Source organism: Meles meles, chromosome 2 (genome assembly GCF_922984935.1).
Source record: "Meles meles chromosome 2, mMelMel3.1 paternal haplotype, whole genome shotgun sequence".
Classification (NCBI taxonomy): Eukaryota; Metazoa; Chordata; class Mammalia; order Carnivora; family Mustelidae; genus Meles; species Meles meles.
Genome location: NC_060067.1, coordinates 131,466,506 through 132,043,221, shown reverse-complemented (window position 1 = coordinate 132,043,221; position 576,716 = coordinate 131,466,506). Strand labels below are relative to the sequence as shown.

The 576,716-nt window shown below is 36.0% G+C and overlaps 1 non-coding gene across 1 annotated transcript; it reads left to right on the top strand.

Annotated features, from left to right (window-relative positions):
• Positions 1 to 221,954: 221,954 nt before the first annotated feature.
• On the top strand, positions 221,955 to 222,027 carry TRNAK-UUU. Its single transcript has one exon. It is a non-coding gene; the product is annotated as a tRNA-Lys (tRNA).
• Positions 222,028 to 576,716: the final 354,689 nt, after the last annotated feature.

Here is a 576,716-nt window from a genome sequence, read left to right as displayed (position 1 = left end):
AAAAGAAAAAAAAATAAATGTATGAACCTGGTTCTATAAAGCAGGAGTATATAGAAGATCTAGATGGCCCTGTAACTATTGATTTTTATTGTCTTTTTTGTAAACTTGCTTGGATACCTGCTTTACAAAGATCGTGTGTTATATTTTTATATTGCATTAGCAAGTATTGAAATACAACACTACCCCTATTACATTCCATGAAGAAATAAAAGTTTCAGAGCTATTTCCAAAAGTGACTTCCAGATTTGAAAATGAATGCTGAAAATTAAGCCAATGAAGAGTAATGATCACAGAGAAAAGGCAAAAGCAGAGTTTCTCTGGGCTCCTCGGCAAGCAACTAGTCAAATTTTGGCTCCGATTTTGGCATCAGAGTTGAAAATCTAAGAGCAAAAGTCCAGTCCAGCTGGCCATTTTAAGGGTCTGTAGGGATCTTTTATTATTAATGTTTGGAAAAATATATGAAGTGAAACACTGTCCTTCCTGGAGATAGTCTGAATCTCTCATATGTATCTGCTGTATCCATGACTTCCTTTGCTAGAATGCCCAAGTGTTTGTAAAGGACAAATACTTGGGGAACATTAAGTACCAGGCAATTTTTGAGACTGCTTACATGAACATCTGTACATTTATTTATCTGCTTTAACTAAGAGGGATTTTCCAGATGAGAAGTTAGAGAGGCTAGCACTAGGTTACCTCTGCCTACTAATAGACCTGATGACCAAGTGTTCATATTCTTTTTTTGGACATATATAAGCACTAAATTATGACATTTTTTTTTGTTCTCTCACCATCTATGTAGTAACAGATGTTCACTCCAAAATTACAGCCTTTATTTTCTCCATTGAAACCACCTGCAAATCTTTTAGTACTGCCCTATTGTGTCAGTGAACTCTTTTTTTAAATTTAATTTTATTTATATTTTATTTCAGTGTTCCAAAACTCATTGTTTATGCACCATGCCCAGTGCTCCATGCAATACATGCCCTCCATAATACCCACCACCAGGCTCACCTCACCCCCCAAAAACCCTCACTTTGTTTCTGAGTCCACAGTCTCTCATGGTTTGTCTCTCCTTCCGAGAGGAGACGTGAGCTGGGGGAAATCAGAAAGGGAGACAAAGCATGTAAGACTGTGAACTCTTTTATATACATGAGCTATCCCAATCACCAGACTTCCAAATATGATTATTAGTTTATATTCTGTTTTTAGAAAAGACCTCTTGTAGCATTACGTTTTTATCTATCTAATCATGATTTATGGCATTTTCTGTCATGATTTAACAGATTTTCAATCTATAGATATGAAGAATTTTTTTTTTAGATTTTATTTATTTGACAAAGAGAGAGATCACAAGTAGGAAGAGAGGCAGTCGGCAGGGGGGGGGGAAGCAGGCCCCCCGCTGAGCAGAGAGCCCAATGCCAGGCTCCATCCCAGACCCTGAGATCATGACCTGAGCCAAAGGCAGAGGCTTAACCCACTGAGCCACCCAGTCACCCCAATATGAAGAATATTTTAATAAAGATCCAGAAGTATTTCTTTAGCAACCATCCATATTGGAATTATAGTTCCCACTTTTTTTTCAGTACCTATTATTACAACTGTTATACCAGCAGCCAGATAAAATTTGGAGACCCATGGCTCCACAAGTGGTTTTCCAGAATATTCTGTGCATAGCAGTGGATTCCTATTGATTGCAGGCCCATTTCATCAGGTCACAGGAGAGGAAAGCTGTCTTTTTTTCTTTTCTCTTTTTTTAGATTTTATTTATTTATTTGACAGACAGAGATCACAGGTAGACAGAGAGGCAGGCAGAGAGAAAGGAAGGGAAGCAGGCTCCCCATTGAGCAGAGAGCCCGAGGTGGGGTTTGATCCCAGGACCCTGGGATCATGACCCAAGCCAAAGGCAGAGGCTTTAACCCACTGAGCCACCCAGGCGCCCCGAAGAAAGCTGTCTTACTAATAAGCCCATCCATATCAAGGAAACCCAAAAGTTCATGAAACTGGATTATCCTAAGACAAAAGGCAAGTCATTATGGGTGTCAGAGGAATAACAGATACATATGTGATCTTTGATGTGTCTATGTGCTTAATTATATGTCATCACTCCACAACACACATTCGCTGCCAACAAAGCTTAAGCCAAAAGTCTGTATCCAGAGTTTATTAAAATTATTAGTTTAGGTACCTCTTAAGTGGTATCTTTTTCTGTTTAATAAATGGTGCTAGGAAAACTGGATATCCACATGCCAAAGAATAAAATTGGACACTTATTTTACACTATAAACAAAATCCACTCAAACTGGATTCAACACTTAAATATAGTACCTGAAACTGTAAAACTCCTGGGGGGGGGAGGGGCGGACGGACACAGAAAAAGCTTCTTGACATAGGCCTTGGCAATGATTTCTTAGATATGACACAAAAAATACAGGTGATAAAAACAACGGCAAAGGCAAGGGAAGCAAGGGCAAAAATGAACTATTGGGATTTCATCAAGATCAAAAGCTTTTGCACAGCAAAGGAAACAGTTAACAAAACCAAAAGACAGCTGACAGAATGGGAGAAGATATTTGCAAACGACATATCAGATAAAGGGCTAGTATCCAAAATCTATAAGGAACTTAGCAAACTCAACACCCAAAGAACAAACAATCCAATCAAGAAATGGGCAGAGGACATGAACAGACATTTCTGCAAAGAAGACATCCAGATGGCCAACAGACACATGAAAAAGTGCTCCACGTCACTCGGCATCAGGGAAATACAAATCAAAACCACAATGAGATATCACCTCACACCAGTCAGAATGGCTAAAATTAACAAGTCAGGAAATGACAGATGCTGGAGAGGATGTGGAGAAAGGGGAACCCTCCTCCACTGTTGGTGGGAATGCAAGCTGGTCCAACCACTCTGGAAAACAGCATGGAGGTTCCTCAAAATGTTGAAAATAGAACTACCCTCTGACCCAGCAATTGCACTACTGGGTATTTACCCTAAAGATACAAACATAGTGATCCGAAGGGGCACGTGTACCCGAATGTTTATAGCAGCAATGTCTACAATAGCCAGACTATGGAAAGAACCTAGATGTCCATCAACAGATGAATGGATCAAGAAGAGGTGGTATATATACACAATGGAATACTATGCAGCCATCAAAAGAAATGAAATCTTGCCATTTGCGACGACGTGGATGGAACTAGAGCGTATCATGCTTAGTGAAATAAGTCAATCGGAGAAAGACAACTATCATATGATCTCCCTGATATGAGGACATGGAGAAGCAACATGGGGGGGTAGGGGGATAGGAGAAGAATAAATGAAACAAGATGGGATTGGGAGGGAGACAAACCATAAATGACTCTTAATCTCACAAAACAAACTGGGGGTTGCTGGGGGGAGGTGGGATTGGGAGAGGGGGAGCGGGCTATGGACATTGGGGAGGGGAGGCGAACCATAAGAGACTATGGACTCTGAAAAACAACCTGAGGGTTTTGAAGGGTCAGGGGTGGGAGGTTGGGGGAACAGGTGGTGGGTAATGGGGAGGGCACGTTTTGCATGGAGCACTGGGTGTTGTGCAAAAAGAATGAATACTGTTACGCTGAAAAAATAAATAAAATGGAAAAAAAAATGCAAAAAAAAAAAAAATAAAAAAAAAATAAAAACAAAATTAGACAAATAGGATTATATCAAATAAAGAACAATAACAACAACATGAAAGTGAAAAGGCAATCTACTGAGAGAATATATTTGTTAACCATATATCTGTGAAAGGGTTAATATTATTTATCACACTATTTCATATATATATATCTCATACAACTCAATAGTAAAAAATATAAATCACCTAATTGATAAAAACGGGTAAAGGACCTGAATAGACATTTCTCTAAAGAATACATAGAAATAACCAACAGGTCTATGAAAAGGTGCTCAATGTCGTTAATTATCAGGGAAATGCAAATCAAATCTACTGTGTTATATCACTTGAAACCTATTAGAATGGTTATTATAAAAAAAAAATATAATAAGTATTGCCAAGCATGTGGAGAAAAGGAAGCCCTTGTATCCTGCTGGTTGAAATGTATATTAGTGCAGCTGTTATGAGTTTCTTCAGTTGAGAAGAAAACCACGCTCTAGTTACCAATGCCAAAGGAACGCTCCAAATACATGAAGGATAGCAAAGATCACCACTACACTGACTACTAGGAATAGAAGTCCAAATGTTTCTGCCCACTGCATTTTGATATTAGAGTCACCAACAAAAACAAAGCATAGTCAAGTAGTAGATGGAAAAACACTTTTACTCACACTAAGAGGAGACAGAACAATTTCAGCTTTAATAGTATCTTTTGGCCCCCCATGGCTATCAGGTCCTGTGGTATACAACATGGGACAATTGGCCTACATGTTGCTATAGTAGGACCGCTCCTCCCTGACACTTCCCCAGAAAGTCTGAAATACTGATAGCTCACAGTTTGCCTGAGCCTGAATAGGAAAAGATATTCCCATATAAAGTGATAAGTCTGGTAAAGTCTATGTGGGCTCTATACTTCTTGCTTAGGGAATGTTCCAAGGTCAAGTCTTACTCTTAAGCAGTCAGGCTGGGGCAGAAAGACTGCACGAATGAAACTGTCTTTCCCAACATGCAAAAAATTAAGAATAGAACTACCATATGACCAGCAATCGCACGCACTACTAAAGATATATTTTTAAAAATTGAAATCAGGATCTCAAATAGATATCTGTACTCCCTTGTTTATTGCTGCATTATTCACAGTAGCCAAGATATGGAAGCAACCTAAGAGTCCTTTAATGAATGAATGGATAAAGAAAATATGGTATTTACATGTAATTGGCTATTATTCAACCTTGAAAATAAAGGAAGTCCTGCCATTTGTGATGATGTGGATAAAACCAGAGGACATTATTCTAAATGAAATAAACCAGAAGAAAAAAAAAATACTATATGATCCCACTTATATGAGGTATATAAAACAGTAAAATTCCCAGAAGTGGAGAGTAGAATGTGGCTACTCCCCATCGTGGGTGGGGAAAAAGGAAAACAGGAGGACAAAATTATAGTTTTATACAAGATGAATAAGTTCCAGAGATCTACTGTACAGCATGGTGTTTAGGTTAACAATACTATACTGTACACTTAAATTTTTGCTAAAAAAAATTTGCTATGGGAGTAGATCTTATGTTAAATTACACAAAAACAAATTAAAAAATGGTTTCACAGACTTTTGTATGACAATCATACCTCAATTAAGTTTTTTTTAGGAAAACAAACAAAATGATTCTGGCCTGTACATAGAGGTAATTGAATAAAAACTGAATAGACAAAAACCAAGCCACCAGAGACTAAGGTCATTAATCCAAAAAAAAAAAAAAAAAAAACAGTATCCAAAAAATGTGCAAAGCAAGAAATATTACCTTAAATATTACCTAAAGAATTAAATTTCCATGTAGAAAAAAACAGGAAGTAGAAAGTTCGGTGGTCAAATAGTAAGTAAATAACAGGCAAATCCTTTGAGATTGGTACCTCTTTTTTTTCTTAGACTTCTTTATTTTTAACATAAACTCAATTTATTTATTTTTTCCATTTTTTAAATTTAAATTCGAATAATTAACATGTAATGAATTACTGGTTTTAGAGGTAGAAGTCAGTGATTCATCAGTCAAATAATACTCAGTGTCATTTTATCATGTGCCTTCCTTAATGTCCATTCCCCAGTTACCCCATCCCCCCTACTTCTAGCTAATTAATTTTAGAAAGAGAGAGAGCAAGTAAGGGGAAGGACAGAGGGTAAGAGAGACTCCTCAAACAGATCCTCCACTGAGCATGGAGACATACAAGGGGCTCAGTCCTAGGCTCCTAAGATCCCGATCTGAGCCTAAATTAATAGTTGGATGCTCAACCTACCGAACCACTCAGGCACACCCACTGATAGGTTTAAAGATCAAACAAACAAGCAAAACAGCTTTTTTGCAATATGATGACATTGGTCCAGGTTTAATTAAATAATGGTGGAATAAAAGTAATGGGGACATTTGTATTCTTGAAATGCAACATAAAGAGTACACTTTGAATTTACAGTCCTGCCATTAATTTCCTCTTCGATTAAGAGAAAGTCCACCAATCTTTCTGCACCTCATGTTCCATATTCATGGATTGAGAGAGTTACACTATATGGCCATTAAAGTATCCTTTGAGACAAAAAGTCTACATTGTGGGATGTGAATAAACTCTAATTGGCTTTTCACTTGTATCACTGGAAAAGCTGGAGCAAACAACTAGGATCATGCATAAAAATATTCCAACAGCAACAAACCTATCAAGGGAATAACATCACTGTCCTTATTGGGCATTCTACTGGCAAGGCAATACATAGTGTATTGAGCGACACTGAGAAGAGATCTGAGTGTTCAACTTATATAACGGATAAAAGGACAATTACTTAAATCTTGTAAAATGTAATTTATGATTCTTGGAGATTGGGAGCATTTTTATCATATGAAAGTTCTAGTATTTGGCAATTGATAAGTGATTTCTACCATCCTCAATGGAACATTTAAAAATCACAGAAAAGACATTTGGCTATTATTTGGCATTTCTTCACTTGCTGGGTAAAATTGAATGGTCTATTTTATCTTTGTCTCTAATTTCCTTTTATAAAAAAATTAAAAACCTTTTGAAACTACCTAATAAAAGTTGTCATATATACGCAGAGCTATATTAGCTGTATAAAAATATTGTTACAGATTACTGAATCCCACCAAGTTACATGTTTTTCAATTTCTTCTTACCCCCACACACATATTGTCATGAAGAAAAATACACCAAATTAAAATTCAGGACATTTGAAGAACTATTCAGAACTTTGCAAAACTGTCATCATTTAAGAAGTTTAGAGAAAACTGCTTTACCCCCCAAAAAAAAAAAAAATCAGCCAACACACATAAAAAAGAATTAGGTTGGTGCAGAGCACCTCATCTAAATTCAGAGAGAGGGAGGACACTAAACAAGTCAGATTAATATAGAGAAATGGGTTGTTTTCCCAGAATCATTCTGTAATCAGGTAATGTATCACATTATCCAATCATCTCTGACAGGAAGGTTGCTTTATCCTACCTTGACTAAGAAGAGCAGTGTAAACTGCATCTCTTCAAATTATAGCTTTTCAAATTGAATTATATTATTTTAGATCAGCTATGTCAGGGCTTCTGCAAATTGTTAATCTCCTGGTAAACATTCTCACATCTAAAACACAAGTATTATTTACAAGCAAAGTGAATGTGTTAGGGAAATATAACAGATAGTTATTATGCATAAATTGCCTGCTGTCCCTTGGGACTAGAAAATGAGACACTGCGTCTCTTAGGGGCATTCTAAAAGGAATAGTGATAAGTAAACAGAATCACTGAACATTTGGTAAATTGCCATTTCAATGAATCATGTCCCTTCTAGATTCAGGAGGTAGCACCTTTCAGAAAAGTAGGGAAATTGAGAAATGGATATGAAAGCATACTACAAAAAGAATTAAGGAAACTTGGACCTTGAATACTGAGAGTACATATTTAGAAATGAAAAAGGAATTTTTTATTCATATATAGTAAACTATCATTATTATTTAAGCGTGAATATCTCAAAACGCACCATTAACTAAGCCTTCTTCTTGATCAAATGTGGACACAAAAAACATAATAGTTCTTCTAAGCAGGTATAAGAACCTAGAAAGGCAACCAGGAGACTACTCAGTTGTGGTTCTTCAGTGAACATTTATACTAATATACATAAATAGCAAAATACCCCATATGCCAGAAAGTGAATAGAATATATTCATATTATCTTCAATCACAATTTAAATGGTTTTCAGGTACTGAAATTGTTTTATTTTTCTTATTTTCAGTTATATTTCTGGCATTTAGTAGTTGTACACTCTTTTTTTTTTTTCAGCGTAACAGTATTCATTCTTTTTGCACAACACCCAGTGCTCCATGCAAAACGTGCCCTCCCCATCACCCACCACCTGTTCCCCCAACCTCCCACCCCTGACCCTTCAAAACCCTCAGGTTGTTTTTCAGAGTCCATAGTCTCTTATGGTTCGCCTCCCCTCCCCAATGTCCATAGCCCGCTCCCCCTCTCCCAATCCCACCTCCCCCCAGCAACCCCCAGTTTGTTTTGTGAGATTAAGAGTCATTTATGGTTTGTCTCCCTCCCAATCCCATCTTGTTTCATTTATTCTTCTCCTATCCCCCTACCCCCCCATGTTGCTTCTCCATGTCCTCATATCAGGGAGATCATATGATAGTTGTCTTTCTCCGATTGACTTATTTCACTAAGCATGATACGCTCTAGTTCCATCCACGTCGTCACAAATGGCAAGATTTCATTTCTTTTGATGGCTGCATAGTATTCCATTGTGTATATATACCACATCTTCTTGATCCATTCATCTGTTGATGGACATCTAGGTTCTTTCCATAGTCTGGCTATTGTAGACATTGCTGCTACAAACAATCCAATCAAGAAATGGGCAGAGGACATGAACAGACATTTCTGCATAGTAGTTGTACACTCTTAAAGGCAATTATTTTAAGTGTTTATGAATTTTCATGGGTACATAAGCTCCTTTTTATGACCCCTGTAACTGTCCCTCAAAACAATGTACTGCTTAATATATAACCCATGAGAAATTATACTAGTTAGCAAGCATCCTTAGATGTAGCCTTAAGAAAAACATGTACTGGCAATAGACCTCTGGAGGAAAGTATGATACACATCCTTAAAGCCAAGAAGCAGGGGATGCCCGGTTCACTCAGGGTGCAATACCGCATGCTTCATTTTTCCCTTAACTCCCCTTCACTGGAGCCCATCAGCAGTTAGTCAGACAATCCTTCAGTTTGAACTTGCTCACTATAGGCCATGTATTATGTGACCAGACATATTTTGCCTTTCTTCTTATGTATCTACAAGACTCGTGGTCAATGTGTAATCTACTCTGGCTTCTTTGTTGGCTGTTACTCACTTTCTAATAAATGTGAGACTAAGGAGATGTTCGGGGGGACAGTCTTTTGCACTATCACCCCCTGCTCCCATTCTCTTGCAGCTGACTTGTTTGTGCCTCATTCCTCTCCCATGCACCGTCAGGAGGTGGCAACCCCACTTTTTCATGAACTTTAATAAAAAACTAATAAATGTTCTTGAAAAAATTTTTAAGAATTCTATATTTAACCTTAGGAAATGCATCCCCTAACTTTTCTAAGGAAAAACCTTGATATCTTCCCTTCATTTTTGTAGAAATTTCATAGAGAGAACTGTGATTTACTTGATTTTTGATACAGAATAGGACCCTAAAGCACACATCTGGCAAAATCTATCTGAATGTTTAGATAAAGCCATGTCAGGCATGTGTTACTCTTTACTTTGTGTCTTCATTTCCATGTTATGTATTATAGCTTTTCAATTAGAATACAATAATCTTAAACAATTCTTTCAGGCATTTTATTGGTCTAAGTTACCTATAAAGAGTAATAAAGTATTCTAAGTACAAAGATTCCTCAATAAATATGTTGAAATGAACTGTATTGTAATGGAAAAGTGTCACCCTCTAGATTCTAGGTTATATTCATTTTTATTCACCAATGAATTCACTTGGTTAACAAAAATTTTAGTGCGTTTCATCTGTCAAGGGCTGAACTGGGCACTGTCATTGCAGACCTGAGGATTGTCCATTTGCTTTGAAAGAATTCACAAGAATAGTTTGTCTGTAATCATTTCAAACTATACCAAAGCATGAAGTGTGGGACTGGTTAATTATAATGATCTTCTTTTCTTATTCCATCACTCTTTATCATCCAACCAACTCACAGTCTACCTTTTTTGTAAGTGGCAGATCAGCTAGCAAGCCTATTCTTTAGATCCCTGCTTTTTCACTTCCTCATTTTTTTTTTACTTGCTTGCTTCCTTGCAGCGTCACTGAGTCCTCTGAAATTCAGTATGTTAAACAGATATTCAGTTAATGAGAGCTTGTTATAATAAAGCAGTTACAGGACACCAAGCTGCAGCAAATGGAACGAACCAGTTTGTGGCAAGTAAAGTATTATCTTCTGTATGTAAAGCTTAAGGAATTATTCTGGGGCTTTAGGGAAAGTGACAAGTACCTTCTTGGTTGCAGAAGAGTTAGGCTTATCTGAGTATGAATAAATGAATGAACGGGATATGTGCTATTTATCTTTCACTACCCAGAACATGTTATTAGGCCTGGCAGATAGTTGGTGCTTTCCTATTTTCTTACTTTGAAGGCCATTTGAAAATTAAAACATTCAACTCCTATGAAATATCACTGCAGTATAATAAAATACCTATCTTTGACACCAAAATGCTTATTCTCATATTTCTTTTTCTTGAAGTTTTGCAATTTGACAGGACTCATGCTTTATCCTTTTTTGCAATTGCCTCTAATATTTTTTTCAATATTTTTTCATAAAATAGAGCAAGGCTTCAAATAATATTCCATTTCTGGTTATAAAATCTAAAGAATACAAAAAAACAGAATCCAATTTGAAAAGTCTTCAAGATAAACATCTTTTTGTAAACAGAGCCATTCCTTCAGGGATAGTTCTATAACCAGGAGTGCATGAAACCCTGGGGATAATGAAATGATTTCATTTTCCATTTGTTTAGGAAAGGCCAGAAGGCTATTTAGTACTAATAGGTTTATTAATAAAACTGAAAAAGCAATAACCTCACCTGTATAGTGATCAGTGAAGCCAGAGATAATGGAAAACTGACTTTATATAAAAGGAAATTTTATGGCTTTCATGACTACCTTTGATTTTTTTTTTTTAATAATGAGTGTTTGATGAGCCTCTCTTTTTTTTTTCTGTTTACATATGTCTCCCTACATTTCGTTTTAAACTAAATGAAGAAAATATTAAAGTAAAACATTTTTTTCTTTGACTTTTATCAAACACAACAAAGCCTCTTGTAAATTAATAAAACTTCTGCACATTAATACTGCTCACGATAATCATCTTGTAAAGCTATTAATTTGGTGACTTTGCGAAGTTACATCCTCATCAGCATATGTCCTTAGCCAAGTTTGCAATGACCATTATAATCAATCCTTTCAAAGTAGTTATGCATTTTACTAGGAGGTCTACAAGAAAAATGAACTGGCTATTTCCAGCTCTTGTAATTCTGTGATTGGGCTATAAAAGGAAAAAAAAATGGAGGAAGGAATTTTGAAAATCAATTATTCTGTGTGTACAAAATGAAATATAGATTCATCAGTTATGTTTGTATGCATGAAACTGACCACTACACAATTTTTGTTTGTTTAAACAAGCTGTTAATAATATTTAATTTACCTTCAGGGGAAATGCTATTATATATTAGAAACATCATTTTTCAAGATGCTTATTCTGTTTGATAGGAAATATATAGTTCATTGTTTGCCTTTAAAATTAAATATAGATTATTAGCATCAAGTCTAGATATCTGACTCTATCCACTTTTAGGCTGAACATGTTCAAATAAGGGTCCACCTACATTGTCTGATAACTTAATTTGATTATGTTTAACCAGTAAATATAATCAACCTGATAAAATATGCCACAAATGCCTTTCAACAATCAGGTCATTGTTAATTTGATGATTCCACGTACAAATGGTCCAAAACAATACGATAGCTAAAAACTGTTAGAACACTGAATGTTTAGATTTTTTAAAATGATTCAAAAATAATTTTTTGAGAATTTAATTTTGATAAAATTTAGACATGTTACAATTAGCAAAAGAAGTACCTTAGAGATACAGTGAATTCAAGAGAGAGAGAAGACTAAGTTGAGTTAAATGTATGTATACAAAAGAGGCAAACTATCATAATTGGTTAAGCAAAGGAATGTGTAAAGCATCGGACAAAATGGGTTCTGTCAGATAAAAGGTAGAAATGAGACCAGTTAAGATAGAAATAACATGAGATACTTATGAATCATTTTAGTGTTAGACTATGGGACATGATTATATCAAATGATATAAAATTTGCACAACTACTCAAAGAAATATTTTAAATAAATGTTTATAAATTTATTACTTAAAATTATTAAAGTAAAACAATAAGGCACAAATTTGATTCTTTTTAAAGTCACATGGAATGCATAGAATATATTTTTCTATATATGAATCTAATAGTAGAGTATCTCCCACTTCAAAAAGCACCAAAGGGAAACAATGTGGACAATTAAAGATAAGACAAAACTGTTGTGAAGAATAGTGACATACATGAATTTACTATAGAAAAGAAATGTTTGGGAGTAGATTAAATGATTCTTTATCACAAGCAATGTGAAGCAAAATGTTGTCAAAGGGAATAAAGAATTCCATATGCTAGTCACTAGAAAAGACATTCTGAGACCACAAGGAATTCTGGATAATTCTATCAAGAAAGACGCTAAATTTAATTTCCAACTCTTGAAGGAAACATTATTGTTCACTTTTGAGATTGAGTGCAGTTTTTTCTTAATATCTTTTTCAGATCCATGATTCCATGATTTTATGAGCAAAGAAAGCCGAAAAAGTGTAAGCATGTAAATACAAGGTGTTTTGATTCTTGAAGCATAAGTGTTCTTTTCCCTTTAAAGAAAATGGTTTATTTTTACTCCCCACTGTTCTTCAACACTTTTTGGAGCATCTTGGCTGCCATTTATGAATCTGATAAAAGTATCCATCTTTCCCCCCAGATAATCCTAATTTCCTAGAATATTTTGCAAATAAATTGGGAAATTTTCACAAATCCTGTGCAGTGAGGTTAATAACCACTGATGTGAATTGTATATTCCTAGGAAGAGGATTATGAACAAATACTATACTGGTTTTACAGAACCATCAATATCTCCACACCAATCTTCCCTACTACCACGATGACACCCAAGGAGGTGGATCGTGACTAGGTCTACACAGGGAAGACAGGAAGACTTGAAAATTGACCAGTGATTTAGAGTTGTTTTCAAACTACCATTCTTTCTATATAATCCACTTCAAAATATCTATTAGCCCTCTCCCAATCTTTCAATTTATTTTCTCAAATTGGTCTAAGTTTTTAAGACAAAAAATAACCACAAATGTGTTTTTCAGATTCTTAAGCATATTTATTAGTAATCTAAAAACTGCATCTAGGATACTTTTCAAAGCCTATATTTTGGAGAAGAAATTAAAATGGATTTTGCCCAGCAGTATATCAAAAGCTGAAAATTGGATATTTGCCAAATGTATAATCCTCTGTTATAAAAATGAAGAGAATATCCGAGTATCTTTCTGAATGAGGCTTTGCTTGAATAATCTAGATTTTTTGTCGGCATAATCATATGCCCCTCAGGTAATACGACTATATTACATACAAAATAGCTATAATGCTGTTCAATTCAAAATAACTAGTAAAGACCATTTTAAAGCTGGTAAATCTTAAATCTTTCTAGTACCATAATCATTACTTTATTTTTAAAACTTTGTATTTTATGTTTTTAGTAGTGCAGTACAAAACATAAACAACTTCACTTGAAGCTATAATAAAGTGATGACCCTATTATGATTTCAAGTGTATTCCATATGATTTTAGGTATTACAATGTAACACTTCACTTTCCTAGGATTCAAGTAGTTAAACACAGTTAACAAAGTAATACCTAGTAAAAATTTGAAGATTCTGTAAAACTTCTCAACTCAAGGTTGATAAGTTTTATTTTTTTAAGTTTTTATACTGACTTTTTTTCTAAATCTAAAAACACAAATTCAACTAAATACTTTCAAATAAACTCTTTCAAATAATTAAAAGATGCTTGGATAAATTACAATTGTGTTAAGAAGCTTCAGAATCAGGTAAGGGCACAATAAAACTATTTACCTTAGCATGCTTTCTCATTTGCAATTTCTGTAGCACTATTATTAATACTACACAAAAGAATGCTGGCAAATGGTTTGGATACTCTGGCATTTTAGAACAGTAGATGCAATTAAGCTTGAATAAATAGATCACTTTTCAAACACTTGTCAACCTTTTTAAAGAAATGCAGAAGTAGAGAAAAGTACTTAGGGAAGTTTTCTCAACAACTTTGTGGAAAGACTGGAGAAGAAACACTTGACCAAATAATAGAGGAGTCCTCACATGCTAATCACTGCATTTATTATTTTCCCTTACTGAAAATATTCTATTAAAAAAGTACATTTTAGAGGACAATAAACTTAATTGTTTGTGACAAAGTCATGATAAAACATCATATTTCCTAAAAAAAATAAGTAAATAAATAGCTTCTCCATAAAACCTAAGCATGTAAAATGTTTTATTTGTGTATAAAAGATCATAAGGATAACTGCCATTAGTAAAATCTACTTTCCATAGATAAACTGACAGTAGAATGGAGAGTTTTTGTTTTTATTTTTGTTTTTAATTAAAGTTACTTAACTTTAGTTTTATACTAAGCTAACACTAGTTATGGAGCATTTCAGCCAGGTGGAATTTCTTGTCCTCTATGAATTTCCCTGAGAATCTTAATACAGTCTTGAAACTATCATCTTGAACATTAATTTTAAATATGTTCATTTAGAGACTGTTAATATCATGGAAACATAAGTGAGCTCATTAATAAAATAAATCAACTTTTATTGAGAAACTGAATCAAAAATCCAGTGGTGAGCTATGCTTACATGATTCACTGTTTTGGTGAGCATGAAATACACACACACACACACACACACACACACACGGAGAGAGAGAGAGATTTTATTTATTTATTTGAGAGAGAAAGAGCACAAGCAGGTAGAGGGCAGAGGAAGAAAGAGAAGCAGACTCCCCACTGAGCACAGAGCCGGAAGTTGGACTGGATCCCAGGACTCTGAGATCATGACCTGAGCTCAAGGCAGATGTTTAACTGACTAAGTCACCCAGGTACCCCAAGTATGAAGCATATATTAACATCTTTTAAACAATCCAGGAATGTCAGGTTTATATCAGAATAACAACAGAAAATGTCCTTTTAAAAAATGTGGCATTTTTCAGGTGATTTGTTTCTTCTCATTCATGAGACTGTAAGGCTCTGAGGACATGTGTAGCCTACATCTAGTGTAAGTACATAATTACCCAATAGCACTTATTTAGCAAATATGTATTACAAACCTGCTATATGGCAATGATTTAATTTAGATTTTAGTGAAAGAGACATACCATAAATAAATGAATAAAAAAGTTAATAAGTGAAAATTTAGAAAGTGCTAGGTGGCCAATATATTATTATTTCAGAGAATAACAGGAACATACTTAACTAAATATTTTATTTAAGAGAAAGGCTTACATAAAAAAGTAATTTTTAGGCTTATTCCCGATTCTAAGTGAGAAAGTCCTAAGCATACACCAAGTTGGGGAAAACAATTTCTATACAAAAGCAATCATCCAGAAGAGCATATAGTACTGACTACATATTGCTGTGCTAGACACTATACAAGGTCAATGCAGAATTGTTTTTCATTATACTCTACTCATTTTTTTTATTACCTTACATAGCAAGTCAAAAATGGAACATTGGATTTAAATGATTCTGTCTTTGCAGCTTTGTAGAGAATATTTTCTCCAATCCAGGCCACAAATCCTTTCTTCTTAGCATCTTAGACTATCAATTAAAACTAGGTCAGCAACTTTAGAGGTTTAAAAAAGCCACATTAATATCTCTGACATTTCTGCTGATGTTAGTTGTACTTTTTACTCTGGTGCAGTGGTGAATGCATTCTGGAGTCTCAAATCATTAATGACTCTGTTCTGAAATTAATAAACCAGGTAAATGACATTACATATTGGAATCTAGATTGTATGCTCTGCAAAAGACTGTACTTCATACCAATATATATTTTGTTGTGTTTACATTGAAGTTGCTTTCTATGTAAAAATATTCTTTGTTTTAATAAATGGAAATACGATTCAGGATTAGAAAGTCTATGCTCTCTTCTACCTTTTAATTAAAGTTATTAATTCTTGGATTATATGGTTACGTGAGAAGAGTAAGGTTTAATTATTAAATAATCAGCCAAAATAAGATCTGATACCAGTTTCTCTATGGAGTTATCTGACCATACACACAATGTTTCAAAACTCAAACTTTTTTTAAAGTTTTTATTTCCATTCCACCTAGTCAGCATACTGTGTAGTCTCAGGTAAACAATATAGTGATTCAAGAATTCTATACATTACTCAGTGCTCATCACAATAAGTCTACTCCTAATCCCCCAAACCTATTTTACCCATCCCCCACTCACCTACCTTCTGGTCCCCTCGGTTTGTTCTCCATAGGAAAGAATCTGTTTTTGATTTGCCTCTCTTTCTTTCTTTTTTTTTTTCTCTTGCTTATTTGTTTTGTTTCTTGAAATGAAATCATAGGACATTTGTCTTTCTCTGACTGACTTATTTCACTTAGCATTATACTCTCTAGATCCATCCATGTCATTATATATGGCAAGATTTCATTCTTTTTTATGGCTAAGTAATATTCCATTACACACACAAACACTCACCCATACATACCACCTCTTCTTTATCTTTTTATCAGTCCATGGACACCTGGATTGTTTCCATAATTTGGCTATCTAGAAAATGCTGCTATAAATTTTAAGGTACATGTAACCCTTTGTATTAACATTTTTGTAATCCTTGGGTAAATAGTACAATTGCTAGATTGTAGGAGAGTTCTATGTTTAACTTTTTGAGGAAACTCCATACTGTTTTTGAAGGTAGCTGCAATAGTTTGTATTCCTGTGAACAAAGAGGGCCCCCCTTCTTCACATTCTTGTTAAAACCTGTTGTTTCTTTTGTTGCTGATTTTAGCCATTTCAATAGGTGTGAGGTGGTATCTCATTGTAATTTTCATTTGTATTTCCCTGATGATCACTGATGTTGAGCATCTTTTCATGTGTCTGTGTTTTTGAGCAAGAAATTTTGTGCTCCCATAGGTAACAAGTACTCAACATTTGGTCATGAGCACCTGATTCAGGTCATGGTTCTTTTTATGTCATACTCGCATAAAGGAGATGAAAAATAACACGAAGACCATGAGATCTGCTGTCAAAGAGATAGAATTTTGAAACCTGGCTTTATCACTTACTTCTGTGATCTCGGATGAGCTAGTTAACATCCCTAAATCTATTTGCAAATTTGTGAAATGGTGGTATCTAGTTTATAAGATTGTTTTCAGGATTTAGTTGCATAACATATTTGAAGTACTTAGTACAACGTTGGCACATGGTAAATACTAAAAATTGAGAATTATTATTAATTACCCTTAAAATAGTAAGGTTTTCTTGTACTTTCCAGCACTTTTCTACATATTGTAATTAGCCAAATCTTATCAATCATTTAGAATCCCTAAAACTGTGGGGCATCTGGGTGGCTCAGTTGGCTAAATGACTGCATTTGGCTCAGGTCACGATCCTGGAGTCCCAGGATTGAATCCTGGATCAGGTTCTCAATTCAGCAGGGAGTCTGCTTCTCCCTCTGACCCTCTCCTCTCTCATACTCACTCTCTCTCTCTCCCCCTCAAATAAGTAAATAAAATCTTAAAAAAAAAAAAAGAATTCCTTAAATTATAATCTCGAGAAGACATCTTCCTTTGTTTTAACTCAGAGGTGGGAATTAATGACTAAAAAAGGATTAGTTAAATGCTCCATACCAACCTGAGAATACTTTAAAAATAAAACGAGTAGGATGCTTTGACAGTTTTTCAAAAAAAATTTTAAAAGAAAAAATTCTCAAAAGTTTTAAGTTGTTCCTTTTAATGAGTTTTCAAATGTTGAGGAGACATTCTCTTTTCAAGAATATTCTAATGTAACAAATCATAGATTTTAGTCAAGAAAACAAATGGGGGAAGAAGCATAGGAAATACTTCTGGAAGAAGTTCAACTCTTTACTATTGTCAAAGTTGTTCAATTTGTCATTTCAAATGGCATTAAATAATTTTAAAACATGCAATCTATTGCTAGACAGAAGTGCAAAATTTTATTTATTCTTGTCTAATTGAAGTTTATTTTCACCACAGTGCCCTCCTTTCTGCCATTCCACTTAGGACTCTTTCCCATTCCTCTAGTCCAATTATGGCTGTCATCAGGTCCATCTCACCCTCAAGAGCCTGGCTTTAATATTGTCTCTTAGAAAAAGTCTTTGCAGCCCACCCATCACAAGTACCGAAACCAAGAGATCTGCTTATCCCAGCAACTTTTTCCTTTACTTCATCTCCTTATAATAAGTAATAAGATAGAAATATTAAATTTATTTTAATTTACAATTTAACAATCTAGTGTTCTACATGCAGAGACCACAATTATTTCTTCCACTGATATGTTCTTAGTGCCTGGAAGAGTGCTAAGCTTATAGAAAATACTTGAAAATTTTTCAAATTAATGAATGAAGAAAAAGAAAGTAGTTTTTGTTTAGTTTCATTCTGTTGATGAAGGATTCAGGGAAGAAAATGCAAGTTAAATGTAAAGGAAGAAGTTTGAGATACTAATACAACATTCAAGGAGAGACTACCAAAAAGCAAGCTGTCTGTGTAGGACTACCCTAACAAAAGATGGGGAGTTTGGATACACATGTTTGGGAATCACTATTTGAAAGATAGACAACATGTGGGGATGGTATACTCATGTTTCAAGAATGTAGAATGATAATAGTATAGCAAAATATTACAAGGGACACCAATCCACAGGGTGGGTAGAGAAGAATCTTGTTTAGGAGACTGGAAAGGATCCCCAGTAATAGGAAGACAAAGAAGAAGAATATTTCAGGAAACAAGATGATGAACTGAGTCAAGTAGTACTCATAGATCAAGGGGGAAAAGAAATAGAATACATCACTTGGAATTTGCCAACTTGGAAATTACCAGTTACCTTAGCAGGCATAGTTTCAATAGAAAAGGCTGGAGTTAAGCTGTGTGGTGAATTGGAGAAGATAAAGTGAAAATAGCATGTGAGGGCAACTATCTTGAAAAGTTTAACCAAGCAGGAAAGGACAGATCCACAGTCCCCAATGTGGAAATTTGGGGGTCAGGTGTGTTTTGGAATTCTTAATATTTCAATTTATTCAAGGTAAAGAAACACCAATTGTATGTAACTGACACACAATAACTTCTTAACAGTATCCCCAAGTTAAATATTTTGTTAAAAATTCCATTAATTTTGCTTGAGTAAAATACATGGTCATGGTAAGTTAAGTAAAACTATAAAAAGACTTGTCAATTAAAGTCAGATAAGGTTTTCACCAGCTAAATTAATTTTTTTTAATTGGTTTTTTAACCTATACACATATATGGATTGTAGTAGAAAAATTATGTAGAAAAAAGAGGGTGCTAGCTGGACAGAGATTTGTCTATAGAAAATTTGTTTTCTCTTGTTTTGATTTGGTTTTCTACTAAAGCTGCTAAAACATATCTAAAAAATGATTCTGGGGACCCTAATAAAGAAGCAGCTAAAGATTGAGGAGAGATAGGAGATTTCTAATAGAATTCAGGTCCCTGAGAAGTCAATTTGTAAGAAAATCCAGAGGACACAGAGAGGGGCTAGCACTTCACAGAGAGATGTTGTGCCTTTAAATTAAACCCAAAGAAAAAGAAAGAAAGGGTATAGATTCAAAGAATTTATTCATTTGGTAGGAGAAGATAACAGGATTCATTTTTAATAATTTTTATTTTCTCTGTGAAATGTGATAAAAAGATATTGCTGGAGAGTTTAGAAAGCAAAAGGAGAGTCCACTGTTTGTGAAATAATTGTATGAAATAGTCTTTAAGGAATACAAAAGAGCAATAATTACTTGCAAAAAATGTTATAAGATGAATTCTTTGCATCAATATAGTTAAACTGAATAAATTAAGATTAATCCAATTATTTTCTATTTGTAGGAGTCTGGTCCTATAGAATTGCTCTAGGCAAGAAGAGGAGCTAAGACAAAGTCACCTATCTTCCTGTAAATTAAATCCCAGTAGGAGAGAAGTTTCAGTCTATAGTAAACACATTCAGAAATTAAAACTCTCAATGATAAACTGGGAATATTTCTCAGTATATTTAAGCTTGTTGTTCAGAAGTGTATGAGAACAGACTCTAGGGTCAGAATTTTTCAAAATTGGTGCTGAAATATAAAATTATTATAGTCAAATTAGAAAAATCATAGCAAATTAGAAAAATGTTTCATATAAAATCAATTTTTTTAAGAAAAATGTTTCATATAAAATCAATTTTTTGACCTCACATAATCATGTACTGATTCCTGCAGAACTATGTGTATTATTTAATTTAAGATAAAAAATGAAAATATCAATATAATGAATGGTTTATTTTTCATAAAAGAGTCATGATCTTTTAAAAGTTACCATAACCTTCCATTACTATGTGCTGATCTAATAAAGTGTTTGAATCATGTGTTATAGAAAACTGATTTTATTTCACAAATTCTTCCAGGGCAGGCACCTGAATCATATTAGCAATTACAAATCATGTAAAACACATTTCCTTCACTAGCCATGGCATTTTCTCTGTGAGAAACATCTTTCATCTCCTCCAGAGGGAACTATATAATATAAAAGAATCTCACTGAAAATGTGTATCAAGAATTGTTTCTTGATTACAGTGTCATGCATCGTGGTGCTATGGTTTAAAGTCCTTGTGCTTCCCTTCAAAACACTGGCTTTTGAGCACTTCTATATCAGCAACTCAAAATGTAATGTCCTGAAACCTGGCACTCGAATTGCAAACTGAGATGAATACTTTTTTTATAGAATTAGTGTAAGTTGGTCAAGCCATTTCATTTTTTTTTAATGGTGTTTCTAGGACTTTTCTAGTCATCCACAAATAAAACATGTTCTCAGTACTTTTAAAGATTAATAGTTCAGCAATATATTGTGCAACAGCAAGATAAAAATTAAATAAAGGCTGATGCCAGGAAAACTTACTTTTTTATTCTGGTATATAAAGAACAGAAAAGACCAAATATTGGTCTCAAGCGCTTTTCAAATAGCAATGGGATAGCAGCTATTCTCAACATACTAAATACAAACCAAATTTATAATCTCTATCTCAGGTCTTCAAGTTATTTAGCTTTTATTACAGTGAATGCATTAAGGCCCATATACACACATATTGCAAAAGCAGATCTGACTCAAAGATTCAGGTAATCTGTGGTAGAGTGAGCAACCCCTATGTGAGGACAGTGCTTTAGGTTCTCCAGTGTTTTCGCAGCGATTAATACAGAAAAAAATAGATATATGGAAATTTTTGGACTGTAATCATATGCTCACAAACCCTAATTTTTTGACTTTAAATAAAGATAAAGAAATCTCAAGTATCTCCACTTCTAGGAGTACCATTCTTCTGGATGTGACATGTTTAAAACCAAAAGTGGCTCCACTGGTTCTACTCCCTGTGTTATTTCCTAATGGAGGAATAGGACTACATTAGACAGCACTTTTTAAACTTATCATATGAACCCAGGCAGTGTGGCTTTAAAGTATATGTTCTTAAACAATAAGTTCTATCACAAATACTTTTTAAGATTTTCATTAAAACTTCCCGAAATTTAACCTTCCCAAAAATGTTATCAAGCAATGGCTATAAAGCCCTGAACTAGATGCTTTAAAGTCTTCAATATGAAATGGACTCCAGAATCTCATGGTCCAGTGCAAAGAAAAACTATAATGAAATACAGTACAGCTCATAAGTAGTAGAAATTAAGGTATTATTTCTGATTATTTTAAATAACTCTACCTGGGAATATCCAGAAAGAGTTCCCCAGTTCAACTACCCTGATTTTTCTAGACACTGTTTAGCTTTAGTGCCAAAAGACCCATGTCTTGGGAAACTCCACAGTCCCAGGCAAACAAGGATGATTAGTCTAGCAAAAGTAGCACTCAACCCAAAAGAACTGAAAACAGGTCTTCAAACAATTGTACACCGATGATCACAACAATAGTACTCACAATGGCCAGAAGTCAAACAAGCTAAATGTCTGCTAACAAATGAATGGGTCAAGTAAACAAAATATATACATAAAATGGATTATTCGCCCATAAAAAGTAATTAAATTCCAATGTATACTACAACATGGATTAACCTCAAAAACGAACTAAATGAATGAAGTCAGACACAAAAAGTCACATGTTGTATGATTTTATTTATATGAAATATCCAGAATAGGTAGAATCATAGAGACAGAAAAAACAATGGTGGTTTCCAGGAGCTGGGGCTAGGGCTGGAAAACAATTACGTAATGGGTATAGAGTCTTACATCTTTTAGAATAATGTAAAAATTCTGAAACTAGACAGAAATGGTGGTTGCACAACATTGAGAACGGACTAAATGCAACTGAATTTTTTACTTTAAAATGGTTAATTTTATGTTGTATTTATTTATTCTCAAAAAAATATATAGCACTCAAAATTCTAGATACCAGATGGAATCTACACACCCACTAATGCATAGTACTCTACACAAAATTAAAGAACTAGTTTTACAAAGCACATAATTATCATTAACTAGAAGAATCAGAGTTAAATGATCAAAATTATCAATTCTTTACTGTGAAATAAGCTAACAATGTGCTTTTAATTTTGATATATGTTTCTATGAAAAAGAAAAAAAACACTTTAGGTCAATTTTGGTACTAGATTCTTAAGATATTTATGAATAGAGCTCAATTAAAATAACTGGTCTTAATTTTTGCCTATTTTATAACTCACCTATAGTCTACAGTGTTATGAGAAAACATAAGGAATTAATAGTCACACTTAAAAACATCGCCAAACAAAAATATAAGAATAGGCTTTGACCAACTGACTGACTTGCTAAAGCCATATAGTATTTTAGCAAATTCCCTTTAGGAAAATAATTTCACTCTTTTATTTTTAGGGTTTAGTAAGAAAAAAGAATGTGCAGCTACTATAATTTGCATCAACTGAAGCATTAAATTGCATGATTTACTTGTTCATGGAAGCATAAGAAATCAGATATAATATTCCTACCAAGAAACAATATTCTTACTTACCACTTAAAGATTCTTATTCACTAAGCCAATGGAAAAACTGAAAATTAACCTTAGTGCTTAATCTTTGTTACTATAAATCTTGCCTTCCAGGTTATGACCTTCTTTTTTTCAGTTGAAATGCAGTTTCCAAATGCACCGTTGATTTTTCTTACAGCATATCAACTCATCTGTACATGAACTAATAGGCAAGTGAAATTTTAGCTCTAAAATTAGATATGGTGCTCTCACTTTAGATCCTAGTGTTCCACAACCATCCCTCTGCTGCCAAAACACATTACTTCAAAACTGGAGCACATAATGATTAGAAATCATTATACCAAAATACACTTGTCTTTTTTTGAGGATGCTTTTTTTTTTTTTATTATTGTTAAATATTCATCTTTGGACAGAACATCTGATTGCTCTTCTGGCAATGTTTCCTATGAGTCTTCAGTTTATACTATTCCATCACAGCACCTGAATTAAATATAATTATCAGAGCACTCACAATACTAAAGAGCATTTTATTACGTACAACTCTGATTGACATCCTTGTATTTGCATCCTGTATAGTTCTGATATTCTTCTTATTCAGAAGTAAGTAATCAATAGACTTCAGTGTAAAATCATTTTTCCAAAATATTCATTTCATGTCCTTCTATTTAATTCAACAAGTGTTCTTTTTTTTTTGTCACTATTTACTTTTTCTTTCACTCTTTCCTTTTTTTTTTTTTTTTTTTTTGAGAAAGGCAGACTGCCACATGTAACACCTCATTTGGATGTGTCTGGATTTTTGGAAGCTTGACTACCCTACCTTCTCCTACAAATGGACCTGAGAGCTTGTTTAGAGGTTCTAACAGGGGAGCGCAGCTACTCCTATACCCTTGACCAAAGAATGGTTATCTCCTCTACCTGGGAAGGTCATCCTCTTTGACCAAGTGCGCAGTTTTGGGAGGGACACACATGGAGCTGTGAGAGAGGAAAGGGACACCGCCTAGTCAGCCATATCAGCCGAATCAACCCTAGTGATCAATGGGGTGACAGATGTCACAGCCAGATTTCCCTCACATCCTCTTTTTTTATAACTTTGTTATCTGCATAATCATTCAATGATTGTGAGATAAAAGTATAAGCAGATGCATTAGAAAATGTTACTGAATGGACATTGGGGAGGGGAGGCGAACCATAAGAGACTATGGACTCTGAAAAACAACCTGAGGGTTTTGAAGGGTCAGGGGTGGGAGGTTGGGGCAACCTGAGGGTTTTGAAGGGTCAGGGGTGGGAGGTTGGGGGAACAGGTGGTGGGTAATGGGGAGGGCACGTTTTGCATGGAGCACTGGGTGTTGTGCAAAAAGAATGAATACTGTTACACTGAAAAAATAAATAAAATGAAAAAAAAAAAAAAAGAAAATGTTACTGATCCCAGATGCTTCATGGTAAGAAATTAACAAAATTAGAATGAATAATTTATGACATGATGTGTTATGTACAATATACACTGCTGAAATTTTAGGAAAGGGAGAGGTGACTTATTAAAGATGACAGGAAATCTTTGATGAGGAATTTGAGATACTGTATACAAAGTTATGGACTTCTGAGCCCTCAAGCTGTGTTTGCATGACAACAATAGGACCAGAGACTTATATTAGAGGAAAAAATAATAAAAATAAATGCAACCAAAACATGTTTTGGCGTATTGCCAATTTTTTTTTAAGATTTTATTTATTCAAGGCAGAGAAGGGGTTGAGGAAGAGGGAGAGAGAAAACCCAAATAGATTCTGCCCTGAGTGTGGAGTCTGACATGAGGCTGATCCCAGTACCCTGAGATCATGACCTAAGAGAAAATTAAGAGCCAGACACTCAACCAACTGAGCCACTCAGTTGCCCTTGCCAAATATTTTTAAGTGACAAAACTGAGATTTGAAATTTAATCTGTAAGCTATAATTAATTTTTGAAAAATTTTCAGCTTCCCTCAAAATAAGTCTGATGAATATAGTTAATATGAGAGTTTAAAAATGATCCATTGCAAGTAGGAAGAGACTAGAGGCTGCAAAGCCAGTGAGGAGGCCATTTTCATATTCCATACTCCAGGTAACATGGCCCTAATGAAGTAGAAGCAATGCATCTGGGAAAATAAAAAGTTATTGGCCTTGAAAAAGATCAATAATTGTGCCCAGTAAATTAAATGCCATGGTTATAGAAGTATTATGTTACATTAAGAGAAGTGTACAACCCAGAGACAGGTTTGTTGGTAGGGACGATAAATTTTAGGTAGAAATGATGTAGAAAATGCTGGAGTTCAGACCTGATGGCCAAGAAAGAATTCTTGAGATGTCTTCAGTGCAGAAAGGTGGTTTTATTAAAGCACAGGCCCCAGGGGAATGGTTTATTATATACTTCTGAGTTGGGAAGGGGTTTGGGACAGCATAAGTCTCTAGGCATTTTGGAAACAAGGTTTCCAAGACCTTGAGGGCACTAGGTATTGTTAGACAAATGTCATTTATTACTGTCTAGTAAAACTGTAGTCATGAGACCCTTCAGATGTATATTGATGGGTCATATGGTTGGGGGATGATTGCCAACATATATTCTGGGGCTCAGAGAGGAAGGAAGTTCCCAGAAGAATTTTTATATGTTAGAGTAGATTTATAGGATCCTGGGAAGTTGGGAAAATGTTAAGCTAAGAATGCCTTTTTTTTTTTTTTTCCCTTTTTATTTATTTTTTTTTCAGCGTAACAGTATTCATTCTTTTTGCACAACACCCAGTGCTCCATGCAAAACGTGCCCTCCCCATCACCCACCACCTGTTCCCCCAACCTCCCACCCCTGACCCTTCAAAACCCTCAGGTTGTTTTTCAGAGTCCATAGTCTCTTATGGTTCGCCTCCCCTCCCCAATGTCCATAGCCCGCTCCCCCTCTCCCAATCCCACCTCCCCCCAGCAACCCCCAGTTTGTTTTGTGAGATTAAGAGTCATTTATGCCTTTTGCCCTTAGAATAGTATTAGCATCGAGACAACTAAGCTCCCAGAGACGGTCACTCTCTGTTTCAAGGACTTGTCAATGAGATATAGGCAGTAAGGAAATTTAATTTTTTTCTTTAGCCTTTTTTTCCTACATCAGAATGACCATATGTCCAGTTTTTCTGAATCAGTCAGGTTTATATCTGCTGTACAAATATAATTATTAATAAGGATTATTGAAAATAATTTCTTAAATATGTCATAGTTTAAATGATAAATTATGTGAGAACTCTGATTACCCTTAATAGAGTCACCAGAATAAACTGTAGAGTATGCAATAAGAAGTGTGAGAAATTAGATTACAACTTAAGTTTAGAAAGAAGTATTTGAAATTCAGTTATACAGAGAGGGGCTTTATTTATGGGAATACACTAATTTACTGAATGAAGATATAAAAAGTAAAGGTTGAAAATTGGTTTTGTAGCATGAAAACAGAACAAAATAAAAAAATGAAAGACAAAAACAAAAACATTTAAGGATTAGAGGAGTTATTGGTCATAAGAGGCGAACCAGAATGGTGCAGTCTTGTGGAAACCAAAGACAAATATTTGAAATGACAGATAGACCCTTGTCAAATAATGCAGATTAAAGACCTAGATAATTTCATTGATTTTATGACATAAAAATGTATAAGAGTAAGTCTCTGGAATCTGAAGATTATGATATATATGGCATTATGTCCAACCTAGTGTCTACCACCATGCTTGATAAAAAAGAGCTGAAAAGCTCACTTATTTGTCACTATAGAATAGGTATTTCCTTTCCCCATCCCTTCCAAATGGTGCATTATTATCTGCAACTGGCAAATGGCAGCAATCTACACACCATTGCCAAATGTTTTCAATTTTAAAGGTAGTTTTGTGGAATGCAGTTTGTCTTTTATACAGCCAATATGATGATATTTGTTTAAAGAAGAGTAATTTTTGCTGAATAATCTAGAGTTTATCAGCAAAGGGTTAGCACAATGGGGCGCCTGGGTGGCTCAATGGGTTAAAGCAAAGCGTTAGCACTAAGGAAAGGGTTAGCACTAAGTTGGAAACATTTTATGCTTGAAATTCACAGTTTGAATGTATCAAGATTAAAAAGGCTTATAGCTGCTTAAAGGAAACATATATAGAACAAAATAAGTCAATAACAAAGAGAGACAAACCAGCACTGCTGAATGCCTGAGGTAGAGTGGTCTCAGAGGAGGCACGAGAAGATGGATTCAAAGGCTGAGATGGAGAGGGCCTGGAGGACAGAAATGTGCAAACCCTTTTCTAAAACAAGGGAAAAGTGACAATTCCTAAAGATATAAGAGGAAATTTTGAGTTTGGGATGAAAAAACTCATGTTTAATGAGGTTATGATTTGTTCAATAAAATTGAACAGATCTTTTGAGAACAATAAGCTGTATGTTTTTTAAAACAAAAAAGGGCACCTGGTTGGCTCAGGGGGTTAAACGTAAGCTTTTGGCTCAGGTCCCGCTACTGGAGACCTGGAATCAAGCCTGCTTTTCCCTCGCCCTCTGCCTTCTGCTCCCCCTTCTTCTGCTTACTTTCTGTCAGTCAAATAAATAAATGAATAAATTTTTTTTAAAAAGCACTATGAGCAACTTATGCTTGGTGATAACAACTTTATATATCCCCAAACACACCAAATATGTTGTATATGTGAAACTGTTGAACAGGTTTACCTGGCATACTCTCTCCATATCTCTCCCTCTGTTCATGTGTTGATTATTATTTAAGCTTCTTCTCAAGTCTTATGTCCTTCTCCAAATCTGTCTTGACTCCTCTGGAACACAGTGATGTCTCACTCCTCTGAATATTCACAGCATTTGCTGCATTCCTCACACATTTGATACTTCATCACCTGCAGCTCTGTATTGCTCTTTCCAATTATAAGTATGTCTTTCTTATATTTCCAGAATGAATGCAATCTCATATGGTTTAAAGACCACATAATTTTTTGTTTTATGTCATGGTGAGTCCCCTAATTCTTCTTGGGTGAACTAAATAAAAATACAGTATTCACATACACGCATCTGAATGACTGGGAAACTATGTGAAAATGAAGGTTTTTTTCTAACTGTAAATATTGTTAACTGACTTGAAGTAAAACAGAAAATGTGTTTGTATTATTTCAATGGCAGTAATAAATAATTACAAAGACATCCATAAAAATTACCACTGTTTTGTTCAAACCCTGAGAATTCTTCAAGTACTTGATCATGTTATAGCATTTTATGCAAGTATTAAATAATCTTTTACAAAAGAACATTTTATCACATGAGATAACATTTGAGACACTGCTTTTAAAAATAAGTTATAATACATTTTATTTCTAGATCGTCTTTGTTGAAAAATAAAAGTATGCCTACATATGAGACTGGAAAAAATACAGTACAGGTTCTGTATTTGATATCTCAGGATGGTAGAATTACAGTTGTCTTTGGGATTTTGTACCTACATTCAATGTTTTCTAAAAGTAAATATGTTACTTAAAATTAATGCATATATATTTTAAATCATTTGCTCTTCATCTTATAAGGTAGTTGTAAAATTAATCAAATAAATGAAATATATAAATTTATCACCACAAAATTGTGTTAAGCAGAAAGTATACCATAGGGAAGCCTGGGTGGCTCAGTCAGTTAAATATCTTCCTTTGGGTCAGGTCATGATCCCAGGGTCCGGTGATAGAGTTCCGTGTCAGGCCCCTTGCTCAGTGGGGAGCCTTCTTCCCCTTCTGCTTGCTTCTTACCCTGCTTGTGCACTCTCTCTTTCTGACAAATAAATAAATCTTTAAAAAAAAAGTATAGTGTAATTGTAGGAAAAACTATAGTGTACCACAACATATAACAAGTCCATATTTTTACAATGTAATTAATCAATAGCTCATGAATTTCATTATCTCCAACTACATCAAAGTAGAATTTGGTATGACTGATTTTTTACATAGCACTTAATCATTCATAGAGTTGCTTTTATATGCAAGGTACTGTGTTAAGTACTGAAATATATCACAAAAAATGGTTTCTTGAGTAGAATTTACCCATAGTATGAAATGATAATACACATACACCTAAACACAACACACACACAATTAGCTCTTCAATATATTGTGATAAATAACAAGACCACAAAATATAAGATACTCGTGCACAACATTTTCAGAAAGATTTAAAAGTCTTGATATTCTTTACTAAATTATAAAGATTTTTTTCACAAAAATATCCAGTTTGTTACAGTCAAAAGCATTTACTTTTAATACCATAAATTCTATACAGGTACCAATGCCAGTTACATCAAAATATGACTTTGGAATTTCATGTTTATACATTTTACAATTAATTAACTGGGGGAGTTACGTGAGTTTGGAAAAATTCAAATAATCCAAATTTAGGGTGGTATATGGGAGAATAGTTGTTTATATTATGTCATATAGGGAGTAAGAATCAATGACAGTTATTTAAGTAGAGTAATCTGAAAATATCACTGTTTCAGAAAGAGCATTGTGTCTCTAGTGTGGAAGATGGAATGTAGGGTCCTGAAGCTTAAGTAACATAAAACAGTTAAGACCCACTTCATCTGGGAATAGATGAAATTAACAAATGAGAATGAATGAAGTGAGAAAGAAAGGCCAAGTTTTGGAATCCTGAGAAAAGACTGGAAAAATCAGACTAGCATAAGGACTCCCTGGTAGGACAGGATGGTGATGATGCTGAGAAGGAAAAATTAAAAAATAAAATAAATAAAAAGTTTTGCATTCATTCATTTAAACTATTTATTGGGCACCTATTATGGGCAGGACAGGTCCTTTCCTCAGCTCTAGGGATATTAAATGTAATAGGATTTATATCCTCACAAAATTCATTAAGCTTATATCATATATCAAGTTTATAATTTAAATAAAACAAACAAAATATCAAAAAACAATTAGGGATCCAGACATACATACATACATACATACATGCATAGAGAACTGGAAACATGGGATTGGGAAGACATATTTAAAATAGAGCACTAAGCAGAAGCCCAATAAAGATGAAGGAGCAAGCCAAATGGACACAACAGGATTCGTGTACAGGCAAATGGAACAACAGTAATCAGGCACTGAGATAGGAACATAATTAGGGTATTTAAAAAACAAAATCAATGGGGTGCCTGGGTGCCTCAGTGGGTTAAGCCTCTGCCTTCGGCTCAGGTCATGATCTTAGAGTCCTGGGATCGAGCCCCACATTGGGCTCTCTGCTCAGCAGGGAGTCTGCTTCCCCCTCTCTCTCTGCCTCTCTGTCTACTTGTGGTCTCTGTCTGTCAAAAAAATAAATCAGATCTTTAAAAAATAATAAAAAATAAAAATAAAACAAAATCAAAACAAAACAAAATAAACAATCAAAAAGAAAAAGAAAAAAACAGTTAAGAAGCCACAGTTTTGGGTTAGAGTATATGAAGGGGAGAATCAGAGCAGCTGAATTTAGACATTGAGAATGTCCTGTAGATCACATAAGTCTGTTATCATTGTAAGGATTGTGGTATTTTCTCTGAGTGAGTTAGAAAGTTTTGGAAAATTTAAGCATGAGTAATTGACTATAATCTGGTTTTGACTTAAAAAGCAACTCTCTGACCTCCTGAGGTAAATGTGTAGACTAGAAACCATGGAAGCAAGGCATGGAGTAGAGACACCAGTCAGAAAGTATAGTAAACCCAAGGGAAAGACAATGGTATGGGTGGGTGTGGCAGTGAGGCTGGTGAGAAAGTGTTAGATTATGAAAATATTTTTGAGAAGAAAATTGAGAGATGATGGCATATCAGAAAGAGAGGGAGATAATTTTTAAAGTAATAAAGTAGAACACTTAAATTCATTGTTTTATGTGGTGTTTCAGAGGTCAGTGTTTTCAGATGAGTATAGTAACAATAGCTATACGTGTAGAAATTGAGAACAAATATGAATTTGTACTACATGACTTGTACATTCTTTATCTAGCTCTATAAAACCATATCTATCTCCTATTCTAGAGTCATATATCTCAGTTACAATACAGTTTAAGATAAATATTTTGCTTATTTTATCTGAGACCAATTAGCTTTGCATCATTTTAAATTTAACTTAATTTACACTTTAAAGATTTATTTATTTGTTTATTTATTTATTTATTTATTTTAGAAAGAGAGAGCATAACAGGGAGGGGCAAAGGGAAAGGGGGAGATAGTCTCAAGCTGACTCACGCTGAGCTCCAGCCCAATACTAGGCTCTATCTCATGACCCTGAGATCATGACCAAAGCCAAAACCAAGAGTTGGGCACTTAACCAGCTGTTCTACCAGGTTCCCTTCATCTTTTTATTAAAAAAAAAATGAAGGAAGAAATAAAGAAAAAGAGATGGTGTGTAAGGAAATTGTCATAGAGAAGAGAAGACATAGAATGGATGAAAGTTGATGAAAATCTTAGTCTGTCAGCATTCTCTTACAAGTCTGAGAGACCAGGTGCTGGCTGACAGATCTCAGGATGATTGCCTGAATTTGTGTTGGGGAGGCATAGTATGAGGAGACTATATCTGGGGAGCAAGCAATCTAAGGATATGGCACCTAAGTCAGGCACAATGTGGTTACTTGAAATGGAAGAATATAGAATGAGTGGGGAGAACCACAGTGTAAAACAATCAGAGGTAGAAGAAACAAAGTGGTGAGATAGGCTACAGGCTTAGTAGGAATCCCCCAACATATCCTTGACAGTAATAGGAGAGAATGTTTTAGGGTTTAGGTGTAGTTTCATTTCCTCTCCCCCAGTTCTGTCTTTGGAATCTCTGATAAGCAGATTCGTGGTTCCCAATAATGCTCACACTCTGATTATGTACATGGCAAAAGTTGAAGAAAATCAAAGAGTTATATCCCATCCCATATAAGGTACATGAGAACATTGTAATTGGTATTTCTACAAGTATTCTCCCGGCACATGGATTTCATACTGCTCTCATTTGTAGGGTATTCTTGAAATAAATTGCTAGATTATTCCTCTGAGGATAAATATCTTTCAATGTATCTTTTTTTCTCTTACAAAAGCACCTACCTAGCACATAACTCTGATCTTGTGTTATAGGTACATGCAGGGGATTTTGAATAACTCACTACAGCTGGGGGTAGGATGAGGAAAAGTGGTATAGATGATAAACAATAAAGCTAAAGACATGTGGAAAGGCCACACCATGCATGACCAAGTATAACAAGCCAATGAGTTTGTAGGTGATGCTCACACAATGTGTATCCAGGAGAGGATTGTAAGCCAGGAATAAGTGTGGTCAGTAATATAGGAGGATAAACACAGTAGGGGGGAAAATTCAGCTTTGTACACGTTCAAAACATGTACATGTTCGATTTAGGACATGTACCTGAAGCTATTCATAAAGCAATTGAACGGCTTTGGAGCTCAGGGAAGTGTTGTAGGTTAGCGAGAGACATGGGAGTGGCAAAGTTCACACATGGAAAGAGCACACAGTGAGACTAGAAAGGCCTGACAAAATCCTGAGGCACACACACATTTAAGGAATGTAGAGGAGTAGGAATTCATATACACAGTCACAAATGAGCAATCTGAGTGGGAAAAATCACAGCCAGGAGGAAAGTCTTTCACAGAAGTCAGAGTTTAAAGAAGAAATCATGATCCATAGCAACACATAACCAGTGATGTCCTCACAAATGTTGAACAACTCACGAGGGAGTGGGAGGAGAGCTATGATTTGTAACATTTGCTGATTTTTGTGTTATAAATATTCCAAATACAGTGGATTTTCAAACTATCAACATGATGTCAAGTGGCTCTCAAAATTCCTAAAATTGTAAAAATCAGCCCTTTTGAGTGGGTAAAAGCTGCCTCCTTCATGCCACTGAATCAAGTTTAACTAAAATGGGCTTGAAAATTCATTAGATATCAAACTTGGGTCATTGAGTCCCTTTTCTTTCTTTTTTCTTTTTTTCTTCTCTTTTTTTTTTCTTCCTTTTTTTTTTTTTTTTTTTAAGACCCTTTTCCATGTGTACAGGGTACAGAGGGGAAAGACAGAAAGACAAGTGGTTCCTGAGATCCCTGAGTACAGTTCCTTTTGTATCACACAAAAGTCTTTTCCCCTACATTTTCCATCATTGTGAATATAATTGACACTGATGGAAGCTATATCGATGATTATCACACTAAACAAATCTCCCTTAATCTTTCAAATACTTGTGGTTGCATACATTTCTTTCCTGTTAGCTGACTTATAGATGGGCAAATCTTTTAACTCCATAGATGTATGAAAATACAAATAATGACAGTTGTGTTAGAAATAAGAATACAAAAAAAAATTATCTCATTTTGAAGTTTAGTACTAGTACACCATAATACTAATACCATTAGTATTTAAAAGCATAAAATAAACACCTGATGTCTGGGTAGTTCTTTGTAAGTCTTTTTCACAATCTGGATGAAGGTGTTCACATATTGGAAAAAAATAGAATTAAAAAGTATATATACTTGGACCACACCCAATCTATAAAAGTTTTTTAAGACAGAAACCACATTCTCCTCGTCAGAATGAAACAATAAAACAATATGTACTATGGAGATTTTCACATATCAATTAAATACTCATCCTCCCATTTAATTCTATATAATATCTAACAAAAAATTTTACAGTGCTTTCTACACATTCAATAAAATTGCTAAGTGACAGATTAGAGGAAGAGAAAAGAAACTACCATATAGTCTACCAATCTCACTACTAGGAATTTACTCAAAGAATATAAAACTATTGCTTCAAAGGGACACAGTCACCTCCATATTTATGGCAGCATTACCTACAATAGCCAAGTTATAGAAGCAGTCCAAGTGTTCATTAGCCAAAGAATAGATAAAGAAGAGATGGTATATATAAACAATGGAATATTACTCAGCCATAAAAAGAATGAAATCTGGCCATTTGCAATGACATGGATGGAGTTAGAGTATTATGCTAAGCCAAATAAGTCAGTTAGAGAAATAAATATACAATATGATTTCACTCATATGTGGAATTTAAGAAACAAAACAAATTATCAGGGCAAAAAAAGAGAGATACAAACCAAGAAACAGACTTTAAACTATAGAGAACACACTGAAGGTTACCAGAATAAAGGTGTGTGTGTCAGGGTGTGGAGTTGGGGCATGGATGAAGTAGGTGACAGGGATTAAGGAGGGCCCTTGTAGTGATGAGCACCGGGTATTGTATGTAAATGTTGAATCACTAAATCCTACACCTGAAACTAATATTATACTGTACATTAACCAACTAGAAATTAAAGAAAAACTTTTAAAAAGGAAGTAAAGAATTAAAGGGATGAACTACTTGTCCAGGAAAACATATAAGTTTGCATATTCTTTAAAAATACCTCATGTACATAAGACCATATTCTTTTACATCTAAATGATTCCTTGTGTTCAGATATTTTCATTCCATTGATTGAACACATTTAAACAAAACCAAACATTTAAGTTTCTGTTGCAGTCAGTCAGCCCCATATTATGGGAAGAATTTATCATTTGGAAGAATGAGTGGATTGACACTGGGACTTAATATATACATCACCTCCTGGCGAATTTACCTGACTCTAGCTCATAAGGCCTCCTGTCACCCAGCTCATCTTCACATACTTCATCTTTTACCAGAGTACACTTTTTTTTTTCCTTTCTGGAAAGAGAAACAAAATACATTTCACATAAGCTAGAGTTTTGTATATGTTGTTTTTCTTTTCTCAAAGCACTAACATCATTTTCTGGGTGCTGTACTGCACATGAGTTTGACTAGAGCTTTCATCTTGAGCAGAGGAATTTCAGTTATATCTCTCCAGATATCATAGCCCATTCTGAAGCCACTATAGAGAAATATCCGTTCTGTTATTACTGGCATTGTCCCCTGGCTGTTTTATTATATCATATTATCACAACAGGAAGGATGAAGACAGTACAATTAAAATATTTTGAGAGACAGATGACATTCATGTAACTTTTATTATAGTATATTGTTCCAATTGTTCTATTTTATTACTAGTTATTATTACAAATCTCTTAATTGTCTAATTTATTTTTTAAAGATTTTATTTATTTGAGAGAAGAATCAGACAGAGAAGCAGGCAGAGGGATAAGGAGAAACAGGATCCCCACTGAGTAGACAGTCCGATGAGGGACTCAATCCCAGGACTCTGGGATCATGACCTGAGCCAAAAGCAGAGCTTAACCAACCAAGTCACCCAGGGGCCCCTTACGGTGCCTAATTTATAAATTAAACTTTAAAGACTTATTTTGGGTAGCAAAAATCATTTTCATGGGCCTAATTCAAAAGAACTTTCAAATATCAAATTAGGGGTGCCTGGGTGGCTCAGTGGGTTAAAGCCTCTGCCTTCAGCTCAGGTCATGATCCCAGGATCCTGGGATCGAGCCCCGCATTGGGCTCTCTGCTTAGGGGGAGCCTGCTTCCTCCTCTCTCTCTCTCTCTGCCTGCCTCTCTGCCTACTTGTAATCTCTATCTGTCAAATAAATAAATCTTTTAAAAAAATCAAATTAATTTCTTGCCACAATTATTTTCTGTCACATTAATGGTGAGCTCATTTTTGTGTGATTTTTCTCTATAAATAATTTGTACACTCAGTAAACTCTGACACTGTCCATAATAATATTTTCATTTTGATGGCAAGTGAATTTACAAGATATTTTTATTTGGTCTCCCAATGATAAACCTATCACTAAATCAACCTTTCCTATGTTCTGTACAATTGTAAAACATATATACAGTGATAACCAAAATATTCACTCTGACAGGTAAACAGCTTTTGAAAGCTAAAGTGCTAGAGTCAATGAGAAAATGATCTATTAAAAAAGTATCTCCTAAGCAGACAGATGATATTCTAACTTGAAGCACTTTCCTAAAAATTTCATCACGTGCAGGTAGAAAATGATTTTCTAATATCAATTATTATATCCTTATTCTAGATTAGAATATTCATCTATATAAGGAGCATTATCCTTTGAATATTAGTTTATTGACATTGATAAATTTTTTTAGTGTCTCATGTTCTTTGATGTTGTTATTTAAAAAAAATCACTTTTATCTACTGAAATATTCCTAAAATAGAATATTTGTACCACACTGACAGGTAGACAATATCAAGGGAGTTATTCACACATTAGCTATCAGGTGCTTTGGGAAAAAAAAACACAGTTTTCATTGTCAATGTCAATTATTTATTATTTTGTTGCCACAGCCATCATGTACCACAGCTGTGGGATTTCTTTTATGGAATATGGTCTGTTTCTTGATTTAATGTCAAAGCAAACTTCATAGTAGAATAACACACCTGAGTAAATGTAACTCTCAGTAAGAGGTTTAGTGCTTTGAACATGTTACCTTCCTGGTTTTCCCCCGTCTTTCTAAATATCAATAAAATAGCTAATTGACTTTGTTTCTAGAACTTATTGTAGTGTTTTGAGGTGGTTAATTTCTTCCATCTGCTAAGAGACTGTTTTTATATGTGCTTTAAATATGTTTACTTTCTGAGGCATTCTTCTTTATATATGTTAGAATAGTAACTTTATGTCTAGAAAGCCTCAGAACAGAAGTCAGACCAGGCACCATAAACTGTGGTTGTTAATTGTCCCAGTGTCCATTTTTTCTCCCATATGCTTATAACCACAGGAGTCAATATGTTCGGGGCGCCTGGGTGGCTCAGTGAGTTAAAGCCTCTGCCTTCGGCTCAGGTCATGATCTCAAGGTCCTGGGATCCAGCCCCGCATCGGGCTCTCTGCTCCGCGGGGAGCCTGCTTCCTGCTCTCTCTCTGCCTGCCTCTCTGAATACTTGTGATCTCTGTCTGTCCAATAAATAAAATCTTTAAAAACAAAAAAAAAGAGTCAATATGTTCAATGTAACAATGTTTGAAATTCCATCACTAGAAACCTTTTTATCAAGTGTAACTTCTTTCAATAACAGAACATTTATATTTTTCAACAGGATTTAACATAACAAAAAGATCTATATATAAATGTTGCAGGATTTTTAATTCATTAATGGGTCAATAATTAGTATACTAGTAATGGAACGGATTCAAATACAAACCAAATATGCAAAGTATCCATACTTGTGTTTATTTTGTTAAATTTTTTGCATTAGCAATGTAAAATAAATAGTGATTCAGGCAGTTAACCCCTCTTGTTCAACTCTCTGATAAACAGTGCAACATATTAAGTGATAATTGTTTTATAAAAAAAAATGTATTAGCATTTCAGAGCTTTGTATTAGGAAGGCCAATGTGGACAACAGGTCTCGTATTAGAATTGCAGATGTAGTACTTGTCTTAGAAATTGAATCTTACTATGTAATATAACACAGGTTTCAGGAGTGCATATAGAATCTCAAACAATAGCCGAAAGGCTTCCTGAAGGAAATAAGTGGACATTAAAGCAAATATGACATTGGATTCCTATGAAAAAATTATCAGTTTAAGAAAACTGGACAGCTATATGTAGAAGAATGAAACTTGACCATTCTCTTACACCGTACACAAAGATAAACTTGAAATGGATAAAAGACCTCAACGTGAGACAGGAATCCATCAGAATCCTAGAGGAGAACGTAGGCAGTAACCTCTTTGATATCAGCCACAGCAACTTCTTTCAAGATATGTCTCCAAAGGCAAAGGAAACAAAAGCGAAAATGAACTTTTGGGACTTCATCAAGATCAAAAGCTTCTGCACAGCAAAGGAAACAGTCAACAAAACAAAAAGGCAACCCACGGAATGGAAGAAGACATTTGCAAATGACAGTACAGACAAAAGGTTGATATCCAGGATCTATAAAGAACTCCTCAAACTCAACACACACAAAACAGATAATCATATCAAAAAATGGGCAGAAGAAAAAAAAATAGGCAGAAGATATGAACAGACACTTCTCCACTGAAGACATATAAATGGCTATCAGACACATGAAAAAATGTTCATCATCACTAGCCATCAGGGAGATTCAAATTAAAACAACATTGAGATACCACCTAACACCAGTTAGAATGGCCAAAATTAGCAAGACAGGAAACAACGTGTGTTGGAGAGGATGTGGAGAAAGGGGAACCCTCTTACACTGTTGGTGGGAATGCAAGTTGGTGCAGCCACTTTGGAGAACAGTGTGGATATTCCTCAAGAAATTAAAAATAGAGCTTCCTTATGACCCTGCAATTGCACTGCTGGGTATTTACCCCAAAGATACAGATGTAGTGAAAAGAAGAGCCATCTGTACCCCAATGTTTATAGCAGCAATGGCTACGGTCGCCAAACTGTGGAAAGAACCAAGATGCCCTTCAACGGATGAATGGATAAGGAAGATGTGGTACATATACACGATGGAGTATAATGCCTCCATCAGAAATGATGAATACCCAACTTTTGTAGCAACATGGATGGGACTGGAAGAGATTATGCTGAGTGAAATAAGTCAAGCAGAGAGAGTCAAGTATCATATGGTCTCACTTATTTCTGCAGCGTAACAAAGAACATGGAGGACATGGGGAGATGGAGAGGAGAAGGGAGTTGAGGGAAACTGGAAGGGGAGATGAACCATGAGAGACTATGGACTCTGAAAAACAACCAGAGGGTTTTGAAGGGGCGGGGGGGGTGGGAGGTTGAGGAACCAGGTGGTGGATAATAGGGAGGGCACGTACTGCATGGAGCACTGGGTGTGGTGCAAAAACAATGAATACTGTTATGCTGAAAATAAATTAAAAAAAAAAGTTCAAAATAAGTCAATTGGAGAAAGACAACTATCATATGATCTCCCTGATATGAGGACATGGAGAAGCAACATAGGGGAGTAGGGGGATAGGAGAAGAGTAAATGAAACAAGATGGGATTGGGAGGGAGACAAACCATAAATGACTCTTAATCTCACAAAACAAACTGGGGGTTGCTGGGGGGAGGTGGGATTGGGAGAGGGGGAGCGGGCTATGGACATTGGGGAGGGGAGGCGAACCATAAGAGACTATGTACTCTGAAAAACAACCTGAGGGTTTTGAAGGGTCAGGGGTGGGAGGTTGGGGCAACCTGAGGGTTTTGAAGGGTCAGGGGTGGGAGGTTGGGGGAACAGGTGGTGGGTAATGGGGAGGGCACGTTTTGCATGGAGCACTGGGTGTTGTGCAAAAAGAATGAATACTGTTACACTGAAAAAATAAATAAAATGAAAAAAAAAAAAAAAAAGAAAAGAAACCTAGAAATGAGGTTTGTAAACAAGAATATGGTAAGGATTGAGATGGGATCTTTGTAAGAACAATGAAAAGGGAATTACTAATAACACAGAAATAATGGAAAAAGTATTCACAAAATAGAAACAAGAAAGAGAAAGCAGTCAAAAATTAATCCAAAAATTTCTCTCTGATGGGAATATACAGGATGTGAAAAACTTTTATATCTGCTAAAACAAAATATTACCAGATAAACCAAATTATCAAACTATCTTAACATTGTGGAAAAAATTCCAAAGGGATACGACTGCATGAAATTTTCTTTCCTGAAAGAACACGCAATAGAGAAAGCTTCCATACCTATGGAATATTATACAATTTGAGCATAGGACAGGCAGAAGAGTGTAAATGATTCAGACATGGAAAAACTAGACAATCTTCTAATGAAGCTATGGGCTGGCATGTCAGATTTAAATCTGAAGGTGCTCCAGAACAAAGAGAGTTTTGCTGAGTAAGCAAAGGTTAGAAATTGGACCGCAAAATCTCATTATTTTACAATTATTTACCTCTAAGCATTTCATGGTTTGATGATTTGTGTTTTCAAATTGCTGTGCTCCTAAGTGGCCCTGGTCCTGGAATTTCAGTGTCAGAATCTTGAAATCTCATGGTTCATGGCTTCATGTTCACTACTCTCCCAATTCCCATCTTGAAAAAAATAATAATAATAAGTTTTGAATTTTCAAGCTTTCAAAGTACTGCAGCTGCACGTTTGTTTATTTATTTATTTATTTATTTATGGCTTTCTTTGAATTTATTGACATTAAATTCTAGAAAATATTAGAACATCAGAGGATATACCAAAAGTACAACACACAATTCAGAATTATTTTCAACTTTACCTAGAACTAGTACTATAGCAAGTATTAGTATAAAATATTTTTTTGTAATTTTATTTTTTTCAGTGTTCCAAGATTCATTATTTATGTACCACACTCAGTGCTCCATGCAACTTGTGCCCTTCTTAGTACCCACCACCAGGCTTACTCAACCCCCTATCCCTCACCCTTCCAAAACTCTCAATTTGTTTCTCAGAGTCCACATTCTCTCATGGTGCTCTCCCCCTGTGGTTTCCCCCAACTCACTTCTCCTTTCCAAATCCCAGTATTCTCCGTGTTATTCTTTATGTTCCACAAGTAAGTGAAACCATGTGATAATTGACTTTCTCTGCTTGACTTATTTCACTCAGCATAATCTCCTCCAGCCCCATCCATGTTGATACAAAAGTTGGGTATTCATCCTTTCTGATGGAGGCATTATACTCCATCGTGTATATGTACCACATCTTCCTTATCCATTCATCTGTTGAAGGGCATCTTGGTTCTTTCCACAGTTTGGCGACCGTAGCCATTGCTGCTATAAACATTGGGGTACAGATGGCTCTTCTTTTCACTACATCTGTATCTTTAGGGTAAATACCCAGCAGTGCAATTGCAGGGTCATAAGGAAGCTCTATTTTTAACTTCTTGAAGAATCTCCACACTGTTCTCCAAAGTGGCTGCACCAACTTGCATTCCCACCAACAGTGTAAGAGGGTTCCCCTTTCTCCACATCCTCTCCAACACTTTTTTCCTGTCCTGTTAATTTTGGCCACTCTAACTGGTGCAAGGTGGTATCTCAATATGATTTTGATTAGAATCTCCTCATGGCTAATGATGATGAACATTTTTTCATGTGTCTGTTAGCCACTTGTATGTCTTCTTTGGAGAACTGTCTGTTCATGTCTTCTACCCATTTTTTGACATGATTATCTGTTTTGTGTGTGTTCAGTTTGAGGTGTTCTGTATAGACCCTGGATATCAACCCTCTGGCTGTAGTGTCATTTGGGAATATCTTCTCCCATTCTCTGGGTTGTCTCTTTATTTGGTTGACTGTTTCCCTTGCTGTGCAGAAGCTTTTCATCTTGATGAAGTCCCAAAAGTTCATTTTAACTTTTGTTTACTTTGCCTTTGGAGAAATGTCTTGAAAGAATTTGCTGCGACAGATGTTGAAGAAGTTACTGCTTATGTTCTCCTCTAGGTGATAGATTATTGCCTCATGTTGAGGTCTTTTATCCATTTTAAGTTTATTTTTGTGTATGGTTTAAGAGAATTGCCATAGATGACTTTAGAGTTGTGGGTCCATGTCTGGGCTCTCTACTCTATTCCACTGGTCTATGTGCCTATTTTTATGCCAGTACCATACTGTCTTGGCGATCACAGCTTTGTAGTAAATTTTGAAATCAGGCAATGTGATGCCCCAGCTTTGCTTTTCTCTTTTTAAACATTTCCTTAGCAATTTGGGGTCTCTTCTGGTTCCATACAAAATCAAATCACATTGATTGATTTGTGAATGTAGAACCACCCTCACATCCCATGGATAAATCCCACTTGGTCATGGTGGATAATCTTTTTAATGTACTGTTGGAAAATATTAGTTAGGATCTTGCTGAGAATCTTGGCTTCTGTATTCATCAGGGATATTGGTACAAAATTCTCCTTTTTGAAGAGGTCTTTGCCTGGAGTGGGGATCAAGGTAATGCTGGCTTCATAGAAAGGGTCTGGAAGTTTTCCTCCTGTTTCTATTTTTTGAAATGACTTCAGGAGAATAGATATTATTTCTTCCTTGAATGTTTGGTAGAATTCTCCAGGGAACACATCAGGTCCTGGGTCCTTGTTTTTTGGGAGGTTTTTGATCACCGCTTCAATCTTGTTACTAGATATTGGTCTATTCAGGTTGTCAATTTCTTCCTGATTCAGTTTTGGAAGTATATAGGTTTCCAGGAATGAATCAGTTTCTTCTAGGTTGCTTAACTTATTGGCATATAACCATTGATAATAATTTCTGATGATTCTTTCTATTTCCTTGGTATTAGTCATGATCTCTCTCCTTTCATTCATAATTTTATTAGTTTGGGTCATCTCTCTTTTCTTTTGGATTAGTTTTGCCAGTGGCTTATTGATCTTATTGATTCTTTCAAAAAACCAGCTTCTAGTTTCATTGATGTGTTCTACTGTATCTCATGTTTCTATCTCATTGATCTCTGCTTTAATTTTGATTATTTCCCTTCTTGTTTGTGGGGTTGGCTTAATTTAACCCTAAACCCAGCAGGAGAAGAGAAATCATAAAGATCAGAGCAGAAATCAATGAAATAGAAACCAAAAAAACAATAGAAAAAATCAATGAAACTAGGAGCTGGTTCTTTGAAAGAATCAATAAGATTGATAAACCCCTGGCCAGACTCATCAAAAAGAAAAGAGAAAGGACCCAAATCAATAAAATCATGAATGAAAGAGGAGAGATCACAACTAACACCAAAGAAATACAGACAATTATAAGAACATACTACGAGCAACTCTACGCCAACAAATTGGACAATCTGGAAGAAATGGATGCATTCCTAGAGACATATAAACTACCACAACTGAACCAGGAAGAAATAGAAAACCTGAACAGGCCCATAACCAGTAAGGAGATTGAAACAGTCATCAAAAATCTCCAAACAAACAAAAGCCCAGGGCCAGACGGCTTCCCAGGGGAATTCTACCAAACATTTAAAGAAGAACTTATTCCTATTCTCTTGAAACTGTTCCAAAAAATATTGTTGATATTACAGTTCTTTAATGTGTAAAGAGAGCTGATATATTCTGGATTTTTCAATTTTTTGGAGGGAGGCGTGGATGACTATGTATTTCCCCCTTAGGACTGCCTTTGCTGTATCCTGTAGGTTTTGGACAAATGTGTCTTCATTATCATTGGTTTCCATGAATTGTTTAACTTTTTCTTTGATTTCCTGGTTGATCCAAACATTCTTAATCAGGGTGGTCTTTAACTTCCAAGTGTTTAATTCCTTCCAAACTTTTTGTTGTGGTTGAGTCCCAGTCTCAAAGCATTGTAGTCTGAGAATATGCAGGGAATAATCTTAATCTTTTGGTATTGTTTGAGCCCTGATTTGTGACTCAGTATGTGGTCTATTCTGGAGAAAATCCCATGGGCACTCAAGAAGAATTATTCTATTTTTTTTAGGGTGGAATGTTCTGTATATATCTTCGAGATCCATCTGGTCCAATGTGCCATTCAAAGCTTTTGTTTCTTTATTGATTTTCTGTTTGGATTCTGTCTGTTACCAAGAGTGGCATATTAAGATCTCCTACCATTAATGTATTCATATCAATATAATTCTTTATTTTGACTAACAGCTGGCTAATGTAGTTGGCTGCTCCAAAGATTGTTAGATTTTCTTGGTGGATAGATGCTTTAAGAATAATGTACTGTCCTTCTTTATCTCTGACTACAGTCTTTAGTTTAAAATCCAATTTATCTGATGTAAGAATCACTACCCCAGCTTCCTTTTGAGGCCTGTTGGCATGAAAGATGCTTCTCCATCCCTTTACTTTCAGTCCGGATGTATCTTTAGGTTCCAATGGGTCTCGTGTAGTCAGCATATAGATAGGTCCTGTTGTTTTATCCAATCTGCAGCCCTGTGCTATTTTATGGGAGCATTTAGGTCATTCACATTGAGAGTGATTATCTATGTGCCAGCCCTTTCCGGCTTGCCAGGTTTCTGTGGACAGATCTGATGTTATTCTGTTGAACCTTCCTCTATACCTAAGAAATCTCTTCCCCCTAGCTGCCCTCAGAAGCTCTTGTCTAAAATTATGATTTGTCAGTTTCTCAATCATGTCCCTTTCTAGATTCTCTGATCTTGGGGGGTATTATTTCTGCCTCTAGGACACGAACGCTTGTTCCATTCCCCAGACTGGGAAAATTTTCATGGAGAATTTGTTCAATTATATCTTCTAGTCTTCTCTCGTTCTCCACCTCATCAGGGATCCCAATAATTCTGATGTTGGAATGTTTCATTGTGTCATTTATTTTCCAAATTCTGTTTTCATGGCTTCTAAGCTATTTCTTCCATGCCTCTTCCTGATCCTTTTTCTTTATCAGTCTGTCCTCTAGAGCACTAATTCTGTCTTCTACCTCTGTTACCCTAGCTGTCAGAGTATTTAGATTAGACTGGATCTCATTGATAGCATCTTTTTAAGATTTTATTTATTTATTTTACAGACAGAGAGCACAAGCAGGCAGAGAGGCAGGAGGAATCAGCCTCCCTGCTGAGCAGAGAGTCTGATGTGGGGCTCTATCCCAGGACCCTGGGATCATGACCTGAGCCAAAGGCAGAGACTTTAATCCACTGATCCACCCAGGCGCCCCATTGATAGCATTTTTAACTTCTGCCCAGGTGGCTCTCAATTCTGCCCTTAGAAATTCTATGTTGTAATGGTTTTCTCCAACCTAGACATTGCCTGGATAATGTTACCATGAATTCACTTTCCAAAATATTGTTTATGTCCCTATCCAATAGTTCTGATGGAGAGGGCACAGTCTCTGAATGTTTCCTCTGTGGGGTGTTTCTCCTCCTAGTAATTTTTGGGAGAGGTGGTTGAGGGGATGTATAGCTGAATATATCAACCACAATCCAGGCAAGGTGCACCCTGGAACACTTTGGTTCAACTGGAAGTCACCACCAAAAAGAAAGAAAAAAAAAAAGACAAGAAAAGAAAAAAAGAGTGATTGAGAGAGAGAAAAGAAAAGAGAGAGAGAGAGAGAAACCAGCCAGAATGAGCCCCAAAAGTAAGATTTATAAGAAGAATGGACAAAAAGACTTGACAAAAGTAAATGACCAGAAAAAGAAAAGAACCCAGCCAGAATGAACCCAAAGAATAAGATTTATGTAATACCAGAACAAAAAAAAAACAAAAAACAAAAAACACAGAAACACTGACAGAAGAAAAAGATGGGAAGGTGGTTATAAATCTTCCATATGGGCAAGGAAGGTTATTTTGAATCTTCCTGGGTATATTTTGATATCTTTGTTAAAGGACTCAACTTTCCAGAGACAAAGGGAAATTAAAACTGGTTTATACATAAGGGTAGTATTGAATAGGGAAAAAGGATTACCTTGAAGCTTATATCTATATGTATATTTTTTAAAAAAGAGGAAAAAAATCAAAGAAAAATAAAACACAGGTATATGTATGCAAAAAGTTTGTTAAAAGGTTATTATGGAATATGTTGTATTAAACCTCTGGTTGTAATGGTAAGTAGTTAAGGAAATTAAAAGAACAATAGTCGTGGAGAAGGAATAAAAAGATAAGTTGTATCTGTGAAATATATGGTTTTAGGGTAATACCAGGAGCTTAATATATTGTTTTCCCCTGATGTTGGGGTTTTACAGTTTTATGGGGACCCTGTGGTGTTTGTCCTCTCGTTCTTTTGGCTTGCCTTCTCAGGGAGGAGCCTACCAAGTTGTTTTCAGTCAGTCTTGCTTGGACTGAGTCATCCTACCCCCATCAAAGGGCTGGGCTCTGTGGAAACTACTTTTTCAGGCTTTTGTTATCTGGAGGGTTTTGTTCTTTGGCAGCTTTTTATGTAAAACAAACTGCACCCAGACCTCCATCTCAGAGAGAAGCCTCAGTCTGTTCCCCTTTGGGTGATGCATAACACACAGATTCCCTCTCTGCAAAGTCCAGTGAACATCACAACCTTCCACAGGGCATGAACACCCCCAGCCACTGTCTCCAGGGTCGCCCAAATCACCCGCTTGTCTCTGGAACCCCATGCTACTAAAACTGCAAGCAATATTGGTCCAGGAAGCCTGCTTCTGGTGGTTGTCTTTGCTGGGCCTGTTGTCTGGGCCCACGCTGCCAGAGCGCTCAGTTGTGCAGGGTCACAAAAAGCTGCCTCTGCTGAAGGATCTCAACCCCAGATAGCACTGAGTTCCTACAGGCCCCAGCCGGAAGTGTCCAGACCCTTGGCTGGTCCTAGAGATCACCACTGGCTAGTACTCACACCAAGCTCTCTTCTCAGGCATAGGCCTGAGACCTTCATCATGCAGTGTGTGCAGAGCTCAAAAGGCTGTGTTTCTTGAGAGTGCTGGCTTGCACCCACACCAGACTGGGTGGGAGTGCACCTAGCCAAGCAGTGGTGTAAGAAGTGCACAGCCAGGGGCTCCAGGACGAGGAACTGGAGGCTCCACCACACTCCCTCTGGCATGGCTGGTCACCGGCAGTGGCCATTCTGGGTCCGTGGGTTTAGGCCCATGCCCATGACTGCCTGATTCCAACAGTTGCCCCTTAAGATATTTTGTTCTTTTTGAGTGCTGTCCCCAACCACAGAGCACTTTCATCTTGGGGTACTACTTTCCATGGGTTGCTTCGAGTGGCTCCCTTCCCCTTCTGTTTATCCTTCAATATCAGTCCAAGCATTCCCACTCTGCTTTACCTCTCCATTAGTGTCTTCTGCCCCCATAGAGATCCAGAGTGTATAATTCTACTCTCAGTCTGATTTCATGGGTGTTCAGAGTGATCTGGTAGAGATTAAGCTCACTTTAGGGGGCAGTTGAAACAAGGTCTCCTACTTCTCCACCATCTTTTTTTTTTTTTTTAAGATTTTTTTATTTATTTATTTGACAGAGAGAGACCACAAGTAGACAGAGAGGCAGGCAGAGAGAGAGAGAGGGAAGCAGGCTCCCTGCCGAGCAGAGAGCCTGATGTGGGACTCGATCCCTGGACCCTGAGATCATGACCTGAGCCAAAGGCAGCGGCCTAACCCACTGAGCCACCCAGGCGCCCACTTCTCCACCATCTTGCCTCTCTTCATCACACCTGCAAATTCCAAGAGTGTATAAGGTATTCTTTCCTTGAGAAAGAAACCTAAACTCAGAGTTAACATATTTTAAAACAGAGGTGAGCTGGGTCTAACCAAAGGTGCAATTACTACTAAATTACATTTCCATTGTTAATGAGATTATAACTCTTTTGGCAGTACAGAAAGTTGAAAATTGGTTAGAAGCAGAGATCATCTTAGACTCCTTATGCCTAACCCATAGCAGAACTAAAACCATAAGTTCATTACAAAACTGCTCAAATTTAATTATCTAGCTGAATCAAACCAATTACTCTCTTATCCTAGCTCTTAAATTGTCTAACAAGAGAAAGAAAATCAGAAGGTAATCCCTGGATAAAAGCAAACTGAGACAATATAAGCAGATATGGTATAATCATCAATAAAGAATTTTAAAATATTTATGACAAAGATCTTAAAATTACCATCAAATGGACACATTAAGAGATGAATTTCAGAAGAGATTTGGAAACTGTAAAAAGAGAACCAAATTGAAAATCTGAGATAAAAAAAATCATAAGGGTCACCTGGGTGACTCAGTCATTAAGTGCCTGCCTTCTGCTCATGTCATGATCCCAGGGTTCTGGGATCAAGCCCCGCATCAGGCTACCTGCTTGGCAGAAAGCTTTCTTCTCCATCTCCCACTCCCCCTGCTTGTGTTCCCTTTCTCACTGTTTCCTTCTCTGTCAAATAAATTTTTTAAAAATCTTTTAAAAAATCATAGGAAGGAATAAAGAGAAGACACAAAAAATAAGACCAATCAATAGAAATGTTTAAACTTAAGAACAGAGGAAAAAAAGGTTGAAATATAATGAATAGATTCTCTATGACTTGTGAAAAAATCTGATTGTCAAACATATACCTGGAGTAGTAGATTGATATGAGATGATGTATGAAAAACATTTGATAAAATATTAAATGATTTTTTCAAATTTCACTAAAAATTACAACCCACTAATGTAAGAATCTTAGCAAACTACTAGCAGAATAAGTATAAGGAATATCATTTGTAGAAAATTATAGTCAAATTGCTTAAACCAAAGGTAATAAAAATATTAAATACAGAAAGAAAATCTGAGTACCTTACACAAAGTGAAAAAATAATAACCAAGACAGTGTATTTCAAGTCAGAAACAACAGATACAGAAAAAATGGAACATCTTGGTAATGTACTCAATGGAAAAATACAATAAAATAAGTACCTGTCAACCTTGAATTATATATCTTGCAAACATATCTTTCAAGAAGAAGAAGGAAGTCTTCATCTCTTACCAAGATGAAGTATAAGGAATTAAATTTCTCTTTGTCCCTGAGCCATCTAAAACACTGGATAAAATATGATTCATAAATGAAATATCTGACATAATGACTATCAAGCCATTATATATCAGAAAGGGAAGAGCCATAGTCCCGAAGAGATGGGAAACAATTAAATGAGCTTATTATTGCCTCAGTTTAATGACTTCAGACAGTTTACAGGACATGGCTAGGGAAACAAATCCTAGGCACAGTCTTCCATTACCCTTGGTTGAAAAGAAAGCAAATTTTTCTGTTTGAAGGAAAAATAATAAGAATATATCAGGTATTTTAACAACTGTGGAAGGAAAATACATGACAATTGTAGTATAAAATGTAGAAGGGATATAAATGAAATTGTACTATTACATAGAAAAAATTGAAATTAAATTTAAGCCCAACCACATTAACCATTACTTTAAATGTAAGTAGTTAAAACATTCCATTAAAATGAAAAAAAATCAGCAGATTTTATATAAAGTGAGACTAAACTATATGATGTTTACAAGACATATGTGTTAAATATATACCACACAGATTTAAAGAAGTTGTAAAATGAAAAAGCTGAACATAAGAATGATAGGGTAGCAATATTGACATGTTAGAAAATAGACTTCAAGATAAGCAGTCCTGTGTGAAAAAATGGTGAGGATTATTTTTTTTAATAATAATAATAGTTAATTGCTCTTCCCTAAAGAAATAACCAAAACTGGTGAAAATTACTTTTAAAACAATCAATTTACATCTCTAAAATTGTTCCAAGGTCATATAGACAACGAAGAGATATTGACTCATGAAAATCTATCACCAACAAGAGCTACAAAAGTTCCTGGCACTTGAGCCAAATCTGTTCCACCTCTCTCACTCAGTTTAGTGATAGAAACTCCACTCTGGGAGTGTATGGCGGAGAAAAAAGACTCCCTCCTCCTCCCAACCCCTAATCAGGGAATATGATATCTCAATGGAAGGATAGACATTTCTTATCTTCTCTAGTTTTAAGTTGCAGAAGCAAATTTCATGATAAGAGTGATTTAGAGGTTGAGTGCCCCAACTCTCAACCCAGTACCCACTCAAATTTGGAGGCATAAATCCTCATTTATTAGACTGTGAATACTGTAATTTCAATAATTTTTCCTTAGTTCACTTCTAGAGCAAAGGTTACCTAGGAATAGAAGCCAGATTAAAAGACCAAACCCTACAGTCACCGTGCTTGTAAAGCAAGGATATTATACCCGCCCTTAGCTCCAGAATAGTTATTCAGAGATTTTTTGCCTAGGGTGAGAGGAAATCCATAAGAACAAATAATTCTGTATTCTCCACAAATAAAATGAATTTACTTAAAAATGTGTGTGGAGAACTGCATGCCTTAGGATGCTCTTAAGAATAACAGAACACTTTAAAAAAAAGGGGGGGGGGAACTTTGGTAGTAAACAATTATAGAAAAGCTAGTGTCTATATGAAACTAACAAAACCATAAGTCAGCTAGTTTACCAAAGAGAAACAGATAAAGAGACAGCTAAAAAGAATCCTTCTGGGATTGAAACAAATCTCAGAGATCTTCAAAAAGGTACCTGCTACCATCAGTGTTACCCTAGCATAACTGCATGCATGTATAATTCTGTACTTTTAAAGGAGAGATATCAAAAGCTTTTTATGATGATATTGTGTGTGTGTGTGTGTGTGTGTGTGTGTGATCGATTTAACCAAAACAGTCCAGACAAGGTAGCAATCAGATAAACAAGCAGACAAGGTGTGGAGGAGGAGTTAATATACAGGGTTATTACTATAATATATGGCACAAAATGTCCAGTTTCAACACAAAATTATAAAATGTATAAAAAAAAAAGCATGGCACATACACAGGAAGAAAAGAAAGCAGATAATAGAAACTGCCCATGATAGTGCCCAGATGATGGGTTTAATGGACTGAGACTACAAAGCAACCATTATGAGTTAGTTCAAGGAATTAAAGAAAATCTACATAAAAGAATGAAGGACAGTATGATAATGTTTCATCAAATAGAGAATATCAATAAAAAGATAGAAATTATTTTAAAAAGAACCATATGCAAATTCTGAAATTGTAAAGTACAATAACTGTTATAAAAATTTACTAGAGTTTCACAATATTAAATGTGAATTAGTGGAAGAATCAGTAAAATTTTAGAAAAAATAATTTAAAAATATGCAATTCAAAGAAGAGAGAAAAATATTGAAAAAAATAAAATATAAAGTAAAATAAAATCTTCAGAAAGATGTTACACACCTTTAAGAACACTAATGTATACATAACAGGAACCCCAGATGTGAACAAAAGAACAAAAAAAAGAAAAAAAATTCAAAGAAATAATGATGGAAAACTTTTCAAATTTGATGAAAAACATTAATCTACATATCCAAGAGGCCCAATAAACTGAGTAGGATCAAAATAAAATGGTGCACATCTGGACACATTATGGTAAAAACAGTGAAAAATAAAGACAAAGAAAAAAATTTGGAAAGCACATGAGAAACAGTTTTAATGTATAAGTAAAATATAATGAGAATAACAGCTTACTTATCACCAGAGAACATGAACAGGTGACAGGGTATGACATACTTAAAATGCATAAACAAAAATTTCAGTCAACCAAGAATTTGCACAGCAAAAATATTATTCATAAACGGAAATAAATTATTTTTGTAATAAGAGAACAACAATAACACAGAGAGAATTTGTTGCTGTTAAACCTGCCTTACAAGAAATACTGAAGTTCTTAGAGCTAAAAGCAAATGATCCCTCGGGATGCCTGGGTGGCTCAGTGGGTTAAGCCTCTACCTGCACCTCAGGACATGATCCCAGTATTCTGGGATCGAGCCCCACATTGGGCTCTCCACCCAAGAGGGAGCCTGCTTCCACCTCTCTCTCTGCCTGCCTCTCTGCCTACTTGTGATCTCTGTCTGTCAAATAAATAAATAAAATCTTAAAAAAAAAAAAAAAAAGCAAATGATCCCAGACAGTAATTTCAATATACAGGATAAAACAAAAAGCTCCAGAAAAGCAATTACATAATTATAAAAGAGACTATAAATACATATTTCTTCTTCATTTTTCTCTTAAGTGATATAAAAAGCAATTTCATAAACAGTAAGTATATAATTGGATTGTTAGGACTATAGGATATAGAAATGTAATGTATTTGACAATCACAGCACAGAGACAGGTGGAAAGAATGATGTATTGGAGTAGGAAAATGACACCAAATGTTAACCTGAATCCACAAGAACAAAAATGGTAAAGCAGTTTAATATAATATACTCTATAAATATGTTTATATTTATTTTCTTTGGTTTTTCTTCATCTGTTTCTTTGTTGACATGTTATATAAAGTAATAGTTATAATAACATATTGTTCATTTTATAACTTAAAATGTAATATGTATAAAAATAGCATCACATAGAAGGAAAGATAAGTAGAGCTATAAAGAGTAATGCTTCTACATATAACTGAATTTCAGGTAGTATAAATCTGAAATAGATTCTAGTAACATGCATATTTAGCCTAGAGCAGGCAATAAGAAAATAATTTTAAATGTAGAGAAAAATTATTTAAAAAAAATAAATAAGACATAGAAAATAGTGCAAAAGAAAATGCTAAAGCTCTGGAAGAGGAATAGTAAAAATAGGAAAAAAACACAAGACATTTAGAAGTGTAAAATGAGAGATTTAAATCCAACTATGTTGAAATAACAGTAAATGTGAATGAGTTAAATAATGCAAACAAAAGTGTGGGTAAAAATGACAGAAAACAATCCAACAATGTATCATCAACAACTAGCATACTTTAGATTAACAAGTATGAGTAGGTTGAAAGTGAAAAGATAGAAAAAGATATGTTGGGGGAAAAGAAACCATAAAAACTTTGGTGTGGCCATAAAAATATCAGATAAAGTAGATTTTAAGACATGATTGTTACTAGACAACAAAGGAGACATTTTATAATGATAAAAAGGATCATCCACACAAACACACAGACACATACACACATAAAACACAGCAATTATTCACATATATGCACATAACAACAAAAGCCTAAATATACATGAAGCAAAAACTGGCAAAATTGAACGGAGACATAAATAACTCAAACATAATACTTGGAGACAATACCCAGATTTCAATAATGGATAAGGCAACTAAAAAGAAGATCAACAAGAATATAGACAATTTGAGCTATACTATAAACCAAATAGAACTCTAGACCTCTAAAAACCAATTAGACATCTATACTAACAACAGCAGGATACACACTCTTCTTAAGGGTCAAAGGATCATTCTCCAGGATTGACCATATGTTAGGCCATAAAGTAAGTCTCAGTAAATGTAAATAAATTGTAACATAAATTAACACACTTTTAAATTCCCAGTGGATCAAATAAGAAATCACAAGGGAAGTTTGAAGGTACTTTCAAATGAATGAAAATAAAAAGCATACCAAAATTTAAGGAATGTATCTAAAGCAATGTCCAGACACACACACACACACACACACACACACACACACAAACACACACACACATATATATGTATGTAAATAAGTATATCAGAAAAGAAGAGACAACTGGATATCCACATTCAAAGAGTGAATTTGAACATCTGCCTCATAGTGCATAAAAAAATTAAAACAAAAAGGATTAAAGACTGAAATGTAAGAGCCAAATCTATAGAAATGTGAAAGGAAAACATGAATTTTTTTAACAAGATGTAGAATTTCATTATTGAGGTTTGGCAAAAACTTCTTAGATATGATTCCAAAAGTAAAAGCAATCAAAGAAATAATAAATTGGACTTTATCAATAGCAAAAAGCTTCTGTGTTTCAAGAGAAAAGATGACTTATAAAATGGTAGGAAATATTTGCAAATGCTAAATCTGAAATTTGACTGTAGAATAAATACAGAATATATACAACTCAAAAATAAAAACACAACCAATTTAAAATGTGCAATGTGTCTGAATTGACATTTGTTTAAAGAAGACATATAACTAGCCAATACACACGTAAAAAATGCTCAAAATTATTAGTCATCAGAGAATTAGAAATCAAAACTACAATAAAATACCACTTTACACCTAGTAAGGTGGTATAATAATAATAAAAATAAAGCAATTGTTGGTGAATCTGAGGAGTGATTTGAATCTTCATTCATTGTTGGTGTTAATGCTGTATTACTCATGCTGTTTATTTTCTACATCTTGATGTTTCAATATCTTGGGTTTTACTGACCCTGGAGGAACTGCTCCTTCCAGAGTTAACTAATTTCTAGAGATAGCAAATAATTTCTACAGGAGTCTGTCTTTCATAAGTAAGTCAATAAATTCAGAGCCCATATTCCCAAATACCTGCTTCTCCTGAATGTTAAACTATTTGGTGACCCTCTGTTCCCCTGACCTAACTACCTGAGTACACATACCTGGAAATGAAGGATGCCCCTCTGCATCAGAGTCCACTGAAATTCTTCAAATTACCCAATCCTAAACCTGCTTACCCTGCCTTACTTGTTCTTTCTCATGGAAACTACAAAAAGTCTCTTGTATACATGTTCTCCTCCCTACTCTCTGGCTTCTGTCCAATTCTGGTGCTTCCCCATGTGGTCCCATGACATGGCATGCCCTGCCTCTTGGGATACGTGAATATAACAAACTATCTTTTCAATGGCAATCATCTCCTGATCTGTTGGCCTTGCCATACCTAAATAATAATAAAACCTATATTTAAAAAGCAGCTGCTTTGGAAAATAGTCTGGCATTTCCTCCAACAGTTAAACATAGACTTATTATATGGTAACAATTCTATTCCTAAATATACACCCAAAAGAAAAGGAAACACAAACATCTGTAAGAAAATGCTCATGGCAGCATTGCAGGTACCCTTCACTTTCCAAAAGCTTATATCGCACCACATCACCTGTTTTTACTAACCAAAAGAGATCCAAAGGGGAATTTTGTTCTACAAAAAACACTGTTACCATACTGATGAAGGTCCTTCATAAAAGTGACATTGTGTAACACAGACTTTTGGAAAGCAGGATTACTCTTCACTTCACACCATTTTGGCTTACAATAGTTTTTCTAGGAAGGCTTTACTTTCAGAGAGAGTGGGGACATCTGTGCTCAAAATAGGCAATACAAGGTACTCAAATGTCTATCAACTGATGAATGAATAAACGTGGTATATGCATACAACTGAATAGTATTTGTCGGTAAAAAGAAATGGGAGTCCACATATATTCTGCAACTCGGATGAACTTGAACACATGTTAAGGGGAAGAAGCTAATCATAAAAGACTGTGCATTGTGTGATTCTGTTCAAATGAAATATCTGTAAAAGGCAAATATACTGAGACTGAATGTAGATTGGGGGGAAATAGAGTTGAGTGTTAATGGGTATGAGATTCCATTTTGGCATTCTAAAATTGATTTTAGTAATGATGCATATACTAAAACTATTCAATTGTTTAAATGAGTGAATTATATGCTATATGAACTACATCATATGTCTGTCATAAAAATAAATGTATTAATATAGTTTACCACATTAAAATAAAGGAAAAATAGAATAATCTTAATAGAACAGAAAGAGTATTAGACAAAATTCAGCACATTTATGATTAAGAAAATAGAGAACATGGAGCAAACTAGAAAAAAAATAAATAACAGTTTCTCAATATTTTTAAAACATTTTATTTATTTATTTGACAGAGAGAGATCACAAGTAGATAGAGAGGCAGGCAGAGAGAGAGAGGGAAGCAGGCTCCCTGCTGAGCAGAGAGCCCGATGCGGGACTCGATCCCAGGACCCTGAGATCATGACCTGAGCCAAAGGCAGCGGCTTAACCCACTGAGCCACCCAGGCGCCCACAGTTTCTCAATTTTAAGAAGTATCTATAAATAACTACAATCACATCATACCTAACAGAGAAAGGAAAAAAATAGACCTGTCTATAAGATAATTCACCACAGATCGATTCATAAAAGGCAATAACTGCATAGAACAAATGTTCAATAAGGGAAAAATTAATGAATTCCATGTGGTCTCTTCAAATAATGGAACACTGCACAGGGTTACAGGTGTCAAATATTTATATATGCAAAATCATGTTTAACGAAAGAAGTTAGAAACAAAATGAGTGCACGCCTATAAGATTCCATATGCATTCTGAAACAGGGAAAACCAAAGTATAGTGATAGAAATTAAGTTAGTAGTTCCCTGTTGTGGCAACTAGGATTAAGGTGGAAATTTGAAGAGTGCCAAAGTATATAATATTTTGTTTTCAGTGGTTTTTATATTGTGATATACATTAGACAAAACTCATTGAACCATACATCAAAATGTGTGCATCTTCTCATATATAAACATACATAGGTAAGATTGCAAAGAAAATTGCTTGATAATATCAGGACTGAAGGGCAACAAGAATGGCAGAAATTATGAAAATAGGACATTTACAAATAAAATTAACTTTGGAGAGATTCCTTGTAACTTCATGATCCAAGAACAATTGCTGAAAATATGGTCAAGTGAAATACACAGTTTCAATCTTTTCCCTCAAAATTCAGTGTATAACTCAGTGTCATTTATATTGCTATTACTTACACAAACGCCAGCTTTCATTTAGTTATAGAAAATGTTTTTTTTTCCCCCAGAAAATAAATGTGTATGTTTTGTGGTCACCTTTCAAATAAATAAAAAATATTTTTTACCTTAGTTTCTAAAAGCTAGTACAAATATATGAACCACATACTTTAAAACACATTACTTGAGTGCTTCAAATATTTTCCATTTCAGTTTCTCTCAACTGAATTCCCCATTTTAATATAAAATGTGCCCTGATTACTTTTAGAAAAAGCAAATACACATCTTAATACTAGTAACGATATCAAAACAATCCTTATCTCAACACATTGTTCAACTTCCGTGAAAAAGAATATACTTAAATAATATATAATAAAATGCTTAAGCAGTGTTCCTCTGGTGTTTTGAAGTGCTAAGAATGTGCATAAGGAGTCAGAAGCATCCTCAGAAGAGGTTTACACTTAAGCTTAGTTATAGTTTTCTGGTGATTAATTATGGTGGCCACACTAGCAGGCTTGGGAGAAGAATTGGGGACGTTTTTAGAACTCAGGAAAGATAAAGATGATTTTTTTTTTCTTTTCCACTCTCATTTTAGACAGAACACAAGCACAGCCACATCAGAAGACACTCCCGGTGCTGCTCCTAGCAGCTGTTGTGACAAGTCAGAGGCCAGTAATTCTATGTAGGAAAAGATGCAAAAGAGCTACTGGTGATCAATTAGAATCCTCAATACACACTTTGCAGACAGCTAACGGGCACATTGAGTAGCATCAGCTTTAGGGAAAAAGTACAAGGGATTGGGAGGGAGACAAACCATAAATGACTCTTAATCTCACAAAACAAACTGGGGGTTGCTGGGGGGAGGTGGGATTGGGAGAGGGGGAGCGGGCTATGGACATTGGGGAGGGGAGGCGAACCATAAGAGACTATGGACTCTGAAAAACAACCTGAGGATTTTGAAGGGTCAGGGGTGGGAGGTTGGGGGAACAAGTGGTGGGTGATGGGGAGGGCACGTTTTGCATGGAGCACTGGGTGTTGTGCAAAAAGAATGAATACTGTTACGCTGAAAAAAAAAATAAATAAAAAGGGAAAAAAAAAAATTAAAAAAAAAAAAAAGTACAAGGTATACAAAACATAGCATTGGGAAATCTTTTTTATCCACTTTATTCAGACACCCAGATTAAAGACACTTTGAAAGACAAAATTGCAGTTGGTGACTAGGATATCTTTCTTGGATTTTGAGTTAATGTGAAGTGTATGAAAAAGCTATATGCTTATTTACATATATATAATATATTAAAATAACATTCAAATATATTATTGGTTTTATTACTTGCTTGTAAGTACAGACAAGGGAATAAAAGGCTTCCATTCTCCTTAATCAGTTAGTATTTTATTTTGCATGAAGAAATATATGAGGGTCTATAACTACAACTGGGCTGGGTTATTTGTAAAGTGGCTTTATAACTCTGAAAGGAAGACTTACCATTCTACAATAGCTTTCATATTCCTTCTGACTCCTAATTATTTTGAATAATTCACTAATATGCCATCATTTTTGTTGGCCATATACTAGAAATCCTTACTTCCTCTTTCCACAAAGTATATATTCCATATTATTTTTATCTTGTGAACACCCTCTATAACCTAAGGACAGTGAGTCACTAAAATGGTTGCCTACTCTGAGAAGCAGGTTGATCAACACATGTCACGTATTGTTAAGTCTTCTACTGGTCTGAAACTTGAAACAAGTCTCACATCTTACTGATGAGTGATCTTCATCAAATTGTGAATTTTTCCTATCATATTCTATGTGAAACAAGTGCAAAAAGAAAACATTTTCCTTAAAATTACTCTGCAAACCTAGTATGAAGTACATACTAATCTTCATTATGTGGCAGAAGTTATTTAAGCTACTTAGCTCTTAGGATAACAATGATTTGAATTTGACTTTAATGTAGAAAACAACTACAGTACATTTTCCATTTAGAATGAATGCAGTTTAAATGAGGTTTAATTTTAGAACATAGTTGCAAGGCACCTTCTGTTTAGAAATCCTGCTGTTTGGATGTGATTTTATTTCAGAAAATCTGCAGTTACAAATTCCATTTTCTTCAGAATGCTGCCATGTGAATGAGGCTTTTGAGCAGAACACTTGCTGTTACCAGCTACCTTCCACTCAAGGACTGCCTTCCGAATGTGCTTTCAATTAGGAAATCTCAATAAGTACATTTTAAAATCCAAAACCCCAATTCAACTCTGCTGCTTTGAATTATTGGGCCATTTTGAAACCCAGTCCCTACGGTTCTTGATGTCAGGAGTCACCCAAATAAGAAAAAAATAAAACAAAAATCACATGCAAGGAATTTTTAAATTATCCTTTAAAAAAAAAATACTTGTGCCAGAAAGACAAATTGTATAACCAATGTACACAGGATCAGGCATCTTTGGAAATCTAATCACAATATCCACCTATCATAAATAATTTTGTCTGTAAGCACTTGTAACAATATTGTAAGAAATGAAGCAAGTGAGTATAAATCTGTGTTTTTATCATTCAGATTTCAGAGAAGGTAGCCTGAAAAGTTAGCAAATAAAAGAAAGAATAAAGGGCAATAAAAAAGTGTCACAAGAATATCATCCTTGCTTTCAAGCAATTGAAAAGCACAAGGATTTACAACATAAAAATCTATGCCACTTTCAATTTGTTGTAATTTCTTCTTCATCTAGTTCAAATAAGCCCTGTTTCAGAAAAATCTCCAGTAATCATCATATTGACACTTCATCTAGACTGAGTGCTAATGAGCCAAGATTCTTCTGCCATAATTTTTACCCAAGAGTTCACATTGTCACAGCCTATCAAGGAAATGGTGCCAGGTACACTTTCCATCTAAAAATGCCTTTTTCTTTCAGAAGATTTTGTTTTCAAGTGTAGGGGGTTATTTGTTCCTGAATATCTTTTCCCTACTCTATTTCAATTGTCTACATGACTTGTAATGAAATGAAGCAAGAATAAAACTGTTCCCTTCACTGTCAATTTGTGTCTTTCTTTATTCTTTCCTAAATCTGATGATTTTCACTTAGACCAAGCCCTTTAGAAAGAATTCTTTAAAGGCAGCCTAGTATATTCCTGATTTCAAAATAAATTACAAGAACTGTCTTGGGAAGAGAAAAGCAAAATATTATGATGAAAGGGAGACAAAGAAATTTACATTAAAAAAAGCTTCAAATGTCTAGAAAATACTGAACAAATCTATTTCATATTACTAGTACTTTTAGTTATATTTTCCTGTTGTCTTTCTTTCTTTTCTCTACTTTATGAGAATTATCACTGCCATATAATTTTTCTTTCTTTATTTCTTCTAGTCTCTTCAGAGCTCTGAAGATGACTTAGAATCCTAATGGAGATAGTAAGCCTTACTTTTAAGGCAAAGAATCCTAATGGAGATAGTAAGTCTTACTTTTAAGGCAAAGACTCCTGCTACTCTCTATTAATGTCTTTTGACTTCTTACATGGTAAAAATATCAATAAAACATTTATGTTGTGCTATTGCTAGTTCTTGCCCTTCTAAGAAACAACAAACATAGTCATCTAACTGATAAACAAAAATATAATTTATAAATATACATAATCATGTAAACATGACTGATATATATGTATATCTTGAGAGGAGAGGGGAGACTATTGTTTTTTGTTTTTTGTTTTTTGTTTCCCTAAGTTCACACCACATGGAATTGAGAAGAGAAAAAAGAATAGCGTTTTCTCTACCAAGCTCTGTGCCAGCCAGGTCAGAATTGGACTACATTCAGCTAAGGAACTGAACTGTGGAAATAGAGTTGTTTTTATATATTTTTTGTATTTTTCTGTTGTTTTTCTCTTACTATACTAGTAAAAATTCCTGTAAAAATATTTCAGTGTTGAATTATGTAGAAATAGTCCCTCATTTTCCAAGTCTGGATAATTTGCAGTGGAAAGAAATCAGAACAGTAGAGTATTCAAAAACTTGTTCAAGGGGCTTCTGGGTGGCTCTGTTGGTTAAGAATCTGCCTTTGGCTCAAGTCATCATCCTGGAGTCCCTGGATCTAGCCCTGCATGGGGGTTCTTGCTCAGTAGGGAGTCTCCTTCTGCCTTCCCTCCCTACCCCCTGCTGCCATTACTCTCTCTCTCAAATAAATAAATATTTTTTAAAGATTTTTATTTATTTAATTGACAGAGAGAGACACAGTGAGAGAGGGAACACAAGCAGGGGGAATGGGAGAGGGAAGAAGCAGGCTTCCCACTGAGTGGGGAGCCTGATGCCTGCCTCGATCCCAGAACCCTGGGATCATGACCTGAGCCAAAGTCGCTTAATGACTGAGCCACCCAGGTGCCCCAATAAATAAAAGATTAAAAAAAAAAAAACTTGTTCAAACACACATACACAACAAATCCCCAAAATCCAAAGGATGATGCTAGAACAGGTTGAAATAGGAGGTGGGTTGTAAAAATAAAGTTAATAATAAATAATAAAATAATAATAAAATGAAATAATAAAATAATAAAGATAATAATGTCTTTATTTTTTTTCTTTTAAGGTCCAGTGTAGTGGTGTTGCTAAAGTAATGTATCACCCATATGTTTAGTTACCCCACTGAAGTAATGTCAAGCATTTCAATATGTATTTTTTTCTAAATATTTTAGACATTGACTCATAGGAGGACCATTGTGCCCTTATATTGTAGTCCCCCTTATCTGTAGGGCATATGTTCCAAGACCCCCAGGGGATGCCTGAAATCATGGATATTATCAGACCCTATATATACTAGGCACTTCCTATTTTCCTATACCTATGATAATGTTTAATTTATAAATTAACACAGTAAGAGATTAACTAGTAATAAAATAAATCATAACAATATACCGTAATAAAAGTTATATGAATGTGACCTCTCCATCTCTTAAAATAAATTATTGTACTGTCCAATCTTCTTTTTCTTGTGATGATGCGAGATGATAAAATACCTATGTAATGAGATGAAGTAAGGTGAGTGACATAGTCATTGTGACATAATATAGGCTACTGTTGAATTACTGATGGTATGTCAGGAGGAGGATCATCTGCTTCCAAGCCGTGGTTGACCATGGGTAACTACAGGGTGGGAAGCAGAGCATCAGAGAAAGGGGGACTACTGTATACAGCTTCTAAAAACACTTGCTGTATTTGCTGCTTCCATTTCATATCTGTCTGTTCTCTCTTAAACTTACTCTAAACAGGTATCTGATGCATTGCTCCACAAAACTATCCTTATTAAGGTCACATAGTAGATTTAATGATCAAGTCTCTGAATCCACCTTACTCCACTTAACATTTGATACAGATGATTATTTTGGGATCCTCCTCATTAACATCCCCTTTCAGTCTTTGCTATTTGTCTTCATCCATTCAACCTGTAAACACTGAAATAACTCAGAATTCAGGACTTGAATGTTTCCTCTTTCTACCCTACACCCAACTCTTTGGAAACTTCATGCCATTTCACAGCTTTAAATGCCATATGGACAACTCCTCAATTTATTTCTTCATTCCAGACATCTCTCCTGAATTACAGACCTATAGATAGTCACTTGGATTTTTGTGTCTCCACCTGGATGTGTAGGAATCTCAGACTTTACATGGATGCAGCAGAAATGACTTGGTGATTGTCAAAGATTAGTGCTTTTACTTACAGTACAGAACTGATGAGAAAGCCACTCAGGGACTGCATTTCCTGTATCCCTCTCCTCACCTCATTTCTAATTGCACTGCTGTCACTATGTCTAGGTGTTTCAATCTAGATGCATGCACTATGGTCAGGCCTTAAAGAAAAATTGTCCAGATTGTCCAATCTGAACACTGATGTCAGATTATATGTAAGTGAGAAAGAAATATTTCTTATATTAAGTCATGAGATTGTTAAGAAATGGGTTACAGCATTTACAATAACACCCTGATCATTAGGGTCTAATACATATAAAAAAGCAAATTCCTGATTCACTTCCTCATCTAGCATACCCCACACAAAAATTCTTATTATCTGCCAGTTGGTTGGGTTAAAAATCTTGTGATCATCCTGGACTTCCCTTTATCTCCCACGCCTCACCTCTAATTTACATCCAAGTCCTATTGGAACAACCAATAAAATAAGACACTAAGCCTCTTGCCACATCTTTTGATCTAAATATAATTTTATCTTGTATCGACTACTGTGACATTTTTCTATTCATTCTTGTTGCTTCCACAATTACCTACCTATGATAAACTTTGCATCCAGTGATGTTTGTCATAAGCAAGTCAGATAATGCTGGTCAGGTTCCCAGAGAAGCAGACTCTACTACAGAGATAAGGGAGATTTATTAGAAAGTACCCTAGGCATCACAAACTGTGCAGAAGGAAGAAGGATTGGGCAGAGAGAAAAGGTGAGCTACAGTGCAGTGTCAGTGAAGCCCTCAGCTAATCCTGCAGGAACTCTAAAATTGCTGTGACCTTCCATAGTTGTCTAAAGCTTGAGCAGAAAGAATGAGCCTTTATATTCTCACACCAATCACTCATTATTGCAGCCTGCCTCAAAAGTGAAGCATGCCTTGGCAAGGGCAACTCTCTTCCTTAAGGTAATTCTAGAAGAGGACTGATGGCTGAGTGTTGTCTGCTGGCCACGTTTTATCCCCTAAGGGAGTAAAATCTTCATTCTCAGAGGGAGACCTGGGAAGCATGTCACAGTGCCCACTACATCAAATCATGCCACTTCTCTACTGAAAATCTTTCAGTGGCTTGCCCACTGAACAGAATCATTCAAAGTCCTTTTCAGAACTAAGACCCATCAGTAATCTTGCAACTGACTACTTTTATATCATCTCTCAAAAACATCCACCTCATTTGTTTGGCTTCAGCCCCACCAGCTATTGTTGTCCCTTGGATATGCCAATCATAGTCCCACTTCAGGTCCTTTCCACTGGCTCAACCCTCTGCCTGGAAAGATTTTTATCAATAAATCACATGACTTGGTCCTTTACATTGAGTTCAAGGATTGACAATCATTTTTCCCTAAAAGGTTTGATAATAAATATGTGTCATATGTTCTTTGTCACAACTACTCAATCTGTTACTAAAACCCAGAAGCAGAAATAAACAATAAGTGAATGAGTGGGTGTGGCTATGTTCCTATAAAACTTTATTTATTAGAACAGTTGGCAATATTTGGACTATGGGCAACAGTCTGTTGACCTCAACATTATCAAATCTTGGCTCAAATCTGGTCTCCTCTGAAAGCAGTAGAGCAAGTTGATTAAGAAGTTTGGTTTAGAATCTACTTGTTGAGCGTCTCTTCTGGCTCTGACAATTATTATTAATGGTATAATCTTTGTTTTATCTACACCTCAATTTCCAAAGTGGGGACTATAATAATTCCTTCTTCATAAGGTTATGTTGATGTTCAAATGAGATGGAACACATGAAACAAATATAATAGTGCACAACACAAAACAAGTGCTCAATATAGAGCACTTGCCCATCACTCTGTTTCTTTACATTGCTTAGCACTTCTTATCTAATGCATATTTGGTTCCTGAGTTTATTATTCAGATAGTTCCTTTTCACCTTCCCGAACTAGAAAAAACATCTCTGATCGCAGGGATTACCCTCTTCATTCACTGCTGAATTGTCTGATCCTCCCAAAGTACCTCAATAAAATTTTTTAGTAAATAAAGGAATTAAGAGAATTCTGTACTTTGACGACTCTGAAAGTGACATGAGTTCTCATTCCAAATACATTAGTAGTTTTGCTTCTGGCCAAGTCATTTATCTGAGCCATACTATCTTTATTTTACATTTCAGAAAACCAAATGCTGAACAACTTAAAGGAAACATCAGTCCTAAGCCTCTCTTTCTTTCATGTTAAGCTTACACTTAAACTCATATGTATGTATGTAACAATGGAATTCATATTGTCATATATGTCACAATTCACCTCTGGGTCCTGTTTATGCAGCATCAACATTCCTGAACTAACATAATCGTGATGCTTTCCTAGAGATATAGGAGGATGCCAGATGCGCCCAGGATCAGACTGATCTGGGCGTAACCTAAGAAACATGTTAAAGTTAACCTAGTCCTACTTTACTATATTTGTACTTAGTGAACCCTATTACAAGAAACTAAACTTTAAAACCCTTATTTGATAACATTTTATTAAATATTGTTATATGTTTATTACAGATTCTTTATTATTTTTATTATAGATTCGAGGGAAAAATTAGAATGACTCTGATTTACAATATTCGCTATTGCTCATATTCTATACAGCGCTCTCTTCTACTTGCATATCAAAACCCTACACAGTTTCCATTCTACCTCTTTTCCTGCATTTACTGCAGAAGCACATACCAAAGCATCCTCTACAAGTAACTCATTCTAGGGTGCCTGGTGGCTCAGTCAGTTGAACATCCAACTCTTTGATTTTCAGCTCAGGTCATGACTTCAGGGTGATGAGATGGAGCCCCGCATTGGGCTCTATGCTGCATGCTTAGGATCCTGTCTTTCTTTCTCCTTCTGCACCCCTTCCCCACCCCCACTCACTCTCTCTCTCTTTTTCGCTCATAAATAAAAACAAAGTAAAAAACTTTAAAGAAAACTGGTTCTACTCTGTCCATTGTATTTAAAACGCAATCCTTCTCCCAGCACTCCCAATACTTTCCTTTGCTCTACTTCTTTATATTTCCTTCATAAAGGGTGCATCGCCTTTTAACATGCTATACTGACATACTTCTTTCATATCTTTTATATATCTATGGTTTATTGTCTGCCTCTCTAGAATACAAGTTCCATAGGGCAGGGATTTGTCTATTTGAGTAACTCATATGTCTTGAGAACCTACAACAGTGTCTGTCACATAGGAGACTTAAAATAATATTTGTTATATATATATTGCTATTAACACATTGCCATTACATTCATTGTTCATTTCATTCTTTTTTTTGTTGTTGTACTAATGAAATGTATGTGTGCTCATTTGCTTTCAAAATTAGAACAAAAAATTGAGGAATACTGAGTCTCTTCTCAACATACCTTTCCCCCTACCAAATGCCAAGAACAATGTAACACAAATATTAGAAACTCAATAAACATTTTTAGAATGGTTGTTTAAATAAATGCATTAATGAATGGTGGCTTAGGGCTTTTGTAATCTTTCACAGAAGTCATGGAGCTAAATCCATTGGTTTCTGTTGTTATTTTTTTTAATTTAATTTAATTTTTTTCATTGTTCCAAGATTCATTGTTTATGCACCACATTCAGTGCTCTATGCAATACGTGCTCTCCTTAATACCCACCATAAAGATCACCTAACCCCCCCGTCTCCCCTCCAAAACCCTCAGTTTTCTTCTCATTGTTCACAGTCTTTCATGGTTTGTCTCCCCCTCCAATATCCCCCAACACACGTCTCCTTTCCTTCTCCCAATGTCCTCCGTGTTATTCCTTATGCTCCACAAGTAAGTGAAACTATATGATAATTGACTCTCTCTGCCTGATTTATTTCACTCAACATAATCTCCTCCAGTCCCGTCCATCTTGATACAAAAGTTGGGTATTCACCCTTTTTCATGGAGGCATAATACTCCATTGTATATATGGACAATATCTTCTTTATCCTTCATCTGTTGAAGGGCATCTTGTCTCTTTCCACAGTTTGGCAAATGTGGCCATGCTACTATGAACACTGGGCTACAGGTGACCCTTCTTTTCGCTACATCTATCTATGAAAAACTCACGGTGAATATCATTCTCAATGGGGAAAAGCTGACAGCCTTCCCTTTGAGATCAGGAACACGACAAGGATGCCCACTCTCACCACTTTTGTTTAACATAGTACTAGAAGTCCTAGCAACAGCAATCAGAAAATGAAAATAAATAAAATGTATTCAAATTGGCAATGAAGAAGCCAAACTCTCTCTCTTCACAGATGACATGATACTTTATATGAAAAACCCAAAATACTCCACCCCCAAACTACTACTCATACAGCAATTCAGTAATGTGGCAGCATACAAAATCAATGCACAGAAATCAGTTGCTTTCTTATACACTAACAGTGAAAATATAGAAAGGGAAATGAGAGAATTGATTCCATTTACCATAGCACCAAGAACCATAAGATACCTGGGAATAAACCTAACCAAAGAGGTAAAGAATCTATACATGAGGAACTATAGAACACTCATGAGAGAAATTGAAGAAGACACAAAAAGATGGAAGAGCATTCTATGCTCATGGATCAGAAGAATAAACACTGTTAAAATGTCTATACTGCCTAGAGCAATCTATACTTTCCATGCCATCCCGATAAAAATTCCACTGGTATTCTTCAAAGAGCTAGAACAAACAATCCTAAAATTTGTATGGAACCAGAAGAGACCCCAAATTACTAAGGAAATGTTGAAAAGAAGAACAAAACTGGGGGCATCCCGTTGCCTGATTTCAAGATTTACTACAAAGCTGTGATCACCAAGATAGCATGGTACTGGCACAAAAACAGACAGACCAGTGGAACAGAACGCAGAGCCCAGATATGGACCCTTAACTCTAAGGTCAACTAATCTTTGACAAAGCAAGAAAAAATATGAAGTGGAAAAAAGACAGTCTCTTCAATAAATGGTGCTGGGAAAATTAGACAGCTATGTGCAGAAGAGTGAAACTCGACCATTCTCTTACACCATACACAAAGATAAATTCAAAGTGGATAAAAGATCTCAATATGAGGCAGGAATCTATCAGAATCCTAGAGGAGAACATAGGCAGTAACCTCTTAGACATCAACCACAGAAAGTTCTTTCAAGACATGTCTCCAAAGGCAAAGAAAACAAAAGTGAAAATGAACTTTTGGTGCTTCATCAAGATCAAAAGCTTCTGTTGTTATTTGTTTTTGTACTTAATGTGGGATAGATGTAAGGTTTTGTTAATGTTACTATTGTGTTATTTCTTCTTTAAAGAAATAAGAAGATATACACAGGAACAATTATTTAACTCCAATGACACTAAGTAAATTATTACCACAAGTGGTTGTTTTCAGCTCTGAGACATCACCACTGCTGGCCAAAACTAAAGGCTTTATGGAAAGAAATTATTACCCCAGAACACTAGTTTTCCAACCATTTCTGGAAATCATTAACATAGATGTATACTTATTGTATCAACTTTCTAAGAGTTTGACTTTTATTTTCCTTCTTATTCTCTTTAGGAGGAAAAAAAAGGTAAATTTTACCATTGTTATTGTGAAACTGAAGAAAGAAAATTTGAATAACATGTATAAATACAATAATCAAGGGATTGTTCAGGGAAACATTTTAATGTAAAAAAAAAAACCCTAATACCACCTTTTCTTAATTTTTTTTAAGTTATTTGGAAGAGAGAGTGAAAGAGCACACATGAGCAGGGGTGATGGGCAGAGGGACAAGCAGACTCACTACTGAGCGGGGAGCCTGATGCAGGGTTAGATCCCAGGGCCCTGGGATCATGACCTGAGCTGAAGGCAGAGGTTTAAATCACTGAGCCACCCAGGCACCCTAATAAAAAAATAATTTTTTAAATATAAAATATGTCCTTATTATAATATTTTTAAAATTCCAAAGTGATCGATCAAGTGATAAAAAATTTATACATATATATGGATTTTTAAGCTAGTACTGTGAGCTTATAAAAATGTTGGGAATATCACATGATTGCAAAGCTATAATCAAAAAGTATATTTTGTAAACAGGAAGAAAAAAATGTGCACATTCATTTTTAGTGACTTCAGTGTATTCAAAGATGCTGGGCTTTTGAACTATTCATTCTAGTTCTAAAGAATTTTTTCAGGATAGTTTTTTTTTCTTTCTTTTTTTAATTGAAATACTACTGACATATAACATTAAATGAGTTTCAAGTGTAAAACATAGTGATCCGGTATTTCATTACACACTCCTTCCTAAAGCCAGTGGGTGTGCAGTCCACACAGGGCACACCACTTGAGCACTTGGCTATGGAGACCAGGAGGTCTTACAATTCTGAGCCCCATGGATCTGAAACATTCAGAGACAGTTCTTGTCAGGCTACCACTTCCAAGTCATTACACAGATACCAGAATAAAGCACCCCCAGGCTTGCCATGAAAAGGCCTACTTACTTGTCTAGGAACTTCAACCTGAGGGGGAGACTTCAGGTTTTCCATACATCTATAGGCTGTAGACATACTCTCAGAGAACCAAATCCAGGTCGGAGATGCCATTTTTGCACACTCCTTTGGCCTTGTTATGGCTCACTAGTATCTTCCAGCAAGTAGTGCATATACTTATCTGCATCTGGTACTGTTTAAATAATAAAAATGATAAAATTCCAGGGTTTCTGAATTCAGCTTCCTATATTGATTTGAAATCATATCTAAAGGGGAAAAAGTAGATAGTTGTTTATCCCATTCATACTGATTTATAAGATAATTATTTTCATTTTTTATCTTTAAATCGTTAAGGATCTGTAACAACCCTTCTATGTTCACATAAATTCTCTTCCTCCATTAATTTATTATTGAACTCTGAGGAAGAGAGAGAGATCAGCAGTCCAAAGATAAAACTGTGGTATAACCTCGGTCTTATTATAGTTTCAAAATAATGGTTAACTGTGTCTAAAAGTAGCAACAAATTGCAAATATATTAAGTTTGAAATGGCAGAGTAATTCTAATAATTCTATTGAGTTAACAAATAGATACAAATCTATTTACAGAATGTTAAAATTTTCCCCATACAACTACTGAGAGTGGATTGGATCATCTACTTTTAAATAAACTTTAAAATAAGTTCAAAAATAGAGTCTATATTTTTAAACTATTAATACTACATTTCTAAATTGGGAAATATTATTTTCCTTAAAAAAACAAATTTTTAGAAGTGTAATGAAATGAATTCAAAAGCACAAATATATTCTAAAGGTTTTAAGTAAAAATCTAAAATTCAACACCTAAACCTGCCACTTCAAACATTATATCCTGTGATTCTACCTACTCAGAGTTTAAACCTGAGCTGTTTCTCCATGGCTCCCTAGTCCCTGAAAAGTCCCTTACTAGTATCTTCCTATCTTCACTTTTAACTCAGGCTTAATATGACATTCCAGACAATATTAATTATGGAAATTTTATAATAGTGTCTAGTATTCCATGTAAATATACTTAAACTATGCACAGGCATACCTCATTTTGTTATGCTTCACTTTATTGCACTTCACAGATACTGCCTTTTTTTTTTAACAAATTGATAATTGTGGCAACCTTTTAGCAAGCAAGTCAAAAAAGTACCATTTTTCCAAATCATCTTTGTTCACTTCATGTCTCTGACACATTTTAGTAATTCTCACAATATTTAAAATTTTTTTGTTATTATATTTGTTATGGTGATCTGTGATCAGTGATTATGACTCATCAAAAGGTCAGCTCATAGCTAGCATTTTTTAATGATGAAGTATTTTTTATTTTTATATATTTTTTAGATTTTATTTGAAAATGTCTTATCAAATAAGGGGCTAGAATCCAAAATCTATGAAGAACTTATCAAACTCAACACTCAAAAAACAAATAACGGAAGAAAATAGATTATAATCAATCATTTGTCTCCATGGCACAGTCTACAGGCTGACTATTCTTAAAGAGAATAAAAAGATATTGTTATGACATAGCCAAAAGTCTAACTACATACACAGAGAAACGTGAAAAGGGAATCATGCAGATAATATATGATGAATATACTTACAGGAAAGCCATGTGTGTAGTCTATGCTTGGCTAAAATGAAAGCTTCAGTAGTGGGGTCTCAGGATGGAAGGCATAAGTAGTTTAATTTTTGGCTTTAACATTCTTTAAAAGACTTTATTTATTTATTTACTTATTTGAGAGAGAGAGAGAGAGAGAGAGAGAGAGAGAGAAAGACCATGAGTGGTTAGGGGAAAAGGGAGTGGGAGAAGCAGACTCCCTTCTGAGCAGAGAGTCCCATGTGGGGCTCAATCCCAGGACCCCAAGATCATGTCCTGAGCCAAAGGCAAATACTTAACCAACAGAACTACCCAGGCACCTCTGGCTTTAACAATTTTTTTAAAGTAACTTAAAATTGGGGCACCTGGGTGGCTCAGTGGGTTAAAGCCTCTGCCTTCGGCTCAGGTCATGATCCCAGGGTCCTGAGATCCAGCCCCACATGGGGCTTTCTGCTCCGCGGGGAGCCTGCTTCCTCCTCTCTCTCTGCCTGCCTCTCTGCCTAGTTGTGATTTCTCTCTGTCAAATAAATAAAATATTAAAAAAAAATAATCCAGTAAAGAAGTGTGGAGAAGACATGAACAGACATTTCTCCAATACACACATGAAAGAATGCTCAACACTACTTGGCACCAGAGAAATACAAATCAAAACCACAATGAAATACCACCTCACACCAGTCAGAATAGCGAAAATGAACAAGTCAGGAAACAACAAATTTTTGCAAGAATGTGAAGAAAGGGGACCCTCTTACACTGTTGGTAGGAATGCAAGCGGGAGCAGCCACTCTGGAAAACAGTATGGAGATTTCCCCAAAAAGTTAAAAATAGAGCTACCCTACAACCCAGCAATTGCACTATTAGGTATTTATCCAAATGATATAAGCATTATGAATCGAAGAGGCACATGTACCCCAGTGTTTACAGCAGTATGTCCATAATAGCCAAACTATGGAAAGAGCCCAGGTATCCATTGACAGATGAGTAAAGAAGATAAACACAATGTATATAAATACAATGGAATGGTACTCAGTTATCAAAAATAATGGGATCTTGTTATTTGTAGTGACTTGGATGGAAATAAAGGGTATTATGGAAGCACAATAAGTCAAAGAAAGACAAATATGATTTCACTCATAAGTGTAATTTAATTCCATCCACGTCGTCGCAAATGGCAAGATTTCATTTCTTTTGATGGCTGCATAGTATTCCATTGTGTATATATACCACATCTTCTTGATCCATTCATCTGTTGATGGACATCTAGGTTCTTTCCATAGTGGATGGAACTAGAGCATATCATGCTTAGTGAAATAAGTCAATCGGAGAAAGACAACTATCATATGATCTCCCTGATATGAGGACATGGAGAAGCAACATGGGGGGGGTAGGGGGATAGGAGAAGAATAAATGAAACAAGATGGGATTGGGAGGGAGACAAACCATAAATGACTCTTAATCTCACAAAACAAACTGGGGGTTGCTGGGGGGAGGTGGGATTGGGAGAGGGGGAGTGGGCTATGGACATTGGGGAGGGGAGGCGAACCATAAGAGACTATGGACTCTGAAAAACAACCTGAGGGTTTTGAAGGGTCAGGGGTGGGAGGTTGGGGGAACAGGTGGTGGGTGATGGGGAGGGCACGTTTTGCATGGAGCACTGGGTGTTGTGCAAAAAGAATGAATACTGTTACGCTGAAAAAATTAATAAAAAGGGAAAAAAAAATAATAAGTGTAATTTAAGAAACAAAGAGATGAACATAGGGGAAGGGATGGAAAATAGAATAAGATGAAATCAGAGGAAGACAAACCGCAAGAGACTCTTAACTACAGGTAACAAACTGAGAGCTCCTGGAGGAGAGGTTGGTAGGGAATGGGGTAACTGAGTCTCAGGCATTAAGGAGGGGATGTGGTGTAATGAGCACTGGATGTTACCTGCAACTGATGAATCACTAAACAGTACTTCTGAAACTAATAATATACTATGTGTTAATTAACTGACTTTAAATTTTAAATAAATAAATAAATAAATACAATGATGTATTTTTTTTTCCATTTTATTTATTTTTTCAGCATAACAGTATTCATTCTTTTTTTTTTTTAAGATTTTATTTATTTTTTTTTTATTTTTTTTTTCCCTTTTTATTTATTTATTTTTTTTTCAGCGTAACAGTATTCATTCTTTTTGCACAACACCCAGTGCTCCATGCAAAACGTGCCCTCCCCATCACCCACCACCTGTTCCCCCAACCTCCCACCCCTGACCCTTCAAAACCCTCAGGTTGTTTTTCAGAGTCCATAGTCTCTTATGGTTCGCCTCCCCTCCCCAATGTCCATAGCCCGCACCCCCTCAATGAAACAAGATGGGATTGGGAGGGAGACAAACCATAAATGACTCTTAATCTCACAAAACAAAGAGGGGGTGCGGGCAATGATGTATTTTTAATTAAAGTATGTAAATTGTTTTTCTAGACATTATTGCACTCTTGACAGACTACAGTATAATATAAACATGACTTTTACATGCACTGGGAAACAACAACAACAACAAAATTCATTGTGATATTCACTTTATTCCATTGTCTAGAATGGAACCTGAAACCTTTCTGAGGTATGTTTATATTTCTCATACAGAATCTAAGCAGATCTTAAATGTTATAAAATATATTAACTCTTCCTCCTTTCTGCTTCCTTCTCCCTTCTCTTCATCACTTGACCCTTCTATCCCATTCTCCCTCCCTTTCTGTCTTCCTTCTTTTTTTTTCTGTTTTGATTTATCAGTTTTATTGTAAGTGCACTTGACTACCTTAGTCTTTTCAGATGGAAGATTTAATAAGTTCAAAGTTTAAACTCTGGAAGGAGCATTTGTTTTTTGTTATTCATGATAGGTTTCACATTCTATAAGTAAATTCTAAGTCTGTCACTGTGATAGATTTGGAAACAAATGCAATTTTTACCACATTTTTTCCTGTATAAAATTTGAAACAAATAAAATAAATAATATACTTAAAGAGTACATACACTGTAGAAAAACTAGGATAACTTTCTTATAAATACAGCAAATAACTATTAAACATGCACACAATTCTTACATAAAGACTTTACCTCTCTGTCACATATCAATGTTAATATTTGTGACTTAACAGACTCATGCATTAATTAATGCATTGAATACCAAATGAAAATTTGTCCCCTGCAGAAACTTGGGAAAACATATATAAGCTTTCAGTAAGGGTAGATAATATAGAAAATGACAAACTGACATCTAGAAGGCATCACAGGCCAAGGTCCTTCCCCTGCAACACACACACATACACACACACAGTCTCATCCCAAATTCCATGGCTATGCTCCAGTAGCTCTGTTCTGTTTGTATATGAACTCTCTCCTGTATATCCCCAACACTCAAGAGTTAACCTACAATTATGGAGCATGAATGGTCATGGGGAAGAATCCACCATAAGCAGTATGACGCTTCTTTGTCTATTTCATAACTGCCTTTATATTCTTACTTCACAGATTGCTACTCACAAAGCAGTCCTAATACCCCTTCTCATCTTCTCACTTTTGCCTATAAGTTAGGTATGAGGTCCTTTACCCAGCAGCTTAAAAACAACCTGGATTCCAGAGTCAGGTATCTAGGGTGTGACACCTTTGTTTACTTCTTAACTAGTAAGTGAGTCACTTCAACTCTCTGTCTTAATTTTCCCACCTTTACAATAGGGATGATAACACTAATCTCAAGGTTTATTATGAATTATATGAACTCTGACCAGTAAATCTCTTAGCACAGAGCCTGAAATAGGCAAAGCACATAATAAAAGGTGGCTGGGGTCATTTTTAATATGATAAATTTATATTATGGTTATTAAATGCTTAAATATTAATGAGCTGGATTGATCAGGTACAAACCAAGCCTAGCAGAAATTTTTTTTAAAAAATCAGTGAAAATAAGGTGTAGCTTACTTTATGGGCATGATGTAAAAATATACCCTGTATAACCTCAAAGAACTACATTTAAGCATTTTACAGGTGAACTGGTGAGAGTCAGCTTCCATGAGCCACTCTTTTATTTCAAGTTTATTCTGTCTACTGCAACAACGTAAAAATAAACTATCTTGAGATTTTCACGCAGGTAGTGGTATGATTTCCCTAAATACTCCTCCCTTGGTCACCAGGCTTTGTCATGTTCTTGGGCCCTCAGGCTCTTTCTTTTATCACACCATCTAGGTCCCAATATTAGCCCGTCCATAAATCCTCCTCAAATTCACATGAGCAGATATGCAATTCATCTTTTTTCATAGGTATAATCCATAGTACATTTGTGGAAAAGAATATTTTTCTTCACATCATCTTACCCTTTCATCCTCTATTCTAAAATAAAAATTAGAGGAAAGAATAAATACATTGGGAATTTTGTAAACCACAAGTAAAATAACCAAACAATATTTAGACTCATATGATTAGGTTTTAAAAACTTGTGTTACATAATCCTAGCTTAATCAAGGACACTTTAAATGAGGATGTGATTTATAAAGCTTTGGAAAACCAACCACAATAAATAGTTTGATATTAGTTTGAATATTACAATTGATTTGAATAGCATTCAAGAATTTATCTGACGATAAGAAATGTATGAAACACTTTGGAAAACTTTTATTTCTCACTGTTTTGCACAGAATAATGGTTAGCTTCAATATAAGTTATTATGAATTATAACTCACAGAAATTAAAATGTGTAATGCTTAATATCTTATACTATTATGTAAAAATTGTAGTCATGACATTTACTAAATTGAAAATCTAATAGTGTTTGTATTTTTAATTGAATTTACTGGATTACTATTTAGATTTTATTTTAAATATCTGATAAACATTTATAAGTCAAAAATGTGTTCGTTTCATTCTATAATTTAATTTTTAGTAAACGGTGTTTATTTTGTGTAAAATTTAAGTAAATTTAGTATTTAGTAACAGTACAATTGTTCATGTTTTTACAACCATCAGTGAAAAAATTGACCCAAATTATGTGTGCTATACATGAATGAAAGCAAATGACAGTTTAACAAATACGTTAAAACAAACTCAAAATGTGTCTTTCCACATTTTGATTTAGCTAATTAGAAATACTGTGTATCAGAAGAATTATTCAGCAATTAAGGAAAAGCTTAGTTTTAGGAGCCAAAGTATCTTGATATTTAGAAAAGCAGCAGAGCAGTAATTTCACTGCTGTCTTTATGAATGTCTTGCTTAAATTGGGTATTGATGGCTTTGGTTCCCATTGCTAAATGAAAAAAGAAATCTTTGCTCAGAGCAATTAAAAGGACTGAAGGGATGATAAATAATGAGGTGTCTATGAAAAAGGAAAGTGGTGTCTAACAGGCCTGCCAACTAACTCTGCTCCACAACAGCAGCCCTAGCTAGAAGATTTGATTACCTTGTTATGCAACAATGCTAGTCCCTGAGGACTGAGTTGCATACCTGCTTTGCATTACTTCTTAGGTATTTAATCACTGTTAATGTTTTGTGCTACAACATTCTCTGGAAACCTGAGTACATCACCACAGGAGTGCAACACATTCCTAAACCATTTGTTTTTATGTTATTATCCTTTTATAACTTCTGTTTACATTTGAACTGGTGAAATAAGTTTAATGGTATTTAGACAATTCTAGTTTTATGTAGTGTTTCTAGTTTTCCTGTCAATGCAATAATACATCTACTTACCAATTTTAGAAAATAGATGTAATCTGGTTTCCCTATAGGGATACAAGCATGAATAATGTGATGATCAGGAGCAAGAGCTGCTTCTACCCAAAGATTATGCCCTTGATACCACAATCCACCTAGCAAAGCAATCCACGATACACATCCCTCTCCACAATGTTTATCCATGAGGATTGACTTTATATCACTCTTCTATATCTCCTCTAGAAGAACATTATACTGCTACCCAATCTGTCTTTTCAACTCCCTGAGAACAAATTACAGACCTGCAAATTGAGTCAACCCATATACAGTAGTAGCTCAATTCCAAGCTCTGTTAGCCACAGAAAACTATTTCCCAGTTTTGCTGTTATTGGCATGGTTTTCCTAAAGCACAACAGGGGTATACACTTTTTGTATGCCCTTGAAAATCTTCATCTAGGTGCCCTGCCCGAGGGTATCTCTCTTATGTTCACCTAAAATAGTTTGGTTATATGGTCATTATCCGTTCTCTTGACAACTGTAGTATATAGCAAAGTTGAGTTTTTTTGTTTTTTGGTTTTTTTTCCATTTTATTTATTTTTTCAGCGTAACAGTATTCATTCTTTTTGCACAACACCCAGTGCTCCATGCAAAACGTGCCCTCCCCATTACCCACCACCTGTTCCCCCAACCTCCCACCCCTGACCCTTCAAAACCCTCAGGTTGTTTTTCAGAGTCCATAGTCTCTTATGGTTCGCCTTCCCTCCCCAATGTCCATAGCCTGCTCCCCCTCTCCCAATCCCACCTCCCCCCAGCAACCCCCAGTTTGTTTTGTGAGATTAAGAGTCATTTATGGTTTGTCTCCCTCCCAATCCCATCTTGTTTCATTTATTCTTCTCCTATCCCCCTACCCCCCCATGTTGCTTCTCCATGTCCTCATATCAGGGAGATCATATGATAGTTGTCTTTCTCCGATTGACTTATTTCACTAAGCATGATACGCTCTAGTTCCATCCACGTCGTCGCAAATGGCAAGATTTCATTTCTTTTGATGGCTGCATAGTATTCCATTGTGTATATATACCACCTCTTCTTTATCCATTCATCTGTTGATGGACATCTAGGTTCTTTCCATAGTCTGGCTATTGTAGACATTGCTGCTATAAACATTCAGGTACACGTGCCCCTTCGGATCACTATGTTTGTATCTTTAGGGTAAATACCCAGTAGTGCAATTGCTGGGTCAGAGGGTAGTTCTATTTTCAACATTTTGAGGAACCTCCATGCTGTTTTCCAGAGTGGTTGGACCAGCTTGCATTCCCACCAACAGTGGAGGAGGGTTCCCCTTTCTCCACATCCTCTCCAGCATCTGTCATTTCCTGACTTGTTAATTTTAGCCATTCTGACTGGTGTGAGGTGATATCTCATTGTGGTTTTGATTTGTATTTCCCTGATGCCGAGTGACGTGGAGCACTTTTTCATGTGTCTGTTGGCCATCTGGATGTCTTCTTTGCAGAAATGTCTGTTCATGTCCTCTGCCCATTTCTTGATTGGATTGTTTGTTCTTTGGGTGTTGAGTTTGCTAAGTTCCTTATAGATTTTGGATACTAGCCCTTTATCTGATATGTCGTTTGCAAATATCTTCTCCCATTCTGTCAGCTGTCTTTTGGTTTTGTTAACTGTTTCCTTTGCTGTGCAAAAGCTTTTGATCTTGATGAAATCCCAATAGTTCATTTTTGCCCTTGCTTCCCTTGCCTTTGCCGTTGTTCCTAGGAAGATGTTGCTGCGGCTGAGGTCGAAGAGGTTGCTGCCTGCATTCTCCTCAAGGATTTTGATGGATTCCTTTCTCACATTGAGGTCCTTCATCCATTTGGAGTCTATTTTCGTGTGTGGTGTAAGGAAGTAGTCCAAAACCAGACAAGGATCCCACCAAAAAAGAGAACTACAGACCAATATCCTTGATGAACACAGACGCAAAAATTCTCGCCAAAATACTAGCCAATAGGATTCAACAGTACATTAAAAGGATTATTCACCACGATCAAGTGGGATTTATTCCAGGGCTGCAGGGTTGGTTCAACATCCACAAATCAATCAATGTGATAGAACACATTAATAAAAGAAAGAACAAGAACCATATGATACTCTCAATAGATGCTGAAAAAGCATTTGACAAAGTACAGCATCCCTTCCTGATCAAAACTCTTCAAAGTGTAGGGATAGAGGGCACATACCTCAATATTATCAAAGCCATCTTTGAAAAACCCACCGCAAATATCATTCTCAATGGAGAAAAACTGAAAGCTTTTCTGCTAAGGTCAGGAACACGGCAGGGATGTCCATTATCACCACTGCTATTCAACATAGTATTAGAAGTCCTAGCCTCAGCAATCAGACAACAAAAAGAAATTAAAGGCATCCAAATTGGTAAAGAAGAAGTCAAACTATCACTCTTCGCAGATGATATGATACTATATGTGGAAAACCCAAAAGACTCCACTCCAAAACTGCTAGAACTTGTACAGGAATTCAGTAAAGTGTCAGGATATAAAATCAATGCACAGAAATCAGTTGCATTTCTGTACACCAACAACAAGACTGAAGAAAGAGAAATTAAGGAGTCAATCCCATTCACAATTGTACCCAAAACTATAAGATACCTAGGAATAAACCTAACCAAAGAGACTAAGAATCTATACACAGAAAATTATAAAGTACTCATGAAAGAAATTGAGGAAGACACAAAAAAATGGAAAAATGTTCCATGCTCCTGGATTGGAAGAATAAATATTGTGAAAATGTCTATGCTACCTAAAGCAATCTACACATTTAATGCAATCCCTATCAAAATACCATCCATTTTTTTCAAAGAAATGGAACAAATAATCCTAAAATTTATATGGAACCAAAAAAGACCTCGAATAGCCAAAGGAATATTGAAAAACAAAGCCAAAGTTGGTGGCATCACAATTCCGGACTTCAAGCTCTATTACAAAGCTGTCATCATCAAGACAGCATGGTACTGGCACAAAAACAGACACATAGATCAGTGGAACAGAATAGAGAGCCCAGAAATCGACCCTCAACTCTATGGCCAACTCATCTTCGACAAAGCAGGAAAGAATGTCCAATGGAAAAAAGACAGCCTCTTCAATAAATGGTGCTGGGAAAATTGGACAGCCACATGCAGAAAAATGAAATTGGACCACTTCCTTACACCACACACAAAGTTGAGTTTTTAAGACCAAACCTTTCTTTGGAAAGAACTGAGTATATTTCAGTTTGTTTGTTTGTTTGTTTGAAGACTTTGCCCTATAACTCTTTCAGTATTAAATATGATGTGTAAGTGGCTTGGCTGGCACTTGTTGTGTAAATAAACATAAGAGCAGTCTTGTAATGTAAACTACTTTATTTATAAACCTATTGGAGGTATGAACACTGCTAACATAACCTGATTCTAACTCAGCATCATACCTGGTATGGAAGGGAGAATAGCATTCCCTCCAAGAAAATTGATTGGTCCAGACAAATGCCAATCCAGGAAAAACTGGGCAAACTCAGAAAAAGTTGAAGTATCTTAGGGTATAAAAAGTAGCTGAGGAGGTTGGCTGCAGGAATCATTACAAAGCATATTAGGATTTCTGAGGAAGTCACTATAAAGGCCAGTTATTGGAGACAACTCCTGTCCTGTTAGTACCATGACTAACAGGTTACATTAGTGCTTCTCAGGTTAGTAAATCTTAGAATATTCTCTTAGATAAATTTGTATTCCTGATTATTAATAAATGCTTAGAATAGAGTCAGAAATATAAGGTGACTAATAAATATTTGTGTTAATCCTTCCTAAGGAATATACCAGAGAACAAATACCAGATAAGCAATATGATTAGAGAAAAAGACCAGTATAATGACTTGAAAGCAATAAATAAACACATACTTATAAAATTAAGTGTAGTTTGGGGGAACCTGGGTGGCTCAGTGGGTTTAAGCCTCTGTCTTCAGCTCAGGACATGATCTCAGGGTCCTGGGATCGAGCCCCACATCGGACTCTCTGCTCAGAGAGCCTGCTCCCTCCTCTCTCTCTGCCTGCCTCTCTGCCTACCTGTGATCTCTGTCAAATAAATAAAATCTTAAAAAAAAATTAACTGTAGTTTGGAAGAGACATGCTCTGACATATGCGCTGACATAGAGATAGAATACAACTGGAAAATGATAAGCAAAAATGTGTTTTAGATTTTTGGATAATCATATTAATGATGGTAGTATTTGTCTTGTAAACTGAGATTATCATGGATGTAAATTGGCACAGAGCAAATGAGTAATTACATCATATTCTAATTGCATCATCCTCTGTGTGCTTGAGAAGAAAGATTCTGTGTGTGGAAAAAAGGACATATAGATGTCAAATGAGTTTAAATAAAAAACTGGTATCCTTGAATTTGAATTGCAAATATCGGTATGAACTCATAAACTACTTTACCTTAAAAAAAAGTTCATCCATCAGCCATCTATCAACCTACCATCTATCCATGCATGTATACAATTTTCTTGCTCCATTCACTGGAAAGCTAGAAATAATAAATATAAATATCCTTAATGTATTCCCAGATTGTGATTTTGAAATACCATTTTCCTCTAATAGAAACCAGGAATTCTGATTTCTATTAGAAATGGCAAATTCCAGGTCTGGGAAAAAAATATTCAGTATGAACCTAGAACATCTTGTCATAACAGATAACAAAAAAAATATCAAAAGCAAGGATGTGTCATAAGGATTCGAAAGCTAATCTGAAGAGCAGCCGACTGCCCCAAAATGAAACAACTTGATCATCAATAAAGATAATAATTGCAATTCATTGAAATATCAAACTGCTTAAATCCATGGGTTAGTAATGATTTAAAAAAAAAACACTAGGGCGCCTGGGTGGCTCAGTGGGTTAAGCCGCTGCCTTCAGCTCAGGTCATGATCTCAGGATCCTGGGATCGAGTCCCACATCGGGCTCTCTGCTCAGCGGAGAGCCTGCTTCCCTTCCTCTCTCTCTGCCTGCCTCTCTTGTGATTTCTCTCTGTCAAATAAATAAGTAAAAAGAAAAAAAAAAACACACTAAATGATCACTTCAGAGGAAAATAAGAAGCCAATTCAATATTTTGAAAACTCGTAAATACAGGGGAAAAAGAAGCAGTTATCCTGCATTTTATATATAAAATGTACCTTTGTATAACCAAATAATAGATGATGAAAGTTTCTAATTATAGAATTAGTCTAGCTAATGAACAAGGAATGATAGAATCAGAATGCCATTAGGTACTAATGATTGCCAAGATTTAAAAAAAATGAGAATTAAGAACAATTTTCCCTTGATATAACTAATGATAAAGTGGTCTTGTTCAGAAAAAAAAAAAAATCAAACTCAAATTTGACCAATTCATCACAGCAACTATCCATTTATACGAAATCTTAAAGACAGAACATCACTAGAATGCAATCAACAAAATACAGACATAGAAAACTCTTCAAAATAAATTGACCCAGTTACATCAATAAGCAAGCTATCCTGGAAAAATAAATAAAAATACCTTTCTCCATACACAGACTACTTGATAGCTCTTGCAGGTGTAATTATAACTAAAGAACCTTATCTATGGGTTCTTATAGTCATCTATGAGTCTATAAGCTGTTTATAAACTAGCATATTATAGACTCATAGAAGACAATCAAGGGGTAACACACACAATCAAGGGGTAACACACACAAGTCCAATAACACATCAAAACTACTATTAATTTTAAAAGCTGTTAAAATAACATTTATCAAGAGATTGTTGTATGCCAGATATAGTTCTAAATGTTCAACCAGGGGATGAGGTGGAGGGGAAAAGAATCTGAAGCAGACTCTGCACGAGGCACAGACCCCTACCTGGTGCTTGATCTCACAACCCTGAGATCATGACCTGAGCCCAAACCAAGGGTCCAATGTTCAACCAACTGAGCTACCCAGGTACTCCAAAATGCTGAATTTTAAAAACTCTATCATCAGGATATAAAATCAATGCACAGAAATCAGTTGCATTTCTGTACACCAACAATAAGACAGAAGAAATAGAAATTAAGGAGTCAATCCCATTTACAATTACACCAAAAACTATAAGATACCTAGGAATAAACCTAACCAAAGAGGCTAAGAATCTATACACAGAAAATTATAAAGTACTCATGAAAGAAATTGAGGAAGACACAAAGAAATGGAAAAATGTTCCATGCTCCTGGATTGGAAGAATAGATATTGTGAAAATGTCTATGCTACCTAAAGCAATCTACACATTTAATGCAATCGCTATCAAAATACCATCCATTTTTTTCAAGGAAATGGAACAAATAATCCTAAAATTTATATGGAACCAGAAAAGACCTCAAATAGCCAAAGGAATATTGAAAAAGAAAGTCAAAGTGGGTGGCATCACAATTCCAGACTTCAAGCTCTATTACAAAGCTGTCATCATCAACACAGCATGGTACTGGCACAAAAACAGACACATAGATCAATGGAACAGAATAGAGAGCCCAGAAATCGACCCTCAACTCTATGGTCAACTAATCTTCGATAAAGCAGGAAAGAATGTCCAATGGAAAAAAGACAGCCTCTTCAATAAATGGTGCTGGGAAAATTGGATGGCCACATGCAGAAAAATGAAATTGGACCATTTCCTTACACCACACACGAAAATAGACTCAAAATGGATGAAGGACTCAATGTGAGAAAGGAATCCATCAAAATCCTTGAGGAGAACGCAGGCAGCAACCTCTTCGACCTCAGCCGCAGCAACATCTTCCTAGGAACATCGCCAAAGGCAAGGGAAGCAAAGGCAAAAATGAACAATTGGGATTTCATCAAGATCAAAAGCTTTTGCACAGCAAAGGAAACAGTTAACAAAACCAAAAGACAACTGACAGAATGGGAGAAGATATTTACAAACAACATATCAGATAAAGGGCTAGTGTCCAAAATCTATAAGGAACTTAGCAAACCTTAGCAAACTCAACACCCAAAAAACAAACAATCCAATCGAGAAATGGGCAGAAGACATGAACAGACATTTCTGCAAAGAAGACATCCAGATGGCCAACAGACACATGAAAAAGTGCTCCACATCACTCAGCATCAGGGAAATACAATCAAAACCACAATAAGATATCACCTCACACCAGTCAGAATGGCTAAAATTAACAAGTCAGGAAATGACAGATGCTGGCAAGGATGCGGAGAAAAGGGAACCCTCCTACACTGTTGGTGGGAATGCAAGCTGGTGCAACCACTCTGGAAAACAGCATGGAGGTTCCTCAAAATGTTGAAAATAGAACTACCCTACGACCCAGCAATTGCACTACTGGGTATTTACCCTAAAGATACAAATGTAGTGATCCAAAGGGGCACATGCACCCGAATGTTTATAGCAGCAATGTCTACAATAGCCAAACTATGGAAAGAACCTAGATGTCCATCAACAGATGAATGGATAAAGAAGAGGTGGTATATATACACAATGGAATACTATGCAGCCATCAAAAGAAATGAAATCTTGCCATTTGCGACAACGTGGATGGAACTAGAGGGTATCATGCTTAGTGAAATAAGTCAATCGGAGAAAGACAACTATCATATGATCTCCCTGATATGAGGACATGGAGATGCAACCTGGGGGGTTGGGGGGTAGGAGAAGAATAAATGAAACAAGATGGGATTGGGAGGGAGACAAACCATAAGTGACTCTTAATCTCACAAAACAAACTGAGGGTTGCTGGGGGGAGGGGGGGTTTGGGAGAGGAGCAGGGGAGTAATGGACATTGGGGCGGGTATGTGCTATGGTGAGTGCTGTGAAGTGTGTAAACCTGGTGATTCACAGACCTGTACCCGTGGGGATAAAAATACATTATATGTTTATAAAAAAATAAGAAATAAATAAAAATTTAAAAAAAAAACTCTATCAGTCTCCAGCAATATTCCAAGCTTTCTTTCCATACAAAATTTTTTTGAGTGTTCAAAGCATTGCTTCTGTTAGACTTTTTTTTTTCCCTTTTTATTTTTTTTTTCAGCGTAACAGTATTCATTCTTTTTGCACAACACCCAGTGCTCCATGCAAAACGTGCCCTCCCCATCACCCACCACCTGTTCCCCCAACCTCCCACCCCTGACCCTTCAAAACCCTCAGGTTGTTTTTCAGAGTCCATAGTCTCTTATGGTTCGCCTCCCCTCCCCAATGTCCATAGCCCGCTCCCCCTCTCCCAATCCCACCTCCCCCCAGCAACCCCCAGTTTGTTTTGTGAGATTAAGAGTCATTTATGGTTTGTCTCCCTCCCAATCCCATCTTGTTTCATTTATTCTTCTCCTATCCCCCTACCCCCCCATGTTGCTTCTCCATGTCCTCATATGGGGTGTCAGAGTGTCGGAGAGCTCGCAGGCTTCTGTTAGACTTTTAAAAAGTATTTTGCACAGTATAACCCCATCCATATTCTAAAATACAGCTATAGAATTGAAAATACAGAGCAGAAATAATAGTTTTTTATCCATTAAATAACTATAATTCAGGCAGTAATAGCAATGCCTGAATTTTCTTATATGTAAAATGGTGGCACTTTCATTTATGCCAGTTGTTATTCAGGTGGAAAAAAGTACCAAAAAATTAGAGATTGCAGAATAGTAATAGAAAACTGATTTTAAAAATCTTATTAGGGTGCTTAAGAGGTCAAAATGATTTTGATCTTCCTTATCCATAAAAGAAGAATAAAAATAAATATTTCCTTCGTATCATTAAATAGTTATAGATATATTTATGCAGTGCTATATACAAAGACTAATTTTCCAAATAACAAAAGAATATACATTTAAATAAAATAATTAATTGAATTTTAGTCACATTTCTGTTGTTTTTTTTATTTATTTATTTTTTTCAGCGTAACAGTATTCATTGTTTTTGCACAACACCCAGTGCTCCATGCAAAACGTGCCCTCCCTATTACCCACCACCTGTTCCCCCAACCTCCCACCCCTGACCCTTCTGGGGGTTGCTGGGGAAAGGTGGGGTTGGGAGAGGGGGAGGGGGTTATGGACATTGGGGAGGGTATGTGCTATGGTGAGTGCTGTGAAGTGTGTAAACCTGGTGATTCACAGACCTGTACCCCTGGGGATAAAAATACATTATATGTCTGTTGAGTTTTTAGAATATATTTCCTAAGAAGATTATCTTCTCAAACTAACATAACAAATCAATCACTGTACTATTCCACAGCACCAGGATGAATGTCCCCCACACTCAAAATTGAGTTCCTATATTGGGGCGCCTGGGTGGATCAGTGGGTTAAAGCCTCTGCTCAGGTCATGATCTCAGGGTCCTGGGATCAAGACCCACATTGGGCTCTCTGCTCAGCGGGGAGCCTGCTTCCCTCTCTCTCTCTGCCTACCTCTCTGCCTACTTGTGATCTCTCTCTTTGTCAAATAAATAAATAAAATCTTTAAAGTTTTTTTTTTAGTTCCTATGTTGAAAGTGATAATATCACATACTTATCAAGAGTGCATGAAAACGGTTATTACATTCTCACACAATGAGGCTTTCTGGATAGAGTTCAAGTGGGTGGGAAGAAAGCAGGTCCAAAAATATAAAGGAGAAAAAATGAAAATGAGATAAGCTTGGGTTTTTATGGCAGTTAGGGGTGGGAAGGGGTGAGAATTTCCACATCTAAACAGTGGTTTGAATCTGTCACTGGAGTTCAAGAGAAGTTTACCCTGATATTATAATCATCTTAGATATGGGGCCAAAAGGGAAGAGGAAGCAGTAAGTTTTAAGAACTACCAACATTCAGACATCAAAAACAATAAAAAATGGAGTCACACTTCTTTATTACACAATTATTTATTACTCTTGAAGTGGGACAGGAGGAGCTGTAGTACATGGTATCAGTAGAGGCAAGTTCATGGAGGACCTTGGAGGCCACGGCAAGGAGTTTTGAATTATCCATAACTGGAATAAAGATATAAAAGAGTTTAAGCAGAGAAATGGCATAATGTAATTTACATTTTAAAAAGATATCTTTTGGCTGCTTGGTATAACATAGGCTCTACAGAGGCCTTGGTAAAATCAGTGAGACTGGTTAGGACTGTAGCAGTGCAGGTAAGAGGAGATAGTAGCTAGAACCTAATTGGTGACACCAGAGATAGGAAGGAAGCTAGCAATTATCATTGTAGTTAGAACCTGAAGGACTTGTGGGAGGATAAAGATAGGAGGTAAGGGGAAGTATGGGACAAGAAAGACCTTCATTTTTCTTTTCTTTATTTTTTTAAAGATTTTGTTTTATTTATTTGACAGAGAAGGAACACAAGTAGATAGGCAGGCAGAGAGAGAGAGAGAGAGAGGGAAGCAGGCTCCCTGCTGAGCAGAGAGCCCAACGCGGGACTCGATCCCAGGACCCCGAGATCATGATCTGAGCCAAAGGCAGTGGCTTAACCCACTGAGCCACACAGGCGCCCCAAGACCTTCATTTTGACTACAGCAACCGGATTTATGGTTTTACAATTTATAGAGATACAGGTTTCAGAGGAGAAAATGTTCTGGGGAAAAAAAAAGAAAATCTAGGAGTTTGTTAAAACAAATACTTGGCTGAAATGAAAAGGAAAATTCGATGTTTGTAAAGAGAGAGATTCTTTAAATATCACTACTGATATTTATGCATATATTAAGGAACTAAATTTGTAAATTTGTAAATTATTTAAGGGAGTTTTTAGTATATTGAACTGTTGATTTCTTTGAAAGCACAATGCAATTCATTGTTTCATGGAGGTACACCATATACTCATCTTCAAAAATGAAAGAATTGGATTGTTTCTAAAGTCACTTTCTACTCGAATTGTATGTCACTTTGAGTCTACTGTGTGAAAAAATTTGCTTAGGTATGATATAAAAGAGCACATGTGTTGCAAAGTTAGAAGGGGAGGTTGTGTTTAAGAATGATGAATAAGTCCAAAATTCCTTCCTGAGTCTTGATTATTTCAGTGTTTGATGTTTCTGCACGGTCAGCTAAGAAGAAAATTCTGGATTTTACAAACAGTTCTCTAATGATAACAAATGGTCAAATTCAACTTGGCAAAATCCCTTTTTTCAGAGTATTCTTTCTGGAGATTGATGACAAAATAGCTTCCATGTGCCTGCCCATTCTACAAAAGATGTAGTAGCATGTAAAGCAATGAGTTAAAATGACAGGAATGTCAAACCTTCAACAAATTTCTTTTCATTTAGGTCACTCACTTTCCAAAGGTCACAATGACTTATATTACATTTTAGCTGATTGGACTGCCTCTGTTTATAAGGAAATCAGAAAGAATATTTTCAAAGTGTCTTTGGAGGCCAAACAGCGTGATCTTAAATCATGGTGATGACCTCTGAACCATTTGTCTCCTATTTGTCCCTGAAGGTTGCATGAATAATAAATAAAACTACATCATCAGAGGTCTACCCAGGAGCTGTGTAAGCCAAAGAATATAACAACACAGCAAAGCTTGAATCTGAAAGCTAATAAATCAAGAACTAGTCTATGAAGTAAAACTGCAGCAGTAGCATGGCTGGTTGATAGCTATGACAGCCACATTGAATTAAATGAGAAAAAAATTGCTCCATTGTTTTATTTCTTCTAAATCTAATAGAAGCAGTAATATAAGTGTTTACCATTCTTTTAGCAAAACAGACTTTTCAAAAGATGAATGTATCTACCTGTGTTATACATAAAACATACATCATGTCAGCAAGCTTTAGATTTCTCTCATGGTTAGAAGTTAATGTGATTTAAAACTTATTCCCTAAATTCAGCAGTTAAGGTTGGTGAATCATTTCTCTGCCAAAACATAAAGAAATAAAAGTTGTTTTATTGATGCATTCATTTAGTAAGTCCATGATACCTCATTAACTAAAAGAGCCATATAAACCTGCAACAATTTGCAAACTATTATGTCAGACTCATTAGGAATTAAGTAAAAGTATTGCAAACCAATTCATGAGGATTGCTAGCAGGTAATCACGGAAGGACCTGTGGTATATTGCTAAAAATGCATTAATGTATAATTGATATTATACTCCTATACTCCTATACTTCCTATAGGAAGGTACTCCTTCCTATAACATCGTTGAAAATCGGAAAACTGTAAATTTTGAAAATTTGAAAGCTGCAATTAATCTATATTTTGAACTAAGAGTGGAAATTTTTGTAATGAGTTAAAGAATGTGAATCAAAATATATAGCCATGCACATATAAATAAATAAAATGTTATTTTAACATTTTGTATTTAAAGAAATATTAAAACAAAAATAACATTGATATGTATAACAAATATTCTTACATCTTTTAACACCCATTATAATTTTTTATTGTATTTTAAAGCTGCTATTGTTGTCTAAGGAGAGCAAAGCACTAAGATATAATCTCAGTAGCTATAATTCCAGTTATGGTGGTGTGACTTCTAGCAACTGACTAAGTCTCCCTGTGACCCAGTTACTTCATCTATAAAATGCAGTCTAATAACTATACCCACCTCCTGGGAAGGTTGCAAGAATTTCATAAGTGAATACAAGGAAAATCCTTATAACAGTAGATGGAACATTGTAAACAATGAAAAATTTAGCTATGTCATTATATTCAGTCAGGGGTTTTCAACTTTTGCATGCCATGGACTCCTTTGAAAGACCAGTGAAATGTTTCTCATACTTAGTTTTTAAAAATGCTTCAAATAAAATATATATGATTAAAAGGAAGGCAGTTATATTGAAATATACTTCTATCCACATGCTCACAGGGATCCCTGAACATAGAGTAAGACCCCTGAGGTTTATGATGTCAAGTGGATACTTTTTACTCATCCTTTCAGTTGACTGAAGTTACTCTTATAATATACTCTATTTGTGTAGTATCTTAGTGTGTAATTTTATTGTTTTCTTAGGACATATGAGGAATTTTTAATCTTTTATACTAATTGTCTTATGAAAACATAGGTTTTGTCAATTATTTATGTATGGATATTTCTAAAAATTTTCCAAATTCACTGTGTATGTAAGATAAACTCACATTACATTAGCTTGTCCCAAACAGACCATTTCTAAATCAAATATAGAGCCTTTGAAAGATTTACATTTCATCAATACATTAAAATAATCAAATAAGGTGTTGAGTGATAATGTATAAAACCTCCAGAATAAAAAATGTAAATAAATAGTAACATTAGATATATACTAAAAAGAAATCTTTTTCAAATATATCAAACAAATGGGAGGAGAGCTGTTTATACAAGTACTATGTGAATTTCTATAACTTGATATAGCGAAGGATGCTTAGAAAGAAGCCATTAATAGGTCAGAAACAGAGTGGAAGGAAATACAATATGTGAAAACATTAGGTCTATGAAATTTTAAAAAGAAAACGATATAAATCTTACTGACATTGTACCGATAACTATCGAAAAATCCCAGTAAATAATATTTTCTGTATATTCCACTATAAAACAGGTGCAAGTTTATTCAGTGCATGCAGTTGACCCTTGTGTTTATTTCTATTGAAAAGGTTCTAACAGTGGAATTGCTTTATCCTTATCAATTATAAAACCTACAAAATAATGTAGTACATTTTTTGTTTTATAAATAAATGGATTAAGAAAAAAGTGAGAAATATGATAAGAACTAAAACTTTGAGATCTTGAATACCTCAGTCAACATGCTTTTATAATGAGTTGCCAAATGATTATAGACAGAGATTAACAAGTCTAAAAAGAGCAGTTTAGTAGTTTTTTACACTATTTCCTTAGTGCCCCCAAAGTGATGAAATTATATTCAAAACAATGAAAAACCTCTGATGATAGCATTTAATCAATATTGAATACATTGTCAAAAGGAAACCTTGAGCAAAAAGATGAAAAAAAAAATCATTAGTGTACCAAATAGGTGTGTAGTTGACACTAATGTTTCCCTAAGGGAATTCAAAAGTTAGACAAACATTTCATTCATTTGTCTCTTGTATTTTTCTTTAAAACCAAGTCAATCATTATCAAAAGTACACAAAATATAAACCTTTTCTTCAGAAGATTTTTCCAACAAAATGTGGGAAAAAGTTGGCTTCTTCGGATCACTCTGAGTTTCAGCAGCTCTTCTCCGTATTACATTTAATTACCAATAAAAGAGAAAGTTAACACTCAAGATCCAAATACGAAGGTGAGTGAATAGATTCCAGCTGTAACCAGTTCTTCTAATTCTACTTGGACCAGTTTAACAAAAATGCCAAAGCCTGTAATTTTTCATAGCCTAGTAAATTTCAGACTCTCTCAAATTACACAATCTGTGAGAAACTGGAGACAGCAGAATGTGTCAGAAGACAAGTGTGCACTCAGTCTTGGCTTTTATCCCTAGTGCTGTATATCAAAATCGTAAGTGGGCATGATGTGCCAAAGCTACATATTGCGCACGCACACAAACATACACATAGACAAACACACACACACACACACACACACACACACACACACCTTCCTCTCATGCCCTCAATCATATGTCTAACTCAGTCATTACAAATGACTATACCTTACACAATTTCAATTTCAAGCACTTCACTCTGCAACCACTACCTCTTCTCTCTCAAACTCATGCTGTCTGGTAGTTTACAATACAATGCTTCAATTACACCAAAATATCTTTCACTGCACTTCAAGTAATCTTCATGTCTTCAATCACCACTTTACCCAGTATATGTTACATGACTTATCACTAAAAGCACTCCCTGAATAGATCGTCAGTTAGCCTGACTTCTGTGTTATACCCAATTATTCCATTCATAGAACAAAATTCTAATGCTGGTGAAATCCAACACAATTCATATTTTGTACCTTATTCACTTGGAGGAATATGGATGGAGAAAGTCATATAACAATGCAAAAAAAAATCTCGATTTAAAATCAAAGCTAATAACCTCAGATGATTCCTAATTACTGCCGTGTAATTGTACTTACTACCAAAGTCCATCACCCTCCTATTTTTTTGGAGTATTTCACACCTTCCATGTCTTCTAGTTTCTAACGTCTCTATCTTCTTTCTTAACTTCTAACAAATGCCTCCTTTTTCCTATTTCACTGAGAAGAATAGTAGTAAGTTTAAAGACAATTTTCACAGGCTCCCACCCACATCCATTTCACACTAGCCCACCCACATCCATACCCATGGATCAAAGATCTTTGCTCAAAGGCAAGGTAACCCTCCACTAATACATTGAATTTCAAAGTTTCTGGTGTATAATTTCTACCTCTGTTCTACAGCGTATCCTCAAACCAGTAGCAAGGATATGACATTCTCTAATGCTCTCCTGTTCATATAGAGTAAAATCTAATACCCTTTTAATGTCCATAAACACCTAGTGATAAGGTCTCTCTTTACTTCATATTTCTCTCCCCCTTACTCCAGTTTGGTGACTGTCCTTGACCACAATACCTCAGGGTCTTTGCTCGTGCCTTCTCTCTACTTAAAACGCTTTCTGCAATTATGCACATGGATTTTTCACTCATTTCCTCAGTCCTCTCTTTAATGTCACCTTATTAGTAAGTCTTTTCTGATTATTCTACTAGAAATACCATAGAGCTTGTTCAGGGAATTCTTATGCTCTTGCTTTCTGTGTGTGTGTTTGTTGTTTTTTTTTTTTTTCCTTCATAACACCGTTACAGTCTGATATGTGTGTTTGGTTGATATTTGTTGAGTTATTCCTATATATTTTAAAAATACATTTTTAGTGATATATTAAGGCTCTCTGAAGTGCTGCTCAACATCTAAGACTCAAAATATAAGTATAACTGCTAGAATAGGCAGGCACATATATGGAAATAATAATCCAAAAACAAGTATACCACTCATTACTCTCACCACTGCATCCCATATTCTCTCACATGGTGATTCTTTGCTCCAATGCTAATCCCATCTCAAATGGTTCTCTCCAGCCCCATATTTCACTTCTTCATATGTAACTTTAACAACTTAAATGTGAGGCATAACTGTTTCCTCTTGTTCTAGTGTGCCTTCATAAATGTCTATACCCACTTTTGTATTATTAGATTATTATCCCAAGCATTAAGAATGATAGCACAGTGGAACTTACACAGAATAGCTGCACTTCAGACACTTCAGTTTTTCGAAAAACCTGCGATGAAGATGGATGCAGTAATATAAAAATGTTTTACACAAGTGTTTTAAGGATATTCCAAATTCCCTTTTAAACCAAGCATTTAATGTAGAAAATTAGAGGTAAGCCATAGTCACTAAATTCTATAGATGCTTAAAAATAAATCAGATGTTGTCATTCCAAGGTTCAGTCTCTTGTCAACTGAGAATCAAAAAAGGGAGGTGACTCAAACTCCAAGTCTGCTAGTACAACTGCTTTCATGATTCAGAGAACACATATAAATCAACAGTGTGGCAGAAATTTCCACTCACACATTCATCATGTGACTTCCATTCTGACACATCAGACATAAGTCAATCAAATGCCAAAGACAACCATCCCCTAAACCATGCCACTAGAGGATTCATGATGACATTGCAGATAATGAAAAAAAATTTAGAAATCCTACATGAACAATCATTCATTAATGTAATATATGTATCAATAATAGCCACTAATTATGGAGTGTCTACTGTCTTAGGTTACAATCTGTTTGTGCATGAATCTAAGGATGCAACTTAATCTCTTATTTTCCTTATTTGTGATACAGAAACAATAAGAGAACCTCTACTATTGGGTCTGATGAGAATTAAGTGAAAAAATGAAAACAACTTTCTAGAACCATGAAAACATTTAATAAATGTTACTTATTATTGTTTTTGTCATGAGTAGCTAATTATTTCAGTAATAGAAGTAGGTAAGATTGGTAAAACAAAATGAGACAAGGAAAACAGAACAAGGCAGAAATGGAAACAATTGAGATTATCCAACCTAAAATGTTTCCAGAGAAACGTTTACAAAATAGCCTAGAAAGTGATTTGGTCAAACCCAGAGGTCAAAGAGTACTTAAGAATACAGGATTGTACTGTTTAAACTTGTCAATACTGCAGAGAAGTGAAGTATGCACTGCAGAGAACTGAAAAGCAAGTATTGGAATTGGCAACTAGGGATTTTATGTGGGATGTTAAAACAGTGTTAAATCTACATCTAGCTTTATAAGGTTTATAATCTGTTCAGAAGCCTGTACATTCTGAAATAGTTTAATTAATTCAATGATTATCTATTGAAAGCCCTACACATGCTATATGAAATAAAAAATAAAAAGTGTAAAAATATAAAGCCAAAATTAATAATACAGATTTATTTTTTGTTAATTTGAGGGGGGGCAAAGATGGCAGAGGAGTAAGGGACGCTATTTCAACCAGTTCCCTGAATTGAGGTGGATATCTACCAGACCACTCCAAACACCTATGAAATCAGTTTGAGATGTAAGAAGGTATATCCAGACCTATACAAATGGAATATCTCTGGCAGTTGGTTTTGAGGCATGGAGAGGGGAGCTGTGATTCTGTGGGCAGATATTAGAAGATAAATGGAGTGGGAAGGGAGCCTCCAGCATTGTGCACCACCAGAGTGCAAAAGCCTTCTGGGCTGGGACCAGGCACAGACTCGCAGACAGGTAGCAATGGGGAAAGGACTTTAGGACAGACTCCCAGGCTGAAACCTTGAGTTGTAGGGGCACATGCACAAACTGGGGGCAGCTGGCAGTTTTAGAAGCACAAGTCTGAACCTGGCAGTGAGGACTGGGAGTGCTGCTGTGGGGCGCACAACCCCAGACCCTGCAGTTTGAGCAGCACAGACAGAAATGGAGAGAGTATGTCCTGGAGCGTTCATTGGAGAACAGATTGCAATATTTCTGTTCTGAGACAGAAGTTTGGATATGGTTGCCTCTGCTCTGACTCTTGGAAGAGATGTAGAAAGCTGCCAGGGAAAGCCCCCAGAGAACAAAAACCCCAAAAAGCTGGTTTTCACTGAGCCCATTCCCCTCAACAGGGGGCAGGACAATTCTGCCCAAACAGGGTTGCCTGAGTAACAGCCCAGCAGGCCCCTCCCCCAGAAGACAAGCCAAAAGAATAAGAGGCCAACAACCATAAGGTCCCTATAAAACAGATGCAACTTGCTTCAGTTGTGGTCAATAATCTGGACTCTGTACATTCCCTCAACCGCTCCTCAACAGAATGATTAAGAGGAGGAACCATCAACACATGAAAAATTCAGACTGTAACACAGAACTAGTGGATATGGATATAAGCAAGATGTCAGAAATAGACTTGAGGATGACAGGCAGACAGTTGTTAAGACAGAGAAAAACCATTTGTAGCAACATAGATTCTCTAAGGACATAAGCAAGAGCTTATTTGGTAGAATTTAAAAATGCTGTCAATGAGATCAAATCTAATCTAGGTACTCTAACAGCTAGGGTAAATGAGGCAGAAGAAAGAATTTGTAATCTAGAAGACAAACTGATATAAAATAAGGAACAGGAGGAGGCCTGAAACAAACAGCTTAAGATCCATGAAAACAGAATTAGAGAAATAAATGGCTCCATGAAACACTCCAATATCAGAATTATTGTGATCCCTGAGGGGGTTGAGAGAGAGAGAAACCTAGAATATATATTTGAACAAACAATAGCCAAGAACTTCCTTAATCTGGGGAATGAAACAAGCATTCATATCCTAGAGGCAGAGAGAGGTCTATTCAAGAGGAATAGACCAATGCCCAAGCATGTAATAGTGAAACTTGCAAATCTTAAAACCAAGGAAACCTTAAGGTTAGTTAGGGGGAAGAAATTCCTTATGTACAGAGGGAGAAACATGAGAATGATATCAGACCTATCCACAGAGACCTGGCAAGCCACAAAGGGCTGGCAAGACATATTCAGGGTACAAAATGAGAAGAACATACAGCCAAGAATACTTTATCCAGCAAGGTTGACATTCAAAATGGATAGAGAGATAAAGAGTTTCCAAGACTGGCAAAAACTGAAAGAATATGTGACCACTAAGCTGGCCCTGCAAGAAATATTAAGGGGGGGGGGGGGTCCCTATAAAAGAAGCCCCCAAGAGTGATATGGAACAGAAATTTACAGAGACAATCTATAGAAACAAGGACTTCACAGACAACATGATGACAATAAAATTATATTTTTCAATAATCACTCTTGTGAACTGCCGAAATGCTCCCATAAAAACAACACAGAATTGCAGATTGGATAAAAAGACAAGACCCATCCATATGCTGTCTACAAGTGACTCATTTTGAACCTAAAGATACGTCCAGACTGAAACTAAAGGGATGGAGAACCATCTTTCATGCCAACAGACCTCAAAAGAAAGCTGAGGTAGCAATTCTCATACCAGACTAATTAGATTATAAGCTAAAGACTGTAGTTAAAGATACAGAAGGACAGTACATCATTCTGAAATGGTCTATCCAACAAGAAGATCTAACAATTGTAAATATCTATTGCCCCAACATGGGAGCAGCCAACTACATAAGCCCACTGTTAATCAAAACATATTGGTAATAATATGTTAATTATAGAGAATCTTAACACTCCACTCTCAGCAACAGACAGATCGTCTAAGAAAAAAATCAGCAATGAAACAAGAGCTTTGAATGATACACTGGACCTCATAGATATATACAGAACATTATACCCTAAAACAACAGAATACTCATTCTTCTTGAGCACGCATGGAGCTTTCTCCAGAATAGACCACATACTGGGTCACAAATCAGGTCTCAACCTACACCAAAAGATTGAGATTATTTCCTGTATATTTTGAGACCACTGTGCTTTGAAATTGGAACTCAAATACAAGAAAATTTTGGAAGAAATTCAAACACTTGGAAGCTAAAAGCCATCCTGCTCAAGAATTTTGGGTCAACCAGGAAATCAAAGAGGCAGTTAAACAACTCATGGAAACCAATGAGAACAAAAACACTTTGTTCCAACACGTATGGGATACAGAGAAGGCAGTCCTAACTGGGAAATACATAACCATCCAAGTCTCAGTCCAAAAATATAGAAAAATACTGAATACACAAACTAACTTTACATCTTAAAGAACTGGAGAATTAACAACAAATTAAGCCTAACCCATACATGAAGAGGGAAATGATTAAGATTAGAGCAGAGATCAATAAATCAGAAACCAGAAATACAGTATAACACATCAGTGAAACTAGAAGTTGGTTCTTTGAAAGAATATGATTGATAAAGCTCTGGCCAGACTTGTCCAAAAGAAAAGAGAAAGGACCCAAATTAATAAAATTATGACTAAAAGGGAAGAAATTATGACTTACACCAAAGAAATAGAAACAATCATCAGAAATTATTCTCAACAGATATATTCTAATAAGTTAAGCAACCTAAAAGAAATGGATGCATTCCTGGAAACCTATAAACTAACAAGAGAAACAAACAAACAAACAAACAAACAAAAATAGATGATTTGATAAGACTAATAACCAGTAACAAGATTGAAGCAGGAATTAAAAAATTCCCTAAAACAAGAGTCCAGAACCTGATGGAGAATCCTGGGGAATATCCTGGGGAATTCTAGCAAACATTCAAAGTAGAAATATACCTATTCTCCTGAAGCTATTTCAAAAAATAGAAACAGAAGGAAAACTTCTAGACTCTTTCTATGAGGTCAGCATTACCATGTTCCCAAAACAAGATAAGATCCCATCAAAAAGAATTTCAGATCAATATCCCTGAAGAATATGGATGCCAAAATTCTCAACAAGATCCTAGCTAGTAGGATCCAACAGTACATTCAAAGGTTTATACACCACCACCAGGTGGGATTTATCCCTGGGATGCAAGGGGTTCAACACTTGCAAATCAATCAATGTGATAGAACACATTAATAAGAGGAAAGAGAAGAAATACATGGTCCTCTCAATTGATTCAGAAAATCATTTGACAAAATACAGCATCCTTTCTTGATTAAAACTCTTCAGAGTATAGGGATAGAGGGAATATTTCTCAATTTCATTAAATCCATCTATGAAAAACTCACAGCAAGTATCATTCTCAATGGGGAAAGCTGAGAGCCTTTTCATTAAGATCAGGAACACAACAAGGATGCCCACTCTTGTCACTATTTTTCAACACAGTACTCTATGTCCTATGAACACCAATCAGACAGCAAAAAGAAATAAAACGTATTCAAATTGACAAAGAAGAAGTCAAACTCTCTCTCTTCACAGATCACATGATACTTTATGTGAAAAACCAAAAAGACTCCACCCCCAAACTGCTAGAACCCATACAGCAATTCAGTAATGTGGCAGGATACAAAATCAATGTACAGAAATCAGTTGCTTTCTTATACACCAACAATGAAAATATAGAAAGAGAAATAAGAGAATCAATTCCATTTACTATAGCACCAAGAACCATAAGATACCTGGAAATAAACCTAACCAAAGAGGTAAAGGATCTGTACTTGAGGAATGACAGAACACTCATGAAAGAAACTGAAGACACAAAAAGATGGAAGAGCATTCCATGTTCATGGATCAGAAGAATAAACATTGTTAAAATGTCTACTACCCAGAGCAATCTGTACTTTCAATGCCATCCTGAGAAAAATACCAATGGCATTTTTCAAAGTGCTGGAACAATCTTAAAATTTGTATGGAACCAGAAAAGATCCCGTATTACTAAGGAAATGTTGAAAAAGAAAAACAAAATTGGGGGCATCATGTAACCTGATTTCAAGCTATATTACAAAGCTGTGATCACCGAGACAGCATGGTGCTGGCACAAAAACAGACACAAAGATCAATGGAACAGAATAGAGAACCCAGATAGTGACCCTCACTTCTGTGGACAAATACTCTTCGACAAAGCAGGAAAAATATCCAATCGAAAAAAGACAGTGTCTTTAATAAATAGCGCTGGGAAAGTTAGATAGCTATATACAGAAGAATGAAACTCAACCATTGTTTTACACCACACACAAAGATAAACTCAAATTAGATGAAAGACCTCAATGTGAGACAACAATCCATCAGAATTGTAAAGGAGATCATAGGCAGTAACCTATTTGACATGGGCCACAGCAGCTTCTTTCAAGACATGTCTCCAAAGGAAAGGGAAACAAAAGTGAAAATGAACTTTCTGGACTTCATTAAGGTAAAAAGCTTCTGCATAGCAAATGAAACAGTCAACAAAGAGGCCACTCACAAATGGGATAAGATATTTGCAAATGACACTACCAGCAAAGGGCTGATATCTAAGGTCTATAAAGAACTTTTCAAACTCAACACCCAAAAAACAAATAATCAAGTCAAAAAATGGGCAGAAGACATAAACAGAAACTTCTCCAAAGAAGACACACAAATGGCTAACAGACGCACGAAAAAATGTTCATCATCATTAGTCAACAGGGAAATTCAAATCAAAACCACATTGAAATACTACCTTACACAAGTTAGAATGGCCAAAATTAAGAGGACAGGAAACAACAAGTGTTGGAGAGCCTGTGGAGAAAGGGGAACCCTCTTACACTGTTGGTGGAAATGCAAGTTGGAACAGCCACTTTGGAATACAGGGTGGAGTTTCCTCAAAAAATTAAAATAGAACTACCCTATGACCCAGCAATTTCATTACTAGGTATTTACCCCAAAGACACAGATGTAGTGAAAAGAAGGGTCATATGCACTCCAGTGTTCATAACAGCAATGTCCACAATTGCCAAACTGTGGAAAGTGCCAAGATGCCCGTCAATAGATGAATGGATAAATAAGATGTGGTCAGCCATCAGAAAAGATGAATACCCAACTTTTGTATCAACATAGATGGGACTGGAGGAGATCATGCAAAGTAAAATAAGTCAAGCAGAGAAAGTCAATTATCATATGGTTTCACTTATTTATGGAACATAAAGTATAGCATGGAGGACATTAGGAGAAGGAAGGGAAAATTGAAGGGGGGATCAGAGTGGGGGATAAACCATGACAGACTATGGACTCTGAGAAACAAACTGAGTGTTTTAGAGTGGAGGGGGATGGGGGAATGGGTTAGCCCAGTCATGGGTATTAAGTAGGGCACATATTGCATGGAGCATTGGGTATTATACACAAATAATAAATCACATAACACAACATCAAAAACTAATGATGGGGGCACCTGGGTGACTCAGTTGGTTAGCCTCTGCCTTTGGTTCAGGTCCTGATCTCAGGGTCCTGGGATTGAGTCCTGCATCAGGTTCTCTGCTTGGCAGGAAGCCTGCTTCTCCCTCTCTCTGTCTGCCACTCCCCCTCCTCATGTTCTCTCTCTCTCATTGCCAAACAAATAAATAAAATCTAAAAAAAAACAAACAAACAAAAGCCGCGTAGTGATGTACCCTATGGTGACTAGCATAACAACAACAAAAAAAAATAATAATGCAAACAAAAACTATGCTAGCCTTGCAGAGCCATTCTCATGCACAATGGATAGCCAACAAGAACAGAACATGAATGAAATGCAAACTAGAATCATGAAGAAAGGAGTGGAAAGGACATTCCATAAAGGAGGAGTATCAGGAACAAATGCATAATATAAGACAATAATTGAGATTTCTCCTGGATTTTCATGAAACAGTTTCACTGAATTTCTTCCTTTTGATACAAATATGTAGAAAACAAAAAGTGGGAAAAGCAGTCATCTATAGAAGTGGAATTGAGATATATTTAGTCCAATGTTCAGAAAGAATCTTTTTAGCTTATCCAATGGAATATGAAGGAATTGTTCAAAGGACAATACAGACAGTTATGTGGTGGGAATAGAGTACAGCCTACTTTTAAGATGCCAATATTTTAAAAAAATATATTTTAGCATTTTACAAAATTATCAAATTTACTCTACAAACGTAAGTGATCCTCTTTGTGCAAATAAGGTACACAAAGCACTCATTTTCCAAAAACAACTTGTTCAGCAGTACTGTGGATGTGAAGGTCACCTTAGTGGCGAATTGTGTGATCGTATTGCCTTGTTAAATGTAATCTGTACAATCATATTATAAATCATAGTAAATATACCCTATAAATAACACAGATAATCCTCAAAACTATAAAATAAAAATGCCCTGTAATTACATGATTCATTTTTCCATATTATCACTGGAGCCATACAATACTTATCTTTGGATACTAAATTCTAAGTAAAAAGTTTTCATCTAAATGTTCAATTAATTTTTAAATAGTTGGCTGTCAATTTCTATATTTTATCTTTCTCATACAAGACTTGCAATATATATAACCAGCAAAATACCTGGTGCAAGGTATTCATGTGTCATTTATCCCCTAATGACATCATGTTGACAGGCTATCTCACAAATATTCATAATAATTAATATTAAAAGTATACAATTAGAAGTTAATAAGATTTAGTGTTGTTTAAAATAGATCAGAGACTAAGTAGCAAATTTAATGTGATTTCTATGACCGATGTTTAATGTCTAGACAATTTATATTTAATGGCACTTCATTGGAATTAAAACTTTAGAAAGTCTACACTGATTAGGAATTTTAATTCATCATTGTATTACCTAAAACTGAAATAATTAATTGTGATAAGTAGAACAATTCTCTTAGTATTAAGCAGAATTTCTTACATACTTAGAAAAGATATTTTTCTAGCTAAATATTTAATGAATGTTTTACAGATAATAAAGATGACTATATGGGAAATACTTCTAAGAGACTGATACTAAGTATCTTCTAAGTATCTACTAAGTATCTTCTAAGTATACTAAGATACTAAGTATCTTCTAAGTATCTACTAAGATACTAAGTATCTTCTAAGATACTTCTAAGAGACTGAAAAGACAAGCCACACCCTGGGAGAAAATAATTAGCAAAAGGCATCTCTGATAAAGAATTGTTATCCAACATGTACAAGGCCTGTTAAAAGTCAACAAAAATATTAAAAAATGTAATTTTAAAAATGGGCCAAACCCTGAACAGAACCTTATCAAAGAATACACAAAGAATATACAGAAACTGCAAATAGTAATATGGAAAAATAAAATGTTTTGTATTGTAAGTCATTGGGGAATGCAAATTAAAATAATAAAATATGGCATTACAACTACTAGAATGGCCAGTATCCAGTATGCTGGCAAGGATGTGGAGCAGTAGGAACTCCTTCATTGTTCCTGAGGATGTCAAATGGTATAGTCACTTTGGAAGACTGGCCATTTCTTTCAGAACTAAACACACTTTTATCATATGATCCAACAGTCTCACTCTTTGGTGTTCACCTAAAAGAGCTGAAAACATTGGGCTACAGATGGCCTTTTTTTCACTACATCTGTATCTTTGGGGTAAATACCCAGTAGTGAAATTGCAGGATCATAGGGTAGCTCTATTTTTAATTTCTTAAGGAATCTCCACATGGAGCACTGGGTGTGGTGCATAAACAATGAATCTTTGGAACACTGAAAAAAATTAAATTTAAATTAATAAATAAATAAGAAATTTAATAAATAAATAAGAAAAGAACGGAAAAAAGAGCTGAAAACATAATTAGCCAAAAACTTGAACAAGGATACTTAGAGTCAAGCAGTCAAGATGTCTTTCAGTAGGTGGACAAATAAATAAACTGTGTATCTAGAAAACGGAATATTACTTTGTAATAAAAAGAACTATGTGATCAAGTCATGAAAAAGACATAGAAGGAACTTAAGCACATACTGCTAACTAAACTGAAAAGACTACCTACTACATGATTCCAACTAGATAACATTTCAGAAAAGGCAAAACTATGGAGACATTAAAAATATCAGTGGTTGGGGGTGCCTGGGTGGCTCAGTCAGTTAAGCATCAGACTCTTGGTTTTGGATCAGGTCATGACCTCAGGGTTGTGGGGTTGAGCTGGAGTCAGGCTCCACACTCAGCGGGAAGTCTGCTTCTCTCTGTCTCCCTCTCCCTTTGGCCCCACCTTCCCACTCTCCCTCTCATTGTGTAAAATTAATAAATCTTAAAAAAAATAAATCAGTGGTTTCCAGTGGTTGGGGGATGGAGGGATGAAAAGGAGAAGCACTGTAGTGCTAGAAACTACTCTATGACACTCTAACGGTAGATATACATTGTGATAAATTTGTTCAAACCAGAATGTACAACGTAAAGTGAACACTAATGTAAACCAGGTCAATAGTTAAATGGTTAATAGTTAAATAGTTAAATGATGTTAAAGCAGGTCAATAGTCTTTTTTTTTTTTAGATTTTATTTATTTATTTGACAGAAAGAGAGATCACAAGTAGTCAGAGAGGCAGGCGGGGGGTGGGAGGGAAGCAGTCTCCCCACCAAGCAGAGAGCCCAATGCAGGGCTCGATTCCAGGACCCTGAGATCATGACCCGATTTGAAGGTAGAGGCTTAACTCACTGAGCCACCCAAGTGCCCCCAATAGTCTTAAAGATTATAAATTTAATGCTAAAATATTTGCATTTTAATTTGATTCAGAAAGTTATAAACATTTTAGTTGTACTTATGAACAGAATTTTATCTATTGGTAAAAAACAAGAGAAAACATTTCTAAAAATGTGAATTTTTGAAAGCAATCATTTCATCAAGTGAGTTAATAAAAAGTTGGCACAAAGATACGCATATTTGACACTCTCCATACATAGGTTTGAAGGAGAAAAATGATAAAATCTACACTAAATCAAGCTTAATATATGTAATGTGAAATTAATTCACAACTTACATTAAAATATTTGAATAGAGAACCTGTCATTACTTTTTATACTCTAAATTTTAGCAAATAATTTTATAAATTTCACAAAATTCAGTGACAGAGTATGTAATGTTATCCAAAGTCTGGCTTTATTTATCAGTAATCTCCTTCTCTTCCTCACCCAAATTACATTTCTGAACAATACTCTTTTTTATTTAATTTTATAATTTCAGTGTTCCAAGATTCATCATTTATGCACCACACCCAGTGCTCCATGCAATATGTGCCATACTTAATACCCACCAGCAGCCTCACTAATCCCCCCATTTCCCCCTCTTCTAAAACCCTTGCTTTTTTCTCAGAGTCTGCAGTCTCTGATGGTTCATCTCTCCACCATTTTCCCCTAATTCATTTTTCCTTTCCTTCTCCTAATGTCCTCCATGTTATTCCTTATGCTCCACAAGTGAGTGGAAATCATATAATTGACTTTCTCTGCTTGACTTATTTCACTCAGCATTATCTCTTCCAGTCCCATCCATGTTGATACAAAAGTTGGGTATTCATCCTTTCTGATGGAGGCATAATATTCCATTGTATATATTGGACCATATCTTCTTTATCCATTTGTCTGTTGAAGGGCATCTTGGCTCTTTCCACAGTTTGGTGGTTGTGGACATTGCTCCTATGAACTTTGGGGTAGAGATGGCCCTTCTTTTCACTACATCTGTATCTTTGGGGTAAATGCTCATTAGTGCAATTGTAGGGTCACAGGGTAACTTTATTTTTAATTTCTTAAGGAATCCCCACACTGTTTCCAAAGTGGCTGCACCAACTTTCATTCCCACCAACAGTGTAAGAGGGTTTTGCTTTCTCCACATCCTCTCCAACACATGTTGTTTCTTGTATTGTTAATTTTGGCCATTCTAACTGGTGTAGGGTGGTATCTCAATATGGTTTTGATTTGAATCTCCCTGATGGCTAGTGATGATGAACATTTTTTCATATGTCTGTTAGCCATTTGTGTGTCTTCTTTGGAGAAGTGTCTGTTCATGTCTTCTGCCCATTTTTTTACATGATTATGTTTTGTGTGTGTTGAGTTTGAGGAGTTCTTTATAGATCTTAGATATCAGCCCTTAGTCTCTAGTGTCATTTGCGAATATCTTCTCCCATTCTGTGGGTTGCCTCTTTGTTTTCTTGACTGTTTCCTTTGCTGTGCACAAACTTTTTTTTTTCCATTTTATTTATTTTTTCAGCGTAACAGTATTCATTCTTTTTGCACAACACCCAGTGCTCCATGCAAAACGTGCCCTCCCCATTACCCACCACCTGTTCCCCCAACCTCCCACCCCTGACCCTTCAAAACCCTCAGGTTGTTTTTCAGAGTCCATAGTCTCTTATGGTTCGCCTCCCCTCCCCAATGTCCATAGCCCGCTCCCCCTCTCCCAATCCCACCTCCCCCCAGCAACCCCCAGTTTGTTTTGTGAGATTAAGAGTCATTTATGGTTTGTCTCCCTCCCAATCCCATCTTGTTTCATTTATTCAAAATGTTGAAAATAGAACTACCCTATGACCCAGCAATTGCACTACTGGGTATTTACCCTAAAGATACAAACATAGTGATCCGAAGGGGCACGTGTACCCGAATGTTTATAGCAGCAATGTCTACAATAGCCAGACTATGGAAAGAACCTAGATGTCCATCAACAGATGAATGGATCAAGAAGATGTGGTATATATACACAATGGAATACTATGCAGCCATCAAAAGAAATGAAATCTTGCCATTTGCGACGACGTGGATGGAGCTAGAGCGTATCATGCTTAGTGAAATAAGTCAATCGGAGAAAGACAACTATCATATGATCTCCCTGATATGAGGACATGGAGAAGCAACATGGGGGGGTAGGGGGATAGGAGAACAAACTTTTGATCTTGATGAAGTCCCTAAAGTTGATTTTTGCTTTTGTTTCCTTTAACTTTGGAGATATGTCTTGAAAGAAGTCACTGTGGCTAATGTCGAAGAGGTTACTGCCTATGTTATCCTCTAAGGATTTTGATAGACTCCTGCCTCACATTGAGGTCTCTTATCCATTTCGAGTTTGTCTTTGTGTATGGTGTAAGAGAATGGTCAAGTTCCATTCTTCTATATTTAGCTCTCTGAAGAATTTTCTTAACAATTACCTACTATCATTTTGATCTCTCTCTGGAGCTGAAGGGCAATATATAGCCTATAGCTTGTTTTTGTAAATAGTATTTTGTTGGAACACATCATACTCAATTTTCTTATGTATTGTCTATGTCTGCTTTCCTGGTATAACTGCAGAGTTAGTAGTTATAAGACAGACTGCATGCCCCAAAAGGCAGAAATTATTTAGCTGGTTCTTTGAAGAAAATGTTTGTCAATTTCTGTTCATAAAATTTAAAAATTTTAACCAACAATGAAGATTATGAAAGGATATCATTAAGAGGTAAGTAGCCTTTTATCTTAAAATAGTAAAATTAATTTTTAACAAATCAAGACATTATACAAAAAAGAATGGGATGTAATTACTATTTTACATATATACATTAGTATTTATATTTATAATATATACATTGCAATTAATATTATATATATATTTTTTTAATTTTAGGGGGTCAAATTAATTGAGACTCATAAAAAGGTAAAACTCAGCCTGACTTCATCACCAAATAGCAGAGCCTGCTATTTGGTGATGAAGTAAAGCCTACCAACATCAAGTGCCTACTCCTTTACAGTCATTAGCTGAAACAGAGATCATGTGGAATACAAAAAGGCAATTTCTAAGACCCATAACAATTAAAATGTGTAATACAGTTACATGCACTTTAAACGTTTGTAAAACATTATAAAATGCTTCTTATTATTAATATATTAATAAGTATCTTGGGCTTTTTGTTGCCATCAATTATTATCCAGTAGTTTTGCTTAAAAACTCAATGGGTAGCCACTCATTGGACAAATTTGTTGAAGAAATGTAATCTGACTTTGTTTTTCTCTCTCTCTCTGGTGCTGCACTATCTTTACAAGTTAACAATAGTGGATGTTATTTATTTATTTATATATGTATATATAAATATATATACATATATAAATATATGTATATATCTCAAAAGTGTTTGGCACAAAACTTATTTTTAAAGTTATTTAAAAACTTATTTTTAAAGTTTTATTAAGTATACAGCATGCATGTAGTTTTTTTTCACATTTCTAAAACATGCACAATATTAACTTAGACAAAATAAATTAACTGCATGCTCTCAACATATCAATATTTAAAATTAATTTTTGTGTGTAGAAATTATTTCCTATAACTTAAAGTTGAAAAAAGATGAACTGATAACAGAGAGTGAATGAAATTATCTTTGTTAAAATCAGGTATACTTTTACCTATGTGTTGTATTTCTATTTAGATCAAGTAATTAAAGCTATTGAATTAGATTTCATTATATGTTGTTGAAGGTTTCACTCAGCTTTTAAGTTTTATGGTTATATTAGTAGAAATTAAAAGTTCCACTAATCTTTTTTTTTTAATTTAGATTCAATTAACCAACATATTGTACATCATTATTTTCAGAGGTAGAGTTGTAATTCATTAGTTGCATATAACACCCAGTGCTCATCACATCCTGTGCCCTCCTTAATGCCCATCACCCAGTTTTCCCATCCCCCCCACTCACCACCCTTCCAGCAACCTTCAGTTTGTTTTTTGTTTTTTTTTTTTAAAGATTTTTTTTTTTTATTATTTATTTGACAGATAGAGATCACAAGTAGGGAGAGAGACAGGCATAGAGAGAGAGAGAGAAGGAAGCAGGCTCCCTGCCAAGCAGAGAGCCCAACGCGGGGCACAATCCCAGGACCCTAGGATCATGACCTGAGTGAAAGGCAGAGGCTTCAACCCACTGAGCCACCCAGGCGCCCCTTCAGTTTGTTTCTTATAGAAGAATCTCTCATGGTTTGTCTCCCTCTCTGATTTTTTCCTTTCCAGTTTTCCATCCCTTCCCCTATGAAATCTTACCATTTATTTTGACATGGATGGACCTGGAGGGTATTATGTTGAGCAAAATAAGTCAATCAGAGAAAGACAATTATCATACGGTTCCACCATATGTGGAATATAAGAAACCGCACAGAAATTCTAGTAATCCAGTCTACGGCCATACCACCCTGAACGGTCCCGATCTCGTCTGATCTCGGAAGCTAAGCAGGGTCGGGCCTGGTTAGTACTTGGATGGAAGAAATTCTAGTAATCCTTAAGGGAAAACTTACAATTTTTCATTGTTGAGTATGATGTTACATAGCTTTTATTGTGTTAAGAGACTTTCCTCTTATTGCTAGTTTGTTTAGACTGTTTACTATGAAAATGTGTGCATTTTTTTCAAATATTTCTGCATCTATCAAGATAATCATGTGGTTTTTATCCTCCATTTCATTAATGTGGTGTTTCACATTAATTGATTTTCATGTGTTGAACCATCCTTGTATCCCATAGATAAATCCTTCTTGGTCATACTGTATGATTATTTTAATGTGCTGTTGATCTCAGTTTACTTACGTTGAGGATTTTTCTTCTATGTTTATCAGAGACATTGGCCTATAGTTTTCCTTTCTCATAGTGTCTTTGTCCAGCTTTGGTACCAGGATAATGGTGGCCTCATAAAATAAGTTTGCAAATGTTTCCTCCTCTTCAATTTTTAGAAGACATTGAGAAGGATTTTAGAAGAGATTGTTAATCTTCTTTAATTACTTGGTAGAATTTACTAGTGAAGGCATCTGATCCTAACTTTTCAGGATGCCCACCCTCACCACTTCCATTCAAAATGATACTGGAACTCCTAGGAGAGCAACTAGACAACAAAAAGAAAATGCATTTGAATCATAAGAAGAAAAAATAAAATTATCTGTGCTTACAGACGACTTGATCTTACATATAGGCAAAATCTAAAGACTCCACAAAAAAAAAAAAACTGTTAGAAAAAATAAATATATTCAGTAAAGTTACAGAATACAAAATCAAAATACAGAAACTAGTTGCATTTATATACACTAACAACAGACTATATAAAAGGGACATTTTTTAGAGATTTATTTATTTGTTTGAAAGAGAGGTGCAAGGGACAGAAGGAGAGGAAGAGAAGCAGACTCCCTGCTTATCATGGTGCCTAACATGGGGCTCAATACCAGGATTCCAAATCATGAGCTGAACCAAGATCAAGAGAGTGACACTTAACTGACTGAGCCACCCAAGCACTCCATGAAAAGGAAGTTTAATAGTAATCCAGTTGAAATATCATTTAAAAAATTAAATGCTTAGAAATATACTTATTTAAGGAGATAAAATTTTATATAGTAAAAACTACAAAACATTGATAAAAGAAATTAAAGAAGATACAAATGGAAAGAAATCTCATGTTCATGAGTTGAAAAACTTAATGTTCAAATGTCAATATCACTCAGAGCAATCTAGTGGCATTTCTTTACAGAAATTAGAAAAAAAAAACACTAAAATTCACTTGCAATCACAAAGAACTTTGGATAGCCAAAACAATCTTGAGAAAGAAGAATAAAGCAGGAGGCATCACACTACTTAATTCAAAATATATTATAAAGAAACAGGGATTAAAACAGTATGGCATAAAACCCAACATATAGATCATTGTAACACAGAGATCTCCAAAATAAACCCACACAAACATAGGCAACTAACCTTCAGCAAGTTTACTAAAAAAAACGGAATGAGGAAAGAATACTTCCTGCAATAAGTGGTACTGGGAAAACTGAATATCCACTTGGAAAAAAAAAAAAAAAGAAAGAAAGAAAGAAAAGAAAAAGAAAAAAGAAATTAGACCCTTATCATACACCTGCACAAAAATTATACCAAAATATATTAAACATTTAAATGTTAAGATGTGAAACCATAGGAGGGGAGACAAGATGGTGGGGAAGTAGGAGAAGGTGCCATTTCAACCTGTACCCTAAAGTGAGCTGATTACCTACCAAAAAACTCCGATCACCCATGAAATCAGCCTGAGAGCAGAATTACACACATCTGGATCTGCAGAAGACGCCAGTGGGCAGGTAAAGTGGAGTGGGAACGTCGGACTGATATCAGAAGATAAACAAAATGGGGAGGGAGTCACCAGAGGTGACCTATTGGAAAGTAATACCCCAATACGAGAGTGCCCTATGACGGGGGACCAGCATTAACTTGGAGTCTGGTTGAAAGCACAAAAAGAACAAAGAATCACGGGGGGGAAATTGCGGGAATCGGGGCAGTTAGGGACAGGGCTCAAGTCCCCGGGCCCAGGACAGCCTCCCTGGTGCTGGGCCAGAGAGAGTGTGGCGGAGAAACCAGGTCTTGATCCCTGAGCCGCCAGCGTGCCCGAGAACATGTGGGGTCCAGCTCTTCTGAGGGGCTGGCAGCCTCGCCAGACAGCAAAACACCAGACCCTGCCATCAGAGCCTGAGACGCACGTGCCGCACAACCTCCCTTGAGAGAGTTGCAGGCTCCCGCACTCGCTCTTAGACCTGCGCTGTGCCATCAGAGCCTGAGTAGCGCGCCCCACACCCTCCCCTGGGAGAGTTCACACAAACAACAGCCTGGAGCTCTCAGACCCTGAAAGACCAGAAACTCCCAGCCTGGGCCAGTGGGAAAATCTCAATGTGCGATCACTGCTTGGAACCTCTCTGGCAGTCTGGAGCTCCCCAGACAGCTGCTGCTGCCTTGGTTTTGGATACAAGCAGAAGATCCTGCATCCCCAGGGACCGCGACTCAGAACCCACTCTGCCAGTGGCCAAGGGAGAATTAATGCACTCTCCAACACCCACAGGGGAGCAGGCTGAGGCTTCTCTCTGAGAGGGAGGTCGGGGTGCAGTTTGATTTCCTCTAAACCTCCAAAACCATCAAAACCTGTCAAGGCAAAAGAAAACAGATTAACAAACATAAAAACCTCCAGAGAACAAAAGCATGAAAAAAACAGTTTCCTCAGAGGCCACCCCCTTGAGGGGGGCAGGAGGACTTAACTCAGAGGACATCATTGACTGAAAACCCACGTGGCAGGCCCCTCTCCCAGAAAACCAACCAGGAAAGGAAAAAAAAAAAAAAAAAAAAAAAAAGATGACAAGAGAACAACCACCACTGCTTCATAAATACAACTTTTATTTTTAACTCATTCCCACTATTCTGGTTCATTTTTTTTATATAGATAATTTTTTAACCTATTTACCATCAAAGTGAGATGTCCAGTACATCAAATTCCATAATAACATTCTAACCTGAACTTTTTGATACATGCACCCGTGTTTTTCTGTTTCTTTTCTATTTTTTTATTTTTTTAAAAATTTTAGTTTAGTTTAGTCTAGTTTATTCTTTTTTATTTTTATTTTCTAATATTCATATAGAGTTAAACGTCAAGGAAATCCCCTTTCCCCACCCAATGCTAACCCTATAGGTAAACCTATTTTTAATCCCACTTTATCTTAGGAAAGTTGAGTCCTTTAACAAAGATATCAAGATACACCCAGGAAGAATCAAAATAACCTTCCTCACCCACACTGAGAATTTATAACCACTCTCCCATCTTTTTAATCTGCCAGTATTTCTGTGTATTTGTGTTTGTTCTGATAGTATATAAATCTTATACTTGGGGTTCTTTTTGACAAGGTTCTTCCTTTTTTTTTGCTTTTATATATATACATATTTTTTTTTTCTCTTGTCATATACTTTTATCAGTCTTTTTGTTTGTATACTTCATAAATCTTACCTTGGGGCCCATTTGGACTGAGGCTTTTCTTTTATCTTCCCTTTTTTTCCTGTCTCTCTCTCTCTTTCTTTCTCTCTCTCTCTTTTTCTTTTTTCTTTTTTTTTTCTTTCGTTTGGGTGGGGAATCCTGATTGCTCAGAAGCGTTCCAGGGTGCACCTTGACTGCACCACGGTTGATACATCCAGCTACATCTGATCAGTTGTCTCTCACCAAAATGACTAGGAGGAGAAATGCCTAACAGAAGAAAAATACAAAGGATGGGCCTTCTACAACAGAAATAATGGCTATCAACATAGACAATATGTCAGAAAAGGAATTCTGGCTAACAATTATCCAGGCAATAGCTAGGTTGGAGAAAGCCATGAATGACCAAACAGAATTGATTAGGGCAGAACTGAAAGCCACCAGGGATGATGTTCACAATGTTAGGGCAGAACTCAAAGCCACCAGGGATGATGTTCAAAATGCTCTCAATGAGTTCCAATCTAATCTAAATTCTCTAAAAGCTAGGGTAACTGAGACAGAAGATAGAATTAGTGATCTGAAGACAAACAGAGAGAAAGGATCAGGAGGAAGCCTGGAACAAACAGCTCAGAAGCCACGAAAACAGAATCAGGGAAATATAGGATGCCATGAAACATTCCAATGTCAGAATTATTGGAATCCCTGAAGGGGAGAAAAAAGAAAGAAGTCTAGAAGATATAGTGGAACAAGTTGTTTATGAAAATTTTCAAATTTCTCACGAATGGAACCAGCGTTCATTAACTAGAGGCAGAACGGTTCCCCCCAAGACAATAGATTCTTGAAAGTCCTCGAGACATCTGAGAGTAAGAATGAAGAGTTATAACTGTAGGCAGACCCACTTGAAAGCAGTTAGGAAAAAGAAGCTCCTTACATACAGAGGAAAGTCCATTAGAATAACATCAGAACTGTCCACAGAGACCTGGCAAGCCAGAAAGGGCTGGCAAAATATATTCAGGGCACTAAATGAAAAGAACATGCAGACAAGAATACTTTATCCAGCAAGACTGACATTCAAAATGGATGAAGAGATAAAGAGTTTCCAAGACCGGCAAGGCTTAAAAGACTATGCAGCCACCAAGCCGACACTGCAGGAAATATTAAGGGGGGTCCTATAAAAGAGAAAAAATCCTAAGAATATCATTCAACAGAAATATAGAGACAATCTACAGACAGAAAGACTTCAAAGGTAACACGATGTCAATAAAAATGTACCTATCAATAATCACTCTCAATGTGAATGGCCTAAATATGCCCATAAAACAATACAGGGTTGCAGATTGGATAAAACGACAGGACCCATCCATATGTTGTCTACAAGAGACCCATTTTGAACCTAAAGATGCACCCAGACTGAAAGTGAAGGGATGGAAAAGCATCTTTCATGCTAATGGGCCTCAAAAGAAGATAATGATTCTCATATCAGATAAATTAGATTTATCTGATTCTCATATCAGATGTGATTCTCGTATCATATAATGATATGGGGTAATGATTCTCATATCAGATAAATTAGATTTTAAACTAAAGACTGTAGTCAGAGATACAGAAGGACACTACACCATTCTTAAAGGGACTATCCACCAAGATGATCTAACAATTATAAATATCTATGCCCCCAATATGGAAGCAGCCAATAACATAAGAAAACTATTAATAAAGATAAAGAGTCATATTGATATGAATACATTAATAGTAGGAGATCTCAACGTGCCTCTTTCAGTAATAGACAGATCATCAAAGCAGAAAATCAATAAAGAAACAAGAGCATTGATTGAAACATTGGACCAGATGGACCTCATAGATATATACAGAACATTCCACCCTAAAACAAAAGAATACTCATTCTTCTGAAGTGCACATGGAACCTTCTCCAGAATAGACCACATACTGGGTCACAAATCAGGATTCAACTGATATCAAAAGACTGATATCTTTCCCTGCATATTCTCAGATCACAATGCTTTGAAACTGGAACTCAATCACAAGGAAAAGTTTGGAAGGAACTCAAACACCTGGAAGCTAAAGACCACCTTGCTTAAGAATGCTTGGATCAACCAGGAGATCAAAGAAGAACTTAAACAATTCATGGAAACCAATGAGAATGAAGACACCTCGGTCCAAAACCTATGGGATATGACAAAGGCTGTTCTAAAAGGAAATACATAGTTATCCAAGCTTCCCTCAAAATTTTTTTTTTCAAAAAAATTGAAAAATCCAGAATACACCTGCTGTCTCTACACCTTAAAGAACTGGAGAATCAACAACAAATCAAACCAACTCTACACACAAGAAGGGAAATAATCAAGATTAGAGCAGAGATCAATGAGGTAGAAACCAGAGATACGGTAGAACGTATCAATGAAACTAGAAGCTGGTTTTTTGAAAGAATCAATAAGATAGATAAACCATTGGCCACACTAATCCAAAAGAAAAGAGAGAAAGCCCAAATTAATAAAATTATGAATGAAAAGGGAGAGATCACAACTAACACCAAGGAAATAGAAACAATCAACAGAAATTATTACCTACAGTTATATGCCAATAAGCTAAGCAACCTAGATGAAATGGATGCATTCCTGGAAAACTATAAACTCCCAAAATTGAACCAGGAAGAAATTGACAACCTGAACAGAGAGATATCTAGTAACGAGATTGAAGCAGTGATCAAAAACCTCCCAAAAAACAAGAGCCCAGGACCTGATGGGTTTCCTGGGGAATTCTACCAAACTTTCAAAGAAGAAATAACACCAATTCTCCTGCAGCTGTTTCAAAAAATTGAAGCAGAAGGAAAAGTCCCAGACTCTTTTTATGAAGCCAGCATTACCCTGATCCCCAAACCAGGCAAAGACCCTACCAAAAAGGAGAATTTCAGACCAATATCACTGATGAATATGGAAGCTAAGATTCTCAACAAGATCCTAGTAAACAGGATCCAACAGCACATGAAAAAGATTATCCACCATGACCAGGTGGGATTTATCCTTGGGTTACAAGGATGGTTCAACATTTGCAAATCAATCAATGTGATAGAACAAATCAATAAGAGAAGAGAGAAGAACCACATGGTCCTCTCAATTGATGCAGAAAAAGCATTTGACAAAATCTAGCATCCGTTCCTGATAAAAACGCTTCAAAGTATAGGGATAGAAGGAGCATTCCTGAACTCCATAAAATCTATCTATGAAAGACCCACAGCAAATATCATCCTCAATGGGAAAAAGCTTGCAGCCTTCCTGTTGAGATCAGGAACACGACAAGGATGCCCACTCTCACCACTCTTGTTCAACATAGTGTTAGAAGTCCTAGCAACAGCAATCAGACAACAAAGAGAAACAAAAGGTATCCAAATTGGCAATAAAGAAGTCAAATTCTCTCTCTTTACAGAAAACGTGATATTTATATGGAGAACCAAAAGACGCCACCCCCAAAGTACTAGAACTCATACAGCAATTCAGTAATGTGGCATATACAAAGTCAATGTACAGAAATCAGGGGCTTTCTTATACACTAACAATGAAAATACAGAAAGGGAAATTAGAGAATCAATTCCATTTACTATAGCACCAAGAACCATAAGATACCTGGGAATAAACCTAACCAAAGATGTAAAGGATCTGTACCTGAGAAACTACAGAACACTCATGAAAGAAATTGAAGAAGACACAAAAAGACGGAAGAGCATTCCATGCTCTTGGATCGGAAGAATAAACATTGTTAAAATGTCTTTACTGCCTAGAGCAATCTACTTTTAATGCCATTCTGATCAAAATTCCATGGCTATTTTTCAAAGAGCTGGAACAAACAATCCTAAAATTTGTATGGAATCAGAAGAGACCCCGAATTACTAAGGAAATGTTGAAAAACAAAAACAAAACTGGCGGCATCACATTACCTGATTTCAAGCTTTACTACAAAGCTGTGATCACCAAGATAGTGTGGTACTGGCCTAAAAACAGACACATAGACCAGTGGAACAGAGTAGAGAGCCCAGATATGGACCCTCAACTCTATGGTCAAATAATCTTTGACAAAGCAGGAAAAAATATACAGTGGAAAAAAGACAGTCTCTTCAATAAATGGTGCTGGGAAAACTGGACAGCTGTATGTAGAAGAATGAAACTCGACCATTCTCTTACACCGTACACAAAGATAAATTCAAAATGGAAAAAAGACCTCAACGTGAGACAGGAATCCATCAGAATCCTAGAGGAGAACATATCAGCCACAGCAACTTCTTTCAAGATATGTTTCCAAAGGCCAAGGAAATAAAAGCGAAAATGAACTTTTGGGACTTCTTCAAGATCAAAAGCTTCTGCACAGCAAAGGAAACAGTAAAAAAAAACAAAAAGGCAAACCATGGAATATATTTGCAAATGACAGTACAGACAAAAGGTTGATATCCAGGATCTATAAAGAACTCCTCAAACTCAACACACACAGAATGGATAATCATATCAAAAAATGGGCAGAAGATATGAACAGACACTTCTCCAATGAGGACATACAAATGGCTATCAGACACATGAAAAAAATGCTCATCATCACTAGCCATCAGGGAGATTCAAATTAAAACCACATTGAGATACCACCTCACACCAGTTAGAATGGCCAAAATTAGCAAGAAAGGAAAAAACATGTGTTGGAGAGGATGTGGAGAAGGGGAACCCTCTTAGACTGTTGGTGGGAATGCAAGCTGGTGCAACTGCTTTGGAGAACAGTGTGGAGATTCCTCAAGAAATTAAAAATAGAGCTTCCCTATGACCCTGCAATTGCACTGCTGGGTCTTTACCCCAAAGATACAGATGTAGTGAAAAGAAGGGCCATCTGTACCCCAATGTTCATAGCAGCAATGGCCATGGTTGCCAAACGGTGGAAAGAACCAAGATGCCCTTCAAGGGACGAATGGATAAGGAAGATGTGATCCATATACACTATGGAGTATTATGCCTCTATCAGAAAAGATGAATACCCAACTTTTGTAGCAATATGGACGGACTGGAAGAGATTATGCTGAGTGAAATAAGTCAAGCAGAGAGAGTCAAGTATCATATGGTTTCACTTATTTCTGCAGCATAACAAAGAACATGGAGGACATGGGGAGATGGAGAGGAGAAGGGAGTTGAGGGAAATTGGAAGGTGAGGTGAACCATGAGAGACTATGGACTCTGAAAAACAACTTGAGGGTCTAGAAGGGGCAGGGGGTGAAAGGTTGGGGGAACCAGGTGGTGGGTATTAAGGAGGGCACGTATTGCATGGAGCACTAGGTGTGGTGCAAAAACAATGAATACTGTTATGCTGAAAAGAAATAAAAAAATAAAAATAAATAAAAATAAATGATGTGAAACCATCAAAATTCTAGAAGAAAACCTAAGGGTAGTATCTCATGACATTGTTCTTGGCACTGAATGCTTGTGTACAACACCAAAAGCACAGGCAACAAGCATAAAAATAGACAAGTGATAGTATAGTAACCTAAAAGGCCTCCACACAGCAATGGAAACAACAGAATGAAAAAGCAACTACAGAATAGGAAAAGTATTTAAAACCATATATCTGACAAGGAGTTAATATCTAAAATATGTAAATAACACATTTAACTCCATAGTAAAAAAAACAAATAAACTGATTAAGAAATGGCAAAGGAACAGAATAGACACTTCTCCAAAGAAGACATACAAATGGCTGATAATGATATATGATAAGATACTCAACAGAACTAACCTCCAGAGAAATGTAAATCAAAAGTACAATGATATAACACTGCATACCTTTTAGGATGACTATGATCAAGAAAACAAAAGATAAGTGTTAGTGTAGAAAAATTAGAACATTTGTTTACTGTTGATGGGAATGTAAAATAATCTATAGAAAACAGTTGAGTGATCCCTTAAGAAAATTAAAAATAGAAATATAATATTATACAGCAATACTACTTCCAGATTTATCTAAAAAATATGAAATCAGGATCCTGAAGAGATATCTGCATTCCTGTGTTCACTGCAGCATTATTTACAATAGCCAAGATATAGAAATAATCTAAATGTCCCTCAGTAGATGAATGGATACAGGTGCTGGATGTCTCAGTCACTTAAGCATCTGATTCTTAATTTTGACTCTGGTCATGATCTCAGTGTCATGGAATCAAGCCTCACATAGGGCTCATGTTCAATGGAGAGTCTACTTGAGATTCCCTCCCTCTCACTCTCCCTCTGCCCTCCCCTGCTCTCTCTCTCTGCCCTCTCTCTCTCAAATAAATAATCTTTAAAAAAATAGATGAGTTGATAAAGAAAATTTTGGGGAAACCTGGTTGTGGCTCAGTGGGTTAAGCCTTTGCCTTCAGCTCAGGTCATGGTCTCAGGGTCCTGGTATCAAGACCCGCATCAGGCTCTCTGCTCAGCAGGGAGCCTGCTTCCCTCTCTCTCTCTGCCTGCTTGTGATCTCTCTCTCTGTCAAATAAATTTTAAAAATCTTAAAAAAAGAGAAAAGAAAATTTGGTATATTCATGCAGTGAATAAATGAATGAATTTTATTCATTCTTAAAAAAGAAGAAATCTGTTGTATGTGACATGACATTGGATCCAATGTGCATCAGGCTCATTGCTCAGCAGGGAACCTGCTTCTCCCTTTTCCTGCCATTCCTCCTTCGTGTGCCCTCTCTCTCTTACAAATAAATAAATAATATCTTTAATTTAAAATATTAGTTAAACACATAGAAGCAGCGAGTAAAATAATGGTCTCCAAGGGTTGGGAGAAAAGAGAAAATAGAGATTTGTTATTCACAATGAGTATGTTTTAGTTATGCAAAATGATTAAGTTCTAGAGATCTGATATCCAATATTGTGCCCATAACTAACAACTGTATTATAAACATAAAATCATTTATGTAAAGAGTAGATCTCATATTAAGTGTTCTTACCACAAAAACCAAAAATTTAATAATAAAAATTTAAAATTTGCTAATGTGACATAAGTAAAGACATGTAAGAAAAAAGAAAAAATAAATACAGATCACAATTATGTTTGCTGCATGCCTAGATGGTTCAGTCAGATAAGTGTTTGCCTTTGGCTCAGATCATGATCCCAGCGTCCTGAGTTCAAGCCCCTGGCTGGGCTCCCTGTTCACTGGAGAATATGCTCCTCTCTCTAACCCCTGCTCATGCTCGCTCTCTGTCACTATCTCTCTCTCAAATAAATAAATCAAGTCTTAAAAATTAATTAAATTTTAAAAATAAAATTGCATTTACTATGATTTAAAATTAAAATTTGTTCCCAAAGCCAAATTACTAGAACATGGCCAATGTTATTTGATTGATACAACCTTTTTCATCACATATATACAATTTATATTAATATTTTCTATTGCATTTTTCAAAGTACAGAGAGGCTTTGTGCTCAGCAAAGTGCAAATAAATAAAATGGTATCTGAAACACAATAGAGCTGAATTAATGTTTTGAAACTGTTGAAATGTATTGGCTAATCAATGCCAAGCAAACATTACTAACACTGAATTCTGATGTTTAAGTCTCAAAATTGAATATTCTGTAAACCGTAAAGACATTCAAATTAATAAAAGTCGACTAGAACAGAGAAAAGGATGAAGGAGATGAAGGAAATTGTCTTGACCATCATCTCATCACTTCTTTCATAAGAAATCTTACCAAGTCAATGTTCTTGTCCCCAAGCACTGAGAGTGATTCAAGTATCTTTACTTCCTTTCTTTTAAGATATGCCACTCAAGACAAACTATTAGGTTCATCCCTCTGGCAATGTGAGTTAGAGATTAAGAGGAAGATATTGAACCACTTTTTTCAGAGAATGATAAAGTAGCTTGGAAGTTGCTCCTTGTTTTCTAGTGTTAGTGTTTTATCACAGTATGTAGGAGACATTTTATCAGTGTTAATTCTTCTTTGGAAACTATTTTTTTTTAAGATTTTATTTATTTATTTGACAGACAGAGATCACAAGTAGGCAGAGCAGCAGCCAGAGAGAGAGGAGGGGAAGCAGGCTCCCTGCTGAGCAGAGAGCCTGATGCGGGGCTCGATCCCAGGACCCTGGGACCATGACCTGGGCCGAAGGCAGAGGCTTTAACCCACTGAGCCACCCAGGTGCCCCTGGAAACTATTTTTTATATACATTGATGATATAAAATAAGTCTATCTTCAAAAGTCACAGTATATTCTCATGAAGTAGGTCATTAACTTAATGTTTAGTTAGGTTAGCTGAAAATGTATAACCTGGTTTTTTCTTTGTTTAATGGCTTTTTCACAGACATTTGTATAGTTAAATTTCAGATTATTACTGATCTATGCTAAAAATTATTCTCTGTTCTTGGACTTTATCACCTATTATCAACTTAACTAATACCCACTTTAGAAGTCTTTCACTTCCTTTTCATATTATATTGTCTAATCTGTCCTAATGAGGAAGGTACGCCTATGTCTTGACTCATTAATTCTGCATAAAATAGAATCTTTAGAAGTAACATTAAGTAATTCTGTTCACTAGCAAACCAATATGGCTTTGCACTGTAGCATAAGATATATGAAGTGATTAATTAGAAAAAAAAGTTTCTGTAACTTTTGAAATTCAGATTGGGATAATATCCTGCATGTTGCACATGATAATGGTTAATATATCCAATGTTAAGTAGGGTGATAGTGGCCCAGCAAATTTATTCTATGGTTATCCTGTGTTCAAGTTATTCCAACTAGACTTTCAGTGATCTCATTAAAATGGTGCCGAGAAGATGGTAGACAATTTAAAATTGAACTCATTACCTAATAAATAAAATATAGTTTTTAAGTAATAGCATTTTTAAAATTCTTGTATATTTAAGTTCAGCTGTTCTCAAATATAAATATGCATTATAACCTACAGAACATGGAAGACAATGTATGAGGCCGGCCACCCAAGAATCATCTAGAGTGGAGATTTTAAAAAGTATGCTCTAAAAGTCTAACAGGTGGTTCTGATGGGCAATTAAAACTGAAACGTACTGCCTTTCATTCAAGAAGTGTTGATAGAAATTTTTGTTTTAAAATTGAAAAATCTTTTATGTATGTTTTACTTATGTTCTTGTGATGATGGGAAAAGAAAGAATTATCCTTATTATCAATTGGGGATCTTAAATGCAAAGAAAGATAGAAAATTTGAAATGTAATTCCAGAGATTGTTAAATGTGTAACTTAAAATACTGTACTAAATACCCAGAATTTCCCACCATAAAATATTTTAAAAATATATTGGGATATAAAAATTCAGGAGCAAAATTCTCAAATTTTCACCTACACTATAAAATTTGATCTTGATCTTGAATATCAAAAAGAATATATTATCTGAGATCTATCTTTCTGGAAACAATCTAGAATAATATTAGTACACTTAAAATGTCTTATTTAAAAAGCTATTCATTAAAGTATTTTTATAATAAAAGACTAGCAATTATCTGTATTTCTTCAATAAGCAATTAGATACATAAATTAAATTACAGTACATGCATGCAATAAAATATTATGGTAACTAAGAGAAAATGAGGGAGCTTTGTCTTATGGAAATATCCCAAAATATATTTAAGTTAAAAAAAAGGAAATACCATGTGATTGTACTCATATGTGGAATTTAAAAGGCAAAATAAATGAACAAAGAAGAAAAAGAGAGAGAGAGAGAGAGAGAGAGAGAGAGAGACAAACCAAAAAACAGACTCTTAACCATAGAGAACAAACTGATGGTTACCAGAGGAAAGGTGGGGCTGGGGGATGGGTGAAATAGGCTATGGGGATTAAAGAGTACACTTAACATGATGAGTACTAAGTAGAACACTGTATGTTAACTATACTGTAATTTTAAAAAATACTTAAGAAATCACAAATGATAAATAATATAATAATATATAATATAATATAATATAAATAATATGCATAATACAGCTTTTTTTGTCTTAGGAAGAGAAAAAATATATATAATACAATTACATACAATATGAAATATTAGTATCTAATATAAGTAATAGTGTACCTGGCCTTCATGGTCAGGAAGGCAAGCCCCTGACTTGATTTATTAATTCTGTATAAAATATAATCTTAGGAATCTGTATTAATTATTTCTGGTCACTTCTTCTGACATATTAGTTTTTGTTTGCATTATATGAAAAACTATAGATCGATGCATAGAATAATTAATAAAATTAGTTATGTATATTATATAATCAAGAATGCATTATAATTAGTGAAGTAACTAATTATATATGTTACTGTATATATAATAAAACTATAATTTTGGTGATGTATACATAAGTAATTATATATATTAATTCCATTCAAAAAACTACCTTAGTAGCCAGTGTTATATCAAATAGAAGACAAGTACCTTAAGAGAAGTCTCCCTCATGATGTAGGCAAAAATGGGCTGCATTTTCTATAGAAAATTGTAAACAACAGTAAAACTGACTAAAAATCACCCTGCCTATTATTATCATCATGCATAGGAATTTTTAAAATGTCAGTGATAAAATGTTTTCCGTCTAGAATGAACTTCTATTATCTTCCCATTCTTCATGTGTCACTGACACCAACAAACTAAATTACATCTCAATTAGAATTTGGGTTCAGTTAGTTTCAATAATTATTTCAAATAATGAATAAATATAAATGAATAAACCTGGTAAACAGAGTATCTTCACAATTATCCACTTAGTTCCAATGTCTCTCTTCCAAAACAACTATTCTGGTTTTGTTTGAACTCCTCTTAACAGAAATTGGCAGTTTCATTGGCTTTTTAGGAAACTCTAGGGAATGTGGTAGTAAGACATCATCAGTACAGAAAAGACACTTGTCTTTCTGTTTGCAAGGACATGAGATCTTTTATGTCATTCTTCTAAAATCTGTTTGGAAATAAACTGCAAAAAGGAGAAATAGAGTTTCATTAAATTACAGAAGCAGTGATGAGAATTAAAACACATCTATCAGAAGTCTATTTCTACCAATTTGTTTCTTGAGATTGCATGACTAATGTATCTAAAGGAGCTTCAAAATCTTTGGACTTATACCTTAAACTATACATTGATTTATTTTTAGGTTTTAAAAGTACAAACACCCTAAAGAAAAGCTGATGAGCCTTGGAACTAGAAGGCTCCATGGTCCATTCATTCATCTAAACATTTGTTTATTCAGTGAATATTTATTAAGTTCCACTAATTGCAAGGAAACATGCTGCACATTGAGCAATCAGCAATGAGCATAATGGATGAGCTCTCTCCCCTCAAAAGTATAAATTGTAGTGATGACAAGAGAAAATAAACAAGTAAATCAAGTGATACAGGAGATAATTACAAACTGTACAAAATACAAAGATAATTACAAACTGTACAAAATACAAAGATAATTACAAACTTGTACAAAAGTACAAGAAATAAAATAAACAACACGGGATGAAATCAGGGAGTTATTCTCTAGGTAAGATGTTGAAAGAAGACCTCATTAAAAAGTAATAATTTGAGCTGTGCCAAAACCCAACAGAAAAACTTCCACACAGAATGAAGAAGAAAGATAAAGTTTCTAAAGTAAGAAAAGCTGTGCATATTCAAAAACAGAAGAAAAAAAAAAGTCGTGCTTTTTGTTAGAAGGGTGGTGTTAGAAGGGGTCGCATGGTTACTCAAGTCTGATCAAAAAGCTCCTGCAGATCATTGTAAGGGGTTTGATTTATCTTAAGTGCAATAGGGAGACATAGAATGTTTTTTAATCAGGGAAGGAATGTGATAATGATTTTTCCTTTTGAAATACAGTCTTTCTGGTTGTGAAAAATGGCTTGAAAAAAGACAAATAGAAATTAGGAGTCTTTTGGAAAAATCCAAATGAAAAAAGATGATAGTAGCTTAACTAAAATGGCAGAACATGGAGAAAAGTGAACAAATCTGAAATATTTTAGAGCTAAAATCAATACATCTTCCTGATTGTGTGTGTGATGGTGGAGGGGGGAATAAATGAAAGAAAAAATCAAATGAGTCTCATAGTGCTTTATAAGGGAAGACAGAAGATAGGTTTTTTTTGTTGTCTTTTTTTGTTGTTGTTTGTTTCGTTTTGGCTCATAGCAACTGGTTCTAGCACTTAATGACATGTAGAAAACTAAGAAAAAAACAAATCTGAAGAGACATGAAAGTAAGAGTTATACATAGGGATGCCTGGGTGGCTCAGTCTGTTAAGCATCTGCCTTTGGCTCTGGCCATGATCCCTGGATCCTGAGACAGAGCCCAAATCAGGCTCCCTGCTTAGTGGGAAGTCTGCCCCTCCCCCATTTCTGTTCCCTCTCTCTCTTTCTGCCCCTCGCTCTGCTTATGTTCCCTCTCTCTCTGCGTCAAATAAATAAACAAAATCTTTTTTAAAAAAGAGGTGTATATTTATTAAGTTGAGATGCTTCAGTGATATGCAAATGAAGATATAAAACAGAGTTGGCTATAAAGACCTGGAATTAAAGAAATCAGATATTCAAATATAATTTGATTAGAAACCAGCAAGTAGTCACATTTTTTTGGTCATTGAACCCAGTTAGATCACCCTGAGAGAGAAGAGATAATCAAGAGAAAGGTCCCAGCTCTGAGGCTTTAGATGTCACATAGATGAAGAAGAGACAGAGAAGGACACTGAGATTGTGGGTCAGAATAGTTGAAGGAAAACAAGAAGAGAGGGTTGTCATGAAAGCCAAGAGAAGAGAATATTTATAAAGGAAGAAATGAGCATCTGGATTAGTTGTTACTGAGAGAGAAAATTAGAATCTAGAAGTATCCTTTAGATATGGCAATTTGGAAGTTTGTTTCTTGACTGGGAGCCAAAGACCCATTAGAATGTGATGCAGAATGAATAAGAGGTGAGAAAGTAAAATAACAATACTAAAAAAGTTTGGTTTCAAAAAGGATGAATCAAAGGGGGTGAGTGATAGCTGAAAGGTTGTAGAATGTAGGTAGTTTCTTTGTTTTTATTTTCAGGTAAGTAATGCATATTCCAAGCCTCCCCACCTCCAAGTTAGGAATAAGCCAACAGCAAAGGAAGTGTTTCTAGTGTAGTAGAAAAAGAATACAGAAGTAAAATACTTGAGAAAAAATGAGAGCAGAAGCTGTACTGAGAACATGTTTATATTGCCTGTCCAATATTTGTAACATCAATTATAGGTTATAATAATATATTTCACATATTATAGGGTGTTGCCTTGAAGAGGATTGACCAATAATTTATGTGACTTGGCAAAAAGTTTTATATTTACATTGTATAAGGGAAAGACTACTATAACTTACAAACTGTTTGTAATTTTGCCTACTTAAGGAAGAGGAAGAATTTAATGTTTGTTGAGGCTCAGCTATCTAATTACTGCTGGTTTCCTGGATGCCCCAGTTTTTTAGTAATTCCCCATGACAGAACAGCTCTAAGAAAGAGCAAGGATTCCAGCTCAGCAACAAAACTGACAATGATCCAGATCAAGCCTGTGGTCAGATAGAGTTACAAAGGAGTGATTTTTTTTTTTTTTATCCTTAGCCTCAAAATTTCCTGGAAACTTATAAAATCAAAGTTGCTTGCCCTAATCCAGAACCATAGACTCCAGAATGATGGAGAGACTATCACCTCAAGTATATGTATGATGTTCTCTTGGCCCTGGTCTACCAATCAGTGCAAATAGTGTTGAAAGAGTCTTACTGTCTTAGTCCATTTGAGATGCTATAACAAAATACCATGAACCCAGTGGCTTAATAACAACAATTATTTTTCACATTTGCAAAGGCTAGGAAGGCCAAGATTTTAAAATGCTAGATTTAATAGCTCTGGATTGGGGTCAGCAATTTTGTTTTTTGTTTTGTTTTTTTTTTTAATTTTTATTTCTTTGACAGAGAGAAATCACAACTAGGCAGAGAGGCAGGCAGAGAGAGAGGAGGAAGCAGGCTCCCCGCCAAGCAGAGAGCCCCATGTGGGGCTCGATCCCAGGACCCTGGGACCATGACCTGAGCTGAAGGCAGAGGCTTCAACCCACTGAGCCACCCAGGCGCCCCAGCAATTTTGTTTTTATAAACTCTTAGGAACTCCACAGTCAATCATGAGAGCAAAGCCCTCAGGAATGGGTTAGTGTCCTCATAAAAGAGGTGCTAGAGAGATGCTTTACACTTTCTGCTAAGTGAAGTTAAACCTAGAAGGCCCTGTTTATGAAATGGAAAGTAGGCTCTCTGCATACATTGAATCCTCATGGCCTTATCACCTCCCAAAAGTCTGACCTTTTAATACTATTGCCTTGGGAGTTAGGATTTCAATATATGAATTCTGGGGGAAGACAAAATTGCAGTCCTCAGCATTTAGGTAAATATAATGGGTGGAGGATCATCTAGATCAACACATTTCAGCAATAAACAATCATGTGGAAAACATGTTGGAAAATACTGAACACACAAAGCAGGCACACAATGAAATCCATCTATATCCAGTCCATAAGCAGCCTAGCTCTCCATGGAGCTTATCATTCTGCCCAAAGAAAACTCACTCCATCAGGCATAAATGAGAAATAGAAGTCTTACTGAAGGTTACAGAGGAGAAATGAATGTGACTGAATTTACCACGAAATACATATGTTAAATCAGTATATAATTCTTAATTTCTCTTCTCAATTATTATCTGGGTTGCTTCATTCTGACATATGGCCTCTAAACTCCCAGACTTCTGTCTAAATCTTCCTGAATAGCTCATCTTGGCCTTTATTTGTAACTCTTGTATGCAGAGAAATTTACTCCATCTGAGTTACACAACAGTTGCATTCTTATAGGTATCCTTTATTACTGTCTTTGTTTTTGAACTTTGTTTTTGTCTTTGTTTTGAAGGCTCAGCAAAATGGAGTTTATGAACATTCTCTGTACATTCACGGAGAGTGGCAGAGAATTACAAACACTTTCCTGTCATATTTTCCATACAAGGTAGGGTATAATCATGGAAATCTTAAATACACTATGTAATAGGAAAAGTTGGCTACAGTTTGGAAAATGAGAAATTTAGCCAAGAATAAGACAAAGGGCCAGTTGACTTCAAAGATGTTGGTGCAAAGTCAGAGCAACTTAGTTGGTATTTGTACCCTGCCAGCAGCCTTTTAACTTCAAGTCCAATTTCCAGGACAAACCCTTTTTGTTCTTATATAATAGACAACTGCTGGGGCAATTCTTTTTTTTTTTTTTTTTTTTTAATTTATTTGACAGACAGGGATCACAAGCAGGCAGAGAGGTAGGCAGAGAGAGAGAGAGAAGAGGAAGCAGGCTCCCCACTGAGCAGAGAGCCTGATGCAGGGCTCGATCCCAAGACCCTGAGACCATGACCTGAGCCGAAGGCATAGGCTTTAACCCACTGAGCCACCCAGGCACCTGCTGGGGCAATTCTTTAGTGAGTACCTGAAATCTTGGTAATTGGACCCCAAGGTCATATAGAGAAAAAATGAATAATAGTGCTTTCTAGAACAGGATTACCAATTAAGGAGCAAAAGCCAGAATTTTGGTGAGCCCAAAGTGAAACTCGGGAGTTGATGAGATGAAAATTTCTCTAGAAATTGATTTTAAAGTACATTTATCAATTTAAATTAGGAGTTGTTCTCTGAGAAGACCACCACTGGCATTTTGACTAATTGATGGTAGATGCTCAATTAGAAAAAGATGGAGCAATTTTAGAGCTAATTTTTGAAATAGGAAGAAATTAAATCTTTCTCTATACACCAAGTGAGATTGTTAGCCCATGCTTACTTCTGGCAATATTTCCACAAAATTTATAATAATAAAAACAAGTATTATTTTTTTAAACCAACCATAAACTTGAGCATATGGTACTAATTTTAAACATTTTTCTAAGTTAATATCCCTCAAACCCTTATCTTTAAATGCAAGATAGTTCCTAAAGCTGGCATATAGGCTCTTCATAGAATTTCTGGAGATCTTTGGATAAACAAAACAAATTAAAAACAAACAAAAACCTTTTGTAGTTTTTTTAGCTTTGAGTTCAAGAAAGTATTTGACCAAGCTGTCTTACCCTGGAAACATGGGAAAGAGAAATGAAGACTGTGTCTATTATAATTTACTGTACTCTTTTCTAGGATTCCATGATATTTTATAAAGCCCTGAGATTACTGATGAAGTAAACTGATTCACATAAGAATGTCACTAACATCCAAACAAGTCTGTATATACAGGATTACTCCAGTCCAGAAGTTTGGAGGGAAAAGTTTATATTCCAAAAGGTCTAATAAAAAATCTCATCAGGAAAAAAAAAATCTCATCAGGGCTATTGACTATAATCACAGATTAATAATGATTCTTTTAGCAAGAGTACCCAAAACATTCAACAGTGTTTTACCAAGTTTTCTGCTCTCTAATAAAAATAATAAAAAGAAAAACAATAAAGTGATCATCAAAGAGAATGATAAAAAGAATAATAATACAAAAGTTATCCCAGTGAATAATTTTTAAAAACCACATTGTTAAATCTTGAAATTTTGGTTAAATAATAGAGGAAATATATTCCATTATAATTGGCTTGTGGACTATCCAAACATTAGAAAAGCAAAAACATAATTTAAAATATTTTCTAAATCTTAATAAAAAATTCCAGAAATGAACACATACATGTATGGCCAATTCGTTTACAAAAAGGGCAAAAATAACACAATGGGAAAAGGAGAGTTTCTTCAGCAAATGGTGCTGGGAAATTCAACAGCTAAATGTGAAAGAATGAAATTGGATCATTATCTTACATTATACATAAAAACCATTTTAAAACAGATTAAAGACTTGAATATAAGACCTGAAACCATAAAACTCCTTGAAGAAAACACAGGAGGTAATCTCCTTGACTTCACTCTTACAGACTTTTTTTTGTTTTGTTTTTAATCTGACCCCAAAGGCAAGGGAAACAAAAGCAAAATAAACAAAGGGGACTACATCAAACTAAAAAAGCTTCTGCACAGTGAAGGAAACCATCACCAAAATTAAAAGGAAACTTACTGAATAGGAGAAAATATTGGCAATCATACTCATACAAAATCAATAGCAACACACACACACACACACACACACACACACACTCAAAATCAGATCTAAAAATGGGCAGAGAATAAGAATAGACATTTTTCCATTGAGGACACACAGATGGCCAACAGGCACATGAAAGGATGCTGAACATCACTAATCATCAGGGAACTGCAAATCAAAACTACAATGAGATGTCACCTCACACCTGTTAGGATGATGATATCAAACAACCTCAAAGATAACAAATACTGGCAACGATGTGGAAAAACAGAAATTTATTAGATATGGTTGGTGGGAATACAAATTTGTACAGCCATCATGGAAAATAGTATGAAGATTTTTTTAAAAAAATTAAGATAGAATTGTCCTAAGATCCAGCAATTCTACTTTGGGGTGTATACTCAAAATAATTGGAAACAGGATACCAAAGAGATATTGCAGACCCATGTTCATGGTAGCTTTAATCACAGTAGTTAAAACCTAGAAATAACCCAATGTCCATCAATGAATGAATAAGCAAGCAAAATATGGTATATATGTACAACAATATATTACTCAGCCTTAGAAAGGAAGAAAATTTTCAACCATGCTACAATGTGGATGAACTTGGAAGACATTGTGCAGTGAAATAAGCCAGTTGCAAAAATATAAGTACTGCATGATTTCACTTATATAAAGTACTTAGAATAGTCAAGTTCATAGAAACACACAGCAGAATGGTGGTTGCCAGGAGCGAGACAGAGAGGGGATAGGAAGTTATTGTTTAATGAATACATTAATAAGAGTTTCAGTTTTACAAAATGAAAAGATATATACAGATGGGCTCATTTGTGCTCATATGGTTAAGATCTGACTCTTGATTTCAGCTCCAGTCAGAACCTCAAAGTTGAGAGATCAAGCCCCACATGAGGCTTAATCCATGCTGGGCATAAAACCTGCTTATTATTCTCTCTACTCTTCCTCTGCCCCTACCCCTCTCACCAAAATAAATAAATAAATATAAATAAAAATAAAAAAAGATTATGATAGTAAATTTTATATTATGTGTATTTTACCATTAAAAAAAGGAAAGAAAAAAGGTAAATTTCTTTGTCAGCACTGCTTATGTTAGAAGTGGATACATTTTTGTCATTTGGATTTGGAGTGGAGTAAAATAGATCTTAATTTGAGAGGTAGTAGAAATTTCATCATCAACCAGTCTTCAAATGGTGCCATCAATGTTCAGAATACCTCATTAGAAATAAAGAATATTATTGGAGGTGAAACAATGTTAATAGATACTTCTTAATGTATATTTTCAAATAACTGGTTCCACTAGAGTTAAGAATATGTAATATACACGTTATGATATTTGTTGGAACGGTATTGCTTTCCCTATGTTTTCTCATTCTCTTCAAAACCACTGTTTTCATTTTCTTTCTTTTGATATTTTTAAAACGCCTCAGTTTCAGTACAGTCCCAAATTCAGTATCACAATGAGAGCATATAGGGGAGAAAATAATGTGTTATTTTCTCATTCAATCTTTGTGCTAGAAAAGTCAAATCATTATTTTTCCAAAATTGTAGAGGGAAGGAGTTAAATCTGACTGGTATGTAGGGGTGCCTGGGTGGCTCAGTGGTTAACGCCTCTGCCTCTGGCTCAGGTCTTGATCCTAGGGTCCTGGGATCCAGCCCCGCATGGGGCTCTCTGCTCAGCAGGGTCCCTGCCTCCTCCTCTCTCTCTCTCTCTCTCTGCCTGCCTCTCCACCTGCTTGAGATCTGTCTGTCAAATAAACAAAAATCTAAAAAAAAAAAAAATCTGACTGGTGTGAGCAAGGATGTTTTATTTGCCTTCAAATATTTCTCCTACTCTTGCTGCATTTGAAGATAAAATTTAAGTTACAGGTATGATCTGAACATCTTAAAAATTATAGAGGGTAGGAATAGGTGATATTAGTTTATAATTACAAGAATACTCGGGGAGCCTGGGTGGCTGTCCATTAGCGTCTGCCTTCAGCTCAGGTCAAAGGATCCAGTCCCACATCAGACTCCCTGCTCAGTGGGAGTCTCTTCTCCCTCTACCCCCATGCTCAGTTCATGCTCGCTCTCTCTCTCTCTCTTTTACTCTCTCAAATAAATAAATAAAATATTTTTTTAAAAAGAATACTTAAGAGTATTTCAGGAAATGGTCCACTTGAATATTTCTGTTTGTCTCTGCTCTATCACAGTCTTTTTTTTTTTTTAAGTTTTATTTAGATTCCAGTTAGTTAACATATAGTGTAATTTTCATTTCGGGTGTTTCTTCACACTCAGTGCTCATCACAAGTGCCCTCCTTAATACCCATTAGCCATTTAACCCATCTGCCTACACAACTCCCCTCCAGCAATCCCTGGTTTGTACTCCATAGTCAAGAGTCCTGTCCCCCACCTATGTTCATCTGTTTTCTTTCTTAAATTCCACATATGAAAGAAATCATGGTATTTATCTTTCTTTGACTAACTTATTTCGCTTAATAGTATTCTGGTCCTCTGAATCAAAGACAAACACCCCTTGAAAAATATAGTATCTGGGGCGCCTGGGTGGCTCAGTAGGTTAAGCTTCTGCCTTTGGCTCAGGTCAAGATCTCAGGGTCCTGGGATCAAGCCCCGCATCAGGCTCTCTGTTCAGCAGAGAGCCTGCTTCCCCCTCTCTTTCTCTCCCTGCCTCTCTACCTACTTGTGATCTCTCTCTCTCTCTCTGTCAAATAAATAAATAAATAAAACTCTTTTAAAAAATAGTATCTGCTCCTATCCTCCTAAACCCCCATGTTGCATCTCCACGTCCTCATATGAGGGAGATCATATGATAGTTGTCTTTCTCCAATGGGATTGGGAGGGAGACAAACCATAAGTGACTCTTAATCTCACAAAACAAACTGGGGGTTGCTGGGGGGAGGGGGGTTGGGAGAGGGGGAGGGGGGTTATGGACATTGGGGAGGGTATGTGCTATGGAGAGTACTGTGAAGTGTGTAAACCTGGTGATTCACAGACCTGTACACCTAGGGATAAAAATACATTATATGTTTATAAAAATATAAGAAATAAATAAAAAATTTTAAAAAAATAGTATCTGGAGCCCCACATTGGCTCAGTCAGTTAAGTGGCCAATTCTTGATTTTAGCTCAGGTCATGATCTCAGGGTGCTGGAGATGAGCCCCACATCAGGCTACACACTCAGCAGGGAATGTGCTTGAGGACTCTCTCTCCCTGTTCCTGTTCCCCTCTCTGACTCATGCTTGCTCTCTCTCTCTTTCTCAAATAAATAAGTAAATCTCTTAAAAAAGAGAAAAAATATAGTATCTTTCTAGTTCAAAATTTATCACATTTCTATCAAGATGGAGTAAGAGGGATCTTCCAATGTAAATCCATTTAAAAACCTGAACAGAATGTATAAAACCATGCTTTTGTGATAGTAACAAGCATAAATCAATCAATTTATGACAAATCATAAAGTGATGTCAGAAAGACAGGAAATTAAGATATCCTAAGATTTCCCCAGCTTGCTATCTGGAGACATTTTCTAGAAAATGACACTGAAATGAAAACTCAGTTGAAGCCCAGTCTTCTTCCTGAGTTGATGAGTTAAATCTGACAAAATGTATGTAAACCTCTATTTAGCAATCTACAAAACCCTGCTAACAGAAATATATTTAAAGACATACCTTTGTTATAAGTGATAAAACAGAATATCAATAACAATTTCCCCCAATTGATCTATAGATTCAATGCAACTGCAATAAAATTCAAGCATTTTTTTTTCCTAAATGCATGCTGATTCAACATGGAAAGGACTTATAATAATAAAAATAAGCAAAAAAAATTTAAATAGGAAAAATAAGGAATTATACTGCTTGATGCTCAAATTTATTATTAAGCCACAATAATCAAGACAATGTGGTGTTGGCATAAAATGTTAGAAATATATATATATATATATAGAGAGAGAGAGAGAGAGAGAGAAAATAACATATCCAGAAACAAGCATATATGTTCAATTAATTTCCGAAAAAGATACAGATAATTCAGTGGGGAAAAATATTTTCAACAAATAATGCTGGAAAAATGGATATTTATATACAAAATAAATTTCAGTGCATGCTTTACAGCATTAAGGAGGACACATATTGCATGGAGCACTGGGTGTGGTGCATAAACAATGAATTTCGGAACACTGAAAAAAACGAAAAATTAAATTAAATTACATTAAATTAAATCATATTAAATAAAAAAATGTGTTCTATAGAGTGAAAAATGTGTTCTGTAGAGTGAATATATCCTTAGAAGAAAAATAATAAACTCTTTTTTTTTAAGATTTTATTTATTATTTGACAGAGAGAATGAGAGCCCAAGCTGGGAGACAGAGGAAAGGGGAGAAGCAGGCTCCCCACCGAGCAGGGCGCCCAATGAGGGGCTCAATTCTGGGATCATGACTTGAGCTAAAGGCAGCTGCCCAACTAACTGAGCCACTCAGGCGCCCAGTTAATGTTGGGTTTATAAAATGCTTATCATTCAAATTTGTAAAATAACAAAAGCTGTTTTTTTTAAAGATACTACCACAAATAATAATAATGCTAAAAAGCAAAAGAAAATGTGTAGTGTATTCTAGACCAAAGTATAAAAGCTAAATCTAAAGAATATCTAGGAAGGCAAAGAGAGAAAATCTTTGTTATCTTGAATTGGACAAATGTTTATTAAATACTACTACTTACTTAAATACTTAATGTTACTTAAATAGTTAAGTGTTTCTTTTTTTTTTTTGAGCTTCAATATCATATTTATTTTTTTTTATAAACATATAATGTATTTTTATCCCCAGGGGTACAGGTCTGTGAATCGCCAGGTTTACACACTTCAAAGCACTCACCATGGCACACACCCTCCCCAATGTCCATAACCCCCTTCCCCTCTCCCAACCCCACCTCCCACCAGCAACCCCCAGTTTGCTTTGTGAGATTAAGAGTCACTTATGGTCCGTCGCCCTCCCAATCCCATCTTGTTTCATTTATTCTTCCCCTACCCCCCCAACCCCCCATGTTGCATCTCCACGTCCTCATATCAGGGAGATCATATGATAGTTGTCTTTTTCCGATTGACTTATTTCACTAAGAATGATACCCTCTAGTTCCATCCACGTTGTCGCAAATGGCAAGATTTCATTTCTTTTGATGGCTGCATAGTATTCCATTGTGTATAGTTAAGTGTTTCTTAAATACTAAAGCATAATCCATTAAAAATTGGTAAGTTGGTAAGTTGGAAAATTGATATGTTTTTATGCAAGTTGAAATCTTTAGGCTTTGAAAGAATGACAAGACAAAAATAACAAAGTGGGGAAAAATAAATGACTTGTCCTTAGAATATATAATGGCTCAAAACTTTGTCATTGAAAAAACAGATAACCCACTTCAGAAACAGGAAAACGATTTAAAAGTACACTTCATTAAATAATAGATATGGATGGCAAATAGGTATATTGAAAGATGCTCAACATCATTTAGTCTTTAAGGAAATGTAAAAACAAAAAAAAAAACAAAAAATGGATCCACAATGGATTACCTTGTATGTCAATATGAATATCTAAAATTTACAATATTGAGTGTAACAAATGTTACATTCTACTGTGATTCTCACACACTGCTGTTAGGAATGTGTAATGGAACAATCACTTTGAAAACAAAAACAAAAAACTAGCAGTTGCTTACTGAATGACAAGCCATTTCATTTAGGTTTTTCCTTGAACATGAATTATACATTGCATATAATGACATCTATATAAATGTTCACATAAAAGTTCTATATGCAATAACCCAAAACTCTAAACTATCCAATGTTTACTAACTGGTGAATGGGTAAACCAATTGCAGTATAGCCACAGATAAGAATAATAATATTCATCAAAAACAAGGAATGAATTAACAATACATGTAACAACATGGATGAAATAATAAAAAATTATGATAAATAATTAATAATTAAACTCAGTGAAAGAAGATAGAAAGAAAGAGTACATAGTATAGGATATTATTTTCATTAAGTTCTATAAAATGCAAACAAATATATAGTGACAAAAAGCAGATCAAGAAGTCACGATAAGGGAACAGGGAAGGTCAGGAGAGAAGTAATATAAATGGGCAGGATGAAAGTTTTGTGGATAATGAATATGTTTATTTTCTTGATTGATGTGATGATGGTTTCATAGCTTATATGCATATGTCAAAACTTACAAAACTGTACATTAGAAATATGTTCTATGTATTGTATAAAATTTATATCTCAAGAATTTTTTGGTTTTAGAGCACTTTCTCAAGACACACTCTTGAGAATAATAACAGAAAATGTTGGCAACTTCCCAGCTAGTGTGGCTTCTAGAAACCTGTGGAAAGTAATGGACAATGCTGAAAAAAATTAGAATTCCTGGCTCCCCTTAAAAGTAGACTAAGAAATAAAGAGGCTGAAGGAATGAACATGGAAGTATATAAATTATGTGAGGTCCGAGGTTTATAAGACTATAGTCCATAGCAGAGGGGGGCAGAATCATCATTCACTAAGATCATCAGAAATGCACTGATGAAAGGAGCACTAAAAAGTTGCTTGATAACTCTTCTCTGAAAACCAGGACTGATGGTAAGTTAGGCAGTCATAGAGCCAAGTTTGTTCATGACCATGAGGATAATAATACCTGAAAGCAACAGAGGCCAAATGGGGACACAAACTTCAGAAGCAAAAATGCCACAATTATTTTAATGGCCAATGAGTTCAAATGGTCAATCGAAAGGGCTTTTTCCACAGGAGGTAATAAAAATGGTTGATAAGGCAACATCCTTATAGGTACATAGATGGGCAGCCAACAAAATCTATTTAACTTCTACAACACAAATAGGTAAGAATGCAGAAGCAGGAGACTGAGGATGGTCTTTCCGGATCATAATCCTTCACCAGTTTCCAGACCTAAGCCTGTTTCATATCTGAAACCCATTGGCTAAAAAAACTAGTTGGAAAGTAAGTACATATTGTGATGAGCCCATTAACCCTTCTCTGAGCAGACATATGGCCATTTACTTGGAAATTTCACAGTGCTGAAATTTTAATACTCAGATATATCATGAAGGACAGGTTACCTGGTCAGAATAAGCACTATCCCAGTCCCCATGCCACTCTCCACAATTTCACCAGAACCCCCATCTTTTTTGGGGATTCCCTAACATCCCCAAACAAAAGTTGATTACTTTTTTACTTGTATACACTAAGGTTCACCATACAATTTAGTTCCATGAATCTGAAATTTTCCATATATTTCTTCTCAACAAATTATTTTTCCTTCCCAATCTCCGGCAATGAGTGACCTGTTTTCTACATTTTCCAAAATGTCTTATTGATGGAATCATAAAATATGTAGCATTTCAGTCTCGCTACTTTCACTTAACAAAATGCATTCAAGATTTACCATGTTGAATATTATAGCTCATTCTTCCTTCTTGCCAGATAATATTTAATTGTATGGATATGTAATTGTATGGATATGTCACACTTTGTTTATTCATTCATATATTAAAGGACATGGACATTAGTATTTAAAGCAGTTGAGTAATTAGTAGATCATACGTTAAGTCTATACTCAACTCTAAAAAATTGCCAGACTAATTTCTACTCTCTCATTTGCTTTCATCACTTATTAATAAGAATTCTTACTCCTCCACATCCTTACTAGCATTTGGTATTTCCAGGTTCTTCTAGATGTTATCCATTTTAATAATATGTATTGGCACATTATTGTTGTTTTGACTTACATTTATCCAGTGACAAAGGATGTTGAGCATTTTTTCTTACAGTTCATTATTTTTGAGTTTTAAGAATTCTTTATACATCCTACAGACATATCTTTTATCAGATATGTGATTTACAAATATTTTCTCCAGTCTATGGAATGTAATTTTACTTTCTTAAAGTCTTTCACATGGCCTTTTAAAAAACGTTTATAAAATCAATGTATCTTTTTTAAGCATATTTAGCTTTTTGTTCCATAAATATGTAAATATTTGCTGAGAAACCCAAGATCATGTTGATTATCTCCTATGTTTGCTTCTAGAAATTCTATACTTTTATGTTTTACCTTTAGATCTATGACACATTTTAAGCTAATTTTTGTGGAAGATGTAAGGTGTCTTAGTCCATTTGGGCTTCTATAACAAAATAACATAGACCCGGTGACTTATAAACAGAAACATATCTTTCCCACGGTTCTGGGAGGCTGTAAAGACCAAGATCAAGGCACCAGCATGGACACTTTCTGATGAGGGCCTGCTTCCTTATTCATAGATAGCACCTTCACTCTATGACCTCACATGATAGAAGGGGTCAAGGGATTACCCAGGGCCTCTTTCGTAAGGAAAAGGTCTCTGCTCTCATGACCTAATTGCCTCTCAAGACTCCATCTCCTAATACAATTACATTGGGTATTAGAATTTCAATGTGTGAATTTTGGAGGACTACCAATATTCAACCTAAAGTATAAGGTCTGTATCTAGATTCACTTTTTTTGCTCATGGATGTCCAGTTGTCCTGCATCATTTCTTGAAAAGATTAGTATTTCTCAATTGTTTTGCCTTTGTATTTTTGTCAAAGATTACTTGATTATATTTGCTTGAGTCTATTGTATTCTTTTTAAAGAGCTATATCTATTCTTTTATCAATACTGTCTTGATTGTGTATGTCTGTGTTAAGAACATTTAGCATGTGATCTATTCTCTTAAATTTTTAAGTGTACAATGCCATATTTTTAACTTAGGGATGATTTTTATTGATTATTATAGCTTTATTGTAAATATTGAAATCAGGTAGTATCCATACTCTGATTTTAATATTTTTTCTTCAGTCTTGTGTTTATTATTATGGGTTTTTGCTTTCCACATAAAATTTTAGATAAGTTTATTTATATCTAAAAAATCATTTGCTGTGATTTTGATTTGGATTATGTTAAATCTAAAGATTAAATTGGGAATAATTGACATCTTAACAATATTGAGTTTTCTAATTCCATAAACATAAAAAATCTCTCCATTTATTTAGATCTTCTTTGATTTTTTTCCTCAGTGTCTCATGAATTTCCATATATAGATCCTGCACATACTTAGTTTGGTGCTGTTATAAGTATTATCGTCTTAATGTCAAATGCTATTTTTTCATTGCTGGTAAATAGGCAAACAATTTACTTTTGCCAATTTCTTCACATGAGATTTGCTCAAGAGTGTACATTAGCAGATTTTCAAAATAATAGCTCCAAATTTGAAGCAGCCATGTGGCCATGAACAAAAGAAAGAGAAAAAATATTATCACTCAGTAATAAAAAGAAACAAACATGGGTCAATTATTGAAACTATTACTCTGAAAGAAATCTTACACAACAAAGTTTATACTGTATTTCTGTGTTTATGGAAAGTCTACAAATGCAAATTAATCATTTTTAAGGAAGTAATCAAAATGAGATTATATAGGTGAAGCCCTTATAACTGGAATAACAGGTACAAGTGATGCCCACAGACAGAGAAAGGACCATATGAAGACACAGTGAGAAGGTAGCCATCTGTAAGCCAAGGAGAGAGGATTTAGAAGAAAGCAAACCCTCTAACACTTTGATCTTGGATTTCCAGCCTCCATAACTAAGAGAAATAAATTTGTTTTTTGAAGCCACTCAGTCTCTGGTATTTTATTATGACAGTAACAGAAAACTAAAGCTTATGTAATTCTTTCAGCTTTTCTATATGCTTGAAATTTTTCATAATATAAGGTTGGGAAAAAATAATGAAGAGTGATCCAAAGGGGCACGTGTACCTGAATGTTTATAGCAGCAATGTCTACAATAGCCAAACTATGGAAAGAACTTAGATGTCCATCAACAGATGAATGGATCAAGAAGAGGTGGTATATATACACAATGGAATACTATGAGCCATCAAAAGAAATGAAATCTTGCCATTTGCGACAACGTGGATGGAACTAGAGGGTATCATGCTTAGTGAAATAAGTCAATCGGAAAAAGACAACTATCATATGATCTCCCTGATATGAGGACGTGGAGATGCAACATGGGGGGTTGGGGGGGTAGGGGAAGAATAAATGAAACAAGATGGGATTGGGAGGGCGACGGACCATAAGTGACTCTTAATCTCACAAAGCAAACTGGGGGTTGCTGGTGGGAGGTGGGGTTGGGAGAGGGGAAGGGGGTTATGGACATTGGGGAGGGTGTGTGCTATGGTGAGTGCTTTGAAGTGTGTAAACCTGGCGATTCACAGACCTGAACTCCTGGGGATAAAAACACATTATATGTTTATAGAAAAAAAAAAGAAAAAGAAAGGATGAATACCCAACTTTTGTAGCAACATGGACGGGACTGGAAGTGATTATGCTGAGTGAAGTGAGTCAGGTAGAGGGAGTCAAGTATCATATGGTTTCACTTATTTGTGGAGCATAACAAATGACTTGGAGGACATTGGGAGATGGAGAGGAGAAGGAAGTTGAGAGAAATTGGAAGGGGAGGTGAACCATAAGAGACTATGGACTCTGAAAAACAACCTGAGGGTTTTGAAGGGGCGGGGAGTGGGAGATTGGGGGAGCGAGGTTGTGGGTAATGGGGAGGGCACGTATTGCATGGAGCACTGGATGTTGTGCAAAAACAATGAATACTGTTACACTGAATAAATAAATAAATAAATAAATAAATAAATAAATAAAAATTAAAGTAGATGCTCAATAGTGCCCATAAGGCAGAGGAATGCTGGAAGGAGAAAGGTGAAGAAACAGACAAATAATAATAATAATAATAATAATAATGAAGAGTTCTAGGAAAAGGCATGTTTTTTCCATATCACTATTAACAGATTTGGGTGAAGTTCTCCACTGCACCCAATTTTATAACAGAATTTTTCTATTTGTACTTTCACCCATAGAGTAAGAAACAGAAACATGATCTCAGTCTGTATTTTTTTTTGAAGAAGAAGACAATTAGAGGGTTCAAATGTTTATGATTTTTCAATATTGTACATAGTCGTATTGGCAAGATAAAAATCTTGGCCTATGGATGGGTAATTGGCTTGTTTCCATGTTCTCCAAGGCAGATTGGTTAAAGAAGCAGACTTATCAATGCAACATGAATGATTCCAGTTATCTTTCTATATGTCTATATATATATATGCCTATATATATATGTATATATATATAGACATATATCTTTCTATATGTTTATATGTAGACATATAGATCCATGTATAAAAATGCATAGAGAGCGATCTAGTACTACACTGTGTAATAAAAATATAATGAGTTGGGGCGCCTGGGTGGCTCAGTGGGTTAAAGCCTCTGCCTTCGGCTCAGGTCATGATCTCAGCGTCCTGGGATCGAGCCCTGCATCGGGCTCTCCACTCAGTGGGGAGCCTGCTTCCCTTCCTCTTTCTCTCTGCCTGCCTCTCCGCCTGCTTGTGATCTCTGTCAAATAAATAAAGTCTTTAAAAATATATATATATATATATATATAAAAAAAAAAAAAATCTTGGCCTAGGTGATATTTAAATCAATACACCTTTATCTTTATAACAGTCAATTACCTTGATACAAAGACTCAAAACAGATGGATATCTAGGAATGCATCCAAAAACAAACACGGAATTATTTCCGTGTATGATATAGTAAAATCCAGGAGAGATCAGCAATGGTATCTGTTATCTTTGCAAATAAGACTTCCAGCTGGGTATTTGTATCACATTTTTTAATTAATAGACTTTTAAAAGCAGTTTTAGGTTTAAAAAAAGAACAATACAAAATATTTATATATCCCTCTCCCACATATCACTCATCTTTCCCCTATTAACATCTTGTATTAGTATAGTACATTTGTTATACTAGATGAAATAATATTGATAAATTATTGTGAACAAAAATCTGAAGTCCATATTTTATGTTAAAGCCCACTCTTTGTGCTGTGTTGTTTATAGCTTTTGACAAGTGATGACATGTATTCACCATTACGGTATCATACAGAATAGTTTCATACTATTCTGTCCCTTATATTCCACATATTCATCTCTCTTCCCTACTCTTAAAACCTTGGCAATCACTGATCTTTTCTACTTTCTCAATAGTTGCGTCTTTTTTAGGATGTCATATAGTTAGAATCCAACAGTATGTAGTTTTGTCAAATTGGCTTCATTCATTTAGAAATTTGCATTTAGATTTTTCTGTCTTTTGGGGACTTGATACCTCATTTCCTTTTTATCACCAAAGAATATTTAACTGTATAGATGTAACACAGATTGTTCATCCATTACCTATTGAAAGAAACCTCCAATGTTTCCAAATTTTAACAATTATGAATAAAGCTGCTATAAACATATATTTACAAGTTTTGTGCAGACATAAGTTTTTAGCCTCTACGGGTGGATACCAAGAAGTATGATTTCTGGATCATATGGCAAGAGTATTTTGTATGAAAGACCAAACTGTGTGACAAAGTGACTATATCATTTTGCATTCCTATCAGCAATTGATGAGTTCCTGTTGCTCTACATCTTCACCTGAATTTGATCAATGTTTTGGATTTCAGGCATTCTATTAGATGTGTACGGGTATCTAATTGTTGATTTAATTTGCAAATCCCTTATGATATATGATGTTAAGCATTTATTATACATTTACTTAGCATCCAAAGGTCTTCCTTGTTGATATATATGCTTATATATTTTTGCTATTTTAATTAAACTATTTTTTATTGTTGAGTTTTAAGAATTATTTGTATATTTTAGGTATCAATTCTTTATCAGATATGTGTTGTGTAAAGATTCTCTCCTAATCCCTAGTTTGTCTTTTCATTCTAACGGTGTCCTTCACAAAACATAATTTTTAAAAAAATTTTAAGAGCTCCAACTTATCAATTATTTCCTTTATGAATTGTGCTCTTGGTTTTGTATCTAAAACTCATTGCCAAAGTCAATGCCACCTATATTTTTTGTATTATATTCAAGAAGCTTTATAGTTTTCCATTTTACATTTAGGTCTGTGATAGATTTTGAGTTAACTTTTATAAAATATTTAAGACCTCTATCTATGTGTAAGATCTGTGTCCAGATTATTTGGGGCTTTTGTTCTTCTGTTTTGAATAGGAATGTCCACTTCTTCCAGCATCATTTTTTGAAAAGACTATTGTTTCTACATCAAATTGCCTCTGCTCCTTTGTCAAAATTAGTTTATTATAATTATGTGGGTCTATATCTGGACTTTCTATTGTTTTCCATTAATCTGTTTGTCTATTCTTATGTAAATATCATGCTATCTTAATTACAATAGCTTTACACTAAGAATGACATGAAGTAGCATCAGTTCTCCATTTTTGTTCTTCTCCTTCAATAGTGTGATGGCTATTTTGCCTATTTTGGTTTTTCATACAAGTTTGAGAATCCATTTGTTGATATTCACAAAACAACTTGCCAAGATTTTGTCTGGGATTGTATTGAACATAGATCTAATTGGTGAGAACTCATTTTAACAATAATGAATACTTTTAGCCATGAATAGTAAAAGCATTATCAATTTGTTAGATTTAATTTGACTTCTTTCATCAGAGTTTTGTATACAGATCATATAGATATTTTGTTAGATTTATTCCAAAGATTTTTAGTTTTTTAGTTGCTAATGTAAATTATATTTTCTTAAATATTTTTTTAAACTTCATTTGTTCTCTGTTGGTATATAAGAAAGCAATAACTGATTTTTATGTTAATCTGCCACTTTGCTATAATTTCTTATTAGTTGTAAGAGGTTTTTCTTTTATTATTTTGGATTGGGATTTTCTATATAGACAAGTATGTCATCTGTGAACAAAGACAGTTTTGTTCTTTGCTTCCTAAAATAGCTTTTATTTCATTTTCTTGTCTTAATACATTAGCTAGAATTTCCAGCACAACAGTGAATAGGAGTGGTGAGAGAAGACATCCCTGACATGCCAATTTAGTGTGAATCATCTAGTTTCTCACTGCTAAGTATCATGGTAACTACAGGTATTTTGTAGATGTTCTTAATCCAAGTGGGAATGCTTTCCTCTGTTTCTAGTTTGTTGAGAGTTTTTATAATAAATGGATGCTGGATTTTATCAAACTTTTTTCTGCAGCTATTGCCATGATCAAATAATTTTTCCCTTTTTCCATTTTACCCAACTGATGTGATGTGATATTATTTGATTTTTGAATATTGAACAATGTTTATGTGACCAGCATAAATCCCACTTTCTTATATTTGTATACACTGTTGGACTTAATTTACTAATATTTTGTAGATTTTTTTCATTATGTTCATGAGATACCACTCTAAAGAAAAGAGTGAGTTTTCTCTACCATGGAAGAGATTAAATCTTTAAAGCAACCCTAAAAATAAGAATTAAAAACCTCCCAGCCAACAAACATTATTTAATGCATCTCTTTCTCTCCAGAAGACATTCAAATAGTAAAGGGAATAAATTAGTATTTCCCACTTGCCTGGTACAAATACTAACATTCCAGATAGAGAGAATGGTTGTAAAACCACTACTATATTTTGCTTCCACATGATGGTGGTATGTTTCTTTCCTAATAGAAAATGTGTGAGAATACTACTAAATAATGAAAAGGAAGAACACATACATACTACACATGGATAAGCCTCAAAAACATTATTCTCAGTAAAAGAAACTGTATCATTCAATTATATAAAATGTCCATAAAAGATAAATGTATAAACAGGAAGCAAACCAGTATCACCCTAAGGGTGGGAAAGGGTGTCTGTCAAAGATGACAAGGGATCCTCTTGGGAGTAATGGAAATGTTCTAAAACTGGATTGTGGAGATGGTTGCACAACTCTGTAAATTCACTAAAATTCATGCATTTTACACTTAAAACAGGTGGATTTTATGGCATATAAAGTATTGGTTATTCCCAAATAAAATGCTATTCTTTAAATTAAATGAAACTACTTTAAAAAAAAGAGTGTGTTTTATCTTTACCCTATTGCAATAAATAAGGAAAAGTTAAAATATTTATGTCTTCAAGTAATCATTAAAACTACAAAAATGTGAGGGCACCTGGGTGGCTCAGTTGGTTAAGCATCCGCCTTCAGCTCAGGTCATGATGCCAGGGTTTTTGGATCAAGTCCTGCATGGAGCCCTACATCAAGCCCTGCATTGAACCCCACATATATGAGTGGGTGAGAGGTCCTTACTTAGTACAGAGTCTACTTCTCCCTCCCTTTCCCTTCCCCTCTCCCTGTGTTTATGCTCTCTCTCTCTCTTTTTTTTTTTTAAAGATTTTATTTATTTATTTGACAGACAGAGATCACAAGTAGGCAGAGAAGCAGGCAGAGAGAGAGAAGGAGAAGCAGGCTCCCTGCTGAGCAGAGAGCCCAATGCAGGTTTGATCCCAGGACCCTGAGATCATGACCTGAGCTGAAGGTAGAGGCTTAACCCACTGAGCCACCTGGGTGCCCCTGCTGTGGTGATTCTTAAATGTATGTCACCATTTTGGACTTCCTCAAATAATGGACATGAAACGAATGCCAAATATATTAAAACAGTATCACCCAGTTAACTCAAGTTGTCTAGAGTTCAAATCATTCCCCAAAACTTTTTTATGCCAGGGATTCTCAATATCAATTTATGAGACCATTATTTTTCTAGTCAGTCAAATAAAAAACTAAGAAAACTTGACTTCTCCCACCTTCCCTTTCCCACCTGTCTCTCTCTCTCTCTCTCTTTTTGAGAGAGATTCATATAAGAGCATCTGATTTAAACACATATAAGTATATATCCATCAACAGATTGTCAATTATTTTGAGACATTCTTCTTTATTGATGCACATTTGACACATAATATTACACAAATGTTACACATTTGACACATGACACATGACACATATTGTACATAATGTACAATAGAGTGATTCCACAAGTCTATAACTTATGCTGTACTCATCACAAGTGTAGCTACCATCTGTCATACAACACTATGACAATACCATTGACATATTCCCTATACTAGGAATCTCTGTGACTTACTCTTTCCATAAAGGGAAGCCTATTCTTCCCACACCTTTCACCTTTTTCCCATTCCCCCACTGCCCTCCCCTCTGGCAAACATCAGTTTGTTCTCTGTATTTTCTGTTCTGTTTCTTTATTTTGTTTTTCAGATTTCACATATAAGTGAAATAATATGGGATTTGTCTTTCTTTGTCTGACATATTTCACCTAGCATACTACCTTCTAGATCCATCCATGTTGTCACAGACGGCAAGGTCTCATTCTTTTATTATAGCTGAATAATATCCCACCACATGTGTATACCACATCTTCTTTATCCGTTTATGTATCACTGGACACTTGGGTTATACTATTTATTGGCTATTGTAAATAATCCAATCCAATAAACATAGGAGTGCTTATATTTTTTTCAAATTAGTGTTTTTGTTTCCCTTGTGTACATACACGTTAGTGGAATTACTACATGGTATGATGTTTTTATTTGAATTTTTGGAGGAATCTCCATACTAGTTTCCACTAAGCTACACCAATTTACATTCCCACCAAGAGTGCACAAGAGTCCCCTTTTCTCCACATTCTCACCAACACTTGTTAGTTCTTACATTTTTTATTTAAGATTTGATTTATTTATTTGACACACAGAGAGAGATCACAAGTAGGCAGAGAGGCAGGCAGAGAGAGAGGGGGAAGCGGCTCCTTGCTAAGCAGAAAGCCCAACTCAGGGCTTGATCCCAGGACACTGAGATCATGACCTGAGCTGAAGGCAGAGGCTTAACCCACTGAGCCACCCAGGTACCCCCTTACTTTTTTGATACTAGCCTCTCTGAAAGGTGTAAGGTGATATCTCATTTTGGTTTTGATCTGCACTTTCCTAATGATGAGTGACATTGAACATCTTTTCAAATGCCCATTGGCCATTTGTATGTCTTGTTTGAAGAAATGCCTATTCATGTCTTCTGTCCATTTTTTAATCAGATTATTTGTTTTCTTTTGATGTTGGGTTGTATAAGTTATTTATATATGTTGGATATTAACTCATTAAATATATCATTTGCTAATATCTTTTTCCATTCAGCATGTTACATTTTCATTCTGCCAATGGTTTCCTTTGCTAAGCAAAAGAACTTTATTTTGGTGTAGACCCAATACTTTATTTTTGGTTTTGTTTCCGTTGCCTGAGCTATTCTTAATACCCACTATTAAGACTAATTTGAAGAGCAAACACCTTCAAACAGCTGAAATAGACTGTTTCTTTTTAAATTGGAGCTAAGTCTTTTAAATATAACTGGAATATATTACTGGAAAATAAAAAATATATATAATGAAATAAATAAACCCCAAGGATAAAATTTTCTTCACATTTTTTTCACATGAAATGTCATTCAAGAATATAGCTATTATTTATTTAATCAAATAATATCAAGAAGTACTTATTCTGAGTCACTCCTAATCTTATTTTATCCTTTAAAAATTGTAATTTTCTATACTTTCTATCAACAAAAAGTCAAAATAATAGTCTAACCCATGATCTAATTGGCTTTTATGGATTTGTAATTTTCCTTTCACTAAATATATGAGGAATGTTGATCAGGATTCTTCTCATTAAGAGGTTTAACGTCAATACAGTTTACATTTTATCTTTAATAATTATTTATAAAAGTTTTTAATCCTTTAAACTTTTAAAGCATTTAGTTTGTTTACTTATTATAATTGTAGTGTTATCTAAATCTTGAAAAGAAATGTAATGCTTTAGGGGTATCTGGGTGGCTCAGTGGGTTAAGCCTCTGCCTTCAGCTCAGGTCATGATCCCAGGGTCCTGGGATCGAGCCCCGCATCGGGCTCTCTGCTCAGCAGGGAGTCTGCTTCCCCCTCTCTCTCTGCCTGCCTCTCTGCCTACTTGTGATCTCTCTCTCTGTGTCAAATAAATAAATAAAATCTTTAAAAAAAAAAGAAATGTAATGCTTTATACCTTACTGTCAAAGAAAACAAAATTTACTTTAAAATTGCAACATATATACATTTAAATAAGTGCATAATTTAATTTAATTTAAAAAGTACATAAATTTATACACGTGTAAATCCTATAAAAGAACAATAGGATGATCAATTAAAGACTTTTAATGGCACAAAAATATTAAGTTGTGTGTTTAGTATTATATATATATGTTTAGAATATCTATACTAATATTTTAAACTCATTTTTATTATATGAAAATATTCCATGCAGATAAATTGATTTGAACTTATTTGAAATAATAGAATATAAGTCTATAGAGGGAAATGTATGAAAATAAAATTATGAGGAGAAAGAAAAATGTAAATTCTGAATGTTAATAATGATCATCATGTTTTGTTTTGCTTTGTTTTTAAATCTGAGTGTTGGTAAATATAAATTCATCCTGGTATTTAGATTCCATTGGTTATTTTAAAAAAGGGGTGCAACAGTTTTATTTCTAAATGTCAACAATTATACCCCAAAACTACATCCCTGGGAACTATTTAAACTTGTAATGAAAAAATTAAATGAAAACCTAAAAATATGTAAGGAGCATAGATTTCAAAATTATTTCAAGTGGATTATGAGCAAAAGTTATTTTAATCTTTGAGTGATCTCTGAGCATATGAATTCTTTTCATTCAGCATTTATCTATAATCTGCAGAAAATGCTAACTTCCAGGGACAGCTGTTTCACAACTTTCATGAGGAACTTATTTCCAATGTATTAAATGCTTGTCAGCAAATTATCTCCTGTATCTAATGATTCATGTTAGAATTTAAATCAAATTCTTCTATCTCTAATAAGGCTATCTAACTACTATCATTTTTTCTATTAAATAACCCAACATACACATACAAAATGTATTCCTTGAACTTACTTTTTCAACCCTTTAATTCATTTATCTAGTTAAATCAAACTCTTCAAGCATCACTAAGAAATCTATGTAGCAAAATTGAAATTCCATTACTTTCTACTTGAAAGCAGTGTATAGGACTGTGAGCTTTTGTAATGCCAGATAAAGCTTAAATGAGGTTTTAAAAACTGATTACTTTTTGTAGGTGAAATCCTGAGCATCTTTGAAATGGAGCTTACTATCCTCTCTACCCACATGAAAGTGTATTTAATTCACAAAGGAAAAGAGTGGATTTATTAATTAAAATGGTTTATAAACTCCCTGTTAACAGTCAATTTACAGAAGAAAGGAAGCATTTTCAGGGAATACAGATGGGCTATTTGGACACGAAGCAGTGAGGACCTTCTAACACACTGGCAAAGTGCAGTTAGGTATCTTAACTGGTAGAGATCAAACAGTAACTGAAAAACCAAAGAACAGATATATCAGAAACATGGACAAGTTAAACAACTTCTGAAAATAATTTCTTAGTGAACCTAAGGGTTAAAACGATGACACTGAGAAACATGTTTAAACTAAGTATATTTTAGCATATAAAGAGATTCAAAGATTCTGGAATAGTTTATCCTGGCAGCATAACAGCACCTCAAATAAACCCCTGCCCCTTAGTATAAAACTTTATCCTCCAAAGCACTTGCTTAGGAAGGAAGAAGTATTCAATACAAGAACTGATTTTTTCAGCATGTGATGATAATTTCCACCTGACCTGGTTTCCCAAATATGATCAACAAGCATGCCAAAACCATTTTTATTAACTTCTGTAATTACCTGGTATTCTATCATCAAAGGTTCCAGGAAACAAGGCAGAATAATACACTCTTAGAAAATAAAATGTTGAAAATAGAACTACCCTATGACCCAGCAATTGCACTACTGGGTATTTACCCTAAAGATACAAACATAGTGATCCGAAGGGGCACGTGTACCCGAATGTTTATAGCAGCAATGTCTACAATAGCCAGACTATGGAAAGAACCTAGATGTCCATCAACAGATGAATGGATAAAGAAGATGTGGTATATATACACAATGGAATACTATGCAGCCATCAAAAGAAATGAAATCTTGCCATTTGCGACGACGTGGATGGAACTAGAGCGTATCATGCTTAGTGAAATAAGTCAATCGGAGAAAGACAACTATCATATGCTCTCCCTGATATGAGGACATGGAGAAGCAACATGGTGGGGTAGGGGGATAGGAGAAGAATAAATGAAACAAGATGGGATTGGGAGGGAGACAAACCATAAATGACTCTTAATCTCACAAAACAAACTGGGGGTTGCTGGGGGGAGGTGGGATTGGGAGAGGGGGAGCGGGCTATGGACATTGGGGAGGCGAGGCGAACCATAAGAGACTATGGACTCTGAAAAACAACCTGAGGGTTTTGAAGGGTCAGGGGTGGGAGGTTGGGGCAACCTGAGGGTTTTGAAGGGTCAGGGGTGGGAGGTTGGGGGAACAGGTGGTGGGTAATGGGGAGGGCACGTTTTGCATGGAGCACTGGGTGTTGTGCAAAAAGAATGAATACTGTTACGCTGAAAAAATAAATAAAATGAAAAAAAAATAAAATGCATTTTCAGTAAAACTGAACTCTTGGTAAAGAACAAATAGCCTGTTTTGCCTTTAAAACATATTGGAGAAGAATAAATGAAACAAGATGGGATTGGGAGGGAGACAAACCATAAATGACTCTTAATCTCACAAAACAAACTGGGGGTTGCTGGGAGGAGGTGGGATTGGGAGAGGGGGAGGGGGCTATGGACATTGGGGAGGGTATGTGCTATCGTGAGTGCTGTGAAGTGTGTAAACCTGGCAATCCACAGACCTGTACCCCTGGGGATAAAAATACATTATATGTTTATTAAAAAAAAAAAATTGGAAGGGGAGGGGAACCATAAGAGACTATGGACTCTGAAAAACAACCTGAGGGTTTTGAAGGGTCAGGGGTGGGAGGTTGGGGGAACAGGTGGTGGGTAATAGGGAGGGCACGTTTTGCATGGAGCACTGGGTGTTTGCAAAAACAATGAATACTGTTACGCTGAAAAAATAAATAAAATGGAAAAAAAATCTAAAAAAAAACATATTTACATTGAGCTCTAGTCTTACATATTACGTAGTGTTCTAGTTACTATTACAGAGTAACAACTCAAAAACTGAATGGCTTAAAACAATAATTATGTCATTATTATTTCTCATGGTTCTAATGGCTAACGGGGTTCAGCTAGTTGATTCCTGACTCAGAGTCTCAGCTGCAATAAGTGGTGATGCTGGTGTCTACAGAGGCTTCCTCCTTCATGTCTGGTGGCTGATACTCATTGTCAGTAGGAACCTTTTCTGTGGTCATCAGCTAGAACACCTACATGCAACCATTTCATAGATGCTTGACTTCCTTATATCAAGGACGATGTGTATGGGCCAAGAGATCCAGACAGAAACTGTATAATGTTCTCTCTGCCACAGTTACAAATCCACCCAGATTCAAGCAGAAAGAGAAAGATCTTTATCTCTTTCTGGGAAGAGTGTCAAAGAATTCAGAGGCTGTTATAAATGAGTAATGGTTTACACACTGGCAATAAATTATTCACATTCCTCCCACATTAAAAAAAAAACATAGATGTTGTAAAACTTAATTGTAATATTATATAATGTAAAATCGATACATATATTTCAGAATCCTTCCTTCCAAATCAAGTATTTTGGCCTTCTCTCGTAAGGGGAGACTTTTAGTCAATTAAATTCTTATAATGCTGCCAGACTGAACTATCCCATAAAACTCAAAGTACATTTCAGTTTTGAACATTTTTCTAAGACCTATCAAAAACCTAATCAGACACAACTCAATGTCTAAAATTTTGGCATCTAAGTCAAATCCAAGTTAAGATGAAGCTTTTAGGTGGGGTTTGTTGGAAACAGCCCTTTTATAATATTTCTTTGAGTTTGAAGACCTATGAACTGAAAAATGACAACTTAGCTACCTAGGGGAACCCAACACGCAAGTGTAAAGGCATTATAGCAGTAAACACTGCTGTTCACAAAGAAGGGGCTGAAATGCAGGTAGAGTCATTGGTGTTCAGCAATTCTGAAACCTAGCTGAGCACATGTTGGCAGGTCTAGGACTACTCCTTGGAAATGGTTCTCCATGGATATTGGCTCCATTCTCTGAGCTTTTGATTCAACTTTCTGAGTCATGCATCCTTTCTCAATAGGAAAATAAAGATTATAACTGAGTATTCTCAGCCTATTCCCTGTCCAAAAGACTTTGGGGAACCAAAAACTTATTTTAAACATGTATTCTCTATTTCCCTTCTGCTTGAGTTGCCAGTGCTTCCAAAACAATATCCTATCAACTTTGTGAGTATTCGCTCCTTTAGATAAAATGCACAGCTGTGAACACTGCCAGGTAGGCCCATCTTTACCTTGGTTTCCTAGTGAAAATCTTATGGAACAACACTTGAGACTGGTAATACTCAAAAGTAGAAGAGTAGAAGCCCTGTTGGTACTAAACAAGATTGGGAAGACATGCCCTTAAGATCCTTAGAGGTTTATCTTTTTAAAAGTTCTGGTGAGGCACAAGTTTGTATTTCTTTGATGTCTTCAACAAAGAATAATACAATTTTATCTTGGATGTGATCTTAGCAAGGAAGGCTTTCTTCCCCCCCCCACTCCCCCACCCTAGGTGAAATTTTGACATCTGGGAAAGAATGAAAAATAATTTTATTTTTAATTTACAGGATTTTATCTTTTACAGATTTTTTTTTCAATTTCACTTTAGAGTTATTTTTTTTCTTCCCTCTCGTTTCTCCCATTTGAGTACAGTTGACTAGGAAAATCTATGTGGTATGTTAATACTCTGCCTGGTAATCAACTTAGTTTAGGCTCTCAAATTCCTTAGGTACATTTCCTATTTCCACATTATCCTACATGAGAGTGTCAGCAAACTTTCTGTCAAATGAGGTCTCCTTTCTTCTAGATTCACAAAACATATAATTACTTTCCTTTAAGCACCCCACCCCCATGTGCTCCTGATGACATTTAGATATATCTTAGCCTCTCATGGCCCTTTAAGCTTTCACTAAAACACTGCTGAACATCATTTCCACTGTTAACTTGTTCTAAATCCAATGAAACATGTTATAAATTTTTGTTATGGCACTTTCAAGTACAAAGATTAGTTCAACTACTGTTGTTGTATAACAAATTACTTCCAAAAAGTAGTGACATAAAAGATAGTAACCAATTTATTATAAAATGTTATGTTTTTAAGTATTGACTGGTTTCAACCAGTTGACTATCACACAAATTTTCACATGCTTTTATAGTAAAATGGAGGTTGGGGCTGGCATCACCACAAAGGTTTCTTCCTTCACTTATCTTGCAGTAGATTCTGGCTGTCATCTGGAAACTCATCTGGTGATTTGGGCTGAATATTTCCATGTAGTTCCATCATATTGCAGCTTCGCTTTTCCAGAGGTTTTGTTTTAGTGTAAATCTCCTAAGATAATTGAATAGAAAATGCCACATGTCCAGCTTCAGAAGGTATTTAGCTTATCATCCTCCATAGTCAAAAGTCATTCAAATTCAAGGAAACAGAACATGAATTTCACCTTCTGATGATGGAAGGAGTGTCAAATTTGGGGGCATTTGTTTATTTGTTTAAAGATTTTATTTATTTGCGAGCAAGAGAGAATGAGAGAGAGAGAGCCCTGGTAGGGGTGAGGGAGAAGCAGACTTCAGAAATTTTGAGTTTTTAAATGTATTTTGTTATTTATAGTTATTCTTATTGGAAAGGAACATGAGAGGAGTTTCTTGAATGTTAGAAAAAAATTTTGTTTCTTTATCTGGATTCTGGTTAAACAGGTGCACTCACTTCATGAAAATGCATCAAGCTTTACCTTTCATCTGTCCTATGAACCAGCAATTGCACTACTGACTATTTAACCCAAAGATACAGATGGACCATAAACACCCCAAAGTTCATAGGAGCAATTTCCACAATAACCAAACTGTGGAAAGAGCTGAGATGCCCTTCAACAGATGAATGGATAAAGATGGATTGGGAGGGAGACAAACCATAAAGGACTCTTAATCTCACAAAACAAACTGGGGGTTGCTGGGGGGAGGTGGGATTGGGAGAGGGGGAGGGGGCTATGGACATTGGGGAGGGTAAGTGCTATCGTGAGTGCTGTGAAGTGTGTAAACCTGGCGATCCACAGACCTGTACCCCTGGGGATAAAAATACATTATATGTTTATTAAAAAAAAAATTTGGAAGGGGAGGCGAACCATAAGAGACTATGGACTCTGAAAAACAACCTGAGGGTTTTGAAGGGTCAGGGGTGGGAGGTTGGGGGAACAGGTGGTGGGTAATGGGGAGGGCACGTTTTGCATGGAGCACTGGGTGTTGTGCAAAAAGAATGAATACTGTTACGCTGAAAAAATAAAATGGGAAAAAAAAAAAGATGTGGTCCATATATACAATGGAATATTACTTAGCCATCAGAAAGGATGAATACCCAACTTTTGCATCAACTTGGATGGGACTGGAGGAGATTATGCTGAGTGAAATAAGTCAGGCAGAGAAAGTCAATTACCACATGGTTTCACTTGCTTGTGGAACACAAGGAATAACATGGAGGACATTAGGAGAAGAAAATAAAATGTGAAAGAGGAGAAATCAGAGGGAGAGATGAACCATGATAGACTATGGACTCCAAGAAATAAACTGAGGGTTTAAGAAGGAAGGGGGATGGGGGCTTAGCCTGGTGAGGAGTATTAAGGAAGGCATGTATTGCATGGAGGGTTAGGTTTTGTACACAATGAATCATGAAACACTACATAAAAATCTAATGATGTACTGTAAGGTGACTAACATAATAATAAAAGTTTGAAAAAGAAGCTGTAGCTTTCAGATTTGTACATCTTTAATGTATATGCTATTCCAATAAAATATTACATTCAATGATTATGTAAATAATGTTCTATATGTAAAGAAACTAGAAGACACCGCTATATCTTAATAACAAGTTAAAAAATAAAACTAAATGGACTGAAAAAATCAACAACTCTTTTTGGATCTATTAGAGAGGGGAGGATGCAAAAGAAATGGCTGCCTTCAGGGTGCCTGGGTGGATCGGTGGGCTAAAGCCTCTGCCTTCAGCTCAGGTCATGATCCCAGGGTCCTGGGATAGAGCCCCACATCGGGTTCTTCACTCAGCAGGGACCCTGCTTCCCTTCCTCTCTCTCTGCCTGCCTCTCTGACTACTCGTGATCTCTGTCTGTCAAATAAATAAATAAAATCTTAAAAAAAAAAGAAAGAAATGGCTGCCTTCAAGAATGGACAGACAGATAGGACAAGACAGGGAATCATAGCTTCCCACAGAGTCACAAGCAGAAACTCTAATGATTAAAAATGTACAAATAAACAAATTTATATACTGAAGTTATTCACCAAGTATATTTTTATTTTATTGAAATAATTTAAAGCTATTTAAATAAAATTATAATAAAATAAAATAAAATTATAAAATAAAGCCATATTGTTATATATCGTGTTTTGTTAAAAAAATTTATAAAGCAAAATGCCAATCAGAGAAAGACAATTATCAGATGGTTTCACTCATAGGTGGAATATAAGAAACAACACAGAGGATCATAGGGGAGGGAGGGAAAAATAATGGGAAGTTACAGAGAGGGAGACAAGCCATATGAGACTCTTAACTATAGAAAACAAACTGAGGATTGCTAGAGGGGAAGTGGTTAGGGGAATGGCATAATCAGATGATGGGCTTTAAGGAGGGCATGTGATGTGATGAGCACTGGGTGTTATATGCAACTGATGAATTACTGAATTCTACATCTGAAACTAATCATCTACTATAGGTTGGCTAATTGAATTTAAATTTAGAAAACTTTTAAATAATCCAGTTTTCACTAAAGGACTATAGCTCCAATGTGTTCGGATAGCCTCCTGCTTTTCCATTTGCTCATATTATTTATCTTATAGAGATTCTCACAATAGCATCCCCCATAAACCCACAAGTTAGTCATAAGGTATGTGTATATAGTAAATCTGTAAAGCAGATGGCAAGCATTGCTCTTCTGACTTTGATTATTTAGTTACCCCCTTTTTTTCTTTCCCCTTCTTGAAGATGTTTTATCTATACTTCTTCTAATGTTAAAATTATTAGATTTTTAGTGCTTCTTTTTATTTTCCGAATTCCACCCTTAGAACTTATAAATACTTTACCCATATAATATCTTAGGTTGTAGAATAAGATTTGAACCATAAATGTCTTATAAGTAACAAGTTATGTGTTACAGTACATAATGAGATCTGGATAAAATAGAGACAAATGTAGATCTTTAAAACCTAGCAGGTAATATTGGCTGGCATCTACAGGCTAATTTAAGTCATTTAAATTTCAAAGAAAGTAAAAAATTATAATGTTACATATAGTACTGAGATTTATCTGGTGACCTTATGTCATAACAGGGCAATATGTAGTTCCAGTCTAGCTAAGATCCGCATATAAGACTAAAAGAATCAGTAAAGATATGTTAGTTCACAGGACACATAATGATATTCAGATATTTCAAAAGTATCTAGAAATTTTTGAGATATTTGGGTATCTCAGTTGGTTAAGTATCTGCCTTCAGCTCAGATCATGATCCTGGAGTCCCGGCATCGAGTCCCACATCAGGCTCCTGGCTCAGTGGAAAGCCTAGTTTTCCTCTATCTGTTGTTCCCCCTGCTTATGCTTTCACTCCCTCTCTCACTTCCTGACAAATAAATACATAAAATTTTTTTAAAATATCAAGTTTCTTTTTTATTGTGTTAGTCACCATGCAGTACATCATTAGTTTTTGATGTAGTGTTTTATGTTTCATCATTTGTGTATAACACCCAGTGCTCTATGTGATCCATGCCCTCCTTAATACCCATCACCGGGCTCACCCATCCCCTCATGCCTCTCCGTTTGTTTCCCAAAGTCCATAGTCTCTCATGGTTCATCTCCTACTCTGATTTCTCCCTCTTCCTTTTTCCCTCTCCTGATGTCCTTCATGCTATTCCTTCTGTTCCACAAATAAGTGAAACCATATGATAAATGACTTTCTCTGTTTGACTTATTTCACTTTGGATAACCTCCTCTCATCCCATCCAAGCTGATGCAAAAGTTGGGTAATATCCCATTGTGTATATGGACCCCATCTTCTTTATCCATTCATCTGTTGAAGGGCATCTTGGTTCTTTCCACATTTTGACTATTGTGGACATTGCTGCTATGAACAAGATCTATAAAGAACTTCTGAAACTCAACACCCAAAAAAAATCAAGTCTAAAAAAAGGTATTTAGGAATTTTTTTTAATCCTACCAGTCACTTTAAAAAGCTGGAGAGAATTTGCAAGTTTCAAGTATCAAGGTAGAGTAAAATCCATACCTTAATACAACAACAAATAGGAAGTAGATAGTAGATACTGGCCACCATGGGCAAAAATAGTAAAATGAACATGGCCTTTTAAAATATTTCCCTTTGATTTCATACACGGAGATAGAAAACCAGGATTTAATACTAAATTCTGTGATATATTAGGAATTTCCAACTTATTCTAGGTAGATGGTCCAGCTCTAGTTTGTTTTTGTTTGTTTGTTTGGTTTAACTGTGGCATTCAATGATGGTTTAAAACAATGCAACACTTAGTGTTATGAGTATACAAGAATGGCTCTGTGCCAACTTGTCATGGCTATACACTGAACATCGCTGATTTGAGCGTTTGCATCTGTTCTACATGTCTTTCTCCTTGGGAAAGACATTTTGCTCCAACAGATTGCTGAAGCACAAAAAAACAAACAAACAAACAAAAAAATCATGATGACACTTTTAAGTCCCTACTCATGTCCCATCATCCACTAACTTGCCATTGCAAGTTACATGGGCAGAATTCTAATTCAAAGTACAGAGAAATATAACCTACCATTTGTGGGTAAGATTGCAAATTTTCATAGCAAAGAAAATGGATACAGAGAAGAGTTTAAAAAAAAAATGAAGCCCATCTAAAATAATGGTTCCACCTAAGAAGTAAGCTCTTTCTTAGTGGAGAGTGCTGTATGGCTAGTTTAAAATCTTTGGATTCCAACAACCCTAGATGGTTCCAAGATTAAGACGTAATCTCTAGGAAACAATTAAAAGCAGAAGATTAACGCCACATGAGGTCAAATCATGTTTTGTGTCCAGATACTGTTTTGTGAAGAAAGGTGTTCAGAGATTTGCAAAATACTATCTTTTGGGTCCATTCAGATTGCTATAATAAAATACCATGGACTGGATAGTTTATAAACAATAACATTTCTTTCTTACAGGTCTGGTGGTTGAAAGATCAATGTGCCTGCAAAGTCGCATTCTGGTGAAAATCCTACTGCTGGTTCATAAACTGGTGACTTCTTTCTGTGTTCTTACATGATGAAAGGGACTGGGGTGCTAGTTGTGTGGGTTTTCTTTTATAATCTAATCCCATCCATTAAGGTTCCACCCTCATGAGCACCTCCAAAAGGCTCCACCTCCTAATACCATTACCTTTGAGATTTAGAATTTCAACATATGAATTGGGTGGGGGAGACACAAATATTCAGAATATGACAATTATTTTGACAAATGTACCTTAATTTAGAGAATAAATATCAAACACTCAAAGTGTTCCAGATGTCCATTCATCTATCTATTCATAACACACATGTATAGTAATACTGTAGAAATATGCAAAAATATATTCACTAATTAAAATACAGATAAAGGGTATTAAGGGGGACAAACTTTCAGTTATGAAATAAGTAAGTCATGGAGATGAAAAGTACAGCATAGTGAATCTAGTTAATAATACTGTAATAATGTTGCCTGGTGACAGATGGTGACTGCACTTATCATGGTGAGCACTGAGTAATGTGTAGGATTGTAAAATCAATATGTTGTGTACCTGAAACTAAATAACATTAACACTAAAATGTCAGTTATATTTCAGTAATAAAATACAGAACAAATTGCATATTCCCAAGTTACCCTCTTCATCTTTTCAACTACATTTTGTTAATTATAGTATTTCCCTAGTGAAAAATAGTTAAAAATAAAGCTCCTTAAGATGCTGGACATGAAAAGGACTCCAAACCATACAAGAGACATGCATGCTTAATAAATATACCTAAAATAGGAATCCAGTGATATTGAGCTAAAAATCTTACAGAAGTCTTAAATAATTTTTTAAATGCAAATCTGTTTAGTTTTTCTAACTATAGTAAACAGTGTCTTTCTGCCAGAGCCCTCATATGAAGGAAACCAGTTCCTTAATAATCTGGATTCCCACTGCCAAATCAAATTAAAACCACTATTTTTTGACCAAGAACACATCAATTATTTTCTGTGTCATCAAACTATTTCTTAATTATTAACTCATTTTTTTAAAAAAAATATTCACTCTGTTATATATGTAAGAGTTTTCAAAATAAGAATCTACACCTCAGACATTGGGAGATGGAAAGGAGAAGGAAGTTGAGGGAAATTGGAAGGGGAGGCGAACCATAAGAGACTATGGACTCTGAAAAACAACCTGAGGGTTTTAAAGGGGCGGGGGTGGGAGGTTGGGGGAACCAGGTGGTGGGTAATAAGGAGGGCACGTATTGCATGGAGCACTGGGTGTTGTGCAAAAACAATGAATACTGTTACGCTGAAAAAAATAAATAAATAAATAAATAATCAAGTTAAAGAATCTATACCTCAGTACACTTAAATTATTTTTAAGAGACTGATAAAATTCTCCAAGAGCCAATGATTGATTCTTTAATCACTCTGCTAGTCCACAGGCATCATTTGATTATACTGCAATACCTTGTTATAATGTTGCTGAACTGTGACTATCATTACTAATAGCATTTCCCCAGAAAAAAGCAGATCCACTTCTCTCATTGACAGCATTCCACAGATAGAAAAATCTTGTCAAATGCACTTTGCTAAAATTAAAAAGAGAATGAAAGACTGTGCACAGAACAGGTGGTGTCTACTCAAGGAGAGAATTCTATTTTTATGCCTCTAATATGCATTCCTCCTTTCCTAAATATGACATTGGAGTTGCAGTAGAAGATAAAGTAAATCCTTAAAGAGAATAAAAAATATTTCATGTCAAATCAGAGTTTCCAGCCTCACATAGCATGCCTTCAATTTATAATAACTGTTCCTAGTTTGCAAGGTCATCTATTTGCATCCTGCTTTCAGTCAGTGCTTTGATCATTTATATATGTTTGGTTTTGATTCTAGTGTTCACAAAGATTTGGTCCTTCCTTAACATCTTTAAGTATTTGAATTAGTCGGCATAGAAGACGTTTTTGCTTAGATAACAACAACCCCAAATCTTAGTGGCTTAATACAACCAAAGTTTTTTTCTCACTCACTGAAATCCAAAACAAGTTGCCTCAAGGAGCAGGAATGCAGAATACTTCAATCTTAAGGACCTGCCAGCTCAACAGGAGAACTGCGGCAAAGGAAGAGAAAGATTGACTAATTGCACAGGGAGCTTCCATTGCTTCAGGCCACGAGTGACAAATGTGCTTTATCCTCACAACTCATTCATCAGAAGTAGTCATATGATATGCTTAACAAGGGTGACATGCTTAACACAAAGGTGTGTGGTTTTCCATGGGCCCAAGGGTGATACGCTTAACACAAGGGTGTGTGGTTTTCCATGGGCCCAAGCAGAAGCACTAGGAAACAGGGTCAGATGAACGTACTTAATTTTCTGCCACACTACTTAGAACACTTCTCTTGACAGAAACTCCACTATAGTGTAGTAAAAACAAGAGTCAAAATGTCTGGGTTTAGTGCATAGCTTGTCTCTGTTTCAATTTCCTTATATGCTAAGTTAAGGTATCGGATTAAATGATCTTTGGCTTTTCTACAATTAAACCTTCACAATTCCTTACTCTCAGGAAAGACGTTCTTTCATTTTGTCTTATATCATTATTGTTAGCCTTTAGAGATTGACTATTGCTATATATATATTTTTTTTTAAAGATTTTATTTATTCATTTGACAGAGAGAGAGATCACAAGTAGGCAGAGAGGCAGGCAGAGAGAGAGGAGGAAGCAGTCTCCCCGCAGAGCAGAGAGCCCGATGCAGGGCTCGATCCCAGGACCCTGAGATCATGACCTGAGCCGAAGGCAGCGGCTTAATCCACTGAGCCACCCAGGCGCCCCGACTATTGCTATATATTATAAGAGCCGTATCAGCAGTATTTGAGGAATGATTACACCACCTCAAGTTGGTAATACAATGGCAATGGTAAGACAGTAGTTCAGTTGAATATCTTCCCATATGAATTGCATAAGAAATGGAGCATATACTCATAATCATAGGATTAGAGAAGAATCTTTTAACACATGTTTTTAAAAGAGTGTAAGCTGATGAATTTGGACTGAAATCTCCACCACTTGAGTATTTTTAGGGCATTTTCTGTTCTCTCTTCTAACTCTCTTCCAGTCTGTGTGGAAGCTGCCTGGTAGATGCAACTACAGATATTCTGAAGTAGGAGAAAGAATATGGAGTTTGATACAAGGCAAACTTCTGTTTGAATTACAGTGTTCCATTTACCAATTTCATAATCTTATGTTTTCAATGTAATATTGAGATTGATGTGTTTAAGAACTATAAATTCACTGAATTTATAAACAATAACTTTAACATTAAACATAAGAAATATATCAGCAAGTTTCTGTTCAATGAAATAAATCATAACCTAGCTCACACTCCACTCAAGACTTTTTTTTTTTTTTTTTAGCTCAAAGAAGGTTAAAATTCCATCTTTTGGCACTGACCAGCAATACGTACAAAGAGATTAAAAAAATAAAAGGTTATATAACAGTGTTACAATAGTAAGAAAGCAAGATATTACTGGTTGAAATACAAATCCAGCAGCTAGTGCCTGGTAGAGCAAATTGGAGGTAGCAAAATTTCTAAAATCAATTAATAGAGATAACTTAAAGAATCTGCAACTTAATGCATGTAAGTAAGAGAAAGAGGTCTTTAAGGGGTTAAAAGAAACTCAACCTTATCACAGAAAATGTAAAATAGTTTTCATTACTTACTAATAAAACTGAAATAGATATTGATGTCAAGTCCCATTGCATTGTTTGCTCAGGTAAGAATTACTGAGGACAACTAAGTATAATGCATACCTCAAATAGAGTATAGATTCAGTCTCTCACGCCTGTCTGTCCCTATTCATATTCATCAGATCCAAATTTGAAGATCTTGGGCAGGGATTGTTATGAACAGATGCCTCACCTTAAGACTGAATAAATATTCTTAGCCGTTAAAAGTAGGAAAATGAGATGCACAGCAATCTTTACAGAATACCATTTTAGCAAGGTTATTTTCTCATAGGTTTAGTATATGTTGCTTTCTTCTGGGTTTTCTATAAATTTGCACATGATCTCCCCTTTCACATCTCCTTTTGATTTTTCCTATGACTTAAGTCAAAACATTTTGGTGATCCATAGTTCTTGAATCTTTCCTTCTCCCACCCGCCCCCCGCCATTTGCTCATTTCCAAACTATAATCTCCCCTGTTTCATGGTTTTAAGAGCAACCTATATGCTAACTCTCAAGTTTATATCTCTTTCCTATACTTCTCTTAATTCTGGACTCAAATATCTAATGGCTTATCAAATAACTACTTCAATTACTGAAAGTATTTTAAATTTACTGTGTTTAAAATTGCAATTCTGATTTCCACTCTATCACGAAATTGTTCTTTCCTCTGTCTTCTACTCTTTAGAAAATGGTAACCCAAATCTTCTAGTTTAAAATGCTTCTTCTCTTTTTCTGACAATCTTTATCCATCCAACTTCAACCTTCAAAATAGATTCACAATCTGACTCTTCTCATAATCACCCTTGCTATTGCAATCTAAGCCATCCATATTCTTATTCAAATCTAAATTACTTCAATTTTCCCTTAACATGCCACCCAACATCATGTCTGAGTAGGTTCACTTTTTCCCACCTATTACTGTAGCTTCCTTTTTTTTTCCTCCATTGATTTTATCTTTGGGCCCTTAGTTCTTTGGACTCTCTCACATTAATATTCATAGACCCCTGATCCTTTTAATGAGAACCAAGGTAGTATGGTAGTTTTAAACATCACTGATTTCAAAACAGCACTTCAATACTAAAAGACGTGTGTTCATAATGGTAAAATTATGTCTTGGGCATCTCCCTCATCAGAAAATATATCCTATTTATCTTCTGACAAAAGATGTTAGAAAACACCCAACTGTGTTTTCTTATTGATCATAAATAAACCTGTTGCAAAATCATTGACAAGTAAATTGTTCTCTTCATGGATTAACAGTATCATCTGTAAAATGAATGAAAAATCTGAAAATTATTGAAAAATTATTGAAAAATCAATAAAAGTAACAATAAAAATTGTCATTTGTCACTTCAAGTACCTTGAAAACGTGGCAAATTGACATTTCTGCTGTGTCCCCAAATAAATTATTCATCTTCTACTCTCAGAAAAAAAAAATTCCCTTTCCTCCAAATTATCAAGAATTTCAAAGTTTACTAAAAGGGAAATTATTTGAAGTCAATAGGTTTTATCTTAAATATGAAAATGAGCATTTCAGATTATTTAACATAAACCTTTTATAACTCAACAGTGTTAATTTTGGAGTTAAAAAGAAAATCCTCAATTAGTCTAAGTGGGTGAATGATCTTTTAAAGGCAGAGATGAGGCAGCTAGATTTTCATTTGTAAAGGGAACATAGGAAAGAACAATACATGAAAATGGAGAACCCAGTGCACCTGACAAATGATATAATAATGATAATTCACCATTCATTGAACAACTCTGATCCAGGCCTTAATGCTAGACAAGCTATTACCATGATGTCATCCAATTCCTAAAACAAAATTTGAACACACATCTATTTAGTTCTATAACCAATATTCTTACCAACTCTACTATATTTACTCTAAAAATAATGGTAAAATTTGATTTATGAACAGCTATTTTAAGAATAACTTTACTCACTTATTATTTTATTTAACCCTCCTGATAACTTTGCAAGGTATTTAACCATGTTGAACATAAAGATACTAAGACCTACAAGGAGTAATGAATATTCTAATTTCACAATGTAAATGAAAGAGCTCTCTAACTTCAAAGACCATGCTTGGGCTCCATTTTACCAAAATTCCAAAGTGAGGATGTGTCTGAGAAAAAGAGACATCAGTAAGATGATGATGTAGGTATTTTCTACCATCTTCCCCACAAAGAACAGCAATTTTGACAATCATCTAGGGATAAAAGTCCCTTGTGGAAGTCCAGGAGTCTATGGAAAAGTTCTAGCACACAGCTGGAACAAAAAAAATCTGAAATTGTATGCACTTAAGAGGGTAAGAGGAATAGTTTCACTTTCTCTGCATCACCTTTCCTCTACCCTAGTGTTTCATCTCTGCCACTAGAAGGTCATCTACCACTTAGATAAATTATTTCCTTCTTAACCCTAATAGTTACACTGCTGAATTCTAAAGACTCATATTAAACAATATGAAATGCAAACTTTTATATGAAAAATAAGCCTATTGATTTAAAATAACTCATGCCAAGAAAAAATCTCTCAGCCCTCGCTTTTCCCCACATGGTAAAGTGAGAATGTGAGAGTCCCTGGTTTTCCTGGCTATGCACAATGCTGCCAAAGAGGCCCACTTCTTTCTTGCCCCATCCAGAATACTGAGGTGAGCTGCATGGCTGGGGGTGGCACAGGGCTAGAATAATAACAGCCAGGGCTCTCAGAGGGCATCACAGGGAGTACAATCACTTCAGAGTCCATCAGGAAGCCCACCCATTGGCTGCTGGGGATGCTTCATCTGTGGATCCTTCAGAACTAGCTCATGGGCACACCAAACATGTTACATGACTAACCCACATACCTCTTACCTTGTGGTCATCTCCCTCACTCAGGGGAGTTATGAGTATGACGTTTGCAAACAGCTAGTGCGCATGCAACATAAAGTCAGCTCCACTACGCAGGACTGGGAGAGAACATACAAAATTGGTTAATCAGTATCACCCTAGAGAAAGCAAATAGGAAGCTGTTGGCATCTGGTCTAGCATTGCAAAATCTAAGAAAGGCATATAAACTTGAGAATGGATACTTGAGAGGAACAAAAAGAAATCATCAGTATACCCATAGAAAAGATCTGAGAAAGCTCAGAAGTGACAGGTTTTTCTCTCTCAAAGCCAGTCAGTAAAGATTGGAGGAGGTGAGAGCTTCTTCAAATACAAAGACAGCAACACAAGTCTTCCAAAAATATGATAAACCAAGGAAACAGGAGACCATCAAAGAAACACAATAATTTTCCAATAACCAACTCAAAGAAATGGAGATCTGTGATTTGCCCAATGTAGTTTTAAGGAAGGGCAATGAGCTCTGAGAAAACATAGAAACACAAGTTAACAAATAAGAAGAAAAAAATACCTGAACAAAAAGAGAATTTAACAGAGAGATAAAGGTCATTAAAAAAATAAACAAATAGAAATCCTGGAGCTGAAAAATACAATGAGTATGATGAAAAATGCACTAAAGGGCATCAAAATTGGACCTGATTAAGCAGAAGAAGTAATCTATGAACTCAAAGAAAAGTAGTTTGAAATTATCCAGTCAGAGGAGAAGAACAGCAAATAGAATGAAAAACTGCATAGAAACCCTACATGAAATATAGAATACCATCAAGTAAAACAAGTCACATATAATTGGAATTCCAAAAGGAGAAGGGAGGTAGAAAGAGGGAGAAATCTTATTTAAAGGAATAATGGCTAAGAATTTCCAAATCTGGAGAGAGACTAGAACATCTAATCATAAAACTTATAGATTCCCAAAGAGATTCAGCCCACAGAGATCTTCTCCATGATAAAATATAACAATACTCTAAAATCAAAAACAGGAAAAGAATTGTTAAAGCACACAGAGAAAAAAAAAATGCCTCAAATAGATGAGAATCCTCACAAGGCTCTCAGTGGATTTCTCAGCAGAAAAATTCCAGGCTAAGAGAGAATGAAATGATATATTCAAAATGCTAAAGAAAAACAAAATGCCAAAAAAGAATAACGTAACCTGGCAAAACCATACTTGAGAAATTTAAAAGAGATAAAGACTTTCCCAGACAAACAAAAACTGGGGGGTTCATCACCTCTAGACCTAACTTACAAGAAATATTGAAAGAAGCATGCAGTGACTGACCTCAGCTACTCAGACTCCAGCACCCCAGAGCAAAATAGGCATTCACTACAATTCATACTGTTAGCACAAACTATCTAATCAAACTGGTACCTCAAGTCTCATACCTCAGACATACGGAAAAAAGTGTTAACTATTTGTCACATTGTTAACATAAACCATCTGCTCAAACAGGTGCATCATGACCCAAGTCCCCAGAATACAAAATATTTTTTCAGGTAGAATATTCCAGGGTTCATAACTCTTCTCCCAGGGAGTGACCAAGGGCCAATCCTAAAGAAAGGCTTTTCTTGTAAATGTGCAGGATTTGAGCAGTTGAGCCCTGCTGAGTTGCTCTTCCGCACATGAGGTAACCCAGATCTATTAGTTATAAGAGGTAAAAATTCCTACCCATGGTGCTGGTAAGAGAAAGCGTAAGAGCTTGGAGACTCATTCTTTAGATAGTGGGTGCTTAGAGAGCTTAGTGGTGGTAGATGGTGGGGGGAAATGTGAAGCTGGAGTTTGGAATCACTGAAGGAGATTGAGTTTCCTGGTCTTGGTCTCTGAAGAGGAAAGCTGGTGCTGGAAGGGCCCAAAGAAAGCAGATGAGAGTATGAAGCTGCAACTGTCTCCTCTTGCAGGGACAATACTATTAAACACTGAAAATAAGAAGTCCCTTCTCTCTTCTTTCCAATTTCTCATTTTCCTCTAATGCCTCCCTATGGCTTTTCTTTCTAATACCCTCCTGCCAAAAGAGTCTGTGAAATTTAGTATGGAGACTTATGCTCCAGCACAGAATCGATAGATAAAGATCCATCACACTGACCTACAAAAAACTACTGGTTAACAGCAGAATCCTGACAACATAAAATTGTTCTTACCTCCAGACCAATGGTCTATCATATCCTGACAACAAAGTTGGTGAGAAAAGTGACTAGGCAGACAGTGCTATTTGGATCACCAAAAGAAGATAACCTTCAGATTTTATAGGAAAGGACCATTGAAATTAGAATTGCTTAACAAAATTAAAGGTAAGATAAAATATTAGAAATCTTGAATTCTTATCAACTTTCTCCAATTTAAGTTAACACTGGTTTTAGTATCCTTGTCTGTAAAATAAATGAAAAGACTCTGAGCTTATTTTCAGGTTAAGCTTCAAAATAACCCCATTAAGCCTAGGAAACAAGATAGTTTAACCAAACCCAATTTGCTAAATTGGCAATGCATTGAATTTACATTGTTTTTAGCTGTTTGGTTTTGCTTGACCAGTTTTCATTTTGCCTTCATAAGAACATTGTAAGGAAAATTCAATTAGTCTTTGCTCTGTGGGTAGAGGCTGGGGGCAGAGAGATCAGAAAGCACCACCTGCTCAGTCTAACTGATGGATGATTTCTTTTCCTTAAGATTAATGTCTTTAGGTGAAAAGACCATCTGCTGTCATAACATGCCCACGATCTGTCTTTGAAGGCAATATAGAACTGCTAGCGCCACATGTTAAACACACATATGTTTCCAAATCTCTTGCTGTAAAATATATTCACACCATATTTACCTCATGTCAGTCCTTTGCTTTGTGGAGAAGTAACTTCAATTCTTGAGTATAGGTGAGATATAACAACACCCAGAGAGAAATAAGACTTGGTAAGATTCAATTCTTTTCACTTATTTTTTCACAATATGGAGTCAAAATTTCTGAGTACAAGCCTGAAATATACAGGTTTGATAAACCCTCTTGGTTGTCCTTATTCACCGCTAAATTGAAGTATAACCGGTCAAGGGGTCTAGCTCCTGATTTGCTCATTTAGGGGTGTATTTATCTGATTTTATCCTATTTATCCAATGACATGTTATAATTACCTAGGTAAGTTACACCCATGTTTCATTACATAAGGTCTATATGTAATGAAAGAGTTCTAAACTAAAACTTCAAAAAATAGTTTGCTAAATGATTGAACTCATGTCTTGTCAAAAGAACTTCATAAAGGTTGCCACTAAAGGTTATACAGTAACATCTAATACAGACCCTCTGTTTCTTCTCATGAAGCAACAAATGATAGCTCTTTACCCACGTGGTTAAGAGAAAGTTCTCTCTTTCCTTTCTAGATTCTCTTTCTAGGACCTCAACTTTGTGTGTCCAATTTGGAAGTTGGAGTTTTGGGTTACATTAAAATATTCCTTGAAAAATATTACTACATGATTGAAAGTAAATATATTACACTTTGCACAGGAATTTAATGATTGTGCAGTATGAAATGTTCAACCCCTTCCTTCCTACTTTAGGAGTAACTTTGAGCCTCCTTGTTTAAAAATAACCTCATATTGAACAATTGATGTCTGAATCACTGATGGCAAAGGGAATAAAATTGAAAACCGTTGTTTATGTCTTCAAAGGAATTTCAATCAACCATATGTTTTATTTTTTAAGTGGTGTAAAGTACAATTTTTCCAAAGGGCAGGTTTAAAATCTTGTTAAATTCTTTAAAATGATTTACATAAAAAATAAATAAAATAAAATGATTTACATAAATTATTTTGAGGCAAATTTATGAATTATCTTCTTTTAAACTTAAGGGATCATTTATAGGACACTTTAGTATATCACAACCTTAGGACAGAATCTGACTCCTCTCTCTTGAACTGTAGTGTGGAAACTTCCTTGGTGGAATGGAATACAGTTGACCCTTGAACAACACAGGTTTGAACTGTGTGGGTCCACTTATATATGGATTTTTTCATTAGATAAAGTACAGCGCTATAAATATATTTTCTCCTCCTTATGACTTTTTAAATAGCATATTCTTTTCTCTAGTTTACTTTATTGTAATAATACAATGTATAATACAGATAACATACAAAATATGTGTTAACCAACTGTTTGTGTTAATGTAAGGCTCCTCATCAAGAGCAGGCTATTAGTAGTTAAGTTTTGTGGGACTCAAAAGTTAAACATGGATTTTTGACTGTGCAAAAGTCAAAAAGTTTAGGGAGTTGGTATCCTAAACCCTGCACTGTTCAAGGGTCCAATCACTTTAGAAGAGATTTTGTATATTTCTCAGAGAAGAGTTATTGGCTTGTAATTTTGAAGCTAGTTTAATTTTTCATTCTCCATTACAAATATCTTGAAGGCCCTTTTCTTCTGTAAAGATGCATCATTTTACCATGTCAATGAACCTCTATGTAAGTTCTCAAAAGAGTCATTCTTATATCCCTAACCTGGCTAGATTGTCTCTTATTCATCCAGGCCTTTGTTGTTTGCTATGAGAAACACTGTGACTTTGAATTCTTTCTAAAAGAACTTTTTTTTTTTCTAAAGATATCACCTTTTTTTGTTAATGTTTTCCTTATTTATTTAACTGAGGGAAAAGAGAAAAAGGGCACAAGTAGGGGCAGCAGCAGGCAGAGGAGAGGGAGAAGCAGGCTCTCTCCTGAGCAAGGAGCCCAATGCAGGGCTCAATCCCAGAGTCCCAGGGATTCCACTCATGACCTGAGTGGAAGGCAGACACTTAACTGACTGAGCCACTCAGAAACCCCATCTAAACAACATTTGAAGTGATATTTTAATTTTCTGTTGGATAAATATGACTTTGATATGAATAAAATATAATATTTAATTATGTTCTTTTTACCTTTTAACTATTTGACAACTTTATCCATTTATTTATCCTATTTTCTTCTGCTTATTTAATTGATCTTTTGGATAATTTCCCTCTTCCCAATATGTATACCTAATTCTTTCAAACTCTTTGTGCCTTAAAACATCCAAAGTCAATTTTGCACCCAAAACAAAATATATTTTATGAAAAACATAACAAATTTCATCTTCTATAAGTTTTTCACCTTGTTTTGTTTAACTACTTTTTTTTTTAAAGATTTTATTTATTTACCTGACAGACAGAGATCACAAGTAGGCAGAGAGGCAGGCAGAGAGAGAGGAGGAAACAGGCTCCCCGCAGAGCAGAGAGCCCGATGCAGGGCTCGATCCCAGGACCCTGGGATCATGACCTGAGCCAAAGGCAGAGGCTTTAACCCACTGAGCCACCCAGGCGCCCCTTAACTACTTTTTTTAATTGAGCTCAGAACATCTTATCTTTATTTTACTAATTGATTAAAGATTCTTGATTATTGACTTTTTCCTTACTATCATCAAGGTAAATTTTATATGGAAAAAAAAAAAAACCTTTAAAAACATATCTTTCCTTTCTTTTTTTCTTTCTGTCCTTTTGCTACATTCAGGGTTTGAGGTTTACCATTGATTTTTAAATTCTGCTTTGATAAAATGATAAGAGTGGCAAAGAGATAGAGAGATTCCTCAGCATATCAAATTTTGTAGTTTGGGTAAAGAATTCACCTTGTTTATCAAAATTCAATTATATAATTGAAAGGACACAATTATTTTGTTTATGTCCTTCAAAGAAAATAACCGCTAAATACAGTACTTTATATATAAATTTAAATGATGCCATCTGTGCTTCTTTCTCTTACTGGATTAATAACATTTTATACAGAGTATTTCCAACAGTTTTACAAAGGTGAACAGGTATAATTCTCATTGACTGAGACCTTCTTAATTACTTAGAAATTTCTTCCTATTTTATTCTGTGCTAAAACTATATTAAAGCCCTCTTCCTCTATTATTTGCAAGCTTTTTCAAAGTGTGAATCTTTACCCTACATTTTGTCATTTAAATATAAATTCTTTGTTCATGATGTATGAGCTTTTTATAGAGATCCTTCGGCTCTATTTCTGATAGAACTCACCACCCAATTTAATACCTCTTAAGATCAATATTGACTTATATAGGGGCGCCTGGGTGGCTCAGTGGGTTAAAGCCTCTGCCTTCGGCTCTGGTCATGATCCCAGGGTCCTGGGATCGAGCCCCACATTGGGCTCTCTGCTCCGCGGGGAGCCTGCTTCCTCCTCTCTCTCTGCCTGCCTCTCTACCTAGTTGGGATTTCTCTCTGTCAAATAAATAAAATATTAAAAAAAAAAAAAGAATATTGACTTATATAAACCAGTTCTTACTTGACAGATGGAAAAAAATCTAATAATAATAAACTTAAGAATGATTCTGTCCTAAATATAAACTATAAGACATTAACATCAAAGAATAATATAAAATCAAAGTTTTTGAAGTAACTTCAAAAGCTGTGTAATTTAATCTGACTTCTCTGAAGCCTTAATGTCCATCACCACATGCGCATAAAGGGTTAGATAAGATCCCAGCTTGAAGACATCTAGAGAAGGAAAACATCTGGGGAAGGAAACGTGTTGTTCGCCTTCATGGTGATTCAAGTGTTTGCTACACTACAACTTCTGCTTACTAGTGCTGTTTCTAGCTCTTTGAGCCTAAAAGAACAATGCTAAACCCTTCCTTCATATGATGGACATCCTTACAAATATTTTTATATACAAACCTTTTTGAATTTGAGCAGTCATACATCTTGTTTTAAGTTTGCTTATCATTCTAGTCCAGGTCTTCTCTAACGTAAAGTGTAACCAGCAATGCTGAACTGGACTATTTCCTCCATTAGCAACTGCTGTATTTCTATCCCTGAATATTAATGTCATATTAACTTTACTCAGTCTCAGTTACATGGCTGTTTTGTATGGCACTTATTCCACCTAAAACACCTGTGGTAGACAGAATAATATCCTTTCTCTAAAGATATTACACCCTAATCCCCAGAACCTGTGAATTTGTTAATTTGCATGGTAAAGAGACTGCAGTGTGATTAAAATAAGGAATTTGAGATGAGGAGAGTACCCCATATGATCTAGGTGGACTCAATATAATTACAGTGTCCTTACTAGAAGAAGCCATAGGAACAGAGTCAGAGAAGAAGATGTGACAATAGAGGTAAAAGTCAGGGTGATAGTGTTGCTGGAAGAGAGCCAACAGCCATGAAATGTAGACAGCTCACAGGAGCTACAAAAGGAAGGATGGGATTCCCCATCACCACCTTCCCCCAGAGTAACCAGAAGGAATATAGCCAGGCTGGTACCTTGATTTTATCCTTGGTAAGATAAATTTTTAGACTAATCTCTAGAACTGTAAAAATAACAATCTGTGTTGTTTTAAAATACTAAGTTTATGGTAGTTTGTTAGAACATGATTGGAAACTAACATATTTCCTAAATCGTCATCATCCATATTGCTTCTGAGTCATGTGGTACTTGTTTAATTTATTTTTAAGAACTTCAGGAAGCAAATTATATTCAGTCTTTTAAAATTTTAGATCACTGGATTCATCTTATATCTCCATTCTTTTAATACATTCCAAAGGCTTATTTTGACTTTAATTACAAGCCTATCACTTTTGTTCTTCCTGAAAATTGGTAAGCATATCCTATGCGGTGTAAGCATATTCTACAAGAGCAGAATGAAGATTTATTTTACAAAATCTACTATCTTCATCAGTTGGTCACTGCCTTTGAGGAAAGATATAGTTGTTAATGATTACTATATTCTGCCTCTCACTGTAGCACAGAACATTTGATTTTCAGCTCCTCTCATTCTGACAATATTGGAAAAAATAAAAAGAAAGAAACGTTGACTATTTTCCCTTAACAATCTAAGAATCCAGAATCATATCACAAATACCAGATCACCACCTAATCTGCCAAAATTCCAACTGCAAAATATGATGGCCATTGGGGAAATGTTCTGTACTTTAAAGAATTAGCATATCTAAAATGAAATGTAAGGATTGATGTACAACATGAATTAGTCATATGACGTAACTCCGGTACTGTAACAAGTTCATTCATTATCATGTTTAACCCCCACAACCTTCATTCTACTTAGTAGGTGTTATCTTCATATATGAAATTGCTAATTTCATTTATGAAATTCACAACAATTTGCCTAACAATCACATGGCTATCTGTAAATGTTGGAGGTAAGAATCAAATCCCCTTGATGTTTTATCTTTCACTATTACTGCTATTATTATTATTATTATTATTATTATTACCACATAATTCTGTGAACAAAAATACTTGAATTATATTTATATTCAGATTTTTCTATAAGAAAATTGATGTATTTATTTTAAATAAATTCCAGAATTTTTAATTTGGTATATGTAATAAAATGGAAAATGTTCCTCAAAACATTAAAACACCAGAAAGGAAAATAGAGAACTCAACTATTGCCTAAATTTTATTCTTTTTATTTTTTTATTGTGCAATATTTGTCACCATATAGTACTTCATTAGTTTTGATGTAGTGTTCCATGATTCATTGTTTACATATAACACCCAATGCTCCATGTAATCCATGCCCTCCTTAATACCCATCACCAGGCTCACCCAACCCCCTAACCCCCTCCCCTCTAAAACCCTCAGTTTGTTTCTCAGAGTCCACAGTCTCTCATGGTTCATCTCCCCCTCCAATTCCCCCCCTTCATTTTTCCTTTCCTTTTCCTAATGTCCTCCATGTTATTCCTTATGTTCCAAAAGTAAGTTAAACCATATGATAAATGACTTTCTCTGCTTGACTTATTTCACTCAGCATAATCTCCTCCAGTTCCACCCCTGTTAATGCAAAAGTTGGGTATTCATCCTTTCTGATGGCTGAGTAATATTCCATTGTATATATGAACCATATCTTCTTTATCCATTCATCTGTTGAGGGGCATCTCAGCTCTTTCCACAGTTTGGCTATTGTGGACATTGATGCTATGAACACTGGGGTACAGATGGCCCTTCTTTTCACCACGTCAGTATCTTCTGGGTAAATACCCAGTAGTGCAATTGCTGGGTCATAGAGTAGCTCTATTTTTAATTTTTTGAGGAATCTCCACACTGTTTTCCAAAGTGACTGCACCAACTTTCATTCACACCAACAGTATAAGAGGGTTCCCCTCTCTCCACATCCTAAATTTTATAAGGTTGATTTCATTAACAAATTGCTGGTCAGTTGGTAATATATCAATCAATTCTTTGTTCCTTAGGTTGACCTAAATACCTTAGCTAAAAGATATATTTGTTTTAGTCCCATTCTAGATTAAAACACTTTAAAACTGACATGCACATCTAAACCTATTTTTTAAGATTTTATTTATTATTTGTCAGAGAGAGAGAGAGAATGCGAGAGAGCAAGCACAGGCAGACAGATGGCAGGCAGAGGCAGAGGGAGAAGCAGGGTCCCTGCCAAGCAAGGAGCCCGATGTGGGACTTGATCCCAGGATGCTGGGATCATGACCTGAACCGAAGGCAGCTGCCCAACCAACTGAGCCACCCAGGCATCCCCGGTTTTCTGAATAGAAATTTCATCATATCAGTTTAAAAGGATGAAACTTTATCTTTAAAATGTTCAGGTCACTGTAATTATCTACCTTGATTTTTTTGGAAGATAGATAGCATTGAAGTTTTAAAAAATAGATGCAATGTCAAATGGGTCAGGTATTATTGGGTAGTGCTCTGTGAGCAATTAGTTGCTATGCAACAACCTTTCAAACAGGAACTGAAAATTATTTCCTAAAAAATAATATTCTTTTATATTCTAGCTGGACTCAAGCTATGTATACTTAAATGAGAAGTATTAACTCTTGTTCAAATTCCGATCTTATCTGTTTTATAGGGGCTAAAGGCAGGCTGCCCCCAAATGTGCCACATTGGCATATTGACTATTTTAAATAAAAGTTACTTAAAAAACAGGCTAGTGCAAAGACATTCAGATTCCCCTCTGTCTTCCTGAAAGCAGAAAACAAATCTTGATATGAAAATTATCCTTCCTGTATTAAGAAATAAAAAGACATCTTTATCACCAGTTAGGGGCTTTGAAACTGAGAAAGCTATGGAAAGAAACTTTGTTACTTTTTTTTTTCTAATCTACTACCTCAGTCCAAATTTTGTGTAGATTTCCTTGCTAATTAAAGCTTCCAAACATCTATGTTCTTTATCTTGTCAGTTCCTCACAAATTTATCTTCTTTATGTAAGATGCATGAAAACCTCCTGCCTTGGTCATTTCTTTAGGTCTCAATTTCATTATAGGGCTCCCATGTGCACGTAATAAAATTTTGGTTCTTTCTCCTGTTACTTAGTCTGTATCATGTAACTTTAATTCTTAGTCCCTCTGGAAGACCCTGATCATAGAGGAAGAATTTTTTCTTTCCCTTCGGGTTATACCTTGGTCATGTAAAGGGTGATCTGACTGTAAGTCATATATCATTATAAGCTTTAAATGTGTGTTTGCCTACACAAAGATATAAGACGACAATGGGAATAGTGGTCTGTGATGTTTGTTTATCATCCTTCTAGGAGAAACTCAATACACTACACCATTATCTTTTCTATAAAGTAAAACACCTTTATTTTAACATAGTATAAACCAAATAAAAGGGCAAATATAATCACCACTCAAAATATAAATTTGGTAATGAAGGGAGTACAGATATAATGTTCAACATTGTTAATAAAAGCAACAATTTACTTCAGAATAATGAGCAAATCCACTTAAGGGTCAAGATTTAGTGAAAAATGAGGTATTGATTTTCAGTAAGAGGATATCCATAAGATAGCTCAGCTTCTGCTCTGAAATCAGATACCTTTTTATTATCATCTGAAGGCATGTTCTAGACATACCTGCATAACAATAGTGATCAGTTTCACATCTAACTATTAGATCAGCAGAACAGTAACTTCAGGAATGGTAACAAAGTTACCTTTGTCTCTCTTTCTCTTATGCAGAGTGCTTTTTACTTCTGGGGAAAAAAAATAAACGCATTTAACATTATGTGATTTGATTTCTTCTAAAAAAATCCATATATTTTTGAAATATATAAGAATTGCCCTATTTGCTCCACTGTCCTTCTATATTTTTTGCATGAATAAGTGGATGAAATCAAAATACACAATTATTTATAATTGTGTATTTTATATATACTTGTGTATTTTATGTATATATTGTATATATATATAATTAAAGATGTCTTTCCCCTAAGGTTTTTATGATTTATTGGTTTGTGATATTATAATATGAAATTTATAACACATATAAAATGCAACTGAATAGTTTAAAACATTTTGCTTGAAGTCAGGAAACCTGGTTGGTGTTTTAACTCTCTCCCTACAAGCTTTGTGATCTCAGGCAAAATATTTCTCCTCTGTAAGCTTATTTGATCATCTACAGAGTGAGTATGTCAATATCTGTCATGTTTGATTTTTACAGTGATTAGTTTGAAACAGATAAGGTGATAAAAATTGTTTTGTTTATAAATCGCATTTGTTTAATCAAATAATAATGCAAGTTATATTAAGTTGGAATTTTAGGGTATATAATCATTGAAGTTCAGTAAGATCAGAGAAGTCTTTTTTGTTTGTCAAGATGACCTCAGAGGATTACTAAAATTGGAGAGCTTCTAAAAGATTCAAATGGAGAGGACATTTCTATTATGGGGAACTACACAGAAAAAAATATAGGATCAGAAAAGAAAAAACTATGCTTAGAAGCAATGATAAGTTATTCTTTCTGAAATGAAATGTTCAAATTGAGTAACAGAGGATGATATAGTTGGAAAGACTGGAAAAAGATTGAACTTTGTAGGACTTTTATTGTAAAGTATGGGTTTCATGATTATTCAGAAGGAAAAGAAAGAAAAAGAAGAAGGGGAAAAGGAAGGAAGGGAGGGTGAGGGGCAGGAACAAAAGAAGGAGACAACAGAAAGAAGAAAGAATGAGGGAGAAAACATAAAAAAAAGGGAATGGCATGCATTAAAGTCTGGCTATGTATCAAACACTATGACAGATAATTTTATATAGTTAATAAAATGTACATGATCACCATAGATACTTTCATCCATATAACAAATTGTAAAAATTTAGAGAAATAACTTAGCATGCCTAGGCTGCACTAAGAATAAAATAATCAGGTTTGAGTTAAGTCCCAGCTATATATCCCAACTATATATTCTGTGCCAGTGTGCTACCCTTCATTGTAAAGTGCAGGTAAGGAAGGGTTTTTGCAAATACAGAGACTGGAAATATCCTGTAATGGTACTAATGATGGCTTATTCAACTGTACTGTCATATCAGCATATGACATATTTCATTTTCCTAAACTCCTAACAGATATAAGAAAAAATGTATTGAATCAAAAAATAAAATGTTACAACTCAACATATCTGATAGTGGCTTTAGAAAATCTTAACTCTAAAAGGGTATTTAGCATAAGGTCCAGCATCTTCAGGGATTTCACAGGATTGATTAAAAATGACATCTTTTCTTACTTGAACCATCTGCTCAGATAAATGGAAAGAATAATATCCTGAACTCTATTCATATACCTTCGTTATATATCCATTTTATCAGTTCAAGACCTTTGGGATTTTCTCAAGGGTTTCTTCTAAATTAGGAGAACAGACAACTCTCCTTTGATTTTACTATCCTAATGTCACCCTTGCTTAAAAATTGCATTCAGAAATGGAGACCAGAAGCAAGAAATATAATATAGAAGATAAAGAGATGTATTCTTAAACGGGAATGATTTTCCATAATTTATATTAAGAAAGGAGGCAAAGTTCTTCTTATATAACTCTGTCAAAGCCAGCAGAGATGGTGACACTCTAAGGGTTACTTCTCACCTGAGAGTTTGGGATCACATGCAGCCAAGACTCTGAAATGAGACCAGAGCCTGGTACACAAAATCACATTGCCACGCCTCTTTTCCATTTTCTATTACCAACAATTCATATCTGAGGTGACTAGAACTATCCCTATGCTCTTCTTATCCAAATAGATTTAGTTAAAAGAATTATTTATTTTCAAAGGAGTTACCAATTAAAATTCAACTCTCTATTATTTCTATTTGCAATGAATTGCCTTAGTTTTTTGTTTGTTTTTGTTTTTGTTTTTTCCTTCTATAAGTACCTTTACTTCACTATAGGTCAATACTGGTTTCAGAATATAAATGAGTACTCCACAGAGAATCATAACAAAGTTGAAGGAGACATTTTTACTTTCCTACTGCATAAAGGGGAACATTTTTATGACACTAATATCCTATTGCTTTTTAAATACTATATCTTCCTTTCTAAAGGCAAATAATCGTGTCAATTAAGCAGAACTTCTTTGATTTTGTAACTTGACCTTTATAAAATATTTAATATCATTGACCAGTAGCTTTCTGAAACCTCCTTTTGACTTTTAAGGCATCACTTGTCTCTCTTCCTATCTGTTTGTTCTTTCTCAGGTGAATTTTTAGATTTTCTCTATACATATTCCCTTAAATTTCTTTTTGTTCCTCCATGGTCTGTCTTAGACTGTATCTCTTCTTTCTAACTAGACATTCCTTGAATAGCAAACCAGCCTCATATCTTCACCTATAGCCAATATACTACTGAATTCAAATCTACTTCTCTATTTTAAATCTATCTCCTGAACTGCCCTTATATGTTCCACTCACCATGTCCCACTCAAAGATGTTTCAATAGCTTGTGTGAAGAAGTCAAGTTTATCACTTGACATAATAGCTGTCTGCTCATCTTTTCTCCTGTCCGTTAAGATATCAGCTCTCAAGGAAGAATGGTATTATTGTCAACTGATATTTATATCAGAAGTAATTTTGATATCACAGTGAGAAAGACAATAAGAATCAAGTGGTACCCAACTGCATTTAGAAATATTGGGTTATGTGACAATTCACAAGTTTATCCCCAGTACCAAGTGACACTTAATGATTTATTCCACTGTCACTTGTAACTGCCAAAAATAAAAAGGCTATTTATTACCAAGAAGATGAGGAAGAAAATAATCTCTTGATTTCCATTTCAATCCACAACGTAATTAAATATGAGAGATAGAAAGAAGGAAAATAATTAAGAATGTAGAGGAAGATAGAGGAAAATGCATTAAGAAATAAAGGAAAAGTCTGTGAGAAGATTCATGTTTATTCAGCATCGTATAATGACTGGCAGATTTTCTTACTTATAGCCTTGTATCTAGAGGCCTTGGTCTAGCACTTAAAAAAGAGAGAAAATAATTGTATTTTATAAAGCTAAATGTTTAAGTAGAGAACTAGAAACTTCATGTTATCTCTGAATAACAGGGAAGCATTAAAGGAGTAATAATAAAACAACAGGCCTAGTGTGTTACAGGTTAATGAATTGCTGGTCTAGATAGTCAATCAAAGTAGGCCAATATTGATGTGCCTTTAGAAAGACGGATGGGATATTGCATGTGCCATTCACTATAATGAATTGTCAGGGAGAAAAAAATCTCCAGTATGTGTATAATCATTTATGAGCAGTGGAGGAGGAAACTAAATTATAAGAAGATGTATTTCAATTCAGCTGAGAAAGAAGCAAAGACATTTTTGAGGGTACAAAAAAAGTTTCTTTCTTTCTTAAGTACTCAGTTACTTTACAGAAATTGGTTATTTTCTAAAGTGACTTATGTGTTAAATCTGAATATATAATTACTTTATGATTATCAATTGCAACATGCCACCTTCCAAAAAAGATTTTAGATTCACTAATAAAAAAATCCAGGAGTGTTAGGGAGAGGGCATTTCAGACATGTATAGAATGAAAAAATAAATCTGAAATATACACAGTAAAACAGATATCCAGGGCTATGTCTAAGTCATCTTTGCATCTTGAATGCCTGAATGAAAACAACAGACATAGTTAATACTCAGTATGTGCTTGAAAAATGAATGAGGACATATCAGAATTCTAAAACGTTTAAGACATTTTAAGCAAAGCAGTATGCCAAGGATTTCACATTTACACTTACATTTATATTTCTCATTTACATTTACCCTTGCCAGGCCTGCAAGGTAGTATTATTATGTCCATCTTCAAGAAGATGATAGTAGTTTCCCATAGTCATCATTGTTTGTAGGTGGCAGAACTGCATAGGAGCATATCCTCTATTATCTAAATGGTTTCAGATTAGTATTTGTTGGGTCGGCGGCTCCGGGAATGCAGGAGGAATGATAAAAATGGCTGCCAGGCAGTCATCTTCCAGGCCACCCTCTTCCTTAACCCACGACTCTCCCGCCAGAAGGACACATGCTGAGGACAAGTCACCATAAGTAACCTGATACCTATGCAGGAAACAGGAACATCAGGACTCTCCGTACCTTCCAATCACCAAATACCTTACCATATATAGTTGTGAACCCATGCCCCGAATACCTTACCTTATATGGCTGTGAACCTATGCCCTGTCTTAACCCAGATAAAAGACCCACTTGACCCCTCCTACGTGCGACTTCCCCAACTCCCCTCTCCTGGGTGGCTGAACCTCGTCTGAGAGCACCTTTAATAAATCTTGCCTTGCGCCTAACTCACCTGGTGTCATGTTTATTTCGCCTGTAAAACCTTACAGTATTATTCTCTCTCTCTCTCTCTCTCTCTCTCATTAAGTTAGTATAAAGCGCATTGCAAACTGACAAGAGATGTAAGGAAATGTTTCAGAGCAGCCATCCCCCAGCTCTCCAAGTAAGTCACTTTACTTGATGACATCAGATCAAATGAAAAGGGAAATGAGTAGTAAATATATAACCAGAAGTGCAATGCTTTTCTTTAGTTGGAGGTCAAGGTAAAATTTAGAAAGAAATTTTTTGACATTTTCATAGCAAATATTTCTTTGCACCTCCTCTATCCACCCTCTGTGGAAATTGTATATTAACTTGATTTCAACATTTAGTTTTCCATTTTACAGTAGGATAATAAAGACACACGTCCACTGTGGGGAAAAAAAATATTTGAAGTAACAAAGGACAACATCTACAACATCTAGTACTGATGAAAAAGTGACTAGAGAATGGACCTAAGAGTTGATACCAGCAATAGAACTGTATACCCTTTGATACTTATTCTTACTTTCCCCCAAATGTCAACACAGAGTTTATGGCCTCAAACTCACAAACTCCAACATGTGGATACTATCCTCTTGGGAGGGCTCTTAGGAGACTTGACTACGCATCCTTTGCCCCCCAGATGGTAGAGTTAGGATTAGTCTCTGTGATGTACAGATTTCCCATTTAGTCATGCCATTTCATTAATTTGAAAGACTTTATTAAGTATCATTTGCAGAACAATTTTTTTTGATTATGGAATAATATAGAGTACAGAAAATAGACAAAAGCTCTGACTTCAGGGAGCTTACACTCTAATTGAGGAGACAGAAAATAAACCAAATAAATGGGATAGGAAAGGATAAAGTGGAGCCACAAATGGGTACAACTTAGAATAGGTTCACCAGAGAAGGTATTAGTGATAAGCTGACCTTCGAATAATGACTTACTAGAAGGGAGGAATTGAGCTCTGTGGCTAACTTATGGAAAAGCATTTCAACCAGAAGAAACAGAAACTGCAAATCTTGAAATGAAATTCCATTGACTATATTTGAAGAGTGTATGTGGATAGAATGGTTAAGGATGTAATACGACAAGATCAGCTCAGAAATGTATGACAAGTGTTATGGTCTGAATGTTTATGTCACTCAATTTAACTGTTGAAAATCTAATACCCAAGTGACAGTGTCAGTAGGAAGCATTTGGGAAGGGATTAGGTTGTGAAGGTGGAGCCCTCATGAATGAGATTGGTGTTCTTATATAAGAAACCCCAGAGACCTTCACCCCTTCCGTCATGTGAGGTTTCAGTGAGAAGTCAGCAGAGTGCAATCTGGAAAATCCCTCGTCCAGCCATAATAGCACTGTGGACTCATATTTCTAGTCTCCAGAACTGAGAGAAATAAATTTTGGTTGTTTATAAGTCACCCTGTCTGTGTTATGTGGTTACGGTAGCCCAAACAGACTAAAATGAACAGTTGAGACTATGTATGAACTTGTTGGTCCTCATATAGATATTGACTTTTACTGTGAATGAAATGAGAAGTTAGTAGCTTGCTCTGAGGAAAAAAGTGATATGATCCAACTTCTGTTTTGAAGGAACATCTGACAGACGTACAGAAATTAGTCTTCTCACAGGAAAGGAAAGAGTCAGATGGAGGATCTTAGTGACTATTCAAGATAGTAGTGAGAGTAGTGGGAGGTATGAGAAATGGTAAGGTGCCAAATATTTTTTGAAAAGACAAAGGAATTGCTAAAAAAAAAAATGAAGAGTCAATATTGACATTGAATTTTGTGTCTCTCTGGTACTGATGAGCATTTAATTGAAACTGGAAATTGATCTTTATTTTTGCTGCAAATCCAGAGATTCCAGAATTTATGCATGAATATGTCATACTTTGGTGGTATCCCAGAGTGTGGTGATATGGTGTTCATTTTTTTTAAATAAATAGATAAATAAATGCAAAATAAAAATCTACTTTTAAGAAATCAGTTTTAAAACAAGCAAACAAAAGGCAACAGAGCTAGCAATTAGTTTAAGCAAACAATAAGGGGAAAACGTTTACTTGGGATTGCAAGTATTTGGGAGGGAAACCAAGCAAGAAGAAGCGACCAGGTGAGTGAGGCAGAAGATGAAATTGATGCTTCTGTCCTAGCAGTAGGCGGTTACTCTGTTAATGAACCACACATTGTAACAACAGAAAGAAAAGCCACAAAAGGATGAGAATTTATTAAAGCTTTTTTTAACATGGAGACCAAGAGTGACCATCCACAGGCTTATTGTGCCTTCACTCGTGCTCCTCATTTCCCTCTTGTCATCAACACAGGACAACTCAGATGGGAGCACTGACTTTGGAAAGGAATTATGTGTCAGGGATAGATACCTCTGGTTTATCTTCCTGCATACAAGGATTATTAAATGACTTGCTGCTATGGTAACAAGATATAAAGCAAATAAAAATAACTAACAAGCCTATTGTAACTTTCAGTTTTTAGAAAAGTGTTCCAGACTTTAAAGATTCACAGCCTCTGTGTGTTATTTTCTCATACTATTCTTAACTGTTTTTAAATTCTTCCAGGAATGCAACCAAAAGATACAGTTAAAGAATGAGAAGTTAAAGAATTAAATGGGAAAAAAAATCTGTTTGTTCCTTTCTGAAGGGAGGGGGAAAAAATCACACATTAACCTGTGATGAATAAAGTTCCCATTGTAGCAATCCCCTTTGTATAAGGAATGGCAGGGTGCTCCACTGACTTAGCTAAAAGCCAGTTGTAACCAAGAAACTTGTCATAAAGTAACACAGCACCTGAGAGAAATCAATGTAGGAGTGTTCATTAAACTAAGACAAGAAGTATTGATCTGCAGGAGGGGAGAAGAGCCGCAGGGGACTTTTCAATGGTGTGGAGGCAGAGGAAAGAAACAGAGATGAGTGAAACAAACTGTTTCTATTCTACTTCCTTTATCCAAAGTGGAGTTTGCTGTGTAACTACTAGAATACATTAAAAAAAAAAAAGGAAATGGAATATCAGAAAAACAGCAGGATTCAAGCAGTCCATAAAGAAGAGAAAGACGGAAGAAACACCCTCTAGCACACCCATACAGCTGAAGAGGATGGGTTTCTAAGGGTTTAATCTAAAATTCGAGCATATTTCCATCAGTGTTTTAAAATGTTTCATCTAGACAATATTAATGCTTTAAGTATATTCTTCATTGTACAGCTAAGATACTTAAAACTAGATCAATACCACCACCACTGAAATTGTGTGACATGGGGGTACAGAGGGTGGGAGAAGGATTCAGTATACCCAGTAAACAACAACTGTGTTTTTTAAAAAATGAGAATAGTCCATGGACTGGGAACTCACTCCTAACAACATTCGTGTGTATTTACCTAATAACAAAAAGGTTGATTTATTACTCACTGTGCAGTCTTTACCATTTAGTAATACCAATTATTAACATTACTAAATTCTACTACCTAAGAGAAAACTGAAATAATATATTAATTGATACAGAAAGGATATAATGCCCAGCACAGTATCCTGAGATATATCTATTCATTCATTCACTCACTCTATAAATACATATTGACTACTTTATGCTAAGCACTCTGCTAAGTTGTTTTTTTTTTATGTATTTATTTAAGATAAAGAGTGAGCACAAGCAGGAGGAACAGCAGGCAGAGGAAGAGAGAGAAGCAGGCTACCTGCTGAGCAGAGAATCCCATGTGGGGCCATCTTCCTAGGATCCTGGGATCATGACCTGAACCAAAAGCAGACACTTAACAGACTGAGCCACCCAGGTGCCCCCAAAGTTTGTTTTGAACTCAAATGCAAACCTTCAAACAAATATAGGTCCAGTGTGCATGGAATTCATGCTTAAGTATAGAAAAAAAATTAATCAATTAATCACACAAATAATTATAGTATGTTTATAAAATAAAAAAACAAGATACTATTAAATTCTATAACAAGTGAGTGGCACCTATTCTGATATTTTTTTCCTGAATGTATGACTATTGAATTAATATTTGAAACCACTATTTTGTGTTAACCAGATGGGGTGGGGGGAGGGACAAGAAAAGGGGAGGGGAGACTGTTGCACACTTTAGCAAGCAGCACATATAACGTCCCTGGTGGCAAAGGAGCATGATGCTTTAATCAACTAAAACAAGGGCTCTGTGGCTGAAGCACGCAACAGTGGTGCCAAGCAAGACTGGGGCAGTATGTAAGAGTCAGGTTAAATAGTACTGTGAACACTATGTTAATATGTTAACCTCATTGTAAGAGGGAGACGATGAAAGATTTTAAGGAATGGAAAGTATCACAGTCCTATATACATATATATGTGTGTGTATACACAGACACACATATATGGTTTTTTAATTTTTTAATTTTTTTTTAAGTATGCTCCATGCCCAGTTCAGAGGCTAGCGTGGTGCTCAAACTCAAGACTGTGAAAACAAGACCTGAGCTGAGATCGAGATTCAAACATTCAACTGACGGAGCCACCCAGGCTCCGCAGCCCCATTTGTGTTTTTAAAGGATGCTACAATCTGTGGAAAAGACTGAAGAGAGGGCAAGAATGTTTGTAAAGAGGTCAGTTTGAAGGCTATTTTTCAGTAAATCCAGTGTGAGATGATGGTGACTTGAATAAGCAGAGTGACTGAGGAATTACTGAGAAGTAGCTGGAGTCGAAGGTCAGAACTGAGAGGTCTTAGGGATCATTACTGTCTTAGTCAGTTTGGGCTGCAATTGCAGAATACCACAGATGATTATTCTGAGACAAAATTCCTGTGCAGCTATGAACCTGCAAAACCAAACAAGTTACTAAATACAATGATCAGGCATAGGGCAGATATTTCTATCCCAGAAGGGATAAATAGAAAAGAATAAAGGGGTAATGGGACCCAAGTATATCCAAAATCTAACAGGGCCAACAACATTAACCTTAGGATTCAAGAATAATCTTTTTTGGCTAAATGCGCTGCCTCTGGGCTCACTGGGGTTGGCCTTAACTCCAGGGGTCTCCCAGTCTAGAATTGACAGCCAAGGCTCTCTCAAGCTAAGGTGATCCACCTGCAGCTCCCCTGGGCACAACCCACACCACAGCTCTCTGCAGAACCTCAGCCCCAAGCACTAGGCAGGCGCATCCTGGTGTGCCTAAACCAGAGTGGCAGCTCCACCCTTGGAAACCACTCTGCACTTAATGATTGCACTCCAGGCCTGTGGAGGGAGTAGCAGCCTGATGATGGCTGACTCACCTTTGGGAGTCATTTTTTCCCTTATCCTGAAGGATAATGCCTGACTTATGGCTGATTAAGTCCTTGGTTCATGTCCACACTAATATCCTTGTCAAATGGTCCCTGGGCCATACCTTGATCACATTCTTATTTCTTACAAATGGCTAGGCTGAGAGTTTTCCAAATCCTTAACTTCTGTTTCCTTTTTGCTTAATAACTCCATCTCAAAGACATTGTTCTCATATCTTGTTGTAAGCAGTCAGGAGGAAGTATGCTACTCCTACAGCACTCTCTTAGAAATCTCCTCAGCTAACTATCCACTTTCATGACTTGCAAGTTCTATTTTCCACTTAACCCATGAACATGGTTCACCCAAGCTCTTTGCCACTTTATAACAAGGATGGCCTTTCTTCAAGTGTCCATAACATGCTCTTCATTTCCATCTGAGACCTCATCAGAATGGACTTTATTGCCTATATTTCTATCAATAAAGAGAATACCTAGGTATTCTCTAAGAATAGGAAAGTTTTCTCTATAGCTCTCCTCTTTTCTTTTTGAACCATCATCCAGAATCACCTTTAAAAATCCACAGCCCAATCCCTAGCCCAATCTAGGTTTTTTCTAGCATTCACCTCAAAACTCTTCCAGCCTCTACTCATTACTCAGTCTCAAAGCCTCCTTCACATTTTTAGAAATTTGTTGTAATAGCACCTCACTTCTTAGTGTCCATTTCTGTCTTAGTCCCTTCAAGCTGATATAAGAAAAACACAATAAATTGGGTGTCTTAAATAATACACATTCATTTCTCACAGTTCTGGAGGTTGGGAAATCCAAGATGGAGGCACTGCTAGCTTTGGTGTCTGATGAATGTTCACTTCCTGGTTCATAGACTGCTGTTTTCTCATATCTTCACATGGTATGTAGACCTGATAGGGTTCTCTGGTGTCTCTTTATAAGGATGCTAATCCCCATTCATGAAGGCTCTACTCTTATGAACTAATCCCTTCCCAAAGGCCCCACCTCCTAAATACCATCATATTAGGGATTAGGATTTTAATTTATGGATGGGAGTGATACAAACAGTCCATAATCACCATACTCATATAACTTATTTGGCTGTAGTAGATGTAAATAAATATGAGTTAAAACAATAGCAAATAGGAAAGGAAGAAGGTAGGGAGAGAAATTAACACATGGATTTTTTTTTTTTTTTTTTCTGAGAGAGAGCACAAGTGGGTGGGGGACAGAGGGAGGAGAGAAAGAACCCTCCAGAAGACTCCACACTGAGCTCAGTGCCTTGACTAGGGGCCCAGTCTCATAACCTTGAGATTATGAGCTGAGCTAAAATCAAGAGTCATTTAACTGACTGAGCCACCAGGGCACCCTGACATAGAAATTTTTTGATAACTATTTGGATACTCGGTGACTTCTCGTGCTTATATGAATATTCTAATCAAAAATGAAACAAGATGGGATTGGGAGGGAGACAAACCATAAATGACTCTTAATCTCACAAAACAAACTGGGGGTTGCTGGGGGGAGGTGGGATTGGGAGAGGGGGAGCGGGCTATGGACATTGGGGAGGGGAGGCGAACCATAAGAGACTATGGACTCTGAAAAACAACCTGAGGGTTTTGAAGGGTCAGGGGTGGGAGGTTGGGGGAACAGGTGGTGGGTGATGGGGAGGGCACGTTTTGCATGGAGCACTGGGTGTTGTGCAAAAACAATGAATACTGTTACGCTGAAAAAATTAATAAAAGGGGGAAAAAATGGATCATTTGAACAATTGATTTTGAATATGCATATTTTAACTTTTATAAAAACAACACTTGCAATCAACCTAAGAATGATCTTGGTCCGGGGGTGCCTGGGTGGCTCAGTGGGTTAAGCCTCTGCCTTCAGCTCAGGTCATGATCTCAGGGTCCTGGGATAGAGTCCCACATCAGGCTCTCTGCTCAGCAGGGAGCCTGCTTCCCCCTCTCTGTCTGCCTGCCTCTCTGTCTACTTGTGATCGATCTCTCTCTCTCTGTCAAATAAATAAATAAAATCTTTTAAAAAAAAGAATAACTATGACAGGCTAACTATACGGACATCTTGCACAGATTTAAAGATGTGGTAATCTATTTATAGACCTACAAAAATTCGATCTTGACAAATGGTTGATCTCAAAATTTTGAGGTTCACGCAGTAAAATATTTCTAGAAATATTTTTTTCTGACCCCTCTCATTGTAAGAACAATACTTTATTATTGGGTATTTTTTTTTTTGCTTCCAAATTAAAATAAATCATTAGAAGAGAGTTGAACTTAGCTAAGCCAAAACACCTTATTCAATAACATTTTGTTCAGGCATCAATGGGTATTTAACTTTTAACCACATGTGTTGCTCTCTATGAGCATTCTGAGAGAGAAAAACTGGTGCTTACAAGATGGTCATGCTCTAGAATCTTAGGTACAGGACTATAGAGATGAGGAGTTAATGTCCATTACTTCTTTGTGTATGCCATCCAAAAAATTAGATAATCAAATTTTTACTTTTTGTTTTTACAGATTTGATGCAGCACATTCCCAAAGAAATGCAGGTGGAAGAGAAAGGATAGGGTAGGAGATTTTAAATTATTCTAGTCTATTTTGGCCATCTGTAACTCACCTACTTTTTTATAAATTGTGGTTTCTTTTATAAACTGTAGCTATTTTATTTACAGGTAAATTTTAATTTATATATGTCAAAAAATTAAGTGAAGATCTATTAAACAGGAACATATAAGGATGGCCAACTCTGCATTAGGTTATGAGATAAAAAATTATTGGATATCCATGAGCAAGATTTTGCTGTCCTCAAGGCTATATGAGTCATCGTGCCACAACTAAAGTCTTTGTGGAGAATCCATATGAGAAATTATAATAAGGCATCTAAAATTAGCAAAACAGTTAGAAGTACATAAGTGAAAAAAAAAAAAAAAAAAGAAGTACATAAGTGAGAAGCATTCAATAGTCACTATTAAGTATTTGCTGTGTTCCAGATTCTATGTGTTAAGGCATTGTGTATCTGCATTAAGCCAAGAATACTTCTACACATGAGAGATATAGCAGTAAACCAAATTCCTGCCTTCATAAGATTTAATGTTCTAGGGAGGAGAGGAAAGCAAATGAGGGAACTGGTTAACTGCATAGAAAAATATTAAGTGAGAGTTCATTCTGTAAGAGATACTCAAGTTAGCTCTTTGGATTATTCTCTAAGGCAAAAGGGCCCACGGATTCATACATGCATGGATAGAAGGCTAAACGAGCATTTGGAAAACAACAGATGGTTTCTGATAAGTATGATATGCAGGAAGGAAGTATGTAAAAAGAGACCAGGAAGGTTAGCTAAGATTATGAAATTTAAAATTGATCCTGATATTAATACAGTCCATTGCATTTATTTAAGGTAGAAGAAAGCATGATCAGTTCTGTTTTAAAAATAACATGTGAAAAAAAATAAATAAAGTGGCATGTGGATTGAATTTCAAAATGTGAAAATAAGAAGCAGTGAGAATTGTCAGAAGGAAATGATAATAGTCCACGTGACACCTAATGAGGGTATGAAGTAAGGTCCCTGTGATGAGCATATAGAGAGAAGAATTAGCCAATTTCTTCTTCTCTTTCTTCCCTTTATCCCCCTCTCATCTTTCCTTCATTTCTTCCTTCTTTCTATCCTTTCCTCTCTCTTCCTTTTTTCCTTTTAGCAGTTTCTCTGGTGAATGAATATGTAGATGTAAATTCACACTTCAATTCGGATGCTTTAAAGCAGCTGTCTAGTTAGTCAAAATCATGTTGCAGATTTCTATTTTACAATAAATAAAAATACAAATCAAATTCTACTAGGGACTATATTTTTGATGCCATAAAAGTAGATAACACTGTAGATAATTTGATTATTTGTATTTATCTGTTCTTTGAATCTAGAATCCAGTCTATGCCAGAATCCCCAGTGTGCCATTATAAATCTTGTATTGTTAAATCTCTTTGTATCATCTTCCAAACATGCTAATGTGCTTTCCATGTTAAACAAAATAAACACTTTTTTGGTACCATATCCTATCAGTTGGTTATCTTATCTCTCCCGCATTTATAGTCAGTTTGAAAGTGTTCTTAAAACTGCTGTGTCAATTTCCCACCCCAATTCATTCCTCTATCTTTATCTCAGCTCCTAAGAGAAAGACTAAAATTAAGAGTAGTTATTCACCCTTAACCACCTGATGTCTCCTATCCCCATAGTCCATATGTACCTATTTGAGTATACAGGCATTTCAGGGGTATGAGAGTACTCAAAAGTTTATTACTCTGTTATTCAGCACATTAATAATAAGGCACCATCCTATTCAATTCAGTGACAGGGAGGAGTCCCTAGATTCAACTGGTGGGATTTGGGCAAGAAGTAGGGAAAGAAGGTAACGTGAACTTGTAAAAACAGTTCTTTGGGCTGATTCAATGTACTGTTGTTGTTTCTACATCTGGATGTAAAGTAGGAAATAAAGTGTTATATATTTTACTGCCCTGTCCCATAAATGCCAAACTGGATTCTCCCAACTGAGAAGAAATAGATAGAGACAAGTGCTAGGACCCTTGGGGCCCTCTAACTCTAACGATGCTTTTAAACTACAAGATTGATGGTCTTCCTAGTTAGAGCCTATTGCAAAGGAAAGCAACTTTCTCCTGTAGATGCCACTTCGAGTTTCGGATCTGTTGTCTCCCTGACAATGCTCAGCTATAACCTTGCTTCTAGGGTCTTGTTAAAACTGAATGCCTGACCTGTGAAGACCTTATAACTCTTTGGTCTGATAATACATTTTTAGGTTGTCAGTTCAATGACTAATAAGGTAAGAAGAGTTTTGCTTGTCAAATGTATGTTCCAGAATGCTGTAGTCTGGCCCCAGTCATATATCAAGTTTACATGAAAAGGTAGCAGGTATCCCTGTACTGGAAAATTTGTACCCCACTTTCATGTATGAAACAAAGTTGTTGTCTCAGATTCACAGTGGTTCCCCTAAATGTCTGATACTGTCTCACTGTTGGTTTAAGCTGGAAGCTGACGGTGTCTTCTGGGTTTGGCTGCTATTCAGCAATAGTGCTGATTCTGTAGAAACAAAAATGGTCATGGGCAGTACTGAAAGTCATTATCATGGTTCCAATTAATTCTCCCCTTAATAAACCTCATTATGCTTTTACTGGTCCTAGCTGTTTTGGTCTGCCACTTAGAAAAATACAGACCAGTAGAATAAAGGTACCTGTTTGGGGGCTATGAAATGAGGAAACAAGTAATAATTGCTGATAAGCTAGATTATTTGTGTAAATGCCCATGGTAAGGGCCCATTTTCTGATGAAACTTTCTGGAATCAATATGTTGACTGAGCCTGCATCACTCAGATTGCCATGGTTGCTATCTACATCCATCATCATACTGGACATGGCAAAATATCTGCAACCATAATAGAATAGGCACATAAAAACCTCCATACCTCTGATGCAGAGGCTGCTACTTAATGTGTACTTGAGACTCATGCCAAAATTTGATCTGTCTGTTTCTCATTGAGGGAAGTCAAATGGCACAGGACATTGTCCCCATCCACTCCTGACAATTCAACTACATGCATCTTTGATATCCCCAAGCCATTTGTTATCATTGGTTCCTAACCTATGTTTTAACTTTTTTTAGCTTATAGTATTGCCCTTCTGGTCTGATCCAGCTAACTATTGTGGCCCTTAAAACCAGTCTGTGTCATATGTTCAGTTTTCTGAACCATTTGCAATTTGGCAATTGATAACCAAAGTATTTGGTGGACTTTCCATACTCCCTTTCATCTGATACTATTAATTATTGGAATGGCCTCCTTAAAAATTGACTCAAAAAAGATATCCTTCTCTACTGTCTTCTTAATAAGGCAGTTTGATCACTCAGTATAACTAACCTCAAAATGGAATTACCTCCTTTTAGCCACTTCTAGACAACAGTTAGGGTATGAAAGTTTTTATCTTTTTCCTAACAGCAACTCTAGGCTAGCCTGCATGATACACTACCTAGGTGGAAGACTTGCCACCCTTGATACTGATTTGGCCACCACGATTCTCTTGTTAGATGTGCATGGTTATAGATCTTTTGGGTAGAGATCATTTGGTCGGATACTTTGTTTCTTTATTCCTTCTCTAGTGTAAACTCTGGGTCATAATGAGGGACATAAATGGTTTCTGTCTTTTTTCCAAACAAAACCACCTTTCTTGAGCCTGAAATCTAACAAAGCGTTCGGTTTGAGCAAGAGATGATTGGGAAAATGTTGAATTTATAGCTAACAGAAGAGGACACCTGAATGTTGTCACAGTGGTGAGGTAACAACAGTGTTGGTGCCTGAGGAGGGAGTATCTTAGAACTTTGAAAGTGAGGAAAGGTCTTTAGTGAGGAAAGGACTTTAATCCTCTTGGTTTTCAGAAACACCTCTGCCTATAGTCTTCCTCATGAAGGAAAATACATTGGTATACTTCTCTTCAACTGTTATAAACCCATATTTTTTCTAAATATTTATAGTTAGATATATATATTTATATTTCAAGTAACTTCAAATAGGAAAGCGAAGGGGGAGCCTCAGGCTGGGACAAATAATGGTTACCTCCTCCTTGGCAGAACAGGGAGAGAAGGTGGCCCTTATACCCTGGATGTTAATAAAAGGAATAAAAAGAATGCATGAGTTGGGAAAAGGAAGAATAAGATTAATAAATAAAACAAACAAAAGGAAGAATAAAATTAACAAATAAAAACAAAGATTAAGATTAATAAATAAAAATAAAGACTAAAAATATGTCCTGACCAGAGGCAGAGTTTGTTGGTTATTTGATAAGGGGCTGACATTTTGATTATGGAATGGTTTGGACTCTCCCATAATTTGGGAGATTGGAAGATTGGAGATTGGATAAAGATTGGAAGATAACATGTGCTGCTTTTATTTTATTTATTTTTTTTTTTTTGGATAGGGCATTGTTTCTTCTACTTTGTAGTGTGACACAAAAGGGCTCTACATGCTAGGGGAAACTTTTGCAATATTGTAATTATCTGGACATAAATAAAAAGAGACTGGCAAAGGATATTCATCTAAGGAAACATGTGTTTTGAATGACCTTAGAAATACTTCTGTCTTTGATTTGTGTAACTTATTAGTTAGGTGACTAGGTATCTTCTTGGATAGAATTAATTTGATCTGTGTCTGCCCTCTGCCCTCCCAAAATAAGAATAGAACCCATAATTAAGAATTATTAAGAAATTATAAGAAAAGTATTGATACAAAAGGATTGTGGTAAGTAAAATTAACATCTCTCAAAGTTAGACTAAATAGAATGCTAACTGCTGACGTTTTCAATTAGTGTATATTGTAGATTGCATAATGCTATTTCAGGCATGGACTATAAAAAATTAGTGAGCTGAAAATAATGAAAGATAATCTGAATTATGGTAACACCACTATTTCCCATCTAATATTTATACCTTATTTGCAATTTTATAGTCATCCTCATTACTGTCAAACAGCAGCAGCAAAAACAGAAACTACTTCACTGTTTTCCTGTAATATATCTTCCCTGCCAGTTGGAATAAGAAAGTTCTATTTCAGTAATGAAATTAGAACTCCAGTCCCTTACTGGAGAGAAAAATGCTCATGTTATAAGTTAATAGTTTTGTGACTCTCAAAAGGATAGCAGTTGAATTTCACTCTATTTTTCATCTGAAATTTTCTTATAAGCACAAGGTGGTTAAGGATGATATTCCTAAATAGAAAGAAGAGAAAGCATGTCATAAAGAATCTATTAACATTGCATTTCCTTTTGTTAATGGATATGGCCAAAAGATAATATTTATTTGTGTGTATATTACTGACTAAAATTTGAAGCTAAAGAAAAATGTTTTGGTTATTTGTATATTTTACATTATTAACTTGGTAATAGCCATAAAAGAGTAGCATCTTATTGAAAATATACACTTATAAAGCTACTGAATATTGATGGAATGTATATGCTCTTTTCAATAATTCTAGTTGTTGTTCTCTTGCTTTTGCAAATAATTTTCCCTGACAGCTTTTTAAATTTTGTCATTATTCTATGTATGTCTTTTTATTATCTTCAGAAAGTTTTTTTCTTTTTACTGCTATAAACATTAGAGTCTAGCACAAATATATAATAATACATGGGAAACACTTGGAAGTAGATTCCTCAGGTTGTAAAAAAGGTAAAGATTATAAGAGGGGCAAAGCTGGAAGGATGCTTATGAAAGGAGGAATTGCAGTTTTGGTGAAAGGTGATGAGGCCCTGAGTAGAGAAAGATTTGAGAAATATTCAGAAAAATATAAGCAAAACTTGTTGACTAATTATGAGAAGAATGAGGGAGAAGTATAGGATGGCTCAGTGTCTCCCAGTTGGGTGACAGGGTGCTAATAAGTGATAACAGTAATGCAAGTGGAGAATTCTATTCCAGAGGACCACTCTTTTAGGTAGCCAGTAATGTATCTCCCTTAACAAATGAGACCAGGAAACTTCCTTGTTCAAGGCCAGGCAGCCAGTACATGGTGTAATCTCAATAAATGGAGATCACTGTTTTTTTTTTTTTGGTTTTGTTTTGTTTTTTGTTTTTTTTTATTATTATTACTTTGTCAAGTCCTGGGAGAGAAGGAGTGTCACATGAAAAGCCTATGAAGACCTTCTGATGAGGCTGTCACATCAGGGAACTTGGGAACTCCCGGGAGACTCCTTTGGAGGGGGGTGGGGGTCCTTGGCTTATAGAGACCTTACTGTGTGAACAATGCTGGCCCGCCAAAGTTAAAATGTCAGAATGACTGGCCACAAATCACTCAGACATTCAGAAAGCTCTAACACAACCTCTGCTGTGAGGTTAAATCTCCAGCTCTGAAGCAATGGAGTTATAATTCAGAGACCTAGAAGAAGCCTGGGAGAGGGTCCACAAAGAAGCGTGAAGAGACCCCCGCCTCTAGAGGTAGTCCCTCCCCGCAGAGCACATTAGGCGGGGGCTGTCTTTCCCATGAGCCTCTATTGCTCTTCCTTGCACCAAAGGTTTATTGATCACTAGATGCTAAGTCGAGAAACTGGGGATAAAGCAATCTGTGGGATAGGCATGAACACTTTTCCCAAGGCAAATGATTACACCAAAAGTTAAAACAAATCGTGAAAAGTTCTGTGATGGAGAATGTAAGGACAACTATCCCCTTATGGCAAGGTTATTATGGAATTAAAAGAGAGGAGGAATGACTTCTAGTTCCCTTTTGGAGTGGTGATGTAGCTCCCAAAATGGTGAGTGCAGAAGTTTGAGAAAAGTGAAGTTCTGAAACAATTTTGAGAATGGGAAAGACAGTTTACCAGGAAAATAACATAAGCTACAGAGACAGGGAGCTTTGTCAGTTTTTTTCACTGATGTGACCTAAATTGTAAGAGTAATGTATGTGTGTGTGTGTGTATGATGAATTGATTACCTTTCCAGCAGTATTAGAACTATTCCTTCTTGACCAAGAGTATATAGTCTCAATTATGTACTTTGTATCTGTGTTTGTGATTTTTATCCAATAAGTATTAGCTACTTACTATACGATAAGTTTAAAAAGGCAGAGAATTGGTATTCTTCCATATAGAAATGATAAAAAAAATGGCTGTGGGGGTGGATGGCAGTGGACTATGGCTTATACTGTGTACCATGATGAATTAAACAGAATAGGTTACTGATGATTGGGGAGTATATGGAAGGATCAGTGGAATGGTGGCATGTTGAGGACAGAAGTTAGAAGGACTGGGAAGTTAGAGGGTAGGATATAAGAATATATTATTTCAGAAGGTAGAACTATCCCTGGTAATAAGCTCCAGGTTTTGGCCATAGTCCTATTGGAACTGAGATAAATGGCTCTGAGATGAGAAGGTCTACCATAGTGCTCTCCAACAGAAATATAGAGAAACAAAACATAAGCCACATAATTGAGCCACATGTGTGATTTTTTGACTTTCAAGTAGCCACACTTAAGTCAGGAAAAAACAGGTGAAATTATTTTACTAATGTATTTAATTTAATTTAATTTAATATGTTAAAATCTTTCAAAAAGTAATCAATATAAAATATCAATGAGATATTTTATATTATTTATTTCATGATACATTTTTTAAATTGGTGTGTACTTTACATTTATAATAGAACTCAATCAGAGTAGCTGCAAATCAAGTGCACAGTAGCCATGGCCCCAATGGAAACACTTGGGATGGGACTATGAGACCTTAGAAGCCAGGCCAAACAAGGCAATTGAGCCTTTCAAACAAGGGGACAGTCTGGATCCCTACTTCAAACTTGAGTTTTAATTTCCTATCAAATTGTTCTCTAGGGTATGGTTGAACTAAATTTTGGGCCACCAATACTTTTAGTTGTGAGAGGTACTCCTTGGTCACTGGAGTTTCTAGAATACCCAGATACCCCATTAGCTTTGTGAGTTTCTCACCATAATGACTCTCATAAATTCTCCCAATTGTGATCCTTTGGTATTAACCATCCTCCTAGAATCTCTGGTCTTTGAGAGAATGTCTGAGTTCATCTCCAGAAAGATACCACCATTTCTTTGTTGAGCTCTTCTTAGGGACATCTCCCCACTCTGTTCTGTGGTTCTGAGCATTACTAGTTTATGGCTAGAACATCTTGGGGGCACTTCTGCTCTTTTCTCTCTGTCACTAAGAATAAAGTGTTAAAAATCTCCAACTATAATTATAGATTTCATATTTCTCCTTTTTAATCATTCTTGCTTCATGTATTTTGAATCCTTGTTAGAAGCATAAACATTTAGGATGCTTGTAATCTTGTTGGTAAATGACCCCTTCATATAATATAAATGTCCCTCTTTCAGGTAATTTTCTTTTTCTGAAGTCTATTTTGTTTGATATTTTCTTAATTATCAGGATTCTCTTGATTAGTGTTAGTATGGTTGTTCTATTTTCATTCTTTTACTTTTATTGTCTTTATATTTAAAATAATTTGTAATGGATACTGTATGATCCAAAATTTGGTCCAATGCTATAATCACCATCTTCTAATTGGATGATACATTTAATAGAGTTATTGATAAGCTAGGGTTAAATTTACCTTCTTGCTAGTTGTTTTTTGTATTTGCCCCATGTACACAATGTAATATGAGCCTTAATCACCTCTACAATTACTATGAAGTAATGGTAAATAATGAGGGTGAGAACTGAATTTTACAAGGGCTGTTTACAATGTTGTTTGCCCACCATTAATTTTAGACCTTCCCTATGCAGCTGCATTCTGAGAGGGTCTATCTCTATACTCTTGCCCCTCTGCCACTGATGGACTCCCATTGCTTTTCAGTACTGCTAGCCAGGTGATAGTTGGGGTTTTCTGTTGTCCCTGTCTAGCCTCGGACCTACACAGGCCCTCTGTGCCTATGGCTTGAAGGTAGTGCTATTTCAGAGATCTTTCCTCTCCTCCAGCTTTAGAGTACATGTAGGTGATTGGGACCAGGATAGATTCTTGTCCCTCTGCTAGGAGTAGAATGTTTTTCCCTTCTCTAGCCACAATACGTATTCATCTGTGCTGTGGGGAGTGATGGGTTTTAGTATCATTCTTCCAGTGATTTAATACTTTAATTCATTAGGAGAGACAGGTCCAAGGAATCTGTAGGTTTCTTGAAGGAACTACTAATACCTGAACTGCATCTAGAAAAAGAGGTAGAAATATCAAGAGAAAGAAGAGCGGAAAGGACATTTCACACAGAGAAAACACAATGAGCAAAGACATGGAAGCACTGACCAGCATGGGGGTTTTAGGAGCAACACCAAGCTTTTCTCTACTTTGGAGCAAAAAATACACAGAAGAGAGAAATTCTAGAAGAAAGCTGACAAAAGAGAGAAAGGAAGAGAGAGAAGGAGAGACCAAGAGGAAGGGAGGGAGATATGACTTAATGGAAGTTCTGTGTATTATGTTAGTAAATATACACTTTATTTAGTTTACAATAGAGAGACACTGAGGTTTGAAAGTGAATGAATATCATGGTCACTTTTGTTTCAGCAATATTGCTCTGGTATTGGTAAAGAGAAAGATTTAAGAGATAGAAAACTGGAGTAAGAGATCAGTTAGGAGGCTACTGCACAGTTTTAGTGAGAGACAATAAAGCTCTGAACTACCACGGTAGTAGACCAAATTGAAATAAAAATGCACGTTTGAGAATATTTAGGAGGTAAAATAAATTAATCTTGGTGATTGACTAGTTTGGGAAAGGATAAAGAGGAAAGAAAAAAAGATGGCTTTTATGTTTCTTACTTGACTCAGTGCTACAAATAGATATTGCAAATATAAGAGCAAAAGCAAGTTGGCAGCAGAGGGGTGTATTTTGAAGCTGTTAAGTATGGAATCCCATGGTAAACGAGGTGGAGAATGTTTTAAAGCATTTGGATTGAGGAGTATGAAGCTTAATCGAAAAGTAAACATTGAAATAGCTAATCTGAGTGTATAACTCACTTAAGTCACTTAAGAAGACTGCAGAAGAGTGCTGACTAAAGGGGGGAATCCTGCTCAACCGGGGTGGGTGGGGTTTGGAGGGCTCCTACCCAGCCCAGAACCTGGTACAGTAGGTTTTCAATAAATCATGAATGCATCAATACCTGAGTTTGTGAGGTCAGGTATCTCAGATTCTGTACCCTACTAGCAAAGCCTGCAGCCCAATTCCTGGGGAACTTGGCCTCTCAAAGGTCACAGGACAAAGACACTCAACAAGTCCATGTGGCAATTGCAGCAAGGCCCCAAGACTGGCTGAGGATCTACCCTCAGAGACCCTGTAGGCAAAAGCCTTGTACAACTGACAGAAAAGGCGGGGCCTTTGGCAGGACGGTTGTCCAGAATTTCCTGAAGGCACCCAAAAAGTGCCACCAAAACTTCCGAGGATGAATCAAGAGTTTTTGTTTCATAGAAGCAATGAGATTACATTCATCAGCCTGAGGGGAGGCTGCACAACTTCCTGCAGGAAGCTGGAGGAGGGCACTGCTCAGCCCTGCCCCTGACATGGTCCTGCCTGCATGGAGCGGTGGATGGGGTCCTCCAGCCCTGGTCTTCCACCCTTGGTTCCTTCAGTTCCCCAAGGGCATGGAAGCCCATTGGGTGCTAAGCCAAAGACACTGGAAATAGAGCAATAGAAAGATGGACATAACCTACGTTCTAGAGGAAGATGAATAATTACAGCAAGATTTACAACACAGTATGAAAACTAATTGGAAGATTAAAGGAACATTTCCCAGTTTGGGAGGATCAAAGATGAGTGAGAGGAGAAGGGAGAAGGTGGGAGGGGAAAGAGAGGAGAGATTGTTTCCCATCTGAGGCTTTAGATATCGTGGGAGCTCAATTCCTTGTTTGGTGGTATATACAGTGTGACAAAACACCTAGGAAAAGGGTCTTTGGTGTTCATTTCTTTATGCTTACTTTTAGGGCATCTAGTACATCTGCTGAATTGGTGTGAGGACAGAAGTTTAAGGAAAGTAGAAAAGATCTGAAATAGTTTTAGAGAGGATGTGAATGTTAGCATTGACTAAGGAAAGGATGTAAGCTTCACAGTGACAAGTGCTTAGTAGGTATTCAAAAGTATACATAAAAATAAATAACTATACCTAGAATTAATAAACAAGTGAATACATTTCAAACTATTGTAGTTGTTTATTAGTTGTAGAGTCATTTGTCTGATTTTATCCACTAGGGCTGAGTCATTTAAGCAGAGGGCAGATCTGGAAAAGACAGGGAGTTGAGATTTTGCTAGACAGGCATGATGAAAGAAAAATTAATGGGAGTATTTATGATGTTACTTAAGTGATGGGTCATGAAGTCTAATGTGGAGGAGGAAATGACAGCAAAAAATTTGCTGATGAAGAATCAGAGCACTGAAGGCCCTGACAAGGTTGAAGAATTGGCATATGAAGACATAAACCAGAAGGGCTGGAGACTGAGGTCAGAGGGTGGGATATGGCACTGTATTATTCAGAAGGCATAGTTGTGCCTTGTGGTAAGATCTAGGTTTTGGTCATAGCCATACTGGGATGGAGGTAATCTAAAATGGAAAGAAGTAGGAATTGAAAAGTCAACTTATTGGATAGTTCATCAGTAGGAATTCAGAAATCTTCCAGGTATTTCCCCCCTCTAAGATCCTGGTCCTTGTCTCTATCCCATTACTCATGCCACCTCTCAGGGTCTCTACTCAGGCCCCTTGCAGGGCCCTAAGTCAGGAGTTATGTTAGAGGATTATAGAGGACATCTGTTTTGTTTTTGTTTTATTTTGTCACCTTTCATTCATTCATTTTCTATAAACTGTCTTCTCCCACATCTCTATTCAGAGTTGACCAAAATTGGAATTTCACGAGTTGACCACAATGACTATTTTAGGGACAGACACATGATCCAATTGTAAGAAAACACTACACTTGAATATGTCAGGATGTAGCTTTCAATTTGTTAGCAGCTATCCAGCCATCACCTGAAGCCTGAGAATGGATCCAGTACAGAAGAGAGAGAGCCCAACTATGCAAACAAAACTTATTCCTAATCATATCCATTGAGCTTTTGCATCAACATTGCTGCCTGAAGCTAATTCTGCTCCCAGGGTTTTCAGTTATATAAGTCAATACTTTCGTTTATGATTATTCACATACCAGAATGCTCTCTATCATTAGCTTCATTGTGGCAATCTACCAAGCATATATTAACTTTGCTGTACCTCAGTATGTAGGAACAATGCCTTTTTTGAAGATTGTTAAAGATTAAATGGGATAGTAAAAATAAAATCATAAATTTGTTCCTTATCACTGAGGAGCAGAAAAAGTATATTACATTTTCCACTTAAAGTAAATCTGGCTCCCAGCCACCATTTCACATGGTGAGAAGAATTTAGATATCATTGGAGTTAACTTCCCTATTTAGCAAGATGTACACTGTTAATAAATACTTAGGAAAGAGGTTTTACTGTTTAGTCCCTTATGGCTGCCTTCAGGATGCTCATTGTCCAAGCCTAGATGGTCCATTCCAAAGCAAATGACTCCACAGCTTCTAAGAAATATATATGCAATGACATTATTTTGCTGAAGACATCAAGACCTTGATATTTGATTTAGTTTTTTTCAGCAAACATGTTTGTCAAATCAAAGATCTCACTGCCTCTACACAGTTGAGTGTCACTATGAAACCCATTACAACATCCTATTTTTCAAGTCCCTGACAACATTACCACACTTGGTCAAGTACTTTCTTTTAACCTATGTCCTCCTTCTACAACTCTGTCTTTTATCCCTCAGCTCCTTTTCTACCATTGTTTAACTTATAGTTAGGTGAGGACTGCCACCACTGGTAGAGTCCCATTCTGCCAGGTTTTGTCCATGATGCTGACAAGGCTGTGTAACTGGTACCTAGCAAGATAAATTTAGACAAGAAAAACAAAATCTATTGATAATCCCTCAGATGAGATTTCCAGAACTTTCTAGAGGGGAGAGGAAGGCAGAATTATTCTTTCATTTTTCTGAGAGTAGACTCTAGCAAATGTAGAAGAATATAATGAATAACTCAATTAATCATCCTTCTACAAATATAGATTATGTGGCACAGAGTAAATAAGTAGAGCAGGAATACCTTATCCAGTTAGAGTCTAGTTATACTCTCTCCCAAATGGAAGTATTGCCATGCCCCCCGATATTGCATGAATGTCAGCTCCTTCCCCAAGTTTCAGAATAGAAGAAAAAACAGACCCTGAGTTCAGAGTAAGGAATGTACGTCTACATGAAGATCACAAAACAACCTGTCAAAACGATTAGCAGATTATACACTGAAGACAAGGTCTTGTGCATTGTCATCAAGCATGGTTGGAAGGAAGGTATTACAATTACCTTTGCCAAAGATGGTTTTTCAATGCCTGATAACATTTCTGCACACAATTTTTTCATCCTTAAGGGTGAGTTCTGTGAACACTTCTGTCAGTAGAATATTCTATACTACCCTGCAGAGCCTCAAGAAAGTGGGGTCTAGTTCAAATGTGGGGTTGGGAGTTGGTGATTCATGATTCAGGTATTGAAATGTGATCTTTATTGTTTTTTCTTCTTATAGTAAGTCCTCAGCAGTTTTTATAGCTCTCTTGGCTGGTCTTCCCTCTTCTCACCTCCCCTGCCCTTGCCTTCCCTTCCTTTTCTTTTCTTTCTTTCTTTCTTTCTTTTTTTTTTTTTTTCTTGGTAATGACAATATTTTAAAAATCAGAAGGAAGTTAAAAGTGTGGTATTAACTTTCTTCCATGATCCTTGCTCACTTGTTAGAAGCCAAAACTGGCACTCAGGAGGAGTTGAAGCCTACTCCCTTCCTTCCTATCTATTCCTGGGATATTACAAATTTATACCCCATACACAGTAATGATAAAAGATATGGCACTCCTATTGGTAGACACCAAAATATTTGAAAGGAGTAAATATCTTTGCTAATGGGATAGAAAGACAATATAGTTCAGAGGATGTGTTAGTATCTCTAACTAGACTGGTCATTTTGAGAGATAGAGTTTCCTCTTAGAACAGAATGGAAAAACATTTTCTGACTAATTAGAAGAGACCCATACCCACCAACAGACTCTAGGAAGAGGCTGGCCTGGGTTACCTGATATGTTGGCCCTGCTGTTAGTCTTGGCTGGGAACACAGGCTCCCTGGGGATGGTAGAAGTTGGATGTCTCAGACACAATTGCTGGTTCAGGAGTCTTAACTGTTTTCCAGTGATTTTTATCTTAATCTCAATCTACCTCATCTGATTGTACAGCTCTAGCCCTCACAGCCAGTTTGATAGTTACAGAATTGGTCATTTCGCTTTGCTCAAGATAGGAGGGAGCTCTGTAGTCCAGAAATACCTATCTATGTACTCTTTTTGGTCCAGAATGTCTTGTGTTGGTTTTCCTTCTATGGAGGATACCTACCCCAAAGCCCCAAGTTTTTTGTTTCTCATTATTATGTGTTGTTGTTGCTTATTTATGTAATGACCAAGGTAAAACTATCAGTATGTCTGTTGTCCATGTAGTCATCTCCGGTTTCAGTTAAGCCTGGTCTATTCTCTTGTTTATGTATTCTTCTCTGGACAGAATGACAAGATGGAAAAAGTCACCTCCGAAAAGAGAACAAGAGGCAGTACTGACTACTAGGGACCTAATCAGTATGGACATAAGAAAGATGTCAGAAATAGAGTTCAAAATAATGATTATAAAGATACTAGCTGGGCTTGAATAAAACCACAAAAGACACTAGATAATCCCTTTCTGGAGAAATAAAAGTACTAAAATCTAACCAAGTTGAAATAAAAAATTATATTAATGAGGTGTAATAAAAAATTGAGGCTCTTACTGCAAGGATAAATGAGACAGGAGAAAGAATTAGTAATATAGAAGACCAAATGTTGGAGAATAAAGAAGGTGAGACAAAGAGAGATAAACAACTACTGGATCATGATAAGAATTTGAGAGATAAGTGATACCATAAAGCAAAACAATATTAAAATAATTGGGATCCCAGAAGAAGAAGAGGAGGCAGAGGTATATTGGAGAAGATTATAGTGGAGAACTTCCCTAATTTGGGGAAGGAAACTGACATCAAAATCCAGGAGACACAAAGAACCCCTCAAAATCAATAAAAATGAGTCAATACCCCAGCATATAATAATGAAACTTACAAATCTCAGAGACAAAGAGAAAAATCCTTAAAGAAGCTCTGGACAAGAAGTCAGTAACCTACAAGGGTGGAAACATAAAAGACTTATTTTAGACTCAAAGATGACCCCAGATTTAAAGTAAGGGGGTAGAAAACCAGTTATCATGCTAACAGAAATCAAAAGAAAGCTGGGTGGCAATCCTTATATCAGATAAATTAGATTTTAAACCAAAGACTGTATAAGAGAAGAGGAAGGGCATGATATCATAAGTAAAACATCTATCCAACACGAAGATCTAAAAATTATAAATATTTATGACCCTTATATAAGCCAATCGAAAGCAAAACCAAATAAACACATCAATAATAACACAATAATAATAGGGTACTTTAACATCCCCCTCATTGCAATGGACAGATCATCTAATCAAAATATCAACAAGGACGGGGCATCTGGGTGGCTCAGTGGGTTAAAGCCTGTGCCTTCGGCTCAGGTCATGATCTCAGGGTCCTGGGATCGAGCCCCACATCAGGCTCTCTGCTCAGTGGGGAGCCTGCTTCCTCCTCCCTTCTCTCTCTCTCTATTTCTGCCTACTTGTGATCTGTCTGTCAAATAAATAAATAAAATCTTTAAAAAAAAAAAAGAAGATCAACAAGGAAATGTGGTTTTGAATGACACACTGGACCAGAGGGACTTCACGGATATATTCAGAGCATTCCATAACTCCATAAAACGACAGAATACATAGTCTCCTCTAGTGCACATGGAACATCCTCTGGAATAGATCACATTCTGGGTCACCAATCAGGTCTCCACAGATACCAAAAGATTGGGATCATTCCCTGCATATTTTCAGACCATGATGCTTTGAAACTGAAACTCAATCACAAGAGGAAAGTTGAAAAATACTCAAATACATGGAAGCTAAAGAGCATCCTACTAAAGAATGAATGGGTCAACCAAGAAATTAAAGAAGAATTTTAAAAAATGCATAGAAACAAATGAAAATGAAAACACAACCGTTCAAAATCTTTGGGATGCAGCAAAGGTGGTCCTAAGAGGGAAGTATATAGCACAAGCCTTTAAGAAACAGGAAAGGTCTCAATACACAACCTAGCCCTACCCTAAAGGAGCTGGAGAAAAAACAGCAAAGAAAGCCTAAACCCAGTAGGAGAAGAGAAATCATAAATATCAGGGCAAAAATCAATGAAATCAAAACCAAAAGAATGAACAGACCAATGAAACTGGAGTTGGTTCTTTGAAAGAATTAGTAAGGTTGATAAAACCTTGGCCAGACTTATCAGAAAGAAAACAGAAAGGACCAAAATAAATAAAATCATGAATGAAAGAAAAGCAATCACAACCAACACTGAAGAAATACAAATAATGATAAGAACATACAATGAGCAACTATATGCCAAAAAATTAGGCATTTGGAAGAAATAGATGCATTCCTAGAGACATATAAACTACCAAAACTGAACCAGGAAAAATGGAAAACCTGAACAGGCTCAAGGAACTTGAAGCAATAATCAAATGATCCTAACAAACAAGAGCCAGGGCTGGATGACTTCCCACAGAAATTCTACCAAACATATAAAGAAAAAATAATTCCTCTTCTTCTGAAGCTGTTTCAAAAAATTGAGATGAAAGGAAAACTTCCAAACTCTTTCTATGAGGCCAGCATTACCTTGATCCCCAAACCAGACAAAGACCCCACCAAAAAGGAATTACAGAGCAATATCCCTGATGAACATGGATGCAAAAATTCTCAACAAAATATTATCCAGTAGGATCCAACAGTACGTTAAAAGGATTATTCGCCATGACCAAGTGGGATTTATTCCTTGGCTGCAAGGTTGGTTCAACATCAGCAAATCAATCTATATGATACATTACATAAATAAAAGAAAAGACAAGAACCATATGATCCTCTCAATAGATGCAGAAAAAGCATTTGACAAAGTATAGCATCACTTCTTGATGGAAACTCTTCACAGTGTAGGGATGGAGGGAACATACCTCAATATCATACAAGCTATCTATGAAGAGCTTAGAGAATACCATTCTCAATGGGCAAAAACTGAGAGCTTTTCCCCTAAGGTCAGGAACATGGCAGGAATGTCCACTATCACCACTGCTGCTCAACATAGTACTAGAAGTCTTAGCCTCAGCAATCAGACAACAGAAAGAAATAAAGGCATCCAAATCATCAAAGAAGTCAAACTCTCACTTTTCGCAAATGACATGATACTCTATGTGGAAAACCCAAAAGATTCTATCATAAAATTGCTACAGCTCTTACAGAGTTCAGCAAAGTGGCAGGTTATAAAATCAATGCACAGAAATCAGTTGTCTTCCTATATGCTAACAATGAAACAGAAGAAAGAGAAATTAGAGTTGATGCCAATTACAATTGTACCCAAAACCATTAGACATCTAAGAATAAACCTAACCAAAAAGGTAGAGGATCTGTACTCAGCAAAATTATGAAAGAATTGAGGAATACACAAAGGAATGGAAAAAACATTTCATGTTCATGGACTGGAAGAACAAATATTGTTAAAATATCTATGCTACCTTTGTCACTCTACACATTTAATGCAATCCCTATCAAAATACCATCAATTTTTTTTTTTACAGAGTTGGAACAAATAATCCTAAAATTTGTATGGAACCAGAAAACACCCTGAAGAGTTAAAGGAACGTTGAAAAAGAAAACCAAAACTAGTGCCATCACAATGCTTAACTTCAAGTTGTATTACAAAGCCATAATTATCAAGACAGTATGATACTGACACAAAAACAAACACATAGATCAATGGAACAGAATAGAGAACCCATAAATGGATCCTCAACTCTATGGTCAACTAATCTTTGACAACACAGGAAAGAACCTCCAATGGGGGGAAAAAAAAGTTCTCTTCAACAAATGGTGTTGGGAAAATTGGACAATCACATGCAGAAGAATGAAACTGGACTATTTCTTTACACAATACACAAAAATAGACTCAAAATAGTTGAAAGACCTAAATGTGAGATAGGAAATCATCAAAATCCTAGAGGAAAACATAAGCAACAACCCCTTTGACCTTGGCTGCAGCAACATCTTGTTAGACTTACCACCAAAGGCAAGGAACACAATGGCAAAATGAACTTTTGGGACCTTGTCAAGATAAAAATCAAGAAATGGGCAGGATTCATGAATAGACATTGCTCTAAAGACATACAAATGGCCAAGAGACACTTGAAAAAATGTTCAACATCATTCAGCATCAGAGAAATACAAATCAAAACCACAATGAAATACCACCTCACACCAGTCAGAATGGCTAAAATTAACAAGTTAGGAAAAATACAGATGTTGAGGATGCAGAGAAATGGGCACACTTTTACACTGTTTGCGGAAATTCAGGTGGTGCAGTAACTCTGGAAAACAGTGTGGCCATTCTTCAAAAAGTTGAAAACAGACCTACCCTATGGCCCAACAATTGCATTACTAGGTATTTACCCCAAAGATACAAATGCAGTGATCTGCATCACAATATTTATAGCAGCAATGTCCACAATAGCCAAACTGTGGAAAGAACTCAGATGTCCATCGCCAGATGAATGGGCAAAGAAAATGTGATCAATCGAGATATATATATATATATATATAGATATAGATATATCGATATATCTATATTAATATATATATAATCACATAATCAAATATATGTATATGTAGGTATATATATATATATATATACACATATATGTATATATATATGAATATTATGCAGCCATCAAAAATTGAAATCTTACCATTGGCCATGATGTAGTTTAAACTGGTGGGTATTATGCTAATCAAAATAAGTCAATCAGAGAAAAACAATTATCATATGGTCTTACTGATGTGTGAAATTTAAGAAACAAAATAGAGGATCATAGGGGAAGAGAGGAAAAAATGAAACAAAACAAAACCATAGAGGGAGATAAACTGTAAAAGACTCTTAATCATAGGTAACAAACTGAGGGGTGCTGGAGGGTGGGGATGGGGTAACTAGGTAGTGGACATTAAGGAGGGCATGTGATGTAATGAGTACTGGGTATTATATATGACTTATGAGTCACAGACCTGTACATGATGAATCACAGACTTGTAATAATACATTATATGTTAATTAATTGAATTTAAATTTAAAAAAAAAACTTAGGAGTATTTTAATTTATTGAAGACCTTGGACAACTAAGATACCCACTGAGCTTTTGGGAGTCTCCCAGTGCACTGGTTTCTGAGGATTTCTCCCACCTGATTGTTTAGAACATAGACATTTCTCAGCCATTAACTACCAAGTCTTCAGTCTTTCAAGGAAATTCTAATATCATCACCAAATTCTATTACTGAAGTGGAAAATTAGCATAGATAACACATTCTCTCCTTCTTTGGCAAGGTCTCCCTAAGGACTTTCTTGCCATTCTGTTCTTTGCCTCTGCAGTACTATTCTCTCTTGTGGCATACAAATCTTATTCTCATCCCTTAGCTTCTTTTTCTACCATTGCTTGACTTGGAGTTAGAGGAGGATTGCCACCGCTGATAGAGTCCCGTTCTGCCAGTTCTTGTTCACCATTTTTTTTAATATTGATTTTTTAAATTTCTTTTCAGCATAACAGAATTCATTGTTTATGCACCACACCCAGTGCTCCATGCAATACGTGCCCTCCATAATACCCACCACCTGGCTCCCCCGACCTCTCACCCCCTTCCCCTTCAAAACCCTCTGGTTGTTTTTCAGAGTCCATAGTCTCTCATGGTTCATTTCCCCTTCCAATTTCCCTCAACTCCCTTCTCCTCTCCATCTCCCCATGTCCTCCATGTTCTTTGTTATGCTGCACAAATAAGTGAAATCATATGATACTTGACTCTCTCTGCTTGACTTATTTCACTCAGCATAATCTCTTCCAGTCCTGTCCATGTTGATACAAAAGTTGGGTATTCATCCTTTCTGATAGAGGCATAATACTCCATCGTGTATATGGACCACATCTTCCTTATCCATTCGTCCGTTGTAGGGCATCTTGGTTCTTTCCACAGTTTGGCGTCTGTGGCCATTGCTGCTATAAACATTGGGGTACAGATGGCCCTTCTTTTCACTGCATCTGTATCTTTGGGGTAAATACCCAGCAGTGCAATTGCAGCATCATAGGGAAGCTCAATTTTTAATTTATTAAGGAATCTCCACATTGTTCTCCAAAGTGGCTGCACCAACTTGCATTCCCACCAACAGTGTAAGAGGGTTCCCCTTTCTCCACATCCTCTCCAACACACGTTGTTTCCTGTCTTGCTAATTTGGGCCATTCTAACTGGTGTCAGGTGGTATCTCAATGTGGTTTTAATTTGAATCTCCCTGATCACTAGTGATGATGAACATTTTTTCATGTGTCTGATAGCCATTTGTATGTCTTCATTGGAGAAGTGTCTGTTCATGTCTTCTCTCATTTTGTGACATGATTAACTGTTTTGTGTGTGTTGAGTTTGAGAAGTTCTTTATAGATCCTGGATATCAACCTTTTGTCTGTACTGTCATTTGCAAATATCTTCTCCCATTCCGTGGGTTGCCTCTTTGTTTTGTTGACTGTTTCCTTTGCTGTGCAGAAGCTTTTGATCTTGATGAAGTCCCAAAAGTTCATTTTTGCTTTTGTTTCCTTGGCCTTTGGAGACATATCTTGAAAGAAGTTGCTGTGCCTGATATCGAAGAATTGCAGAATTTCTCAACCTCAGCACTATTGACATTTTGGTCTGAATAATGCTTTACTGAGTATGTGGGGGTGCGGTGGGGGCACTGTCTTGAGCTTTATAAGATATTTGATAATATCCCTGACTTCTACCCACTAGATACTAGTAGCATCCACCCCAGTTGTGATAATAAAAAATGTCCTTACATGTTGTTTAGTATCCCCAGAGGGGAATTGCCCTCAGTTGGAACAATGCTCTATTATTTCATGAAATCTGGTGTTGCTTAGGAGAGACCTGACACCAAGCTGCTTTCTTATTTTTCCCCATTGACTGTGATGTGCATCCTTTTAATCTGTCTGGTAAAGTCTTTATTTATTCTGAAATTTTAGTAAGTTTTGATAGTTTATGTCTCAGAGTTGGTGAAGTTTTCCTAATTTTTCCTCACAGCAATGTGTCTTTTTAACTGATTTGTATCTTCTTTCATTTAAGTTTTTTCTTCTATTAAACCTTTAGGTGTGGTCCCCCCCCCCCCCATATTTGTTTGTGCTCCTTTCTTCGTAACAGCAGTCATGTTTACGTTGGACTTTCATTGTCTGAATCCCATGTCTATATTTTCACCTGCATTCAAATTCTTCTGTTGGTCTTCTTTTTGGTGTGTATTTCTGTGAATTTCAAAGCATATTCCTTGCTGAAATCTGAAGTTAGTTTTAACTCTTGGCATATTCTTAGACATCCTAAATATATAACTTAATAGGTATTGGTTTAGTTAATTTAGTATTTCACTGATAGTTTTTCTTAACACTGAAAAGTTGGTTCTGGATTGTTTTTTATATTTTTTAATATGCCATATGTTCCTTCTAGGCTATTTTTGAAAGTTAAGATAATGGAAAGGAGAAAAAAAATGAATATCTGTCTAATATTCTTTCAACCTACCTCACTTCTGTGGCATACAGCAATTCCTCTAGGTTTTAAAAGATTATTGAAAACTGGTGAATTGATATTAGAGAAATACTGGAAAATTTTGATTACTATTGTAATAGATTATTAAACATATTTCAATTTTTATAATTATAGAAATAGTATTCCCAAAAATAGCTAGAGGATTCCCTTCTTATTTTTCCATGACAACTTAATGAGGTATTAATTTTTTTCTTGCTATATACAGAAGAAAATGATGGACAGTGTTTGCAAAACTACTGAGCAGAGAGCTTCATCTTTCTGAATCTGATGAGTATGCTTTTTGACATGCCATTTCTCTTTTTTTAATTAATTAAATTAATGTATCTATTAGTAATCACAAATTTAAATCAACAATGCTTTCATCTGTAACCATATGTGAATTTTGGTTAATCCAGAAAATAGACAGAATGTATACATTGGGAAAAAAGAAAGCCCCTTGTGCTTAATGAATTAATTCAATAAACAAGTATTATTCAGGTGTTATATAAAATGGAATGAGTATTAGAATGTATCTATGTCTTGTATCTGTTTATTTATGTATATCTATCTCTGTCATTGGCTTAATCTCAAATTTCTATGTTCTTGTTGAAATGTACATCTTTTCTTTGTTCTTTGTGTATATGTTTCCTTTGGTAATTCTACTGGTGATTACAGTCTTACCTAGTGTCCCACACCTTTCATCCAGATAATCATGAATTCTCTGAACAACAAAAATGCAAGATATTAAGAAAAGTGAGTTTAATTCTGCTATAATTTATCTAAAAAGACAGTCCTCAATAGGGTTCAAAGAAAAAGTCCTGGGAAGCTTTCATATTACTTCCCTACTGTCCAAGACACTGAAAATTACTTAGTAGAATAACGTTTATAATTTTAATACAAATAATATTATTTTTTAGTTTATTCATTTTATAGTCATTAATTAGCTTTATGATTTATAAATTAAATAGTGGCCTGTTCTTGAAAGATAGTTAAGATATGAAATGAAAGTTGTCTTGGTTTTAGCATAGCTGTCCTTGAATATGTTTTGAGGTTTCAGAAGTATTCAGTTATTACACCATAATCCTGTGTATTTTATTTCATTACTTATTATTTAGATTTTGTAGTTTGAAGTTTTTATTTGAATTCTAGTTAGTTAACATATAATGTAATATTAGTTTCAGGAGTAGAATTCAGTGATTCATCACTTACATATAAAACCCAGTGCTCTTCACAAGAAGTACCTTCCTTAATCCCCCTCACCCACTTAACTCATATCCCCGTCCACCTTCCCTAAAGAAACCCTCAGTACATTCTTCACAGTTAAGAGTCTGTTTCATGGTTTGCTTCTCTTTTTTTTTCTCTATATTCATCTGTTTTGTTTCTTAAACTACACATATGAGTGAAATTGATGAAGTTTTAGAATATAAGTGAGGTTTGGTGGGGTGAGATCTGGAGCCATTGACCAAGAAAGAATTCTTGAGACATCTTTGGTGCAAAATGGTGGTTTATTAAAGCATGGAGACAGGACCCACGGGCAGAAAGAGTTGTTGCCCAGGTTGGGAGGGGTGGCAGAGTATGCACCATGTGGTTAAGGGAGATAAGGAAAAGGGAGGTTTCAATAGAACTTCCATATGCTAAAGAGGACATACAAGGTACTGGAAGGCCTTGAGGCCTTGCCATTGTCAAGGTCATTTTTCCCTCTAGCAATGTTTTAACATTAAGATAGGTGGGAGATTCCTAAAGAATGCCACAATATGTCCCACCCAGGAGTGGGGTTGGGGGAATGTAGTAGGGTGTCAGCTTTTGCTTTGTCCTCAGCCAGCCCTCTGTTCCCTCATCAAAATTATATTATATTTGTCTTTCTCTGGCTGATATTTCACTTAGCATAATAAACTCTAGCTTCATCCATGCTGTTGCAAATGGCAAGATTTCATTCTTTTTATGGCTAATATTCCATCTCCATATATATTCACCTCTTCCTTATCCATTCATCAGTCAATGGACATCTGGACCATTTCCATATTTTGACTATTGTTGATAATGCTGCTATAAACATCAGAGTGTACATGCCTTTTGAATCAGTATTTTTGTATCTTTTGGGTAAAACATAGTAGTGCAATTGCTGGATCATAAGGTAGTTCTATTTTTAACTTTTTGAGGACACTCCATACTGTTTTCCAGAGTGGCCACACCAGTTTGCATTCCTTCTGAGAGAATACGATGTTCCTTTTCCTCTACATTCTCACCAACATCTGTTGTTTCCTGTGTTGTTAATTTTAGCCATTCTGACAGGTGTGAGGTGATATCTGATAGTAGTTTTGCCTTGTATTTCCTTGATGATAAATGATGTTGACCATCTTTTCATGTCTCTGTTAGTTATTTGTATGTCTTCTTTGGAAAAAAATGTCTACTCATATCTTAACTAAACTTCTTAACTGGATTATTTGTTTTTAGGGTGTTGAGTTTGATAAGTTCTTTATAAATTTTGGATACTAACTCTTTATTAGATGTGTCATTTACAAATGTTTTCTCCCGTTCTGAAAGTTGCCTCAACATTACTTAAAATCCTACATATTTTAAAAGTCTATGTTTGTTTTGGAAATTCATTACCTATATTTTAGTGTAGGACTACTTTTCTGTCTATGGCGAATGGTAATGATCTTAGCAGCTTTTGTCTTTTTTTAATTTCTTTTCCTTTATTCATTACAATGACATTGTCATTGCTATAAAATTTATACAATAAATATAAAATAAATAGCAAAGAGTAATTACAAAATATCATGGATATACATAATATCCATTTTTAAAATTACAAGTGGTAGATGTATAAATCTGGACAATTAAACTCTTAAAAAAATCTGTAGTTATCTCCCTTCCAATTTAGACAGAGAGCAACCAAGAGAACAAAGAATAATTTTACATAAAAATTAATGAGACACAAATAATCTATCTCTTTGTTGCAGGGACAAAATTTGCCATGGGATATTGAACAGAACAGCTTGTAGGGAAATGTGGAGCCAATATTTTCTCTTTAGTGTAGAATATTTTTAGTTTAAAACTAGATTTTTATCCATAGTTCTCATTATATAGAACTGAAGGTTGAAGTCAAACAGTATAATTTGTGACACTTTGACTACTTTCAATAGAAATATTTGCATGTTTGGAAGTAATTAAATGAAAATTACTCAGAAATATTCCAATTAGCTCAGGTTTTAAATTACTTAGAAAGTAAGAAATAATTACTTGACAAGGAGCAGTCTTATCAGTCTTAGTTTATAGATTATAAATGAAACAAAATAAAGGCTAAAAAACCATAATCATAGTAGAGATTCAATAGCAAAGTTATTTTATGTTTTATATATTTAAGCAGATGAAGGTGACTACAAGTTTAAAAATACATGTGTGTATATATACATACATATGCATATATATATGTATATACATATATATACACATATACACACTCTGACATAAAGACTATCTTTTGTTATTTATTGTATTCATTTTAGATCAATGACAACTTCAAGAAATTTTAAAAAAGACAAAGGTCAAGAGATCATTATCATTCACTTTAGACTCAAAATTAGTCTTACACTAAAATATATGCAAAAAATTTCCAAAATAAACATAGGCTTAAAATGTAAAAGAATATGCTATAAAAACTAAATACTTGTGAAGCTGCTAAACATATTCAAGGACAAATAGTGCTAAAACCAGGACAAGTTTTATTTCATACCTTACTATAGTTTTCAAAAAAGGTTAGAATTTAATTTACAAATCATAAAGCTTATTCATGCTTGAAAAATGAAAATATAAAAAAAGAAAATATATATGTATTTTTACTGCTGAATTGTTTTACCAAATTTTAAATTATATTTAAATAATTATTGTGACTTTAATGAATCACATGTAGTCCATATAGCCATTGCTCTCAACTAATTTGAATGAAAAAAATTAGTGTTGAGCAGAATAATGAATGGAACTTTACATTTAACTAATTTTTCCTTAAACTTTATTTTTTATTTGACTCTCAAACTTCTTTATAGGAAACTCTTAAGTGCATTTTTTTATTATTTTTGCAGAATATTGCCTCTTTCTGACAAGTATGGCAGAAGGGGAGATATATATGAGGTCATAGTTGTGGAAAGACTGGGTATCTTTTTTTTTTAATATTTTATTTATTTGAGAGAGAGAGACAGTGAGAGGGAGCATGAGCGAGGAGAAGGTCAGAGGGAAAAGCAGACTCCCAGTGAGCTGGGAGCCTGATGTGGGACTCCATCCTGGGACTCCAGGATCATGACCTGAGATGAAGGCTGTCGTTCAACCAACTGAGCCACCCAGGCTCCCCTGACTGGGTATCTTTACTCAAATAAGCCACCACAGATACTTTGACTTGTTTTGATGGTATTTCCTCTCATATGAGATTATGAACACTTCAAGGACATAGTTTGAGTAATACATCCATATTGGATGTGAATACTTAAATGTGTGCTAGAGAGCTGTTAAAATGATTATAGTAGCCTGTTAACATATAAAGAAACAGAATATAAAATGGGTGAAGGGGGCCAAAGGTGAAAGAAAAAGAGAGAATTGGGATAGGACTCCTGCCATTTGCTTTACTGCATTTCAATTGAGCATCTCCTGTGGACAAGCACTGCCCTAGGCACTTGACACCATTTCACCATATGAGCTATTTGGCAAATGATTGGAGGTTCTGACTCTATGAAGCATGGGGGTTCTTGCTGTGCTTTACACACAAAATGAAGACAACGGTAAGAATTGAGAGGTAAGCAAAGATAGGAGAGTCCCATGAATGATGCATACAAAACCCTTTATCTGGAATGTTTCTCCTCATCTTGAGCCTTCAGTCCATTTTGCCTTGGTGTTCCTCTATACTCTACTTTACCAAGGACTACAGCCACCAGGAGAAATAGAAGAAGGAAGAAGAGGAAGATACTTCAGTGAGAATTTAGAACTGTTAAGAGAAAATAATTTTTTCCTTCCCCTGTATCCTCATCTTAATTGAATTATCTAAATCTGCAAAGAACCTATTTGCAAATAAAGACATATTCAGAGGTCCGGATGGACAAAAATTTTGGAGAACACTATTCAAACCCCTACAGTGACTGAATACAGTGACCTCAGCCTCAGTTCCTTCATCTGTACCTCAAAGATTTCCTGTGAAGATGAAGTAAAAAGACTCATGAAAAGGGCTTAACATGGACTTTGACAGCTAACAAATGTTAGTTACCACTGTTGCTAATATGTCCTCCACCACATCATCAGCATTATCATCTCCATCTTCATTGTTCTCTGGGGTTATAGGAGCTATGATAGACAGAAAGGCCAGTGCATTGTTTTTGCTCTAAAGGAGTCTACAGTTTAGCCATAGATACTACAATAATATGCTTTAAATCCTAAGGTGCCAAGCTCTATGACATCAGCTAGGACTGTGGAGGAAGAGGGGGCCATGTAGGAGTAGTCTGAGTAGTCAGTAGAGAAGGTGCTCATGTGAAGAAGTTTTACAATATGGTCAGGGGCCACATGGGCCCCCACAGGGCTGTGATCCACTGCCTCAAAGACAGCAGTCTCTTCATTTCCACACTATGAAACCTGGTCAAGGACACACAGTTACAACAAAAGTGACACCCATATGACTTTTATTGATTGAGTCTAAACTCCTGATTCTGAGAGGCTTGCACTTCTCTCTTGGAAAAGCACATCTCCAACCAAAATAACATTACCTGTAATTTGGGTGAAAAGAGAGATTTAGAGATTGTGGGAGCTCTCAGCAGAGGAAGAATCATCTGACCACTTTTACTTGTCTTAATGGTTTAGGCAAAGAATATCTATCACACAGTGGGGATGGGGCTCATCCCTTCTAAATTGGCAACACCTGTGAAATACTAGCTATGATGTGAAAACTGTAAAGCATGTTATTAGAATGCTTCTATTACTACTGGAAAACCTGACATGTTGTTGAGGATCTTAGAAATGCAAAAGACTGAGAGTTATGAATGTGTATTACTAAAACTACACTTTGGAGTGGCGCTTCATGCTTCTCTGAATTCACAGTGCAATTGGCACTTGCACTGTTCTAATCCTTACATCTGGAGAGACATTGGAAAGCCAGTCACATTTTCAACTCATGCTCATACACTTCTGAATTGTTCTGCTGAGACCACTGGCTTTCTTTCATCTACAGAGAGACTTGCCTTTTATGTTAGTATTATAAATAAGATAAATCCTATTCATCAATGAGTAGGGGCTGAAAGACAAAATTGTTCCTCTAATAATAGATTCTCTGGGCAAAATAATATGATTGACTTTCTTTGATATGAAATGAAAGATACATTTATTTATGTAAATGTGTTTTCCTTTGAAGAATACTCCAATGCACTGAATTGAGGCAAAACACAATATAGTCAATGATTGTTGAGAAGTGGATTATATCTTAAACTTGAAATGTGAGTTGGCTGTTTGGGACTGCACAACACAAAAGGACTCTAAGTTCATACACCAGGACCCCAAAACAAAACAAGAAAAAAAAAGGAAAAAGGAAGAGGATTTTCTTGATAAAGAACATTTATGACTCAACTATATTGAACTGTTTTTGAATATTTAACCCTTTTTAGGACAACTAAGAAACATAATTTTAAAGTCTTTGTCCCTAGATACTAACAAACATCTCCTGCTATCTGTCAGTTGCAGGGTTATCAAACAACCACACTCTACTTTACGACAGTTTGGCTTTTCAGATATATAATGTATTCTGATTGTTTGGAGCAGAGTGAGTTATGTTATTGTTTAACTTGAAAAATCACCAATGAAATCATATATTATATGCACAGAGAACAAAGTCAAGTAAATTTATAGCTAGATATAAAGACAGAATAGACATAGATGATAGGTAGATAGATGATAGATAGATGATAAGTGATAGCTAGCTAGCTAGCTAAATAGTTATATTAGTAAATGCTTAAGACCATCATAACATAGAAAAGTACTGCCTAAATTTAGTAATTTGAATTAAGTAATTAAGAAAGTATTTCACATTCTGTAGCATATGCTGATTTAGCAAATTAAATGGTCACCATATTTTGTTGTTACTTACACCATCACCTGATATTTAGGTACCAATTTCTGCATCAGTCAGGATAGACAAGGATATTAGTTTGCTAGGGCCGCCATAACAAAATACCACAGATTTTGTGACTAAACAACAAAAATTTATTTTTTCATAGTTTGAGTGACTAGAAGTCAAAATTCAAGATGTCAATAGGTTTGGTTTCCTCTGAGATCTGTCTCCTTGGGTTGCAGAGGGCTGCCTTCCTGCTGTGTCCTTAAAAGGTAATTTCTTTGTGCACATACATACCTGGTATCTCTTTGTCCCATTTTCTCTCCTTCCAAGGACATCAGTCAGATTGAATTAGGGCCCACCCTAAAAGCCTCATTTTACTTTAGTCACCTCTTTGAAAGCTTTATATCAAAATACAGTCGCATTCTAAGGTTCTGGGGGTTAGAGTTTTAACATTTGAACTGGGGGTAGGAGATGCAATTCAGCCCATAAAATCTAGATTATGTACAGGTAATAGATAATACCTAAAGCTTAGTGACTTAAAATATGGTCAGCAAATTTTTACTATAAAGGGTCAGATGGTAAATACTTTAAGCTTTGTGGACCACAGTAGTTACCCTTAGTAGTTGTTCTGAATATTTGCTCTGCTACAACTATTCAAATGAGCCACTGTCACATAAATGCAGCCATAGGCAGTATGTTATCTAACAGGCATGATCTTATTTACAAAAACAGGTTGTGAACTGGTTTTGACCCATGGGCTATAGTTGCTCACCTTGACTAAGAACACCAAAGGTTTATTTTTCACTCACAATACAGTTAGATCACAGTTCAGCTTAGAGATCTAGATTTATGTCATCTTCACTGAGATTCAGAATGAGGTCCTTCCACTTAACTATTCAACCAAAGATATTGACAGGGCCAAGCAAACATCAGGAGGGAAAGGAAGAACAATCCTTTCATGTGCATGGAATGGGTGGAAAACAGATATGTTTAGTAAACAATACTAATGATCCTACAATTACTATATGGTAAAAAATTTTGGTGTTTCCTTAATAGATTATTACTAGATATTTATAGAAATATTAAAATCTCCTCTTCCTGGAAAAAATGTAAGTTCCATGGAAGTAGGGGCCATGCTTTGTTCATTGCTATATACTAGGCATCTCAGAAAGTGTGTGGCACATAGTTGATGCTCAGTAAATATTTGTTAAAAGGGTAAATAAATGAATATTTCAATGGAGTGAAAAAAATCTTACTCCATTGAAAACTCACTGCATTTAATTCACTGCTTAAGAAATTAGGTGAGGAACTGGTTTCTGAATGTTGAAGAATTGATTTTAATGTTTTATTCACCAGTAGAGAAGATTATAAATATCTTGGCCAAAGAATTTCAAGTTTTCTGTTTTACCTTTGTAGATATGCATTTTCTTATTTTTGGAGTTTTTTTCCCCCTATATATTTTAAAAGGAATTTAGTTAGAGATTTTTTGGTTACTTTTGAAGTCTACTCTTATTTTTTTTTAATTAACATATAATGAATTATTTGCCCCAAGGGTACAGGTCTGTGAATTGTCAGACTTACAAACTTCACAGCACTCACTGTAGCACATACCCTCCCCAATGTCCGTAACCCAACCACCCTCTCCATATCCCCACCCTCTGGCAACCCTCAGTTTGTTTTGTGAGATTAAGAGTCTCTTATGGTTTCTCTCCCTCCCTATCCCATCTTGTTTAATTTTTTCCTTCCCTACTCCCCCAAACCCCCCATTTTGCCTCTCAAATTCCTCATATCAGAGAGATCATATGATAATTGTCTTTCCCTGATTAACTTATTTCGCTCAGCATAATACCCTCTAGTTTCATACACATTATTGAAAATGGCAAGATTTCATTTCTTTTGAAGGCTGCATAGTATTCCATTATATACATATATCATGTCTTCTTTATCCATTAATCTGTTGATGGACATCTAGGTTCTTTCCATTGTGGAAATTTCTGCTAGAAATTCTATTGTGGACATTGCTGCTATAAACATTCATGTGTGTGTGCCCCTTTGGAACACTACATTTGTATCTTTAGGGTAAATACCTAATATTGTGAATACTGGGCGAAAGGGTAGCTCTATTTTCAACTTTTTGATGAACCTCCGTGGTTGCACCAGCTTGCATTCCCAACGACAGTGTAGGAGGGTTCCCCTTTCTCCACAACCTCACCAGCATCTGTCATTTCCTGACAGCCATTCTGACAGAATTTTAGCCATTCTGACTGGTGTGAGGTGATATCTCATTGTGGTTTTGATTTGCATTTCCCTGATGCCGAGTGATGTGGAGCACTTTTTCATGTGTCTGTTGGCCATCTGGATGTCTTCTTTGCATAAATGTCTGCTTATGAACTCTGCCCATTTCTTGATTGGATTATTCATTCTTTGGGTGTTGAGTTTGCTAAGTTCCTTATAGATTTTGGACACTAGCCCTTTATCTGATATGTCTTCTCCCATTCTGTCAGTTGTCTTTTGGTTTTGTTGACTGTTTCCTTTGCTGTGTAAAAGCTTCTGATCTTGACAAAGTCTCAATAGTTCATTTTTGCCCTTGCTTCCCTTCCCTTTCTTATTTCTTGAGAAAAACTTGTATCACTATATACTTTCCCCTCAGGACTGCCTTTGCTGTGTCCCACAGATTTTGAACAGTTGTGTTTTCATTTTATTTCCATAAATATTTTTAACTTCCTGGTTGACCCATTCATTCCTTAGTAGGATTCTCTTTAGCCTCCATATATTTGAGTTCCTTCCAACTTTCCTCCCATGACTGAGTTCTAGCTTCAGAGCACTGTGGTCTGAAAATACTCAGGGAATGATCCCAATCTTTTGGTATTAGTTGAGACCTGATTTATGACCCAGGATGTGATCTATTCTGGAGAATGTTCCATATGCACTAGAGAAGAATGTGTATTCTGTTGCTTTGGGATGGAACGTTCTGAATATATCTGTGATGTCCATCTGGTCCAGTGTATCATTTAAGGCCTTTATTTCCTTGTTGATCATTTTCTTGGATAATCTGTCCATTTCAGTGAGAGGAATGTTAAAGTCCCCTACTATAATTGTATTATTGTCAATGTGTTTCTTTGATTTTGTTATTAATTGGTTTATATAGTTGGCTGTTCCCATGTTAGGGGCATAGATATTTAGAATTGTTAGATCTTTTTGTTGGACAGACCCTTTGAGTATGATATAGTGTCTTTCTTCATCTCTTATTATGGTCTTTGGCTTAAAAATCTAATTTATCTCTTATAAGCATTGCCACCCAGCTTTCTTTTGATGTCCATTAGCATCATAAATTGTTTTCCACCCCTTCACTTTAAATCTGGAGATGTCTTTGGGTCTTAAACAAGTTTCTTGTAGACAACATATTAATGGGTTTTATTTTTTGTCTTGTTTTGTTTTTTATCCATTCTGAATCCACGTTTCCTTTGATTGGGGCATTTAGTTCATTTACATTCAGGGTAACTATTGAAAGATATTAATTTAGTGCCATTGTATTGTAAAGTGACTGTTACTGTATATTGTCTCTGTTCCTTTCTGATCTACTACTTTTAGGCTCTCTTTGCTTAGAGGACCCCTTTCAATATTTCCTGTAGTGCTGCTTTGGTGTTTACAAATTCTTTCAGATTCTTTTTGTCCTGGAAGCTTTTTATCTCTCCTTCTATTTTCAATGATAGCCTAGCTGGATATAGTATTCTTGGTTCCATGTTTTTCTCATTTAGTGCTCTGAATATATCATGCCAGTTTTTTCTGGCCTGCCAGGTCTCTGTGGATAAATCTGCTGTCAATCTAATATTTTTACCATTGTATGTTACAGACTTCTTGTCCTAAACTGCTTTCAAGATTTTCTCTTTGTCACTAAGACTTATAAGTTTTACTATTAGATGATGGGGTGTGGACCTATTTTTATTGATTTTGAGGGGGATTGTCTGTGCCTCCTGGATTTTTATGCTTGTTCCCTTTGCCATATTAGGGAAATTATCTTCTATAATTTATTCCAATATACCTCTGCCCCTCTCTCTTTCTTCTTCTTCTGGATTCCCAGTTAATCTAATATTGTTTCATCTTATGGTATCACTTATCTCTCGAATTCTCCACTCATGGTCCAGTATTTGTCTCTCTTTTACTCAGCTTCCTTATTCTCCATCATTTTGTCTTCTATATCACTAATTCTATCTTCTGCTTCATTTAGCCTGCAGTAAGAGCCTCCTTTTTTTTACTGCACCTCATTAATAGTTTTTTTTTTATTTCAACTTGTTAGATTTTAGTTCTTTTATTTCTCCAGAAAGGGCTTTTATTTCTCCAGACAGGGTTTTTCTAATATCTTCCATTTCTTTTTTAAGCCCTGCTAGCACCTTGAAAATCATCATTCTGAACTCTTGATCTGACATATTACCAATGTCCAAATTGATTAGATCCCTAGCCTTCAGTACTGACTCTTGTTTTGTTTTGTTTTGTTTTTATGGTGAATTTTTCTGCCTTGTCATTTTGTATAGATAAGAAAATATGAACAAGGGAATAAAATACTAAAAAGGTGGCAAAGATCCCAGAAAAATGTATGCTAACCAAATCTAAAGAGTCCCCAAATTGGGGGAGGAGAAAGGGGGTAAAAAGGATATTTTAAAAATTAAAAAATTTATATATAAGTGTATATTTTATATATTATTTATTATTATGATATATATTATAATAATATAATATATTATATAATATATTATATATTATGTTATAATTATATACATATAATTATATATATAATTATAACATAATATATAATATATTATATAATATATTATTATAATTCCTTATTATATATGTATATATATACATATAATTATATATATAATTATAACATAATATATAATATATTATATTATTATAATTATATATATAATTATAACATAATATATAATATATTATATTATTATAACATATATTATATAAGTATATAATATATATATTAGACTTTTGTATAGAACAGAGCCACCCACTTGATTTTGGGTGTATTTTGGTCTCTTAGAAGAAACTACCTCTCAAAAATGTAAAGAAAGAGAAACTTATATACACACAAAATAAGGGTAAACATGATGAAGGAATGGAATATGACTGTAAAGATGAAAATTTTTTTAAAATCTAGAAAGGAATTGATAAGATAAGGTAGTTGGAAATAGAAAGAAATAGAAAGAAATAGAAATAGAAAGAAAAAAAAAGTGGAGAGAATTTGCTCAGGCTGGAGAGTAGAAAAAAGCCCTGTGCTAGATTTAGGGTATACTTTGATCAATTAGAAGAAATTGTATCCAATAATTTTTAGTAAAAGAAACTCTGTATGTATACAAAAAATAAAGTTAGCTACAATGAAGGATAAAATATGACTATAATAATGAAGGTTTAAGAAGATTTTTTTAGAAAGCTATTGTTAAGATAAACTAGTTAAAAATGTTGAAAGAAGAAAAGTTAGGAAAATCAGAATAAGGAAAAATAAAATTTAAAAAATTTAATTAATTTTGCAAGACTAAAGAATCATGGGGGAGAAGCCATTAATTCCGTGCTCTGCTTTCCCCTCCTCTGGAATTCTCGATCAGTGAGCTTGGTCTTGGCTGGATATTCTTGCTGATCTTCTGGGGGAGGGGCCTGTTGTAGTGATTCTCAAATGTCTTTGTCTGAGGCGGAATTGTGTTGCCCTTGCCAGGGACCAGGTTAAGTAATCTGCTCACGTTCGTTCTCAGGAGCTGTTGTTCCCTGAATGCACTCCATAGAGCTCTGGAGGATGGGAATGATAATGATGGCCTCCCAATCTCTGGCCCAGAGGAGCCAAGAGCTCAGGGCCCCACTCCTCAGTGCACCTTCAAAGAAAAGCTGTCAATCACTCCCATCGCCCTGGTCTCTGGCCGTGCTCCAAGCTCAGCCGGTCTGTGACCAAGCACACAGCCATGTTTAGAGTCTCCAAACCCAGCAGATTCGTGCCACGCTGCTCTTCCACTGGAAGAATGTGGGTCTCCCTGGATTTCCCATTTGTGGGGTCCCTGCTCAAAGAACAGTGGTCCGACTGTGCCACAGATCACAGTTTAAGGCAACCCCAAGCTGAGAGCTCACTCCTCAGCTCCATCTCTGTAGTTGGCTTCCCTGCTCTGATACCTGTGAGCTCTGCTACACTCAGATACTCCAATCTTTCTGTGACCCCACATGACCTGAGACCACACTCTCCCTGTGAGGGAAAATATCCCTCAGTGGAGCAGACCTCTAAAAATTTGGATTTTGTGCTCTGTTGCTCCACCACTTGCTGGGATCTGTCCCCACCTCCCACAATCTATCTTCCCATTGCTTCAGATTCACTTCTCTACACATCCTACCTTTCAGAAAGTGGTCAATTTTCTGTTTCTATAATTACTGCTCTTCTCTTCAATCTCCTTTTGGGTTTGTAGGTGTTCAGAATGGCTTGATAACTATCTAGCTAAACTCCTGATACCTGATGTCATCTCTTTCTGCTACTTTTCTGCCATAATGACTCTCCCCTCTCTTGAAGTCTACTCTTAAAGGGTCTATCCAACAAGAAAATCTAACAATTCTAAATATCTATGTACCCAACATGGGAGCAGCCAACTACATAAGCCAACTGTTAACCAAAATAAAGAATCATATTGATAATGATACATTAATAGTAGGAGACCTCAATACTCCACTCTCAGCAATGGACAGATCATCTAAACAGAAGATTAACAAAGAAATAAGAGTTTTGAATGACAGACACATTGGACTAGATGGACTTTGTGATATATACAGAATATTTGACCCTAAAACAACAGAATACTCATTCTTCTCGAGTGCACATGGAACTTTCTCCAGAATAGACCACATGCTGAATTGCAAATCTGGTCTCAACTGATATTAAAAGATTGAGATTATTTTCTGCTAGTTCTGAGACCCCAATGATTTGAAACTGAAACTCAGTCTCAATAAAACATTTGGAAAGAATTCAAACACTTGAAAGTTAAAAAACATCCTGCTAGAGAGTGATTGGGTCAACCAGGAAATTAAAGAAGAACTTAAACAATTCATGGAAACTAATAAGAATAAAAACACATTGGTCCAAAACCTGTGAGATATTGCAAAGGCAGTCCTACAAGGGAAATACATAGCTATCCAAGACTTTATCAAAAAAGTCAAAAAAACTCCAAACGCACAAAGTTAGCCTTACATCCAAAGGAGCTAGGGAAAGAACAGCAAATAAAACCTAAACCATGCAGGAGAAGAGAAATAATAAAGATTAGAGCAGAGAAGTAGAAACCAGAAGAACAGTAGAACAGATCAATAAAACTAGAATCTGGTTCTTTGAAAGAATTAATAAGATTGATAAAATTCTGGCCAGACTTATCCAAAAGAAAAGAGAAAAGATCCAAATTAATAAAATCATGAATGAAAGGGGAGAGATCATGACTAACACCAAAGAAATAGAAACAATTATTGAAATTATTACCAGCAACTATATGCCAACAAATTAAGCAACCTGGAAGAAATGGATGCATTCCTGGAAACTTATAAACTTCCAAAACTGAAAGAAGAAGACATAGACAATCTGAATAGACCAATAACCAGTAATGAAATTGAAGCAATAATAAAAAACCTCCCATAAAACAAGAGTCCTGGGCCATATGGCTTCCCAGACATTTAAAGAAGAATTAATACCTATTCTACTGAAGTTGTTTCAAAAAATAGAAATAGAAGGGCCCGGATAGCTCAGTCGGTAGAGCATCAGACTTTTAATCTGAGGGTCCAGGGTTCAGGTCCCTGTTCGGGCGTTAGCAGTTTTGGTCAAGATGGCGGAGAAGTAGCAGGCTGAGACTACATCAGGTAGCAGGAGGTCAGCTCAATAGCTTATCTAAACATTGCAAATACCTACAAATCCAACAGGAGATCGAAGAGAAGAAGAACAGCAATTCTAGAAATAGAAAATCAACCACTTTCTGAAAGGTAGGACTGGCAGAGAAGTGAATCTAAAACGACGGGAAGATAGACTGGAGGGGAGGGGCAGGCTCCTGGCAAGCGGCGGAGCAACGGAGCACAAAATCAGGACTTTTAAAAGTCTGTTCCACTGAGGGACTTTGCTCCAGAGGCTAAACCATGGTGAAGCCCACGTGGGGTCAGCGTGGCCCCAGGTCCCGCTGGGTCACAGAAGGATCGGGGGTATCGGAGTGTCACAGAGCTCGCAGGTGTTAGAAAAGAGAAGCCGGCTACAGAGACAGAGCCGAGGACTGAACTCTCAGCTCGGGGTTACCTTAAACTGGTCGCGGGCTGGGTGAGCTCGGAGCGTGGCTGGAGGCTGGGGATACAGGAGTGATTGGGTGCTGTCCTCTGGGGGCGTGCTGAGGAGTGGGGCCCCGGGCTCTCGGTTCCTCCGGGCCGGAGACTAGGAGGCTGGCATTTTCATTCCCGTCCTCCGGAACTCTATGGAAAGTGTTCAGGGAACAGAAGCTCCCAAAAGCGAACCCGAGCCGATTACTTAGTCCGGCCCCCGGTAAGGGCGGTGCAATAACCACCTCAGGCAAAGACACTAAGGAGTCACTACAACAGGCCCCTCCCCCAGAAGATCAACAAAATATCCAGCCAGGACGAAGTTCATCAATCAATGAAAGCAGGTTCAATACCTAAGAAAGCAGCGGAATTCCAGAGGAGGAGAAAGCAAAGCACCGAACTCATGGCTTGCTCCCCATGATTCTTTAGTCTTGCAGTTTATTCAATTTTTTTTTCAAATTTTTTTTCCTTCTTTTTTCTTCTTCTGCTAAATTTTTTTAAATTTTACCCTTTTCTTTTTTAACGTTTTTTGACTAGTTTATCTAAATATATATATTTTTTCTTTTTTTATATTTTTTCTTTATTTGTTTTATTTTTAAATTTTTTTCTTTTTTTGTTTTTTTTTTCTGAACCTCTTTTTATTCCCTTTCTCCCACCCATAATTTGGGGTCTCTTCTGATTTGGTTACAGCGCATGTTTCTGGGGTCTTTGCCACCCTTTTAGTGTTTTCTTTGATCCTTCATATCCTCTTATCTGGACAAAATGACAAGGCGGAAAAAATCACCACAAACAAAAGAACAAGAGGCAGTACCGAAGGCTAGGGACCTAATCAACACAGACATTGGTAATATGTCAGATCAAGAGTTCAGAATGACGATTCTGAACATTCTAGCCGGGCTTGAAAAAGGCATGGAAGATATAAGAGAAACCCTCTCTGGAGATATAAAAGCCCTTTCTGGAGAAATTAAAGAACTAAAATCTAACCAAGTTGAAATCAAAAAAGCTATTAATGAGGTGCAATAAAAAATGGAGGCTCTCACTGTTAGAATAAATGAGGCAGAAGAAAGAATCAGTGATATAGAAGACCAAATGACAGAGAATAAAGAAGCTGAGCAAAAGAGGGACAAACAGCTACTGAACCAAGAGGGGAGAATTCGAGAGATAAGTGACACCATAAGACGAAACAACATTAGAATAATTGGGATTCCAGAAGAAGAAGAAAGAGAGAGGGGAGCAGAAGGTCTATTGGAGAGAATTATTGGAGACAATTTTCCTAATATGGCAAAGGGAACAAGCATCAAAATCCAGGGGGTGCAGAGAACACCCCTCAAAGTCAACAAGAATAGGTCCACACCGCATCACCTAATAGTAAAATTTACAAGTCTTAGTGACAAAGAGAAAATCCTGAAAGCAGCACTGAAAAAGAAGTCTGTAACATACAATGGTAAAAATATTAGATTGGCAGCAGATTTATCCAAAGAGACCTGGCAGGCCAGAAAGAGCTGCATGATATATTCAGAGCACTAAATGAGAAAAACATGCAGCCAAGAATACTCTATCCAGTTAGGCTATCATTGAAAATAGAAGGAGAGATCAAAAGCTTCCAGGACAAACAAAAACTGAAAGAATTTGCAAACACCAAACCAGCTCTACAGAAAATATTAAAAGGGGTCCTCTAAGAAAAGAAAGAGCCTAAAAGTAGTAGATCAGAAAGGTACAGAAACAATATACAGTTACAGTCACCTTACAGGCTAATAATGGCACTAAATTCCTATCTCTCAATAGTTACCCTGAATGTTAATGGGCTAAATGCCCCAATCAAAAGACACAGGGTATCAGGATGGATAAAAAAACAAAACCCATCAGTATGTTGCCTACAAGAAACTCATTTTAGACGCGAAGACACCTCCAGATTTAAAGTGAGGGGGTGGAAAACAATTTACCATGCTAATGGGCATCAGAAGAAAGCTGGGGTGGCAATCCTTATATCAGATCAATTAGATTTTAAGCCAAAGACTATAATAAGAGATGAGGAAGGACACTATATCATACTCAAAGGGTCTGTCCAAAAAAAGATCTAACAATTCTAAATATCTATGCCCCTAATGTGGGAGCAGCCAACTATATCAACCAATTAATAACAAAATCAAAGAAACACATCAAAAATAATACAATAACAGTAGGGGACTTTAACACTCCCCTCACTGAAATGGACAGATCATCCAAGCAAAAGATCAACAAGGAAATAAAGGCCTTAAATGACACACTGGACCAGATGGACATCACAGATATATTCAGAACATTTCATCCCAAAGCAACAGAATACACATTCTTCTCTAGTGCACATGGAACATTCTCCAGAATAGATCACATCCTGGGTCACAAATCAGTCTCAACTGGGATCAAAAGATTGGGATCATTCCCTGCATATTTTCAGACCACAATGCTCTGAAGCTAGAACTCAATCACAAGAGGAAAGCCGGAAAGAACCCAAATACATGGAGACTAAAGAGCATCCTTCTAAAGAATGAATGGGTCAAGCAGGAAATTAAAGAAGAATAGAAAAAATTCATGGAAACAAATGATAATGAAACACAACGGTTCAAAATCTGTGGGACACAGCAAAGGCAGTCCTGAGAGGAAAATATATAGTGGTACAAGCCTTTCTCAAGAAACAAGAAAGGTCTCAAGTACACAACCTAACCCTACACTTAAAGGAGCTGGAGAAAGAACAACAAAAAAACCCTAAACCCAGCAGGAGAAGAGAAATCATAAAGATCAGAGCTGAAATCAAAGAAATAGAAACCAAAAAAACAATAGAACAAATCAATGAAACTAGGAGCTGCTTCTTTGAAAGAATCAATAAGATCAATAAACCCCTGGCCAGACTCATCAAAATGAAAAGAGAAAGGACCCAAATAAATAAAATCATGAATGAAAGAGGAGAGATCACAACTAACACCAAAGAAATACAGACAATTATAAGAACATACTATGAGCAACTCTATGCCAACAAATTTGACAATCTGGAAGAAATGGATGCATTCCTAGAGACATATAAACTACCACAACTGAACCAGGAAGAAATAGAAAACCTGAACAGGCCCATAACCAGTAAGGAGATTGAAACAGTCATCAAAAATCTCCAAACAAACAAAAGCCCAGGGCCAGACGGCTTCCCAGGGGAATTCTACCAAACAATTAAAGAAGAACTAATTCCTATTCTTCTGAAACTGTTCAAAAAATAGAAATGGAAGGAAAACTTCCAAACTCATTTCATGAGGCCAGCATCACCTTGATCCCAAAACCAGACAAGGATCCCACCAAAAAAGAGAACTACAGACCAATATCCTTGATGAACACAGATGCAAAAATTCTCACTGAAATACTAGCCAATAGGATTAAACAGGACATTAAAAGGATTATTCACCACGATCAAGTGGGATTTATTCCAGGGCTGCAGGGTTGGTTCAACATCCACAAATCAATCAATGTGATAGAACACATTAATAAAAGAAAGAACAAGAACCATATGATACTCTCAATAGATGCTGAAAAAGCATTTGACAAAGTACAGCATCCCTTCCTGATCAAAACTCTTCAAAGTGTAGAGATAGAGGGCACACACCTCAATATTATCAAAGCCATCTATGAAAAACCCACCGCAAATATCATTCTCAATGGAGAAAAACTGAAAGCTTTTCTGCTAAAGTCATGAACACAGCAGGGATGTCCATTATCACCACTGCTATTCAACATAGTACTAGAAGTCCTAGCCTCAGCAATCAGACAACAAAAAGAAATTAAAGGCATCCAAATCGGCAAAGAAGAAGTCAAACTATCACTCTTCGCAGATGATATGATACTATATGTGGAAAACACAAAAGACTCCACTCCAAAACTGCTAGAACTTGTACAGGAATTCAGTAAAGTGTCAGGATATAAAATCAATGCACAGAAATCAGTTGCATTTCTGTACACCAACAACAAGACAGAAGAAAGAGAAATTAAGGAGTCAATCCCATTTACAATTACACCAAAAACTATAAGATACCTAGGAATAAACCTAACCAAAGAGGCTAAAAATCTATATGCAGAAAACTATAAAGTACTCATGAAAGAAATTGAGGAAGACACAAAGAAATGGGAAAATGTTCCATGCTCCTGGATTGGAAGAATAAATATTGTGAAAATGTCCATGCTACCTAAAGCAATCTACACATTTAATGCAATCCCTATCAAAATACCATCCATTTCTTTCAAAGATATGGAACAAATGATCCTCAAATTTATATGGAACCAGAAAAGACCTCGAATAGCCAAAGGAATATTGAAAAAGAAAGCCAAAGTTGGTGGCATCACAATTCCGGACTTCAAGCTCCATTACAAAACTGTCATCATCAAGACAGCATGGTACTGGCACAAAAACAGACACATAGATCAATGAACAGAATAGAGAGCCCAGAAATAGACCCTCAACTCTATGGTCAACTAATCTTTGACAAAGCAGGAAAGAATGTCCAATGGAAAAAAGACAGCCTCTTCAATCAATGGTGCTGGGAAAATTGGACAGCCACATGAAGAAAAATGAAATTGGACCACTTCCTTACACCACACACGAAAATAGACTCCAAATGGATGAAGGACCTCAATGTGAGAAAGGAATCCATCAAAATCCTTGAGGAGAACGCAGGCAGCAACCTCTTCGACCTCAGCCGCAGCAATATCTTCCTAGGAACATCGGCAAAGGCAAGGGAAGCAAGGGCAAAAATGAACTATTGGGATTTCATCAAGATCAAAAGCTTTTGCACAGCAAAGGAAACAGTTAACAAAACCAAAAGACAACTGACAGAATGGGAGAAGATATTTGCAAACGACATATCAGATAAATGGCTAGTGTCCAAAATCTATAAGGAACTTAGCAAACTCAACACCCAAAGAACAAACAATCCAATCAAGAAATGGGCAGAGGACATGAACAGACATTTCTGCAAAGAAGACATCCAGATGGCCAACAGACACATGAAAAAGTGCTCCACGTCACTCGGCATCAGGGAAATACAAATCAAAACCACAATGAGATTATCACCTCACACCAGTCAGAATGGCTAAAATTAACAAGTCAGGAAATGACAGATGCTGGCGAGGATGCAGAGAAAGGGGAACCGTCCTCCACTGTTGGTGGGAATGCAAGCTGATGCACTCTGGAAAACAGCATGGAGGTTCCTCAAAATGTTGAAAATAGAGCTACCCTATGACCCAGTAATTGCACTACTGGGTATTTACCTTAAAGATACAAACGTAGTGATCTGAAGGGGCACGTGTACCCGAATGTTTATAGCAGCAATGTCTACAATAGCCAAACTATGGAAAGAACCTAGATTTCCATCAACAGATGAATGGAGAAAGAAGAGGCGGTATATATACACAATGGAATACTATGCAGCCATCAAAAGAAATGAAATCTTGCCATTTGCGACGACGTGGATGGAACTAGAGGGTATCATGCTTAGTGAAATAAGTCAATCGGAGAAAGACAACTATCATATGATCTCCCTGATATGAGGACATGGAGAAGCAACATGGGGGGTTAGGGGGATAGGAGAAGAATAAATGAAACAAGATAGGGATGGGAGGGAGACAAACCATAAATGATTCTTAATCTCACAAAACAAACTGGAGGTTGCTGGGGGGGAGGTGCGGTTGGGAGGGGGGAGGGGGTTATGGACATTGTGGAGGGTATGTGCTATGGTGAGTGCTTTGACGTGTGTAAACCTGGTGATCCACAGACCTGTACCCCTAGGGATAAAAATACATTATATGTTTATTAAAAAAAAAAAAGAAAGAAAGAAAGAAAAGAAAGGATGAATACCCAACTTTTGCTGCAACATGGACGGGACTGGAAGTGATTATGCTGAGTGAAATAAGTCAAGCAGAGAGAGTCAAGTATTATATGGTTTCACTTATTTGTGGAGCATCATAAATGACATGGAGGACATTGGGAGATGGAGAGGAGAAGGAAGTTGAGGGAAATTGGAAGGGGAGGCGAACCATAAGAGACTATGGAATCTGAAAAACAACCTGAGGGTTTTGAAGGGGTGGGGGTGGGAGGTTGGGGGAACCAGGTGGTGGGTAATAGGGAGGGCACGTATTGCATGGAGCACTGGGTGTTGTGCAAAAACAATGAATACTGTTATGCTGAAAATTAATTAATTAATTAATTAATTTAAAAAAATAGAAATAGAAGGAAAATTTCCAAACTTGTTGTATAAGGCCAGCATTACCCACATCTCAAAACCAGGCAAAGACCCCATCATAAAGGAGAATTACAGACCAATATCTTTGATGAACATGGATGCCAAAGTACTCAACAACATCCTAGCGAACAGAATCTAACAATACATTAAAAGAAATATCTATCACGACCAGGTGGGATTTATTTCTGGAATGCAAGTGTGGTTCAACATTTGAAAATCAATGTGATAAAGCACATTAATTAAAGAAAAAACAAGAACCACATGATCCTCTCAATTGATGAATAAAAAGCGTTTGACAAAATGCAACATCCATTCCTGGTTAAAACTCTTCAGAGTGTAGAAACAGAGGGAACATTCCTCAATATCATGAAAACCATCTATGAAAAGCTCACAGAGAATATCATTCTCACTGGGGAAAAGCTCTCAGCTTTTACGGTCAGGAACATTACAGGGATGCCCACTCTCACCGGTATTGTTCAACATAGTACTAGAAGTCCTAGCAACAGCAAGCAGAAAACAGAAAGAAATAAAAGGTATTCAAATTGGCAAAGAAGTTAAGTTCTCTCTCTTTGCAGATAACATGATACTTTATGTGAAAAACCCAAAAGATTCCACCTCCAAATTACCAGAACTCATACAACAATTCAGCAAAATAGCAGGATATAAAATCAATGTACAAAAATCAGTTGCTTTTCTATACACTAACGATGTTAACTGTAAAAGGAGAAATTAAGGAATTGATTCTACTTTAATACTACCAAAACCCATAAGATACCTAGGAATAAACCTATGCTTCAAACAGAAGACATTTGGATATCTTGAAACACATAATTTAGGCTTTGTGGCCTAATGTACATATAGTTAAATATTTATTGTACATTCTTAGTTTTTGATTTTATTTTAATCTCAATATAGTTTATATTTTATTTTTGCTTTACAGAGTAATACCAATTCCTTTTTTAAATGAAATATGAACTATTTTTTATTATTGAAGTATAATTGATATAAAATATATTAGCTTCAGGTGTACAACATAGTGATTTGATATTTATACCAAGTTCTTTTTAAAGTGAAGAGAGACTTTCTTTTCCAAAACCCTGATTTGTCATTAAAATTAAATATAATTCAAAATCAGCTAATGAATGTGAGTAGTCTTGCAACTTACAAAGATAACAAATATGACAACCAGAAAACTCACTTCTGACTTAAACTACAGTCTCAGTGGCATTCTATAGCAAAAATTACATTTTGAAAGAAATGGATATAAAACACTACACTTAAGGAAAAGTATACTTTTTTTTATCACATTTGTTACCTAGTTTGTTTCTAGTCTTTTTGGAGATAGGCATATAACTGCTTAATTTGATTAAATAAAACACAATAGCAAATAACTGTTATACATTTCTCTAGGCTGTTATTAAATACTGTGAAATATGCAAAGATGAATGAAACATTACATTATTTCTGTCCTCATAGTCCTACATCATATTTGCCTTCAAGAACCTTCACTTTGTTCTTCTGGCTGAAACATGTAGCTACAATTAAAGTTGGAGCTTAACAAAATTACAGGATAGATGAAGTTTGGATATTTTCCAAATGCCCTCTATCTTTCTGTTCTTTCTTTGATTTGGCCATTTATAGCTCATCAATAGGGTAAGCTAAAGTGAGGCTATAAATCTGGCTTTCTCTAGACTAGAAGTTGGCAAATGTTTTTGTTGAAAGGCCAAATAGTACATATTTTACATTCTGCTAGTCCTATGGTCTCATGAGTTCTATGCTCAGTCCTGATGTAGTTCAAAAGGACCATATGCAATATGTAAACAAGTGCATGTGGCCATAAATAAAATAAAATAAAACAATACTTTTTGATTTTTTAATATGAATATAGTAAAACACAATATTATATTAGTTTCAGGTGTACAATATCATGATTCCACAAGTTCTTACATTATATTGTTCTCACCACAAGCATAGCTACCTTCTGTCACCATACAATGCTATTGTAATATGACTGGCTGTATTCCCTTTGTTGTGCCTTTTCTTTCTGGGACTTATTTATTCCGTAACTGGAAGCCTGTTTCTCCTACTTCCTTTCACATTCTGTGCAATCCCCCATCCCCCTCCCCACTAGCAATCATCAGTTTGTTCTTTATGTTTATAGTCCTAATTCTGTTTTTTGTTTGTTTGTTTATTCATTTGTTTTTTGTTTGGTTTTGTTTTTAGATCCCAGCTATGAATGAAATGATATAGTATTCCTCTTTCTCAGTCTGACTTATTTCACTTAGCATAAAATCCCCGAGGTCCATCAACGTTGTCGCAAATGTCTATCTATCTATCTATGGGCCGTGCATAGTAAGGTTATAGGTACATCTATGTTGTAGTGATGGCTATATATATATATATATATATATATATATATGATATATATGGTATTTATATTTATTTATATCACTATGTGATATTTATACACATATAAATACCGTGTGTGTGTGTGTATGTGTGCGCGTGATAATGGCTATATAGCCATTATGACAACATGGATGCACCTCTAGCCTTACTATGGATGGACCATATATCCTTACTATGGATGGACCACAGTCCTTATATTTATTTGCAAAAATTGGTGGTGAGCTAGATTTAGGTCATAAGTGTAGTTTGGTAACTCCCTGCTGTAGAACACTGCTGTTCAGTAAGGTAGCCTTTAGACACGGGGCTTTTTATTTTTAAGTGAAATATAATCAAATACCATTAAGCATTCAGTTCCTCAGTCATACTAGCCATATTTTAAGTGCTCAATAGTCACATATGGATAGTGAGTCCCATACTGGGCAATGCATTAGAACATTTCCATCACCATAGGATTTTCTGTTGGACAATCTATGGTCTAGACCAACTTAGTTGGGATCATTGGGCAGGCTCTAATGCTATGCACTGATCTAAATTAATCCTAACCCTTGCAGAAAATATTACACACAGTCTTGGTTGATCATAGTTTAAGGCCTTGAATTGAAGTTGCTGCCATTAACACAGTATTTAGGGAATGAGTTCTAAATAAATTTATTGCCTTGAAATAACATTTTTTTTTTTTACACCTTACACTATTGCCTGAGTGTTTGCCTTAATTCTTAAGCCTATATGAAGGTCCTAATGGCAGCAAAATCTTTTCAATGTGGTTGTCAGACATTATTTTGAGTTCTTCTAATTTTTTTTTCAGACACTCGACCATGCAGGCCATACTCCTAATTACTGTTAAACATCCTGATTCATAGTGATATTCACTTGAATTGGAATATTATTGCATCTCTGTTTTTGATTTCCATGACTCATCCCCTGGATTGGACTCCTTTTGCACTGATTTTATCCAAAACCAAGTCAGAGTAATGAAACTTCTTTCTGGTTCCAAAAAACATGCCAGAATTTAGACATCCAAATGAATGCTGCCCATGCCAAAATCGTCAACATGGCAGCTTTGCATTTATTCCAACAATGCTGCCATTACTTTAAGCATTTTGAAATTTGTCTGTGAAAATTGTCTTCACAGCTTGAACAACTGAAGCTTTAGAAAGTATTTATACAGCGTTTGCCACATGCATTACACTAAGATATTGCATAGGATGTTCAGACATGAGAAAGAAGCAGTATCTATCCTTAATGAGCTGGTAGAATAAGGCAAATATGCACATATTACCAAAATTGTCCACAGTGGAGGCAGAAATTTTGGTAATAGTAAAAAAGTGACCCTAAGTTATCTGTTGGATTGGAATAAGATAAGCTATAACATATACTTTGGTATTAACATACTATGGACATACAAGTATAGGCATTCCAAGTAACCACCTTGAAAGCCATATTTAATTTATATGTATAACTTCTACATATTTGTATTAAAACATGACTGCGTTATAATTTTGAATACATGAATACTGGGTTTAATATATAAAACAACAAAAAAAAATCACCTTGTTACTCCTCCCTGAGGAGGAGTATCTGTCAACAGGAACTATTGCTTTTAAAATTTCTTTGATAAAGCACAAACTAGATTATTTTTTAAGGTTAAAACAGTTTAATCAGATTACACAAGGAAAGAGAATATACACACACACACACATATAGAAATGGAGAGAGACAGATTGACAGAGAGATAGATACCAAGAGACTGAATGGCTATGGGTATTTCTCAAAGTGCTAATTTATTTGCCCTGTTGCAAACAAATTAAAATGAACCATTTTAAAAATAGCTATTTCCGTCCTTCAAGTATGGTGTTAAGCAGAATTTGTTTATGTTTTCTAAAGAATTATTTTGTGCAATGGTATTTCCTTTTTCTTATATATGCAATGATATTTCTAAAAAATAATTTAATCTCCACTTAAAAGTGTAAAAACTGAGAAAGGCATATGCTGAGTTGTGAAAAACAATGCTATAATTTAGAAAGAGAAAAAAAAAACAGGCTGTGACGGGATGAAATGTCCCACTTGGACACCCATATTTCATACATTTAAGTTTAGAGTTTGGCCTTGACTATATAACCACTTTAATATGTTTTGCAAAAAATTGAAGCATAAATGACTATTAAGGTTCTAATGTTTCTAAATACCCTTCTATATTTATAAGAAAAAGGTAAGCATTGGAATAAAACATGGCAAAGCATATGAATAAGCATGTTAGAAAAAGAAACTACAAATATCATACATACATAAATACAGAGGCTTAAAATATTAATCATCAAAAAATGACGTTGAAAACATTAGGGCACCATTTTTGTTGTTGCTCATTGGATATTTGATAATATTCAGTGCTGGCAAGTGTGTGGTAATATCAGCACTCTCACACAGATATTGCCCACCTAAACTTATACTTGCTTGAAACCAGGAAAGACATATATGAATATGCCTCTTTATCTTTAGAATTTCCATTCTCCATTCTTCCTCTTCCAAGTACCCAGTCTGCCAGTAGCAGTCATGTGAGTGGTAAAGGCTTCCAGTTGACTTTCTAGTTACATAATACTTTTAAGGACACTAACTGCTTTTTTTTTTTTTGAGTCTACACAAGTCCCATTTACATTTTTTACTTAAATCCCAATGACTGTAGTGCTTCTATCTCTTTGTGTATCATCAGATTCTTAGGCAACACCCTTACACATGTTTTCAGAAGAAAGTAATCTGGTAATATTTATTAACTTAACATGCCTATGTTTGGAGTGCCTCAGTGGTTCAGTTGGTTGAGCTCATGGCTTTTGGCTAGGGTCATCATCTTGGGGTTGTGATGTCAGGGTCGTGATGTCTGGGTAATGATCTTGGGGTTGTGGGATTGAGTCCCACAGTCAAGCTCTTACTATATTATTTGATTGATGGAGTTATTGTTAAGAAAGAAAAAAGGAAAAGAGAAAACTTACCCATAGCATGTGCTTATTTGTTGATTTGGAATGTAAGTTGAATTTTACTTGATTTTTTTTTTAGGGGTACTGATAATTTTAATTTTAAAAAGTATTTTTAAGCAGACTTTTCAAACAATATACCATTAACTGCCTAAATCTTATTAAATAGGTTTAACTTAAAATGATCTAGTTGGCACACTATTTAGTTAAAACATAAATTTCAAAGGAGCCAGGGTGGCTCAGTCAATTGAGCACCTGACTCTTGATTTTGGCTCGGGACATAATCTCAGGGCCATGGAATTGAGCCCCACATGGGGCTTCATGCTGATTCAGCAGGAATCTGTTTGTCCGTCTCCCTCTACTCCTCTGTCTCCTTGCTCACTCTCTCATAAATAAATAAATAAATAAATAAATAAATAAATAAATAAATACAAATATCTTTAAAAAATTAAAAGCCCATATATATCAATTCTCACAGTATTGTGCTTCATCTTTGTCAAACAAATGAGAGCAGAAGACAATCAAAACACACACCAAGCTCGAATAGTATTTACAATGTTTTCTAGGAAAATTTATGGAGAAAAAAGCAGTAACTGCTGTATGGTTACCTCCTTACCCTTCACAATTTGGGGGCAGTGCCCAGAGATTTAAAGGGTCCATGCAGAAGAATTCAGGAGAGGAACTGTAGTGTTTTGTTTTGTTTTGTTTTGGTTTGGTTTGGTTTGGTTTGGTTTGGGTTTTTGTTTTGTTTTTTTTTGTTTTGTTTTGTTTTGGTTTGGTTTTTTTGCTAAAGGTCTCTATGCTGCCTCACTGGGGGAGGAAGCCATGGTCCTTACCCTGGATCTTCAAAGATTAAGATCCACAATTTGTGATTGCAGGATAGACCAGAGGTTTCCAGGGATGATCCCCTGTTTCAGTATTTTACCAATATTGATTGCCTCAACATTTAACTAGCTGGTTTCCATGGAGTTTTGCAAGAGGACACTCTTCTTTCTGCAAGGCCACCGTGCTGAGGATTATTCTTAGAAAAGTGAATACTTCTGTCATGTGCTAATAGGAACTTTTAGGTATTGGCAACCCTTGGTTATAATAAGAAATTGATTTCAATAGCACAGAGGGTCTGCTGCTATCAGAATTCCCAGAAAAATTAGCAAAATATATCCTTGATTTTTTTTGTCTTTCCTTCACCACGTGGTATTTCCAGGTCTCTTTTCTCAGCCTTGATGTGCATCCAAAGCCTATACAGATAGTAGTTCTGTCATTAACTTCTTCCACAGGACAGATGACATCTACTCATAGCCCATTTCCTCCCCTAAATAAGATTGCTATTTCTTATGTGTAATTCTTCAAGAAATAAATATGTGTCAGGAAATCTGTCTGATACTGGGGAGACAAAGATAAACAAAACATAGACTCTTACTTTAAAAAGCTTATACATTTAGGGAGAAACAGAAGACCAGATTTAGGCAATCTGATCTCAAACATATTCCATTAGGGTATAAATCAGTCTCATATATCAGTTATATAGAGTATTTATAGGTTGAGAAATTCTGTTAAAAGAAATTAATTTTTGCCACATAAAAATACATATTAAAATTTTAGAGTGGATTTTTAAATAGTGCAATGTAATTCTGTTACTTTTTCATAAGACGTTTCCCAGTCATACTAATTTTAAGCCTCAAAGACCAATTATTCATGTACCCAAAAAGTGAATGGTCAAGAAGCAAAGTGTCCTGACTCAAAGACCAGAAAGTTAAACACATTAAATATCTAGACCATGGACAGCGCTTTACACTGATTACTGATGACATATTTCACAGCATAAAGTAGTGTCTTCTTCAATAGATATTCGTACATAAATTTTCATACAGGAATTGCTTTATTTTTTTTTCAGAAATTGCTTTAAATAAGCAATTGATTCCCAGAAAAGGGTTATATGAATAACTCCATTTATTTGTAGGTCTCCCATTCTATATTCTTCCCTCCATCTGAATATCCAATCTAGTAACAGGCACTGTATAAGTAGAAAAGGATCCTCCCTCAACTTTTTAGTTACATGTACTCTTAAGGAAACTTGATGCTTATTTGGGGGTACTCTGAACAATCCCACTTAAATTCCAGTGATTTTAGTACTTTTATCAGTTTAGGCAGGACTCGAACCTCCAGGAAATAGCTTTGATTACTTCCCAATATTTCTGAGCACCTCTGGGGTCCGACAAAGGAGTCAGCCACATCCCTACAGCATATTGCTTTGTCTGCTGGCTTCCCCTCCCTTTCAGTGAGCCATTTGGCTTTCACTGAAGTTCTTCAGGAATACCTTCAGGCATTGCCAATGCCACACACAAGAGGAGTTCTTACAATGTCAGCATGGTGCTGTTTTCTGCATTAAAGTAGGAAAAATGCCCAGTAACCTCTAACCTGGACACATTTTATCACATAGGGACAAAAGATGAACATTTTTTGAAAGGGGGTGGGGCTTTCTGTCACAGGGACCAATAAAGTAAGACTGTGATTACAAAGGCAATTCAAAATAGAAATCATAATGCTGCTAGAATTGTGGCCTTTCTTCTGACCTTGAGTGTATTGACCGGGCTAGCATTATAAACAGATTGCCTTGTGCATCAAAACAAGTTTCAGCCTTTCCAACTCAAAAAGATTTCTCTGACTTTCATGTTGAGTGTTCAAGGTGTTAGTTTTTTAAAGAAATAATGAAAACTTTGTCGAATCTCACAAGGTTAAAGGATTTGCACAAGTGTACATAGGCAGTGTGTGCAAAAACTGGCTTAAATCCAAGTCCTTCCTTTGGAGCTTGCACACATTCCACATAGAGAAGTTAAAACATTAATTAGTTCCTGTGAATTGAGAGTTCATTATGGTAATCACAGTTATTATTAAATTCTAGTAAGTATAATTTGTCTCTGGTTCAAAAATTTATGATTCAAAAGTTATTAGATTGCTCTTATTTTTATCTAAAATTATTAGGAGAAAATATTTAGTTTTATGCTTTTTAATAGTAAGTTTGATATAAAAGCATGGTTTATAACTATTTCCCTTGAAAAGGGGTTTACTTTAGAAAACTGAATACAATATTACCAATGCCAGTGTATACAGTTTAATAAATGATTACTTAATATGCTTAATAATGACTTTTAAATTTCTTGGTAGAAGAGAAAGGATGAGCAATTTATTTAGTTTCTGTTACTATAAATTAGCCCCTTCATTACTCATTTGTTAAAATTCACTTTTAATTGTTTTAGTTTCCTTTTTAAAAAAAGCCCAGTGTGCTCTGTAGGGAGGTTATAATGGACTTGCTAATGAGATACTACTATTTCTTGAATTCATCTTCTGATAGCAAAGTGTTAGTTCACTTTTCATCGAATAATTCTCCAATTGCCACAAATGTACCTAAAATTTTGTCTCTGATGATCTGATAAAACTTTCCTTTTCAATTATATGTAACAGCAATCAAGAGAAAATAAATGGTTCTATTTTTTTAATTGAAAATGGCAACATACCGAGACATATTAAATATCTCTAAGAGATGTGTTTCACTTCAGGGCTTTTCAATAATTTCCATTGTTAGAATATGTTCTCTGGAGCACCTGGGTGTCTCAGTGTGTTAAGAATCAGACTCTTGATTTTGGCTCAGGTCATAATCTCAGTGTGATAAGATCTAGCCCCCAAATGGGCTCTGTGCTCAGTGGGGCATTGGCTTGAGATTCTTTCTCTCTGCCTCTCCTCCTCACCCTCCCAACCCCAATGGCATGTGCACTTTTTCTCTCTCTCTCAAAATTTAATAAAGCTTTCTTTTTTTTTAAAGAATATGTTCCCTGAGAATCACAAAAAGAAGATTTTATAGGTTAGAAATATTAATAATATCAAAAAAAATAAATTATTTCCTATGTTATGATGATCTAATAAAAATAATTACCTAACAAAATTTTTCCTCTAAGTCATTCCATATTCAGGGAAGTATTGATCCCCATGGTTATGCTACCTCTAAATATATCTCTACATGGTGGAATGCTTTGCCACAAACACAACTATCTTGTCTACCAAAGAGCTGCTGAAAATGTGCAGCTCATAGTATTCAGTTCCAATTAATTACAGTTTTAGACATTCTTAGAAAAAAACAAAGCTAATCCTCAATGATAAATTTTCCTTCTTATTGTTGGTATATTATATTGGTTTTGATACAAGTATAATATGTAATAATCACAAAGTGATATAATTATAAAATATTTTAAATTTGGAAGTAAGATTAAATATCCATTTGAAATTGAGAAGGAGGTATCTGTAGCCTAAATAAACCTTAGTAAAATAAAAAATATTTTATATCTGCTTGTGTTTTATTAGAATATATATAATTCTATAAACCTTTTGTTTTTGTATCCTATCCTATACCCATACTGTTTGTTAAAACTACACAATAAGTTTTTGTGTGTTAACTTTCCAAGGAAAGTTTTTAAATAAAAAGTGTTTTATCATAACTTATCATAAATTATCATAATTTTCTACCATTAATGCAGCTTCTTAATTTCAAAGAATTTGAGATTAAGCCTAGAGGTCAATTATTATTTCTAAATTCCACTATGAACTAAAAGAGATTGTTGTAGTTTTCCTTTGCAGAAATTACCTTCTCCAAAATTAATCTTAGTATATGAAATGAAAATGAGGGACTCTACTAATAATTAATATTCAAAATATTAGAAGATATTTTAATTCTTGAAATATAATAGATTTAAATTACTGTTTTGGCTAATACAAATAAGTGTAATTTAAGAAAGTATGTACTTGGTTGTGATTTCACTATAGTAGACAGTTTCTATGGAGAGATAAGATCAAATAATATACTATTAGAACATTCTTTTTTTTTAATATTTTATTTATTTGACAGAGAGAGAGAGAGATCACAACTAGGCAGAGAGGCAGGCAGAGAGAGAGGAGGAAGCAGGCTCCCTGCAGAGCAGAAAGCCCCATGTGGGGCTTGATCCCAGGACTCTGGGATCATGACCTGAGCCAAAGGCAGAGGCTTTAACCCACTGAGCCAACCAGGCGCCCCCATTAGAACATTCTAATCTCTAGTCCCAAGAAACATACCTTTGCATTAAAAAGTATTGCATTCATAATAACTCTCTTGGTGATATACTGTTTATGGTTATAAAATTCACCATCAAGAAGTTCTCATGTATAGCTTAACTTCAACATGAGGTCATTTTCTTTCTTAGCAGAAATAGGAACAGCCAAATATTCAGTATGTATAGTGCTTTATATTTTCAGTATGGTTAAGAAATGGGTTGTTTAATTTTCAAATATTTGTGGGTCTTCCAGCTGTCATTCTGTTACCGTTTTATAGTTTAATTACATTATGGTCTGAGAACATATTTTATATGATTTCTATTCTTTCAATTTTTAGTATGTATTTTATCACCCAGAATGTAGTTTATCTTGGTGAATGTCCCATTGAGATTCATAAGAATGTGTATTATTTTATAGTTGCATGGAGTATTCAGTGAATGTCAATTAGGGTCTCAAGGACCCTATACCAAGTTGTTGGCAGAACAAAGTCCCTATGATTCAGAAGTTTACCTCAGTTTTAAGACTGAGTTTACTGCTTCCTTACTGATGTCAGCTGAGGGCTATTCCTGGCTCTACAGGCTACCCACATTCCTTGACTCATGCTCCCTTTTTCCATCTTCAAAGCCAGTTATGAAGATTGAATTTCTCTCTTCCTTTAACTATGTCCTCTTTTTAAATTTGATTTTTAAAAATTCCTCTTTTTAAATTATTCATTTTTCTGCCTTTCTCTTCCACTTTTGTAGACCTGTTAATTATATGAGGCCAGCCTAGATAATCCAAAATAATTTCCCCATTTTAAGATTTGTAACCTTAGTCACAACTGCATCACAAAAGACTAATTTTAGACCTAAAGACACCATCAGCTTGAAAGTGAGGGGATGGAGAAAACTTTATCATGATAATGGGTATCACAAGAAAGCCAGAATAGCTGTACCTATATCAGACTAGCTAGATTTTTAAAAATGTTTTAAAAGACTTGTTTATTTACTTGTTTATTTGAGAGAGAGAGAGAGAGAGTAGGGGGATGGAAAGAGGGACATAGAGAATTTTCAAGTAGACTCCCTGCTGAACACAGAGTTGGACACTGGGCTCAATCCAGAACCCTGAGATCATGACCTCAGCCAAAATCAAGAGTCTGACAACTGATGGAGCCATCCAGGCACCCCTGGACAAACTGCATTTTAAACAAGATTGTAATAAGAGATGAGACAATAAGATTGTAATAAGAGATGTAATAAGAGATGAAGAAAGGCACTATATCATAACAAAGGGATCTATCTAACAAGAAGATCTAACAATTGTAAATATTTATGCCCCCAACTTGAAAGCAGCCAAATACAAAAAACAATTAACAGCAAACATAAAGGAACTCATGGATAATAATACAATAGTAGGGAATTTAACACTCTACTTCCATCCATGGACAGATCATCTAAGCAGAAAATGAACAAGGAAACAATGGCTTTGAGTGACACAGTGGACCAGATGGACTTTAAAGATATATTCACAACATTTCATCCTAACACAGCAGAATACATATTCTTTTCAAGTGCACATGGGATATTCTCCAGAACAGATCACATACTGGGTCACAAATCAGTCCTCAACAAATACAAAAAGACTGAGTTCATACCATGCATATTTTCTGACCACAATGCTATGAAACTTAAAGTCAACCACAAGAAAAAATTTAGTGAGAACACAAGTAGTACATGGAGAACACCCTACTGAAGAATGAGTAGGTTAACAGGAAATTAGAGAAGGAAAAAAATACATGGAAACGAATGAAAACATGACGGTCTAAAACCTTTGGGATGCAGCAAAAGCGATCATAAGAGGAAAGTATAAAGCAAGACAGGCCTATCGCAAGAAGCAAGAAAAATCTCAAATGCCAAAACCTAATTTTATACCTAAAGGAGCTATAAAAAGAACAACAAATGAAGCCTAAAGTCAAAAGAAGAAGAGAACAATAAAGATTAGAGCAGAAATAAATGATATCAAAACAAACCAAAAAATTAGAACAGATCAATGCAACTAAGAACTGGTTCTTTGAAAGAATTAATAAAATTAGGGGCGCCTGGGTGGCTCAGTGGGTTAAGCCGCTGCCTTCGGCTCGGGTCATGATCTCAGGGTCCTGGGATCAAATCCCGCATCGGGCTCTGTGCTCAGCAGGGAGCCTGCTTCCCTCTCTCTCTCTCTGCCTGCCTCTCTGTCTACTTGTGATCTCTCTCTGTCAAATAAATAAATAAAATCTTTAAAAAAAAAGAATTAATAAAATTGATAAAATCTTAGCAAGATTTATCAAAAAGGAAAGAGAAAGGATGCAAGTAAATCAAATCACAAATGAAACAGGAGAAATCAAAACCAATACCACAGAAATATAAACAATTACAAGAGAATATTATGAAAAAATTATATGTAACTACTTGGGCACTTTGGGGAAAAAAGGATAAAATTCTTAGAAACATATAAACTACAAATAGGAATAAATAGAAATGTTGAAGAGATTGAAAATCAGCAAAGAAATCAGATCAGTAATCAAGAATAAAAAAGTCTCCCAACAAACAAAAGTTCAGGACAGGATGACCTTCCCATATAGTTTGGTTCTATCAAACATTTAAAGAAGAGTTAATACCTATTCTTCCCAAACTGTTCCAAAAAATAGAAATAAAAGGAAAACTTCCAAGTGCATTCTACAAAACCAGCATTACCTTGATTACAAAACCAGAAAAGGGTCACTATAAAGGAGAATTTCAGACAAATATGCCTGATGAACACGGATGCAATAATTCTCAAAAAAATACTAGCAAATTGAATCCAACAGTATATTAAAATAATTATTCACCACAATCAAATGGAATTTATTCCTGGCTCACAAGTGTGGTTCGATATTTGCAAATCAATCAACATGATTATACTACATTAATAAAAGAAAGAATAAGAATCATATGATCCTTCAGTAGATGCAGAAAAAGTACTTGACAAAGTATAGCATCCATTCTTTTTTTTTTAATATTTTATTTATTTATTTGGCAGAGAGAGAGAGAGATCACAAGTAGGCAGAGAGGCAAGCAGAGAGAGGGGGAAACAGGCTCCCTGCTGAGCAGAAAGCCTGATTCGGGGCTCGATCCCAGGACCCTGAGACCATGACCTGAGCCGAAGGCAGAGGCTTAACACACTGAGCCACCCAGGTGTCCCTATAGCATCCATTCTTGATAAAAACTTTCAACAAAGTAGGAGTAGAGAGACATACCTCAACATCATAAAGGCCGTATATGAAAATCCCAGAGCTAGTATCATACTCAGTGGGGAAAATCTCAGGGCTTTTCCTCTATAGTCAGGAACAAGACAGGGATGTCCACTCTCACCATTGCTCTTTATTAACATAGTACTGGAAGTCCTAGCTTCCGCAATTGTACAATGAAAGAAATCAAAGGCATCTACATTGGCAAGGAAGAAGTCAAATTTTCACTACTTGCAGATAATAGAAAATGCAAAAGACTCCACCAAAAAATTGCTAGAATTGATATATGAATTCAGTAATGTTACAGGACACAAAATCAACATATAGAAATCTGTTGCATTTCTATGCACCAATAATGAAGAGCAGAAAGAGAAATCAAAGAATCAATCCCATTTACAACTGCACCAAAACCCATAAGATACCTAGGAATAAACTTATTCAAAGAGGTAGAAGGTATGTAGTCTGAAAACTATAGAACACTCGTGAAAGAAATTGAGGAAGACACAAAGAAATGAAAAAAACATTCCATGTTCATGGATTGGAAAAAAAAATTGTTAAAATGTCTATGCTACCCAAATAAATCTACACATTTAACACAATCCCTATAAAAATACCACCAGGATTTTTCACAGAGCCAGAAAAAACAATCCTAAAATTTGTATGGAACCATGAAAGACCCTGAAGAGCCAAAGCAATCTTGAAAAAGAAAATCAAAGCTGGAGGGATCACAGTTCTGTACTTCAAGTTATATGACACAGCTGTAGTGATCAAGACAGTATGGTACTGGCACAAAAATAGACAATATAGATCAATGGAAAAGAACAGGAAACCCAGATATAAGCCCATAACCATATGGTCAACTAATCCTTGACAAAAGAGGAAAGAATATCCAGTGGAAAGAAGATAGTCTCTTCAACAAATGGTACTGGGAAAACTGGACAGCAACATGTAAAACAATGAAACGGGACCACTTTTTTACATCACACACAAGAATAATTTTAAAATGGATGAAAGACCTGAATATGAGACAGGAAACCATCAAAATCATGCAGGAGGACACAGAGAGCAACCTCTGACCTCAGCCACAGCAACTTCTTACTAGACGCGTCTCCAAAGGCAGGGGAAACAAAAGCAAAAATGAACTATTGGGACTTCATCAAGATAAAAACTTCTGCACAGCAAAGGAAACAGTAATAATAATAAAAAAAAAAAAAAACTAAAAGGCAACCAAATGAATGGGAGAAAATATTTGCAAATGACATATCTATAAATAACATCAAACTTGAAACCCCAAAACCAAAAAGCCTAGTTAAGAATTGGGCAGAAGCACTGGGTGTTAGACAAAAACAATGAATCACGGAACACTACATCAAATACTAAAGAGGTACTGTGTGTTGACTAACATAACACAGTAAAAAAAAAAAAAAAGAAAAAAAAGTAGCAGAAGACATGAATAGACATTTTTCCAAGGAAGACATCCAGATGGCTAACAGGCACATGAAAAGATGCTCAACATCACTCATCAGGGAAATACAAGTCAAAACTATAGAAAGATACCACCTAACACCTGTCAGAATGGTTAAAATCAACAGCACAGGAATTAACATATGTTGGCGAGGATGCGGAGAAAGGGGAACCCTCTTACACTGTTTGTGGGGGTGCAAACAGTACAGAGTTTCCTCAAAAAATAAAAAATAGAGCTACCCTATGATCCAGCAATGGCACTGCTAGGTAAGAATACAAAGATACTGATTTGAAGGGACACATGGCATCATGATATTTATAGCAACATTAACAACAATAGCCAAAATATGGTAAGAGCCCAGATGTCTATTGACAGATGAATGGATAAAGAAGAGGTGGTATATATATGAACCGGAATATTATCAGACATAGAAAAAAATCAAATCTTTTTTTTTTTTTTAGAAAAATCAAATCTTGCCATTTGCAATGACATGGATGGAGCTAGAGCATATTATGCTAAATGAAATGCTAGAGAATATATAAATACCATACGGTTTCACTCATATGTGGAATTTAAGAAACAAAACAGATGAACATAGGGGAAGGAAGGAAAAAAAATGCGATGCAAACCATAAGAGACTATTAACTATAGAGAGCAAACTGAGGATTACTAGAGGGAAATTGGGCATGAGGATGGGTTAAATAGGTGATAGGTATTATGAAGACAATTGTGGGTGCCTGGGTGGCTGGGCGGGTTAAAGCCTCTGCCTTCTGCTCAGGTCATGATCCCAGGGTTCTGGGATTGAGCCCCGCATCAGGCTCTCTGCTTAGCAGGGAGCCTTCTTCCCTTCCCCTCTCTCTCAGCCTGCCTCTCTGCCTACTTGTGACCTCAGTCTGTCAGAAATATTTAAAACAAAAAAAAAAAATTTTTTTTAATTAAAAAAAAAAAGAAGGACACTTGTGATGAGCACTGGATGTTCTATGTAAGTTATGAATCACTAAATTCTCCTCCTGAAACTAATATTGCACAATGTGTTATATTATTAAAATGTAAATAAACACTTGAAAATAAAATAAAATTTATCTTATGAATACATTTTTTTTCTTCCTGAATACTCTGTTTCCAACACCATTTATTGAATATCTTTACCCAACTAATTTTGTACCCTTAACATATACTTAAGGACCTTACATCTATTCCATTTTGACCATTTTCATCTGTTCTTTTGATCTTTTCATTAATGTTCAGTAAAATTGTTTTTAATAAGTGTGGTTTGACATCACCTGAAAGGGATATAACCTTTCAATACAGCTCTTTATTGGATAGTTCTTAAAAATTCTTTTTTTTAAATTAATTTATTTATTTTTTCAGCGTAACAGTATTCATTGTTTTTGCACCACACCCAGTGCTCCATGCAGTACGTGCCCTCCCTAATACCCACCACCTGGTTCCCCAACCTCCTACCTCCCACCCCTTCAAAACCCTCAGGTTGTTTTTCAGAGTCCATAGTCTCTCATGGTTCACCTCCCCCTCCAATTTCCCTCAACTTCCTTCTCCTCTCCAAAAATTCTTGCTTAACATTTTTTTTCCATTACAATATCAGAATTAACTTGTCTGTCTCAAAAATAATCCTTTTTTTTCAGAGAAAATATTCACATTTTTATGTTGTTCAATGTACCTATCTATGATCTCTAATTATTTTCCTGGTCTCTGGCTATTCTAACCAAAAGAATGAGGTGGAGGTCATGCTACTTTCTTTTTTATTAGTCTTTCCAGTTTGTTTCACACTGATACTTTACACACTTTGTTTAAAGTATTCTTAGGGATTTTCTTTTCTATCCTAGTAACTATAAATGCAAGTACCTTTCTAATCATATCATCTAAATTGTTTCCATATATATACATTTTTCCCAGCCATATTTTTGATTTCTCTATTCATTTATCCATTTTTCTGGGTTTTTTTTTTTCACTTCCTTTTACTTCTTTGAATGAAAAATTATGATATCCAAAATTAAGATAATTTTATCTTTAGAAGTACACATTTTAAAAGACAATTTTATGACACTATTTTCTCAAGTAGATTTGTCTCTGGGAGTAGGAGACCATATTATCTTAAAGTGGAAAAGTTTCATATATGCATATAAGTAAATTACATATCATATACTTTCCATAATATGAAATTACAGCTGGCTCCATAAATTTTATATTTGGAAACCAATTGATCTAGTTCATCTTGATTATTTTACAGATGTGGAAATAGAGATTTAGAGAAATTAATTGGATATCTGGAAATCTCCCACCCATTTAGGACCCTGAATTAGGTGACCAATTTGTCCAGGTGAGAAAAAAACTGATGCAATACATTTCTCCCTTACTACACTTTATATGTCAATCAAACTACACCACTTGCTTGCCCTGGCTTCATCCACTTGCCAGTGTTCTCTCTGCAGATGATACCTATCTCACATGTCCACAAGTCCAGCTTCTACCCATCATTTCCAAAACTCACATCATTTTAAAATCATTCTCCCATAATCCTCATTCTCCATAAAATACAATACTACCCTCATAAACCAAGTATTGCCGTGTACCTTTCTCATGGCCCATATCATTTTGTAACTTACATTCACTGTGTAGATGTATTACATTCCTTTCTAGGCCATATGTTATTTGCTGTCCTCAGACTTACAACCCTCAAGTATTTAGTACAGGGTATTGGACATATTAGAAAACTAAAAATATTTCTTGAGTTAATGCCTAAGTAATAATATCCACATTCATGGAGCCATTATGTGCACATGTATAATATATCTGTACTAGGATTTAGTGTAAGAACACAGGTTTATACACACACCTATACACACACAACAAACACACAGAAATACAAACTCTAATGTTGGTGACTTTCCACATATGTAAGTCATCAGTAGAGATACTCTTATATAATGTGTCTGATGATAAAGGTATATTCAGTGTTTTGAAGGTCAATAAACTCTGACCCTGGGACGCCCGTGTGGCTCAGATGGTTAAATGTCTGCCTTCGGCTCAGGTCATGATCCCAGGGTCCTGGGATCAAGTCCCACACTGGGCTCCCTGCTCAGCGGAGAGTCTGCTTCTCCTTTTCCCTCTGCCACTTCCCTGCTTGTGCTCTCTCTCACTCAAATGAACCAATAAAATCTCTAAAAAAAACAAAAACAAAGACAAAACAAAACCAAACCTCTGACCCTAGCACAAGAAATGGTTGTTAACATGATGTAAGTGAGCGTTGCTTTTCCTAGGTCCCATTATTGTAAGGAGAAGCATCACATGTCTCAGTATCTGTAACTGATAACTGGACAATGTAAAACTTTATAAAATGAAACACAATATTTAAAGACCAACACATTTTAAATTTATGAGTCTACAGTTCAAACAGAGAAGCACACCCACAGGTCAAGGCTTTTATCATTGCTTACAACAAAAAGTTTGCCACACTTGGTATAATAAAGAAAAAGAAAGAAAATTTTGTTAGTTATAAACACAGAATTCATTAATTAAGTGGTAAATAAGGTAAGAACACAAGTACAGGAGGATTTGAGAAGTGGTAGCATTTATGATGAGTGTTTGAGGCCTGTTCTATCACAAAGGGATAGACTGGAAAGCCTGAATACATTACCTGTCTAGGTAAGCAATAAATAAGATGAACTTCTTATACAAAATATCTTTTCTTTCAAGAAAGGTGGATTTTTACCTGACTTATTTAAATTACTTTTCTTTACGGAGTATGCCATCTGTTATCCTGACATGTTATACCGTGAAAGGGCCTTCCAAAAGCTGAGCATACCCAGTAACCCATTCTTCCCATTATTCACAAAGTCAAAATTTAGAATACATCACCTACACTATTAAAAATGCCTTTCTTGAAAGTCAGTCATTTGAAGAGTAGCCTCCAATGAGACTTATTCGATACAAAAAACCAAAAAGTATTTTATTCAACTTATTGAGATACTTTTTCTCCACAGGTGTGTTCCATACTTGATACTTGAGAGTTCAGAATTCTGAGGCTTACCAAACTTTCTGGCTTGCTTGCTTTTGGAATAGGGTTTATTTGTGTTTTACTTTTTAACATAAGTGTTTGATACTTTTAAGGCAATTTCTATTTGTCAAAAGCTGGCACTAGTAACTGTTAAAGCAGTCCATATGCATAATCTAAGAAACCCAACAGAAGTGTGTATGGATATTCATCCAAAGTCATGTAGCAGACTCTTCATCATTCCAATATTTGTATTAGTCCCTAACTGGAAACTACCCAAATACTTGTCAAAGCAGGAATGGGTAAATGTATTACAATACACCTGCACAATGGAATGCTGTACTGTGCATACTGAGAATGAACAAGCTTCACCATACTTAACGTATGGACAAATCACACAAACATGAATGTTGAGTGGAAGGAGCCAGAAACGAACGACTGTCCATTGCACAATACATCACACAAATTATAAGACAGGTAAAACTAACACGTGTTGTTAAAATAAAGCTCATGCTTGCATTTTGGGGAGTGGGGAGTGACTTCAAGGGGATGTTAGAGGGACTTCTGATGGCTGGCAATGTAGTCCTGTTTAGTATATCTGTGCATCACATGAATAGACTTAGTTTCAGAAAAGCATTAGGCTTATGGACTTATATATTCTGCTCTATAAATATATTACATATATTTATATGTATATAAATATACTATTTATCTATAAATATATACATAGTAGTTCAACAAAATTTTTTAAAGTGCTGACAATCGTGGAAAATTGGATTTGTGCCTTTACTGCAAATAGCATAACTTACTTGTCATAACGCTTAGGAAGCAAATGTTTCTTTGTCAACAACGGGAGTAAAAAGGGAGAACATTGTTATAAATCTAGAACACAAAGTAACGTTTGTCAGGTTTCTTAATTGTGAAGTTAACTTTTCCCACTTTCCATACTGCAACTTTGGAAGTAAGTCACTGTGTAGCCCACATTTAAGATGTGGGGACTTATGGGAGTGCTTGGCAGGCTCTGTTGGCCGAGTATGTGACTTTTGATATTGGGGTTGTGGGCTCAAGCCCTGCATTGGGTGTAGAGATTACTTTAAAATGAAGTCTTTTAAAATTATTTTGAATAATTAGTTTCATAACATAATGAAAATTCTACATAAAACATATCATATTTAAATTTTGGTTAGATTATAAAACTAAGAGATGTTTCTTGTAGACGAAAATCTTATTCATTTTGAAAGCATTGCTAACACTTACAACATAAATGTATTAGGCATGCATCAATTTCTACACTTTAAACCCTTAAGAGGAACATATTTTTGTGACACATGTCAATATTTTCTCTTAGACTGAAACAAATATTCACCTACTTGTCCTACGACTACTAAAATCTCCCTGTTGACCACAGAAAATACATTCTTCTGAGACTTTCTGGCATTATCTTTGATTACACACGCTAACATTAGGGTGAAGAGAAATAAAATGAAAAGGGAATTTTGGAATTTAGACAACAAATCATTCACCCAGAGTAAATGTGGACAGAACTGGTTTTGCTTTTATTAAATGAAAATAACTGAAAACTAGGAAGGTTATTTACTGGTGATTTATAGAACCCATTGAAAAAAATGTCTTTTTTGTATGTTGATTCTGTTTCCTATTATAAGAAGAGAGAGATAAGCATCACTTACTTGTTTATTTACTTTAATGTCTGCTTCATCTGAAGTGCTCCTTTATGCTCAATTGTTATAATGGTTCAAAAGATGAATTAATGGATATTTAATACTACTTTTGAAGCTAAAGAAGTGTCATTTGAATTAAGATATCATTCAGTTAAAGTGTCCATCTTCTTTAATTTTATACTCATAGAAATGAAAATAGAAATTCAAATGTGTGACCCTATCTTCTGTAAAATGAAGATGAATTGGTTACAAAATGATTTCTCAACTCCATCCAGTTTTGAAATATAATAAGTCTACCGAGAAACTTATATTTAATGGCTATATAGTCTGTAAAGGTTTCTACAGCCACGATAAAGGTGAAAATTCTCAGAACAAATAAAGAAAAAAGCCAATTTATTACTTTTTGATAGCCTCAGGCACATGGGCTGTGCCACTCTGTCCTTCACAAAGCTGAAACACGATTTAGGAATGTGAACTCACTGATTTCAGAGTTTGAATTTAACTGATTGATTTATTGATTCTCCTTGCTCTCTTGAGGCTGAAAATTTGAGAATCAGCAAAATCTCAAGAAGGCAGAACACATTACTATCATAATAAAATAGTGATATGCTTGGAACAGGAGTGATTTCTCTTGTTACTTTTATTACCATTTTCCCAATGCTCTTTAGGCCTATTCTGAAATGTTTCAGAGTCTATGCCCTGTAACCTAGCACTCATTTATGAGAGTCCCTCCTGATTTTTTGGTTGGTTTTCTAGTAGGTAGTTCTAGCACAAATATAGAACTATGTACAGGAAATAACAAAATTTGGCCAAAGGTGTTAGCATTGGATACTGACTTTTTCTTAATAGAGACCAAATTTACCCAATTATGATCATCAGTTATTATTTGACAGGAGAGGAAGATATTCATTTGTTCATTCTGATCACATATTCATTTATTCAGAGGGCATAAGAAGAATTCAAGAGATATATATTGTAAATGAAGAACACAGCCAGAAATGGGAGGGTAGAAAGAAAGGCAATAATCACTATATTTAACATTCCATCCAGAAGTGGGGATTCATTTTGAGTTCCATTTTATGTTGCTCATTGTGCATGATGAGAACCCTTTTTGGTGCTCAGCTTTACTATGGAGGAAGAGGTGGAGTGCGGTGGGAAAGAGGAGAACACAGGTTTCTAGAGCACCTATGAAATCTTGAAAATAAATTTCTTGCCTTCACAAAACATAAAACAACAAACATAGTCCATAACATATATCAATTATATTTCCGTGTCTTATAATGGTACTGGTGGATACTGTGTAGTTTATCAACGTACTCTCCTTGATAGAAATATTATAGGACCTATATCATAGCTTCAGTAAGTTGCTTGTGAATGTGTTTTGTGTTTACGTTGTTGCAGGTGACTGTGAATGCTTAATAAGAGGCTTTTGGAATATGGGGACTGTTTCTGTATTCAAATATCTAATGTTTGATGCTTGTTAACTGTGGTCTCTGAGTAATGTGGATTCTTATTTGGAAAAATGCTAAGTGAACTCTCTCTAATCTACCATTCATAGTTGTACTAGCATTTTCCTTGGCGTACAAAAGCCTTCATCTTGATCATGATAAGTCATGTCAAAGTACATATGACAAATTGACTTTCATGTGTTCCAGTGATCTCTTTCCCGATGTAAGTGGGAAATTAGGCTTAAGTTTCTATATCCCTAGTTCTTTATCTCTCCCAAGTCTTGTTGAAAGATCCTTTATTCCTGCTCTTTTCTATCTCATTTCACCTTAATATTCCTGAACTTGTGTCCCTGCTTCTTCATATTATGCTCAGAATGAGTATTTGAAAATGGTATGCTGATGAAATAGTATACAGTCATGGTGCTGGGAAAACTGGACAGCTATATGTAGAAGAATGAAACTCGACCATTCTCTTACACCGTACACAAAGATAAACTTGAAATGGATAAAAGACCTCAACGTGAGACAGGAATCCATCAGAATCCTAGAGGAAAACATAGACAGTAACCTCTTCGATATCAGCCACAGCAACGTCTTTCAAGATATGTCTCCAAAGGCCAAGGAAACAAAAGCAAAAATGAACTTTTGGGACTTCATCAAGATCAAAAGCTTCCGCTCAGCAAAGGAAACAGTCAACAAAACAAAAAGGCAACCCACGGAATGGGAGAAGATATTTGCAAATGACAGTACAGACAAAAGGCTGATATCCAGGATCTATAAAGAACTCCTCAAACTCAACACACACAAAACAGATAATCCTATCAAAAAATGGGCAGAAGATATGAACAGACACTTCTCCACTGAAGACATACAAATGGCTACCAGACACATGAAAAAATGCTCATCATCACTAGCCATCAGAGAGATTCAAATTAAAACCACATTGAGATATCACCTGACACCAGTTAGAATGGCCAAAATTAGCAAGACAGGAAACAACGTGTGTTGGAGAGGATGTGGAGAAAGGGGAACCCTCTTACACTGTTGGTGGGAATGCAAGTTGGTGCAGCTACTTTGGAGAACAGTGTGGAGATTCCTCAAGACATTAAAAATAGAGCTTCCCTATGACCCTGCAATTTGCACTGCTGGGTATTTACCTCAAATATACAGATGTAGTGAAAAGAAGAGCCATCTGTACCCCAATGTTTATAGCAGCAATGGCCACGGTCACCAAACTGTGGAAAGAACCAAGATGTCCTTCAACGGACGAATGGATAAGGAAGATGTGGTCCATATACACGATGGAGTATTATGCCTCCATCAGAAAGGATGAATACCCAACTTTTGTAGCAATATGGACGGGACTGGAAGAAATTATGCTGAGTGAAATAAGTCAAGCAGAGAGAGTCAAGTATCATATGGTTTCACTTATTTGTGCAGCATAACAAAGAACATGGAGGACATGGGGAGATGGAGAGGAGAAGGGAGTTGAGGGAAATTGGAAGGGGAGATGAACCATGAGAGACTATGGACTCTGAAAAACAACCTGAGGGTTTTGAAAGGGTGGAGGTTGGGAGGTTGGGGAACCAGGTGGTGGATAACAGGGAGGGCACGTATTGCATGGAGCACTGGGTGTGGTGCCAAAACAATGAGCACTGTTACGCTGAAAATAAATAAATAAATAAAAATTTAAAAAAATAGTATACAGTCATCTTTCATTTACATTTGAATTCAAGTAACAAATTATGTTGGACAAAAATTGTCACATTATTCCTTTCACCAAAGCCAGAGGAATCCAAATGGAGTCAGTTTATACTTACCTTGAAGCCAAGACTGACATTTCAGGTTTGGTAAGCTTGGCAGTAATAAGCAGGAAGTCTTTGAACACAGCATTTCTCATTTTGGGATACTGGTTTCTCAGATGTAAAAGGAGTTAGTGAGACTATGACTCAAATGTCTTCTAAAACTAATATTTCATGATTTAGTATTCCATTTAGAATGGAAAATAATATGAATTTGAATATAAGCTTTGTATATTTAATAAAAAACATATTATAGACAATTTAGAAGATAAAAATTATCCACACTAACCCCACTGTAATATAGCTGTGCACAGAAATACCAAGGATGAATTAGGGGCATGTAGGGAATCATGCATGTATTCCTTAAATAGTGCCTGCATCAAATTCATGCTCAATAAATATTTTACTTATTTTTTGTTTCGACTTCTTTATGATCTATCCTGAATGTCTACCCTATAATTATTTATTTCATTACCCAGCCCCACATAGGTTTATTTTTTTTTCCCATTTTATTTATTTTTTCAGCGTAACAGTATTCATTCTTTTTGCACAACACCCAGTGCTCCATGCAAAACGTGCCCTCCCCATTACCCACCACCTGTTCCCCCAACCTCCCACCCCTGGCCCTTCAAAACCCTCAGGTTGTTTTTCAGAGTCCATAGTCTCTTATGGTTCGCCTCCCCTCCCCAATGTCCATAGCCCGCTCCCCCTCTCCCAATCCCACCTCCCCCCAGCAACCCCCAGTTTGTTTTGTGAGATTAAGAGTCATTTATGGTTTGTCTCCCTCCCAATCCCATCTTGTTTCATTTATTCTTCTCCTATCCCCCTACCCCCCCATGTTGCTTATTTTTAAACTTGAGTTTAAACAAATCTGTTTTTATTAGGATATTTTCCCCCAAAAGATGAACTATAAAATTTGAATTAATTAATGCTTAAATAAAATGTACTGAGAAAGTATGCCTGGTTTTAGTGCATGGATATACATAGTTTATTCTCTGATTTCACCCTACATTTTACCCTTCCTTTACTCTTTACACTGATTTCTTTATCTTTTACAATCTTATGGAAGTGTGCATAATTCTCTAAGCCATCCTGAAACTTTCTGAAATATAAGGCAGAGTGTAAATTAATAATTTATATTATATTCCATCTCAACTCAAATACTCTGTGGATTCTACAACTTAATTTGTATTTTTAGGTCACTATGAATGCTACTTCCTAAAATAACTCCACATGATGCCACCATTAGAATCATTCCATCTGGCTAACCATCATCCTTATCCTGGAAAGAAATGGTGTCTGGAGGACTTCCTAACTTGTTCATATGGTGTTACTCTTTTAGAAATTCTAATTTAATCAGACCACTTTCATTCATACATTTCTTATTACCAACAAAGTCCAAAAGCTTTACTATGGCATAAACATTTCTTTGTAATTTGTTTCCTTAGCTCTTAGTGAGTTTATTTCCTATTATACCCTTCTGTCCTCCTTCTATTTCACCCAGTAGATCAATCTGCAGTTTTCATAGGAGCTATGTTTTTGAATGCTTTCAGGTAATTTTGAACTATGTAGGCATAATAACACCATGTTTGAGACAGCAAAAGCATCCTATGAAATGTCTCTCTCACTCACAACTCAACTTATATGACCTCCACATAGCTTTCCTTAATTTCCCCAGGCAGAATGATTTCATTGCATTGTGTTCACACAGCACATATACAGCCTCTTATGGGAGACATCACAACGCATTTTATTTATGTGTTACTTTTTCTCACTAAACCGTAAACTCCAGGCTAAAGTTATTAATAGGCACTCAAAAATATCCAATGAAATAATGAATTTAAAATGAATGAATTGTTGCAATAGGAAATCATTCATTTTACATCTCCGGGTAAATAAGAACTTTTAATAGATCTGAGCCATAGAATAACATTTTTGATTTCTTGTCCTCCCTATGGAAAATGGAGGAAACTTCCACACTATGAAAACACAAAGCTCTTTTCAGAGTACGTGAAGAAAAATGGTTTCACTGTTATTAAGTGTAAGCTAAAACGTTTTACTTAGTCTCAGCTGACTTATAATGAAAGAGAATGGGAGAAGATGGAAAATGATGTTTCTAGTTTGCTTCAGAATTTGGTGAACTTTTGTCAGAAAATGGGTTCAAGAATGAATAAGGGCGCTGGTATTGATACATCTTAGTTAAAATGATCAATGGTTATAAAACTTAAAATATTTACAGTGGATGCCCATTGGCTACACACACACACACACACACACACACACACATATATGCATAGTGAATGGATATATACATATACATACCCATGAGGCTTTCAAGTTTCTTTACAGGATAGATGGGTCTGTTTGTAAGTCACTTTGCTCTGTTCCAGACAATTTAACATTTTTAATATTCAGTTGATATGCTGTTGGAATAAGTCTAGTCCAATAAATAGTGCAGCTTTCTTCTTTATGGCTTATTTGTTTCAGGTTTTATTGATCCTTTCTTTTGACCTAAATGAAAACAAAAGAAAATATTAACAAACAAGTCAAAAAGAAGATATGAAAGTCAAAAAGTAACATACTTACTAGCCTGGTGAATTACAATTCCAATAGAAAGTAGAAAGTGCAAGTTGGAGTAAAAATAATTAGCAAGAAAGTGAAGGTTTTGTTTCCCTACTTCTCACACTACAGAAGGCAGAATGGATAGAAAATAATTTGGACTTTCCAGGAAACAAGAGGAAATTATTTTCACGACCTACATGTACCTGAGAGCCTCACTTTTCAGACTCTGCAGGAAGGAAAGTCAGACAAAGAGGCAATGGATTAGGTTTCCCGCAGCTTCGTTATTTTATATTGGCAATGCTTTCCTAACTGCTGTGAGTGTGGGACTGTGACATTTTTACATGATGCACACAAAAAGTACAAAGAAAACTTCTGCATAAAGGGCCTAATTTTAAGTCTACAAAGATGCACTTTATAAAAACCTAGCAGTAAACTGGTAAACATAGGGGTGATGATTATTTCCAGGTTATTTGTTAGCCTCATGCATAATTGAATAAATTAAAGACCAGAAGCTGGACATCCCTTTTGAGTATACATTTCAAAGATGATGACCCATAAAATGCAAAGTATTTACATCTTATTGTGCTGCTCCCTTAGCCTTCATTTAGGTGATATATCGTAATGATATCCTGCTCTAAATGCAAAAGAAATGACTGATGATGCTTTTAACCCTCAAGAATGAAAAGTTAATCATGTCACAATAGTACTTCTATTTAAATATATCACAGCCCTTTGATGATCAGCTGGAATTTTTCTCAGGCCAAGAGTGCTGTGTAACATTTTAGTAAATATGACTAGAAATATCATAAGTGGCTATAACATAATTGGTAATAAAGTTCTGTGAAATACTACATATTCTCTGAGTGTATTCTAGAGCTCCTATTAATGTTAATGGAAATAACTAAAGTAGCACAAACGGGAACAAGATGTTTTAACATCTAACACTTTAGAGACTTAACAGTCATAAGCAAAATCAATAGGATTTGGGCCATATGTTATATGTGAATCCATCCTTGAAAATGGCTGTAATTTGGCATGAAAACAGATTTTTCTCTTGGCCTAGCTATCAGTTTCTTTCTGGCTGTGAGTCACTATATAAAAGTAATAATATCAAAAACCTTATGCCATTATTCTTTAGGGAAAAAGCTATATGACCATAAAATGCTGTATATTTTTAAAATCTATTTGTCTTATGAAGTAGCATTTAGTGATTTCAAATAGTGTTTAGAAATCTAGAAGCCATAATTTATTTTCCTGGCTTACCATTGATTTGCTTTGACATTCTGGATAAAATATTATTAAGGCTTTCTGTGTTTCAGCTTATGAAACTAAAATTCATACAAAGCAGGCATCAGGGCCTATATTAACCAGATGAAAAAATGAATTAAAATATAGTTAGCTTACCCAAATGGAATTTTCCGAAATGAGCACTAGTAGAAGTGTTTCTATTATCCACGTTTGGGGTGAACATTTGAGGTGACACCATAGATTGCCTTCTGGTTCTTGCAACCACCAGATGTTTTGGGGCTTCCTCTTCTCTACTATTGCTTTGGGATAGTGAAACTTCTTTTCACCCTTTCTCCCCACTAGTACTACTCTTCATCTCTAATAGTCAGCCTGATAATATTTTATCAGACTAAAATATTCATCATTTATCTATTCAGAAGCTACATATTAAATTCCTGCAAATGTTAGAAATGGATCTTTGTGCTGCAGATTTGACAATGAAGAACAACAATGCCTGCCCTCAATAAGGTGACATTCTGGTGGGTGATCAGGGAAAATAAATGAGATCAATAAATTGTGTAGTATATTAAAGGAAACATATTGGGGTTGAGGTCGTGACAGTGGAGACAGGATATGCCATGGGATGTGCTGCTATTTCCAGCACAGTTGTCAAGGAAGTTCTCCTCTGATAATGTTTGAGTAAAGACTCTAAGAAGGAAGTATGACAATATCTGGAAAAGAGAATTCTAGGCAGATGTTGAAACAAAGGCAATTCCTTGGTTGGGAGAATACCTGGTATGCTTGCAGAACAGCAGAGACCAGTGAAGTTTTGCAGAATGAGTGAGGGGCTGGTAAGAGGCAACATGGCCATATAAGTGGCTAGTAAGAGGGTTTGGGCATTTACTCTGAGTTTGGTGGGAGTCATGGGAAGGTTTTGAGCTAAGAATGATATGGTATGAATCGTATTTTAATATATAATTAGTAATTAATAATAATTAATCATTCTGCCTGTTGTTTGAGAATAGATACTAAAAGGACATAGGTGAAAGTAGGAAGACCAGTTTGGAAAATGGTTGTAATACTCCATGAGAGAGATGATGCTGGCTTTGTCTAGGGTGGTATCCATAAAGATGTGAAGAAATGGTCAGATTTTGGATATGTTCACATGTAAAGCCAAGAGGGTTTGCTTTTAGATTGAAATTTTGGTGTGGAACAGAATATGTCCTAAGGTTTTTGTCCTGAGCACTCAGAAGAATGAAGTTGGCATTAATTGAGATATAAAAAGCTGTAGTAATAGAGGAAATCAGGAGATTAATTTTAGATACATTGCATTTGCAAGATATGTTACGATTAGAATGAAGTTGGTGAATAGAGAGTTCTATATTCTAATCTGGAGTTAATGGGAGGTCCATTTTGGAGCTATAGATTTGGCAATCATAAGCAGATAAATGTTATTTAAAATCAATGAACTGGATCAGATCAACAAAGGAGTAAGTATAGATAGAAAATTAAATAGGACCAAGACTTATGTCCTGAAGTACTTCAACAGAATGAGACCAGGCAGATGATAAGTGAGAAAAAGAGTTTGAGAAGTTATTAGCCAGTGAGACTGAGGGAAACCAACAAGTTTCTAGAAGTCCAGAAAAGAAAGTATTTCAGGGAGGAGGAAGTGATCTATTATGTCAGAAGTTGCGGGCAGGGCAGGCAGGATGAGTACTGAGGACTGACCTCTGGGCTTTGTTATGGTTAGCAGTGTCTGGACAATAGCAGTTTTTGAGTAATGGTGGGGAAGAAAGCTTGATTCAAAAGTTAGAAAGGAAATAGACTAAGAAACTGTAAGACGCAGAATGATGTTGAGTATGATAAACACTAATGCCACTTATGAGAGGATGTAAGTCTGTGACTGTGAGTTTTGAGCATCACTTCTAGATCTCCATGGGTTTTTTCATTTGGTTTCTTTTTTTTTTTTCCCCCATTTTATTTATTTTTTCAGCGTAACAGTATTCATTCTTTTTGCACAACACCCAGTGCTCCATGCAAAACGTGCCCTCCCCATTACCCACCACCTGTTCCCCCAACCTCCCACCCCTGACCCTTCAAAACCCTCAGGTTGCCCCAACCTCCCACCCCTGACCCTCCAAAACCCTCAGGTTGTTTTTCAGAGTCCATAGTCTCTTATGGTTCGCCTCCCCTCCCCAATGTCCATAGAGGGGGAGCGGGCTATGGTTTCTTTTGTCTTTTCTTTTTCCTTCTTTTCCTGCCATTGTGGGACACTTTAGGACATCTCACTAGATCATTTCGGACTAGCTTGATAAATAGAAAGGATATTTCAAATCATAAAATAACCATATTTAAGTTATATTCCAAGAGAATATATATTCCGAAAGCCTCTATGTCTTAAAAGTCAATTATATTTCTGGGGACTAGTTCCCCCTTGTTGTTCGTGTTGCTGTGTGAAATGCACATGTTTTATTTCTGACTCTTTTGGCAGGATTCCTGTTGCCTTTGTCTCAGGCCAGGTCCATGACATCTGCTCTAAGTTGTACATTTTGTATTCTGGTTTTATGATTTTGTTCATGAAAATTTATTTAACTTAAAACATTCTCATTTGCAATAATTTTCTTTATGCATATCAACTTCTAAAGGTAAGCAAACTGAATGAAGATTAAAATACAAAGAGAAAGGACAAAATATTGAGTGATTGGTCTATTTATATTGCTTATCTAAAGTAGGAGAAAAAGCATGAATGTAAAAACTAGTAAAGTCCTCTGATTATTTCTACCACCTAGGAAAAACTGGTGTGACAGAAGAGAACAAAGAAAAAATTGTGTATATAACATGAATTTTGGCTTTATGAATAAAAGTCTATTGGCAATAGATGCTATGTCAGAAATAGCTGTATAGGTGTATTCAAGAGAAATGAACTATGTTCGCATAAAAAGAAATGAAACAAGATGGGATTGGGAGGGAGACAAACCATAAATGACTCTTAATCTCACAAAACAAACTGGGGGTTGCTGGGGGGAGGTGGGATTGGGAGAGGGGGAGCGGGCTATGGACATTGGGGAGGGGAGGCGAACCATAAGAGACTATGGACTCTGAAAAACAACCTGAGGGTTTTGAAGGGTCAGGGGTGGGAGGTTGGGGGAACAGGTGGTGGGTGATGGGGAGGGCACGTTTTGCATGGAGCACTGGGTGTTGTGCAAAAAGAATGAATACTGTTACGCTGAAAAAAAAATAAATAAAAAGGGAAAAAAAAAAAAAAAAAAAAAAAAAAGAAATGGTGAATAGTGTTTTTCTAAATGTGAAACCATGCAGAACCCTGCTTTTCAATACCAGGAAATCTGCAAGGGGAGTGCTGAGATCAATGTCATTATCCAGAAGGCATTACTGAAATAGATTTTAAATCCTTTGATGTAATTGCTTGCTGAGTTTGCCATTACGGCAGCTCTATCTTTTAGACTGATTGAGGGCCTTTAACAGCTCAAATTTTACTGAGACTGCCAAGATATTCATGTTAGAATCTTAAAGTTAGACAGATGTTTGATGTTTAATTTAACTAATATGGCACACCATGAGTCAACAAAACACATTTTGTTTAATGCCAAGAAAAAAAAAAAGGTGAAGGACAGAAATACATGCAGAGTTAATCTTCCTGTTTCAGCAGACAAGCCTTTGCTCTTAGACTTATTAACATGACTTCTGATTTGAAAACCCTATGGCATTTTTTTCTGCCCCTTGAGAAAAGCAGTCTTGATTCCACTGGAGCATTTAGAACCAGAACTCAATGAATAAATTAACAGTGCATAAAATCCTCAAGTAAAGTGTAAGGAGCAATGAGGTGAACACTTTTTTATTCCTTTTAGACAGTCCCTATTTTCCATGATTCCTTGAATAATTCTTATTCTTCATCATATTTTTTCTTTTTCCACAACTATCTAAGATAATAACGTACCTGACTAGCTAGTCCTTAGATTTTTCACTTGTTGAAGAAATATTTGATTTGCAGTATTGATTGTATCTAACATTAAAAAAAATAATAACACCACCTAGAAGATATTTCTTTTTTTATAAATAAATAAATAAATGAATAAATGGGGTGCCTAGGTGGCTCAGTCAGTTAAGCCCAGGTCATGATCTCAAAGTCTTGAGACTGAGCTCCATGTTAGGCTCCATTCTCAGGGGGGAGTCTGCCCAAGATTCTCTCTTCCCCTATCCCCGTGTTCTCTCTCTCTAAAATAAATAAATAGATAATTAATTAATTAATTAATTAAATGGTGCTATATATTCTGTTCAAGAAATATGGCTAACATTATTTGTCTCTCCAACTAATATTATTTTCCTAACATCATTTTGAGGGAAATCCAGAGATTATTTTTTCAATTTGGTTTTTACTAAATCAACAATCTCAATGTATTTGGCATTTTTGTCTTAAATTTTATAGTGAATAGTAATAATAACATAGTGGTTGTCATGGTGGTGGCAGTATTAGTGGCTCAGTAACTAGAAAAAGGAAAAGGAAGAATTTGGAAACCATGATAATGGCACTGGCAAACAAGTAGTAGAGTCATATACTATAAATTATAGTATACTTTTATTAATATTATATTTTGACTTGCATGACAACTTTATGAGATAGAGGAACTATCACTATTTTCCTTGTATGAATAAGGAAACTAATATGAAACGTTTGCCACTTCTGACTGGGTTTCTTAGAATATTCAGAAAATTTTGGTGAATTTTTTTTTTTTGGTGAATTTTTTTTTAACAATAATTGACTGCTAAGATATTTGGATCTATGTCATCTAACTTCAAATCTAGTCATATGGATGCTAGGGCTGTGCATTTTCACTGGTCAGAAATAAAAATTGACCATTCCTAATAATGCATCAATCTTATCAAGAGCATTTTCAGACCAATATCCAATAAGCTTGTTGTGTTGGTTTAAATTTCAACTTAATTTAAATGGAATTTCATATTAGTTTTTCGATTACTTTTTTAAGCTTTACTATTCTTAAGATTCAACATGCTTGGACTAGCTGGTTTACATGCTCACTTATTCATTCAAACCTACAGGTAAAACAAACACTACTTGAAACTAAAAGAACAAACATTCTTACTTCTTCATAGAGTTAACTTTGATTCATTCTTCATATCTCAATCTATCTCATGCCTATAACATCCCTAACTGTAGTCAGGGGTCTTCAAGACCATTCTTAGGTCAATGCTTCTCTAGAAGGACTCATATAACTCAGAAGGTGTTACACTCATGGTTATGGTTTATTACTGTGAAAAGATAATGATTAAAATAAGCAAAGACAAAATCATAGCTTCCAGTTGTCTTCTCCCAGTAAAGCCTTATGGATAGCACTAAATGCTCTGAGCAACAATGTGTAACAACATGTATAAGGTGTTACCACCTCTCTAAGAGCATTGGTACCTATGGATTTTTTGGGTTGGTCATGGTAGACCTAGAGAGCTCCCATAGCTGACCCTTCACTTCTTAGTTTCTAGCTCCACCACTGGCCAAGTTGATACTGTATGGCCCAAGCCCCCCCACCATAAATCTCTCAGCATAAACTATCTGACATGGTACAAAGATCTAGGCAAACAAAGACCCTTATCAGGCAGAAACTTCCAAGGCTTAGAGTTTATGTCCCAGTTGATGATCAAGGGACAAAACTTTTTTGGAATATGTAGGTTTGGACAACCCAGATCGGCTGAGTTAACCCCTACCCAAATTAGCACTCATTGTACTTCCAATTGTCTTTTCAGCGCTATCTTCTATCTTCCATTCTAATTATAAATATAATTAAATATAAATGGCATAGATTATAAAAATTTCTCCATATTTGCTTGAAAAAAGTATATAGAAATTTCAAGTACTAGAAAATTTCTAAAGAAAGAGAAATGAAAAAATTAATTCAACAGGATAAGGAAAATAAAGAAGGGAGTCATTTCTTAGTTTAAATGTGTTTTTGTTGGAATTCTTTTGGGATCATATTTTTTAATGTTTGAACACAATGTTTCCTAATTTGGTTACATTTCTCTAAAATCTGCTTAAATCTTTAATGTTTCCTTTTTTGATCATTTCTCTATATTCATTTCATACCACACACAGTTAAAAGAAACCAATTGACACTTTTCACATTCTGCCAGGAAATCTCCTTAGCCAAATCAATCATTTTAATAGGTATATTTTATTTCTTCAACATTACAACAGTTTGCCAAACTTCCAGGCACTACATAATGTGGATCCCCTTCCTCCAGTGTCTACTTAACAAAAACCGCACTGTTCTCTTTCCTTTGCTAATGGTCTCCTTGAGATACTTGGAATTTCTGCTCTCTTCTTCATCCAAAAATGATGTCAATGTTACAGTTTTTGTTAGGGCATCACTTAAATTTCTGGTGCTATTATCTGTGTAGATTAGCTTTTGCTGCATAACAAGCTAGCCCAAGACTTAGTGGCCTAAAACAACAATTTATTATTTCTTATAGTTCTGTGGGTTGACTGCAGTTGGTTGAGAGGTTCAAACTTGGAATTTCTTATGAGATTTTAGGAAGACAGCAGCTGGGACTATAGTCATATGAAATCTGACTAGGTTAATGTCTAAGACGGCTCACTCATGTGATTGGCAACTAATGCTGGCTATAAGACAGAGGTAATTTAGGGATGTGTTATAGACTGTGCCCCCATACTTCTTCATCTGTTGAAGCCCTAGTTCCTAATTGGATAGTGTTTGGAGATGGGGCTTTTGGGAAGTAATTGCTGTTAGACAAGGTTGTGAAAGTGGGGCCCTAGTCTGATAGAATTGGTGCCTTATAAGAAGACACCAAAGAGCTTACTTTCTCTCTCCCCACCAAGTGAGGACAAGGTGAGAATTTTGCTATTTGCTGGCCAGGAAGAGGGCCTTCATCAGAACCTGACAATGCTGCCTTTGGACATCCAACTTCCAGAATTTGGACTTCCAGCCTCCAAAACTGTGATAAAATAAGTTTCTTTTGTTTAAGTCACCCAGTATATGGTATTTTTTTATGGCAGCCTTAGCAGATGAAAGCAGGCTGTCACCTAGAATACCTACATGTGGACTATCCATGTTACTTGGACTTTTCCCAAAATAGTTTCTGGGTTCCCTAAGGGAGAATCCTAAAAGCAAGCATTCCAAATGTCTCAGAGAGAAACAATAAGGCTTTTTATGATCTAGTCACAGAAGTTCCATCCCAGATTCATTGAGTGGAAATGGGAATTAAGTCCCACCTATAGATGTGAGGAGCAGTATGTCCTTAGAGAAAAGAAATTGTTAACAGCCATCTCGAAAACTATTTACCACACTTGGCATTTGAAATGTAAAAATCCATTTTTCTTTCTTCCCTAGTCTTGGACAACCTAATTCAGATGATTCTGGGTAACCTTGTGGCCAAATATATGAGGTTCATGCAGTGGTGTCCTTGTGAGATCAGGCAAAGATAAATCTTAGTTAAGGGTAAATAGTAAGGAAGAGCAGAATTTTCTTCCAGAGGACATGTCAAAGGACAATAATTTTCTTAATCATGTGAATATTCACTAACAAAGTTAAGTTTAAAGGCATTTAGTACTATAATACTATCAATGAACTCTTAATTCCCATCTTAGTTTAAATACAGTTGGGGACAAAGAATATCTTGGTATATCTTCATGCTATAGTTTCATTTTTATCTTTGAGCACTCATCTCTAAATACTAATTCCACTAAGAACTAAAAGAAAACAAAAACAAAAAAACAAAAAACAGACTAAAGAGACACTCTACTCTTTGAAAATGTTGCATTTTACCATTTACTAAAATGTAAATGATATTTTCATTAATAATTTTCAAAAGAAAGATTAAACTACAGGTCTGCAATGCATTATTAGTGGGATTATAAGAGGAGAGGCCCACAAACTAAATTTCATTTGCTAAAAGAAGAGTCCTTAATTATGGAATGTTCATTTGTCTAAGAATTTTTATGGTAAAAAAACCTAGAATCTATGGATAATTGTTCCCTGGAAAATGTTCTATGCGCACTATAACTACCTGAGTATAAAGTGGAGATCCACTCGTCATGACTGAAAAGGCTTTCCTGTATGAATGGTGTAGGGGTACATTAGTTAGAGTCTTCAGTTGTTAATCTAAGAAAGGATATGTTTTTAAGGAAAGACAGGAAGCAGAAATCTGTATTAACAGTTGAGGATATCTTCCTTCTTTAGCTGCACCTTATGATTACTTATGTCCTGGAAGTTGTCAGTGAAACTAGTTATTAGGTAAGATCTTTGATTTCTGTTGAGTCCAAGTTAATGATCTGATCCTTTGCATTTCATCAACAATGATATTAACTACCATTTTGACTGACAGGTTAATAATATATTCATTAAGTTCTATCTGTTAAACAGTGACAAAAACACTACTTAATATCTGTCTCAAAAAGACAAAAAAATTTATTGTTTAGCATATTAAGAGAAAGCTAAATGGGACAGATATAATATTCTTTAAGCAGAGAAAACTGCTGATCTTATTATAGAGAGTTGGCGGGAAGCCATGAAGTGCAGCAGTGGTTAAAATATCAAAGGCTTAAGTGGGCTGACAACCTATTTGGAAGCTGATTGCTCAGTTGAGATACTTGTTAATTGGTTGCCATCAGAGGCATGTTTATGGAACTGAATTTATTTCTGATTGTCTGACATTCTACAATATAGGACTATCACACATTTGTTGGTTTTCAGGGGTGTGTTTACTGTGAAGAATTGTTATTGGTCAGTTGAATGAATTCAATGGCACAAGATGGAAATATCTGTATTTTATATTATCTTCTTTAACCCAGTAAGTTTCATAATAACAAATATTTTAATAAACCTGTTATTTTTGAGCTCTAATACTCTGAGTACTGCTTGGAGTATATATACATATAACATTATGGATTGAATCCTATACCCCCAAATTCATATACTGAAGTCTGAGCCCCCCCCACTACCTCAGAATGTGATCTTATTTGGAAATAAAATTTTTATAAATGTAATAAATTAAGATGAGGTCATTAGAGTAGGCCCTAACCCAATATGACTGGTGTTCTAATAAGAAGGGAAAATTTGGACACAGAGACAGACATACACACACACAAGGAAAATAATGTATAAAGATAAAGGCAGGAATCAAGGTAATGTTACTAGAAGTCAAAGAATGCCAGAGATTATTAGCAAACCACCAGAACTAAAACAAGCATGAAACAAATCCTTTCTCACAGCCTTTAGAAAGAACCAACCCTCACAACAACCCTTGATCTCAGGCTTATAGTCCCTAGAACTATGACACAATAAATTTCAATTGTTTAAAACACCCAGTTTCTGGTACTTTGTTATAAGTGCCCTAGCAAAGTGATAGAGATAGATAGCCAGATAGCTAGACAGAGAGACAGACACAAAGAAAGAATTATTCCTTACAAAATTAAAATAAGTATTATCTCAAATATCATTTTTTTAAAATATTTTATTTATTTGACAGAGAGAAATCACAACTAGGCAGAGAGGCAGGCAGAGAGAGAGGAGGAAGCAGGCTCCCTGCGGAGCAGAGAGCCGGACGTGGGGCTCGATTCCAGGACCCCGGGATCATGACCTGAGCCGAAGGCAGAGGCTTTAACCCACTGAGCCACCCAGGCGCCCCTCAAATATCATTTTTTAAATGTTGAAACTGAGGATTTAAACACTGTGTTTCTTAAGTGCCTTGCCAGAGTAACAAAGCTAGAAAAGGAGCATGGACATGATTCAAATCCATGCCTATCTGACTTTAAATCTCCCCTTTTCTCCTTCCTTCTTTCCTTCATTCCTTCCTTCCTTCATTCCTTCCTTCCTCCCTCCTTCTCTCTCTCCCCCCCTTTTTTCCTTCCTTCCTTCCTTCCTTTTTTAAATTCCAGTGTAGTTAACATACAGTCTTATATTAGTTTCAGGTGTACAATATAGTGATTCAACAATTGTATACATTACTCAGTGCTCATCAGGGGAAGTATACTCTTAATCCTTCACCTAGTTCACCCATCCCCCACCCACCTCCCCTCTGGTAACCATCTGTTTGTTCTCTGAGTTAAGTCTGATTTTTGGTTTGTCTCTCTCTTTTTATTTCCTTGTTCATTCATTTTGTTTCTTAAATTCCACATATGAGTAAAATCATATGGTATTTGTATTTCTCTGACTGACCCATTTTACTTAGCATTATACTCCCTAGATCCATCCATGTTTTTCCAAATGGTAAGATTTCATTCTTTTTTATGGCTGAATAATATTCCAACATATATATTCTAATATAAATATAGTGTGTGTATCTATCTATCTTTCTATCTATCTATATATATATAATCTCACATCTTTATCCATTCATCTATCAATAGATACTTGGACTACTTCTGTAGTTTGGCTATTGTAAATAATGCTGCAATAAATGTAGGGGTGCATGTACCCCTTCAAATTAGTGTTTTTTGTATCCTTTGAGTAAATAACCAGTAGTGCAATTCCTGTTATTTCATTTACATTATTCCGCCTTCTCTCTACTTCCCTGCACCTTAACTATAAACAAGCCTTGATAAGCTGAGCATCCTATAAACTGATTTCTCTTGATTACTCAAGCTTCTTAAATTCTAAATTTTGAGTGAAATTGTTTTGGTCAGTATTACATTTTCATTATTAAAATCTTCATCGTCTCTTAAACAACTACCCTTTTACCTAAGTCATGGAAATTTCAATGTTTTAATCTTCCTAGAAATTGTTAAGATAGTCTAATCATCCTCTTCATTTATTTCTGTCCATCAGGCAAAAATGAACTTCAGATATTCTAATTATTTCTTGTTCTTCTATTCTTTATTTTTAAAAATATTTTATTTCTTTACTTCTTTATTTATTTGAGAGCAAGAGTGAACCAGCATGAGTGCTGGGTGGAGGGAGCAAGAGAAAGGCAGAGAGAGAGGGAGAAGCAGGCACCCTGCTGATCAGAAGCCCAACCCTGGAGCTGCATCCCGGGACCTCAGCATCATGACCTGAGCCAAAGGCAAATGCCAAATGGACTGAGCAACCCAGGCACCCTAAACTCTTCCTACTCTTTCTTTCTGATGTTCAGGTTTCTAGCTTCATGACTATATATCATAGGCCAGGTCCTATAAGAAGTAGATAACTAACTTATGAAGTTGCATGAATTCAGAGAACCAGGAACTAAAAATATTCCTTTAACTATTTAGTGAAAATGTCTCATCCTAGGAGTCATATTCATTTAAATCAATCATGGATTCTCTCTTTCTAAAGCCATGTCTAGAAATGGAAGTGGTTCAAACTATTATAATTCATTTCTACCATAAGCCAAACGAATTTTACCTTCTTTCATGTGAACAATGTTTCTCTATTATTAAACCCAAAAAGTCCAAGTTGACTCTTGGTGGTTCATTGCAAACCAAATTAAGATTAATTACAAAACTTGCTTAATCAAGTCTCATGTTTAAGCTGATAGATACAAGCTTTAAGTATGATACATCACCAAATTCTTTAATTTTCTTTTTTTCTCTAAACTTGAACTCCAGTCCTTTAAAAGGAGAAATCTTGGAGGCCACATGGGTTGTTTTCAATCAAACTTTCCATACCAGTGCTTCAATGTATAATCTATCAATTTGCTTTCAAATACAATTAAAAATTATTGACTGTATTCTGACAAGGATTTGCCTTTAAGTGTAGTATTGTCATCACCAAATATGGCCACCATCATTTTCTTCACTCTATAACTACATTATAACCCTCCAACAAGAGGAGGAATCTAATTTCTCTCCCCTTCACTCTTGAACAGTTTTACTGATTTGCTTGACTTCTTTAATAAAGCAGAAGTGATGTTCTATGAAACCTTTGCCACTTCTGACTGGGTTTCTTAGAATATTCAGTTTAGTCACACTCCTTCTAGGAATTCGCTTTCCCTATTCTGAAAAGCTCAATAATACAGAAAGACTACAACACAGGAGTTTTCCAGTCATCAGCTCCTCCAGAATTTGTAGTTAATGGCCATCAGCAACTGCCTGCCATGTAAATGAGCCATCTTGGATGACCAGCCCAGTCAAGCCTCCACCTGATCATACCCCCATGAGATACCAAGTGAGAGCAATCCAGCTGATTCCAGACAGCTCACAGTACTGAGGGAGGTGATAGTATTGTTTAAGCTATTATGTTTTGGAATTGTTTGTACAAACCAATGGATGATGGAACAATAAGATTGGCTTATGATTGACTCTATTGCCTGATCAACCTTTTTGCAAACAATTAATTCCAGATATTATTTCCAAGTACTAAAAGCAAAGCATTTTCATCAGTGTATTCTTTGTAGAATCCTGACTACTCCTGATGGGAAAAAGAATCTACCTGATTAACTAGCCCAAGAGATAAGACTTTGAAAACTAGTTGATTTTTAGAGGAACCATTTTTTAAATAAGCAATTAAGTATTATTTTATTTAACTTAACAAATGTTTTATTTTTAACTTCTGTAGCTAATTATATCCAGTGTAGTTTCAAATGATGCTCTTGCACAGTGGGTAATAGTGGCTTTATGGAATCAGAATTTGAATCTCTGCCAGGCCACTTACAAGTCTGCATGAACTTGGGAATTAACCTTTAGCCTTGTTTTCTCATCTCTGAAATGAGTATTGTGATGGCATACTACTTACAGGATATTAGTGAATTATAAATGGTAGTGTATGTATAAAGCATATAGCATGTTGCTTAGCACACAATATGCATTGATAAAATGTTATTGTTAGTCTCTAGAATATTAATTATTAGGGAAATTAAAGAAACACATAATTAAAATACCTTCCAGTATAGAAATATATATAAATACATAATACAAATAATATAAATATGCTTATATAATACATAATACAAAATATATAAATACAAGGTATAAGAATAATGTTCATATTGTTTATCTGTTAGTGATCTCTGGAAGTTAATAAATTACTATTACTCTGTGTGTTTGTGTGCATATGTTCATGTGTGTGTATGTGTGTGTGTGTGTTGTCAGGGAAAGGAAAACTGTGACTCTGATGCAGAAAGTTTTACTGAAGTCCTTTTATAAAATCTGTTATATACTATCATTGAGTATTATGTATTGAATATTGAGTATTATTCAATGTCAACCATACCAACACAGGGTAAAACTGATTGCTCTAATTCACAGTCACAGTCAAGTTTAGGCCTACTTACAACTTATTTCATTGAAATGGGAATATAATATCAAATTATTTTCCAGAATTAGGGGGAAATTTTTTTTCTAGGGCAGTTCTTCTATGACTAAATTATTTTATTTAGAGAAAGAAATATGTTGAATAAACATAAGAGCCTCATTTTTAAATTTAACTTTCCAAAAACATTTATTTTGTGTTATAATAATATTGGAAAATACTATACTGCCATTCAAACATAATTGAAAGGACTATTTTTAAATACAAAAATATATGTTTAAAAAATTATTATGCCAGAGGCTTTTTATATTATTTTTAAAATATGCCTTCTATTCACATTGACATGCACTGAAATTTTTAAAATTTGAATTCTTCAGAGTAATTAATATTAGATATAAATTGTTTACTTTCATGATTTAAGCCAACTCATAATTTTCAATATCTTTCTCTCTTTATTTATAATTATTTCTCTCTTTATGTTTGCTTTTATTTTTCCCTTCTCTGAACTGAGAAGAGGAAACAGTACTCTGAACAATAGGTAGTTATACTTACAGCGATTGGACAAAAGCAAATATTGGGAAATCTGTTATTGCAATAAACTCCTAACTGGTCTCTCTGCTTCCATTCTTGGCTCTTCAATCAATTCTCAACACAACAGTCACAGTGTACTTGTAAAAACAAAAGTGAGGTCTTGCCACTAATATGACCCATCCGAATGGCTTTCCATCTCACTCAAAATAGGAGCCAAAGTTATCACAATGGCCTAAGGTATTACATTATGTGTCACCATGCCCTAGTCCATTACTTTTCTATTTTCTTCTTCTACTATTATTTCCCACACTCACTCCACTCCAACTACACTGACCTCTTCGTTTTTTATTTAATTCACCAGACACACTCCCATTTCACTGCCATTGCAACTTGCTGTTCCTGCTGCCTAAAAATGCTTTTCTTTATTCATTCATTCAATGTCTCATTTAATTATGTTTATTTATCACCTTTTTATGAGCTAAGCACTTTCTAGGAACTGTGATGAACAAAACATCAAAGAATCACTCTCCTCATGAAATGTATATGAAGTAGGGCCATTAAACAAGATAAATACATACCCAAAGAAATATAAGTTCTAAGGAGAAAAAATGAAGAAGGGATAAGAAGGACTTGAGGAAATGTTAAACAGAGCGATCAACTTCTACAAGTGACTTAAGTGTTATAATTTCAATGAGGCTTTTCCTAACTACACTACTTAATATTGCAACACTGTCCCCCTGAATTTTCTCTGCAGCAACTATTCCTATCTAACATATTTTTATATTTTAGCTATTTATTTGGGGCTTTTTCCCTAACTCTAGTTACTGGAATACTTCTAAATGGATTTTTGACTATTTGTTCACTGTTACATACCCACCATCTGGAACAATACCTAGCAGATGATAAGTATTCAATAAATATTTAACAGATGAATGACCAAAGTAAGGAAATGCTATAACAACTGAGGAGCAGAATGAGAACATCAGACCACCTACACCACCAGGAATGATGGTAGCAAATGAAAAACAAGAGGGATGGTGACCTAATACACAAGGGATTTAGAAAACAAAACCCAGACTATCCTAGGGAGATCTCTGGCTCTCTGTGCATGAATTACCTTCTACTTTTTCCCACTGTGCTTTTAAGTTCTTTTCCCCCATGGTATTCCAGGAAGAACACCATACAGTGCTTTATTCTTTGTTATCAAATCAACATCATAACTACCTTTTTGTGTGGCTTCTTCTGCACAACCCAGAGGATAAACCAGTAATTACACTCCCCAAAATCCTCTTCTCTATATGGTTTCAGGTTAGAGCTAGTCAAGAAGAGACATGAGATTTAGAAAAAGTAAGAGCAGGAGATGTCATTATTCTTTAGGTGAAGTTGCTGGCAGGTGAGTGGACAGATATAATATACGAAACAACTCTCAGCTGAGTTTCCGGAGAATCACTCATGTTCATGTGGCAGACTGAGATAGTGTTCCCTGACCTTCACATCCCCCAGCAATTTCAAAGGTGATATAAGTCTGTAGCTTCTGTATTAAGACTTTTCATACTTAAATGTACAGAGTGACATTTATTTCCCTGACTGAATCCTAACTAAATATATATATATACATATGTATATACATATACATATGTATGTGTATATATATATATATATATATATATAGTTTTGAGAGAAGAAATCTACTAACACTAAATCTGTATTTTCCCATTATGATGTCACATACCAATAGCCTATCAATAACAATTTATATAGCAATAGAATATTTAATTAAAATGACTTATTAACACAAATGTTATTAATTCCTAAGATCCTGTTAAATCTACTGAAGTTAAATAAACCACAATTATACAAAAATGAAATTAGGAAAGCCAAGGTTAAATTCTTCCTCCTGTTCTAAATAAGCATAAAACGGGACAAAAGACATGAGACAAGTGTTTTTAGGCACTGGAAAACAAGCAATGCTGAAGTGTGATTCTTGAAAGACAGGAAGTTGAGTAGATTAGGCTTGTTAGCCCTGTTTTCCCAGACTTTCTGCCAGGGGCACTTGCTAGGCCACAGCAGAGGAGTGGAACTCAAACTAAGCAAGTCAACTCCCTAAACTAAAAAGACCAATATTAGTGCTCAGACTGCTAAAGAGGCTGAAATTTGTGGCGAAAAGGGCTAGTAAAAGGCAAGTATAGAAAGAAGATACCCAGAACATTGTGAATTGTTCCTCACAACTTTTTGACCAAAGGCTGTGCTGTGCAAGTCCTTTGTCAAGACCAATTCATAACTCTGTGAGGTGATGGATGTTGACTAAACTTATTGTGATAATGATTTAATGATATATGCATATATCAGACATTATATACGGTGAACTTATACAGGGTTGTATGACAATTACATCTCAATAAAACTGGGGAAAAAATTTAAAATACAGACTATATGAATTTCAAGACTTGAAGACAAGACTATAGGAGATTATTCAGAGCAGATTGTTTAGAAACTTAGTAGTGAATCTCAGACACTCAACCAAGAGCCTGAAAAAGACCATGCCTTAGCAGTAACAGCTATGGCCTAAGCTAAAAGCTCAATTGAGCTTTTAGTTTGAGCAATATGACCAAGAACAAAACTGAAAGAAAACACAAAGAAAAAAGAAGCAGCTAAGCCTAACAAGATTAAAATGATCCAACAGTACTTTAACTCCTTTCCAGGAAAAATAAAGAAAGAACATATCATTTAGAAGACAACTATTTAATCCAGACTCACTATAATAAATCATGCATAATATCCATGAAATAATGTAAAATTACCACACATATAAAGAAACAGGCCATTGTGTCCCACAATCAAGGAAATAATCAGTAGAAACAGATAATGCAGATATCACATTTCACAGAGAAAAATCATAAAGGAGTTTTTATAAATATGTTCAAGAATTTAAAGTAAAAGATGGATGTAGTGATTAAATAAAAGAAATTTAGAAGGGAAATGTAATCCATAGAAAAGAATGAAGTAGAAATTATAGAGCTTGAAAATTACCTCATCTGAAGTAACACTTTCGCTTTGTGGACTTAAGAATATATTGGAGAGGGGCGCCTGGGTGGCTCAGTGGGTTAAAGCCTCTGCCTTCGGCTCAGGTCATGATCCCAGGGTCCTGGGATCAAGCCCCACATGGGGCTCTCTGCTCCGCAGGGAGCCTGTTTCCTCCCTCTCTCTCTGCCTGCCTCTCTGCCTAGTTGTGATTTCTCTCTGTCAAATAAATAAAATATTAAAAAAAAAAAAAAAAAAAAAAAAAAAAAAAAAAAGAATATATTGGAGATACAGAAGGAAAGGCTAATAAACTTGAAGACAAGATTGCTAGAAATTACCTAATCTGAAAATCAGGAGGAAAGATAACTGCAAAGAAAGAACAAAGACTTAGTAACATGTAAGAAATATTAAGCAGTCTAATATATGTATAACTGGATTCCTAGAAGGACTAGAAAAAAGCTGTTATAGCAGAAAAACAATGTATTTGAAGAAATAATGGTTGAGAATATTTGCAAATTTCATGAAAACCATCGTTTTACAGATTCTAAAAGCTCAATAACCTCCATACAGAATAAATTTTGTATAATGTTATTTTCAGCAACACTTGCACATATTTGTCAAAAATCGCTTCACCATATATGTTCATATTTATTTCTGGATTCCTTTGTCTTTCCTTTGCCAATATCACAGTTCCCTGAATACTGCAGCTTTGTAGTAAATTGTGAAATTACACATTGCAAGTCTTCAACTTTGTCTTACATCTTCAAGATTACCTTAGCTATTCTTGTCCCTGATATTTCCATATACATTTTATAATCAGCTTGACAATTTCAAACAACAACAACAAAAATATAAGCCTGATGAGATCCTGACTCAACTCCTGACTGAAATTTTTTTTTTAATCTATGGGTCAATTTGGGAAGAACTGACATCTTAACCACATTGAGTTTTCTAATCTATGAGTATGGTATATTTCCCTGTTTATTTAGGTCTCCTTTATGTTCTCTCAGTATTGTTCTATACTTTTCAGTATAATGGCAAAACTTTGTTAAATTAATTGCCAACTATTTGATGTTCTATGCTGATACTGTAAATTTTAATTAGTAATCATTAGCTGCTAGTACACAGAAATCAAATAATAAATATAAGCCCAATTGTACTCTATATGAAAAAAATAATTCACCTGAAGTTATAAACTGATGGTTTAAATAGCAGAATGGATATAGTCAAATAATTAATTAATTAATTAGAATATTAGGTGACTACTCTCCTTGAACATCTCATTAATGAAAAAAGTATCAATTATACATTTAAATAATAAAGTTATATAAAATAAAGAATTAAACATGTCAACATTTATATGTAACTAATACAATCAAGAAAGAAAAATAAAATAAACAGAAGTGAAAATTAAAGATGAAATGTTGTTAAACTAGTTGATAGAATGCTAAACAGATTTTTTTAAAAGACTTTATTTATTTATTTGATAGATGGAGATTACAAGTAGTCAGAGAGGCAGGCAGGGAGAGAGGAGGAAGCAGGCTCCCCACTAAGCAGAAAGCCCAATGCAGGGCTCGATCCCAGGACCCTGAGACCATGACCTGAGCCGAAGGTAGAGGCTTTAACCCACTAAGCCACCCAGGCACTCCTAAACAGATTTTTTTAATCCTCATACTTAAATAAAATGCATGAAGTTAAAAACAATGAGAAATTTCTATAAGCTTCTAAAACCATGCAAAGAAAAACTCGAGATTTTATAAAATTTTTCAACAGTAACTATGGATATATAAAGACAATAAGGTCATATTTAAATAGTTAAATACCATTATTTTCAACCTATCATTCTATATTTAGTCAAACTAACATACAAATGCAAAGGCAAAACTAATTATTCTATATGAATATGTCTTAGTAATTAGATCTCATTATATACTCTTTGAGATTACTCTTAAAAGATTTACAACAGCTTGAAAGAATTTATGAAAGATCATATCAGATTTAGTGGCAAATACTACCATAAATATGATCTTAAGAATTAGAATTTGCAACAAGAAAAAAAAAAAGCACATCCAACTTTTGAAGAGCGAGTCTGGGAAGGAAAAAATAAAAAATAAAATAATTATCATGAAGATAAAATATCAAATAAAATGACAAAGATAATCCTAACTCAGTTGTAATTACATAAAATAGAAACGAATTAAACTTCAGTCCAAATAACAAAGGCTCTCAAATCAGATGTGTAGAAATAAACTCAGTAGTATATTATGTGTAACAAATGTACTTGAAAGCAGTAGAAGGCAGCTAAAAATAAAGGAATGAGGGGTACCTGTGTGGCTCAGTGGGTTAAGCCTCTGCCTTTGGCTCAGGTCATGATCTCAGGGTCCTGGGATCGAGCCCTGCATCAGGCCCTCTGCTCAACAGAGAGCCTGCTTCCCTCTCTTTCTCTCTGCCTGCCTCTCTGTCTACTTGTGATCTCTGCCTGTCAGTAAATAAATAAAATCTTTAAAAAATAAAAAAAAATAAAGGAATGAAAAATGATATACTAGGCAAATATTAAGCCAAACAAAAGCCCCTTGCAATTTTGGAAACAAGATAATTTAATCTTAATGAAAAGTATGATAAGAGACAAATTAAGGTATTTATATTATGGTAATAGTTATACCAAATATACTATAAATAAGATATTATGGTTATGAACATGTATACAGCTAAAAATATAGCTTTTAAATATATTTTAAAGGATTTTTTAGAACTATGGAAAATACAACTAAATCAACAAATTTAGTGAATGATTTTAACACTATCCTCAGAAAATGACATATGAGACACCCAAACAATAACTGAAGATGCATAGTTCTTGAAAGTATAATTGATATAATCTTGGCAGCCTCCAGGCAAAATATGCCAATTATTTGATATAAGAAACATTTATTAAAAATCAACTGTAAGTGACTTACAAGGGATGCCCTGAGCAAATTCCAAGGAACCTGCATTATATATTCTTTAACCATAATCAAACAGTAATATAAATTAACAAATAGGAAGTAAAAGCAAAAATCAAAATGAAAGCTATGTAACAACTAAAAAATATACTAGTAAGTGACCCATGAATTTAAAATGATGAAGTAGGGTGCCTGAGTGGCTGGTTAAACATCTGCCTTCTGTTCAAGTCAGGATCTCAGGGTCCTGGGATGGAACCTAGGGGCTTGGATCTCCTTGCTCAGCATGGAGCCTGCTTCTTCCTCTCCATCTCCCTCTGCTCCCCCCACCAACTTGCGTGCTTTCTCTCTCTTTCAAATAAATAAAATATTTAAAATTAATTATTTTTTAATTAATTATATAAGTAAAATTCTAAAATACTTATAACCACAAAAGTGAGAAATCTACATTGAAATGTGTTAGGTAACACAAAAGGAAAACAAAAAGCTTATTGCATCTACATATGTATACATTTGTTATTCTATTATTTTCTAAAAAAAAAGAACTAAGTAAAAATTCAAACTCATATATTAGAATAAATCTCAGAAATAGTTATTACCTTTTAAAAATTTATGCAGATGTGAATTAACACTAACAGATACTAAAAATATACTGAAGGTCACTATAATAAATATGGTACTAAACAAAAACAAAAAAAATGAATTCAACTCTCAGAAACAGCCGAATTTACAAGCAAACTTGACACATTTTTAGTGACATGCACCTCCATAGGGAAAGGATATTTAGTAAATAATGTTGCAAAAATTTACCAATACTGAAAAAAATAAAGTTGGATTCTTCACATCATAAGCATGTGTACTCAAGATGTATTATACCTTTAAATATAAAAAGCAGAGTTATAAAGCAAAAAAAAAAAAAAAGAAGAAGAAATCTGTATATTTGTGATATGAAGGTGAATGAGGATTTCATGAACACAAAACAAAAAGTAAAATTTTTTTTTACTGTGTATTACTGTGTCAAAATGAGGTATTTCTGATCAACAACATACATAATAGATAACAGATTGGGAATTGATATTTGCCATGAGTGAAATCAACAAGGAATAAACACCTGGTAATGAAAGAAACACAAATTAATGCAAGGAAGCCTATCTCTTTACATGAGTAAATCTGGCAGAAATCAGAATTGCATATAATAAACTTGTCAGTGTGTAAGGGATAGGATATTTACTCTTTTTTTAGGGGGAGGAAGTGTAAATGGGGACTTTCATCCACTGATGGGAGTAGAAACTGTTGCAGCCATTTTGAAAGTAACCTGGCAGTAAAACAAACAAACACCCACCAGAATGGGAATCATGTGTAAATTAAAGTACAATGTTACAATATAATTTGTGCAAATTAAGTACAATGAAACAACACAAACATTACTGTATATAAGATCACACACATGCGCACACACACAAACACCGAGGTAATAAATCATAAACGTGAGAACCAATAGGGGAACCAATAGCTCTAGCAATGATAATGATGAGATTGTACTTTAAAAATAATCCTCCTTCGAAGTATGCTACTAATAAAAAAGAAGAAGGGGGAGAAGAAAATTCAATTTATAGTCTACTCAAACACTTTTATCAACTCTTAATTATCTGTTGGCTCGACATAAATCAATTTCAATATTTTTACCACTTTAAAAATATCAATTTATTTCAGGTTTGCATAAGTCTGGAGAGTACTGGATAGTATGTATTCTACAATGTCTAGATAGGTTTATTATGATTACAGAAAATCTCAGTATGGTTTTGCCATCAGTACTTTTTTTTTCCTTTTTGTAAAAATAATAAAATAATTGCTTATATGATTATCAAACTTTAAGAACCTCAAAAGTATAACTTCCCAACAGTAAGAGAATATTTTAAATTGCTACTCAACACCAACAACTATAGTGTTTTTAAATTAAATCATACAAATCAGCTGCAACATTTAAAATTATTCACGCATTGGTAGTAATAGCATTTATGGTGTTAACTGCCTTGACTTTGAACTGTCATTTGCAGAAATTTATAACACAAATTAGAGGCAATAGTCCATACAAGAAGAGCCTTTTGTTATTTAATAGAACCCTTCAATTGCAAAGAGCAAAGAACTCAACAATGTCAAATACAGTCTCATAAGCAATTGGGATATATATCTTGTAGAAGCTGAGTACTTCATAGTGGTTTCCTATTTGTCTCTGACAAATAACTATTATAAATGAACTGCTTGATCATGCTAAATGGTAGTTGTTTCCCTTTAAAAATATTAGATTTCTTATTGAAGTCTTTTTCATTTTGACCAAGTGTATTATTCTTTTTACTCTTTGCCTTGAAAACTATATTATATGACATCAAAAAAGTTTCAGGCTATTTAGAAGATCAGATTTATATAAAGCTACAGAAGACTTAGTATTAATGGAGCTTTGTTGGATGCTAAACTGACTATTCTCAGTTAGTTTAAATAATTTTTTTAAAGATTTTATTTATTTATTTGACAGAGATCATAAGTAGGCAGAGAGGCAGAGAGAGAGAGGAGGAAGCAGGCTCCCTGCTGAACAGAGAGCCCGATGCGGGGCTCAATCCCAGGACTCTGGGATCATGACCTGAGCCCAAAGCAGAGGCTTTGACCCACTGAGCCACCCAGGGGCTCTACTTTAAATATTTTTTTAAAATATTAATGGAAAAATAGCCACAGTGGTCTATAGCCATTCTCTCCATCACCACAGCTACCTTTAAATCTCTCTTTACTTTTATTTTCTCTTAGTTGGGCACTTCATGAATATCTGTTATCAATAATGATGATTAATCCCTTTTTAAAAATTACAGCTTTCTTCTTTTTCTAAATTGTGAATTTTCTTTTCTATCTTTTGTTCACTTTCTACTTTGGTGCTTAGGTTTCTAAACAGCTATGACATCATATTCACAACTTATTATTCTAATTTTGGCCCATTTTCCAGGATTATGTTTTGTTAAAATCATACTGCATGTTATGGAATGAAAAATTCACCAATTTAACTCTTCTCTAATTAACAACCTAATTTAGGATGCCAAAAGCTTCATTTATAAAGAACTCTTTACTTGTAGAAAAAGATCTGGTTAGCTTATAACAATAGTATTTCAGCCAGAATTTATAAATATTTATTAAATTAAAAAACATCTGAAACCAGTCTTCTACTAACTGATGCTCCATCAAAGCGAATAAAGATAGAGACTGAGCAATGAACTACATGGTATGTCTCCAGAAGGGTGGATGGAATATTGAAGGTGGTACTGCTTGAACTCAGATGTTCCAAGACCATGTACAGCCAAGTCCTGTATGACAAGGTCAAGCTGTTGAAAATTTGGGGATTGAGGAAAACAGAAGAGGTAGGAAGTAGAATTTTTGATAAGAACTTCACTAATATATCATCAGTCCTTATAAGAATCAGTTAACAAAGAATGAAATCAAGAAGAGTTAGCAAATCACACTTTGCATGTAGATCAGAAGCAAAATATAATTATCTTTTCTTTCATATTTCCATGGAGATACTTTTCAAATTCAATACTGTTATTATTGAATAACAATTTCTATGCATCATAACAATAAGGAAAACTGGGTAATAGGATTTGTTTTGCTGATACATGATAAAATGCTTCATGATTGAATATTCACTTAAAATTATTTTATATGAATTTCTATATCTATCTTATCCTCAATAGATATTTTGTGAATTCAATTCTGGAACATCGAATATCAATGCTAACTGCAGTTATTAACAATTCAAAAATAGTAATAACATGAATTTTGCCACACATACTCTAAGTATTCTAGTACAGTATGTTCATCAAAGATATTGATTTGTCAAGTCAAGCAGAGAGAGTCAAGTATCATATGGTTTCACTTATTTGTGGAGCATAACAAAGAACATGGAGGACATGGGGAGATGGAGAGGAGAAGGGAGTTGAGGGAAATTGGAAGGGGAGGTGAACAATGAGAGACTATGGACTCTGAAAAACAACCTGAGGGTTTTGAAGGGGCGGGGGGTGGGAGGTTGGGAACCAGGTGGAGGGTGATAGAGAGAGCACGTATTGCATGGAGCACTGGGTGTGGTGCAAAAACAATGAGTACTGTTATGCTGAAAATAAATAAATTAATTTAAAAAAAAAGATAATGATTTGTCTACTTATTAGAACAAAGATGCATCCAAATGAGTTTTGCATTTAACTTTATAATATGCCTCTCTTAGTCATGTATAAGTAGTCCAAATAAACATTTATTATTTTTGTATTTATTTATACTAACATCTTTCATGTTTACAAAATTAAATTACACTAATTTCTTTAAAGTTGACCCTTATCAAGAGTGCAAGGAATATAGATGAGAAGACTTGGGGTTTCCATTTACCATGATGGATTGAATGATGTATTTATTTCTGCTCCATTTTTAAAATTTCACTATAAGGTGCGCCTGGGTGGCTCAGTGGGTTAAAGCCTCTGCCTTCTGCTCAGGTCATGATCCCAGGGTCCTGGGATCGAGCCCCACATCGGGCTCTCTGCTCCGCGGGGAGCCAGCTTCCTCCTCTCTCTCTGCCTGCCTCTCTGCCTAGTTGTGATTTCTCTCTGTCAAATAAATAAAATATTTTTTTAAAAATTCACTATAATACAGTAAAGGAATAAAAGAAACATAAATTTATGAAAACAAAGATGAGAGTCCAGGATAATGAGAGTGGAAAAAGAGACATAAACAACATGTGAATGATCAAAAGTGGACATAAAATTGGAACCAGACCTGGCTGACAAAGGGAAGCTGACCTGTAAATATCTCTGAAGGCAGGTATGTAGGTGCTAAGATTTGGAGGATTGTTTGAAAGTCTTTACAGATAGTAGTTAGATTCGCAAGTTGCCCATCCAATGCAGCTCGGCAGTTCTCATCTTTCACCACCATAACAGAAGACCCAGAACTTTACTCTCTGGATCACTTGAAATAGATAGACTGGATTCTGAAACAAAAGGCACAAAAGAGAGTGGGGTTAGATGGGACACGTACTCAAAAGCCTAGGATGCATTGGAAATTGACCTCCTAAACATTGAAAATTATAGTCTACCTTAACAGATTGGCTGTAAGAATGCTGGGGGCATTCTTGTAAGAATGTAATGTAAGAATGCATTTATAACTGCACAGGCAGGAAATTAGAATCCTTTCTAGAAAAACTGACCTGCCTTAAAGAAAAGATCCATAGATACTCACATTTGAGAATACTCCCATCAAACTAGGAGATTCCCTACTGCTAACACTTTTAAAGTCCAAAAAGCATTTTGTTGCCTCAAGGTTAAGCATAAACAAACAAAAGAAAGGATCGCACAGATTTGAAAAATCCTTCACTCTAGAAAAAGACCAAAATAAAATTAAATAAAGGAACTCAGAGAAAACAGACATGATTTATAAAACAATAGAAAAGTAAGATTTTCAAGAGAGAAAAAATATATATAAGATAAAACATTGGTTTTTTATTTGTTCATTTTAAGTGAGAGCATTCAAAAACTAGGGGCACGTGGCTGGCTCAGTAGGTTAAGTAACTTCCTTCTGTTCAGGTCATGACCCGAGGGTCCAGAGATTGAGCCCTCTATCCCTGCTCAGTGGGGAGTCTTCTTCTCCCTCTCCATCTGCCCCTCTCCCTACTCATGCTAGCTTGCTCTCTCTCTCTTGCTTTCTCTCTCAATGAATAAATAAGAATCTTTAAAAAAACTAGTTTCTAAAAAATACTGGTCTCATAAAATAAATAAAAATTTAATAAAAGTCATGGAATTTAAAAGTTGAGGAAATTTTCCAGACATTAAAAAAAAAAAAAAGGCGAGAAGTTGAAGAGAAAAGATTTAAACATTAGAGAACCTATTGAACAAGTCCAGATAATAAGTTAGATGTTCCAGAAAAGGACAGAGAAATCGAAGACAGGGAAAGAAAGAGGAAATTAGGAGGGGGAATTATCCAAGAAATTAGAAAATCATTTCCTGAAATTAAAGACATGAACTGCAAGAGTAGAAAGGCAAGGCTCAGTCAGTGATTTGCATAATTAGTGGGAAGGGGGAAGAACATACAGAGGATCAAAAATTAGAATGTCATCAAACTACATCATAGGATGCCACAATAAGAAGACAGAAACGTCTTTTTAAAAATTTTACCAATCAAATGTTAAGACTGAATCAAGGCATTTTTAACCTGTTGAATTAATTTATTTAATTTTAGAACTGAAGAAAGAGCACGAGTGGGGAGGGATAGAGGGAGAGAAAGAATCTCAGGCAGGGTCCATGCTCAACGTTCAGAGCCCAAAGTGAGCCTGGATCTCACAACCCTGAAGTCATGATCTCAGGGTAAGTCACCCTTGAATAAAGGCATTTTCACAAGCTCTCACAAGGAAACCTCCATTACACAAAATCAGTGACTAAACCAAGAAAAAGTAAAATCAAGTTCCATAGCATAAAAACTCCAGTACAGAATTTTATTATTATTATTAATTATTAGTAATCCAGCCTTCTACTCTCATACCCACCCCAAGATCTGTTCCCCAAGGGTTATTAACAAATGAGGGGGATGAAATATGGAAACCAAAGAGCAGGGGGAGCTATCAAAGAATCCAACCAAGCCTCCCCTTGCAGGGAATGAAACTACCCAAGCTGCCAACCTACAATAAAGACAAGCAGAAAAAGGAAAGCACAAATTAATACTGATGCTTTTCAACAACATTAAATGAAGTTTTAATGTTTCACTATGATTTAGAATGGATCTGTTAATTATTGAAAGTGTTTTTTTTTAACCTGAAATTGACCAAATGATAATCATCTTGAATTTTCTCTAGGCACATAATACTGAATCAAGCCAAATTTCTTCATATAGGCTCATTAAGCAGAGATTCTGAACTTAATGTTGCAACTCAGGGAGTTAGAAAGGACTCTTAAGTTTGGTTGGTTGGTTGCCTAAAACATGGACTAAAAGATAACCCACTGTGAGCAAGCTGGAAATGCCAGACCTCCCTTGGCTTTAATGTAGAGGGAGACATTCAGAGGCTTAAAGAGATTGGAATGTTTGAGTTACATAGTGGGAGGATTCAGAAAACATAACTGTCACTACAACTTTGAGAAATAAATTTGTAAAGGGAAACCCCAGCATCCTTAAAGTGCCCCATGATTATTCTTCTGTGCAGCCCAGACCTTATAGTGGAAACTATAGCTACTCAATTGGAAAACCTAAATGCACTGGGAGTAATCAGGTCCTGGGGTGATAGGGGCCAAGTGAAGGCACTCAACTGCCAGAGGCAAGGTGGCTTTGTTACCATGATGGACAGCAGGGTCAGAGCAGCAGCCAGAATAGCCTGACTTGCACAAACCTGTGGCATTGGCTAGTTAATCCTGGTATGCCTTGAAGTGAAATAGATAGAAGCCTACTAAATTCTTACTTGATCTGTATAAGCAGAAAAGTTCTAGGTCAAATAAAACAAAAATCTAACTTGAATCATGGAAAGAGAGCCAAGGTTTCTCATTCAGTTTTCAGATTTGAAACAGTTTATACATCCAGAAACCTTGAATGAAGGGTAGGCTGGGTCTTCTTGAGAAAAGACTTTAAAACACTACCAAAAATATATACTATTACTCTTTTCCCAGCACTCCCCAAAGGGATCCAAGGCCTTTTACCAGGAGAACTGTATATTGAAGAAAATGAAATAATCAGATCTTATGGGTCTACTGCATACTTGCTCTGAACTAATAAGGATTCCAAGAAACCCAAAATATTTCTGTGGCCCTCAACTGGAGTAGGGGTTTATGGAGGTCAGATAATCCACGGAGTTTTAGCTCAGGTACATCTCACAGTGAATGCCCAAATCTGTGCTGTAGTCATTTCCCCAGTTCTAGAATGCATAATTGGAATAGACATATTTAGCAGCTGGTGGAATTCCCCACATTGGTTCCTTGACCTGTGGAGTAAAGGCTGTCATGGAGGAAAAAGACAAGTGAAAGCTAGCTCCCCCTGGGGAAAGAGTAAGTCAAAAGGAATACCACATCCTGGAGGGATTACAGAGATTAGTATCCTTATAAAAGATATTCCAGAGAGATCCCTCGTGTTTTCCACCATATGAAGACGCAGTGAAAAGAGAGTTATTGGTGAACCAAGAGCCTATCACTAGACATTGAATCTGCCAAAGGCTAGGAGAGTACTAATATGCATGCTGGAAAGGACTTGACTGCCATGAATGGACCTTCAAGGTGAGGGCTTAGAAAGAAAAAAAGACAGCAATAGAGAAAACCTCAATATTCTTAGAGAACAAATACCCAAGTAGTCCTGAACTGAATCTTAGTCAGAATATGGACTGTAAAGTCCATTCTGATGAGGGCTTAGAAGGAAATGAAGAGCATATTATTGGACACTGGAGGAAAGGCCATCCGTGTTTTAAAAGTGATGAAGAACTTAGCTGAATTGTGTTTGTTTCCTACTGTTTTATGGAAGATAGAACTTGCAAGCAATGAAAGTGGACAGTTAGCTAAAGCTATCTCTATGCAAAATATTGAAGGAGTGACCAGGCTTCTCTTGACAGCTTACACTAAGTTGTGAGAAGGGAGAAATGACTTAAAATCAGAGGGTTAATCAAAAAAGAAGCAGAATTTGTAGATTTGGAAAATTCTCAGGATATCCATATTATAAAAAATGAGAAAGTGATCAAAACGGAATACCAAGGGTGTAGCCAAGAGACTGTTTGATAAGAATAGTATGGATCAGGCATCTCTACACAAGCCAGGAGCTTCCAAGACTATGGAAGAATGGCACTGAAGGGGTTTCAGAGTTCATCAAACTGGTTTCAAAGGAAGTAGGGGAGGGAGAGGCTGCCAGTGCCTAAGGGGCACTGCCACAATCAAGGGCTGTACTGCTTGGCTGTCCTAGGTGTGGCTTCAGCAGCTAGGTCCAGCAAAAATCATGGTGGCTGCCCCTATAAAGAACACAGGTGGCAAATTTTGTCAGCCCTTTCTGCCACTGTGTAGAGTTCTCAAGCTGAGGAGTATGGTGGTGCTTTCATCTAGATTTCAAAAGATGCCCAGGAGAGTCACAGGCAAAGGACCCCACTCCGGAAGAGTTGTAGGCAAGGGACCCCAGGTGGCAGGGTAGGGCCCAGACAGAGAGTGATCCAATCAAGCGATGGGGGCAGGGCTTCCCAGGGCTTCCCAGAGCATTAAGGAGCCCAATCTCTGACTAGCAATGTGGTGGGGGCAGAACTCCTGTTCAGTAGGGCCAGAAGGTGGAACCTCCACTCTGATCAGTTCAGAATGCAAGATTCCCACTTCAGTGTACCCAGAAGGTGGAACATTAACCCCAGTGGACAAAGGGGCAGAACATCAAGCCAAAGATTAATCTAGAACCTTAAGGTCTAAAGAAATCCATACTATTGGTTTTTGGATTTGCTTAGGATCTGTCACTCCTTTTTTCTTTCCTATTTGTCCCTTTGGATTGGGAATTTCTATCCTATGCCTATCCCACCATTGTATTGTGGGCAGACAAAAATATATGTGATTTCATGCTGGAAGAGAATTTGCCTCAGGATGAATCATACCTTGAGGCTCACCCACATCTGATTTAGATGATATTTCGATGAGACATTGACTTTAGACTTTAAATTAATGTGGAACTAGTTGAGACTTGGAAGTTATTGGAATGAAATGAGTGTGTTTTGCATGTGAGAGGGGCATGAATTTTGGGAGTGCAGGGGTAGGATGCTATGGACTGAATGTTTGTGCCCACAGCCGATTCATATATTAAATCCTAATGTCCAGTGTGATAGCTGGAGGAGGAAGGGCCTTTGGGAGGTGATTCATTCCTGAAGGTGGATTTCTCATGAACAGGATTAGGACCTTTATAAATGAAACCCCAGGGAGATTCCTTACAGTTTCTGCCATGTGAAGATACAGAGAAAAGAGCCATCTACAAATGAGGAAGCTATTTCTCATCAGACACTGAATCTGCTGGTGCCTTGGTCTCAATTTTGCAGCCTCCAGAGCTGTGAGAAATAAATGTTTATTGCTCAAAAGCCACTCAATCTCTGGTATTTTGTTATAACAGCCCAACAGACGAAGACAAGGTTCAAGGAAAATACTAGTTTCACTAAATATATTTAAGGAAATTGTAGGAGACATTTTAATTCCTAGTGTTGTAACATGCCGGGAACTGTACCTGTTCAGTGAAACTACTGGGTACAAAACCTAAAAACAACAACAAAAAAAATAGCTGTACAAATGTATTCTTTAGATATATGGAGGTACATTCCACAAAAGACATTAAAAAAAAAAAAAAATGGAAAGTGATTCCCTGTAAGAATAGGAATCTAGGGGACCTGGGTGGCTCAGTGGTTTAAGCCGCTGCCTTCGGCTCAGGTCATGATCTCGGGGTCCTGGGATCGAGTCCCACATCAGGCTCTCTGCTCAGTAGGGAGCCTGCTTCCCTCTCTCTCTCTCTCTCTGCCTCTCTGTCTACTTGTGATCTCTCTGTCAAATAAATAAATAAAATCTTAAAAAAAAAAAGATTAGAATAGGAATCTAGCACTAGGAGAGTTGGGGATAGAGACTGCTGGTTTCAAAATGGCCTTATTATGAATGTTAAAATATATAATACTATATTATTATGTTGCATTATTTGCCCTTTAGAACTATGTATAAGTACTGATTTGATAAAGATGAAAGAAAAGAAAAGTTTTTAAGAAGCGTGGGAAAGGGCCTTGATCTCCTGAAGCAGGACGAAACTCTGTAGCCGCATCTGCATTTGTAACAAAGTAACAGATTATTGTGTAGAATCTGTGACTAACGTCACAATGAATTCAGATTCAACATTTGCAACAAGAGAGGGTTGGACTAAACAATGTCTCCGTTCTTTTCAGTTCTAGTATGTAAAAGTTTTGTCATTATTCTGCAGTGGTTGGTGTTTCTAATACACTAGCACCTACCTTGACATTGTACCTCTTTATTCTCCTTCATTTTTCCTCATAAAACAGCATTATCTGAGGCATTTTAAGTATATGCGTATGTATGCATTATTTATTATGCTTATTGTCCGCCTCTCTCCTAGTGTAAGATCTGTGAGGACACAGAATATTTATCATGTATTTGTCACCATACTTTATATCTTATTCACCACGATAGTGTAAAGAACTAGGATAATGCCTAATACATATTAGGCATTCAAAAAAACTATTGAATAAACAAACTTCATCAATTTCAAAACTGTGTGTGACAATACCACCATATAAGATTCCATTTTCTTTGCTTGAAACATTGAAAACAATGAAAGAAGATATAAAATCATTTGTGACTGAAGGTTTGTAAGTGTAATGTATGCAAGTGTATATCTCATTCATTTTAACCTTTTAACATAATGTCAGTGACTTAATTTGTTTGCAAAATATTTTTCTTTCCTTGACACAGGACTCAGTCCTGTGTGCAATATTCTTACAAAACAGTATTCAGTTTACCCCATGGTTTTTGTTGCATCTTCTCTTCCTTTGCTTTCAGCTTTCTTTGCTTTCAGAAGAATTTGGTAAGTAACTCTGCTAAATGGTTGAGAGTTAGGTATTTCAGCTATTAGCTTTTAATTCCATTTAATATCATTTATTAAGCAATAGAGAAGACAACTTTAATTTCATTATGTTCCATCAACTGGAAATCAAATAAAAAGGCTCTGGATGTCTTTGATATTCTGAAAAAGAACCTCATATTCCTGAGTGAATACAACTCAAAAAATCAAAAGTTAGTATTCTGGATAGTTAACATTAATGCTTGACTATCATTTAAATAACACTGACCACATCAAAATGAATTAAAGATAATCCTAGGTATACCAGCTATCTATCCCTAGAGGTTTATAGAGCTCTGATCAAATTGTAAAAGGAAAAATAATGGTTTGGAGATAAACTGCATGAATTCTCAGTTCATTTCACATGACATTGGCCTTTGTTATTAATCATAGACCTGAATCTTGCTATTTAGGAAGATTTTTTTTTTCAAATGTTATATATCTACTTTGATTAAATTAAAACCACTCAATGAAAAACTGAAAGTAAAGTTTTATGTTTTGTTTTGGTTTTGTTTTTGTTTTTGTTTTTGTTTTTTTAAAGATTTTATTTTATTGATTTGACAGAGAGAGCTCACAAGTAGGCAGAGAGGCAGGCAGAGAGAGTGGAGGAAGCAGGCTCCCTGTGGAGCAGAGAGCCCGACACGGGGCTCGATCTCAGGACCCTGAGATCATGACCTGAGCCGAAGGCAGCGGCTTAATCCACTGAGCCACCCAGGCACCCCTGTTTTGTTTTGTTTTAAGAAAATTGTGCATTCAGCAAAGGAAACAGTCAACAAAACAAAAAGGCAACCCACGGAATGGGAGAAGGTATTTGCAAATGACAGTTCAGACAAAAGGTTGATATCCAGGATCTATAAAGAACTCCTCAAACTCAACACACACAAAACAGATAATCATATCAAAAAATGGGCAGAAGATATGAACAGACACTTCTCCAACGGAGACATACAAATGGCTATCAGATACATGAAAAAATGTTCATCATTACTAGCCATCAGGGAGATTCAAATTAAAACAACATTGAGATACCACCTCACACCAGTTAGAATGGCCAAAATTAGCAAGACAGGAAACAATGTGTGTTGGAGAGGATGTGGAGAAAAGGGAACCCTCTTACACTGTTGGTGGGAATGCAAGTTGGTGCAGCCACTTTGGAGAACAGTGTGGAGATTCCTCAAGAAATTAAAAATAGAGCTTCCTTATGACCCTGCAATTGCACTGCTGGGTATTTACCCCAAAGATACAAATGTAGTGAAAAGAAGGGCCATCTGTACCCCAATGTTTATTGCAGCAATGGCCACGGTCGCCAAACTGTGGAAGGAACCAAGATGCCTTTCAACGGATGAATGGATAAGGAAGATGTGGTCCATATACACAATGGAGTATTATGCCTCCATCAGAAAGGATGAATACCCAACTTTTATAGCAACATGGACGGGACTGGATGCAAGACTGGAAGAGATTATGCTGAGCGAAATAAGTCAAGCAGAGAGAGTCAAGTATCATATGGTCTCACTTATTTGTGGAGCATAACAAATAACATGGAGGACATGGGGAGATGGAGAGGAGAGGGAGTTGAGGGATACTGGAAGGGGAGATAAACCATGAGAGACTATGGACTCTGAAAAACAACCAGAGGGTTTTGAAGGGGTGGGGGGGTGGGAGGTTGAGGAACCAGGTGGTGGGTAATAGGGAGGGCACATACTGCATGGAGCACTGGGTGTGATGCCAAAACAATGAACACGGTTATGCTGTAAATAAACAAATTAAAAAAAAAAAAAAAAAAGAAAATTGTGCATTAAAACACATGATACCCTTCATTTCTTCCTTCTTTCCTCTTTTGTTTTCTTCCTTCCTCTCTTGTTTTCTTCCTTCTTTGGGTAATTTAGTCAAAAAGCCATCAGAACTTTCACCTCCATTCTTCTTTTCTTTGTCATTCACTTTCTCCAATGCTTGCTAGAGGCAGCTGAAGGAAATGGCACCATCGTAAAATGACAGCCAGGCAAGATTTTGGGCAACTGCTCTGTGTGGTCATTTAGGTGGACTGATTTCAGAGGTATTGAAAACAAGCAAATGCAAGTCAGTTTTCTTAGTGTTGGAAAAGGGAACTATAAATAAGGAAAGGAGAAAAGCTAAAATGAATTCTGTGAATGTGAATTAGAATTGCAGGTATTGTGGTGAACTTCAGATATCGATATGAATTTAAGGTGAAAGAGAGAAAAAAAGATGTAAATGGATGTATTTATGTGCATGTATGTACATATACCACATGTATATTCTTTTTTTCCTAGTTTAATTAATTGCCCACCTGAGTAGGAAAGCAAATAGTGAATTAAAGTGTCAGTGAGCACACCCAGCTTATTAATCTTTAATTTCTTAATACCATTATCCACTAACAGAAATCAGGGCTCATTAGAGAAATGGCTTATTCAGGGACTGGGGCAGGTAAAATACAAATAAGCCTAGAACATATTGGTGTGCTGGAAAATAAGTGAGCTCTCAAAGAACGATTGGCAAATGTAAAAAATGATACAGAAAACGGCTTGAAGTTGTTCCACTGGCCAGATCTGCAGCAATTTGAGCATCAAAATAAAGAATGACATTGTTAGTTGGCACTTTATATAAAGAATAATGGAACCTGAAAACCGTTTGGTAAAAATCATAGTCATAATTTCTTCAGGCAAGAATCCTCAGTGGATGCTAAAACTAGTGGGTGAAAGTTTGATAAGGAAAACTAAACCAATGCTCTCAAAATGTCTTCTCACAAAACGCAAAATAAGTATTCATTAGAAAAGAAAAATTGTAACTTTACCTGGGAGACATCACTTTAATCAAAAGACTAGACTTAAAATCACCAGTAATGAGAATGGGAATATTGGCAATGGAACTACCTATCAGATACAAAACAATAAAAAGAACATAGCATCACTTAGGTGATATGCCTGCCAGATATATCGGTATAGATAGATGGGAAAGTAGGTAGATATGTTGGTGGAGAACATAATAAAACAAATGTGGTTCAGTGTCACCAATTATGGAATCTGAGTTATGAGTATTCATCTGTTATACTATCCTTGCAACTTCCCTGTAAGTTTGTAAGTTTGAAATTATTTTAAAACAAAAAGCAAAAAGATATAGCTGTAAGTTCTCCTTAAGAAAATGACAAAATTGTTTTACATAAAGGAAATCAGCTAAGGACAGTTGCTTGGTAATACTATGTTAATGAGCCCAGTACAAGTTTTGGTCATTATTTCATTGTGTTTCCAGAAAAAGTAGCTAAGTTTATAGGAGTCTTGCTGCAAGTAAGACTTTGGGTGAAATTATGGCCAAATAGAGAAAATTAGTAAGATGTTTACTGTCAGCAGGCCTGCTGGGAGTGGCATCTGTGCCTGTACATTAATTCTCTTACTCACTGCTACAAGACAACCTGCCTTGGTGTGTATTACAACTGTGATCACATTGGGGCACATTATCTTGTGTTTAGGTTCTTCTCAGAAATCAGGAGTTCAAGTAACTTAGAAAGTATAGATAGACATAATCTTTATCATTCCTGCCTCTTATTTGAGAAATACATCTAAGCAAAGTTTTCACCCTCCCCTATCTTTTCTCCCAAGCTTTGTCAATAGAAGAATAGGAGTACTATACGAAATTTTTCTTTTTACATATTAAAAACAGTAATGAAATACAGAGTTGGGTATATAATATGCATACATTTTTACCATGTAAGCATTATATGGCAATTAACATAGAAAACAGTATTCTGAGATAAACTTTTGCTATATATTGCCTCACACCCATGAAAAGTCATCGTAACATCGATTGCAAAGGTTGGGATGAAGAAATCTAAAATGTGTCCCTCGTCAAATTATTGTTGTATATCTGTAATTAGAACTATTTACAACAATTAAAATTATGTTTTAGAAGATAAATAAGTGACTTTTTACTGGGGAAAAGAAACAAAACCAAATTAAATAAAGATTGTATGGTCCCACAAATAAACAAACACAGATACATAACTCTATGAGTTGTTCTCTTTGAGTAATAGAATTATGAGTAATTCTTATTTTCTTGCAATTTTTGAATTTTCTTAATTTTCTGTTATGAATTTGTCTTGCTGTCAAAAAAGCTAGTTTCATTTTGCAAATGAAACATATTTTAATGTGTTTCCTCTCTGTTAGCCCAGGTATTATCACATTTCATGGAAGCCTTTTACAGGCTGAAAGGAAATTGAGGTTGTATTTACTCTTAGAAGTAAAACCGACTCATTTTAGTTCCTATATTTGTATCAGGTTGGCCTGAATGCCAGCAGAGATTAACGGGTGATTCTTTATCTATGGTTTTCCAGGACTGCCTCATTTTAGAAGCAAAGAGTTCTGTGAAGCATCTTTCCATTTTATGCCCCTGCTTCACCAAGAACATCTAAGTTTTTAGATGATAATGTCTATCTTTACAAAGGTTCTCCATCAAAAATATTTGGCTGTCAATTAGCTGCTTCTGCCAACTTACCAATTTTTATCTGTTCTTAAATTAAAACAAAAGACCTTTGATTAAAAGGACTTAATTCTGTGAATCTCTTATTTAAATCTTGAGTCAGTGAGAAACACAGTGGTCCTAGGACTTTAAATTATTATTTCAGCATCCCAAAATTTATCTTAAACATGGATACCACATCCAAACATTTAAAACATGATTGTTACTTGAAGTTACATGATTCAGTAAATTAAAATGTGGATAATAATAAGAGATACAAATTAAATTGCACTGCTTCCATAACAAAAAATAAATCATGATATCTTGAATTTCCATTTGTCTAATAAACTCTTGTTGAATTTTTTCCTTTTTGCTAATTAAATTTAGATGAAAGCCAAAGTAGTTAAATGACTGCTTCTAAATTAAAGTGAAATAAATATTTCTTAAAAGTCATAGTTAACATTAAGTAGCATAACAGTGCAGTCATGCTCCTTTTTTTGTATGAAGTGCTAATCATTTTCCAGGGTTGATCCTCATTCCTCCAGAGTCATGAGGACCTGCAGTTATCACAAAGTTAATCCTGATGGGGAACTGATAAATGAAAATAAAAATTGTTATACTGGTGGTGGTTTATATACTCACTCCAAATGTAATCACATTTTCATAGCCTCCTAAGTCCTAGAATGCAATCTGTGGTCCACAATCCAAATAGATGAAGTTAATGAGTTGTGTCTTGGACCAATAAATAGAAAAAGGAAGAGAGGAAGAATTGTTAGTATGTCATCATGATGAACCTATTACTATTAGTGGAGAGCCTGAATTAACTATAAGGTGACCTTGGCGATTTATCCTGTTCCTTCCTGTAACAATATACTGATTACAGTTCCGTCATTACCATAATGTTGCTCGTCATTATTACAGAGAATCCGGAGCAATTTTTCAATCATCAGTAAGAGATGGGGTTAAAATGAGAGGGAAAAGTCTCTCAGAAATTTTCAAAGAAAAATATTCCCCTTGAAGGAAAGTAAATGTCTCTAAGAACTTTTAATAATGCAAGAGGTTTCATAGCCCCATCTGGTGGTCAGAAACTAATTTGCTGAAGAAACCATCTAACTCTGCTGCTCTAGTTTTAAGATATGTACGATTTCAACAACCATGGAGTATCATTGCAATCCTAACTGTAGAATACAAGATAAGCAGACCATGTTAAACAGAAGTTAAATAATAAGCAAATACCTATCCATTTAATAATTCATAAAATAATAGAAACATTCATCTCCAGAACTAAACTCAATTATGAGCTACTTTGTCTCTCCTAGAGCTAAAATTTACCTAAACCTTAAGTGGCACTCAGTAAAACGTTTAATAACAGAATCTTATAAACAGTTCTTGATGTTTCAGGTAATATTAGCATTACTTCAGTCTGAAAACATGTCAAAAAGTATAACTAAATCTGTGTCTTAATCAAATTGGAATATTTATGGATTATAATCCTTCTAGAATTTTGAGACTCAAACCAAGGAGACAGAATCTATCTCCCAACTTAATCCATGTGTGTCCATCCTCTCCATAGCCCAAATATTCAAGGATTCTGATTTTTAAGTTACTCATATACCAAACTTCAATAATGAAACGATTTTTCAAAAAACTCATATATAGCTAGAGAAGATTCTGAAAATCTAGGTATTAACAGAAATGTGAGAAATACCAGTAAGTATACAAAGTTACTGTGAGTTTCTAGTAAGGCAGCAATGTGAACCGAAGCTGGAAAGTAAATCCATTAAGAAGAACTGCGTGTCCTTCAGGAGGTTATCGGGTACAGAGGCGCTGACACAGCATCATGTAGTACAGGAAGCAGAAGTGGTGCACAACATACAAACCAGCCGTGAGGCTTCCACGGCTCGGAGATGGTACATCTGGCCTCTTACGCCGCTTCACAGGCATCATCAATAAACCATAATCAGGATGTGATGGTTCCAACAAGATCACCAACAAGAAGAGCCTGGAAGCCAGCCAGTCCATTAGCGCTGACAGTTCACTGCAATTTAGTCCTCCTGAGCTGGGCATGTTTAGAAAATGGATGACAACAAGGAGTACAAGGAGCAACTGTCGAGCAGGCAAGTGTAGAGAGAGACCAGCAGGAAATGGAGGAAATGTGCCCTGATGGTCAACTGAACCGCTTGAATAAGGCCTGAGCAGCCAGGCTGCAGGCTTAGGAAATTCAGTAACTAGTTGTTTCTAGCCTTGAAGATAAATATGAATATGTAAAAAGTTCTATGATTCCTACATCAAGAATCATAATCATTTGCAGGATTGAAGTATACAACTATAAACGGCAGCTAAAATATTCACAGCTTAATCTATTTAGGATTCAAGGATGCCAAGGATTCCTTTGCTTTTCAATATTGGTCACCATTATTCATTTTAACTATGTGCACCTTCCCAGAATATTCCCAAGAGTTTTCATCAACTAGAGATTAAGGCTTGATTCTTTTGTTACCAAGGAACAAACTTGAATTTATGAATATCAAGAGAAGCTGTACCAATTATGCTGAAAAGTGGAATTCCCAAGTTCAAAGCAGAAAAAATTTAAAAACTGGGTTCTTTCTGCATACTGTCCTCTAAAGATAGTTTTCTCCATCCTTTAGTGAAACTGGGAGTCATCCTACGGTTTCTAACCTCTGTGAAAATAAAAATTCTTTTGATTATTTTCTATTTGATTATTTTGATGATAATATATATTGATATAAATATTATATATACACATATATGTGTATACATGTAGCTATATAGATATCTATATAGATACATATATAGATATCTATAGCTATATAGATATCTATATAGATACATATATAGATATCTATATATATACATGTATACATGTATATATAATGTACATAGATATCTATATAGATACATGTATACATGTATATGTACATGTGTATAGATATCTATATAGATACATGTATACATATATATGTATATAGATAGATAGATAGATAGATAGATGATAGATATCAAGTATGTGTCAATCTGTCAACCAGAATCATAACTGAAGTATTTCTTTTTCCCTAGCATTGACCTATGAACCCACTGGGGAAGGGTAAGAGCTGGGTTAGAGTCAAACATAGCTGGCTTGACTCTGGTGTCCGTCCTTGGATTTAAATGGGGATTAGGTGGCAAATAAAGTTCAGAAAATTCTTTTTCTTTTCAGTGGCATTGAGCTAATCTCACAGTACTTTCTGCTGGCTGTTCTATATTGCAATCTGACTCTTTCTTTCGTTTACTTGGGAACTTTGAAGACCTCTCCTCCCTATTCCCTTTCTCTCCTCCTCTTCACCCTTCCCCCTACCCATCCTTCTACCTCCTACCCCATCTCTGGCCATCTGTCACCTACAATTTCATTAATGCAAGGAAATCTTTCTTCCCACCATCAATTTATGAGTCTTCCCTTGCTCTCTTCTTCTGCCATATGACCTGAAGCCTCTTTAAAGTTGCTGTATTTACCACTCTGCTTTCAGCAATCTCTCTTAACATAGCTCCAAGCAGCTTACTCTTCCAAGAGACTCTCTGAGCAATGGAAAATCAATGTCCTTTGCCCTCAGAAATTCTGGGATTAAGTTTAGTCCATTCTCAAGGCAGACACATCTTGCTCATCCATCAGAACAGCTAACAATCCACAGATCAGCTTCCTCTGTGTCCACACAGACTCCATGGGAAACACACGAAGTTCCTTAGATGTCTCTTTGAAACCCTAATCTCCAGAAGCACACATTATCCCTCCACTATGGTGGGGTTCTACTCAGCACACCCATAGCTCTCTCCAAAGAAATTCTTTCTTTTTTCCCAAATCCACTCTTGGTACCCTCAGTCCTTTCTGTATTCTGGTAACAGGATCACAATTGATCTTAGTAACTTCCTCTGAAAGTTCTTTTTTTTTTTTTTCTTAAGGATAGTAGACATGCAATGTTATATTATTTTCATGTGTACAACTAATGATTTGACACTTTTATACATTATTCTTTCTTCACCACAAATATAGCTACAATCTGTCTCATTACATCATGATTAGTCAATATCATTGACTATATTTCTTATGCTCTGACTTATTTCCATGACTTACTCATTCCATAACTGAAGGCTTGTAAATCCCTCTCCCCTTCATCAATTTTGCCCAACCCCCCAACCCCCACCTCTGGCAACCATCAGCTTGTCTTCTGTATTTGTAGGTATGATTCTGCTTTTTGTTTTATTCTTTTTTTTTTTTAGATTCCATTTATGAGTTAAATCATATGACATTTGTCTTTCTCAGTCTGACTTATTTCATTTACTTCACAAGTCCTTCTTTAGTGATCTAGCAAACTACTATCTGAAATGTGTGGATAGTTGGCACCTCATATCTTCAGGTTCTCTTAATTTGCTTTACTTGTAAAAAGGATCTGAGGGTACATAGAACATGTTGTACTTGGGAGGTGATCCCAGAAATGCCAATAGGGAGTGGAGAAGTGAGACTGAGAAAGAAAGGAAGCCAAAAAAGCAGGTTTTTTCTGTGGGTACCTAGAGTCCAACCCTGCAGGGACACTCTGGGAGTCAGCATAGAAATGTGCCTCAGATTCAACCCTGCCAAGGATCAAGTAAACCAGAACATTCACACAACCATGTTCATCAGTCACTGATTGAAGGCCTGTTCTCAAACAGGGAAATCAGGTCAATTTTCCAGCTATTTTGGAATAGAATGTCATATGTGAGGGTAGAACAGGTTCTGACCACAAAGTACTCAGACAAAAAGATACAAATGCTGTCATTTGGAATTTGGACTGATGGTCCTAAAATACGAAGCACTGAGTACAGATGGAAAAAACAGTGGCTCTTGTAGGGCCTGATGACCTGAGACAGAACAAGTCTTGTTTTAACATAATTAAACTGACATATGATACTGAAATAGAAATCAGGTTTTTTAAAGACTGTCAAACTCCATTTTGTGCCTTTCGTGATGTGAATGGTCTATGAAATCCATCAACAGTGATCTATAACACCAGTATCTGCTCTAGAACTGAAATATCTCTCATCATAGTTCCACTGCAAACTTGAAGGCAAAAAATCAAAATGAAAATTTCTTTCCACTCCCTCTCTTAAATTCTGCTCTAATGCAATCTCTGAAGACAGTTCCATGTTTTTCTCCATTCTCCTGTTACCTCATCAAGCTTTTCTTCCCAATTTTCTTGCTACTTCTTTGCCAGAGCTGAAATCTGTCCCGTGCCCCCAGTGGCAAGACACCCTTCCTGCCCTCATCTGCATTCTGCTCTCAATTGAGACTTTCCTTTGTATTTAAATAGTCCTTTTTCCTCATCCTCTACCACTCATTGTCTCTTTCAATTTGGTCATCCTCCAAAATTCATTTAGAATGTTGGCACATGATTCACAGGTCCATGTAAGTCATATATATAATGCCTGTTTCACACAGTTCTTGAATGCCTTCAACTTGGCCTTCAGTTCACTTCCCTCTTTACATCTACAGCTGCCATGCCAACTTTGCCATCACCCAGAATCACTCTGCCTCTGTTTTTTTTCTCTAAATAGAATACCCATTATTCCACTTTGGCTTTTTTTAGTCCTCATCTCCTACAGTGTTGTGTTCCTCAAGGTTCCTATAACTTGTCATTTTCTCCTCATCTACAAATTCCTCATGCCCTCCCTTTCTTCTCACTTAGGCTAACTTATTGTCAGTACCCTCTAACCCCTTGCCTTGTTGTCACATTCAGCAAGTGACTCCCTGATCATGAACAAATCTGTCTTTTTTTTTTAAAGATTTTATTCATTTATTTGACAGACGGAGATCACAAGTAGGCAGAGAAACAGGCAGAGCAAAAGGAGGAAGCAGGCTCCCCACTGAGCAGAGAGCCTGTTGCAGGGCTCCATCCCAGGACCCTGGGATCATGATCCAAGCCCAAGGCAGAGGCTTTAACCCACTGAACCACCCAGGTGCCCTCAAATCTGTATTTTTTGCTCCTGTATCAGAACTGTTTAAATTGTTAAATAAAGATAGGGAAAAGGAACAAGATGAGGAAGAGGAGAGAAAAGAAAAAAATGTAAATTCTAAAATGATACATTTTCTCCATTATTTGCTCATTCTTGGTGTCCCTTCTTCCATATTCTACAAAATTCTCTCAAATCTCTGTTGTTATCTTCAAACTCTCTATTCCAGTGCCTGTTCAGTCTCTCTCAATATAGGGTTATCCCACCATGACACAGAGAAGTTGGAAATTTTGGAGGAAATGTGCAATTTTATAGGATCTATCCCTAAAAAGTTAAATTTAACCATATTTATTCTTGTATTCCCAATTTAAGGTATAGTATTATAAATAATTAAGACAAAACTGTACTAATTAATTTCTGTATCAAAGCACTTCACATGAATACCTTTCTTATGTATTATAGTAACTAAATTGAGGGAGGTTTTATGATTAATATTATTAATGTCGACACATTTAGTAAGTGGCACAGCTGAAATTCAAAGTAAGGTTTAATTAATTCCAGAGCTCATGCCTTCAATTACTATATTATTTTACCCAGCAAAACTTCGGCTCTCAATTCTGTCTGTTTCCACCTCTTGAGGATTGAGACCCCATCCTAGGTCTCTTCTCTCTTCTGTACGTATAACTATTCTGATCTTTTCTCCTCAGCAAAGAAATATGATCAGAGTTTTTTTCATTTAAAAAAAAAAGTCCTGGAGAAGAGAGTTGAGGGAAATTGGAAGGGGAGATGAACCATGAGAGACTATGGACTCTGAAAAACAGCCTGAGGGTTTTGAAGGGGTGGGGGGGTGGGAGGTTGGGGAACCATGTGCTGGGTAATAGGGAGGGCACGTATTGCATGGAGCACTGGGTGGGGTGCAAAAACAATGAGTACTGTTACGCTGAAAATAAATAAATAATTAAAAAAAAAGAATGAGAAAAAAAAAGTCCTTCTTAACCCCATATACTCTTCCATTTACTGCCCTCATCTTTTTTTCTTTCACAACTGTACTTTCAAGGTTCCATTCTCCTCACTTCCTTACTTAACCATTAGCTTGTTAACCACGGTGTATAGATTGGTTCACTACAATTTTCCATACCTTATTCAATCTTTTTCTCATACGATTTCTCTTCATTACCTGAGTCTCTCCTTCTCAAAACTCTCCTTTTGTTTCCAAGACACCATCCACTCTTTCCCTACTTTCTTTATGGTCAGCCCTTCTCATCTCCCCTCTTGGATGCCTCTTCCTTTCACACAAACTTTAAATACTAGAATTTGAGTTCCCCAGCTTTCTGTCTATAAGCCCCTTCCTTCATTCCTTCTCTTATCCCTCTCTCCCTCACTCCTCCCTCCCTCTTTTCCCACCTTACTTCTCCTCTTCCCTTCCCCCTTCTTAGCTCTCACTCTTGGCCTCTTTATCATATCACTAGTCATACTATGTTTGTGTATTTTTCTCTAACACTAATCTTAAGTTCCTTGAGTGCAGCAACTGCATATTTTATCTCCATTTTTGTCGTTAACACCAAGTAATAGGACTAATTCGTATTATTTATACGAAAGTATGACCCCATATTTGTCTTCTCTTTCAACGTATATAATACTCAAGCAAATCTCAAATAGCTCCAAAAGGATATGTATAAAATCTGTTGTTTTAAATTTTTATTCTCTACTTCTTATTTCTTAGATTCGAGTCTTGCACAGGCTCCTTCTTAACAGTTTTTAAACCATGAAAGACCATAATTCATATTCATTTCAGCAGATTGAAATACCTTCCTGGTCATTGTTGTTTTAATGTCAAAGCCCACTAACCAAAGACAACCCAAGAACACATCTATAGTCAAATAAAATTTAGATTTATTGAGAGACAATACACGGGAGAACTCACCCCAGAAGAACTATGGAGACTTTCAGTGAGGGGAAGTTGGGAAGGACGCCTTAAAAGGTTTGAGCTTGTGCTAGATAACCCACAAGAGGACTGAGGAATGGAGGAGGGGAGCGGGGAGGGCACTAATTCCAGGTTGGAGGCTCCCAGGAACAATGGCATTTTGGTGATTGATTATCTTAATTTATTCAATCTAGAAAGCACGAGGATTGAGACAATAGAAGGCCGTTATTAAATTGTCTCTTTCTTGCTCCAGACATAGTGTATGCCTTATTTTGAATAATTTTAATATTGTACTCCTTTGGGATCTTTATGAACTATTTTTTGCCAGTAGTTTTTTTTTTGTTTGTTTGTTTTTTTACTTTCTCAATGCTTCTCTCTGATTTGAAAATGTGTAATCATATGACTTTTTTATACTCCAAAAGAATATTTCTTCCCCTTTTGGACCTGTTTAATTATTATGTGCTTATTTATTTTTACATAATAAAATTTATGTTTCATCAAAACACAGCACACATGGAGAAAAGTATGTGAATTGTATCTGGACAACTTGGTGAATTTTTACAAATTGAAAATACCCATGTAACCATTACCTGGATCAAATAATCAAATATTATCAGCGTCACACAAAATGCAATTGCTTCCTGTATCACTCAAAGATAATGCATATCTTTTCTTCTTTTGTTTTTCAGATTTACCGATGTATAATTGACAAAATTGTAAGATATTTAAAGTGACAGTATGATGACTTAATATAAGTATCAAAAGAATATTTTTAAAGGCAATTCAACTTCATGTTTCTAATGTTCTAAAATTACACTGGATTCATTTGACACACATCTCTCTGTTGGACTTTGTATAGGATACTTAATAATTCAACCAACACTGAAGGTTTCACACTAACTAGTACCTCCATTTATTTGTTCCTTAATTATTTATTATCTTACATTTCACTTGGCTGCTTTTGATGTGCATATCTTTTCTTGGGTATCAGATGGAACCTAAGGAAGACATCTTATACTTGAATATCCTTATTAGTGCTACACAAACTTTCCATTCTTCTATAGGTTATTTTCTCTTAACACACACTTTGCTTACTGATCCTAAAGAAGAAAAGATTCTCTCCTCTAAGAATCATTTTTCCCACTCCATATTCTGTTACATTTGTGAATTGTAATAGTGTTGTGTGGTGACAGATGGTAGCTACATTTGTGGTGAGCACAGCATGACATATAGAGTCGTTGAATTGCTATGTTGACACCTGAAATTAATGTAACCTTGTGTGTCAACTATACTCAAAAAAAAACCCATTAAAATGTAAATAAAATATCTAAAATATTTTAAAAAGAAATGACTGTGAAAGAAATTTTCTTGCATAAATATTTATTTTAATATTTTAAGTAAGTTTTTAATAATTAGAATAGTATTATTTAAAATTTGATCAATTTAATTAAATTATTTTTAATTTTAATTGAATTTAATTATTAAATTTGGTTAATAATTTAATTAATTATTTAAAAATTATAAGTTTTTTAATAATTTAAAAACTTAAATTCTCAAATTTTAGGGTCAGGATGTTTTGTATTTTTTTCACTTATTATTAATTCATCAATACAGAAGTAGTATATTTTTGGAAAACTCATATTTTTTTATCAAAGATGAAATTTTAGAGGCAAATGCCAAGAGTAAGAATGCAAATTAGAGGCAATAAAGGCCTAATCCATTGTGTGGATGGCATCAAAATACAGGTACCGTTGTACTATATACTTGTGGGGAACTATGAGTGATAAGCTGAGTACAGAATATGAAGGAAAAGGATCTCAAAGTTAACTTGAAGAATTTTAACCCAAGGAGAATGATGCAATCATTACTGTACCATTAATATGAATAGCAATAATGTAAATCAGAATCTTTGTATGAGGAAGAATAAATTTCATTTTAAATTCATTAAATTAAAATTAGTGATTCATATCTTACTGGAGATCTATGAAGAGATAGTGAAATGGAACCAGAGCTTCCCAGGCAAATCAAAGACAAAGTATTAAATGATAAATGATAAAAAAAAAATAATCATAAAGGCCAAAATTACAACCATGGAATAGAAAAAGTGGGTAGAAAGGAGACAGAATTACATTATTACAGAAAAATATTACCATGTTCTTATTTAGACCAATATCTCTTTGTAATAGAGCAGGGGGGCTTTATTGTCAGTACAAACAGTAAGAAGAGACCCAATTCTTCAATAAAGTTACAAAAATATCAAATGTATGCTGTTTTAAAGACCCCTTCCAGTATGGATTCAGTGAATGCCTTTTATAATCATAATATTGTTCATGGTCAATTTTTTTTTCTCCCTCAGAATGGTAGAAGTTTTTCTTTCTGATATTATCCTTTTGCAGACTTATGGATGTGCCATTCTGCTTGTTGACTTAATCATGTCCACCCGACACTGTTCTTCCTTCTTTTTTCCTCAACTAGTTAAAATCCACCATGCACTAAGTGCCTAATGTCACAATAATGTGAAAAGATAAGAGAACCTGCTAAAGCACAATCAGAGGAAGCAGAGTGTAACTAACACCAAGAGTGCCATGAGGGAGCATATCAAACACAGAAAAAGAAACCAACATTTTCAGTAGCTGTCACATTCTCCACTACATCCTCGTTTCTACATATGCTGCTATTTACCTGACAGCCCCTAACAGCTCTTTGGGAACCATTGTGATCTCTCAGATAAATATGTATTTCAGTTTGTGTGCTTATCTTGAGAACTCATTTTAATTACCCAGTAGACATTAACAATGTCTTCCCAGCTGTTACTTTCTATTATGTCCTGTAAATGAGCCCTTTGGCTCTTTTTAAAAACACTTCTTTGACCTAAAGATGATGAGGGTGCTCAAGCAATTGTGACAATAGGCAGAATAAATTCTCCTCTGTTGGGAAATGAAATAAGCAGCTTTCCTAAGAATTACCCTGGCCAGTGCCTTCTACACTGAACACACACTGCGTTTTAGATTTTCATTAATTACATCTTCAAAGTATTTAAAATAAAACCTGTGTAGGCTTGATCAGAATCTTTCTGGACCCTACTTTGAAACTATGTAGGAACACCCTTCAGCTCACAAAAGGGACAAGAATAAAAAAAAAATACTTAGTAGTAAACTACTTTTCTGCTTAATGCTTCACATCATGTTGTTATGCCCCTTTGACTAGGGGTAAAACATTCATATTACACAAAACAAATTTTATTCTGTGATTTCGGAGATCTAATGATTCATTTGGTCCATCAAATTTGAAAAGCTTTCTGTCAAATAGGAATAAATACAAGCATAAAATAAATTATATTGTAATATCCTCATATGTATAACAAAGAAGATGGCTTTCTTCTAATACAGTTTCTTTTATAATCCTTTTTTCTCAGACAACTGAAAAGGAATTGGGAATTAGGTAGCTCCTTTCTCCATGACAAACTCAAAAAGAATTTTAGGAAAACTCTGATTATTCTCTGTTGGTCTTCTTTTCTGTTCCAAGATTGTATTTCTACAAAAACAGAAGTCCATCTGAGAACACTTTTTTTTTTTTTCATTTTGTAGCCAATAGAAATTTATCCTGCAACTCCCTACAGAAACCTGAGAGAAAATCAATGATCACTTTGACAAGAACAATGCCACTTTCTTTTGAACAGGTCACCTAGTTCCTAGTAACCTGCTCTCCCAGGACAGTTTATTTAGAAAATCAGACCAATCACCTCTGAGTTTGTTCAATACTCTGGTTACCAATCACACACAGCATATAAGAAACCTAAAACCTGACAACTACTAGGAAGCTTTTTCAGAGTGTGCTGATTTCATGAGGAAGAATCATTTTATTCATCTGACCATTCCCATTTAGATTTGTCTGTGAATTCTGCATCAATAAATGGAGTGAGTCACATTATCCTTAGAAGGTGAGTCACTATAGGATATTGTTTCTTAGGAGATGAGTCACTATAGGATATTGTTTGAGAACATGACCCTTTAAGGCAGGCTAATGGGGTTTTGAATCCTCATTCCACTGCTTACTTTGTATCTTTGTATTCTTGGACATGTTACTTCAATCTCAGAATTGCAATTTTACCCTATGAAAAATGCAGATAATAATAACAAAAAGGAGACTTTTGTTTAGACAATTCTTACAAAATCTTAATACAGGGCCAGATACATGGTTAGTCCACAGGAAAAGTGAATTATTCTTACTGCTGTTATTATAGTTAAACACTTCATTTAACGAAATAGCCTATACATTTATATTGAAAAATCTTCATGGATAGTCTTAAAACCTGAATACATAATGACCATGATGCTATAATTTATCTTTAAAATTTTGAAACATTTTTGTGGATTTATAGACTAAATCTATAGCTCTACAAGATCTTTAAAGTTTTTATTGACTTAAAGGGGGAAAAAAAGAGGCAACATTTGAGATCTGGGATAAAAGCTCAAAGTATCAAGAACAGGTAAAGGAGAAGTCGGATTTACCTTCTCCAAGCATATTGATGTCTGAGATCGTTCATTACAGTTCCAAAGCTGCCTTCTTAAGAACCCATATTGTGGGGGCGCCTGGGTGGCTCAGTGGGTTAAGCCGCTGCCTTCAGCTCAGGTCATGATCTCAGGGTCCTGGGATCGAGTCCCACATCAGGCTCTCTGCTCAGCAGGGAACCTGCTTCCCTCTCTCTCTCTCTCTGCCTGCCTCTCTGTCTACTTGTGATCTCTCTCTGTCAAATAAATAAATAAAAAAATCTTTAAAAAAAAAAAAAAAAAAAGAACCCATATTGTGTACTTAATCCTCAGCTGAAGATCCACTTCTGATAGTGGAAAAAACTATGCATGGATTGAGTCTTCTCCCTGTGAAGTTCCTTCTCTTCTCTCTCAAAGTTATTTCTGGCTATAATATAAGACTTGTGAATTGGCTGCTTCTTAGTAAATCTATGTCATTATAGCAATAGGTAATAGGCAGGTAGTTACAAGAGAAGAAGAGGAATTACCACATGCTAGTACTGCTCTAAGTGCTTTTCATGTAATGACTTATAATCCCCGTGACAACCTTATGAGATAGATGCTATTGTTACCCCTGTGTTATACAGGAGGGAATGCAGGTACAGGGAATGTAAGTAACTGGCCTGACGTAATGGCTCATAAATGACAATCTCAGGCAGCATGACTCCAAGGCACTTAAATAAGACACTAAACCGTCTCAGTAAGAAAGAAAGAGATGACAATCAATTTAGTACAAAACTGATTCTTAAAATTTTACCCTGTAATGATAGTAAATCCATTTAATAGATGAAATAACTGGAAACAGATAAATTAATGAACTATCCAAGATCTCAGAGTTCTTTAGAGATGAAGCCTGGATGACAACCCAGATTTTCTTTCTACAAATGCTCTTTTTGTTCTTCTGAACACAATAATTGCAAGATAGAATGGTAAGGAGTCTGCAAACTGCTTTGGTAACTACGTTTTACCTGGAATGAACAGATTGGTTTACTTCTAGAAATAAAGAGAATACTGAAAGCCTAGCATTAAACTGCACCAAAACACAAAACTTTAAATAATAAATATAGGTTTTATATTGTTTAAACCAATTCATTGAATTTGGATGAAGAATATCAAGATAAATTCCAAGATCAGAATATACATTTTGAAATAACTTTAAGATCAACTTATCAAGGAAAAAACATTGCCTAATTTTCTCTAGTCTTACAGAAATACAGCTCTTGTAACTTTAAAATATACTATGAGATAAAGGAATATTTTCAATTATATATTAGGTATAGAACAAGCTAATAAAATAATCTTGAACTATAGATCATTACTGGTTAATTAAATTCTGTTTCATAGATTCAAAACTGATAAAGCAATGTTACCATGACATGTTATTAGATAAGAGAAAACAGAAAAAAAATAAACTATTAGTGTGTTGAATATTATGCAGGGTTTATTAAGAAACATAAATTTAGTTTCTGTGATAGGGCACAGATGAGAGGTAAGATAAACATATAAAAGTTGACTCTTTCTGTTTATAGCAGAGTATCAACTATAGCATAATTAAAATGAGTATAATGCTTAATAAGCATTACAAATACTGCCAACAGTCAGCTGTGAGATATAGGTCAACTTACTTAATTTGGGGGAACCACAGATTCCTCATTATTCAGATTAAAGAGCTGTACAAGATTATATCATAGATTTTTCCTAATTCTAATTCTAATTCTAATTTTCTATAGAAACTGGTAATACAGCTGCAACAATACCAATTAATAGTGAATATTAAGAGGGTCCAACCATTTAGACTATATTATTTATGCCATGGTATAATTTATGAGTTACATAAACAATCTGAGACTACTTAAAAGTTCATTTTTATTCAGTCAACAAATACTTTTAAAAACCTATTTACCTGCCTGTGTTCAAAGGGCTGGGAATACAATGATGAGTAAGACAAAATATCTCTCCTTAAAAAACACACAACCTTATCAGGAGTCAACATATTATATTTTAAAATTCCTGCTTCTCCATTCAAATGCTAGTTTAGTACTCTTGTGTTAGAAACAGCACACCCATCAGAAATAAAGTCCTAAGGAAGGAGTACAAAGAAACCATAACAATGAAGACAATATGTGAGCTAGGTTTTTAGGCTCAATGGGAGTTTACTAAGAAAGAAAGAGCACTAAAGATAGAAGGAAGAAGCTGTACAATGACACTAAATAAAAAATGGCCTGGGGAGCCCAAGGTACAGGATCAGAAGAAGAAAATAAGAGGAGAAGGAAGAACAGTATTTTTTAAGAAAGTGGACTAAATTGTGAATCATATAATTAGAAAATAGTTATGTTCTCTTGGTTAGCATAGGGACCTCTGTGGTGAGCATCCACAGAACTAAAGACTTTAGAGGAAGAACTGATTTTTATCCAAATTTCCCCCCACAGGGGATTTGTTTTAAATGTCAGTTTGAGGCTTACTGATAGCTTGATCAAATGTCAGGCCATTAGCTTTAGCCCAAGAGTCTGATAGGTTCACAGTCTTCCATATGCCCACCAAAATATTCCTAACTACAACAATTCCTGTCAGGGCTTGAGGACAAGGCTATCAGGAACATACATCAATAATACATCAATGCTAATAATGCACTCAGTAGTGGGGGCCATAACAGTGGAAGCTCACAGGGGCCCCATTTATAGTCAGCCTTGAGCAAGGGTCCTGGTTGTGATGGCCTCAAACCAAAATTAGACAGTATTCTCTTTTCTACTTATCTTGGTGCCAGAGGTTACAGAGTCCACAGTCACTTGTCCATTGGTGTCCATAAGACTCAAGAAATGTCATTCTCTCCACCTACCCACTGAACCTGAACCTTGGCGTAAGACCTCTGGTCATTCCTGGGGACTAAGGGCTATCGGTTTAATCCCTAACCATGTATTTTTTTGGTGTTTGTCTGTTTGTCTGTTTGTTTGTTTGTTTGTTTTTAAACCAAGAGTTCTGGACAAAGTAAAGAAAGCCCTCAGACCTATCCCTAGGCTCACAGAAAAGGATGGAGAAAACACCCATGTCAGTTATAAGGGCCACCTGTCAGGATTTGGCCACAAATTTTGTTGGGGAGGTAGTGGGTTGAGCAGCTGGCCAGGTGCAGATGGTGTTTTTGCTTAAGGTGGTTTGAGAGAAGTCTGGACCTCCTCAGAGTGGGCTGGTATGCTGAAAGCAGTGGCTGCTACTCCTTGCATTCTGTTATCGTGGCAGTGGCTGTTTTCAGAGCATTCTGAAGAGAGAAGGTCTGCAGTAATACACCTCATGTCAAGCCACTCTTTACTAACTTAAGCAAAATTATTCCTATGGAAGATCTAATTAAGTCTCTAAAGTCTCTTTGGGACCACTGGGCAAAGCAATTACAAAGAACTCTACACATTTTTATTTGTTTTTCCCCTTAGGAAGTTTCAATAACTTATCACAGTGCAGAGTGTTTATCAATGCCAGGGATCTGCTTACTCAGCTGATGGGACCCCACTGACAATCTTGGGTCCCACTGGGGCAGTTCCCCAAGCAGTAGAGATAGGGAACTGTTTCCTTGGTTTTCTCGGAACCTCTCTGTTGTATGTCTACTCTGACCTACTGACTGAGGTTAACCAGGGTCAAGGGCTAAAGAGAAAAACCAAAAACTCAGAACCCCAAAACTATGTAAGCAATACTAGCATCCTCTAAGAATTCCCGGTGGCTTTTTCTAGTACTTCCCAAGACCCATTAGCAAAATGTCCCCACAGAACCCTCAAACTCTTGCAAACAATCCACAAGCATTCTTCTAGAATGACCTGTGGACTCCTCAACCACCTCACAAAGGTGTCTCATGGGATTTTTAGGCTCTTTGCTATTCTAGAATGCCATTACGCTTAATCAGCAATCGTACTCACAGAGCCAATTCAACATATGATCAGGTGAGCTACAGAGGGATGAGCTAGCAGGTGAATGATGAACAAAAATTAAAGTATCAGTAAAGACTTCAATCACTCATTGTGATAGCACAAGAGGCTTAAACCAGAGAACGCACCAAACCCCCTCATTCCATTTTCTCCCATGGCGTAACGCATCAGTGAAGGGTTTTATATTAGCACAGAAGAGTGGTTTCACTGTTGAGGGTGCCCCAAATTAAAGACTCCTGCAGTTTTATGGACCCAGCAGTAGAAGAAGAGGATGAAAGGAAAAGGCTAGGAATGGAAAAGTGACATCCAAACATTGGTGTCTGGGATAAGAATGTAGAGCATAGGAGCATGGCCAGCCAGGGGGTGCTGAGTCCCCAGCCAGTGCGTGCCCATGCATGAAGCTACAGGTGAGGGAGAGTACACAGAAGGTAGGGGAAGCTTCCCCCTGTGAGTCCTGTCAGCTCAGGCCCAAACAATCGCACATAGGTTTTCTGGTCAGGAGCAAGATGTGGCAACATGGTTTGATAAGAAGTTAAATTTTCATTCTATAAGTAACAGGAAACCAAAGAAGGTTTTAAGGATATTTTAATGAATGTTGGTTTAAATGTACTGTGCTCCTTTGATTTAATGAAGGTTTTAATGTCCTGTGCTCCTTTATTTTTTTTAACAGGAACCATGGAGCACAGGATGAAGTAGAGTTAAACAGGCCAAGAGAGAACTTTGCAATAATCCAAACAAATTCAATTCTGAACTATGATTGTAGCAAGAGAGTGAGGAAAAGTATTTAAGTTAAAAATTCAGGAGCAAATTCAATAATAATTGTTAAACAATTGGGTAAGGAAGGTAAAAGAAAAGTATAAGTATTGTCAATAGCAAATGTTTTAGCTCAGGAGATAGGGCACTGGATAGCTATCCAGTGATTTTTTTTTTTAAGATTTTATTTATTTATTTGACAGAGAGAGATCACAAGTAGATAGAGAGGCAGGCAGAGAGAGAGAGAGAGAAGCAGGATCCCTGCTGAGAAGAGAGCCCAATGCGGGACTCGATCCTAGGACCCCGAGATCATGACCTGAGCCGAAGGCAGCGGCTTAACCCACTGAGCCACCCAGGCGCCCCAGCTATCCAGTGATTTATCAGAGATGGAGAATATAAGAAGAGGAAAAAGTTAAGAGAGAATTTTATGATTGAGTGGAAATTAGTTTAATAATTTTTAATTATTTTGACAACCAACAAAATCCTTGAGTTAATATACATGTTGGAACCTATAAATTGATCTGGGAATTAGCAGATGGATATTCATTTATTTTGCCAAATATCCATATAACTTATAAAAAGTAAATGTATTCCTTTCTTATCTGAACATTTATAAAAGCCTGATTTACCACCGGAATTTTAGGAATACTGACATAATTCCTCATTTTTACTATGTCCACAACTTTAAATAGAATGACCATCTGAATATGAAAATGGCTCTAGAAAAGAATTATGAATCATTATATAGCATGCCTATAAAGTAACAAAACAGATATATTTATTTGGTGAAAAAAAATGAAGGAAGGAAGGAAGGAAGGAAAGAAAAAAGGAAGAAAAAGACACATATGCTACAACTGATTCAATAATTTATTTACATTGACATTACTTTTCTCCAACATATAACTTTACTTTCTAAAATTAGCCACTATCCTAGGCAAGCAGAGAAGACTCACTTGTGTGACCCTATTCTGTTTTATATAGCCTTCCTCCTAATTCCAAGGTTTTCTTTGCTTCTTACTTAGCTCAAAGACATTAAAATTTTTTTAACAAGTGTAATTTTTTTAAATTTTACAATACCTATCTTAATTTGTTCAGTTTTCCTTTTTCTCAGTCCCTACTTTTTCAATAAACTATGCTTGCATGTTATGACATTGTTAATCTCATTTACCTTTAAACTTATATATACCAGAACGTCTCCTATACTTAGTGTTAGGAGTTATCTGAGGGCAGAGATTTTGTCTTATTCACTTTGTCAAAAAACAATTGTGAATAAATGAATGGAGGATCAACATTTTGTAGATGTACTAAGAGTTTTAGAGTCTTGGATTGAATTACCTTTTTTCCTATCTTAAAAGTTGAGTTATTTTGTTAAAATGAAATCCATACACTCTTTTTCTTGCATTTGGCAACTTAGTCATGCCTCTAGAGATTGGAATCCAAAAACTATTCCTTAGTTCTCAATTAATATACAGGTAGCAAATTAAAGCATATCTGAAAAGTGTTACCACACAAAAATAAACAAAGAGAAACTTTGATATGTTTCTCTTAAAAGAGAGAGAGAGAGAGAAATGAAAAACATGGCTAGCATATTTCAAAGAGTGAACAGAATTGAGATAAAATAAGAAAACCAAGGTATTATGTGTTTGACAATTGCTTCCAGTTTCTGAAATGAATTTCATTCTTACATACCAGGCATTAAAACTGTAAAAAACTGAAATTGATTCTGCCTAAACAAAACAAAACAAAATGGCATATATATTTCTCCTACCCAAAAAATGTTTAAATTCTATGTTCCCGTGTACTTTTATTAATGTTCCTATAAAATAGATTCCCTAATTTGAGTATATTGATGCTTAACTTACCTTAAAATCTTGAGTATAAATATTCAAACAGTAAGAGAAAGAGAGGGTTCATGGATTTGGAAGTGGGACTTACAGGCTTAGCCCTACCATGGAGGAGAAAATGAAACTTTCTTCCTATAGCATTTCATGGTAGTTAACCATAAAATAAAATTGACAGGTTGCCAACACTCTAAAAATCCTACACAAATATAAGTCATGGTGGTTCAGCCCCCAGTTACGTCTCTTGATAGCAATATTTCTGAACATTCAGCTGGTTTAAACTCTGTTTTGGCATGTCAGCCTGGGTTGGCAGACACTTAGAACAGCCTGACATAGAAAGTCAAAGCTTAATAAGACCACTCAGAAAGCAACAAATCACAAGGGGCTCATTATTGCCCCAAATAAGTAACTATCAATTCCTGAACAGAGGCCCTTACCTGATATGGTTTTGAACAATTTCTTAGGGTGGATACGGCAATAAAACACTCTGGGTAATATGTTCCTATTCAGAGTTTCCCATGTAATAGTAATATGACCCCATTTATCATTTAGCCTGCTTGTCACCCACTTAGTATATACTGTATCAGACATTCACAGCCTACTACAGAAAACTGATTCTACACGCTATCATGATGAATGACTAGCTCTAGACTTTCCAAGCTTTCCTTTCTTGGATCAGAGTTACAAGCACACTTGCTGCCAAATGGATTTCAATTAATCCACTGAGAGGGGAGAAACTGTTTGAAAAAAGAAAGATCAATTAACCAAGAATTTTAAGCATCTTTTAAGTGCTTATCTCTGTGCAAGACAATGCTGAGGGAGGAAGAAAAGTTTTAGATAGTGTCCTTGCCCTCCAGAAGCTCCTGAGGAGGAGAGTAAAATTAAAAACAAGTTTAAGTGTTAAACTGTACGATCCACAAATAAGAGTTAACCAAATATAGAAGAATAATAGTCAAACTATTGAATAAAAAATTCCCACATCATTCCCTATAATTCCATCTCTTTTCATTTTCCTAGATTCTGTGCCATGCAGCATTATAAGATATTTATAATTTAGAGAACATCTGGTGGTTTCACATCTACTTAACTGCTATTATTTCTTATATCTTAAAATTGAAGGACCTCGAAACCAAAAGGACTCATTTTTGTTTAATTCCATTTTGACAGATGGGTGTTTAGAATTTATTATTTTTTAATATAGGGGGCTGGGGTAACTGAGTAGTGGACATTAAGGAAGGCATGTGATGTAAAGAGCACTGGGTATTAGATAAAACTGATGAATCACTGGTTCCACACAAATGTTAGGATTCTTTGTTCTAGCTTTTTGAAATATGCTGGTGGAATTTTTATAGGGATGGCACTGAAAGTGTAGATCTATCTGGGCAGTATAGACATTTTAACAATGTTTATTCTTCTGATCCATGAGCATGGAATGCTTTCGCATCTTCTTGTGTCTTCTTCAATTTCTTTCATGAGTGTTCTGTAGTTCTTTGAGTACAGATCCTTTACCTCTTTGGTTAGGTTTATTCCCAGATATCTTATGGTCCTTGGTGCTATAGTAAATGGAATTGATTCTTTCATTTCCCTTTCTTTATTTTCATTGATTTAGTGTATAACAAAGCAACTGATTTCTGTACATTGATTTTGTATCCTGCCACATTACTGAATTGGTGTATGAGTTCTAGTAGGTTTGGGAATGGAGTCTTTTAGATTTTCCGTATGAAGTATCATGTCATCTGCAAAGAGAGAGAGTTTGACTTCTTCTTTTCCAATTTGAATACCTTTTATTTCTTTTTGTTTTCTGATTGCTGTTGTTAAGACTTCTAGTACTATACTGGACAACAGTGGAGACAGTGGGCATCCTTGTCATGTTCCTGATCTCAAAAGGAAAGTTGTCAGCTTTTCCCCATTGAGAATGATAGTCACTCTTGGTTTTTCATAGATAGGTTTTATAAAGTTGAGGAATGTTCCCTCAATCCCTATACTTTGAAGAGTTTTAATCAGGAATGGATACTGTATAATGTCAAATTCTTTATCTGCATCAATTGAGAGGATCATGTGGTTCTTCTCTCTTCTCTTATTGATTTGTTCTATCACATTGATTTGTGAATATTGAACCATCTTGCATCCCAGGGATAAATCCCACCTGGTCATGGTGGATAATCTTTTTAATGTGCTGTTGGATCCTATTAGCTAGGATCTTGTTGAGAATCTTCACATCCAGATTCATCAGAGATATTGGTCTGAAATTCTCCTTTTTGGTAGGGTCTTTGCCTGGTTCGGGGATCAGGGTAATGTTGGCTATATAGAAAGAGTCCAGAAATTACCCTCCTGTTTCTATTTTTTGAAACAACTTCAGGAGAATAGGTATTATTTCTTCTTTGAATGTTTGGTAGAATTCCCCAGGGAATCCATCAGGTCCTGGGCTCTTTTTTGGGGGGGGGGGGGGGCACGTTTTTGATCACTACTTCAATTTCATTACTAGATATTGGTCTATTCAGGTTGTCAATTTCTTCCTGACTCAGTCTTGGATGTTTATAGGTTTCCAGAAATGCATCCATTCCTTCTGGGCTGTTTAACTTATTGGCATATAACTGTTGATAATAATTTCTGATGATTGTTTCTATGGCCTTGGTGTTATTCGTGATCTCTCCCCTTTCATTCATAATTTTATTAATTTGTGTCCTCTCTCTTTTCTTTTGGATTAGTTTGACCAGTGGTTTATCAATCTTATGGATTCTTTCAAATAATCACTTTCTAGTATGGAACCAGAAAAGACCCAAGCTGATAAGGAAATGTTGAAAAGAAAAACAGAAAACAAAACTGGCATCACGTTGCATGATTTCAAGCTTTACTACAAAGCTGTGATCACCAAGACAGCTTGGTACTGGCACAAAAACAGACACAAAGACCAGTGGAACAGAGTACAGAATCCAGATATGGACCCACAACTCTGTGGTCAATAATCTTTGACAAAGCAGGAAAAAATATACATTGGGGGAAAAGACAGTCTCTTCAAAAAATGGTGCTGAGAAAATTGGACAACTATGTATAGAAGAATGAAACTTGACCATTCTCTTATACCATAAACAAAGATAAACTCAAAATGGATAAAATACCTCAACATAGACAGCAATCTATCAAAATCCTGGAGGAGAATATAGGCAGTAGTAATCTCTGACATCGGCCACAGCAACTTCCTTCAAGACATGTTTCCAAAGGCAAAGGAAATGAAAGTGAAAATGAACTTTTGGGAATTCATCAAGATCAAAAGCTTCTGCACAGCAAAGGAAACAGTCAACAAAACAAAGAGGCAACCCATGGAATGGGAGAGGATATTTGCAAGTGACACTACAGACAAAAGGGCACATATCCAAGGTCTATAAAGAACTCCTCAAACTTAACACACAAAACAGATCATCACGTCAAAAAATGGACAAAAAGACATGAACAGACACTTCTCCAAAGAAGACACACAAATAGCTAACAGACACATGAAAAAATGTTCACCATTAGCCATCAGGGAGATTCAAATCAAAACCACATTGAGATACCACCTTACACCAGTTAGAATGGTCAAAATCAACAAGACAGGAAACAACAAGTGTTGCAGAGGATGTGAAGAAAAGGGAACCCTCTTACACTGTTGGTGGGAATGCAAGTTGATGCAGCCACTTTGGAAAACAGTGTGGAGATTCCCTAACAAATTAAAAATAAAGAGCTACCCTATGACCTTGCAATGGCACTACTGGCTACTTACCCCAAAGATTCAAATGTAGTGAAAAGAAGGCCATAGGTACCCCAATGTTCATAGCAGCAATGGCCACAATCACCAAACTATGGAAAGAAGCAAGATGCCCTTCAACAAACAAATGGATAAAGAAGATATGGTCCAAATATACAATGGAATATTATGCCTCCATCAGAAAGGATGAACACCCAACTTCTATATCAACATGGATGGGACTGGAGGAGATTATGCTGAGTGAAATAAGTCAAGCAGAGAAAGTCAATTATCGTATGGTTTCACTTACTTGTGGAGCATAAGGACTAACATGGAGGACACTAGGAGAAGGAAAGGAAAAGTGAATTGGAGGAAATCAGAGGGGGCGATTAACCATGAGAGACTGTGGACTCTGAGAAACAAACTGAGGGTTTTGGAGGGGAGAGGGGTGGGGGGTTGGGTAAACCTGCTGGTGGGTATTAAGGAGGGCACATATCGTATGGAGCATTGGGTGTGGTTGCATAATCAATGAATCTTGGAACAGCAAAAAAATAAATTTAAAAAAACTGATGAATCACTGAACTCTACCTCTGCAACTAATTATATGTTAATTAATCGAATTTAAATTTTAAAAAGTTTTTAAAAGAAATTTTGAATAAAAAGTAGTTTTTTTGTTCAACAAACACTGAAGCATCTTTAGAGTAAGTCATAGGAAAAAAGAAGGTGGCAAAAGTGTGTTCACCTATCTGGAGACAATGCTATTAACTGACACCAGAAACTAATGAAAAATATCATCTAATCTGACATAGAGCAGAATGGATTTAAATTGGTTGAAGATATATTACATTCATTCAAAAATACTGAAAAAAAAATTCAGTCCACAAAGAGAAAATGCCTGTCAAACCTAATAAATCCTGTTTCTAGAGCTTAAAAGAAAGTGTGATTCAAATGTGATTTATATTAGAGGTATATACATATAACTCTTCACAGTGTAAAGAAACATATATACATATAAACTCTTCACATTTGTAAAGAAAGACAAAGACACAGCTTCTAAGAACATTTTGGCATTCATATAATATATGTCATATAGACACAATTATATAATTACAAAATCTCAAGACCATGATTTCAAGTAAGATTTGATATTTAATTTTTTTTAAAGATTTTTATTTATTTGACAGAGAGAGAGAGAGAGAGAGATCACAGGTAGGCAGATAGGCAGGCAGAGAGAGAGAAGGAAGCAGGCTCCCCGCTGAGCAGAGAGCCCGATGTGGGGCTCAATCCCAGGACCCTGAGATCATGACCTGAGCTGAAGGCAGAGGCTTAATCCACTGAGCCACCCAGGTGCCCCAAGATTTGATATTTAATTGAGAGACTGAGATGCCAAAGGTGTTCCTGGAACTGTGTGGGTTCCTGGAATTGTTACCAAAGAGATGGGTTAGTCACTAATTTACCAAGTGGTTCTTTTTAAGTATATGAATATGTTTATACATAGGTGTATGTATGCATATGTGTGTGTTTGTGTGTATGTAAACTTTTAATCATTCTGAAACTTAACTTATAATAATTTGACAATGGGATTTCATCATAAACAATAACAGATGTTAATATTTTCTTTAAAAAGTGATGTGAATTACAAAAGAAAATAACAGCACTCAGCATTATTAAATTTACATGTCAGATTCTAGAACAGCATCACAAATTCACTGACCTCATATGATGAAGATAAAAAAAACATTCAAAAAAGTTTAGATATAATTAGTATTTTCATCATAATTATTATTTTAATCAACTAATTTTGAGAATTGCTTATCCATTCTTACAATAAATTTTTGCTCTCTTCTGGAGGGAAGGATTAAGGACCTCCAAAAAATTTAAGCATTTAAGGATAATTTGAAAGGATTAGTATAACCAGAAACTACAGAATGTGGTTAGGCAATGCAGCTTCATTTGAGACAGTGACCTGGAATCAGAAAATCCCAGAACTTTTCTTGGAATGTTAAAATTTTTCAAGAGCCATGGAAAGGTCTCCTAGTTTGTCTATTTAGAATAACGGTATTTTGGAATAAAGCTTAAGATAAATAACATTGGATGGCAAGAAATAATAACAAAGTTAGTGCTAAAAGCACTACTTCAAACTTGAAGATCTCGATCATTACAGAGTAAGTCTTTGAGATCATATTCCTATGAAGCAACATGGCAGAAAGTAGGGTAAATAGATTTCTCATGTTCCTAAGAATTCTTGTCCCCCATTAAACTTGGCTCAAGTCAGTAGTGTATGTGCTCCCTTTTTTTTTTTTTTTCTGTATTATGGTATAACTAACTAGAATGTCTGTGACCACACGGAAATTAGATCCTATTAGCAAAAATATTTCGTTCCTTTTGGGGGACCAAAATGCAAAGCTCTCTGTGAAGCAGTATTCTTTCTATTTTTGTTTGTGAAATTCATCCATAGTGAATCCCTACCCACTAGTCATCCAAAAAGTGAGTGTAGGGGGGGAAAAAGTCGTGAGGGAGAATCCCTTTTCCTAAAAGAGAAGTAAGTACAGATGGAGGAAAGGATATTTTATTATATTTTATCCTAGTATTAGAAGATCACAAACATGGCTGTAAGCACTGTTTTTGAAAATAGAGAAGGCAAAAGAGGGAGACTGTGGTTTCTGGTTGCTTTTTAAGTCTTCTTCAAATCCTCCCAAAGAGAGTGACATGTCCCAGCCACCCAAAACATATAGAGATATTTGGACATACAAGGGAACCTCTAATTGATGCACCCAGAGTAAAGGGGTCTTAATGGGGTAGATTCACTCCTGCAGGAGGTAGGCAAGCAATTCTTTCCAGTTCCTTAGGACTGAGCTAAGAAATTATATTCTAAATGGGAGTCTCAAGGAGTCTTTTCACAGCCTGCAAACCAGGAGATTTGGGAACTAAGTCAAAGGAAACATGAAATATCCCAGTTTGCCTGGGACTCCCCAGTTTTAACCTTGAAATTCCTGTGTCTCAGGAAATTCTTCAATTTCAGGCAATCTGAATGGTTGGATAGGGCCCTGTAAGTTACAAAATTCAATTTTGTGCCTCAAGCCCCCTCATCTATGATTTAAGAGGTATATTTGTGCAACAGCTTCAAATAAGGATACACAACATTTTATTTTTTGCTATGAAACAATATGGAAAAAGAAGTATTGTGTAAATAACCATTACTAGGATTATCCATAGAGAAAACCTGCCTTACTATGAGGAAAAATGTGTTAATTTCATATTTGGGCATGACAGAAGGTAAGCCTTGCTATACCCCAATTTTAGGAGCTAGCAATCAGTTAGCTTCCAGCTGTAGATGGGTGAAAGAGCCTCCACTTTTCAAAGGGAGAAAATTTGCAGTGTTTTGGAAGTAGAGAGAAGATCAGATAGCCCACCAAATGCTATCAAGCTGTATGATGCCACCCCCTGCACGTGAGCACTGACCTACCTCCATTAAAGTCAACAGAATCTATCAATCCTTGGTGTAATTTGTGTCATTGTGAAATTAAAGAAGTGGCTGAGTGTGAAAAAGGAGTCAGCTCTATGGAAGTTAAGGTCCAAAAGACAGAAAAAGCCTAGGGAAGATAAAGTAACACCTAAAGATTAGAGTGTGGGCTTCCATGTGCCAATGAATTCAGGTCACTTCAAGAAGGTTTCTGCTGAAAATATCACTCTTTCAGAGAGGTATCTACTGATAACACTATAAAATATGACCCCAACCTATTTCCATCAATCCATATCCTTTCACCCTGCTTTCATTATTCCTCATAGCACTCTTTTCCACTTGTCATATTATGTGAAGGAATTTTAGAAAGTTGAAAATATAATACCTGGGTGCACCTGATTGGTTCAGTAGGTTAAGCATTTGACTATTGATTTCAGCTCAGGTCATGATCTCAGGGTCATGAGACTGAGCCCCACATCAGGCTCTGTGCTCAGCAGGGTGTCTGCCTCTCCCTCTCCTTCTCATGTTCTCTCTCACTAAAATAAATAAATAAATCTTAAAAAATAAAATATAATATAATATCCATTTCTTATATTCCCATGTTCAGATCACATTGAGAACTAAAACTCAAGAAAAAGACAAAATAATTTTAAAATATCAATTTCGTTGTTGATAAAGCCAATATTAGGGCCCTCTGCTCTCTCCTTTTCCACTTCATTAGTCAGTTTGGTTTGGATCTATTGTGCAGATCTACCTAAGCACATGGCTGCTTCACAGTACCCTGCTACAGAGGAAGAAAAACAGCAAATTTCCATTATGGAGAGAGAGACCAAGAGAGTCACATTATCTTAAATTCTTCAAATGGAAATATGGGAACAGGAGAAAGGAGGTTATCACCTCCTAAGACATGGTATATTTGATTATTTGTTTAAACTGTAAGCTCTATTAAGGCAGAGACTTTGACCGTTTTGTGAACTAATGAAACCCCAGCATCTAGAATAGGGTCTAGCATTTATTAGGTATTCAGTAAATTTCAGTTGAATTAATAAATTAACTGGAAAGATTTAAATTAATTTCAACCAAGAGGAAGTGAAAACCTCAAATGACATCAAGAATACGTTAATTTGAGTTCATTAGGAAACAGTCAGTAGGGACAGTCAACATGGTGATATGCCATCCAGATCCTCCTTCAAAGCCTTGGTGCCCAGTCACAGAGATTGCTATCAGCAGATAGCCTCTAGCCATTAGTTTTTCAAGGTCTGTCTCAGCTGCAGAAACATTCAAGATCACACTCTTTCCCGCATGGCTTACATCCATTGACTGAGCAGAGTGAGACTCCAAGAATCTTGCCACTGTGAGCCAGTGCAGGACTCCTCTGAAGGTAGTAATTGCTCTGGAAAACCCCATATGGTCAGCGGAGACTTTGTTAGGCCTGCACCAGGGTCCAACATTTCTCTCTGCCCAAACCTCCTTCTTCTCCCTCTTTTCATGAGTGTTGATGCTTAATGATCATTTTAAGTCTAATTGTGTTCTCTGCATCTATTCTTGTAGAAGGCAACAGGTAACAGAAGGGTTATGCCACAGACAATAGACATATAAATATGAACATGTCAATTAGGAAGTGATCACCATAGGCATGAACAGTGAAACCTAAGAATCCATGATATCCTCTAAGAACTGTGGGAAATAAAAATAGAAATAAGAAATAGCAAGAGAGAATCCAATGGAAAACGAACATTTAAGAAATGCAATCAAATGCTCTACCACTGAGCTATACCCCCAACATTTAAGAAATGCGAGGAGAATTCATAATGTAGCAGAGTGATCCGGGAAGATAGGTTGGAACAATATCCACCATATTTGGTAAGTTAGATGACATTGGTGTCCTCAAGGAGGATACCAGTTTGGGTGTAAGGTAGATTTCAATTACTGTATTGTGAATTGAGTGAACAAGAAATGGAGACAGTTAAGGATAACCTTTTTACTCAAGAACTTTGGAGGAAAGAGGAGATAATTGCTATGACGGGAAGAAATAGGTAACAAGAAGTGTGTAGAGAAGAAAAACAACAGCAAAAGGCGGACATGTCAGGGAGCACAGATAGCAGCAGAGATTAAAAACAGCAACAGGAAAGCAAGTGACAGTCACTGCCAAAAGTGATATGTAAGAGAAGAGCAGAATGTCAGCTGAGAGAATATGGAAGGAAAAAGAATTCCTTCTACAGATCTGCAGAGCAGGCATAGTTAAACCCAAGAACACTTTTAGGAAACATGCACTGTTCTATCCTATGGAGCATACCTAAGTGAGACTTTTCTTTCCCAGTGTATGTCGGGGGAGGGAGGGAGGCGGGGAACATGAACTATTCAAACAAGGCATCATCAAGCCATGAAAACTTTAATGGGCTACTGCCCTACTGGCACAGACACTAAGTCTAACCAGTGATATTTTGTGAAGAGCTCGACTTGCACGGAAAAGGTATCTTGCAGCACCTATCAATGACAGAACAGGCATCTACTCCTTGATTTTTTCTTTTCTCTTTTCTTCCTTTCATTTTCTCTCTACAGAATTTGCTTTAGTTTTATTTAGTTATATTTTACATTGAGTAATATACAGTTTAAAGTTGTGATGTTTGGAGACCACTTTAACTTACCATTTTAGGCTGACCAAATCACATGATTAAATGCGTAATACTTCAAAATGACTAGTTTCTTTAACTAGGTGCGAAATGTTAGCCAAGTAAAGGAAAATGTTGTATGCCACCAGATGTGTGATTAATTTTAGAATAGGATAGATGGTGGGAAGGGCGGAGAGACATATTTTAAATTCTTACATTTTTTTTAGTTCTCATAGCTATACAAGAATATAAAACTATGTTTTTCTCCCAAAGCTGTATTCTTTTCAAAGAGTTCCTTGCACTTTTCCTCTGTTGCCTTAATAAAACTGAAATGGCTGATATCTTAGGTAAAATTGAAGAAATGTCTCCCCAAGATTCCCGGCCCCTAGTTGTTTAGTCAAAACTACCTTGGGTACTTCTGTGAAGAAAATTGCAGGTGCAGTTGTGGTTACTAATCAGCCAAGTATAAAAATAGAAAATAGAAAAATTACTCTAGATTATTTGAGTGGGTTTGATATGATCACATGAGCATTTAGGAGCATAAAAGGAAGGCAGAAGAATCAGCCAGACAAATGCCATAGAAGAGGAAGGCAACAGAGAAATTAGGAGAGGGGCGTCAGAGAGATTTGAAAAACGTGGGAGAACATAATTCACCTGCTAGCTTTGACAATGAAGGGAATCTCGGGCTAAGGAATGAAGAAAACTTTTACCAACTAGGAACAAAGTCCACTGACAACTATCAAGGGAACAAGGACTGCTACCCTCCAATCTCAAGGAAATGAATTCTGTCAATAACCTGAATGAACTTGAGAGAGGAGTCTTCCCTGCAGCCTCCAGAAAAGAATGCTGTCTGGCTGCATCCTTAATTTTGGCCTTGTGAGACCCAGCTAAGAACCAGCTGATCCACCCTGTGCTGGATTTCTGACCTATGGAAACTGCACAATAATAGATGGGTGTTGTTTTAAGTTGCTCAATTTGTGGTAATCTGCTACATCAGCAATAGATAACTAGTATAGCTAACTAATATTGCTGTTTTCACTCCCAATTAAGTCCTTCTTGCCTAATGTAGGTGGAGTCTCCATGGGATAATTCTGGGTTTCAATCCCAATTTGTCTAAGCTTCATATGTGTCATGCATAATGCATTTGAATTGATAGGTGTTCTCTCCCCTTTATAACACACACAAAAAAACCACTGTCCGTGCTGTGCAAAATGATGAGTTACTATCACGGATACCTCTGGAAGAACGATGATCTATAAACTAAAAATATTATCAAGTGGAAAAGTATAAATATTAATTAAATACATTGCTACCATAGGATTAATTATGGGTTTTATTGAGAATACCAGGTAGCATTTAAATTTTCTTGGAGTCTACTAAAATAATCCAACTTAAATGGGACAAAATTATAAAGTAAAACTTGTAAAAAGGGCAATTTGATAATGAGGATATAACATTTACCATTTAAGCAAATTTTAATCTTTAAGGTTTTTTTTTAATTAATTTATTTGACAGAGAGAGAGAGATCACAAGTAGGCAGAGAGGCAGGCAGAGAGAGAGAGGGGGAAACAGGCTCCCTGCTGAGCAGAGAGCCCGACGCGGGGCTCGATTCTAGGACCCTGAGATCATGGCCTGAGCCGAAGACAGAGGCTTTAACCCACTAAGCCACCCAGATGCCCCTTAATCTTTAAGTTTTTAAAGTTAAAAAATTAAAATTTTAAGTTTTAAGTTTTGTTTTTCAGAGAGAAAGTAAGTGCCCATGCATGCATGAGCAGTAGGGGGGATGAACAGAAGGAGAGAGAATCTTAAGCAGGCGGCATGCTCGGGGGGGGGGGGGGGGGGGGGGGGGGGGAGGTATGGGGCTCTGTCTCACGACCCTGTGATCATGACCTGAGCGAAACCAAGCGTCAGATGCTTAATCAACTAAGCCACACAGACACCCCTAATTTTTAAGTTTTTAAAACACTTAAAAATATAAGTATTCTTTCACCCCTTGGCAACAGAGGTGAAAACATTTTTTATGAACACATTGGAACAGAAGCATTATAGGTTGGCAATGAGATATGGGATACATCCTTTCTGAAGCACTGACATTGTTCTATGGTTCTTAGATTCATTGCTGGTTTATTATCTACCTTTAGTTTTTGTTAATCTTCTGATTCCTGATTTGAAATCCAGGATGGTAATTATTAAGCATAGTAATTTCTTAAATTTATTTCATTAATGTTGTAATGGCCACTGGGGACCATGGTATTATTTATTAGCCCTCTTAAAAGAAAAGAATAAATGATGTCAGGCTCCATCTATTTGGAATTAATTGACTGTCTGCTCGGCTATCCTATCTTTAAATATAGTTCACTTAGAGTTGACTAGCAAATAATTAACATGATTTAATCTATGAATGTCATCTTTCCACATTCTCTTATATTCTTATGTTTTGTTCTAACATAACAACTCGTTTCAGCTACATCTTTTCAAGACCAGAAAGACACGGACCAGGGTTTTCCAGCACACTTAACCCTTTTGCCAAAGGGTTTAAATGAATGTTAGTCACTCCAAGAAGATAGCATAATGGCAATGCTAAATACAATTGCAAATCAACTATACCGTCTTTGAGTTGTCACAAAAATATTTAAGATGATTCATTCATTTGATGAAGCAAGATAGATAGCTGATTAAAACAGACATTCCTAATGAGCCTCAGATGAACTTCTGGTTGAAGTACAGGATCCTATTATAAGATGCAACATTCTATTCAGATATGTGAATTTTCTTGAGTGAAGGGCAATCAGGATATAATGAAAGCTGGCATTGGCAATGATCCAATTGTTAAAATATAAATTTTTAATTGTATGTTAAGTAATAGGATAGTGCCAACACACTGAATCATAAAGCTTCAAAAAATCAGCTTGTATTCTTTCGGGTTTTTTTTTAATCTAGGAATTATAGGGCATGGAAGCAGTGTGGATAATGCTTAAGAACTCAGGCTGTGAAGTCAGTTGCATCTGGGTTTGAATCTGTATTTCACCAGTTTTATTAACTGGATGATAATATTCATGTTATTCAATCTAATAATTTTGAGCCTTAGTTTTCTTATATTTAAATTAGAATGGGATGCCTGGGTGACTCAGTTAGTTAAGTGTCCAATGCTTGATTTCAGCTCAGGTCATGATCTCAAAGTTGTGGCATCAAGCACCATGTCAGGCTCCACTCTAGGCATGGAGCCCGCTTAAGATTCTCTCTCTCCCTCCCTCTGCAACTCCCCCACCCTATGCACGCATTCTCTCCCTCTAAAATATAATAATCAATCAATCAATCAATCATTCAATCAGGATAATACTGCTTAGGGATGTTAAAAGAACTAAATAATATGTGGTATACAATGCAAATGCCACCATACGTGACACACAGTGCCCAGAAAATGGTATTTGCCAACACTGTTGTCATTTTTACTATTATTATGTATTCCATAGAAAGAACATCATTTTAGGAGCTGTGTTACTTCTGGTACTATATGTGGCAAGTCATTTAACCACTTGGAATATATTTTTTTAATCTCTAAAAAAATAATAAAACTTTAAAGTTGGCTGTGCCATTTAAGTGACATAATGTAACAGATGCTCAATGACTGTTAGTTTCCTTCTTTTTCTGTTCATGGTTTCTTTTATCAGACTCTATCATTGATGCTAAAGTGGTGGTTCATGATGCATTTTCTCTCCTAGGTATGGTATTTGCATTTTTCGCAATTCCTAACCAAGCAATGGTAATGCTACGAACTTCTGCTATTGTAGCAGATTTGGTAACACACATATTTGAGGGAATTCCTTTCAGAAATCCCTCCATGTTGCATTTATGGACTTATGTTCAGATAATTTACATACTTTCTCCCAAGAGCTTTTGCCATTACCTTACACTCTTCTCTGTGTACCCAACACCTCTTACTTTGTTAGTCACCTTAAATATTCCTGTGAATGATCCACTTAGAATCATAGCCTTATATCTGTTTGACCTATTTAATTCCATTGACTTTCAATTTCCATCACACATACACACACACACACACACACACACACAGGCCTCATTTAGTTTAAAATTAACTCCTTCTTTCTTTTTCCCCAAAACCAGTCCTCCTGCTGTATATTCCCTTCTCCACTATGTTACCATGTAGTTGTCGAAACCAGGAACCCAGGAGTCATCCTTAATTCCTTCATTACTATCCTTTCAATACCAAATCAATGACTGGACTTTGTCAGACATTCAGAAAAAATAGCTACCAAATTTATTCCTTCCTTTCTATCACTGTTGCTACTGTCTTAGATTCAGCCTTATTTTTATTATTTGTGCTTAGTGTTCAACCTCTACATTTTAACTGGAATTACTATCTCAATAATCAGACTCCTAAGAAACATCCTTCACATAATTACAGAGTGTAACTGTGGAACTTTAAATTCTTCAGCAAATGTCTATCACTTCTAGGATAAAATCTGAGTACTACACAGTATACAGGGTTTTCTGCTATATCTCTAACCCTTCAGCTTTCTCTCTTACCATCTCTCAGGAATATCTTTGTCCCTATCTTACTGAACTATTTGTTTATCTCAAATATCATTGCACTTAAAAGCTTACAAGACAATATGTACAGTCTCTCCCTAGAGTATTAGCTCTTTAGAATGAGAACTCTCTGCCTCTGTTTCTGTTTCTGTAACTGGGCCTCTCTCTCTCTTTCTCCCTCCCTTTCAACTTAATATCCACAGGGACTTGAAACAGTCATAAAACATAACAAGCTTGTAGAGTAAATAAGTGAATTATTAGATGAAAATGGGTGATTTGTTAGCAAGGTAGTAAGCACAGTCCTATGATGTATACAATAATAAAAAGACAAAGTCCCTTGCTCTTCCGGAACACATTATTTTAGAGATTAGTAAGGAATATACATTAATAACTATTATAAAATATGGAAAGTAGTACGTTCCAAATGATAAGCTTAAAAAGAGAGACTACTTACTCTTTTCCTAGAAGATAAATGTAGAGGAGAGGAGAAGCAATTTTAGAATGAGATAATATTTGAGTTGAGCCTTGAGTGCTACACACACTTTGATAATAAATAAATAGGGGTGGGTTTTTCTAGCATACCCCTACTCATCCCCATCCTCCCCCAAATGAAGCGGTGTGGGTCAGAACAGTGGTACTCTGATGGGTAAATGAATTACTGAACTTGTAAATAAGAGAAGTGGACAGGAATTCAAGCTGGGTTCATTTGCAGATCCCATTAAATTTTATAAGAAATTGGAACACTTTTAGGTAAACAGTTAAAATAGCTTTATGCCTCATTCTGACAAACATTTCAGTTTGTTTGAAGAATAAATTAAGTGACATGGCAAAAAAAAAAAACATACAACTTCACACTAATCAATAACCTAGCATTCTATAATAAACATTTTGTCACTTGAAATTCATCTTATCACTTGTCTCTGACAGATAGGGTCTATCCCAGGTATTTCTGCCCCCACAGACTTTCTGGTGACTTTTCTTCAGTTAAATTGTATAGATGCCAATGGCTTCTACCCCAGTAAGGTGTTCTGTTTTATTTTGTTTTAAATTTCGTATGCATTTTTATGCCAAAGATTTTAACATCAAAACGCCACCCAACTTTGTTTGAGAGTTAAAAAGTCTAAACGATTAAGAAGCAGAAAGATATTTGTATTCTTCATGCCCTAATCCTGCCACTACCTTTTCACTAACTGGATGAATTCAACCAGCTTCTTAAACAACATTGCCATCTTCCTGACCTAAATATAATTCCTTTCAGCATGTCAGCTACATGTCTTAGATGAACCTGTAGTGATTAAAATTTAATGTGTATTCTGTCATTTTATTCATGTCTTCTTTCTCTTTAATCAGTCTGCTACATTTTGACATTGAGTAGGTGAATAAGAAGCAGCTTTATTAATATTTCCTAGTTCATCAAGCATTCTGAGTGCAAAATGTATCCCAGCCTGCAAATCTAAGAAGAAATTAAGACAAACTGCTGAAAGTGGTGGGGGTAGGGGCTGTGGGAAGAGTTGGTGGGAGAAGGGAAGAATTTTTAGCTCAAGTTCTGCTAGATTCAAGAAAGTTGGAACTTGTATTTCCAGAAAGATTGAAATATAATAATAACAATAACCAACATTTATTAGTCTGTATATCCCTGAAATTGGTTCAGTTCTTTAAATTGATTGTCTTTTTAATATTCTCAGTATTTCTACTATGTGGGTACTATTTTACAAACTAGCAACCAAGACTTTATGATTGCAGGGTGATTTTTCCCAAGAATGACTATATTCTATATTTATATCTCTCTATCAGTGATTAAATCAAAACCCCAAGACCTTGTGGAAACCATGTTGAAATTTGAATGATAACTACTTATATGTCTTGCCTTTCTGTGCTTGACTTTGAACCAAACTGTGAAAGACTACAAAATACATTTTCTGAAAGGGGAGGATTTTTCAACAAACATCATGCAGCCTACAAAATAGTTACCAATACAATGACAGTTGCAAATTATACCTTTAGCCACTATGTGGCCACTCTGTAGAAGGAACTCCAAATGTTATCAATTTGGAAATAAGATCAGTGCTTCCATGCTATCTGTTGAATTACATATGAAAACCTTAATGCAAAACTATATGTGATATTAAAACACAAGCCGGAGGCACAGTAAGAGGATGAATGGCAGACAAAAAGAGGCCCCTTCAATCTCTAACGTAACCACAGCAGCTTGAAAGGAACTGAGAGTCTGCAACTTCCAATATATTTTGCAACTGGAAATTGGTATCTCTTCTTTTGAGCATTCACTTTCCTGAGCTCTGTTTCCCCACAAAGCACATTGGCATTTATATCAATTGTTTGTAGCACAAGTAGGAGCTACAGCATCTCTGAAGATGATACCATATGATGGGCTTCTGGATCACAAGCACTATCCAAGATTTGGGTGTTAAGAAAAGTAAGAGATAGCACAGATAAGAATTATTAAAATAAGACAAGTCTAACATTGGTTTCTGTTTTGTGATCCAAAGAAGATTCTTCATTAAGTTCAATTAAGCAAGTGAAGGATAGTTGTAGGATGGAGATCTAGGTTGATGAAAACAAAGATACCTTTGTTACTTATCAGTTACCTATCTGAAAACAAACACCACGTATCCAGATGTGCAGGTGAAAGTCCTTTAAGTTGGGTTGTAATTCAGTGAGGCCAGGATTTTTTCTTTATAAAGACATTTGTGCCTCCAATAGCATACTGCTATTTTTTTATCAGCAAATGCAGAGATGTTAAGAATTACAATTATACTCTGAAAAAGAAATAGGTATAAATCAGAAGTAGTTCAAGAAAAGAGTCCAATTCATGCTCTAAGCAGTCTTTCAGGTTAGTTTTATTTCTATTTTAAGCTCATTGTTCCTTCGAAGAGATACCATCATTCACATAGATTAGCTCTCTGATGAACCTGCAGTGTCACCAAGTTCAATATTACCAACTGTTAGAAGAGCTCCTTGTGTGAAGTTTATTACTCAATGAAATATTTACATATTCAATTAACTGTGTGATGGGTTTAATTAAACTGTGCAGAACAACTAGAGTACCTTATTTTGTACCTTTTCAGGAATACTGATGGAAGTTATTAAAATATATCATACCCCAGAAATGTCCCACAAAGACTTCACATATATTCAAACTAAGTTGGTCTCAATAATGTGATTTGTTGATAACATACATAGATGTACTTAGACCACTTCATAATCACCAATATTATCGTTAAGCGGTTATATAGTTCCCCTTAATATCTTTCTGTCCTGGATAAATTTAATTTTTCCTTCTGTCAAAGAAAACTGTCTCACTAAATTAAGCTCATTTATGAAAAATGAGCAAAGCAAGAATATAATTTAATTACATTTTTCAATTTTTAACCCATGCATTGGCTTTACTTTCTTCTAATAGATGTTATCACTTTAATAGAAAAGTGTACTCCAATATACTCAATTTTATCTTACATTTAAAAAAAAAATCTCTAAATGTACAAGCCTGTTGATATCCTAAGTCTCTGATGGATATCTAAAAGCAGCTTTCATATTCTAAATCACTGATGAGTGATTATACTTCATATTGTGTATTTTTTTAAACTTTCATCCTTCCAGTGAAAAGAAACAAAGAAAAGATAACCAGTGACCAATAATGGATGGCAGAAGATTTGGACATTACAAAGCCTGAAATCTGTCTTGCTGACACAATTTTGAAACTCTGTCCTTCAATCACTTTTTTAGATAGCAGGAATACAGTCATTCTGAAACTAATATTCTGTGAAAACCCAGGCAAAACATCTATAAAGTTTTCATTTACGAGAGCCAAAGCCTTTTGGCAGATTATTTTTATTCATACCTCTATATATGGCCTTATGATTAAATTCTGAGGTCCATGCCTTGGGATTTTGTTACACAGGAATTACGAGGAATATCATGTAGTACTTCCAATAGCTTAACATGTGAGAATGGTTCAAGATATATTTGGGCTACAAAGCTGTAAATTCCTAAACTTTTGAGTGCAGTGTCTTTCATCACTGAAGTCTAATGCCTAGGTTCTCAATAAATTGTTTATCATGTTGTTGTGTTGTTGTTGTTGTTGTCATTATTACACATAGTAACAACCATTAAGCACCTACTATGGGCCAAGCACTAAAGAACTTTCTGTGTGTTTGTCTTATTTTAACCCAGGACCTCTCTAATCCTAACAAAAGATCGCAAAATTGGTATTACTAACCCACTTTACTAATGTTGAAGCCAGAGCCCTAAGAAAATAGATAAGTTGCCCAAGTCACACAGTCTTCAGGTAGCATAGCACAAGTGAGCCTGACTCCATGTTATGCTTTTTTCCAATGCATCTTTCTGAGTTGACATAATTTCCACATTAGAAATGCGCCAATGTAGATGGAAAAAAAAGAGATGCATTTTGTTATCCTGTGTATGTGTGTATATGTGTATATATAAAGATGTGTATACATATATATGTGAAGAAATGTTTTAAATGACCACCAATGAGCCCTTAAAGCCATCCTTTGGTGAATCAAAACCATTTACTCTGTACTAGGCATGAATCTAGTTAATGTCCAAGTAGCACAGCAGTCTAAATCATGTCCTGTTGCTCTAGCAGAACTAATGCAAACCATGGGGATAAACAGTAATATACTTAAGTGAAGACAAGATATGGTATTAATTGATTTTAGTGTTGACACTTTTCTAGAATCTATGTAAATTAATCCCAGTTCCTTTGAAATCTAGCACTATTGGGTTTTAGTGGTATACTCCACTTTTTTAGTATAAAATGGTTTCCACCTTGTCTCCCAATCTGGTGAGAACCATGTCACCCCCATGAAAAGCCACACACCAATAACTTCCCACATTTGTTTTCACACATGCACCCTCTAATTGATGATCTGTCAGCAACATCGAACTTACTCTGACAAGATCTGTGAGTTTTATAAGAGCAGACAGAGATTCGTTTATTTTTCTAAGGAGACCAGCTTCAACTCTGCTGATAATGTGTTTTCTTTTGAAAATGAACAGACAGGCTGCTGGAATCATCCTAAAATCCACGGCAACTGACAGCTCTCCAGCTTGTTATGTCCACAATGCCCACATTCCAGCAGGTTTAACTTACTGCATATCTTAGGCAAGTAACAAACAATTGCAGAAACACAGCAGAGATGAGGGTGGAAGGCTATAGGAAAAGGACTTCACCAAAAAAAGAAAAATCCTACCTACTGAATGAAGATTTTGAGGCAATATTATATTGACAATAAAATATGTAGGGAAGAAAACTTTGTGAGATATGGCTGTGACAGGTCTAAGAGTTACACAGAAGATAAATAAGCAAGATAATAATTTCTTTGAAAAACACCATTCAGAAAATCATATTTTAAGGTTTCTGTCAAAAGAAGAAAGGGACAGTATTGTAGGACTCATCTTGTGGCTAATCAAAGGACCTCAGAATCCTTCTAAACATTTTATTTCTAGAAACCAGGAAACCACCATGAACTATCATTAGTACTCTGAATACTCACTGCCACATTTTTCTCTTTCTACCTGGTTTGTTCATGGCCAAAGTAGAACTACACTCTTTGTGCTCCCATCCTCCACCTAACTAAAATTTATTTGTGCGCATACACCCGTAAGACCCAAGCCACCAACATTCAATAGCAAGTATGTAAAAGGTCAGATGTCAAATTATCTTTGTCCTGAGACACAACTTCATCAGTTCTAACTACAGGTGCTACCATTTTCTACTACTCAACATTGTAGGACTCTCTGCTGCTCATTTGGTAAATAGAACATTTTAAAAATATTTTATTTATTCATTATTTGAGAGAATGAGAGACAGAGAGAGAGAGAGGAAAAAACAGAGAGAGAGGGACAAGCAGACTCTGCACTAAGCACAGAGCCTGTTGTGGGGCTTGATCCCACAACCCTGAGATCATGACTTGATCTGAAATCAAGAGTTGGACACTTAACCAACTGAACCACCGAGGCACCCCACGACATTTTTATATAGTCTCAGTGATATCAAAACGAATATCCAAGGAGGTTTTGAAGGGCAGAATAAATCACACAGTGATATTGTAAAATCTGAGGTAGGGTGTGGACATGTTTCCAAAGTGGAGGAGTGACCCTATCAACCTCTGCTATAGCTTGGTAATGGTAGGAATTTATATGAACTATATAATTTATGTCAACTGTGCATTTCTAGGCAACATTTGTAGGGGTCCCTGCTTTGCCACTGACTACTGATTCCCATAATCTTTCAACTTCATCCTTTCCCCACCCCCTTGCCTCATCTGACCAACTGTTATTGTTGAGTTGCTTTGAACTGAGTAATAATCCTTTTTGCACTGGAGTTTCTTCTTTGAAAAATGAGATATTTGAGCTCAATATTCTGTTATGTTCTGTTCAGACCTGATGTTCTGTGTAAAACAGAATTAACAAAATGTAGTTTCTCTATATCAGTGTGATCGTTCCAGGCACTTCTACGCAGACAAGATCTGAGAGTGCCTAAGTTGAGTGATTAATAAATATGTGCTTCTTGACCAAAAACCTTAATCAAATATTCTAAGTAACAAGGTCACAGTTGGATGACTAATTCAGTCCATCTAACCTGAATAAGGTAATTATTTTTTAAACATAGGTAAACTCGTGGTTTTTTGTTTTTTGTTTTTTTAATTGAGGACTTTAGAAAGGAAGTGATTTTTCAGGAAGAGTAGAAGTAGTTAGACCACTGCACATGAAATTATTTTGTAGATCAAAAAAAATTAATTTTGTAAAGTCCATCTAGCTCAACCTGACAAACTCTATATTCTTTGTTTTTCTAAATAATTATTTTAGGCATATATAACTAGTGGGAGACAAAATGAGTAAATCCCAGAAAGAATGAAGTGAGAACTATAAGTTACAATTTTAAGAGAAAACAAGAAATATCAATTTTTAAAAATAGAGCTTTTTCCCCCCTTTTTCACAACTTTTCCCTTTTTTGTAGGCATGAGGAAAAGGGAGAAATGGTGATATTTGAGGTAAATCCCCTCTAAACCCAACCATGAACTCAAAATATAGCTATTTATGGAACTGCTGGATTGGAGTCCTAGAATCCCTTTACAGACTTCTGTTGAAGTAGAAAAAAGCATTAGTTTGCATGGCTGAAGGAAAATGGAGGAATTTTGCATACAATTATTAGAAAGAGAGCTAAGAATAAAAGATTTCAGACTCTGCCTCCACACCTACATCAGGAATGTTTTCTAAGTCCCAATAAAGTAAAGAATTTGAGGTAAAGACCAAGGGATCTGTTACCCATGGAATTCTATGGAGGCTGAAAGGAAATAGTTAACATTTCAGAATATATGAAAGAACTTTAGCTTTGGGAGCTTTTCAACCACAACAAACACTGGGAGAGAGTGCCCTTTTGCCACCAAAAGATGGACATGGCAATTGTCAATTGGACGGTTCCGTGGTCCACCAGTGGAGGCTTGCAGGCAGAGGCCTGGAATGGGGGACTAATTGAATATAATAAGCAAACAGACCCAAGACAACTATTAGATTTGGGATGGGGTGAATTATAATGGACTCCACTGAGGGAATCAGCAGGGACTTGATTAAGGGAAATTTGTGTCACGTTAAAGCTTCATCTAAACTGCTACTATTCTGGAGCCCCTGGGTGGCACAGTCGTTAAGCGTCTACCTTTGGCTTAGGTCATAATCCCAGGTCCTGGGATTGAGCCCCACACTGGACTCCCTGCTCATTGGGAAACCTGCTTCTCCCACTCCCCCAGCTTGTGTTCCTGCTCTCACTGTCTCTCTCTATGTCAGATACATAAACAAAATATTTTAAAACAATAAAAAATAAAAATAAATAAACTGCTACTATCCTGGAAAAAATTAAAAATCCTTTTAACGTCTAAAAATCTTTAATTCATTTTTGCACTCCACATATTGATCTCATTTACACTTGTTATTGTTTTCAAACCCATCATACTTTATCCCAAACAAGCTAGACATTAATAAATCCTCTAATAAAGATTTTCTAAATGCCAACTTGATTTAAAATGAAGATCAATTCAGAAAATACCACCCCCAGCACCTGTGTTTTGAAACTAGTTCACAGAGATTGATTTAATACCACAACTGTGGAAAGCAAGATTGTTCTGCCCCCATGTCCCATCTAGCTTGAGGGCAAGATAAGGCACAGAGGAATTATGTGATTAGCCCAAAGTCACATAGCCAGTCGGTGTCGAGACTAAGACGGCCTGTGTTGAGCCCACAGGGCTGTACTCTCTGCAGTTCTCATTATTTACTGCCGTTTCCATCCCCTGGCTAGCCGTCCTAAATAGCTCCGCTGTTCTACACCAAAATGGCTAAGGTCTTGGTCAACAAGCAGCCAGCGCTGCTATAGATATTGCTCTGTGAACCTGTTCTCTTTAACACTCCAGGGAGAAAGAGGAAGTTTTCATTATTATTGATTTGCTCCTTTGCCGGATGATGTGTTGTCAAGTGAAGAGAAAGGCAAGACCAGGAGTAAGGACTCAATCATTTTAATCCCAGCTCTGTCTGTGGCTTTGGGCAAGGGCCTTCATCTTACAAAACTTCAGATGTAAAATGAAACTCAGAATGCCCATTTTTAGCAGTGTTTGAAAGACATCCAGGTATTTGGTAACATTAAATTGGAAAGGATTTATCAAGGTTATAGGATTTCCAATTACCAGATTTTATTAGTAGTATTCTGATGCTGTAATACCATATTGACAAGAAAACAATGATTTGAATTCTTCAAAGAATTTCTAGTTATTGAAGCAACAACTGCCTATAGATTCACCTAATCCCACTCCTCTTTTTTTTCTTAAGAAATGAAGCATTTCTTCAAGACACAAATAAAGGCATTTGCTTCAGTTTGTGAGAAGTATTACCACTAATATGCCAAAAAATAAAAATGAAAAACAACCCTCAGAAGTAGACAAAGCCGTATTACTAAAAAGAAAGAGGTTTTAGTTTGGGGATTTTCATTTTCACATACAAGTTAAAGTGGTTTTCAGCTTTCAAAATCAGAAGTGCTAATAAAAGATGTACAATCCTTGCTTTTACGGCTGTGACAGCACTCTAACAAGACACCCCTCAGTGCTTGCTGAGGTGAAAATTCTTCTCTTCAAGTCTCTAAACATGGTTTTAGATATTTCTGATTATTTGCAGATGTGGTTTTGTGTTCATTTATTTTTTATAATTCATAAAAAATGTATAAAAACATAAAACCCCTACATTCAATTCTTACCTCTAAATGGACTCGTTTACAGCCTGCTCAGTCTGTGAAAATCTGTTCCCTCGTCCAGGCCGATGCCGTGAATATTCACAAAGCTGCAGTTCACCAACCAACATGAAATGGACCCTACGCCGGATTCTACTGCAAAATACACCTTGATTCCCTAGCAGCCTGACTGTCAGAGAAAAAAAAAAAAATTGTGAGCATTTTCAGATGCAGTGACAGGACAGCGAGAAGAGAGAACCTCAGATGGTAGAAGGAGAATTTTGGAAGGATAACTGGATCCAAAGAGTGAAATCTACTCCTGAAGTTTAGTTCAGACTCCCCTTCTGCCAAGAACACAAGTGTTTGTGCTTTTATTACTCCCTCAATGCTAGTCTCCTATTTCTTTCTTTATCTGTACTTTTCATGAATAAGATAACAGAAGTCAGTAGAGAAGGTAATAGGGAGGGCACGTACTGCATGGAGCATTGGGTGTGGTGCAAAAACAATGAATACTGTTACGCTGAAAATAAACAAATAAAAAAATCTGAAAATAAAAAGAAGTCAAGTAAAGAAGGTGAAGGAAAAGGTTTATTTTATTGCCTTTTTTTTTTAAGAAGAAGAAAGAAGTTCTACTGCCCCTACCCCCTCGTCCCAATGTCTATTTGTCCAGCTATAATATCCATGATTTGCTCACTCCAGTGAGTAAATTTATAGCTACAGCGAATGTATTTTCCTTCTTGTGCTCTTGTGGAGCAACCGTTATCAAATGAGCACAGGGCCATCAACAAGACAGATAAGTGCCTTCCATTTCCCAATTACATGAGAGTAGGCAGAAAACAGAGGGCCAACACACTAGATGACAATCCTACAGGACCATTTAGAATCAGGTCACATTGCAGAGGCCTCTGGAGTCATTTGTAATTGGACTTGCTACCAGAAAGCCATAATGGTTTTTCATGTTCTATCAGATATTACAGGGCAGATTGTAAAGGAAGTGATGCCTTTTAGTGGCATATATCTACCTGACAGTCTAATCTAAAAGTTGAATACAAAAGGACTCAGATAGTTGTTTAATCCAATCAGTAAAACTCTTTTCCTACCCAAATTTCCAACATTCAGTGATTTTTTCCATCCTACCCCTAACCAACCTCAATGTGTAAATAGAGTTTCAATTTTTAGGATCAAGCTCCTCAGAATTGGGCATCTTTCTTATTTTGACCTATGCCAAATCATTATTTGCAGCACAAATTACATCAAAAGTAATGAAGATCAAACTAGGAAAGAGGATCTAAAATCTAAAACCCATCATGTAATTTTATATGTATATGTTCATGTATGTGCATATCTGTATATATTATATATAACATGTTAACATTGTATATATTCACTGTGTGTGTGTGTGTGTGTATGTGTGTGTGTATCTCAATCACATCTACCTATCCTTCCCATAGCCATATCCTTTCTTTATCAGGGAAGAAAGAAGCACCAATTCTAATGCTTCACATTTATACACATTCATATCCTTTGCTTCACTTCCTTGATGTTGCATTGAAAGAGGTTCAATTCATTATCTCGTTTTCACCGGTCATGTTAATAATACATAACCAAATGCATGTTTGATCTATTTCATTCTCTTGTGTCCATTCCAGGGATACTATTTTCCTTCTGCTTTGTAAAAGGCTGGTTTTTCTTCTCAACTGTTTTTCTGCTCAAGAGAGATTGCAGATTTGTATTGAAGGTCAAGGCCTACCAAATCATGGAATAGAACTGAGGAAGGGTGTATATGAGAATTCTGGAGTTTTGTTTTGTTTATTTGTTTGTTTGAATACAAAGGAGGTTTGAGTTTGGGGAAGTGCCCAGAACCCAATAATACTTTTACTTTTTGTCAGAAAAGAAAGTGTATGATATTAACAGCTAATGTTTCAACTTCTCTTTCCAGTCATGAAAATGGCAAAAAGACTTTGCTTTTATAAAAGAGGACTTCAGGGCGCCTGGGGGGCTCAGTGGGTTAAACCTCTGCTTTCGGCTCAGGTCATAATCTAAGGGTCCTGGGATCGAACCCCTCATCAGGCTCTCTGCTTAGCAGGGAGCCTGCTCCCCACCCCCGCTCTGCCTACCTCTCTGCCTACTTGTGATCTCTCTCTCTGTGTCTAATAAATAAAATATTAAAAGAAAAAAAGGAGCACTTCATCACTCATGCGTTATGATGGTTTCCTATGGACCAAGTAGGCATATTCCTTGTAGCATCATTTAATGTGAAGGGAACAAGCATGGCAGGTTGAAGATGGTCCAGATTTCACTCCAATTAGTGTACAGCTGAATACACTCAAGCAGTGCAAGATGGTGGTAAGGGGATCCATACATAAAGAGAATTCCAGAAAATCATTGAGTTTGTATCTTTTATTTGGATAAGACTTAAACAATAGGTGGTTTAAATAAACTGAATTTGTGAGGGTCCATATTGCCATACGAGTCAGAAGCTGGTCTCCATAGGGGGTTCTTAAATCACTCTTGCAGAGTAATCAGAACTCGTTGACAATATTTATAATAGTTGAGATAATTTGATTTGATTGTGAAAATAAAAAGAGCTTAGGAACACAAATCATAAAATAAAGGTTTATGGTTCCTGTAAAGTTTTTTCTAATTTTTATCCACCAACTTCATATATCAAAACCTCACCTCAGGTACCAGAAACATCTGCCCTTCTGACACCAGCAGCTCTGAAGCTTAGAGGGAAAATCTTCAACTTAGAAGGCATTTTTTTTTCCCCAAAATTGGTTAAGGGCATGAGTTTTGAAATAAGATATGGCTTAAATACTAATTTTTTAGTTTCTAAGCTGTGTGACTTTAACTATTTTTTTAACTTGCCTATAAAGAACAAACCAAAATATGTGGCATAATAAATACTTGATAAATAAAAGTTCTTATAACTATTTTTATAACACTATTTTAATGGCTATATTTTAAATACCTCAGTCCAGCTATAACTGCAACACTAAGAAAATAGAAATGAGAGCACTGAGAAACTTTTTTTTTTTTTAAGAGAGTTAGAGAGACACACACATAGAGGGAGGGGCAGAGGAAGAGAATCTTAAGCAGGCTCCACACGCAGCATGGAGAGCAATGTAGGACTCCATCTCATGAACCTGAGAACAAGACCTGAAATCAGAAACTTAACTGACTGAACCACCCAGGCGCTGTGAACACTGAGACTTTAAGATATAGCTAAATACTGTATAATATTAAGGGGTAGTAGGTGCACAATGCAGCTTATCGGGACTTCTTTGTTCCATTTTATGAGAAGGAATAATAAACTTACCATAAAAGAAAATACCTTTTTGCTGATCATCATCTTTGTTCATCTTATTACCCTCTACTGAATGCTCTGTAAGTGCTAATATACACCATCTTCTTTAATTTTTACAATAAGCTGATCAAGCAGACTTTTTTTTTCACTTTACATAGGAGAAAATTGACACTTAAAGAAGTTAGCAGACTTGTTTAGGAACAAGCAGTTATTAAGAAAGAATAAAGATTGCAAACCAATTGTTTCTCAATCCAAGGACCAAAAATCTTAAGTATATGATATACTTTCTCTTGTGGCATGTTGCATATCATGAAAGAGTAGAAAGTAACTTAGGGAAGATGATTTTAGATCTTTCTTGCTTAAAGGATGATGCTTCTACCTTTTTTTTTCTTTTTTTCATTTTCAAGTTGTTTTCCTATCGATGATCCATGATTTATTCAAACAATGTTGTAGGGAATACATGTATTAAGAGAAAAATACATAGATAGATAGAAAGATAGATAGATAGATAGAGATAGATAGATATAGATATAGATGATATAGATATAGATGGTATACAGTATTCTTTTCCCCAGCACAGTTGTCTTTTCTTTCAGTAACTAAACAGTGCTAACCAGCCATCTATTCCTAACAGTGTTCTAAAACACTGGCATCTTGTGGTCACCACAAGCTACAACAGCCCAAAGAGGAAGCGATAAATCTAAGAGGTCTCTTGTTTTTGTGTTTTCTCCTCATCTGGCTAAAGTCACAATGGGAAAGGAAACAGAGGGGCTATTCAGTTTCATTACATCAAGACTGATGATACTGAACAGCTCATGGCTTTTCTTGAGTTCTAACTTGTATTTACCTGAAGAAGGGTAACATGGCAGGAAGAAAACACCCATTCCCCTTTTTGCCAGTTTTCCCTACAATGTCAAGAATGAAGCCAACAATTCTAATTAGGTTCTTTGTCACTTGGATACCTATAATTTTTCTTTATAGGTAACAGAAATGCTATGCTTTCAGAATCAGGTAGCTTTCTGTTCTGTCAGAGATAAGTAATCTATACTCCCTCATCGATTTGCCCAACCAATTAATCCATTGATCTTTTTCCAGCTATAAAAACAACAGCAACAAAAAAGCATGTATATCCAATAGAAAATTATGATAGAAATTAGAAGTCAGCTATGAATAAAAATCATTAATTAAAAAAATGGTACCTACTGATATTTGCATTTTCTCAATTTTTTTCACATTTTTTCCAGCAGAATATTTCCCAATACATTGCTGAACCATAACAAAATCCATGAAAATGATATAAGAAACTCCCTACTAGAGATGAAATAAGAGAGTTGTTATTTTGCTTACATTTGGCTTCTAGTTCAAAAGTTTATGGTTTTCTTTTCACATTCAGTTGACACACCACTATATCCCAAGCTGAAAGATCTGTACTACCACCAGTTGTGCACTGCGAAGGCCAAGATATTTGGAACTTTTACTGGATTTATAACCTAGAAAAGCGAAAATAGAGCAGGACAAGAAAATGAATGGAACTGTAAAGCAGATTTGAATCTATCTTGCAGGAAAAAGGAATGAAGTAAAAAAAAATAAAGATTCTAGAAGTTAAAAATTTAGCCTGGGCAATGGTGATTGACCAAGTTGGTTAGGCGAATGAATGTGTTGCTTCGTTTCTGACTGACTTACAATTACGTATTTTATACAGTTTTGTTTAAGGAAGATAGGGGCGCGTGAAGAGTTCTAAAAAGGCTTTATTCAAATTTCAGTCTGAGTCACTCATGTAAATTATAAGACAAAGATCCACATTATAAGAGAAAAATGTGTCTCCTATTCTAGGAAGCTTTACCATCTTAATGAACCTTAACTACTAAGTATTGCACTAAGCAGTCTAAAATATTTTAAACTGAAATAACCCTGGAGGCATGTATGTCTATTCTGTAGTTATTATTCATCTTGTGTAGGAAAACCTACATTACATGAAACATCAAAAGCTAGACAGAATTTTAATTGTCTAATCACAGAAGCCTTCTACTGAGTTATTATCTCAAAATTATAAGATATTACGAAATAACTGGCTTTCATAGAATGAAATACCCACCCATCAGAAGGTGACCACAGCTGAGAAATAGTTCACGCCTGATCTAAAGCCATGCCAAAGGAATTGACAAGAAAATCTAATAGAAATGCTCTAAAAGTAGCATCTTCAGATCCTGGCAATTAATTATATTTGTGGGCAGAAAGGTGGACTTGTGGAGGAATGCAGAATGGCTCTCAGATTTCCAGTTTAGGTAACTAGGTAAATGGGATGACATTTTCTGAACTTGTTTGCACAAATAAAAACAGACTAGGAACAAAACATAATAATTCATTTTGGAACATGTCGCATTTAGCTACCTGTATAATGAGTGTGAAGATGCCAAACAGGCAACTATATCTATCCATCAGGAACTCAGAAGGAAAGACTGAACTTAAGACATGGATTTGAAGTCATTCACATACGAGCAATATTTCAGTGATAGACGTAGATAAAATTGATCATGGCGAATACACAGAGTTAGAAGAAAACAGCCTAAGTCAAAACAAAACCACCAACAAAAACCTGAAGAACAGCAACATTTTTAAAAAGAGAATTAAGGGAAACTAAAGAGAAAGTGAGCCAAAGAAGAAAACAGGGAAGTAATAGTGAGGGGGGAAATAACCAGACAAAGCAGTAATTCAGAAGTCAAAGAGAGGGGGAAAAAATCTGAAAAATAATTTAGTCATTGTCTTAATCTGCCAGGCTGCTATAATGAAATACCACAGACAAGGAGACTTAAACAACAACAACAAAAAATCTTTTCACAGTTCTGGAGGGGTCTGGGTCTGGATGTCCTAGATCAAGGTGTTGACAGGTTTAATTTCTCTGGAGGTCTCCCTCCTTGGCTTGCCAATAGCTCACATGATATTTTCCCTGTGCATGCGCATCCCTGATCCATCTTCCTCTTCTTCTAAGCAGATTAGTTACCTTGGATGAGGGCCCCATTTCTTACGACCTCATTTAACCTTAGTTATCTCCTAATCACTTATAAAGGCCCTGTCACCTAATATAGTCATATTGAGTGTTAGGGCTTCAACATATTAATTTTTGGTGTGGACTGAATTTTAATTCAGTCCCTAAAAGTTGTTAAAACTTTGCTGAATGCTATGCTGAAATTTTGTGTCTCACCAGAATTTATATGTTAAAACCTAACCCCCAAAATTATTACATATGGACATGTGGCATTTGGGAGGTGATTAGGTCATGAGGCAGAGTCCTTGTGAATGCTATTAGTGCCCTTATAAAAGAAGCCCCAGAAAGTACTTTTGCTTCCTCTACCATGTAAGATTATAGGGGAAAAACAAGCTGCCAGTGAACAGAAAGCTGCTCTCACTAGATATCAAATCTGCCAACACCTTCATGTTGGACTTCCCAGCTTCTAGAACTGTGAGAAATAAATTTTTATTGTTTATAAGCCACTCAAACTACAGTATTTTATTATAGCATCCCAAATATGCTAAGACATTGACTATTCACTGTTCATAAATTAAAATCTAAATTCTTTAGCATGACGTGAAGAGCCTTTACAAAATGGCCCAAATTACCAGTCTCATCTCCCGTCTTTCCCTAGTTATATCTCATTCTTTAATTGCACTAAACAAATTTGCTTTCACGTGATTATGCCTTGTGTTTTTATGCCTGTGTACCTTTTAAGGTCACCTTCATTCTCTACATGAGAAAATCATATTCCTCTTTAAAAACCTCCCTCAAATATCATTCCTTTTCAAAAGACTTCCCTTATCCTTCCTAACAAGAAACACTTTCTTCCTCTATGCTATCACAGGATTTTGTTTCTATAATACAAAGCACTTATTAAGTTCTACTATAATTACTGCTGCTAGAATGTGAGCTCATCTAAGACAACCTATGTCTTACCAATTTTTATAAATGTGTTCTCTAATATTGTTTCCAGATACACACCAGATGTTTATCAAATATAAGACCGTAAACAAATGAATGAATAAAAAGAATAGGTAAATTAATTAGCTACTTTCTATGAGTTATTTCTTTAATATAGATATTATTAAATAGAAAGATACTCTCCAGATTTTCATATAATATGAGATCAGTGTTCAACTTCTTTAGGTAGTCACAATTTATCAAATACCCACAGTGCAAAAACAAAACAAAAATTTAAAAGAAACACTATAGTAGAGGGTGTAGAAAAATTCAGAAATGATAAACAAAACACAACATGATTTTAAATTTAGCAAATTTATACATTAAAGGAGAAGTAAATAAAATTGCATGCTGGGGAAAGGCACAGAACCAAATTACATTCTTTTAAAACTCTGCTTGTTATACATTTAGCTATTCCTGTTCTGTGATCCTGACAGTGAGCATTGAATTTTATATATTTTAGAGACAAAGGATTTGCCTGGGTGGGTGATACATTATTATTGTTCTCCAGGTCTTTAGTATAGCAGTCCTGTAACAGTCCATCTTTATCCCATTTAGCAGGAACCAACCTCTGTCTCTCTGCTCTGAAAAAGATACAAAGCTTCAAATATCTACATAATGCTCCATTATTTAGCTATGGAATTATTTATCCTTCTAGGAATGGGCAATATTAATGTTTTTATATTGCTGAGGCAATAACTAAACAAAATTAACAGTAAAGGAGATATCTTAGGTAGAGGTCCAAGAAGCTTGTCTCAGTCAGTTTCTGGTTGGGACTCAGGGGACTCCATTTTCCTAGTTCCCAGGTGACTACCTGTCAGCAAATATTCTTGGAAATACGCTAACCCTCTCTAGGCACAAGGGCAAAATTACTTTTAATAACACCTGATTTCCGGGGCGCCTGGGTGGCTCAGTGGGTTAATGCCTCTGCCTTCAGCTCAGGTCATGATCTCAGGGTCCTGGGATTGAGCCCCACATCGGACTCTGCTCCGCGGGGAGCCTGCTTCCTCCTCTCTCTCTGCCTGCCTCTCTGCCTAGTTGTGATTTCTCTCTGTCAAATAAATTAAAAAAAAAAAAAAAGACTTAAAAAAATAAATAAATAAATAATTTTTAAAAATTAACACCTGATTTCCAATCTAGTCCATTAGCTCTTATATTACTGCCTCAAAACAACTGAGACAAGCCTAAAATCATTAGTCATTTCTCCAATAATCCTCTCTGCTGCCTTGATTATTTTAATGCCAGAGCCCTGAAGTTCAGCCTATGGAATTTGTTAAAAACATCCTACTAAAGAATATCGGGACTTTGTTCACTGTTATTTTTAACAGTCTCATTCAAGTCAATCTCAACTGCAAGCAAAATGCTACATATCTGTGTCTTGTTTTTCCTAAAGATTAGCAGAATTTTCCGTAGTGACCTTTCTCATAGCTGCCCAAGTGTCTTCTGTTCGAAACAGTCCTACCATATTGCATCCAAACTCCACGTGGCCTAGAAGACACTACATACTCCGCCCTTGACTACCTTTTCTACTACCACTCCACCCAATTTTTGCCTTCCTTACTCAGCTCTAGGTTCACTAGAGCTGTTCCTCTAAGATGCCATGCTTATTCTTACTTAGAGCTTTGGTACTTGCTATCACTACTGCCTAGAACTCTTGATCCCTCAAGCTTTGCAACATTCATTCCTTCATTTCATCCAGGTTGTTGATTAACTATCACTTCCTCTAAAATATCCTTTCTAAACATCTAACCTAACACGTACATGCATGCACGCGCGCGCACACACACACACACACACACACCTAATTTGTCAATGCCAGTCTTTTTAAGCTGCTTTAATCTCTTAGCACTAGTCACTGAACACAATCATATTACATATTTATTTAGTTGTTTTTATCTGTCTCCTATTCTAGAAAGTGGGGTGCTGGGAGGGCATGGCCTAGAATGGTGCCTAATGCCTGCTAGACACTCAATATTTTTTCAATAAGTAATGAATTAAAAAGAGAATGATTTTTGCTTCAAAACAAAAAACACATGAAAATTTGTCTAGAGGTCATACTCCTTCAAAAAAGATATCACAAATAAGTATAGTGTTCTATAAAACTTGACATTTTCCTAAATAGAAGATAAAGAACAGTACTGCTACACAGATAAAGTTAGTATCCTCTGTTGAGGCATAGAGTGAGAAGCTAATATTCATAACATTTTGGCAAAGTTTTCCCCAAGAGATATTGAACTATTGTATTAATCAGGTTTTTTTTTAATTTTACTCTTCTACATCCATGTAAATCTGTAAGACTGCCATATAGTACTATCAATCAGCTTCAGATAGCAAAATCATGACCCTGATTCAGCAATGAACACCACAGTTCCTGCTGAAGAGTGCTTTTCTGCTCAGTTTATGGCACACTGAGGATTCCAATCATTCTCTACTAGGTGGTTTGAAATTCTGAATTCACTAGATAGTTATTCAATTCTGATACCATCTGGGATCATCAGATCAGCAGAAAAGTGTAGAAATTAGAAATAGAATCAATTCACTCATAAAATGACAAGAATTCGAATTTGCCTTTGAAAACATATTGACCGCCCATATAACTGTATAGGTCTATAATTTGTTCTTAGTCCACTATTTTCTTCATCTATCCTCACCACCAATATGATCAGTGTTAGCCTACTTCCTGGGACTGTAATGTAAAAGATAGCTGATGACGGCTGTTCTCTCTGCCGTCAGCCTCACCAGAACAAGGGTCAATTCTGAGTTGTGTTTCAAATCCCATCACATACATCTTTATAAGACTTAATTTTTTTCAAAGTGCACTGGCCGCAATAACATAAGCATCCACTTTAGGGAACTAGAAAACAAAGAACAAAATAGACCTAAAACAATCAGAAGAAAAGGAATAATGAAAAGTTAAAAGAGAATCCATGGAATTGAAACATCAAAAAGAAAGAGAAAGTCAATGAATTCAAAAGCTAGTTCTTTGAAAAGATCAGTAACATCGATACCTCTGCAGATTAAACAGGAAAAAGAGAAAGAAGACACATTTTACCATATCAGCAATTAAAGAGGGAAGTTATAACTACTGATCCTATGTACATTAAAATGTTAATAAGGAAATATTATGAACAACTCTGTCCCAAAATGTTTGATTAACTTAAATAAACCTAGGTAAAGTGAACCCAAAATACAAAGTACTCAACTATAACCAAGGAGAAATAGATAAATATTTGTGTATCTATTAAAGAAATTAAAAATATAACTTCCTACAGAAAGGAATCATAAGACCAGATGGTGTCATTGATTAACCCTACCAAACATTTTAGGAAGAAATAATACCAATTCTCCATAATCTTTTCCAGAATAATACCAATTCTCCACAACCTCTTTGAGCAAATAAAAGCAGAAAAACTTACCAATTCATTTATTGATCCTCTCATTACCCTAATACCAAATTAAATAAAGATTTTACAAGGTACCAATACCAATATCTCTCATGAACATCAGACAAAAAAATCTTTTTTTTTTTTAAGATTTTATTTATTTATTTGACAGACAGAGATTTCAAGTAGGCAGAGAGGCAGGCAGAGAGAGAGAGGAGGAAGCAGGCTCCCGGCTGAGCAGAGAACCCGATGCGGGGCTCGATCCCAGGACCCTGGGATCATGACCTGAGCCAAAGGCAGAGGTTTTAACCCACTGAGCTACCCAGGTACCCCAGACACAAAATTCTTAATAAAATGTTAGCAAATCAAGACAGGAAACAACATGTGTTGGAGAGGTTGTGGAGAAAGGGGAACCCTCTTACACTGTTGGTGGGAATGCAAGTTGGTGCAGCCACTCTGGAGAACAGTGTGGAGATTCCTCAAGAAATTAAAAATAGAGCTTCCCTATGACCCTGCAATTGCACTGCTGGGTATTTACCCCAAAGATACAGATGTAGTGAAAAGAAGAGCCATCTATACCCCAATGTTTATAGCAGCAATGGCCACGGTCGCCAAACTGTGGAAAGAGCCACGATGCCCTTCAACAGACGAATGGATAAGGAAGATGTGGTCCATATACACGATGGGGTGTTATGCCTCCATCAGAAGGGATGAATACCCAACTTTTGTATCAACATGGACGGGACTGGAAGAGATTATGCTGAGCGAAATAAGTCAAGCAGAGAGAGTCAAGTATCATATGGTTTCACTTATTTGTGGAGCATAACAAAGAACATGGAGGACATGGGGAGATGGAGAGGAGAAGGGAGTTGTGGGAAATTGGAGGGGGAGATGAACCATGAGAGACTGTGGACTCTGAAAAACAACCTGAGGGTTTTGAAGGGGCGGGGGGGTGGGAGGTTGGGGAACCAGGTGGAGGGTAATAGAGAGGGCATGTAATGCATGGAGCACTGGGTGTGGTGCAAAAACAATGAGCACTGTTACGCTGAAAATAAATAAATTGATTAATTTTAAAAAAATGTTAGCAAATCAAATCCAGCAATATATAAAAAAAATAATACATCATGACCAGGAAAGCAAGGATGTTTCAGAATTCATAAATCAATCATTATAACATTACATTACACACTAAATAAAAAATATATAATCATATCAATAAAATAATTGCAAAAAATGATTTGAAAACAGTAAGAAATTATGATAAAAACTAGAAAGAAAACTAGAAATGTAAAGAAACGTCCTTCACTTAATAAAGTATATATAAAAAACTTACAAGTAACATCATATGTAATGGGGAGAGACTAAAGACAGTCCACATAAGATCAATAAAAAGGCAAAGTCTTTCCACATTCCTATTTAACATCATCCTGGAATACCTAGCTAATTCAGTAGTACAAGGAAAAGAAAATAAAGGTATACAAAATTCAAAAGAAGGAATAAAACTGTCTTTATTCAAAGATAACATGGTTATCTATGTAGGTAGCCCTAAAAATAGCCTATAAAGTGGATAGCCAACAAAAAAACTTTTAGAATAATTAACAAATATAGCAAAGTAGCTGGATATAACTCAATATGCAAAGTCAGTTGCTTTCTTATATACAGGGAGAGAAAAAATTAGAATATTAAATTTTAAAATATCATTTGCAACTGCACTAAAAAGATAAAACATTGGTGAGAAATATCCAAAAATGTCTAAGTAAATAGAGATTTTGTGTTCATGGATTGGAAAACTCAACCTAGTAAAGACTGTCAGTTCTTTCCAACTTCATATACAGATTTAATACAACCTCCTTCGAAATACCAGGAATTTTTTTTTTTTTTTTTTTTTGGAGATAATAACAAACTGACTCTAACATTTATATGAAAGTAAAGCAAACACAACACTGAAGAAGAACAAAGTTGGAGGACTCACCACCCAATTACAAGATTTACTATAAGGCTACAGTAAACAAGAGAGCATGATATTAGGAAAAGACACAGATATAGACACAGTGTAATAGAATGAAATAGAGAGCTTAGAAATTGGCCCACATAGATAAAGCCAACTGATTTTTATTACAAAAGCAAAAAGACAATATAATGGATATAATACAAAGATAATCTTTTCTATAAATGGTGCTAGAATAATTGGCTGTCCATAAACAAACAAAAAGTAAGAAAGAAAGAAAGCAGACTAGACACAGAACTTATACTTAAAATAAATTTTAACTTAAAATATACGATAGATGAATATTTATTCCCAATTTCCATTCGCCCTTTGCTTTCATTTTTAGTATTTCTATCCCATGCACATTGACTTTGAGAAGTTTTTAGATTGAATATATGAATATTGAATATATCAATATTGAATATATGAGGAATGTCTAAAGATTAGCAGGAAGTCACTAACACTCTGCATAAATGGACAAATGCGATGGGACAATCAGAAAGACATTAATGCAAATGATCGACAAGCATTGAAAAAGATATAGCAAAATAATGAAAGGATAAAATTAAACATAATAACGGGATCCCACTACCACCTATAAAATCAGATCTTTTTGAATGGGTACTTTTTGGTCATGCTATGAGTGGACAATTATTTCTTTGCATGGCTAGCTCCCAGCTGTCATTAGGGCCTTTCAAAGTCACTTCTTTTCCTCCAAGAGCTCTCTGACCATGTCACAAATGTCTTCATTATCTCCCACCACCTGCTTTATGCTTCATGTACTTTCTACTTCACAGAACTTATCACTGTCTGACATTATCTTATTTTTGCTACCAGTTGTTGTTTCCCCACTGGAATATAAGAAACCTGAGAATACTACTCTGCCTGTCTTTTTACCCCAACATCTAGAAAGAGTTCCCATTGCATTTTACAACTCAATAAACATACCCTGATTGAAAGGCTGGAAGAAGTGCATATTTTATACTTTTGAGTCACAGCTCTGCAATATATCAAGAGTTTTCAAAACAGTCTTCCTTTTGACTCAGTAATCCCACTTCCACAGATTTATCCCCAGAAAATAATCAGAAATATACATTGAGATTTATGTGCAGTGATAGTCATTTCAGTATTATTTATAATAGAAAAAAATGAGAAAATAATATAAATGTCCAAAAATACAGAAGTGAGTAAGTAAATTATGGTGTATATATAGTATATATAATTATGCAATCATCAAAAGTTATGTTGTTGAAAATTATTTTATGACCTAAAAATTTTTGAAAACTGAAGTAAAACAGTACATAAATTTTATATGTTGAACAATCCCAATTTTGCTAATGTATGTATGTAAATAAAGTTACCCTATATATGTCATAAAAAAAAAAAAAAAAAAAAAAAAAAAAAAAATATACGATAGACATAAATGTAAAATGCAAAGTATAAAACTTCTAGAAGAAGGCATAGGATAAAATCTGCATCACCTGTAGTTTAGATATAATTCAACACCAAAAGTATAATCCATGAAAGAAAAATTTTAATGCTTGGAATTTACCAAAAATTTTTAAATTGCTGTAAAGCACTCTGTTAAGAGAATAAAAAGAGAAATCACAGACTGAAAAAAAATTTTCAAATCATTTATCAGATAAATAACTTGTATCCAAAATGTGTAAAATTATGTAATAATAAAACCTCTTAGATCTCAACAATAAGAAAATAACTTGCGGCACCTGGGTGGCTCAGTTGGTTAAGTGACTGCCTTCGGCTTAGGTCATGATCCTGGAGTCCTGGGATTGAGACCCACATTGGGCTCCCTGCTCCGTAGGGAGTCTGCTTCTCCCTCTGACCTTCTCCCCTCTCAGGCTCTCCTCCCACTCTCTCTCTCTCTCAAATAAATAAATAAAATTAAAAAAAATAAAAAGAACTCAACAATGGGCAAAAAATATAAACAATTCATCAAAGAAATAAGGATAACAAATAAACATGAAAACATATTGCAAATAAATATGAAAACATCCTCAACATCATTTGTCATTAAGGAAATGAAAACCAAATAAATAAATAAATAAATAAAATAACATACCACTACATACCTACTGGAATGGCTGCAATCCAATCTGATGGTATCAATTCCTAATGAATATGTGAAGAAATAGGAACTTCCATTCATTGCTGGTGGGAATGCAAAAGGTTACAACCACTTTGGAATTTTCTTATAAAGCTAAACATAATTTTACCAGCAATTACATTCCAATATTACCCAAATGATTTGAAAAATTATATGCGTCAAAACACCTGCACATGAGTGCATTATGAATTAGCTTTATTCATAATCACCAAAAACTGGAAGCAACCAAAATGTATTTTAATAGATGAATGGATAAACAAACTATGGTATAGCCATATAATGAAATACTATTCAGTAGTGCAAATAGATGAACTATCAACCCACAAACAACACAAATAAGATTTTATTTATTTATTTGGGAGAGAGAGAGTGACCACCAGCAGGAGAGGAGAAGAGGGAGAAAGAGAAGCAGACTCCCAACTGAGCATGGAGACCGAAGCAGGACTCAATCCCAGAATCCTGGGATCATGTCCTCAGCTAAAGGCAGTCGCTTAACCAACTGAGCCACCCAGGTGCCCCAACAGGATAAATTTCAAATAAATATTCTTTAAATAGGTAAGTGAAAGGAGCTGGTCTGAAAAGGCAATATACTTTATGATTCCATTTATATGACATTCTGAAAAAAGGCAAAACTATAGAGAAAGAAAACATCAGCAATTGTCAGGGGTTTGTGGTGGGGGAAGGTGTGATTAGGTGAAGCACAAAGGAATTTGTAATGCTATAACCATTTTGTATAATACTATAGTAGTAGACACATGATACTATGCATTTGTCAAAACCCAGAATTTTTTCACCATAAGAAGTAAACCTTAATGTATATAAATAAACAAACAAACAAAATCAAGGAGGTCAAGGGTCCCAAGATGGCATACTAACTGTTATGAAAGAATCTAACTGCATTACATACATATAACATAAACTTCACTGAAGAGAAAGGGAGAAATATTCTAGTGTAAATAACTTTGGAAATTCACAGAGACTATAAGACTGTAGCAAAAAAACAAACTATGGGGGCGCCTGGATGGCTCAGCGGGTTAAAGCCTCTGCCTTCGGCTCAGGTCATGATCCCAGGGTCCTGGGATCGAGCCCCACGTCGGGCTCTCTGCTTGGCTGGGAGCCTGCTTCCTCCTCTCTCTCTCTCTGCCTACCTCTCTGCCTACTTGTAATCTCTATCTGTCAAATAAATAAATCTTTAAAAAAAAAAAAAAAAAAAAACTATGTACGTATTGTATTCTAGTAGCTAAGGTTGCTTCTTTTGGGGGTGCTGGTTAACAATCCTAAAGTGACTATATAAATGTATACTACAATTGAACAAATAAGTAAATCAATGCCAGATGGTAGAGCCAAGTGTCTCATTTTTGGAGTGGGAGTTTACAACTCTCACAGATAAGCAAGGAGGGAAGGCTAAAAGGATCTATGTGGTAATGGATTGGAGTTGGTACCATCAAGATGAACTCACGTTTAACTTAATATAAATACAGATGGAAAGATACAGAAACACTCATAGGTTTGTGCTCATACATAAATTAGTAGGAACACATATATACATATATTTGCAAGCTGCTTTGACTGAGAGGGTTAGATGCAGTGAGGCTCCAGATCTGAGCATCCAGATTTCTAACAATCTTTGTATTCTTTGAATACAAAGAACCGTGTCCATTGAAGAAATGGCTGTTTCTAGGCCTAGGGGAATGGAATATACAATATGAGCCTGGAGCATCATTCAATGCCAAAAAGTAAAGAAGTATCCTACACATGCACAACACAACTGCATGCTCATGATGGGGACATGGGAAAGGGAACAAAAACTAACTTAAAAGAGCTCCCAACAGCCAAAGCTAGAACAATTCTAGCAGAAAATAAATGTCCTATTATTGGATTATAATTCAAAGCAAAAAATAAATAATATGGGTCCATGATAAATCACTAAATAAGTGATTGAATAAATAATTAAATGGGTGGCAGCAGACAAATATTCAGTATAAAATAATTCCAAATAATTTATTATTGTTATTATTATTGTTATTATTATTTATTATCTCAGGATGGTGAAACATAACTCCTCAATCTTTAAGTATGGGTTGCACATAGTGATTTCCTTCTAAACAATACAGTATTGAAAGGGAGAAAAATAATAACCATTATGGAAAAAACTGAAAAACACTACCTCAACCAGGTGATTATGGTTAATATCCATAGTGATAAAGCATGTTAAGGGTATGTACTCCTGGCGCAATTATATGAAAATGCTATTTTATCTGTATGAACTTCCTCCCACAACACATATCCCCAGTCTATGTGTAGAAAAAAGGAAAAGTAAGACAAACGCAACAGAAAGGCATCCTGTAAAAATATCTGACCAGTACACCTCAAAATTATTGAGGCTACTAAGAAAAAGGAAAATCTGAGGAACTGTCACAGCCCATGGAAGTATCCCATGGAAGCGTAACTACTGAATGTTAACATGGTATCCTGGATTGGATCCTGGGACAGTAAAAGAAAAAAAATAAAGATAATCAAAAATATGGTACTGGCACAAAAATAGACATATAGGTCAATGGAATAGAATACATAATAGAATAGAGAACCAGAAACGGACCCTCAGCTCTATGGTCAACAAATCTTCAACAAAGCAGGAAAGAATATCCAATGGAAAAAAAGATGGTCTCTTCAACAAATGGTGTTGGGAAAATTGGACAGCCACATGCAGAAGAATGAAACTGGACCACTTTGTTATGCATACACAAAAATGAACTCAAAATGGATGAAAGATATAAATGTGAGACAGAAATCATTAAAATCCTAAAGAACAGAGGCAGCAACCTCTTTGACCTAGGCCACAGCAACTTCTTGCTAGGCATGTCTCCAAAGGCAAGAAAAACAAAAGCAAAAGTGAACTATTGGGACTTCATCAAGATATAAAGTTCCTGCATGGCAAAGGAAACAGTCAACAAAACTAAAAGGCAACCTATGGAATGGGAGAAAATATTTACAAATGTCTTATCAGACAAAGGGCTAGTTTCCAAAATCTATAAAGAACTTACCAACTCAACACCTAAAAAACAAAAAATCCCAGGCAAGATATGGGTAGAAGACATGAAAAGATATTTCTCCAAAGCAGACACACAAATGGCTAAGAGTCCCATGAAAAAATTCTTAACATCACTCAGCATCAGGGAAACACAAATCAAAACCAAAATGAGATCCCACCTCACACCAGTCAGAATTGCTAACATTAACAACTCAGGAAAGGACAGGGCAAACTTCTTATGCTGTTGATAAGAATGCAAACTGGTGCAGCCACTCTCAAAAAGCTAAAAATATGGGATGCTTGTGTGGCTCAGTCATTAAATGTCTGCCTTTGGCTCAGGTCATGATCCCAGGGTGCTGGAATTGAGCCCTAAATTGAGCCCTAAATTCCCACAGAGTGGGAAGCCTGCTTCTCACTCTCCTACTCCACCTGCTTTTGTTCCCTCTCTCATTGTGTCTCTCTCTGTCAAATAAGGAAATAAAATCTTAAAAAAAAAAAAAAGTTAAAAGTAGATCTACCCTACAACTCAGCAATTGCACTACGAGGTTATTTATCCAAAGAGGTACGTACATTTCAATGTTTGTAGCAGAAATGTCCACAATAGTCAAAATATGGAAAGAACCCAGATGTCTGTCCATTGACAGATGAATGGATAAAGAGGTGGTATATCTATATCTATACCACCTCTTCTTTATCAACAATTACTGGCATATTACTCAGCCATCAAAAAGAATGAAAATCTTGCTATTTACAATGGTATGGATGGAACTAGAGGGTATTATGCTAAGCGAAATAAGTCAGTCAGAGAAAGACAAATACCATAGGATTTCACTCATATGTGGAATTTAAGAAACAAACAGATGAACACAGGGGAAGGGAAGGAAAATTAAGACAACAGAGAAGAAGGCAAATCTTAAGAGACTTAACTATAGGAAACAAACTGAGGGCTGCTGGAGGGGAGATGGGTGGGAAGATGAGCAAAATGAGCTTTAAGGAGGGCACTTGATGTAATGAACAGTAGGTGTTGTATGCAGTTCATGAATTACTAAATTCTACCTATGAAACTAATAATAGAGTATATGTTAAATTGAATTTAAATAAAAAATAAATTAAAAAAGAAAAAAGATTCAAAAATATTCAATGAAGAAATCAGAAATTCTTAGATTATTATATCAATACTGGTTCACTAATTAGGATAAATATTTCAGATTAAGGTAAGATGTTAACAATAAAATGGGGTGTGGAGTAGCAGAGCATTCTCTGTAGTCTTCAAAACTTTTTGATAAGTCTAAAATATACCCAAATTTTATTAAAAGATTATTATAAACTACATTGCCCAGTTAGTATTCTTAGAAGTCACAAATTTAAATTCAACAAAATATACCTTCAGTTTTCTAGGAACCAATTATTCCTATTTTATTTGCAAGTCAGTTATTAAACACAACAATTTAGAACAAAGGTTTAAAGAGCTTGATCCTAGAAGTTTCTTGTTTTCGTTGAGAAACTCAAATACGTGTACAGTGTTATGGACTGTGTATTCTAAGTTATTATAATAGCCATGTCAAAGAAGAAAGATCAGGAAGTCAATATCTTATCATTTATTGTGAAGAAATGTCCTTATATGAAGCATCCTTTCAGAGATATTTTTTACACAGTGTACTGAATTAGATATTGCCCCCCACACACGAAAAAATCATGTCCACTGGAAACCACAGAATATGCATGTATTTGAAAATATAGCCTTTGAAGTTGTAATTAGTTGAGTTGAGATGAGGTCATACTGACATAGGGAAGGCCTAATCCAAATACTGGTTTTCTCATAAGTAGAGAAAACAGACACATAGAAAGAGAGAGACAGAGAGAATGCCTTATGACATTAGAGGCAGAGATTGCAATGATGCGACTACAAAGCAAGGAAAGGAAATTGGCAACCACCAGAAGGAAAGATCCTCCCATAGTGCCTTCAGAGATTACCATGAATGGCCATAACAACTCTTGATTTCAGACTGCTAGCCCCCAGAACTGTGAAAGAACAAATTTCTGTTGTTTTAAGCCACCTAATTTGTGGTAGTTTGTTATGACAGCCCTACAATACTAATACATACACAATTGCAGGGTGAGCTATATACCAGGGTAAAAGTGGCGCTTATGTCTTTCTCAAAGTTAATTCTTTGTGTCCTATTTTATTTTCTCCAGCAATACCAGGCTGCTGAGGGGTGCAAGAGCATGAAAATGAACACTGTGATTCTTAATCTCATACAACTTTACATCATCATTATCTTCTCTTCTCAGGTCTATCTCTACTGCTTATCTCTCACTAGCAAATTGTGCCAATTGGATGAAGGGACTTCATTTAATTAAAAATTCTTTTCAAAAGTGAATTATTTTCTTCTCTAAGCCAAGAGCCTAATTTTAGCTCGTTAACCTCATTATGTCCATGAGACCACTTTGGTAAAATTCTGAATCTTCTCTCATTTACTTTCTTGACAAAAAAAGTAAAAATACACACCAGGCAAGCATATTAAAGATTCATTAAATCTTTTATCTAATGCTAATATGACTGTGAAGAGGAAGTGTTTTTGCTTTTTCTGGAATACATAAAGGATTGTTCTTTGGTCCCAGTCTTTCTGACTTGGTCTTTTATTTCTCAAATCCATAATACGCTCTAGCTATTCCATAATACTCTCCTGGAAAAAGGTCAAGCCTAATTTTCCAGATCTCAGAAAAGAAGGCCTTGAGAATAGCAGTACTTTTCCTCACACTCATTCCCATTTCCTAGCCTAAGGAAATATAAGATATATTAAGATAAATAGAAAAGAAATGAGTTTTTAACTGTGAGAAAAAGAGACAGCCTTTTCAGCAAGTTATTTGAGTTCATACGGTAGAAAAGTGATTTCACAGCTTTAGTGAGGCAGAATCACTGGTAAGTAAAAATCCTCTTTTTATTCAAGATGGGAAGGGGTTGGAGAACTTCATATGAAAATAAACATCTAGAGAGTCCAGAGCAGGCTTTAATTGCCTGTGAACCAGAAACTATGAAAGGTAAATAACAAGGTGACATTAAGACTACCAATAATGCAGGTCATTATTTTTACAGAAAACTAATTGCAATAACCTGCTTAGCAATTTTCTCCCAATATGGTTGAGAAAAATAATAGATTGGCACTAACAAAATAAGACCCGACCACCGAATGGCACACTTAACAACTCTAAATTCCCTAGATGACAATCCTACTTTTGCTATTAAAATTTTTTCTGAATTGCTTATATTCATGACAATCCATAAAACAATTTCTTATTTACTCCATGGGGCAACATCTATTTGGTATTTGTATACAATAGAATTCAAAGTAAGCCTCAAGTATTAGAATACAGGTAGGATATGCATCAATAAACACTAATAATTATACATGGCCTAAACTAAGCATTAGAGCTTACTTCTGTGTAGACTTGGAATAAAACAATACCAATTACCTTCTACTACACTTTTGTAGAATCAGATGAATTACTATTCCAGCCTTTGTCAATAGTCCACCCCACAGTTGTTACTATTATAATTGGGATTCCCAAAAAGTAGATTTTTTGAAGGAAATTTGCTTACAAGAGCTTTACTAGGTATGTTCTGGAGGAAATAATAAATTACGCCTTAAGGAAGTAAGGAAAGCAGGTTTGGGCAGAGGGAGACCCCAAGCTGAGATTCATGATCCATGGTGGCCTCAGCGAAGATAAAAGAGATCTCAGAAATAGCTCTGGCTCTTCAGAGAACCCCCCATTGAAATAAGTGGTCAGGGACTTTGTATTCCCATATTGACAAGTTCTTGGAAGTAGCCTGCTCCTGGTTACATGGGCAAGACCACTCCCTTTTAAAGGTAATTGCCAGAGAAGGACTCAACTGTGGATTATTAGCCAACAACACTCCCAGCAGAGGGGATGAGGGTCACAGTCTGAAGGGGAGACTGGACAAATAACTTCTCCATCCAGAATAACTTCCCATTTGTTCCCAGTTTTTGTGTCCCTCTAGCTTTACTTATGCCATGGCCATGGTGCATTTAACTATCCTCTTCTCCTAAATCTTCTCCCCCTTGTCCAAGACTTGGTCCTGTGGCTTACTGCCTGCTTAAGTCTCTAGATAATCACTATTCAAACACTTGCTTAGGAATTCCATTTCAGTCTAGCTGAGTATAACCAATAAGGTAACTGCTGTTTACCTAGAGTCAGGGAAAGAGGAGGTTCTCTTAAACTGTAGTAGATGTCATTGGTTTCCATCTGTAATCCCTCATCTCTACCATTTCATTTCACATTGGCTAAATTCCAACTGCTATCACTGCATTTCTTTTCCTTACAGCTTTTTCTGTTTTCCAAGAGCTGATTTTGCCCACTTGCATACAAACCAGAAAAGCCTGGGAGAATCTAAAATATAAATACAGAATATAAAATATCTCTGCTCCTATACTCTTCATTTGGAATTATATTAAGTACATGTGCTACCCTGGCTGTCAGACTTCCCCAGAGAGATCAAAGTCCAATTACCCATAGTGGTGACTTGCTTGATTACAAACTCTTGATTGGAGATCTCTTCCCTGTTCACTTCTGTACTACCTGATGAAGTCTTCTGAAATCACTTCCCAAATAATCTACTTAAAGGCAAATCCTTATATAAGGATCTTCTTGTATAGTTTAATATGAGAATTATATTATCCCAAATGCTTACAGGGGAAAAAAATTTAGGTAGTAACTAAGGGAGGAGCCAGGGGAAATTAAAGAAGAAAATGAGTTTATAAATGAAGGTAATACAAAGAGGAAATAAAAAATAATGAATTAACATAGGAAAATATACTTTAGAAGAGAAAAATGTCAAATTTCAGAGGAAAGATCATTGATATATGTAGTTTTTTTCCCACTAATATATTTTAGGTCAGAGCCAACACACTCCTCAGTTAATCATGATAGTGAGAACTATAGATATCATAGTCATCATCTTCATCACACATATACACACAAAATTTACTACATAGGCCGGTTGCATGTATCACAGGAATGAAAAACAAGAAGATAAGAAACATTTGTTGTTTATGAACTATCCAGTCTCAACCTCCTCCCACCCATTACAGCCATTTACTTTCTCTTTTGGGGACCCTCTTATGGGTATCATCTTGCAAGGTGGCACCCACCTCTCATCATAAAAGCCAACGCAATAAAAATTTCCCCTGCTCTGGCACAATCACTGAAGAGGCTTATCAAATATTCTGTTCATGGACTTTGACTCTTGAATTCTCACAGTGTTGTATTGAGGCTAGAGGTCATATTCATCGCTGTGTCAGCATTTGGATAAAAATGTTTCCACAAGATGACCGTAATTGTGGATCCTGCAACATGGCCTTCTCAAACTTCCACAGCTCCTGCCTATTTTCCCAATGTAGCTTTAAAAGCCTCCAACCAATACTATGGATCCCTAATATCTATTCAACCAATGCCATTTTTCCTAATAGGTGCAGATAAGTGCAGACATAACCAGGAGTATGCAGCAGCCAAGTGTCACTCAGGGAAACATGGGAAATTTGGGATTGGTCACCTGACCATGATGGAGCAGTAGCCCATGGAACTCCTGTTAATATTTCTATACGACCCATTTAAGACTGCCTCATACTTGTTATTGCCAGGCCTTAATCTTCATATCTTTCCAATATGTTACATTAAGATGCTTATTTTATTGGTCTCAAAGTAATCTAATCTATATGTTAAGTTATAAATTCACATGAGTTTTATAATTTGCCTAGATCTAAGTCCATATATTTCATTTTTATATAGATCTAAAATTAGCTATTTGTGTAAGTCTGACCTAAAATTCAAACGTATATTTCATAATTGCACATTTTCTGAATCTGACCAACATCACACATCAAAAGGAAATATATTTTCATGCTAATTATTTATTCTAATCTACTTTAAATGAAGAGCCTATGCAGAAGAAATTGCTAAACTCACTTATAAAATACTCTTAGAAATATTGGGAAAGTTAATTTAAACTGCATAAAGTTAAAACTTAACTTTTATAATAAAATTTTCAAAATAACAATTTTCAAATATATTCTCATTTTAAAAATCAAATTTTATATTGTCTATTTTTTAACACTTAAAATATAAGACTCTTTCTATCTAAAATTGGGTTTTTTTTAAATGAACGTTAAGCCATGGAGGAACATCTGGGTATTCAGTGTGTAAATGTATTCAACTGTACCATGTTAATTGATCCAAAACATCTTCCACTCTGTTTTGATTATCTGCATGGCTTATCAGGAAATGGAGTGGGAAAGCAAAGATGATTTGTGTAGTCATATTCATCTTAATTTTTAAACGGTTTAGTGTCATTTATCTGTATTTCTTTGAAGATCTAGATCAATTGATTTAAATACAGATGAAGTCTTCCCTAGGTTAGAGAGGCAACAGTGAATATACAAGTGTATAGTATTGAGCTGGAGTTTAGAGCTACACAATGATTAAACCTAAAAAGAAGTTTAGTTATTTAGGGCAGATCTCATTAATGTTCTTGGAAACAGAATTAATATCATTAATTTGTTGATCATTATCATTAATCATTAATATAATTATTTGTTGATAAATAAAACCATTATTTCTCTTTGTATCTTGACCTCATAATAGAGAGGGAAGAGTGGATTTTATGATTATACATCACTTGGAACATGGTCTCTATTGACCAAATAATGATCTAGCAAATAATGAACTACCTAAAGGTGAAGCAGCTTTAATTTAGAGATCTGACATGCTACTTCCTAAACTACATACTTTAAAAGACCTGTTTTGACAAACTAGTTGAAGAGTAGGTTTTTTTAAACTCTACTTCTCTGCAACATACAGAAAAAAATAAAAATTCAACATAAAAAATCATAAAAGATTTATCAAGATCTGGATGCTCAAGGCATATTACTTATCCAAATCCACATAAACCACTGAATACTGAAATTTTTGAAGTGTCTTGAATTTTTAGCTCATGCCTTTTTATGTGTTTTTACTTAAAGTGCTCTTTCTCTACTTCCTCACTTAAGGCTTATATCAGATATCATTTCCTATGGAAACTTTCCCTAATTCCCCAAACTTTTGCCTCTCCTCTACTGTTCAGTGGCATCTTTTTCATAATCCTATGGGCTCCCTGATGGCCTGTTTCAAGAATCTTTAGGGAGGCTATGAGAAACTTGGTGGCAGGTGCCATGACTTACTCTCTGTGTCTCAGACACTCAGCACAGGAACTGACATATACTGAGTCTTGATATATTTTTATTTTACAAATGAATGAATAAATGTCACATTTCTCTCTAAGTCTGATGCCTTGAAATAAACCAACCAATTACTGGAGGAGTTGTGGGGACAAAAATATTGAGAAAGTGTCTTTAGCAGGCAAAATACAGGTATTTAAAATTAGAAGTATTTTTCTCATTCAATCATTCCTGTCTATAAAAAGTGCCTATTTTGGAACTTGCTTCCAATAGCTGAAATGGCAGGTTTATCCATTTCTGGTATAAACTCATTGTGCAGATATGTAATTTAATGAATTTTAATAGCACATAATAAATGAAAACATAAACCACAGCTAATGCAAAGAAAGAGAAACAGTAGTAGGGGGCTAGAAGCTCATTATTTTAAATGCTGCTTCCACTGTCAGTTGAGAAAGACTGTTTAACTGAATCCTGGGCAGAGCGACTTTCCAGTTGTTTCATCTGCATTTACACTTTCTTATTATTCCTTTATTCCCTATCACTTGTTTCCCTTTCTTCCCTTTTCTATCATTAAGTCTCCAAATCGGATGGTATGTCTAGTCTTTTTTTTTAATCTATCCCAATTATTCAACTATTTTATAAGCCAGAAAAGATGTTAGTGATTGTAATTGGGAGTAAAAATCACTAAAATGTAACAAGGCACAGGATACTGTCCTGAAGAAACTGATGCTTTAATTTCCTTTTACCACTCAACAGATGCATTTCTATGTAATTGAGAACAAAGCCAGATTATTTATTGCAGGGCAACCAATAATTTGTCTAATTTCATTTATGAAAAAGGTTATCAGGGGCATATTTTTTTCTTGAATCATAAGAAAACTTGGTCCCCATTACAGTTTCTTCATTATCATCAACAAAAAACATGTGATTACTTACAGCTTCATAACCCCATAAGTTGGACAGCCTTTCAAACCTGTATGCTCTAACAATAAAGTCAGTGCTCTGGAATAAAAAATGAAAGGGAAGAGACAGACATACCTTGCTTAAATAATGCAAATTAACAACCTAAGAGTCAAAAGGGCAGACCCACAAATTGTAGGCATAAGAAGTTTGGATTAGAAAGGAGACTAATGGATTTTGCTACCACAAAAGAAAGTATATTAAAGAATATTTAATTTAAATAAAAAGTGAGCAGAGATTTCCAAAGCTTGAAAAAAAAAAGAATAGAAGCCTCAGGTTGAGAATAAAGAATTGGTATCTGGGAAGGTAATTGTTAGACATGTGCTGCTCAATACAGTAGCCATTAGCCACATGTGACTATTTAAATTTTTTAAGGATTTTATTTTTTTTCTTTAGATTCATGAAGTTGAGAGGAAAGTACAGTAATATCTCATATACCCCTGTCCTCACACAGGCATATCTTGTCCTCATTATCAACATCCTTACCAGAACTGTATATTTGACATAATTGATAAATTTACATCAACACATCATCACCAAAAGTCCATGGTTTTTTCACTTTTTTTTTAAAGATTTTATTTATTTATTTGACAGACAGAGATCACTAGTAGGCAGAGAGGAAGGCAGAGAGAGAGGAGGAAGCAGGCTCCCTGCTGAGCAGAGAGGGGCTCGATCCCAGGACTCTGGGATCATGACCTGAGCAGAAGGCGGAGGTTTTAACCCACTGAGCCACCCAGACGCCCCAGTTTTTTCACTCTTGATGTTGTATATTCTATAGGTTTGGACAAACATTTAATGAATGACAGGTATCCATGATTATAATATCATAAAGGATATTTTCACTTTCCTTTGTGCTCTGCCTATTCATCCCCCTTCCCCCTACTCCTGATGAATCTGGAACTTTTTAGTATCTCAATAGTTTATCCTTTTCCAGAATGTCACATAATTGGAATTATATAACATGTAGCCTTTCAGATAGGCTCCTTTCACTTAGTTATATGTATTTAAGTTTCTTTCATTTCTTTTCCTGGCTTAATAACTCATTTATTTATTTCTAATAATAAATGCATGAATGCAGGGAGGAGCAGAGGGCAAGTGGAAGCAGACTCCCTGCTGAGCGTGAAGCCAGAAGCTGGGCTCCATCTCAGGACCCGGAGATGATGACCTAGTCGAAATTAAGAGTCAGTCACTTAACAAACTGAGAAACCAAGGCACCCTCTAGTTCATTTATTTTTAATGCTGAATAATATTTTCCATTGTCAGTATGTACCACATTTTATTTACATATTCACCTACTGAAGTACTTCTTGGTTGCTTCCAAGTTTTGACAATTGAATAAAGCTGCTATAAATCCATGTGCAGGTTTTGGTGTGGACATAATCAAACTCTTTGAGTAAATAGCAAGGAGCACAGTTGCTGCGTTTTATCATAAGAGTGTATTTAGTTTTATGAGAAACCACCAACCTGTCTTCCAAAGTGTACCACCTCGCATTCCCACCAACAGTGTAAGACGATTCCAGTTATTCTATATCTTAACACCACCATTTGCTGTTATCGGTGCTCCAGATTTTGGGCATTCTAATAGCTATACAGTGGTTATTTCCTTGTTGTTTTAATTTACATTTTCCTAATATCATGTGGAGTATCTTTTTTTTTCAATTATTGTATTTATTTATTTGAGAAGGAGAGAGAGAGATCAAGTAACAAGCAGGGAGAGGAATAGAGGGAGAGAGACAAGCAGACTCCACAGTAGACACAGAGCCCAAAATGGGGCTCAGTATCATAACCATAAGATCCCGACCTGAGCAGAAATCAAGAGTCCAACCCTTAATGGACTAAGCTACCCAAGCGCCCCAGGAGTATTTTTTCATATGCTTATTTGTCATCTGTATATCTTCTTTGGTGAAGGTGTCTGCTAGTCTTTCACCCTTTTTATTCAGGTTGTTGTTTTCTTATTATGGAGTCTGAAGACTTCTTTGTATATTTTGCATTGGATGCCCAGTTGTTGCAGACCATTTTTGGAAGGAATTATCTTTGCCCCATTCTATTGCCTTGCTCTTTTATCAAAGATGAACTGTCTATATTAATGTGGATTTATTTCTAGACACCTTATTCTGTTCCATTAATCTATTTGTCTGTTCTTTCAAAATACCACACCAATTATAAATCTCACTTAGTTGTGATGTAAATTCTCCTTATATATCAGGAATACCATTTACTAACAATTTATTGAGAATTTTTGCATCTGCATTCACAAGAGATATTAGTTTGTAGTTTTCTTTTTTTATAAAGTGTCTGTTTCTGGTTTGGGTAATGCTGGCTTCATAAAATGAGTTAAGAAGTAGACTCCAAGAGAAATTAAAGAGATTTGGTATAATTTCTTCCTTAAATATTTGGTAGAATTCACCAGTGAATTCTGGGCCTGGACTTAATGCTTTCTCTCTTTCTTTTTTTTTTTTTTTAATATTTTATTTATTTATTTGAGAAAGAGAGAAAAAAAGAGAGAGACCACATGCACATAAGCAGGGGGGAAGAGCAGAGGGAGAAACTGGCTCCCCTGTGAGCAGGGAATCCAGCTCATGGCTGGATCACAGAATCCTAGGATCACAGCCTGAGCAAAAGGCAGAGGCTTAACAAACTGAGCCACCTGATGCTCCAGATGTTCTCTGTTTGGGAAAGTTATTAATTTATTGATTTAATTTCTTTAATAGAAATAGGCTTTGCAGATTGTATTTCTTGTGTGAGTTTTGGCAAATTGTATCTTTCAAGGAAATGTTCCATTTCATCTAGGTTATTAAATTTGTGGACACAGACTCATTTATAATATTCTTTTATCACCCTTTCAATTCCCATGGGATCTGTAACAATATCCCTCCTTTTGACTCTGATGATAGCAATTTATGTTCTCTCTCATATTTCCTTAGTTATTCTTGCTAGAGATTTATCAATTTTATTAATATTTTCAAAGAACTAGCTTTTAATTTTATTTTTCTCTATTGATTTCCAGTTTTCAATTTCATTCATTTCTTCTCTAATTCTATTGTTTTTCCTCTACTTATTTTAGATTTAATTTGCTCTTCTTCTAGTTTCCTAAAGTAGAAATTTAGATTGTTGATTTTAGATCTTTCTTTTTGTCTAAAATATACATTCAATGTTGTAAATTTCCTTTGAAGCACTCACTGTTTTGGCTACATCCCACAAATTTTTTTTTTTTTAAAGATTTTATTTATTTATTTGACAGAGAGAGAGAGATCACAAGTAGGCAGAGAGGCAGGCAGAGAGAGAGAAGGAAGCAGGCTCCCTGCAGAGCAGAGAGCCCAATGCGGGGCTCGATTCTAGGACCCTGAGATCATGACCTGAGCCGAAGGCAGCGGCTTAATCCACTGAGCCACCCAGGCGCCCCTACATCCCACAAATTTTTATAAGCTGTGTTTTCATTTTCATTTAGTTCAAAATATTTTAAAATCTCTCTTGAGATTTGTTCTTTGACCCGTGTTATTTCGAAGTAAATTGTTTAATCTCCATGTGTTTTCAAGTTCTTCCAGTTAACGTTAAATTGTTGATTTCTAGTTTAATTCTATTGTGGTCTGAGAGCGAATATTGTATGATCTGTTTTTTGTTTGTTTGTTTGTTTGTTTGAAATTATTAGGGTGTGTGTTATGGTCCAGAATGTGGTCTATCTTAGTGAATATTCTAAGTGAGCTTGAGGAGAATTTGTATTCTTTTTTTATTAAATGAATTAGTCTTTAGATGTTAATTACATGTAATTCATTGATGATGTTGTAAGTTCAGCCATGTCCCTACTGGTTTTCTAACTGCTGGATATGTTTGTTTCTGATAGAGGGATACTGAAGTCTCCAATTATGATAGTGGAATCATTTATTTCTTTTTGTAGTTCTATTAGTTTTTGCCTCACATAATTTAACACTCTTTTTTTCTTAGGCAAACACATGTTAGCTATTATTATGTCTTCTTGGAAAATTGCCACCTTTATCCATAAGTAATGCTCTTGTATATCCTTGATTGCTTTCTTTACTTTGAAGTCTTCTATCTGTGAGTATTGTAGCTACTCCTGCTTTCTTTTAATCAGTGTTAGAACAGTGCATTTTCCTTTATCCATTTACTTTAATTTATTTCTGTTTTTATATTTAAACTGTGTTTCTTATAGGCAGCATATAATTGGGTAATGCTTTTTGATCGATTCTGACTTTCTTTTTTAATTGTTATATATAGGCCACTGTTGTTCAAAACAATTATTGATAGAGATGGATTAATACCCACCTTATTCATTACTGTTTTCTATTTACTACTCTTTTTCCTTCTTCCTATTTTTCTTTTCCACTTTTTTTTTGCTTTTGTGATTTTAACTGAGCATTTATTATGATTCCATGTTCTCTTTTCTTAGCATATTGGTTACATGGGGTTTTTGTTTTTTTGCTTTTTTCTATTTGTTGCCTAGAGTTTGTAATATATATTGACAACTAATCCAAATTTATTGTCAAATAGCACTATACCACTTCATAGGTAGTACGAGTGCTTTGTAATAACAAAATAGTTCTAATTCCTCCTTTCTGTCCTGCATTGTTGTGATTTATCTCACTTATATATGAGAATACATAAACATATATTTAAAAGATATATATGTATATTTATTTATATATTTATATTTAAAAGATACATATATCTTTATACATAAGAGATATATATGGTATATATTTAAAAGATATACATATATTTATATTTTAAAGATATTTAAAAGATATGTATATTTATTTAAAATTAATGTATATTTAAAAGATATATGTATATTTTAAAGATATGCATATTTAAGATATATATATATGATGGCTATGTATAAGAATATATAAGCATATACAATCAATATACTGTTCCAGTTATTATTTTAAACCATCTATTAGATGAATTAGGAGTAAGAAAAATAAAGTTATTTCATCCTCATTTAATCTTTCTTTGACACTCCTCTTTTATGTAGAATCTGAGCTTTTGACCTGTATTATTTTTCTTCTCTAGAGAATTTTTAATATTTCTTGCAAGGTAAGTGAATTGGCAACAAATTCCCTCAATTTTTATTTGTCACTATTGAAAGACAATTTCACAGCATACAGAATTCTAAGTTGGTAGGTTATTTTTCTCTCAACCTTTGTATATTTTACTCCACTTTCATCTTGAAGGCATGGTTTCTGAGAAGTTAGATGTAAATCTTTCTTTTTTAAAGATTTTATTTATTTATTTGGCAGAGAGAATGCAAGCAGTGGGAACAGCAGGCAGGCAGAGGGAGAAGGAAGCAGACAGAGGGAGAGGGAGAAACAGACTCCCCACTGAGCAGGGAGCCTAATGCTGGGCTAGATCAGGACTCTGGGACCATGACCTGAGCTGAAGGCAGATGCTTGACCAACTGAGCCATCCAGGTGCCCCTAGATATAAATCTTATCTTTGTTATTCTATAGGTAAGACTATTCCCCCCTTTGGCTTCTTTCAGGATTTTTTTCTTTATCTTTGTTTTCTATATTTTAAAAATCATATGCCTATGTACCATTATTTGTGTGTCTTTTTAATTTAATTTTATTTTTTTTTAGGTTCCGAGATTCATTGTTTATGCACCACACCCAGTGCTCCATGCAATATGCGCCCTCCTTAATACTCACCACCAGGCTCACCCAGCCCCCACTTCCAAAGCCTTCAGTTTGTTTCTGAGTCCACAGTCTCTCATGGTTTGTCTCCCCCTCCAATTTACCCCAATTCACTTGTCCTGTTTTTTGTAGGTGCTGGGGTTTTTTGTTTATTTGTTTGTTTTTGTTTTTGTTTTGGGCATTTATCCTGTTGCTGTTCTCTGAGCTTTGTGAATCTGTGGTTTGATGTCTTACATTAATTTAGGGAAATTCTCTGACACTATTGTCTCAAATTTTTTCTCTTATTGCTCTCTCTCTTCTCCTGCTACTCCCATCACACTAGTGATGGGACACACTTTAGAACTGTCCCACAATTCTTGGGTATTCTGTTCTGCTTTCCCCCCCAGTCTTTGTTCTTGATTCTTTTCAGTTTTGGAGGTTTCTATTGATGTATCCCCAAGCTCAGTGATCTTTTCCTCAGCCATGTCCAGTCTACTAGTCAACATATAAATAACATTCTTCATATCTATTACAGTGTTTTTTTTATCTCTACCATTTCCTTTTTGGTTCTTTTTTTAGGATTTACATATCTCTGCTTATGTAGCTAACTATTGTTGCATGCTAATTTATCCATTACCACTTTTAAGCATTGTTATTATTATTAATTATTATTATGTTAGTCACCATATAGTACATCATTAGTTTTTGATGTGGTGTTCCATGATTCATTGGTTGCATATAAGACCTAGTGTTCAATGCAGTCTGTGCCTTCCTTAATACTGTCACCAGGCTCACCCATCCCCCCAACCCCTTCCCCTCTAAAATCCCATTTGTTTCCTGTAGTCCATAGTCTCTCATGGTTCATCTCCCACTCCAATTCCCCTCTCCCCTTCATTTTTCCCCTTCCCTCTCCTAATGACTTCCATGCCCTTCCTTATGTTCACAAATAGGTGAAACCATATGATGATTGACCACCGTTAAGCATCTTAATCATAGATGTTTTAAATTCCTGATCTGATCATTCTGATATTTTTGCCATGTGTAGTTTTATAATGCTTGCTCTTTCTCTTCAAATTGTTTTTTGACTTTTGGTATGCTTGTAATTGTTTTCTAAGTAGCTGACCATGATATACCAAGTTTTTAAAAAAACTGCTATAAATAGGCCTTTAGTAATGTGGTGGTGAGGTACAGGAGAAGAGGAAGCATTTTATAGTTGTTTGATTAGGTTTCTGTCTTTTAGTTGACCTATACTTCTGGACTGTGACTTCACAATTTTTTAAAGTTTGTTTTTTTTCCCCCTCCTCCCTTCTCTGGGGAAAGATGTCTAGAGTTGGCTGGAGCTGGGTGTTTCCCTTCTCCCACAAGGAAGGCTAGCCTTAACTAGAGTTGGGTATTTCTTTCCCTCCTCACCACACACCCCCCCCCCAACACCCCCAACCAGTCAATTAGGCTCTAATAATATCCCAGCTCGTTAAGCTCTCATTACCTAGTCTTTCCTGAGGGCAGGTTTTGTTCCAAGAACACAGTGCTCTAAGGTATTTCAAATTAGTTCATTTCCCCTCACCCTGCTGGAAGCAAGAGGGGATTTTCCCCCAATATTTACTGTGAGAATCTGGTCAAGCTACTGGAGGAAAATCTCACAGCATTGTGGAGGCCCCCTTATGACTGAATCTGTCTTGAAGTTTTTAACTCTCAGAGCTGTCCACATTGGCCTCCAGCAATTCATTAATTACGGTTTACGTTTTCCTACCCAGCACCAATTTCAACACAGGTTTCTACTTGTGAATGTCTCCTCAGATAAGTTGTTTTTCTCCGGATTTGTCTCTTTCTCTCCAGTCTTTAGGGCAGTGGTTTTCCTGTGTCTTCACCCCTCTTATGGATCCTAGAAGACTAATTGATATTTTTGTCTGTCTCACTTTTGACTGGCTGTTAGAAAGGTGTTGCAGTTTCCAATTTCCTTACATGCAGAACCAGCTCCACTCAATTTTAAGTTTTAATTTTAATTTAGTTGAGAAAAATTTAAAATTCAATTCCTTTGCTGCACTAGCAACATTTCAAGTGCTCAGTGACTACACATGCCTAGTGTCTACCATACTGAGCAACACAGAACATTCCCATCATAACAGAAAGTTCTCCTGGGCAGCGCTAAACAATGAAACACTCTGAAATAGGTTTATAATAATAGAACAATATTTTTAGTGTGTTTTTTATTGAAGTCTAATTACTATACAGTGTTATAATAGTTTCAGATATATGATATGATTCCACGATTCTATACATTATTTAATGCTCATCAAGATAAGAAGTGTACTCTTGAACACTCAAATAACTGAGTAGACTTGAATACTGAATAATAGGACAATACAATTTGAAAAATTCAGTTAGAAAAAAGTCAAATGTTGAAATGACTTAAGGAGGAAGATTTCATAGTAAGGAAGTAATAGATGGTGATAGAAAACTTTAAGCAACTAAGAGTATTTTGAATATATTTCTTTTTTTTGTAAAAGGAACTATTTAATTTGATCAATTAATTAAAACTCAGAAAATGTTTTGTTGTGAATAATTATGTTTGCAGAAAAGAATAAATAAGAATGTTGGGAAAACCCCAAAATACAGAGATTGGACTTTATTTTTCTTTTCTCAGATGACTTTTCAATGCTTTCTATGGTAGATTGGGCTCTCTAAGCTTTCCAAACAATTCAGTTTTTCCAGGATTAAGGACCATTCACAAGCAGTAAAAGAGTCATTTGTTATTCCCTTTTTTATCTCTGGTGAGAATGAAGAATCCAAAATTGATAACTATAGAAAAGAAACTATCAATTTATGAAATTTTGCTTCTTTTACTTTGAACTCTTTGTTTTACTTGAACTCTTTGAGAAAAAAAAACTCTGAAAATGGTTTTTCTCTATACTAAAAATATCAGAAATACTAATTCTGTTCAAGACAAAGTTCACTGACCTTGGAAACAAAAGATTTAAGATTTGTTCAGGTTTTTGACCCTTACTCACTGTATAACAAAGTCATTTTTGCCTCCCTCTGCCTCAGTTTTTTCTAGTGGAGGATGCTGGTTTGAACTAAATGAATGACCTCTAATGCTGAATTGGCATCTTCAGTGCTATTACCCACTCCCTGGCAGATGTGGCACCCTTTACCACAGAGCCAAGGCACACCCTCAGAATCAGCAACATCACCCTCCAAAAATCCACAACCAATTTCATAATGAATTTTTATAATCAATTTAACTTCTTCTAAATCCCTGAGAGCTATAATAGCTTTTGAAATAGCACATGATATATTTTCTTTTTCTAGATAAGGGAAAGAATCATGAAGAAAAGCCCAGGTTTATTCTTGGAGATATATGTAACAAAATGTAACAAATGTTTAATTTTGTGGATCTATGCCTCAGTAGACCAATCTTTCTAGGAGTCCACTATTCTTTCACCTTGGCCATACTTCTTAACTGCACAGAAAGCTCAGGAAGTGTGGTTCTCCTCTCACAGACTCTTGCCCCCTTCCTTCCACATTCTTTCCTAAGGAAGAGACAGAAAACATGGATCTGCATCTCAGATCTACTTTAATTAATTGCATGATTTTTTAAAGTTGCTTAACATTTTTAAGTCTCTTTTCTTATTTGAAATTAAAGATAGTATCTGTATGCCTTATGGACTTACTATGAAGTTTAAATAAACTTATACATATTTGATAGTTTGCATAATGTCAGACACTTAGTAGCTTTTCAAAAATGATAGTTATTAGTATAATTATTATTATCACCATTCTGTGATTGGGAATATGAGAGGGAATGTAATCTGAAAATTAACACATAGTGACATGTTTTTAATTGTGTTACTATTATAAACTTGATTGGTCAGGTGCATATTTGCAACTTAAGAGTTCCCTTCTGCAACCAATATTCAACCCAGTGTTCCTTGAATTTGTGTCCTTGATTTTAATAGGTATCATTACTCCAAACACTAAGGTTCCATGGCCAGACAAATTTAGGAAATTCTGGGTTAAAATTGAAAAGGGTTCTTTCTGCAGTAGTTCTCTTAATTCTTTAATATGACCATATAGATTGTATTTGAAAGGAATCTCAAGAAACCATTTGGACCATTTGAGCAATTTCCAGACCTTGTTTTGCATGATACATACCAGGAAAATCTTGATACCCAGAGGGGCCTTGAATGTTAAGAGTATGATGCAACCAGTAGCAGGATCTAATCTTTCTGACACATGTCCTTTCACACTCATAGGCTACTGCCAAAATTAGTTATCCAATTAATAGCCTCCAAACCACAAACATCCCATTAAGATTTCCTAAACTAACCAAATTCTTGGTCATGAAATTAACATTTCCAAAAAAGTACTGAATCATCCCACTTTGTTTTTCACCAGATCTTCCTCAATTTACATTGGAACTATACTTCGATAAGTCCATTCTCATATTCAGAAAATATCTTAAATTAAAAATTCTTTAATATGCTTATCATAATGAACATCACACCTTAAACTAGCTCAGAACACTTACATTAGCTTACAGTTGGGCAAAATAATCTACTACAAAGCCTATTTTTTAGGAAGTGTTGACAACCTCAAGTGATTTGTCAAAAACTGTACTGAAACTGAGAAACAGATTGACTGTAGGGATACAGTATGGTTGTGAGTGTATTGGTTTTTTACCCTCCTGATTGGATCATTGACTGGGAGCTGCTGCTCCATGACTCTGCCTAGCATCACAAGAGAGTATCATACTACATATGACTAGTCCAGAAAAAGACCAAAATTCAAACAAAGTATGATTTCTACTGAATACTATCACTTTCACACCATTGTAAAGTTGAAAAATCATAAAATAATTATTAAACGGGAGATCATCTATAGCTGAAATTTAGAACTTGTTTAGAAAGTGTTTGTACCAGGGTGCCTGGGTGGCTAAACATCTGCCTTCAGCTCAGGTCATGATCACGGCACCCTGAGATGGAGCCCCATGTCTGGGTCCCTGCTCAGGGTGGAGTCTCTTATCCTCCCCCTGCTCATGTGTGCTGTCTCTCTCTTTCTCAAATAGATAAATAAAATCTTCAGAAAAACAGTGCTTGTACCTGTTCTTGTTCCAGTTTATCTCTTCACAAGATACCTCACTTTGTGCCTCATGAAAGATGTTAATTCTCATACTATTTCTTCAGCAGTAAGCTTCTAATTATATCTAGATAATCAAGACCAATGCCTGTGCATGCTTTCCCAGAGAACTGCATATAAAGAATTCAAATAACTGAAGTACTTAGATAGGAATTTATGTGTTTTTGCCTTAAATGCTTTTCCAAAATTAAAGTGGTAACTAGTAGCAACCTCAGTGCCAATTAATGTACATGATGTCTATAGCTGAGTACAAAATGTACAAAAATGTGATTACATACAATAAACAAAAATGGAGAAAGAGTGAGTGGATTTACAATTATGGACAATCACCACACTGCATTTGTTGCTTTGTGATCTGGAAACTTTGCAGCCAGAGTTAATCACGTGACAATAAAGAGGAAGCCTGGGCTCAAGTGACAGAAGCACTTCATATGGATCTACAGGAATGGTACTGAAGCAAACAAAATGACCAAAAAAATGGGAGGGGGGATATTACCTAATTAAGGCAGCTCTTTACTATCTCAAAAAAAAAAAAAATGCATTGTCATCAATTATTAGACAGATCAACTTAAAATAATCAAAGCTAAAAATATTTCTTAGTAACTGTTTTAATAATAAATATGTTTTCTCTTTTTTCATTCTAGCTATCATATGGGAGTGTGAATACTTTGCATTGAAATAGAAATAATTTTCATAGATAAAGCATAACCTATATGGCAAAAGGTAACATTTTAGGATATATGTATTTACATGTATTCTCTCTTTAGAAAGAGAGATTTCTATAACTTTATAGACTGAGACATAGAAAGAATAGTATATTACCAAGACCACAAAAAGAGAAAATGCCAGAGCCAGGATTCAAACCCAGATCTCTGTGATTTCAGAGTTTAGGCTTTCAACTGGCTAAACCATTATGCCATTATCCTCCCCAGCATGAATCATGAACAACCAATTCACGACCTGCTACCTGTGTCTATAACTTTTAGAGTCAAGCTTGTCTTCTCATGTGAGAGTTCAGAAACACATTCCTGGAAAATGAATTTCCATATTTCCTCAAAGGGAAAGTGTATATTTGGAAGTCTACTATTGTATCTTTCCTTGTCAATAGCTACCTTGCTTTTAACACATACTGTGTTTCTGAATTTCAATCCATTTCTGGTACTTAAGGAATTTGACCTAATACTTTGAGAGGTACTGTGTGATGATCTCACAGTGTGAAAGTGGCCTGACCTGGTTTGTGGAATTGTCAAGATCTATAACAGAACTTTGTCTTCATTTAACATATCTGTTAGAGACTATTTTTAAAACAGAATGATATGAGATAGAAATGACAGTCTACTTTGCCCACTTTAGATTAAGGGCTTCATAATTAGAGCATCTCCATCCCAATTATTTTTTTTATAAAAGTTTTTATTTATTTGAGAGACAGAGAGAACATGAGTGGGGCAGGGTAGAGGTAGAGGAAGAAACAGACTCCCTGCTGAATGCAGAGCACAATGTGGGGCTCAATCCTGGGACCCTGAGATCATGACCTGAGCCCAAGTCAGACACTTTACCAATTGAGCCAACCAGGTGTGCCTCCCTCCCAATTCTTGAATCCATGTCAAAGAATATGAAGAATTGAAATAACATCTAGTCAAACTTTTCATTTTTGAAAATTTTAATTGAAGTATAGTTGACATGCTATATTCTATTAACTTCAGGTGTACACACAAATAGTGAAAGCCATTCATTACAGATAAGAAAAACAAGGTCAAGAGGAGATCCGTCTCCTGGGATAGCTTTCCCTATTGAAAATACATCTTTATTTGTTTATGTCTTCATTCAGAATTACTTTTGAGCAGTTGAATATTCTTCTTTTTAAAGATTTTATTTATTTGAGAAACAGAGTGCAAGAGAGAGGGAGTGTATGAGTATTGGGGAGGAAGAAGCAGGCTCCCTGCCAAGAACAGATCCTGAGGCAGGGCTCAATCCCAGGACTTCAGGATCGTGACCTGAGCTGAAGGCAGACACTTAACTGTCTGAGCCACACAGGGACCCCGAGCAATTGAATATTCTTAATTTATATCTGCAGGATTTTAGCATACATGAGATATAAAGAGTATGTCCTAATCAACAAAGAAGGCCTTGTTAAGATTCTCATGTAAGTGAGAAAATGTTTTTATTTTTCTTTTTGGTATCAGATACTCTTCCACTATAATAGACAGTCTTTTCATATAGTATTTCATCCCTTGGTTCTCCATTCTTGAACACATCCTTGAATGCAAGGTTAGATGTGTCTTAGTATATACTCTTTTACATTTTATGAATGCGTTTCTGAGTCCCCAAGTTAATTACCTTTTTGTTACCTCCTTCTCCTGAAATTTTGCAAAGCCCAGCTGAGAAAGGAAACAGGAAAAAGGTTCATTTGAGAAATTTAATTCAACTACTTACAACCCCATTATATTAATTTTTCTTACTGAAATCTATAATCATGATTTTGAAAACTACTTTCATGTTCAAAGACTGAAAGAAAGACAGTAGTTGGAGAGAAAGAGTAAGAAGGGATGGGCTAAGAATCAGAAATCTGAGACATTTTTCTTAGTCTTATGTGATTCTAATCAAATCATTTATCTTTTTACATTTGGCATGTTCCTCTATAACCTGGAGCTAATAATACCTGTCCTGCTTACCTCACATGGCTGATTTGAGATTAAATGTGATAATGAGTGTGAGACTGTTATAATGAGTGTTAGCTGTTAGTCACTACCAATTAAGTTATTCATTTATTCATGAATTCATTTATCCAACATTTTAAGCTCCTACCCTATGTCAGGCTCTCTGCTAAGTAGTGGGCACATTAGTAGTGATCCAAAAAATATGGACCCTGTCCCTGAGAGCTTACTGTCTAATGGGGAGACAGACATTAACCAAAAAACACAGAAATAACTATATAATCGAATCATGATAAGTTGAAGGGAAAGACCAGGGTGCTGTGAAAAACAGTAAAAGTGGAGACCTACTTTATATTCTGGGAAAATCTCTGAAGCTATTAATTAAATAGCATTCAAATGAGAATGAGCAGGAGACAGAAAACAAAGTTAGAGTTGTAGAGCACCCAAGGATAGGACACAATATATATATATATAAATGTCTTAAAAAGATAAATAATTTTGAGTTTTCCAGTAATAACAGGTAAGTAGAAGGGAATGGTATAAGATAATGATAAAGAAAATAGGTAGGGGCCAAACTGCCCAGGAAATTATAATTCTTTTGACAAGTTTTGGTTTATATTGTAAGAGCAATGGAAAATCACTAAGGTTCATTAAACCAATGGATTGACATAATTCAATGTTTATAAAGAAAAATTTCAGTGTCTCTGTGGATTGTATTTGAGATCTCCTTTTGTGATTAGAAAAAAGAATGGATGGTGAATTTAAATTGGCACAGAATGAAGGGGAAGAACATGTGAACAGGAATGATGCTCTATTTCTTAATTGGGAATAGCTGGCTGGAGATGCTATGTACTGCCATGGGAACGTAGCAGCAGACGAAGGAGGGTCAGGAGTCAAGAGTTTATTTGGCATTCTTATCAAGATTTTAAAAAATCACGTTGTCATAATGCACAAAGGGACACAAATGATATTAGGGTCAAAAAATTCTGAAACAATTCAATAGCTCACTAGTGTCACTAAATGTCCCTCCTTGGGTGAGCTGGATTGCTCAAAATATGTTTGTACAATTTGAACACAAGTGAAAACTTTTTATCAGCATTTTTTCACTTCAGTAAAGCTTGTTTGGAACTCTAGGGTTTACATCTGTTATGTGAAATTCCAAAATATAAAATTATAAGATCTAAGTGCGTTTTTAAAATTATAAAATCTAAGTGAACAAAAGTTGACATAACCTAGCCAAATTTGGCAGCAAAACCTACCCTGAACTGATGGGAAGCTTTAAAGTCTTTATTTCATCATGTACCCTGCTGACAATGTTTTGTAATACATAACAAATGTACTCTATCGTCTTTCTAAAATCTTAAAATTTCTGAATCAGATGCACATCTTGCCTCAAGGATTTCAGATAAAGACATGCTAACCTATAACAACACATCCTTGAATATTTGTCAACCAATTAGCTGATTGACAAAGGATCCAAAAAATTGTTGTTTTTATTTTTATTTTATTTTGAAGAGGGGTTTAGGATCAGGCTCTCATTATAAATGGTTAAGTCACCTACACACTCACCTCAAAAAAAAGGTTTTGCCCTACTCCTCAAAAAAAGAAAATAGGATTTGGACAAATTCCAACATTTTGTTCATTAATTTTGTTTTGTTTATTTTTAAATCAAAAGAATCAGAAATACTACCCAAATGATGAAAAATAAAACATTTGCTTATTGTTCCTTCCCAAATCTTCATTTGGTTTTGGTTCTGGTTTTGTTAGAAACATCCCTATAGGAACTGCTGCTCAAGTGTAGCCACGTGAGGAACTCATGTGTCCCCACTGAGAGAGTGGCTGGAGCCCAGGGTGAGAGGAACTTAGCAACTTAGGCCCTTTTCTGCTTGAACAGAAGTAATAACCACTACTGTATTCCCTGAAGAAAAAATTCTAACCACATTCTTGGAGTGAAGGAATCAAACTTTCATATCAATTTGACTTTTGAATGATCTTAAGTCTCTGTGCCCAATAGAGAATACTGTTGGATTCTTCATCGAAAATCCGAGAGTGAATCAAGCATGAGAACCCGGCCATTATGCCTATGTTCACAGAAGCCAGAAAGTAGAAAAATAAGGAGCTACCCCTCACCCCGATAGCATAATTAGATAAAGCTCTGGATGTTTTATCTATCCAAGTAGGTCTGCCTGCCCATTAAGCTTGAAGGAGAAACTGGACGTAACTACCAGGGGCCTCTTGCCAGCTCCAGGGCTTGATAATTGGAGCAAGGCTGCTGTATATGTAATAATAAGGGCAATTACTATCATTACTTTAACATTAATAAATAATTGGCCTTAAATTTGAAAACCTGTGTCAGTCATTCAACTAGATACTTAACATGTATGTATCATCTTTCTAAAATTTATAACAATCTTACAAAATAAGCACTGTTTTCAATTTACCCATGCAGAATTGGAGGCACAGTCAGATTAAATAACCTGCCCAAGGATGCATGGTTTGTAAGAAATCAAAGAATTCCAACTCTCCAGAGCTCACATGGTAGTCCAGGATTTAAAACCTAGTCTACTCTGAAAATAGTAACAACTAACATTTGTGTGGCATGTAAGAGTATAAAATGCACTAACTTATACGATTCTAAAAATAACATTTTGAATTTAAAAGGGACTCTTATGGATGATAAAATACAGACCCAGAGAGGATGAAAGATTTTCCTTAAGTCATCTAACTGGAGAGTAGTAGACCCATGATCAAGAAGCAGAGTTTTGGCCCTATGCTGAGGCCTCTTCTGTTATTCCATGTGGCTTCTCAAGTTCAAAGATATAGAATTGAAAATCAGAACTCTGTTGCCTTTTTGTTGCCAACCTGAGAGTTTTTTGAGTCTTACAGGAGATAAGGATGAGAATATGACCTGTGAGATACAAGTCACTTGTTCATTTAAACTATTCCCAACTTCATTCACTGTGGGTTCACATCGCATTTGTGATTCTTTGTTGGTTGTTTTTGTTCAATTTAATATATCCTCTTGTAACATCTCAAGACTCTCTGATATATAGGAATTATAAGTTAGTATCCGTCTTTCAGTGGCCCACAGTATTTCCCTCTTTCAGCAGTTTTGTAGGTATATGATATATGCAATAAAGAACATGGCTAGAAAGAAGTACACAGATCATTTAGACTTCCAAATAAGCAGAAACAATGCATCCAATCAAAATAAGAAAAGATTATGAGAAGAATGAACAATTCTTCTCATTTGGGTCAGAAATGCTCAACATCTTCTCCATATCACTGCCCCCTAATCAAGACCTACAAATGGTGTGGGGAGAGGGATATGACTGTAGGTGCAATCTTCTTGAACCTCAAAGTCTTTAAGAGTCTCTGCACTCTATAGTTTGGACTAGGGAGCCCTCTGCCTTAAGAAATTGTTCATTCCATACATTTAGAGGTGAGAGCAGGGGGCAGAGGAAAGGAAGAAAAGAGCAGAGAGTTGTACCCTTTGAAGACTCAAAGGCACCAACAGCCTTTGCAGTTTCTTTCAGGTTCTCTGACCCAACTTGATTCACTAGATAGAACAATAAGGAGCTGTACATGAGGCACAAGCTCTTTCTAGAAAACGAGGTCATGATGTGCTGCTCCTGATGCTCAAAGCATGCCACATCTCTCCCAGTTCACACCAACTCCTCTTTCAAGACTCAACCTGTGTTGCATCTTTCTGGGAGATGTTCTTTTATCCCACTTTATCTTGGTAAGTGTCTCTTTCAGGTATCCCTGTGGTTTCCTATGTTAAGTATCAGTCTTCTCACAAGTATGTGGTATCATAGTCTTAACTCCTTGATGACAGAGACTGTATCACATTGTTTCTCTACCATCAAAGTAATCATGAATGTCGGAATATTTTTACAGCAAAGCTTTTTTTTTTTTTTTTTTTTTTTTTTTTTTTTTTTAAATTTCCTAGCCTCCCTTTAAAAACCTTCAGGGAAAAATTTCTCTTTCTCTGAATGAGAACCCTGGTAGGACTTATGATTCTTCTGCTTACTCTTAGACTCAAGTGAGAATTACGTCAGTTTATTAAAATATTAAAATTATTTCAGTTAATTAAAATATCCTGTCCAATGTAATAGTAAAATCTTGGAATGTGACTTACAGTTAAATCTTCTCCCTTCTGGCAGCTAGATCTGGGTGTAGGCAGATAGCATTCTTCTGGGAAGCAGACACAAACAGCTTTCTCCCTTTCCCCGCAGTTCTTTATCCAGCTTGCCGTTTACATCCTCTGTATGTATGCTCTACAATTTAACTGCAGGGAGAGAAGAGAAAATATTCCTTTGGGAAAGTTTGACTTGACTAACTCTCTATTCTCTCGGCATAATGTTCTGTTTGAACATTATGTTTGAAGTTGATTTTTTTCTCTCGTAGGTGATTTCATGGGTTCATGAACCCTCTCTTGCTAGGGCCCCTGCAACTGCCTCTGTTCATCTGACTGGTCCCTCTCTGGGTCCCCTCTTCTTCAACTTCTGTTTTGTTGTTGTTGTTGTTGTTGTTTGTTTTTTTGGTTTTTGTGGGGTTTTTTTGGTTTGGGGGTTTTTTTGGTAGTCTCTGCAAAGAGGGCCTCTTTGCTGGAATCCTCTCACCTTTTGGTAGAAAGTTTTTTGGGCAGAATGCTTTTTTTGTTGACATTGGTCTGCTATTTCTAGTACAGGATCACCACTCCAAGAGGGTGGAGTTACTCCAAGAGCAGCACCAAATCTCCCCCCCACACCTTAGACTGCCTTTAGATTGCTTAGCCATGTCTCTAACACCTCCCTTCTTCCCCCACAATACCTGGACACATATATCATGCTCTCCTTGAGGTCATAGATTTAGAAAGTAATCAGCATCACGCCCCCAACCCTTACTTCAAAACATTGCCCCATTCCTCAAAAGCTCTTTAGTTCAGTATCCATTTTTGATAATTTTTGGCCTCCAAACAGATCAGAAATTTCAAATGTTATGAAATTGCATCTTGGTATTGCCCTTGAAAATTCACTTTTGCACTTTGGTCTTCATTTTGGAATTTTATTGTATCCTGCTGCCTAAGTCAAATGCCCAGTTTATCCTGCCCACCAGCAGAGTACATGGCATGAGTAAACATTACTCATTTTTCTTAATTTTGTATTTAAATTTAATTTAGTTAACATACAGTGTATTATTAGTTTCAGAGGTAGAATTTAGTGATTCATCAGTTGCATATAACATCCAGGGCTCATTACATCAAGTGCCCTCGTTAATGCCCATCATCCACTCACCCCATCCCTCTACTCCCCTCCCCCCTAACAAGACTCAGTTTGTTTCTTATAGTTAAGAGTCTTTTATGGGCACTATTCATTTTTTAATGAAAAGGTATGAATTTTATAACACTCTTTAGAGCATATAAATTGTCTCTTCTATATTTTCCAGAGAGGAATTTCTAGATTTAGTACATTTTACAGAGTTAATTAACAAGATCCATATCCTACTATAATAAACCTTTTAGCAAAGGCATCTAACAGTCACTATCTTATTTTAATAACTGCAATCTTTTCTTATAGCTTATCTACAGTCGAGCCAATGCTACAAATTTTGCTTTCTTTTCTAAGTGCTGACTGAGCAACTTCTTTACATAGACCTTGCTCCTCACTAAATCAAGCAAAGTCAGGGACAAGAGATCGAATGTGTATAGAGATATGCAGAGGAGAATTTGAGGTTGAGAAGATTGAGCAGATAACAACTTTCGAATTTAAATGTTGCCAACAAAAACAGGCTATACTGTGCACTCATGGCAGATTCATAATAAGCCCCTTGAACTTCAGAAACTAAAGTTACCTGTTAACATAGCATAATTAATAAGTGGTAAACTGTATTCATAGGCATACTGAAATATCCTTTGAGATTTCTATTTTTTTCATTTTTTATTCTCTTGGTCTTATGAGTAACTTAACATCTGTACCAAATTATTTCCCCTGATCCTCCTAATTCTGTGTTCAGTGTGAATGCCTAGTATAAAGAAGGGTATATTTAGATAATTATGAATGTAATTATCTCTTTAGTCTTTATGATTACCTGTATGAGTAGTTCTTTGCCTAATCAGCCAAAGGCACCCATTTGCCTTTGGGATAAGATTAGAACTTTTTTTTTTTTTTTTTTAATTTCTTTTTTTTTTCCCATTTTATTTATTTTTTCAGTGTAACAGTATTCATTCTTTTTGCACAACACCCAGTGCTCCATGCAAAACATGCCCTCCCCATTACCCACCACCTGTTCCCCCAACCTCCCACCCCTGACCCTTCAAAACCCTCAGGTTGCCCCAACCTCCCACCCCTGACCCTTCAAAACCCTCAGGTTGTTTTTCAGAGTACATAGAACTTTTTAAAGAACGAATGTAAAGTGGTGTGTGTATGTGTGTGTGTAACAGGAAGGGGGAAGCCTTGGTAATATTTTGCCTGTGAAACAAAGTATGATTTTGCAGGAAGAAAATTCCTCACAAATTGGGTTGTTGGATTGTTGTTTTGAGAGAGGATTTGTCAGATGGTCTTATTTCCTCTCCCATAGCAGCATAGTAAAGACTAAGCCTGGAAGACTCAAATCATCAAGTTCTCTGACAAAGTAGTGGAAATACACTTTGTTCTTTGGAAAATAAGACAACCATGTATATTACTTTACAAAATAGGCTAACTAAAATAAAAGTACGCTTCTTTCTGGTAAAGGAGATTATTAGAAAGAGAGAAGAGAGGGTAAAATAAATGATTAAATATCTGTAACCAGATATCTTTCTCTAGGGTTTCATTTCAATGAAAGGGAAAAGTCTTCAGTGGTTTGGGAAGTATTCAGTATTGCCACCCAGTCCAACTTTCTATCTAAAAATGTGAAAAGAGACCTCCATTTCAACCTGCCGTAAGCTGAAGGAGCAGCCATTTGAGTCTTATTTGGGTGGATAAAATCCAGAAGTAAGCTTAAGAAGGAAGATATGGAATCCATTTTAGAACACCTGTATGTTTAATAACAAGAGATGCATAAAAGAAATCTATACCCCTACCCAAGCTTGGACTGAATAGAAGTAGTAAAAGTTCAGAGAGATCCATGGTGAGGTAAGTTGGAGGTTTGCCTAAACTACAAGTGACCAGAAGTTACACCATCTTCAGAACTCAGTTGCAAATGTCAACATGAAAAATATCAGCCAAGTGGACTTGGCCTAGAAGGCAGAAGACATCAGACCACCTCTCCCCTGCTATGAGGATACATAAGCCACAATCCCTGTTCAGAGAGTATTTAGTCATCCTTCTTGGATATAATAAAAAGTCATTAATTCAGAGTAAAAAAAAGAAGTGTATCTAAAATATATTTCTCCACCATTCTTTTATTTTTCTATAATTTGTTTTTGAATATACACATTCAAAGCATTTTAATGATTACAAATAAACCACAAGTCTTTTTATGTATATGAAGACCACTAACATTCTATTCATAATACCACTATTGTACAATTGCCATTCAAATGTTCTTGTCAGGAAAATACATGTGAAAAAAATGAACTTCACCAAAGAAATCTAGAAATCAAGCAAACAAACAAACAGAAAACATTACAATCAATTACTATATTGCTATTGTTTTAATAGGGTTCTTTATACTGTATTATCCCATAACCTCAACCAAGATTTGAGATATGAGCTCAAGATGTCATGGCTAACATATATTGATTTAAAGAGGACACTGTATATTGGGCTTTCTATGCATTAAATATACTCATTTAACATTTTTTTTCCTCAGTGTCAACTGTGTGTTAGTTATCAGGTAGAGAGTAGAGGTTCTCTACATAGGTTCTACATAGTATCTAGACATAGTATCAAGATCTACTCCTGTCCTCACTTGGCTTAACTTCTCATGGGGAATACAATTAAAAAAGAAAGCAATGGATAAATAATAAGATAATTTTATGATAAGCATTAACATAGAAATATACCAGAGCTGTAGAGAATCATAAATAAGAATCTTCTTTAGTTAGGGCAATCAGGGGACCCCTCTGAGGAAAGCATCTTTTAACTGCGGCCTAAAGTGAGAATAACATAAAAGGGTTGGAGTGAGGTATGATACAACTGATGGGGTAAAGCATGTCATGCAAAGAACACACCTAATGTGAAATGGCTGAGGCCAGGAAAGGTTTTGAATGGTTACGTAACTAAATGGAAAACAGTTTGACTTCTGTGTGGCAAGCTGAAAGGGATGTAATATAACATAGAGTTGCCAAGAAATGCACCAAGCCATCATGAAGAGACTTGGGAGGCACGGTAAGAAATATGCATTTCAGGGGCGCCTGGGTGGCTCAGTTGGTTAAGCGACTGCCTTCGGCTCAGGTCATGATCCCGGAGTCCTGGAATCAAGTCCCGCATCAGGTTCCCTGCTCCTTGGAGAGTCTGCTTCTCCCTCTGACTTTCTCCCCTCTCATCTCATGCTCTCTCTCACTTTCTCTCTCTCAAATAAATAAAATCTTAAAAAAAAAAAAAGAAATATGCATTTCATTTTCAATTCAGTGGAAAACCCCTGTAGTAGTGTGTAAAGCAGAAGAACGGTATGATCCAATTTAGGTGCTAAGGATATCACAGCTGCAACAATGTGGAGAATGGATAAGGGGTACAGAAGAATGGAAAAGGACAAATTAGATTGAGATGCTGGTAGAAATGTAGGCAGGAGATCACTGTAATTGCCTAAGGAGGTGGCACTGGAGGCTGCAGGATAGATTAAAATTGTATCTTGCAAATAGAATCAGGTGTATTAATGGTTTTAATGCTTGGGGTGTGACATGGAGGGAGGAATCCAAGATAATTTCTCCAGATGGAAAACAAATTGTAATATGAGGTACGGTAAATTTTAGATTTCTGTGAGAAATTGAAGTGGAAACAAATAAATTAACAAATCAGATATGCAAGTCTAGAAACCAAAGGGCAAGCATGAGCTGAAGACATCATCACTGTCGAAGATAGAATCTTCGTTGAAGGTACAATTAACATCCATGAGAACTGATAGTCCACAAAGGAGAGTAAAGAGTAAAAGATAGAAAAAATGCCTCCCCAAACTTCACAATCCTCTCAGGTAGATATTGCTATATGAATCCCATATTAGGAGATAAAGAATTTAAAATTTAATAAAGTTTATGCAATTTATACAAAGGTTAAACACCTGTTAAAAACCCAAGGCACATTTCAGTCCAGAGCCCAAGCTATGACTCAAAGTAATTAAGACCTGAGTAAAACAAATATCAAATATAAATAAATAAATAAATAAAACCAGTCAAACCCCACCCCATTGTCTCCTGATTGTGTTTTCTCATGTAATTGGTTTATAATTTATCTAAAATTTCTTGGCTATGACAGGTTATTTAATGTATTTCCTACATTCAAAACTATATATTATGGGAGACAGAGCCATTTGGTGTCTCACATTCATTTATGGAGAAACCCTGTTTATTAATTTGTTACAAAGTGAAGAAGTTGGTTTCCCACAGAGCTAGCCATATGCAACTTTCTAGGCGTGCATTCCTTTCTACAGCTGCCACTGTTTTCACCATTCAATTAAAAGACCTCCATTGTCTTCGCTTGTTTTTTACTCTTATCTAGCATATACAAAGTGACTATTGTGGAAAATTAAATAATCCAGCATTAAAATTCCAAATCTAATTTGCTTAATACATATCATATTTTGCATTTATTTCTCAAGTAAAATTTTTAGTGAACATGGGGCGCCTGGGTGGCTCAGTGGGTTAAGGCCTCTGCCTTCGGCTCAGGTCGTGATCCCGGGGTCTTGGGATCGAGCCCCGCGTCGTGCTCCCTGCTCAGCGGGGAGCCTGTTTCCTCCTCTCTCTCTGCCTGCCTCTCTGCCTGCTTGTGATCTCTGTCTGTCAAATAAATAAAAATAAAAATCTTTAAAAAAAAAAAAAAAAAGAACATGAGAAAGTTCTGTAGAACTGGATTTTTTTTCCATTCATGAAAGTGTATATGGTTCAGAAAGGTGGTAAACAGGTTAGTAATGATTTTAATTTAAAGATTTCATCCTGTCCCATTCTAAAATACAGTTTAGTATAGATGTAGTTTTGCAGGCAAAACTTTTTCAAAAAGAATTTAAAGGAAGTTCCACACAAATATTCTTCACTTTTCTAAGGAGACTTGCCACAATCGCATTCTTAACAATTTTCAACAGGGTAAAAACAGGCCACTTCATGGGTATAAGGACATAAAGACATACTACCTTCTTGAGATTTTGAGGATTGAAACCGAATCATAAGCACAGGACTTCTGAAATATACGATGTGACTGAGAATAGATCATAAAAATCTATTTCCCATATTATCAAAACCTTACAAATTTGAAATATTCATTCAGCATTGTATGTGTATTATAAAAGCTCCAGAAACTAAAAAGTTGCAGTTTGATCCAGTAACTTTCATATGATTCAATGGATGGCAACTACCCGTGTAAAATATGGGCACTATGGCCCCCAAAAGGAATATACTGGAATATATTACTAAGTCTGAGTAGATCATATGGATATATCCAGTGACCTATTTTATAAAGTTGACAGATTTTCAGATGTAATCCAGTAGACTCAGTCTGAACTCTGTAAAATTCAAATGCACAGAAACAAATGTATCACATTTGAAGGACAATACATTATTCACAAACACACCCCAAACATTTCTTATGGATTTATGGAATAATTTCCATGAAAAAATATATACATCTCAACATTTCCATCCCATTCCAACCAACTACCTTAAACTCATACTACTCTAACCTGTGCTCTAAAAAATAAATCTAAAAATAAAATAAAATCATTATGGTTTATAGTTTTAAAAAGATTAACTCAAGGGGCACCTGAGTGGGTCAGCTGGTTAAGCATCAGATTTGGCTCAGGTCATGATCCCTGGGTCCTGGGATTGAGCCCCACATCAGGCTCCCTGTTTGTGGGGAGCCTGCTTCTCCCTCTCCCTCTACTTGACACTCTGTCTGCTTGTACTCCCCCTCTCTCTGTCAAATAAATAAATAAAATCTTTAAAAAAAAATATGAACTCAAACTAATTGAACTAGACAAAGATTTTAGTATGACCCAGTGACCAAGACCAATTTTTCTTAGAAAATGATAATCATTTGAAAATGTTGAACTTCGTACTTATACTTTTCACTGCCTCCTGGACAAGAAAAATGATGTATAAGGAATTTTATTGCCAAACTTAAGTTGATAAGAACAATAAGACAATTAAGTTCTTCTGGCTCAAGTTAATGCGACTAGGTTTAACAGCTAATAGATTGAGTTTAGCTTGGTTGTTTTTTGTTTTGTTTTGATTTGTTTTGTAGTAGGAATGATGGCTTCTTGGGAAATTTTGACCTTTACCAAGATTAGTATAGTCAACAAAGGAATATATTTATAGTTCCTCATTTAAAATCTCTGTATGTATCACTTGACTCCCTAACTGAAACAAGTTATATTTTATAACTTTAGAATCATTGTACATAGGAGCTAAATCTTATAATTTTTCAAGGCTTTATTTTCTTATGTTTAAAGAAAATATCAAGAAAAAAGATTAAATGAGTTAAAATTGTATCAAGAATGCCTACCACTCTGCTAAGAGTTGTATATATTTTTGTCTTTTATAATCCAGATTAAATGTAAAGAAATACCTCCTGATACTGATTTCTTTGTTATAAAAAGTATCCATAAAAGGAAGTAGTGGATTTCTTACTCTGAAGCCTTTTAAATAGACTATTTTTCTTTGTTTGTGACTGTGTACAAATGGCTTTGTCAATAGACAAGAAAAGTACTGGATCTGGCTCTAAAATAATGAGAAAATTCTATAGACCAATTGCCACAAACTATGTTATTATTTTATAGTCACAACTGATTCTAGATGATCATTCATGGTTCTGTTAGAGCCACTGTCCCATTGTAAAACAGAAAATGATAATTCAATTATTATGGATGTTTTAAAAGCGATCAGCTAATTGATTCTGCAACAAAACTAGAAGTAGTTGCTTGGTTCAGGTTTTCTTTGCTTTCTTCTCACAATTACATATACGACATGAGATCAAACCTCAATATTGTTATCCCCCCCCAAAAAAAATACACACATAATAGAATTGATGAGAAGTGTATCTATTTGCTTGGAGAGATAAAAATTAAAATTAAGTGAGTGGAAAGTCCAGAATTACTCGGCTTTTAAAATATAAGTACCCAAATGCAAATGTCATGCATATAGTCTCCATACTTAGTTTTATTATCTAATTTGTTCAGAGTCCATTGTTTCATGGAAGAAAAGAATGTAGTAATGAGATTTACATATTTACAGCAACTTTTTGGCCAAAAAGAATTAAACAATAGGTGGTTTGTGTCAAATCAGAATTATAGAGGGGGTCGCTCAAGCCTCTTACTATCTTGAATTAGGAGGTAGTAAATTCATGGATAGAAGATGCTTAACCCTACCATAGAGCTATGGGACATCAGGGCTGAGAGGACGTTTAATCAACCCCAAAATATTAATCAGTGTCAATAATTCTTGATGTACCCTAAAAAAGGGAAAGATATTTCACAAGCAGGACATTTCATTATATGGGAAGTATAGAGTTCTCTCACTGAATAAAAGTTGATTCTGCTACATCATATCAAGGATGAATAGAAAGAAATGGGTATCTAACTGGCAACCATTGAGAAAAGAGATTTTCAGAGATTCTGAGTGGATCACAAAGTTTAGGAATACCTTTAGTAGTTCTACTGTAGGCTTTACAAATAAAGAATTAAACATGAGCATTTAAGTGGCATTGGAAAAGTCCTCACCTAAATTATCTACCAGAAGCTTGATCCTAATATTTGAAGTTCCAACAATATGTATCTATTCTCTACTACTCACTTGTGTGACCTTGGGGAAGTGACTTAACTTCTTTAACCCAAGTGAAGTTAAGATGAAATGAAATACTGCATTTGAACCACTCAAGAGTGTCTGGCACCGATTAAGTATTTTAATAAGTATATTAATGATAAGATATGTAATTTAAGAGCTTCTCTCTGCAGAATTATTCTCAAGCAATCAATTGTTATAGAGACAAGAGTAGAGTGAGAGAATTCACAGAGCAAGGCAAGAAGGCCAATCCTGAGAGATGGGCAAGGGAGAATGATTAGAGCAGAGAATGATCAGACAGAAGTGTAAAATGAAATTAAGGGACTAAGGAAAGAACAAATTTATTATTATTATTATTATTATAACAACAACAACAACATATGCCAGAAGAGCAGGGCATATAAAAAGAGAGACAGAAAATATAAAGAGATCAAAGCAAGATGGTGGAGGAGTAGCAGACTGAAATGACATCAGGTCCCAGGAGTTTAGCTAGGTAGTTAATCAAACCATTCCAAACACTTACAAACTCAACAGGAGCTAGAAGAGAAGAGCAAAAATTCTAGGAACAGAAAATCAACCACTTTCTGGAAGGTAGGATGTGCAAAGAAGTGAATCCGAAGTGACAGGAAGATAGACTGCAGGGAGAGGGGCTGGCTCCTGGCAAGTGGTGGAGCAGCAAAGCACAAAATTAGAACTTTTAGAAGTCTGATGCACTGAGGGACATCACTCCAGAGGCTAAGCAGGGATGGAGCCCTCATGGGGACAGTGTGGTCTCAAGTCCCACGGGGTCACAGAAAGATCGGGGGTGTCTGAGTGTGGCAGAACTCCCAGATATCAGAGCAGGGAAGCTGACTATAGAGACAGATCTGAGGAGTGAGCTCTCAGCTCAGGGTTACCTTAAACCGTGATCCGAGGCACTGTCACACCACTGCTCTTCAAGCAGGGACCACACAGGTGGCATATATGGAGACACCCCTTCCTTCCTCCTCTCGGAGGAGCAGCACAGGAGCACGCAGCAGGAATCTGCCAGGTGTGGAGACTCAAAATGGGGATGTGCAACAGAGATAGAAACACTCGGTCACAGGCCAGATGAGCATGGAATGTGCCAGAGAGCAGGGAGATGGGAAGGACTGACTGCTTTTCTCTGAGGGAACACTGAAGAGTGGGGCCCTGTGCTCTTGGCTCCTCTAGGCTGGAGATTGGGAGGCCACCATTATCATTCCTGTCCTCCAAAGATCTACAGAAAGTATTCAGGGAACAAAACCTACTGAGAGTGAACCTGAGCAGACTACTTAGCCTGGCCCCTGGCAAGGATGGTGCAATTCCACCTCAGGCAAACATTTGAAACTCACTGCAAGAGGCCCCTCACCCAGAAGATCAGCAAGAACATCGAGACAAGACCAAGTACACCAATCAACGAGACAGCAGAACTCCAGAACTAGGAGAAAGCAACTCATAGAATTCATGAATTTTTCCCCATGATCCTTTAGTCTTGCAAAGTTTTTTTTTATTTTATTTTATTCTAATTTTATTTTTTTAACTTTACTCATTCCTCTTTTAACGTTTTTTAACAAGTTTATCTTAACAATACTTTAAAAAAAACTTTTTCAATTTTCATTCTTATAATCACATTTTATCCCATCATTGTATTTAATCTTATTTTTGTATACATATAGGGTTTTTTTCTTTAAAATCTTGGGATACAATTACTTCTAATAGATCAAAATATACCCTAAATCTAGCACATGGCTTTGTTCTAGTCTCAAGCCTGATCACATCCACTCTGCTTTTTTATTCTTTTTCCAACCAACTTATCTTATCAATTCCTTTTTTAGAATCTTTTTTTAAAATTGATATCTTTATCGTTATATTCCATCCCTTCATTGCCTTTACTGTTATTTTTGTATATACATAAATTATTCTTTCTTTAAAATTTGGGGAGGTAGTTTCTCTAAGAGACCAGAATTCACCCAAAATAAAGTGGTGACTCTTTTCTGTTCAATCAACTAATATATATATTTTTTTTAATTTTTTATTTTTATTTCTTTTCTCCCCCTTTACCTCCCTCTGGTTTTGGGTCTCTTCTGATTTGGTTAGCATACAATTTTCTGGTATCTATGCCACACTTTTAGTATTTTATTCTCTTGTTCATCTACTCTTATCTGGACAAAACAACAAGAAGGAAAACCTCACCACAAAAAAAAAAAACAAAAACAAAAAACAAGAGACAGTACCAATGGCTAGGGACCTAATCAATATGGACATAGGTAAAATGTCAGAGCTAGAGTTCAAAATGACAATTATCAAGGTGCTACCAGGGCTAGAAAAATGCATGGAAGATATTAGAGAATCACTTTCTGGAGAAATAAAATCCCTTTCTGAAGAAATAAAAGAATTAAAGTCTAACCAAGTTGAAATTAAAAAAGCTATTAATGAGGTGCAATAAAAAATGGAGGATCTTACTGCTAGAATAACTGAGGCAGAAGAGAGAATTAGTGATATAGAAGACCAACTGACTGAGAGTATTGACACTGAGCAAAAGAGAGACAAACAACTACTGGAGCACAAGGGGAGAATTCAAGAGATAAGTGATACCATAAGACAAAACAATATTAGAATAATGGGGTTCCAAGAAGAAAAAAGAGAGAGAGGGTAAGAAGGTATATTGGAGCAAATTATAATAGAGAACATCCCTAATATGGCAAAGGGAACAAGTATCAAAATCCAGGAGGCACAGAGAACCCCCACAAAATCAATAAAAATAGGTCCACACCTTGTCATACAATAGTAAACTTACAAGTCTTAGTGACAAAGAGAAAATCCTGAAAGCAGCTCAGGACAAGAAGTCTGTAACATACTATGGTAGGAATATTCGATTTGCAACAGACCTATCCACAGAGACCTGGCAGGCCAGAAAGAACTGTCATGATATATTCAGAACATGAAATGAGAAAAATATGCAGCCAAGAATACTACATCCATCTAGGCTGTCATTGAAAATAGAAGGAGAGATTAAAAACAAAAATTTCCAGGACAAAGAAAATTTTAAAAAACTTGCAAACACCAAACCAGCCCTACAGGAAATATTGAAAGAGGTCCTCTAAGCAAAGAGAGAGACTAAAAGTAGTAGATCAAAAAGGAACAGAGACAATATACAGTAACAGTCACTTACAGGCCATACAATGGCACTAAATTCATATCTTTCAAGAGTTACCTTGAATGTAAATAGGATAAATGCCCCATTAAAAGACGCAAGGTATCAGAATGGTTTAAAAAACAAGACCCATTGATATGCTGTCTACAAGAAACTAATTTTAGACTCAAAGACACCTCCAGATTTAAAGTGAGAGTCTAGAAAACAATTTACCATGCTAATGGACATCTAGAAAGCTGGGGTGGCAATCCGTATATCAGATCAATTAGATTTTCAGCCAAAGACTATAATAAGAGATGAGGAAGGACACTATATCCTACTCAAAGGGTCTGTCCAACAAGAAGATCTAACAATTTTAAATATCTATGCCCCTAACATGGAAAGAGCCAACTATATAAACCAATTAATGACAAAATCAAAGAAACACATCGACAATAATACAATAATAGTGGGGGACTTTAACACCCCCCTCACAGAAATGGACAGATCATCCAAGCAAAAGATCAACAAGGAAATAAAGGCCTTAAATGACACACTGGGCCAGATGGACATCACAGATATATTCAGAACATTCCATCCCAAAGCAACAGAATACACATTCCTCTCTAGTGCACATGGAACATTCTCCAGAATAGATCACATCTTGGGTCATAAATCAGGTCTCAATGAGTACCAAAAGTTTGGGATAATTCCTTGTGTATCTTTAGACCACAATGCTCTGAAGCTAGAACTCAATCACAAAAGGAAAGTTGGAAAGAACTCAAGTACATGGAGACTAAAGAGCATCCTTCTAAAGAATGAATGGGTCAACCAGGAAATTAAAGAAGAATTGAAAAAATTCATGGAAACAAATGATAATGAAAACACAATGGTTCAAAATCTGTGGGACACAGCAAAGGCAGTCCTGAGAGGAAAATATATAGTGGTACAAGCCTTTCTCAAGAAACAAGAAAGGTCTCAAGTACACAACCTAACCCTACACCTAAAGGAGCTGGAGAAAAAAAAAAAAAAAAGAGAGAGAGAGAGCCTAAACCCAGCAAGAGAAGAGAAATCATAAAGATGAGAGTAGAAATAAAAACCAAAAGAACAGTAGAAAAGATCAACAAAACTAGGAGCTGATCCTTGAAAGAATTAAGATTGATAAACCCCGGTCAGACTTGTCAAAAAGAAAAGAGAAAGGACCCAAATTAATAAAATCATGAATGAAAGAGGAGAGATCATAACGAACACCAAAGAAATACAAAGAATTATAAGAATATATTATGAAAAACTATACACCAGGAAATTGGATGATCTAGAAGAAATGGATGCATTCCTAGAAGCATATAAACTACTGAAACTGAACCAGAAAGAAATAGAAAATGTGAACAGACCCATAACTAGTGATTGAAGCAGTCTCCAAATATCTCTCAACAAACAAGAGCCCAGCGCCAGACAGCTTGCCAGGGGAATTCTACCAAACATTCAGAGAAGAATTAATACCTATTCTCCTGAAACTGTTCCAAAAACAGAAATGGAAGGAAAACTTCCAAACTCATGTTATGAGGCCAGCATTACCTTGATCCCCAAACCAGACAAAGACCCCATCAAAAAGGAGAATTACAGACCAATATCCTTGATGAACACGGATGTGAAAATTCTCACCAAAATACTAGCCAATAGGATCCAACAGTACATTCAAAGGATTATTCACTGCAACCAAGTGGGATTTATTCCTGGGCTGCAAAATTGGTTCAACACCCACAAATCAATCAATGTGATACAATATATCAATAAAAGAAAGAACAAGAATCATATGATACTCTCAATAGATGCTGAAAAAGCATTTGACAAAGTACTGATCCTTTATTGATCAAAACTCTGCAAAGTGTAGGGTAGAGGGTACATACCTCAATATCATCAAAGCCATCTAATGAAAAACTGACAGTGAATATCATTCTCAATGGGAATTGAGCTCTCAGCTTTCCCCCTAAGGTCAGGAACACGACAGGGTTGTCCACTATCTCCTCTGCTATTCAACATAGCACTAGAAGTCCTAGACGCCGTATTCAGACAACAAAAAGAAATTAAAGGCATCTGAATTGGCAAAGAAGTCAAACTCTCACTCTTTGCAGATGATATGATACTTTATGTGGAAAACTGTAAAGACTCCATGCCAAAACTGCTAGAACTCATACAGGAATTCAGTAAAGTGTCAGGATATAAAATCAATGTACAGAAATCAGTTGCATTTCTATACACTGACAGCAAGACAGAAGAAATGGAAATTAAGGAGTCAATCAAATTTACAACTGCACCCAAAAAAATAAGATACCTAGCAATAAACCTAACAAAAGAAGCAAAAAGTCTGTACTCAGAAAACTATAAAGTATTCATGAAAGGAAGTGAGGAAGACACAAAGAAATGGGAAAACGTTCCATGCTCATGGGTTGGAAGAACAAATATTGTGAAAATGTCTATGCTACCTAAAGAAATCTACACATTTAATGCAATCCCTATCAAAATCTCATCCATTTTTTTGTAGAAATGGAACAAATAATCCTAAAATTTATATGGAACCAGAAAAGACCTCGAATAGCCAGAGGAATGTTGAAAAAGAAAGCCAAAGTTAGTGGCATCACAATTCCGGACTTCAAGCTCTATTCCAAAGCTGTCATCATCAAGACAGTATGGTACCAGCACAAAAACAGACACATAGATCAATGAACAGAATAGAGAGCCCAGAAATAGACCCTCAACTAATCTTTGACAGAGCAGAGAAGAATGTCCAATGGAAAAAAGACAGTCTCTTCAACAAATAGTGTTGGGAAAATTGGACAGTCACATGCAGAAAAATGAAACTGGACCATTTTCTTGCACCACCACAAAAATAGACTCAGAATGGATGAAAGACCTCAATGTGAGATAGGAATCCATCAAAATCCTTGACAAGAACAAAGGCAGCAACCTCTTTGACTTCAGCTGCAACAACTTCTTCCTAGAAACATTGCCAAAGGCAAGGGAAGCAGGGCAAAAATGAACTACTGGGACTTCATCAAGATCAAAAGCTTTTGCACAACAAAGGAAACAGTCAACAAAACCAAAAGACAACTGACAGAATGGGAGAAGACATTCGCAAATGACATATCAGATAAAGGGCTAGTATCTAAAATCTATAAAGAACTTATCAATCTCAACCCCCAAAGAACAAATAATCCAATCAAGAAATGGGCACAGGACATGAACAGACATTTCTGCAAAGAAGACATCCAGATAGCTAACAGTCACATAAAAAAATGCTCAACATCACTCAGCGTCAGGGAAATACAAATCAAAACCACAATGAGATACCACTTCATACCAGTCAGAATGGCCAAAATTAACAAATCAGGAAACGACAGATGTTGGTGAGGATGTGGAGAAAGGGGAACCCTCCTCCACTGTTGGTGGGAATGCAAGCTGGTGCAGCCACTCTGGAAAACAGCATAGAGGTTCCTCAAAAAGTTGAAAATAGAGCTACCCTGTGACCCAGAAATTGCACTACTGGGTATTGACTCTAAAGATACAAATGTAGTGATCTGAAGAGGCAAGCGTACCCAAATGATTATATCAGCAATGTCCACAATAGTCAAACTATGGAAAGAACCTAGATGTCCATCAACAGATGAATAGATAAAGAAGAAGTGGTATATATATACAGTGGAATACTATGCAGTCATCAAAAGAAATGAAATCGTACCAGTTGCAATGACATGGATAAAACTAGAGGGTATTATGCTGAGCGAAATAAGTCTATCAGAGAAAGACAATTATCATATGGTCTCTCTGATATGAGTAATTTGAGAGGCAGAGTAGGGGATTTGGGGAATAGGGAAGAAAAAAATGAAACAAGATGGGATCGGGAAGGAGACAAACCATAAGAGACTATTAATCTCACCAAACAAACTGAGGGTTGCTGCGGGGGAGGGAAGGGAGAGGGTGGTTGGGTTATGGACATTTGGGAGGGTATGGGCTATGGTGAGTGCTGTAAAATGTGTAAGCCTGATGATTCACAGACCTGTACCCCTGGGGCAAATAATACATTATATATTAATAAAAATAAGTAATGAAAAAAGATGAAAATATAAAGAGAAGAACTGTTAGATTTGATCACATAAAAGTTAAGGACTTTCTGGGAAAAGTCTATTATAAACAACATTAAAAGTTAAAGGACAAATCCAAAGTGGCCAAAAAACAAAACAAACAAAACAAAACAAAACTTCAACACCAGAAAGTGCTTTCTTCCTAACTTTATTAAGGAGTTTTTAAAGTTATGAAGATAAAGATGGGCACATGAGTAGTAAAATGATTAAATTTATAAACTCAGATTTCAGAAATAAAAATGAGCCATACACATATTTAAAATGTTCTATTTCACTAGTAGTCAAAGAATTGCTATTTATTGGTTTTACTTTAAGATCAGAAAACTGTTTTTAAAATATGCTTGTTTCTACTGAGGTAAAACAAGCATTTCTAATTATTTATTTGGGTGTAAACTGGTAAAATATTATTTAAAATAATTGGCAGGAAATTTAAATATGGTTAGAATTGTGTTCTTGAGATGAAGACAAGGAAGCTGAGAGCACAGCTAATCCTTCTTCCCCAATTTCCTTAGTAATTTGATGTGATCCAGTATGACCAAGTTCTACCAATGGAGAAGGAGTAGAATTGAGACCACCTCCAGGCTTGACCCCTATAAAGCCTCCATGCAATACCTGATTCTGATTCTCTTCCCAAATTTGTTGGTTGGACATAATTACCCAGGGTGACTACTGAAGCCATGTGTTGACAAGGACAGAGCCTGCCATTACTATCCTGAGACTCTGAATAGTAGTTCTGTACCACCACCTCCAAAACCACACCTCACCGTTGTTGAGCATTATGTGAGCAAAAAGTACATCCAGCCAAGCACTAACTTCTAGGGATTTAATTGTCATAGTACAGCTAGTACAACTAAAATAGACATCTTAATTCTCCTAAGAATTTATCCTAATTATGTTTAAGGATGTGTATCAACACATTAACTCTAACACCAGGAAAAATTAGAATTACCTAACAACATTAATTATAAAATTAACTATAGAACATCCATTGAATGCAATATCTTGCAACAATTAAAAATTATGTTTAGGGGTACCTGGGTGGCAGTCGGTTTGGCATCCAACTCTTGATTTCAGTTCAGGTTATAATCTTGGTGTCCTGGGATGGAGCCCCACATTGGGCTCCTCACTCTTTGGGGAGCAGATGGAGATTCTCTTTCTTTCTTGCTCTCTCTCTCTCTCTCTTTCTCTGCCCCTCACTCCTCACTCTCTCTCTATAATAAATAAACTTTTTTTTAAAATCATGTTTAATTACATTGGGAAATGTACCAAGAACATCAGGTTTCAATAAAAGCAGCATACAAAAAACTGTGTATAATATATGATCATAATCTACACATGTACGGTATAGCCACAGTTTTTTTGGGGTGTTGGAATCATAAATAACCTTATGTTATCTGTGTCTTTTGCTGTCCAAACATTTTAGAATAACTGCTTATGAGTTATATTCACCAAAACGTTCTCATGAATGTTAGATTAAAAGATGAGGGAAGATGGACATTGGGGAGGGTATGTGCTATGGTGAGTGCTATGAAGTGTGTAAACCTGGCGATTCATAGACCTGTACCCTGGGGCTAATAATATATTATATGTTAATAAAAAATTTTTTTAAAAGTTTAAAAAAAAAAAGATGAGGGGGGAAAAGCAGAAAAGAAGGGAAGGAAGAGAACAGAAAGGAAAAGACAGAAAAGAACAAAGCCCACAGTTTGCATTTATAGTCATGTACTTCACAATTTTGCCAAGGCTGCTCTTTGCATGAGTATAAGCTGCCCAAGCAATGTAGTGGTGACTGGTACACAGATGTGGTGAGATATTGATTCTCTCAGGCCTATACAGCCAGGCAAGGCCCAGGGCTAACCAAGCCCCCAGGTGGTCACATCAAGGTTGTCAGCAGTCTTGTTATTGACCCTCATGTTCTATATAAATATCACCATTTTCTACGTGTAACATGACATAAATAATGTTAGGAATCATCAGTATAACACCCTGTGGAAGAAAAGGAATGGATTACATCCATGACCATTCCTTTTATCCAGAGAAAATCACATGTTCAATAACTACAACGTTTACATTAGGAAAAATAAAAGGTCGAGAACATATAGCATCCATGAAATCACAAAATCTAGATTAAGTTACTACAAATAAAAAAAAAACTATCAATAACGCAAATAGTGAATCTAATCTTACTATTTTTCATAGTAGTTAAAATTGGGATTCCAATTTTCTCTGAAAACTTACTAACAAAACCTGGGGGAATTTTATTTAATGTTTTGACGCTATGGATCTCTCTTCGTTTAAGTAAAACATACTGATATGTTTCATATACACATCAAAGACAGAATTAATAAATCATTTTAAAATAACTATACTATACTCATTAGAATATTACAATATGTTATCAGTCCAAGAAAGGAAAATGACTAGAAGGTGAGCCAGATTTTTCTCATCTGACTGTGTTTTGATGAGCATGAATGAAGCACCTGAAGATAAAATACTTTCTAAAGCTCTAGGACGACTCATACTAAAACTTGACAGAATATTAGCATGTGAATGATACAGAATAGGAAACAAACAAACAAACAAAAAAGTTCATTTAAAAGAGTTTCTTATCCTGGCCTAACACTATGTGATATTGAATGAGTTCCAAAGAATACATTGGTCCCATTGAAATTTACTTCATAGAAATAAAATTGTATACTAGTGCTTTGCCAGAAATAAAAGAAACCCACTTACATCACGCACACCTGCCAGTGATGATTAAACAAGCAAAAATAAAGCACTGAAATGTATGCTTTAAGTAGAACTGTAATATACTCCTTATCCCTACATGTTCTACAAAAAAAAAAAAAAAAAACAGTGAATTAGTCCTAGGTTTTCCATCATAGTTTTTAGACATTGAGCTTAGTATGTTACATTTTTAAAGAAAAAAATATAAATTTATGTGTCTCTCTGAAATTTTCAGAAACATAAATGCATTGAAGAACCAATTTTCTGCTTTAAAAATATGCATGTGAGGGGAGGAGTCAAGCTGGCGGAGAAGTAGCAGGCTGAGACTACATCAGGTAGCAGGAGATCAGCTCAATAGCTTGTCTAAACATTGCAAACACCTACAAATCCAATGGGAGATTGAAAAGAAGAACAGCAATTCTAGAAACAGAAAATCAACCACTTTCTGAAAGGCCACCTTATAAAAAACGGACAAGACTTGAAAGATAACATATGTAGAATAACACTTCCCAGAATTTGTTTCTTGGCTTCTCGCAGATGAAAAATCCCCTCCTCATTAGCTTTTCTGAACAGAAAAGACCCCAAATTGCTAAGGAAATGTTGAAAAGGAAAAACAAGACCGAGAGCATCATGTTTCCCGATTTCAAGCTTTACTACCAACCTATGATCACCAAGACAGTATGGTGCTGGCACAAAACAGACACATAGACCAGTGGAACAGAGTAGAGAGCCCAGATATGGACCTGCAACTCTATAGTCAAATAATCTTCAACAAAGCAGGAAAAAAATAAAACCAGGGGGAAAAAACACAGTCTCTTCAATAAATGGCCCTGGGAAAATTGGACAACTATGTATAGAAGGATGAAACTCAACCATTCTCTTACACCATACACAAAGATAAACTCAAAATGGTTAAGAGACCTCAACATGAGGCAGGAATCTATCAAAATCCTAGCAGAGAACATAGGCAGTAACCTCTTCAACATGAGCCACAGCAACTTCTTACAAGATAGCTCTCCAAAGGCAAAGGAAACAAAAGCAAAAATGAACTTTTGGGACTTCATCAAGATCAAAAGTTTCTGCACAGTAAAGGAGACAGTCAACAAAACAAAGAGGCAATCCACGGAACAGAAGATATTCCCAAATAACACTACAGATGAAAGGCTGATATCCAAGATCTATAAAGAACTTCTCAAACTCAACACTCAAAAAACAGATACTTACATCAAAAAATGAGCAGAAGACGAGAACAGACACTTTTCCAAAGAAGACATAAAAATGGCTAACAGACACATGAAAAAATGCTCATCATTATTAGCCGTCAGGGAGATTCAAATCAAAACCACATTGAGATACCACCATACACCAGTTAGAATGGCCAAAATCAATAAGACAGCAAACAACATGTGTTGGAGAGGATGTGGAGAAAGGGGGACACTGTTACATTGTTGGTGGGAATGCAAATTGGTGCAGCCACTTTGGAAACAGTGTGGAAATTCCTTAAGAAACTAAAAATAGAGCTTCCCTATGACCCTGCAATTGCACTACTGGTTATTTACCCCAAAGATATAGATGTAGTGAAAAGAAGAGCCATCTGTACCCCAATGTTTATTGCAGCAATGGCCACAATCGCCAAACTGTGGAAAGAGCCAAGATGCCCTTCAACAGACAAATGGATAAAGAAGATGTGGTCCATATATGCAATGGAGTATTATGTCTCTATCAGAAAGTTTGAATAGCCAACTTTTGTATCAACATGGACAGACTGGAGGAAATTATGCTGAGTAAAATAAGTTAGGCAGAAAGTTAATTATCGTATGGTTTCACTTACTTGTATTACATAAGGAATAACATGGAGGACATTAGGAGAAGGAAAAGAAAAGTGAATTGGGGTAAATCAGAGGGGGATATGAACCATGAGAGACTGTGAACTCTGAGAAAAAAAATGAGGGTTTGGGAAGGTGGGGGATGGGTGAGCCTGGTGGTGGATATTAAGGAGGGCAGGTATTGCGTGGAGCACTGGATGTGGTGCATAAACAATGAATCTTGGAACACTGAAAAAGGAAAATAAAAAAAATCTCATATAAAAAAAATATGCATGTGTTTTTAAAGACTTCCAACCCAGAAATTATGTAGAATTTGTAGAGATGCTCAGTATCTGTTAAAGAGAGAACTGTGCTCAGAGGACTCATTTCTGGGCTTAGAGAGAGAAAGAACTTCTCTCTGTCCCTCTCCAGCCAACATACCTAACGAGAACAACCAGCCATCCATAAGCCATGTAGTGGCCATGTAATGGATCCTAAATGGACTAGCCTCTCCTTGGCTTCTCAGCACCCTGAGCTCCTCTCTCACAGCACTTGGCACCTCATACTGCATTACAATGGCCCATTTACTCATCTGGATATTCCAATGAACTGTAACTGCCCTGTGTGTGAGAAACACCAATGTCTCTTATATCCATCATTGTACCCACAGTTGCTAGCTCTGTGATAGTACATATTAAGCGCTCAGTAACTACGTGGGAATAAATGTATTCATTCATTCAGTCATACAATCTACACATTGTAACTGAACAGTTACTATGGGCCAGACACTAACCCAAGTGTTGGGATAAGGTGACAAATAAGATATAGCATTTTATAGCAAAATGCATCTCCACAAGTAAAGAAATGAGCAGAGAGAAGCATTGATTTCAATGAGGGCAGTGGCAGGAACAGCAAGCTGCATCCTACAGCTATAGCCTAAGATGAAAAAGACAGAACACACGTGAGAGGCCCAGGAACCACGGTGCAGGACTAGGAGACTTTGATTAGAAAACTAAGAGACATAGTTATTCAGTGAGGGCTCAAGGAGGTGGAATATGGGCATAAATGGTAATGTGAAATACTAACCACAGAATGGTAAGGCCTGAGGAGGTTAATGCTGTATAAGACATTGATCATAAACTGAAGTACTATAAGCTTTAAAAAGCCTTAATCATGGAATCGCTGGAAAGAAAATCTCCCATATATGAGATATGTCCATTTTTGTTGTTCGTATACACAACATAGTTGAAGTGATATCAGGAGAATTTTTTTTCCAGTTAGTATTTTAATGGTTTTCATGCTTTGCATATTTACACTTAAAGCTTACATTAAAAATTTACATGAAAAATTCAAGTTTAGGGAATTTAAGAATATAAGCTTCAGAAGAAAAATGAATCTAGCACAGGAGAAAGGTAGCTTCTTCCACATATGTCTGTCAGCAATGTGTCCTGCGGTTTGTGATTTTTTTTATTAATAAAATAAAACAGATAAGTGATAGATGATCGATAAAAAGAAAGATAAAACTAAAGACTAATGGTGTGTCTATATGATTTACTTAAAAAAATGAGTATCAGACACAAATTGCTCAATTGAAAAGTGAATAATGCCAAGCCCTGAGGTATAAATGGAGAGATGGGAAGTTTTACCCATCCCTGCTTGAATCACCATGCATACATGTATCTAAGTGTCTATATCTGTATCTGCACATATCTATTTAGATACATGGATACACGGTGATTTCGTATGTGGATACGCATAAGATTCATTCACAGTTATAGACATGGACATAGATTAGATATGGTCTGACCCACTGAAATCACTGAATTTTTTTTTTTAAAGATTTTATTTATTTATTCGACAGAGAGAGATCACAAGTAGGCAGAGAGGCAGGCAGAGAGAGAGCGAGGAGGAAGCAGGCTCCCCACCAAGGAGAAAGCCCGATGCAGGGCTCGATCCCAGGACTCTGGGATCATGACCTGAGCCGAAGGCAGAGGCTTTAACCCTCTGAGCCACCCAGGCGCCCCTCACTGAAATTTTGTATGTCGATCACATGGACTAAGGGGTTCCTAAGATTCAAGTCTTTCAATGCTAAAACCAGCAAAGTCCCAGGCAAACCAGGATGAACTTGTTATTATCCTTGTTCACCCTGAAGAACAAGTTAGATAGCCCATGAGGCTCTGCGTGTAATTTGCCTTTTGCCTTTTGCAGATCTCTATTATCGGCCTTCACCCTGTTCCTTACAGCAAACTACTCCTTCAAAGAAGTTTAGGTGCTTTGGAAGTTTAATCTTTGAATATCTCATGCACCACAAAGAAAATGATGTCAAATATAACTGATATAAAATTAATTATATGCATACAAACCTTTATACAACTGAATTTGTTGAAAAGGCTGAAAAGAAATTACTCATTTATGGGGACACTAAATTATATGACACTAGCATAAAAGCCCAAAATACAAGATGTGGTCTCTTGTTCAAGTTTTTTCACAGCATCAATAGGTGAGAGAACAAAAAAATGTAAAAATAGAAAAGACCAATTCCAGAAGTCAGTTAATAATCGTCTCCTGATTACATTACGGTTATAATCATCCACACTTTCCAAGGAAGAAAATATGTAGACTTGCTTTGTTCATGTCTTCATAGAAAAAGAGCATTGGTCACCTGGGTGGCTCAGTTGGTTAAGCAGCTGCCTTCGGCTCAGGTCATGATCCCAGAGTCCCAGGATCTAGTCTGGCATTGGGCTCCCAACTCCACTGGGAGTCTGCTTCTCCCTCTGACCCTTTCCCCTCTCATGTTCTCTGTCACTCTCTCTCTCTCTCTCTCTCAATTAAATAAATAAAATCTTAAAAAGAAAAGAAAAGAAAAATAGCATTAATATGATATAAAATAACTTTGTTTTTACTACCCAAAATCTCATCTGAAAGATATGGAATCCTTTTTCACTCAATTATTATTTTTCTTGTTCTTCTCAAAACAAAAGTCTCCATTGGCCTCTTGGAGGCCATTACTCTTTTATAACCTATAAAATTTTATGACTGATTTCCAAGACCACAGCAAATCCTGCTTACCAATAAATAAACTGTATTATTTGATTTCCTTCAAAACAGAATATTAATGTCTACATGAATGAATGTGGCTTCTTGCCCCTTTGATAAAATTTGAATCTGTAGCAAACATAATTTGCTTTCATTTTTATTTTTATAAGCATTCACAGAGGGGAGAGGCCACTCTAAAAATCACCTGATTCATCATAAACCTTTACACATGTAATGCAAGAGTAGTTTTTACTTTTGTAAACAATCAAAGAGGAGAAATAAAACTGAAGAGTTTAAAAACAAAAGATTTAGGACATTGCTGTATATTTCAATAGAATCCTGACTTTGACCTAATAATTTTCCTTCTAGATTTTGTTTTTGGTAGCATTATACAAGAGTGAGTTTTGAGTTTAATCTTCCTCAAAGCAAAAAATAAAGCAAAACAAAACAAATAAACAAACAGCCGTATCCCTTTCTTATTTATCTTGAGGGTAGGAAGCAAGTGCAGCATCTCATTATATTCAGAAGCAAACCTAAAGACTCAGTTGTCAGAGGACGGCATGGCATCATGACTCACTGAAGCCAAACTCAGCACCCAACATCTGCCAGGTAAATCTTATCAGAAGGAGGTAACAACAGCAACAACAAAACCTTCAAAATGCTTCAGAATATTACCAAAGGACAACAAATGAGAGGTCAGTGAACATCTTGAAAACCTGAAACGATAACTAGCCAAATGCATGCTTTGACTGCACCATATTATTTTCATGATATTTTAAGTCTGCCATAGTAACCTGTGTCCAAATAGAAGCCAGATACACATCTTAATGTGACTCTAATAAAACCAGACCTCCATAAGAGTCTTCAGTAAGCCAGAAAAAAGCATGTGTGACTTGGGCTTTTTGCACCAAGGAGAGGGAAAAGGCTTATTTTGGTAGAATGGTAATGTTTACTATTCTGGATCATGAAATTTCACAAGAGATCAAGCCTTCAAGATCCTAAAAAAACAAACGAGAAAACTTCCGCCTTCACTATACCCTTCCTCCAAAAAAGACCTCATAGTTTCCTATGGGTCTGCAGCTGAAAACTCTCCTTGTGTATGCTCCCTGATTTATTCAGAGCTTTCCTCATCCATAAACTACTCTAAGGGCCTGGTCGAGAGAAACAAGTTTAAATAGCTGGGACCTGCTATTTAACTTTGGTTGTTTCACCCTGGTAACTTTTGTTGTTTTTAACTTTTCTGAAAAACTGTACTGTATATTTTGACATCTTTTCTGCTAAGCACATATAATTCAATTATTTATTTTCCTTTTCTTTAATATATGTTTCATGTTCTAATAGGTTTCCATGTGGCTTAAAACAATGGAAATAATTAATAATTTTCTCCCATTAGACCAGTTAGATTTTTAAAGGAGTGAATATTGTGTAATCCTTTTAAATTAGAGATACTTTTCAATTTCTGTCCACCTATACAATTAAGCCATTTGGTAAAAGACTGTTAGTTATACAGTAAATCTGAAAAATCTAGATGATCACTGATATCTTCTTTCAACATGAATTTACTCATGCAGCAAAAAATTATTAAGCATCTAGAACGTACCAGGTCTGGAGTTACATCAATAAGCAAAAAGACTGTTTCTGTCCTCATAGAGCTAACAATCTGGTAGTTTGGAAAGAAAAAAATAAATAAAAACAAGTTTCTAAAAGTAACTTCCCAGTATTTTTAATTTCTAAAAACACTAATGAAAATATCTCTTGTAAACTAAGATTTATTGTAGCCACAGAATTACGAGACAATAGATGCAATATTTTATTTTATTGAGAGTAAAGTTGAACTACATCATTCTGTGATTGTCTTATCAGGAAATTAGTTTTGCCTCATTTTTTAAGATCCTAAAATGAGAGCTTCTATTATACTTCCTAAATAGGACCACTTGGAAACAATACATTAAGCCACCAAATTTTTTGTGCAGAAAATTGTGTATAACATGTGTAGAACAATGCTTTCATGGAAAAAGCATACTTAAGAGTCAAAATATTTTAGGGGCGCCTGGGTGGCTCAGTGGGTTAAGCCGCTGCCTTCGGCTCAGGTCATGATCTCAGGGTCCTGGGATCGAGTCCCACATCGGACTCTCTGCTCAGCAGGGAGCCTGCTTCCCCCTCCTCTCTGCCTGCCTCTCTGCCTACTTGTGATCTCTCTCTCTGTCAAAAAATAAATAAAATCTTAAAAAAAAAAAAAGAGTCAAAATATTTTAAATTAGGACATTTGAAAAGATACTCATCATTATCACTATATTCACTATCTTCCAATAGACTATTTTTAGAGAAACGATGTTCTAGGACATTTTGTTTTCTCTTTGGCAACTTGCAAGTGCAGAAAAGAGTAGAGGTGCCAATTAGTCATTTTCTATATGTAGCCTTTGCTCTACCAAGTTGTCTGTGTCTCCCCAGGGTAAAGTGCTGCTCCATCACTGCTAGCCAGCTACATAATACAATACCTTTGACTGACTTGTCTATACTTAAGGTAAAAAAAAGAAAAAAAAAACAACAACAACAACAAAAACACTAGTGACCACTGTGCTTAAAGAATTTTCAGATGCTGCTCTAAAACTTAAGAAAAAAAGTGGCGGGTGGTGGGGTGTGAAGGGCTTGAAGATACAAAGTAGATTAGGCTAATGACAAGGAAAAAGGAAAGGCTGAAGAGCATGTTTTTTTAATGGATGCCTAAAAGAGTATGTGGCACATACTAGGTTTTCAGTGTGTATTGCTAAATTAATGAACAAACAAATACCTTGGGAATTAACTCAGAGAAGCAAGAAAGACTTAACAAAAGGATTCTGAGGGTACCTGGGTGGCTCAGTGGGTCAAGCCTCTGCCTTTGGCTCAGGTCATGCTCTCAGGGTCTTGAGATCAAGGCTGCATCAGGATCTCTGCTCAGCAGGGAGCCTGCTTCCCCCCCCCCCCCTTCCCTCTGCCTACTTGTGATCTCTCTCTCTCTCTGTCAAATAAATAAATAAAATCTTTAAAAAAAAGGGGGGGGGGATTCTGTGAAATATCCCAAGTAAAACAGCAAGAGATCCAAAGTCATTTAAGCTCTCAAGGTTAGCAAAATAAGTGAGAAAGGGGAAAATATCCTCCACAGACACTAAGAATAGTATGTCTAAACTCATTTATTCAAAAAACACTTATTGATCATTTACTATGTACTTGCACTATTCCAGGCACTAGGGATCCAGCAATGAGCAAAGTAGGCAAATCCAAAGTAGGCAAAGCAGTCCTCGTGATACATTCATTCCAGAGGTTAACATCACAAAATAAAGGGTGCCTCAAGTACAAACTGCTCTGAAAATGGCCTGCCTATCTAAAACAAACAAACAAAACAGTAAAAATGTATGAAATAATTATTTTCAGACATTGGACATCAGGGAGTACAGGACTGGGAGATCCCTGAGAAAGAAAATAAGCAAGGTGAGTCGGAGAATTGCCCAGGTTTCTGCCAGGAGACCGTTTCCAGGATACAGCAAACAGAGCTTGGCAGTTTGCTGAATTGAAAGATAAAAGAGCTCAAGAGATTCTAGAATTTGCAGGGCACAGTAACCCATAGGGAGGTTATATAAGGAAAGAGCTCATGATCTCAAAGGGGTCCTCTCCAATCTTTGGCAGAGTACCGTTCTGTTCCAGTGCCAATGTAGGTTGAAAGTCCATGAGACCAAAGAGATACCCAGGTTAAGGCACTAAGCCACATAATTCCTAAAATTGTGCAGGTCTGGGAACAGTTTGTGTTCCCACTGGAGAGAGTGAAGAGACTTTCTAATACACAGCTCACACAACAGAGGCCTCAGGAGGCTCACATCTTGAGAAAGGATAAATTTTATCTAGAGTAAAGGCTGTCTGGATGCACTATAATAAAGTTAAAAGTAAGCCAGGACCAAATTGATCCAAGAGTAACTTGACTTGTGTGCATTCATTTTCCATTGTTGTATAAAGATTACCATGAATTTGTCATCTTAAATCAGGTTACAGTCAAAATGCCAGCCAGTTTGCTGTGTCACCTCAAGGGTCACTGGGGGAATAATCAACATACAAGCTCACTCAGGTTGTTTGCAGGATCCATTTCCATTGTTGTGGGACTGAGGGCCCCAGCTTTTTGTTTGCTATTAGCTAGAGGCTACCCTCAGGTCCTAGATATCACCCACAGTTCCCTGTCGCAGAAGCCAACCAATATGGCCACTTTCTTCATCAAGCCTTCAAAGAGAGCTTCTAGCTCCAATCTGACAAGATGGAGTCTAACATAACAGGAGGGACATCCCATCATTTTTGCCATATATAACAAAACCTCAGAAGGAGAGCAACATCCCATTGTCTTCACCATATTTTAGTGATTAGAAGCACTCAGCAGGGAGGAATTATGTAAGGGCATGAACACCAGGAGTCAAGGGTTATGGAGCTACTCTAAAATTTTTCACTTACTGCATGCTATTTCACAATCCAATTTTTAAAAATGAATACAAGAAAATCTAATGTTCAGTAATATAAAATTTTAAAAATTGATCAGTCAGAATTAGCTTAATTTTTTTTAAAGCAAGAAACACGACCCATAACCTGAAGGAGAAAGAAATCCAGAAATGACAGAGATGATGGATTACCAGACAAGGATTTGAAACAAATATTCTCAAGAATTTAAGAGAGAAGATGATCATAAGAGAAAACACATGAAAGATTTAAAAGATCCTAAATGAATCTATTGAAAAAAAAACCTGTAATATGTGAAATAAACTATATATTGGTTAAAATTCATAGTAGATTAAAGATTGCAGAAGGTGTGGAAACTTAACATGATAAAAGTCATAGATAAAAAGATTAAGAAGAAAATATATGTCCTCTGAAAATTATGAAATAATATTGAACAGTTTAATAGATACATAATTGAAGATGCAAGAAAAGAGAAAAAAGGGTGACAAAAAAAATATTTGAAAAAAACATTTCCCAGTGTTTTCAAATTTGATCAAAATCATGAACCTATAGTTCCTAATACTCAGCAAACAAGCAGAAGAAATATATAAAAATTCCCACAAGGACAATGATAATCTATTGCTAAAAAGACTAAACTAGGAGAAAATATCTGCAAACAAGTTATTGATAAAGTATACATATCCAGAGTAAGAAAAGAATTTTCAAAATGCGGTAATAAGAAAAGGAAGCTAATAAAAGAAAAATGGGTAGAAGATTTAAAATACACTTCAACAAAGAACATAAACAGATGGCAAAGAAGCACATTAAAAGATGCTCAGTTTCATTAGTCATTTGAATGAAAACCACAGCGAGATATCATTACATATCCCTAAGATGACTGAAATTAGAAGACTGATAATACTTATGTTGACAAGAATGTGGAACAACTGGAAGACAAGCTAAATGATAAATTCATTACAGAAAACATTTTGATAGTTTCTTATAAAGTTAGCGTATCACTGACCATATCACTCAGAAATCCCATGCCTAGGTGTTTACCCAGGAAAAATAAAATACTCATAACCCTATACATAAATGTTCAAGCATCTATATTCACCATGATCCAAACTGAAAACAACCCAAATGTCCATCAAAAAGTGAATTTAAAAAAAAAAAATGTGGATTAAACATAGAATGAAATACGACTCAACAATAAAAAGAAGTACTAATATATGCAAAAACATGGACAAATCTCAAAATCACTATGCTGAGTGAAAGAAGCCAAACACAAAAGAAAACAAAATGTTTTATTCCATTTATATTCTAGAAAATTCTAGAAAAGGCAAAACTGTATTGACACCTGGTCAGTGGTTGTCAAGCACTAGAAGTAGGGGAGAAGACTCACTGTGAATGGTACTTTTGGGATAATGAAAATGTGCTTTACCTTGATTGAAGTGATGGTTACACAAATGTGTATATTTGTAAAAATTCATCAAAATGTACATTTAAAATAGGTGAACTTCACTGAACATAAGTTACACCTCAATTAAAATCAACAAAAAAATGAATACAGATAAATTGCCTGAAAAAAAAAGTTGTAAGAAGCCAGTAAGGATGATACTATAGAAATTAAGTAAATAAATAAAATTAGGTGGTAGTAAGTGCCATGAGGAAAAATAAAACAGCAGAAGAGATAGGCTGTGCCAGAGTGGAGGAAGTATTGGAATACAAAATATGGTGGTCAAGAAAAGTCTTGCTGAGACAGTGACACTTGACCAAAGTTCTAAAAGAAGTGAGGGAGGCTATGAGGCTATCTAGGGGGAGAGCAGAGTAAATGCCCAGCTGCTGGAGCAGGTTGATCTACTAGGAAATCAGTGTATCTGGAGCAAACTGACTGGTCAGGTTGAGGAGGTAAGAGTGGAAGATCCCTTATAGGGGGAGACACTGTAAGACTTAGACCTTACTCTGAATAAATGAGGAATCCAGTGAAATATTTTGAGCATAGAAATGACTTTAAAAATTTTTTTCCAGTGTATCAAGATACAATTGGCATATAATATTGCATTTGTTTAAGGAGTACAACATGATGATGTAAAGTATGCATGTATCACAATATAATTACCAAAGTAAGTTTAGTTAATATCAGTCGTCTCCCATAGTTAAATTTTTTTTTCACTTTTTATACACATCATTCTAGCAGCTTTCTACTTTTTAAAAGGATCATTCTGGCTTGTGAGAACATATAGGAGTGGCAAGAGTGAAAGCAGAGAGTTAATGATATTCTAGCTGAGAGATGTGTGGAGTTTAGACCAGAATATAACAGCAGAGATGTGCTAGGATTCTAAAATTTAGAATTTAAAGCAGGTAAGTTTGCTGAAAGATTGGATATAGCATATAGGAGAAAGGAGTTAAGGAAGAGTAAAAGCCAACTGGAAATGTAGAGTTGTCTTTTATTTAAAGAAAAGAATGTGGAAAGAACAGGGTGTGTGTTTTTGAGTGTGTGTGCATGTGTGTGTGTGTGCGTGCATGTGTTTGGGTAGGTGTGTGTCGGGGGAAGATAAGGAGTTTGGGTTTGGACATGTTACCATTTCAATTTTTATTAGCTATCCAAGAAGAAATTCCTAGCAGAATGTATATGGAGTAGTCTGGGCTGGACATATAAATCTGGAAGTCATCAACACATAAGTAGCAGGTATCTAAAGGAATGATAGAAGAGATGGCCCAGAAAGAAAATACATCTATAAAAGGAGAAAGATCTGAGGATAAGAAAAGAGCTTTGGTGACCTCCAATGTTGAGAGGTCAGGGAGCATTAGATGAACCAGTAAAATGACTGGGAAAGAGTGGCCCAGGAAGTAGGAAGAAAACTGAGAGTGTGCTGAACTGGAAACTAAGTTTTAAAAAAAAAACAAAAAAACCATATATATATATATATATATATATATATATATATATTTAAGAAAAGAATTGAGATTTAGAGCAAGGCAGATGCTACTGAATGATGAGATGAAAACTGAAAAATGATGAGATGAAGACTGAAAATTGACCACTGGATTTGACAACTTAAAGATTGAATGTTTAAAGACAGCCATGAGCAAATATGCAAAAAATGAAAATATATTAACTTCAGTAAAAAGTGAAGCTGTAGGTAAATTCCTCTCCCCCCTTAAAAAAAACTCCTAGGACATATGTTATGACCAAATAAAACAGTTTTATTTATAGATATTCTCAAAGCCTTTCTTATGTTATTAATAAGTATTGTGGACTTCCAAGAGATTAATAGTAGAATGCAGTGTATAAGAAATAATACTTGTTTCTCTAGACATTTTTGGTTGTTTTCTGTTTGTGTGTTTTATAGCACAACTATTAATACCTCCTACATCAGTTTTCTACAGAAGAGTCTATGAAGCCATATTATAAAGGAATGGTCTGCAAACCACTTTTATTGTATATCTATATCAAAAAAAATTAAACATGCTTATTTATGTATTTATTTATGTACTAGCTTATTTATTATATGTGTCACTAGATGTTAAAATGAGATACTGTCTCCATTTCAAACTAAGGCCCCAAAGACCAAATACAAAACAGAACATGTCAGCTACTCTCCATATTCCAAGATGAAGTCCAGGCCAAAAGCCAGAATGTTAAAGGAGGTGACCAAAACCATTCCCCAACCCCAACTCTTACCATATGATGAATAAAAGAGACTTCGAGAGAATCAAAAACAAGTTTGGCCTGTGTCCCCTGCAGTTAGTGGAATATACATGCTAATGCTAGACTTAGACCCACATCTGGAAATTTAAGGCAAGTGATCATGGCTAGCTAGTTGGCTAGTTGGTCCCTGATTAACAGAATGGTCAGGGTATCACTGGGAAGTAGCTTCACGTCCACCAATGGTAAGTCAAGAGAGTATGTCTATCCAAAGCCAAATTGTGGACTCCATAGAGGGAACCAGTATGAGGCAATGGGACCTCAATGCAAGGGTGATAGCCTGATGTCCAGGGTCTGAGGAGGGATCTATGAACAAGCAACCAAGAAGACCCAAGGTTCACATCACAGACAGTAAAGTAAAGAAGTCTCAGAGAAACCCAGAAAAGCATCACAAGAGAGAAAGGGAACAGCTCTGAACTTCCACCAGTTCGGAGTGTTAATGCCAGAGAGTTACAGCAGCGGTTAAGATTTTTCCTACTTTCCGGGGCGCCTGGGTGGCTCAGTGGGTTAAAGCCTCTGCCTTCGGCTCAGGTCATGACCCAGGGTTCTGGGATCGAGCCCCGCATCGGGCTCTCTGCTCTGCGGACAGCCTGCTTCCTCCTCTCTCTCTCTGCCTGCCTCTCTGCCTACTTGTGATCTCTGTCTGTCAAATAAATAAATAAAATCTTTAAAAAAAAAAAAAAAGATTTTTCCTACTTTCCACCTTTCTTTCTTCATCTAACTCCACACTCCCTTTTCCCACAAAGTCCTAAAAGATCCAGAGGAAACTCACAGGGGATGGGGGAGCATTGGTTGAAAGGCAAGGTGATGTGCAACAAGGGAGCCATCACAGAATTGCTTCTCTCTCAGGCTTCTTGCTGAAGCGGTCCTGAAATGGGGATGGGGAGAACCTAAGTCCCAAAGACGTAAGAGAGTGTTGGTTATTGACACTGGACTGCACGTTTTATTTATTTTTTTTTAAGATTTTATTTATTTATTTGACAGAGATCACAAGTCGACAGGCAGGAAGAGGGAGAGGAGGAAGCCGGCTCTCTGCTGAGCAGAGAGCCCAATGCGGCGCTGGATCCCAGGACCCTGAGATCATGACCTGAGCCGAAGGCAGAGGCTTTAACCCACTGAGCCACTCAGGTGCCCCTGGACTGCAGATTTTAATTACTGAAATTCATATGTGTTGAGATTCACACTGATCAGAAGACTTTCTATGATATAAAGAGCTACCAGAAAACTAAAATCTGCTTCAAATTCCATCTGGGATAGAAAAGAAGAGGCCTATAGAGCAGATTTAAAGAGAGAGTAGGAAGGAAATAAAGTTTCTTTATGAATTTAATTCTTACAAACAAATGTCCTAGTGTTTTAATGTCATATATATTTTGAAATCTATACACACAATAAAAAGAATATTTACATATACAGAGAAAACTACATTTTAAAAATAATTATCTTATTTAACAGGTTAAACTAACCATTAATAACAGATTTTAATGACAAAAATGTGATTGAAAATGTTCTATTCTTTTAGAAAATTTGGTTTACCACTTTTTTCTTAAAGATTTTATTTATTTGAGAGAGAAAGAAAGAGTGAGTGAGTGGGAGGAGGGATAGAGGGAGAGAGAATCCTCAAGCAGACTCCCAGCTGGGCATTTAGCCCAACACAGGACTCAATCCCAGGACCCTAAGATTCTGACCTAAACCAAAATCAAGAGTCAGATGTTTAACTGATTGAGCCACCCCAGTGCTCCATAGAAAATTTGGCTTACCACTTTATGATATAGCAATTCTGGTTGTAAGTTTAACTTGTTTTCATTTTAACTTTGTTAGCAACCATACTGGAAATAGATAACTCAAAATCTACACATGGAAGAAATGCATTGTAATGGTAAATCATGATATTTTCCCATCTCACCTATCTTTCAAAAGTTTTTGCTGAAATTCAGCTAATAGATTTCTATCTTCTCTGATGTTCTTTAGTGGTCTGGCAAACTCATCATAAATTTCACTGTTTCTTTAAATGGTCATTGAGCATCCACTGTATTCTAGGCATTTTCTGTATGCAGGGGATACAGTTGTGATCAAAATAAGACATAGTCCCTGCCATCATAGAGTTCATGGTGTAGTGAAGGAAATGAATATAATGAAAATCATCTACAATTGTTAAATTACATCTACACAGAAGTCATGCAGGGAAGATCTGCATGTGAGATTTGTGAGATTTGTCCTAATTGAGGAGGTCAGGAAAGGCTTCCCTGAGGATGTGTGAGCTCAGATCTGAAGAAGTTCTCAAAGAAGGAATTAACTAAACAAATGCAGTTTCAATAGAAGCAGAAGGAACACAAGGGTCCTGGATCAAGAAGAATGTGTTCATTTTTATACATTTTTTTTAAATGTGTCAGAATATACCAAAACTGTTTCTGCAAACTTTAAACGTTAAAAACCATTTTAATTTTTTAAAAGAATGAAGATATGAGAATGTTTATAGGCAAAGCACCATTTTCAGGCAAATAAAAATCACATAGCAATAGAAACATTTGGATAAGGGGTTGAATGATCGTTACAATAGACTCATTAATTGATATTCTCTTCTCTCTCTCAACCTCTTTTCCTTTCTCTGTTGTTCTTCCTATGTTCATTTGCATCCCATCCCTATCATTTCTCTATCATGTCTAGGATGCTAAGCAGTTTCCACATTCGGTATTGGAACAGCTACTGCCTTTTGGGCCTGGAGAAGAGGATGAGGGATGCCCTCCTCCAGGATCTCACTGTTTGTTCAAGGACCATGGCAATAACCAAGGCATAAAAGTACCCTGAAACTAAGTGCAGATAGTTTTAAGTCTGGAAAGAACTGAAGCCAAATAAAAGTTCCCCAAACAAGGAGTCAAATTCTCAGAATGAAAATTTGACCTTATACAGACTTTCACAGTGGTTGTAAAAATTTGCAGACACTAATCAATCCTACACACAGCTGCCAAATTAATCTTCCTAAAGTACAACATAGATATATCACTCCAGGCTCCCACCAAGAATGATGTGTTCTGTCCGGGGCATCATACATTAAGAATCTGAAGACTGGATTAAAAACAAATGGGAGAGTGATAGTTTGACTTCTTCTTTACCAATTTGGATGCCTTTAATTTCTTTTTGTTGTCTGATTGCTGAGGCTAGGACTTCTAATACTATGTTGAATAGCAGTGGTGATAATGGACATCCCTGCCGTGTTCCTGACCTTAATGGAAAAGCTTTCAGTTTTTCTCCATTGAGAATGATATTTGCGGTGGGTTTTTCATAGATGGCTTTGATAATATTGAGGTATGTGCCCTCTATCCCTATACTTTGAAGAGTTTTGATCAGGAAGGGATGCTGTACTTTGTCAAATGCTTTTTCAGCATCTATTGAGAGTATCATATGGTTCTTGTTCTTTCTTTTATTAATGTGTTGTATCACATTGATTGATTTGCGGATGTTGAACCAACCCTGCAGCCCTGGAATAAATCCCACTTGATCGTGGTGAATAATCCTTTTAATGTACTGTTGAATCCTATTGGCTAGTATTTTGGCGAGAATTTTTGCGTCTGTGTTCATCAAGGATATTGGTCTGTAGTTCTCTTTTTTGGTGGGATCCTTGTCTGGTTTTGGGATCAAGGTGATGCTGGCCTCATAGAATGAGTTTGGAAGTTTTCCTTCCATTTCTATTTTTTGGAACAGTTTCAGGAGAATAGGAATGAGTTCTTCTTTAAATGTTTGGTAGAATTCCCCTGGGAAGCCATCTGGCCCTGGGCTTTTGTTTGTTTGGAGATTTTTGATGACTGTTTCAATCTCCTTACTGGTTATGGACCTGTTCAGGTTTTCTATTTCTTCCTGGTTCAGTTGTGGTAGTTTATATGTCTCTAGGAATGCATCCATTTCTTCCAGATTGGCCAATTTGTTGGCGTAGAGTTGCTCATAGTATGTTCATATAATTGTCTGTATTTCTTTGGTGTTAGTTGTGATCTCTCCTCTTTCATTCATGATTTTATTGATTTGGGTCCTTTCTCTTTTCCTTTTGATGAGTCTGGCCAGGGGTTTATCAATCCTATTGATTCTTTCAAAGAACCAGCTCCTAGTTTCATTGATTTTTTCTAATGTTTTTTTGGTTTCTATTTCATTGATTTCTGCTCTGATCTTTATGATTTCTCTTCTCCTGCTGGGTTTAGGGTTTCTTTCTTGTTCTTTCTCCAGCTCCTTTATGCGTAGGGTTAGGTTGTGTACTTGAGACCTTTCTTGTTTCTTGAGAAAGGCTTGTACCGCTATATATTTTCCTCTCAGGACTGCCTTTGCTGTGTCCCACAGATTTTGAACTGTTGTGTTTTCATTATCATTTGTTTCCATGAATTTTTTCAATTCTTCTTTAATTTCCTGGTTGACCCATTCATTCTTTAGAAGGATGCTGTTTAGTCTCCATGTATTTGGGTGGAAAACCCAAAAGACTCCACTCCAAAACTGCTAGAACTTGTACAGGAATTCAGTAAAGTGTCAGGATATAAAATCAATGCACAGAAATCAGTTGCATTTCTGTACACCAACAACAAGACTGAAGAAAGAGAAATTAAGGAGTCAATCCCATTCACAATTGTACCCAAAACTATAAGATACCTAGGAATAAACCTAACCAAAGAGACTAAGAATCTATACACAGAAAATTATAAAGTACTCATGAAAGAAATTGAGGAAGACACAAAAAAATGGAAAAATGTTCCATGCTCCTGGATTGGAAGAATAAATATTGTGAAAATGTCTATGCTACCTAAAGCAATCTACACATTTAATGCAATCCCTATCAAAATACCATTCATTTTTTTCAAAGAAATGGAACAAATAATCCTAAAATTTATATGGAACCAGAAAAGACCTCGAATAGCCAAAGGAATATTGAAGAACAAAGTCAAAGTTGGTGGCATCACAATTCCGGACTTCAAGCTCTATTACAAAGCTGTCATCATCAAGACAGCATGGTACTGGCACAAAAACAGACACATAGACCAGTGGAACAGAATAGAGAGCCCAGAAATCGACCCTCAACTCTATGGTCAACTAATCTTCGACAAAGCAGGAAAGAATGTCCAATGGAAAAAAGACAGCCTCTTCAATAAATGGTGCTGGGAAAATTGGACAGCCACATGCAGAAAAATGAAATTGGACCACTTCCTTACACCACACACGAAAATAGACTCCAAATGGATGAAGGACCTCAATGTGAGAAAGGAATCCATCAAAATCCTTGAGGAGAACGCAGGCAGCAACCTCTTCGACCTCAGCCGCAGCAACATCTTCCTAGGAACAACGGCAAAGGCAAGGGAAGCAAGGGCGAAAATGAACTATTGGGATTTCATCAAGATCAAAAGCTTTTGCACAGCAAAGGAAACAGTTAACAAAACCAAAAGACAGCTGACAGAATGGGAGAAGATATTTGCAAACGACATATCAGATAAAGGGCTAGTATCCAAAATCTATAAGGAACTTAGCAAACTCAACACCCAAAGAACAAACAATCCAATCAAGAAATGGGCAGAGGACATGAACAGACATTTCTGCAAAGAAGACATCCAGATGGCCAACAGACACATGAAAAAGTGCTCCACGTCACTCGTCATCAGGGAAATACAAATCAAAACCACAATGAGATATCACCTCACACCAGTCAGAATGGCTAAAATTAACAAGTCAGGAAATGACAGATGCTGGAGAGGATGTGGAGAAAGGGGAACCCTCCTCCACTGTTGGTGGGAATGCAAGCTGGTCCAACCACTCTGGAAAACAGCATGGAGGTTCCTCAAAATGTTGAAAATAGAACTACCCTATGACCCAGCAATTGCACTACTGGGTATTTACCCTAAAGATACAAACATAGTGATCCGAAGGGGCACGTGTACCCGAATGTTTATAGCAGCAATGTCTACAATAGCCAGACTATGGAAAGAACCTAGATGTCCATCAACAGATGAATGGATAAAGAAGAGGTGGTATATATACACAATGGAATACTATGCAGCCATCAAAAGAAATGAAATCTTGCCATTTGCGACGACGTGGATGGAACTAGAGCGTATCATGCTTAGTGAAATAAGTCAATCGGAGAAAGACAACTATCATATGATCTCCCTGATATGAGGACATGGAGAAGCAACATGGGGGGGTAGGGGGATAGGAGAAGAATCAATGAAACAAGATGGGATTGGGAGGGAGACAAACCATAAATGACTCTTAATCTCACAAAACAAACTGGGGGTTGCTGGGGGGAGGTGGGATTGGGAGAGGGGGAGCGGGCTATGGACATTGGGGAGGGGAGGCGAACCATAAGAGACTATGGACTCTGAAAAACAACCTGAGGGTTTTGAAGGGTCAGGGGTGGGAGGTTGGGGGAACAGGTGGTGGGTGATGGGGAGGGCACGTTTTGCATGGAGCACTGGGTGTTGTGCATAAAGAATGAATACTGTTACGCTGAAAAAATAAATAAATAAATAAAAAGGGAAAAAAAAAAAACAAATGGGAGTGAATTTTGGAGAGGAACTCTGGAAGGAAATAGAAAAGTCTTATCATTCTAAGGAAAAGGGACATATCTCTAACCCAGGAGATGCAGATAATTTAAGGAATTTTTTTTCATCAAAGTAAAAGAAATGGCGCATTACTATTAAATCTGTATTTTATGGAGAAAATTACCCAGCAAAAATAGCAAACTATTTGGGTCAAATTTTGATTTTAATTGTACCATTTAACATATGTCTTCAAATTAAATTTGTTTTTAGGAAACCATAAGCATGATGTTTGTACATTTTCCCAAGTGGTATAAAATTTTAATGTGGCAATGCTATTCTGAGAAAGCTACTTATCTGTTCTTTAATAGAGTTTGTGTTCTAAAATTCCAAACAAATACAAGCAGTCTTTAGTTAGCGTTTTCCTTCCCAAAGCCATATTTTTTTTCACAGTGCTTTAATTTGGCCTCCACCAAAATTTCCACTGCCTCCTTTAGTTCTCCTATTTAAACTTCTCCTTGTATTATGCCTATATTCACCACTTCTGATTTTTTGTTTTGTTTTGTTTCAATTTTTATTTGAACCTGTCATATGATGATGATTTCATAAAAAGAAAAAGTCATCAGTGGCTAAATCAGAGAAAAACCACATTAATAGTAATAGATGCAAGCCAAGTTAGAAAAATGTGTATCTGTGTCTACCTGTCCATCACTCTTCCCTGTAGTTTGTTTCTTAAATTTTTTTTGTCAGAATAATCCACTCAATTTTTTTTCTACTTTCCCGCCTTCTGTTGAGTATTTCTTTCTCTCCTTTACAATGCTATAATCTATTGTTCTCTTATATTCAGGCATTGATTCCCATCTAGGCACTTTTGTCCTGCTCTCAAACGTTATTTCACTAACATTTTCTCCCTAGATTCCATCCAATTTTATAATTATCACTCAATCTTCCTTCTGCCTCTGTTTCAATGTCCTTAGAGTTCACTAGCCATTCATTTTCTCCTAACTTTTCCTTATTCCCTGCTTTCACAAAAAGAATAAGGGAAGGAAAGTTTTATTGTTGTTGTTTTTTAACAGAAAATCCGTTTTTATGGAGGATTCGGAGTTCCCCTTTGATGTATAGCAAGATAGAGTGCCCTATTGAAACTGGGCATTTTTCTATATAAAAGTGCACACAAAGCTATACTTTCTTATGAAGAGAATCAGAATCCTCTAAATTGTTGAACTCTGAAAAACCAGAAAAGACCCTGAAGACCATCTAGTCCACCTGTTATTTTATAGATGAGGGCAAATGGAAGCCAACAATTATTGATCCTCTTCACGTGTCAAGCTTTGAATTTTGTGTTGCCATCAGCATTGCTGTTAATATTTTATACTTGTTAACAAATATATCCTCCCGATCATCCCAAGAGTTAAATACTCAATACCAGAAATACTAACCAGCTCCTCAGAGCCCATTCCTAGGGGAAAAAAATAAGAAACAACCATACAAAGTTCACTTTTTATTTTCTAAGTGCTTTACACCCTGTATCATTTAATTATCACACTTTAATACCTTGTCGCCTCCATTTTGCAGAAAATGAATCTCCAAGATAAGCAATTACATGCCAAAGGTCACAAAGTTGTGAAGAGTCAGAGCAAGAAGCTAAAATCAGGTCTGCCTCCATCCCAAGTCCATTTTTGTTTATTTGCTTGTTTGCTTTAACCATTCAGGGCTGTCTACTCAGAACAAGCACAACCATGTCAGTTTCTCAACCAGACGACTGGTGGTTCCAGAGTTCTCAAACCAAATGATAACTTGCCCTTCTAAATGCCAACCTTCCTAGCTTTGGCTCACATTCACCCCAATTATATTGGCCATCATATCTGTGTGCTGACTACCTGGGGCAACCTTTTTGTGTGGGTGTGGCATATGTTTAATAAATGCATTGGTGGTGTTAACAAGGAGAGAGAATGGAAGAAATAGGCAGTAGATTTGAGTAATTAATTTTAAGGACCCCCTCTTTTAAAGTTAATAATTATTATTGTTATTTTAAAAGATATAACCTGAGTGCCTGCGTGGCTCCGTGGGTTAAAGCCTCTGCCTCAGGCTCAGGTCATGTTCTCAGGGTCCTGAGATCAAGTTCCGCATAGGGCTCTCTGCTCATCAGGGAGCCTGCTCCCCGCCCTATCTCTGCCTGCCTCTCTGCCTACTTGTGATCTCTTTCTGTCAAATAAATAAATAAAATCTTAAAAAAAAAGATATAACCTACTATTTATTCCACTAAATAAAAGGCTCTTCCACTCTTTCATAACTTTACTTCTAATTTTAGTTACTTTTATCATTTTTCCCATTCTCTTTCTCTAGTCCCTCACTCTTTAATGTGTGATTCATCTTTCTGATCCCAGGATATCTGTTGCTTTTCCTAAATATAACAGCAATTCACACGAATGTCAATGACATGAAGTCCAACTCCTTCACTGGGTTCTTTTTTTAGAGATAAAGAATAGCAAAAACCCCTCTCTTTCTGCCTGCCTCTCTGCCTACTTGTGATCTCTCTCTCTGTCAAATAAATAAATAAAATCTTTAAAAAAAATAACAAAAACATTACTTCAGATTTAGAAGACTCTTAAAATAGATAATAGTCCTTGCAAAATATGACCTTTCAAAACAAAATTTCACACATCAGCTTAGGTCTTTAACTACTTACTTGGCAGTTAAGCATTATTAACTAAAATCTCTCATATCCATTATGTTTTTGATATTAGATCAAGACAATTGGGTTAAAAGATTTTCTACTCATTCTCGATCTCAAGCTATTAAATTTGCATTTGGTATTAGCGCTTAATCCCAAATCCATAAAAAAGGAATGTACATACACACTGATTTAAAAAAAAAGGAAAAAGAAAAACACTTAACACTTAGATAACACACTTGCTACACAAGGACAGAATCTCTGATCTGTGTCACTCTGGTCAATTTGGAGTTACTCTAGAGAAAGTATTTTGTTTTGATCATTCATAGCTACTACCTCTGCTGTGTGTTATTTTTCACAACTTTCAGGAACTTAAGAGGTTGAGGAAAGAACAAAAGAAGAAGGAAGCTAAGTTCATTCATTTAACAATTTATTTCTAGAATCTCCTAAGTCAGGAACTGTGTTAGAAACTTAACTTACATTATATTATTTGTCCACACAGCAACTAAGCTGGGTTTTACTATATGCATTTTTAGAATGGGAATTCAAGCCTCAAAATGTTTATGCAAAGGTTTCTAGACTGTACATTTAGAAAATGGTGGAACTAAAATTTGAACCCAAGTCTGTCTCAAAAGCCCATGCTTTTTGTACTTTACCAAACTCTTTCATGCATACAAACAAAACCCATAAACGTAAATTACTTACTCTATATTGATAAACAATATAGACCCTCATACAAACCAATTACCTAAAATTGCATTACTGAATATTGTTATATAGCTGGCAACTATAGTCTGAGGCACTCAATAAAATGATAAATTTATTAAAGGCTTTGGTCCTGCTGAGTCTGTCTCTGCGACCTCATATAAATAACACAGTTTGCAATGAAATCTCTAACAGCTTGGAGGTAAAAAGTCTGCCTTTACAGATGCCAGGGTGACAGCAGGAGCTAAATTGAGGCACATATTTCCAAAAGGTAGACATAGCTTTACCCTCTGTCCTCTAAGACAGGAACTAACTAGATTCTTCACCCTCCCTTATGTTCTGGAAGACCATGTTGTAGTGGCACACTTACTTAAATGACACACTTTTCCCTCCAAGATAACTTCCAACTGAAAAGAGCCTCCGTTGCCATTTTCTAGGATCAATCCTAGCTTAGTTCTACTTGGAAGTAAATACAGATGCATCAATTTTACTTGTTTGTTTTCATAAACAAACCCTTCTATAAACACCAAAATGATGATAAAAAAGTCCTGGATCTGTTCTAGTCATCTCCTATGCAGCTAGCCAAAGACTCAGATAAGGCATAGTTTCCAGAGAAAGGCTCCTGGAGAAGCATACAATGTTGGATTTGAAGGAGACAGAAAATATCTTCAATACTTTGATATTTCATATGGGGAAACCAAGGCTTAGAGAGGTTAATCGCCTTGCCCAAGATTGTTGATATTTATGTGGCATAGTTAGTCTTCAGATTCTTTCTACTACATCAGATGGCCTGAGAGAGCTTAGAGAGAATAAAGTCCAAACTGCAAAAACCCAAAAGAAAAAGCTGGCCAGAGCCAGTTTAGTGAATATATCTGATCTGATTGACATCTGGTTCTACAGAAAGAAAAAATGATTTCCATTTATAGTCCAAAAGAGTTTAAGAGTTCACATAAAATTTTTACTTTTTAATTTACTTTCATCTGTACATAGTTTGCAATTTATTTTCACTCTCCTTTTGTTTGTTTTTTAATAAACCTGGTCGTTTTTTCTGATCCAGGGTCTGCAGCCACATCTCTCAAGGATGTGCATTCAGTATTTGTTTTCCCTTCTTAGAGAAGGGGTGTAGAAAGAAAATCAATCCCCTAAGAACAAAAATTGTGTCTCTTACCCCAATAAAAATGCCAATTGATGATATTTTAAATATGACAAATTAATCTAATGTGACGAATACAAGGTATGCTGAATCTATTCAAAATTTTAAAAATAAGTAAACGAAGAAAATTATATCAAATAGCATATATTTTTCAAAAATGCTTTGGGATTGAAATGGACTGAATCAAGCATTTGTCTATTATGTGTTCTCCCTTCATTTTCTATTTCTATCCTAAATAAATGTTCTGTATAATTGAAAATCATTTTCAATTTAAATGGATATACTCGGGCGCCTGGGTGGCTCAGTGGGTTAAAGCCTCTGCCTTCGGCTCAGGTCATGATCCCAGAGTCCTGGGATCGAGCCCCACATCGGGCTCTCTTCTCAGCAGGGTGCCTGCTTCCTCCTCTCTCTCTCTGCCTGCCTCTCTGCCTACTTGTGATCTCTGCCTGTCAAATAAATAAATCTTTAAAAATATATATATATTAAATGGATATACTCATCTTTATTAAAAACAATTTTAAAAATCTTCATTTCTACATATATGTTCATCTTGCATGCTCTTTTCCAATTGTTGCACATTTTTCCAAAATTCATTCCATGTATCCCATTTCTAACTCCATATTTATGTTCATTCCCATGCTTTGTCTGAATCTGAAAGATCAATCTTTTCAAATAACTACATCCTATCCAAATGTTAGTGAGCACAAAAAAAAAAGATTACTCTTTTTCTACAGCCTTTCTCAAACTCATTAACTGTAGAAACCTCTGTCCTTCAACATAAGTAGTACTTACAATTTCTATCACTTAATTGACACTTAGGAAATTCTACCTGAATTCAATAGATACAGGGAACATGGCCTATAGCATATACTTTGGCCTTTCACATCATTGTCAGCATCTTGGAGAGCATCAATATGGCTATTACCTTTGGGGTTAACAGTGATATGAGACATCAACACAGTAAAGTAGAATCAGAGAAAAGAAAGATAGTAAATTTTTTATATATATATAATATATATATACATATGTGTGTGTTGTGTGTATATATATATATATATATATACACACACATTTTGTAAATAAGGATCCTGTTTGTTAAGAGGAAGAAAAGGTGTCTCTGGCCCAGAAATCTGATTATTATTCTAGACCTTTCCAACATTAATATCACTATGTGATTAATCAATTTTGTTTAATATTTCTCAAATCTAAATCCAGAATTCCTGCCGCACTGGTAACTAAGTTACTCATTTAATCAGTCAAAAAATATTAATCGGGGCACCTGGGTGGCTCAGTTAAGGCCTGGGTTAAGCCTCTGCCTTCAGCTCAAGTCATGATCTCAGGGTCCTGGGATTGAGCCCCACATCAGGCTCTCTGCTCAGCAGGGAGTCTGTGTCCTCCTCTCTCTCTGCCTGCCTCTCTGCCTACTTGTGATCTCTCTCTCTCTGTCAAATACATAAATATAATCTTAAAAAAAATATTTATCAAGCATCTACTGTGTGCCAGACATCATTCTAGGTGCTAAAGATACACAATGAATAATTAAGAAGAATCACTGTCATATTGAAACTTATGTTCTAATGAAAGCACATAGATAAAAACTAATAATAGTAAGTTCTAAAATATACTAGAAGGTTATTTCTAAGGTGAAAAATAAATCAAATGAGGATAGAATAGTGCCAAAGGACTTCAATTTTAGAATCATTAGATAAGACCTCAGTGAAAAAGAGATATTTCGAGATCTTAGCACCAACTCTACAGGGACTCTCTTTTCACTTCAGCTTTTTGTTTGTTTGTTTTCCCCAGGCTAAGAAAGTAGGTGCTCCCTACATTTTTATCTGTGGGTTACCTCGGTATTCCTTTTTTGCACTTCAACTCTCCAAATCAAATTTGGTAATTGCCTTTACTAAATTTCTTGTTGAAATGTCTATCTTTTTTTCTTTTGGACTGGAAAACTGGTACACCATAAAAACACTAATCAAGGCAAAGTTGGTATAGCTGTATTAATTACAGAAGAGGTATGCTGAAGTAAAAAAAATACTAGAAACAACCATATTTTATAATGGTGACACACTGGTAAAATATTATAATTCTAATATATATGGGCCTAATAACATGCCCTCAAAATTTATAAAGTAAAACAGAACTAAGGAAAGAACTACACAAATTAATAATTATAGTGGTGTTTTTAACACACTTTTCTCAGAAACTGATAGAATAATCTAAGAAAAAATATCTAAAGTTTAAGATTAATAGAATAACGTAAGATCAGAGTGATGGGGAGGAAGAGGCTATGGTGGGAGAAAAGAGTTAGAATCCTTTAAAATATTTAGGCAGGCGGAGCACCTGGATGGCTCAGTTGGTTAAATGTCTGATTCTTTTTTTTTTTTTTTTTTTTTAGATTTTGTGTATTTATTTGACACACAGAGAGAGAAATCACAAGTAGGTGGAGCAGCAGACAGACAAAGCTAGCAGAGAGCCCAATGCGGGACTCGATCCCAGGACTCTGAGATCATGACCTGAGCCAAAGGTAGAGGCTTAACCCACTGAGCCACTCAGGCACCCTAAGTGTCTGATTCTTGATTTTGTGTTAGGTCATGATCTCAGGGTCATGAGACTGAGCCCCATGTCATGTTCCATGCTCAGCAAGGAGTCTGCTTGAGTTTGCTCAGCATGGAGTTTGCTGAGTTTCTCTCCCTCTGCCCCTACCCCCCAACACCTCAAATAAATAAATAAAATCTTTAAAAAAATTTTATACAAGAGATGGTAGAAGAAAGGAATAGAATTATAGCTAAAGGAGATGCAGAGAAATGGTTGGAATCTGGATAAAGATTAATGGCTGAGTCAACAAGACTTCTTAACATTGGATGTAGGCTGTGAGAGAAAGCAAGGGTCAAAGAAGAGACTATGGACTCTGAAAAACAACCTGAGGGTTTTGAAGGGTCAGGGGTGGGAGGTTGGGGGAACAGGTGGTGGGTAATGGGGAGGGCACGTTTTGCATGGAGCACTGGGTGTTGTGCAAAAACAATGAATACTGTTACGCTGAAAAAAATAAATAAAATGGAAAAAGAAAATGGCACCTATGCAAATGAAAGAATTGAATTTCCATTAACTGAGAAGAAGACTTTGTGATAGTTTGAGAGATAGGATGGAAAGTTCAGTTTGGGTATTTGAGCTTAAAATATCTTTCATTTCTGTATTGGTGACTTTTCCATTTCTAAATCATTTATTCACTTCACTTAAAAGTGGAACCCCACTGGGGCACCTGAGTGAATTGATGGTTAAGCATCTGACTCTTGATTTCAGCTCAGGTCATGATCTCAGGGTCCTGAGATGGAGCCCTGTGTCAGGCTCTTTGCTCAGCAGGGAGTCTGCTTGAGGATTCTCTTCCTCTCCCTCTACTCCTTCCCCTGCTTGTGCGTGCACGCCCTCTCTTTCCAAACTAGATAAAAAGATCTTTAAAAAAAAAAAAAAAAAAAGCGGAGCCCCATTGCTCTCATTAACTCCTTGCAATAGTCTTTAGGGCTTTCCTGGGTTTGGCTACTGATTATGCCTTATTTCCTCTCTCACCTCTCCTCTCTTTTTCCTTATGCTTCTGCTGAACTAATTCTGAACTAACTGTAGCTTCTTAGAATCTTCCTTCCAGTCCTTTTACACATTATTCTTTACACTTGAAATATATCTTCCCTTCCTTTGCTTGAATATTTGGATTTATCTTTCAGCCAAATAATCATATACCCTAGGAATCCTTTGCTGAAGACCAAATCTGGCTTGCATGCTGCCTTTTATAAACACCTTCCATGTGTTTGCCACTGTTGTCCCACTTATCATATTATGCTGTAATTGCTTATTTATTTCTGTTTCTCCCACTACACTAAAAATGCCTCCAGGGCAAGTAACAAAACCTGTATGCACACTTGATACAAAGGTGTCTGATGTATTGTTCAGTGCTAATAAAACCTGTTAAATAAATTCTCTATTAAGATACAAAAACAGTAACTGTGAGGACACCTGTGTTCCCAAAGAACAAAAAGCATTGCTCTAAAAATCTCTTTGTGTGTTTCCTGAAAATTTAGATTTTAAAGTATAAAGGTATCACATAACATTTCAGAAAAAAAAATAAGAGGAAAACAATCCTCAAGAATTTTCAATATGATCTCACTGAGATCATTAGCTTTTGATTGAATATACTTTGTACTGATACTGTCACTCCATATGTGGATCTCCAGTAAGCCCCCCTAAAAACATGCGATAAAACATTCTTCACTTCCTTTGGGTGTAGCGATGTGCAATTTTTTTTTTATTCTCAAGCATATGAAATAAGTAAACTAATTATGAGTAACACTGTCAGAAGCTTTTCTCCTGCAGAGAAATAAAGGATCTCATTGTCAACTGGAGTTCAAAAAATAAAATTTACTTTCTTGACACAGTTGGTTTTCAATGTTCCTCTAAGATAGCACTTCAATGAACATGCCACTTTGTCATTTGAAGTCACAGTTATCTTGTCTTTCTGGCTACTGCTTCAAATCTTCCCACCTAACCATAAACCCACTTCGTCTTACCTAGAATAAGTTTTGCCAGCTAGATTTTATCTAGATGGCCAATTTTTCTCTAATTCTGAGAAGCTGTAGTGACCCACTCTTTTGGTGTGAAAAAAAGTGCAAATTTAAAAACAAATGAACAAGCAACAGTAGACACTGAAGAAAGGGACCTACACACCTGAGTCCTAAGTTTTGAAGAAATCTTGAGATTTAACTTTGTTTTCAGGAAAAAAAAAAGGACTTTCAAAACTGGAACATTAATTTTTCATCAAATTCATAACTCTAGTAATGTATGTGAAGAGGAAAAAGGAATAAATTTTATCCAGAAACTAGACATAAACCTTCTGTTCTTGAAAACATATATAGCTATGTTTCATAACTATTTTGCATTTTTAATGTATATAATTTCAAAAGCAAATAAATGGTCTGGATCAGAATTGCTATATGCTTTTTATTACATTCCCACTTCAGGTAAGAATTATACGGCTGGTAGAGGTGCTTTCTTCATTTGCTTTATATCAAACATTTCCAAAATCCAACATTCCTTTGATGTTGGTGTTTAGTTTTGTGTTAGAAAGCTCAATGGGAGGGAGAGAAAGAGGCAAGACAAGTTCTAATTGAAGAAATCCATCTCGTAAGAATCTATAACAAGAAGAAAAACAGGTGTGTTGCTAAGCAAAGTATTTTTTCTCCTGCCCTACTCATGCCCTTTTCAAACATCTCATTTATGAGTCCAAAGCAGCTGTCACTGCACTATTTTGTAAGCCAGAGCTCACCTATCTATTCTCACCCTGCTCCTTAGAGATCTATAAGTGATAGATTTTTTTCCTTGACATACGAGAAGCATATTACTGATATGTAACATGTATTAATTGGAATGTAAAGATCTTAAATTTTATATACAAATTATTTCAGCAATATACACGTTTAAAAAATAGTTGTTTAGTAAAAGATATAAAGTCACTGAAAGAGTGGGAGGATACAGGTTCTAACCATAAAGATTGTACAAAAGCAAGAAGGATGGGAGTCAAAATTTATTAATGTTTGCCCTAATGAACCTTGAAAGGAAAGTGGAGGAGGAGACATGGGGAAGTAATGATCGAGAAACAGAGGCTGGCGTTAAGCATCCCTCTACGTGGACCAAGAATTCTCTGTGCTCACATAAGCATGGATCACATTTCCCTTTAATTTGTTTTCTAATTTTTTACCCTTCAAGATATTTTTAACAGATTGCCTACAATAAATTGTTTGGCCCCTATCAATTTTCTGCATCAAGGCAATCATGTATTATAAAACAAATGGTAGAAATAAAATTTTAAATTACATCTAGATGTTTTGGATATGCTGTGTTTATCAACATTCATATTCCATTAGGGAAAGTGGTATAAGCATATTAAAAGGACTCTAAACCCCAAAGTTCTTGTCAATTCTAGTTTTCAAAGACAATACTTACTAGAATTACCAAAAAAAATTATGCACAATTTTAAACCCATAAATAAATAGATCTCAAGCACTGAACCCAAAATTGACTTGCTTGTATTCTGAATTAAACAGTTCAGTCAAGTTGTACGAGATCTGCTAAAGCAATACTTGATCCGAACTGTCATTTTATTATGCCAAATACAGCAAAGATCTATAGGTCAGTCATGAGACTATTTGTCTTACATTTTCTGGAGAGGTGAAACCTCTTAACTGAATCCTACACTTAATCATCCTGAAATCACAAGGTATATCTGCTGATCCCTATTGCAATTTAAAATAAAATTCATTTTCTGGTGTTCCCTGTGAATTTGCTTCAGGTTGACTTAGAGATTTATGAATAGCATTTACTGTTTGTTTGCCAACCACTTCAGTGCTTCTAATCCCTGAGGGTGATTTCCACAAGGCTGCAGGTGTGTTGGGAAGAGGGAAGGAGTTTCGATAGTAGAATGATTTTATACAGCAAAATACAGCACCCTCACATTTGAAGCCAAATATATACACACACACACACACACACACACACACACACACACACACACGTATATATGTGTATATATATGTGTGTGTGTGTGTGTGTGTATATATATAGTGAGAATGAAGCAACTTCCTGGATTCAAGTAGCACATTTAATATGAAAATACAAGGATGTCTGAAACCTGCCGTTTCCAATATTCCTTCTATACCCTACTTCTAGAGAAAGTACCTTTATCTAGCAGATATGAAATCTGATGGTGAGTCCTCTTTTATTTAGGGACTTACCTTGGACAGCATTCAATCTGACTTTTGCTAAAATGAATTGTTTCCTCAGTTGGAAGTAAGTGTCCAGAAATAGAGAATGATGGCAGTATTCCCCACTCAAGGTTTTTAAGTATTTATTGCATTAAGAGAAGTGGGGGAAGCCCATAGCCATGGAAGGAGATAGGATACAAGATTGACAGCGTGCAACACCCAATAGGAATAAGTTACCTCTCAGTCCCCTGAAATTTAACGCTCTGAAATTCTCAACAGCGCTGATAATCTCTTCCTTCTCTAAAGCCTCTCTTGCCTTGGCTTCTGGGACTGACTCTTCCCTGACACATTTCCTACCTTTTCAGTCCCGCTTCTCTCACAGACTCCAGCTGTTCATCCCCTCAATACGCGTTGCCTAAAGCGTTGTCCATTTGCGTCGGGATCCGTGGGTACCAATCAGAAGCTCCAGAAAGAGTATGGAAAGTTGTATTTTCCCTTGCTACCTAAATGGGAGTTTTGAACACAGGAAAGAAGCTCTTTGGAGTTCTTGGCCCTCCATGTCTCATCTCTCTCTGCTCAATTCTTGGACAATTTCACGCGTGATGTCTCCTTCCAATTGCCACTTACATATTAATGGATCACAAATCTCTCTCTTCAGTCTCTAATATTCTCCTGCTCTCTGGGTCCACTTTATCAAAATTCTGCTATATCTCTCCATTTATATGTCCCATAGAAATTATAATTTCTCAACATGCACACTCACACACAAAACAAAACTTCTGTTCATGATTCACAATCCTTATCTTGGATGTTGACAGTGATATCTACCCATTTTCCCCATTCACAAACCCAGGAGTAATTCCAGACACTTCATCACTACGTTCAATTATGTACCAAGTTCAGCTAATTCTCTTTTAATAATCTGTACTTTGTTCTGTATTCAAGTTCAGAACTTCATGGATTCATTTGGATTTGTGAAGAATCTTTGCAACTAGTCTCCCAGGCTCCAGCAAAAGACATCATAAGATAGTAGCAAAAGCAGTTGTCATTTCCTCTTTGTATGACCTTGGGTACATGATTTAATTTTCCTCCTTCTCAGATAATAACTATTAAAGTAGTTAAGCAGGTAAAACACCTGTCACAAGACCTAGAAAGAATAAACATTAAACACTTGCTACTTTGACTCCTTCAAGGTAGAGAAGACTTCATACTGTCCTCAAATGATTTTTCTAAAACGCAAATCTTAATATACACCATCTGCAGTCATGTCATTCACCTTATAAATCTCCAGTGACTGTTCACAGAAAGCTAAAAATTATTAGTGTGGCATTCAAGGCCCTTCATTTTCTACTCCTCCTGCCATTTTTTTCCTCAGGCTTCCATGACCTCTCTTGGTACCAGATATTTCTGGAATGGCATCACTAATTTAAGAATTAATTTAATCAAGCAAACTAAACTTACTTGTGCATGGTAAAGGTTATCTCTGTTGTCTGCTGCCCCCTGGCAGCCACTAAAGAGAAAAGCCAGTGCTGCTCACACCCAAAGGGACACATCTTTGTAATTAATCCCAAGTAATGACCTGCCTTATATAAAAATGTATTTGAACACCCAAGGTTGGTTTTACACATAATTTTCAGAGTGACATGAGCTGAACAGCAGTGTGAATTTACAACCAGGTTTTCCATGCCATTTAGCACCCTTCTAATGACGAAATACTATCACCACAGCCTCAGCCTTCATCAGAGTTCTGTCTATTCATTTCACTCAGATCAGGACACAGAAAGAAAAAAAAAAATCCACTTTTCTTTACAATGGACCCCAGTGCCTATTCACTTAAAGGCTAGCCCTAGGATAGACAAGAATGTTCATTTTGAAAGATCTGTCTTTGGAGTTTGTTTCCAGAGGAGCTCTTGAAAGCCTTTTGTAGCTAAAGAGACCACTGTTCAAAGAGAAGTATCAAAAGCCAGGCAAGCCTGCAGACTTCTCATTCCCAAGGTGATCATGGGATTATAACCTACAGGGCAAATCTGGTGACCCGTGTACAAGTTACATGTAACCTTATTATTCTAAGGTAGAAAAAGATAGGCTAATATAAAAATTAAGCAGAACTGATATTTTTTTGCCTGCAACACTTTTAGTTTGTATTTTTAAAATAACTCCTCTCATTTATTTAAATTTATGGTGGCACCAGACAGGACTAAATATATACTTCACATATAAGCAGATGGAATTTATTGTATTAAAAAGAATTCTATATTTTCCTTGGGAGAGATTCTGATCACTAAATTTTTTTATCCTGGTGTTCTGAACATAAATGCCCATGATCCAGAATCTCTTTTTTTTTTTAATTTATTTTTCCATAATCTTCTGATAATAAATGTATTCAGTAATCCGTCTTTCACAAATAGAAAGTTCACGTGTCTTTCTCTATGATGTCAGTATACCAAAATGTTTAATTTCATTGTTCATGCAGCAATGTAATATTTATAAATACTTATCTATGCAATTTACATTTCTCATCCTCCCAAATTCACCCCCAACCCCCCATTAAAGCTACTAGGCTATTTTCTGCTTATTTCCTCAAAAGAAGGATATGAGGAAGTCAGGGAATGGGAAAATATTAATATTCTTCTAATTTTTGTGTTTGAAATAACAAATTTCTTAGAGGAATAAGAAAACAAAGACGCCTGGGTGGCTCAGTTGGTTAGGCGGCTGCCTTCGGCTCGGGTCATGATCCCAGCGTCCTGGGATCGAGTCCCACATCGGGCTCCTTGCTCGGCGGGGAGCCTGCTTTGCCCTCTGACTCTGCCTGCCACTCTGTCTGCCTGTGTTCTCTCTCTCTCTCTCTGACTGATAAATAAATAAAATCTAAAAAAAAAAAAAAAAAAAAAAGAAAACAAAGAAAATCTATTTGAGGAGGGCAATTTTTTTTTCAAGATTCTGTAGGCAAGAGGTGGGGAGCCAGGAGAGAAAAAAAAAAGACAAAGGAGGGTTGAATAACAACATAGATGAATATCGTCATAGATAATGAGTTTCTGAAACCTGCCTCCCCAAGAAGACAGTATTACTGAAGATTAGTGTGTGAGACCCCAGAGCAAAGAAGGCCAGTGTGTCTTTCCTGGGAAGAGGCCTCACAAGTGGACATAGCTGGGTAATGTATCTGGGTATACTGGACCTATGTCACTAACGGGGCATGAAAATAGTGGAAGGATTCTTATGTCAGCAGGGCCCAGAAGACACAAAGATGCCACCAAGACTTAAAGGGATCAGGCAGACGAGTCTAAGGGACAATTCAGTATGGTCTTCAGAAATCAAGGTTCAAATGAGACAACTATCATCTCACTAGATTTTAGTATGGGTAGGCAACATCTACTTTTTATCTTAATCTCAAGGAATTCTGTTAACTATCATTTTGTTCCCAGAATTTAAACATCTATCTTAGGTGGAGGACTCTGAAATTCATCAAAATTAAGTTTTTCCCACTGGAATGAAGAGGGTGTTTGAAATAAAAATCAGACTAAATTAGGAAAAAGAAAATATGTGGACCAGTTTTTTATAAATGTGAATTTTCAACCCCACAGTTTGTAATTTATTATCCATTCATTTAAAGCTATTAAATGTTCTCAGAGTACCTGGGCATCTGAGTGGGTTAAGCTTCTGCTTCTTGATTTCGGCTCAGGGTTGTGGGATGGAGCCCCACATCTGCTCCCCACTCAGTGTGGAGTCTGCTTCCCATTCCCTCTCCTCCCATCCTCCTCCCACCCCGCCCCCATGCTATCACCAGGGTGCACTCTCTCTCTCCCTCAAATGAATAAATAAATAAGATCTTTTTAAAAATATATTTAATATTCTTTTTCTTTTTCAGAACTAATAATCATTAGGGTTCCCAAGTACATTACTTGTCATTAAGGCCCAAATACCCAAATACTTACTGAACATATACATCATGTCGATATAGAGGTTATATTGAATTAGATTACATGAGAGGCAAATTTTACACAATGAAGTGTGTTTCCAATTTTTTAGGAGATTCAGGGAGAGAGTAAGATAACTAACAGCATTCTTGCAGAAGTCTGTCAGTATATAACCATACATTTCTGAGTATCAGAAGAAAGAACATACAGCCAGTTTAAATTGCTTCAGAAGACTGAAATGATGAACGTATGAAGCAAATAAAATCAGCATTGCCACAGCTCCTGAACCTGTGAGAAAGGACTTGTGGAGTCTAACTAATTGATCCAATTTTCACATAGATATATATCTTGAGTTTTTAAAAATGCTGGAAGTATTTCAAAGTTTGAACCACTTATAAGCAACCAAAAAATTCTTAAGTTCAACTTCAGAACTGGTAATTAGAATAATACTGTACCTTAGATCCCACTGCTGCTCTCCATCTCAATATTCTTAGATACTTCAAGAGGTTCAATGTGTTAAGAATGAACAAAAACCTCAGGTAGGCTGGCACAGTTTGCAAGTAAGACTCACAAAGGCTGCCGTCTCTTTTTAGCTTCAGACTCTTTTCTTCCACAAGGGGGAAAAAAGATCTATTTGACGCATTTCTCAAGGATTCTTTTATTCTGTCACTTTTCAAGCAGAGAGTAAAAAACACCTTTCCTCTTCCCCTACTAATATATTTTGTGATTCTTCCATCAGCCCAGCAACTCCGAAAATCTGCTGAAAGTTGCTTTAGTGCACTCACGTAAAAAAGTACATTTTTCTCCTAAAAGGGAAAAAAGTTCATTTTGCTTTGAAAACACATGTTATATATATAAATACATACACACATCTTCGATATAAAACTTACAAGAACAGGTATCTTAACATGTAAGGATATAAAGAATAATTCAAGAGATCTTGGGATGTGAGAACACAAAAGGAAAGACTATCCCAAATTATATGTTTTGATAGGTATTTGTATAATATCAAATAGCATGAAACTCAAAATTTTTAAGTGAGATCATCATATTCACCAAGTGATATATCCAAACCATGAAACTATTTAAGGTTCAGAGTTAGGAGCAGTTTAGTTAATATCATAGCAAAATGGCTTAAAAATTACACCAACACAAATAACAAAATGTGATCCTCTGGTGAAATATTAAGAGGAACATATTAATAGTTTTATAACATATGGGTTTCTTTCCGGTACAAAGCAATTAGCAAAGAGTGGAGAAGTAAAGTAAGCAATAAAAATTCAGACATTTGCTATGAAGAAGAAAATATTTTTAAACTCATTGCTAAAACACACTGTGAATTTTAACAGAATGTGATAGATCAATCCACCCTATATGTAGATCTTTAAAGCCCACGTGTTAGAGGAATACTAGATTCCTTAGCTATATCGAAAGTCCCACCCTTTCATTGTTATTTGTTTCACCAATCTAATCAAAATGTCTTGTGACAAGATGCAAATCTTGATGAGTCGTAGTCCTTTTAACTCGATGATACCAATAAATTTTCTAATAAATGAAATGTGAGGAAGTGTAAATAACAGATTTTGTAAAAATACGGCATATTTTATACAACACGGAAATAATTTCCAATGGCTCAGCTTTCTTAAACTTTTTTGTTCTCTAGTACATAACCGTAGTCTCTTTGCAATTTATAACTCTGAAAATATTATTTATAACTCACACATCCTATTAATGTTACCAAAAAAACCCTTATTTAACCCACTCTAAGTTTTTAAGTAAATTATTCAGAAGTTTCAATATGTTCAATTATTATCCTTACAAATTATATTTCCGTTGCATGACTAATTTAAAACTGAACAACGAAAACATAGCGGCGAGCCAAGAAGTTAAGTAACACTGGTAACAATTGTAATCTATTCCATCAAAATAAGAAATGTCATTGATCCTTTTCTTCCAAAGCTATAAATATAGAATACTAAAAAATTAACAAATCAAAAATCTACCAGTTTTGACTACATGAATGACTCCTATGATTTATTATAAGTAGTGCCTTCAAAACTTCCCAAATTTAATAGCACAAGTAGTTTTGAAAGACAATGAAACACTAAAATCTCACTAATCAGACCATAAGAAAAGAAAACTAGAAACAAAAGAAAAGAAACAAAGCGAACTAAATAATCTTACTTTATCATTGATAAAAATACATATAAAATATGGGATGCCTGGGTGGCTCAGTCAGTTAATCATCTGCCTTTGGCTCAGGTCATGATCCCAGGGTCCTGGGATCCAGTTCCACTTCAGGCTCCTTGTTCAATGGGGGAATTGTTTCTCCCTCTGCCTACTGCTCCCCCTGCTGTGCTCACGCTCACACTCTCTCTCTGACAAATGAATAAATCTTTAAAAAGAATACATATAAAGTAAGAAATTCAAACTCTACCATAGCAGATTAACTGAAGTAATTGGTAATTAGAGAAATACTAGACACTTTACCATTTAGAGTAACCCCTTTCCTAGGTAATGAAAATAATACTCATATATATTTGGAAGCAAAAATAGATAACTAAATTGATGTTTCAAAATAAGGATACACTCTAAGTTTTAATTTTTCAAAGTTATTTCCCCAATTTTAACCTATATATTATTTCCAAATACTAATGACATATTAAAATGATTGTCAAAGTTTTTTACAGTTTCGTTTTTGAAATTTTTTTCTCATACCAGCTTGCTGTTTGAATAACCTTAATGAGTTATACATAATATATAACTTTTCTATAAAAATTCTATATTTTTCATTGACTAAACATGCAAGAAATTCTGTATAAGAATCCAGTTGATTTGAGGGGAGCTTGAGTAGCTCAGTCAGTTGAGCATCTGATTTTTGGTTTCAGCACAGGTCATGGTCTCAGGGTCCTGAGACTGAGCCCTGAGTCAGGTTCTATGCTCAGAGGGAGTCTACTTGAGACTATATCTCCCCCTCTCCTACTGCCTGTGCCCCAACTCACACTCAAGTCTCTTTCTGACTCTCTCTCTCTCAAATAAATGAATAAATCTTAAAAAAAAAAAAATCCAGTTGACTTGAAACTCTAAAGTGTTAATTTTTCTCAGCTTGACAAGTAAACATAAAATTCTTCTTTCAGTGCCTATTGAATTTTTGGATGGAAAATAAAACATAAAAATGATTACATCTTGTTCCAGGCAATTCTGAATCAGTTCAGTTGTTCATCCAGACCTGAAAATCCCGAGAACCCAAGATGAGTAGTCTATATCTGGATGACAAAGTTAAAAACAAATGTTTAAAAAGAGGCAGTCTGTCGAGATATGACAACAAACTATTGATATTGATCTATGCTTTAGATCATAACAGTTAAATCTAATTGCTGTAGTACTTCATGGTTACTCACAGGTGTTCTGAGAAACCTTTTTCAAGTGCAAATTCTAAAATTTAATTTCTCATAATATATTACAGCAAACATCTCAAGACAAGACCTACATTCAATTTACATTTTATTTGATAAGTAATGGAACTTATATTGATCACATAAAAGCAAATCTACCCAGGTGGATGAGCAATAATATTGTATGACTAGAGCTATGACAGCTACAATTCACCCAATTTTCCAAACCAGATAGAAATTTTCTCTTATTTGTAGCTGCTCCTGAGCCCCTATATCCCTAATCCCCACATATAAATTATCCATAAGTCTTATTGATTCCATCACCCTAACAATATTCCAATATATCCATTTTTCTCCTTTTCCACCGCTATTGCTTTATTTTAGTCCTACATTACCTCTTGTTTGCAGTACTGCAATCATCTGGTCTCAATGCCTCACAATTTCCACTCTTCCTGACGTTAGTGTCCTAATTTTAGTCAGACTGAGTTTTGTCTGACCCCTGTTCTCTCCTTCAGTTTTTCTCTACTGCCTACAGTAGCCACATCCCGGAATAGAATACAATAGAATACAAAGCACCCATGGTCTGATTGGTCTTTTTAGTTTTATTCTCCCTAAAGCTCTCTTATCTTATATTCCATATTTTAAAAACAACTACCAGTTTCTTGAACATACAAGAACACTTCATGCTTCCAAGTTTAGATTACATCCTTTGCCTATAGAATTCTTTCGTCCCTGTTCCATTTCATCCATAGCCATCTATCTGAGAACTAAATTTACTCACAACTGCTCAGGTAATCTAGAGCAGACGTGATCATCCATTTCTGGTTCTGCCCTCTGTACATACTGCTCTCACTGCTCTAATAACTCATTACTGTATACTTACATGTTTTATCTGTCAGCTCGTCGCAGATGGAGACTGTGTCATGCTCATCTTTTCACCCTAAGCACCTGGTACCTGCCTGGATTACAGCACGGAAATAATGTTTTTAAAGAAGCCACTGAATCCATACGCCAAAGTTTATTCTGTCTTTCTGAGATGAGATCTTTGTCACATTACATAGTGAAATATCTCTCAGAACTATAGATTAGCTTAATAAAGAGTGATACTGGCAGTTCATGAAATTCCTTTCTTTTCTTTTCTTTCCTTTTTTTTTTTCTTTTTTTGAATTTTTGGCTGGACATCACTACCAAGTTAAGCCATATGGCAAAGTCACAAAGTGAACAACGTTTAACGAGGTTTTCCCATTTGTCTTTGAGAGGCCTGTGTACACATAGTACAAGGGAAAGCACTTTTTATTTTTCTGATATCACTGATGATTTTATTCTATACCACCTGAATTAAAATATCCTCTGCCTCATCTTACCTACTTCTTTTTTTATTATTATTTCTTTTCAGCATAACAGTATTCATTGTTTTTGCACCACACCCAGTGCTCCATGTACTACGTGCCCTCTCCAATACCCACCACCTGGTTCCCCCAGCCTCCCACCCCCTGCCCCTTCAAAACCCTCAGGTTGTTTTTCAGTGTCCATAGTCTCTCATGGTTCACCTCCCCTTCCAATTTCCCTCAACTCCCTTCTCCTCTCCATCTCCCATATCCTCCATGTTCTTTGTTATGCTCCACAAATAAGTGAAACCATATGATAATTGGCTCTCTCTGCTTGACTTATTTCGCTCAGCATAATCTCTTCCAGTCTTGCATCCAGTTCCGTCCATGTTGCTACAAAAGTTGGGTATTCATCCTTTTTGATGGAGGCATAATACTCCATAGTGTATATGGACCACATCTTCCTTATCTATCCGTCCATTGAAGGGCATCTTGGTTCTTTCCACAGTTTGGCGACCGTGGCCATTGCTGCTATAAACATTGGGGTACAGATGGCCCTTCTTTTCACTACATCTGTTTCTTTGGTTTCCGACTTCTTAGTACTTAAATATAATGATACCTTTCTAAAGGCTTAAAATGTGGTAAAGAACACTGTGTGTTCTAGAAAGGGATCAAGATATCTGTGTCCCAGTATTGGTTTTTTCTCATATAAATGTTGCTATTTTGTCAGCTTGCAACCTGTAAGGTACTTAGGGGAAAAAAACTGACAGGACAACTTTAAGAGCTTTAGAAAACATTTTTAAACTATTACTGAAGGTCACAAAAAAGGTTGTTTAAATGGAAAAAAATATATTCTTGCATATGAAGCTTCATAAAAGTATCAGTCATCCTTAATTTATCTATAAATTTCATGTATTACCAAACAAAACCTCATAGAACTTTTTAAAAGATTTTATTTATTTATTTGAGGGAACGTGAGGGAAGGAGGGGCAGAGGGAGAGAGACCAGCAGACTCGCTGCTGAGCAGGGAGCCCAAGAAGGGGCTTGATCCCAGGAACCCGAGATCACAGCCTGAACCTAAGGCCAATACTTAACCAACTGAGCCAACCAGGCGTCCCAGAACATTTTTTCTAGTCGTCATAAATTTTTTGTCCTGTTCATATTTAAATGAATAATTGCCCAGACTCAGCAGCTGCTTTTTTACAATACAATTCTAGCATACAGAGTAATTCCTGGATTAAATCGGGGTTATTTTTATACAATTCTACCATATGTCCAAACCGCCTTCAAATTGGTAAGAGACAATAAGGGAACAGCAGAAAAGTCAGTACATTGTTATCTTAGGATATATTCTAGGTTATACTACCAAGACCAGTTAGTAGTTCAGGCCAATCTTCATCATCCATATCAGTGTACGGTATAGAATGTTATTAAGCAGCCTTCTTGATCTTTGCAGAGATTGAAATGGATATTGTCACTGCTCCACTAGTTTCCCTACATGTCCTATTTCTCCAGTGACTGACAGTTTCCCAGTGAGCAGATGGTGTTAACGGCAAGGAGTCGGGTGGAGTGTCATAGAACTTTTTGTGGACTCTGAGAAGCTGATCCTAAAATTCATATCAAATAGATAAGGGTCAAGAACATCAAAGACAATTTCACTGAGAGGAAGTTTTGATAAATCTGTCTTAGCAGATGTCAAGACTAAATATAAAGTCATGGTAATTATGACAGCTGGTGGTGATGCTAAAGTAAAGAACAAAAAAGAAAAATCAATAGAACAGAATGTAGAGTTCAGAAACAGTCTTATGCATGTATGGACACTTCATGTATGATAGAGATGGCATTGAAAGTCAGGAAAGGAAGAATGGACTATTTAATTGATGCTGTTGAGACAATAGTTATGTAGCCATATGAAAAAATTTGATACACACCTCATACCATAAATACAGAAATAATAAATTCTAGGTATTTCAAAATCTCAAAAGCAGAAATTTTAATGCATCTAGATGAAAATACACATGGATATAGTTATGCTTTATGATCAGGAAAGATTTTCTAAAATAAGACAACAAAGCACAAAATGTAGTGAAAAAAGACTAAGAATTTTATCTGCATTAAAAATAAAATGTTCCAATTATCAAGACACCATAAACAATGACCTCTAGAAGTGTATCTAGTAAATAAATAAATGAATATGCACAATGATGTTAGTATAATTGCATTCAATAAAGTATTATATATAATAGTGTAAGAGTTTCCATAGATGCCCCAAAGCCAAGAACAATATGATAGGAGCCAAGGCACTGGGCCACTAACATCTGTTTGGTACTGCCATCATTAGTCATCCACCACTTTCCCCTCAGACACTTAAAAGAAGAGATGGAAGATGCCTGTAAAGAGGATATCATTGAAGAGGGAGTTTCCAGTTAGTGAGTGGAAGATACTCTCTGCATACCCTTCAAAACAAGAGAACTACTGGCAAAACTTGACATGTGTTCTCTGGAATTTGGAGGACATAGGGATCGATGTGCAACATGTACATGAGAAGTTTAAGTGGAAGGGACTGATTGCAGCCAAACTCCACAAGAGAAAGCTTTGCTAGTAACTGCTGGAGCTTGCAAAATCTGGTGAATCAGTCCTGAATATATGTATTTATAGGTAATCTGGAATATATTGTGTCACTTCAAAATTGATATGGTGAAGCTTTAACCCCCAGTACTTCAGAATGTTACTGGACTAGAAAGTAGGGCCTTTAAAATTAGAGTAGATTCTAGTGAAATATTACTGGTGTCATTATAATAAAAGGAAATTCAGACATGAACACACACACAGGGAAGATCATGTGAAGACACAAGAAGAAGATAGCCATCTACAAGCCAAGGAGAGAAGCCCCAGAAAAAAAGCAACCTTGCCAATGCCCTGATCTCTGTCTTCCAGTCTCCAGAACTGTGAGAAAATAAACTTTTGTTGTTCAACCACCCAGTCTGTGGTGCTTTGTAATGGCAGCCCTAGCAAACTAAGGTCCTGATGGTACAGATGCAGACCCTGTGGAAGGGAAATGGGCTGATTTGAGTTTGTCTTTATAAAGAACCCTCACAAGAGGACTATTTAGATGGGCAAAAGTCCCCAAGGAGCAGGGGAAAGAGGAAGCTAGGGAGTTATAAGCACCAAGTATCCTGAGTCAGGAGAACTCTAGCAGTGTGAAATTTTCTAATAATCCACAAAATTATCCTACAGGAAAAAAAAAAGTAAACTTGCCAACTGCCATGCACAGGGAGTATCAATGTTAGACTATAACTGTACACTTTGAATGAAACCTTTTCTGCCCTCTTAACTCTCCTTCCTCCCCTAAGTTCCTGACTTTAGGGTCGTGGGAGTGGGGAGTGGGGGTGAAATTCACAGAGTGGGAAGTAAGTGAAGAAAAATTAGAGAAGTTAGCCACACCATCTTTTCTCATTACAGGTTGCCCTGTCTGAAGAAAACCTAATCTGGGGAGCAGAGGTTCTTTAAATTTGATGAAGATTGGAGATGTGCTGGTAGAGTGGGTGGGACTTTCTGTGGCCATCAGTAGAAATGGATAGAAAACACTAAGAAAACATTAGTCCAGGAATGAATCCAGATGTAGCACAATACACCATACTTGAGAGAGTGAGTTTAGAGAGTGGTAAGAAAGACTGAAGATATTCTAATGGTAACTGGGCAAATATATAGCTCTAATAAATTAGCTGCAATGGGTTAATTACCAGAAGTCATACAAATGACCAATGTAAGAGATTTGTTATATAGTGATTCAGACCAACATCCTTCCAGCTCACAGAACACTGCATTGACCACTCTGCCTCCATCCTCTTCTCTTAATTCACACAGTTCTTCATTCTTTATTCACTCACTCCATAAATTGTTTTTGAGCATGTCCTATGTGTCACGGACTGAGTCAGGCTCTGGTAAAGCAATGGTGCACAAACTACATGCCCTCCTTGACGGCAGAACATGACAGTAAGATGGAATTACTGTTATTACTTCACAAGTGCTGATGCAGAGGATATAATAAGTCACTTGCTCAAGCCTGAGACAGCGAGGAAGGCATACAGGCCACTCTCAAATCCAGGATTGCTGAACTCACACCTTGCACTCTTCCTACTACCACACGTGGATTCTCATTCACCTTGAAAAATGATTATAACTGAGTATTGGCAGTGCCTTCCTACATAATAGTATTGAAAGTCTGAGGAAGAGTTTGTTCTGGGCCATGAACTACCTGTGTGTCCCCAGATGTATAAATCCTAATTACTAAGGATAATTTCTTCATCTATATAATAGGTTGTTTGGACTAAATGATCGCTAAAGCTTCCTCAAATTCTATATGTTAAATTCTAAAATTTATATTTCACAAATCTATAAAATCTGACAAATTGATGCAAATATTAACAATAAAACTTTAATTTATAGTTATTGTTATTAGGGCCACAAATTTCATTAGAACTGAGACAGGGAGACATAAGTGAAGTTACTATTTATAACATTATATTATAAAATGAGAGTGCAACTTATGTCAGGTTAAAATTCTGAACTAATATATAGATATTATTATTTCCTTGTAACCCATTAAAAACATGAAATTATATTGACTGCATTTTTCTAAGGCTGTTAATATTAAGATTATATGTTACCTTTAGCCAGAATCATTTTGATGATTGTTGCTACCACTGTAAATATTATTTTTAAACTCTAAATTTCTGTAGTTATTGTAGCTGTAACTATGATTATGGTTATTAGTCCTTTCCATGGCATAAATCTTGGTTACCAAAGAAGAACATTTTAACTGTTGTTATATAAACTTATTGTTATTCTCTAAAGCCCCTGGACCAGAAATGTGGAATATTGGAAGATCTTAGAATGGATAATTATACTTTTGTTCCTTTGATAATCTAAAATGCTAAAGAAACAAAATTAAAGAACAAAACAAAAACCTAATTATTTATGGAGCACATCTTTTTTCCTTTTCAAAAAGGAAAAAACTGGGGCGCCTGGGTGGCTCAGTGGGTTAAGCCGCTGCCTTCAGCTCAGATCATGATCTCAGAGTCCTGGGATCGAGTCCCACATCGGGCTCTTTGCTCAGCAGGGAGCCTGCTTCCCTCTCTCTCTCTCTGCCTGCCTATCTGTCTACTTGTGATCTCTCTCTGTCAAATAAATAAATAAAATCTTTAAAAAAAAAAAAAAAGGAAAAAACTAACCAGCCCCCTCCTTACCCCACAATAAAGTTAATGATACAAGGTAATAGCTATATAATAAATAATTACTGAAGATATTAGTAAGTGGAGAGCTCAAAAAGAATATACACTCCAGGGTGCCTGGGTGGCTCAGTGGTTTAAGCCGCTGCCTTCGGCTCAGGTCATGATCTCAGGGTCCTGGGATCGAGTCCCGCATCGGGCTCTCTGCTCGGCAGGGAGCCTGCTTCCCTCTCACTCTCTCTGCCTGCCTCTCTGCCTACTTGTATCTCTCTCTGTCAAATAAATAAATAAAATCTTTAAAAAAAAAAAAAAAAGAATATACACTCCAGGAAATACTAGTTCATCACCAATTTAGTACCTGTGGTTTAGGAAAATTCATTCAGACTCTCTATTTCTCATTCATTCATCAATGCTTAGTTCATGCAACAGTATTTACTCATTATCAAAAAAGTGTACTTAACCATGGAAATATAGAGTAGAATAAAATAGAGTTTTTCTTGGCTTTAGAAAATTACTCTTCAGGCAGAGAAATATAAAAGTACAATGTTTTGATTGCTTGAATACAAGTATACGGTTTCTGAAAGTAAATGTTACTAATAGCACTACTGTGAGTATGAAGACATTTAGGAAAAACAAAGGAGGAAATCACTTAGCTTGCTCTTAGAAGATGAGGAGAATTGTCTGAATATGAAAACAGAGAAGAAAATTCTGGACAGAGGAAAGAGAGGGTACAAAGACATGGTATTGCCCAAGAATAATGGTCAGAAATAAAAATTTTAGTTCTAGAAACTAACTCTTGACTCTTGAACTAACTCTAGAACTCTTGAATTCAGAGTTCTAGAAGCTAAAAGTCACAGACCAGGGGGCTAGCCAATTTGGTTCCTGGTGAGAACTCTCTTCCTGGTTTATAATTGAATGCCCTTCAACTGTGTCCTCAAGTGGCAGAGAGAAAGAGGGAGAGAAAGACTTCTCTCCTTTCTTCTTCTTATATGGCCCCAATCCTTTTGGATCAGGGTCCTTATGACTTCATTTAACCTTGACTACCTCTTAGGAGCCTTACCTCCAAATACAGTCATATGAGGGGTTAGGGCTTCAACATATGAATTTGGGGAGGAAGGGACCTCAATGCTGTCACCTGGAATGAGAGAAAAGCAATAGATACTATCATTCTAAAAGAAAACTGAGGCCAGATTGTGAAAGGTTTAGATTCCATTTTTATTTAGCTAGATTTGCCAACTAGGGAGACTTGTCATAGCCGAATGGTTTAGAGGAGTGGAAAATCTTGTTGAAGGCAGACAAATAGGGTAGAGAATGGAGTTTAAGGAGATATGAAGAAGGCAAAGGCAATAAGACTAGATCAATTGTGCATGGTTTGTGAAAGACACTGAGGATTCCCAGTTACAAGTTTGGGAAATGGAAGGATCAGTGGTGATGCTTTTAAATGAAATACCAAATGCCAGATAGGAGCAAAATTAAGAGCAAGAAAAGGAGATGCTGAGCATGTTTGAATATTATGACTCTCAGCATTGGAATTTAACAGATCAGAATCTTACATACAACTGAAAATGCTACTTGAGAGTCCAAGAGGACAGAAGACAGAATTTGGGGGTATGATTGAAAAAGTATAAAGTATGATCAAAAAAAGAGGAACTTGGGGAGCCTGGGTGGAGCAGGCAGTTGAACCACCAGCTCTTGGTTTTCCACTGGGATCATGATCTCCTGGGTCAGGGATCTAGCCCAATATCAGGCTCCATGCTCAGTGTGGAATCTGCTTGAGTTTCTCTCTCCCTCTTCCTCTATGCCTCTTGCCATGTCCATTCTTTCTCTCAAATAAATAAATAAATCTTTTTTTTTTTTAAACAGGAACTTAAGGAAACTAATTCAAAGGTCCTGAGAAGTAGGGAAAGACCCAGAGAGAGGGGTGACATGAAGATTAAGTGAGAGCACAGTTTCAAGAATTTCATCCATCTCAAATGCCCTAGAGCTGTTGTTATATAATATACAGAGGGAGAATTGGCCATCAAATTCTCCAATTAGGAACAGTAGCCTCTATGTAGAGAGAAGCTTCAGCACAACAGTAGAGGCAGAATTTCCATGCAGGTAATGTCTGGATGTATCTTACTCAACGCGGTATCCCACTTACCCTAGTGCCAAGCATATGCTCAGTATTTGTGAAAATGAAGTTAAATTGGAAACTGAGGAATGATTTATAAAAGAAAAAGAGAAGTGAACATCCCAGTTCTAAAGTAGAAGTAAAAAAAAGAGAGAATCATATTTAGAAAGGAAGGAAGAATCAAAGAAAAGTTTCCTTTTTTATTTTACGAAGAGAGAGGAGCCCCTTAATTACATGGATAAAGGATGAGAAGAAGCCACTGAAAAGAAGGAGGCAGAGTTAATGGCCCAAGCCAGCTGATATCCCTAGACTTATGACAAATGTATATCTGGTATACAAAATTGGTCAGTGAGGCAAATTGAAGGGTTTAGTTGAAATGCTGGTAACATTTATGGTTTGTCTCCCTCCCAATCCCATCTTGTTTCATTTATTCTTCTCCTATCTCCTACCCCCCCATGTTGCTTCTCCATGTCCTCATATCAGGGAGATCATATGATAGTTGTCTTTCTCCGATTGACTTATTTCACTAAGCATGATACGCTCTAGTTCCATCCACATCGTCGCAAATGGCAAGATTTCATTTCTTTTGATGGCTGCATAGTATTCCATTGTGTATATATACCACCTCTTCTTGATCCATTCATCTGTTGATGGACATCTAGGTTCTTTCCATAGTCTGGCTATTGTAGACATTGCTGCTATAAACATTCGGGTACACGTGCCCCTTCGGATCACTATGTTTGTATCTTTAGGGTAAATACCCAGTAGTGCAATTGCTGGGTCATAGGGTAGTTCTATTTTCAACATTTTGAGGAACCTCCATGCTGTTTTCCAGAGTGGTTGCACCAGCTTGCATTCCCACCAACAGTGGAGGAGGGTTCCCCTTTCTCCACATCCTCTCCAGCATCTGTCATTTCCTGACTTGTTCATTTTAGCCATTCTGACTGGTGTGAGGTGATATCTCATTGTGGTTTTGATTTGTATTTCCCTGATGACGAGTGACGTGGAGCACTTTTTCATGTGTCTGTTGGCCATCTGGATGTCTTCTTTGCAGAAATGTCTGTTCATGTCCTCTGCCCATTTCTTGATTGGATTGTTTGTTCTTTGGGTGTTGAGTTTGCTAAGTTCCTTATAGATTTTGGATACTAGCCCTTTATCTGATATGTCGTTTGCAAATATCTTCTCCCATTCTGTCAGTTGTCTTTTGGTTTTGTTAACTGTTTCCTTTGCTGTGCAAAAGCTTTTGATCTTGATGAAATCCCAACAGTTCATTTTTGCCCTTGCTTCCCTTGCCTTTGCCGTTATTCCTAGGAAGATGTTGCTACGGCTGAGGTCGAAGAGGTTGCTGCCTGCATTCTCCTCAAGGATTTTGATGGATTCCTTTCTCACATTGAGGTCCTTCAACCATTTGGAGTCTATTTTTGTGTGTGGTGTAAGGAAGTGGTCCAATTTCATTTTTCTGCATGTGGCTGTCCAATTTTCCCAGCACCGGGGAGGTGGGATTGGGGGAGGGGGAGCGGGCTATGGACATTGGGGAGGGGAAGCGAACCATAAGAGACTATGGACTCTGAAAAACAACCTGAGGGTTTTGAAGGGTCAGGGGTGGGAGGTTGGGGCAACCTGAGGGTTTTGAAGGGTCAGGGGTGGGAGGTTGGGGGAACAGGTGGTGGGTAATGGAGAGGGCACGTTTTGCATGGAGCACTGGGTGTTGTGCAAAAAGAATGAATACTGTTACGCTGAAAAAATAAATAAAATGAGAAAAAAAAAAAAAAAAAAAAAAAAAAAAAGAAATGCTGGTAACAGCAAAACAATCTGTTATATTTAACAATCTCTTTGTATTGCTTTGTGGATATTCTCTATGGCTTTCCACAAAACAGAAAGTGTGGAAAATGAAGATGATAGTTTTAAAAAGGGAAGTCATTAGTTCCCAGTTTTGTTATAACAATTTTTTAAAAATATTAAACACAACACTATAGACCTCTAATGTCAGGGTAGATGCATATTCCCCAACTTCTCATCTCCAGAAGGAAAAGATCTTATTAGAGTAATTCTCTTGGCCCCACACTCTTTTCATTGGTGACTGAGTGACGTATGATTAATGAGTTTGGAAAGAATGAATGAATGAGCTTAGCCCTTCCTCTCTCTCTCTTGAGGTCTGACAGAGTATGTATTTTATTCTCCTCTATGCTCATTGAAGGAGAAGAGGTCTGCATTATCTGTGAATGGGTATGGTTTTCTAATTTGGAAGCAAGCCCCATTTGGCTCTCACAATAAGCTATGCCCTTCAGTATCAGTTTCATCAGTATTTATGTTCATATATTGATCCCTATTTGCTAATTTCCATCTCTATTTCTCAAATGGTTACAAACTTGGATGGGAAAGAGGTGCTATTTATTAGGGCATCTAAAAACTCCATCTCCATATTTAAAACTGAAAGAAATAGGATTTGTGGCAAAAGTGATGCTTCAACAGCAAACTTCAGCAAACCCAAGGGAATACCAAAGACATTTACAAGGAGTTAATTAATAGGTGTACATATGGTAGCAAAAACACTTGGCAGAAGCCTTGTGTTTGAACACATCACAGAGGAAATCCACCATAAACAATGTTGATTTAGCTTTCAGAAAATATTTTAACGGATTTAGTCTTATGTAAGCTTTTGCATTGACAGTCCCAAAATGAACATGTTCCTTTAAGAATTTATAGAACCAAAGTTATTTAGATAGAAATAGGTAATAGTTCTAGACCACTTTAAAAAGACATACCCTACACACAAAACTCTTTTTGCCTCTCATTCTCTCTCTTAAGTCCTAAACGTGTCCTTTAGTCCTAAAGTCGTCTTCAATTAGAATTTCAAGCAATATTGTAACCAGCTTACCTTATGAGTGAACAAATGACAAGGTTTACCCAGTTCTCTAAATGACGACCAAGAACCCTCTAGTTCACTTAGGACAAAGGTATGCTGCTTAGGATAAAGGTATGCACTTCCTTTCTAACACACAGATTTTGAGTTCTGACTTCCAAGGTTCAAGCAGACAGCTTCAGTACCTTATTTATTTATTTATTTATTTATTTATTTATTTTCCAAAAAGATTTAATCCATGGATTTGTCATGAAAAGTAAATACGCCACCCCCTAAAGTGCCCATTCTCGCCCTCAGCTTTCAGAAGCTATTTTAATTTGATTCATTTCTTATCTTTCTAGAATCCTTAACATCTTCATCTTAGTGATGCTTTCTTGTACTCTCTCCCTCACCCTCTATCCTCCATCTCCATGTGCAAGACATCTCCCTGGACAACCCATCCTAGCCTTTTCTGTCCCTCCAATGAATGCTTATTCTCTTGCTTTCCTTTCATTATTCCAAATATATACCAAATTAGTTGTCTATGTCCATAGCCAACCAAAATTCTTTTCCAAGTATAATTCTTTTCACCTTATTTCTCCAGAGGCCTTCAAAGTGTTATAGTTCTTTGTATGAGGTAGATATTCAATAACTATCTGTTAATCACTAATAATTTTTTCTCTTAATCCATCAAAATGGGCTGACCTAATATAATTTAGGTCAATCGCTCTTTTAACGTGAATACTATTCTCTTTCACAGTTTTCATTTAATTCAATTTTCTTGGGATTTTTTCCTTTGATTTCCTTTGAGTAATTTTTTTAATAAATTAAATTCTCTTTTCCTTACCCTGCCTTACAAAATTATTTCAATTGTAACAGCACAGCAGCACAAAGGATGAAAAAGACCATATAAGATTCTTGGGGGGGAAAAACTTAACTATGTTCGTTGATGGATGTATTAACTAACCTTATTGTAATAATCATTTTTAATGTATACATATATCAAATCATAATATTGTACTTCTTAAACAACAAACCTGGATAGAAAAAAGTAATTTAACATTAAAAATCAAATAAATAAACATTAGTAAATCTCATTGACTAGAAATTTTTTACAAAAAAACTTTGCATTCAAAATAATCTGTGACACAAAGTAAGTTCTCAATGAAGATATGAATATATTCATGATGGACATGATTTGGCACACTACTCAGCCAACATACTTAAGGAGTTGACCCATCCTCACATTTCTGTGTGTATTTTGTATTCCCTGATAATGAAAAATTCTCATGGCCAAATCAAAAGCTAAAACAGCGAAGAAAAAGTCAATACATTGTTTTGTCTATACCATACCAAATGTAAAAGTGTTTTTTGTTAGAGAAAATGTACGAGATACTTCTATCACCATTTTCATTATTATCCTGAATTGCATGTGACCAGGCTCTTGGAAACTTTGTAAACATGGCAACCAGACTGATTATTAAAGAGAGTTGGTATGTGGTTGCTATCTACAATAGGGTCATCAGTTCATGGTACAGGAATGGGGTTACTTTTAGGCCACATTACAGTATGATAACTGACACTAAAATGGATTTTTCAGATAAGAGAACTTGTTGCTGTTTTTTTGTTAGTTTGTCTGTTTAAGATTTATTTATTTATTTGACAGAGAGCAGAGAAGGAGCAGGAGGAAAGGAAGAGGAAGTGACTCTCAAGCAGACTCCCACCTGAGCATGGAGTCTAATGTCAGTCTTGATGTGGGACTGAATGTGGGGCTTCATCTTACAACTTGGAGATCATGAAACCAAGAGTCAGATGCTTAACCAACTGAGCCACATGGGCAGCCCAGGTGAGAAAGTTTGTTGTCTGCCAAATAAAGAGGATCAGAAAACTGAGTAGAATCAGTAATTGAAATAAACCATGAAAAATGAAGAGCTCAGCAATAACTTACATAATCATGGCTAGCAAATGTTTTTGGTAAAGGGGAAAGGCAGTTTGGAATCTGAATGACCAGGATTAGCTCTCTAGAATCAGTGCAGATAAATATTCAACTTCTACGTCTATCTACAAAAATAATACCCAAGTCTCTATTTCCAAATTAAGGCTAGGTTACCCTTAAATTAAGATTTAGAATTTTTATAAAATTTACAATTATAGCTATTAAAATAAAAATTTTCTGGGGCACCTGGGTGGCTCAGTGGGTTAAAGCCTCTGCCTTCAGCTCAGGTCATGATCTCAGGATTCTGGGATCTAGCCCTGCATCAGGCTTTCTGCTCAGCAGGGAGCCTGCTTCCTCCTCTCTCTCTGCCTGCCTCTCTACCTACTTGTGATGTCTGTCAAATAATTAAATAAAATCTTTAAAAAAATTTTTTTCACTCTTAAGAACTTCCTTAACATATTGTAAGTAGTTATAATCAATGATAGCACATAGCTACTGATTTTAAATATATCATGATACAACATTGATTCAGTCAGTAAGTGTGCATAGAGTATCTCCTCTGTGCAAGGTTCCATGCTGGATAGGGAGTATACAGGTGGATAAGACATACACTGCTTTTCAGGTAAATAGAACAAAGGAGACAGGGCACATAAATAAGAGAAACAGATGGAATTTTCTAGATCAAAGTGGTGAGGGACTAGAAGGCTGGCTGAGGACAAAGCAAAAGCTGACACCGGGCAACCTTCTCCCACCCCCACTCCTGGGTGGGACATATTATGACATTCTTTAGGAATCTCCCAACTATCTTAATGTTAATACCTTGCTAGAGGGAAAAATGACCTTGACAATAGGTTCTCTTTAGCATATGAAAGTTCTATTGAAACCCCCCTTTTCCTTACTTCCCCCAACCCCACTGCACATAACCTGCCACCCCTCACAACCCCAGGGCAGTAGCTCTTTCTGCCCATGGGTCCTGTCCCATGCTTTAATAAACCACCATTTTGGACCAAAGATGTCTCAAGAATTCTTTCTTGGTCATTGGCTCCGGACTCCACCCCACTGAACTTCACTTATATTCCAAAACTCCATCAAAAGAAGGGAGGGTTTTGTTTTTTTTTTTTTTTTCTCCCACCATAGCAGCTAGAGAAGTGGGGTAGCATCATGGAAAATTTAAAAATTGGATTTTAGGGGTGCCTGGGTGGCTCAGTGGGTTAAAGCCTCTGCCTTCAGCTCAGGTCATGATACCAGGATCCTGGAATCAGGCTTTCTGCTCAGCAGTGAGCCTGCCTCTCCCTGTCTATCTCTGCCTGCCTCTCTGCCTACTTGTGATCTCTGTCAGAGAAATAAATAAAATCTTTTTAAAAAAATGGATTTTAACAGGAGTTTAAGAATTAGTAAAGATTTAATTTGTTTTAAAAACCTGGAAATGGATATTCTCAACAATGAACACAACAAGAACAAGACAATGGTGCTGGGAAAAAGAAAGTGTGCATTTAACAAAAGTATGTTATTCATACTGGAAGATAGAATTAGACAGGGTGCGAGTATCTAGTAGGAGGGAAGGGTGTCATGGGGGAAAAGTCTGAAGAGATAGGTTGGGATTACTGTGCAGTGCTTGGAATGGCAGGCTTCTCACTGGGACATTATTTTGTAAGAGCCTGGGGAAAAAATTTTAAACAGAAAAATAATTAGATCAAATCTATGTTCTTTCTACATTTTTTTTTAATAATTGAGGTTTCTTTTCCAAGTACTGTTGCTAAATCTTCAGATTCAAAGAAATAAAACTAAAACAGTAAGAACTACTGTTAGGTCCCCCCAAAAATGGGTACCCCCAAAAATGGGTCCGTGATTAAAGGAGCGAGACTGATACAAAGCGAAGGTCAAGCAAAGCTTTATTTCCCACCAAGCATCAGGAATCAAACTGACCGGCCAGGGCCGCACCTCTTACAGAGAAGGTGACCCCTCCCTGCTTTCCAGACTATCTTTTGTAGAGCAAAGGCCATGTGATTGGGCCTGGCCACACACAGGTGGCTAATTGAATTACAATTCACCCCACAGTAGCCATGGAAACTAGCCTATCACCTTGGTAGCTAGGAGACAGTATGTGCCCCCACTGATTGAATACCTCCACCTGACCTGACCCACCCTTGTACTTGGACTTTGTTACGTGGGACTGGTTTCGGGACTGGTTTTTAAGTAAGGGGGGGGTGGGGCGGTAAAGTCAATTTAAGTTTTACAACAAAATGGCAGTTCAACCAGGGTGGGGCTGCTCTGGCTGAATAGGCCATTACACTACAGTTTATTGTGTTACTTTATGCCAGGCACTATGCTGAATACATTAAATGCATTTAATCTTCATAAGACTGGCATTATTAATGGGTCCCATTTTCAGATGAGAACATGGAGACTACACAGCTAAGTAACAAGCACAAGTTTATACCATTGTTTTCATTTAAGTAATGTAAATAAAGATATTTAGAAAATTGATATATTTTCTACTGTATTTAATGGAAAGAAATAACCCGGCTACTTTCAATCACCAATTTTCCATGTTGCAACTTATGACAGCACTGATATATAGCTTCAAGACTGCTTTACAAATATGTCTTAAAAATAATTCTCCTAAACATATATTTCCTAGACATTTATAATGTATTTGAAAATTAAAATATTGATTTAATTCATGTACCTTGATGATCATCTGGCTTCATGGGATTGCAATTTTAGAATGCATAGATTATTCTTCCTCCAGAGGGGAAAATCCAATCAAGCAAAGACCTCTAGCCACATACAAATTTTGTTCTGTTCCTTTTTATATTTTGAATAATAAAATAAAGTATATGTTTTGAAAGATTAAAGTCTCCCCAAAATAACATTTTTAAAGTATTTTCTAATTGTCTCCTGTTTCTCAAGCATTTGCTATTAGCCATCAATCAGAAAACCACAATGTAACATCCTGCTTTATTTAAATTGATTTAAAAGTTTCATTACTCTTTTATAGCATATGATTAGTTTACTAATGTATCCACACTGAAGATTCTCACATAAAAGAAGTAGGAGTAAGATATTTGGGATATTAATGAAGTATCTATAACCTAGTCATTTCAATATTCTATATTAGAAAAATAAGAACTTTCCTCCAGAAGGGGAAAAAAATCACTTTCCATTTCTAATTATGGTAAACAAGGCAAAAAGATAATCACAGTCAATGTGATAAATGACAAGAGTTCTTTGCCATGCCATCTGCTAGTTCCCTATCAATAGTTTTCTCACTGATTTTTCCCCCATTTTTTTGCAAAATTCGCTAACTGTAAGTTTATGCTATCTCCCTACCCACCAGCACTTTTTGTGTTTTTATTGTTGCCTAAGGGAGCTTGCCAAAGGTTGAACCAATCAATCTTATCTCTATTCAACAGAGAAAGACAGCTCCACAAAGCAGTGCAACTGATTTGTACTTGTGATCTACAATTGGCTTGTTTTCTGATAAATTTCTTGTTTGTCAGGGCCTTTGTCAGATATTTTGTATTTATAGCCTCTGGGGTAATCAATTCTAATACAGTGTTTTATGCTAAATTTTGAATCAAGATCACTCCTGACATTTACTTAAATAAGCACTGTCCAGTATGGAAGCTCGAGGCTATGCTTTGTGTAATGGAAGAGGGAGAAGAGTGACAGCTTTGTGTTTTATTAACATAACAGAGGGCCACCATTTAGTAATGAGCCACTCCACACCTGTGCCACCTTTTCCCTTTGTATTGGACCATAATCTAAATTATGTAGAGTGCCTCCTCTGGGGAATCTGAGGGTATAAAACAGACTTGGGCACTTACATTTTTTAATGTGCATTAAGAACCAACATACATTGGTAAACTGATATTTAAACTCATGATTTGTAAAAAATATTGGAAAGCTAATGTAAGTAATGTGTTCTCATACCTGTGTAATCCAATACCCGTGTCTCCCCCACCAACCCAAGCTACTCTATATCATATTGCAAAAGCAATTTTTAGCAAGTTCAAATTTCTCCTTATATGAGGCATAAAATAGATTAATAAAGCCCTTTGTCAAGTTAGGATGTTGTGTCATATTTCAAAGCAATCAAAACTTTTCTTAGAATTCAAAATTTATTTTCTCCTGGCTGGATTGATCAGTTTAGTTAGTCTTGACTTCATTTTGCCTCACTCTAAGGATGTGGGAAGACATTTGACAACATAGAAGATCACATGGTTACTAAACTGCAGTAGTTTGGAGAAAAAGAACCTGAATGTAGGAATAAAATGCACTAATGTTTCCTGTACAAACAGTTCATCTTATAGAAATACATATTTTGTGATATAAAATACATACATCATTATAATATACGTACGATCATATGTATAATAAGTCATGACAAAGGAATAGCCATTTATGAGAAAAAGAAGAATGAAGATCATTTACATCTACATAATCAGTGCAGAGAAATGGACATTAAGCCAGCCTTTACTAAAGAGCCCACTCAAAATCCATCCTTTAATTTTAAACACTGCTCTTAATTTTTTTTTAATTTACGTCTTTGACAGTCTATTTTTTCCTGAACTTATAAACCCTCGTAATATAATCACAAACCCGCTGTTGTCTCTAAAAATGCATATAATTTGAATCTAACAAAATTATTAAATTCAGCTCTTAAACAGCACATACCCTAAACAGCCATTGGTTTACGCAATTGTACACACACACACACACACACACACACACACACACACTGTTGAGTGAATTTTGGCATTTTAATCATTCATTTCATATGATGTTTCACTTCTTCAACAGATTTCTACATCACTTTATGCCACATATTTCCTAAGTGCTAAAGTTCATATGAAGATAAATATTATTTCTTACCTTAAGGAAATTTAATTCTGAAATAGAGGGGGAAATTTTAGTCATATATATATATGCATATATATATATATATATGATTTATATATTTTTTGTTCCCTCAGAACAAAAGGGGAAAGTCCTGATTAATGTGCCAATAAATAATGAAAGAACAACAGTAAAATATGGCTGCAAATATATATATATATATACATACACACACACACACACATATATACATAAATATAAATATATAAATAAATAGGGGCTCCTGGGTGGCTCAGCCAGTTAAGGGTCTGCCTTCGGCTCAGCTCATGATCCCAGGTCCTGGGATGGAGCCCTGGTCTGGCTCCCTGCTCAGCGAAGGGCCTGTTTCTCCCTTTCACTCTAACCCTCTCCTTTACTTGCACTTTCTCTCCTGTGTTCTCTCTCAAATAAATAAAATCTTTTTAAAAATAAAAATAATAAAATTAAAATTAAAATGGTAAAATGCTATTTGTTGTGTTTTTTTTTTTTTAAAAAAAATATTTTATTTATTTGACAGAGAGAAATCACAACTAGGCAGAGAGGCAGGCAGAGAGAGAGGAGGAAGCAGGCTCCCTGCGGAGCAGAGAGCCTGATGTGGGGCTCGATCCCAGGACCCTGGGATCATGACCCGAGCCGAAGGCAGAGACTTTAACCCACTGAGCCACCCAGGTGCCCCTTGTTGTGCTTTTTGAGGACAGTATCGAATGAAGGAAACCTTGGCCTCAAGAGACTAAAAACCCAACAATTCTTTGACTACAATTAAAAGCATGACAAAACATCTATTAAAAATAGTTGAGTTTGGACCAACTTTCACTAGAAGAGAAATTCTTCTCTATCCACATTACACAAAGATAAAAATCCTCAAGTTTTCAAAATATCTTTCAATGGCAACGGGAAAAAAATAGAGAAAATACAGAATGATGTTTTGGAAGAAAGGATTTTATTTTCACTTTCCTATGAAAAAAGGAAATTCTACATTTTTTTCTAGTTGTCCCATTCTCCCTGTGGGCTGGCTAGGCACACTACCCACCAACGGAACTGAAAACTAAAGGTGGAATTGACCTAGAGCAGTATCTCCCTATCATGGTGCATTCCAGAATCTGCTAGGGAGCTTTTTTAAAAATGCTGATGCCTGGGTTCCACTTCAAACTAATTGAATCTTGGAAGCAAGTGGTAGACTTCGGTGTCTTTAAAAAGCTTCCCAGATGATTTTATTCCATTGACCACTTCTTCAGTTCTCCCTTAAAACCTGACAGAACATTTAGGACAACATAAACATCTTCCGCAATGACCCAGAGTATAAGCGAGAAGAGCCAAATCTGTAAGGATTTAGCAATTTTGCAGAAATAGTGGAGGAAAAATACAGAGAATTCTGATGATCTTAAGAGGCCCACAAACTTCATTTTATGTATTCCCAAAAATTACCACAAAAAAGCTAAAACTCTACTCTGACTGGAATAATTAGCAAACATACCTCAAGACAGCCAGGAAAGACTGGGTGGATTGATTCCATCACGGTCTCCAGAAACACTGGTAGGTACTGCAGCAGAGAGTATAATCTCCCTGCCAAAAAAGACAGAAACCCACACTGAGGGAGAAAAAATCTGCAGGGGATAAAATCCAAAGTGAATAGGTCAGAAACATTGAAAGTTCAGTTACTGGGCCAAGGTGCCAAGAAGGCAGATCTCAGGTCTGATGACATGTTTACACAGTGAAGCCATATTTTGAATGCTTTGTGTTAACAATGGAAGAGAAAGTCCTTAAGCAATAAAACTGAAAATGCTACCTTGGCCCACCCCAATCCCTGCATAGGAGCCTACTCCTGAGAATATAGGAAAACCGATCTCATTAAACATGAAAAGAAGAAGAGGATTGCTATCTGAATCCATGAAATTTTACCCTCAGAACAAAAGGGAAAAGTCCTGATTAATGTGCCTATAGAAAATGAAAGAACCACAATAAAATGTGGCTGCAAAGCAGAAGAAAACTGTAACCTAATATTAAAAATGAGACAAAGTGAGTTTAAAAAGGAGTAGAAGTTACAAAATTAAAGCATATATCAAAAATAGAAAACGTAAGGAAAAAAGGTGTCTCAACAACAGGCAGTTGTAAAAAGGGAGTTGACAAAGCTCAGAAAATACTTAGCAGAAAAAAAAAGAATGTCATCTCTTAAATGGTTTTTAAGGTTAAAAAAGAGAAAAAGCTTGGCTGAAATTTAATGATGTGAGAATTTGTTCCTCTTCTATTAAAAATAAAATAGAAGGTGGTAAGTAAATAGCCTGGATTCAGGTTGAGGCTAGGAATGGAATATCTTGGTTTTCAACTAGTGTATATAAAGAATGCTCTTTTGAGGGACCTGTGGGGCTCAGTCAGTTGCTTTGTTTCAGCTCAGGTCATGATCTCAGGGTCCTGGGACGCAGTCCCATGTTGGACTTTGTGCTCTGGGGGAGTCTGCTTGAAATTTGTTCCCTCTTCCCCTCCTCCTGCTCGCTCACTCTCTCTCTCTCAAATAAATAAGTAAATCTTTTAAAAATATGCTCTTTGTCTAACTGGAATCATAAAATGCCTATATTGTGTCACACTGTACACAACTCAGGCCGACAATAAAATTAAACAATAACCATGATTAAAATACTCTAATAGCTCCTTTTATTGAGCTCTTATTACATAGCTAAGACACTTTACATGTATTATCTCATTTATTCTTCACAGTAACCCAGAACATGGATTACTAATGCCCATTGTACAGAAGAAGAATTTCCATAAACAAAATAAAATTTGCATGTATCGATCCTCTTTGTTGGGTTTTATACTACTTTAAAATATCTGAATAGACTTTTGCAACATTTAGTAGATTATTTTAAGAATGATCAGTCATAAAACTTGGGCCATGGCATGTACACAAATTTCATTTTGGAAGGTCCCACAAAGCAGCTGACAATAAGGCAAAAAGCCAGACCTGAGTATCTGCTGACAAGAGAGACACACTATTTGTATTAAGAGAGTGACACAAAAAGAAATAAATGGGGATTTCAGATCAAAAGTCACAAGGACAGATACTACAAGGCAATCACTTGCGACTGAGTTGCTTCTCAGAGGAAGTCCCCGTATAGTATCCTCCAGGCTGAGGAGTCACAGAGATTGATCTATCTAAAAATGGTTAATGAATTTCTGATGGAAGGTCAGGTGCCAGTTAGCAAATAAATAAAATTAGAGAAGTGGTAACAAGAGGATACCAGTTGATGGTTGAAGTTTTCTAACAGCTGTTCCTCAAAATGTCGTCTGAGGGCCAACAACGTGGTAACACTTAGGAGCTTGTTAGAAATGCAGTGTTCCAGGCCCCTCCTCAGAACTGCTAAATCTGACCCTGCATTTTAACAAGATCTTGAGGTGATTCAGATATACATGAAGGTTTGAGAAGCTCTATTCCAAAGGACATAGGTGATTATGTTTTGTTTTGTAAGACAGTGGATAACTCAATAAACAAATAATTGATTAATATAATCAAAAGTTGAACTTTCATAATTTAGTCATTCATACATTCATTATCTTTTAATTGCTTACTCTGCACCACAAAGTATGTGAGATGCTGAAAGACAGATGAGATTTTTATACTTAGAAAGTTGAGAACCTAGGAGGTAATAAAGAAATTAACAAAAAAATTAAAAGGGTAATAACTGCTTTGAAAGGAGAAATACAGGAATATATCAAAGCAGGAACTAAACTCAGTTTTGCTTACCCAAATTTAAGAAAATAGTTGTGGTTTCTACAAGTTTCTTACAGGTTTGCTAGCAGGGAAGTCTGTTTAAAACAAATCCTGTTTGACATAGCTCAGATGTCAGAAGGTCATTTTCACAGGTTTCACCCTTTATCTCTCAACATCATGGAGACAACGATCATAGCAGAACAGCGCAAGAGGTCAGCTGAGAGCATGCCTGGCAACCACTGTACGAGCTCACTGTTCTAAGAAGAATGCCTAGAAAAACAATACAGGAACTAGAAGATTAGTCGCTTCTGGTGATACAGAATGAAAAGAAAAATGACTTCAGATAGCTCTTACAAATGGGTAGCTCGATCGCCTTCAGCAGCACTTTTATACTGAAATTTCCTTTGCCAGAAGTATTTGCCGGCCGCACTTTGAATGGCATCCCACCTAATGTAATAGGCTGTGTGCTGTATTGGCTCTCTCAATGGATGCATGATTCTAGTAGGCCAAAGAAGTGCCATCAAATTGAGAAAGACGGCTCACTTATATTATATACGAGTTTTAAAAAACAACCTAAAGGCTCTAGCGAGGAATCAGTGAGTAAGTGATTGCATCAAATAATCATTACAATCATTTGCATCCTTTACTTCCCTTATATTGTTCAAAATGATGTAAAAGAGTTTTAAAGATGGACGGATTTTAGCTTAAAGCACCACTCCATTTTTTGCCAGTTTTGTGATACTGAGAAAGGTATTTATCATCTCTGAGCATCAGTCATTCATAATATCTATAAAATGTCACTAATTTCTGCCCCCTAAGATAGTTGAAGAAATTAAATATGAGCAGACCACTTTTGAAATGCCTAGGACAAAGTGACAAAATGAAGGTGTCTCTCCGTTGCATGTAACCTAAATTCCAGAATTTGGCATTCCCACTCTCCCTAATCCAGCTATCTGGCCTGTCAAATAATTTCTCCAACTTTACAACAGTTCAGTTCAATCCAAGTTCCTATTATATGTGAGACATTTTGCTAAATACAAAGAATACAATGATCACTATTCAGTATGACGTGGTTCCTATTCCTGCACAGTTTGTATCTTAGCGAGGAAGACAGAAATGCAAACAGATAATGTCAATAAACTATAAAAAGCTCAGTGATAAAAGTATAATCAGGTTTCTGTGAAAGCACAGGGACATTCAAACTCCCCACAAAAGATTAAGGAAAGCGTTAGGCAGCAGTTGATGCCTGAGTCAAATTTCAAAGGATGAGGAAAAAATAATTAAGTTAAACAGGTTTGGGAAGGACCTTTTAGATTGGGGAAGAGCATTAACAAAACCACTGTGAAGCAAAACAGCATAATGCATGCAGCCAACTACTACTACAGTATTGCTGGAGCAAAAGTATATGTTGGAGAAAGGCGAAAGATAAAGGTGAAGAGAGAGACAAGGGACAAGACGTTGATGACACGTTACATTAAGAACCATAGCTATAATACAAAATCATTGTATGATTTCTGAAAAGGTAATAAAGCCAGATTTGGATTTTGAACTGTCTCTCTAGTCTCTAGATAGAACAGCTATCTACAATCCCAGTATCAAAACTCACAGAGGTTTCTCCAAAATGTGAAGGCATGTTCAAAGTTATTCATTATTAATAAAGTAACAAAGCTTGTGAAACTTTTTAAAGGTTTATATAGTTATTTATTTATTTATTAGAGAGAGAGAGAGAGCACACAAGCACAGCAGGGTTTGGGGGTGCAGAGGGAGAGAGAAAATCCCAAAGCAGACTCCCTGCTGAGCATGGTGCACGACACAGGGCTCGATCCCAGGACCCTGAGATCATAACCTGAGCTGAAATTAAGAGTTGACGCTCAACCAACTGAACCACCCAAGTGCCCTTTGTGAAACACTTTTTTAAAATTATATTAGAGCAAACTCAAGGTTTTCTCAATTATTTACCTATAATTGAGTTGTTTCTAATACATTTTTAAGATTTCAAGTTGGAAGTCATTGCTATTATTCATCATAATTTTTCACTTACTTTTTTTTTTTTTTTTTTTTTAAAGATTTATTTATTTGACAAGTAGGCAGAGAGACAGGCAGAGAGAGAGAGAGAGGAGGAAGCAGGCTCCCAGCCAAGCAGAGAGCCCGATGCGGGGCTCGATCCCAGGACCCTGGGATCATGACCTGAGCTGAAGGCAGAGGCTTTAACCCGCTGAGCCACCCAGGCGCCCCCCACTTACTTTTTTATAAGCTTTTCCAATAAAGAAAGAGAAGGACAGACTCATAGCTAAGATGAAGTTTGCATAACTATGGGTAAGCCCCTGAGAGTAAGTAATAAAAATGATTATCTTTGTGTATCAAGGTGGTAAATGTTATGGAGGATACATTGGCCTGGGCAAATTTAGAGTCACAGAAATGATTTTAACAGGTTGTTGGTAAAGATTCAAGGGTTCTGCATGCTCATCCCAGCCTCTGTATCTACTGTTCTCCCCTCCACAAGTACACTTTGCACACTCTTCCTTCCTCTCACTACTCTGGTACTATTGATGGACCTTTAAGGCTTAGATGGTAATTCTTTTTCCATTATTCCAAACATACCAATATTTTCTTTCTTGTAAGACAAGCTACAAAATCAAGCATATTACTATCATATGGCATATTTGCTGTCAGTTTGTGCTGTGTGCTTCAATCTTCTTCCCTCATCTAGATTTTCAAGTAATGTAATGTAGGAAATAATGTTTTTGGTCTCTTTTAAATCTTCAAAGGGCAGACATTGTCCAGAATCAATGGAAATTCCATTTGACCCTTTAACCTTTTCACTTTTCCTCATAAAATGGTCTTACCATTTTTGCTATCTGTCAGGGGAAAAAAAAAATGAATCTGAGGGATTGTATCTGAATCATACACTCAGGGATTCCTTTTAATCAGGAATTCTCTAGAGAAGAAAACGGTATTCTTTTTTTTTTCCTTCATTTTGAAATTTTTTTTTATTTCTTTTTTTTTAAAGATTTATTTATTTGACAGATAGAGATTACAAGTAGGCAGAGAGGCAGACAGAGAGAGAGAGAGGAGGAAGCAGGCTCCCAGCCAAGCAGAGAGCCCGATGCGGGGCTCAATCCCAGGACCCTGGGATCATGACCTGAGCCGAAGGCAGAGGCTTTAACCCGCTGAGCCACCCAGACGCCCCTATTTCTTATTTTTTATAAACATATAATGTATTTTTATCCCCAGGGGTACAGGTCTATGAATCGCCAGGTTTACACACTTCACAGCACTCACCATAGCACATACCCTCCCCAGTGTCCATAACCCCACTCCCCCTCTCCCAACCCCAACTCCCCCCAGCAACGCCCAGTTTGCTTTGTGAGATTAAGAGTCACTTATGGTTTGTCTCCCTCCCAATCCCATCTTGTTCCATTTATTCTTCTCCTATTCCCCCAACCCCCCATGTTGCATCTCCATATCCTCATATCAGGGAGATCATATGATAGTTGTCTTTCTCCGATTGACTTATTTCACTAAGCATGATACCCTCTAGTTCCATCCATGTTGTCGCAAATGGCAAGATTTCATTTCTTTTGATAGCTGCATAGTATTCCACTGTGTATATATACCACCTCTTCTTTATCCATTCATCTGTTGATGGACATCTAGGTTCTTTCCATAGTTTGGCTATTGTAGACATTGCTGCTATAAACATTCGGGTACACGTGTCCCTTCGGATCACTGCATTTGTATCTTTAGGGTAAATACCCAGTAGTGCAATTGTTGGGTCATAGGGTAGTTTTATTTTCAACATTTTGAGGAACCTCCGTGCTGTTTTCCAGAGTGGTTGCACCAGCTTGCATTCCCACCAACAGTGGAGGAGGGTTCCCCTTTCTCCCCATCCTCGCCAGCATCTCTCATTTCCTGACTTGTTAATTTTAGCCATTCTGACTGGTGTGAGGTGATATCTCATTGTGGTTTTGATTTGTATTTCCCTGATGCCGAGTGACGTGGAGCACTTTTTCACGTGTCTGTTGGCCATCTGGATGTCTTCTTTGCAGAAATGTCTGTTCATGTCCTCTGCCCATTTCTTGATTGGATTGTTTGTTCTTTGAGAAAACGGTATTCTTAAGCAAGCTGTTTTGCTTTGCTTTTATTATCATTCACTTGAAAGTGGGGAGGGGAATTTTTTTTTAGTTTGTACTTCACTTCTGCTTGTTTCTTTTGGCAACCAGGATTTATCCCTATCACTCTCTAGGGTTTTTTCCTTGAACGCCAGAGGCTCGAAGCTTAGGAAGTATTTTTCCCAGACTTCCTTGTTTCTGGAGCCTAAATGTGATTTACATTGAGCCAGGGAGGTAACTTTGTATGAGACTTGGAAGCAGAATCCGTTGCCTTTATGTTTCAGAAGCAGTGGTGAATAATGATGTCCTGGATTAAGACGATGACAGTGGAAGTTGACAGTAATTTGTATTTTAAGTAGAGATGACAGAACTTGCTTAATTGAATGTAGAAGACAAGAAGAAAGGGTAGCCAAGCATGACTATGAGGTTTTAGGGGTTTCCAACATTGAAAGATTACATCATTTAAGATGCCTGAGGGGATGATGAGAGGGAGGGCTGTGAAGAGAGAATATCAAGAGTTCTGTTTTGTTTTAGATAAACTACATATAACATGTAACAGTAAATGTTTGACAACATATGTTCAACTCTCCAGGAAAAAAAAGTATGCAAATATATCTCAAACCAAGTGTATTATAAATTTTATTCATAAAAATAATAGCACATCATTTACAAATAAAAAATGAAATGCTCTTGATTATAAAGACCATATAGTGTATGGTTCTTATGTTTTAAAGATGCTCAGTCTCTCTAGGGAAGCCACAGAGAAAGAAAATAATCTGGTATAAATCAAGTTGGGGATTTTGACAGTGGAGGAAATAGATGAAGAAAGAGGCAGAAAAGTTGAGGTTGTTACAGAAGTCACTGAACTGAGCTGTGGAATCCCTGATGGCTATGAAGGAAGCAAAGGGAAAAGACACAGGATGAAAACAAAAATGGATATGAAGTTTTGATTGGATTGAATGATTTTTGGAATTGGGAAGTACCAGAGTAAATTAATTGGGAGAATAGGAACTGATGTAACTACTGATGTGCCAAGGTCTAGGATACATATGACCATGGCAGTGATGACCCAGATAGATGAAGAAGAGATTGTTAGAAATGAGATTTATGATTTAGAAGGCCAGTGTTTTGGATGAGTCATCCATATGAATATTGAATTTTGACCATGAATAATAACTGTAATATGAGTAGAGAGGAAGATAATAATGAGCTGGGAACTAAGTTTTTCAGTGAATGAGAATGATTAGGACGTTGGTAGAAGTTGTGATAGTGAATGGTGTATACTTGAACGAAGCTAAGATTTTTGAGTGAGGAATGAGAATAATGAGGTTCATGTGGCACAATAAGCAAGGATGATGTCTATTTTATCTCTGGGCCCTGGAGGTCACAGGATATAAGGGATAGGTAGAGAGAGAGGGACAGACAGATAGATGAGATGATAGATAGATAGATGATAGATAAATAGATAGATAAATAGATAATAGCTAGACGACAAATAGCTGGATGACAGATAGATGATGATAGATAGATAGATTATGATAGATAGATAGATAGATAGATAGATGTATTTCTTCTGATGGCAACTTTGTATTATTAGTACAAGTGGAAGGATTTCCAATGATGGTGATATATAAACCTTGTGGGTTACAACTAACTCATCATCAGATGTGCTGAGAAAATTTACGAGTGCCAAAAATATTTAAAAGCCAGTAGAATATCTTCTAAACTAAAACTGAGGAAAATGGTGTTTGATTTTCAAAATCAAAGTCTTCTATAGAAAGATTATTTAAAACTACCATGACATGAAAGATAACAAAAACTGAATTACAAATGTCATGTGTAGTTTATAAAATCAACCAGAAGTGTGTTTTCATAAAAGGTTAGAAACCAGTAGGATAAAATACCAAACGGGAAGAAATAAGATTATTATTTGAAAGCATTTGAAAAGGTAAACATTAATATACACACACAAGGTCATAGGATTATGAAATGCACATTCAATGCAAATTAAGAGATCAGCCTTCTGGCACTTTCCTCTGTAGGTATATTGCTCATTTCTCCATTGTGTCTAAGCTCATGTTGGAACACCAGTCAGTCAAGTATTTAGATCTCCAGCACAGTGAGGTACATAAATGTTTGCAATAACAGGTTTTGCTCTTTTTTTTTTTTTTTAAAGATTTTATTTATTTATTTGACGGAGAGAGAGATCACAAGCAGGCAGAGAGGCAGGCAGAGAGAGAGGAGGAAGCAGGCTCCCTGTGGAGCAGAGAGCCTGATGCGGGGCTCAATCCCAGGACCCTGAGATCATGACCTGAGCCGAAGGCAGCGGCTTAATCCACTGAGCCACCCAGGCGCCCCAGGTTTTGCTCTTTTGAGGTAAACTGATTCTATACAAAAATTATTAAAGGAAAAAACAATATGCAGCCAACTACTAAATGGTGTATTTAAGACCACAAGCATAATAAGAATCCAGAAAAAAATAGTAATCATTGGGAGTCAGAGTGAAAATTAATTATATTATCCTTGTAATAAACTTTACCCCTCAATCTAATGATTATTTAAGTGACTGCCATCAGTAAGAGCTTTTAACACATGAAAAAGAAATTAAATAAAACTAACTAGAAAAATACAAATGAATGCACATTTTGTCATTTTTCTCATGAAAAGTTCAGAGTTCTGAAGCTTTTTGCCTGTAATAAACATGGTAAAAATTTTTTTAAGATATTATATTTTAATGGTGGGGGGAGCAGCAGCAAGAGAAGCAGACTTCCTGCTGAGGGAAAAGCAGACTTCCTGCTGAGCAGGGAGCCGGATCCAGGGCTCTATCCCAGGACCCTGGGATCATGACCTGAGCCAAAGGCAGATGCTTAACCAACTGAGCCACCCAGGCACCCCACAGTAAATTATTTTTTAAAAAGACAACCGAACTATCAAAACAAAATATCAATAATTTTTTCACCTTTTAAGTTCTCTTTTCAGTAAGAATCCCTCCACAATCAACCACTTATTCACTCAAAAAGGATTTATTGAGCACCTATTTCATACTCAGACAAGTGTTAAGTGTCACTGGCAACATTCATTCAAAGTAAGATATATCCTCTGCACTTCAGGAATTTGCTGTCAAACTGTGAAACCATGTTTAGAACAGGAGGAATACTGCAATACAATAAACAGTGGGGTTCTCTCTTTTTTCAAATCAGATGCCCAATAAATTCCTGGGGCAGCGTTTTTTTTTTTTTTTGCTTCATTGTTTTTTAATTTTTTTATTAACATACAATGTATTATTAGCCCCAAGGGTACAGGTCTGTGAATCATCAGGCTTACACATTTCACAGCACTCACCATAACCCATACCCTCTCCAATGTCCATAACCCAACCAACCCTCTCCCTACCCCCCCACCCCCCAGCAACTCTCAGTTTGTTTGGTGAGATTAAGAGTCTCTTATGGTTTGTCTCCTTCCCGATCCCATCTTGTTTCATTTTTTCCTTCGCTACCCTTCAAATCCCCCACTCTGCCTCTCAAATTCCTCGTATCAGGGATATCATATAATAATTGTCTTTCTCTGATTGACTTATTTTGCTCAGCATAATATCCTCTAGTTCTATCCATGTCGTTGCAAAGCAATATTTCATTTTTGATAGCTACATAGTATTCCATAGTACATATATACCACATCTTCTTTATCCATTCATCTGTTGATGGATATCTAGGCTCTTCCATAGTTTGGTTATTGTGGACATTGCTGCTATAAACATTTGGGTGCACGTGCCCCTTTGGATACCTACATTTGTATCTTAAGGGTCAATACCCAGTAGTGTGATGGCAAGGTCATAGGGTAGCTCTATTTTCAACTTTTTGAGGAACGTCTATGCTGTTTTCCAAAGTGGCTGCACCAGCTTGCATTCCCACCAACGGTGCAGGAGGGTTCCTGGGGCAACATTTAGTACTTGAAGAACTAAAAGGCATGGGGAAAAACCTGTGAAGCCTCAAGAACACCAGGAAGTTTTCAGAAAAGAAGTGCAAGATGAGATTGGCTTGATTTGAATATGACCAAGAAGACAGAAAATCAAAATGCAGAAGTGGACAACGTAAAGATCAGCTTCTCCAAATGAAGACTGTGCCCTGCATGAAAGAACACAGGAATATGTTCGAGTCCTCAAGGTCTACAAAATAAATGTGATCTGTAGTCTAGAATCTGAATGAACAGCAAGTGACTTGAAATGTTATTTTTAGGTGAACACAAGTATATTGTGGAATATAATACAAAGCGTGTGAAAAATTTTCAAATGACAGGCAAAAGTTTATTGTTTGAAATCACTTTGGTATACGAAATAATTGTGAACAATAGGGCACTTTTTCAAAAAAAGATTGTAAATTATTTATCAGGAAAGACGGAACTGGGCTTGGCAGTGGTCAAAACATATTTTTTAAATGAAAGAAGTATAGTGATAAGGAAAGGAGAAAAAAAACGTGTAAGTAGGTCACTGAAGCCAAATATAGGATTTTTACCTCCTGACGCACTGCTATCTACTTCCTGAATTATATTAGATTTAATGTAGTAGAAATATGGAAACATTTTAAAGTTCCCAAACAGAAAATATGACATAAGGATTAATCTGCCACAAATGTACATGATGGAATACAAGTGGGAATGGAAGCAGAGGTGCCTTGGGAAATCTACAAGTTAGAAAAGTATTGCAGTCATCCACACTTCCTCTCCTGTAGATGCAGCTTAAAATGATGCATGTATGTCAACAACAACAACGTGAGAAAAGGAGGGTAAGAGCACTATGAGATAAATATGAGGACTAATTACAAGGTAGACGTTGAGTTATACATAAATCAATCTTATTAATCAAATGGCTTCAGATAGTGGGAGATAATGCAACTCATTATGCAGCATATTTACTCTTTCTGCCCCAAGAATCTGAAGCAAGAAACACATGAACCTCAGATAACTCTAGGTCCCCTTTGGCACGTCCACGAGATTTCACACGGACACCTGTGTCCACACCTGGAAGCCAGAGGCAGCAGCAGGAAGCAGGCCCTGCTGGTGGGGGTTAGTTCTAGGATGAAGATCACTGCTTGCTCAGGATGGTACTGGGGAATCCAGGGCCGAAGCTCCTTAGGAGAGGAAAGGTGAGACAGATGGATAGGCTCACAGGTCAGCTCTGGCTGCTGCATTTAATGTATTCCTTGGTGAAAAGAGAAAGTAACAATGGCCTAACAGTTAACACACACAGGCCAAGACTATGAGACTGTCAGACTGCATAATGCTATTAATTTTGAAAGTGGGAGCTTAATTGGCTACCGCTTACCACCTGTGGTTGATGTTAGTGCTTCAGTAAAGGAGAAAAAAGACGATCGGAAGCTCTGGATCTTAGAGAATATCGCTGCCTCCAGCTGGGCCTCTTAAAGTGAGTGTTGACAATTTTATTATAAACCTCTCCTAGAGGGGTTTCTCACTTTCATCTATAATTTGTCATATCCTTGCTCTGTGACGCATAATTTGCTTAAATCACTTTTGCCATCTCTTAAAAACAGAGAAACCCAAAGTGGCTTTTTTTGGAGCAGCTGAGATCACATGTTTGTTTTCTTTGCATTATTCTAATGTAAAAGCACTGGTGGGGAACAGGGGGGAGAAGCTGAGAGTGATTTCAGCAGCCCTTCACCAACTTACAGGAGACTGAGGCTTCAAGAGTGTAAAAGAACACTTTGTGGGGCGCCTGGGTGGCTCAGTGGGTTAAGCCTCTGTCTTCGGCTCAGGTCATGATCTCAGGGTCCTAGGATGGAGCCCTGCATCGGGCTCTCTGCTCCGCAGGGAGCCTGCTTCCTCCTCTCTCTCTGCCTGCCTCTCTACCTACTTGTGATCTCTCTCTGTCAAATAAATAAATAAAATCTTTAAAAAAAAAAAAAAAACACTTTGTGAGAATTTTAAGTCAGTACAGTATAATTCCTCCTTCCTCTGTGAATCTCACTGATGACACACTCATACTCTCTCTGGCATGACACAGAAGAATTCATGACCTTCTCCCCTCCAGCCATAATGAAGCCAAGATTGTGGTATATAGCAACATATACTTGAAAAAGAGTAAGATTTAATCTAACATTAAAAAATTCACCTTTCATGGAAAGTAATGACTCATGTCACATGAAGGTCAAAGGGCCAGTAGGTCCAGGGTAAAACTGAATTCCAACATCTTTTACAACTTGTTTGATCAGTGAAATAAAGTGAATAACTACCTCGATCCCTGAACAAACCATTCACTCGTATTTCTGATTCTGTTCACAATGTACCCTTTGCCTGAAAAAGAGTCTCGCACCTTACTCTCTTCCCGCTAACTCACCCTCTCTAAACTAAAGAAGAAAGAAAAACTAGCATATAGGATGTATTTTATACATTTTATAAATGTCAGCTACCAGTCTATAATTATCATTTTTCATGATTGTTTAAAAGCTTAGACATAAAAGAAGTAAAATACCTACTATGGTTTCTACCACAAAGGAAATACCCACTAAATTGTCATTATCATTATTATTATTACCAGCATATAATTAAGACAATTTTACATATCTATCTCCTCAGCTAGACTGTTAGCTAGTAGAGGGCAGGCGTGATATCTTCACTTACTCATTTAGTAAATATTTGTTAAACATCTCCCATGTTCAAGGTGCTGGATTTACATCAAAACACAGTGTGGGACAAGCTAATAGCAATATCTCAGGATCTCCTAAACTATTTGCCCAGAGTATTATTACCCATATCACCTTCTATAGGTTCTATAACTTAATATATATCACACCATATTTCAAGTATCTATCAATCAAGTGATTGTCTTGTGGAATCAGAGAAGGGTTTTCCTGGTTATTCTTGGTTATTTCTTGTTTACCAACTTGATAAATATCAACTGATCACCTTATGAAACATTCTGCTTTTATTTCTAGAAATCACAGTTATATTTATAAAACATTAAAATTTTCATGAAATTTTTAGCCTTAGATTACGAGTTTCCAAACTTTGAACGGACTATATTTTGTTACTTTAATTAATTCACTTATTTTCAAGGTTTCACATACAAGATTGATTAAACACTGAAAATTTACTTTCTTTGGATAGACTTTTTTGTTTTCCAGAATACAAAGAGGAAAATATGAAATCCCATGAAGATATCATTTTTAGATTGACATGTGAGATTTCCTTCAGTTTAAGAACAGAGTCAATTCCAAGATGAGAAAAAGGTAAAATCATAAACTCCAAATAATACTTAGCTGGGTGAGACTTCTGAGATCTGTAGATAAAAAATCTGTGGAATTACTTCAGGTTTCTCTCATGGGGTCAATAGCCCCTCATTTACATCACAGCACTCACACTGAACCTAGTTGAGAAGATTTCCAACTTTGAGAAGAGCTAATTGGTATGCATTTATCTTAAGAAATTGACTCACTTTTTTTTAATATAGAAGGCAAGTTATTATTCCATTCTAATTGCAATCACAGGAAACAAAAGGTAAAATTTTAGTTTCTTTATTTTATCCCCAATTTCTATTCCAAAAGCCACTTTTCTAAAGAGAGGATCTGAATGGCTTTCAGAGAATGCAATTTATATCAGATTCTTAGGTTGCCAAGATAGATGCCAGCATAGAATAATGACTATATATCAGCAGAAATTCTGCACATACTAAAAGATAGGCAGAAATTAGCAATCTTATGGTAATTAATTTCTACCTTTATTAGCTGATATAATAAATTATATCCTTGTCTCAATATAATCATCTTCAATGATAGAATCTATTTTAAAGACATTTAAGGTATAGGGGTAGTTTTAGCAGTTAAGTCCTCTTAGAGTCTTCTAAAACTCCGCTCTATGTTTTGCTCACACTTGCTCTCCATTAAGACAAAACCCATTTTCTTTGATAACATCACATCATTTCTACTGACGTACTAATGGATCCCACTGTGTGTTACAAGTTTATGGCTATATGATTCATTTCTATGATAATCTCACTTTCATTAATATAACAGCTCCAATTGTAGTACATCAATTCCTGAGATATCCACATTCACATGCTAATGACTTTTTCAACCCTTAATGTGCTTTAAAAGAGAAGAGTCACTTTGTTCTGTAATAAAAAAAATAAAAAATAAAAAAATACTATAGGAGACTTCAACCAACTACATAGTGTCCTTTCCACAAAATGAATATAGTAATTCAATATTGTTGCATTAACACAGAACATCTCAAAAGTATCTCAAAGAATATAACAAGAAAACTGAAACTACAGAGAATAAAAAAATAAATTTTCAAAGTGATTTGACACATACTGATACATATTCTGAGTCACAGTAATTATACTAGACAGATTTCTATGGGCCTGAGAGTTCATGGGTGGACTTCAAAAAATAAGTAAAGCCCCTGATGTTATTTTAAAAAAGTCATAAATGTGTGTATTTAAAGACATGGTCCACAGCTTTCTTCACATCCTAAAAGTAAAGAGACCTCAGTCTAGTCTATTCTTGTAACATAGACCAGAGAAAAATAGATTGGGAGCTTAGACTCTAAGAAGCAATTCATATCTGAATAGAATTTGAGAGGAAACAGAAATAGTACTTTTAACCCTGAACACCCATGCATGAGTACAAAAATGAATTTGGAATTATAAAAAAGAGAACTGGTGCAAGGTTGTAGGTTTCACTTAGGAAAGCAAAAAGTTGGCTTAAAATTAGAATGCAACAATATATGTTTATGCCTTTTTCATGAGAAACAGACTGGATCAAAGACAGATATTTTCATGGAAATAAGTTGAAGAGTTTGTAATCAGTGGTTAAAGAGAATGGAGGTAAAAATCTATGTAATGAAGTGGAGAAATTTTTTCATCCTTGGGGTTGGCACAAAAATTCCTTTTCTTGTGGGATTCATCCTTGAGGGAAAAAAAAAAAAATTGCCTACTTGGGGCAAAGTCCCCTTGGAGCACCAAAATATCCGAGGAGAGAACCAAATTCATTAAAATAAGATAAATAGGAAGTTTTTGTTCAGAGAGAAGGTAAGAGGAAAGGAAAGGATTTAGAGCTGGAGGGAGATTAGAAAAACTGGGGAGTAAAGGCAAAGAAAACACCATGGTGGGGGACAGCCAAAAGAAACTAATGATGCCCAGAAGCAGATCTAAGTTGTATAGGGATGACCTAACAAATTTTGGTGGTCCTGGTTAAGAAAAAAAGAGCCCCAATGTTCAAATTTCAGGTGAGGAACAGATCTTTTTTTTTTTTTTAAGATTTTTTTTTTTTTTTAATCTGACAAAGAGAGAGATCACAATTAGGCAGAGAGGCAGGCAGAAAGAGAGGAGGAAGCAGGCTCCCCGCGGAGCAGAGAGCCGGATGCGGGGCTCCATCCCAGGACCCTGAGATCATGACCTGAGCCAAAGGCAGCGGCTTAATCCACTGAGCCACCCAGGCGCCCGGAGGAACAGATCTTTGGAAGAAACCTGTGCTAGCAGGGGCACATGAAACTTCAGCTTCACGAGTTTCATGGAAACCCATGCCTAGTTGTGTCTACCATTCCATTTAAAGGTGTTTTCTCTGTACACTGTCTCAAAACATATTCAGTAAATCTCTTCAACTCAAAATGCTTTGAACTAATGTTATATTTGTGGAAAATAAAAAAAAGAGCTGAATTTCTCATGGATAGAAGAGAGGCAGGACAAAGGGATTGTGAGAATGTAAACCTGCTAGAAATATGCAGAAATCTTGAAGAGGCCATGAAACTGGGGGGAGGGGGGGCATGGGGGGTGTCAAGTTAATGTTGCTCACCTCTTGAATGGCAGGAAGGCCCTCAACTAACATTTCACTTATAAAAAGTAAGCTCAGACTACAGTTCATTTGGCCTACTGTGCAAAAAAGGAGATATGTTACCATACTGGTCCAAACTTGCACGAAGTCGAGGTACCATAGTGAGTGTAGACTTGAATTAGAGTACTCATTCTTCTATGTGCAGACCATCTGTTAAAATTCATGACTCACTCACTGACAATTTTGTCTTCCTAAAGTAGCCCACAGGCTGGCACTGAGGCATCACCGTAGACACAAGATGCAGTGGCTCTGATTTTCATGAAGGGCAGTATCACGTGATGGCTAAGGATGCCTGGGAGTACGTGTAGCCCTTATTAGCTGCATGTTTTTAGGCAAGTTGCTTAATGATTTATGAATCCTTTTTCTCATATGTAAAATAAGGATAATATTGTAATGATTAAATAAAATAATTCATTTAAGCACTTAGTATGAGTATGAAAGCGAGTAATTGGTCAGTAAATGTTAGCAGTTACTTTTACCCATGCTAAAACTACTTCTGCTATTATTACAAGCCGATGAATTGAACATTATCACAGATGGACCCTCATTGCTGGGAATGTGATGAGATGTCCTAGCAGAAGATGAGCTAACTAGGATCTTCAGCCGTGTAATGATATGTTAAATTCATTCTGTCCTTAGAGGAACTGAAATGATGGCTCAGGGAAAGATGGAAGGCAGAAAGTACCTGGAATTCAGTCTGAATTTGAACATTCAGGAATAATTATTATGCTAGTTAAATGACATAGTATTTATTAATCTATTAAAGTCAATTTTGTGAAGTTTCCAGAAATGTGGCCCTCTTTACCCTCAACTCTTTACTTTTAAAAGGCTGGAGGAAGCTAGGGGGAAAAAATCATATCATATTTTAGAGTAATATAAAGCCCCAGAATATGAGCTCTTTGATAGCAAGCATTTTACCTCCTTGTTTACCGCATTCACCATATATAGATGCTCAATAAAGTATTTTGTGAATGAATGAGAATTTAGACGAATTTCAGTCTAAATATATCAACAAACCTTTATGAAAAATAATGGAGATAAATGTAAGTTTTTGACATTTAATTTTATGGTAATAACTGAGAGAGAAAAAACAAATGCTGCAGCATGTGTTAAAAAAAAGAAAGGTTTAGGGGCGCCTGGGTGGCTCAGTGGGTTAAGCCTCTGCCTTCGGCTCAGGTCATGATCTCAGGGTCCTGGAATCGAGCCCCACATCAGGCTCTCTGCCCAACAGGGAGCCGGCTTCCCCCTCTCTCTCTGCCTGCCTCTCTGCCTACTTGTGATCTCTCTGTCAAATAAATAAAAATAAAATCTTAAAAAAAAAAAAAAGAAAGGTTTATATTTGAAAATAAACACCATTTTAGTCCATGTCACAATATAGTCATTAAAAAGCTATGCTGATCCTGGGCTCTATTAATATTAGGCAGAAATAGGAGAAAGAAAAGTGAACCACTCTATTCACTGCTAGTTTTAATCTTTATGCAAACTGCTCTCATTTCTCAGGACCATATCTGACGAGGAAAAGAAACACATGAGGTTACCATTAATCCAACAGTAAAGGATTGGTAGAACAGGTCAGGTAAGACAAGGTTAGGGAATACAGACCATATTCTTGAGAAGACTATAAAATGACCTGTTAGTTTTAGATAACCATTCAAAGAGCTAGACATCTGAAAAGCCCCAGACTTACAGAAACAGGATCAATGGATATTATAGGAAAGCAGGTTTGGAATCAATAAAAGAACAAATGTAGGTGCCTGGGTGGCTCAGTGGGCTAAGCCTCTGCCTTTAGCTCAGGTCATGATCCCAGGGTCCTGGGACTGAGTCCCGCATGGGGCTCTCTGCTGAGCAGGGAGCCTGCTTCCCCATCTCTCTGCCTGCCTCTCTGCCTACTTGTGACCTCTCTCTGTGTGTCAAATGAATAAATAAAATATTTTTTTAAATAATAATAATAAAAAATAAAAGAACAAATGTTTCTATTACCAAAGTAATAGTTCAAATCATAAAGGTTTTGAGAGACTGAGTTCTTATCACTGAAGTTTTCATTCTTGCATCATTCATGTATTCATTCATTCAGCAAGTAATTATTTAGTGCCACCTGCATGCTTTATAGGACATTTTCCTCTTTAATTCTCATCACTCATCCTCTCTATCATAAACTCTGAGCACAGTGGCCTTTCATTTGTCACCTGGAAGGTCCATTCTCATTCTTGTTCAGATTTCTTGCCTAGAATACTCTTTACTTTTCCCAATACCGATTCATCTTTTAGGTCTAAGCTTAAGTATTATTTCCTTAGAGACGTTCCCTGATTTGAAACCTAATATAATCTGTATCTCTCCCCTGTTTCTCTTCCTTCCCCCCTACACCCCACCATCACTATCAGCTTTTCTGTAGTATAATTTACAAACCACAAAATTCTCCCATTATTACTGTGCCAGTCAGTGGGTTTTAGTAAGTAAATATAGCAGTTTACAAACAATACTCCAATTTAAAACATTTTCATTATCCCCCAAAATGTTCTAGCATGTCCATTTGTAGGCAATCACCACTCCCAACCAGGCAACAATTGGTCTGCTTTCTGTATCTACCGTTCTATCTTATCTAAAAATGTTATATATATATTAAAACATTTCATATGTATTCCTTTATTTAGGATTTCTTGAGGTTCATAAATGTTACCTGCATCAATAATTTGTTCCTTTTAATTGTCAAATAATATTTGATTGTAAGAATATGCCTCATTTTGTTTATTCATTGATTGGATATAGACATATGGTTTGTTTTCATTTTGGAGTTATAATGAACAATGCTGCTATCAACATTCTCACAGAAGTCTTTTTACTGTTGTTTTCATTTCTACTAAGTAAATACCCAGAAGTATAAATGGCAAACATATGTCTAACATTTTGAAGACACAATACTCTGCTTTCCAGAGTAGCTCTGTTATATTACATTCCCACAATGTATTCAGGGTTCTTATTTTTCCATGTCTTGACAACACTTGGTATTCTCTTTCTAATTTTAACCACTCTAGAGGGTGTGTGGGTATCTCATTGTGGCTTTAATTTATAATTCTCTAATGACTATCAATGTTAAACATATTTTCATGTGCTTATTTGATATCCATATGTTGAAATGACTACTCAAAGGTTGGGTCCATATTTTACTTGTGTTGTTTGTCTTCCGAGTTGTAGGAGATTTTCATATATTCTGGATACAAGTTCTTTATCAGTATCTGTGATTTACTTACATTTTCTTGTGTTTTCTGTCTTGTCTTTTCTACTTTTTTGCTAGTGTCTTTTTAAGAGCAAAACTTCAACTTTTAATTAGTATAAAATCCAATTTATCATTTTTTTCTTTAGAATCATGCTTTTGATGCCATTAAATCTAAAATTTCTTTGTATAACTCAAGATTATAAAGACTTTCTCTTGTGTTTTATACTTTTAGGGGTTACATTTAAGGATCTATTATGAGTTAAATTTGTTGTTGGTAAGGTAAAAATCTAAATTCCCTTTTTACCTTTCTTTATTTTTTTTAATTTCTCTGTATATGATATCCAGTTGTTTCAGCACCATTTGTTGAAAAGACTATTACTTCCCAATAGAGCTACCTTGCACTTTTGCCAAAATTAATTAATTATAATAATGATGAGTATGTCAAAATCATGGGCACTTATGTATTCCTTATTGTAAATAACAATTACTGAAGGCAACTCATTTACATTTACTTTAGGCAACTAAAGGAAACTCATTTACAAGCACCAAAATACTTACGCATTTCATTTGTTCACTAAACAAATAGTGTGTATTTACAGTGCAGGTAATCCTGACAATACAAAGGCAAATTAGACATAGAATCTGCTACCAAAAAGTTTACCATCTAGATTAGGAAGTGACAAGGGTTGCAAGAAGGTAAACATAAAGTGGGTGTTAAGGCAGGAAGAAGTTACCTCTAAGGATATCTGCATATACTTCTTGGAGACAGTGGTGGTAGAAGCAGAACTTGACAGATGAATGGAACCTGATTCCATAGAAATAAATGGAAGAGCATCTGAAGATGAGGATAAAGCCTGGACACCGGCAAAGAGACAAGGGAGGAGGAAAAGAAGGATAATTGAGCAATATGTAGGAAATAACCAAAAGAGACAAGAATGGCAGTATAGAAAAATAAATTTGCAAAGGTTAGTGCCAGACTAAAGAATTGGATTTTTATTTTCTAAGCAGTAGGAGTTACTTAAGGTTTATGAGCAGAATATCATAATTGATACTCATAGCCATGCCAGTATCAGTAAAATGAAACTGTTAAAAAGCATTTACCATCATTTCTAAAATTATTTAATTTCACTTAGGAGATGGTATAATTCAGTTCCTGCTCAAAAAGTTTCTGTGCTTATTCTTATCCCGATACCAATTAAATTAGAATTAAATTCTTTAGATTTGGGCATTCTTTTTTCTTAAAGTTCAGGCATCTGTGCATTTAATATATATTTTTAAGGACCTTCTGTGTGCTGGGTTATGGATATATATTGGTCTTAGAGGAAGGGAGGAAGCGTGTCCTCAGCCTTAATGAAGCAAATTTATACACACACACAGAATATGCCCACACACATATTACTCATGTACATTTACATACTTCAGCTAAATTAATGAGGAATAACACCTTATATTTAAATATACCTTAACATTTTGAATATTTATTTCACATGTACACTAACATCTAATCTTCATGAAAAGCATTTTAGGAAGTGTTTTTAAGACTCACTTTACACATGAAAATACTAAAAAACAGGATTAATTTCCTCTAGATCATAAGGCTGGAACAGTAGAAAGTCAGCACTCTAACCAAATTCTCCTGATTCTAAACCCAATAATCTTGCCACAGTGTTAAAATTATAGATACACAACATTGAAAAAATTTTCTGTTCATTTTGGTACATTACTTAGCTATTTAATTTAATTCTATTAATTCTATTTAATTCTCCCTACCCGGACACCCCAGCCCAACCTTCCCCTTTTCTCCTCCATATACACTATGGATGGATGTTTAATAAATGATACTATGGTTTAATTCTGACTGCTTAGCTCTCCATCACATATACAATACCTCATACTCTGAGCAAGAGGCAAAGATTTGATCTCTTAACAGAGCAGTTGTTTGTCAGAAACTTTGGAGAACTCAGCCCAAATCCTCTTAGGGTAGAAAGATATGAAAGAATAAAATGAAATCTGAGAAAACCTGGAGAAATCTGTAAATAGGTCAAAGATTTTTAATTGCTTCCAAACTGGTGAATTTGGCCCAGAAATATAACCTTAATTCTGGAAGACCTGTCTCAAAGGAGATCCATTCTAGAATCACATGAGGGCCAAAATATTGAAGTTTAATGCTTTCTTAAAATAAATTATCATTTTTTAAAGCCACAATTTTCTGTTGCCATGAACTGTGATTCAGTCAGTCTTTGAGAATTAGATTTTGGGTTTTTTTTTTTTATGTAATCCATTTATATTTTATTAGAAACTTATTTGGGAGATTTCTATTAATATCAATGGTATTATAAGAGAAATTTATTTTGATATACAGTTAACTATTTCACAGTGAATGCATTAAGGGTTTTACCAGGATCACAAAAGTCTATATGCAAGTTGTCATGTACTATGTTTCTTCATTTTTGATTCATACTATTTTGGGGTTTCTTAGGAAAAAAATTACAGGCTATACCTAACAGACAACAAGGAAATAGAATCGTAAGAAACTATTAAGTGAAAATAGTCATAGAATATCTGACACATTAAAAGGCTTATGAGTACAAATTCCTGAAGAAAATTATTTAAACAAAGCATTTTTGCATTTAACACTTTTATATCTAATAATTGTGTTCTCTTAATAATCAAACATATAATTATCAAAATAATAATTATAACCTCAAAGTAGAAACTAGTTTAATCTCTGGGAGATTAGCATAGCATAATTTCTAGAAGAAATAAGCACATCAGTTTTTTAATGTTTTATTCTGAATTAATTCTATTTTCTTTAAATAATTCTATTTAAACAACAACAACAAAATATTCAGAGAGATCCTATACATCATTTTAAATCCAGCCTCCTTCAGTTTTAATATCTTGAATAACACTAAAATATCATAACTAGGATATTGACCTTAAATCCAACAGCTTTTTCAAATTTCATCAGTTTTGCCTGCATGTGTGTGTGTGCCTGTCTTTATGCAATATTAGCACATGTGTGAACTCATGGAACAATCACCACAATCAAGATACAGAACAGTTCCATTACCCCAAGGTTCACTTGTGGTGCTCTTTTTTTTTTTTTTAAGATTCTTAAAGTATTTAATTAACTGCAGCTATTTAACAAAGAAAATGATGTTAAGGTCACTTGCATAGGCAGTTTAAAACCAGCCTTGATTTGGTCTTCTTGATTGCTCTTTGCTCTTATGGTAAGTTACATATCTCCTCACCTGAACACAAAGTCAGCCAGGACAAAAGTAGAAAGGACAGCTCCCCGCCAAGATCAGGAAAAACGATTAATCAATTCAAAGTAATGGGGGGGTACACTGTTATGTTGTGATTCATTCAGCAAGTAATAATTAAAACCAAGGCAAAATGCATAGGGAGTCGGGCAGAATGTAAGATCAATTCCTCCACTGAGAAGTTATTAAACATTCAAGCCCAAGAATTTACAAAGTTGAAAAGTGTTGCTTCTCAGGAGATGGTAGTAAAGGAGTGAACCATATTTTCCTAATCACACCATTCCCAAGAGTCACCAATTCTCTTAACACCGGTTAATGCTCACAGAACACTTGACACTCTGTAGACATTATTCCACCATTAGTCACGTTTTGATCTTTTTCCTGCACTTGAGCCAAAGGAAAGGGAGAGAGAAAATGGTAACCAGGGTTCCCAGTTACTGGAAAAAGTCTGGTGCCGCACGTTTTCCACTTCCTCTCCCTTTCCCATTTTCTCTGTCTTCTCTGCTTAACCTCTGAACTGTATATTCTGCTTCTCCTTTTCCTTTCTATCTCACGCCCAGCTTTCCTTTACTTTCTCCACCACCTGTCCTCTCTCTGACCTCTGATTCCCCGAACTCTTCTCCCCATCCTGCAGTTTTTGTTCTGCACCCCGTCCATGACAAGAGATCCAGATCTCTTGTGGCCAGTGCCCCCCATCCCTCACCTCCTGATAGCTCATTGCTCTGAATTCCCTTCCGACTGTTGGGTTCTCTCCTCTTGTCCCTTGTGTCCTCTGTTCTTTTACTTCACGTCCCTCCCATTCCTCCCGAACCTTCATTTCCCCCTTCGCATTTCCTTTTCCTCTTCCCACCCTAACCCCCTCCCCTCTCCCCCTATGGCCACAGTCTATTTTCCACCTCTGTAATTTTCTTATTTCAAGAACATTATGTAAGTGAAATCATACAATATCTAACCTTCTATAATTTTACTCAGCTAATTCTCTGATGATTCATCCAGGTGGATATGTGTGTCCATAATTTGTTCTTTTTAATTGTCAAATATTACTCCATGGTATGGATGCACCACATTTTGTTTAACCATTCTCCCATAGACAGATATTTGACCATACACATAAAACTGCTAAAACATCCATGTACATGTTTTTGTTTGGACATAGATTTTCATTTATCTGGAATAAATGTGCAAGAGTCCAATTGTTTAGTCATATGGAAATTACATGTTTGTTTTTATGAGAAACTGCTAAAATATTTTCCATAATGGGTGTACTATATTCTATTTCCACGACTAAACTGAATGATCCAGTTTTCTACATCCTCTTCAGCCGTTGGGACTCTCACTCTTCTGTACTTTAACCATTCTCATAGGGGTATAGTAGTATCTCATTGTAGTTTTAATTTTCATTCCCCTAATGTTTAAGGGTGTCAACATTTTTTCATGTTATGATTTGCCCTCTGTATATCTTCTCCAGTGACATGTCCATTGTCCATTTTCTGATTGAACTGTACATATATATGTATATACCCATATATATTTTAAGATTTTATTCATTTATTTGACAGAGAAAGATACAGCGAGAGAGGGAACACAAGCAGGGGGAGTGGGAGAGGGAGAAGCAGGCTTCCCACTGAGCAGGGAGCCTGATGCAGGGCTCCATCCCAGGACCCTGGGATCATAACCTGAGCCCACGGCAGATGCTTAACGACTGAGCCACCCAGGGGCCCCTAAGTTGTTTATATTTTTATTATTGGGTTTTCAGAGTTCTTTATGTATTTTAGCTACAAGTTCTTTGTCAGATATGTGGTTAGCAAATACTTTCTCAAGCATATAAGTTTTATAAAAAGGATTATAGGAAAATTAGGAGACATGACACATAATTAAAGTATTTCCTCTGAGAAATATCATATCTAATCAGTACTTGTGAGTTTGAAGAGAAATACAGAAAATCATTGGGAATTCCATAGAATCTTAGGGTTAGAAACAATGATAAAGAGTATTTTTTTTTTAAGATTTTATTTATTTATTTGACACAGAGAGAGAGAGAGATCACAAGCTGGCAGAGAGAGAGAGGGAAGCAGGCCTCTGCTGAGCAGAGAGCCCGATGCAGAGCTCGATCCCAGGACCCTGAGACCATGACCTGAGCCAAAGGCAGAGGATTAACCCACTGAGCCACCCAGGTCCCCAGATAAGAGTATCTTAAGGGTGGGAAATTCCTGCCACTTTATTTCAAAGTTTAATTTCCCTGTGGCCCAGTGACTAAAAGCAACAAACGCTGTTTTTCTCCATCCCATTTCTGTGCTTAATATAACCTCAGGTGGTGGCTCTTCCTCACTGTTTACTATATTTAATGGTTATAATACTTCTGGGTTCATAGAATACTCTAAGCACAGAGACAGTAATACTTCCAAAATTCTTCCTGTGACACAATATAAATATTACTGGTTCTAATGTATTCTGACTTTTTTTGTTGTAATCATTAAAAATAATCCAACCTGCAATTTTCCATTAGCTAAATTTTAAGATGGCATACTGGCTGATTCATAAATTTAAGTTCTGTGTGAAAATCCTCTAACACTTAAAATATAATTCAAAATTAACCTTTCTTCAAATGTTATTGTGAAATGGCACTGACTTAAAGGAATAAAAAAGCAAACATGAAATGCCTGTTGTCCAACTGAAAGAGAGCTTCCTCTTTACTTTTTGATGGAGAATTCATGCATGAGAAGATTATTGAACATACTACTTAATGCCTTTCTGTCATTGTTTTTGACATTCAAATTCATACCTCCTTTACATAAATGATAGGTTAAGGAAAAATTACGTATGACATAAAAAAGCAGTTTATATAGAACAAAGTTAGTATTTTGCTTATTTAACACTACTCAGGTGAGAAATGGCATGACATAAACTTGTTTTAGATTTATATGCTTACATCTTATTTATATGAGTAATACTATTAGGCAGATTTGGCACATAAATGCCTGTGGATGATTTTAGAATGTGTGTGTGTATATATAAAATTTATTAGGGTGGAAACAGCAGTATGTTTGTAAATCATTGGCATAGAATGTCTGAACACTGAGACACGTTAACATAAATGTGAGTCAAAAGAAAATAGCAGAAGTCCAAGGCAACTTCAGAATACAACAGAAAACAATTTTTTTTAAGTATTTGAAAATTGAATGGTTCTTGGAGCTGGGAACAGACACCTGTGCTACCTGGTGCCTAAAAAGCAGAGACTTTTCCAGAACTAAGAAAAAATAATGATAGTGTGCCATCTAGAGGCAACAAGGACATTTTCAATAGTTTGATATATTTGAACAGAACTATCTCTAGACCGGAGACCCACAGGCATGAAAGATCTCCCCTGTGATTCCAACTTCTTGCAATTTAAAATAGGGGGATTTTTTTTTTTTCTCTTCTGAGAGAGATTTTTTTTAAAAAAGCCCATCTTTGGTTAGTTGTCAGGAAGTGAATCTATTCTAATACGTGGCAAGCACAGAAAGTTGTTGCAGGCTAAAAGCCAAATTTTATGGTGTGTTTTTTGTATCAAACAAAATTCAATAAAAATAAAAACATGCAGAATCAGACATTCATGTGGAATTGAGTTTGTAGATGTTGCTGTCCTTGTTTAAGCTGAACAAGTGTGGAGAGAAAGTGAAAGCTGGAGAAGAGCCACTAGGATTGTCAAGCATTATTTTATATTTTCATTTAAAACAGGAATGAGATTTTTTTCCCCAAAGACATCTCTGAATAAGCACTCTCTAAAGGCTCTTTTTTAAAGATTTTATTTATTTATTTGACAGACAGAGATCACAAATAGGCAGAGAGACAGGCATAGAGAGAGGAGGAAGCAGGCTCCCTGCCAAGCAGAGAGCCCGATGGGGGACACGAGCCCAGGACCCTGGGATCATGACCTGAACCGAACGCAGAGGCTTTAACCCACTTAGCCACCCAGGCACCCTAAATGCTTTTAAGACATAATTTTATAAGACAGAGTGCTTCAAAAATATTAATTTCAGTTTCAGATTTCTAAAACAAACAAACAAACAAAAAGGAACATCCATTTTTCACTATATTTGTTCCTGGGTTTTGTTTGAAATTGTTTCAATTATTCAAATCAAATAAAGGAAATAGCCTGACATCGAAAAATGGGATAAAATTTAATTGAAGGTGTGATAATCTAACAAATATGCAAAGTTTATGTTTTTCCACATCTACTACTTCTCACCACTAACAACATTCTGTACCCTAGACCAGAATACACGACATGTGTTTGTATTTCACACAAGCTTGACAATTATACAGTGACAAAACACATCTAGTGTGTCACCATTCTCAAAGAAATTCTAAGGGTAGTGTTTTGTGGGGTTTTTTTTGCTAAAAATTATCACTCTGGGCAATTAATTTAAATATATAACATAAAAGCTATACAGCTTTTAGGAAAAAAAAAGAAAAACAAGGAGAAAATCTTTAGAACTTAGGACTAAACAAAGAGTTCTGAGATTTGGCACAAAAACACTGTCCATGAAAAGACACACTGGTGAATTAGACATCAAAATAAAAGTTTTATTCTGCAGGTGAAAATACAAAAGATAAGCTACAAACTAGGAAAAGTATTTGCAAATATCTCCCACTAGTCTGTAGAATATGTAAGGAGTTCTCAAAACTCAACAATTAAATTGTTAAATTTAAATTAAATTTAAATTAAATTAAAATTAAATTAAAGAATCTAATTAATCTAATTACAAAATAAATAATAGACATTTCCCCTAAGAGGATTTGCAGATAGCAAACAAACACATGAAAAATATTGAACATTATTAGAGTTTAGGGAAATTAAAGTTAAAACTAAAGTGGGGTAACACTACACACCCATTTGAAGGCTGAAATAAAAAAGAATGACAACAGTATATGCCTGTAAAGATGTAGAAAAACTGTCTCTCATACTTTTCTGGTAGGAATGTCAAATGGTACAGCCATTCTGGATAATATTTTGGTAGTTTCTCTGGTAGGATTATAAACATGCAATTAGCATAAAAACCAGCAATTGCGATCTGAACTTTTATTGCAGAGAAATGAAAAGTTATTCTTATGCGAAAACTTACTCTCATAGCAGTTTTGTTTATGATAGATGGAACTGGAAAATACCCAATGTCTATCAATGGGTGAATAATTAAACAAATCATGTACATCCATATCATGGAATACTACTCAGCAACAAAAAGGCATGGACTATTGACATATGCAAGTGGGATAGATCTCAAGGGATTTATTTGAGTGAAAAAACCCAACCCCAAAAGTTACACACTATTTGATTCCATTTATACAACAGCCTTGAAATTACAAAGTTACAGAGGAAAGATTGCTGGTTATCATGAATTAGGGAGTGAGCTGGAGGACTGGAGGTGGATGAGGAGGGACACAGTTATGGCAACCAAAGGACAACATAAGAAATTGTTATAGAGATGGAACCATTCTCTATTTTAACTATCATACTAGTTATATTCACCTACATTGATAAAATTACATAGAGCCAAAAGACAAACACACAAATGAATACATGTAAAACTGATGAAATCTGAATCAGTTCTGAGGATTCTACCAGCATCAATCTTCTAGCTGTGCTATTACACTATAGTTATGCAACAGGGGTACCACTGGAGAAAACAGGATGAGATATGTGTGAGATCTCCCTGCATTATTTCTTATATTTGAATCTACAGTTATCTCAAAATTTAAAAGATTAATTATTTAAAAAACCGAACCAATAATTAAAGTAGCAAATACACATTATTTTTATTAAATATTAATATTTAAATATTTAAAATATTTAAAATATGAAGTTAACTCTTTTTTTTTCAGATTTAGTTCTAGCTGGTTAACATACAGTGAAATACTGGTTTCGTTGCAGTTTTCACTGTGGAATTCAGAGGTTCATCACTGACATACAACACCCAGTGCTACATGTCCTCCTTAATGCCCATCACCCATGTCGCCTGTCCCCCAACCCACCTCCCTCCACCAACCCTCAGTTTGTTATCTATCTTTAAGAGTCTCTTATGATTTATTTCCCTCTCTCTCTTCACCCCCCCTTTTTATCAGTGTTGTTTCTTAAATTCCACATATGAATAAAATCATATGGTAATTGTCTTTCTCTGACTCATCTCAAATATGAAGATAATTCATAATTTTCTTATGAAATATGAAGGAGTTGAGTGGGAAAAAATGTAGCAATGTCACCTACAGTGACACTATTATTTTTATTATTTATTATATATATTTATTATTATTTTATTATTTTATTAGAGCTACACGTATATATAGCTCTAGTATCATTGTTTATTAAACCTTTAAGAGATTTACTTATGGAAATTCTAAGGGACTAATTTCCTCTGCTTTTCTGTTTCTGTTGTTGGAAGGATAAGTAAATGGGACAAAATATTAATAACCTGTGCAGTAGAGAGGAAGAGACCTTGTATGCAACAAAGACTTAACTAGCAACCCTAAACTGAGATAGTTAAATATACTTAGAAAGGTCTATTTGCAAGGTCAGACCTTGGCCGGCACCTGGTAACTTGGATTTCAAGTTTCACCACCATTCTGTAGCAGACCAGAGTGTATACTGTGTCTGAACACCTGCTTTTCTTCTGGAACTTTGGAATTTGGGGACATACCAGGCAGAGGGTGTCTATGTGACCACCCACCCCCCAAAAAATCCTGGGCACTGAACCTCTAAGGGACTTCCTCGGAAGACAGCATTTCACATGTGTTGTTACCACTCATTGCTCGGAATTAAGCGTATTCTATGTGACTCTACTAAAAGCGGATCTTTGGAAGCTTGTGTCTGGTTTCCTCTGGACTTTGTCCCATGACCTTTCCTCTGCTGATTTTCCTTTGTAGCCTCTTGCTGTAATAGATCTTACCATGAGTATGGATATATGTTGAGTCCTGTGAGTCTTTCTAGTGAATCACTGAACCTATGGCGGTCTTGGGGAACTCTGGCATTGGATAATTTTTTTTTAAACCTGGATAATCTGCCTAATCATAGCTGAGAGCTAGATAAAGTTTGTTAATAAACCAGATTTTCTTATGCTTAAAATATTTCCATGTAGAAAAAAAACTTGTTGGAAAATATGTCAACATTCAGGAGCTTTTTTTTTTTTTTTTTTGAAGAGACCATATTATGGATGAGCAGTTTGGGGAGAAGGCCACAATAGGACAAATCCATATAGAGAGGATACACTCTGCCCTACGATCTATAGTTGTCAATCCAATAGGGCACTCTTCCAGTTTCCAATTTACTAATCTGAGATGAAATGTGTTTGTGTAAATTTTAAACACATTAAAAATGTGTTTGTGTAAATCTTACGAAGGCTGGCTAGGGATCAAATGAAAGCCTCTGTATGAACCTCAAAATAGCTGTGACAACTTTTAACTTCACACACGGGGATGCTACTTTATTACTTAAGCACTTGGATAAACCCAATCTCTCATACATATCAAACATTTCTTTCAAGCACCTTCCTTTGACCGTCTTTCTTCTTATCTCCAGGTAGCATGAACTTCGCAGTCAGAAACATTTTGTGAAAAAAGAGGAGCAAAATACATTTCAAAATATATGAAACTGCAGAAACAAATGTTTTTTTTTTTCTTTATGGTTAGTCAATTACAATAAGTATAGGGTAAAAAGGAGAAAATACACAAATACTGGTGATCTGATATACAAGAAGGAAACCTTGACGCATATATTTACCTCATGCCTATCCCAAATTTTCAGTAAAATGACAAATATATTCAAGAATAAGTCTAAAACTGTGTTGGGAAAACAAGGGAGGGTGTTATCAGCCGGTGAAAACAAGCAGTGGAGAAACCTGTAGTGCAACAGAGGGAAAGAAAAGGGAGTATAGAGATGCTTTCTGATGATTTTGGAAAATACTTGGGTGAGAGGTGACCAAAATCCATGTGCATACTCTCAATTACTCCTGGTGCCCCATGGTAGGTAAGCCCAGAAGGCTGAATTCTCTAATCCAGCTCTCACAACAATGAAACAAGCATTTTTTTTCCTCTATTTAAATTTTATATATTCTTCCACTAGTTCAAAACCTGCAGAAAGAATCACCGCGATTAGCTATCACATGGAGACTCTCCTTTGTTTTACACAGTATTACACTTATAAGAGATGTTTAGTAAATGGGAAATGATAGAAAGAACTTAAATTCTTTTGTCAATACTTCAAAAATAGTCACCATTTAAATTTCATATGGCCACATCTCAGTAAACATAGGTAGCCAGGCTGTGGCTTTTAAACACGAATCATGTAAAAAAAGAAATTACTTTTTAAAATGAAGTAATTTTCTTAAACTCAAAGTATGGTTAATATTAATGGTACAATTACCATTGTATTTTCCATATAATTCTAAAGGAAGTGGTTTTACATAAGATAAAATTTCAAACAGCCACAACCTCTTAGCAAAGAAAAATGTATTCCTTCCTTTCCCTCTCCCTTTCTTTCTTTCTTTCTTTTTCATCTTTTTGAGTAAGTCCTCCAACAAATTTTTTAACACCTTCAAACGGCAGACCCTGTTCTAGGCACAGGAAAAATATCATGAAAAAAGACATAATATCTCTGCTTCAGGGGAGCTTATGTTCTTGAGAAAGGTATTTTAATTAGCATTAGATTTGGCCTTAAGGGGCAAAAAAAAAAAGAGAGAGAGAGAGAGAGAAATTTGAAGAAAAAGAAACTTGTAAAATGTGTTTGTGGAGTTCAGGATCAGTTACAATGGCTCTGTGATTATCAAACAGGTTTAGCAAATACAGTCATTCAGGTTCTGCACTGCACAATTCTAAACAGTATCATTCAAATCCAAGATACTATAATTTTTTTTAAAGATTTTATTTATTTATTTGACAGAGAGAGAGATCACAAGTAGGCAGAGAGGCAGGCAGAGAGAGAGGGGGAAGCAGGCTCCCTGCAGAGCAGAGAGCCCGATGCGGGGCTCGATCCCAGGACCCTGAGATCATGACCTGAGCCGAAGGCAGCGGCTTAATCCACTGAGCCACCCAGGCACCCCAAAGATACTATAATTTTTTATTAACAGTTTTACACAAATGGAAGCAAACTGCTTAAATGAGGAGCAACTTTTTTCTATTTCATACAAATGCACCACCTAGAATAGTGAAGGCACCTCAACACCCTCATCTTAAAGCTTCCACTTTGTGATACTTAATCCAGCTCCACAATTCAGCCCACAGGAGAAAACAGGACATACTTCCTCGTGCTCATCCATCATTATCAGAGCCTAGAGACATTACCAAATCTACCTGTAAAAAAGAACAGAATGTGCTTTGTTCCCAGTTGCCATGTGTCTAACTAAAGAAGGTTTTCTGGTTCTTGTCAAAATGTGAGCTAGAATAGCTGCTACTGTCTCTCCAAAAAAAGCCATGAAGAAACCCTTCATACTCGTATACTTATACAGGATAAACAGTTGAGTTTTTAAAATGGCATGTGATACTGTGCACTGGGGAGATCTTTATTTCTCTGTGATGCCTATAGGATCTTGCATAGCAATATGCAAAAGACAAGCACTTAAAAAACATTTGATGAAAGATTGACCAAATCCACTTCCTACCATACTGTGCTAAAAAGAAAGAGAAAAAATATCCTGCCTGATAATTCTCTGTACTCTTGAAAATTGACATCAAGTCACCCTCAAATTTATCTTCTGATCCACCTAATTGGCATTCCCTTATCTTTCCTTATTGATTTAGGGGCAGAATCTTAATTACCTTCTAAGCATTACTATAGACTCTTTCCAACTTGACTAAATAAACAAATTTGATAAACCCAAAAGGCAATTACTCCATATCATAGATTACCAACTTCCACCACCTGTCTCCAAAGGACCTATATTCTCTAGGCATTTCTCAGCAATGAAGACCTATGGATGGAGGTTGTATTATCATAGTTTTAAGGAGCATATATGTTTGACGATGGTTTGCTGAATTCTTCCTAGAATTTGTTTACTTTCATTTTTTAGTGTCTTAAAACAAGGTGTCCTTTTCTGATCAGAGTTTGTAGTGCTTTGTCCGAGCTCCCTATAACAAGCTGATAGGCAAGTTTCAAAGCCCCTACAGCTTACACATTTCTATTTCTGTTTATTCTTATACTGCACTTGACTATGGAATTCCATCTTTCTGGTAACTCTTCTCTCTGAACTTGGCTAATAGCTAATTAAGCAAAACCTAACTCTGTGAAGGGAATTAAGTGATCTGGAAAGCTACTTAGCTCCTTGAGTTCTGCAGTACTCAACCATGAGAGAGAGGTACATTTTTGTGGCGGGGAACGGCGGGGGGAGGGGCTGTTCAGCAAGGTGACAGAATAGACCCCAGGATTCCTTCACATTTTTTTTTAGTTAAGCAAATTTGAAAGAAAATTTTGATGATAAAACACACCTTTTAATTTGAAAAGCCCCTTTAGCCTGCACTCTTGCAGTCATTATTTATTCATTCATTCATTTTATGAATCTCCATGGTATGCCAGGCATTCCCCCAGGTTCTGGGGATATTATGATAAACAGAAGGCACTTGTCATCATGGATGTTAAATAAAATTTCCAATCATTCTTAACCTATTTGTTCTTTATAATACGAAATACTACTTTAGTTTAAAAGATAGATCGTATGCTTTGGTCTGTAAACTGTTGATTGAGCTTGATTTCCTGCAAACTACTGTAAGGACCTATTTAGAAATTGTCCCTGCTCCCCTTCCCCCAGGGGATTTACTTGGAGACAATTCCAGGAAACCAGCTCCAGGTAACAGTCAGATACAAGGGTGGGTCAGGCCAGGTGGAAACATCCGATCAGTGGGGGGTTGCATACTGTCTCCCCGGTTACCAAGGAGTAGGGACCCCCGCCTTCTGGGAGCCTTTTTGGCGCCAATCCTAATCAAGGTGTAATAGGCTGGTTCTAATGTCTACTAGGGTAAATTGTAATTCAACTGGTCACCTAGCATCACTGTGGAGTTTCCTGTGTGTGTTACAATTTCATTGGCCACCTGTGCGTGGTCAGGCCCGACTGCATGGCCTTTGCCCTTAAAAGCTAGTCTGTGAACCAGAGAAGGGTCGCCCTCTCTTGTAAGAGGTGCGGCCCCGAACGTTCGGTTTGATTCTTGATGCTTGGCACGAAATAAAGCTTTGCTTGACCTTCGCCTTATATCAGTCTCGCTCCTTTAATCATGGACCTATTATTTGGGCATAACATATGAGGGCTCGTCCGGGATTAAATGACGAAAACTGAGCCAGCATCAGAATTTCTGGGAAAAGCCTCGAGGTAAGATCTCACAGATTTTACTCTGTGGGATCCGCCGATCTCCAGGTGCTCTGTGAGATCAGTCGGTCTGTCTGGGTGGAGCTCCGGGTATAGCGCACCGGGGTGAAGCCGGACACGGCCATGCTCCCCAGGGCTGGAGAGGATGCAGGGACGCCCCTTCCCTCCACTGGTAGATTGCCAGGGGTTTGAGTCCCCCTAGACAGTCAGGGGGTTCGAGTCCCCCTAGGTGGTCACCTAGGCGGTCAGGGGGTCAAGTCCCCCTAGGAAGCCAGGGGGTTTGAATCCCCCCAACGTGGTCACTGGGGGTCGAGTCCCCCTAGGTGGACAGGGGGTTCGAGTCCCCCTGGATGGCCGGAAGATAAAAAATTCCCCACCAGTGGCGGGTTCTGGGTAAGAACTGCTGGGCCTGCGGTTGTCTTTGTCTTGTCTTTTTGTTGTCTGCTGTGCTGTTTATTGTGTTTGAAGGAATGGGGCAAACAGAGTAAGGGAACTCTGACTCTTAATGGTTATAACTGGAGCCAACTGGGGTTAGTCTAACTCAAGACAGAGACTTTAAGGAATATTCCCAAGCAGCTGCCAAAACAACTTTGTTTCGGGGACATTCCCTGCCCTCTCTGGCCTGAAGGAGACTGCCTAGCCCCTCCCCATTGCTGGCCTGAAAGCATGGCTTGTGCTCCTCTCTTGGAGCTAATGAGCCCTAGAACCGGGAGTCCTTTCTCTACATTCTGGCAGCACTTTGTTCTGTTCTTCACTGTCGGGAAACAAGAAGAGCACCCCCTGGACATAACACCCCCCACTCCAGATCTTCCCACCCACGTCTCAGGTAAACATTCGAAATGGAGTGGGCCCAGGTGGAACGTAAATCAGTATTTGAACTAAGTTAAGTTTTGGGGGTTAATTAGGATAAACATGTCTTTTGAGTCAACAGTAGTAAATGTGAAACTTCAGAGAGTTTACTTCAGGTCAAATAAGCTCATGTTATTTGTTAAAATCTGTTTAAATCTATTAGCAAAGAGATAACTAAACTGATGGGTAATTGGCTGTCTCAGGGTTTTTAATGGGTAATTGTTAAGGTAGCTTTCAAAGTCTTTGGTAACCTGAAACTTTAAACCAAATGGGATAAAATAGAGCGCTGGTTGCTGGAACTAGGTTTGTGCTTTTGAAATTTGTTGGTAAACATGTTTTGTGCTTAACTGATTGATAAATTTGCCACCTAAAGAACTCTGTTGTAACAGTTCACAATTGGTTAATACTTAGTCTTCAGTAGAAGTTAAGGTATTTCTAAGAGTACAAAATTCTGCTAAGTGTAATTAAGACTGATGGAAATAAGGGAAACAGCTCTGTATGTAAAAGAGTAGGAGATGTGTAAAAGGAAAATACCAGATGCCTGATCCTGTTTGAATAAGAGAGAAAAACAGGCCCAGGGCCACTTTCTGAGCTAGATGCATTCGTAAAGAACAGAAGGGGAGACCCAGTGGGGGGAGGCGTCCAACCTGTTTGAATCTGAAGAGTACCTGACTGTGTGAATGTGTCTGTATGGCTCCACTGCTTTGGCTATGGAGTCTGAGTGGGCTGCACCCTGAGTCTCACGGGGCATCATATGGCATAATGGTCATCTGCTCTACGGAGTAGCCTGGTCCAGGGTTTATATGGACAGACCTTAGCTAAGATGCTCCTAAGTTCCCATGAGGGATACGAGCAGGACAGCATCTGAAAGATCCCCCTCCCTTTGTCTGCGACATCATTCATGATGGGAGGGAAACACAGAAAACTCGTAAGACACTGGTATAGAAAAGCAGGTTTTCTCTCTGTTTAAAAGGGCAAAGTTTTCTTCAGTTAATTGAAATGTAAATGGTTTTCTCTTTGGCTGCCCAGAGTTGTAAATGAGATCTCTCTGGCTCCTGAGGCTTCCTTGATATGCTGAGTTAACTCAGGGAATACTGCTAAACCAATGATAAACCTTGGGTTGCATTTGGGTAAATTCTATAATTATTCTAGATATACATTTCCTAGAGTTTAATGTTTTGATAAGGGTCATCACTTGATATTTAACCATATCTATTCTGAGTTTTTGTCACTTGTAATTGTTTTAATTCTCTTGTAAGATGAATTCTGCCTTAAAGGAAATTCATATAGGAAGACTTTCAGGACAAATACAGGTCTTTGATATGTTAAAATCCTGGGAACTGAAATGGGTAAAGATTTACAGAAGTAAGCACTACATTTGGACTAAACCAGAATTAGTAACATGGGACTAGATGAACTGAAAGGTTGTAATGCTGTGTTTCTTAACGTATTGTCTTATTTTAAACATGACTGGTTCTGTAATGTTTGCTCCTCTAGACTAGGGAAACTTTTTCTTAAGTTATCTGTAACTTAGAGAGATGTAAAAGTACTCATTTGTAAATGAATCAAGGCATTCAACTTTTCTCTCCATCTGAACCCTCTGAAACCAAAGGTCTCAGTAAGTATTCTTTCTTCCTTGGCAATCAGTCATTTGCATAAGTTCAATGAGAATCTGTTTTCCTTGTAACAGGACAGCGTTGGAAACTGGTTATTTTACCAAGGCTTTGACTGGAATGTCATATTTGAAAAGACTCAGATATGACCAGACAGCTTAAAGGAACTAAGGTTGAGTTTGTAAAACTTGGAGCCATAAAGCCCTTTGGAACTGTTGGCTGATACCTTGCTTACAGAGTTCCCAGCAGCCTGACCAGGTGAGTAAAGAACGTCACTCCCTGGCAGGAGGAGAAGCCTCAGGATACTTTGGGCAGGACCTCAGGAAGGGTAATTTGCCCAAGTCAACAGGTATTGCAGGCATGTCTGATGGCAACTAAATGGCTTGGCTTCTGGCCCAGAGAGGCTACTAAAGTTCAACCTAAAGATTCCTTATAAGAAGTTCCAGCAAAGCAGATCTAAATCTATATGATCACTTACTGTTTTTGCTGAGCTTATGTAAATAATTAGGCCAAGTTTGTTAAAACTGGACTTGTTTTTCAAATGAATTAGTCCTGATTTGGCTATCTCTGGAAATGAGGGTTATTTTAGAGAGAAAAATTATGTTTTAATAACATGTCTTTATGGGTGTTAAATTCTAGATTAGATTGTTATTAAATGTTTATTTACCTAAGCTAGACAGCTTAAGGTAAACTTCAGAGAAGTTGCATGATAACTCGTGTAAACGATCTTGCTTTTGCCAGTCAGTGCGCCCCGGATATAAGGAGGAAACTTCAGAAAATTAAAGGATTTAAAAGGAAGAATCTGACTTAGTGGGAATAGTAGATATAGCCGCTGAGGACTATGGGTCTTGCTTGCATGGGACGAGAGCTGTCTTACAGACTCTGCAGGGAAAAGGGTACCGGGGTCAGCAATGAAAACACAACTTTGTAAGGGCCACGCCACTTACTTAGGCTTTGGTCTCCATGAGGGAGTCTCTTGAGACAATGGCCTACTGCAAGCTGTGGATACCGCAGTTCACGGAGATGGCGCAACCTCTCTACGAACTGGCTAAGGGAGGACTCACTATGGTAGAGTGGACAGCTGAGGCAGAAGGAGCATTTCGGGAATTACAAACAGCCTTACTGAGTGTCCCAGCATTGGCCATCCCAGACGTTACCAAGCCCTTCCACTTGTAGGGATAACCAAAGGAGTTTTGACTCAGACTCTGGGGCCTTGGCAAAGGCCAGTAGCCTATCTTAGCAAGAAGTGGACTAAATTAAACTATGAAGGAGATTGGGCTAAAACTAGAAGAAATTACTAAGCCAAATACATCAGGGCACTCATTTGGGGACACGCAAGCTTAAAGAGCTTATGGGCAAGCAGTTCTATGTTTCTAAATTAGGGCATATGGCTCAAGATGTGGTTGACAGATATGCTCAATATCTGGCGGTAAATGCGGGAAGAACTAGAATGGGAAGAGGGAGAAGAGAAAGGTTGCTATAGCAGAAATGACTGACCAGTCTGTACTCCAGTCACTGCAGGCATTACAGTCTGTCTGAAAAAGAGTCCATGCAGAGATCCGGACTGCCCACATTGGGACATAGACGGAGGTGGAGCCACATCTTCGCCAACCCAGGGACTTAGTTTGGATGTGCTGCCGCCAAGTGGAGGCTTGGAGCCTCGCTGGAAGGGACTGTTTACTGTCATCCTGACCACCTACCTCCATGGCAATAAAAGTAGACGGCATTAGGGCCTGGATTCACGTGGGTCACGTCAAACGAGCCGAAGATGAGAAAGCCCCCCCAGAGGTGGATGTCGCTGCTGATGGACCTCGCCAATCCATGGACTAAAACTAAGACTCAAAAAACAATGAGTTCATTAAATTCATTGTTGCCCCTGTTGTTAAGATATAGGCGGGAGGTATAAGCAATTGCAATAAAAGGAGGGGGGCTCTGCATAACCTTAGGAGAGAAGTACTATTTCTAGGTAAATCACACTGGCGTCATTAAAACAGTCTAGCAGCCATTAAAAGGATGATATAGAACTGGCTAAAAAGTCAAAGATTTGACTAGTCTCCAAGAAAAGGGGGGACTGTAAGGACCTATTTAGAAATGGTCCCTGCTCCCCTTCCCCCAGGGGATTTACTTGGAGACAATTCCAGGAAACCAGCTCCAGGTAACAGTCAGATACAATGGTGGGTCAGGCCAGGTGGAAACATCTGATCAGTGGGGGGTTGCATACTGTCTCCCTGGTTACCAAGGAGTAGGGACCCCCGCCCTCTGGGAGCCTTTTTGGCGCCAATCCTAATCAAGGTGTAATAGGCTGGTTCTAATGTCTACTAGGGTAAATTGTAATTCAATTGGTCACCTAGCATCACTGTGGTGGAGTTTCCTGTGTGTGTTACAATTTCATTGGCCACCTGTGCGTGGTCAGGCCCGACTGCATGGCCTTTGCCCTTAAAAGCTAGTCTATGAACCAGAGAAGGGTTGCCCTCTCTTGTAAGAGGTGCAGCCCCAAACGTTCAGTTTGATTCTTGATGCTTGGCACGAAATAAAGCTTTGCTTGACCTTCGCCTTATATCAGTCTCGCTCCTTTAATCACGGACCCATTATTTGGACATAACACTACAAATCTGTAAAATATCAAGGATTTTTTTTCTTCCCTCTGGGTCACTCATGGCTTTATCTAAAACAATGTATATAAAGCCAAAATATGAAACTTCCAACAGAAGTATAATCAAGATCTTAATTTATCACTTACTTTTCCCACACACACACACATTTCACACAGTCTTATATCTTTAGAGCTTTCCATTTTGTTAAACACATGTTAAAGGCATAATTTTACTATAAATACATAGTTTGAATTAATTATGTTCAATGGAAACATTATATCAGATTATAATATAATAACTAGTAAATACTTAAAGGAATCATGGGAAATCTCAGGAGTGTGTGTGCTGAAACAGACAAGAAAAGTAATGTTGAATAAGGAGAGTTTAAGTTTTGTTCACTAAGCAAAATTATCCAAAAACCAATAAAAATAGAGATAAGGATACATATTAAACCATAAATACTTAAAAGGTCACTTACAACCTTTCTAATCCTGTCCTTTACATTGAAAACTCACCTGCTGTTATAAACTCTCATTTACAAAGTTGACTTTTGAATTATTGTTACCTATTTCTCTCATTAACTATAAGAAACACTTATTCACATATTCAAACTAAATTTCTTTAAAAATTTTCCTACAACAAGTTTACATAAACACTTGACTTCAGCAAATAAAGTCAAATTGCAAAGTGTCATACTGTTCGACTCCAGAGCAGTCAAATAATATCAATTTAAGGTTATTGTTTTTAAATCTGCTTTCATTGCTTCCTGCTCACCTACGACATCAACAATTTATTCTAAATGGCTGCTTTCAGGCAATGGGTTTTCTTCTCATTTAGTCTTCATGAAAATAATTTACCAAAACACTGGAAATTCAAAGACCTATGAAAAAATAACACTGTAACAGAGAAATATGTTTATAATAGACAATCTAAAGCCAGACTGCTTGGGTGGAATCCTACCTTCTCTATTTAAAAGCAAGTTTCTTGGCCTCACCATGCTTCTGTTTCCTCATCTGCAAAAACAGAAATAATAGAGGTAAACACTTCATAGTGGTACTATAAGGATTGAATGAGATAATTTTAATTTTTTTTAACATATAATGTATTACTTGTTTCAGGGGTACAGGTCTGTGATTCATCAGTCTTACACAATCCGCAGCACACACCACAGCACATACCCTCCCCAGTGTCCATCCCCCAGCCACTCCAGCCCTCCCACCTCCCTCCATTCAAGCAACCCTCAGTTTGTTTCCTGAGATTAAGAGTCTCTTATTGTTTGTCTCCCTCTCTGGTTTCATCTTGTTTCATTTTCCTTCCCTTCCCCTATGATCCTCTGTCTTGTTTCTGAATGAGATAATATTTTTAAAGCACTTAAAATAGTGCCTCACAGAGGGGCGCCTGGGTTGCTCAGTCAGTTAAACACCAGACTCTTGATTTCAGCTCAGTTCTCGATCTCTGGGTGGTGAGACTGGTGTCACATCCGACTCTGTCCTTAGCACAGACTCTGTTTGAGAGCCTCTCTCTCCCTTTGCCCCTTCCCCCAAACAAAACAAAAGAAAAAGAAAAAAAAATAGTCTCTCACATAAAAGTGTTATATGTTTGTTAACAAAATAATTGAGTTAAACTGATAAGTAAATTTATACTGTGTAGCCTTACCTTCATTCCCCTTACCTCCACTCTAAGTACACACAGTCGGAGAACTGTTTTACAAAACAAATAACAAAAAAACAAACAAAAAACCCAAGAAGTTCACTAACATCTATATTAGTGAATATCAGTTACATGGTAAGCAGTGTTACTTAAAGTATGCATCACAGATTAATGGTGATCAATAGAATTCTACAAGTAAGTGGTATACATTCTATTGGTTGGTTCTATGTAAAAGTGTTATTGAAATTTTTTTAAGATGTTTTATTGACAAATTTTACTGACAATCATTTAACAGATTTAAAATGAAAGAATCATTACATATCCTAATATGTTCTTAATCTCTGTTTTAGGTGTACATCTCTTACTGTGGTCAGTTTATAATTCTCAGCCTAGACTGAGTCTCCATAACTGTGCTTGTCTTGATTAATACATTGTCATATTATTTGCATCTTATTAAATATGTTTTCAAATAGGCATTTTCTGCTATTATTAGGTGACAATATATATTTTGCCTGCAAAAAATACATCAGTGTTTCAAAGCACTCCATTGAAGTATAGAAAGAACTATGAAAGTAACCCCTAAATACTAGAGCATTGAATAATGACATAAATGTAAATAGTAAACAACATTCCAGTGAAAATATACAAAGAGAATCTCACTGGATAAGGGCAAATGAATCTATGTGATGATGTCTCACCAGCAATGAAGAAAAGATGGGTCTTTCCAACCAAGACTAGTGCAGAGCATTATTTCCCTTATAAAGCTGGTTATTTGGTTGCTCACGACAGAAGAGTGACTCTAATTACGAAGGCAACGTTCAAAGTGAACATCTTAGACAAAAACAGGCAGGAATCACAACAATTGCTGAGAGACTATAAAAGCACTATAAAGTTAGTGGAAAAGATTAAAGTCAGAAGGAAAACAAAGCAAGTTATTGGCAAAATTCCTTCCTAGAGTGACAGTACTGAATGGCAAGATAACATTATGACAAGAGTGTATAAATTTGAAAAAGCAAGTATTTTCCCTGTGCATGTCAGAAAAGACTCCATTCTACAGTTGGATAAAGCAGCAATGGGTGAGTTTAAATCATCTCTTCACATGTACATTAGGAATTTACAAGAAAAATTATTAGCTTTTTTTTCTGTTGCTGAAAAACTCATGATACAGTAGAAAAGATTTTTTTGCATTCATTAATGATTTCTTTGTGCACCAAAATGTAGAGTAGAAAAAGAAAAAAATATATACTGTGATTGGTACTAACACAGGAGCAGCTCTGAACACAGCAATAAAGAGTGTAGCTACTCAAATTAAAATTTCTTTCCTTAGTGCCAATTACCACACTCCATTAATCATAGAGAGCAGTTGGCATTGCCTCCCAATCTTGATTCAACATTGAAGGAAATTGTGAAAAATGTGAATGTAATTACATTGTGCCCCTGAGCATAAGTATTTTGAGGCTGCCCAATAAAAAAAAATAAAAATAAAAATGGGCAATGATATGAGATCCTGCTTTTCTTGTTAAAGTATGCTGGCCATTAAGAGAAAAGCTGTGCATCCAGATTGGAGAATGAAGAATAAAATAGTTCTTCACCACCCTGTTAATGCCAGGATATGTGTATCAGTGATGAAATCCTTTGAATAGCCTTAAAGTTGTCACTCCAGAGTAGGAAACAATTCCTAATTTTGAGGCTGGAATATGCTAAAAAGACTGCACCATAAAGAAAAATAATTACTTACTCATTAGAGAAAGTAACCAATGGCATGTTACTAGGCATATTTTTAAATAACTTCAAAATGCTTCAAAGAACATGAGGAAATAACTTTCCAGAGCCAAATCCATTAAAATATGGGTAATGAAGCACTTTAATATTTCCTTCTAGGTTAAAAAGCATTCAGAGCTCCAGGTGTAATGTGACACACTCATTGTCTTGTCATTGAGCATAGAACTGAAAGTGTCCATCCAGGGTATCTAAAAAATTTGACTCCATCAATTTCTATCACAAATAAGTTTTTCTAATTTTGTAGCAATAACTATATGTGGTAGATTGATTTATTAACCACAGTACTTCACCCCTCTCTGCATGCAAGCCCCGGTCATGGCCTCCTTGTTGGGTGAGAAGAATGGATAATATATTCTTTGCTCTTCACTTTGGGCTTAACCATGGCAGTTGCTTGGGTCAGTGAGATATCAGCAAACATGAAACAAGTGGGAGCATGATATGCACTTATCTAAGTTGGCCATTCTTTTCTGCCTCTCTGCCATCATCACAAGGAGAACACACTGCATTAACATGCTATTGCAAGGAGGATGAGGGACACATGAAGCTGAGTCAACCTGGCTGACCCAGGAAGATAAAAGCACCTGAAGTAGATCCATAGGCACTAACTGGTGAGCAAAAGGAAGATTCACTTTGGTATTCACTGAGATTTTCTGATTGCTATGCACTGTTGTTGTCAAACAGTTCACTAATAAAAGTGTGCAATTAGAACATCTTTTAACCCAGGCTATGCCTCATCAAGCAGAGGTAGATATTTTGGTAGATATTTTTCTTGTTAATGTATTAACTTGTTAACTTGACATAACTTGTTAATTTGGTGTTTTACATTCTTTGAGCAATCATGTGCTACTTAAGAGATCTTCTGCACATATGTGAAACACAAGGTAAACTGAAAAGTTCTATCATACTTAGGAAACAAGAAGATAAGGCCAGATTAAAAAATTTTGTCGATAATAAATATTTTTTTAATCAGAGGAATTATATTATTTTTAATATTTCAACCAAAATATCTACCTCTGCTTGATGAGGCATAGCCTGGGTTAAAAGATGTTCTAATTGCACACTTTTATTAGTGAACTGTTTGACAACAACAGTGCATAGCAATCAGAAAATCTCAGTGAATACCAAAGTGAATCTTCCTTTTGCTCACCAGTTAGTGCCTATGGATCTACTTCAGGTGCTTTTATCTTCCTGGGTCAGCCAGGTTGACTCAGCTTCATGTGTCCCTCATCCTCCTTGCAATAGCATGTTAATGCAGTGTGTTCTCCTTGTGATGATGGCAGAGAGGCAGAAAAGAATGGCCAACTTAGATAAGTGCATATCATGCTCCCACTTGTTTCATGTTTGCTGATATCTCACTGACCCAAGCAACTGCCATGGTTAAGCCCAAAGTGAAGAGCAAAGAATATATTATCCATTCTTCTCACCCAACAAGGAGGCCATGACCGGGGCTTGCATGCAGAGAGGGGTGAAGTACTGTGGTTAATAAATCAATCTACCACATATAGTTATTGCTACAAAATTAGAAAAACTTATTTGTGATAGAAATTGATGGAGTCAAATTTTTAAAAAGTGTAAAAGTCAAGTACCTTGAAGTGTTAAGTTAGCAGATTTTTTTTTTCCCCAGACACACACACAGAGTATTACCTTAAATTGTTTGGAAAAATAAAATTCTAAGATTTATCCTGTACATATATTATCCTTGTTTAATATAGTGTGTTAATTTTACATATATAAATATCTATTTTTACATAAAATGTACCCTGAACAATTCAGAATGACTCTTTGGAAATCAAACAATCAGATCCCATTCCTGTAACAGCCACTAGGGCAAAGCTTCTCTTCTTTTTCCAGTATCAGCCCTCTAAAGCTAAGTATATAATTGAATTTATTCTCTCCACCACATGAGCCAAATTGGCTTTGATGGTTCAGATATTTTATTGAAGGCACTTGATGTGACCATATGGGATATCAAAAATCACTAGAGTAACAGTAGACATTTCAGACACTTTATATTTGCTGTATTTTCACATAATTCCTGATGTATTTAGAATCACGGCTCATTTTCAGAAGGCTTAATTGTTTTATAAAGATTTATGTAAAATCCAGAGACCATAAAATTATTCTTCAGACTTTGTTGGTTTTTTTATATATATATTTATTATGACTTAATCTTAGTGAGGAAAAGAGATAGGAATAAGAACTGGTGCTTCAAAATCTTCAAAATCTTTATTGTATAAAAATCCCAAAATATATTTTATAGCTAATACAAAAGTTAACATTTTAAATGGTATAAAGGCTAACACGTGTTCTAGAAAAAAATATCACTCGAAGTCTGACATACCTTTCATTAAAAGCTGGTAACTCATCCTTGGAATTCATCCAGCTATAATGACCCTGACTTAAACCTAGCAGATTCATTGCTACTGTTCTTGGAGGCCCTCGTGGTGATGTTTTTAATCCATACAAGAGAACAAAAGCTCAGGACAATTCAAATCTTAAAAAATTTTTATACCATAGTACATATGAGCAAGTTCAGAAGACATTTAAGATCGGTTCATGATTCTTTGTTCATCTAATATGCATAATATAAAAAACATGTCTTACATTTATATATATTCCATATATAGTCCTATGTGTCTTACATATTTTTGTAATATATATGTATATATGTAATATATATGTGTGTATGTAATATATCTGTGTGTGTATGGAATATATATGTCTATATATGTATATTCCATATATAGTCTACCAGGCATATGGCATATGATATATATATTTGGTATAAGGCTGGTAGGTAAATAGGTACATTGATCAAGAGAATTTTTAATCCTATGCACAAGGCACTATCCCAAGCGCTTTACATTCCCCAAATTTATGAACTAGTTTATCATCTCCACCATTACACAGACAAGGAAACTGATAACCTGACAGACAAATTCTCCCACCCTCAGATGTCTCATGAATAAATATTCAGACAGTTTGACTTAAGAAGCTATGCTCTTCTGTGCTATGCTATAACATCTAAAAAACAAGAACACAAATATTGAAAAATAACTATGTGGTGTGTTAGGCACAGTTCTGAGTGTAGTAATGTGCTTTTATCTTCAGAGTGAGAATAATTATTATCCTGTTTCATAGATGAGAAAACCAAGGTAGAGAGTTTAAGTAACTTACCCAAACTGACACAGCTAGAAAGATGATGTTTGGATATTAATTTGTGTTTTTCACTTCTGTTTTTCCTTCCTATGTTTCCTCCTATATTTTTGCCCTTCCCACTTTCTCAGAGAAAGCAGTCTATCCTTAATATGCCCTTACCTATTGGTTTATATTAAGTAGAATAACCCTGATGAGACTTGAGGACTTTTTAGTTTTGTTATGTTTTGTTTTGTTTGTTTTGCTTTCAAAAGTTAACCCCAATAAGAGGGTTATGCTATGTAGTTCCTGAGGTACAAAGGAAAAAGAGAAGAAAAGATGAAGACAAGGCAGCTTTCACAATTGGGAAAATGATAGAGAGGACTATGGGTTCCCTGAGAAGAAAAAAGCATCATTCCATTCCCACTTAGGGTCCTCAGGCTGTCTCAGCTACTCTGAGGGAAAAGAAACAGCTGTGTGACCCACTAAAGGACCACAGGGAAGGCTGGGCTGAAGCCTCAGAACATTCAGCTCTGACAAATGTACTCACTCACTCTCCAACACGTCAGAGCCTCTCCTTCTCATGGAACAGCTTGGACAGTAAGTCGTGTTAACTCTGGTGGAAAGCAGAGAGAGCCTTCCCCTGTAGTACTGCTCTAAGCACAAACTCTAGTAACATGTCACATGATTAGGGTGGGGAGAAAGAAAGACCCTATGATAACTGAGCTTGCATTTCTTGTCCTTTGAAGTTGGATTGACTTTAGTTTTAGAAAAAGTACATCATGTAAAATGATTGGCCCCACAGGTCTTCTGGAGGAGGAGAACGCATCCCTGCTGCATGTAAACTATATGCACTTGAGAAATTGTCTTAATTAGTTCCATCACATAGGTCCAAGGAAAAGTGTCTTTTCTAACATAAACTTATTAACACATATTCTTATTTCAGCGTACATTTCAAAAGAGTCTGTATAAATCCACTTGTTAATTCAGGAGTACAATGACTTCTTTTTTTTTTTTTAAGATTTTATTTATTTGACAGAGAGAGAAATCACAAGTAGGCAGAGCACCAGGCAGAGAGAGGGGGAAACAGGCTCCCCGCTGAGCAGAGAGCCTGATGCAGGGTTCAATCCCAGGACCCTGACATCATGACCTGAGCCGAAGACAGAGGCTTAACCCACTGAGCCACCCAGGCGCTCCCAGGAGTACAACGATTTCTAATTTTCCAAAATGTTCATGTTTATTCTCCCTAATACCATATCAAGGTAAAGAGTTTGAATTGTGGTCAGTCTTTTCAGGAAACCATTTTGTCAAGATACAAATTCCTCCTTTTGAAGCAAAGACTCATGAACAATTGTATAGGAATTCTGGATGTTAGTCTGAATGTGTAATAGCATAATAGACTAGAGTTTTTCTTTTAACGGACTGCAGAGATGATAAAAATGTTGAAATTCCAGCTGTGTCATCCAGAGGAATAAACTCCTACAAAAACTGAGAAAATGCTCTTTTGTAACTTTGCCCCCTGACGGACTCGAAATTGATCTCTCTATAATTATCTTCTCCTTTCTCCTAAGCAAAACATTATCAAAATGCCAAAATAGGAAGAAAAAAAAATCTGATACTCTTGCTTCTTGGTAGAGTTCTTTAAAATTATGTACAGTTTTTAAAATGATAGACAGATTATGCACACCACCGGAGCATAATATATGATAGGGATAAATGCTTCTTTGTTTGCTTGTTGAAGATTTTTCTCCATGACAAGACACAGCTGTCAAGGCTTCAGCACAACTCTGTGTTTTTTTTTGGCAGGAAAAACAATTACAATCTGAGGTTTGCTGACTCCTTTCCAAATATAGCTCCCTTTTCCACAAAGGTATGTGACAGACTGTAGAAACTCTAACCAAACTGAAAACCAAGAAGGCACCTCTCATTTCTATAAAAGGTATGACAGGTCATCAAATTCTGCAGTAGGAAGCTTGCACTCTCAGTTAAAGAGATGCTTTGACACTCATAATAAGAGGTTTTTAAAGGCCTAAAAGACACAATGGTTTCTATTATACTCATGGATCCATAAACATAAACAAATGTTTTATTATTTTTTCCTAAGTAAAGATACACATTTCTAAGCCAAGATGACAAATCTCAATTAAGGAATGAATTGTGAAGTACTTGTGGTACATTGTTGTCACTGATCTATCAAAGACTGAAAGTTATTCTGTGGTGTGTGGCCAGCCTCCCCAGATATATTTATTTTGATAGTTTCTATAATGCAATGATGTCCTTATGTGTTGGATTTACTTTCAAGATAAAGGTTTAATGATCATTTAGGTGAGGGTTCAGAATCACGAATGCGTGAGAGGGAGGTAGTTCGGTTCAGGTTCAGGAGTTTTGTTTTTGGTTTGGTTTCTGCATTCCTGCAGTAACCTATTGCAGTGACTTGGGCACTAAAAGTTAGGAAGAAGTGACTTGTTGCAGCAGTTAAGGAAAGCTAGCTGAAGTCCAGCTCCTCACCCCAACCAGCCACAGCAAGATCGCAGTGAGAAAGACAAAGATAGGATTCTGAATGTTGCGTAGGTTGTTTGCTTGATTGATTTTGGTTTAGTTTTGGTTTTAAACTTCTTTGGTAGGGATAAGATGAAATAAAAGAGAGGTTTTAAATTCTACTGCAGATTCCTTCTCTATTATAAACAAGTAGTTGAAGGTATTGTCCACTCAGAAATTTGAATAGTCTGAGTTGCTTCAACACCCTGTTGAAACATAAGGGAGGGGTACCCTGCTTGTACACACCCCCCCATTGTATTACATTTGAAATGCAAAGGTGATTGTATTTCTATGGCACCCATCCTGACAGTTTTTCATTCTGTTTCAAAGCAAACCAATGTGAAGGTGGACTATGAAAAGGCTGGCCTTTGGTAGTTCAGGAGACCCCAACATTTGGAAAAAGAATATTATCTCCCTGTTTTTAACTTATATCTTGTTTCCTGACTTTCAAATTGGATTTGAGTTGGCTTATAAGAAAATATATGTTTATTATAAGTCTGTTAAAAAGTATATGTATAAAACCCCAAAACATTAAATATAGGTAGAAATAAACATGAAACTATATAATTTACTGCAGTGACAATGCCCTAACACTGCATTTAGCTCTGAACTTTCCCTTAAGACAAAACTGGTAATGCAGTCAATTCTGTGTTTTATTTATTATTTATTGAAAAAAGCATTGCAGTCTTTTAATTAAGAGAAATTTTACTTTACTTGAACTCCTAAAATTGATTTCATAAAGTCCCTACCTTTCAGGATTCCAGCAATGGCATCGTATATTAGCAAACTTATCAAGGAATCAACAGGCTATTAACTTACAAAAAGGTTTAATAATCTCTTATACCATTTGAATATATCAGATTTTGGCATGAAAAGACAAAAAGTGATCAAAAGTGTATTTATTATCTTCATAAAATATCATAGGTATTTGTATTCACCTACTCCACGGAATGGGATATACCTATTCCAGAAGAAAAGTGAAAACCATGCCAAAGATGACCACATTTTTGCCATACTTAGTCTTGAGCCACTTCACCACCATCAGGTAAAATAAAATCTTTCATGGTGCTGGATTGAACAGTGACTTCGGACGTAATGAAACATTGAACTCTTAGTCTGTTCCAGTATGAGACAAAAATTATCATAGATAATCATGGATACTTCACCTTATGAAGTGAAAGATGAAAAAGCATAAGCTGTTGCCACTTTCCCCCTCACTTACTGGCCTTAAGATTCTGAACAAGTTATTTAACCTCTCAGTTTCTTCATCCATGCAATGAGAGTGAAAACTAGCTCACCAAAATTGCAATAAATACTGGATTAAGAAATCACAGAACACACATTAGGCGCTCCACATATTTCCACTTTCTTGCCCTTTATTCCCCTATGTGGCTATTTTTTAAAAAGCCTGGAATATTCACTTTGAAGACCAGTATTCTGAACTATCATTCATGACAGATCATAAATCGTTCTGTGACATTCTTGCTGAACATAAACATTTTTAAAAACTTCCCTGTTCTCATTTGAAAATCCAGTGGCTAACGGAAGGATTACTAAACAGATGAAATCAGATAACTGACAAACAATTTGAAAAAACGAAATAAAGGAGTGCTTCATTACATATCACATACCAAAATAATTTTTATAAGAAGCACCCATAAAGAAAATATCAAGTAATAATGAAACAAGAAATTCCAATTGATAGAGTTGACAATTTAAAATTGCCAACTTTTCTAGGTGAAAAAATCACATAAGTTATTAAAATTAAATAAATTAAGAAAGATAAGCAGATACTGTGGCTTCATATCTATCCTTAATCTAAAAGCACTCACATACCAATAATAACAAAATTAAAACCCATATAAGACAATATAAAAGACATAAATGGAAGAAAAAGACTGAGGTATATTCCAGCACGATTTTCCCCTTTTATTTCTCCCAGTATTACTATGTACCTCCCTTACATCTTCACAGATTTGTGCTTTAGGGGAAGCTGACTCTATTCCCAAATTCAAGACGGATTCCCATTAGCCTGAGTGCAGCTGATTCTGGCTCTTGGTGCCCACTTTGTTTCAGGAATGGTCATGTAGCTAATGTATCATGGTTACAGGAGAGATTCTCTTAGTCTATCTTGCTTGATGTGAACAAGAAAGCATCTAGCTCTGACAAAGGAGAGTCAATCTCAAGATGAAACTGACACTAAAATGTAAGGACACAGAGAAAGAATGTGTTCTTACTGATATTAAGTAGATGACCAAGCTACTATAGAGTTCTTTCCACTTACAGACTTTCCTTTATAGGAGACAACAAGTATTTTGAGATCATTAGTAAATGAAAACATTATATGAGACACCTGCATGGCTCAGTTGATTAAGCGTCTGCCTTCTGTTCAGGTCATGATCCTGGGGTCCTGGGATCGAGCCCCACATGGCGCTCCCTGCTCAGCAGGGAGAAGCAGAGTCCTCCTTTTCTTTCTCTGCCCCTTCCCTCTGCTCATGCTCTCTCTCTCTTTCTCAAATAAATAAATAAAATGTGGGGGAAAAAAACATTATATATTATATAGATATGAGCCATGATTATATTTACATGTTAAGAATTTGGGGAAATAGTAAAAAATTTGCTTATAAGAAAATTTACAGTTTCATATACTTTTACACTAAATCAAAGCTAAGAACAAATTAATGAACATTTAACTTGGGAAGCTTGAAAAGTTCATCTAAAAACCAGGACAGTGTTGGAATGTTTCATGGCAAATTTTAATAGCAGTTAACTCTCATGCGGAAGTGATGGAAGTAACTATTAGCACTGAAAATAAATTAGCCTTGTCTATAATGTTTAATATATTTTAATAAGATATACTTTTCAATTATTAGTATAATAAAAGTGTAGTTTTAAAATGGAGTTACCAAGGGGATGTTTATGTGTCCTCAAAATTCATGTGCTGAAACCTAACCACTAGTGTAATGATATTTGGAGGTAGTATCTTTGGGAGGTGATTAGGTCCTAAGGACAGAGCCCTCATGAATGGGATTAGTGATCTTACAAAAGAGACCTCAAGAGAAGTCGTTCATCCCTTCCACCAGATAGGAAAATAGCACAAAGACAGCCATCGATAGCCAGGAAGCAGGCAGACACCAAATCTGTTGGCACCTTGATCTTGGATTTCCCAGGCTCTAATATTATTAGGAATAAATTTCTATTGTTTATCAATAATGAAGAAGAAATTAGCACACTTTCTAATTAAATATAGAATTTCTGGAACCTCAAACATGGCTAAATCTCCTCGTTCAGTCAAACTTGATAAAAATCCCATGCCATCTGCTCACTGGACTTGCTAGATGCCATTGCTCTATGCCCTATTTTGCATTAGCCCATGATTCTTAAGCACCACAGCTACAGAAGTTGTGGGTCTTGGTGATTATAATATTTCTGTCCAGACGTTCTCCCTCTGTTTTTCCTAGATCTAGGCAGAGTCCAAAATTAAGGTTATACAAAAAAACAAAACAAACAAACAAACAAAAAAAACCAGTTCTTCCTTTTGAGATGGTGTCCAGGATACATGAAAACAGATCATGCATTTCCTGGAGGACTTCAAACTGTTATCATAACGGTTCAAATCAATAGAGAAGGGAAATAATTGCACTTTCAATATCTTCTGGGGATATATTTTCAGGCAGTGGTTTGTTGGTAAATGTTTAACAAGCTCTTCCCCCAAAAAAGAAAAGAAAAGTCTTCATACATACATGTTACATAAGTTTATTATAAATTTTATTGATATAGATGTGTATCACACAATTCACAAATAATAATATAAAATACTAATATGTAAATCCCATATAAGCAATTGATTCTCAGAGAATATTTTCATTGATTTTTACCAAACTCTTATTTTAGTAGCCAAATTTCAGTTGCAAGTGATGAATGAGTATAATTCCAACATTATGTTGGTTGATATTTTTATTTACATGAATAACTAGGATGAAAGTAAAACAAAGACATATGTTGGAGCTTTACTCACTTAAAGATAATGCCAGCAAATTCTTTGCTAAATTAGATAAATAATAGTTTTCAAATACTGAAAGAATATTTCCCGTTTTTTTTTGCTATTTGCATCTTAACTACTACACATGCTTTTGAATTTCATGTTTATTATAAACCTCCGTTGTTTTTTTAGTTGTACACAATCAACAAAATAATGTATCAAGTTCTAATTTGTAGCTAATTTCCATAATGTAAATACTCTTGCTGTGACTGATTTCAAGCTATAAAAGTGGTATCACTGATAATGGATTTGGGAAGAGATGACCAGATGACATCATTTTTAAATATTTACACCAGATAGATACAATAGATGTATCTCAAGAACCGAGATAATAGTATAATGTAATAAAATAACTAAAAAGAGATGAGTTTTGAGTATTTCTTATTTTGTTTTTAATATAACTTATTTGGCTATGGATTATAATATTAAAAATTTAATGATAGTTGTGTTATTAACAATTAACTCATAAAATTCCTTATAATTTAACAATCCTCTTTGTGAACTGGTACAAGCCAGTTTCAACACACTATACATTGCAGGTATCACTGTATAACTCTAATTTTTACTTTTTTAAGTAGCTCTATGCCCAACATGGGGCTTGAACTCACCACCCCAAGGTAAGAATCACATGTTCTACCGGTGCCCCTCATGCAAGGTCTGAAATAGGAGTTAAGTTCCCATAACATAAAGAAATTAGAGAAATGTTTTTGAAAACATATCCATTAATTCATGGTAAATTATCATATTAAGGAAGCCACGAATCAACACTGACATCATTCTTCATTTCTAAAGGTACAATAATACAATCTTTACTCCAACAGATGCCACAAATAGGCATTTCTAGGGACACCTGGGTGGCTCAGTTGGTTAAGCCTCCAACTCTTAATTTTGGGTCAAGTCATGACCTCAGAGCCATGAACCTGGTTCCAAGCTCAGTGGGGAGTCTGCTTGAGATTCTCTCCCTCTTCCTCTGCCCTTCCCCAACTCACACACATCTCTCTCTCTCTCTCTCTTTCAAATAAATAAATAAATATTTTAAAAGGCATTATTAATTACATTATATTTCCTTTATGAGAGTATTTAAATAAAAGGGTGTGGGTATTATGAAATAAAGAGCTATCTCATAATTCTCACCATCTCCCTTCTACACCAACTAGTCCGCCTATATCATCGACCTTAGCTGGATTTGAACATCATTGTACAGTCTCTCTCACTTTCATGTTATCCCCTCTTCCCTCCTATCAGATACCTCTTGAATACTTCAGATCTTCTGGACCTCACCTCATACCTTGGGCCTTTTTTTTCCCCCCTGAAGATTTTATTTATTTATGTGAGAGAGAGAAAGCATGGGAGTGGGTGCAGAGGAAGAAGCAGGCTCCCCACTGAGCAGGGAGCGACATGGGACTTGATCCCAGGACCCTGGGATCATGATGTGAGCCAAAGTCAGATGCTTATATGACTGAGCCACCCAAGAACCCCCATATCCTGGGCCTTTGAAGAGACCCTTTGAACTGAGTTCTACATGGGCTCCAAAGAATTTCTCTAAGGTGCAAACTTACAGTACCTCACCTCATGCAGCCATAGTGTCTTTCACAACACCTTCTTTCCTCTTTATATAAAGCCTCTAGTCTTTTTCCATGGCTGCGAGAGTTTTTCTAAAGCACAAATCTATCCTGCTTAAAAATCACTTGATGACATTTCATCCCTGTTACAGGAGCCAGTCCAAGCTCTTTGTCAGGACATTCAAGACCTCTCATGAAGTGGCCCTGTCTCTAACTTCAATTTTGTTTCCCACAGCTCCCCTCCTTACTCTCCATTAGTAACAAACTAGAATCTTCCAAATGGTAGTTTCATCTATATTCTGTTTAAAACTTTACATTTGCTTTTATATATGAGATATGAAATGGTGTAGAATAAGCAAGACGTTAACAATTTTCTTTTTTGGCTTAATTTAGGGATATATGTGCCATGTGTTTTCATGTCTACCCTCCCTTCCACTCTCAGTCAGTTCTGTATCCTAAATTCCTCTTGAATCTTTCCATCCCTACTGACACTATCTTAGTCAGGAAATGCTATTATCATGTTCCTAAACTAATTAAAGAATTCATAACTACTATTCCTATATTCATTCCTTCTCTTTCCAATTCTTTCTCCACATTGCAACCAGATCTTTTTTAAATCCATGAATCCCTTCTCAAATCTCTTAAAATTATTTTTTTAAAAAGCAACTTTAAATTACTAAATGACTCTATTCTCTTCTACTTATCTTATATGTCTCAACTAAACAACATTTCTTCAAGAAAGCGTTCCCTAATGTCACAGACTAAATCAATTTACCCTATTTTGAACACTTACAGCATCTTAAGCTATATAAAAATACAACAAATTCATGTGATAGTATCCATTTAAGGCCCATGAATGTTTCCACTATTCTGTGTGAAAACATGAGTCATGTCTGTTTTGTTTACCAACCACATAGAAGATACTCAAAAATTATTTGTAATTAATTTTACAATCAACTTGGCATCAATTCAGCTTTCAGAAGGGAAGCCCTATTCTTAAGGTGATTGATAACACAAAAAGCAATTAGTATAAAATCAACTGGTCTTACCCCTCAGTTGTTTACTCTTGCATACTAAGTGGTGCAAAAAAAATTTCGTGTTAATGCCACACTGTTGACTCAGCATGCTAGTTTCCTATTATAGTAGCAATAGGAAACTAAAATTACATAAACTCAGTGACTTACAATAACAAAATTTATCCTCTTTCAGTTCTGGGAGTCAGAAATCTAAAACAACTACTATGGAGCTAAAGTTAAAGTATCCCACAAGCCTGGTTCCTTCTGAAGACCCTAGAGGAGCATCTGTTCCCTTTTCTTGTCCAGCTTCTAGAAGTGGCCTCCATTCCTTGGCTTGCGGCCCCTTGCTGGCATCATTACAATCTCTTGCTTCCCTTGCCATATCTTCTACCACTGACTCTGATCTGCGTTCCTCTTAGAAGGAGGCTTGTGACCAAATAGGGGCCATCCAAACAATCCAGGATAATCGCCCCAACTCAAGATTCTTAATTTTGTGTACAAAGTCCCTTTTACCATGTAAGGTAGCATAGTCGTGGGATCAGGCAGTGGAAAATCTTTGGTGGGTGGCAGGGTTAGGGACACTATTCAGCCTACTACACTCAACTATGAGATTTTGTCTTAACAATTCATATACAGAAAAATCTCTTAAATTTTCTGTCTCTTTGAGGGAAAGAAAAATATTATTTATTCTAAATCAGGTCCCTTCTGCAATGGAGTTTCAAATGACTGCAAAAATGAGTTTGGCTGCTTGAAGGGTTTTTTTATTATAATAATTTACAAATCTCATTAAGCTTTGTTATTGTTTTCTCAATTCAGAATGCACAGCTGTCACCAGAATGACATGCATGAGTTAGAAGGTGTAAAAAACCACTTGTGGGAAGACTTCCTGATTCTTTTTTTTTTCTTTTTTCTTTTTTTTTTAATATTTATTCTGGGACTTTTTTTCCTTGACTGAATCTTACACAATGATCAGGTGCCATAAATGGTTGTCTAACTAATGGAAACAAACAAATAAATTTGAAATATAAAGTTAGGTTTTATTTCTCTAAATCACAAAGGGAATTCTTCTAGACCACCCTGGAATAATTATTCTGTATCAAAACACACACACAAACTACATTTTAATCCCAGATTTAAGATGCAAATTTTAAAAATACTAGGATCTTAAAAAAAAAAGTACTAGGACCTTATTTTTCCCCTAATTTCACTACAAATTGGCCCTTTGCAAATGAGTCATTCTGTCACTTTATGGCCATTGTAAAATTAAATCTAGCTGTAAGAGTCACCATCAGTGCAACCATCTTTAATGAGTAAAGCATCCAACTAAAATTATGACAATTTTATATGGGATAATGATTATCAACATTTTCTCTGGGTTTACAAGTGATCACAAATTCCACCACAGCTTTGAGTACAAGATACTTAGTACTGGTCCTTCCTCAAGACATGATAGTGAAAAATATGCTTGAAAATTATGAAAGGCAACTACAGATCACAATACTGGCTTTTCTGTATCACTGAACATCTGTCTCCTTGTTTTATAGAAACATTGGCATAATCTGAAAGATTATGACAAAGAGCCATTCTGTAGTTTACTCTAATTGCCACATGAACCTAAACTGCTTTTGTTGTTATTATTTACAAAAGTATGGAATAGTTTTTGTAAACTTACTTCAGATAGTTAAAATGTAAGTGTACATACTAACTGATGACAGGGAGGTTCCCCTAAAATTGTGCTGTGTGTCAACAAAAGTCCTATATTTGAAATTTTTTAAAAAATAGTATCAGTAATACCCAAAAGGCACTGACTGAATTCATTTCATTATGAACACATTACATAATTAATTTATAATAAAACCAATTATGTCTTTTTATTCATTATATGATGCATAGATAAGTTGAATGTTTGTTTATGTAATGCCTATATTAACTTGTTAAATAGAAAATATATCTTACCATTTCAGTCTGAGTCTTGAGATATAAAAATAAATCACTAAATTGCAGAAGTACTAATACTTCATTCAATTATATTTTTTTAGTGTTCAAAGTTTCATTGTTTATGTACCACACCCAGTGCTCCATGCAGTACATGCCCTCCTTAATTCAATTCTTAATCTAAGATACTTTCTTTGCATTTGTAATATAGCTACAAAAAATCAGGTATGGAAGTACTATAATAAAGTTTTATAAAATGTGATAAAATTTTCTAGTCACTACAGTGTTATTTAATTTACTCCCAGCAGTTTATTTATCTAGGCTCTATTTGCATTGTAGGGCTATCTTTCTCAGGAAAAAAATCATGATTCCTTAAGTATAGTTTTCCTCTTGTGCGTGGGACAGCCAGCCAATCACCACTCCGACTCCATAAACACATGGCTTGGCAAAGAACCCATGCCAGAGCAATCAGATTCCATCCTATAGCACCAGTAAACTGGAATCAAAGAAAGAGAGTTCATTTTTCTCTGGTGGTGGAGGTAGAAAAATATAAGCCACTTTTCTTCTAGTAGCCTGGATTTCTTACTCATGGAGAAAATGGACTTGGAAGAATTAATACTACTTACAAATGAAACATTAATAAAAGATGCAGAATAATGTTATGGCAATAGTTGAACCCTGGGTTGCAATCATTCCAGACGGAATATCCATATCTATCCCTGTGCATCCCCTGCCTTGGATAGTGGGGTCAACAAATTCCCTTCTTTGCTTAAACCAGAACAAAAGTCAGGAAACCATGGGGGTGGAAGAGAAGCAGAGAATGAGTTTTCACAGAAGTGCTTTGTGATTAAATGAAAGATTGGTGAGATTTTAATAGTGAAGACGGGAAGTGACAGCAGACAAGAAAGAGCAGAGGGAGACACAACAGGAATTGATTTGACGTGTAATGGCAATGGGTTTCCCTACTCTAATCCCACCTGGTGTTCAAAGCCTTCCTTCAACCAGACTACCATTAAGCTGTATGTCACAATGTTTACTTGCTGTTTTGCAGTGTGGCCTGAACATTGGGAAAAGGAAAGTCAATATGGGGAGTTTGGGTGGAGCTCATCAAAATTTGTGGGCATGAAATACATCACCTCTGGTAAATAATCTGTAGGCAACATACAAGCTTTCATTAAGAAGCAAGGGCAACAGGGAGCAACAGACAGATCAGTTAAGGGGACTGCTATATAGCAGTAGCATGCAGTGCTCACCCAAGTGAAAACAGACACACATTTGTTTGCTTCCCTGGTGCTGGTGACCTATAATATTCCTCAGTTTCTCCAAGCAGGTCCCTAAATTCAGATGCCTCATAACAGACATCATTGAGCTCCTCCAGCATCGCGCCCTATGACAATTTTAGTCCCGCTCCCTGGCCAAGTGACTTTCATCTTGACTCTATGCTCTGTCAGATTTAATGCAATGGCCTAAATTCAGCATCCTGTTTCCTTTAGGACCTCTCTTTGGTTCTTAAAAGACCTTCCTCTTTTAATAGAATTCATATCTTGCAGATCAAAATTTGCTTTTTCAGACCTAGTATTTCTGGAGTCCATTTCAAAACCTACTTTAAAAATGAAAAACAATGGGGCACCTGGGTGGCTCAGAGGGCTAAGCCTCTGCCTTCAGCTCAGGTCATAATCACAGGGTCCTGGGATCAAGCCCTGCATTAGGCTCTCTGTTCAGCAGGGATTCTGCTTCCTCCTCTCTCTCTGCCTACTTGTGATCTCTGTCTGACAAATAAATAAATAAAAAGATTGTTTCCACGTCGTCGCAAATGGCAAGATTTCATTTCTTTTGATGGCTGCATAGTATTCCATTGTGTATATATACCACCTCTTCTTGATCCATTCATCTGTTGATGGACATCTAGGTTCTTTCCATAGTCTGGCTATTGTAGACATTGCTGCTATAAACATTCGGGTACACGTGCCCCTTCGGATCACTATGTTTGTATCTTTAGGGTAAATACCCAGTAGTGCAATTGCTGGGTCATAGGGTAGTTCTATTTTCAACATTTTGAGGAACCTCCATGCTGTTTTCCAGAGTGGTTGCACCAGCTTGCATTCCCACCAACAGTGGAGGAGGGTTCCCCTTTCTCCACATCCTCTCCAGCATCTGTCATTTCCTGACTTGTTAATTTTAGCCATTCTGACTGGTGTGAGGTGATATCTCATTGTGGTTTTGATTTGTATTTCCCTGATGCCGAGTGACGTGGAGCACTTTTTCATGTGTCTGTTGGCCATCTGGATGTCTTCTTTGCAGAAATGTCTGTTCATGTCCTCTGCCCATTTCTTGATTGGATTGTTTGTTCTTTGGGTGTTGAGTTTGCTAAGTTCCTTATAGATTTTGGATACTAGCCCTTATATATCTTTGCTTTAAATCCCAAGGCCTAGTAACTTAGTCCATCTCACTCAAATAAATTCAGTTTGGGAATACGTTTTTAGCCTAAATCAATTACTGGAAAATGAACAAATGACCAATTCAAAACTCCTGTTCTTAAGTTTCTTCCTTCCACCACCACTACCCCTCACCCCCCACCCGCAATCTAACCCTAAACTTCCAGAGGGCTGCTCACCCTCATGTACTTCCTGACAGTACCAGCAACAGAATAAAAAGATCTTCTCTGTGATCTCCTGCATGCTGGTGTTGGAGATGTTGTGTGTCTGCTTTGTAATCACCACTTGGCTGCCAGAGACCACTAGTATACTCATCCTGTCTACTTGCTGGTCCTGGCAGCCTGGTGTTGGCTTCCTAGTCTGACCACGGATTCCACTGGAGGCGGAGCTCCTTCCATCCCTTCAGTCTAGTTAATGGTCTCCATGTGACTCACTGAGGCTGATTTTATTTTCCACCTCATCAATCCTCTCAGATGACAAGAAGCCCTGCCTCATCTGTTTCCCAGGCTTGCTCCAGACTCCCAGGAGACTTCATCTATCCTTGTTTCTCTTGCTGGTGTGGACTCGGGTTAATCCTATGCAGATATTCCCAACTATACCACACTGGAGTTCTATAAAGACCAGTACAGAAAGCCAAGACAGTGAGCATCTGCCTGTGGGACATCTCTAGACCAGGAAACAGCACCAGGCCCTTGCACTCAAATTGCCCTTACGCTTCCTGACAGATAACTGGGAGCACTCCTTTGGAACAGGAAGAGTTGAAAGCTGCCCCTCTTCCAGTGGAGATAAGGAATTACATATTAATGTGATTTTTCTGTAATCTTTGCTCTCCAGAAAGAATATTTTCTTCCAACCAAATTTATATTCCTGCTCTAACTTAGGGAGAGGAAGGTGTGTGGGGGGGGTGCTTACTGTCTTCTTTATTCGCTCAGTTTTATCTTATGGCTCAAAAGAGATCACTGAACCCTGCTATCATTTTTCACATTTCTTTGTGCTTAGCAACATGGGGTGGAAGATGCTCACAAGAAAATGAACCCCAAAACACGTACATAAATCACATGCTGATATTTTATTAATATCTTTGAATTTTCTCAGACTACTTGAGGTGATAAACGACCACAAAGAGAAGCAAACTTCGAAAACCCGGAATGCCCCCAAGGTATTCACTTCTCAGACTTCCCCTCTTTTCCCTTCAAATATTCCCAAGGTGATCTTGCCCAGAACCAGGCTTCACACCCCAAATATACGTTGGTTACTCCTGAATGCCCCCACTCTCCTCTGAAATCCAGACTTGCGTATTTAACACCCTATTCACTATCTTTCAGTTTTCAATTAATTCAACAAATATTTATCGACACCAACTATTTGCAGATCACTGTTTCCACACTCCTAGGAAGAGATTCATTGTTTTATAGTCATTGTAAAAAGTAACAAGCAGAACTGAATTAAATTGTTTTCTCAGTCAATGATAATCCACCTCAGTGAACCTGCTTCTGAAAGCCAGCCCATCAGTGGCATCCTGCTACTTTTTAGAGACAACCAATCAGCCAACAACAGCCTCCCGTCAGTGACTATGCCTCTGAAATTCAGCCCATCAACAACCTCCCCCGTGCAAAGACCAAGCGTCTCCAGCTGAATTAACTCATTCCTGACATGGAATGTTCACCAATACTAAAATGCTGCCATACTTCCCAACAATCCTATATAGGATCAGCAGTCTTCTTCATTTGCCTCACATAGTTCGCCTTTCTTAAGTAAGTAATAAATTCAGCTGTTTCATTTAGAATTGAATACTGAGCTCATGCTTCAGGAGATGAATAGATGACTAAATGATGACACACGTGGGTAGGCTAGCTATATAACAACCAGATCTATATAACAACCAGAAAGACAGGAGAGAGTGCTGCTGGTTCTGTCTCTCCTAATACCCACATCGAACCACAAAAAGAGTTGGAGTTCATCACAGCATGCCTGATGACAAAAACCAAGTTTAATGTAAAAGTCTTCTTATATGGCTGCATCCAGTGCATGCTGAGTATATTTGTCTGCTAGGGCAGCAAAATACGCCGACTGAGTGACTGAGGAGCAGTACTTTATTTTCTCACAGTCCTTGAGGCTGGAAGTCCAAGACCAGGGTATTAATAGGTTTGGTTCCTTCTGAGACCTCTCTCCTTGGCTTGCTGATAGCCTTCTCAGCGTGTCCTCGCATGGTCACCTCTCTGTGTCTGGTGACAATGCCATGTGTCCAAAATTCCTCTTCTTGAAGGACACCAGTCAGATTGACCAGAGTTCACTCTAAAGACCTCATTTTAACTTAATCACTTCTTTAAAGACTTTATCTCCAAATACAGTTACATTCTGAAGTACTGGGAATTAGAACTTCAGCATATGCATTGGAGGAATACAGAGTTTGACCCATAACACCAAGATACACAGCCCAGGTCGCTCAGTAATACTGAAGGAATTATTCCTCCAGATGCTGGAAGTGCTGCCAAGATACACCCTTCAGCCATCAGACCTTTTCAGGAATTGCCTTGCCTGAAAAGTCTCCTTCCCCAAGATCACACCCTCTTCCCAGAGTTTGCTCATATCCAAAAAATAATCAATAGGACACCTTAAATATCCAGCCCCTCGCTTCAGCCTGGAATGATTCTGATGGCCCATTTCAACTTCAAAGCAATCCATGGAGTCTGAGTCTGAGTCATCCTGAATCTCTTGGCACAGCTGCATCACATATCAAACCCTCCCTCTGCCCAACACTGCTTCTTTCCCTGCCACAGATTTGATTCCAAGAGTACTTCCTAGTACATTTTCTACACATTAATCTCTGTCTCTGAATCTGCTTCCTAGGGGACCCACCTGGGGACAGTTCTGAAACAGAATCCTGATTACATTGGAAAAAATTAGTAAAGGCAAATCTGGTTAGCTTGTTATATTATTTATAAGTTTACAGAAAATGATATTCTAGGGTTATAGAGATGGGGTGGAGTGTTTGAGATTCCTTTAAATAATAGTACGTTCATAAATTGTTTATCATAGGTCAGAAATTTGAGTCCCTATGGACTGTTTGCATAAAGTTATTACATTTAGATATTCTTAAAAGATTATGTTTATTTAAGTTATCACTGAAGTACAGAGTTTTTCACTTTTGGTAAATAGTCCCTCGGGTGTACATAAGAGGCACATAGTGCTTAATAGAATAAGAATTAAACAAGGAAACTGCACACAGATGCAAAAATTCTGGTCCGGTCATTTTTGCCTGTTTATCCAGAGGAATAGATATGGATGCTAATAGATGCCTGTGATATGAGAAATAGTATGTAACATTCTTGTTGTTACCTCTGCACACTCATTGAGACCAAGCTTCTAAAGTACGAAAACCAAAAGCTTTCACTCTGGGCCAAAAGGAAGATCCGGCACTGCCGGGTGTATCCTGTAAGAGGGCTGAGCTGTGACCAACTCCCAAGGTGAATGGCTCACCTTTTCTTCTAGAATACAACAGAGCCTGTAAGAGAACAAACCCCCGCTGCCATCCTACCCTCAGATTATGAGCATCTACTATTTGTCTATGTACCATAATAGGATATTTTGCCTCCAAGGTTTTGTTGTTGTGGATTATCCAAATTATAATCTGACTTCCAATATCACTTTGAAGAAAGTTATAGAATCAGATAGTTCCTGTAGTGAGCAATGCCCATGCTGTTAACAGATCCATCTATGCCTACTGCCATCACAACACACTCAAACACGCACATACACACTCACACACAGACATTAGTGGGGGGAAAAAGGGGGGCCATGTATAAACTTCTCCTAAGTGAACTAGCTTTAAGATTTTTCAGTTGCCTCATCTTAAATTAAGTATTTTAATGAATGTGGTTTTCTTCTTTAAGTCCCATAACCATTATTAAACAGTGGACCCATAGAAGAGAAAGAAAAGCCTTCGAAGACCTACAATATGGCAGAACTTGGACTTTATCATTAACAAGTCCGCTGTTCAGACCTCCAGAAATAATCATCCAAACTATCAGGCACAGAGACTGTATGAAGTACAGTATCCCTCTCATTAAGCTCACATATCTAAAATCGATACACTGTACCAGTGCTTCTCAAACCAGCTCAAAGTAAAAGACCAGTTTTGTTCGTTTAGATTTCCAATTCATTTTTTTCTGTTGGTGAACTGATATTGTTGGTCTAGATCATGTTCACAGGGATGAGTCTGCTAGGAACCTAGGGTGTTTTGACAAAGTCAAATACTATAAACTGTTTCTATTCACGGACTCTCAACATCTCCACTTACTGTCCTACAGACTGGTAACCAGCAGTTTGTGGAGCAGCACAAGTCTGTGCACTACACTTTGAATAGCACAGCTGTGTAATATGTATGGCGCTGAGAGGAAGACATAAACCTCCCAGCACACCATCTCCATCTCATTGCACAACAAAATGGAAACAAGTAGAAGCAAACTATCTTACGTGAGCGTAAATGCTTAAAACCTATCTCCCTGATGTGGACAAAGACTAGCATGGTAATCTACCCTTCGCTCTCTTAATTTTTTTAATAATACATCTGCAGTGGAAAGGGACATATATCTTTAACAATAAAGAAATTCACTTTATAAAAACCACCTTTTTTTGAAATTCTGAAATAGTTGTTGATAGATCAGTGTTAGTTCAATAAATACTTCTCTGACCTACTACATCTTCTAGATTCTGCACTAGATGTTGGACTAGCTGAGTCTGTGGTTGAGGTGTTCCCTGTTTAAAATCCCCTCCAGGAAAATATCTGATGAGAGATCTTAGTCACTAGGGAAAAAGTTCCAAGGTCCTTAGTGGGTCTGTGAGTAGCTTTCCTATAGTGATACTACCAGTATGAAGCACACCAATTTAAACTTTATTGTGGAACCTGAAATAATCAGTTCCCACCGGCCGCTGTGAGCAAAGGCTTTATTGCTGGTGTCCTGCAGGACCACATCAATCATCACATTAAACCTGCAGGTGGGGCCCTGCCTTTGGTCTGTGCAATGCCTGGGTTTAGACAAACAACTTGAGACCTCACCCTGTTGCATCTCACCTCATATGAATTCCTGGCTTTTTTTGCAATATGAGTCATTTCATTAACTAAAGAAAGAAATGAATTTTTCTGGCTGACTAGTTCTTTTGCTTAAAGTCAATAGATAGCTCTTTCTGTTTGTTGGCTTACTGGTCAGTAACCAGTCCTATACATTTCATACAGATCAATTTTGACCCTCAAACCTTTTTTCAGTGACCAGTCATAATTACAAATCTTTCCTCAATGACGGAAGAAAATAGATTATAATCAATCATTTGTCTCCATGGCACAGTCTACAGGCTGACTATTCTTAAAGAGAATAAAAAGATATTGGTATGACATAGCCAAAAGTCTAACTACATATACAGAGAAATGTTAAAAGGGAATCATGCAGGTAATATATGATGAATATACTTACAGGAAAGCCATGTGTGTAGTCTATGCTTGGCTAAAATGAAAGCTTTCAGTAGTGGGGTCTCAGGATGGAAGGCATAAGTAGTTTAATTTTTGGCTTTAACATTCTTTAAAAGACTTTATTTATTTATTTATTTACTTATTTGAGAGAGAGAAAGACCACGATTGGTTGGGGGAAAAGGGAGTGGGAGAAGCAGACTCCCTTCTGAGCAGAGAGTCCCATGTGGGGCTCAATCCCAGGACCCCAAGATCATGTCCTGAGCCAAAGGCAAATACTTAACCAACAGAACTACCCAGGCACCTCTGGCTTTAACAATTTTTTTAAAGTAACTTAAAATTGGGGCACCTGGGTGACTCAGTGGGTTGGGCCTCTGCCTTTGGCTCAGGTCATGATCTCAGGGTCCTGGGATTGAGCCCTGCATCGGGCTCTCTCTGCTCAGCAGGGAGCCTGCTTTCCCCTCTCTCTCTGCCTGCCTCTCTGACTACTTGTGATTTCTCTCTCTGTCAAATAAATAAATAAATTCTTTAAAAAAAAAATAACTTAAAATTGCATAAAATAAGAGCACCCAATAAGCTATTTAAAAATAAAACAAGGACCAAATCCCCAAATTTTAAAGCATACTTGAGTGGCCCAGTATAAAGTCACATCCACACTTAGAATATTATATAGACAGAGACACAGACATAAACATAGACCTACAGATACAGATATAAATATATAGATATATAATGTTTAATGTGTTGAAAATCCCATGAGAATATTTTTGAAACAGTATTATAAGGACAAAGTATAAAAATATCTAGCTACAGAACAATAGCAAGCATGCAAAAAAAAAAAAGTACGAAATATACCTTCTTGTTAACAGCCACTGATAATCTCTGGGGGTAAAAATAACCATGGATTAATACTATTTTTCTTTTTCCTTCCCTGAGAGTATATCTTGAAGATATCACTTTGATAATTCATGGAAAGGAGGGAAAGAGCTTCATTTTAAAAATTTAAGAAATTATAAATAAATCCAAAGGAAGTTGAGAAGGTCATGATTACATTTTCAATAGGTTAGGAAATTGAAATTAAGTGGATTATAATTTTCTTTTAAAAAAGCAAATTAACTGGGGAGTGCTATGCTTCAAAATTTAACAGGTCAAGTGGAGGAGTCAAACTGCCTTTGAACAAAAGTTCCAGCATATCTAATTTCTCCCCTCGTATAGTTCTCCCAAGTCTCAGGGGACTGCCAAGTTTTCCTTTAAGTATCTCTCAGTAAAAAACGTGTTAATAATTTTGACTTCTAATCTCTTATACTAATCAGCAAATTTGCCTTAACTGTCTTCAAATTGGATTAGTTGGATTTCACAGGACAGGGTCTAAGGAACACAAAATCCCCACTTCTCTTAGATTTCCCAAAAGTCTTCACACTGCTTTTCATTTTCATATTTTAACTAAAGAAAGATACACTAATAAATCTGAATTTAAACTTTTCCTCTATCATTCAGATCTATCCTCTCTGCTTTAAAGCATATTCCTGAATGTAGTTTTGTAATCCTGATCCCTAAAGAATGCTTAATATATGTTTAGCAATTTTCCCGTAGTCTCTGAAACCTTATCCTTAGATTTAGATTAACTAACATAAAGACAATTTATGTAAATTCCATTTATATTTAAGTCAAAGGAGACTATGAATCACATTAATAAAATGGGTCTTATAATAATTCTCTGATATTGGCATAAATAATACCTTAGCTAATGTCTGATGTGTTAATAAAATCTATATTAACAAATACTATCTACATGTACCAGATGTCCATGAAAGGTTATCTCAGTCTCCTGCCAGAATCCTTAATGATATTCAATATCAATTATTATGGCATAATTGCGATTATAGGAAATGAAAGAAAGAGTGATACTGTCCTAGAGACAGTGAGCACATACCGGGCTTCATTTAGAGGAGTGGTGACATGTGTGTTTGCTGGTGCTTATCTCCGAAGCAGAATCAGACTTTTGAGCTGGAGATAATCCAAACACCTGTTTCCCATTTAAGCACTAAAAACCGTTTGCACACAGCGTGGTCAGTTATCATCATAATATCCTTGTCAAGCTGTCAGATGATTGCACTTTGACAAGGAAAGCATTAGGCTTAAGTAGCAGCGTCTTTGAGAAATCAAAATCCAAAGTAATTCCAAGTAAAAATTTCTACCTATTATTTACGTTAAAAAAAAAAGAAAAGAAGAAGACCTAGAAGAAACATTATTATTCAGAATTATTGATTTCTGGGAGAAGAAATGAGCAAGCAGTTTTATGACAGGGAAGTGTTATAACAGTCTAAGGCCAGATTTCGAGTGGTTTGTTGATTTAAACAAGTGCCAATATCAAATGTGTTATTTCAGTGAGTTCTAATAACCTTAACAAAATTTGATTTTTATTAGCATATACAGATATATGTATCTGTATTTTGCTACTTCATAATAGATAATGCTCCTGTAAGTACTTAGGACAAAATTCTCCTGTAAGTACTTAGGACAAAAATTTTACTGATTTTAATTTGGCAAGTTAACCAATTATATAATAAACGCAATTGGTAGTAGTAAAATGTACTAAGCTATACATATGTTTTAAAGCCAACTATTTCCAAGTACACAAAATAACCAATGTAATTTATCATAAAATGCAAAGAATAGAATCATGTAGTCAAATGATACCAAATTTTTCTCAAAAACAAACTGTCTTCTGAGAACATTTCATAGGCCTCTGTCTATGAGTCATGTTTCATTCGGTTGGTAATTATTCGTTGTGTATATGTGACACTAGACATGTGCTTGGATGAGCCGTGTGTCCCTTGTCTTCTATTTCTGTCTTTTTCTGTCCAGCCTGCCTGGTGATGACAGGTACATGCAGAACTCATTTGCCTCCGTCACCCTTGCCACAGCCAGCCTAGATCAACTCCTGAACGTGCACAAGATCCCACAGGTCCTGTCCCTGCCTGATGCAGACGCAAGAGAAATAAATGCTTCTTGCTATACGTCTCCAACCACTTACTGAGCAATCACTAAAACACAAAACTACTAACGAAAACAGGTGAAAAATAGAGAGAACTGATGATCCACAGACATAATATTAAACATTAAGGAGGGCTTATATTCCAACAAGAGATAATGGATGAGAACAAAAGCTAACTTTTTCTGTGTCCCAAGCAGGAATCTGGCATTATCTTCTAAAGAAGAAATATACTTTAAATAACCCAATATCTCAATAATTACTTTCCTATATCTTACCATCTTGTCCTGTTAGACTACTACCTCTAAATTTTACTATTTTTTACATTAGTTAAATTATAGGCCCCTGTGAGGAAGGGGGAGAGGGAAATGATGATAGACCGATAGATGATAGATGATGATAGATAAATAGATAAAGGGATCATGAAAAATGTATCTTACTATAACTAGATTATAAAAATCTCTATAATTCCCGGGTTTATGGTGAATGGCCTAGGAAAACCAAGCAGCCTTGTCATAGCCTATTTTTGAGGTTATAAACCATGGGCCTTAAATGGGAAAAGGGGGCACCAGAGTGGCTCAGTTTGTTAAGTGTTGAACTCTTGATTTCAGCTCAGGTCATGATTTCAATGCCCTGAGATCAAGCCCTGAGTCAGACTCCCCACTGAGTGAGGAGCTGAATTTATCTCCCTCTCCCTCTGCCCTTCCCCCTGCTCATGCTCTCTTTCTGTCTCTCAATACATAAATAAATCTTTAAAAAAAAAAAGAGAGAGGCAGAAAAAGCAAGGCTCCTGAATAAAACAAATGTCAAAATCCTCTTCTAGTTCTTTTGTTCCTAGGGTTGTCACAGTGACAGAAGAAAGAGCAAACAGCAGGCAGAGGGATGGTGGAGATTTATAAACATTTGAATTTGTTAAAAAAAAAAAAAAAACCTTCTTTAGTTTCTTCTCTGAAAGAAACTAAAGAGTTTCTTCTCTGAAACTCTTCTCTGAAAGATGTGTGGCCATCTCCCATGGTATGGTAGGAAGCCTATGGTCCTTAAAACCTCTAAGATTCTGTGGGTCAAACATTTTCAGTTCCTTTAGTTAAGTATAGGGTCTTAAGGATCCAGGGGTACTGAAGGAATAAAGCATGGTAACAGGTAACACAATGTGTAAATTAATGGAATATCATGTTTCACAAAATATATTAGTGTCTCTTTTTTTGACTTGAAGTCAAAAAGACAATTTACAAAAACATGCAGCACAAATCAATCTTAACTGCAAGATGGCTTTTGTAATTTTTTTAGAAAAAAAATAAAATGAGGGGTACCTGGCTGGCTCAGCTCATAGAGCATGCAACTCTTGATCTCAGGGTTGTAAATTCAAGCCCCACATTGGGTATAGAGATTACTTTAAAAAGTAAAATAATAGAATCTTTAAAAGAGAGGAAGGAAGGAAGGAAGGAAGGAAGGAAGGAAGGAAGGAAGAAGGTGGGTGGGTGATTAGTTTCTAGCTAAACAAATCCAGAATAAGAAATTGGCCTGAAGTTTAACTAGAAATTTTGTTTCTGGGTTAAAGAGTATTTATATTTTCCATTTAAATACAGGCATTATTCTTTTTCTTTAATATTTTATTTATTTATTTCAGAGAGAGACAAAAAATGAGAAGCACTCAGAGGCAGAGGGAGAAACAGACTCCCCAGTGAGCAGGGAGTCCAACGCTGGGTTCAGTCCCAAGACCCTGAGATCATGACCTGAGCTGAAGGCAGAAGCTTAACCAACTGAGACACTGAGACACTAGGCTCCTCAAATCCAGGAATTATCCTTAAGGAAGGGAGAGATATTATTTTCCTGGAATTCTATACATTCTTGATATAAAACAATTGATCCAGTATGATTGGATTATATCCAATCAGTTATATAGACCAAATCTGTCTCTTTATTTTTTTTTAAGATTTTATTTATTTATTTGACAGACAGAGATCACAAGTAGGCAGAGAGGCAGGCAGAGAGAGAGGGGGAAGTAGGATCCCCGCTGAGCAGAGCCCTGATGCGGGGCTCAATCCCAGGACCCTGGGATCATGACCCGAGCCGAAGGCAGAGGCTTTAACCCACTGAGCCACCCAGGCGACCCTGTCTCTTTATTTATTTTTTTTTAAAGATTTTATTTTATTTATTTGACAGAGAGAAATCACAAGAGAGGCAGGCAGAGAGAGAGGAAAGGAAGCAGGCTCTCTGCTGAGAGAGAGCCCGATGTGGGGCTCGATCCCAGGACCCTGAGATCATGACCTGAGCTGAAGGCAGTGGCTCAACCCACTGAGCCACCCAGGTGCCCCCTGTCTCTTTATTTTAATATCTCTTTATTTTATTTGGTTTGATCACAATTATGTCCAAATTAGTTGAGCAAAAGACCATTCTTTTGGGGGTCACTGAGTTTCTAGAGATTTTAGGGATTTAGCAAGATCATTAATAGATTTAAAATTTTTAAGACACAACAAATCTATGTAGTAGAGTTTAGAAACCATTTCAGTTAAATACTTTTGATGACTAAGGTATGTACATACGTTTTTATATGAACCTGTGCACTAGCAGAAGTACAAGTCTTATTTGTATTTACTTCTTTAGAGATCCTGTTGTCCCTCAGAATAATTAACAGGAGTCTTTGTATGAATATCCTTTAGGGCCCTCAAATCCAGCATATCCCAAACAAACCACTTTCTGCCACAACTTGCTTCACATCTCTTTTTGTCAGCTCAGATGTATCACCACCTTTCCCGGCACAGAATGCTCTTTCTCTCTACTCTATCATATTATTGGAAAGCCACAAAGTCCTGGGAACTCTCTCTGTTTCATACCTCTCCTATTTATCCCCACCTCTACGGTGTGAAGTAAGTATCTCATCATTTCTTACGTAAGTCTGCAATAACAGATTCCACATTTCCAGCCACCCTTCCCAACCTAGCACTCACTTTAAATCACAAACATGGTCATGCGTGCTTATCACATTTTGAAAATATCTCAAGAGCTCTCCATGACTTGCCCTTGCACTGAAATTTTTTATGATTCCAGTCCATAAATACATGTATAACATTATCTATCACTCACCTCTCCCTCCTCTCTCTCCTTGAAAATTATTTACCAACTCTACTCCATAATTCTAGTCCTTAAATCCTGGTCTGTCCACATGTGCCATCTGCCTCAAACTATCTTTCCTATTTTTGTATCTTAACTTTTTCCAGCTGCTTTCTGGCTTACCAGAACTAGCTAAAATATTACTTCCTCTACAGAAACTTCATTATACCTTTTTTTAAATATTTGCAAGGGGAAGGGTAAAGGGAGAAAGAGAATCTCAAGTGGACTCTGCACTGAATGTGGAGTCCGAGGCAGGGCTCCATCCCATGACCCAGAGATCATGACCTGAGCAAAAATCAAAAGTCAGATGCTTGACTGACTGAGCCACCCAGGTGCCCCATTTTGCATTTTTATGTAGAGATACTCTCTTCCGTACTTCCTACAGCATCTTCTAGAACAGTGGTCACACAAAACAATATCTTTGAATGAATGAGTGCTCTGAACAGACAAACACTACACACACAGCTTTCTTCAGTATGAAAATAAAATAGCACCACTATTAAAACTATCATTTGTTTTCATGAGGATGTTAAAGCAAAAACTTAAAAAATACAGCAAGAACAGCAAAACAACCATGACTAGGAACATGTACTACTTCTCAGGCAATGGGCTAAGTGCTTTACATGGATTATTTAATTCTCATAATACTCTGTCAGGTTATAATATTAATAGTCTCACTTTAAAGATGAGAAAATGAAGATTCAGAGAGGTGAATCTGATAATCAATCCAGATATGCAATACTGGGGCAATTTCCCCAGTAAAAACAGTTTTTAGTATTCCATTTGACACAAAGGACAAAGATGTTGGTATATGGATAAGTCAGATGTATTAATCTTTATACGCAAAGTCAAATTTGTCATATTTTAGTATTTTAGACAGTACTGCAAACCAGTAAGCACTTCTCTTATCTTTGGCATTCAAGTTCCAACTATGTTTTTCATGAAGGATAGAACACTTTGGCTCAAGAAATAGATAAGCTATATTACAGAATTCAAAATATTTTTACCAGTTAAGAGGAACTGTGTAAAAGGAACTGGGCTTTTTAAAATGTCAATGGTACTTCAGTAATAGTTTGTATAAATATTTTTACAAAATATTAAAAGCAAGTGGTGAGTTATGATATAAGGGTCCCTATTATGATCTGGAAAAACTCTTGGTTAAATAAAATTTTGAATGCTTGGCTTTTTACAGGTGTGAAATTTAATCAGAAATTATCTAAGATTCTGAAAACAAAGTTTACCTCAAGATACACATGTTGTGTTTTCTTACACACAGGCACACAGACATCTACACACACATACACACACACACACACACACACACCCTCAAATTCTCTAACCTTAAATATCACAGTGAAGCTCTCAGCAGGTTGTTTCATGTACTTGACATTTGGTGCCTCAAAGAGAACAAGATATATGAGGTCTAAGAATTTGTTTCACTCATGCACCTTTATCATCAAAACTAGGGATGAGTCCTGTTAGAAACTTTGAATCAGCCTGCTGTTCAGTGAAAAATGAATTATGAATAAGTTTGTCAATGGCTCAGAATGAGATAACCAATCTCGAAACCTCATGCAATTAATTCTGTATTTGTCCTAATCTCAGTTAATATTTTTAAGAAGAAATTTGACTACAATATTACAGTTTCTGCTGTATTCAATAATCTGTATTTTATTAGGACAAATGCATTTTTTGTCTACTTACATAGTTGTCTCTTTCTATCTTACTGTGAATAAGGCTAATCAGGAGACTAAAAACCTCAGTTTTACCCAGTTTTTCTGAAGCCCTTCTAACTGTTCTGGCTTTAAAGTACTCCAAGTGTATTCTACTCAAGGTCAGCACACAGCAGAATGATATACTTCAGCTGTTCAATTAAAAAGAGAGAAAGAAAGAAAGAACGAAACTGCATATCACGTTTCTATTGTCAGATGCTTTCAATGTGATGAAAACATACTGCACACCAGTGAGTTTCAAAAGGTCACCAAGTAGAGAGCTTTCTTCTTCCTCCTTGCCTGTTTAATATGGTATTGCAAGCTCACAACTTTAAGGCTCCAGAAGGGCAGTCGATTCATGTACTCCTCCATTTGTTCTGCTTTTATCATTTATTCATTCAGAAAAGTCTAACCCAGAGTGAGATCATCAGCAAGTGAGCTCTGTAGGGAGGAGCAAGGTGACTATCCAAAATAATTGTTTTAAACAGTCAGTATCCATGCTTAAGGGCCAGAGTTTTAACAAGAGCTTCCGCTCCACAAAAGACCAGTTTAACGTCATCATTATTTTTTCCTCTCTCTGTGCTCTCAGGTCCCAGCTTAATGAAAAAAATAAGAAATAACAGGGCATGTCATGGGAAAGCCAGTTCTCATTTTTATTTTGCATATGAAAGCTCCAAGAATGTTGGATAAGTATGTGAGGCTGGAGGTGGACAGAACAGTTCATTTCACATTTTTGAAGTGGTCCAATGCTAAACCATTCTCAAACATCCTTTGTTCTGACTTGGCTCAGAAGGTCCTTGTTCCCTCTTCCTATACTCAGTTGCATTTTATTCAGGCTATTCTGTGAACCATTCCTCCAGCTTTTCTCAATAGCGACTGGAAATGAAAGGAAGCAATTGACTTTTCCACAAGTCACACTGCCATCTGTTAAAGGTGTTCCTCCCACCTCTTCATATCTGGTTAGGAAGTCAGTTTCCTGCTTCCCGGTCTCTTCCCCAAGCTCAAGTGGAAGCCTTACTTCCACTTACTTAAACTGCGAGGCTTAATAATCTCAATTTTAGAGGATGCTAGGACAGAACAGAAAGAGAAGAAGAAAGTGAACTGCTTTTCCACACAGGAGGACCATGGACAGAGTCCAAGTCTGAAAAATCCTTCCCCAGTTGGCTGGACCATTCAGATCCAGCAAAAATAGCCTATAATCAGCATAAGAAAAATTGCCATTGTCATGTTCCAAGCCATGCATGACAGAACGACCCTTTTGTTATAAACTCTCTGTTGGCCACCCTATAACTGGGAAATCAACTGAAAATCTCTTCCCTTGCTGCAGATGGTCTCCGCAAAAAGAGAAGCATCTCCCACTGTCAGCTCTCTTGCAAAGGCCACAGGACGCCCCTGCCACCTGCCATAGGGCAGAAAATACCATCATGGAACACCCAAATGCCTCCCCAGGGACTCTGACTTCTTTTTTACCACCTTTTTTTTCTAACTACCCTATTCTTTTTCCTTCCTTTCCTCCTTCCCTCCCTTCCTTTCCCTCCCTCCTTCCTTCCTCTTTCTTTCTTTCATTCCTTCTTTCCTTCTTTCTCTTTTTTTTTTCATTTTCTGAAAACCCAAGGGCAGGAAAAGCAGCACTGTAAGTGAGACTTCACTTCCGTCCAATACTTCAATGCAATAAGACAAGTCACCATTCATTTGCCTCATTTCATTCATTATACTATGAATGTCAGTGCACCTCGGCTTTTTAATTTTCAAAACAAAGAATTCAACCTGTCAAATGCCTAAAGCATGGCAATGACCTCCAAATGGATAAAAAGAAGTTAAATATCCCATAGCAGCCATTCTATGAGCATCATATGCATTTCGATTTTTCAACAAAATTTTTTAATATGGCCTTAGAGAAGGCATTCCAAATTAGTAACATATTTAATATTGGCAGACTGTTTCTAATGAAATGCTGCTCTGTCACTTTCAAGTAATAATGTGACTAGAACTAAACTAATAGAAAATTGCCTAATGAAATTCCAGGCTTTATTGAATAGGCATGATTTCCCCGCAGCAAATCGGTTGTCTAGAATGTAAATATTTACTTCTAATGTGCTTAAGGAAGCTTATAAAGTTTATTGACACTACATATTCGACAAATACACAGAGACAGTATAAAGTTAAATTCCAGGATGTCCTCCATTTAATAATTTCAAAAATCTGACATGGAGTCAGTATCAAAAAATCCTCTCATCCAATATTTATTGTAAAGAACTGAGTGAAAAGCCAGAGACACAAAGAGTTATATGATGTAGGCCTTGTCATAAAAGAGTTTATAATGTAATCTAGGATTTCCACAAAAACATACTGCATTAGTCAGGGCTCTACAGAGAAACAGAACTAATACAAGTATGAAATACTTGATATATGTAGTGAAACTACCACTACCTATTGTGTATTTCCTCTGAATTTCCATTCAATAGACTCATTATGGTGTCTCCTGTGGAAGCATTTCTCCCTCTGGAATTAAAACCTTGAGGACAGGGGCAACTGGTTGCTCAGTTGGTTAAGCATCTGCCTTCAGCTCAGGTCATGATCTCAGGGTCCTGGGATGGAGCCCCATATCGGGCTCTCTGCTCAGGGAGCCTGCTTCTCTCTCTGTCTCACCCTGCCTCTCTGCCTACTTGTGATCTCTCTCTTTCTCTCTGTCAAATAAATAAATAAAATCTTTTAAACAATAAATAAATAAATAAATAAAACCTTGAGGACAATGGAACATAAGTTCAAGGGAACAGGAACCAAAAATTTTGCTAATGGTTTGCTGGGGTGTAATAGTGAATGGTGCCACTCCCATTTCTACTCCTTGATTCCTGGACCCCATGAATCCTGATTACAAGAGAGAGAACACGATGTATTTCCATCCTGATTCAGAACATGAACAGCCTTCTGGACAACCTTGCACAGCTCTTCAAGCTATTCCTACTAGTAGGCACTGTAACGATGTCTTCAAAAGGCTGTTCCATAGTTCTATCAAGCCAGCTGTTTCGGGATGATAGAAAACATGCCAAGATAAAAGGAATTCCATGAAAACAGGCCCATTCCCACACTTTATTTGCCATGAAGAAAATTCTAAGATCAGAAGCAATGTTGTATGAAATACCATGATGATGGTTAAGGTGTTCTGTAAGACCACACAGATGGTAGATTTGGCAGAAGCATTGCATTCAGGGAAGGAAAATCCACATCTAGAGTAAGTGTCTATTCCAGTAAGAACAAAACACTACCTTTCCATGATAGAAGAGGTCCAATATGTTCAATCCACCACCAAAGAGCTGGCTGATCACCCTGGGGAATTGTGCCATATCAGAGAATCAGTGTAGGTCTCTGCTGCTGGTAGATTGGACATTCAGCAGCGGCCATAGCCACACAGGTCTTGGTGAGTGGAAGTCCATAGTTCTGAGTTCGTGCATAACTGTCATGCCTGATGTCATGGTCACTTTGTTCATGAGACTATTGGGTGATAATAGGGGTGAATGGGGAAAGAGGTTCACCTGTATCAATGGAATAGTTCACTACCTAATTGATTGTTAAACTTTCCCTCTACTAAGGTCACACTTTGGTAAGCACTCACATGGAATACAAATATCTTTGTATTTTTTGCCCATTCAGAGAGATCAGGGTCCCTGTTGAGCAGGGAGTCCATTGATGGATGAACGTTTGGGGCACCTGGGTGGCTCATTGGGTTAAGCCTCTGCCTTCGGCTCAGGTCATGATCCCAGGGATCGAGTCCCACATCAGGCTCTCTGCTCAGCGGGGAACCTGCTTCCTCCTCTCTCTCTGCCTGTTTCTCTGCCTACTTGTGATCTGTCTGTCAAATAAATAAGTGAATCTTTAAAAAAAAAAAGAAATCTTGGTTCATATATAGAATGGAATACCATTCACCCATTAAAAAAAGAAGGAATTCCTGCCATTTGCAATAACATGGATGAATTTGAAAGCATTATGCTAAGTGAAATAAGTCAGACAGAGAAAAAGAAATACTATATAATCTCACTTATATATAGAATAAAAAAAAACTGACCTCATACAAACAGAGATAGATATTTGAGTGAGAGAGAGAGGGGTGTGTGAAATAAGTGAAGGTGGTCAAAGACTACAAACTTCCAATTTAAGATGAACAAGTTCTGGGGATGTAATATAAAACATGGTAACTATGATTAACAATACTGTTTTGGGGAGCCTGGGTGACTCAGTCAGTTAAGTGTCTGCCTTCGGCTTGGGTCATGATCCCAGAGTCCTGGGATTAAGTCCCACATTAGGCTCCCTACTCACCAGGGAGTCTTCTTCTCCCTCTCTCTCTGCCCCTCCCCCCATTCATGTTCTCGTGCTCGCTCGCTCTCTCTGTCTCTTCCCCCAAAATAAATAAATAAACCTTTTTTTTAAAAATATGGCTTTATATATTTGAAAATTATTGACAGATTAAATTTTAAAGTTCTCATAACCAAAAAATAAAATACTGTACCTATGTAAGGTGATACACTGACTAACCTTATTGTGGTAATCATTTCAAATATACACATATGTCAAATCAACACATGTACACCTACATAATGTTCTATGTCAATCATATCTAACTAAAAAGAGGGGGAAAAAGGAAAGGAAGAAATTACCTAGATGATCAAAAATGAAGAAACAGTCAAGTAAATTATGGTATATATCCATATATATGGATATCTATAAATGGTAAAACATTATTCAGTCATTAGATATGATACTACAGAAAATATTTAGTGAAATACATGTTTCTAAGTATTGTTATGCAAAAAAGCAGAATATAAAAACTACATGAATAGAATTGCCCCATTTTCATGTCAATGCTTATCATATGTGTGTATGCATATATATGTAAATATTTAAACATAGTATTCTGTCCCATAAAAACACATGACATAAAGTGGTTGACCCTGAAAGATAAACTTAAGGTAACATAAATAGTAAATAATGGAACCTAAATTCAAACTCACACTTCTCAGATTTTAAAACAACACTAATTGTGAATATGAAAATATATGATACTAAGATTCTATTCAAATAGAATGCTTAAAGTCATGGAAAAGATTATCAGCAGAATCAGATGAAAGACAGAAGAAGACAATAAGATTTTCAGGCCAGAGGTGCTTGTGTGGCTAGTCAGTGTGGCATCTGACTAGTTTTCAGCTCAGGTCATGATCTCAGGGTCATGAGATCATTCCCCACACTGGGCTTCATGCTCAGCATGGAGTCTGCTTGAGTGTCTCTGTTTCTCCCTCTCTTTCTGTCCCTCCACCCGTTTGTGCTCCATCTCCCTCTCCTCTCCTCAATCTCTCAAATAAATAAATAAATCTTAAAAAAAAAAAGAAATAAAGAAAGAAAAAAGAATTTCATGCCAATGTTCATTCCAAATGTTTGTCAAAAATATCTAATAGAGGGTCACCTGGGTGGCTCAGTGGGTTAAAGCCTCTGCCTTCGGCTCAGGTCATGGTCTCAGGGTCCTGGGATTGAGCCCCACATCAGGCTCTCTGCTCATCAGGGAGCCTGCTTCCCCCTCTCTCTCTGCCTGTCTCTCTGCCTACTTGTGATCTCTGTCTGTCAAATAAATAAAAAAATAAAATCTTTTTTAAAAAAATGTAACAGAGAACATCTAGCCAAGACCAAGCTCACCAAACAAGGACAATAACAGAAGTCCAGAGATAGGGGAAAGCAATGAATGGAATTCATGGCTTTCTCCCCATGGTCCTTTAGTCTTGAAAGTTAAATTAATTTTTTTTTAATTTTATTTATTTCTTATTCTAATCTTTTTAACTTTTCCTCTTTCCTCTTTTAACATTTTTTAACTAGTTGATCTTACCAAAACCATTCAAAAAAAAAGGACCTTTTTAAACCTTCGTTATTATAGTAATATTTTACCCTTAATTTTACTTTACTTTATTTTTTGTATGCATATAGGGGTTTTTCCCTAAAAAATTTTGGGATACAATGTTTCTAATAGATCAAAATATACCCTAAATTTAGCACAGGGCTTTATTCTACTCTCCAGCCTGAGCACATTCTTGCACCCCCCCTTTTTCTCTTTTTCTTTCTTTCTTTTTCCAACCAACTTATCAATTCCTTTTTTAGAATTTTTTTTTTAATTTTCATCTTTACAGACATATTCCATCCCTTCATTGTGTTTTATATATTTATATTTTTTCTTTCTTTCTTTCTTTCTTTAACATTTTGGGAGGTAGGGCACCTGGGTGGCTCAGTGGGTTAAGCCTCTGCCTTCAGCTCAGGTCATGATCTCAGGCTCCTGGGACTGAGGGCCACATCAGGCTCCCTACTCAGCAGGGAGCCTGCTTCCCCCTCTCTCTCTGCCTGCTTGTGAACTCTCTCTCTCTGTTAAATAAATAAATCAATCTTTTTTTAAATATTGGAGTGAGATAGTTTCTTCTAAGAGACCAAAATACACCCAAAATCAAGTGGGTGATTCTGTTCTATTCACCAGTCTAATATATATATTTTTACCCACTTTCTTCTCCCCCCAGTTTGGGGTCTCCTCTGATTTGGTTAGTGTACTATTTTGGGGGGTCTTTGTCACCGTTTTAGTATTTTATCATTTTAGTATTTTATTCTCTCATATATATATTCATATATTATTATCTGGATAAAATGTTAAGGCAGAAAAATTCAGCACAAAAAAAAAAGAACAAGAGGCAGTACTGATGGCTAGGGACTTAATCAATACAGACATTGGTAATATGTCAGATGTAGAGTTCAGAATGATGATGCTCAAGGTGCTAGTCAGGCTCGAAAAAGACATGGAAGATATTAGAGAAACCCTCTCTGGAGAAATAAAATCCCTTTCTGGAGAAATAAAAGAACTAAAATCTAACCAAGCTGAAATCAAAAACAGAATTAATGAGGTTCAATCAAGAATGGAAGCTCTTACTGCTAGGATAAATGAGGCAGAAGAGAGAATTAGTGACATAGAAGACCAAATGACTGAGAGTATTGACACTGAGCAAAAGAGAGACAAACAACTACTGGACCATGAGGGGAGAATTCAAGAGAAAAGTGATACCATAAGATGAAACAATATTAGAAAATTGGGATTCCAGAAGAAAAGAAAGAGAGGGAGGCAGAAGGTATATTGGAGTGAGTTATAGTATAGAATTTCCCTAATGTGGCAAAGGGAACAAGCATCAAAATCCAGGAGTCACAGAGAATTCACCTCAAAATCAATAAAAATGGGTCCACACCCTATCATTTAATAGTAAAACTTACTAGTCTTAGTGACAAAGAGAAGATCCTGAAAGCAGCTCAGGACAAGAAGTCTATAACACACTATGGTAAAAATATTAGGTTGGCAGCAGACTTATCCACAGAGACCTGGCAGGTCAGAAAGAACTGGCATGATATATTCAGAGCATTAAATGAGAAAAATATGCAGCCAAAAAAACTATATCCAGCTAGGGTATCATTGAAAATAGAAGGAGAGATAAAAAGAAACAACAACAACAACAACAACAACAACAAAAAAAAAAAAAAAAAAAAAAAAACTTCCAGGACAAAGAAAAATTAAAAGAACTTGCAAACACCAAACCAGCCCTATAAGAAATATTGAAAGTGGTCCTTTAAACAAAGAAAGAGCCTAAAAGTAGTAGAGCAGAAAGTAACAGAGTCAATATACAGTAACAGTCACCTTACAGGCAATACAATGGCACTAAATTCATATCTTTCAGTAGTTACCCTGAATGTAAATGGGCTAAATACCCCAATCAAAAGACACAAGAAACTCATTTTAGACCCACAGACACCTCCAGATTTAAAGTGAGAAGGTAGATTTTTTCAATTTACAATGCTAATGGACATGAAAAAAAAAGCTAGGGTGGCAATCCTTATATCAGATCAATTAGATTTTCAGCCAAAGACTATAATAAGAGATGAGTAAGGACACTATATCATACTCAAAGGGTCTGTCCAACTAGAAGATATAACAATTTTAAATATCTATGCCCCTAACATGGAAGCACCCAACTATATAAACCAATTAATAACAAAATCAAAGAAACACATCAACAATAATACAACAATAGTAGGAGACATTAACACCCCCTTAACTGAAATGAACAGATCATCCAAGAAAAAGATCAACAAGGAAATAAAGGCTTTATATGACACACTGGACCAGATGGACATCACAGATATATTCAGAACATTCCATCCCAAAGCAACAGAATACACATTCTTCTCTAGTGCACACAGAACATTCTCCAGAACAGATCACATCCTAGGTCATAAATCAGGTCTCAATGGGTACCAAAAGATTGGGATCATTCCCTGCATATTTTCAGACCACAATGCTCTGAAGCTAGAACTCAATCACAAGAGGAAAGTTGGAAAGAACTCAAGTAGACGGAGGCTAAAAGTCATCCTACTAAAGAATGAATGGGTCAACAGGAAATTAAAGAATAATTGAAAAAATTCATGGAAGCAAATGATAAGGAAAACACAACTGTTCAAAATCTGTGGGACACAGCAAGGGTGGTCCTAAGAGGAAAGTATATAGCCATACAAGCCTTTCTCGAAAAAAAAAAAAAAAAAGAAAGGTCTCAAGTATGCAAATTAACCCTACACCTAAAGGAGCTGGGGAAAGAACAACAAAGAAAGCCTAAACCCAGCAGAAGAGAAATCATAAAAATTACAGCAGAAATCAATGACATTGAAACCAAAAGAACAGTAGAACAAATCAACAAAACTAGGAGATGGTTTTTTGAAAGAATTAATAAGATTGATAAACCCCTGGCCAGAATTATCAAAAAGAAAAGAGAAAGGACCCAAATAAATAAAATCATGAATGAAAGAGGAGAGATCACAACCAACACCAAAGAAATACAAACAATTATAAGAACATATTATGAGCAACTCTAAGCCAGCAAATTTGACTATTTGGAAGAAATGGATGCATTCCTAGAGATGTACAAACTACCACAACTGAACCAGGAAGAAATAGAAAACATGAACAGACTCATAACCAGCAAGAAGATTGAAGCAGTCATCAAAAATCTTCCAACAAACAAAACCCCACGGCCAGATGACTTCCCAGGGGAATTCTACCAAACGTTTAAAGAAGAATTAATACCTAGTCTCCTGAAACTGTTCCAAAATATAGAAATGGAAGGAAAACTTCCAAACTCATTTTATGAGGCCAGCATTACCTTGATCTCCAAATCAGACAAAGACCCCATCAAAAAAGAGAATTACAGATGAATGTCCTTGATGAACACAGATGAGAAAATTCCCACCAAAATGCTAGCCAATAGGATCCAATAGTACATTCAAAGGATTATTCACCATGACCAAGTGGGATTTATTCCTGGGCTGCAAGGTCGGTTCAACATCCACAAATCAATCAATGTGATACAATACATTAAAAATAAGAACAAGAACCATATGATATTCTCAATAGATGCTGAAAAAGCATTTGGCAAAGAACAGTACCCTTTCTTGATCAAAACTCTTCAAAGTGTAGGGATAGAGGATACATTCCTCAATATCATCAAAGCCATCTATTAAAAACTTACAGTGAATATCATTCTCAATGGGGAAAAACTGAGAGCTTTTCCCCTGAGGAGCATGGCAGGGATATCTACTATCACCTCTGCTATTCAACATAGTACTAGAAGTCTTAGCCTCAGCAATCAGACAACAAAAAGAAATTAAAGGCATCCAAACCGGCAAAGAATAAGTCAAACTCTTACTCTTTGTAGATGATATGATACTTTATATGGAAAACTGTAAAGACTCCATGCCAAAACTGCTAGAACTCATACAGGAATTCAGTGAAGTGTCAGGATATAAAATCAATGCACAGAAATCAATTACATTTCTATATACCAACAGCAAAACAGAAAAAATAGAAATTAAGGACTCAAGCCCATTTACAATTGTACCCAAAACCATAAGTTACCTATGAATAAACCTAATCAAAGAGACAAAGAGTCTGTACTCAGACTCTATAGAGTACTCATGAAAGAAATTGAGGAAAACACAAAGAAATGGGAAAATGTTCCATGCTCATGGATTGGAAGGACAAATACTGTGAAAATGTCTATGCTACCTAAAGCAATCTACACATTTAATGCAAATCCTATCAAAATCTCATCCATTTTTTTCAAAGAAATGGAACAAATAATCCTAAAATTTATATGGAAACAGAAAGGACCTCAAATAGCCAGAAGAATGTTGAAAAAGGAAGCCAAAGTTGGTGGCATCACAATTCCAGACTGCAAGCTCTATTACAAAGCTTTCATCATCAAGACAGTATGGTACCAGCACAAAAACAGACACACAGATCAATGGAACAGAATAGAGAGCCCAGAAATAGACCCTCAACTCTATGGTCAACCAATCTTTGACAAAGCAGGGAAGAATGTCCAATGGAAAAAAAGACAGTCTCTTCAACAAATGGTATTGGGAAAATTGGACAGCCACATGCAGAAAAATGAAACTGGGCCATTTTCTTACACACCACAAAAATAGACTCAGAATGGATGAAAGACCTCAATGTAAGATAGGAATCCATCAAAATCCTTGAGGAGAACACAGACAGCAACCTCTTCAACCTCAGCCACAGCAACTTCTTCCTAGAAACATCGCCAAAGGCAAGGGAAGTAAGGCAAAAATGAACTATTGGGACTTCTTCAAGATCAAAAGCTTTTGCACAGCAAAGGAAACAATCAACAAATCCAAAAGACAACTGACAGAATGGGAGAAGATATTCACAAATGACATATCAGATAAAGGGCTAGTATCCAAAGTCTATAAAGAACTTATCGATCTCAACACCCAAAGAACAAATAATCCAATCAAGAAATAGGCAGAGGACATGAACAGACATTTCTGCAAAGGAGACATCCAGATGGCTAACAGTCACATAAAAAAATGCTCAACATCACTCAGCATCAGTGAAATACAAATCAAAACCACAATGAGATACCACCTCACCCCAGTCAGAATGGCTAATATTAACAAGTCAGGAAATGACAGATGTTGGAGAGGATCTGGAGAAACAGGAACACTCCTACACTGTTGGTGGGAATGCAAGCTTATGCAGCCACTCTGGAAAACAGCATGAATGCCGGGGTCCAGCCTCGGCAGGTCCAGGTGTCCCTGAAGGAGGGGCGGTGTCAGCAAGAGTAATGAGAGAGCCACACAGCAAGTTCTGGTCAGTAATCAGGCAACTCCATCTTTATAGTGATTTTAGAGCTTCTTATGTAGGCAGTTTACTTGGGGTTGGAGGTTACATTCATGCAAAGGACATCAAAGGACTTGAGCACTCATCAGGTAATTTCTCTTTGTTCAGCATATGTTATTCTAGCTAAGCTATAATGGGTATAAACTGGTGCCAGGTATGGGGGACAGGGTCTTGCTTCTTGAGTAATCATGTCCCTCAGAAAGCCATGAGGGGTAGCAGAAATATGTGCTTTTTGGTAACTTATTCTGGGGTCTGCAGGAAAATAAGATACAGGTTAATGGAAAATGAGAAGTTTTAGAGATAAACTATATAGTAAAGAACTGTAGGAAAAAAAGATATAGGTTAATGGAAAACGAGAAGCTATCTGAAGAAATTAAGTATATAGAAGAGAAGTAGGAATGAGAAGGTGTTACCTTTGCAGGAGGCAGGGTGTATTTTAATGGCTCAGCTTGTGAAAGCATTGGACAAACACCAACCTAGGGAGGAATCCGTCTATTGTGGTACACATCTAAAGTTCTCCAGTGTCCTAGGTACAGAATAATTTACCTCCTTGAAGTTGCTTCTGCCCATAAGCCTGAGAGATGTTTGTGGCAGATTAGCAAGGGGCTCCTTATTTGAGAGAGGTACGGGTATCCAGAGAAAAAGGCAAGAGACTTATCAGATCATGCTTATCTGTCTAGCTATCCAGCCCTTGGCAGCCTGTGGGGCTAACCGGCCCACAGCAGGATTAGGCGTGCATCAGCTCAAACCTTAACCTAGTGGGGTGATGTCCTCAATCAGGCCTCATGGCTCCCAACACATGGAGGTTCCTCAAAAAGTTGAAAATAGAGCTACCCTATGACCCAGCAATTGCACTACTGGGTATTGACCCTAAAGATACAACTGTAGTATCTTTACGATCACTGTAATGATCCAAAGGGGCACATGCACCCAAATGTTTATAGCAGCAATGTCCACAATAGCCAAACTATGGAAAGAACCTAGATGTCCATCAACAGCCAAATGGATAAAAAGAGGTGGTATATATATACAATGGAATACTATGCAGCCATCAAAGGAAATGAAATCTTGCCATTTGCAATGATGCAAAGAGGGTATTATGCTGAGTGAAATAAGTCAATCAGAGAAAGACAATTATTATGTGATCTCACTGAAGTGAGGAATTTGAGAGACAGAGTTGGGGTTTGGAGGGTAGGGAAGGAAAAAATGAAACAAGATGAGATCTGGAGGGAGACAAACCATAAGAGACTCTTAATTTCACCCAACAAACTGAGGGTTGCTGGGGGGAGGGGGAAGGGAGAGGGTGGTTGGGTTATGGAGGTTGGGGAGGGTATGTGAAATGGTGAGTGCTGTGAAATGTGTAAGCCTGATGATTCACAGACCTGGACACCTGGGGCAAATAATACATTATATGTAAATAAAAATAATAAAAAAAATTTTTTTAAATATATCTAATGGTTTTCAACCTTCATCATTCAATTTTCATAAGAACTAAGTTGAACTCTTTAATTGAACTATAATTTATAAGTGTGATCAAATTATTTTTAAAATTAAGGCCATAATTAAATAAATATACTTTCAACTTCCAGAGGCTAGAAAAATAGTAATTTGCTCTTCAGCACTCTGTTCAGTTCTTTTGAAAAAGATTTACCATGTTGGAATTCATTTGAACAATAGTCTGAAAAGATTTCATGGTGTGGAAAATGATTTCCTCCAATGAATTTGGGTCAGTAATGTTTCTTGAAATTAGATAAACCAGCATGACATTCAGGATTCCAATTAAGACCAACTTGTTCAAACCCAGTTTTCTCAAAACAAAATAGAATATAGTATCAATCTCTTTCCCATCTGCATTATATATTTGAATGAAAAATCACCAATTATATAAAATTCATCTTGTGTTCACAGACTACCAATTTGTTCAGTTGAATTGTGATCAGTTACCTCTTGTTATGTCTAAGCTTGCTCAACCTTGAACTGTTAGCACCAAAAAGAGCTTTCCCTAGTCCATGTCACCCACAGCCTTTTATTATCAGATTAAATGTCACAGGAAACATATCCTTTCAACTTAAACAACCAGAAGCTATTATTATTCTTTTTTCAGCAAGAGAAATTTGACCTCCTGTCCACAAGTTTCATATCCCACAGTGAATCAGGTTTATCATTTAATTTACAATTAGATGAATTTAATGTTCCTACTTGGCAGAAAAGACAGCAATATCTTTTATCAGTTACCTTAACGTAAAGCCCAGGAAAGAGGTTTTATGATGAGAAGAAGAAAAAGCAAGTCTTCTCCATGTTTGGTTTGAATCTTGTGATTTGCCACAAACTTGGGGTTAAGGGGAGAGAGAAAGAGGTTACACATTTATAACAACTACTATGTGCAGGATATTCATGTACATTATATTGGTTAGTGCTCTCAAAATCCACTAAGGTAATATTGTAATTATTAATTTATAGACAAACCATGGCTCAGGAGTTTAAATGACTTGTTCAAATTTATTCAGAAAGTATCAGGACAAGGAATCCAACATTTTCCTTACTCCATGTCCATGCTCTTTCTACTCTTTCATTCTATCTGTTTAAATATATTTGCCTCTTTCATCCTATCCTCCTCAGCTCTCAAGACAAGAACTGTTAAGTACCCATTTCCTCATAGCTGCATTAAAAAGTAAAAATTGTTTTAACTTAAGTCAATCAAAAACAAAGAATATAGCTACTACAATACCTTGAGTTTCAAAACCTAAGGCAGGCAAGTTTGTACGACGTCAAGCTGTCCCATTTTTCAGTGGGGAAACCAATTAATTCCCATAAAGAGATTAGGCTCTTATTTTAAGTCCAAAGAGAAACATATTATAGCTTTATGAGAAATCCAAAATTTTATTGAATCAATTGGGTTGATAAAAACTGATAGAGTTTTATTAGGATCAATGAAATTACAATTGGCTGTAAGCCACATTCAGAAACTTAAAAAAAAAAAAAAAGCTGGGACAAGATTTGTTTTATTTACTGCAAATACCTAATACCTAAATTTTTTTTTAAGATTTTATTTATTTGAGAGACAGAGAGCATGGGCAGGGGCAGCGGTATCAGGGCAGAAGGAGAGGGAGAAGCAGACTCTCCACTGAGCAGGGAGCTAGACGTGGGGCTCAATCCCTGGTTCCCGAGATCATGACCTGAACTGAAGGGAGATGCTTAACCAACTGAGCTACCTAGGTGTCTCAGTATCTAACATTTTAATAAGAATTACTCAATAAATATGTGTTAAATCCAAAGTAAATATTGTCCCTTATGACAAGCTTATTCATAACTTTTACAGATTTTTATTTTTTAATGTTTTAAGGTAAAAATGTATTGAGAAGAAATTATTACTGACTAGAAAGATTAGTTCAAGAATTTTTCAGAAAAAAAATTTTTCAGGAGACTTCAGTATTAGGAATAGCTTAATTTAAAAGCCGCATTACACTGATACCCCTGAAGACAATAGGTCTCTAATGACAATAATCAGCAACATGCCTAGAAGTTTCAGCTGAATATTCAGAAAAGGACAAATATCTAAGATAAAACCTTAATGTCTATTCTAAGACATTATCAATAACAATGAACACCATTGGTTTAATAATAGCTCTTTTGGGAAAAAAATAAGTAACTGTATTAATTGTAGTTAAATAAGAAAAAAATAACTTGTATCACACAACAATAGGATATTCGTAAAATAAATAAAACTCTATTCATAAATATCACAATCAGATTTTTAGTATAAAACTTCTTCATAATACATCTTTAATAATACTTCTGAGTACTTTTCAGCCATTGCAATTTAGGATAATGGTGTCATGCAGTTTTTTATAACATGGTTGGAATCTTGGCCTCCTAGTGTCATTAGAACATTAAGACGTTAGTGTCATTAGGACAGTCATTAAAAATCTAAAGTTTATAAAATAAAGCAGGACTGTCATATCCAGTACTAGTGACCAAGATAATTCAGATTAACCCCCAGCCCCCATAAAGACAAAGAAAAAGCTTGACAAAATATACTTTTTTAAAAATAAATAAAGAACTAGACAGAAAGAAGGCTAACTGAGCCAAAATACAAGACACTACAGAAGTCTAGAGGAAAGAACCCTACATTCCAGGATGTTTTTGTTCCAGAAGTATTCACCAATCCTAAACAGTTGCCCAAGAGACTGAGGGGTGCTTTTTTATACAGAAACCAATAAGAATAAGAGAACCCTAGTGAGGCAGAATTTGCCTCAAATTCCCTTCTCTCCTGAAATTATATCATCTTAAAATGAGTAGTAGATTAAATAAGGAATTTGCAATTAGAAAACACATTCATGAGTTAACAACATATTTATGGATTATCTACTGTTTGATTCACATATATGGTTACTTTCAAGTTACATACTTCAAAATATTAAAAAGTAATCTCTAGTAGCTCTTTAGGGATTCTCAATATGTGTGAGCCACAGTTAGTAACTCTTTTTGGTGTTAAAAAGTCAATTGCTGACTTACTTTATACTTAGTACTAGACATATGGTACACAATAAATATTTTCTGCTTATCTCATGCTGTCAAAATTGGAAAATGAGATTACTAATTACATTAGATTTCCCTCTAATGCATATCTCAACAAATGTATTAAGACAAATTCATGATTTTCAAAAATGTAATATGCCACTATATCTTTTTACCAAAACACTTTGTAAAACACAATTGAAATCTGCAAGAATCTTCATCTTACAGTTTTGATTGCTTTATGTGATTTATTACAAACTTCCCAGGGTATATGTGATAACAAAATTTTTCTCCAGAGTTTGACATTGAGAAAGATAAAACTGTAATATAAATTATTTCAGTGACTTCAAACATGAAACTGAGGTTTCAGACTGGGTGTGTAGAAAGCTATTAGGTGACATCTTTCTGAAGTTAACCAAAAGCTAGGAGAGCAAGAAAGTAAAATGGAAGTGTTATTTTCATTGATACTAATACCATTTACACCCAACTTCAAAATAAATGAAAGACTACCAATGGAGTGAAAATTGGAAAAAGGTGAAAGAAATAGAAAAAAAGACAAGATGCTTACCACTAAAGATTTCAGGTAGAGATGGGAAGATCAAAACAAGTAGACTGCACCCAGAACCAGTCACATGAATACATGGAAACTAAACTGGTAATGAAACTAAATTTGACAGTATATGAGTGAGGGTAGAATTATTCAATAAATTGTATGCAAACAATTTTATAGAGAAAAAATGAAATTCTATGGCATTTCTTACACAAAGATCAATTCCAGGTGAATTAGAGATTTAAATGTGACCATCAAAATCCACAAAAATCTTTCAGGAGAAAAAAAAAGCAGAGTATCTCTATGACATAGAGGTAAGAAAGAATTTTCCAAAAAAGTTTGAAAAAAAAAAAAAAGCAAGGTTGAAAGGAAAAGACTGATACATAGGGCTTCATTAAAGTTGATATAATATATTTATCAAAACACCATAACAAGCATAACTATATAACCCTGTCTGACTTTGGCTCAGGTCATGATCTCAGGGTCCTGGGATCAAGTCCCAAGTTGGGCTCCCAGCTCAGCGGGGAGACTGCTTCCTTTCTCCTCTCCCTTCATCCATCCCCCTGTTCATCCTCTCTGTCTCTCTCTGAAATGAATAAACAAAATCTTTTAAAAAAATTTTTTTTAAATATCTGATACCAATATTAGCAAGGACATAGACACTGGGAACTGTTATACACTGCTGATGAGAACATAAACAGACATAACTACTATGGAAAATTATTTCTAATTATTTCTCTGATGTTATTTATATATTTATATAGAAAGAATATATTTGTACATTAGAAAAAAATTATCTCAAATGCAGCACATGCCCATAAGCAATGGACTCAACCTTATTTGCTGACATATTCCCTTAATATTTTTTTAAAATGCTGTACTCCATCTTTAAATTGGCTACCATCATTAAACAAAAGTTCTTATAGTTCTGAAGGATGCAATTCCCATTTTAGTATAAATATATGATTACTAAATAAAACTGTTAAGTGCTTCTTTTTAAATTCATTTAAGGAATATAAATATAATAATAAAATTTTCCCAACCATTATTTATTTTTAAATGCATAATCAAGTTTTCTTTGAATTTAGAAATTCACATCTGTCCTTTCTCTCCTTGAACTCATATCTCTATTTCATCTCCTTCACATATTTTTGTCATAATGGAATATATGGAATATAATTTATACTTGAAAGTCTTTACCAGTAAAACTATTATAACTATTTAGAAGGTAAGAAAATAGTAAAAAACAAATCATTCATGAATAAAAAAATAAACAAAAAGAAAAAAGTAAGAACTGTTTCCAGGAAGATGTAATAGACACACTTTTCCTTGTTCCTCCCAATAAGTGCAACCAAAAAACATAGATATTATATATAAAATAAACTACTGGATTCATGCAATGACACAGTGGTGAGTTCTATGGGTTATATTTTTGCCCCATATATCCCAGACTTGAAGGTAAAGAAGCTAGAAAACTGGAAATACTAACAGACACATTGAAAAAAAGCCACAACAACAGCTTTTCTAAACAAAGGAACCAACAAAGGGGCAACCTAACAAGGCAGAATACTATTAGAATTTCTCCACTTCATTCAAACACCAGGGAGAGAAAAGCAAAACATGTGACTCCACCCTAAATCATGTCAGTAAAAGCCAAGTGAGAAGCCTAGACCACCATTCTTGTAAGACTAAAATAAGGCATCTTAGTCCCCTCCCTGCCGTGAAGGTTTCAGATATGACCAAGCACATAGCCAAGCTTGTCATCTCCGCCAGCTGGTATCAAGCCAAATCCTGCCATATCATTGGAGACCACATGGAGAACTGGAATTTCCAAATTCCCAACCCCATCAAGCAGTACTGAGGACTAGCCCATCATTTCTCAACCGAGCAAATTGTTTTAAGAAACTTATACCTCTACTTCCATCTAGCAATACCAAGGTAGGTTTCCTACTAAAGAGCTGTCACTATCCACCTAAAAAAAAGGTTTAAATAAGATAGAATCTCACGACATAATTCAAAAATGTCCAGGTAGAAATCAAAAGTCAATTCTTACACCAAGAAACAGGAAGATTTCTATAAGAACATACTATGAGCAACTCTACGCCAACAAATTTGACAATCTGGAAGAAATGGATGCATTCCTAGAGACATATAAACTACCACAACTGAACCAGGAAGAAATAGAAAACCTGAACAGGCCCATAACCAGTAAGGAGATTGAAACACTCATCAAAAATCTCCAAACAAACAAAAACCCAGGGCCAGACGGCTTCCCAGGGGAATTCTACCAAATATTTAGAGAAGAACTAATTCCTATTCTCCTGAAACTGTTCCAAAAAATAGAAATGGAAGGAAAACTTCCAAACTCATTTTATGAGGCCAGCATCACCTTGATCCCAAAACCAGACAAGGATCCCACCAAAAAAGAGAACTACAGACCAATATCCTTGATGAACACAGATGCAAAAATTCTCGCCAAAATAATAGCCAATAGGATTCAACAGTACATTAAAAGGATTATTCACCACGATCAAGTGGGATTTATTCCAGGGCTGCAGGGTTGGCTCAACATCCGCAAATCAATCAATGTGATAGAACACATTAATAAAAGAAAGAACAAGAACCATATGATACTCTCAATAGATGCTGAAAAAGCATTTGACAAAGTACAGCATCCTTCCTCATCAAAACTCTTCAAAGTGTAGGGATAGAGGGCACATACCTCAATATTATCAAAGCCATCTATGAAAAATTCACCGCAAATATCATTCTCAATGGAGAAAAACTGAAAGCTTTTCCACTAAGGTCAGGAACACGGCAGGGATGTCCATTATCACCACTGCTATTCAACATGGTACTAGAAGTCCTAACCTCAGCAATCAGACAACAAAAAGAAATTAAAGGCATCCAAATTGGCAAAAAAGAAGTCAAACTATCACTCTTCGCAGATGATATGATACTGTATGTGGAAAACCCAAAAGACTCCACTCCAAAACTGCTAGAACTTGTACAGAAATTCAGTAAAGTGTCAGGATATAAAATCAATGCACAGAAATCAGTTGCATTTCTGTACACCAACAACAAGACAGAAGAAAGAGAAATTAAGGAGTCAATCCCATTTACAATTGCACCCAAAACTATAAGATACCTAGGAATAAACCTAACCAAAGAGGCTAAGAATCTATACGCAGAAAACTATAAAGTACTCATGAAAGAAATTGAGGAAGACACAAAGAAATGGAAAAATGTTCCATGCTCCTGGATTGGAAGAATAAATATTGTGAAAATGTCTATGCTACCTAAAGCAATCTACACGTTTAATGCAATCCCTATCAAAATACCATCGATTTTTTTCAAGGAAATGGAACAAATAATCCTAAAATTTATATGGAACCAGAAAAGACCTCAAATAGCCAAAGGAATATTGAAAAAGAAAGGCAAAGTTGGTGGCATCACAATTCCGGACTTCAAGCTCTATTACAAAGCTGTCATCATCAAGACAGCATGGTACTGGCACAAAAACAGACACATAGATCAATGGAACAGAATAGAGAGCCCAGAAATAGACCCTCAACTCTATGGTCAACTAATCTTCAACAAAGCAGGAAAGAATGTCCAATGGAAAAAAGACACCCTCTTCAATAAATGGTGCTGGGAAAATTGGACAGCCACATGCAGAAAAATGAAATTGGACCACTTCCTTACACCACACACGAAAATAGACTCCAAATGGATGAAGGACGTCAATGTGAGAAAGGAATCCATCAAAATCCTTGAGGAGAACACAGGCAGCAACCTCTTTGACCTCAGCCACAGCAACATCTTTCTAGGAACATCGGCAAAGGCAAGGGAAGCAAGGGCAAAAATGAACTATTGGGATTTCATCAAGATCAAAAGCTTTTGCACAGCAAAGGAAACAGTTAACAAACCAAAAGACAACTGACAGAATGGGAGAAGATATTTGCAAATGACATATCAGATAAAGGGCTAGTATCCAAAATCTATAAGGAACTTAGCAAACTCAACACCCAAAGAACAAACAATCCAATCAAGAAATGGGCAGAGGACATGAACAGACATTTCTGCAAAGAAGACATCCAGACAGCCAAAAGACACATGAAAAGGTGCTCCACGTCACTCGGCATCAATACAAATCAAAACCACAATGAGATATCATCTCACACCAGTGAGAATGGCTAAAATTAACAAGTCAGGAAATGACAGATGCTGGAGAGGATGCAGAGAAAGGGAACCCTCCTCCACTGTTGGTGGGAATGCAAGCTGGTGCAATCACTCTGGAAAACAGCATGGAGGTTCCTCAAAATGTTGAAAATAGAACTACCCTATGACCCAGCAATTGCACAAGCTTTTGATCTTGATGAAATCCCAATAGTTCATTTTTGCCCTTGCTTCCCTTGCCTTTGCCGTTGTTCCTAGGAAGATGTTGCTGTGGCTGAGGTCGAAGAGGTTGCTGCCTGCGTTCTCCTCAAGGATTTTGATGGATTCCTTTCTCACATTGAGGTCCTTACTACCCTATGACCCAGCAATTGCACTACTGGGTATTTACCCTAAAGATACAAACATAGTGATCCGAAGGGGCACGTGTACCCGAATGTTTATAGCAGCAATGTCTACAATAGCCAAACTATGGAAAGAACCTAGATGTCCATCAACAGATGAATGGATAAAGAAGAGGTGGTATATATACACAATGGAATACTATGCAGCCATCAAAAGAAATGAAATCTTGCCTTTTGCGACGATATGGATGGAACTAGAGGGTATCATGCTTAGTGAAATAAGTCAGTTGGAGAAAGACAACTATCATATGATCTCCCTGATATGAGGACATGGAGATGCAACATGGGGAGTTAGAGGGATAGGAGAAGAGTAAATGAAACAAGATGGGATTGGGAGAGAGACAAACCATAAATGACTCTTAATCTCACAAACAAACTGGGGTTGCTGGGGGGAGGTGGGGTTGGGAGAGGGGGAGGGTGTTATGGACATTGGGGAGGGTATGTGTTATCGTGAGTGCTGTGAAGTGTGTAAACCTGGCGCTTCACAGACCTGTACCCCTGGGGATAAAAATACATTATATGTTTATAAAAAAAAAAAAAAATTGGAAGGGGAGGCGAACCATAAGAGACTATGGAGTCTGAAAAACATCCGGAGGGTTTTGAAGGGTCGGGGGTGGGAGGTTGGGGGAACAGGTGGTCAGTAATAGGGAGGGCACGTTTTGCATGGAGCACTGGGTGTTGTGCAAAAACAATGAATACTGTTACGCTGAAAAAATAAATTTAAATACTGAAAAAAAAAGAAACAGGAAGATTTCAAACTGAATGAAAAAAAAGAAATCAACAGATACCAACCCTAAAATGACAAAGACTTTAAAGTCATAATAAGTATGCCTCAAAAAGTAATTATGGAAACAAATTTTAAAAATAGAGAAACTCGGGAAAGAAATATCAAGTCTCAGCAAAGAAATAAAACATAAGAAAAAAGCAAATGGAAATTTTAAACTGAAAAATAGAATAACCTAAATAAAAATCTCAGTAGATGAGATCAACAGAAGAATATAAGAAAAAGAGGAAAAATAAGTGAGGTAGGGAAGAAAACAAAAGAAACTACCCAACCTGAACAAGACAGATAAAACAAACTGAAATCAAAAAATAAACAAAAGATCTAACACATATGTTCCTAGCGTCTGAGAAGGAGAGGAGAAAAGGATAGGACTAAAAATATACTCAAACAAAAAATGGCTGAAAACTTTCTAAATAGGAAAAAATAAACAAACAAAACAAAACTTAAAACTACAGATTCAAGAATCTGAGGGGCACCTGGGTGGTTCAGTGGGTTAAGCCTCTGCCTTTCACTCAGGTTGTGATCTCAGGGTCCTGATCGAGCCCTGCATCGGGCTCTCTGCTCATCAGGTAGCCTGCTTCCCTCTCTCTCTCTGCCTGCCTCTCTGCCTACTTGTGATCTCTCTCCGTCAAATAAATAAATAAAATCTAAAAAAAAAAAAAAAAAAGAATCTGCATGAACCTCACTCAGGATAAGCTAAAAGAAATTGATGCCATAATGACATGATTAAACCTCTGAAGCTGTGAAAGAGAAATGCAACTGTATGCGGAAAACAATTCTAATGATAGTGAATTGTCTTGAGACAATGGAGGCTTGAAAGAAGTGGCGCAGTATTTTTCAAGTGTTGAAAGAAAAGAACTATCAACACAGAATCATATATGCAGCAAAAATATCCTTAATGAATGTAGAAATCAAGAATTTTCAGATGAAAGAAAACAATGATGATGTCTTTCCAGCTAACCTATCCTAAAAGAATGGCTTAAGAAAGTTCTTTTAGCAGAAAGAAAAATAATAATAATAAAAGAAATTATAAAGAATGCAGCAAACAGAAATATGGGCAAACATAATAAGCATTTTTTTCTCTTCTTGGTATTCTAAATTATGTCTGATAGTTGCAAAAATTACAGTGCTATCTTATGTGTTTCTAAGTATTTAGAGAAATATTTTAAATAATTACATTATTTTAAAAGGAGGATGAAGGAATGTAGAGGATGGCAAAATTTCTATACTTCACTTGAACTGGTAAAATGTTGACACCAGTAGACTGATAAATGTAAAAGTGAGAGCAATCTCTAAAAAAAAAAAAAAAAGGCAATATAAGGACATACCTCAAAAATGCTATTGATAAATCAAAATGGATTCCTAAAGTGTTCAAGTAACCCACAGGAAGGCAGGATAAAGAAAATAGGGGGAAAAAACACAGAATACAAAAGTAAAAATAAAATGACAGATTTAAGCCTTAATCCATCAATAATTTCATTAAATGTAAATAGTCTAAAAAATAAATTAAAAGCCAGAGATTGGCAAAGTGGATTTAAAAACAGGATCCACCTACATGCTGTCTATTAGAAACTAACTTCAACTTTAATGATATCAGTGATTAAAAGTAAAGGGATGAGAAAATATATGCTATACAAATATTTTAATATAAAAGCATGGGTATGTTATAACCATATTAATATCAGATAAAGTTGACTTCAGAATAAAGAAAAGTACCAGAGACATAGTGACATTACACAACAATAGAAGGGTTTATTCTCCAAGAAGATACAGCAATCCTAAATGTGAATACACCAAATGACAAAGATGAAAAAATGTGAAACAAAAATTTATAGAACTAAGAGAATAGACAAATCCATATAGTTGGAGACTTCAACATTCTTCTGTCAACAACTGATAGAACAGCAGACAGAAAATCATCAAGAATATAAAATAATCACACCATCAATCACGATCTAACTGATATTTATACAACACTCTATGTAAAAAATAGTAAAATGCTCATTTCTTCTTCAAGTGTGTGTGGCATATATACCAAAGAAACCATATCTTGGGTCATAAAAAATCCTTAGCTAATCTACAGTAAATCAAACTAGAAATCAATTTCCAAACACTTGAAAGCTAAATAAAGCACTTCTAAATAATCTGCAGGCTAAAGAGGAAGTTGCAAGGGGAATAAAAAAGTATACTGATGAATGAAAATCTGCATATGAAAAATCATGAGAGTAGTTAAAGCACTATTGAGAAAAATTATAGCACTAAATGCTTAATATTTAGTAAGAAGAATACCTCATATCAAAAATCTGTCCTTTTGAGATTCTAATTACATGATATTCAACCGTTTGATATTGTCCCATAGCTCTCGAATACCCTGGTACATTTTATGCACTTTTATTTTTCTTTTGTGTTTCAGTTTGGTGTTTTTATTCACCTATGTTTAAATTAACTAATCTCTTCCTCAGCTACATCAAATCTATTGGTAAGCTCATCAAAGCCATTCTTTATCTCTGTTATCATGTTCTTTAATATTTCTCCTAACATTTGCATTTGTTTCTTTCCTATAGTTTCTATCTCTCTATTGAAATTCTCCATCTGTTAAATCCTACTATTCACTTCACTTGAAATTTTAATGTATTAATTGTAGTTATGCCAGAGTCCCTGTTTGATAGTTTCAATTCTGGGCCATCTCTTTAGTTTTATTGATTATTCTGCCTCTTAAGAGTAGATTGTTATTTGCTGGGAGGTTTTGTATCTTATAATTTTTCATTAAATTCCATACATCTTGTGTAGATTAGTAGAGACTGAAGTAAATAGTTATTATGCTTGGAAATTTGCATGCCTCTTCTGCTAGCTATTAATATGGAAGGACAGAGACAGGTGAGTCAACATGGCCTGGAGATGAGCTAACTTAGAGATTTGTTATAGCTATGGTAACATCCACTATACTGCTTACTTTAACTTCCTCTGGAATGAGGTGTGGGGATAGCCCAGCGTTTCCTCTGAGATTTGTTTGTTTATGTTATCTTCTCAACTTTCAATCCTCCCTGTGCACTTGCACTACACATGAGCTCTTTCTTCACACTCTCTTTTTTTTTTCATTTTTAAGATTTTGTTTATTTATTTGAGAGATAGAGAGAGTGCATGAGCAGAGGGAGGAGTAGAGGGAGAGGGACAAGTAGATTCCACACTGAGCATGAAAGTCCCATAACAGCCTCAATCCCAGGATCCCAAGATCATGACCTGAGCTGAAATAAATAGTTGGAGGCTTAAACAACCCCACTGTCCTTTTCTAAGTCAGCGCTAGTGTTTACTACCCAAAGGCATGAAGACATAAGGTAAATACTTTATACTGTGGTCTGGTTCAGCCTCATTCTTAGCCAAGCCCTGTGCTTAGGTCTCTGAAGTGGGATTTTCATACTCTTCTTCCCCATTGCAGCCATACTCTGCCTTGTATATTTGATGGATCTTTTCTGCAAGAGATTTTCCTGTCTGTTGCCCAAGGATAGGAGAATATAACTGTTAGTATGGGGTCCTAGTACCAGGATTTTTTCTGTCTTTCCCCTGGAGGTAGGGTTGTTTTTTTTTTGTTTGGTTCGGTTTTTGGTTTTGTCCCCCCTCCCCCACCACCTTTTACACTTTCTTCAGCTGTAGTAGGTCATCGTCTGCTCTTTGGAGGTGACAGCATTTATTTTCCTTTCCCCATCATCTTAAATTTTATGTGCCATTTGCGAGAAAGTTCTGGGAGGGGCTTCATGCTTTTCACATAGACACTGTTCAGGTCTGTACTTCTGAGGGAGTCTCTCTCAATACTCACTCCTTGCTCCTAGTTTTTGTCATGAACACCCATTAGGGTCTCTGGAGAAGAATCTGCAAGTGAATTCGTTTGTGTCTGTGACTCCCAAGTTTCAATATTCTGACTTGGCCTTTTGCAATTCATTCAAAAGTATAGCTGATCATAATAGTGTGGATGGCACACAATCTCTTCCCACACTCTACCAGACATGAGCCAGTGCTTCCACATTGTCACTCCTTGGAGCAGTCTGCCTGCCTTTAGATTGCCAGTTGGATTCCCTTTGGCATCAGCTCTCTGATGGGCTCAAAAACAAAATCTGATTTTGTCATTTATTTGACTTTATTTTTCGGATGGGAGCACTCTTTCTAAATTTTTATATCCTAGAGAGAAGTAAAGGGTTCAGAATTTTTAATTATGATTAAGATATATCAAATTTAAGTCACTAATCACATAAATCCTTCTACAGAATTTCATTTTTTTCTGGGTGTTCTGAATAATTTTGTCTTTTCAAAAAAAAAAAAGATTCTGCAAACTGCTGTTATATCGACATCTCAGATGCTAGTTTTTTGAAACCAAAATTTCAATATTCAATATTCTGTTTCCTTCAGTTCCTTTGTAATTTAAATTAATGTTCTGAGGCACCTAGGTGGCTCAGTCAGTTAAGCTTCTGTCTTTGGCTCAGGCGTGATCCCAGGGTCCTGGGTTCAAGCCCTACAGTGGGCTCCCTGCTCAGTGGGGAGCCTGCTTCTCCCTCCCTTTTGCCCCTCCCTCCTACTTATGCTCTCACTCTCTCTCTCTCCCTCAAATAAATAAACAGAATCTTTTTTTAAAAAATAATGTTCTTAATTTAACTTAAATTGCAAAATTAATTAAAAAATTAGAAGTATCCACACTTAGCTTTGAAATTTCAAGTGCTAGACATATAAAATTAAAGCTGCTGTATCATTTGAGGAATTTGCAAAGGAATAATCAATACATCAAAGTTTTAAATCTAGAAGGTTTTATTCAAAGGTATATGAACAGAACCACTGGCAGTTTAAATGTGACCATACACAAAATGAAAGAATTTGGGTTAGAAAAATAGCACAAACTAAGGGAGATTTTTAATATATACTGAGTGCTATTTCACTGGTCTGTAAGCAGTTTTATGATTCTCTAGCAATTTCATCAGTAACATATCAATCTTACTTTAGTTAATTTTAGGAAAAGTATATGTCACCAGTAATCAAAAGCAAACATTCTTATAAGGTTGTTAAACCATTTCTTTTAAAGCTATCAAAACATTCCTGATAGGATATAATTAGTAAATTCATCAAATTAGATATACTACAAATTGAACTTTCCTTTAATTCATTTCTTGTGAATTGATTTGTGAACTGTATATTAGGCAAATTGTCCATTTTGGAAAATTGAATATTGATCAATTTACCTGCTCTCATTAAAGCTTCAAACATTAGAAACTACCTAGTCATCCATCAATAGGGAGACATTAACCACATTACCATATATCTATAGAGCTCAAGTGTCCAAAAGGATTCATGCACTTTCAAACAAACTAGACATGAACAAATCTTTAGTAGATAAGGAAAAAAGCAAGTTACTGCCATTAATATAATTCAGTGATTCTAAAAGTGTGATCTGTAGACCAGCAACATCAGCATCACTTGGGAACTTGTTAGAAAAGCAAATTTTCCAGTCTCAGCCCTATCCTAGCGAACTGGAAACTCTGAGGGGTGGTGTAGTAAAGCAAACTGTTTTAACAAGCCCCCCAGGTGATTGTGAGCCATGCTAAATTTAGTGAATCACTGATATAATTAAAAGAAAAACAGTGCACATACGCAAACCTTCAGACTTAAAGCTAAGAAACGTTCAGAGCTATTGTTCATGTAAGTTTTTTCCATTAAATTTCCATATTGAAATGAAGGAAAATTAAAACTGAAACAGTGGAAAAGAAAGCATTTTGAAACATTTTCTTCCCCTTTCTTACAGTAAACATATTAAGTTAGAGGAAAGGTAGCATGTTACAGCCAAGGTACATATTTCATTGTTAGGAACTTGAAACAACTGAAGTAACAAATAGTGATTTTAATTAATTGTCATGTTATTACCTTTTTAAAGATATCTCCACATGACGTTTTTCAAAATGTCTACACAAAACAGAGAATTATTCGCAAAATATATCAGAGTGGGTATCTATAGACAACAACTTTAAATGGAATATAAGATATCACATGCATAATTCATCTCCTTCACATTGTAGTGAACTTGGCAGTAACCTCAATTGAAGCATACAGATATGAGTTCATATTAAATCTCTGAAGGCAAAAGGTTGCAGTTATTTTTTTCATTCTATAAGATTTTCTGGATTTGTATGAAATGTTTCAAAATGTTTGAAATATAACATATGAGCATATCTTTAGACTTATTTCCATTTCTAAAACAATGCAGATGATCAACTAATTACTAGCACCACCACCAAAAAAAATTAAATTAATAGTTTCCAAAGTTCAGTACGATTTTTCTTTTGAGAGAGTAAATAATAATCATTTTTTCAAAATACAAATCAGGTAAATTCATGTGAAGAATTGAAAAATATATATAAATCCTCGTGAATATTATAAGTTGTAAGTTTTACTTATAAAAATCCAGTGGTGGTTTTTGAAATATGTCCACAATTTTTATTTCTCCCTTCCAGAAATGGGGCTGAACGCTTTTCTCCTTGGGTGGAACATGGCAGAAGTGATATTTTATCATTTCTGTTATTAGGTTATAAAAAGGCTTCCATCTTACAAAAAAAATTCTCCTTTAGATCATTCCCTCTTGGAGAATTCATCTTCCATAAGCGAGGAACACTCAGGAAGCTTTTGGAGAGCCCACATTGTGAGGAACTAAGATCTCCAGCCAACAGACAGCAAAGAACTGAAGCCGGTCAACAAACAAATGAGTGAACTTAGAAGTTGATCCCATTCTCCCCATTCATCTGTTGAAGGGCATCTCAGCTCGTTCCAGTTTGGCTATTGTGGATATTGTTGCCATGAACATTGGGGTGCATGTGTCCCTTTGAATCTGTATCTTTGGGGTAAACATCCGGTAGTGCAATTGCTGGGTCATAGGGTAGCTCTATTTTTAACATCCTGAGGAACCTCCATACTGTTTTCCAGAGTGGCTGTACCAGCTTCCATTCCCAACAGTATAAGAGCTTTCTTCATTTCTCCATAGCCTCACCAATATTTGTTTCCTGTTTTGTTAATTTTTGACATTCTAATTGGTGTAAGGTAGGATCTCATTGTGGTTTTGATTTGTATTTTCCTGATGGCTAGTGATGTTGAGCACTTTTTCATGTGTCTGTTAGCCATTTGCATATCATCTTTGGAGAAGTGTCTGTCCATGTCTTCTGACCTTTTATACACATATAATGTATTATTTGCTTCAGCAGTACAGGTCTGTGAATCATCAGTCTTTCAGAATTCACAGCACTCACCATAGAACATACCCACCCCAATGTCCATAACCCAGCCACCCTACCCCTCCCCCCAACTCCCCAGCAATCCTCAGTTTGTTTCCTGAGATTAAGAGTCTCTTATGGTTTGGGACACCTGGGTGACTCAGTTGGTTAAGCAGCTGCCTTCAGCTCAGGTCATGATCCCAGCGTCCTGGGATCGAGTCCCACATCGGGCTCCTTGCTCAGCGAGGAGCCTGCTTCTCCCTCTGCCTCTGCCTGCCACTCTGTCTGCTTGTGCTCACTCTCGCTCCTCTCTCTCTCTCTGACAAATAAATAAAATCTTTAAAAAATAAAAAATAATAATAAAAAAAAGAGTCTCTTATGGTTTGTCTCACTCTGGATCCCATCTTGTTTCATTTTTTTCCCTCCCTGACCCAACAAGCCCCTATCCTAAATCTCAAATTCCTCATATCACGGAGATCATCTGATAATTGTCTCTCTGCTTGACTTTTTTTGCTTCGCATGATACCCTTTAGTTCAATCCACATCATTGCAAATGGCAATATTTCCCTTTTTGATGGCTACATAGTATACCATTATATATACCACATCTTCTATATCCATTCATCTGTTGATGGACATCTAGGTTCTTTCCATAGTTTGGCTATTGTGCACATCACCACTATAAACATTCGGGTACACGTGCCCCTTCAGATCACTACATATCTTTAGGGTAAATACCCAGTAGTGCAATTACTGGGTCATGGGGTAGATCTATTTTCAGCTTTTTGAGGAACCTCCATACTGTTTTCTAGAATTGCTGCACCAGCTTGCATTCCCACCAATAGTGTAGGAGGGTTCCCCTTTCTCCACATCCTTGCCAACATCTGTCATTTCCTGACTTGTTAAGTTTAGTCATTCTGAATTTCTGCCCATTTTTTAACTAGGTTACTTATTTTTTGAGTGTTGAGTTTGAGATGTTCTTTAAAAATCTTGGATATCAGGGGACCTGGGTGACTCAGTGGGTTAAGTCTCTGCCTTCAACTCAGGTCATGATCCCAGAGTCCTGGGATCAAGCCCCACATCTGGCTCTCTGCTCAGCAGGGAGCCTGCTCCCCCGCCCTCTCTGCCTGCCTCTCTGTCTACTTGTGATCTCTGTCTGTCAAATAAATAAATAAAATCTTTTTAAAAAAGTAAAAATAAAAATCTTGGGTATCAGTCCTTTATCTGTAAAGTCATTTATAAATATCTTCTTCCATTCTGTGGGCTGCCTCGTAGTTTTGCTGACTGTTTGCTTTGCTGTGCAGAAGCTTAGATGTTGTACATATATACAATGGAATATTATTCAGCCTTCAGAAACGATGACTACCTACAACTTGCATCAACATGGTTGGTTAACTGAAGGGGGGTATGCTAGGTGAAGTAGGTCAAGTAGAGAAATACAATTATCATGATTTCACTCATATGTGGAACATAAACAATAGCATGGAGGACCATAGGGGAAGGGAAGGAAATCTGAAGGGGGAGAAATCAGAAAGGGAGACAAACCATGAGAGACTATGGACCCCGGAAAACAAACTGAGGGTTTTCAGAGGGGAGAGGGGTAAAAGCAGAAGGTAGCACGGTGATGGGTATTAAGGAGGGCATGTGTTGTGATGAGCACTGGGTATTATATGTAACTAATGAATCATTGAACACTACATCAAAAACTAATGATGTGCTATACAGTGGCTAACTCCATAATTTTAAAAAAAGAACTAGATCCCATTCACACTTATCTCCACTCCAGTCTTCAGATAACAGCAGCCCTGGCCAGCAGTTGGCTATAATAACTTCAAGAGAGATCATGAGCTAGAACCATCCAACTAAGTCAGCCATTCTGGCTTTAAAATTTCTCACACACAGAAATTATGAAGGAACTAATATTTGTTGCTTTAAGCTGTTAAATGTTTGAGTAATTTGTTATGCAGAGACAGATGACTAATGTATGCCCTAAACCACATTATAAGTAAAATATAGTGAACATATGTTTTATATTTCCCCAACATCCCTTACTTTGTAGAATCAATCCTTCCACACTCTAAATAATGCTGCACAATCCATGGTATTCCGGTATGGCTGATTTTTACATATTGAGCAAGGAAGCTCAGCAAATCAGAATATACTGTACCTTTACCTGAGTGATTTCTTCAGGGTCACACATGGAAGCTAAACTGGGCAAATCAGAATCCCCTTAACTAATGTTACCAGAGTAATTAGGAAAGACAATCACCCTTTCTCTGAGATCAACATGGTAAGTTTCACATAAGATTAAAGCGGCTAGGTCATATTTTCACTCCTTGGGAAGACATTTTCTTGAAAATAGGCCATGTAGATACACAAAGGCAAGTAAGAAAAAGAGTGTGTGATTTTTATCATGCCCTTTAAACTTCTGTATCCTATTATCTGCTTTTTACTTCCCACTTAGTGAGGTCTTTCATATTTCAGCTATTTCAGGAAGTTGAACGGGGTTTCTGTTTTTGAACAAGCCTGAATTAGTCAACTGAGTCAGTTCTAATAAATATGACAATTCTATAAACTCAAAATACACCAAAGACTTTTGCTTCTGGCTATGATGGAGTAACAAAAATGAGCTCCTCCCTGTCAACACAAAAAAACAAAATGAACAAACTTATGAAACAAATTACAGAGACTCCTGGTACCTCAGGTCAGGATCCTGGGATTGAGCCCCACATTAGGCTCTCTGCTCAGCAGGGAGCTTACTTCTCCCTCTCCCTCTTCCTACCACTCCTTCTGCTTGTGCTCTTTGTGTCAAATAAATAAATAAAATCTTTTAAAAAGAAACAATTTTCAGACACTAGACAAAAGTCATCTCAGCACAGTAATCCTTGAAGAAATGAGGCCCAAAATTTCCCCAGACTATTGTCTACAGAGTTTCTAGACTTCAATGGTGAAATGGTGAAAACCAAACAGACCCTAGAAGTCATCCTGAATTGAGAGGACAGTTGAGAATGGGAAGTCCAAAGCAGCTAGACTTCATAGGACAGAATAATGACAGGAGAGTGCTACAGAGGTCTGAAAATATGCAAGGAATTTCTCTTGAGTCTTCAGCTGAGTAGTTTTTACTACATGCATGTGAGATAAATACCTGAAGCTGGTAAAGCAATTCCAGAGATCATAGCAAGCTGGGAATAATTCATCTTCCCAACAGCTAGACTGTAGAAATTTCTTAATGCATGAGGCAACGGGTTATATACTTAGAAGGAGATTATCTCAACAGTGGAGCCAAATTAGCTCCAGGCTAAAGGCTACCCTGCTATTTTCAAGGAACTTGAATATATATCATATCATATATCATAGAATAAACTTTAAAAAATATGTAAAAGTATACAAAAATCCCAGAACCAGACAACATAAAATTCACTAAATTACTTTGACAATATCATCCAACATTGTACTGGCTGTCTTAACCAGTGCATTGAAGAAGGAAACTGAAAACACACAGACTGGGGAAAAAAAGAAAATTATCTTTATTCACAGATGACATGATGATCTATGTAGAAAATCTTAAAGAGTCTGCAAAAAAAATCTGCTAGAACTAATAAGTGTTTATCAAGATTTAAAAATCAGTATACAAAAATCAATTTTAGTTCTACAAACTAGTAATAAGCAATCAGAAATTTAAAATTTTAAACTATAACATTTATAATAGCATGGAAATTTTTGAAATATTTATGGATAAATTTTATAAAATATGTGTAAAATCTGTATATGAAAGCTGTAAAACATTGATGAGAGAAAATTTAAAGACATAAAAAGAAGAGGTATACATCTTCAAGGGTCATGTCAATTATTAAGACTTCATTCTTCCTAAAATGACATATATAAATTCAATGCAATCTCAAACAAAATTCCAGCAAGTTTTTAAGAGATTGACCACCTGACTCTAATATTTGTATACTGCATAAGACCTAGAAAAGCCAAAATGATTTTTTTTAAAGAACAAAGTTAGAGGACTTACACTATTGGATTTCAAGACATATAACAAAACTGTATTAATTGAGAATGTGTGATATTGGCATAAGGATAGACATGTAATCCAATGCAACTAAGTAGAGAGTAATAAATAGATCCATACACATATGGTCAATTGATTTTAACAAAGGTGCCAAGACAATTCAATGGAAAAATCATTTATCCTTTCAACAAATTGGTGTAGAGCAATTGGATAACCTTATTTTTAAAAAGAGAAGTTTCAATCATTCTTTGACACCATATTTTTAAAAATTAATCATAGACTGAAACATAAGAGCTAAACTATTAAATTTTTAGAAGAAAGAATAGGACAAAAATCTTAGTAGCCTTGGGTTTGGCAATGATGCTTGGTAGAATATACAAAAAGATACTAGAGGAAACATCAATAAATTAGCCTTAATTAAACTTTTACACCTTGACTTTTCATACAATACTCTTAAAATAAATAAATAAAGGCATACGCCACAGACTTAGAGACAATATTTTCAAAACATCTATCCATTGAAGGACTTGTACGTAGAATATATAAATTCTTACAATTCAATAATAATAAGACACATAATCATTTTTAAAATGGGCAAAAGATTTTTACACTTGACCAGAGAAGATATGTGGGTATTTATTTACGTATAGGAAAGTGTTCAATATTTTTTAATTCTTTAGAGAAAACAAATGAAAATCACAATGATACATCACTACACACCTACTAGAAGGGCTAAAGTTTAAGGCTGAGCATAGAAACTATAGATAAGTATATGGAGAAACTTGAGCTCTTCTGCCTATTTTGAGAATGTAAAATGATTTAGCCACTTTAAAAAACTATGGACAGTTTATTTAAAGTTAAATATGACCATAATGTTTAACCTAATGACTCGGCTCCTAAGTTTTTACATAGGTAAATGAAAGCCTCTACCATACAAAAACTTATACATAAACCCTAAATGATTATAGAATTTTTGTTTATTTTAGCCTCAAACCTGAAGCAATCCGAAAGTTCATCAAAAGGTAAATGAACAGATAAACGTATATATCTATACAATACTGCTCAGCAATAAAAAGAAATAAACTATTAACATATGCAATATCTATGAATTTCAAAATAATTATGCTGAGGGAAAGAATCCAAAGTAGAGTGCATTCTGTATGAATCCATGTATATAAAACTAAGAAAAAAGTGCAAGATAATCTTTATTGACAGAAAACAGACTAGTAGTTGGTTGCCTTAGGGATAGTGGAGTGTTGGCTTGGAGAGAAGAATCACAAAGGGCACAGGGAAACTTTCAGAGGATGTCAGATATATTCATTATATTGGTTATGGTGATTTTTGTTGTGTTGTGTTGGGTGTCAAAATTCATCAAAGTTTATATTTTCTAACATAAAAAGTTTACTGTATGCCAATTATCCCCCAATAAAATAAATAATAAATTATCCCCCATATCCATGAAAATGCTCTTTTTTTCAGTCCCTAACTGGGACTGAAATGCTATGTCTGTAAGAATATATAAAAAAAATTTTAACAAGAACTAGTACAAGTAGTAGATAGCAGAAGCTTAATAAAAAAACAGCTCTCCCTGAACATTTCAATCTACAGCATGGCTTTTACACCAGGTGAAGACTTCAGACCATGATTAATGATCACATTTAGAGCTAAAAATGACCTGGCAACTCTAGATTTTGTCTAACATTTGCATATCCCATTGATCTCTGAACATTTGGAGCAAATAATACATTCTTGGGAACCACTTTTGTAATCTACATATTCACAAAATAGCTAAATATTTGAAACCAAAAATATTTTCTTTAACCCTCGGACTTGATCATTTTTACTCAATATATACATGGGAGATATATGGTGTCATTTTTGAGGTCATTAGCAAATGTTCCTGACTCTTTAATGGAGCTAAAATAAAATAAATACTAGATGCTACCTTCTATATCCACCCCAACCCCCATGAAGCCAGAAATATCTAAAAAATGAAAAAAAAAAAATCTCAAATGAGAAAGTAAACAAGGCTATCTCATTGAAGTATGTCCAGGCTCAGGGAAGGACTGAGTCCCTAAGAAGTGATAAACCCCAGCTAATACACACACACACACACACACACACACACACACACACACACACCTGCGTCTTTTTTTTTTTTAATAGTTACTTATTTGAGAAAGAGAGCACAGGTGGGGCATGGGAGGGGTAGAAGGAGAAAGACAGAGAGAACAGACTGCACTGAGTGCAGAACCCCACTCAGCACTCAATCTCATGACCCTGAGGGCACGACCTGACCCAAAACCAAAAGTTGAACTCTTAACTGACTGCACCATCCAGGTGCTACATCTTAAAATAGCCCAAAGGAATGTGGGCCCACATTGTTAAAAACCAACAGGTTCTGTCTGCTTGGAATTAGGAAAGCAAAAATTAATTCAAGGACAATGAACAATGAAACAGGTTAAGAAGAATAAAACACAATTCAAGGCTTGGAAGGAATTTCAATAAAACAGTAAGAGCTAAGTGTAAGAATCCCTGTCTTTTTTTTTTTTTAAATCACTGATATTTTCATCTTCATTGGTATTTTGGCATGATGGCTTTCAGGATATTGTATAGTACATGGACGTCTGGTTTATACAAACGTATTCCTAATGCCCCCGTTAATCACTGTCATGAGAATGTAGAGATCCTGTGTCCTCCCTCTATACCCCTATCAAGCAAAATGTATAGAAGAATATATTGTTCACTGTTAAAGTCAAGGTCTCCAGAGGTGGTGGACCCAGAACCTCTTTTGTTCTCCTGGAATTCTGGCCAGGCCAAGAGGGGAAGGACTATTTTGCTAGGCTATGTTGCTATACTATAAAACCTTACTGCATGTAGATCCCAGCAGCAGATGCTTTGTCTTGTCTGCCATTTCTGGACTCCTGTAAATAAGTTCCCCCAAAAGGTCTATGTCTTACTCACTGTCTCTGGGTCATTTCTTCAGTCTCACCAGATCATCACCCAACCTTGGCTTGGAATCTGCTGGGGTGCAGTTACACGGATATGAAGAAATGTATAGTAGCCATTGAGAATTAAGTTTTAAAATATCCAGATATTTTAGATTACTTTAAATAAATTTATGAAAAAACTTTGGTTACAATATATCTGTGTCTTATAGACAAAGTTTAAGGTTGTGCTTGGATAAAATTAAAAGGTACATAGTAATAGTGATGTGTAAAACCTGACATGGATCAATACTGCTCTATTCTTCCAACACTATCTTAATGTGAGGAAGAGATAGGAGAGATGGTTCACTGAGAAGTAGGCAGATTATACAACAAGAAAAAGAACACTAACAAGAATACTTTCTAATCTGGAGGAAAAATAACTATATATATATATATATATATATATATATATATCTCAATTTCTACTCCGCCCCCCCCCCCTCCTTGCTCAGCCCTGATTGATTTAGTGGATTACTTTTAAGTCTACTGATGACTATGTTCTAGTCACTCCTGTTTAGCTGAAGCACAATTTGTAGTATAAAGAACAAGTCTTTGGCTTGATAGACTAATCTCTTTTGAGAAAGAGGGAAAGATTGTTACTAAGTACACCCGTAATTAGCACAAAGTCCTCCCACAAATTTCAAGGGTTACCCTTAGTCTCCTCTCATATCATAAATCAACAACTAAGGTTCTTAATAAGTCATATTGTGCCCACCCTACCCATGTTCTTTCTTCTGCATCATCATTCTAATGAGGAAATAGCTTACAGAAACTAAACTCTCATTGGACAACCTTATACCAAAACTGTGCCTTCCCAAAATCAGCCTTATTTCATGCCCCTCCTGCTATGGAACATAAAGAATAACACTGAGTTAGAACTTACAAAGGATAAACAAGTTTGTAAATGAACCTCACATTCCTTACCTGTGACTTTACTTCTTCCCAGTCATTAATACTGTGGAGGCAAATGGCCAGTGCCTGGATTTACATTGCTTACCCTCTTCCGGCACCCATCACATGCATGCACATAGGCACACACATTCATTTGGGTTCCATATGTTTTAAAACTGCTAAAACTTGGTAATTAAACATGATTAACATTTTATTTATTTATTTACTTGGCAGAGAGAGATCACAAGTAGGCAGAGAGGCAGGCAGAGAGAAAAGAAGGGAAGCAGGCTCCCCAGTGAGCAAAGAGCCCGATGCGGGGCTCGATCCCAGGACCCTGGGATCATGACCTGAGCCGAAGGCAGAGGCTTTAACTCACTGAGTCACCCAGGCACCCCCATGTTTAACATTTTAAAAATGAGGTCCTTCATTAGAAGCTGAATAGCTCAATTAGGTGCTCATTTTAGAAAGTATTAACTAACATTTACTGAGCACTCACTGTGTGCATGCCAAGCATAATTTCAAATACTCCACTTGCATTATCTCATTTAATCCTTCTGAAAATCCTTCATGAGGAGGTACTTCAGGAGGAGGTACTATTAACATCCATTTTGCGGAAGTGAAAATGAGGCACGGTAAAAAAAAAAAAAAAAACTGCTCAGAATCAGACACACTAAAATATATTATAGCATATGTTTAAACCCTGGCAATCTTGACTCCAGAACCAAATTCTGAATGCTGCATAATATCATTCTGAAGAAACAAGTGAGAGTGACAAATATATTCAAAAACCCCAAGCACCATAAGTATTTTTTTTCCATTTTTTTAATTTATTTATTTTTTCAGTGTAACAGTATTCATTGTTTTTGCACAACACCCAGTGCTCCATGCAAAACGTGCCCGCCCTATTACTGACCACCTGTTCACCCAACCTCCCACCCCCGACCCTTCAAAACCCTCCGGATGTTTTTCAGAGTCCATAGTCTCTTATGGTTCACCTCCCCTTCCAATTTTTTTTTTTTTATAAACATATAATGTATTTTTATCCTCAGGGGTACAGGTCTGTGAAGCGCCAGGTTTACACACTTCACAGCACTCACGATAACACATACCCTACCCAATGTCCATAACCCCCTCCCCCTCTCCCAACCCCACCTCCCCCCAGCAACCCCAGTTTGTTTGTGAGATTAAGAGTCATTTATGGTTTGTCTCTCTCCCAATCCCATCTTGTTTCATTTACTCTTCTCCTATCCCTCTAACTCCCCATGTTGCATCTCCATGTCCTCATATCAGGGAGATCATATGATAGTTGTCTTTCTCCAATTGACTTATTTCACTAAGCATGATACCCTCTAGTTCCATCCATGTCGTCGCAAAAGGCAAGATTTCATTTCTTTTGATGGCTGCATAGTATTCCATTGTGTATATATACCACCTCTTCTTTATCCATTCATCTGTTGATGGACATCTAGGTTCTTTCCATAGTTTGGCTATTGTAGACATTGCTGCTATAAACATTCGGGTACACGTGCCCCTTCGGATCACTATGTTTGTATCTTTAGGGTAAATACCCAGTAGTGCAATTGCTGGGTCATAGGGTAGTAAGGACCTCAATGTGAGAAAGGAATCCATCAAAATCCTTGAGGAGAACGCAGGCAGCAACCTCTTCGACCTCAGCCACAGCAACATCTTCCTAGGAACAACGGCAAAGGCAAGGGAAGCAAGGGCAAAAATGAACTATTGGGATTTCATCAAGATCAAAAGCTTTTGCACAGCAAAGGAAACAGTTAACAAACCAAAAGACAACTGACAGAATGGGAGAAGATATTTGCAAATGACATATCAGATAAAGGGCTAGTATCCAAAATCTATAAGGAACTTAGCAAACTCAACACCCAAAGAACAAACAATCCAATCAAGAAATGGGCAGAGGACATGAACAGACATTTCTGCAAAGAAGACATCCAGACAGCCAAAAGACACATGAAAATGTGCTCCACGTCACTCACCATAAGTATTCTTAACCCATGTCAGTCACTTTGACTTGAAAACACAAGGGTAAAATCAAATGTTCCAAGATTATTTTGTCAAATCAAACTTAAATCCATGAAGGAGTGAAAATATATCACAGTGGTGAGCATTCAAAATTCCCAGGGGAAAGTTATCCATCAGGGCTATGGATCATACATTACACCAATCCAGGCAAGCCAATTCTCAAGCATCTGAGCTGTCTGAAGCTTTTTGCTGTGACCATGGCAACCCTTGCCTTCCACCTGTGTCACACCTGCCTTCCATCTTGACAAGAACATTTTCACCCAGCTAAGGAGCTCTATATTTCTGCAAATAGTGAATTCAGCAAAATGGTTGATCTCCAGGTTCTAACTCAGTTTTTCAGGTGGGCAAACTGAAGACATTTCTTGGCTGTTCTTCTGGAATGCGAAAAGAGAGGAAGAAAAGAAGAGAGGAGCACTTCCAAATTACTTAACTGGAATTTAATCTTATTTTTGAGACTCAAAGCTTAATCTGAGTATACATGTTTTGTTCCTTCACTTATCTTTGTCAATTCAAGCCATTTTTATTAAACCAGAGACAAGTTAAAGTATGCTATCATTGAAGTTTAAAAAAAAAAAAGAAAAGAGGATTTTACTTCTCCCAGGGTGGTGATTTGCTAGTCTGAGCAAGTGTGAGGGCATGAGAATTCCCCATTTAGTTATTTACAAAGCAGATTCCAGGCTCCTCCCTCCTTGAAGATCATGATTCTTTACATACAAAGTGAAGCAGACAGTAATCAATTTGGAATTTGGGATTATTTTCCATGACAATACAAATTTTAATAACTTTTTTCTCTTTTTAAGTTATTAGTTCTTCAGTATTTTTAATCTTCCTCAATGTTAACCTATTTCCCTGTCCTTTTATGCAATGGAGTATACACATACATTGGCACACTAATAGGTATTTGCTCAAAAGCCAGGAATGCAATTACAATGTGCCTCCCTGCTTCTGTACCTCAAGGACATGCTTTCTGAATCTCATCATGCTTTCCTATGCGATACCTGAATAGCATTTACAAGTATATAAAGAGTTCAGGGATCTGTCGGTGGCTCAGTCAGTTAAGTGTCTGACTTTGACTCAGGTCGTGATTTTGACGTCCTGAGACTGAACCCCCACGGAGGGGTCCCTACTCATCAGAGAGTCAGCTTCTCCCTCTCTCTTTACCCCTCCACCTGCTTATGGTCTCTCTCAAATAAATAAATGAATAAATAAATAAATCTTAAAACAAACAAAAAAGAGACTTCAAATAGGTCCATGTGGCTGTGGAGAGCTTACCCAGCAGCCTTAGCAGTCATCATGTGGCAGAGAGGACAGAGACCCAGATATGGTGGAAGGATAGACTGACATCTAGGAATCTTCTTCAAAAAAATGGAGAGAAGGAATCTAAGAGAGACCTGAACAGTAAGTGATCTCCAGTTGATTAGGGGCTGCATTCGCAATACGGGAGTATAGCTTAGAAGTAAAGAACATGGCCTCTGGTATTTGAATCCCATCTTTCATCTATGTGACCGTGGATCATTTACTTCACCTCACCATACTTCAATTTTCTCATATGTGACAACAGCATGGCAGTGAAACTCACCTTACATGGCTGTTGTGAGGATAAAAACAATGCACTAGTACATGGAAAGTGCTTGATGGCATACTTGGACTATAGAAGTGATAAGTTATTGTGACTATTACTATCAAAGAGAAGGAACAGGAGAGCTTCAAATATCAATATTTTTGGCTACACAAAGTTGGAAATTATATCATCTATCTTTCTTCACTCCTTTCAGCTATGCTCATCATAAATGTCTACTCATTGATAAAAACTCCCTTTTGACTAAACTTTAGTCAGGCTTCTCTGAGACCTCTTCTCAATTAAGAGTTGTCCTAGGTCAACTGAGCCTGGTTTTAGCAAGAATCTTGCTAAGCTGGTTTGGTAAAAATCCTCCAATCTTTGATATCTAACCAAATTCCTCTTAGTAATTTCTATCCAGTGACTCCCTCACATTAAACATTCACTATAAATCCTTAGCTGTCCTTCTTGTCTTCAGGGTTGAAGTCCATCTTCTTTTTCTCTATTCAAATAGTCTTGGCCCCTATTTCAATGGTCTTAAATAGAGTCTTTCTTGCCTATTTAACTCCATCCAGTGCAATATTCTTTGTTATTTGTCAATGAAAAGCCAACATTCTCTTTGGAGAGTCTCTGACTGGGGTGAAAGGGAGATAAGGAGAGACAAGGGGCACCTTGCCCTTAAACTTTTCCTTGTCATTCCAAGTTCCTCTCACTCAAATGTGGTCATCCATCCCTGGATAAGTAGTTTCCAGTGTAAATGAAGTCACTGGAAGTCATTTGTAGTAAGGTATAATTTATCAGTCATCACATTAAAAGAACTTAAAAGTGAGAAAGCACAGGAAAATGGGCAAGAATTGGGGCACTGGACCCATAAAAGTAGGGGAGGGAGTCTTATGAGTAAAAGGGGACAAAGGGAGAGGCTGAGTATTTGAATCACGAGCTGACAACTTCACAATGTAATTTACATCAGAGAAATATTCATATTGTGCATAATTTTTCAGAAGCATAAAAGGAAAAGAAATGGGAGAAATTCTTCATGAAAAGAAGAGAAATCTCTTAGATTTAATAACTATTCCTTGGGTATGGTTTCACAATAAGAAACATTGGATGTAGTTGTACACAAACATTTTAAACAGCCTTTTAGAAAGCAACACATAAAATAATTACACTGTAGAGAACACCTACACTCAGAAGAATGAGAAAAAAAAATGCCCTAATACTCTGAGGTGTAGTGGTAGACTGATATAAAATTTTCTATGACAGCAGCAAACACAAAAAACAAAGTGTTATGTCTCAGCTTGAGATCCAAGCTATTGGGCCCCGAATAACTGCTTCAAATTATTCAAAAAGTATGTTTATTAATGATAAAGACAGAGATATCAAATGTGAATGGGGAAAGTATCAAAGTTTGTCTTTGTTTTTCATGAAAAACTAGCAGAAGAAATTACCACTTCTAAAAAATGTCAGATATTACTCTGGGCCGAACACTCTTCTTAACACTTCAAGTAATATACATAATTACCTGTAGGGAGAACACTGAAAGTCCCTAATTTGCAGGTGAGGAGATGGAAGTATAGAGAAGGGAGAAATTTACCAAAGCCATTTCACAATGGGGAGGCAGGACCAGAACTCGAAGCAAGGTGGGTTTAGAGTGCACAGGACCACCAGGCTTTCCTTGTTTGGCTGGCTGTGCTCTCTAATCCGCCCATATAAGAAGGACATCTTTCTCTAATTCCCACCAAGGTGCTACGTAGACTATCAGTCCTGAGAACACAAATACACATGCACGTGGGTGCGTGCGCATGCCACACACATACTTGCAATGATAATTTCAATATTACTCTTTATGAATTACACTCAATTTTGCTACATTCCTAAACGGTATGTATTCTCATCAACCAAAGAAATTTTTTGGAGCTTCCATCAGGAAAATGAAAGTAGAGCATCTATATCTTCTCCATGAAACCAGTGTTGCTCAATAAAGATATTCTTATATCAGGTGCTAAGAAAAACATTTTTATCCACATCATTATAAAAAAAGTGTTCAATAAAAGAAACATCCAAAGCATGAGGAGAACATTTTTAAAATAATTTTTAACATTGAATTTGCCCTATTTCTCTCAAAAATGTTGTTCACAGATAAACTTTGAAGAGCTAAATCCCATTTAGGAACTTGTGACTTTTTTTTTTTTTTCGGTCTACGTTGCAAGAAGCCATCAAGTAAAGTGTACATAGATTTTGACTCTAGATTGTCTGGATTCTAATCTCTACTGCCTAGGTAAGCAATTCTGGGAAAGTTAACTTAATCTGCCCATTTCCTTGTCAGTAGAATAAGAATAGTAGTAATCCTTTCCCTCACAGACATAGTGTGAGTATTAAATGAATTAAAAGTGCCTTATAGATGCTCATATAGCCCAACTCAAAATAGCTTTCATGTAGTACATATTCTCTTCATTTCTACTATGCTTTTATAAGTCAAAAATTCAGAAAAAAAAATGTTCCTTACCTACTTCCACTTGTTTTCTTAAGTGAGATGAAGCCTTTCCCTTGTAAAACAAATACTTTTCCCATTGATTTTCTCCAATAGGCATTTGCCCCTGAAATACCATCAGACTCACTAACTTGGAAAAAGCCTTACTCTCATTTAGATGTAATTCTACTTTGAAAAAAGAAAAGGAAGTTATACAAATTTACTTCAGCTTTCTTTTTCAATTTACTGCTTAAAAGAAAATGGAATCAAATAAAAAAAAATAATGTTTAAGACATAAATTTATTTCATATAAAGGAAATCATGCTCACAAAGTTATCATTCAACACACACACACACACTCAAAGCTTTCACTTAAAGGACAACATTGCCTGCCAAAAGCAACTATCCAGTATTTTGATTACCAAGCTCTCTTTTTTCATTTGTTTGTTTTTTGTCTATTTTTAATAAGTGCTTTAGTCATATGTATGTTAGGAAAAAGCATTTTATTCCAAATTTCTTCTTTCTTTTGTCCAGATTCTCAAATGATTTGTATATAATTTCTGAACCTGTTCTCTGCTATAGATTTCCCTCTGAAAATTCTTTCTATCACCACTCTTCTTATGTAATGCTCTTTCAGGAGCTTACCAATGACCTTTCAGTTAAAAGTCAAGCCTTTTTCCTCCATTGTTATTTTTGTTGTTTACTGGGACCCCTTTATTCTTCTCTTCTGACAGCTTCCACCTCATCCTCCACCCTTACCAAAGCTCTCATTCTAGCCCCTCTGTTCCTCTCTCCATGCCTCATCTCCAAACAACACACCATCAGGGCTTTAAACATCACTCCTACACTCACTGTCTCTGGAGTTTATGTACTATCAGTGCTCCAGGGTCATTTCTTCAACTCAAATGGCAATCACCGACTCAAGTCTCAAACGCCTGAATTCAACAAGTTCCCTCATCAAAAGAACATCTCTTCACAGTCCTCTATTTATTTGCACTGCTGCCACCATTCTCTGAGCTCCTAATCTTCAAACTGGAGATATGATCATTACCACTGTCAAAGCAAAAACTGCACTGAACAAAATTAAACAAGAAAAGAAGACTTTATTGAAGACTATTACAATAGGAAAGAGAGTCCAGAAGTCAGTCTGAACCAACTTAGCTGACAGAAAAGGTAAGAAGGCTCTTAAGCCCTGGGGTGAACTTGTTGAAAAGTATGATGTTACTGGAGAATGTTAGGAAGAAATCATAGTCATATGCATTTTCTAACTGGCTATTTCCAAAGGCAAAATAAACCTCTCCTAACTTGATGACAGGAAGTGCTGATGCAATTTGGAGCAAGGTGCCCAGTGAAGTGAGGCACCTACCCTCCCACAGAGACTAAGAGAAGATATTGCTAAGAAGCACTATCTTCCTTGATAAATACAATTTAAAGGGTCCTTGAGAGGGGTGCCTGGGTAGCACAGTCAGTTAAGCGTCCAACTCTTGTTTTGGCTCATGTCCTAATCTCAGGATCATGAGATTGAGCCCCACGATGGGTGATGCACTGAGCTCAAAGTCTGCTAAAGTTACTCTCTCCCTCTCCCTCAACCCCTCCCCACTAAAATAAATAAATAAATCTTTTTTTTTAGGGTCCTTGGGAAGCAAAATTGGCAAAAGTTTTTAAAAGATTTACATCTCAAAAGAGCAAAGAAAGAAATTACAATTACAAATTTTCTTAAGTAAATGGTCTAAGAAAAGGGAGTCCAGTGGCCTATAGTCAGGAAGAAGTCTGTCAAAGTTGAGTCCTGCTGAAAGCAACCTTAAAGCCTTCTTGGTACATCATCAAACCGACAATTACGGAGCTTGTTATGAACACAGCTCTGGGTCATGAGAATTTTAGACACATTTTATCTACACTTCCCCTTCATGGCCAACAGTCCAACAGAACAAGCAGCAGTCCAGCAATCTATAGGCTGCCAAGTGACAGTGGTCAGTGCAGGAGAGGGACACTGAGACCATACCGCACAGCAGGTGGAACTGAGCACTACAGTCTTGGGTTCTGAGAAAACGTAAAAAAAAAAAAAAAAAAAAAAAATCCTCTCTTTCTGGGAGGTCCCACCTCCCAGCAGAAAAATAATGTTACCCAGATCCTCAGTTAATAGGACATAGCAAACATTTGATAACACAGATGAGGATTCATTTTTAGCCTTTCAGGAGGCAGATTTCCTGAGAGGAAAAGACTGATTTCCTCCTTTTCAAGAAACTAGAACGCAGACCATCAGGATTTAAATATTACCCTAAATGTGGCTGGATATTGGTCTATTACTCTAAATGTTGCTGGAAAGTGAATCCCAGAATGTGAAATTTCAAGTCTAAATTACCAGTAGAATAGAATTTAGCCTTCAATGATGAGGCCTCGGCATACCTCTGGGCATGAGTTGGCCTCTGAATATGAAGGGATTTTGTTTTTCCCCTTCTCAGTATCTCTGTTTAGTGGAGCACACTCATACACATCCATGCCCACAGATTACAAAAATCATTCATGTTTACTTCTGTGAGAACATAAGAACCAATTTCAGCATTCCAAGTTAGGAAAGACTGGACATGAAACATTGCAAATTAGAGCAATGTGCTATACAGAACTTTTTGTTCAAATGATGACAGGACAGAAAATTTGTAAAAGACTTTTAAAAATATGTTTCTTTAAATGTTTTCACATTTTTTTTTTCATTTGGCATTGTCTTCACCTCTTAGGAGTGAAAGAAAATTACTCTGACTTAAATTTGAGAGAAGAGAGGATTTGGCCTATCAGTGGATGATTTAGTTAATTTGTAGTGTTATTTATTTGTTGATTTGCTTTGCTGTTGGTTGCCACTTCTATGCACCTCTATTTATATACTATAGGAAGTAGGGCATAAAAATATACAAGGCACTTAGCTGTATGTGATGTCACGTTTCTCTTTTATTAGTGTGACCCCAAAAGTGACACAGAATCCTTAGGAGCTCTTAAGAAAAGAGGGTGTCTTTATCATAACACATTTAACCAAAGCAATGGGAATCTGAGGGGAAAAAAGAGAAAGGAAATAGCTTTGGAAATTGAAACTCTCTTACAGATATGGGAGATATGATTCTCTGTAAACCATTTTTAGAGACGAGAACACAGGACCAAACTAAGCTTATTCCTCAGCCTAATGACCACCACACTGAGAAGAATGCCACATGACCTAGACTAAAGTAACTTTTAGTCTGTTTTCTGCATCCTGTCCAAAGCTCCTGAGGTAGCTTATGGCAGATGACTCTCAAAGGCATCACGCCAAAGGTCCCAAATAGCATTGTACTAGTGTTTTCATAGATGGAAATACACGGCCTTCAACAAATTGAATCCAAGTATCTTCTTAGATCCATTTCCCCATTTTCACCAAACTCTCAATTCTAGCCAGACTATTCCCTGCTATGCCTCTCCTGTTCATTTCTACCTCCAGAGCTTTGTTCAGGACTTACTAGCCTGAAATAACTGCCATCTTTCTCATCTAAATCCCACCCATTTCCCAGGCTCTGTTTATCAGTCTGGGTAAAGCCTTTCTCTACTAGTGGGCCTACAAAGTGACCTTCCTTCTTAAATTCCTAGAAAGTTTTGTGTTCACAATCTTATGAAAGTACCTTTCTTTTTGTCTTGAATTATTGTTTAAATATAGTCATAACTGGAAGCACCTGAGTGGCTCAGTCAGTTAAGCATCAGCCTTCGGCTCAGGTCATGATCTCGGGGTCCTGGAATAGAAGCCCCACATTGGGCTCCCTCCTCAGCAGGGAGTCTGCTTCTCCCTTTTCCCCTCCCCTTGCTCCTGTTCTTTCTCTCTCTCACTCACTTTCTCTCTCTCAAATAAATAAATAAAATCTTTAAAAATAAATAAATAAATAAAATCATATCTGTCTTATGATTTTTAGTGTGTCTTTTAAACTTGTCTTATAAATATAACCTCTGTCTTTAAAGAGTTCACTGTCAAAAAGCTCCATAGTTTCAGGAGCCATGTTTTGCATCTTCAAGGATACCAATAATGTTTAGTCTTTTGATGCACTGAGAATACACCAGATGATCTATCATCTTCTGGAAGTGGCAAATGTTAATAATAAACTCTGGTAATCCAACCCTCTCTCAAATTCAACACTTAATTCATTTTACACAGATAAAGATCAATCAGATTTTTCTAGACTTCCCAAAGACGAATTTCAAAGCCTCTTCTGATCTTTGCTATTCATTTGAAAATTACCTCCACAGTTGGTCTGACTTCACCAAGCAACTCCCTGCAGATCCCAGCAAAGTTTTCCCAAATTCCCCTAGCTCAATGGATCTTAAATGCAAGGGATTTTATCCTCCTCCAGTGAGGGGTGGGGTGGCAATATTTGGCAACATTTTTGGGTTTCACAGCTAGGGATAAGCTACTGGCATCCAGTCAGCAGATGCCAAAAATTTTGCCAAACACTCTACAAATATACAAGCCAGCCTCCCTTGACAAAGAATTACCCATCTCAAGAGACCAATAGTGCTAGGGTTGAAAATTCCTGTCCTAGCTAAGATATGATTTCCCCTTCTAGATGCTTAAAGTACTTTGTCTCTGGCTTCCTTATGGGAAATAATTAATCTTTACTTTGTAAGTTGGTGAGAAGATGTCATGCCCTTATCATCTTTTGATCTCCCTGTGCTTGGTACTTAGCACCATGCCTTATAATCCCATCTAGTTCCAAAGACCATCAGCAAAGCCCAGAACAGAAAAAGTAGACCTACAAAATACTAATGTCTAACATTTATTAAAAATCATTGTTCTCTGGGGTGCCTGGGAGGCTCATTCGGTTGAACATCTAATTCTTGATTTTGGCACAGATCATGATCTCAGGGTCATGGGATCCAGCCCTATATCAGGCTCCACACTCAGCAGGGAGTCAGCTTGAGATTCTCTCCTATTCCCTCTCCTTCTCCCCCTCCCCCTGCTCGCTCTCTCTCTCTCTCAAATAAATAACTAAATCTTAAAAAAAAAAAAAAATCTTGTTCTCTTCCAGATACCCTAAGTGCTTAACAAAGATGATCCCAATTAATCCTGAAACAACCCTATGTATAGACATTGTTGTTCTATAGATGGGATAACCAAGGCATTAAAGAAGTTATTTGTTCAAATTCAGTTAATAAATTAAAGATCCAAGATTCAAACACACAAATTCTCACTGCAGTGATCATCTTCTTAACCAATGATTAGTACCATTTGCACTCTATTGTTTGAACAATAATCCTCAAATATAGACCCCAGAATTTTTGGTAATGAAGTTAGGAAGAGTATGTTTTCAAATAATAACAGGATACTTTAAAACAAATGTACGAAAGCAGGCTTTTTACCCATTACATTAACCAGATGAACAATGTCCAGAAATAAAACTTGTTCCTCATAAGCCACATTTATCATATGCCTTTCACTTTCTGGAAATCATGTTAAGATGAACAAGAAATAGTCCCTGACCTCAAAGCACTCATGTTATATTAGCAGAGAGAGAAAAGAGATTCAATCCAGTGAGGCTGGTACTCATCTAGACCTATGAACGAGGTGTGATGGGAATGGAACAGAAATAGAGAAAGGCAACCTTTCTCAGCCTGGGAAGGCAATGCAGGTATTAACTCTTCACAGAGTAGTAAAAAACATAAAGGTTATGCCAGCAAGGCAGAAAGGACAGACCTCGGGATGTATATGCTCTTTGTAGAACTGCAAGTAATTCATTCAGCTGAGTAAAAGTTAAGTATAAATCAGAAGCAAGATAAAAACTTTAAAAAGAGAAAAGTCAAGTGATGATGCACCTTATTTGTGAAGCTGATTGTAATCCTCAAAACAATGGATTAGGGATTCTTCAAGAGAAGAGTGGCATAGTCAGATTTGTCCTTTTAAAAGGTCGCTTGGGCACCAGAGTGGAATATATATTTAAAAAGGACTTCAAATTAAATTAATTGAATTAATAAATTAAATTAATTAATTTAATTTAATTAAAGATTAGAGGAAGGAAAACTAGGTAAGCATGCACTATAGTAATGGAGGCAAGAAATGGTAAATGCCTGAACAAAGACAATGGCAGCCAAGGTAACAGGAAGTTCCCTGGCAATAAACAGATGTTCTTTACCTGAGTTATTTCCTAAAATTTACAACCCAATACACTTCACCATCAA